The sequence below is a fragment of the Halichoerus grypus genome, chromosome 2 (assembly GCF_964656455.1).
Source record: "Halichoerus grypus chromosome 2, mHalGry1.hap1.1, whole genome shotgun sequence".
In the NCBI taxonomy this organism is placed as follows: Eukaryota; Metazoa; Chordata; class Mammalia; order Carnivora; family Phocidae; genus Halichoerus; species Halichoerus grypus.
Genome location: NC_135713.1, coordinates 29,403,144 through 29,867,398, shown reverse-complemented (window position 1 = coordinate 29,867,398; position 464,255 = coordinate 29,403,144). Strand labels below are relative to the sequence as shown.

Here is a 464,255-nt window from a genome sequence, read left to right as displayed (position 1 = left end):
GAGTATTTGCAAGTCTTAGCTGTGACACCAGACCTTGTCCTTTTACATGGAGTTAGAGTAGAAAAGTTGAACAACCGGTGCTCTTCACTTCCGAGGTGATAACAAGGCCATGTTTGGATGCCAGGCAATGTGACTGCCCTCAGGACTGCTAGTCTCAAACGCAGCAGAATCATATATCCTTGGGACTGTCAGGATGCCCAGAGGTCATCTAGTCCCTACCTCCATTCCACACAGAAACCTGCCTTCAGCACCTTTGGCAGGTCATTCACCTGGGTTTAACCTCCACCTGTGACAGAGAGATCCTACCTCACCACAGGCCTGGAAGATGTTGGATAGCTCTTTTTATGAGAAAGTGATTTTTTTAATGATTTATTTATTTGAGAGAGAGGGAGCACGAGCAGGGGGCAGAGGGAGAGGGAGGGAGAATCTCAAGCAGACTCCCTATAGAGCGCAGAGCCCAAGGCGGGGCTCGATCCCAGGACCCTGAGACCATGACTTGAGCCAAAACCAAGAGTCCACCACTGAAATGACTGAGCCACCCAGGCACCCCATGAGAACGTGACTTTGTATAGCAGACCTAAGGTAGCGCCCAGAACCGAGCGGGTAGTACCATGAAGATACCTTCCATGTTGGTTCTGCTCTTTCCCACTTAAAAATAATTCTCCCTGAGGTAAAAATTGGAAGTAATGATAACCGCTATATGGCTAGCATTTATACTAACACCTATTGTATACCAGACCCTCTCTGAAATGCTTTAGAATCCCAATAACAACCACACCATGTAGGTATTGTTATTGGTATTATTCCCATTTGACAGATGAGGAAACTAAAGCATGAAAAAGTTAAGTAACTTTCTCAAAACTCATGCAGCTCCCAAGAGACAGAGCTTCGACTGAACCCAGGTGGTCTGGTTCCAGAGTCCAGGCTTTTAAGGAGAGGGAGGGACAGCAGACACAGAAGTGGACCAAGAATCACAGGACCTTGGTGTTTAATCTTAGGCTTTGCCCATAGTGTATCCTGGTAAAATGAAGGGGCTGGATGAAATCATCGGTAACTTCCAGGTTCTGCTTTGTGTTTATCATCTGATGACCAGCACCACCCAATCCAAGCCAGTTTTGCTCTGAACGTGCCTTCTAAACGACTTGAACAAACTGTCCACTGCAAATTTTGCAAGCCCGAGTACCATCTTTCTTGCATACCCTTGACCTCTGCCCGTATTACCGCTTCATCCCTGGCCCTGGGCCTCCCTTTGATCTTTTGCAGATGGCCATAGGTGATTGGAAATCTGGCTTGGTTTCTTCAGGGGCCCCTCTTGTTTCTTCCTTGCAGGATTACCTTCAATTATTATATTTTACTTCTGAGCACCTCCAAATGCTCTGGATCCTCAGGCCGTTGAGATAAGGCCTTACTTCCTGAGATCTGCTTGTTACAAATCTGGGGCATCCCTAGGGCATACTGAACTTATTTCCTTTGAGAGTCAAATCACACCCCGCAAGTTTCCCTCTCCTACCAGTTTGACAACCAGTTTATGGCACTTATAAATATGACTAAAGATAAATGGACGCTTGCCTTTCACTTCCTTCCTGCCTTCTGGGAGGAAGGGAACTAGAGAGGGCAAAGAGGCTTTGAATGTTTCATTTTAAAAAATCTGTTCAAATTCACCTGAGGTCTAAACTCAATAAGGTCACCGGCAGAAGAGTGATCTGCCTGCTTTGCTCAATAGCATAGGAGAAGAGTCTGATCTTTGCCCCTTGGAATGGATTTGGAGGGTGTTTAGAGGAAAGTAAAGGCAAAGTTACCAATGACAGAATGTTGAGGAAGTCCCTCCATGAGAGTGCGGAAAAACCAGCAGCCAAGATTTAGCCTTAGATTTAATTTATTTTTTTGGAGAGGTTATATGTACATATAAAATTTGAAAATGTACATATAAAATTTGAAATGTGCATCAGGCAGAGTGTATAGTGACAAATAAGTTTCATCCCACCCCTCCCAGAAGCAACCACTATCATCAGTTTCTTGTGTATCCTTCCAGAGATATTCTATGAACATATAAGCAAATAAATACACATATACTTAACACAAACAGGAGCATCTTGTACATGCTTTTTTTTTTTTCAAATTACAAAATTGTATTTAATATCTGAACACAATTCTATAAAAACAATGCATTCAGAAGGCTAAGGACTTGAAGGAATCATGGAACGGTGATTATAGATTACAAGGATTCTTTGTATGGTGATATACTGATTTTTGAATTTCCATTATATTTATTTATTATTTTTATTTTTAATTTTTTTATTATTATGTTATGTTAATCACCATACATTACATCATTAGCTTTTGATGTAGTGTTCCATGATTCATTGTGTATAACACCCAGTGCTCCATGCAGAACGTGCCCTCCTTAATACCCATCACCAGGCTAACCCATCCCCCCCCCCAGAAACCTCAGTTTGTTTTTCAGAGTCCATAGTCTCTCATGGTTCGTCTCCCCCTCCGATTTCCCCCCTTCATTCTTTGTACGTGCTTTTTAACCTGAAAATCTGCCCAAATCAGCAAATAGAGATCTGCCTCCCTCTTACTGACTGCTGAATAATATTCTGTTGTGTGATGTGCAATTGTTCTTTCTCTGTTGTTTCCTATTATGTCATTATAGACAATACTGCAGGGCGTGACCTTGAATAAGAGTTTGCACATGTTATAATAGACGGTGGGGTACATTTCTAGACTAGCCATTGCTCAGCAGAAGGGTAAATGCCTTTTCATTTTGATGAGTTGGCCAAATTTCCTCCCTAGGAGAGTATACAAATTTACATTCCCACAAGCAATATAGAAGCATGACTAATTCCACAAAATCTCATCAACACAGTATCTTATCAAACTAGAACCATATATTATTTCCAGCTCATGGCTGGCTCAGCCAGTTAAGCATCTGATTCTTGATCTCAGTTCAGATCTTGATCTCAGGGTCGTGAGTTCAAGCCCCACATTGGGCTCCACACTGGACACGGAGCCTACAAGGAAAGAAGGAAGGAAGGAAGGAGAGGAGAGGAGAGGAGGGGAGGGGAGGGGAGGGGAGGGGAGGGGAGGGGAGGGGAGGGGAGGGGAGGGGAGAGGAGAGGAGGGGAGAGGAGAGGAGGAAGGAAGGGAGGAAGAAAGGAATCCTAGTTTGTGAAGTATCTGTTCATGTATTTTGCCCATTTTTCTATTGATTTGTCAACCTATTTCTTATTGATTTGTAAAAGTTCTGTATATAGTCTTGATATAAGTCATAGGATTTTTTTGTTGGTGGTGGATGTTTATATTGAAAATATTTTTCCCACTCTGTCTTGTCTTTTAACTCTCTTAATAATGATTTTGAATGAACAGAAGTCCTAGTTTTAATGTACAATTGATCAATTCTTTTCATTAATGGCTAGCATTTTTAATGTCCTGTTTAAGAAATCTTTATTTACCTCAAGGTCATGAAGATATTAGTCCATGTTTTCTTCTAAAAGTGTTACTGCTTACCTTCCACATTTAGATCTACGATGGATTTTTGTGTATGAGGTAGGGTAGTCCTCAAGTCTGTTTGACTGGATGCTCCCCCCTGATTTAGATGTGTGCAGGTGCATCTTCATGGGGAGATGGGGAGGGTATCTTTTCCTCTGCAAGCATCAGCCAAGCTGATATTCAAGGCTAACACTGTGACTACACTTCTCACCAGGTATATCCGAGTAGATAGCTACCTTGCATTATATGTTTTGGAGCATAAACAAAGCCCACTTGCTCTAAAATATCTCACCTACAGGTCTCTCAGTTTCCTTGAAATTTCTACCATTTGAAATACTCCCTTGAGTTAAGAGTATAACTTGTTAATGACTTACATCCATTCTGTTCCAAAGAGCACTGGAGAAATATGGAAGAGAGATGCTTTAAGAACTTTATCCAGGTGGTTCTCTTAACATGGACGTATTCTTCCTGAAAAGGAGAAAGGGCTCATTAATACTGTGCCTGTGAACAAAAAGGTGAGTACTCATTATTAGCTAATTTAGCAGTCACCTACGATACCAGTTCCAGGATCCACAACCGGTAGAGTATATGAGTTTGAGAGTGACTTGGGAAAGGGGAATTGGTGGTGGGCGAGGTTCCGAATGTGGGATATGGATTGTTTATAATAGCACAACTCTGGAAGCCATAAACAAACCTTTCATTAGAGGAGAGACGGGTAAAACACATTATGGAATATAATGGAGCAGTATTCAGCCATCTAAAAAGGGATGGACTTAGAGCTTCATGGGCTAAAATGGACAAAGCAAAGCAAGCTGCAGAATGGAGCGCAGGTGTTCACAGAGTGGTGGGAAGGGGATTCTGGGGTCTGGCACAAATGCAGGAGTAATTAGCAACGTGTTATTTTTTTACTGGTTGTATTTTTAAATTATAAGGATCTCTTTATCTGGGTTAAAAAGAAAGTGGAAAGCATTTTAAAAGAAGATAGTTCAGTCTAGGTGGAGCAACAGAAGGAATGATGGGGACTGAGAAACCAAGAGAAGAGTTACAGGTCTCACCCATCTTGGGAGAGGGAGGGAATGAAGAGTTTGAGACAGGCATTCCCAAAGGGGAGGAAGACATGAAAGGCAGAGCTCACAAATCATGGGATTCTGTCTGGTGTGCCAGATTTCATGTGCAAGAAGAAAACAAACAAAAAGCTACCATCTTCCGGAAATGCAGGGAGAGCCCGTAGCCCATGGAAGATTGGGGCTCCCCACACAACACGACAAAACCCGGGAGCCCCACAGTGGCTGCAGGCACCTGCTCAGCACACTAAGAGGCATCTCTTCAGAGCGCTGGCATGCCATTTCAAAATGTAGGGCTTGTTCGGGAATGATGCAATGTCCAGAACATCTCGGTGGACTGGAGGTCAGGAGACCTGCACCCCAGCCCTGGCCCTGTCACTAACTGTCAATGGGACTTTGGTGATTCAATCGACTTCTTTAGACCTGATTTTTCTCCTCTATCAACCAAGGGTGCCAGGTAAGATGAGGTCTCAGCTTGTCCTAGCACTCACAGCTATCAGCTTCCACCAAAGAACCACTTGACCTTTCCCAAGATGGACAGATGTCACTACTTAAAAACAAAAAGGAGTCTAGTAAAAGGCTTGTTCTCTGAAAAAACTTTGAAGTTGGAAAGCAATAGTCTTTTGCCAAAAAAAAAAAAAAAGAAATAAAAAGAACATAAAACAAAATAAAACATTTAATACACGTGCACACACACACATACACACACCCGCACACACACACACACAGAGATGGCAGAACAAAAGCAATTCCTTGCTTCAGAGAAGGCTTTAGGAAGCAGACTCAAAGTTTCCAAGCAGGCCACATCCAGTATCCAGACAGAGGAAATGGGGAGGTGTGAGCGAGGAGGGGCAGGGAAGACCAGGGCTGGGAGGTGGGTGTGGGAAGCAGAGGAATGCTGGCTCAGTTTCTGGGTTAGTTAGTGACACTGCAAATAAATGAAAATTTTCTGATGCCAAGAGAAAACCTGTGGAAAGAAGCAAAAGGCTAATCTTCCATCTGAGTTTGATTATATTTTTATTTGTGCATTTCGTAAGAGAGGAAGTGAGGAGGAGGAGGGGACTGGAAGATTTGAAGGTATGGTCTGATCGGTGTCACCAAGCAGAAGGTGTCAAGGAGGTGAAAAATAGCTGGGTGAGGGGGACACTTGGTTTGTATCCAGCCCCAGGGGAGGAGGGCAGGATGACAGACAAAGGTTTAAGCAAGAGAAGAAGTTGTGTGGCTTGTCAGGATGGCCGGGCTGTAGGACGGAAGAGGAATGGGACAGCTTCAAAGGCTGATCAGAAAAGTAGGAGGGGATGGCTTAGATTCATAACAATATGAAGTTAATTGACAACATGAAGAAAGATCAACAGTGAAGGATGAGGGAGAAGGTAGCCTCGGTTTCCTCCCCTGTGTAATGGGATGTGACACTTACTGGAAAGCTGTGCCCATCAGATGGGATGCCCCAGTGCACTGTGCATACCATGCACTTGGCACTCACTGAACGTTGGCTTTATCTCATTTCATCCCTCACATTTATCACAGAGACAAGTGAAGTGCTCCCCGGAGTTAAATTCCAAAAGTGCTAGTAGATGATTGCTAGCATAGCAATGGAGACTCGGGGCCAAAGATGAAGCTTTGATCCAGACACTCAGCATGAACTGGAAATAATGGAAGATCAAGGTTTGTATTTTGAGACAACGAAAGACATTTCCCCAAAGATTGTGACATCCTAGATAGGGATTCTCCCAGGAAGGAATAATAGCTGAGCCATCAAAATAAATGAAGATACACACAGGATAGACCTACAACTGGTAGGATGCCAGGGAGCCCTAGCTGCTCCTGGGAACATCTAGCCTATTCATATTTTCCTTCAGCTTGCATGCCTCTTAATTGATCCAGTATGCATGTTTTTCATGTTCCCTATTTCCTTTTTTGTTTATTTCTCATTACATGTCCCTGGATGAGTCACATGGCTTCCCTGACATTAGTTTCCTGGGCTGAACTTCAATAGAACTCAAGATCCTTCCCAGCTCAGACAATCTTGCATCCGTGTTTGGGCATGGGCCCCAGGCACATCTTTCTCAGTCATGTCTAGACCCCAACAACTTATCCTGGGAAATGCTACCATGGCTCTGGTATTGGAGCCAAAGGAATAGACCAAAGTGGTTGTGGAGATGTTGACTTGCATGTAGTCGGAGAACTAGTGAACTTCATCTCTCTCTAGGGATGGCTTTAATCACCCTTTGTTCCCAAGCTCTATTATAATCATGGGCTTAATTGGAAAAAAAAAACCAAAAAGCTCTCCACTTTCAATGGAGTGAAAAGCAGATGACAGCAATATAAGGACTTTATTTTGAATGCATAAGAAAGTATAAATGCATATTTACTTGTGCCCCCATATGTCCTCATCATGCATGTGTATGCCTGGACTTTCCCAAACAGTAGAGAACTATATGGAGGGAAATTAGGACAAAGAAAAAACCCAGAAGTCAAGAAAACAAACTGAGAGTGGAGAAAGGAACAGAAGTGGAAGATACAGAGACAGGAAGAACATCTCGCCTATATTCCAAAAAGTCCACAGAATTGTAGCTCACAAATTTGATAGCACAGTTTCAAATTTTAACTATGTAGCATTTTAATGACAAGTCAAATAGATAAACAAAATTACCAGTTCAAACTGATGGCTCCTTACAAGTGTGCCCTTCTATAAGAAATCTGAATTTATGCAGAAGTTTCATTTGGGGGATAATTGGGATCTTTTTCATGATTTTTAAAAAACTTTTAGGAAAGTGGTTGCTACAGGGAGATTTTTCCAAATGTTTTGATTGAGAGAATAGACACTTAAGCCAATGTTAGCTTTAATTTCAATTTATATGTATTCAAATATAAAGATAAAACATTACTGAAATGAAAGTGTAAGCCAGTGAAAAAATTGGAATATATATATATGTCCAAACTGATATTTCATTAAAAAATTTTAAAAATGCAAATATTACATTATTGGAAGAAAACAATTATACTTAGGGAAAAAAATCATTCTTAAAATGTTTTCCATTGGGGCACCTGGGTGGCTCAGTCATTAAGCGTCTGCCTTCGGCTCAGGTCATGATCCCAGGGTCCTGGGATCAAGCCCCACATTGGGCTCCCTGCTCCACGGGAAGCCTGCTTCTCCCACTCCCCCTGCTTGTCCTCCCTCTCTCACCGTGTCTCTCTCTGTCAAATAAATAAATAAATAATTTTTAAAAAATATATGAAAATCCTTTAAAAAAAAGAAAACTTTTCCATCTTCCTCTCCCAAGTTTTCATAGGAAGCCAAACCACATGTTCTATAACAGAGAACAGAAATACTCTAAAACTCTCCTTACCTTTCCAAGGCACTAAAATATAGCCCTCTCTTACTATAGCATTTGCTTAGCCTAAAGAGACTTTAATAGCAAAGTATCTCTAAGATTATTGGGATAGTAAAGAACTGAGAATCAACTTTTTAAATCCCTAAAGGATCTAAAACTCTGTCAAATGTGTCAAATTCACGATTAAACAATGCTCTAATAAGTTTATCAGATTTGAAAGCTAGGTGAGCAGGAAATGTTGGGGAGGAGAGGGTGTGATGGTATTTTATCCTCAAACATCCAAATTAATTAGACTATTATTTAGTTTGTAAAACAAGGAAGTTTAAAGGAGAGTTTGCAAGCTGTAAATTTTCTAAATTATATTTTAATATGTGAATGATACTCATTAGAATCTAAAATGGTAGAGCTGCCAAATTTATTTTTAAGGGTTTGTTTTGTGTTATATTTTCATTAATGGTAAATTAATATGACTGTGGGTAGTAGGTTGATTCTTCTTTTAAAATAACACTTTTTCAGGGGTGCCTGTGTGGGGCTCAGTCAGTTGAGCTTCCAAATCTGGATTTCAGCTCATGAAATCAAGCTAAACCCGGAGTCTGCTTGAGATTCTCTCTCTCCCTCTCCCTCTGCTCCTCCCCCTGCTCATGCGCTCTCTCTCACTCTCTCTAAAATAAATAAGTCTTTAAAAATAAATAAAACACAATAATACTTTCTCCCTTCTCCCCAAATTTTTGACTTGGTCATGTAGTTAGCCTGTTCAGAATTACTATTAACATGATTTATATATCCCCAAACAATAGTCTAATGCAGCAGTATCTAAATAAAACTAGATAATTTAAAAGCTAATAAAATGTCAAAAAAATCATTTTCCTTAATCTTACAAAAAAAAAAAAAGCCGATTTCAGTTTCTTGAAGTCATGTCACAAACAAAAGGCTGTATTACTCAAGAGGACCACTGAGGGATGAAAAACAATCAGCCGTTTTTAGGCCAGCAAGATTATGACATTAGCAAAACTTCTCTTAGACCTGTCAGGCCAGGGCTACACTGGAAACCAGTGCTCAGCTGATGGAGCTCACCAGCCCGGCAGCTATAGAACCTTCTGATTCCCACACCCGACGACCACGAATACAGAAGCAAGAAAATGGGCAGGAAACCGGAAGTGGGCTCGCCAAAGGACAACTTCCGGTTCCTGGCCTGGCCCAGCCCCTTCCTGCCCCTGGTAGTTCAGCTGACAGACCTGGTTACCAGAAGGTATGAAGTCCGCCCTTCAGCGACCTGTCTTCATGTCATACGCTCTTGTCTCATTCCCAGCTTCCGGCTCCTCCATCCCAGAGTACTGCTGTGTGATTTGTCAAGCCCACTAGTGTATGATATTAAAGAGTCTGCAATAAATTATTTATGCTGATTTTAAAAAGAACCCTATTCCCAAGCAAAGCGCAAATGAGAGATAACAGTTTTGCCTTTCTGAGGGGATAGTTGCATTTTCACAGAATATCAAAGCAAGAAATGAAGTATATAGTCTAAGATGCAAACGGGGTGGCTCTCAATCAGGAGTTCATAACTTGGATGCACATTAGAATCTTGTGGGGCGATTTCATAAAATATCGATGCCTGGGCTCCATCTCCACAGATTCTGATTTCATTGGTCAGGGGTGAGGCCGTGGCATTGAGATTTTTAGAAGCTCCCCAAGGGATTTTAGTGTGCGGTCAATATTGGGATCTCTTGATCTAGAGTATCTAGAGTGAGAGAGTATGACCCTGAAACTGGAAGGTGAAGGCTGCTGAGCACTTGGGGGTAGTCAGGAGGAAGACACTGCAGCCAGGACTGCTCTATCAGACGGGAGGTTGGTCTGGAGCCCCACTTCTCAAACTTTAATGTGTACACTCATCTGCTGGGGTCTTGTCAAAGTGAAGGTTACCATCCAGTAGGTCTGGGTGGCTCCTGAGATTCTGCATTTCCAACAAGCTCCCAGATAATGCCCATGCTGCTTGCTGATCCAGAGGCCATGTCTGAGTGGCAAGGATCTCGATGACCTTTAAAATCCCTTCTGATCCCAAGATTCTAAGATTCTCTGAATTGAGAACAACAGGACCAGAGGAGGAGATATTTTTCCGGAGAGGGAGTCTGAAGGCTTGAACCACAGAGTATTCTATTTGCCTAGCCCTAAAATGATAATGAACAAATCTGCCAGGAGTATAACTCCCTCCTTGTACAGTCGGAGGAGTCAGGTTGCTATAGACCCAGTGGAGAAGCAAATGTGCTAAGGTAACATTTCAGAGGTCAAAGGGAACCAAGGAGCCTACTCAAACACTCTCCTGAGTGGACGTGGCATAAGCTTGGAAATCCAGGCATAAGAGTAAGGTATAAAAAGGTGGGAACAGGAAGTGAACATATGATATTTAAGTATATCAAATGATTTCAAACACTTTATATTTTACATTTTAAAAATTGTGAAACCATATTTGAACAAAAGAACTAAAGATAAATGTAGTAAATGCATATACAGGAAAATCATACAGGCTTTAAGTGAATTAATACATTAGGTTGGGATGATCTATTCTTTAAAGCAATTTTAAAAATCAAAGACATGGGGGTGCCTGGGTGGCTCAGTCGGTTAAGTGTCTGCCTTTGGCTCAGGTCATGATCCTAGGGTCCTAGGATCAAGCCCCGAGTCGGAATCCCTGCTCAGCAGGGAGCCTGCTTCTCCCTCTGCCTGACACTCCCCCTGCTTGTATGCTCACTCTCTCTCAAATAAATAAATAAAATCTTTAAAAAAAAAAATAGAAAACAAAAAAACTATTGTTTTTATTCTAAAGAATTTAAAAGTTTTTCAGGGATCCAATAAAATGTTTTTCCTTTTGATGTTCTTTGTTATCAAATATTCTGTCTAAAGGGAGTATCACCTTTTGGATTGTTGGTTTACTGAAGAGATTCTTATCTGTGCTGAGACCATGACCATGCACCATCATCGGATGAAGATGAGGATGTAAACTGCAACTGGAGAAGAAACAAAATCTGGAGTCAGAAAGAGTCTCCTCATAGAACTTCTGAAGCCATGGATTTTACAAAACACCAAAAGCCTAACTGCATGGCGAGCACAATAACTTTCAGTGTCTTCTTGGATTCTTAAGAGTGGTCTAGAGCAGTGGTTTTTAAAGTGGTGTCTGGGGACTTCTGGGTGGGGCCTCTGAGACCTTGTCAGGTTAAACCTATTCTTATGATGATAGTAAGATGTCATTTTTGCCTTTTTGACTTGCATGAGTCATGAGTATGTGGTGGAGATTTCCAGAGGCTGCATGTCATGTCATATCACAACAGACTGGATGCACAAGCAGGTGAGAGAAAGCATCTCTCTTCTATTAAACCTGATGTTAAAGAGATGTGCAGAAATGGGAGACAATGTCATTTCACTAATGTTTTATTTTGAAGAATATGGTTATTTTTCATTAAAATATGGTATTTACATGAACATATAATGGGTTTACTCAACTACTTTTTAAAATACTTTTTAAGTTCTCAGCTTTAATTTTTACAACAGTAAATATCAACAGATATAACTCATGTAAACAAAAGCTCTTTGGTGTCTTCAATAATATTTAAGAGTGTAAAAGGTCCTGAGACAAAAAAAAAAAAAAAAAAAAGCTTTGAACCATTAGTCTAGGGCCTTGTTCTCAAAATGTGGTCCACAGACCAGCAGCATTGGCCTTGTTCTCAAAGTATGGTTCAACAGACCAGAATCTTGGTGCCACCTCAGACCTATTGAATCAGAACCTGCATTTTCACAAGGTCTCCAGGTGATTCATGTGCAGTTAGGTTGAAAAGCATTGGACTATAGCTTTTATTTATTCCGTCAATCCTAATCTTGATCCCACACAATGATGAAAAAGGTAGCTTCTTTGAATTCCATCTTAACTACTCCCTACTTGGGTGAAGTTAAGCAATTACATAGCCACTTTGTGCCTCGGTTTCCCCCATCTGTAAAGTGGGGAAAATAACAATACCTAGTTCACAGAATTGTTGTGGAGACAGATGAACTAATATATGTAAAGGCGGAGAACCATGCCTGGCCTGTAATCAGCATTCCATAAATACTGAGTGCTGAGTAGATTTTCTGAAAGTTCTAGCTGCTATTCATACTCCTTCAGGGAGTGTACAGACCAGTGGGAAGACACAGATCTCAGCAGCTGCCATACAGTGAAGCCACCAGTGGACTCCTGTTGTGTTCAAAAAGGCAGTGAGAGTCCCAGGTCTGCCCTAGGAAGCCAAGGATTTTATTCTGAAACTCCAAGGATGACGGGCATTTTCAAAGGGAGAAGCATGGAGAAGGCATGTTCCTAGTAGAAAGAGCAAGGGAAAAGAGAAGCTGAGGAGAATGTGACATGACTGAGGAACTACATTTCCCTCACCACAAGCCTTCGAGTTCCACAGATGAAGAAATTGAGGCACAGAGAGGTTATGTAACTGACCCAACATCACCAAGCTAGTAAGAGAAGCAGTCAGGATCCAAACAAAGGCAGGTAGGCTCCCAAACCCATGTAATTTTCCACTATGTGAAACAGTCTCTGTGCATGATGCCAACACTTAGAGATTTTTGAAATTTGTTCTATGGCTAATAAGTGACATATGTGTGCAAATGTTCTAGGTTCTCTATTTGGTGGGTATTGGGTTCTATATGCTTCCATAAATCAAATCTATTTGTTGTGCTGTTCAAATCTTGATGGAGTCCAATCAGGAAGGGTTTATTTGCCAGACAAAGGAATCCAGATATCACCCTGTAAACCACAAGGAACCACAAGGGAGCCCTAAAGACTTGTTTGGCGGGGGGAGGGGGGGTGACTCTCTAATTTCAATATTATAAAATTTGGTCCATTGGATGTTGTGGCAAATTACATTCATGCAAAGTGATATCATGATGAAGATCTTCTAAGAAGGCAAGAAAAAAAAAATACCTCAAAGAGCATGAAACATGAGCTAGATCCTGCTGAAAGTGCACCAGCATTCACGAGCAGAAGGCTTTGCCTACATCCACGGGTTGGGCATTTTTCTCAAAGGGGAGCTGAATGGAGGAGGACTCTGTTAAACTCTACTTGGGGATCTGGGGTTTAAATTGATCCTTAGGTCATAAGACCTCTGACCAACAGGTGTATGTATTTCCATCAACAGAAAAATCAGTTTAAAAACCATGGTGGAGCTTGGGAAAGTTGTCAAATGGGCTATCTGAACACATTCTTTTCTCCTTTCCCCACAGAGCTGTGAACAAACAAGATGTAAAGGTAAAGCCTCAGCAAATGCCTTTCTCTGCCCCCTCCACAGCCTGAACCCACACCCTTCACCCTTTGGAGCAAACTGAAAGGGACCTTCCTTCTAGTAACTTCCATTAGTGGCTGGCCAGATGGATGGGCCTTCCTGTCTGCCTCTAAAGGGACAGCTGTCCATCCACATAAGAAGGAGGCAAATCAACACATATGGGTAATTAAAGTAAGGGGGGGATCCATATTAAAGGCAAATCTATAGGGACATTAAGAAGATTAGCAGTTGTCAGGGGCTGTGGTGGGTTGAGGGGGTTGTCTACAAGAGGCACGATGTATTTTGTGGGAAAGATAGAACTGTTTTATATATTGACTGTGGTTACCCAATTGTATGAGTTTGCCAACTTTTCTAGAACTGTGTGCTGTATGTAAATTATACCTCAATTAGTCGGATATTTAAAAGACTGCATATCATTTCTTTTCTATTTTTTAATTTTCTTCTCTCTATATTTCCTTAACATTCTTTCATAGCTAATATTTCCTGAGTGCTCAGTATTTGTCAGGTATAAAGCTAAATGTTTAATATTATGTTGAACCATTTCAAATTGCAATTTTCATTGGTCAAAAGATGGCCAAATATCAGCTATTTCATGTGCTTTAGACTTAATATTTACCACAACCCTTTGGGGTAGATACTATTACTATCTTCATTTTGAGGTACAGAATGAGGCTCAGGGTGGTTAAGTAATTTTCCCCAAAACACAGTGAGGAGTGAAGCCAGTTCCAAAAAATACATATGCTTCATGGAGCAAAGTGGTAAAACACAGAGATTCCCACAATACCATCACCCACAAGACCCACCCACAATACCATCACCCAAAGTGATAACATCTTGGTCCATTATCATCAAATATTTTCCTAAGCATTCAATAAGAATTATTCTGAGGCTTTTTTTTTAATAATTGAAGAAGAGAGATACAGACATTGAATAACTACAGTGGAGTTATAAATGAAGATTTTTGTCTTATTTCAGCTTGCCAGGCATTTTGATAATTGAAAACCAGTTTAATGCTATTTTCCGCACTAACAGTTTTAATTTTTACCATTCATCTTCTCTTCTCTTCACTTTCTATCCCTTAATGGTGGAGTCAACGTCACATATTTAAGATGGCTATTGATAATTATCGCGAGTTTCCAATGCAATGGTAGCACTTAGAAAGAGCCTAAGAATACAGGTGTCCATGTAACTAATTACCACATGAATTTATCTCAAGGCCCTCCTTATCGTCTCCCTCCTGTGAGTCATTGATAACTTGCCTGCTCCAGATGAATTCACTGTGTCAGAAATAGAGAAAAAGCATTGTAGAGTTAATTCCAGCTGCCAGAGAAGCTCAATAAGCCCCCAAGAAGCTTTTGAAAAATCAAAAAACTCTTAAAAAGGTCTTTAAAAGTAGTTTCTCATGTTTGGCCCCAACAGAGTGATAATGCTTCTTTAAAGATAGCGGACGTATGAGCCAATCAATACACTATTAAGACACTGACAGCACTGAGATAGGATTACATGGTGAAGAAATTGTGAAACCTTTAACTTTTCATTTTCAGCAAGAAGAACTGAGGGAAGTGGCTTTTTTAAATTTATTTTTATCTGAATAGCCTTAGGTAATACAATTTTTCATTTCAGATCAGGAAGTTCACCGTCAGTCCACATGTAACCAAGGGATCAAGTTAACTCCATATCTTTTTTTATAAAATGACTTTATCCTCAAGTCTAGTCCAGCTCCCTGGTTTGGTGGGAAAATACAACTACTTAACTCATAAAGACTTTTTCCAATTATTGCCCTTATTCCATTATTGAAACTATAGGAGCTTAACCAGATTGACTTACAAAGTAATCTGGCTGCACTTACACATTAACTTGAGGTCTGAAACACTTTCTAAATGGAAGTCAGTGGTCTATAAGAGATTTTTAAGGCTGGAAGGATCTGTAGAAGTCATTGTATTCCACTCCTAATTTCATAGATAATAAAACGGAGACCCAGAGAAGTTGACTTCTTAAGACCACACAGATGGATGGATGATACTGGAGTTCAAAATCATCCTACAACCCCAACCTGTAGAATAGACTAATGACTTTCTACTCAAGGTGTACCTTAGTCATCACTTTAGAGAGCTTAAAAAAAACCCTGAAGCCTAAGCTGTACCTCAAACTAATTAAATTAGACTCTCTGGAGTGGGACCCAGGCATCAATGTTTTTTTAAACTTTGGGGGAAAGCCTGATGTTCATTCTCTCAAGTGCAGGGAATCATTGGGTGGAGCTCCTTGCTTTTTTGAGTGTTCATTTTTATAAAGTCAGAGATCATCATTACTAGAAGCATCTGACATGCATGCTTTTGAACATACTCCAGATCAAATTTTGTCCTTTCAATTTTAATGACATGTGGAAGTCATTAGCACTATTTTACAAATATTTTTAGCTCTCTGTCTTCCGGTACTTGGTAGGATTACAATTCCTGCCCCCTTGTGGTTGAGTGGGGCATGTGCCCAATGCTGGTCAATGAGTTGAGAATAAACATGACTTTGGGCTGGAGCACTTAATTGCTGGTCCAAGCCCTTCCAAAGTTCTCATTCTGTCTGTCACAATAGTTATCCATGTTTCACAGAGTGGCAATTCTGTAGCCCTGGGTCCCAGAGTGAAGTCAACACTCACAATGGAAGTCAACACTGACATGGATGAAAAATAGATCTGGGTTTTTTTGTTTTTTTAAGCCACTGAGATTTTTAGGTTGTGTGTTATCACAGGATAACCTAAGCCATCTTGAAAGATTCAGCACATAATCCTAAAGTTAGTATTCTAGGAAAAATAAATTATTTTTAAAATTAATATATTTTCTCCCCCAAAATCAGTATTCAAGATTTCATTGTTTTCCCCTTTTCTGCTGAGAAGGGATCATAAATATTTAATCTCAAACTCAAATTTTTGAAAGTCTTGTCTTGTTCCCAACACTGATAGTGTTATTTCAATGTATCATCAAAAGTCAACTAAAAGAATCACACAGAAGATTCCCAGATGTTCAGAAATGAGAAGCTGTCTTTAAGAGACTTAAGTCTTTTCAACACACAGAGGGATTTCTCCTAACATTACTGCTGTTGTAATATTTACCAATGGACTCACACTTGAAATTATGTTTGTCTTTTTATACCATTAAGTTGTTGCTTTAAAGTTGTTTAGAATTTAAAAAGTCTCCAATGGGGCCACTCACTTGCTATTAAAATCCAAACAGTTATATGACTTATGACCCAAGTCACTGGCAGACAATCACTCTGGGGTCTGGAGAGAAGACCTCTAACTTATTTCTTGAGTTCAAATCTTAATATTCTTATTCCTGAATATAGTATCTGCCCCCCACTTTTTTCTTCCCTACAAGTTTTGGTAATAACAGGGGTCCACTGGAGCCCATGTATATGAAGGGACTGTCTTGGAGGAAAGGCTCCAACTCAACCTGCAGGTGGAGGAGGCAAAATGCACCAGCACCAACTATGGGCTTAATCCAGCCAAGATGGTATCATGGGATGGGGAGAAATAAATTATGGGTAACTGAGGGTCAGAGTCATGGGGATAAATGGCTAAGAAAAGGCTGGGGAGACACCACACCAGTTCTAATAACCCCTAGCCAATTAATAATAAGTGAACTTCCCATGCAGCCAAACACAACTGAGAGAACAATCCAGCATTGTAAGGGTGAAGTGGGGTGAATTTGTTGACCTAATAATGAGCTTCTTCCTCTTCTAACATGTATGAATCTGTGACTAGCACTGGAGCATCGTTACACTGTGCTATAGTTAGAGGCTTCCAAGTCAGGGTGGTCCTTCAAAGGCTCCTCTGAGCCTGCAGGGTCTCATTTTATGTAGTTGATGAAACATCCATTTTCAACATTTACCTTCATTCCTTTGTTTCCTCTGGGAAATTTCTTCCCACCCCCAGGAATCAATCTTGCAGCTCAATGGTGGCTCCACAACTTCAAGAATAAAGGAGGTGAAGTTAGTTTGCAAAACAGTCAAGAACTTTCTAAGAATGCCATTTTTTCTCTGAAAAGGGAATACATTTCTATTGACTGAAAATTAAAATCTGCAGTTTGCTCCAAAAGTATGATCCATGAGCAGTGACTGGGAAGTTACTATGGTGTAGAAGAGAGACTATCACATCTGGAAAATGAAGGGCTTCAGATTCAACAATTCTGCAACTGTGAGAAAATGAGATATACTTTCAGACCTTAGGCTTTTTATTCTGTAAAATGGGATAATAATAAACCTACTCTATCTTAGCTATTACACTGGGATCCACTTGGATAACATACTTTTCAAACTCTGGGCTTAATATTGTTATTGATATAAGAGTATCTGAAGGTTTAATCATAATCACTAATGAAAATGGGTTTTGAGAAGCAACAAAAGGAAATGTTACAATGATTGCTATTTACTTTTCAAATTCCAAAATTGACAGAGTTCTGGAAAAGTATGTTAGTTTTAATAAATACTCTGAGGCTATTATTGCCCGAGTAGGACTTGTACATTTCAGGGGTGTCATCTAGTAACTAATAAGTAGTCCACACCTCAGAGGCTGTAAGCACTTCAGCTATCTTTACCCCTGATCCATACCAGAGATTTTTCTAAGTAGCAAAATATATATTAGCGAGGGGTTTTCATTGCCAAAAACAGCACCGCTTAATGTATGTGGATTGGCTAGGGCAGTGGTCCGAAAACCTGTTTTTGTTTTTTAAGACTTTATTTTTATTTATTTGTCAGGGAGAGAGAGAGAGCACAAGCGGGGGAACAGTAGAGGGAGAGGGAGAAGCAGGCTCCCAGCTGAGCAGGGAGCGCGATGCAGGACTCGATCCCAGGACCCTGGGATCATGACCTGAGCTGAAGGCAGATGCTAAACCAACTGAGCCACCCAGGTGTCTCCAGAAAACATGTTTTGTAAAGGTTTGATGTTATTTTTGGCTTCGCAGGTAAACGGCCTCTGTCACATCACTCAACTCTGCCCCTGCAGCACAGGATGAGCCACAGACAATATGTAAATGAATTGGCCTGGCTGTGTTCCAATAAAACTTTACTGACAGGCACAGACCAGATTTGGCCTGTACACCAGAGTTCTAGCTAAGCTAGAATAACATAGAAACACTGCCTGTCCTTGAATGGACAGGGTTTAAGGACCAAAATCTCTTCACATATTAAAATGGTTCCCAAGGTGGAGTTCTAAAATAGTCCTAAGTCCACTGTTGGCTTGGAGGATTCTGGTTACCTGATGGCAACTACAAGGTTAACTGAACCCTGTCTCTACAATGTTATGGCATTTGCCCCGAACGTGCCATTTAAATGGGGAGTAATTGGCGTATTTAAAAGGGCAAAGATCTGGAGTCATTGAGTTGCGTGCTTTCATGCCTGCCTGCCAATAACTGTTGGTGTGGCAGCATGATCTGTCTGAGTCTTGCTTTTCTTACTGGTAGCATGATGATGGGCTTGGAGTCCTCACCCACCTCTGATGATGGATATACAACCCACATGAATAAAAGAGCCTGGAAATCTACGCTGCCAAATTGGCTTTGGCCAGTTCACAACAGAAGTCGAAAACAGACAGGAGGGAGACAGAATCACCAATTAAGGAAAGAAGAACTGATTCTAGAGAAAGGCAAAGGGCAAGCAAAACAGCCCTGCTCATGATGTCCTAACAGCACAGGCTTCTGTATCCTTCGGAACCCAGTCCTTCATAGTCAAAGATGACATTATCTCTGCATGTCTTTGTGGCTGGAGAGACCACCCCCAGATTTAACAGCCCTTTCAACTCAGTGGAAGACAGTTCTTTGACTTGGGGCAGCAATTACTTTTACAAAGGTTATTATTGTTGGCAACTTTGCTGCTTCGAATCCTGGTATGTGCTTAGAAAGATCTCCTCATTTCCAGCTGCTGGTCACCAGGCAGAATTTCCAACAACCCTTTTATAGGGCTTGTAAGGATTAAGTGGAACAAAGTATGTGAGGCCTGGCTTTTAGTAAACACTCTATAAATGTGAGGTGTTTATTATCATCTCCCAAATATAATGAGGCTTCTGTCCCACAGAGATCTTGGGCTTTTTTTTTTTAGTCCCCGGTCTTCCCCTTGTGATTTTGTTCACAGAATTCTATAATTTTAGGACAGAAAAGGGCATTCAAGACCATCTAACCCAATTTCCTAATTTAATTTTGAAAACCTGATCCTGATTGGTGACAAGGTTTGAGGAATTTCCTTCTTATCTATACATTCCCATTTGGAGACATAAACCACATTAATACTTAAAGCGGGCTTTGAAATTATGTAGCCAACAAAAGGGAACTAGAATGCATTAATCTATTTCAACCAGAACATGGGTCAAAAAATAGTTAAAAACTACAGAGGGCGCCTGGGTGGCTCAGTCGTTAAGTGTCTGCCTTCGGCTCAGGTCATGATCCCAGGGTCCTGGGATTGAGCCCCATGTTGGGCTCTCTGCTCAGTGGGCAGCCTTCTTCTCCCTCTCCCTCTGCCCCTCCCCACCGTTTGTGCTCTCTCTCTCTCTGCTCTGTCTTGCTCTCTCAAATAAATAAATAAAATCTTAAAGAAAAAAAAACTACAGAAAAATAAAATATGGAGTAACTTTGTTAACTGTCAAATCACTGTAATATAAATATTTCACTTTTTAAAAAAGATTTTTATTTATTTATTTGTCAGAGAGAGAGAGGGAGAGAGAGCACACACACAAGCAGGGAGAGCGGCAGACAGAGGGAGAAGCAGACTCCCCACGGAGCAGGGAGCCGGATGTGGAATTCGATCCCAGGACCCTGGGATCATGACCTGAGCCAAAGGCAGACCATTAACCGACTGAGCCACCCAGGCGTCCCAATATAAATATTTCAAATAAAAATACTCTTTCTTCATCCTCTAAGATTGGGGAGCCCATCTATTTCATGAAATAATTTCTGAAAGCATCATGAAAAGTTCATTCATTCATTCATACATTCAATCAACACATTTTCATAAAATACCTACATTGCTAGGTTTTCCTTATAATGTTAGGACTAATAATTATAAATGTGTAACTCCCCAAAACTGTATCTCCAGCCATAACCAGCCTCTCTCTTTGCATTTCCACGTCCTTCCCCAGTTGTGTAAAGATGACCTGAACTTCATTCATTCAGTGAATATTCCTCGGGCCCCGATTCAGAGTCAGTCATAATTCTGGGCATAGGGTACACAGCAATGAATAAGGCGGACACGCCACTGCTCCTATGGAGTTGAGGTTCTGAGAACTTTCCATAGTGAGCAGTCCTTCATGCCTAAACCTGTTGAAACCTAAATTCATTCAGATTCCACACAGTTGTGTGAAGTTCCAAACAGTTGTGAAGTTCATACTGTTTACCAGCATTTTCACATGCGTCCTCTCTTTCTCCCTCACAACAACCCTGTAAAGTAAGCATTGCTATCCTAATTTGTCCACATCACACAGTTCCAGTAAGTGGTGGAGCCAGAACTCAAACGTAGGTCTTCTAACTTCAGGCCCTGTGGGGTGGCTCTCTCTCTCTCCACATTTGTACAACGAAATCTTTTCCAGGTAGCTGCCCTCCCAACCTGTGCATTTCCTGGCACCTTCAGCCAGGCAGGCCTTAATTCTAACTGTCACTAGCCTACCCCCCTTCACTCCTCTCATACTTCCCCCTCCCCCAAGCCCCACCATCTCTGCATCTTGTAAATTTACTACTTTTGGTCTAGGCTGTTGTATCTACTTAGCCCTTCAGTTCAGCCCAGAGAGGCCAAACAAGTTGCTGGCTCTGTGCATCATGGGAATTCTCTAGGGGAAGTTTTCCCTAGTGGCAGAGCCGGACACTGGTCATTGCAAAGACATTATTATGTAACTGTAGTCCTTCATGATATCTATCAGATTAAAACTGCCCCTATCTTCTGCTCCTTGGTATTCGGTTAACAGGCACCCTCACAGGCAGGCAGCCCCACTGTGTGCCCAGGAGGAAAGGGGCAATGGGTTTGGTGAGGGATTACCCGATCTCGGCCACAGGAGACTTCGAGATTCAAGAGAGTGGAAGGAAGTCCTGAAATAGTGTGTACTGTACCTTTCAGAAAGGAAACAGTCTCCTACAAACAACAAGACTCTTTTCTAGAAACTTCGATTTTAAGGAAAATGGTTTCATATGAACGAACTTTTTAAAAAAAAGAATTCATCCCAAATCCAGTAATTTAGATACCAAGAAACCATTTTTTAGAATCTGAGCCCTAGGACAACAGTTCAGCCTTTGAAGACTGGTTTGGGGTTGTCCAATGGCCCCCCTTGGGCTGCCAGGTCTCCCTCTGGTGCTCCTGACCTGCCCGGGGCTTTGGCAATACCTAATGGTTTGTTTGTTTTAAATATTTATTTATTTGAGAGAGAGAGCACAAGTGGGAGGAGGGGCAGAGGGAGAGGGAGACAAGCAGACTCCATGCTGAGTGGGGAGCCCCACTCAGGCTAGATTCCAGGACTCTGAAATCACCAGGATCTGAGCCATACTCAAGAGTCAGAGGCTCAACCAACTGAGCCACCCAGGTGCCCCCAATGGTTTAAAAGAAAGAATATGTGAGGTTCACAGAACAGAGTGGATCACAGTTGTTTTGAAGACTGAATCTGAAGTTTTTACTTTATTCTCACAATTGGGAAAAATATGTGCTTTTGGTCAGACTCTTTTGCATTCTGAATGTTCAGTTATTCCCTATTCATGGACAGAGCGTGATTCTGACCTCAGGAATATTTATGCATACAGCAGGGCCAAGACGGAAGAATGGCCATCCGCCCTGGGCATTGGGATTTCCGTCCCCACTTAGCCTGTGTTAAAACGTCGGGGCTTCATTCGGCAGCAAACACACTTGCTCCGTTTCCAGTAGACAGACCCTGGGTCTTGTCCCTTCTTGGCCCCCCAGCGATTTTCCCCGTTCTCCTGTGTGCTGGAAGGCAGACTTTAGCAAATCGATCCACATGCTTGTTTTCACTATTTCCAAAGGTGGTGCCTCTCCATAACCTGGCAAATGATACATGAAAAGAATGAACAGGGAAACTCTGTGATGAAGCCCCACAAGGGATGTGGGCTGGCTGCACTGGGAATCAGCAGCCTTCAGCCTCAGACCAGTATTTGGAGCCATTCAAGTGCCTGCTCCCAGGGAGTGAGCTCGCTCAGCTGAGGGCTGAGTTCTCACCTCCTGTGTGATGATACATGGAGAGTGACAGAGTGGCCTCTCGGAAAACCACCTCAGTCCATTCCCAGACCAAGGAGAGGGGCCAAAGATTTAAGCGTTTAAGTCTCCAGCCATGCTCTTCTGAAATGATATGGCATCTGCCCTTACTAATGAGTCCCCTGACGTGTGGTTTCTGCCGGAGAGTAAAAGAAATCACAGCCTTCATGGCACAAGCATTGATTGATAGCATTATGTATTCCACTGCGGTAGTGTCCAGAATAATACAAAGAATGGGAGAGTTTTACTTTTTTTAATTCTTCTGGGAACTCAAACACCAGCTTATTCAGAATTTAAGATGGCACACCAAATAAGCTCCAGTAAAGGCTAAACAGATTTCATGTAATTATATATTTATTTTATAACTCTATTATACATTACATGATCGATTTCACTTACCAATTATACTGTTGCCTGTTACTAAGTTCATAGTCTAAAAATCATTCCAATGACCCTTTTTTTCAGAAACCCTAGTGGAAATATTTTCTTGATTCTGCATCAAGTAGGTGATGCTTGCAGACAGGGAGCCTCATTTTCCCCTGCAGTCATTAGAAAGCGTGGCAGACTTATATTGAAACATGTATGAGGCAGACACAGCGAGCACACACAGAGTACGCCCTACTGCATGCAACTCAGACTGTCCTGGACTTGGCGGAACTTAGTTCAAGGTCAAACACCTGTGCCTTGTGTCTGGGGCGGGGCAGGGGTGTAGGTGCACCATGCCTGACTGTGTCCCCTGGACTGGCCATCTCACTAACTAGCATGAAGCAATACTGTGGAAACAGCCCATTCTCAATTACTTGGGGGCTCTTGTTCAGCTATGGAATTATCCAAACGTCCACACTGTTTTCTTTTTCCCCTCATTAGGATTAGCCCTAGAAGGTGATGATGTAATCTGCGATCTTACCTCTTTACAAAAGTTTTGGTGGGGCAGATATAAAAATCTACTGGGGGTGGGGGAGAGAGAGAACCATTAGCTAGTTATTGTGACTATTTTCACTGAAATTGATTCATCGTTATAGCCAGTAATCAAATGTTTCCCATATGTGCAAAACAATTCCCAGTCCTCAATGTACTTTCTTTCTCTCCCCACCTTCTTTTCTCCCTTTCTTTCTTTGTTGGCCCACTTCCTTCCAAGACAGAGGGGTGCTAAAAATCAGCAAAGTCAACGTCTCTTTTTCATTGACCAAGTACGTATGCTCATATACACTTTCCGATTTGATCCTCACAAAAAGATCAGGATTTCCTTATTTTTCTAATGAGGAAATTGACAATCAGAGAGGCTGAGGGACTTGTCTAAGGCCACACAGCTAATAAACAGCCGAGATGAGATTCAAATGCAGGTTTTGTGATTCTGATGCTGTCAGCTTCTGTTCACCAAGGCTGCCCCACCTAAAATAGCGTATTCTTCAGTGTGAACTGCTGGCTAATGCTAAGGGGCCAGGCGTAGGTTAATGCTGAGTGAGAACTTTCTGCCGCAAGAGTAGGCTGACCTATAGACTATTTTCATTACATAGCATTCACCATCCATGGAGAGTCTTGAAATAATTCAGAGATGTACAACTGAGAGAAAAAAGCAAATGCAGAGGGCAAGTATGTTGTTCCCTTTGGCTTGCGTGGAGAGGGGGAAGTTGAGGCAGAATTCTACACACTGACCACATATTCTTTGGACTTGACAAAATCCTACTGCTAAAGATCACTGTCCCTTGACCTTTGCAAGTTTTGAGCCACTTTATTCCTGACCTTCCAAAATCTGCAAACTTACAGGTGCTTATTTATGAAATCATGGGCTTTTAAAAAATACCTACAAGATGAAAATAATTAGGTAGGATAATATCAATTACCTAACCCTGTCTTGGGCACATAGTAGGTGCCCAATATGACACCTGTGCTACTGCCATCGACCTTACTGTTGTTGTGGGTGTGAGAACGAGTCTGCTTTCCCCCTTATTATGAAATAGCCAAGCTATATTCCTTTACTTTGCCTCTGATACAACACATATAAACCCTTTGTCTGAAATTGTGTAGCTTATTATTAAAGATAAGTGCAGTGACTGATGGTGATAACCAAGTCAGCTTTCATACCAAGTCCACTTTGATCTAGAATACGTTATAATCCCAATGCAGGACACTTCCACCAGGGTTGCTACGAAATATATAACTAGATTATTAGAGAAGTATTACTACATAGCCAGAGAGAGTCAATAAACTATGACGATAAACTGTGCCAAAGAATATATTTTCTTTCCTCCCTCCTTTCTCCTTCCCCTTCTTGTCTCCCCCTAACCAGGGTGGTTCACGGTGTGTCACAGTTAAATACTTTGAAAGATAAAACAGAAAGCGTCTGGGAGTAGTAATCAGATTAGTATACAGTGGTTTGGTTGATGTTTGTTTCTCAATCCTGTCATTGTTTGATGATTGTTGTCTCCACTGGGATTTAAGGGTGGAAAGCCACTCCTGCAAATCCTCTCCATGCCTGAATTTCCTCGCTGGGGATTTGTTTGGGGAACTGCCTTCTCTTTTCGAAGAAGTCTCTTTAAAAAGGCAAACATCCTGGGAAGAGCGACACTCAAGCCCTTACAGCTTGGGATCGAAAAGTTTATTGGATGCTTTCTTTTTTTTTTGACCTGAGTTACCCAAGGACTTTGAGAATGTTGAGCAAAGGGATGAGAAGGTGGAAGAAACAGAGAAGAATGGTGGGGAGGGAGATTTTCTAAAGATAAGCAGTATTTACCTCCCCATTTGCTCAGGACCGTCTTAGCTCTGAGTTCATTAACTCTGCAGTGCAGACACCTTCCAGTAAAGCCAGCCTGAACCTCTCTGATCCTCCTGCAGACCGGCTGACTTCTACAAACAGGCTTCCCATAAGGATTATCGAATAAACAAACAAGTGGGTTCACAGCAAGTGACTCAAGCCAAACTCTTCCATCTTCCCACACTAAATCTCCCAGCCTGCAGCCTCTGTGCCTACTCGGTCCGTTCCCACTCCTGTCAGTCCCAAGTTGTCCCTGTTCCTGTAAAAGACCAATCCTCCATTTGTGCTCTGGGTCTGGCCTCCTTTGATGTCTCAAGGACTTTGCTTCGGTGGTTATTTCTTTCCTCCTCCACCTTCTTTTTCCTTTATTCATTTATTCACCCTTTACATAAACATACTGACCTCTGTCAGCTCTCCTTCTTGGCCCCCTCTGCCCCTCCATCTTTCCTACCAGTTCTCCAGACAGAGATTGTCCATGGCTTTGCTCTACTCACCTCACTTTCTGAACTGCCCTTCTCCCTGATCTCACCCAGCCCCAAGACTTTAAGCAGCATCAGTATGCTGATGATGCTCATATTTACATTTCCAGCCTCAACCTGTCTCCTCCACCCCACTCTTACCCTCTTAGGACTTGATATATCTGTGTGGATGACTAATGGGTTCCGAAAAGAGAACTATTGATTTCTGCATCTCCCCAGCCCAAAGTTACTCCTCCTTCCATCTTAACCATCTCAGTGAAACACTCTATTTTCCAACCAGAAATCAAGGGAAAAAGCTAAGAGAATAGTTTTTATCTCCCCACGACAAATCTAATGGGAGATCCTGTCACCTCTCCCTCCAAAGCACATCCCAAATCTATCCAGTTATCTTTATCTCCACTGGTGCCACTTTTGCCCACACCATTACCATGTTTTTCCTAAAATAACCTACAGGCTCCAAGATTCCTTATTTGTCTACATAACCCATGCTTCATGATGTCAGAATTATCTTTATAAAATATAAATAGCACCATGTCTTATCTTTTCTTAAAACCCCCAGTTTTCCATTGTACTTAGAATAAAATCAAAACTCTGTATTATGATAACCAGAGTTGCCATAAAAAACCCCTTAATGGACATAAATGAAAAACGCCTAAGCTCAGCAACACAAGTGTAGATAATAGAGATTGTCCCGATGTCGACAGAACAAAAATTCCCTGTCCCTTAACCCAGCCATTATACCTGGGTGACACAGCTGGGTTAATCACAGAGTGCCTCGTGTTAGAGTTGGGCTTCCTCACAATGTGGAGGCTGGGTTCCTAGTGTAAGCATACCAGGAGGTGGGAGCACCAGGTAGAAGTGCTTTCTTTTTATGACCTAGCCTTGGTCATATCCTAGCCTAGTTCATATCCTGGGAGTAAGTAAATGGTAAATTCTACAGCATTACACAAAGTCTTGTAGGTACTCTGCCTCCCAAACAAGTGTGAGAACTATTGGCATTGTCCAGCTGTTGCACTTTGTAATTGACGGATCAAAGGACTAAAGAGATGGTTGAGATCACCTATTGGGAGATTGCCTAAAGCACAGCTATTACCAATCTTTCCGTCTCTGCCTGACTTCAGAGGCCATTCTGGAAGAGATTGGGCAAGTACTCGGGTGCTGCTGACATGTGGGATCGACTTGGAGAAAGTTTGGGGTCACCTGGGTTTCCCCTTGACATGAATCCGGAAGAGTTTTGTGTGGCAGTGGGAAATGGAGGGAGTACAGGATGAGCAGAAGGGGCCAGTGACCAGAAGGCGGTAATAAAGCAAGGCAGTGTTTCTCGAAGTGCGGCTGATAGACCAGCTGCCTGAGAATCAGAATCACCCAGAGTGTTTGTCACAACGCGGGCTCCTGGGCCCCTCACCTTCTGAATCCCAATCTCTGGGAGTGGGGCCCAAGAAGCCATAATATATGGGCTTTCAGTGGGTACTTATGCACTCCAATATTTGAGAATTCCTGAGACAGATGATGAAACTAACTCTGATTTATAAAGTTGAGCCTGGCTCAGAACTATGTAACCAGCAAAAGGGGCATGAATATCTGTGTGTCACCAGGACAAAGCTCATCAAATACAGTGGAAAGATACTCTAGCAGTGAAAAGGAAATGAAGATTTAAGTTTTCCTCAAAATAAAAACATAATTTAGGGGAAAGACTAATTAAATCTCAAAGTTTTCAGTTTGTACCCTTAACACGTGATTTGGCAATATTTGACAGCCTATTGTCACTGGCATTTTTAATAAATGAATCTCACCAAAAGAAAGTTTACAGTTTGACTTCAAAAACTCCCTCCATCTAGTGCTTCACAGAACTCAACAGGAGAAGGAACACATCTCTTTCTGTGACATTCAGCTGATTTGCACATGCAAGAGTCAGGAAGCATACATTTCCATAGAAGCCTAAAGATGAAAAGCCAGAACGCTATTTGTATTGGGGGCACTTATGATGTGATCCCATTCTGCTTTGCCCCACCACCCATCCATAGTTTCCATGAATATCTTCTCTGCCTCGTCTCTGAAATCCTTCATCATCAATGGCTTATTGTTAAAAACTCTCTTCCTTAGCTTCAGGCCACTTTTACCAGACGGCTCCATGTTCCCCTGCCCCCAACCAAGCATTCCTTTTTTCCTGACTACAAAAGAATTAACTTCCTGATGATGTGCAACCATTTTGAGGATGTGAAGGCTCTCTCTGTCCACACCAATGGGATTTAGACCTCAGGTCTCACTGGGCTGGTAAGACACCCTCACCCACCTAATGAACACCCCCAAATGTCACAGAGACTCCCAGAGAGCTTCGCCCTAGGCAGCTAACAATGTCCATGGCAATAGCCACCCATCTGCCTAACTCTTCCAGATAAGTTTTCTCTCCCTGGGGAGTGCTGACGCTGGAGCCTGTATTAATAGATCACACTTTGCATTCTTATCCCACATATTGTTTTTAAAAAGATGTTCTTTAACTTTGTCTCTGAAAGCAAAATCCTTGCTCTTACTGTGGATGTCTCTGCCTCCTCTCCACCCTGCCCCCTCTCCTTCGCATCCCCCCACACACATTGCACATTGGCGGGCTATTAAACAACTTTAATACAGTTGCACTTTGTTTGCTCCATATCTATGTTTTTGGCTTTCTGAGAGGAGGGATTGTGCTAGGCGGGACTATTTGATTGGAGAATTGTTTAGACTGTGGCAAGGAGGATAGTTAAACAGGATTTTTCATGTAGTTAAATTTCAAGGCAAAAAGAAGGCATCATTAATGCACAGAAAAGAAAAAAATGAACAAGTTGGCATAGATAGGACACTTAGGTCATACTAAAACAAGAGTCAACACACAGCTTCATCTCAGCTTCACTGAATTGGAATTTTAACTTGGAAATGGAATCCAACTGCTGAACATTTCAGTCTGCAAAGAGGTAGAATCAGAAAAATTTTTAAAAATATATGCTCATGAGCATAAACCAAAACTTTCGTATCAGTACTTCCTAAAATCCAATGTCTTCATTTCTTTGTAACTCTTCCTCATGTTTCCTGTAGTGGGGGTTCAGCCAGTGGTATGGCCTTTCTTTCTCCACTGCTCTTTATACAACTTACAGAGATTAGAAGGCATAAGCTTTATGTCAAAATGGCACCCAAATTCTGATCCTACAGTGAAGCACATCTTAGTTGAAGAGAGAGGTTGGATGAACTCAAACCCCCACTGGCGACAGAGCAAGGCAATACAATCTAATGAAACACATGGGTGGCTGGGAGCTAAAGACCAGGTTCTGAACTTTACTTTTCCACTTTCTGGTTGGTCTTCGGTGAACCTTTTAACTTATCTAGGTATCAGTGTTTTCATCTCTGAATAAGTTGAATGAATTCAAATTTCTTTATAGCTCCAAATTCAGAAATTACTGCCACTCCAGAACTAATATTTCTTTTTACACTTCTGGTTCATCTTGCAGAGGAAACTAAGCATGGTTTTCTTAACCGCATGAGTGCTACAGTAAGTCACTTGCCAGTGTTATTAGAATGAATCAAAAAATATTTTGTTCATCTCATTTTCATTTGCTGTCAAAAAAGTCTGTGCTCCTCATGCTCAAAATGCTTCACATTGAAATAGTGGAGCTGCCTGCCTAGCCACCTTCATTTTATATGACATCTTTCCTCTACACCAAATCTCCAAGCACTTTACAGAACTTCTGTTATAAGTCACACAATTATGGAATTACAGAGACAGGGGAGAAAGGAGGTTGAGGAACACGCAAGGAAGAAAAGACATGAAATGCAGACATTTTCCCCCACATTTTTCATGTGTATACCAATATAAAGAAATGCTGCCCCCACTAGTGAATAACGTGGGCTAAGAATCCCAACCGCCCAGGGCTTTTTAGATGTGATGGGACTTGTTCTCTTTGCTATTGCGTGTATTATGAGTTCAAAGAGCTCAGACAAAATCTTACTAATTTGAAAGGCCACATTTTCAAGTGGATGTGCTGGAGGTTCCAAAGTTTGTAAGCTTAGAAACCTGGGCAGCATTTGGGTCTCTGAATCGCAAACCAGAACATATCAAAGTAACACCGGTGCATCAGGAAAAGAAAATTTCCAAAATAAAAACCTTGCCTCAAACCAGAGGTTTATTGAATATCAAAATGGTGCTTTTCAGTTCAGTTAATAGTTACTAATGGGTTGGATATACCAAGCACAGATGTTAACACGACATGACAAACTTTTGGAAATAAGCAGCTCCCATGTCCTGATGCTCCAGATGCCAGATGTGCCCCCTCCCCTTAGACACACATCTAGAAAGAGGTGAGTACATCCCATGCCACGGCTGATGCTCATTCATTCTCCACATCATCAATAATTAGTGTAAATTAATTATTTTAAATTATAATTGCTGTATAATTATATGTATGTAAATTGTCATTATTATCAATGTAAATAATTCATAATAAATTAATGATGTGTCTTAAACATCATTGCCACCTCTTTTTTTCAACACACTTGAGTTAATCTTGTCAAAAAGAAATAGCTATTGCCTTCTTTGATTATAAAAGCAATATATACTCAAAGTAAAAAAAAAAAAAAAGGAAAGAAAAAGCAAGCAAAGCACATTGGAAGAAATCATATTATTTAGTCCACAAAGCCTTCTCATCCCTCTAAATTCCTGAAATTTGTTAACTATATGTACTACTCATTTGGATTCCCTGAAACATAGCGTCCTGACTTGAGACTTTTTTTGGGGGGGGTCCTCTCCTCTCTGGCTCTGCCCAACAGGGGAGGGAGTTCCTGTACTTCCCAAAGCCCCTTATCCCATTCTGGCCCTAGAGCCTCTTTTGTCTCCTTTACACAACATGAGTTCAAGTTTGCACTCCATATCTCTTCCCACCCTCTCAGCTTCTTGAGAGACCCTACTCCCTCCTGCCTTGACCTCAGAAGAGTGAGCCTTGAAAAGTTGACCTATGCCTTGGAAAAGTTGGTCAATCTCCACGGAGTCTGGGGGATGAGATGTCAATAAGAGGTGAGAGAGGGAGAAGGTCACCACTTTGTACAACTCCTGGGAGTGCACTCAATAGTGCTGCATTCTTTGTGAAGAGCATCCATGCAGCCCCCGACGAAAGCGGATGGTACCTCGGGAGCCGTGTGATGAGCTGGCTTGGTGGCCAGCATGCTCTGAGGAGGACCGTGAGCTGGCACAGACTAGGCACTCAGCGCACAATCTCCATTATTGTTGGGGGGGAGGGGCGATGGCTCACACTGTGGAGACTGATCCACCACTCAGATGCCGCCAGGCCTCCTAACAGGGCTGCCACTTGGCTTTGTCTATGCTGGTCACACAGAAGTCCACCCACACTTTAGAATGACCTGTGGCTCATCTTGAAACAGACACCAGTTGCCCATTCTAGGACAATGCAAAAATCCTCCACTTTGTAAAATAATTCTACCCAATGCCCAAATGTGGTGAAAGACTGCCAGTCTGAGCCAGCGAACTCTTCCACACCTCAGATGCCTTACACTATCAATAGAACATGCAATCTGAAAGTATTCTAACAATGAGAAGGGAAAAAAGTAAAAGGCTTATGGAGACTACACATCATGCTTTACAATTCACATAATTTCTGTCACCCTCCCCATACCTTTTTTGGTGCCAATGTGAGTCTTTTTAAAATTGAATTGATAAAACTGATGAAGTGCCCAACCTCTCTCTTTTACTTTCTCACATTTAAAACTCATCCCACTTCTGGGTCTGAGATTCAGAATTGTGTCAGAGTGATCAACATTTGAATTGTTCCCTCCTCCTCCATTCCCTTTCAGTCCTCCCTCAAGCCCAGGAACCTTGAACCCTGGCTGCTTTGGCTTCTCCATTTCCAGGAAATGCTCATGCATGAGCCTTTCCCTACACCTGTTTTCAAAATGCATCTCTCTTAGGCCTCATTCATTTACCTTCCAGGTAATAAAACTTGATGCATCGGTCTTTATTTATGACTGCTAATAACATTAAGTTATTACCCTTCCTATAACCACGCACCTGCATGCATTTGCACATACACACATTTTAATAAAAGCCTTTAGTACTTTACACACAGGAATGAGCAGTGATGAAATCTTAAAGTGGCCACAGATGCAGATATTTGGGATTAAGATCACCTAAAACTATAACTAAAGTAACAACAGGGCAAACTTGATCGTTACCATCTTCATTCAAAAAGAATCCTCTCCTGTCCCCTAACAAAATGTCCTAGATACAGTTAGAGGTCCCCTATCACTTTTCCCCATCACAGGGGACTATCTTCCCGTGGCAAAAACAGTGAAGATCCTACCCCTGAAGAGGAAGAGGTCCTTGTATTCTTAAAACCCCAGAATTGGACCTGGAGAGAATCTCACTGCCTGTCTTACTGGTCAGCAGGTTAGCTGCTGCTTCTAACAAATAGCCCTGAATCTCAGTGGCTTGAAAAACAAAAACAAGTGTATTCAATGCTTATGCTCCATGAGGATCAACCAGGGGTTCTGCTCCGCATTGTCCACACTCTGAGACTCAGCTGACAGAGCATCCACTTTCTGGAACATTTCTGGTTGCCGTGGGAGAAGGAAAGACGGGGGCGGGGGGGAAAGAATGAGAGCGTGTGCACAAGCAATTAACATACAGTCGGAAGTTCCCAGAACAGTTCCTCCAACACTCCATTCACCAACACAAGTCCACAGCCACACTTACTTCTCTGTGGGTGTAGAAGCACAAGTCTACCATCTGCCTGGAAGGGCAGTCCAAATATTGATGAAAATCCCAATGGATTAATTTGGAGTATCAAATACCATCATTTTACAGTAAAATGCCAAGAACAGAGCCTGGCATTTAGCAAGAGCTATTGTTACTGTTCTTGCTACCTATGGGAAAACAGATCGGGCGATCTGAAATGATGACCTGAGGTCACACACCTAACTGGGAACAGAACAGAAACGAGAACACTTATTTACTGAATTCAAATTGGAGTTTTCTCCTCTTAGTTCATCTGAGGGCCTAGAAAAGACATGATCAAACACAACGATTGGACCACCACATTCAACTAGAGGACCACGATGGGTTTTGCTTTGTTTTCAGAGGGGGTTACTTTTCTAGAACGGGGGTCGGCAAACTTTTTCGGTAAGGGGCCAGTTAGTAAATGTTTTAGGCTTTGCAGGCCATAGGGTCCCTGTCACGCTACTCAACACTGCCACCATTGCACAAAGCAGCCACAGACAATCCGTAAACCAGCAGGCACGTCTGCATTCCACTGGAACTTAATAAAAACAGACAGTGGGCTGGATTTGGCCAGCAAGCTGTTCGTTGCCCAACCCTCCTCTGGAGCATCCTTCACTGGAGAAAGACCAGTCAATGGAAAGTCAGAACAAACCCAAAGAAACCTTGTGCAGGTTACCTCGCTCTTTTACCTGGGGTTCCTCTTCAGTACAAAACCTACCCTACAGGGCTGTGGTGGGCCTACAGGTCGCTACGTGCAAGCACTTAGGAGAGCCCCCGGCAGGCAGCAAGTCCCCAAGTCCCCTCCGCGGAGCGTCACTGCCCCTTACTCTGGGCCAGCCACTGTCCCCGGTGCTGGGGGTTGGGCAGCAAACAAAACAAAGTCCTTGCTTTCCTGAAACTGGTACTCTGGTCCAGCAAGTCAGACAAAGAAACAAGCAGATATGTAAGATGTCCAGAGGTGATAAGGGCTGAAAAGGAAATAAAGCAGGTCACAGGGGGCAGTGGGGGCAGGGACAAGATTTCCAGCAGAGAACTCCACGTAGGGAGGAAGCAAGCCACAGGATACCTGGAGATACGTGGGGCAAGCGTGCGTCAACACAGGTAAGAGCAAGGGCAAAATCCCTGAGGCAGGAGCCTGCGTGCGTGTTCCCGGAGGGGGAGAGGGCGCCTACAGGGTCATGGGAATCCATGGGGGCCGGGGGGATAAAGCTGAGTCAAGGGCAATGCGAAGAGGACAGGTCACAGACCCTGGTGAGGACTTGGGATGTTATTCTGCACGAGACGTGGAATATTACCATCATCATTGATTTTTGCCCACTTTTTTATCATTCTGCCCTCCTCTCCCCTCCCTTCTCCCTGCTGGTCCTCCTACCGCCCACCTTCTCCCCATCTACCTCTGCTGCTTTATCTGTGCTCCTCTAGGGGCTTTTTTGCCCTTTTGTAATCTTCTTTTGGGTAATACTTAGCTCAGTTGGTGGCACATGAAACCAAGTTGCTCACTGCTCCTGGGAATAATCCAAAGGGAAGGTTGGCCCAGGCCAGGGCCTTCCAGGAGGATTTAACCTAATTCCTCAGATGCGGGCATCAGAAAGAAAAGGCTTAGGAAGAACAAGATGAGAATGGAAGCAAAGACCATCAAGAATGTTTTATTGTTATGTTTTAAACAAGATCCCAAAGCATTTAAAGAAATATGCAAGTGGTACTGGGTTGATGGAAGCGTGGTGGGGAAAAGATGGATGGCTAATCAATCCCTTCCATCTTCTTTGCCATGTGAGTTTGTGAGTAGGTGTGTGTTTATCCCAGGATTCAGGATATAACCAACTCTTGATTACAGGGCTAATGGATGTGACATAAATATTCCAAGTAGCTAAAAGTTGTTAAGTTCTTTCCACAGATATATTTGTAAGATAAACTGTTGTGTTCTGGTTAAACAAATATTATATATCATTATAATATATATCACATATAATATATATACATCATATTATATAGGATGATATATTATGATGATATATACATATATTATATATAACATTATATATTATATATCATATATACGATGGTGGTGGATCTTTGGGTATATATTCCACATAGAGAGGAATGGAAGATGGCAAGGAGAGAGGGAAAATGGAGAGAGAGGGAGGGAAAGGGAGAGACAACACAATATGACCATCAATAAATCAATAATCAGGGTTGCTGTGTAAGGTGCAGATTAAATCCAAGCACGAGAGCCCCTGGCGAAAAGTGGCGTGGGTGTGGACATCCTGCTGTGCTCAGACATTTGTGGCCGCATCTGCCTGCAGGGAAGCACTTTTTTAAATGAATTTACAGGAAGATCACATGGGGGCTCGTGGCTCTTGTGTGCTTCTCAGAGTCAATGTGATGAGTCACCTGGGGAATCTGATTCAAACATAGATTCTGACCCTGTGGGGTCACTCTGCATTTCTGATAAGCTCCCAGGTTTTACCCATAGTGCTCTCCCAGGGCCATGCTTGAGTCCTATAGTGTGATTTTTAACATAACAATAAACTCAAAAGTTTAAGTTACATTCAATATCTACTTTATTGCATTAAATGGTAACATTTGTAATAACGTATCTTGGTCAGAAGTGGACAGGTGTGTCATTTCTGGGTTGAGGACCTCTAAAATTTCTAAAACGAAGTTTCCAAGGTAAATATACTTGGAAAAATGTTAACAAACCTACGGGAAAAAATTCCAAATGTAGTCCGAGAGTTGGCCTAAGGTATGCAGTTGTCTGCAGCCCAAATGGATGCTGATCAGTTGTTCCAGCTTGGACCCTCTGGTATGAGCATGGTGTGAAGCCTGTCATGAAAGTGCCAGAATATTTGGCCAAGTTGTGCTGGGAAGTGACCGAGGACCAAACAGGGTGGGCTTGTTAGAGCTTGTTGGCCTTGGGCGCCATCTCGTGGTGAAAGCAAGAAAAATGGTTTTTAACCTACACAACCAAATACAGTGTAATTCTCACCTATGCACAATGCTGTTGTATTAGGTATTCTAGTTAAGAACAGTGAATCTTAAAAAAAAAAAAAAAAAACTAGATTTTTAAAATGTATGAGTTGGAGTTTATAAATTCCTTTTTAATGTTTCTTTTCTAAAGTTGAAATTCTTGCTAAATTCAACACACTGAGCTTCTGCAAATGTACTGGTGTCTATTCTTCTCTGCCGTGTGGCCGTGGCCAGATTCCTTAATATTGCAAAATCCTGAGTTCAAAGTCTGTAAATGGGAATAATAAATCTACTTCATGACATTACGGTGACGATTAAACCTGTGAAAAGTGCTGGGCCCCAGTGCCCTGTAAGCACTCAACAGTGAGAGAACAAAAAGTGGAAGTCATTATGATTATTGGCTATAGTAGAAAAAAATAACAACAATAACTACAACAACAAAAAAACCCATGATATTTTATTATTTCCAATTTACAAACTAGGAAAATGAGACTTAGAGGTCGAGTGATTTATCCAAGATAACAAATCCAATGTCAGATCTAGATTTCAAATGTGGGTCTTTTAACTCTAGATCACAGACTCGTTCGATAACAAACCTGATTTCATAGTATGTATTAATCTGATAAAGGGCAAAAAATATTAGCCAGCTTTCACTAATTATGAATGAATTCACTAATGCTGAATTAACAAATAACTCCAAAGTCTCAGGAGCATTACCTAATACAAAGGCCTATTTTTTTTTAAAGATTTTTAAAAATTTATTTACTTGAGAGAGAGAGAGAGAGAGCATGAATGGGGGAGAGAGGCAGAAGGAGAGGGAGAAGCAGACTCCCCACTGAGCAGGGAGCCCAACTTGAGACTCGATCCCAGGACCCTAACCATGACCTGAGCTGAAGGCATACGCTTAACCAACTGAGCCAGCCAGGCGCCCTGACAAAGGCCTATTTCTTGCTCATGTTACATGACCTTCACCGGTTGCCTGAGCTGTGGCCACTCCTATCAACTGCGGGCGGAGGAAGTGAGCAGAGTTGAAGGTCCACTGGTGAAACTGGAGGGAAAGTGAGGTATTTTTATTTTGATTACTTCTGTATTTTCTATGAAGTTATGGGGTGAGGTCACCTAATGACCACAAGGCAAGGAGAAAACATTGGCAATGCAAGGAGAGATAAGCTTGGACTGTGCATTTATTAGGAAAATGCAGGACTTTGTTCAGTGGTGAGAGTCCAGTTGAGCTACTGACCATAAGTTTGAAGTGGGCTTGGCCAGTGCTGCTGTGTGGTCCCCTTCAGGAACACTGAGCTTGCTTGGGTTCTGGTGCACACTAGGCAGAAAGTTGGGTTGAGGTCTTGCTGGGTGAATACAAGGTTGGGAGGGAGGGGCAAGGGACGTAAGAATGTTTTAATATTTTTTTCAAAAATGTAAACTCTTAAGTCTGGAAGGAACTCAGAGTCCATATAGTTCCTTCTGTCCCTTCTCTCCCCTTATGCCCATTCTACAGGTGAAAAATGGAGGCTCTAAGTAGACAACTGACAGCCTGAAGGTCATGAAAGGAGGCAGATAGTATCCTGGAAAGTAATCCTTTGTAAGCAGTTCAGAATGTTCCCCTGGCGTCCTGTTGCCATGGCCACTCCTGTGCCTGATTTCCTTCACGCCCCACTGCCTCTGCCTCAGGAGGGTCCCTTATGCCACCAGCGTTTACTAAAATGAAGGGTTTGTCCAAATCCTGGCTATTTATGGCTTTAGTGTGGCAGCTCCTATCCCAGGAGATGGGAATGCGGTAGATGGGGTTCAGTGGCCCCAGTTTTTCACTCCTCTCCATATTTATACTGTTTACCACATGACTATCTCACAGTTCTTCCTACTAGCAGCAAGTGTACTTCCCCATCCTCTGACTTCGGTTGTGGCCATGTGACATGCTTTGCTCAGTGGGATATTAGAAGATATGGTGCAAACAGAGGCTTGAATTGTGCTTGGCCGGTTGGATTTCTGTCCTCTCTACGAGAAGAAGATGCTCAAGAGTCTCAATGATGCAAGGGTGAGGAGAGACTCAGAACAGAACTGCAGTCAACCTGCTGCCTGGAGCCCAGCCCAGCCCCACCTGGATCAGTCACCTCCAGCTGACCTGCAGCTGTGTGAGCAGAAATAAATAATCCCACTGAGTTTTGGGGTTATTTGTTATACAGCATTTTTGTGGCAATAGGTTACTCTATAGAAGTATCCTTTTGAAATTGAAGAATCACTCAATCCCACCCCTGAAACTAATTTAAAAAAAAGAAAATTGATTATCCTTGCTTTCTTGTCATTCACCTTTCTCCTAAACATAGGGCACCATAGAACTTGTAGATAATAGAGGAACTCAGTTAATAGCTCTGCTCTGAAAGCTTTCCCAGGGCGGGGTGCCATTTCCGACTTGATATGTACAAGCCTTATGGGAAGAGAAAAATATTTACATGCATATTCCAACCCCCTGGAAAAAAGTTAGGAGAAGGGAGGAAGTCACTTTTACTCAGATTCTGGGTTTTTCATTTTCATTTGCCATCACATAGCCGCTGTAAAAGAGAGAGATGACGAAGAGGAGTGGCAAAGCGAGAGTGTGAAGAGAGGGAAGGACCGTGGAGAAGGAGGTGGGTGGGTAAGAGCAGGAGGGGAGACGGGAAGGCTGGAAAGAAAGTCCAGACAGAAAGGGAAAGGGGCAGATTTCTCAAGGGCAAATCCAAGGAGTTGGGGGTGGGGAGAGTAACTGGGAAGGCGGCTCTCCCCACAGCAGAGTGCTAACAGATATGTTTGTTTTAACAAACAAAAGGTGCGATATAGCCTAACAACTAAATTTCTGAACTGCAGTTCACAATGTACGTAGCTGATTTCACATACTTCCGTATTTCGTGCTGTAGTACATTTCAGACAGTTACGACGTCCACCCCGCCCTGCCCCACCCCTGCTCTGCCTTTGGGACATTATGTTGGAATTAGGCAGGTGACAACATAGGCAACGTGGGCCCCCCACTCTCTGCTTCCCCACTGCCGACACTGTTGATAGTGGGAAGTGACGACTGAGCTGTAAGGTAGTAAGAATAGGAATAGAGAAAGAGGAGAAAGAAGAGCCCCCCAGACTGGTCACTGGGGGATGGTGACTCCTTCTGCTCCAGGAGCCAAGCTGCACTCCTGGTTGTCAGCCCTGCCCAGCCCCCACTCAGAACCCATGGTTGGCTGGACTCCCTTCGGCAGCCTGAGGGTGGGAGTGGACCATGGGTTTGCAGGGCTGGAAAGTGGTACCTGACATGACCACCATTTTCTCTACCACGTCTAAACTGTGTTCATGGGATCTGGTTTTGCACAGTCATGCCTCTGTTCTTTTCCTCGTTCCCATATTTCTGTCCAGAAGTCTCCCAACTCTCAAGGTAAGAGCACCCACAGATATCCTTCAGTTAGCATGGAAGTTCAGGTTCCCCTTGGAGATAACCCACTGGGGCCACCAGAACAATGCTCTCAAAAGCTATTTGGTCCAAAGACATCACTTTCATTCACTTAATTTCCAGTGTGCTCTCCTGAGTGGAGGAGCGAAGGGGAGATACACAGGTCAAGGCTGGGAGTGATGCACAGACCCAAGCACACACATGGGGAGTCATCAAGCAAATAAATCCCATGAGAAAAAAGGAAGTCTGAGAACCATATTTCGAATGCATCTTCTGCCTTAAGGCATACTATGTCCAAGATTTCCCACATAGTATTACATACCCCACTCTGAAGGCTTTGGGGAGAACGAGGGCCCATACTATTCCTTAATGGCACAAGCCTTTGAATCTTTCCTTTTGTCTAGACAAATTCCCTCAAACATTTTTTCAGCTGGGCTCTACCTCTGAGCCTTCGAAGAAGTAGGTGGCTTGTTAGAATATTCCTGCCGCCCTCTGCCTTCAGCTCCTCCATTATCAGGGCTGTGGATGGTTAAATTTTGGTTTTGCCACTTTCTAGAATTTTTAACTTTGGGAAAGATGCTTTGCCTCTCTTCTTCCATTTCCTCACCTATAAAATGTGGCAAATAATAGGATGTCATTCATAGGGTGGTTGCAATGATCAAATAGGAAATTAAGTACCTAGAACAATACCTAAAACAGTATGTGTCCAATAAATATTAGCCATCAATAGCTGATTTTGCCAACAAAACAAATCTAATAATAGTAACAATAATAAAGACAGTAATAATGGCCATTGTTTGAGGACTTATTATATATCAGGCAGTAGTCTATGTATATTTGCCTATTTTAGGTTGGTGGTTAAGGTTCTGGAGCCAAAACTGTATGATCAAATAAGGGGATTGGATAAGATCAGATAAGCAGAATCAATGTATTTATTAAATTCCTCAGGAAAATAAATTTAAAAACCAGCTGGAAAGGAAAAAATGACTTATTGTTGGTGGAATTTAGGTATCAACTACAATGTAAGACAAGGGGTGTGGTGCCGAGAATGACATTCATGCCTGGACATTTCCAGTACCCTTCAAATAACACCTCGTAGAGCTGGCCATGGAAGAAGTCTTCCTTGGCCAAGTACAAGATGAGCTTCCTGGGGCTATATTTTCAGTCGTTTGGGCGCCAATACAGGGATAGTGATGGAATGAGCCTCCCCTCTGTACCAGGGCACGTATGTTGCTCTTAGTCTCCTGGCCTCAAAAGGATATCTGCTTCTATAACATCAGCCCCTGAGATGAGAAGTGGCACCAATGAAAAACCAAATAATAAACAGGTGGAAAAAAGTAATCACTTGAGCTTTGCCTGGATTGGATTCAATTTCTGCCTGCAGCATTTCAGTTTTAACTCACTAAACCTTGGTCAGAATCTTGGAAGAACAAGACAGTACAATTCTGAAAAGCAATCAAAAAGTGACTGCCAAGTTATTGGGAGGTTCTACAGTGCGCTTCTAAACCAGGGCTAATCTAATAAATGTACATGCGATGAACTGTGAAATTGAGAACATGATTGTCCACGTTCTCTAAGCCAAAGGAATAAAACGGTCATTTTCCCCTGTATTTCATATGAAAAAGGAATCACAAATAATGTTACTTTGTACCTTTGTATAAAACATGGAAGCCTGTATGTCTAATGGCATTTGTTAGCAGCGAGGACGTACTTAGAGAATTATGATCTTTGGCTTGCCAAACCACAGCTTCAAACAAAAGGCAAGGAGGAGTTCTGGACTTTTAAGTCAAAAGACCTGGATCAGGAGCCCAAATTCTGCCATTCAGCACTTTGGGAAGTGAGGGTATTCATTCCTATTTAACATCATCGTGTGAGGTCTAAATGAGAATGTTTGTGGAAAGCACTGTGGTAAGTGTATGAATGAATGAATATAAGGCAGGAGATAGGGAGAGCAAATATTTTCACTTCAGTTTGGGGAATTACCAGACAGAATCTTTTTTTTCTTGCAATTTAACCGCAGCTTTAAAAAAAAAAAAAAAAGCCCACAAATGTAATGATTACATTATGAGTACAACTATTACAACATAGCAAAAGCAGTAGAATCATTGAGGAGGGATGATACTGTAAGATCTTAGGGTTACCGTTTGGAACATCAATTCCAATCAACCAGTGTTTGCTCAGAACATCAGCTGAGTTTGTGGAACTGAGCTAGTTGCTGTAGGAAATACAATGATTGTGATGTGATTACAATCTAATGGAAATCAGATGGGGTAAAATAAGTGAATTATATACTAGATGGGAAATTACAACTGCCAAAAGATGTTCAAAAAGCAATAACTTATCACAAATAGTTCATAGATTACCTCCGGATGGGAGATCAAAGATAAGGCTTCACAGAGGAGAAAGCATTAGGGATGTACTCTGAAGGATGGATAGTGTATCATCCTGGGCCTACTCTGGAAAACAGATACCAAGCTAAACATTTCTAACATAGAGGATTTAATTCAGGAGTTAGTTACAAAAACACTGAATGAGCCAAGAAAGCAAAAACAGGAAGACCAGACGAACCAGAGATGTGCAGCTGAAGGAAGAAGTTTCCCTCCCTATGGCTGCAGAAACAAAGAAGGGGGGCAAACTTACCCACAGCCAGCAGCTCATTCTCCTCGACTACGGGGGTGCCCCCCAGCTATCTGGGGCTGCTGCAGAGGGGCCTTTACTTGGAACAGTCCTGGAGCCATCGGGGCCCCGTAGCTGGCACGGAGACATCCCTGACGGGAATCACCACCCCTGCGTCTTTCAAGTAGCACTAATTTATTCGAATACCTTCCTCACCAACCCGGGAATGTTGTATTACTTTTTAAAAAAATTTGAGGGGCACCTGGGTGGCTCAGTCGGTTAAGTGTCTGCCTTCAGCTCAGGTGATGATCCTGGGGTCCTGGGATCGAGCCCCGGGTCAGGTTCCCTGCTCAGCAGGGGTCTGCTTCTCCCTCGCCCTCTGGCCCTCCCCCGTACTCTTGCTCTCCCTCTCTCACTCTATCGCAAATAAATAAATAAAACCTTAAAACAATTTTTTTTGGTAAGGCTTTTGGGGTCTTTGGGGGTCCTTCCAAACATGAAGTATCTTACTCCACAAGTAAGGATTCTTCTGTTGAAATACTGATTTTAACCATATACCCAAGGACGGGTAAAATAACGAGGATGTGCTTGGGGTCTCACTAAGCTATATTTGATGTGGATTTGGACAAAATATCACTCATCAGTGCATCAATGGCCTCCATAAGCCCCCTTCCCCAGGCTCTAAGAATTTGTTAGCTTATAGTCAGTGTCAAAATAATGTCTTCCCCAGTACCCAGTTAGTCTGGTAAGTGGTCTTCGGGTTGTCTTTGGAAAGCCAGGAGGAAGAGCCATAATGTGTCCTTGACATGTTACTACGGAGTCCTTCCTAAAGGCAGCCACTTCCTTCACCTGCCTCTGCCTCCCTAGTGTCACTTTCTGCCTCGGTGGCCGAGCTCAAGTCAGACACACGGTCACAAGATCTAGACGTTGCTTATTTAATATCATATTGGAGGAATTTTATTGATAACTTTCAAATTAGGCTTCAGAGCCTGAGAGAGAAGTTTTTGATTTAGTCTATCAAAATATTTCAGGTGTTTCATTGAGTCAGGGATGTCGCTTTACCCCCAGGTGTCCAACAGGATGGACTCTTCCATGTGGCCAGTGGGCTGGGGTACTTGAACCAAGCAGCGTCTTGCTCACCACTCCGCCAACAGGAGGGTCATCCATTACAAAGCGCTGTTGGCTTCCACCCTTCTTCATCAATAGTAGAGACCTCGAAGACTCTGGCCTATGCTCTCCAGACACTATAATTCTTTGTGATCTGATGGGCCAAATCTGAAAGAACTGAGATCTTCCCAGACCCACGTCTTCTTTGTATGGGAGGGGTACTCCTTCGTACTAAATAGGTAAAATGTGAATCAGCAGGGCAACACAATCACGTCAGTGTTTACAGATCCAAAGTCTCAATTCTAGGGCACCTGGGTGGCTCAGTTGGTTAAGCAACTGCCTTTGGCTCAGGTCATGATCCCAGGGTACTGGGATCGAGTCCCACATCGGGCTCCCTGCTCGGCAGGAAGCCTGCTTCTCCCTCTGCCACTCCCCCTGCTTGTGTTCCCTCTCTCGCTGTGTCTCTCTCTGTCAAATAAATAAAACCTTAAAAAAAAAATAAAGTCTCAATTCTATCCACTAAATCAATCACTTAACCCAAAAATGTGAAATCAGGAAGAGAAAAAATATGGATTTTCGCTGTGACCAGTTAAATTGAGCTCTTTAGGTGCTCCATTTGTCACAGCTGATATTCCTCTGTAAGCTGGACACTTGGACACTGGCTTTGCTGACGCTCAGGCAGGGGTCAGTCACGGGCACCCGGCATGCCTGTCTGGTGTCAACTCTCTGCCCACGTCGAAGTGGCACCCCCTTCCGCCGTTCCCAGGCCGGACTCTCTGATGGGAGTCAGGGTCTGAGAGGGCTGTGGGTGTCTCAGGGCTCAGAGGTCAGTTTCTGGCAGTTTCTGTGGCAAATCCACAGTCTCTCACCCTGGAAGTTACTTTTGCTTATACAAATCAAGTAGGACTTCGGTGAATTATCCATATACTCATGGAACTTCAGAATCAGTTAACTTCTGCCAAAGATTCTTGTGAGTCAGATCATTGCTCTTACCAAGTCAGCTCTGCTGCCCATTACGGTAAATACACATCTTTGTCTCTGTCCAGTAAGTGTTTCTATGGAGAACCCAAGTGGCTCTTCAACCCTACTGAAATCAGGGAACACATTTCAACTGTAGAGCCTCCCACTAGCATACCCAGTCCACATTCAAGAGCCATAAAAGCACCACTCAAAGATGGTGGGTCTCCTTCCCAATGGTATTTCCAAAGGTGTTGGTGAAGAGCATGGTAACTGGGCACTCTCCAGAAACACAGAGGATGGATGCTGATCAAACACGCTAACTGTACTCCAGTATTCCCATTTTGACTTCTTGCTCTACATCATCATAAAAAATTTATCTCATCTTGATGTCATTTAGTGGCTTCAGACTATTAACCAAGCTAACAACAGGGATCGCTTCCAGATTACTGAACTAAATTCACTGGTAAGTGCACTTTCATTGATAAGCCCAGTCCCCGCTAAAATTATCCCCTTCCCTCCTTGGTCAGGCAACCCAAGAATACATTCGTATGTTATTCCCCAGATATTTTGCTGACAAAATTAGGAAAGTGCCACATTTGGGGGGCAGGGGGCCTATAAGCTTTTATCTAGATTTGTCTTCATAAGCATACCCCAAGGGCATTGCTACTCTTGGGGTAGAGGAGACTTTACCCCCTCTTGTTGGTTTTCTTAACCCCCATAACCCTGCCCATATCTCTGTAAATAGTCTCTTCATTAAGAAATCTGCAGCTAAACCAATTGAGTGTTTCGTCTGATACCATATGAGTGTTTTGAAGGATCTGTCACTCCCTCAAAATACAGAATCCTGAAGAGAGTTTTCGACTGCTGGAGCCTGGGTCATCCCCTATGTCCCAGTATCCACAGAGAGGGGAGAAGCACTGTGTGCCCCTGCTTCTGTGTGAAGGGAGTTCTGCCTCTGCACCAGACCCATGGTCATGGGATTTCTCCAAAACAGAAATAGTGACCAGTAATATTTAAAAATACAAATGTCTACTATACTAACAAGTAGTTCTGCTTGGACAGAAAGGAGGGTGTACGGTGGCCATGTAGGAAACTAGGCTACAAAAGGAGATAAGGACTTTTTTCATTAAGGAGGGCTTGAATGTAGGCAAAGGAATAGATATGAAATGGGAAATGGGGAGCCACTGACAGTCTTGGTCAGGAAAAATGACATGGTGTGATCTGTGCTTCAGCAAGATTCATTGGACAGAAGAGTGAAAATAAATCACTGAAAGGAGAGAATTTTATGCTCTCTGTTGGACTACAAGCTTCATGAGGGCAGGGCCTTGTGAATTTGTAAGATTTCTTTTCCCAGAGATTAGCCCAGTGCCTGGCAAACAGCAAATATTCGAGCAGTATTTATGACTAGAGCCAAGAAACAAGGACTATGCAGGAAGCTACTGAGTTAGTCCTAGTGAGAAACGTGAGCCCTGAATGAAGGAAATTAATCTGATGAGGTACATATTGTTTCCATTTTCCAGAGGTTTAAATGCATTAAGTAAAAAGTCTGCATTCATACATGTAACAAACAGCAGAGCTGGGATTTGAACCCATGTCTGACTCTGAAACTCATACTCGCCCACTACATCATGCCATGGGGTGTGGAGGGTGGGTAGCAGTAATAAGAGGATAGATGTAAGAGATGTCAGCAAGTGACTAGGTCCAGTGGGTGGGATGGAAGAGGCAAATTTGAGGGATTTTGGGTTCTGCACTGGAATCACCAGGAGAATGGTGATGCCATTAAAAGAAATGGAGAAGTCAAGGAGAGGAACTCCCATGGACAGGATGCTGAGGTTGGCTTTGGCCATGCTATGTGGGGGTATGGAGGGACAACTGGATGGAGCTCTTCATCAGGCAGCTGGATACAAGTCGGGACCCTGGGACAGAGGAGAAGTAAGGAAATGGATTTGCAAGTGGCCCATATTGAGATGATGATTTGAAGGCATGGTCACAGAAAAGCAAAAGTTACCCAAGGACAGGATATGAATGTACGTGGCCCAGGCATGACCTGTGTGTGGTGATGAGTACATAGAGAACCCAAGATATGTCCTAAAAGTAAGCCTCCCTTAGTAACTCTCCTTATCAGCAGTTTTCTTGTGATTTCCACATTTGTTTAAGTGGGGTGTGTTTGGCAGGGGGTGAAAAACACACAGAGGATCTCTGACCAATGAAGGATTACTCTTGGTGTGACTTGGGTGTTCTGTATGTGAATACCTTGCTCTGTCTTCTCAAGGAGACTTTAAATACCCAAGTGAAGAGCTGCAAATGCTGATGATTCCCTGTCCGGGGGGTGCTGAAAACCCGACCTCCAGAAGCCATGACTCCTCAGGTCAGCCACCTGTTAGTGGGGTTTCGTCTGGGCAATCTCCAGGCACGGCCTCGAGGATCGGGTTCTGTGTCCGCAAGTGGGGATCTTCTCTCCTCTCCATCCTTCCTTCCCTGCCTCCCCTGAAGATTCACTGGGCAAGGCCACCTCGTCGGATGGGTCTTGGCTGGGGCTTTCTAAGAAGCCAGGGTCCCCCATGAAAAATAGTCAGTATTGAAATGCTACTTCTCAGGCCAAGCTACCCGATTACAGCCTCGTCAGACGTGGCCACCTCCGTCTTTCTACATCAAACCAAAAAGCAACTTCAGATTTCTATTTGAACACAGATAATCTAAAACGGCTGAACTTTTTAAAAATAAGAGCCTTTCTGCACACAAGCTTCTATAGTGGAAAAGTACCCTGATTAGGAAAGCATTTTACCCTAACTTAGTTATAAACGACTGAAAATGTGTTTTTGCATCTGTTTAGGATGACATTTCATGGGCATCTACCCTACATAGCATTTCTATGACGATAAACACATAGACTTGTTATTTGATAGTTGCATAATTGTGGTTTTCTTCTGCTTGTTCTCACAGAGGTGGAGAGCTGCTTGTGTGCTTTTTGTTACCCCCTTCTTTTTTTTCCAGGGGAAAAAATGTAAAACACATCAAACCAGAGGGAAAGAAACAGCCAGTATGCCATTGCTGCATGTAGGCTGCATGTGTGTTTGCCAGTTCATTCTCTGAATTCTCCTGTGAAGCGCTTTGTGGGCTGACTGGGCTCTGTGCACTCTAATTGGCAATGCATACCAATCACCACCAGAGGGCAGTCATGCCCTCATAATACCTCGGGAAGGCTACCTCGCCTCCATCCACAAAATGAGCAACCTGGAGTGAAGAGCTCTTGCAATCTATAACTTCAACGACCTCTCCCAACCATTGAATAAAAAATTGCTATGTTGGAAAATGATCTGCATGTGCTCTGCAGTCAGATTGCCTGGGTTAAATCCCAGTTCTGCCACTTACTAGCTGTGTGACCTTGGATGAATTACTTAACCTCTCTGGGCCTGTTTCCTTCTTGTTTGTAAAATGAGGATATTAATAATCCCTATCTCGTAGGCTTGTTGTGGACATTTAATGAGTTAATATTTGTCAAGCTCTAAGAACAGAACCTGGCGCATGATAAGCTATTATATTTGTTGTTGTTACTAATAATGTTACTTTAAACCTTTTTATTTTCTCTTTCAGGGTCCCAACTGAACTGCCCAAGAAGAGACATGATTCAGGAGAAAGGAGGAAAAACTCTGGTGAGTCTCAGGCCATGCCAGGAATCTCCGGATGATGGAGAAGGGGGGTGTCAGAGATGTCAGCCCTCCAGCAGGAGAGCAGGAAAATGGTTGTAGGGAGGTTGGAAGCAGCAAAGCCTGACTTAAGTTTGCCTGTTCCTTCCCAAAGCCAGAATGACAGACCCAAGCTTGAGCCATGGGCAGGCCAGCAGGCGTCTGGGACAAGAAGGGCTTGAGGCGAGGGAAGAGCTGTTCTTCCCAGCAGCATTCAAGCATGGTGCAATTAGCTGAACCCCGGGGAGGTGCCTGCTGCCTGGGCACCCCTCCTCACAGGCCAGGTGAAGGACAAAGGCAGGTCACCAGCTCTGAAAGTGAGGCCTTGGGGTTCTTTACAACCAGTGGCAGCGGCCAAGGAGGCAGGTGGATGTTTTAGCTGCCTTTAGCAAAGGCTCTAATATGAGAGCGAGGCGGAGGGGGATTCACAGCCGAATCTGGAGATTTTTCAGAGACCTTTGGAATTATCTGGAGGTAAGTTCTGGGTAAGCTTCTTGACGGCAGGGACCACATCTTAGCCATCCTCGTAGACTACAGAAGCTTTAAGAGCCAATGCGGACTTCACCGTGTTCTTTCTCCCCTCTGACCTAGCAAATGAGGGCTGCTGCCTCAGCCTGCGTCCCACTGTGACTTCAGTGAGCAGGACGCCCCCTATGTTGACCTGTGGTAGATTCGCAGCATGAGTAAGAAGCCAACCTTGTTGCTTTAGGCCATTAAACGCTGGGGCTATTGCAGCAGGACACTGCCCCCCTTGGCACAACCCTCTGTCACGTACACACGCCTTTCCCACATCCCACCACCTCATTCAATCCTCTGGAAAGCGCTGTGAGGTAGAACCATTACCCCAATTTTCCAGATGATGAAACTGGGTCCCAGAAGGGCAAGTATTCAGGGTCTCAGAGCAAAAGGACAGAGCCAGGAATCCAAGGCAAGCCCCGGGACTCCGCCGCCCGCCCTGGTATGACACCTGATGGCGAGCAAATGTGGACAGACGTAATGAGAGTGGTGATGCTGGGCAGTAGAGCCTGCTCATCACCATCACGTGCCCCGCCACGGGGATGAGTCTTTCTCGGCACCACGGACACATGTCCAGCACAGCGAGTTCCAGGAAGGGCAAAGGTCAGTAAGAAACGATGGGTACAGCGTCTTAGAGAGGACAGACACGGGAAAATATCGCCTCGGGAAGGCTGTCGTGCTGTTAGTCATCACCTAACATTCATTAGAGTGGCTTTTAAGCCAGTTTCTCTAACACCACTCCCTTCCCCACCAAGTCCCTCAGCACGATCACCGCAAGGCTGGCGCTCTCACTCTTGGTACCAAACCCCCTCCACTCACACTGACCTGTTGCAGTGCCGCAGTCACTCAGGGCCCTTTGTCCGCCCCCCAAACCAAGTCGGGAGTGGGCTGTGGGTGGGCTGTCCCTTCTGCAGGGTAACCTGCTCTCCCCCGTGGGTCCAGAGGCCAGGTTTCAGAGCCACTCGGCCGGCTAGTCCGGGAGGCGTCTGGGCACTGGCAGACTCTTCATTACACCTCAGATCACATCCTGTAATTGGCAGTCGGTTCCATCCAGCCTACCGCCATCCATCCATCCTTCACTGCTAACTTTGAAGGGATCAAAGGAGCCCTGTGCATTTTCCTAATCTCCCTAATCCTCCTAACTATCCCCATGAGGATGCAGGTATCATCACCACCAGGTTTCAGATGAAACGAAGGCCCAGAAAGTTTTAGTGACAGGCCCAAGGTCACCCCTGTGAGCTGTGGCAGCAATGGGACTAGAACTCAGGCCAGCGGATTTCCCGGGGCCATCGGTCTCCATCAGCCCCTGCCTTCTCGCTGAATTCCAGCGCCCCCCCCCCCAGCAGTTTTATTTATTTATTTTTTAAAGATTTTATTTATTTGACAGAGACACAGAGAGAGCAGGAACACAAGCAGGGGGAGTGGGAGAGGGAGAAGCAGGGTCCCAGCTGAGTGGGGAGCCCGACGCGGGGCTCGATCCCAGGACGCTGGGATCATGACCTGAGCCGAAGGCAGACACTTAACGACTGAGCCACCCAGGCGCCCCAGCCTCCCGCAGTTTTAATTGAATATCATGTTCTTCACTTCCTGCCCTAAACAGATCAGCAGCTGCCGCTCGCCCTCCCCGGCGGCTGGCGGGTCGTCAGTGGTGCGTGAAGTTATCCCGGGATACAAAGTGGGCGGGGCCTTCCAGGATAAAAGGCCCATCCAAACGGAAGATACTCACCAAGGTATAAAAGGGATGCCTCGACTTTACTGCTTTCTCTGACTTTCAAATGACATCGTGTTGTTTGGGCCCCGGGCTAGGAGGGAAACCCCCGTGGGAGGGTGAGTACCGGAGCTAGGAGGAGGGGATCCTGCGGAGGAAAAAAAAGATGTGTGTGTAATTGGATGAAAACGTCTTCACATAAGAAAAAAAATAGAGCAAGATCATTGGTGAGAGGCCAATGCACTGTTGGACCGGCCGGGGTTCATCTTCTTTTCTTGGGGGATGATACTATAGGGTTCCAGGAGGCTTAAAAGGAGGAGGACTGTAATTCGCTGCACCCTGCTCCATCCACTGGACGGTCTCTACACCAGGGGCTCTAGAACTTGGGGTGTATCAGAAGGGAGTGCGCAGCGGGGGCGAGGCGTCGGTTTCCGGCCCTGGCCCGGGAGGTGTGGCGGACTGGAAGGGAAGGCCCGTGGCTATGCCCCTGCCCCGCCCCCACGCACTTCGGAAATGTACTGGCCGGTGGAGGACAGAGGAGCCAGCCTGCAGGCAGGGGCCTGATGTCTGCCGCGCAGCAGTAAGCCTGGGCGGCCCCAGGCAGCCGGCTCCACCATCCGCCCTTGCGGGGGCCGTCTGCAGGCCCAGTGAGGCTCCTGATCACACTCCAGTGCACCGAGGACCCACGAGGAGAGGGGACTCTCGCCCTTGGAAACCTGAGCGGTTTGGTCCAGGCCAGGAGGAAATTGAAAAACTTCCCAACCAAAACGTTTACTTCCCGAAGAGATAAAAAGCAGCTCAGGGTCATAAATCCGTGCCAACACCCAGGACCCAGAGGTCAGGCCGGAGGCCCAGCAGGGGATCAACGTGCCCTGAGAATGAGGACTGCAAGGGGCGAGATCCCAGCCATCACGGTGCACAGCTTTTCCACAAACGCTCGGGTCACAGGAGCCCAAGGCGTGCCAGCAGGCCGCTCGTGGGAGGCAGGGCTCCTGGCTTCCGGCCGCTCCCACACGGCGGGGCAGCGGGGTCCCGGGGATCTGGGCCACCCGGAACCCCTGTTCCGTCACCGCCTCTGTGTTTCGCAAAGTGGCATTTTTCCCGGAACCCAGCTTAGGCAAGTTCACCGAAAAGGAAGCAAATCATCAGGGAAGACGGTGTAAACAACCGGCAGCCTCTGTTTTCTAAAAAGAACCTGAGCTGAACCAGGAGGCTGGCGGGCCAGGTGCCCAGCCCCAGCCCCCCCCAGCCCCCCAGCCCCAGAGAGGGGCTGTCTGCCTGACTGTGCCCCTGAGAAGGCAGCCCCAATTACCCTCAGGAACCTATGAAGTGTTCGGGAAATCATGAATTATGACTGCCATGGCAAGGACTGAATTATGACTCAGGATGCCTTTGACTGGGAACTTCCATCTCCAACGGCTTCTTATTTTAACACCAACATCCCGGCTCTGGGTAGGATTACCCATGCTCCCTCTGCCCTTCAAGGCTCCCCACAGTTATGAAAATCTACAGAAAAGTGTCCTGAGAATCAAGGAAATGCTTTATGCTTTTCTCACTGAACCCTTAAGATTTGGGTATGACAGAGGCTGGTAGGGAGGAGGTCATTTCCAAGGGCAAAAGGTGGGCCTGCGGATTCTAAAACTTCTTTATTTCTATATTTCAATCATTTTCCATCGCTAGTGAATGAGGTAGATAATCAGCCTCTGAAGTGAGGGGGGGAAGCTAATGTGAACTTAAAATACAGCTTGCTCCCTTCAAGGATGGCACTGTAATGTGGGAGAAGGCCTTTCACCTTCCTGGGCCTCATAGTTTTCTCTCCATGATACAGCTTTCATGCCACCCAGTAAGCAAATCAGGACTCCTAACTGTCTCCCCAGGGCCTCAAGCTCCACCTCGGAAAGGCACAGAAAGCTGAGCAAAATATTAATGTGTGATTGCCTGCAATAAAATCAGGAACTCAATTTAAGAGCCTATGGAAGGAAGTTCGATGAGCAAGCCTCATAAAGATATAAGTAAACATTTAGACACATCACTGTTCAACAAAGAGTTGATTCTTTTCTACAGCCATCATCACAAAAGGCCATCTCACATCTCTGAAATGGTGTTACAAATAAAATAGAAATCAGAATAAGGAGAGGTGGTCGGGTGTAAGAAGAGGCCAATGATCTGGACATGGCCAGCCCCAATTCTGTCCCAGCACTAACTAGTTAACAATCTTTGGCAAGACATCGTCACTCTGGCCCTTGCTTGCATTATGTTTATGTTTTGTTTCTTAATTGTAAAAAACCACGTAACATAAACCCTCCCTCTTAACAATTTTCAAGTGTACACACAGGATTCTTAAGCCTTATGCCATGCGCAGTGTTGTACTACAGATTCTAGAACTTCTTCATCTTAATTTAATGAAACTGTATCCACTGAACAACAGCTCTGTGTTTGCCCCGCCCCCCGCCGCTGGCAACCACCATTTTACTTTCTGTTCCAATCAGTATGATTGCTTTTAGATACCTCATAAGTGGAGTCATGCAGTCTTTTTGTGATTAGCTTACTTATGTTAACATAACATCCTCAAGTTTTATCCATGTCATTGCACGTGTCAAGATTTCCTTCTTTAAGGCTGAAGAATATCCTACAGCAAGTATATACCACATTTTCTTTATCCGTTCATCCATTGATGGGCAGTTAGGATGCTTCCCCATCTTGGCTATTGTGAATAATGTTGCAATTAACACGAGTGTACAAATCTCTCTCGAGATCCTGTTTTCAATTCTTTTGGATATGTACTCAGAAGCGAGATTGCTGGAGTATAGGTAGTTTTATTTTTAATTTTTTGAGAAACCCTTATGCCACTTTTCATACCAGCTGCATCATTTTGTAATCCTACCAACAGTTTACAAAACTTCCAATTTCTCCACATCCTCGTCAATACTTGTTATTTTCTGTTTTGTTCTTGTTTGGGTTTTTTGTTGTTTTTTTTTTTTTTTTTTATAGTGGCCATCCTAACAGGTGTGAAATGATATCTTATTGTGGTTTTTATTTGCATTTACCTGATGATTAGTGATATTGAACATTTTTCATATGCTTTTTGGCCATTTGCATATCTTCTTTGGATAAAATCTATTCAAGTCCTTTGCCCAATTAATTAGGTTATTTGGTTTTTTTATTGGGTTGTAGGGTTTTTTTTTAATATATTCTGAATATTAATCCCTCATCCAATATAAAGTTTGCAAATATTTTCTCCCATTCAGTAGGTTGCCTTTTTACACCATTGATTATTTCCTTTGCTGTGCAGAAATTTTTAAGTTTAATGTAGTACTGCTTATCTATTTTTGCTTTTGTTACCTATGCTTTTGGTGTCATATCCAAGAAATCATTGCCTATTCCAATGTAATGAAGATATTCTCTATGTTTTCTTCTGGGAATTTTATAGTTTCAGGTATTACATTTAAGTCTTTAATCCCTTTTGAGTCAGTTTTTGTATATGGTATAAGATAAGGGTCCATCTTCATTCTTTTGCATGTGGATATCCATTTTTCTCAACACCATTTGTTGAAGAGAATAGCCTTTCCCCATTGTGTAGCCTCAGTATCCTTGTCAAAGATCATTTGATCATTTATGTGAGGATTTACTTCTTATCTCTCTATTCAGTTCCATTGGTCACTGTTTCTTCAGCCAGTACCACACTGTTTTGATTACTATAGCTTTGTAATAGATTTCAAAATCAGAGAGTACGAGGTGTCCAGTTTTGTTCTTTTGTCTCAACATTGTTTTGGTCATTTGGGGGTCCTTTGAGATGCTGTGTAACTTTTGCAACTTTTTTTTCTCTTTATGGAAAAAATGCCATTTTGATGGGGATTTTGATAGGGACTGCACGGAATATGTTTATGGCTTTGGGAAGTATGGATATTTTAACAATATTAAGTCTTCCCATGCATGAACATTAAGATCTCTTTCCACTTACTTGTGTCTTTTTAATTTCTGTCATCAGTGTTTTATAGTTTTTAGTGTACAAGTCTTTCACCTCTTGGTTAAGTTTTTTTCAAAAGTATTTTATTCTTTTTGATTCTATTGTAAATAGGATTTTTTTTCTTAATTTCCTTTTTGAATTGTTCACTGTCGATACACAGACACACAATGGACTTTTTAGTGCTGGTTTTGTATCCTGCAACTCTACTGAATTCATTTATTTGTTCTAACAGTTTTTTGTGTGGCATCTTTAGGGTTTTCTACATATAAGATCATGTCATCTGCAAACAGAAATAATTTTACTTCTTCCTTTCTGATTTGAATGTCTTCTATTTCTTTTTCTTGCCTAATTGCTCTGGCCAGTATTTCCATGGCATCAATAATGTCTCCTCTTTCATCTCTGGTTTTAGTTGTCATCATGTTAAAAGGTGATTGTTGAGTTAGATTATTTCTAAGGCCTTTCTATCTCTCAAATTCTTTGGGGCCTCAAAGGAACATTTTAAAATGTATTATAAAATATTTAAGGCTACAAAATTATATAAAAAAGAATACAATGAATACTTACTTAACTTAAAAAATAAAAGTTATCAGTGTAATAGACCACCTTCTGTGTATCCTTCCCCAAGTGTGTTCTTTATCCCAGTAAAATACACGATCCTAAATTTTGTGTTTTTCATTTTCACGCATTTCTTTATACTTTTATCATACACATATATACAGATCCATGAAAATTATGTGGTATTTTTGCCTGCTTTTAACTTTGTATCAGTAGTGTCATACCGTATTTATTAGTCTACAGGTGACTTTTGTTCTCTTAACATTCTGTTTGTGACCTTCATCCATGTTGATGCATGGAACACTTGGTCATTTTCAGCCCTGTCTAGCAATGATTACATGAAGAGGCCACCATTTATTTATGCACTGCTGATGGACATTAGGTTGTTTCATTGTTTTTTTTTTTTAAACAATGCACTCATGTGATACTTGCTGTAATAGTGGACTACTTGGGGCATAGGAAATGCACATCTTCACCTTGACTAAATAATGCCAATTTTTTTCTAAAGTACTTGAACTGATGTATACTTCCACCAGCAGGGCACAAGATTTCCCACTGTGCAACATCCACACCATCACTCTGTAACGTCAGGCATTTTGTGCCCAATTTGATGGACATAAAATGGTAGCCTGTCGTAGTTTCACTTGCGTTTTTTTTTTTTTTTTTTTTTTTTTTTTAAAGATTTTATTTATTTGCGAGAGAGAGAATGAGTGACAGAGAGCATGAGAGGGAGGAGGGTCAGAGGGAGAAGCAGACTCCCTGCTGAGCAGGGAGCCTGATGTGGGACTCGATCCCGGGACTCCAGGATCATGACCTGAGCTGAAGGCAGTCGCTTAACCAACTGAGCCACCCAGGCGCCCTCACTTGCGTTTTACTGATAACCATCACGACAGTTCATTTTGTCATATGTTTAGCAGCCATTCATGTTCCTCCTCTGTGAATTCCTCTTATATTCTTTGCCTACCTTTGATTTTTAACATGGATGGACTGTATTTACTCCCTATCCCAGGAAAGTCATGAACTGTATGACCAGATTTCAACTATTGTGCAATGCATTCTTGAGGAATTTCTAACATAGCTCCCACTTGTGCCACAAGAATCTGTAGATGAGCATCACCTTTCCTTAGGTGCATTCAATGTATCCATATTTTCTTCCCACCAGCCAGTGCAGGTGGAGAATGAGTCTCCTGTTAGAGAACTGGAACTCGGGGTCCTTGCACTTGTTGCTGAGCTGATGCTGATTCTATCCAGATGGCCACCTGCATCACCTGGTCTGGAGAGGCCTAAGCACGCACTAGAAGAAGGCTGTACACACTAATTCTCCACAGCAAGAGTCATGGAGTTAGGGCTCATGCTCTAATATTTAGACTTTCCTGGGTTTTATGAAGAAATGTGTATTCCTGTTATTTTTCACAGTTGCAAAATGCTAACATTTATTTAAAGACATGTCACAAGTGAAGGCAAAAGAAACATGCCCAGGGCTGAATTTGAGATTTCTCTCACTGCAACTTTGGAGCAGAGTGTTCACCAAAGAAGGATCAGCAATGAAGAGGCAAAAAAGCCTATTGCGTGAGTTTTTGTTTAACTCTTCTTATGGAAAACTAATTTTGTCCACCAGGGATTTAAACAAGTCAGGACAGAAGAGGCGCTGGGCACACAGGATAAATTGACCGCAGTTTGCGAATCTGTCTAGCCTCTGATTTGTGTCACTTCCAATTGCTGTCCCAACTATAGTTAGGTTGGTTGGTTTGCAATGTGTAATGCTAATGAAGACTGGCATGTCCACCATGGATACATTCCCACTGGAGAAGACTAAATGCTCATTGACAGAGCCCAAAGTAAAAAAAAAAAAAACGTTGTAGCTTTGACATTGAGAAACAATTCATAGGACATTCAAGAGGCAGAGAGGAGAGTGTTTTATTTTTCAAAGCCCCCACCCCCTTCCAAAAATATGGACACACACACACACACACACGCCAATTCAGAAAAGCATAGCTAGCTCATGCAGCCCCCATTCTGCTGAGTTCAGTTTGTCCTATTTCTACTTCTCAGTAGCAAGAAAAGCCAAAAGTCAGGGGAATGAAGAACAATAACAAAAAGCAAGAAAAATTCTATCAGGCCTAAAATTCATAAAAGAATGAACAAACATGTTTACCAGAAAATCACAAAGCAAACCAATATGCCATCATTATGTTAGTCAATTAATGCATAATTATTGAGTGCAAGGTGTTCTGCATCTTCTGGATTGGAAGGCTCCTGTGGTTTCCCTAGGGCTGGCGACGATAGGTATTTAGGGATAGCCCACACTTGGATGGCTGTTTCGGTTTTCAATCGGCATCTTACACACAGCCAACAAAAGAAATATAGGAACACAGAGCTAAATAGAGAATAAATGAAGACCATGCAAGCCTTGGGCAAAGAGAATCTTTGAACTATATGAACCTTGACTAATGAATCCATCTGCAAATACTTATCTAGGACGCAGGATATATGGTCAATTTCTATGTCCTATCAATAGTAGAATAGTATCTCTACCTCAGTGCTTCAGTTTTCTCAGCTGTAAATTGGGGATAATAATAGTACCTACCTTGAAAGATTGTGGCAAGTGTTAAATGAAGTAACACATTTAAAGGATGTAGGACAGTTCCTGGTGTGGTGATCAGGCAGTCAATGTTAAGGAAGGGGACAAATCATAAGCACATAGAAACTGAACAACAATAAAGACATCAATACAAGAGATGTCACACGCACTGCATTATTAATTGCCAAACAAGTGCTTCTCACTCCTGAATGTCAAACCTGAGGGCACAGACCTAAGAGACAGCCAAAAGGAGTTCGGTTTCTCTCACTAGCCAAGCACCTGCCTTTTGCACGTGTCTGAGAAGCTGCAAACTGGGTCCCTCTAGAGACACCATGAATTGGGATGGGCTTTTGGGGAAAAAATCCAGAGCTACCCTTTAGCATGGAGGCGGTGCAGCAGAGTGCTAGAGAGTACACCTATGGTGCCAGACCGCCCAAGTTCAAAGCCCAGCACTGGCATTTACTACTCATATGCTCCTGGGAAAGTTATTTAACTTTTGAGTCTCAGTTTCCTTGTATGTAAATGAAGAATGGTAATATCATCTATTTCATAGGTTGGCATGAAGATTAAATGAAAGAGTTCACATTATGCTTGTAATAAAATACTTGGCACGTACAAATAACATTTCTCATCTAAACTGAATGCTAAACCAGCTGCTTCTTCAAGATCTCCAAGGAAAGAAATTCCATAACCTGCCCCAATGTTCAAAACTTCCTCCTGTGAGGAAATCCTCCCTTTATAAAGTTTATATAACTGGAGAGGGCCATTAGAGATTTTTATAAACCAACTCATTCTACAGATGAGGAAATTGAAGCCTTAGAAGTTTAAGCAACTTGCCTAAAGTCATCCAGATGGTTAGTGGCAGCACTGGGGCTGGCTCCCAGTTCTCCTGACACCAGGATCCATACTCTTCCTACAAAGGCTACATGTATTGCTTCCGTCTGTAGGCCCTCTCCTCCTGTGATTCCAAACTCAAGGCAGAGCATTCCAAGCCCTCCATGGTCTGGCTGTCATCTGCCTGGTGGGGCACCCAACACATAACATCCCTCTTCCCCACATGGGCTCTGGAAAAATTGTGAAATAAAACAAGGGTGCAAACATAACTGGAACACCACCTTTATTACTGATAAAGGCTAAATTGGAGAATACAGCTTAGTATGAGAGCCAGCAGGCCTGCCAACTGACCTCCCACCCCCCATTAGGCAGACTCCCACACATTGCCCCAGCTATGTGGACTAGAGCACAGAGGAGCAGATTTCCATATGGGTAGACAATTCTGATCCCAAGAGGAAGAAGGAGAACAGGGCTGAGCAGAACATGCTCAAGCATTCTTCTGCAATGTGCCAATCAGAGAAGTCACTGCCCCTCCCTAAGGGTGGACAGAAGTTTGGGAGCGTGGGTAGGGAAAATCCCCTTTTGTAGAAACCAAGAGTGGGAAAACACTTCCTTTTCTAGTTCCACCTCTCTCCAACTGTCCTTCCCTTGCTCCCTACTCTGGCCCTATAAACGATTTGTAAGCTTTTGGCCCCTATTCACTGTTCCTATTGTATAGAAGGTGATGTATGAACTGAGTCTTGAAAGATGGGACGGTACTGGACACTAGGGGACCCAGAGGACATGGGCAATCTGTTCAAAAGGAGTAATGTGCTTGACAGATTGCCTAAAATAGCCAAGAGTGGGGACATTCTGAGCTTATGGGATCTGAGCCTGCTATGGGATAGTCCTTTGGGGACCTGACTGCTGGTCAAGGTCAGAATGTGGTTAGAATGGGATCTGAGACGTGATTTTATTGTTGCCTACCACCCTGTAGCCAGGTTGTGTAGGAAGAAGACATGAAGATCCACCTGTCCCTAATTGTTGGAGGCGAGCAATATTTAGCGCTATATATATTAGCGCTATAGCGCCATACATCGCTAATGGCCAAAGTGGCTTCAGGCCCTTTTGCAACAGTCCTTAACAATTCTTTCCATTCTTAAAAATCCCCTTCATTTTTTTCACCTTTTTACTTCCTTCCCTATCCCCAGTTCTGTCAAATGACACCCAATAGAAGGAATGGGCACAAGAATGTTAACAACTGAACCCTTACTCGATGCCATTTATATGCATTACTTCATTTAATCTACATTTATAATAATGTAGGTATCATTATCCCATTTAGTAAAAGTTGAATCTCAGAGGGGTTAAGAAACCACCCCAACATCACACAGCTAGTAAGTAATAAGGCTGTGATTTCAAAAGCTTGGAATCAAGGACTCATGCTCTTTTCAGCAGACAACTTCACACCCTATTTTGAAAGGAGCTAATAACTGTCAACACTTTATGCTCTTACACCAGATGGCTTCACCTTGGGTGTTTCGAAAAACTGAGAAACAATCAAAGTGACCTGTGATCACCTTTCCCTTCCAAGACCATCCTTCTGCTGAGAACAGGGAGAACTCTTTTTCCCTGTGGCAGAGAAGTTAGCTTCTGCTCTCCAATTGCTCTCCAGCAAACTTTACCTATGGTTAGACCGTGATGGAGTGACAAGGAGAAGGACAGACATGGATCTATATGGTGTCAAGAACCACCTGAGGCCCATATGGATACGCTTCATTTGATTATTTTGAACCATTATCACCCCCAAAGCCAATGTATGGATGGCCCTCCTGTTTGCACAGACTCCTTCCTGCTGGCTTTGGTGACTTCTTTGCTGCATTGTCCCTTCATCTTACCTAGAATTTGGCCTGATTTCCCCTGGATCAGGAGGCATTGCTTACCATAAGCCTGAAGACCTTGTGAATATCCCTGAAACTTACACAGGTTAGGCCTCCAAGAAATTTCTCTGGTGCCTTCCTTTTATCCTGTTATAGACACTTCTATAACGGAACATGTGTTATTAGAATCCTGCTTGCTCAGTGTCCCCTGTCTCTGAATTACAGAGCACTCACTGAAATACTCTGCATTCCATTCTGGGCATCACAGAGTGAGTTCAGAGGACAGTGATCCTGATAAGGAAAATTCAGGAAGTCAAGCATATGAGGCTAGTTCAAGGACTATGGGGCGGCGGGGGGAGTGAAGACAGAGAGTTAAGTTCCCAATTTGAGGCCCTTATTGTTCTGAAAACATAGCTATGACAATTAAAATATAAAAGGAGGACATTAAAAGGAAAGGTTATATTCTAAATTAAGAGACATTTCTGTGCAATAGATATTTAAAATGGAATGGTAAAGGAATCCACAGCTAGAAGCCAAATTCTGGAGTTCAGCTTCTATGGAATAAAAGGGAATTAAAATAGATAAATTAAGTTACAAGGTATTGGGTACACCACTACATTGGTCACAGTGAAAGAGAGAATTTGTAAATTGGAAGGCAGTTCTGAAGAATTCACTCAGAACACAGCTTGGAAAGAGAAAGAGATAAATATGAAAGAGTTGGAAGAGACAGGGAGGTAGACTGATAAGTTCCAATATAGTGTCTATCATTTCAGTGAAAGAAAGAGTGGTTGGGGGAGAAGAAATATTTGAAGTAATGGTTTAGAATTTTGAAGAACTAAAGACAGTCATGAATCCTCCAATTGAAAGCACATACTATATACAGGACAGCATTTTAAAAAATTAAACAAAACAAAACCAGATACTTCATGGTGAAGGTGAAGAACACCAAAGATAAGGAGAAAATCTTAAGCTGAGGGGGATAGGGACCTGTCTTCAGATATCTGAAAAGCTGTGTCTGGGAAGAAGAGTTACTTGGAATACCTCCGAGCCCCTCAGAGGGTGACCCAGAACCTAGGAATAAAAATCACAGGGAAGTGATTTTAAGTGACCTTAAGGAGGAACTTTCTAATAGCAAGGACTTTCCAGAATGCATAGCTTGCCTTATAGTAAGGAAGTAAGTTCTCTCACTAGAAATATTCCTTCCTACATAAAATCCCTCATTCTAAAGGGCACTGGAGGAAAGGTAGGCAGACACAGGAGGTACTGGATGGCTAGGGCCCGAGGGGTAGGACCAGGGCTATTTGAGTGGTTTACACACTGGAAAACTGAGCCTGAAGGATGCAGGGAATGAGAGAGAAAAGAGCAGTGTCCAAAAGGGAAAGGTGATTTTTACCTCTGTAATGGTTCATTTGGGTCTATCGTCTTGTTTGTCATTTTCTGAGTGAGTTATTTACCTTTCCTCAAATTCTACTCCACAACCTCCCCTAGAGTCAGGCAATTTTCTTTCATTAACCTGTTTCTTCTCCCACCTGGATCTTTCAGCAGAGCTACTTGTCATCTTCAGACTCACCATCCCCATCACCTTTTCAGAGGAGATTAGACAGCCAACATAAAACTGACCAGCAATTTCCATTTATGAAAGATGTCTATTTCTGAGCCCTTTTCCCTTAATTCCCTGATGCAGAAGACAGAGTGGCTGCTCTAAAATCACAACTCACAGTAGACTTCGGTTTTACAAGGCTCTGTTATGTATACTAACCTCATTTAATTTTTACCAAAAAAGGTAAAGCAGTCATTATCATTACCAGGAAATCAAGGATCAAGAAGGTTAGGTAAGGCGTCAAAAACCAACACTCAGCAACAAATCAAGTGCCAGGGTCTCCAAATCAAGAGATGGTTAATCACCCCAGATGGTTGAAGCCATCCAGTGTAAGAACAAATCAAGAAGAGATGGTTCTAATGTTCCAAGCTGCTTTCAGGAGGGAGATTTTGTCTACTGGGCATTGCATCTTACCTGTCTGTCCCCCATTCTCTGAGAGGGCTCTGTATGTCCCTAACCCTCCCCAGCTGACACTCAAAAGAGATATTCCCATAGAGCCATGGTTATGGTAGTTGAGAGAATTAGTAACAAGCACCTAGCACTAATCCCTGCGAGAAAGAAGGCATTCAGTAGATGCGTATTGCACTGAATTAGAATTATAGCTCAGACTTGTTAGAGGGCCAAGTCAACCACCAGTGGGTTGGCCAGGGAAACCCACCAGTATTTTTCTGTCCCCGATGCTCACTCTGCTGTAGCTACTCTGGCCTTCTTGTTGTTCCTTGAACATACCAAGTTCACTCTTGAGTCTGGAACTTTCCTCCCCCACTCTCTCACTCTTTCAGGTCGCTCTCAAATAAGGCCTTCCTGAGTTACGAAGCCCATCCCCATCCTGGCACTCCTCATTCCCCTTCCCTAGTTTATTCCTTTCCATGGCATTTAGGATCACTCAACATATCATATATCTTACTTATCTGTGGTTTATCTGTCTCCCCTGACCCGGGTACACACTCCTTGAGGACAAGGGTGTTTAAATGCTTTGTTCCCTGCAGGTTCCCCAGCGCATAGAATAGTGCCTACTGTATAGGGGTGCTCAAGATGTATTTGTTGAATGAACAAATTCATTTACCATACTGTTTCTGTGGACTTCCAGTTTCAAACAACAAATTTTCAAGCTGACTTTTGGAACATAAACCAGTTCATAAATACGGATCTTCTGGAAATTTTTTGTGTACTAATAATGAAATACAGAAATCATTTTTAATAAAGCCCAGTCTCCCCTCAGGTCAAGTTGTGCACCATCCAAACCTTGAGATAGGTATAAGGAAGAAGCCTCATAGAGCCCCCCTGGGTCAGCTTGAAGCTGTGTGGGGACAGAGTGGGTGCTCTGCTGAGTGGGAGCTGTGGTGGGAGGCCTGGAATGGGAAAAGAGAGAAAGACACCCAGAAGGAGACCACCAACCCAAGAGGCTGGAAACCGAGAGCCTACTTTGAGTCTTGGACTGTGCTGGGCAGTGTGGGCCAGACAGTCTCAATTATGATCCCAAGGAATCAACAAAGCGGGGAGGGGACATTTGAAGGGGAGGAGCCCAAGGGGCACACAGGAGAATGGGGAGTGTATGTTATAACAAGAGCACCAAGGAGGAAGACGGCGGGGCCTCTGGGGTTTTCAGAGAAGGCTCATTGGAGGAGGTGGTCCTGCTGCTGACCTTGAAAGGCAGGTGGGTCCACAGCCTCAGGAGAGAAGGGGCAAGGCAGGCTTGTTCCCACCTGGGCCAGGAGAACTGGCGCTGCAGAAACAGGGCCCAGGGTGCTACAAACACAAAGCTCTGTGCTAGCAAATCTAAAAATACCTTCCCTCTTTTTTTTTTTTCTTTCCCTCTTGGTGCCTTTTCTTCCCACCCTTCTTCCTATTTTCTTCCTTCTCTGATTATCCTTTCTGGCAACCCTTGGACTCATTTGCTCATCCCACCAGGGAATCTCTTACCCGCGGGGTGGGTCAATCTCTTGCTGGACTCCCTGCTGTTCAGGTACAGGTTGGCAGCAGCTCCAAAGGCTCCCCGCCCCCCTCAACTCAGTCCTTTCAAATGCCAATTAACAGGTGTCAGCAATGCTGGCCTGGACTAAGAGACCCATGTCTGCATAACGACCCAACTATTTTGGCTATCCAGCCCGCGAGCATAAATATGGTGGTGTTTGAGCCCGTGGGGCCCGTGGAGTTTACAAGTATGCTGTCAAGATCTCTTCACTGGGCTAGCGCTTGAAGTGCTGCCAAAAAGCCAGGGGACTCCTGTGCTTTTATGTGTTCCCAAGCGCAGGCCGCCCTGGCTCCGGGAGGAGCCCTCTGGGGACCGCGTGTCAGTGTGAATCTCAAACAGCAAACTGACATTCCGGTTGGGAGTGTGACAGTGCATGCTTGGGTGATGATGCCAGGGCGGCAGGTGACACGGGTCCACTGCAGAGGGGGCGAGGAGCCGGAGTGGCTTCCAGTTACATGTCCTCAGAGCTCTGAAGGATGGCACCAGGGTCGGGAGAACAGTTACAAAATGAGGTTACAAAATCCGGATGTCCTGATCAGATTGAGACCACTGAGATGGGGCGCTGGGAGCAGAGACTACACCTGTGTTCCCCAAAAGCATCTGACTTGGGCTAATCTAGGATTAAAACATTGCAAACCAGAGAAACAGACCACTGTCAACCAGGGGAAGCACATCCGCAGCCATCTCTCAGAGATGCAGAGGAGGCATCCGTGTGACGTGCCCTAGATGCCTCCCTGAGGAATTCCTCTTTCGGGGCCATCTTCCCTCCCTCCCTGCTCCCCCCACCAGGCCTCATGCCCACCACTGAGGTCCTAACTCAGGGTAAACATCTGAAAACAGAGTGGCTGCCAGGGAGGAGAAAAAAGAGGCGAGGGTGGAATGGGATGGGGTGGGGCATGGCGACAGGAAGAGCTCAAAAGATTCTCAGGTTGGGCGACTACCAAGGTTGGCTTGTGCCCAGGGCAGTTTGGCCCTGGCCCTGCGGGCGGGAGGGAGCAGGCGTAACACGCGTTTCTGCCGCTGGGGGCAGCCTTTCCTCCACCTTTACCACCGGGCCTCAGGCTTTGCTCGGGGGGTTTAGATCTAAGTTTGTGGGACCTTTTATAAACTTGGTTCCACTCCAACAGAACTCTATCACAGGGCTTGAACAAACTTTGCGACGTCTGCTTTGTGGTCTGCACAGAGGGTGGGAAAAAGCCACAGTAGGAGGCCTGATCCAGGGGCTACTGAGATCTCCCCCTCAGGATCAGCCTGGTTATGCTTTGTGGTCACTGTTCTAGAAACTCCAAGGAGGAAGGCTTTCCTGATTTCCCCACCTCTTTTGCCACTCTTTGCAGAAGCCTAGAATATTATAGATTTTACATTCATGGGGACCAACGCCCAGAGAGAGGCAGATCAAGATCGTACAGATCAAGATTGTACAAGATCACATACTTTCCCTCGGTCCCTAATAATCTTTCTGCTACAGTATTCCTTGCTCTATCTTGTACATATCCCATTAACATATTGAGACAATAAAGTACGGTAAGTATGCATCCTTGGGAATATTTCCTCTTCCCTGAGGTAGACTGTGAACTCTTTGCGAGCAGAGATGGCCGTTATTCCTTCACTCTCTGGTCCTAATTTAACTTATAGCTTCTGTGCAATGCCTAGTCCAGGTGCTCTTGGCCCCTGACAATTTGAGAGGAAAACAGAGTCTGCACAGCCCTGAATTGCCCTGAGAAATGTGCGGATGAGCCTAACAAGAACCCCAAAGACGACATAGAGTCCTGCCCCTCAACTGTCAGGATTTGGAGTACTCATCTGCCTCCAAGCAAAAGCCAGATGCCTGTAGAGGTGAAAGAGGAAGCTTTCAAAAGGATGAGGTCAGTTCTCCTGAAAAGAAAACTTATTGGATGAAGATAGAAAACAAATAATTTCACCCAACATGAGAAAATAATTTATTTCTCTGCTACATGGTGGCCAGAGGCCACTGAGCCATAGAATCTGAAGGCCATGTAGGTTTGAGAGGTTTGTCGATGGGTTCATTTTTATTGTACAGTGAGTGCATGGCCCCAAGATGGCCCAACGGGAGTGTCAGAGCCTCAAATCTTTGCCATTTTTGGGGAAGGCCACTCTGGGCAGACATTTCGCTGATCATAATCACTTTTATATGTAACTGGACCTTAATTCATTTGGTAGTTTGAGCTACGGAAGGGCGGCACAGATTAGAGAGCTATGTCTGTAACTGACGAAATCTGCGCCTGGCATGCATTTGTGGGGAAATTAAAAATAAAATGAGGCTCATCTGAAAAATGCCTGGACTGGAATTAGCCATCTCCTGACCGGTCACGCATGGAACTTGTCGGAGATGACCAGGACAGAAAAGTGAGACCAGGGCACAGATTGGACCGCGCTGCCCGCCAGGCTCCTGGGAGCCTGTCATAATTTATAATGGATTATCTTAGGAAATAGATGAGGATGGCTTGTGTTCAGGAGCCAGGAAGGACTACTTCGGTTTAAAAGAAAAATAAAAAGCCCCAAAAACATGTCTCAGAAAAGCATGACCCATTGTTATTTATTCCACAAGATATTTAATGCCTTCACTTGGTTTGAATTAACTCATCCAATCCTGTGCTATGAACATGACATTTTTTGAAGGGAGTGAATACAACCAGGCCAGCTAAATGGCTCCTCTTTGTAGCACTGGGCTTGGGGCTCCTGCTTGCACTTTTGGCCATAAGGTAGTTCTCCTAATGTACTGGAGTTCTCACAGTTTATACTCTGAGTTTCAAAAACTGGGGCTTACACACACACACACACACACACACACACACACACACACACAGGGTATATTCCCTCTGTGACTTCTCTTTCCCTCCACGCTGCCCTTGAGGCCCACTTTATGTGATTTCATCAAATGTAATTGCTCTGGACCAACTATATTTGGTTGCCATAGAGAGGAGAAAGGGCAGGAGCATTTGCTGACTTTTCTCTGGGCAGTGTGACAGGGCATGACATAAATTCTGTTTACCCTCCCAAAGACCCTTGAAGGTACTATCATTCTGCTGATTTTATTGATGAGGCCACTGAGACATGGAGAGATTCCATGACTGCCAAGGTCCACCATCCAGTAAGTGGCCCAGCTGGGCTTTTTTGACTCACTATAGTCACAACTTTCCTGCATGACCCATCCAGGTCACACAGCAATGGAGAGAGAGAGAGAGTGTGTGTGTGTATGTGTGGGGGGGGGCACTCACTGGGGACCACAGTGTGTCATCTATGGAGTAAAGGAAACAGGAGATCATCTGCTGCTGAGAGATCGCAGAAATGCGTCCCTGCCTAACTTTACTCCTGCCTCACGGATGCACGAATTCTGTAACTGGATGAAAGGAAAAAGGAACAACACTGAACAGGCGCCTACCCTGCGCCATGCACCGTGCAGGCTCATTCTCCAATCTTCTTAATCCTCATTAATATCTCCTCTGAGATATTATTCTCTTTTTAGAGACGAAGAAATTGAAACTAAGACAGGTTGGGTTACTTGCCAAATGTTACATAACCAGTAGGCAGCCCAAGATTCAAGTCCATGGGTGCCGGACTCCCAAACTGAACTTTGTCCCCTGGTAAAATAGGACTATCTCTGGGAAAGGTGGCACATGGGATGCAGTCAGTCATGTACACTGTAGTCTAATGAATTGATCCTACCCTTTCCTGAGAGAAAGTTTGGCTTAAAAAGTCTAAAGGTCCTGGACTCCACAAAGGGGAAGAAAGTACGGAGGAGAGGATGGTGATGACAAAGACGCAGATCAGTCACTTCCCAATTTTGCCCAGCCCTCAATTCCCTGGCAGTCTTAATAAGCAGGTGAAAGGAGGAAGGGAAGATGTGACATATAAGGTCTTCTGCAGGCTCTCATTTCTGGAAAGACAGTGCAGAATGGAAACGCTGCTAAGGTTCCGAGAGCAGTGACATCAGGAAGGGAGACGGGCTTACTGGTAATTGCACATAGCACAACTCCGGGTACACAAGCCGCCCACACCACCCAGGCCGCAGCACAGCCCTGGGGCTGCAGGGCCTCCGGGCTCATGGGCTCCAGGAGTGATTCCTCCTGGTCCCTCTCCTCCAACCAGCCTGCTCAGCACCACACTCTTGGCCCCCGGGATGTGGCACTGTGGGTTAGAGAGGAGCGCTGGACCTGGCTCTCTCACCTCCAAGCTGTGTGGCCTCCAGCCTGTTACCTGCCCTCCTGTTTCTTCGTCTGTAAAATGAAAATCAGAAGGCCCGCCTCACAGGGTCATTGTGAGAGTGATGGGCAGGGGACAGTACGTGGTAACTAACGCTACACGTAATCTGCAGTCAGCTTACATGGGGAATTGTGACCGGAGAGCTGTGGGCCAGGCTGACTTGAGCATCGAGGTCACTTTAAGTCACTACCCAGTGTGAACTGAGGGGCTGTGGGAAGGGCTGTCAGCTCCAAACACCATTCTATCTTCTTTATCCAAAGCCACAATGTCTGAAATTCCACATTCAGGATCTGTCCCTTTGGCAACTGCCCCAAACATCCTTTTCCCAATTCTGTTGATGGGCAACACATTAAATCTACCAATTAATTAAAACTACCAAGGCCAGCTACCCACTGGGATTAGCTGGGTATAATAGTAAATGCTCATGCCAGGGCCCCACCCCATATCCCCCAAAATTAGAACCTCTGGGAGTGGCCCAGGCATTAAAAAAATACTTGCCAAATGTTTCTAAGTTGCCAAATGGGTAGCCAAGGTTGAGAACCCCTGCATTAAACTATGTCACTCTGAAGAATATAAGCTCCGGGAGTCCAGGGAATACAGCACAGTGTCCTCAAAGCTTATCACTGCGCTTGGCACAAAAACAGTCAGCCTACAAGTTCATTGTTGCTGTTGTTGTTGAATAAAGATAAAGATGTTGATGGCTCTAAGTGGACTGCAGTGAGAGCCAGAGACAAGGTGAGGGACAAAGGGCTGAAAGGTACAGAAAGGAGAAATAGCCTCTGGGTTATTACAGAAGAGCAAGTCCCACTTCTTCTAAAGAAATCAGCTGCTTATTACTCCAATGATATTTCTAACAGCAAAAGACAGACCTCTTGCAAGGGGCAGATACTACATGAGGGGTAGATTCTACAGTAGAACTGGGGGAAAAAAAGAAAAGAAATGCTTCTTCAAGTTTCTAGAATAGAATACAAAGAGATAAATTTTTCAATTAAGTATTTCCACAAGTCCCGTTGGCAGTTGGGAGAAATAGAAAACCACATGCTCTGGAAATCAGAGGGTTCTGGCTTCAAATCTCACATCTCCCACTTATCAACCACATGACCTCATAGAAGGAGGTCGGGGGGGCGGGGAGTCTGTATTTTTTTTAAAGCCTCCCTGATCCTCAGTTTCTATATCTATAAAAGCATGAGTAATATGACAGATCGCCCAGGGGGGATAAAGGATGCTGGGTGAAACCGCCAGCACGTAGTAGGCGACTGATACAAGTAAATTCCCTCTCTCTTCTCTCTTTCCTCCATTCCATCCTAACAAACCAGGGGATGCAGGACTCTGGAGAGAACACCTTTTCAAAATGAGAAATAAGGGGCGCCTGGGTGGATCAATTGTTAAGCGTCTACCTTCGGCTCAGGTCATGATCCCAGGGTCCTGGGATCGAGTTCTGCGTTGGGCTCCCTGCTCAGCAGGAAGCCTGTCTCTCTCTCTCCCATTCCCCCTTCTTGTGTTCCTTCTCTCGCTTTGTCTCTGTCAAATAAATACATAATATCTTTAAAAAAAATGAGAAATCAGATTAATGACTGCTTTTTTTTTTTAAAGTAGGCTCCATGCCCAATGTGGGACTTGAACTCCTGACCCTGAGATCAAGAGGCACATGCTCCAAGACAAGCCTCTAGGGTATAAGTAAAGCAGTTTATCTGGAGGACACAAGGAAGTCTACTCCTCCCAGCAGCCGATGGGTAAATGTACAAACTTGAGTTATTTGTGTATGTGTTTTGCCTCCGAGGTTTGAAGCTCTTTAAAAGTAAGGTTTCTGCTTTTTTCTATTTTTTTGTTACCCGTCGCACTTAGCATAAGCCTACCACACAGTAAGTTTTTGATAAATATTTCTTGATTCCAGCCCACTTAGCTTTTTCTATGTTTCATAGTTATTCCATCTTCCAATTCCTTCCAATTCAACACCACCATGACTCCCAGAGACAAAACAATCCTGTCTTTCAGCCACAAACTTCAGAAAGAAAATGCTTGAGATGGTGACCAGACTGGATTCTCTAAGATCAAACACTAAAATCTGAATATTGACATTTGGAAACCCATTGTGGCAGGCTGAAAAACTGTCCCCCCAAAGACATTCATATCCTAATTCCCAGAACCTATGAATGAAGACAGTACCTCACATTTGCAGAGATAATTCAGTTAAGGATGTTGAGATGGGGAGATTATCCTGGATTTTTGGGGTAGGTCCATTGTAATCACAAGGGTCCCTTAATCATGGAAGAGGGAGACAGAATAGTTAGTATCAGAGTGATGCAGTGTGAGAGCAACTCAACCAGCCATTGCTGACTTTAAAGATGGAAGGAGCCATGAGCCAAGAAATACAGGCATCCTCTAGAAGCTGGGAAAGGCAAGGAAACAGATTCTTCCCTGGAGCCTCTAGAAGGAATACAGCCTGCTAACATCTTTGCTTAAACCCACTGAAACCCATGTCAGACTTCTGACCTCCAGAAACATAAGGTAATAAATCTGTGTTGTTTTAAGCCACTTAAGTTTTTGGTAAGCTGTTACAGAAGCAATAGGAAATTGATATACCATCTGTACATAAAATTGTTCAAGTTAGAGGCTTCACAACTTCTTTTTCTCCACTTGTTTTGTTCTTTAAATTTGTAATTCAGCATTTTGTGCAATGGTGATAGTCAAACGATTCATTCACTAGTACAACGTGGACCACCACCAATAACAGAATGGATGCTGGCCAATATGCTTTCCCAGTGCACACCAGATGAAAGTAAGTCCCGATATTGAATGTCCTAAAAATTACAGATACCTCCTTTTACATATGTATATGGGTAAGGTCGGATAAGGTCTAAAGAATCTGTCTTTGCTATTTTGTAACACCTCCCACTTCCCAATCCTCAATTAGAATCCATCATATATACGGGCGCCTGGGTGGCTCAGTCGTTAAGTGTCTGCCTTCGGCTCAGGTCATGATCCCAGGGTCCTGGGATCGAGCCCCGCATCGGGCTCCCTGCTCCGCGGGAAGCCTGCTTCTCCCTCTCCCATTCCCCCTGCTTGTATTCCCTCTCTCGCTGTGTCTCTCTCTGTCAAATAAATAAATAAAAAATCTTTAAAAAAAAAAAAAAAAGAATCCATCATATATAGCATGGTCTTGCACAAATCCCAGTGAGAACTTCTACTCAGAGTTAAAATAGCTGGGGAAGTGAATTCCAGAACTCTGGACCTGCCACCAAGAACCTTTGAAGTACAAAATAAACACCTAAGTATTTTTTGGTAGAATTGCACATGTCATCTGGATAAAATAATTTCACCCAAAGGAATAAAGTAAGACTTTTCAGAAGACTCATTAGTGAGAAGCGAAGGTAAACAGGTTCATCCATCAATCATACTTTAATAGCCCCATATCTTCACTTATCAACCACCCTTACAAAAAGTCACATCACACCCCTCAAACACATCTCTCCCCAAAATAGTGGCAGGAGAAGCTGGATCCCTGGAACAGAAAGTCTGGTTTCTTGGCCACCATCCACACCTCCCCTCCTTTCCTTTAGTTCAGGTCTTCCCCCTTTTCTTGACTCAGGGAGCAAATCTTGATTAATCTTAACTAATTACTATAATTTTAGTGATTGGTTTAGAAAAAAGCATGGGTTGGTTTAGAAAGAAGCATGGATCCAATCTTGGCCAATGTTACATAAGGACTTGCTTGGGGGATTCTGGGAAGATTTCCTTTCAGATAAAAACAGGTATGTGGGAAAGACGCCCTCTCTTCTGCTGAAGTCCTACAGATATCATATAGAACTGAGAAACGTCTGGATTATCTATTTTATAGATATTGACTACTATAAAATTTTGAATCTCATAGATTTAGGCTTTACTAATTTCATATTTTCAATAAGACAGTGACTTAACTGAATTTTACCTTTGCATTAAAAGAATTTTAGAAAACCAATTCACAGTGTAAATAACATTTTAGAAAGCATAAAGAGGTACTAAATAAAACGATGAATAAAGGATGCATCCATATTATATTTTGTTCATTCATTCATCTAACCTAGAATTGATAAACCCCCTTCAGTGGTGATTACAAAGCTCCATCTTTGAAGAATCAGAGAATCATATGACCAAACTGTGTCAAAATAGTCTTTTTTTAAACAAAATATGCTTTCTCCTGGAATGGTGGATAAAGGCACTAATAATAACATAATTTTATCAAGGCATTCAAAACATTTTCTAAGTGACATTTCTTTCAATATAAGTTTTTGTATAAATATTCTAGAATTCAGTCATTAACAATAATGATTATTAAGATTGGCATCTCGATAAGTCAAAATTCATGAGATACAAACTTACTTTCCATTGACTTCACAACGTCCTATTCTGTGTGACAAACTTTGAAAGCCCCTCTTTTAAGTATAAAGTGCTATTGATTATTCCTTGCTTTGGAATAATTGGACAATGGAACACTGATTCACATTTCTTAAGGGATTAGAAGGGGGACAAAGGAGATAAAAATTCAGCTGATCAGTTTCAGACAAATCATTAGATTTGGTCCATATGTCACAGCAGTTCCCTTCTTATACCCAGAAATGCTCTCGGGATTATTTGTGAACAGTTGAACTTTGGAAAGTCTGTACATCACTAGTGTCAGTGGATGTGCAATGGAGTAATCATCACATGAGGACAGCCTATTACAGATTGGCACTCCTAAAAAAATCAGACAGAAGGAAAGAGAGTCATGGTGGTGGGTTCATCTCTTGAATAGCCTTCCTGATGGGCAACTAGTTGGTGTTAAAAGTCTGGGCTCCACCAACTGTCATTGGTTGGTCAGCAGCAATTTCTCTCCATGCTGTTCCCATGACGCAAGCAAACAGACACCACTTTTGTTCTGCTTCACCCCCGTGTCTGAAAGGCACAAATGCCTTCTTGATGGATTGGCTCCTGGAATTGTGCAGCCCCCACAGCTGATTTCCTTTCTGGCAAGTTGCCTCCTGGTAAACATCGATGAGATGAGCAAGAGGATGTGTGGGTATGGAGCAGTGATACAGGGCTTTGACTATGATTATGCTTTTGGTCATCATCATTTCCAAATTGCATATTATGAACACATTGTATTTGGGATGTTGAGGATGGAGGGAAAGGCTTGTGCATTTCTATTCAGGGAATAGTTATCAGAGTTCACTATCTCCAAACTTCTATTGCTTTAGAATCGGAAGAAAAAAGGATACATAGTAGAGTCTTCCTGTGCTGGAAAATAATAAGAGATTCACTTCTGGTTCAGCTGCATCATTACCTCCTCCCTCTTGGCTTTCTTTTACAGACTTTTTACCCACATTGGAAGATTGGTATATTTCCTTATTTTAAGGCAATTCTCCCAGATGCCAATTCTGAAGATTTGTTTTATAAGGGGGTAGAGGAAGATGGATGGTGGACAGGAAGGGGAAAACCCAAGTACAGCTGTGATTTTAGGGAAAATTTCACAAAGGGTATTTGAGCCTGATCTTTCAGGAGAACTCTGGAGTGTGGATTAAACTTCCAAGTTTATCCCAAATTGAGGCAATGGGTCTGGGCTTTCATTCTTTTCTGCCAGTCAGTCACTGGCCAAGGGCTGCACAGGGAGATATAAATCCTCGGGTGCTCTGGCTTTCACGACGCAGGCAAACAAAGGAGCAGTCTTCTGAGAGAGTCACAAGTGTGAACCCAGAAACAAAACACACAGAAGCCTGAGACAAGAACACCAAAATGGCAAAATGGATCAGAGGGGATCTGAGCAGAGCGGGGCAGGGTCCCCTACTCTCCTGGTCAGAGATGCTGTATCCTTTAGCTGAAGTTTGTTCCAAAGCTGTCAATGCCTGTCTCAGGAAGCTATCAGAATCTGGTTTTTGTGACAGTCATAACAGGACCCAAACTCAATATAATCAGTACATACAAAATCTAAGTTACAGTCTGTACTTGGAAACCGATCTGGCCAAAGGAACCTTGAAAACCATTAGACTTACTGGTATTTCGTTTTGCTCCTTTCTCTGTGTCCCTGATCCACCAACATCAGTTCTCTCCACTTGCTTTAGCTTCACTAATACCTTAAATTCATAAACACACCCTCCTTCAAAAAGCCTTCCCCAATACAGTGAAGTGGTAACATCACTGCTTGAACTCCTACCATTTAATGAACATTCAGAATCTGCCCCAGGTTATTCATTTTATACACACACACACACACACACACACACACAGAGATACCCCCCCCACACACACACACACATATTAATTTCACAAATGAACTGCAAGATCCCCGGCAAAGCTCAGTAACCACCTCTGCTCAAGCAGAGCCTTACTTTGTCCCACTTGCCTCAGGCAATTTTTATGAGGACATAAAGATATTTGGGGTAAAAGAAAAAAAAGTGTAAAGGAACTAAATGGTATAAGGTGACATGTTTATTAACTAGTCAATAGTAATATCATTCATCCATTTGAAGTTGCTTCTTCTCTCTCCAAAGGAAAAATATGGATTGGTTAATTTTTTTTATCATTTGTTTTACAAGTTGTTTTTTCTTCTAATACACAGATTTGTTTGTATGCATTTTGGAAAAAAAAATCCAGTTGTTCATTAAATTGCTATACGGTTTTATATATTATACTTTCTCATTCCTTTGTTCCAACTCAGAAAATATGGAAATATATTTCTGTGGGATGAGGAGGGGCATATGCTCAGTTTATTTAATAAGGACTGGTGAAAATTTATCCCAAACATTTCCCTTCTAGGTCAAAAAAGTATGATCTCTTGCAAATAACGAATGCAGAAAGTAACTGAAAGTGCTTCCTAAGTCAGCCCTTACTCTGGAAATTAGAAAAAGGAAGACTTGAAGAAGCTCAGATCTGAGAACTCTGACACTTGGGAAATCACAAGTGAATCTGCTGTCAAAGAATGTAAACAAGGCTATTTGCAATTTAGTCACGCCTAATTCTTCACCTCTTCATTAACTCACTCTCTCAACATCCATTGGGCAGCTAGTGTATGCAAAATTTGGGGCTGGGGCTGGGGCTGAGCAGAACATTAGGCTTTTTACTGAAAGTCTGAATCACTTGTGGACCTGGGTTATTACGGAAATCATAGAGCAGTAAAAGCACATTATATCAAGAGAACACAAAATTGAACAAAGCCACCTTTTAAAGGCCCCCTTTTAATACCAGGTTGACTGGGTCTTCCTATTCGCCCATCTGCTAACCTTTAGAAAGATTTTTCTTATTGCTGATAAGACCAGCTGGTGATCACCCTGTCTCCCCTCTATAGTGCATAAAGGGTGTCTTTGTTTTCCTCAGCATGAACTGAGAGGCAAGTCCAGGGAACAGTGAAACACCCAGGATGGAAATGAGGTGTCTTTGTGACAGTAAACTCTTTCTTTGGCCCCCATTATTGAGATCAACATGACTTAGTCACCGGTGGATGAAACCAATGATTGTTTTACTCTGCCTACCCAGAGTCACTCACTGAGTCAGTGGGTAAACTGGGATCAGAACCCAGCCTTGTCCTACCAAGGCTGAGCGGTTCTACTATATTTATCCAGGGTCTCATGATTCTTAGTGCTTTTGCTCTGCCCTCTAATTTGCACTGTGCCTGCTGTAATATCGAAACGGGAAGTTGCCAGCTAAAATGGTCATTATCCGAAAAATCTATTTAAACATGTTTATAAGGTCAAATGAAGTGGGTGGTGGATAAGCTAGACAAAAAACAACACAAGCTTTGGCTCAGCATAGCCAGTGAGGCTAAAGCAAAAAGAGAGTAACATTTAATGTCAAGCTAACACATGGTAGGAAAAGGCAATCTAGCCAAAATTATATCTAAATGTAGGAATGAGCAATCAAAATACTCACCCAACCAATTGATTTCTATTTAAGAAGCAGAACAATGGTTTGACTTATTTTAATTCTATGGATCAGGACTTTGAGGCAGCATGTCAATAGGGTCCCAAATCCAAACTCTGGAAAGGATGTTTATAGCCATCATGCATTCCAACAAGAGGGAAGAGTTGGGATAATTAAGAAAAATGCCCAGAATCAACCAAAAATGATCTTTGATGGATTTAACAATAGGTACTAGTGAGTACTATAGGACCACAGCAAAATTAGGAAATTGGGGGAAAATCTAATGTCTTTGAGAGCCCAATCTAGACTTCCTATACATTCAAGACTTTGAAAAAGAGCTTTCAGCCCCAGCAAAACCTACATCTCACAGTTCAGAGCCAACCACCACATTACACAACCCTCTATGTTCTGCTCAACTGTCTTTGAATATCAAAGAGGAAGAAGGAAAAGGGTATGTCTTCTTCCTGTTTGCTAAGAAATATGGATATGAGCTGGGAGGCTTCAAGTAACAAAGAGAAATGTAGCATCTAAAATGTTTCCTACATGTTCTGCATGGGCATGGATGCTCATTCATAGAGATTGAGCAATTAAATAGATTCTATGCAACTGAAAGTTCCCATATGGTTACTATTGGAAAATGTAACAATACATGGGCATCAAGTAATTAAGTCATAGAGGAGAATTAGTATTTCTTTTTCACTATGACTAAAATTAATTTAATAAACTCCTATGCATACACAATTCACCTACAAATATTATTTCTTCCTGGAGCTTGATGTGGCATGGTTTGAGCTAGAACTGCATAACATTTGTCCCAGATTCCTTCTACCATACCATAAAATTAAGTTCTCTTTGTCCCTTTCTTTCTGGTCCTGCCTCTCTTGTCATTTCTCATGATTCCAGAAGTGACTTATAAGGTCATTGCTATACGAAAGAAGAGAGAGAGAAAGAGAGGAGAATATTGGAAGAGAAATTGGGGAAAAGGGGGGCAAGCAGAAAGAAATGAGAGATTTCAGAATGATCTGAGAGAGAGGGGGGACATGAGGAAGACAGATGAAAGTAGCTCCGATATACTGAAGCAATGGATCTTCCTAGAAGTGTGCTGATCAATATCATAGCCATTAGCACGTGTCGCTACGGAGCACCTGAAATGTAGCTGGTCTGAATTGCAATGTGCTGTAAGTACAAAATACACACCAGATTTTGAAGACTTTTGTACAAAGAGGAAAAAAAAAAGATCGCCAAGTATTAACATTTTTATATTTGATTACATTTTAAAATTATAATATTTGGGATGTACAGTTGACACAGGTTTGAACAACACAGGTTTGAACTCTGTGAGGCACTTACATGCAGATTTGTTTTGGTAAATACAGTACAGGACTGTAAACATATTTTCCCTTCCTCATGATTCTTTTTTCTCTTCCTAATGATATTCTTAATACCATTTTCTTTTCTCTAGCTTCCCTAATTGGAAGAACACAGTATATGATACATGTAACATACAAGACATGTGTGAATCAACTGTTTATGTTACTGGTAAGGCTTCCAGGCAGCAGTAGGCTATTAGCAGTTAAGTTTTGTGGGAAGTCAAAAGTTATACATGGATTTTTGACTGTATGAAGCGGGGGGGGGTGTGTGTGTAGGTTAGTGTTCCTAACCTCCATGTTGTTCAAGGGTCAACTGTATAGCATTCAATAAAATATATTATTAAAATGAATTTCACCTGTGTCTTTTTAATTTTTTCATGTGGCCACTAGAAAAAGTAAAATTATATATGTGGATATGTGGCTCAAGTTATGCTTCTATTTCACAAGTGCTGTCCTCCATCCTCAGGAGAAGCAGTTGAATGGCTTTTCCACTCTTTCCACCGTCTCCACCACAACAACCCCCAAACTCTCCACCCAAAATTCGAGTCCTGACACAATTATAAGCCCTTCAACAGCAATGTCAATACCTGAAGTTTCTTTTGGGAGGCAGATGATGTATCTAGCAGCTTCTGGTCCTTGGGAGGCAAGTCCATGGCCGACACGCAGGGGCCGTCACACAAGGCTGTCCTCAGACCTGCCCTGTGGAATTGCTGACTGCAGCCCCACGGGCTCCTGACTGTCCCCACTCCAACCCCAGGGGCCCCTAGTTTGTCCTCCTCATGGCCCCCTTGTCACAGTATTTTCTCCCCCAGCTACCTTTCCAAGGATTTACCTTCCCCCCGCAAACATAGGTACTTTCAGCATAATTTTGGGTAAACCAAAAAAGGATAAAAATCTTTTATGACTCATAGAACACAATACGTCAAAGGAAAGTTGGGCCTGGACTCGAGCATGTTTAGGGTGCTCCAGAAACTTTTGGTGACTTTGGAGCAAAGATCAGAATAACAGACGGCTCTAGGCGGAAAGAAAAAGGAGGGAGCAAGAGGAAGGAAGTAGAATTGGTAGAGCGTGTATAATCCAAAGACTTTTGGAAGAAGGTAGGCAATTGTCAATGGTTTCAATTTATTTGGTGTGTCTTACTTCTGTAAAGTCCCTGCATGCCACAGACAGCAGGGGACTGTCTCCGGTGGAGTGTCTATCACACATTCAGTTTACCTGATTTCAGAATGCTCAGAGCTATGGCAGAGCCCAAGTCTATGTCAAAAGTGAATATGAATACAAATACTGGAGTGGAAACTCTACACTACTACAGGAGATGTTGCACAAATCCCATGCCTCACCCAGGATGGACCAGTAGCATCGTGTTGTTCTGGATGAAAGACTCATCAAGCAGGAAGCTCATCCTTTGCACTGAGCACTTTCCACTCATGGCACTTCCCGTGCTGAAGCAGTAGAGGCTTTATGTGAAAAAAACCCACGTCCTTGTCCCAAAGCACGGCCAACTCAACCAAGAGCTCAAAGGATCCAACAGTTTATGCTGTAGCTTAATATAACCATTTACACTGCATAACAAGTAATTCCACATCTGATCTACACCTCAGCAAATCTGATGGGAAAAAACACATCTTTTCATGGTCATCCCTGAAAGTTTGGGGGATAACAGTAATCTCGTTTCTTCTGCCCTCTCTTCTGTCACCTTTTATCATATCACTTGGGATTGCATTAAGTCTGGTGATTCTCAGGCAGACATGAGCATAAAGGCCAGAGAGATCTTTGAGCCAGCTTTTCACTATTCACCTCAAGTTGGAAGGTTCCTGTGACTTTAGATTAATAGCTGCCTACTGGGTTGTCAGTGTCCCTTTTTTAGGCCAATGACCTAAGAACTCATCCTTTTTGTAAGTTCCCAAAGGATGGCATGAGCTTTCCTTCCTTCCTTAAAATTTGGACCCTGATGTACAGAAACAATTCAGGATTTTGGTGTAGTGTGGCTAAGACTGTCCACCATTATCCCTTTCTTTCTTGCCAAACTAACCCTAATTTTATTCCAGGAAACAATGAGACCAGCTGAAAGACTGCATTTCTCAGCCACCCTTGTAATTAGGAGTGACTTCTGAGATGTAAGTGGCACTTGTCAGGTGGGACTTTAAGGGAAACTCCTTAAAAGAAGACTAGGCAGCTGGCATATGTCCTTTTGTCCTTTGCTCCCCTCTCCCTTTTTCCTTCTTCCTGTCTAAACCCTAGAAGTGATGGCTGGAGACTTAGCAGCCATCTTAGACCATGAAGCAACCCTGAGGATGGAAGGCAAGCCCTAAGGATGATTAAGAAGAAGAATAAAAGGAACCTGCAACACTGATGATCTTATAAGCATCCATAACAGTCTGGATTGCAGACCTACTTCTTTTACAAAAGAGAAAAATAAACCTGTATCTTAAGCCACTGTCACTTGTGTTTTCTGTTGTAGGCTATCCAACTTGATTCTAACTGATACATGTAGAAAGAATTCTAGGTCAATTCTCCAGAAATCAATTTCTGTAATTAATTTCTGTAAAAGCCATTCATCAATTTAGTAATTTCCTAAATTATCTGTTTGCTTAAAACTTGTTTCTAATAATTACTTATGAAGTTTATGCCAATTTGTATTTTTCTGAAGCCTTTTAAAGTTCACTGTATTGGGGGGTAATTTCTTGTTTCTGCTGGCATTGAACATATAATGAATTTCAAGGATTTTATAAAAAATAAAGGTCTCTTTTTCTGCCCAAATTGTTCAATATTATATCTACAACCTTTCACAGAGAAATAAAAGTTTAGAGTCCTTTGTGGGAATTGGGAACCTGTGACTAGGAATACCTTTACATATGTGTCCTCCGTGCACAAACACCCAGCAGCTCTGTGTGTGCTGAAGAAAACACACTCATGCACACACAGACACCCCTGGCCCACATGCAAACTGCACATTCAGATTCATACGGACTTTCTGTCCCTTTGACAAAAGAAAGTTTCCACTTCATCGATGACAAACAAACTACATTTAAGGGAAAGTCATCCCATCCTTATATGAAATATTCAGCTTTGAAGAAGTGCTCAGAATTGTCTGAAATATGAAACACTCAGAAACTGACTCAGTAGAATGCACTGACAAATGCATACATTAAAGAGAAAAGACAGTGAATTGTGTTCAAAGGATGACTTCATCGTGATTGTGAGTGCCGACCCACAACAGGCACCATGCCAGGCCGTGGCGCTGCAGCACGGGAGGGAAAACGGATCTCCCCCGCCGTCCTGGAGCCGGCAGCAGCCCAGCACCTTTCCTCAGCTCTCCCTCAGAGATTCGGTTTCAAATGTGTCCTAGGAGTCTAGGAACTTGCCTTTCTAATGCAGGTGGTCACTGAGCCAAACTTTGAGAAACACTGAAAATGAATCCAGTCCAGCATACATACAGGATTTAAATTCCTGCTTCAGTTCAATCACAAATTGTTGTATATCCTGAACCTCTGAGAAGGATAGAGTCTGGTTCATAGTGGGGGGATGGAATTTCATTTTTTTTTTTTTAAGATTTTATTTATTTATTTGACAGAGAGAGACACAGCGAGAGAGGGAACACAAGCAGGGGGAGTGGGAGAGGGAGAAGCAAGCTCCCTGCTCCCTGCAGGACTCGATCCCAGGACCCTGAGATCATGACCTGAGCCAAAGGCAGACATTTAACGACTGAGCCACCCATGGTGCCCCTGGAATTTCATTTCTATGAAAGGTTTGAACACAGGTATGTGTGTGGAGGGATGAGGAGCAGAGAAGACAGGGAAGTCTCTCCAGGTATTAATGATCCCATGTTGTTCTTTAGGAAGTGAGCAAGGACCACAAAATGGTTAAGTTTCATAACTGTCTGACCACTGTGTTCCTATTTTCCCCCTGAAAAATACTAACTTGGAAACAACCACCTCTGAGTTTGGCTGTGGCAGTAAGTAGAGTGCCTGAAAACAGAAATAGATTCAAACAAGTTCTAGATACTTTTAGGGCAATACATCCGATATACATCAGTAGCGAGGTATTAATTTCTAGGGATGTTTAGGCTACTACCCCTCACCTTTACTTTGAGGAGATAGTGGGGCAGACTTGTTAGTCACTGCCCCTGTTCTTCACAAATCTTCATTTTGTTGGGAGGTGTGAGCTCTTCCCAGACAGAGTTCTAGGCCATGAGGTGTGAGCAGGAGCCTTGTGGGTGGGGTTTAAAGGACAGACCTCGCAGGCTGGCACCATTTACCCCTTTTTCCTCCCAGATCTTCCCAGATACCTTGGCCTTGGTATCCGTAAGACACTGAGCCAATGCCACTAAACCACTTACTTCTGGACTTTTTGAAAGATGAGGAAAATAAATCCCCTTTGCTTTCCCATAAACATCTTTGCTGCCATGACTGGTGGTAAATACAGACCCAACTATTTCCCTGAACTAAATGAGAATTTGACTCTGCATGTTAGGAAAAAAAAAAAAATAAACTGTCTTTGTGGTTTTCCTTCACATCTTTAAATTACTCTCTCATTATTTTGATTATTTAAATTTATTTAACAGAAATAATATTCCTAATAAAAATTGCAATTTCTTACATAAATTTAGGCATAAGAAAACCCTGAAATGGCATACAGCCTTAGAAAATATATGGCACCTATCCTTTCAAAATCACAGAAGAATAATTATTTTATTGTCAATTTGGGGCGCTGCAGCACGGGAACTTGCCTTTCTAATGCAGGTGGTCACTGAGCCAAACTTTGAGAAACACTGAAAATGAATCCAGTCCAGCATACGTACAGGATTTAAATTCCTGCTTCAGTTCAATCACAAATTGTTGTATATCCTGAACCTCTGAGAAGGACAGAGTCTGGTTCATAGTGGGGGGATGGAATTTCATTTCTTTTTTTTTTTTAAGATTTTATTTATTTATTTGACAGAGAGAGACACAGCGAGAGAGGGAACACAAGCAGGGGGAGTGGGAGAGGGAGAAGCAAGCTCCCTGCTCCCTGCGGGGAAATTGAATATTTCAGGAAATACCTTGCCATATTAATTTTCATAAAGTTTCTAGGCCAAAAGGCTGTGTAGCTAATGAGGTAATAACCAGAGCCACCGTTTATCCCATCAAATGACTGGTTTCTATCAGTCTGAAGGCCAGCTGAGGTTAATGAACCCCACCTCTGTCCCTAAGAACCCCTGTACATCAACCTCAGGTGGGGTCACTCAGTAAGGTAAAGGGATCAAGTAGAGATCAACTTTTTCTCCTCCTGGCAGCTGACATGATGATCACAAACAATTTTAAGGTAATTCTGGAAACAATGTCATGCAATTTAGACAAGCACTAAATTTATCTCTCCAGTCACTGAACAGGATTTGATTCCAGGTCTAACTCTAAAATGAAGGAAAATAATTTTAACCTTACATTCAGGTATCTACAGAGCATCTCAGTATTGGGAGTGAATACATTCTAAACGAAATGTTTCCCATGTAGACAATTCAACTGCTGGTTCTTTCTATAAACCACATCTTCAAAGGCCCAACATCATTTTTCCTCTCCTAATTGCTATTATGGGACAATAAATTTCTTATATGGAAATAATACAAATATAACTGCATGGCATATGTAGGCCATGTGTTCTAGCAAATCCATAAAAATGTTTCATTTATATTTTTGATGAAAGGTACAATCTTCCAAGAGCATTAATCATTAATTTTGGAAACACAGGATTAATACGTGACTTGTCTCGATACTAGAATAGGGCTCAGTAAATACCTGTCAAAGAAAGATTCATTCATTCAACAACAAATACTTAGTGAGCCCCTACTATGCTGGAATTTAAGAATTCTCTCTTCTCTGGCTAAAGGGGCATTTGTATGTAATAATGTGAATGATATTCATATGACATTTTAAAAATGTGTTATAGATTAAGGCTTTCTAAAACAAAATACCCAAGATAAATTATTTTCAGGATCCAGAAGGATATTTTATAATAACGGAGAAATGTATAGCCTTAGAAGAAATTATACCAGAAACTGTAGAGCTATCAGACCCAAAGTCAGTTCCTCTGCCTCTCTGGGACCACATGGTCTCTTGTTTCCGCCTTGGTCGGCATATGTGCAGCATTCTGTTTTTCCCTTTCTGCAGACTAGCCTTTCACGCTTCTGCCTGACACCCAATTTCACATCAGAGTCTGGCTCAAAAGTTTAGCTGAATCTGGCCAGCATCTTAGAATTCTAATCCTGTGTTCTGGGAAAAGATGATTTGCTTGGTTCAGCCTGGGTCGGGTGTCCCCCACTCATCCAATCAGCTCAGACAATGAGGGAGAGTGTACACAATAAAGATATGCCATAAGGTCCCGTCCCTATGATGGTGGCAGGAGAGGTTCTCAGAGATAGGAAGCATGGGTTGGGCTGTCACCTCCAAATTTTTTCTCCACTTGAACTGCACAGAAAACATCTTCAGTGTGGGCTTCAGTGTAGAGATAACCATCTAAGTCTGAACCTCACTCAACTTTGCAGAAAACCTACCAAGACAAATTTCTCTCTCTTAGCTGGAAGAGAAGTTGCAATTCGTTCTTCTTTGGTTCTCTAAGAAGAACTAGCTTCATTGAGCATGACAAAGCATCTATTTTTTTTTTAAGAATGTATTAAGAGGTATGCATATTCCTGTGAAGTCTTAGCTTCATTTGAATTTTTTCCATGTATTTTCCAGAGGAGTTTCTTACTGTATTTCTATAGTTCCTCAGCTTGATTTCTCTCCTAAAACATATCACCCCACTTAGTTATGGATACGCTTAACACAATTTACATGATTGTACTGGCTTGGAAATCTGTCATTGCTTTCATAACATAACACAGTCCTCAGAAACATACCCTCAATTCAAATTAAAACCACGAACATCTAAATTGCCCCATCTTCCAATATCCAGATCAACAGTTTACATCTATTTTAAATTTTTTCTTTTTTTAAGATTTTATTTATTTATTTGACAGAGAGAGAGAGAGAGCACAAGCAGGGGCAGCAGTAAAAGGAGAGAGAGAAGCAGACTCCATGCCAAGCAGGGAGCCCGATGCAGGGCTTGATCCCAGGACCCTAGGGTCATGACCTGAGCCGAAGGCAGACACTTAAACGACTGAGCCACTCAGGCGCCTCCTATTTTAAATTTTCCAATATCATTTTCTGGAACCAACTCTTTGCCTTGTCTCAAACCCTTTCCTGTGGTTGCTCCAAGACAACTCTTACCCTAGTGACATGGTGGGAACAGTTTCGCCTCAAGCCTTCTTCTTATATAGGCAATCACGTCAAAGCTTTTCTCATTGCTCCAATTTCTACAAACTAATCTCAGTGAAAAATTATAAAGCTGATGAATATTAAAAGACATGTGGAAACACAGTTTATTAAATACAGTTTCCCTCCCAGATATGAGACACTGATTTAACTTTTCTGTTCTCATCAGAGGATGCTCATCAGACGAGAACAATAAGTTCCCATTCTAGCCTTGTGACCCCACCGAGGGTCTCGAACTTTCTCAGTAGAGATAAAAATCTTCTCAGACTAAAACTGAGTTTGCACGTGTTTATTAAAAATACTATTTACTTAGCTCTTCTAAAGTTTTTTTTCAAAACACACCCATATAGAAGACCTTACTCTATCCTTGTAATTCTATGAATGAAGCAACAGTAATAATGAAGGGAAAATCTTATACATCCCATTTTTTTTAATTTTATTTTATTATGTTAGTCACCATACATCATTAGTTTCTGATGTAGTGTTCCATGATACATTGTGTGCGTATAACACCCAGTGCTCCATTCAATACATGCCCTCCTTAATACCCATCACTGGGCTAACCCATCCCCCCACCCCCCTCCCCTCTGGAACCCTCAGTTTGTTTCTCAGAGTCTATAGTCTCTCATGGTTTGTCTCCCCCTCCGATTTTCCCCCCTTCATTTTTCCCTTCCTACTATCTTCTTTTTTTTTTTTTTTAACATATAATGTATTATTTGTTTCAAAGTTACAGGTCTGTGATTCATCAGTCTTACACAATTCACAGTGCTCACCATAGCACATACCCTCCCCAATGTCTATCACCCAGCTACCCCATCCCTCCCACCCCCCACCACTCCAGCAACCCTCAGTTTGTTTCCTGAGATTAAGAATTCTTCATATCAGTGAGATCATATGATACTTGTCTTTCTCTGATTGATTTATTTCGCTTAGCATAATACTCTCTAGTTCTATCCACGTCATTGTAAATGGCAAGATTTTGTTTTTTATGATGGCTGCATAATATTCCATTGTGTGTATGTATGTATGTATGTATGTGTGTGTGTGTGTATATATATATATATATATATATATATATATATATATATATATATACCACATCTTCTTTATCCATTCATCTGTTGATGGACATCTTGGTTCTTTCCACAGTTTGGCTATTGTGGACATTGCTGCTATAAACATTGGGGTGCACGTAGTCCTTTGGATCACCACATTTGTATCTTTGGGGTAAATACCCAGTAGTACAATTGTTGGGTCACAGGGTAGCTCTATTTTCAACTTTTTGAGAAACCTCCATACTGTTTTCCAGAGTGGCTGCACCAGCTTGCATTCCCACCAACAGTGTAGGAGGGTTCCCCTTTCTCCGCATCCTCGCCAACATCCGCTGTTCCTGACTTGTTAATTTTAGCCATTCTGACTGGTGTGAAGGGGGTATCTCACTGAGGTTTTGATTTGGATTTCCCTGATGCCGAGCGATGTTGAACACTTTTTCATGTGTCTGTTGGCCATTTGGATGTCTTCTTTGCAGAAATGTCTGTTCATGTCTTCTGCCCATTCCTTGATTGGATTATTTGTTCTTTGGGTGTTGAATTTGATAAGTTCTTTATAGATTTTGGATACTAGCCCTTTATCTGATATGTCATTCGCAAATATCTTCTTCCATTCTGTCGGTTGTCTTTTGGTTTTATTGACTGTTTCCTTTGCTATGCAAAAGCTTTTTATCTTGATGAATTCCCAATAGTTCATTTTTGCCCTTGCTTTCCTTACCTTTGGCTATGTTTCTAGGAAGAAGTTGCTGCAGCTGATTTCGAAGAGGTTGCTGCCTGTGTTCTCCTCCAGGATTTTGATGGATTCTTGTCTCACATTTAGGTCTTTCATCCATTTTGAGTCTATTTTTGTGTGTGGTGTAAGGAAATGGTCCAGTTTCATTCTTCTGCATGTGGCTGTCCAATTTTCCCAACACCATTTGTTGAAGAGACTGTCTTTTTTCCACTGGACATTCTTTCCTGCTTTGTTGAAGATTAGTTGACTATAGAGTTGAGGGTCCATTTCTGGGCTGTCTATTCTGCTCCATTGATCTATATACATCCCATTTTAAAGATGAACCAACCGAGGCCTGAAATAACTAGCTTTCTGACATGGTCACAACCTTCCAAAGAAGCTCTGCCCTGATCTGTAGAATGAAAGGGTAAACCGAAGGTTACCTAAAGTCCTGTCCAGCACTATTAACTTTTAATCAGTATTTTCTCAACAGAATGCACAGTTTAGTGATAGGGCTGAGGTGTAGAATTCAGACTCATATCCAAGTTCTTTGCTGAGGAGTAGGGAAATTTCTTAAGATCAAACAACAACAACAACAAAAAAGAGGACGTTACAACTCCCGAGTTGGAAGTTGCCAAATTCGAGTTTCCATTTCTAAGGTTAGGACAATACTCAGAGTGAATTACAGAAGACAGTGTAAGTAATTCTAAGGGTAAAGCTCAATTTTCATTGGCAGAATCTTAGCAACAAGTGGAATATTTGAAGCAGAACAACCAAAAAGAAAGTTTATCTTTCAGGCTATAAAATGGTCATGTTGAAAAATTCCATCCATTTTCCAGCCAAATGGACCAAATAAAGTTACAAAAGCAGGTGCACCTGGAGCAATTTTTCAAAATGGAAAGGTTTTTATACAAGTAACATAGTTTTCACAAAGATCGTCTTTGGATCATGGCTTGTTGCCTGGGCCAGATTTAGCTAACAGGTCAGAGGCAAAACACTCTGAGCTCAGCATGGGACTGCTAAAATTCTGCTCTCAAGGGTGTGCTTGAGCTGCAGTGGATGCTTACCCTCTGGGGCGCGAAGGTCCAACCACTTGGGGACATTGAGCCTGTTGCTTCAGGAAGCCTGTCACCAGATGACTTACTCTCCTAGACCAGCTGTGAACATAGCATTGCTTGGCAGAATCTTTAATCAAATAAAAACCCTGGACCAAGTGACACAGCTCTACCTACATCAACAGTTCCAATTTGGATGGTCTGCCCTTGTGATTCTTTATTATGGGCTTATCATTGAAATGACTATATTTTCTGTCCAGAGTGTCTTCTTTAAAAAAAAAACACAAAAAACCAGCTTTTTGAGATCTAATTTGTACATCATAAAACGCACCAATTTAAAGTGCAATGGTGTTTAGTATATTCAGAGTTGTGCAACCATCACCAAAATCTAATGCTAGAAGATTTTCATCATTCCCAAAAGAAACCTCATACCCATTAACTAGCACTCTCCAGCCCCAAGCAATCACTAATCTACTCTATGGATCTCTGTCTCAGCAGAGCTGCCATTCAATACATGGTCTTCTGTAACTGGCTTCTGTAAGTAGCACAATGTTCTATGGCTCATCCATATTGGGGCACGTATCAGTCATTCCTTTTTGTTGCTGAATAATATGCCACGGTGTATCACATTTGTCTCTCCCTTCATCACCTAAGGTAAATTTGGTTGTTTCCACTTTGGGGCCATTATAATAATGCTGCTATGAACATTCACATACAAGGCTTTGTGCAAGCATATCTCTTCATTTATCTTGGATAGAAAACTAGAAGTGGAATCGTCACATTATATGGTAACTCTGTGATTAACATTTCAAGGACCTGTCAAACCGTTTTGCCATAGTACCTTCACAATTTTATATTCCCACCAGGGACATAGGAGGGTTCTGACTTCTCCACATCCTTGCCAATACTCATCACGGTGTTGCCACAGTGTCTTAATCCCAATGGCATGTCTCTGCCCGTTGGTTCTTCACTGTAGTTTTGGTGACTCTGGAAGATAGAACTGTCCATCGCTTTGATAGCATCTCTTTGGGAACTCCCAAAGTGCCTGTTTTGTATACCCCAGATAGATCACCCCAAACATACCAGAAAAAAAGGATTCTGTATTATTTTTGTATGATAAGAGAACAGCAATTAAATTCATTGTATAGTTAGGTTTTAACTATTTAATACCTTTTTGGTCTCCTGCTCTCTAGGCTCCCATGACTCAAGAGATCTGAGCACAGAGAAGAGAGCAGATCATCCAGCCAAAAGAAAAGTTTCAGATTTCTCAAAAATCTCAGTTAACTCAGAAACTCACAATACAATCACTACTTATTATTTTGATATTTAATTCTACTAACTGGTATTTACTTTTAAAAAATAAGGATGTCATCCAAAGACCGTGAAGCATCATTTCTCAAAAGGATGTCTGTGAGCTGCCTCAGAACCACCAGGGAAGAGAAGTGGCTTGCTAATTATCAGATGCCCTGCCCCAGTCCAAAGCTATCATATTGATATCTCTTGAAATGAACTAAAGTAATATGTAATTATAACAAGAGGTGAGTCTGTCTGAACATTTGATAATCTCCGCTATCAACCCTGGAGTATGTGTCTGAGCCTGGCCATCCTCTGGAGAAGAGTGGGAGAGCTCAGGCCCACAGGCCCCCAAGGTTGCTTGCGTATAGACCCCAGCTAGGGTAGCAGGGAGGCTGAATGGAGAAATGCAGCCTAGCAAGGAAGAAGCAATAATTCTGTAGCAGCTCTCTTATTAAGGATAATCTTAGGGGCAAGGGCCCTTATATTATTCAACGTGGGCTGGGTTATACACACTATACCAAATTTAAGGTTTGGGACTATTGTGTCCATCACACTGAGCTGAGCCCTTACAGCAGGACTTGAGTGTTAGCTCTCTCGGTGTGTGGAAATGAAAGATCCGCCAAGTGAGACGTGGGAGAGGCCAAGAGTGCAGAGAACTATTAGGGCGGGTTTGCCAACTCAGCTCTTCAGCAGAGCAGCGCAGATGACCTCCGGCGTGGTGGGCCCTGAGGAGTGGTATCTGGGAGTGTCCCAGGGGTTTATCTCCCAGGCCCCAACAGAGAGGGGCTTTCAAGAGCAGCAGCAGCAGCAGAAGTAGCCAGAAGAATCACACCCAGTGGGAGCGGCTACTACTCCAAAGTATACTTCCCTGCTGATGGCAGGTGACGATGAGGTAGCTAGTCCTAAGACAGTGCACTCTGGGCAGGACTACGGTGGGGTTCAGAGTCCAAACGGCTTGTCCAAGGCAGGAGGAGCCAGTGAGGTGACTCTGAGCTAAAATTCCATAGTGGGAGCACCTGGGTGGCTCAGTCAGTTAAGCGTCACACTCTTGGTTTCAGCTCAGGTCATGATCTCAGTGTTCTAAGATCAAGCCCCATGTCGGGCTCTGTGCTGGGCATGGAGCCTGCTTAAGATTCTCTCTCTCCCTCTGCCCCTACCATCCCCCTCCACACTCACACACTCTCTCAAATAAATAAATAATCTCATAGCGGACCCTGATGAGGCCTGGAGGTCAAGTCCTCAAAGGGCTGGTGTGGAATCCTTAAATGGACAGACTCAGAAGGCAGATGACATCTGGATTGAAACAAAAAACTGATCCCAGCTGGTAACTGTACATCTTATTAAGGAGTGGGTACCTTTATCCCCTGGCAGGTGAGGGCACAGAGCCAGGGGAAACCTACAGGCAGGTTGGGAGCTTATGTGCTCTGGGCTTCCTGGGGCTGGTCCCTGGTAGGGCTTGCTCTGAGGAGAGATGTCAGGACTTTTTCCTGGGCCTGGCACATTTCACCCAAAGAGTGAGCCTGAGCCTTTCTGGTTCTCTCTAGAAGGAGCTGGAAAAAGACACTGGAGAGTCAGGAAAGGAGTTCTCAAACCACTGATATCTGGGGCTGTCAGTCAGTAGAAGCCCGGGGTTGTGCTACTGACTGTTCACCTTTTGAATTCCCCACTACGGTCGAAGTGTAAACCCAGTGAGTTTCTTACTTGGAAGATTCCCAAATGGTCTACACTCAGCGCACACACACACATACGCTCAGACACCCACCTAGGTCTACACTCAGCACGCACACACACATACGCTCAGACACCCACCTATGGTCTACACTCAGCGCGCACACACACATATGCTCAGACACCCACCTATGGTCTACACTCAGCGCGCACACACACATATGCTCAGACACCCACCTATGGTCTACACTCAGCGCGCACACACACATATGCTCAGACACCCACCTAGGTCTACACTCAGCGCACACACACACATACGCTCAGACACCCACCTAGGTCTACACTCAGCACGCACACACACATACGCTCAGACACCCACCTATGGTCTACACTCAGCGCGCACACACACATATGCTCAGACACCCACCTATAAGCATACACACACACACACACACACACACAATCGAGTACCACAGACCACACAGACTACGAGTGCTGCTCTATAGAATCTAGACAAGAGTCGATGCCAACTGGTCTGAACCTGCCCTGAGAGAAGATTCTTTCTCAGCCAGGACACAAAGGGAGGATGGCAGCTTTGTTCTCAGCAAGGCTGCTGAGGGCTGGGATACTCAAACTATCTGGGCTGGAAACCTCGAGAGATCAGGTTCCCTTTCCAAAGTTGAAGTACTTCCTAGTCTTGAGCCGGCCCTAAAATGCCAGAAATGCCCTGGAACCCCTGGCATTTTGGTATTTCCAGCAATTAGTGGTGTTGAAAATCCTTCAGGGGAAAAAGAACCCAGGCAGTGATTTCACAAAGGGAAAACAAACAAACAAATCCCCAAGAGAGGGTGAGAAGGTGAACCAGACTTCTACTTTAATTTTAGGGAAAACATAATACTGCATTTTCTCTGCCCTGGCTGGCTCTCCGGCACGGGGGAGCACAACGCGTGGGTACTTGTCCTTCAGCTCAGGCTGTGGATCCAATTTTTATCCTCTCTTAGTTATGCCTTTTGAAGGTTTCAGACAGACTTAAAATCATTATTTAGGAATCTTAATGTGAACAGAGGCTTTCAAAGTGGCCTCCTTCTGGTGCTGCCGTGAAGCCTGAACAGGTCACACTTGAGTGGTGACCCAGTGCTGATAAGTGGGGAGGGGTGAATTTATGAAGTGAGCAGTTCATCAAATACACAAGTCACTGAGAATTAATCGAAGCAGGTGGGAAATGACCAAGTTTCAACAGCTGAGGTGGGATGATACTTTGTAATAAGAGAAGCCCCGTTCCTGGGACAGGGTCGAATGAGACCAAGACTAATCAGGGCATGCGGTGACGGGGGCCAGCACTCCGGAGCTGGTGAGCCCACGCGGAGATGACAAGCCCAAGCTGGGGGCTCAGCCGAGAATGCAGGGCAGCCGGGTGGGAGGTGACCACAGACCCCACCAGCCTCGCCGGCTAAAAGAGAGCCTCTGCCCAGGAGCAGAATGCAGCAAGTGCAATATGGTGCACACTGCAGGCTTGTGTTTTATTCAATATAAATATTTTAAATGCAGTTTTAAATATTTTGCAAACCAAAAATAGCAGCAAGCATGGAGGTGACTTCACTATTAGTTTTCTGCCTCTTCCTTGCAAAACACAGAGTCAATGATGAGCCTGTTGTTTGTCATCCATTTTAAATGTTCAGTTTCCTTAAAAGTAGTTCAAAATGAAATGCAAACTTTATTTTTTTTTCTTTTAAAGAGTGCATCAACCCAACAAAGCAGGTGAAATTTATTGATAGCATTTTTTTGGAATAAAATCATTCTTTAAGCAAAGAGAACAGGAGAGTGGGAGCATTGGCTGAGGGCAAAAATCTGAAGGGCAAGGCCTGAAAAGTGGAGAGCAACCTTTCTCAGTGGCTGACGACACAGGGTTGCTCCAAAATCTTTGAGAGAAGGGCCACACACGTGTCAGCACAGTCCCCATTAGGGTGGTGCTGCTTAGCCAGGAACATCCTCCTGCCCAGCCACACTCCAGAGCAACCACACAACTGAAAGAGGATAAAAAAATTAATCTGTGAGCTGAGTGAAAGCCACCACCAGCCTCCAACATTGTTGAGGTTGTTTGCTTTGTGTTTTTAATAAATGGAAATAGTGTGAATACTATGGAGGAAAGAGGGTGCTCCCAGTAAACACAACCTGGATGGTGTTCTTGCAGAACAGACACATGAGGCAGGATGTTAGGCTGTTCTTTTACTCTTTTTGTTTTTCTTTTACAATCTTTGACTCTGCTTCTGAGAGGTCAGAGTTTCAGGAAAGACCAGCTACAGAATCTGCAGGGCCCAGTGAAAAATGAAACTTCAGGGCTCTGCTCAAAAATGAGTAAGACTTTCAACATGGTGATAACAGAACATCAGCCAAGTGCCAGGCCCTTCAGAGCTCAACTCTGTGGCTTCACGGGTCACTTATCCTCTGTGTTTCTAGGTACAAAGACTAATGGCAGTTGGACCTCTGTTTCTCCATTGGACAAGGCTGTGCTGCTGGAAGCAACCCTACAAGTGCCGCCATCTTGCTGCACTTGCCCTGGCCATGCCGTGGAGGGCCTGTGAGGTCTCAGCGGCAAAACCAAGAAGTCAAGGCAGCTTACTGACCTGCAGCCAGAGAAAACACTGGAGTTTCTATTTCATTTCCTAAAACCAACATTTGTTGTGGGATTTGTCTCCCTGAATTTAAAAAGTAATACATGTTTATTGAAGAAAATGCAAAAAATACAGAATACCTGAAGAAAACAAAATCATCAGTACTCCAACCACCCAGATATAACCACTGGCCACGCAGTGTAATGTATCCTAATTTTTGCTGTGTATGTTTCCGTGTGTGTGTATGTGTGTGTGTGTGTGTGTGTAATTCTCCGAAGCTAGGATCATACTCTAATATTGTTTATAACCTATTTCAACTTATCTTACTATCTCCCTTTGTCATTCATTGAATATTTCTTAATTACCTCATTTTTAGGGATTGTACATTAGTCATATATACATATATAGAGAGAAGAGAGAATATTATACATTTATAGCACAATGTATTTAACATATTTTTATATATATGTAATTTGTATTTATAGTCTAGCCTAAATATATACATGTATACACATACCAAAATACATTTAAGCTGGATTATATGAGTTTGGTCATTATTCAAAAAAACAGCACAATCTATGCCTGGCCACAGTGGTCAGACTGAAAACAAAACTCCCTCCTCCGTTTGCTCACTTCACAGTGTTTAAAAATGAGGGGCTGAATTCATTTTTGCAACCATAAATTAAAAAGAAAATCAGGGCATCCCCAGCCTCTGAAAAAATTTTCTGTCTGCATAATTAGCACAAAAATCAAATAATTAATTCACTGAGTACAGTTCTGCTGGGTCTAATAGGTAAATGGCATTTCTTGATATTCCCAAGCAATGATTCATTTGGAATCGATAAATGTTCCCCAAGGAGATAAGCAGCGATACTCCTGCTCACCAAACTGGAGCATTTCCTCATTCAGTCACGCAGGCAGGGGCGGCAAAGAGCCTCCAGATTAAAAAGAATAATGCTAATAATACACCAAAATGTTTCTGAGCATGAAGAGATGTTTCAGAAGTGGCTTTTTATTTCAACATTCTTTCAACAGTTCAGTCAACTTCTCATAAAATTAATAGTAAATACTTTTTTGAGGGGTGTGTGTGTGCTGGTATTTTTGTGTGATTTGTTTTGTGTTATTGAAATATGCTACCCTGGAAAATGCTCAGCTATAAATGCCATTCTTCATAAACATGAGCTGGGCTGCTGATACATGGCTTTGCAGTTCTCTTTGAACTGCACTTTTGTTGCTTTCTACAGCCTTCTTCCCTCAGAGCACGTGTCTGGGAACAAGAACTGGAGATGCAAAGGTCACGAAGTTGTCGTGGAAACAGAACCTCTCCTCGTAGGCAGAGCTGGCTAATACTGATCAGCAGCTGCCTTGTGCCAGGCACTGTGCCGGGTTTTGCCAGTATCTTCTCTTGTTAACCCTCCAGTGGCCCTCTTCAGTAGCACCAGCCCAATTTTTAGAGTAGAAAACGGATTTAGACCAGTCAAGTGTCTTGCCTAAGGTCATGCCACTTCTAAGCTGGCAAAACTTTGAGATGGGAATCCAGTTTTATTCTCTGAGCAACACTGCTTTTCCAGGTAATCTGCACCCACCTCCAGGGCAGGATGAGAACGGGGACCCACGTGGTCCCATCTCTCTGTAGCATCCCAATGGCAGGTCTAGTGAATGGTCCTGTCCTGTGGTAACTTTCAGAATGATTCTTCCAGTTTCCACACTTGCCAGACTTCACAGTGACCAGTTCCTTGTCACATGCATTGCTTTAAAGACTGTAACCCGGGCTAGAAAAACCCAGAGGAACAAGCCAACATTTTCCTGGTGATCTTAACAATAACCTAAACTTTCACAGTTTCCCTAAGAGTTGAAAAAAGAGAAAGTGTATGTATGTGTGTGTATGTGTGCACATGTGTATACAACGGACATGACATGAAGCAAAGGGGACAGGGAGGAGCTAGATGATAGAAGGACCAAGGCCTCAAGAACTCCACTCAGAAACAGGGTAAAACCTGAAGTTTGTGCACACACACCATCACTAGTACCATAGACTTCATCTGACCTATTTCTACAGATTCCTCTGCCACACTTGTATCTATATCCATCCCACACCGTCTGTTTCACATATACACAACTCTGCAAAAATCCCAGCCTCTGCAGGGCTATCATGGCTGTTCTAAGGGGTCTAAAATCTTTTCTGTGTCAGATCATTTCTGGCGATCAAACGCCAGCTTCAGCTGGGCCAGCGGAGCCTGCCAAGTCAGGTGGGGCCAGAGCGTAGATCCTCAGGGGACAGGGACTGCATCAGCCATTGCCTTCCCTATCCCAGTACACACCTCCAAATACATACACACCAGATTTTCCTTCTTGCACCCAGGTACATCCTATACTCAGCAAGAAAACCATTAGAAGCTTATTAAAGACAAGTTGGACCGAAGAACTGTCCATCTTACCTGGTGCCACCGCAGTGCTAAGTGAAGAGAAGACCTGGAAAATGCACCAAACAGTTGTGGTTACAGTTGTGGGCGGTGAGGGGGAGCTGATACTCTCTCAATTATGGTAGGTTTTTACCCCAGGCCCATCTAGCTCTATGTAACCCACAGGTGCTCCTAAATATTTGGTCAACAAAGAAGTTCCATGACCTGTGGGACATCACCTGGAACTTGTGAAAAATGCAGAATCCCAAGCCCCAGACTATAGACTATAGAATCAGCACTTGAACAAATCCCAGGTGATTCACATAATATCTAAGCTTGAGAAGCTCTGTTCTGGACTCCAGAGGAGGAGTCATCAATGCTGGTTGCACATTAAAATCACCTGGAGAGATTTTTAACTGGACCAAAAGATGGGCCCCACCATTAGATTTTGATTTACTTTGTCTGGGTAAGGTTGCCAGATTTAGCAAATAAAAATACAGAATTCTCAGTTAAATTTTGATTTTTAGATAAACAAGAAGAGGGGTTTTTTGTTTGTTTTTTACTGCAAATACATCCTATGCAGTATTTGGGACATACTTACATTAAGAAATTTTTCGTATTTACCTGAAACTTAAATCTTATTGACATCCTGTATTTCATCTGGTAACCCAATCCCCAGGTGATGCTAACGTACATTTGGGGTTGGGAACCTCTGCCATAAAGAAAGCCTAGTTCTATGCAAATGCTTGTCCTGGAATTTTCTGAATGGTCCTGATGTCAAATATTCTCTCCCATGGTGGTCATGGATCACACTTTTGGAAAAGAGGCCTTTCTCATCATGACGCTGAGCCACCATTAGGCCTGTTAACGTCCAGTAATGCTAGTGAATGGAGAAATCGAGTTGCCAGGTGACCTATATATACAGGGTACAGCCTGTATTTAATGGTTTTGTCCTGTGTCATATATTGGTTTTCTCAAGATCCCTTAAATGTCCTGTATTCAGCTATTTTTTTTTACTATATTACAAAAATTTGGCAGTCAAAGTAATTTTTCAAACTTAATTGGGTGTCCTATATTTTTATTTGCAAGGTCTGGCAACTCTATGGAGGAAGTACTCTGCTAAAATCCTGGGGATTGTATCCTGAGAAATTTGTCATCCCAGATTCAGTACTTGTCTCAACCTCTGTTGAAGCTTTTTACTTCAGACCTCTGAACTTCAGCAGGTCAAGTCTGCTGAAAAAAAAATGTGGCTACTCCACTAGCCAAGAATTTCAGTTCATTCTTCACTGTTCCTGTTATTTAAGTTGAATTTAATAGTTTGGCACTTACCTCACTCATATATCACACATGGGATAAATTAATATTGACAGACATTTGTTGCTAATAAAACGATCCCAAACTTCTTGGTATTTTTTTTCTTGCAGTATTTTGAAAAAGCTAAAATTAAGACAAGCAGTGGCTATAAAAACAGGGAGCTGGGGCCCACAGACAAGCTGGGATGGACATGAAGTGACTCTAAATATGCTGCTGGCTCCCATACGGATCCCAGGGTTGTAGATGCTCCAGGAGAGATGGGTAAGTTGATGGAGCTCAAATGTGCTCAGCCAAATAACACAAACATTGTGGGAAACCCTCCGGGAGAGTCTTGACTGGGACCCAGCTGGCTGGGGGTGGTGGGGTATGGGGGGGAATGGTGACAATGACCTTATGCTAGAGGGAACATGGGGCACAGCTGAAGCACCATCCAGCATCTAGAAGAGAGCTGTTGTATGTGTCATTTTCTCTCCCTCGCATTCCCTGGCATGATTTCTACCCCCGTCCTCACTGCAGGACAGGAAACAGCAGATACAAAGTCTGAATTTGCAAGCTGAAGGTTCATGTTGGAAAATTATCCCCGTAGGCATCAAGAAAGACTGAAGAGATGGCAAGATTAAGAGAACAATTAAAAGCTAAGTAAACATGGTAAATGTGGAAGGCAAACATGGAAGCATCACATCTTTCTAACAGGAATTTCAATGAGAGGAAACAGGGAAGGAAATAGGAGATCAAGCAGACAACAAACAAGCATATGAACAGAAGATTTCAGTAACATGAATAAGAAGTGCTAATACATATTAATATAAGTTCAACACTACACATAGTCTATAATATAAGCATTAACATACATACATTTATACCTTCATTCCCTATAAACAAAATTCATATCCTTTTATATGAAACTTCACAAAAATTGGACATATTCTTGGCTGCAAAAAAAAACAAACAAACCATATTCAAGACATTTCAAGGCATCAGCATCATGCAGACTAACTTCTTTGACCCAACGCAGTAAAAGTCAAAATCCATAAAATGACAGTTTTTAAAAAATTCCATGTGTCTGGAAACTAAAAAAAGATACTACTGACTTCTGGTGAAGACAGCAGAGCAGGAGGATCCTAAGTTCACCCACATCTACAGACACAACTAAATAACACCCACATCAGTGTAAATAACCCACAAAGAACCTGAAGACTGGCAGAATATAGTCTCCACAGCTAAATGTAGAGAAAAGGCCACATTGAAGAGGGTAGGAAGGGTGAAGATGCGGTTGGGTGCTAAAGGGACCTGCAGGACCACTGGTGGGAGGGAGGAATACCAGCAGCAGTGCGAGAGGAGAGAAATAGACCCTCACACCAGGCACCCACACGGGGAACCCTAGTGGGGAAGCTGAAGTCCCATAACATCTGGCTTTGAAAACCAGAGGGGCATAATTTTGTGAGTTTTTACAATCAGCAGGGATTAACAAATGGAACTTAAAAAATCAGCAGGCTGGGCTCTGGGAGAGCTGGAGGGCAATGGGAAACTGAATCTCCACCCTTAAAGAGACAGCACAACAAACAGCCTGTGGAGATACAGCATAGAAGAAGCAATTTGAAAAACCCCTGGAATAAATGAATGGGAGATTTGTTTACTAATCTCACGGTGCATGCTGGAGGGACAGGGATCCTTGGGAGACTTGTCCAGCAACAAAGGAGCTGGGGGACACCATTCCCCCTTCCACCACCATAGATCCCCTCCAACCCAGCCATCCCAGGTCCCATCAGCTGCAGGTCCCCTCCTGCAGCAGACCTGTGTGAGCCTTGCTGGCACTGCGACCCCTACCCCCACATTCTCCTATGAACCTGCCCCCTCCAATACACCCTTAGCTGGAGCCCATCCAAAGTGGTGTCACAAGCCTGCACTGTATAAGCAGACCTGAGAGGGGCCAGAACCACTCCAAAATGACTCCTACCCTGGGAAGAGGGGAAGAGAACCACACACACTAGTCAGACTGCAGCCCCAGCAGTGGGCTGGGGGTGGACATCCTGTCTGACTGCAGGCCCTGCCCAGCAACAAAAGCTTCTCAGGGCACAACACAGGGAAAGGGTGCTGTAGTTCAGTGCTACTGCATCTCTGGCAAATGCCTCGTCTGTCACAACTCAAGCCCAAGGTGTCCCCAAACTGGCCCAATAACAACACAGGGACCAAACCCTGTCCACAGCAGGCAGAGAGAGCCACTGCTGATGACTGAAGGAAAAAGCAGTTCAGCCACAATAGTAGGGCCAAGCAACACACATAGGGGACACTCCTGAAGTTCCAGGTTCTGGTGAACAAGGCACATTGCACTGCAAGACACTATGGGACTTCTTCCTCATAAGAGCCCTACTTTCAAAAGCAGGAGATATAAATGACTTTCGTAACAGATAGAGAATTAGACAAAATGAGACACAGGAATATGTCCCAAATGAAAGAACAGGACAAAATCATAGCAAGAGACCTAAATGAGACAAAGATAAGTAATATGCCTGATAGAGAATTTAAAGTAATGGTCATAAAGATACTCAGTGTACTTGAAAAAAACTGGAGGAAGTCAGTGAGACCCTTAACAATGAGATAGGAAACATAAAAAAGAACCAATCAGAGATGAATAACTCAATAAATGAAATTAAAAATACACTAGATGGAATAAACAGTAGACTAGAGGAAACAGAAGAAAAGATCAGCAACCAGGAAGACAGAGTCATGGAAAGCAATCAAGCCGAATAGGAGAAAAAATTGTGATTAAAAAATGAAAATACACTTAAGGAACTCAATGACACCATCAAGTGTAATAACGTTCACATTATAGGGATCCCAGAAGGAGATGAGAGAGAAAAGGGGGCAGAAAATTTATTTGAAGAAATAATAGCTGGAAACCTCCTGAATCTGGGGAAGGAAATAGAAATCCAGATCCAGGAGGCACAGAGAGCCCCAAACAAAATCAACCCAAGGAGGTCCACACCAAGATACATAGTAATTAAAATGGCAAAAAGTGATGATAATGAGAGAATTTTAACAGCAGCAAGAGAAAAGAAAACAGTTACATATAAGGGAAACCCCGGAAGACTATTGGCTTATTTTTTCGATAGAAATTTTGCAGGCCAGAAGAGAGTGGCATGATATATTCAAAGTGCTGAAAGGAAAAAAGCCTACAGCCAAGAATAGAAAGAGAGATAAAGAGTTACCCAGACAAACAAAAGTTAAAGGAATTCCTCACCACTAATCCAGCCCTACAAGAAATGTTAAAGGGGACTCTTTGAGCTGAAAGGAAAGACCTTAATAAGTAGGAGTAAGAAAAGTAGGAATCACAAAAGCAGTAAAATTAGGTATATCTATAAAAATCAGTCAAGGGATTCACAAAATAAAAGGATGTAAAGTATGACACTGTATACCTAAAATGTGGGAGAGAGAGGAATAAAGAATGTGTTCAAACTTAAGAGACCACCAACTTAATATAGACAGCTATATACATAAGATGTTATATACAAACCTAATGGTAACCACAAATCAAAAACCAGTAATAGATATGCAAAAAATAAAAAGCAAGGAATCCAGGTATATCACTAAAGAAAGCCAGCAAATCGTGAGAGAACAAAAGAAGAAACAGAGAACTATAAAAACAACCATAAAACAAGTAACAAAATAGCAATAAGTACATACCTATCAATAATTACTTTGAATGTAAATGGACTAAATGCTCCAATCAAAAGACATAGGGTGACAGAATGGATAAAAAAAGCAAGATCCATCTATATGCTGCCTACAAGAGACTCATTTCAGAACTAAAGACACATGCAGATTGAGAATGCAGTGATGCAAAAGCATTTATCATGCAAATGAAAGTGAAAACAAAGCCAAGGTAGTAATACTTATATTGGACAAAATAGGCTTTAAAACAAAGACTAAAACAAGAGACAAAAAAGGACACTATATAATCATAGAGGGAACAATCTAACAAGAAGATATGATAATTGTAAATATTTATGCGCCCAACATGGAAGCATCCAAATATACAAAGCAGCAAATAACAAACATAAGGAAAGTAATGGATAGTAATACAGTAATAGTAGGGGACTTTAACACCCCACTTACATCAATGCATAGATCATTCAAACAGAAAATCAGTAAGGAAACAGTGGCTTTGAATGACACATTGGACTAGATGGATCTAACAGATATATTCAAATCATTCCATCCTATAACAGCAAAATACACATTCTTTCCAAGTGCACATGGAAAATTCTTTTTTTTTTTTTTTTGGTAAAGATTTATTTATTAGAGAAAGAAAGTGAGTGGGAGGAGGGGCAGAGGGAGAAAGAGAGAATCTCAAGCAGACTCCCCACTGAGCATGGAGTCTGAGGTGGGGCTCAATCCCAGGACCCTGAGACCATGACCTGAGACGAAATCAAGAGTCAGATGCTTAACCAACTGAGCCACCCAGGCGCCCCTGAAACATTCTTCAGAACAGATCAAATATTAGGCCACAAAACAAGCTGAAACAAATTCAAAAAGACAGAAGTCATGCCATTCATCTTTTCTGACCACTATGCAATGAAAATAGAAATCAACCGCAAGAAAAAATCTTTCAGACCACAAATACATGCAGGTTAAATAACATGGTACTAAACAATGAATGGGTCAACCAAGAAATCAAACGGGAAATAAAAAAAATACATGGAGACAAATGAAAATGAAAACACAATGGTCCAAAAATCTCTCAGATGCAGCCAAAGCTGTTCTAAGAGGGAAGTTTATAGCAGTACAGGCATACCTCCAGAAGCAAGAAAAATCTCAAATAAACAACTTAACCTTACACTTAAAGGAGCAAGAAAAAGAAGAACAAACAAAACTCAAAACCAGCAGAAGAAAGAAAATAATAAAGATCAGAGCAGAAATAAATGAAATAGAAACTAAAAAAAAAACAACAACAACAATATAACAGATCAATGGAACCAGGAGCTGGTTCTTTGAAAATATCAACAAAACTGATAAACCTTTAGCCATACTCATAAAAAGAGAGAGAGAGAAAGAGAGGACACAAACAAAATCACAAGTGAAAGAAAAGAAATAACAACTGACACCACAGAAATACAAAGGATTATAAGAGAATACTATGAAAAATTATATGCCAACAAATTTCCAACCTAGAAGAAAAGGATAATTTCCTAGAAACATATAACTTCCCAAAACTGAATCAGGAAGAAACAGGAAATTTGAACAGACTGAAATTGAATCAGTAATCAAAATACTCCCAACAAATTTGAACAGACAGCAATGAAATTGAATCAGTAATCAAGAAACCCCAAAAAACAAAAGTCTAGGACCAGACAACTTCACAGGTGAATTCTACCAAACGTTTAAAGAAGAGTTAATACCTGGGGCACCTAGGTGACTCGGCTCAGTTGGTTAAGTGTCCCACTCTTGGTTTCGGCTCAGGTTATGATTTCAGGGGCCTGGGACTAAGCTCCGCATCAGGCTCCCCACTCAGCTGCTTGAGATTCTCTCTCCCTCTCTCTCTGGCCCTCTCCCCCTTGCATGCACTCTCTCTCTAAAGTAAATAAATCTTTAAAAAAAAAGAAGAGTTAATACCTATTCTTCTCAAACTATTCCAAAAAATAGAAAAGGAAGGAAAGCTTCCAAATTCATTCTGAGGCCAGCATCACCCTGATACCAAAACCAGAAAAAGTACCAAAAAAAGAGAACTATAGGCCAATATCTCTGATGAACATAAACACAAAAATCCTCAACAAAATATTAGCAAAATGAATCTCACAACACCTTGGAGAGAAGGCAAAGTTACTTCTAGAAGTAGTAGCAAGCTGACCCAGAGGGCAGAATGTTCTTTAAATTCCCCTTTTCCAGGCACCACCCCTTTCCTCTCATGTTGTCCATAGTTTGGTTGGGGGTAACTCACATTTCCATGGCTCTCTGGGGGTCACAGCTAGGTGGGGAACAGCAACAGCAGGGCCGATTCCAGTTCTCACAGAACTGTTAGCCTTGCTTTCCTTTGCTGAGAAGCAGCAAACCTCATGGTTAAGAGCACAGACTTGGGGGAGAGAGATGTGCCCAGATGCCAATTCTGGCTTTGCAGGTTACAAGCTTGGACAAACCAGTTAACTGAGCCTCTTCCTCCCTGTTTTTAAAAGGAGTCAATCATATTGACCTCACTGAAGCTTTCAGAATTGAAAGTAGATAACTTGCAAAGACCTAAGTAGTTTGCTTCACACACTTCTCATACTCAGTAACTGTAACACTGCTGTCATTAATTATTATCTTTAATAGCACACCCCAAGTCAGGTCCCTACACTCTGAGGAGGGGAGAGTCCTGCTTTCCTTGTACACAATTCCTGGGCCTATTTATAGCCTCAGATCCATTCTGCAGCATTCTTCTCTGCTCTGCTCTCCATCATGGGTAGGGGGTGGGGTGGGGAAGGGCAAAGGGAACCAGGAGAACTCCTGCAGAATGCCTTTCCCCAGGCTCTCAGACAGGTGACTTCTGGCTGTGTTCTGTTAGTGGTGGGGTGGCACCCGGGGAAAGTCAGGGTGTCTCCCCTCTTCCTGCTCAGCCTCGGGTGGCATTTCTTGCAGATGCTGCATCTCCTCTGTGGCTCCACCTCCTGCCTGATAATCCCCAGCGTCCATGGAGTGATACTGAACCCTAGGCTTTTGTAACATTGTTTCTTTCCTTTGCTCCTATCATTTAGGGAGTGGCCATGGGTTTTCAGCTCTTCCTCATCTTTGGGTTACTTCTATGTTTAGTTTCCCCAATTCTCCACCCCTTTGTAACTGTTCCCTAAATTCATTTCTATTTCTCTCTGTGATGATATCTGAAGTAGTTTCCATATTCCTGGCTAGAATCTGACAGATACTCATGTCCTTTCATTAACATTTGCTCCCTTATTTGGGATGGCTCTGAATTTTCCATTCCTTCTTGACTGTACTTGGAGAAACAAACAACAACAAAACCAACCTAGCTCCTGTGGAAAGACCTCAATGCATTTATTTTAAGCTCTCCCTTAGTTCTGCCCCAGCTAAAAATAATGGGCTTTCCCCTGCCCCCAGCTGTGACCTAAACGAGGGCCAATCTTGGAACAAGTAGAGAGACTAGCAGGAATATCTATACTTAATACTGGAACAGTTTCTAGGTAGAGAAAGTATGACTTCTCAAAATGGAAAAGGCCTTCTTTGCATTTAAAACTCTAGGTTCCTGATTTCAACTTACCACAGAGCTATAATAATCAAAACAGTGGTAATGACATAAGGATAGATATGTAGATCAACAGAATGGGATCAACAGCTAACAGCCTAGAAATAAACCTTCACATTTTGGGTCAGTTAGTTTTCAACTGTGCCAAGTACATCCACTGGGGAAAAGACTGTCTTTTCAAACAATAGGTACTAGGAAAACTGAATACCCACATGCAAAAGAACCCTCAGACCATATGCAAAAGTTAACTCAAAATGAGTCTAAGACCTGAATTTAAGAGCTAAAACTACAAAACTCTCAGAGGAAACATAGGAAAACCTCTGTGACTTTTGGATCGGACAATGTTTTCTTAAATGTGACACCAAGGCACAGGCAACAAGGACAAAATAAATTGGACTTCATTAAAATTAAAAACTTTTGTACATCAAATGACACTGTTATTTTAAAGAGTGAAAATATACCCCACAGAATGGAAGAAAATATTTTCACAGCACCATTTATTGAAGAGACTGTCTTTTTTCCATTGCATATTTTTTCCTGCTTTCTCGAAGATTATTTGACCATAGAGTTGAGGGTCCATATCTGGGCTCTCTATTCTGTTCCATTGGTCTATATGTCTGTTTTTGTGCCAGTACCATGCTGTCTTGGTGATCACAGCTTTGTAATATAGCTTGAAATCGGGCAACGTGATGCCCCCAGCTTTTTCTTTTTCAACATTTCCTTGGCGATCCGGGGTCTTTTCTGATTCCATACAAATTTTAGGATTGTTTGTTTCAGCACTTTGAAAAATGTCATTGGAATTTTGATCGGGATGGCGTTGAAGGTATAGATTGCTCTGGGCAGCATAGACATTTTAACAATGTTTATCCTTCCGATCCATGAGCATGGAATGTTTTTCCATCTTTTTGTGTCTTCTTCAATTTCTTTCATGAGTGTTCTGTAGTTCCTAGAGTATAGATCCTTCACCTCTTTGGTTAGGTTTATTCCGAGGTATCTTATGGTTTTTGGTGTTATTGTAAATGGAACTGTTTCTCTAATTTCTCTTTCTACAGTTGCATTGTTAGTGTATAAGAAAGCAACTGATTTCTGGGCATTGATTTTGTATCCTGCCACATTACTGAATTGCTGTAAGAGTTCTAATAATTTGGGGGTGGAGTCTTTTGGGTTTTCCACATAAGGTTTATCATGTCACCTGCGAAGAGAGAGTTTAACTTCTTCTTTGCCAATTTGAATACCTTTTATTTCTTTTTGTTGTCTGATTGCTGTTGCTAGGACTTCTAGTACTATGTTGAACAATAGTGGCAAGAGTGGGCATCCTTGACGTGTTCCTGATCTTAAGGGAAAGGCTCTCAGCTTTTCCCCATTGAGGATGATATTCACTGTGGGATTTTCATAGATGGATTTTATGAACTTGAGCAATGTTCCCTCATCCCTATACTCTGAAGAGTTTTAATCAGGAAAGGATGCTGTATTTTGTCAAACGCTTTTTCTGCATCAGTTGAGAGGATCATATGGTTCTTCTCTCTCTTCTTATTAATGTGTTCTATTACATTGATTGATTTGCGAATGTTGAACCACCCTTGCATCCCAGGGATAAATCCCACTTGGTCATGGTGGATAATCCTTTTAATGTATTGTTGGATCCTATTAGCTAGGATTTTGTTGAGATTTTTGGAATCCATATTCATCAGGGATATCGGTCTGAAATTCTCCTTTTTGATGGGGTCTTTGCCTGGTTTGGGGATCAAGGTAATGCGGCCTCACAGAATGAGTCTGGAAGCTTTCCTTCTGTTTCTATTTTTTTGAAACAGCTTCAGGAGAATAGGTATTATTTCTTCTTTGAATGTTTGGCAGAATTCCCCAGGGAATCCATCAGGCCCCGGACTCTTGTTTTTTGGGAGGTTTTTGATCACTGCTTCAATCTCGTTACTGGTTATTGGCCTATTCAAGTTGTCAATTTCTTCCTGTTTCAGTCTTGGCAGTTTATAGGTTTCCAGGAAGGCATCCATTTCTTCCAGGTTGCTTACTTTATTGGCATATAGTTGTTGATAATAATTTCTAATAATTGTTTCTATTTCCTCGGTGTTAGTCATGATCTCTCCCCTTTCATTCATAATTTTATTAATTTGGGTCCTTTCTCTTTTCTTTTGGATAAGTCTGGCCAGTGGTTTATCGATCTTAATAATTCTTTCAAAGAACCAGCTTCTAGTTTCGTTGATCTGATCTACTACGTTTCTGGTTTCCAATTCATTCATCTCTGCTCTAATCTTAATTATTTCTCTTCTAATAGGTGGCTTAGGAATCATTTGTTGCTTTTTCTCTAGTTCTTTAAGGTGTAAAGTTAGTTGGTGAATTCAGGATTGAACAGCTATATACAGAAGAATGAAACTTGACCATTCTCTAATACCATACACAAAGATAAACTCAAAATGAATGAAAGACCTCAATGTGAGACAGGAATCCATCAAAATCCTAGAGGAGAATATAGACAGTAACCTCTTTGACATCGGCCACGGCAACTTCTTTCAGGATACATCTCCAAAGGCTAGTGAAGCAAAAGCAAAAAGGAACTTTTGGACTTCATCAAGATAAAAGGCTTCTGCACAGCAAAGGAAACAGTCAACAAAACAAAGAGGCAACCCACGAAATGGGAGAAAATATTTGCAAATGACACTACAGACAAAGCTTTAATTTCCAAGATCTATAAAGAACTTCTCAAACTCAACACTCAAAAAACAAATAATCAAGTCAAAAAACGGGCAGAAGACATGAACAGACACTTCTCCAAAGACATACAAATGGCTAATAGACACATGAAAAAATGTTCATCATCATTAGCCATCAGGGAAATTCAAATCAAAACCACACTGAGATACCATCTTACACCAGTTAGAATGGCAAAAATGGACAGGGAAAGAAATAACAAATGTTGGAGAGGTTGTGGAGAAAGGGGAACCCTCTTACACTGTTGGTGGGAATGCAAGTTGGTACAGCCACTTTGGAAAACAGTGTGGAGGTGCCTCAAAAAATGCTCGGTCACAAGCCAGGTTAGCACAGAGTACGGCCAGAGACCAGGGAGACAGAAGTGATTGACTGCTTTTCTCTGGGGGCTCACTGAGGAGTGGGGCCCTGAGTCCTCGGCTCCTCCGGGGCAGAGACTGGGAGGCCACCATTTTCACTCCTGTCCTCCAAAGCTGTACGGAAAGCTTGCAGGGAACAAAAGCTCCCTAGAGCAAACCCAAGCAGATTACTTAGCCCGGCCCCCAGCAAGGGCAGGGCAATTCTGCCTCCGGCAAAGACATTTGAGAACCACTGCAACAGGCCCCTCCCCCAGAAGATCAGCAAGAACAGCCAGCCAAGACCAAGTTTACCGATCAATGAGAAAGGCAGAACTCCAGCACTAGGGGAATAATGCACATAGAATTCATGGCTTTTTTCCCGATGATTCTTTAGTCTTTCAAAGTTAATTTTTTAAATTTTTTTTTCTTTTTCTATTTTTTAATTTTTCTTTTTCCCTTTTTCAATCAACCTTATCAACCTTATCAATACCTTTTTAGAAAATCTTTTTTTTTTTTTTAAAGAATTTTTTATTTATTCATTTGAGACAGAGAGATACAGAGAGAGAGAGAGAGAGTAGGAGCAGTGGGGAAAGGTGGAGGGAGAGGGAGAAGCAGACTCCCCACTGAGCAGGGAGCCTGATGCGGGGCTCGATCCCAGGACCTGGAGATCATGACCTGAGCCGAAGGCAGACGCTTAACGACTGAGCCACCCAGGCGCCCCTAGAAAATCTTTTTTATTTTTCATTTTTAGAGTCATATTCTATCCCTTCGTTGTAGTTAACCTTATTTCTGGTATATATATAAGTTGTTCTCTCTATAAAATTTTGGGATACAGTTTCTTCTAACAGACCAAAATATACCCTAAATCTCTAGTGTATGGCTTTGTTCTAGTCTCCTGCCTGATCACATTCTCTCCCTTTTTTTTTTAAATTTCTCTTCTTTCTTTTTTCAACCAACTTATCATCTTATAAATTCCTTTTATAAAATCTTTTATAATGTTCATCTTTACAGTCATATTCCATCCCTTCATCATATTTACCCTTATTTATGTACATATATAAGTTTTTCTTTCTTTAAAATTTTGGGAGGCAGTTTCTTCTAACAGACCAAAATATGCCCAAATGTGCCCTAGTGTGTGGCACTGATCTATTCACCAGCCTGATCATATTTGATCATATTCTTTTTTTGTTTGTTTTTCTTCTTTTTTCTCTTTTTCTTTTCTCTTTTTTTCTTTTTTCTTTCTTTCCCTTTCTTTTCCCCCAATTTCAGATCTCTTCTGATTTGTTTAGTGTATATTTTTCTGGGGTCGTTACCCAGTTACCATTTTGTTTTCTCATTCATCTATTCTGCTCTGGACAAAATGACAAGATGGAAAAACTCACCTCAAAAAAAGAACAAGAGGCAATACTGACTGCCAGGGACCTAATCAATATGGATATTAGTAAGATGTCGGAACTAGAGTTCAGAATGACGTATAGAAAGATACAGCTGGGCTTGAAAAAAGTGTGGAAGATACTAGAGAAACCCTTTCTGGAGAAATAAAAGAACTAAAATCTAACCAGGTCAAAATCAAAAAGGCTATTAATGATGTGCAATCAAAAATGGAGAATCTAACAGCTAGGATAAATGAGGCAGAAGAGAGAATCAGTGATATAGAAGATCAAATGATGGAAAATAAAGAAGCTGAGAAAAAGAGAGATAAACAACTACTCGATCACGAGGGCAGAATTCGAGAGATAAGCGATACCATAACATGAAACAATATTAGAATAATTGGGATCCCAGAAGAAGAAGAAAGAAAGAGAGGGACAGAAGGTATATTGGAGCAAATTATAGTAGAGAACATCCCTAATTTGGGGAAGGAAACAGGCATCAAAACCCAGGAGGCACAGAGAACCCCCTCAAAATCAATAAAAATAGGTCAACACCCCGACATCTAATAGTAAAACTTACGAGTCTCAGAGACAAAGAGAAAATCCTGAAAGCAGCTCGGGACAAGAGGTCTGTAAACTACAATGGTAGAAACATTAGATTGGCAACAGACCTAACCACAGAGACCTGGCAGGCCAGAAAGGACTGGCAGGATATATTCAGAGCACTAAATGAGAAAAATATGCAGCCAAGAATACTATATCTAGCTAGGCTGTCATTGAAAATAGAAGGAGAGATAAAAAGCTTCCAGGACAAACGAAAACTGAAAGAATTTGCAAACACGAAACCAGCCCTACAAGAAATATTGAAACGGGTCCTCTAAGCAAAGAAAAAGCCTGAAAGTAACATAGACAAGAAAGGAACACAGACAATATACAGTAACAGTCACCTTACAGGCAATACAATGGCACTAAATTCATATCTTTCAGTAGTTACCCTGAATGTAAATGGGCTAATTGCCCCAATCAAAAGACACAGGGTACCAGATTGGATAAAAAAACAAGACCCATCAATATGCTGTCTGCAAGAGACTCATTTTAGACACCTCCAGATTTAAAGTGAGGGGGTGGAAAACCATTTACCATGCTAATGGACACCCAAAGAAAGCTGGGGTGGCAATCCTTCTATCAGACCAATTAGATTTTAACCAAAGACTATAGTAAGAGATGAGGAAGGACACTACATCATACTTAAAGGGTCTATCCAACAAGAAGATCTAACGATTGTAAATATCTATGCCCCTAACATGGGAGCAGCCAATTATATAAGCCAATTAATAACAAAAGCAAAGAAACACACTGACAACAATACAATAATAGTAGGGGACTTTAACACCCCCCTCACTGAAATGGACAGATCATCTAAGCAAAAGATCAACAAGGAAATAAAGACTTTAAATGACACACTGGACCAAATGGACTTCACAGACATATTCAGAACATTCCATTCCAAACCAATGGAATACACATTCTTCTCTAGTGCCCATGGAACATTCTCCAGAAGAGATCACATCCTAGGTCACAAATCAGGTCTCAACCGGTACCAAAAGACTGGGATCATTCCTGCATATTTTTGGACCACAATGCTTTGAAACTAGAACTCAATCACAGGGGAAAGTTGGAAAGAACTCAAATACATGGAGGCTAAAACCATCCTACTAAAGAATGAATGGGTCAACCAGGAAATTAAAGAAGAATTAAAAAAAATTCATGGAAACAAAGGAAAATGAAAACACAACTGTTCAAAATCTTTGGGATGCAGCAAAGGCGGTCCTAAGAGGAAAGTATATAGCAATACAAGCCTTTCTCAAGAAACAAGAAAGGTCTCAAATACACAACCTAACCCTACACCTAAAGGAGCTGGAGAAAGAACAGCAAATAAAGCCTAAACCCAGCAGGAGAACACAACTAATAAAGATCAGAGCAGAAATCAATGAAATAGAAACCAGAAGAACAGTAGAACAGATCAATGAAACTAGGAGCTGGTTCTTTGAAACAATTAATAAGATTGATAACTCCCTGGCCAGACTTATCAAAAAGAGAAGAGAAAGGACCCAAATAAATAAAATCATGAATGAAAGAGGAGAGATCACAACCAACACCAAAGAAATACAAACAATTAAAAGAAATATCATGAGCAACTATACGCCAGCAAATTAGATAATCTGGAAGAAATGGATGCATTCCTAGAGATGTATCAACTACCAAAACTGAACCAGGAAGAAATAAAAAAACCTGAACAGTCCAAAACCACTAAGGAAATTGAAGCAGTCATCAAAAATCTCCCAACAAACAAGAGCCCAGGGCCAGATGGCTTCCCAGGGGAATTCTACCAAACATTTAAAGAAGAATTAATACCTATTCTTCTGAAACTGTTCCAAAAAATAGAAATGGAAGGAAAACTTCCAAACTCGTTTTATGAGGCCAGCATTGCCTTGATCCCAAAATCAGACAAAGACCCCATCAAAAAGGAGAATTACAGACAAATATCCGTGATGAACATGGATGCAAAATTCTCACCAAAATACTAGCCAATAGGATCCAACAGTACATTAAAAGGATTATTCACCACGACCAAGTGGGATTTATTCCTGGGCTGTAAGGTTGGTTCAACATCCGCATATCAATCAATGTGATACAATACATTAATAAAAGAAAGAGCAAGAACCATATTATCCTCTCAATAGATGCAGAAAAAGCATTTGACAAAGTACAGCATCCTTTCTTGATTAAAACTCTTCAGAGTGTAGGGATAGAGGGTACATACCTCAAGATCATAAAAGCCATCTATGAAAAACCTACAGCGAATATCATTCTCAATGGGGAAAAACTGAGAGCTTTCCCCCTAAGGTCAGGAACATGGCAGGGATGTCCACTATCACCACTGTTATTCAACATAGTACTAGAAGTCCTAGCAAAAGCAATCAGACAACAAAAAGAAATAAAAGGCATCCAAGTTGGCAAAGAAGAAGTCAAACTCTCATTCTTTGCAGATGATATGATACTTTATGTGGAAACCCAAAAGACTCCACCCCAAAACTGCTAGAACTCATACAGGAATTCAGTTAAGTAGCAGGATATAAAATCAATGCACAGAAATCAATTGCATTTATATACACCAACAACAAGACAGAAGAAAGAGAAACTAAGGAGTCAATCCCATTTGCAATTGCACCCAAAACCATAAGATACCTAGGAGTAAATCTAACCAAAGAGGCAAAGAATCTGTACTCAGAAAACTCTAGAATACTCATGAAAGAAATCGAGAAAGACACAAAGAAATGGAAAAACGTTCCATGCTCATGGATTGGAAGAACAAATATTGTGAAGATGTCAATGCTACCTAGAGAAATCTACACATTTAATGCAATCCCTATCAAAATACCATCCACTTTTTTCAAAGAAATGGAACAAATATTCCTAAAATTTATATGGAACCAGAAAAGACCCCGAATAGCCAGAGGAATGTTGAAAAAGAAACGCAAAGCTGGTGGCATCACAATTCCGGACTTCAAGCTCTATTACAAAGCTGTCATCATCAAGGCAGTATAGTACTCGCACAAAAACAGACACATAGATCAGTGAAACAGAATAGAGAGCCCAGAAATGGACCCTCAACTCTATGGTCAACTAATTTTCGACAAAGCAAGGAAGAATGTCCAGTGGAAAAAAGACAGTCTCTTCAACAAATGGTGTTGGGAAAATTGGACAGCCACATGCAGAAGAATGAAACTGGACCATTTCCTTACACCACACACAAAAATAGACTCAAAATGGATGAAAGACCTAAATGTGAGACAAGAATCCATCAAAATCCTAGAGGAGAACACAGGCAGCAACCTCTTTGAAATCAGCCGCAGCAACTTCTTCCTAGAAACATAACCAAAGGTAAGGGAAGCAAGGGCAAAAATGAACTACTGGGACTTCATCAAGATAAAAAGTTTTGCACAGCAATAGAAACAGTCAACAAAACCAAAAGACAACCAACAGAATGGGAGAAGATTTGCAAATGACATATCAGATCAAGGGCTAGTATCCAAAATCTATAAAGAACTTATCAAACTCAACACCCAAAGAACAAAGAATCCAATCAAGAAATAGGCAGAAGACATGAACAGACATTTCTGCAAAGAAGACATCCAAATGGCCAACAGACACATGAAAAAGTGCTCAACATCGCTTGGCATCAGGGAAATCCAAATCAAAACCTCAATGAGATACCACCTCACACTAGTCAGAATGGCTAAAATTAACAAGTCAGGAAACGACAGATGTTGGTGAGGATGCGGAGAAAGGGGAACCCTCCTACACTGTTGGTGGGAATGCAAGCTGGTATAGCCATTCTGGAACACACTATGGAGGTTCCTCAAAAAGTTGAAAATAGAGCTACCCTACGACCCAGCAATTGTACTACTGGGTATTTACCCCAAATATCACTACATTTGTAGTGATCAGAAGGGGTATGTGCACCCCAATGTTTATAGCAGCAATCTCCACAATAGCCAAACTATGGAAAGAGCCAAGATGTCTGTCAACAGATGAATCGATAAAGAAGATGTGGTGTGTGTATATATATATATAATGGAATATTATGCAGCCCTCAAAAAACCCGAAATCTTGCCATGTGCAACGATGTGGATGGAACTAGAGGGTATTATGCTAAGTGAAATAAGTCAATCAGAGAAAGACAAGTATCATATGATCTCACCGATATGAGGAATTCTTAATCTCTGGAAACAAACTGAGGGTTGCTGGAATGGTGGGAGGTGGGAGGGATGGGGTGGCTGGGTGATAGACATTGGGGAGGGTATGTGCTATGGTGAGCACTGTGAATTGTGTAAGACTGATGAATCACAGACCTGTAACTTTGAAACAAATAATACATTATATGTAAAAAAAAAAAAAAAAAGATAGTAGGAAGGGAAAAATGAAGGGGGTGAAATCGGAGGGGGAGATGAACCATGAGAAACTATGGACTCTGAGAAACAAACTGAGGTTTCTAGAGGGGAGGGGGTTGGGGGATGGGTTAACCTGGTGATGGGTATTAAAGAGGGAACGTATTGAATGGAGCACTGGCTGTTACACTCAAACAATGAATCATGGAGCACTACATCAAAAACTAATAATGTAATGTACGGTGAGTAACATAGCATAATAAAATAAAATTTAAAAAAAAATAGAAAAAAAAAGGAGGGCATGAACTGCATGGAGCACTGAGTATTATATGAAAACAATGAATCATGTGGATCACCACATCAAAAACTAATGATGTATTCTATGGTGACTAACATAACATAATAAAATTTAATTTAAAAAAAAAGAATGGGAGAAAATATTTGCAAATCATATATTTGATAAAGGATTAATATCTAGAATATATAAAGAACTCCTACAATCAACAAAAAGACAACTCGATTTAAAAATAGAAAAAGAACTTGAATAGACATTTTTCCAAAGAAGATACATAAATGGCAAACAAGTACATGAAAAAATGTTCAATATCATTAGTCATTAAGAAAATGTAAATCAAAACCATGATGATCTACCACTTCACAACTGCTAAGATGGCTATAATAAAAGACAGAAAATAAGTGTTGGTGAAGATGTGGAGAAATTAGAATACTAGTACATTGCTAGTGGGAATGTAAAATGGTGTAGTCGCTGTAGAAAACAGTCTGGTATTTCCTCAAAAAGTTGAATATAAAATTACCACATGATCCAGCAATTCCTCTCCTAGGTATTTACCAAAGGAACTGAAAAGAGAGACTCAAACAGATACTTGCGTGCCAGTGTTCATAGCAACATTATTTACAACAGCCAAAAGGTGAAAACAACCCATTTCCATCAACAGATAAATGCATAAACAAAATGTGGTATATATATATGCAATGGAATAATATTCAGTGATAAAAAGAAACAAAATTTTGATACATGCCACAATATGGATGAACCTTGAAAACATTATGTTAAGTGAAAGAAGCCAGGCGTAAAAGGCCAAGTAATGTATGATTCTACTTATACGAAATATCTAGAAAAAAAAAATTCAGAGAAACAGAATGTAAACTAGAGGTTACCGAAGGCTGGAGGGAAGGGAGAATGGCAAATTATTGCTTAAGAGGTACAGGGTTTCTGTTTAGGATGATCAAAAAATTTTAGAAATAGATATGGTGAGCATTGCCCAACATTGTGAATGTAATTAAGGCCAATGAATTATACACTTAAAAACGGTCAAATTGGAGCGCCTGGGTGGCTCAGTCAGTTAAGCGTCTGACTCTTGATTTCGGCTCAGGTCATGATCTCAGGGTCATGAGATCAAGCCCCATGTTGGGAAGTCTGCTTAAGATTCTCTCTTTCCCTTTCCTCTGTGTCTCCCCCGCTCTCAAATAAATAAATAAATCTTTTTAAAAAATGGTCAAATGGCACATTTTATGTTACATATATCTTATCACAATTTAAAAATGAGGTCTATTAGGCTGGTGGACTGGATGTGAACTGAGATAAAAGTGATTTATATCAATTTCATGGTCGCCCATCCCTGCAACCCCTGTAGGAGTCTCATAGGGTCAGCTCTCCACTCTCCTTTCCCAGGTAGATTTCTTGAGTCAAGTTTAAAATTGCAGATCTTTGTACACAGAGAGGGGGGTGCAGGCTTTGGGAAAGTTGTGATGTGTATGAAGAAGGAGTGGAGGCAATCAACAGGATGGAAGCATGTTGTTTTGGGGATAGAGAGGAAGAGGGTTTCAGTTGCTGCTGTGAGGGGAAATTTGGGGGATAAGGGCAAGATGTCTAAAGAGGTTATTAGGCACCCTTTAAGAAAACCTGTAACAAAGATGGATGTTATTCTTCAAGGAGGGCCAAAGCAGTATTTCCATTTCTTTGAATGCAATGCTATGTAAGTTCAGAGCAACAAGGAATGTTTGATTTTGTGCAATCTACGTGCACAACAGACAAATGGACATTTGTCCCCAGGAGGCAGCCCAGCCCCACCCCCATCTGTACCATTTTTAACCAATGAACTCAGGGCTTCGTATCTGTAAGCACTAGAGGCAAGACTGTGCTGCCAACAACAAAAATGTTCCTCCAGGAACATTCGTGAAGCAAAACTCATTTGTCGGACACCATTTTGCTCTCAGAGGTACACTTTGGAACATTAACATTCCAAGAATTCTAGCAGTTGCTTTCCAAATTTGCTCCAAACTCAGGTTTCTTCCCTGATGGGTCCTCCCACCCCCAAACACACATTCATTCTTGATTCGGCCTTTGACTGTCCTTTCCCCAGTTCTGCGACGTTCTCCCACCTGGAATGTTCTCACTGTTCAGCTAAATCCCACCCAGCCCCGAAACCCCTCACTCTTGAAGCCATCTCCATGCTCCAAATCACAGTGACGTCTCCTCACCCTGATCTCCTCTAGTCATTATTTTGTCTATATCACACTTTAGCCCTTAGCAATGTTAGGATTCCTATTCTTCTCTCACTGCTACCAGGACAGCTTGTAATTCCTGTGGTGTCTAAAGGGGGTAGCTCTTTTTATTTTATTTTATTATGTTATGTTAATCACCATACATTACATCCTTAGTTTTTGATGTAGTGTTCCATGATTCATTGTTTGCTTATAACACCGAGTGCTCCATTCAATACGTGCCTTCTTTAATACCCATCTCCAGGTTAACCCATCCCCCAACCCCCTCCCCTCTAGAACCCTCAGTTTGTTTCTCAGAGTCCATAGTCTTTCATGGTTCGTCTCCCCCTCCGATTTCCCCACCTTCATTTTTCCCTTCCTACTATCTTCTTTTTTTTTTTTTTTTTAACATATAATGTATTATTTGTTTCAGAGATACAGGTCTGTGATTCATCAGCCTTCACAATTCACAGCGCTCACCATAGCACATACCCTCCCCAATGTCTATCACCCAGCTACCCCATCCCTCCCACCCCCCACCACTCCAGCAACCCTCAGTTTGTTTCCAGAGATTAAGAATTCCTCATATCAGTGAGATCATATGATACATGTCTTTCTCTGATTGACTTATTTCACTTAGCATAATACCCTCTAGTTCCATCCACATCGTTGCACATGGCAAGATTTCAGGGTTTTTGAGGGCTGCATAATATTCCATAATATATATATATATATATGGAATATATATATATAAATACCACATCTTCTTTATCCATTCATCTGTTGATGGACATCTTGGCTCTTTCCATAGTTTGGCTATTGTGGACATTGCTGCTATATATACACTGGGGTGCACATACCCCTTCGGATCACTACATTTGTATCCTTGGGGTAAATACCCAGTAGTGCAATTGCTGGGTTGTACAGTAGCTCTATTTTCAACTTTTTGAGGAACCTCCATACTGTTTTCCAGAGTGGCTGCACCAGCTTGCATTCCCATCAACAGTGTAGGAGGGTTCCTAAAGGGGGTATTTCTTGATCGGATGTTGGCCCCCAAATGTGGGGCAATGATCAGGTGGAAGCCGGTGGTGCGGGAGATGAAAGAATTCACCTGAGGCAAAACAAAGGAGATAGAAGTTTACTGAATGCACTGCAAGAAAGTGGGGGGCAGGACAGCAAAGGCATGAGGCAGTGGGTAGGGGCTGTTTTTAAAGGGGGAAGGTGAGGGGGTGCGGCAACATATAGAATTCTCCCTTTTTTTGGTAACTCTGCCTGGTTGTAAGTAGCCCATCAGTCAGTTAGGGCCTATGGGTTTTTGAAGGTGGGTTGCCTAATGGGGCTGTCTATATTCAGCCAGGTGGTCACTGTGGGTCCTTTCTCATTCCACTGCTCAAGCCTGTTTGCCTAAAAGCAGCCTCCACGAGCCCCTTACAGATAAAGCCCATGACATACATTCACAGCACTTCTGAAACAGACCATAGCCTAGCACCATGCCAGGCATAGAAGAGGTAGTCGGCGAACTGGTTTCTTTGCTTTGAGTTGGTCCACATGGTCTTCCCTTTTCTTCATCTCTACCCCCCCTCACCCTCCGCTGCACCACTACCAGCACATATGTATTTTCTCTCTCCCCGTTCCTCATTTTTAATGGTATACTCCAAAGTCATGTCACATACTGAAGGTTACTTTGTAAAGTGATTTGCCGTGAAAGGTTTTATGAACTATGCCGAGACTATGAACTATGCCTGGAGGTTGCTTTCTGACAGCCAGTCCTTCTCCTTCCTTGTTAGCAGAGCCCCAGTTTCATCTAGGTAGCAATGTGCTCACCCCAGGAGATGAGTGCAACTGGTCTAAACCAATTATAAGAGGCCTATTCAGCTTTATCTGTGAAGCCAGTAGCAGTCAGGTGACCAAGTTCTAGGTCAGGTGACTCAATAAGATATAAGAAGTCAGGTGGAGGTTTCTGGGAAAGACTTTTTTCTTGAAAAAGCAGCTACAGGGGCGCCTGGGTGGCTCAGTCATTAAGCGTCTGCCTTCAGCTCAGGTCATGATCCCAGGTCCTGGGATCGAGCCCCGCATCGGGCTCCCTGCTCAGTGGGAAGCCTGCTTCTCCCTCTCCCACTCCCCCTGCTTGTGTTCCCTCTCTCGCTGTATCTCTCTCTGTCAAATAAATAAATAAAATCTTAAAAAAAAAAGAAATTATTAAAAAAAAAAAGCAGCTACAGAATGAAATGAAAAGACAGTCACAGAATGAAAACTTTTTGCCTTCTTCTATCCCTTTCTGTTTGGAAAGATGTCATGTGAAGATTTTGGAGGCCCTGCAGCCATCTTGTAGCCAGGAGGTAATTATAGTTCACAAATAGAAGATAGCAGAGAGCCTTCAGGAGCTTGGCAACTTACCTTGGAACCTTTTCTTTTCTAACTTTTTGATGTGAGAAAAATACATATCTAAACTAATTGTAAATGCCGGTAGTATTACCCTCACTCCCCTCTAGGCCTTTAAGAGCAGCCCAGGTGGGCCAGGCTAATGTCACCCAAGTCCTGTGTGCAGCATTGCTCTCTCCTTCTGCTCCCCTTCCCTCCTCCACTCTGTAAGCTGAAAGATAGAACCTTGGGACAGGATTGGACATGAATTCAAACAGAGCCTATCTCTATGAGGTTCCCGACAGGTCAGCTATTTACAAGTTCAACATGATTCTAAGAACTGATGAAATCACCGGGAATATTTTGAGACCTCAGACTCAACAAACTTGAGTCTTTTTTTGGACTTATCAAACCTATCACAACAAGTACATTTGTGATAAGCACTATGAATTGAACCATCTGGCCATGTAAACTTACAGAATGGTAAGGGTGGAGGAGAAAGTGGAATGAGGGTCAAAAAGAAGATTTTGGTGTTTGATATTTAATGTCTTCTTTTGCTTAATTAAGTTATTAATATAGGTTAATTAGGTTCTTTTTCTTTTTCTTACAGATTTCTTCTCCTCATTAAGGTGATTATCTCAAATTTTGAGGAGCCAAGAACTGTTTAGCCTCAAATTATTTTTCTTTAGAAACATAAAACTAAGGACCTCCTGACTTGGCACATCAAGAGTTATTTAACAATAATTAAAAACCCTATAATTTTGATATCTTCCTTGACTTACCCATAAACAGCCCAGGTTGTGCACTCTGATAGCTAATCTTTGATAGGTTTATTCCTCTGTCTACATGAGGGAAGTATTTTTCTTCTCCAAGTACTAATCAACTGGCAGCTAGTGAAAAACAGTGTCCCCAACTCCCACACAAGGCAAAGGGTTTTTTTAGTACTTTACAAATCAAAGGCTTTTAAATCATGTTTAATAAAGGGAAATTTTAAGACTTTTATATGGAGCTTTTGTGTTTTTTTAAACATTCTTTTGGAATAAGATTCCAATCTTTGGCACACTAAAGAGGTACACGAAGTATAAACTGAAACCATTTGCATTATTCGAGGAAACAAATACTTTTGCTTAACTATATGGCTATTTCAGAACCTATTAAGGAGTTTTGATGTGAGGGAGTGGATAGGTGCTTTTGAATAATTCACATAGCCAAGATACCAATTAAGAAGTGAGTGAAAGAAACAAAGATTCAGTTCAAGAAGGACAAATACAAATATCTGAACACTAATATATTCAGAACCCTGCATGTTAAAAAAAAAGTAAATTAAAATGATAAAAATGAGATACAATTTTTCACCTATCAAACCTATTTCACCTACCACCTATTAGATACACATAAATATTTAAATATATATATTATATACATTAATCAATGCCAGATACAGGATAAATTGGTACATTTCTGGCAAGATATTTGGCCATTTCCATTAAGAACTTTTAACATAGCCATACTTTTTTGGCCCAGAAATTCGTTTCTAGGAATCTTCATGTAGTAGACACAGATACAGTTGGGTGCTGTGCTCATAATGCCACTCCTGGTGGCTACATGTGTGCGTGTGTATATGTGTGTGTCCCTTATCTGCTGATTAATTTGGGCCTGACTTCAGCCAGTCAGAATTCCTCCTAGGCTCCTTCCAATAATCCCATTTTTTGCATAACTAGCCACAGTTGTGAATAGACCTTACAAGTATTTATACTCCTTGGTCGAGTGTTTCTACTTTTAGGAATCTGGTCTATGAAATTAATCTGAAATTTGGACACAAAGAATACTAGGATCATTTAAAAAAGCAAAAAAATCTAAGTGCTCAAAGGTTGGCAAATAATTAGTAAATTATAGCTCAGCCATACAAAGTAAAAATTATGAAGCCATTTAAAACTATGTCTCCAAAGACAGTTTAATGACATGAAGAAACGCTTATGATATAATGGCAGGTGAAAAATAAAATTATAGGCCGCCTGGGTTGCTCGGTTGGTTAAGCGACTGCCTTTGGCTCAGGTCATGATCCTGGAGTCCTGGGATCGAGTCCCGCATTGGGCTCCCTGCTCAGCGGGGAGTCTGCTTCTCCCTCTGACCCTCCCCCCTCTCATGCTCTCTATCTCATTCTCTCTCTCAAATAAATAAATAAAATCTTAAAAAAAAAAAGAAAAAGAAAATTATATAAAATTATAATTATAGCATGATGTCAGCCACATATTATATATGCATGCACTTTAAAATGAACAGAGGGGTGCCTGGGTGACTAAGTTGGTTAGGTGTCTGCCTTCGGCTCAGGTCATGGTCCTAGCATCCTGGGATCGAGCCCTGCATCAGGCTCCCTGCTCGGCGGGGAGCCTGCTTCTCCCTCTCCCACTCCCCCTGCTTGTGCTCTTTCTCTCTCTCTGTCAAATAAATAAATAAGTCTTAAAGAAATAAAATAAAATGAACAGAGAGAATACACAGTGGGAAAAAGTCTCTTTCACAAATGGTGTTGGGAAAACTAGACAGCTACATGAAAAAGAATGAAACTGGACCACTTTATTACACCATACACAAAAATAAATTCAAAATGGATTAAGAACATAAATGTAAAACCTGAAAGCATAAAAATCCTAGAAGAGAATACAGGCAGTAACCTCTTTGACATGGGACATAGCAATTGTTTTCTAGATATGTCTCCTGAGGCAAAGGAAACAAAGCAAAAATAAACTATTGGGACTGCAAAATAAAAAGCTTCTGCACGGGCGCCTGGGTGGCTCAGTTGGTTAAGCGACTGCCTTCGGCTCAGGTCATGATCCTGGAGTCCCAGGATCGAGACCCACATCAGGCTCCCTGCTCAGCAGGGAGTCTGCTTCTCCCTCTGACCCTCCTCCCTCTCATGCTCTCTGTCTCTCATTCTCTCTCTCGCAAATAAATAAAATCTTAAAAAAAAAAAAAAAAAAAGCTTCTGCACAGTGAAGAAAACAATCAACAAAACTAAAAGACAATCTGCTGAATGGGAGAAGATATTTGCAAATGACATATCCGGTAAGGGTTAGTATCCAAAATATATAAAGAACTTATACAACTCAATACCCCAAAAACCAGATAATCCAATTAAAAATGGGCAGAAGACATGAACAGACATTTCTCCAAAGAAGACATCCAGGTGGCCAACAGACATATGAAAAGATGTTCAACATCACTCATCATCAGGGAAATGCAAATCAAAACCACAATGAGGTATCACCTCACACACCTGTCAGAATGGCTAAAATCAGTAACACAAGACACAACAGGTGTTGGTGAGGCTATGGAGAAAAAGGAACCTCCTACACTATTGGTGGGAATGCAAACTGGTGCAGCCACTGTGAAAAGCAGTATGGAGGTTCCTCAAAAAGTTGAAAATAGATCTACCCTATGATCCAGCAATCACCCTACTGGATATTTACCCAAAGAGTACAAAAACACTAATTCGAAGGGATACATGTATCCCTATGTTTACTGCAGCATTATTTATAACAGCTAAATTATGGAAACAGCCCAAGAGTCCATCAATTGACGAATGGACATACACATACACACACATACAGGAATATTATTCAGCCATAAAAAGAAATCTTGCCATTTGCAATTACATGGATGGAGCTAGAGAGTATAACGGTAACGGAAATAAGTCAGTCAGAGAAACAAATACCATATAACTTCACTCATGTGGAATTTAAGAAACAAATGAGCAAAGGGAAAAAGAGAAATTAAGACACAGACTCTTAATTATAGAGAACAAACTGATGATTACCAGAGGGGAGATGGGTGGGGGGGTGGGTGAAATAGGTGATGCGGATTAAGGAGGGCACTTGCAATGAGCACCAGGTGACGTATGGAAGTGATGAATCACTATATTGTACACCTGAAACTGATATAACACTGTATGTTAACTAACTGGAATTAAAATAAAAACTTAAAATAAAAAAAAGCTCCCAAAGGGGGAAAAAAATGAACAGAGAGAAATACAATGAAACAGTTATCCACAGCAGTAAGATTTTGACTGATTCTGATGTTCTCTCATCCTTTTTCAATTTCCAAATTTTCAACAATGAACATCTATTACTTTTATATCCAGAAAAAATATATCTTATTTAAATAATTAGAATTAGGTAAATTATTTGTTTTACTTGCATTCACCCATAGTGAATGAGATCCAGTTTGATCAGAGAGGCTAGGGCAGGAGCATCCACCTAGCTTCACATTAAAGTCACTTGGCACACTTTTATCTATTTATCTATTTACTGTTTTTACTTTGATGATGACTTTATTTTCTAAAGGCAAAGATGAGCTAAGTTCACCATGTGCTCACTAAAAAGCATTAATGTTCCATCAGGTTCCTGACATCTTTATCCCATCTCCCTTCACAGCTGGGCCATGTGCCTGCCACCTGCAGGCTCAGTCCCATTGCTGTCATGGGGGCCAATGCTGGCTTTAGAAGCAAGGGCTGACCTAGGCTCCATATTACATTTAGGGTCTAAGCATTAAGCCTTGCTACTGTCAACTACAGACATTATCCGGGTCCAGTAATTTGCTTTGCCCTGACTAACCAAACATCTGACTCTTTTTCACTCCGGGCAAGGCAAGAGACACAATACCAGAGCTTTCTTAGAACTGGGGCTTGGCATGACTCTTCCATTTCCTTTTCTCTTTCTCTACCACAAAATTTAGGGTCCGCTGGTAACTTTTCCAGGTGTAGCTTACCTGTCAGATTGCCTGTTAGGACATGGGGAGCTTCAAAAATTATACCCCATGCCCAGATGATTCTAAATTAATTCATCAGTGGGGAAGAGAAGCCTGGAGTCAGCATTTTGAAAGCTCCTCAGGTGACTTTGATGTACAGCCAGGCTCTAGAACCACTGGTTTCTTTGGATTAAACCCATATAGTTAAAGCCTGCTAAGTATGATGGATCAAATGAATTATTAAAACTGATGAAAATAAGTTATCTGTCCTTTCCTGGCATATTTTCCCAACCCTCACGCGTCACCCTACACCTCCTCCATGATTTTAACTAGTTTCTCTACCCCTATAACTAGAATCATTTCTAGCTCCCTAGGCTATATTTCCATATAGATACTAGCCATCCACAAGTTGGTTCCATAAATCTCTCAACTCCCCATATCCCAGATTGCCTAGTTAGTCCTCTCTCCCTGGCCTCTCATCATGCTATGTCACATCAATGATGACACCACCCCCACCCCATGCTACTCCCAAGTTCGACATCTCTGATTCATCTGTGACTCACTTATCCCTAACATCAAATTCTATGGAATCAAGGGTCATAAATGTATTAGCTTTCAAAAGTCAGGCTGGAGAGGGAAATATAGCCAAGAGTCTGTGTGTGATACAGGAAAACAGAGAGTATATTCAACATCAAATTGCATTCAAGGTTCAATTTGTGAAACACTGCAGGTCAATGCCCCAGTTTGTAATCCTGGTATGAAGTCTCCCTCCTCTGTATCTCTCTCCTGACTTTATCTTCTCTCCTTCCTTCTTTCTGCTACTGACATAGTCAGACCCTTGTTGTTTCTTACCTAAGCTACTAGGACAACCTGACTGCCACGTGTCCTCCAAAGTAGTGCCTGACTCACTTGGCACAGAACTACTTGGCACAGAACTTGGAGCCTGCCTACCTGGATTTGACTCCCACCTCCACCAGTCCAGTGTGATTCAGTGTGATCTTAGACAAGTGACCTAACCTCTCTGTGTTCCAGTTTCCTCATCTGTAAAATGGGAATAATAATTATGGTATTTACTTCAAGAAGGTGTTGTAAAAATTACATTAATCAATATATATAAACTTTTTAGACCAATTCCTGACACAAAATAAATACTTGTTATTATTATTTGTATGAATACCATCCTACTATTAAATGAAGTCCAGCTCCTTTAAGAAGCATTCTGGGCCCCCCACACTTTGGACCTTCTACCTTCTAGCCTGATCCTTCACTACCTCACTCCCACACACCAGCATTTGCCACACTAGATTATTCATTCATAATTTCCTGCCTCCTGGCCTTTGCTTACCCTTTGTTGCCTGGGATGCCCTTATCCTCACTGCTGGCTATGGAAATTCTGTGAATTCTTCAAGTCCAGCTCATAGGCAAACTTATTCTTGACCCCTTTGCTGATGTCCATCTTGGAATTAGTTTCTCCCTCCTAGGCAATGTATTTGCCCTTCATTTTTTATATTTAACAATTGTGCCTTATATGACAGGAGGCATTTGTGGCCCTCCTTCTTTCTCCTATCTACCCTACAAGCCCCTATTGTCCATGAAACTGTAAGTTCCTAAAGGTCAGGTTCTTGTCTTGTTCATGTTTTAAACACATTTAATATTTTAAATTTATATTTTATGAACTTGGACCTAGCGAAGAGCCTTGTGTAAAGGAAGTTTTGCTAAAGTTTTGTTGAAGAGAATTGTTAAATATGTGTAGATATTCCCATGTCTATTCCAAGCTGAAACAGACACTCAGTAGTTATCTGGTGACTATAAATAGGGTGTGAAATTGGACACTCAGGACAAAATAGTCTGAGGTCCAATGGTCTGACCTGGGTGTCTACACTGACGAGACTAATGCTACAAATCTAAGGTATCCATTGCTTTGTGTATGTCTGTTCAGACCTTTTTGGTTACAAGTAATACAAAACCTAATTCAAACCAACTTAAACAATAGAGGAAATCTGGTGCCACCTCATAATGACATAGAAAGGTTCAGCAAGACTTGCTCCAGTAGCTCAACAGTGTCACCAAAGGCCCAGTTTCATTTGGTCTCCAATCTATCTTCCACATGTTGTGCTGAACCCAAAAGTTGGCTTCCCTTATGGTCACAAGATGGCTACCAGCAGCTACTGGGGAATATATGCTTCCTCACTCATGTCCACTGGCAGATCCACCATGTTGCATAACTCTAAAGTACACCATTCATGGAACTGAATTAATCATAATGCCAAAGGTACCTACAGGGTTCTAAGCACCCAATTCTGATGGAAGTGGGGGACAGGCTTCTACACCATCAAGCAATTCTCAGACACCATCTGGGTGCCCTACAATTCAACTAAATTCTGACACTGTCTATCTAGAGACAGCATCAGATTCCACCAGGTAAGAGCCCAATCCCACAGCCTGCTCCTCCCCCACCTCAGATGCCAGTTGCAAGTCTAGGCTATCACCTGTTCTTCTGACCAGCCAGCTACAGATCAGAGGTTTAAAGACCACCTCCTTTCTTGGGTTTTTGGGGTTTAGTCAAATGAAAGAGATGCACAGGGCAACATAGGGGGAAAGGGCAGCAAGCGTCCATGCCCTCTTTGAGAATGAGTGCCACTCTCCCTGCATCTCCATGTGTCCACCAACCCAGAAGCTCTCCAAACCCTGTCCTTCTGGGTTTTTATGGAGGCTTCATTTAGAGGAGAGGGCAGGGGGTGGGACTGAAAGTTCCAACCCTCTAATCACATGGTTGGTTCTCCTGGCAACCAGCCCCAAACCTCAGGTGCTTTCCAAAAGTCACTCACTTGTATAATAAAAGATCCCTTTCTTGCACTCACCTCTTAGGAAATTCCAAGGGATTTAGAAGCTCTGTGCCAGAAATGGGCATGAAGACCAAATATATAATTCTTATTATGAATCACAATACCACAGTGCCCCTGGATTTGTGTAATGCAATGGCTCTGTCCACCAGAAAGAGGGAAGCTCTCCAGATGGCTTCCATAGAAAAGAGAGGAAACTTCTTCATCAGTAGCCATCAGGAAACATCTTGTTACATTTGTGGATCCCATTTCTCTGCCAATCAGAGCCACAGAATGGGACCATCTGGATTCATCATATCAGGCTTTATGTTTGGGAGACCCTGGGTTACTGTCAAAAGAAAGATGACCAATGATTCAGCTAGTAGAGATCAGAGAAGATAGTGTTTGCTCCATCTAACTGATTATATAATATACATACTATATACATACACACACATATGTACATACACACATATACACATACATACACACATATATGTGCATGTGAAGAGTTAATATATGCATATGTATATAATAAGACTGTAATTTTCATTTGCTCAACAAACTATGTGCCCAATACAATGAACATTATTCAGTCTCTGCCTTCAAGGAGCACATAGTCCTTTCTCCTTTCTTCATCTCCTTTATTACCAAGTCAAAGTAGCTGAATCCTTCCCTGATCCTTGATATAATCTCTTCAGATTCTAAGATTCTAGGACACACCTTTGTTTTGTCTTTAAGGTGGCTCATGGGATCACATTTATGCCATTAACGTGTGTTTAGAAATTGAGGCACTATAAGAAAGTTATGACTGTGACCTGGTGGGCATCTCTCCAAGGGTGACCAAGGCCAAGCCAGCCATAGTGAAGGGACTGCTCCGACTGACCAGGGACCACTACGGACCCTCTGAACAGCTTTGGGAGACAGGCAGATTTCCGTGACTAAAGACTCCCAGGGCTATTCCAGTCATTCAACCCACATTTGCTACTCATCTAGGAAGATATATTTGACTTTTTTTTTTAAGTGAATGATGTATTTATACTGGATCCCAGGCATTTTGAGACAGAATTAAAACAATGACTTCTGACCTCCAACAAAGTCCAGATTTCCAGTTTTACTGGAGCTAAATTATTCAGATGAAACTGAGGAGACAAGAAGTCAGGGCTTAGCCGTTTATTAGTTATTTTACTCTGAATATTAGTTATTTTACTCTGAATTAGTTGTTTTACTCTTCACTTCTTTAGGCTTCAACCTCATTAATCAACAACCGGATGCAGAAAATATTTATTGGGTGCCTGTTATGGGCCAGGTTACGGGCCAGGTTCTGTGCTAGATGCTCAGGATAAAACCATAAAGGCAATTTCCTCACCTGCAAAGTGAAAGGGAGGCCTCGCTAATGTCAACCTCCCTCCTCCTATGAAGATTGTGTGCTCTGGAGATGGAGACAGCAGGTATATGTCCCCAAGCTCTGCAGCAGTGACTCATCGGTAATGGGTTGTGATGAACGGGGAGCCCATCCCTACTTGTCATAACCGTCTCTCTCTACCTCTTGGTGCTGGGACAGCATGATCAGGGTGTAAACTGCATTCTGCCAAGGCCTGCAGAACTCTGACTTTTGGTAATTCATCATTTAGTTTATAGATTAGTTGGTTATAAATATCCTATCCAAAATAAGTCATATATTCTCCTTTCCTTAAAGTATATTCCCAGAAGAACAGGTGTGCTTTATCTCCTTTCCTATAAACATCAGAGCCTGACCCTGTAAGTTCGTTAAAAAAAAGAATCCATCGGTGGGTGGTAAAATTCCTTTTGGACTCTCTGGCTGTTCATAGAGTTGTTTTCAGAGTGATCAGTGATCATCTGGACAGCAAGGAGAAATTAATCACATTGGAAGTTTGTCTGCTGCTATAAACCAACTGAAGCTAATGGTGCCTGCGGCTGTGAGGCACAGGGGAAGGAGAAATGGAGCTGGAGCCAAAGAAGCTGGGTTTGTTTAAGTCTCAGTCAACCTACCAAAGAAATGTTGCGTATGTCACTAACTTCTCTGAATCTCAGTTTTCTTATCTTCAAAATGGGTATGCCTACTTCTCAGAGTTGTTATAAAGCTCACAAGAGATAATGTGTGCGAAAAGTACTCTACAGGTGTTAATTATCATTGTCTTTCAGGATATAAAGCACTTTCTCTTAGAATAAAGATGATAAAGATCCTCCAGAGGGCAACTAGTCATCAGCTGGAATCGCAGAGTTTTGAATCTGCATAGGGCCATGATAATCATCCAGCTCATCTACACTATTTCACAGAAACTAAAGCCCAGAAAGGCTGAGTAACTCACCCAAGAGAACAGTATTAGACACTATGGGAAAAAAAAACACCTAAAAATGGTTTTTAAAATAGGAGTTCATCATCTCACATAAGAAGAAGTCAAGAGAATGGACTATTCTAGAAAGTCAACATTGTTAAACTCAGATCTTCCTCTCATGTTGGCAAGATGGTTGCCACCATCCTAAGTATCACAGCCTCACATGACAATAACCAAAGAGAGGAAGTAGTGTGTGTGTGTGTGTGTGTGAGGGGGGCACATGTGCACACATGGTGGGAAAAGCAGAGGGAGAAAACTCCCCTTACTCATTTTTCTTTTCCTATAAGGACATAAATATTTCCCAGAGGCCCCCAGCAGACTTTCCCTCAGGTCCCCTAACCAGAACTGAGTTACATGCCCACATTTAAGCCAATTACTGACCAAAAATTTAAAAATGAGGATTACCATTGTATGGTTAGGTGATTCATGATTTTTGTACTGGAACCATCTTGCCTAAGCATGTTGCTGACCCATGTCTAATAATTCTGAGTTTTTATTACTAAAAAGAAAAAGTGGGCAGTAGTCATTGGGCAGGCAACCAACAGGTTCTGCCATCCTGCCAAAATAGTCCTGTTCCTCTCAGAATTTGGTACTATTGGTGGTACACTGGGTAACTGGTGGTTCTTGTCACATAAAGAAATGACTCCATGATATCCATGGTCCAGGTCCTTCTATACAGACCAGTTTCTTCAAGGTTTGTGCTCTTTTGTAAAATATATATATGAGTATTTCAGTCTATTCTTCATTCTGCAAATATAGCAAATGCTTGATTAAACTCCAATAAATTAACTCCTAAATAAGAACATTAACTACATTATCTATTCATTGATTCCAAACATTCTTTTGAGTTCCTACTATGTACTAGGAACTATTCTTGGTGTGATTTATACACGGTACTGAGATAAATGTTCAACCATTTGGAAAAGCAAAGTAAGTAAATGCCTAATTTATTAAAGAGTTAGATATTTTGAAAACAATATTTACAGAAACTTGAGGTTAGTAAGACCTATCATAAAGGAATAAAATCATAAAGGAAAATTTCAAAGTTTTAAAATTCCAACATACCCCAAATCAGTAATGTTAAAAGATAAAAAACTATGAAAAATATTTGTAATATTTTAAGAGGATTTTTGTCCTTTAATACATAAAAAGCTTTTATAAATCAATAAGAAAAAGAGGACAACCTTAAAAAATGGTCAAAGAACATGAGCATATATCATAAAGATAAGAAATGGAAGTTGTCAATAAATAGATTTAATATGTTCAACCTCCCTAGTAAAGTGCATAAAGTTGTATGCTTTAAGCAATGTATCACCATTTTAACATATTAAATTGGCAAATAACATTAACAAGTGTTAGTGTGAGTGTGTGGGAAATAATCATTCTCATATATTGCTGATGAGAGTATGAACTGGCTGAGATTTGGGGGAATGCAATTTGCTGATATGCAACAAAACTTTAATAAGGGGCATACCTTTTGATCCAGCAATTCTCCTTCTAATCATTTATCCCCCCAAATCATCAAGGGCATGTGCAAAGATGTTTTGAATCAATCGCTCACTATGGTTGCTCATAATGACCCTTGAAACTCAGACTGTAGATTCCAAGCACAAACACCAAACTTAACTGTAAATTGAGTTGGACTTAGTTCTGGAGCCTATTAGAATTTTATGAATTGTGCAGCATAAAGACTTCAAAAAAAAAATATTTAAATTTTCAGGCCCTGCTTAGTTTTGCTTTAGAGTAAAAGTCTCCTTGATAATCTCCATGATCCTTTTGTGAGAAAGAATAACTGAAACGTATTAGGAAAAAATTACCTTCACCTTCAAATTTTTAAAAAATGTTTTTAAAATGATATTTTAAAATTATATTTTAAATGGGATCATCTAGGGAAAACTAACCTTAAAAAGTGATATGAAAATTTTTTAAAGATGAACCTACAGGTGTTACAAATTTAAAGAGAAAAATAAAAAAGACTTTTAAACTAAAGCCGTGAAAGAGTTTAAATGTGGGGAAAAGCACACCTCGGGCCAGATAGCTGTATGCAGCAGGCCTTTCTACATTGTCTTAGATTTTTAAATTGTTTTATAGTTACTACTATTTAACAGTTATTTAATATTTAGTGTTTAAATTCTGAAATTTTGGATTGCTCGGATTTAGAGTTGTGGTTTGTATGTTACTTAAGAATTCACAAGTTAATGAAGATAATTTTTAAAAGAATTCAAATTTTTGTTAATAGTTTTTAAGAATTCCTCAGGGTTTGTGATAAGTGCTCAAAAATCAGTAAACCTAATAGTAGCTAACATTCAGTGAGGGCTTACTGTGCGCCTGGCATTGTTTTAAGCTCTCTGTTTGTGTTAACTCATTAAATGTTCACAGCAACCCTGTGAGGCGGCACCATTATTCTCCCCATTCTACAGATGAGGAAACAGAGGCACAGGAGGGTGAATAGCCTCCTTGGGGACACACTACTGGCTCAGAGAAAAGCAGGGATTTAACTGCAGACATTCTTACTCTAGAGACCCAGCTCTAACCATGAGGCACAGTTGCCTCGAGCCTACGTAACATTCGGTAAGATGACTCCACAGGGCGCAAAGAGGAGGTGTCCATAGTGTTGTCCACCTGATTCACCAGGTGAATCATCCAGGGAAAGTTGTGAAAAATACAGAGTCCAGAATCCGAATGTCCTGAGATGGGAGCCAAGGAACTGCCTTTTTACCAAGTCATGGGATAATAGCTAATGCTTTCACAGTGTTTACTATGTACCAAGCACTGAGCTAACTGCTTTACACACCTTACCTCATTTCATCCTCATACAAACTCCGTGTGCTTGATAACTCTTTATACTCTTCCCTGTGTAGGCTTGAGGAAACAGAGGTGTTAGAGAGATTCGGTAACATGTCCAAGGTCACAACAGCCCACGGGCAGTCGGATCACACTCAGTGAGCCTCCAAACCTTGACCTCTCACCTCTGGGCATGCTGTGAACGGGCAGGGCTCAGGGAGAAAGTGCCACTGGTTGGCTGCACCAAAGCACATTCCCAGGCAACCGGTAAATGAGGCAGGCTCTAGGGAACATAGTGCCCACCTCACAACAAGTAGAGGCTTGCCCAGGTTGAGGGATCAGGGGGTGGGTTCTGGACTAGAGGACAGGGGGCACAAAACAAGTCAGGGCCCCATGAGCCACATGGACATCAGCGCACAGAGGTGGGGGCTAGGGTTGAAGAGCAGAGGAGGGTGTATGTGGCTTGGACGAAGCCCCTGTCAGTGTAGAACCTAAAAATCTGGTACCTTCTCAGCCCTTCAGGACCTGATAAGAATAGTAGAGCAGCTGCCCTGCTCCCCCAAGAACTCATGAAATTTAAAATAACAACAAAACTAAACAATAAATTAAAGGAAACTCAACAAAGTTCTAATTTTTTTCTCACCATGATGACTTTGATGTTATTTTGAAATATCAAATACCAATTTCTTTCTAGTGCCCTAACCATGGACTTTGTCTCCACTGGGACACCAGCTTTTACTCATTGCTAAGGTTCTATTCTGCTACATCTTTGCCAGCAATTAAGGTTTCCTTCATGGTAAATTATGGTCACTGTGTTTACGTGGGAAGGGGGAAACTTCCCGCTTCAATTGAGACTGAGGTGTCAACATGATAAATATCAGGATAACAAGGTGGATATGAGACAGATTCTTCCACCATCACACACACACACACACACACACACTCACTCACACACACTCAGTGTAACAGCTCTGAGAATCTGGAACATAAAGCAGGAATCAGAGAATGGAGAGAAGAGAATAAAGAGAATATTTGCAGAAATCTTAGAAGAAAACTGTGCTCTGAACTCTCTCTCCCTCCACCTTCCCAAGGGGTTTGAGGAGTACACCATGAGGGGTCTTTCCTGGATCCCCTTCATTGAGCCCAACGTATCCCAGAATTGGGAGGGTCTACACTGCCAGGGACTGTGGGAGCCTATGGGGGTCATGTGGGAAGCAAGTGGCCTCAGATGGAGGAGGCTGGAAGTGGATGGTCAGCTGGCCTGGAATGATAGAGGCAGCACAAGGCTGAGTCAGACAGAGATTGGGCCATATCCCTCCAGGGAGCAGGGGGGAGATGCCCTCTCTGCAGGGATCCCTAGGGATCCCATAGAGGCTCCCATGAGAGAAAGCCTTAGCCATCTGCCAGGTCACAACAATCTGATTAGGAACTGCTCTGCCCCTTATCTCATCCCCTCACCCCACTCTATGCAGGGGAAAGAAAGTCATTGGTGAGTGGGGAAGGAAGAGAGCTGAGGCCAGGATAACTTCAGGACCACTGCAAGGTGTTGAGAATGGAGGGGAGATCTGCTGCTAGGTCGAGTGCAAAATATTTACTATTACAGTGGAGGCTTTGTCTTCTGATTCAAGACTATGTGACTTAAAGGAACTCAAGGCTGTCACTTTCCTGTGAACGAGCATAAAAGTCACAGCCTGCCTGATTTTTCATCTGGGTTAAGGGAACATGACCACTACCACCTCCCCAAAGAAAGTTTAAAGGTACCAAGGGAGGCAAAAATAAAGTTATCTTGAATCTATCAAAAGTTGTATTGTTCAATATACTGCTCTCACTAACATTATCTGGCACCTACTTTTTGCCAAGCACTATGCTAGGGAAATCACTCCCTATCTTACTTAAAGCTCAAAACAGTCCTTTTAGGAAGTGTAAACTTCCTCATTTTTACAGACAACTGAGGCTCAGAGAGGGTAAGTGATTGACAGAGCTGAAATTTGAGCCCAGTGGTGTGGTCTCTGCTACAAATACTACAGTGCCCTGGGACAGGAGTGCCTACAGCATCTTGTAGAAAGATTTCCTCCTTGGAGGCTTGGGGTGGTGGGCACATTGATGATTTGTTCTGCACCAGACCTGCAGAGACAAGGACTGCCATCCCTGTATAGAGACAGCAATGTATACATTCCTGGGAGGTCATCTGACTTGAATTGCATCTCAGGAAGCAGCAGGGGTGGACATACATGGAACCACTCACATGCTCCTCCATAACTCATCCTGGCAAGCCGGCATGGAGGCACAGTCCCACCTCTGATGGTGGTGGGTAAGGCATGTTAATAGATACCAATCTTGGCGCCACCGGCACCATGCTGGAATAGACTGGACAAGCCACAAACATCCAGGATGGCAACATATATACCAAGTAGAGTGTCTCAATCAGCAGACAGACAAGGCAGAAAAGGTAGAGTTTAGAATTTTACAAAAGATGCTGTTTGAAACTGCCATGAAAGGTATGCTGTGATAGGAGTAGGGTTTTTCAGTAATCAGGGTCAGTGTTTGAAACAGAAAAACCCCATTTTCATCAATCTTTAACCTAATGTGTCAGGAAACTGGAAAGGTGACTTTTTTTTTAAACTTTTCATAAAGTTCCAATAAATTAAGTTCAAACTAACTTGTAAATTTCCAGGCAATCCACATGTCACTCCCCACCCCCAATCCTCCAAACCCCTACCCCCTCCACCTCCCACCTCCGGAAACCACATAAACATATCAACAGAAGCAGGTTCCTCTCGAGGACAGGCTGCTGCATTCTTCAGATTACTAAATCCTCATGAAAAGCCACCATTGTCCCGGCAAGGCATTCAAGCCACCCAGATTGACGAGGCTCCTACCGAATCGCCCATTTCAGGCCAGAGGGGGCTCCCAGCCAGCCTCAGAGAGGTAACTGCCCACTAGTGCATGGGGGCAGGGGTGGGGTAGGGGGAAGGTCACTAATCTATCTTAGTGGGGTGCTAACTTTGAAGCACACTGAAGGCTACTTAAATGTTAACATTCGAAGGGGAAAGCACAAACACCCAGCTTTCAAGCCATCAAATTTTTCTTTTAAGAGATAACCACTTCTGACTCAGAAGACAAATATTAAAAATAAAAATACCCAATCCAAACAAAAACCAGACCAGCTCTCCACCATCCATACGATCTTGGTGGTCTCCAGGTGAAAGAAGAGTAGTGTGTGTGTGTGTGTGTGTGTGTGTGTGTGTGTGTGTGTCGAAGTACAGCCAACACAGGTTTTCTTTTTTTTTTAAGCAGTTTCTTTCCCCCACCTTTCAAAGGTTCGCTGAGTTATACAAATTCATCTGACCAACGTAAATCTCATTTTATAGTGATGAAACACGACTTATGAAAGATAAATAGAAAAAGTTATTTCATTAGCATGAAGGAAAAAAAAAAAACACCTCAACAATCCTCTCACCTAACCTTGGATTCAGTAAGAGCAAAATTGTCTTAAAGAATTTAAATGATGAAGCTTAAGTCAAGATGCTACTGCATGCTTTAGAAGTTACCTATTTCTCCTTTCAGGTTCTTCTCCCCACCAAAAAAAAAAAAAAAAATGCAGGAGAAGGTTACAAAGAATGAACAAAATTAATGTTCTTTATTTGCATTCAAAGCTAAAATTTAGTTGTGAAAGCCAGAGTATAAACTGAAAACAGGAGCTTCCAAAGCTCAGATTTTGACTTTTTCCTCCTGCCAAGGTTTCTTCATTAGAAGCCATTCTATCTCTCATTAACTGGCCTTGGCTTTCAGTTGGTGACTCACCCACGGGAATGAGAGCTGCACCCAGCCAGCTCCTCTAGCAAAAATACCTTTTCTGCCGCTGGAGGAACTCCTTTTTGTCTCAGTTGCAAAAAATCAGCTGTACCTTTCTGGCTTTCCCAGGACAAAACGTGGAGAAACGAGAGTAGGACTTGTCATTCTAACTCCTCTTCCATAATAAAATCTTCCCGAGAGATTTAGAATGGGAAAGGGCAGAGATGTTGGAAAAAAAATTGAGGCAAGCTTTCCATTATAAGTGGGTTTGTGAGCCTGATTAAGCATCTTCAGCTTTCTGCCTCTCTCCTAGCAATCACTGAAATACTAAAAAGGTGAAGGGAGGATCTGATACCATCTCAGAAAGGATTTGGAGGGTTAAAGGGTCCCTTATTTTGTGTATATAGACCTAGCGCATGCACACACACACAGAGATTATAGAATAGGCTACAGTCCAACTACAGTGAGTGCAGAAGTTCAGTACTAAAGAACCAAAGCAAAACATAAAGTCTGGGTTATTCTTTTTTTCTTTTAATTCCCATCCTTGTCTGGACAAAATTCTGCCTTTACTTCATGTCTTTGCATCCCGAGACCATCTGAGGAGGAAAAAACAAAACAAAACAAAATAAAACCCAAACAAACAAAAACCAAGCAACCCTGGGTTTAATATAATTTTCAAATGTTGAACTCACGAAAAATGGTATCCACTATGGTTTAAAATCTGTGTGCTTGCCTTCTCCCTCCCCATCTCAGCCTCTCTTTCTCGCTTTCCTTGTCCTTTGCTATTGCAGTCAGAAGAGTGAACTTTGTATTGGAAATTTTAGGCCAGGTGTGAGGTATTTAGATTAACCTTGGCAGAGATACCAAAGATTAATTTAAGAAAAATATAAGTTGGCAGAAGACATTGCATAGATGTTTCCCCAGGAACAGGATTAACAAAGAAAAATAAAAGAAAAAGACATTACATCCGGCATATTTCAAAGTCATGAGAAAACACATGGATTGTATAAAATAAGAGTAAGATCCAAGTTGGCTCAATTCATAAAGTTTTAAGGAGGCAGCAATAAAAGTATGAGACAACATGAATACCGTGACAACCTTCCCTTTTTCTGCACTCCCCCCACCCCCAAAACACACACTCACACACAAACTCCATAAACGCCTTCCACAAACTTTCTTTCAATATTTTTATTGGGATTTTCTCTTCATCACCACTGACAGCCTCGCAGTTCTTTTGACACCCACAATCCAGTGTTTGTACCGGCCAACATGGCCCAATTCCACACTAGTTCTTTACATCACTCCAAACATCTTCACCACCAAGAGCTCCAACTCTGGAGCTGTCCTCACAGACCACCATCTCTGTCTTCTCTCTCTCTCATTCCTTTATTCCTTCTGAGGCTAACCTTCCACACTGAGGCCTCCCTACTAGTCTTTTCCTTTAGCCCCTCTGGTTTCATTTCTGTCCCTATTCAGCCTGAACTTCAAGGCACTTATTTCAACAGTGCTCTGTCTAGGCGATCTTATTCAAATTCCTGACTCTGGGAATTCCCCAGGCTCTCCATTCTCCATTCCTCTCCAAGAACAACTGACACTCACTGGAAACACCAACTCAAGACAAATGCCTACTCTTGAACTCCTATGGCCGCTCCCTCGTGCTCAAGACCCTCTTCCTGCAGCATTTTCTAAGGGCATTCAACTCATCATCATATTCCTTCCACATATCACAGTTCCCTTGCAACTATCATTGGTGTCCAAATCCACCTCTTTCTCTACCTATCATCAAACTAAGTGCCACGTCCTGCTGATTTCACCTCCCAATAATTTTTAAATAACTCTCTTCCTTTCAGTTTCAGTTGGTATTACCAAGGCCCCAGTTCATTCCCACATTTCAGCAGTTTCAACAGACTCCATCCTGCCAATCCAATCCTGCCTCCCCTTTCCAATCATTCAATCCTGCCAATCATTTCAATCTGTGAAGAAGCCTTCACTGGTCCCTTGTTGACTACTAAGTGAAATACACACCCCACAGCCTGGCACAAATCCATTTACATACAACAAAGCCCCAACCTGCTTTTCTAGTCTCATCCCTTGCTACTCTGGCATTCTTTGGCCAAAATGGAAACACACTTCATTTTCACACCTCTACACTTTTGATCAATTCCCACCCACCCTTATTTGTCTTTCAGACTTCTGTCATTTTTCTCAGCTCTTCAATACCTTCTCTTCCATAGAGCCTCGCTGACCAGTGACCCTTCTTTCCTTCAGGCTCTTATTGTAGATTGTTGGGTCACCAAGAGTGAATTTATCTCACTCTGCCTTGGAGTTTACTTCTGTACTTGTCTATACTGGAAGCTTCCTTGGAGCCTTATTTTTTGGATTTGCATTTCCATAGGGTTTGTAAAGAGCCTTCCATAATATAGGAACAGAATAAATATTTGTGCAAATGGGGGAAAAAAAACGAGTAAAACAACCAGCTGGATCTTGCATTTCAATTTTCCACTCTGCTCTTAATTGAGGGGGTGGGTGGCTGCAGGAGGGGTCCAGTAGGTCCTTTCACCTCTCTGGATCTTGTTCTCTTACTTGAAAAAGGAGAGCTTTTAACTTGAAGGTCTCTAAATAGTCAAGCTCAAATGCAATATAATTCTTCTGCTAACTGAATAAATTTGGAAAAATACTGACAAGCTTGGTTTGCCACCTCCATAAGAAAAATCTCCTCAAACAGGTAGTTCCAGGGACTTCCAATCACAGCATTGTCACCATCAGGGCTGACTATACATAATCGTATTTAATGGGGAAAGGTCTGGAGAGTGAGGTTGTGATCCTTCTGACATCTCCTAACCCACCCACCCCCAACATTTTTATGTTATATTTAAATTGCATCTTGTTTCCCCAAGACTTAAAGTGAATTCCACAGAGTCCTCCTTTCAAAGTCTTATTGGGTCTGGTGAGAAATGATGACAGGATCAGGGTCTGCCATTATTTATTCTTTAATTTAATTTCCTGAGTCAGTCTCACCTCTCCCGATTCACACAGCCTGAGGGTAAATGGTGACCCCTATTCTCAAAGTGGCATTTGTTTTATTTATTTTTTATTTATTTATTACTTAGGGAGCTCCTACTGCAAAAGGCCATACTAAAGCTCTGCCATTTTGCTTACTAAAGGAAACATGTTTTTGTTCTATCCTTTTTGTAAACCACACATCAAATAACAGAGTAAAGGATGTATCTGACTCTTGCTGATGATAATGAACATAACGAGTATGCTGAATTTGTAGGATAATATATATTAAATACTGTTATTACATATATTATATGCATATTAAAATGTATACTAACACACTACATTCATCTGAAAGAACAGGAAGGAAATGGAAGAAGTAAGATGCTGGGAAAGTCACTTGAGTCCCACAGCCCTTGGTAACAAAACTTCCAGGCAGGACAGCACTATATTACTAACTGATATTTACAAAACACTTTACTCTCTGACATGGTCTCATTTAATCTGAGTGTAGCCTGACGAGACAAGCAGAGAAGGTGTTATACCCACTGAACAGAAGACAGGACCGATTCCCAACCTACTTTGTCAAATGTCACACTGGGGAGAGTTAAAACAACTAGCCAGGAGTCCTAGGTCCTCGTCCTGCCATCTTGCCACCATATTTGTGCTGCCCATGAAGGGCACCCGGAAAACATTAATTCCAAAGCTGCCTCTTTAAAATGAGAAAAAGAAGGCACAGACTATGCCAAGGCCCCCCACCTAGCTGGGGAAAGAATGGGCGAGAACCAGGCCTTGTGACTCCCCAGCCAAAAGACTCCCCGTGCTTACCAAAAAGGAATAAATTACATAAAAACTAAACGGTCCTGAGGAGGTATTTATCATGTAAGACCAAAGGCATTATACACTTGCAATAGTCCATGTAAATATTTAAACTGTGAGAAAATCATCATGATGGATGAGCAGGCAACAATACTACTTGAACAATTAAGAAAACAATATTAGCCTAGGAGTATGGTGCCTACTGCTGCATTCCAATCAAATTTACAATACAGGTAAGTTGACAAATTTAGTGATTTTATATGTTATATGTAATATACATAATGATACGTATTATATATTATCAAATTTAGTGGCCATATGTATAATTATATAACATATAATACAATTATATACAATCAATGTAGTGTTTCTATGTAAATTTGTTGATACATAATTTATATCATCATATAAGTATATATTACATATATATATACACACACACATCCTACTAGGCAGACAAAAATTAGGCAAAAATAGAAAGTATGTCAGTCGAATGACTTCAAATGGCATTATACAATCCAATTTTTAGATTTTCTCCTCTGTTAGTCTTCCAGCATCTGTTTTCAACACTGGCAACATCAGTTTACCCTCTTGATCCCTCACACCCTGATTTCCTCTCATTTAGCACTATGCCCCTCCCCCATAATACTGCCTTCTCCTCTCCACCTCCAACACACACACACACCATATAACCCCATGCTTCGCCACCTTTGCTCTTCCTTTTTCTTCTGGGTAGAAGTCCCTTCCCACCTTTATTTGCCTGCCTTACTTATCCTGTGAAATTCAACCATTCTCTCTGAGAACTTTACCTCAACTCAGTTAGAATAAAGCCTTTCCTGTGTGCTTTGGTAAGTATTCTGGGCATACCTCTATCTTAACCCTCACCATGTTTCATTCATATTACCTGTTCACATCCTCTGTCCAATCAACCAGAATGCAGTTGGTTAAGAATCTTCACTAGTCCTCAGTGACAAAGAGTTGGTGATTAATACAGGAACATCCAAATACAGATGTCATTAGTGGTGGTAACTCACATAAGCAGCACCTCTTGTAGAAGACTACTTAGTTTAGCTGGTTGACATATTTAAAAAGTCCATGCAGTAACCCTCATCTTCGTCATTTTTCCATCTTTGTAAAATCCACCTCATCTTTATTTTCCCGTACATACTCATCAAAGTTATGCCACCCTTCTTCAGTCCCAGTAGGACACTCTCAGTTTCATAATCTGATCATCTATGACAACAGTGAGACATTTTTCTTTAAAATTTGTAATCACTTAAGATGTCTTTATTGGTGATTTTGTGAATAAATCTGTTTTTGCTTATGAAATCAAAAGTCAAGTATTTGATTTGTCAGGCTCAATATTCTCCTTGAAAACACTTAATAATCTGGGATGCATTTAATAAAAATTACATAAATAGATTCAGATTGTGCCTTATTTGAGAGTTAATGCTTCCAACAAGTATTTTTTAAAAGAATACATGAAGTGGAAATTGTTAAATATTTGATAAACTTCAAAGATTAGTAATTGTCTTCCCTCCTCCCTCTGTTCTGAATAAACTTTCCCAAACATATTAAACACTGTGGGCATTTTTCAAATAATTATTATCACATGTTTTTTTTTCTCTTTTCTCTTCTACCGCTCTGACCCCACTGCTGCCATCCCTGCTAAGCTGTGTGCAGGAAGCCTGCCCGTTTCCAATGCCTAAAGGTGCGTCACCACCATCACATACACTCGTGTCTGCTGAGCTTGGCTGCCTCTGCCACTTCCCTATGCCTGCTCTATGAACCTTCTAGATCTGGCTCCCACCATAGGCACTGCCGCCATTCCCACTGAGTACAACCCCTTCTACCAAGGCCAGTATGTGGAGGTTTTGGAGGTGGCAGTTTCTGCTGTGGTGAGGTGGGGAACACTGTCCTTTCCACAAAATGTGGCTTTGCCCTAAGTGTCTCTCAGGATGTTCACTTCCAGTCTTCTCTGTCCCCAGAACTTAGATATGATTTCATGGAGGGACTGGCTAAGAGTTGCCACCCCTTAAAGGGCCAGGCTTCTTACTAGGGCATACTTGTCCTGCCTCATTCTCCCCTTAGGATAAATTCTTCCTAAGAAAGGGTCTCTATCCTCCGCACACATAGGCCTCTGCAAATGTGCGCTCAGAGGCACTGTTTGAGCCATTTGAATCAGGAATCCAGCTTAGGTTCAGTCTAGGACAAGAGATGCTATACACATTTTTGCCCAAAATTTTGTCCAGGTGCAAAATGAATGTGAACATTCAGTTAGGCATTGCACACATGGTCTTAAATTTACCACACCACAAGCAGATTCTCAGAATACATTTTTTGGCTTTTTTTAATATCCTTTCCAAAAGGACAGTTTTCTATGAAATATGATTTTTTGAAAAACTTATAAAATTAGAATATTTTTAAAAAACCAGTTGAGCATGTGGTTCTGGAGGAAAAGCAGGAGAAGCTGACATGGAAAACCTGAACATTCACAGGATTCAATCCAGATGATCTCAATCATTAAGGGAATTACTTAATGGCCATTCTCATGACTTGTTTTGTCACTCTCTACCCAGCTTTGATGTGGATACACCAGCTTTGCTGTCTTTGATTATAAATGGAGGACTACTGGAAAATTGGGAATTTGGAAAAGAGAAACAATGGTGATTGAATGAATGTCAACAAAGACTATATAAAGAAACATTTAAGGAGATAAATGTCTATATTTACATGAAATATATTTAGCGTAAACTCACATCTGAAATGTATATATGTGCATGTATATAAAGTAGCTACTGATAAACAAATATTTCACTTTACATATGACATCTATTATGTGTTATTCTGTGAAAGACTAGACATCGAGGGCTAGAAAGGACTGGAACAAACCATTTAATCCATTTGCCTCCATTTAGGCAGGTCCTCTGCACCGTGCATGAAATCTGAGATGACGCACTTAAGCAGTTCTCCAGCTTGGCAAATTGCTGGCATAACCACACAAACTATCAACTTCCTCTACGCTTATCCTTATCCATTAGCATCTCCTTGGTGTTCTGCAGGCAGGCATAATTGCAGCTAGATATATTTCATGCTTTTCAATCAATAACATTTATTGCTATCCTACATATAAACTATCAGGCTTGATGCTGCAGGGAATTTGAAGAAACCTGTAATACTTTAATTTGTATTTCATTTACCTATGTACACACGTGTGTGTGTGTGTGTGTGTGTATAAAGCACTTTCACACATGCTGTTTCATTTAACAGTCACAACAATCTCTTTCAAGGATGACAAAAGTAAAGCTCAAACAAGGTAAGAGACCCACCCAACCACACACAGTAGCAAAACTGAGCTTGAACTGAGGTTTCATGATACTTAAGTCCAAGTTTACTTTATCACAACTTTCCCTAAATGTTACAACTTCTCATAACCTTGGTCCCCACCCCACAAGGAACTGACAATTTTAGGACAAGCTAAGATACATTCACAATGATCAAAGGATGATGTGATGAGTGATAAAGAATGATAGGAGTTCAGAATAGGGAGGGCTTAATCACTTCCAAACCAGTCAATTTGGAGGAGTTCATGGAGGAAGTAAAATTTGATTTGGATTTTGAAAAACTGGTAAAATGTTCAGAGATGAAGGGAATAAGGACATGTCATGAAGAGTTTTTGAAACTGGAAAGACTAGGACATGCTTAGTGATTGACCTTGATTGGAATTTAAGACCTGTGAAGGGGTACAGTGGAAAATAAGCTTCACATTAGACACTGGGGTGGGATTATGCAGGTCCTTGAATACTGGGGAAAGTGTTAGGTACTCATGGAAGGTTTTAGAGAAAGACATCTCTGGAGCTGTATAAAACATTTATTAGAGGAAGAGGAAATTAGAGGAGGGAGACCAGTTAAAGGTTATAAAAAAGTTCAAGTGAAAAAAGTGCAAACATACTCTAAGGGAATGGCAGTGGAAATAAAGAGGAGGAAGAGCCCAATTGAAAGGATTCATTAACTAATTGGATAGAGGAGCCCAAGAAAGAAAACAAAGATGCCAGGCTTTTGTGCCTAGAAGAGTAAGAGCAAACAAGATAGCTGGAAGCACTGGTTTGGAACAAAACACAAGAGCTTGCTTTGGAGAATTTAAGGTTGTAGTAGGACTGGCATACAGTAAGACATTCAGCAGAGAGGAGAAATGTAGCCATGTCATAGAAGACAGGTCATTGCATGAAATGTAAATCTGAGTGACATCTGCCTAGACATTACTAATGAGGCATGAGAATGAATTAGGAGGTTACAAAAGAGCATATTAAGAGATTACATGGGAGGAGAATAGAAATGAAGAGACTGAAAAGAGAAGAAGAGTACAAAATGACCTTTGAAAATGTTTTAATTTAATTGGTATAGGTAAAGAAACCAGAAAGAAGACTAGGGCTGTAAGGAGGGGAACTGGGGAGGAGGAAAATAACTCTTAAAGGAAACCAAGAGAGGAAAGAGAAGGCAAGACCACCAAGGTTGCAGAAGCAGAATGAAGCCACAGGGTAAGAATCTCCCTCCCCCAGTATGTCTTGAAATCAACAAAATGATACATTAAAAAATAGGCCTCCAAAATGTTGCAGGAACAACCAAACCAGAGAAGGGGATAACCCTAGGCCATAAACTTTAAAAAGTATTGGCCAATGAATGAGACTGAAAGTTCTGTGGTGAAGTGACGCAGTTCATCATGGCAAGGCTCCTAACCCTATTTCTATCCCGTGGAGCCATATAGGCATACCAACTAAATCCATGAACATCCCATTAATATCCCAAAATGGGAGAGAAGCTTACTGAGAAGCTAACTCTCCAAACAGGAAGTCACAGAAAATGTTGGAACATATTGGAAATGAGCAATGAGTTATGGCATTGAAGGCTCCAAGACTAAAATGAAACTGGAGCATAGGTTCCAAGTTTGAGGGTACACTCCCGTATGACTAGAACACTCCTTCAACTCAGTAAAGAAACCCCTTGCACATTTAATAAACATTTAACAACTTTAGAAATGACTTCTGATCCCTGATACTCTAACAAAGTCCACACAGTATCTTAGCTAGGCTCTGTCCTGTCCTGCCATGCCTATAGAAAAAGTGGAAACAACATAAAAGACCCAGCCCTAAAACTGTGGTTTGTCAGGAAAACAAATGAGTGTCAAAAGGAAAGGGAGACAAGAAGACACCTATACTACATTAGGGCAAATAATAGGTCTGGACCAAAAGGACAGTTGAGTAAGATGAAAATTATCAATCTGGCAACCAGGCACATACACATAAACACACACACACACACTTAAAATGCAAAAGATAAAGGAACCAATTTGGATGCAAAACAACTAAAAATCAGAAGGAAATTGTTCAGAAGTGCTCTGAGGTACAGAAAACTTAATAAGAAGATAAATCCAATAAAACAAGGGCTCCTAATCAAGATGATTAATCAATAAAATAAAATAAAGGGCTAAGTTACAGAATCAAGAAAACAAATTGAAGGAGAAAACAGCATCATCTATGATTAAATTTGAGAATACAAGAAATAGACTAAATCCACCTAAAAATAAACTTCCCAGTATATAGGAAAGTAAGTACAAATTCAAAAAATAAAATAAAAAGGTATAGACAAATGCAATAAAAAAGTTAACATATAGAGAATAAAATTATTATAAGAATAGTGTTCCTGAAAGAACATTAAATATGTATACAAAGATGATATAATACTATCACATTTTACTGGAATGAAAAAAATTCAGCCTGCAGATCACCCTGCATTAAAAAAAATTAATGGAGACCACTTATACTGCTAACATAATTAATTTCTAGATAATTCTCAGATATCTAGACCAAAAAAAAAACTAATCACCATGAGGGGACAATGACAAATTGACCTCAATCTTCTCCACAGCAACATTTGATGCCAGAAGATAATGTAAAAATGTCTACAAAGTCCTGATACAACTGTGTGTCTCAAAAATATCAGAACTAGGCAAAATATTGGGTAATAATAAACAGATACTTTTAAATGTGAAAGAATTATTACAACAGGATTTTTATGAGTTTTTTTCTTATTTTGATTTTTCAGTGCTAAGAGTATATGATTGAGATTTAATTTATATAGAGTAAAACTCATACATTTTAATGTACAGCTTAATGAATCTTGACCTGTGTAACCATCACCCTGATCAAAATTTAGAATATTTCAATCACCTCAGAAAGTTTCCTGGTATTTCTTCCCGGTAATTTCTGATTTCTATCACCATAGATTAATTTTGCCTGTTTTAATAAAATTCATGTAAATGAAATAATACAGAAGTACTATTTTATCTAACTCTAGCTCCAAATAGTGTTTTTGTATTTCATTAATGTTGTGGTGTATGTCAGTAGTGCTTTTTTTATTTCTGAGTGCACACTCCAGCTTTCCAGTTCTAATGGACACCGGGTTGTTTCCAATTTGTGACTCTTATAAATAAAATTGATACAAACATTCTTGAAAAGGTCTTTCCGTAGGAATAGATGCATACATTCCTTTCCTTTGGTAATATTTTTAGGAATGAAAATACTGCATCATAGGATGGATGGATGTCTAACTTTGAGAGTGAGAAACAGTTTTCCAAAGCGGTTTATTTTACACACCCACAAGAAATACATGAAAATTTCAACTGTTCCACATCCACAATAAGAGTCTTCTTATTTTTAATCATTTTGGCATCTCATCATGGTCTTAATTTGCATTTCTCTGATGACAAATGATGCTCAACACCTTTCACATGCCACTGGTCATTCATAAATCTTCTTTTGTGAGGTGCCTGTTCAAGTCATCTGCCACGATTTATTTAGATCGTTGCCGTTTTAAAATTTGATTTGTAGGAGTTGTTTTACATTTGGGCTATCAGTTCTTGATCAGATATATGTTTATGAATACTTTTTCCCAGACTGTGGTTTGGCTTTTTACCTTCCTAATCAATGTCTTTTGATAGCTTTTAATGTTGATAAAGTCTGATTTATAATTTTTTATTTTATAATTAGTGCTTTATAGGTCTTGAGAAATCTTTCTCTACCTCAAGACTATAAAAATATTCTCCTATCTATCCTTTAGGAAGCTTTATAATTTAAGTTTTCACTGAATTAGTTTTCATGCATTGTATAAGGTAAGAATCAAAGGTTTTTTTTTCCATATAAATGTCCATTTGTTCCAGCATTATTTATTGAAAAGACTTTTCTTTCTCCATTGAATTGACTTGGCATCATTTAAAAATTTAATGGACTGTATATGTGTAGTACTATTCCAGACTCTCTTTTCTGTTTCATTAATTTATTAATTTCTCTGTCTATCCTTACACCAACTACACTGTCTTAATTACTGAAGCTTTTATAAGTCTTGACATCTGGTAGCATGACTCCTTCAACTTTGTTCTCTTTTTTTCAAGGTACAATGGCCATTATAAGTCCTAGCATTTCTATATAAATTTTAGAATCAGCTTGTCAATTACTCCAAAACACCTGCTGGGATTTTGACTGAATGCAATTCAGTCAATGTGGAAAGAACTAACATCTTCACAATATTGAGTTTTCAAATCTGTAAGCAACAAATATTTTTCCACTTTTCTTCAGTCTTTTAAAATTTCTATCAGCAGTGTTAATATACAGTTAGGTCTTGCACATATTTCACTAAATATTTATAAATAGTTTTTCCTTTAATTTTCCAATTGTTTGTTGCTAATAAATTGATGCAAATGATTTTGGTATATTGACTATGTATTCTATGAACCTGATAAATTTGGTTTTTAGTTGCAGTGGTTTTTAATTTTTTTTGTAGATTCCACTGGATTTTCTATGTACACCAGTCTGTTATCTTTGAATAGTTTTACTTCTTCCTGTGTTTATACCTTTACTTCTTGCCTTATTGTACTGCTATGATCTCAAGTATAATGTTGAATTAAAGTGATGAGAGGGAATGTTTTTGCCTTTTTAAAGGGAACACAATATTTCCCCATCAAGTTTTATGTTAGCTCCAGGCTTTCATAAATGATTTTATAAAACTGGGGAAGTTCTCTTCTATTCCCACTTTTCTGAGAGTTATTTTCATGAACAGATGTTTAGTTTTATCAAATGCTTTTTCCGCATCTATTAATATGATCACATAGTTTTCTCTTTATTTTTCAATGTGGTGAGTTCTTGAGTTTTTTAATTTAATTTTTTAATTTAATTTTTTATCAACATATAATGTATTATTTGTTTCAGGGGTACAGATCTGTGATTCATCACTCTTACACAATTCACAGCGCTCATCATAGTACATACCCTCCCCAATGTCCATAACCCAGCCACCCCATCCCTCCCACCCCCCACCACTCCAGCAACCCTCAGTTTGTTTCCTGAGATTAAGAATTCCTCATATCAGTGAGATCGTATGATAATTGTCTTTCTCTGATTGACTTATTTCGCATAGCATAATACCCTCTAGTTCCATCCACGTCATTGCAAATGGCAAGATTTCATTTTTTTTATGGCTCCATAATATTCCATTGTATATATATACCACATCTTCTTTATCCATTCATCTGTCGATGGACATCTTGGCTCTTTCCATAGTTTGGCTATTGTAGACATTACTGCTATAAACATTGGGGTGCAGGTGCCCCTTCGGATCACTACATTTCTATCTTTGGGGTAAATACCCAGTAATGCAATTGCTGGGTCATAGGGTAGCTCTATTTTCAACTTTTTGAGGAACCTCCATGCTGTTTTCCAGAGTGGCTGCACCAGCTTGCATTCCCACCAACAGTGTAGGAGGGTTCCCCTTTCTCCGCATCCTCACCAACATCTGTTCTTTCCTGACTTGTTAATTTTAGCCATTCTGACTGGTGTGAGGTGGTATCTCATTGAGGTTTTGATTTGGATTTCATTGATGCCAAGTGATGTTGAGCACTTTTTCATGTGTCTGTTGGCCTTTTGGATGTCTTCTTTGGAAAAATGTCTGTTCATGTCTTCTGCCCATTCCTTGATTGGATTATTTGTTCTTTGGGTGTTGAGTTTGATAAGTTCTTTATAGATTTTGGATACTAGCCCTTTATCTGATATGTCATTTGCAAATATCTTCTCCCATTCTGTCAGTTGTCTCTTGGTTTTGTTGACTGTTTCCTTTGCTGTACAAAAGCATTTTGTCTTGATAAAGTCCCAATAGTTCATTTTTGCCCTTACTTCCTTTGCCTTCGGTGATGTGTCTAGGAAGAAGTTGCTGTGGCTGAGGTCAAAGAGATTGCTGCCTGTGTTCTCCTCAAGGATTTTGATGGATTCCTCTCTCACATTTAGGTCTTTTTGAGTCTATTTTTGTGTGTGGTGTAAGGAAATGGTCCAGTTTCATTCTTCTGCATGTGGCTGTCCAATTTTCCCAACACCAATTGTTGAAGAGACTGTCTTTTTTCCATTGGACATTCTTTCCTGCTTTGTCAAAAATTAGTTGACCATAGAGTTGAGGGTCCATTTCTGGGCTCTCTATTCTGTTCCATTGATCTATGTGTCTGTTTTTGTGCCAGTACCATACTGTCTTGATGATGACAGCTTTGTAATACAGCTTGAAGTCCGGAATTGTGATGCCACCAGCTTTGCTTTTCTTTTTCAACATTCCTCTGGCTATTCGGGGCTTTTCTGGTTCCATACAAATTTTAGGATTATTTGTTCCATTTCTTTGAAAAAAGTTGATGGTATTTTGATAGGGATCACATTAAATGTGTAGATTGCTCTAGGTAGCATAGACATTTTCACAATATTTGTTCTTCCAATCCATGAGCATGGAACGTTTTTCCATTTCTTTGTGTCTTCCTCAATTTCTTTCATGAGTATTCTAGAGTTTTCTGAGTACAGATTCTTTGCCTCTTTGGTTAAATTTATTCCTAGGTGTCTTATGGTTTGGGTGCAATTGTAAATGGGATCGACTCCTTAATTTCTCTTTCTTCTGTCTTGTTGTTGGTGTATAGGAATGCCACTGACTTCTGGGCATTGATTTTATATCCTGCCACTTTACTGAATTCCTGTATGAGTTCTAGCAGTTTTGGGGGGGAGTCTTTTGGGTTTTCCACATAAAGTATCATATCATCTGCAAAGAGTGAGAGCTTGACTTCTTTGCCGACTTGGATGCCTTTTATTTCTTTTTGTTGTCTGATTGCTGTGGCTAGGACTTCTAATACTATGTTGAATAGCAGTGGTGATACCACTATCACCTTAGGGGGAAAGCTCTCAGTTTTTCCCCATTGAGAATGATATTCGCTGTAGGTTTTTCATAGATGGCTTTTATGATATTGAGGTATGTACCCTCTATCCCTACACTCTGAAGAGTTTTCATCAAGAAAGGATGCTGTACTTTGTCAAATGCTTTTTCTGCATCTATTGAGAGGATCATATGATTCTTGTTCTTTCTTTTGTTAATGTATTGTATCACATTGATTGATTTGCGGATGTTGAACCAACCTTGCAGCCCAGGGATAAATCCCACTTGGTCATGGTGAATAATCCTTTTAATGTACTGTTGGATCCTATTGGCTAGTATATTGGTGAGAATTTTTGCATCCATGTTCATAAGGAATATTGGTCTGTAGTTCTCCTTTTTGATGGGGTCTTTGTCTGGTTTTGGGATCAAGGTAATGCTGGCCTCATAAAACGAGTTTGGAAGTTTTCCTTCCATTTCTATTTTTTGGAACAGTTTCAGAAGAATAGGTATTAATTCTTCTTTAAATGTTTGGTAGAATTCCCCTGGGAAGCCATCTGGCCCTGGGCTCTTGTTTGTTGGGAGATTTTTGATGACTGCTTCAATTTCCTTAGTGGTTATGGGTCTGTTCAGGTTTTCTATTTCTTCCTGGTTCAGTTTTGGTAGTTTATGCATCCATTTCTTCCAGATTATCTAATTTGTTGGCGTATGGTTGCCCATGATATGTTCTTTCTTTTTTTTTTAAGATTTTATTCACCTGACAGACACAGCGAGAGAGCACAAGCAGGGGGAACAGCAAAGGGAGAGGAAGTAGCAGGCTCCATTCTTATAATTGTTTGTATTTCTTTGGTGTTGGTTGTGATCTCTCCTCTTTCATTCATGATTTTATTTATTTGGGTCCTTTCTCTTCTCTTTTTCATAAGTCTGGCCAGGGGGTTATCAACCTTATTAATTGTTTCAAAGAACCAGCTCCTAGTTTCGTTGATCTGTTCTACTGTTCTTCTGGTTTCTATTTCATTGATTTCTGCTCTGATCTTTATTATTTGTCTTCTCCTGCTGGGTTTAGGCTTTAGTTGCTGTTCTTTCTCCAGCTCCTTTAGGTGTAGGGTTAGGTTGTGTATTTGAGACCTTTCTTGTTTCTTGAGAAAGGCTTGTATTGCTATATACTTTCTTCTTAGGACCACCTTTCCTGCATCCCAAAGATTTTGAACAGTTGTGTTTTCATTTTCCTTTGTTTCCATGAATTTTTTTTAATTCTTCTTTAATTTCCTGGTTGACCCATTCATTCTTTAGTAGGATGGTTTTAGCCTCCATGTATTTGAGTTCTTTCCAACTTTCCTCTTGTGATTGAGTTCTAGTTTCAAAGCATTGTGGTCCAAAAATATGCAGGGAATGATCCCAGTCTTTTGGTACCGGTTGAGACCTGATTTGTGACCTAGGATGTGATCTCTTCTGGAGAATGTTCCATGGGCACTAGAGAAGAATGTGTATTCCGTTGGTTTGGGATGGAATGTTCTGAATATATCTGTGAAGTCCATTTGGTCCAGTGTGTCATTTAAAGTCTTTATTTCCTTGTTGATCTTTTGCTTAGATGATCTGTCCATTTCAGTGAGGGGGGTGTTAAAGTCCCCCACTATTATTGTATTGTTGTCAATGTGTTTCCTTGATTTTGTTATTAATTGGCTTATATAAAGGCTGCTCCCATGTTAGGGGCATAGATATTTAAAATTGTTAGATCTTCTTGTTGGATAGACCCTTTAAGTATGATGTAGTGTCCTTCCTCATCTCTTATTATAGCCTTTGGTTTAAAATCTAATTTGTCTGATATAAGGATTGCCACCCCAGCTTTCTTTTGGTGTCCATTAGCATGGTAAATGGTTTTCCACCCCCTCACTTTAAATCTGGGGGTGTCTTTGGGTCTAAGATGAGTCTCTTGCAGACAGCATATTGATGGGTCTTGTTTTTTTTTATCCAATTTGATACCCCATGTCTTTTGATTGGGGCATTTAGCCCATTTACATTCAGGGTAGCTATTGAAAGATATGAATTTAGTGCCATTGTGTTGCCTGTAAGGTGACTGTTACTGTATATTGTCTGTGTTCCTTTCTGGTCTATATTACTTTAAGGCTCTCTCTTTGCTTAGAGGACCCCTTTCAGTATTTCTTGTAGGGCTGGTTTGGTGTTCGCAAATTCTTTTAGTTTTTAGTTGTCCTGGAAGCTTTTTATCTCTCCTTCTATTTTCAATGACAGCCTAGCTGGATATAGTATTCTTGGCTGCATATTTTTCTCATTTAGTGCTCTGAATATATCCTGCCAGTCCTTTCTGGCCTGCCAGGTCTCTGTGGATAGGTCTGCTACCAATCTAATATTTCTACCATTGTAGGTTATAGATCTCTTCTCTCGAGCTGCTTTCAGGATTTTCTGTTTGTCGCTGAGACTTGTTTTACTATTAGATGTTGGGGTGTTGACCTATTTTTACTGATTTTGAGGGGGGTTCTCTGTGTCTCCTGGATTTTGATGCCTGTTTCCTTCCCCAAATTAGGGAAGTTCTCTGCTATAATTTGCTCCAATATACCTTCTGCCCCTCTCTCTCTCTTTCACCTTCTTCTGGGATCCCAATTCTAATGTTGTTTCACTTTATGGTATCACTTCTCTCTCAAAGTCTCTCCTCGTGATCCAGTAGTTTTCTATCTCTCTTTTTCTCAGCTTCTTTATTCTCCATCATTTTGTCTTCTATATCACTAATTCTCTCTTCTGCCTCATTTATCCTAGCAGTTAGAGCCTCCATTTTTTATTGCACCTCATTAATAGCCTTTTTTTTTTCAACTTGGTTAGATTTTAGTTCTTTCATTTCTCCAGAAAGGGATTCTCTAGTATCTTCCACACTTTTTTCATGCCCAGCTAGTAACTTTATAATCGTCATTCTGAACTCTAGTTCCAACATCTTACTAATGTCTGTACTGAGTAGGTCCCTGGCAGTTGGTACTGCCTCTTGTTCTTTTTTTTGAGGTGAGTTCTTCCATGTTGTCATTTTGTCCAGAGAATAGATGAATGAGAGAACAAAATGCTAAAAAAATGCTAAAATGGTAACAACGACCCCAGAAAAATATACACTAAACAAATCAGAAGAGACCTGAAACCAGGGGGAAAAGACAAGGGGGAAAAAAAAAAAAGAATATGATCAGGCTGGTGAATATAACAGAGCTGCACACTAGATTTTGGCTGTATTTTGGTCTGTTAGAGAAATTGCCTCCCAAAATTTTAAAGAAAAACTTATATACACAAAAATAAGGGTAAATATGATGAAGGGATAGAATATGACTGTAAAGATAAAAATTTAAAAAGATTTTTAAAAAGGAATTGATAAGAAGATGGTTGAAGAAAGAATGAAAAAAATTAAAAATAAAGAAAGAGAGACTGTGATCAAGTGGTAGACTAGGACATCATACACTAGATTTAGGGTATATTCTGGTCTGTTAGAATGAAGAGTATCCCAAAATTTTAAAGAAAAGGAAAACATACATATACAAAAAATAAGGTTAAATACAATGAAGAGATAGAATATGACTGTAAAAATGAAAAATTTAAAAAGATTTTAAAAAAGGATAAGATGTTGGTTGCAAATGGAAAGAACAAAAATTCAACTAAAAAAATAGAAAAAGAAAAAAATAAAGAAAATTTTAAAAATTACCTTTGAAAGACTAAAGCATCATGGGAAAAAAGCCAAGCATCATGGGAAAGCCATAAATTCTATATGCTGTATTCCCCTAGTGCTGGAGTTCTGCTGTTCTCATTGATGGGTAAACTTGGTCTTGGTTGGCTTTTCCTGCTCATCTTCTGGGGGAGGGGTCTGTTGCAGTGGTTCTCAAATGTCTTTGCTGGAGGTGGAATTGACCCACCCTTGCCAGGCGCCAGGCTAAGTAATCTGCTAGGGTTTGCTCTCGGGAGCTTTTGTTCCCTGCAAGCTTTCCGCACAGCTTTGGAGGACGAGAGTGAAATGGCGGCCTCCCAATCTCCGCCCTGGAGGAGCTGAGAGCTTGGGGCTCCACTCCTTAGTGAGCCCCCAGAGAAAAGCAGTCAATCACTCCCGTCTCCCCGGTCTCTGGCCACATTCTGTGCTCACCCAGCTTGTGACCGAGCATTTCTATCTCTGGCACACGACCCCATGTGGACTCTCCAAACCCAGCAGATTCCTGTGGTGTGCTCCTGTGCCGCTCCTCCCAGGGGAGGAAGGGGAGTCTCCCTAGATCTGCTGCTTGTTGGGTCCCTGCTGGAAGAGTAGTGGCTCGACTTTGCCACAGATCATGGTTTATGGCAACCTTGAGCTGACAGCCCACTCCTCGGCTCCGTCTTTGCAGCTGGCTTCCCCGCTCTGATACCTGGGAGCTCTGCCGCACTCAGGCACCCCCGGTCTTTCTGTGACCCTGAGGGTCCTGAGACCACACTGTCCCAGCGAGGGTTCCACCCCCGCTTAGCCACTGGAGCGACGTCCCTCAGTGGAGCAGACTTCTACAAGTTCCAATTTTGTGCCCCACTTCTCAATCAGTGGCTGGTAGCCAGCTGATGGAGGCTCCCTCCCCCTGCAATCTATCTTTCCATATATCGCCTCAGATTCACTTCTCTGCACCTCCTACCTTCCAGAAAGTGGTCGCTTTTCTGTTCAGAGCGTTGCTGCTATTCTTTTCTTCGATCTCCTGTTGAGTTTGTAAGTGTTCAGAATGGTTTGATCCCTATCTAGCCGAATTCCTGGGACCAGACGAAATTTAGGTCTCCTACTCCTCTGCCATCTTGCTCCTCCCATCTTGATTGATTTCTTAATGCTGTGCCAAACTTGCATGATCCTACTTGGTCATAATGTTTTATCTTTTTCATATATTGCCATTTCCTATTTGTTTAGAATTTTTTCATTGATGTTTATGAGGCTCATAGGATCTATAGTTTTCATTTTTGTGTTTTCCTTGTCAAGTTTTGGTATCAAGGTTTTTCTGGCCTCATAAAGTGAATGGGGAATTATTCCCTCTTATTATCTGAAAGGGTTTTAATGTTTGTATTTTTTCTTATTTAAATGCTTGGTAGTGGGGTGCCTGGGTGTTGCTGTTGGTTGAGCATCCGACTCTTGGTTTCAGCTCAGGTCGTGATCTCAGGGTGTGAGATCAAGCCCCACCTTGGGTTCCGTGCTCAGGGTAGAGTCTGCTTGAGATTCTCTCTCCCTCTCCCTCTGTCCCTCCCACATGTGTTCTCTCTCCAAAATAAATAAATAAATCTTAAAAAAAAATAAATGGTGGTATTCACAAATGAAGCCACTTGAGTCTGGGATTTCCTTTGTGGGAAGATTTCTAATTACAGATTTTAATTCTTTACCAAATATGGGAACATTCATATTTTCTATTTTTACTTTTGATAATTTCAGAAAGTTATCTTCTCAAAAAAAATCTATTGTTCTAAGTTGTCAGATGTATCACCATAAAATTGTTTATAATATCCCCCCTTATCATTCTCCTAATGTCTATAGGGTCTGTGCAGGTATCACCTAATTTGTCTTTCTTTCTTTTTTCTTGATCAGTCTTCCTGTGGGTTTATTAATTTTGTTAATATGTTAAAAAAAAAACCAACTTTGGCTTTTATTGATTTTCTCTATTTTTGCCTATTTTTTATTCCACGAATTTTGCTCTTTTATTATTTCCTTCCTTTCTTTTTAGAAAGGAATAAACAAAGGAAGGAAAGAAATGTATTCAATAGTGTTGACTCTTTATAGCTGTCAATAAAAAAGATGAGAGATACAGTCATTAAAATTGGCAAATAGGAGATCCTTTGTGACTTTCAAGATGTTTCACTGTATAAAAGATGCAGAATCAGACACATCTGAGCTCTGGTAATGGAATCTCTAATTGTCTTTTTGACCATCCAATATATGAATCCAACTTCCTTTATTTGAGAGTCCCCTCCATCCCCCAACACACACACACACACACACACACAATCATACAATATTGAAGTGAGGTAAAACCTATCTTCCACTATACATGGAAAATTCCAGAAACTTACTTTCCCAAGAAACCTTATAGCTAGGGGCATAGGCCCATGACCTAGGTTCTGGTAGTCAGAAATACCTCTCATATCAGGAGACCACAAAACATCTTCCCTGGTGGTAGCAGGAGTTGCAGGAATATTAAGTTCCTGGGGCAGTGATGAAAGTGGTGCTGATGAGGGCATGCAGTGTCCATTTGGCAGTGTTGGCAGTGTCAGCAGTAAAAGCTACAATGATGCCAGAAGTGTACTAACCCAACCATCCTCTTCTGGTTGGATGAGAGTCACTCTTAGCTATACTGCCCTAAAATCTATGTCTGTAGACTTGCTTGGCATTCTGTGAACAACCTAACAACACGACCAATTCATTCTCTACTGAAATCAGCCAGACTGAGTTTCTGTTGCTCACAACTAGGAGTCCTGGCTGAAGCTAAGCTCCACATGTACCAAATGGGTGACTTTGAACTGGTTGTGCACGATTCTTGAACACCTCTTTCCCAACCATTAAATGAAAGAAATGATACCCACCCTAGTGCAGTTATGATTTTTAATCAAGATAATATATACAAAGCACTTGATACATAGTACTGAATGAAGTTAATTCTATGAAAATAAAAAATTATAAGCCCTTATAAAAGACTGGTTTAGTCTCATTTAAAATCATAATTGAATCATGTATCATAGATCACAGTGGTTAATAAGAAATTTGGGGGTGGAGATAAGCAGTGTAGCCTTTACCAATATTTTAAGAATAAAGAAAGGCAAGCATAAGATCCTAACTCAAGAGGCAGGGTTGAGATAAGCTTTTTTTGTCTTTTAAGGAGTCTGAAGATCTGACCTTGTTTGTAAGATAACAAGCAGGAATTAATAAAGAAAGCAATTTGGAAAGAAAAAGACTGCTGACAAAAGTTCTTTAAAGATACCAAGGTTCTGGATTAGAATCATCTTTGGTTGTACAGATAAAGAAGATAGAGAATTTTACATACCAGTTACTATAAGAAACAAAAATAAGAAGTATTATCCAGGTGGGGGGAAGTTCCTGTTTAAGTTAAATCCATACATACTCTGTATCTTGTCATCATAAAATTGAATTGTTTATTGAAAAAGGCAAGAAGCTCTCCTGTGATTTTCTGCTTTTAACTACAAAAGTTTTATAGTTATCTCCCATGGAATGTAAACCTTGACTACAAAGCTATGATAACTCAAATCTTCCTTTACATAATTGTGCTAAAAATTATATTTGGACACTTAATGTTTAAAGTGATTTTTGCTAGAATATGTTTGTTGTACTAAACAGAGTTTTACTCTCCTAAATTATAACATACACATCAATTTTGTGTTGATGGTGACCAACTCTATCAAGTCATTAACTGCATTCTCTAACTCATTACTATCTACATGGCAGACCCTCTTGTCTTGCTTTTCTCCTCAAAAACTTGTCTTTAAAATAAAATTTGTGATTCTAATAGATTTGCTTCTAAACACAACATGAAGCTTCTTTCCCTGTTTTCTTTCCTTCCTCCATTCCAGAGAGCAGTTTTGGTAGATCAATGGGGATGACAGCCAGACTGAAAAGGATTAGGAGAAAGCAGTGAGGAAATGGAGTCAGGCAATTAGACTCACTTTAAACTGCTGGAGGTAACTGATAGGGCAGGGAGATAAGATGCTAACTCAAGAGAGGAGAGGGTTAAGATAAAAACATTTTCTTACATGCGAAAGCCTGCATTTGTTTGCAAGGCAAGGAAGGAGCAGGAGCCCATGAAGGAGTAACTGAAAACTCAAGAAAGGAAATAAGATTAATGAAACAAAATCTTGGAAAAATGAGGAAAATACAGGATCAAGGACACATAGTGTGAGACTAGTGTTTGAAAGAGGGAAGGATAGATATTTCTTTGAGGAAAAAAAAAAGAGAAGGAGCAGATGACAGAAATTTTAGGACAGACATGAAAGCTCATGTTAAGATACGTTTAATATATTGAGATAGAAAGGGCAGTGAAGTTAGTTTGAAGGCTGGAGGAAAATGAGAGTTTGTGGAAATTTTTCAGAGGAGGATTCTATGGAGAAGGAATGAGTTGAATAAAATAATTATTGAGCAGCAGCAAAGACACAAATGAAATGTCAGTGGTAGCAATTAGCAGAGTTCCTTAAAGTTTTGTAGCCACATGAGGGTGTAGAGAATCTCTAACAGCAGTTGAAATATTAGGGACGCTGATCTTCTTTTTTTTTTTTTTTTTTTAATTTTATTTATTTATTTGACAGAGAGAGACACAGTGAGAGAGGGAACACAAGCAGGGGGAGTGGGAGAGGGAGAAGCAGGCTTCCCGCGGAGCAGGGAGCCCGATGCGGGGCTCGATCCCAGGACCCTGGGATCATGACCTGAGCCGAAGGCAGACACTTAACGACTGAGCCACCCACGCGTCCCTGGGACGCTGATCTTCTTGTGAAGCTACATGGCTTTTGAAAAGACCCAAGAATAAAACAGAGCCACAAAAATAAAAATAACAGAGCTGGGAGGGACACCTAGGAGATAGTGGGGCTCACATGACCTCCATGCAGAGGGATGGTTGGACGACCCACTGATAGTACTTGACGATAAGACAATGTCCCTCAAAAACTTGAAAATGAAGTGTCCCTAACATTTTAAATTTTGAAATCACAACACACAATAGATCAGAACAGAAATATGCACTGCCATCTTAATGATCAGAGTGGATCCCAGGCCCGCTAGTGTGATCTGATTAAATACATATTTAAGGAAAGTTATCAACCAGCCTGAGAAACAAAAAGAGAGCACTCTCCCAGGGAAAAGGGTAACTAACATAACACACCTCTGAAAGCTCAATCACTGGGTAAGCTGATCATGGGTTTCTAAATCTTCAAGTCTGAAGCTAGATGGAATTCACTAATGTAAGGCCTTCGAGTCTTCATGGGTGAGAATGGGCTCATCTTCCCCTGGGGAAAACTCATGTCTACATAGCTTTTTCCATTTTGAAACACAAATTGGTATGTAACAGATTGGACAGGGCCTGATGTGTTTTAGCCTTACTTGCCATGTGAATATTCTTTGCAGGTCCTCCAGATGGCCCTGGATGGTAGAGTCCCTTACTGCAAAGGAAAAATACCCTGTGGTTGGCAGGGCAATTATGCTGCCAAAATTAGGTCAATAGCATTGTGTGCGGCCTTTGAAGAGCTTATAGTCAGCAGTTTTGTGTTCCTCGCTCTCTCTCTTTTTTTCTTTTTTGGTAAAACTCCAGGCTAATGACTCTAGATTGGGCATCTCTATCTCCACAAGAGTCCAGTTAGCATTTTGCAGGTAATATAGAAAAGAGGAGCCATTCCTTCAAAAAGCCCAAATGAGCTGTGCTCCTTGAAAGATCTCCCAACCACAAGATATAAATTTCTCTCCAGGATCTGGGAAGTCTTGTTTACTTAAAAAGAAAAAAAAATAGTTTGCCAGGTAGACGGAATGCCTTGAGGAAGGGGTTCAGTTTTTAATCTTGAGTGCTGCTATCTTTGAAATCTTTAATATCAGGAAAGCATGACAGCTTTCTCCAAGTCCTTTGCCCTGCTAAAAGATAAACAGTGTGGTTTGCATTTTTCAAAAATGTGCATCCATCTGGATGTCCTCTCATTTTTCTCCACCTCCAACTTTCACACCGGAGTTTTTATGTGTATTGTTGGGTCAGGTATGGGAAGGAAGGAGATGGAGGGATTATATTTTTTAAGATGAAAACTATAATTGATCTATCTGAGGTTTTCCTCTAGCTATGTAACAAGAAAAGGGATAAATGAGTACACTAATGGAAATATTTGGGTTGTAGGTAGCCAAAGACAAGGTTGGCTGGGATGACCCAGGCAAGGAGTGGGAATTAGACAGGAGTGTGTGAGGCACATCTGGAGCTATAATGCATGAAAATGTGGAGACTGAGAGACCCACTGTTCTCAAGAGAGAGTCAATAGAAATTAGACTTCAGAGAAATAAGAATGCCTGGACCAAAGGACATCACCACTTGAGGAGATATGGAGTAGTGAGAGAGCCAGACAGAATGCCAGGCCAGAAATGTCCCTGGGCTGAGCTCTGAAGAAATGGTAAAACCAATAATAAACATGGGATCCAGTGCAAAGTCTGCAGGGGCTCTTCTGTGTAAAGAAAGCCTGATTTTCTTAAGATCTACGTGATCAAAGATATTGTATTAGTAACAAAATAACTCTTTGATAAAATAAAACATAATGAAATATGGCAATTTCATTAATCAAAACAATAAGGATGAATTTTAAATTTTAAAACAAATTTAGAAAGGTTTTTGTTATCACTGGAGATTGGACTCAAGGACGAGAGCAGGGCAGGGGTATTGGGTAGGGTTTGCGGTAGATGACAGAGTTTATGGTACCTTCCTCTACCCTGCTATTTCTGAATCTTTAGAAAATCTTTGGAATCTTTCTGACTCCCCCATGAAAGCTCATATCCTAACCCAAGTAGTGCTGTTATCCAGGAGAGTGAGGATACTTGCAGGAAGCACTCCAGCCCATGCCAGGTTAGGAGCCAGACTCTACTCCAGCATTTACCAACAAAATGTCTTGTCGATGACCACATTAGATACTCACTTGGGCCTCTCAAGTTCAGAGATCTATTAATCTCAATAACACTCAGTGTTCCATGAGTGCAGCATAATGGTTACAAACTAGACTGCCTATAATTGGACTCTGGTTCCTACACTGAGTCACTTAAAATAACTGACACACAATAGCTTAAATGGTACAGAAGTCAGAAGGTGCAGGAGTTCCAGGAAAGTTTCTGCAACTGAATGATATGGTTGGGAACCTAAACTCTGTTCAGCTCTCCATTCTTTCCAATGTGTTAGATTGCTGTTCCCAGGTTGGCTAGGGGCTGGATGGTCTAGAATGGCCTCAGTAGGGTGACTCAGCTCAGTCCCATTACCCTTCATCCTCCAGTAGACTAGCCCAGGCTTGTTCCCAAAGTGGAAGCAGGGGCTCAAAAGAGAAAGCAGAAGCATGCAAGTCCTCTTGAGAAGGAGGTACCACATGTAGTCACTTCTACCATATCTATTGGCCAAAGAGAGTCATAAGGCCAGTCCCAATTCAAGAGGAAGAGAAACAGCCCCTCTACAGGTAAAGCAACAGACACATTATAAGGGATGTAGATAAAAGTGAGGAAGAACTGGGGCCATTTCTGTAGTCAATCTATCACTTGCAATCAATAAAGCTTGCTTGTAGGCACTTGGTAGATATATGACAATGGACAAGTTATTTAACCTCTGAGCCTTGATTTCCCCATTTGCAAAATGGGGATAATAATAAAATCTAACTGAGAAGTTTGTTATGAGGATTATATACGTATCGTCTGTGTCAAGGAGATTACAAGAATGTCTTCATTTGGTAAGTTACCAGGTACCAACCAATCCTAGTCCTCATGATTATTACCTAACTGTTCATAGCAGCCCTAGTCTTAACTATTTTATGGATAGAATCATAACTCACTAGGAATTCTGATGCTCAGGACAAAGAATGTGAATGTCACCCTCATGTTTCCTCAAATTCACTTAGCAATTTGTGCTACTGTTCACAGATTTGTCTTAGTGACACTTGTGCTCTGCTCTAATTTAACTAACTCTTCTTGCTAACTAGGATCTAACTCAGTGGTTACTATTCACTGAAAAAAAACTCCTATACTGTCAACATATGAATATCACTAATATTTAAATCATAAACTCTATTTTGAAGTAATTATTTCACATTTTTTGTACCCTGTAAATTTGGAGTTACCCAGGGGTCAGGCCTAGTTAAGTCTGGCCCAAGTTGCTACACTGCCTTCAGGGTGTGCTAAACGGAGGGGGTAGGGAGAAAAGTGGGGAGAACGTGCTGGGGCACAGCTCTGCCTGCAGGGCTTCTTCCCCAAGGCAGGGGCCCTAAGCAGAGGGCTGGGTTGAGCTTAGGCCAGTGTGGCTATCCACTAAGCTCTCTGTTCTTCTAGGGCCAGATAAATGAAGAAGTAGATTAATCCAGCATCCAAGTGTGAAACAAACTCATTTGACCTTGACCCATGGTAAGAATACATTGCCTTTGCAGTTTACAGAACTCCGTACTCACATACAAATACACACTCGCATACATATGTACATATACATATAATTAGCCATACAACACACGAGTATATATACATATATGAAATGGAAACAAAACACTTCTGAAACAATACTTTTTGTATATGTAATGTCCTCTGGTATTTCTCCTTCTATTGTATTCTTTTTTATTTGTGTTTTCAATTTTTGAAATATTGCTCATGACCAATTAAATTGGTTGGGAAATATTATTTGAACAACTATTTTGAAAACCACCGATTTATGTGGCATAGTGTAAGAAGCACTGAGCAAAACCTCTCTCTTCCAGAAGTTTTCTCTATTTAAAGACTTACCAAGGGGGCAGTGTCAGAAGCTTCTGTGGCTGAAGCAGTATTACACAGTGGTTAAGAGCAAGGAATCTGTAGGGGAAATGCTTGGTTTCAAAATCTGGCTGGGCCACTCATTAACAATGTGACCCCAGCAGAGTTACTTAATCCCTGTAGCTTTGGTTTTCCTCCTGAAAACAAGAGGGATGACATTACCCCTTCATCACTCTTGTGAAGATGAAATGAAGTCACTTGGCATAGCAGCTAACACAAAGTAAATTAGATAAATGATATCTATTACTATTCCCTCAGAAGGTGGTGGTGTCAATCTTTAACCCTCTGGTGAAGCTACTTGGTCCAATTTTTTTCTAGTGAAGAACCCTCTGGCAGGGTTGTGCATGATGAGATACAATACAAGTCTTGGTACAGAAAGGTTAGCACATCAGGGCAGCCCTAGGTGCCTGACACTGAGGCAGGGATGGAGGTGGTGGGAGAGGAAAATTTCTACCAGCCAGGAGAGGGAGTGAGGAAAGAAGTGGGTAGACACTGGCAGCTCTTAGACGGATGTGCCTAGGTCTTTGATCTTGTGGGTGACTGAAAACGTTTCCTGTAGGTCTGCATGAAGTAGATGTGCAAGTGTGGCTCTAGAGTATATGTGATTGAACTTTGAACAAACACATTAGAACCCAGGCTGATGTTTGTGCAAATGAGAAAGAGTGACCTTTCTGGGAAATGCCACCCTGCCCAAGGCACGCAGCCTAATAAGCAAACTGGGGGTGAGGTCTCAGCCTCCTCTACCAGCAGCCCTTGTACAGTGCACAGACTGCTCAGCATCCTCAGTGGCCCTGGTGGAACTCTACTAATTCCAAGTTATCCTTGTTCAGGATGCCTCTTCCAGGACTGCCTTCAAACTCTGGAGAACTTTCCTTTACTATTCCCAACAGTACCAGGTCTTCAACTATTAAAGCTATATTTAATTTGGGAAACAGATTTTGATCCCAGAGATGGCAGCAATGAAAATGTGCCATTCAGATCTGCTGCTGCTGGGAGCATAACTGACTGATGGCCCCAGCTGCTGCCCCTTGAGATCTACCATGCTTCCACCTTGCAACTTCCAGACTAAGCATGGTGGGAAACAAAGGCAGGCCCATTTCAGAAAGACATGGGACTCAAGACTTCCCCTTCAGTCTGGCTGAACATTTCTTGTAACTTGGCTGCAGTCTGATATTCTTCCCACTCAGGCCTTCTTCCTTCCCTCTCTCCTTCCACAGGTGTCACACCTGCAACACAGTCTAAAGGCTCTTCCTGCCTTTCCTGCAACCTCCTTTTCCTTGCACATCTAATACATTCTTGGTATCTGATTCTCAGCAGATCCAGACTATACTCCCAGGTGCCATGAAAGGGGGGGGGCGTCAATCTGTTTAATACATATTTAGGGCAAATGCTAGAAGTGGCTATAAAATAAGATGAATTTTCTTGTGTAACCAATAAAAAGGGCTCACTGAATCTGGTTAACTATTGAATGAAATAAAATAATGCCATCCTCTATAGTTTGGCCTAAATGTGTACTTGTTCAGGGGCCTAGGGTAGATCTCCAAGTTATTCTTGGGAATGACCAATGAGATTACTCACATGTGCCTGTCTTGTTCTCATTCTGCTCTGGCTCCCACTTCTTCACACCTGCTGCAAAGCCACTGGGAAAAGTCCCATGACTGTCAGCACCCATCCCGAGAACACCAAGACCCAACTGTGCCCTACGTGCTCCAAATCTTCCATTCCTCTTGAACTTGAACAGGGCTGAGCCATATAAAGAGACATGGGAGAAGATGGGGAAGGGTGGTTTCCTCTCCAACTCCATGCCAAAGTTTTTACTTGACTTACCTGTACACATCTCTTGTGGCTAAAGAAGGGAAGTTTCAACAGATTCTCCTACTCATTCCTTTTATTCACAAGGAGCTCAAAATCAGCCCAGCTAAAATTCTCTGTTTCCATCCCTATCCAGATTCTTTTGGCCCTCTCTAGGTAACAAACAACAAAACTGAAGATGTGATGAAAATGAAATGATGTATTAACTCTATTTTCTTATTTTCCATATTACTGATGTTTGGGCATCTGGCATCATAGGAGTCTTGCCTATCCTGGAGAAACTGCCCCTCCCAAAACTTGAGAATTCCCAAAGATAGCAAATAACTCCCCTGAGAACATGTCTTTCACCTAGTATCTCCAAATTCTGGTCTCCAAAATGAAGACAATTGGTACAGAATTAAATCAATTGGGAAGGTGTACATGAGATATTCTGTAAACAAAGGAGGGCTATTCAAATATAACCAACCAACCAATCCAGAGCCCATACCTACCAACTAACTCCTTTACTGAGCTCTTGCAGGTTAAGCCACTATCCCCCTGCCCTAATCACTATAGGGCCTGCTACCTGGCAACTAGGGACAATCCCTACATGCCAGAGCCTGCTGAAATTCTTCAAACTAGTCAATCATAAACCTGCCTAGCCTGCTTACCCAGCCTTACCCATTCCTTTCCACAAAAAGACACACAATAAAGGCTCTTGCCCATGCTTTACCTTCGTTCCTTCTGTCTTCTGAATGACCCTGGCTGGTACTTCCCCATGTGGTCCCACAAGGCATGGCATGCCCCTTTTGGAATTGTGAGTGACAAACGATCTTTCCAGCAGCCATCATCTCCTGATCTGTTGGCCTCACCATATCTAATAATAAAACCTACATTTTTTTTTACAAAGGAGGGATATTGGGGAAGTTTTAATATGAGGGCATCTATATTAGTAACAGCCAACCTCCAATTTTTTGTTATCTTTGAATAGCCTTCTTATGTTTACAAAATACCTCTTGTACACCTTCCCAATTGTCTTAATTCTATCAGCAACTGTCTTCATTTTAGAGATAAAATTTGGAGATATTTGACCAATAGCAACATTACTGAAAGAAATGTATACTTTCTATAAGACTGTGTGTGAGGCACTAGGACAGAATGCAGAGCACAGGCTGTGGTGTTGGTTTTTAAAAAGTCTCAAAACACATACCAATAAAAACAGTCACAGCCTGCAATACTTGCTGAACACATCCTATGTGCCAGGCACTAATATAGGTTATTTTCATATATCAACTCATTTAATCCTCATGTCAATGCCAAGGTTGATACCCAAGGTGAATACTATTATTTTCCCTCTTTTACAGACAATCTGCAATTAACAGGTTGAAAATTTATTTCTGTCATACAGTATAAGAGCGGCAAATAACTTTAGAGATCAACCCTCCCCATTTTACAGATGAGCTAAATATGTTTATGTGTTCTACTCCACTTGGAAGTTTTGTTATTTTGGAGCACACTCCCCAAATAAGGTGTATGTACCCTGATTTTGCTAATAATGAGTTCCGATTCCTGTGACCTCTAGCCCAGCTATGACATATGGGGGAAGTGACACCTACTATAATAATCTCAAATCCTATAATCCATCACACATATTCTGAAAGCACTAAAGGGAAACATGTTAAAATAACCAAACATACCTAGTATATGTCACAAGGCTTGCCTAAATATTTCCCATTTATGCTATTTTGAGAATTGGCTTCTAGCCCAGTTCTGACAACAGTGTTCAAGATTAAGTGGAAGGCCATCTGAGCATGGTAATTGAAAATACAATTTTCCCCCCAAAGGGCTATTAGTTATGAATTTACTTTCTTGTGTGTGTGAGATCCCATTTGAGTATTTATGAAATATGGATTCTGCAATTGTCTCACTTACTGGAAAATAATATGTGTCCTATGAGGTTTCTAGAGGACAATGGCATGTCAACTTTAATCAGCCTTCCTTCAGAAGACTCTGCAGAAGTTAGGCACAGGAGCCCTCCTTAAACTACCTCCCATAGCAACCGCCTCACTCTTGGCAAAGGCACACTTTGCTCTACTCAATCCTGGTGATGTCAGTCACATTAATAAGCTAAAGGTCCTAGACAACGGCAGTCACCACAGAGCCAACTCAAAGCCAGCTTGAGGGGCAGCAGGAGCTCAGTTCCTGGACACAGTCCCACCGTGTTTTTAGATTAAAGCCCTTGGCAGCATAACTCCATCTTTAGGCATAGCCCATCTTGGGATCAAATTCATTGGCCAATGACAACCTGATGCATTCATAGGGCTGGTCTGTCCTGAGTAAGACAGTAATGAAATTTCAATGACTTGGATGAGCCCTGTCTTCCCTCCCACCCCTCCATGGTTCTGTACCATGTCTAAAACTTAAAGGAAAGGAGAATACTTAGGATATGATATTTTCCAAGACTGAACAGCTGGCTTAGATCTATCAAATTGCAGTTTTAAATTAATACACTCTATACTTCCCCTATAAATCAAGGAAAACAACAATGTACCAAATAACTGGAAAGAAGGTTTTTGAGTACTTTTAAATTGTGCCCAAAGATTTCTAATTCTAATTTTGAAAAAGGAAAGGATCAGGGTGCCTGGGTGGCTCAGTCGTTAAGCGTCTGCCTTTGGCTCGGGTCATGATCCCAGGGTCCTGGGATCAAGCCCTGCATCGGGCTCCCTGCTCGGCGGGAAGCCTGCTTTCTCCCTCTCCCACTCACCCTGCTTATGTTCCCTCTCTCGCTGTGTCTCTCTCTGTCAAATAAGTGAATAAAATCTTTAAAAAAAAAAAAGAAGAAAAAGAAAAAGGGAAGGATCTTGGTCGAAAGTCACTGAGTGTGTACGCCAAGCAAATTCATTAGATTCCTTGGCATAATATTTGTGCTTTGGATTCTCCCAATTAAAATTATTAACTCTACTGCATCAAATAAAGTTATAACTTTGATTTCAATCTTTAGCCATTCCATCACCCCTTCAGAAGCATTATATCATTTATTGTCATAATTCAGTGTGCTTTCATGACCATGGGCTAAGTAACTAATCCAACTAGCTGTTCCTCTAGGTGTTCACTTCATTACTTTATCCATTTGTTGGTTAGGCCAGAAACATTATAATATGTCTGTGGTCAGCCCTCTACCTCCAGCCCAAACTTTGATCTGAATCCATAAGTTTAGGGGCTTAAAAATGAGGAAAATTCCAAGTAGGCCCAGAAAATATCATTTATTAAGTTCTTCAAAAGCTGTGTGTATCTAAAGGAGATCATCACAAGAACTGCTTTGCAGAAAACTGCTTGGCAGAATGGATCATCAGCATGTCAACAATTCTTTACTGAAGCCCAACTGCATTCTCAGCACTAAGGTCCACACTAACTGAGAACAACATTGGAAAACAGGGAGTCAGTCACTCTTCATTGTGAACTTTTTTCCATTTTGCTTTGCTTTGTTTTTTAAATTATACAGACATGGCCAGAATTTGAACCTGCTTTGCCTGGCTCAAACCATGAATACTAACTGACTTAATTGGGAAGATATGCCAGATCCCAGATCTTTGTTGTCTATCTGCTTCTACTCCAAGAAAAGGCTGTGCTTCCTTACAGTGAGTGGCCCAACACAATGTGGCAAAGACTTTCCTGCATTTTCTGGCATGGAATATGGAAAACAGTATATATGGAAAATGTGTGTGTGTGTGTGTGTGTGTGTGTGTGTGTGTGTGTATGGGGTGTGTATATGTGTCTATAATGGGTTTTTTGTCAAGTGACTTTTCTATCTTTGAGGTTTCAGGATAAAGGAGAATTAACCATTCCAGCTCTATTGATTTGCTAGGTTCTAGGATTCCTCTACCAATTGGGGTTTCAAGGTCTATCTCCAAAAAATTTTTGTTGTTGTTGTTATTATTCTGCCAATGGGTTCAAAGCAATAAAACTGAATGGGAACATGTCCTTGAAAGAGGAATTTGCTCTTTTACTCTTAATTCTACAATTGTTGAGGATAAGGCTGTGGTGAATGGACACTAAAGAAAGTTTGGCCTAAAAATGAGAAGACAGAGAGAAGGAAATATAATACTGATCTGGAAGTGGATTTAGATGAGGATTAGCAGCTGCCCTCTCTCCTTTGATAAAAGGGCTTAACTAACAGCAAGAGGAATTGAGGATATATCTTAGGAAAAACTTCCTGACTCTTATAAGTCTTGGCAATGTCTTACCAAAAAGGATTACCCAGTGTACCTCTGAATCTTTTTTTTTTAATGTGATGTTGTTTCTATAAATTTGATGTTTTGCTGTTATTCAAAGTTTTAGACTTTTATATTTTTTCTTCATTACTGAAGTAATGCACATTTATTATAGAAAAAAAGTGGAAACTACTGATAAGCCGTGAGAAAAAATTATCTGGAATTCCACCACTCAGAGATAAACACTGTTATCATTCTACGACATGTCTTTTTGGACATTTTTCTCAGGAAATTGGTTAAGTAAATACCGGTACAGTTATAACATGCAGATACTAAGAATGATACACACATGACCCACCCATCTTGGGCCTTGGCCTCCATGTTTATCCAAAATATGTTCTTTGGTTTCATCTCTGGCCTTGGCCTTGGCAAGTGAAAGAGGTGAATGCCAACTTCATCACCATCTGGCAAACTTGAACTCATGCATGTTCAGTAATGTAACGGTGGAACAGATTATCATCACATCTAGTTGACAATAATGTCAGTAACTTGAAGAAGACATTTACCAGATTTCAATTTGATAACTGAATAATCACCTAAAAATATACATAAGCATTTTAGGGGGGAGGAGCAAGATGGTGGAGAAGAGACCTAAATTTCGTCTGCTCCCAGGAATTCAGCTAGATAGGGATCAAACCATTCTGAAGACCTACGAACTCAACAGGAGATTGAAGAAAAGAATAGCACCAACTCTCTGAACAGAAAAGCGACCACTTTCTGGAAGGTCTCTTCTGATTTATTTAGTGTATATTTTTCTGAGGTCGTTGTTACCCTCTTAGCATTTTGTTCTCTCATTCATCCATTCTCTTCTGGACAAAATGACAAGATGGAAAAAATCACCTCAAAAAAAAGAACAAGAGGCAGTACCGACTGCCAGGGACATAATCGATATGGAGATTAGTAAGATGTCAGAACTATAGTTCAGAATGATGATTTTAAAGATACTAGCTGGGCTTGAAAAAAGCATGGAAGATATTAGAGAAACCCTTTCCGGAGAAATAAAAGAATTAACATCTAACCAAGTCGAAATCAAAAAGGCTATTAATGAGGTGCAATAAAAAATGGAGGCTCTAACTGCTAGGATAAATGAGTCAGAAGAGAGAATTAGTGATATAGAAGACCAAATGATAGAAAATAAAAAAGCTAAGAAAAAGAGAGATAAACAGCTACTGGATCATGAGGGCAGAATTTGAGACATAAGTGATACCATAATATGAAACAATATTAGAATAATTGGGATCCCAGAAGAAGAAAGAAAGAGAGGGGCAGAAAGTATATTGGAGCAAATTATAGCAAAGAACTTCCCTAGTTTGGGGAAGGAAACAGGCATCAAGATCCAGGAGGCACAGAGAACCCCCCTCAAAATCAATAAAAATAGGTCAACACCCCGACATCTAATAGTAAAACTTACGAGTCTCAGAGACAAAGAGAAAATCCTGAAAGCAGCTCGGGACAAGAGGTCTGTAAACTACAATGGTAGAAACATTAGATTGGCAACAGACCTATCCACAGAGACCTGGCAGGCCAGAAAGGACTGGCATGATATATTCAGAGCACTAAATGAGAAAAATATGCAGCCAAGAATACTATATCTAGCTAGGCTGTCATTGAAAATAGAAGGAGAGATAAAAAGCTTCCAGGACAAACAAAAACTAAGGGAATTTGCAAACACCAAACCAGCCCTACAAGAAATACTGAAAGGGGTCCTCTAAGCAAAGAGAGAGTCTAAAAATAACATACACCAGAAAGGAACACAGACAATATACAGTTACAATAAACTTACAGGCAATACAATGGCACTAAATTCATATCTTTCAAAAGTTACTCTGAATATAAATGGGCTAAATGCCCCAATCAAAAGACACAGCATATCAGATTGGATAAAAAAACAAGACCCATCGATATGCTATCTGCCAGAAACTCATTTTAGACCCAAAAACACCCCCAGATTTAAAGTGAGGGGCTGGAAAACCATTTACCATGCTAATGGACACCAAAAGAAAGCTGGGGTGGCATCCTTCTATCAGACCAATTAGATTTTAAACCAAAGACTATAATAAGAGATGAGGAAGGACACTACATCATACTTAAAGGATCTATCCAACAAGAATATCTAACAATTGTAAATATCTATGCCCCTAACATGGGAGCAGCCAATTATATAAGCCAATTGATAACAAAAGCAAAGAAACACACTGACAACAATACAATAATAGTAGGGGACTTTAACACCCCCCTCACTGAAATGGACAGATCATCTAAGCAAAAGATCAACAAGGAAATAAAGACTTTAAATGACACACTGGACCAAATGGACTTCACAGACATATTCAGAACATTCCATCCCAAACCAATGGAATACACATTCTTCTCTAGTGCCCATGGAACATTCTCCAGAAGAGATCACATCCTAGGTCACAAATCAGGTCTCAACCAGTACCAAAAGACTGGGATCATTCCCTGCATATTTCCAGACCACAATGCTTTGAAACTAGAACTCAATCACAAGAGGAAAGTTGGAAAGAACTCAAATACATGGAGGCTAAAGAACATCCTACTAAAGAATGAATGGGTCAACCAGGAAATTAAAGAAGAATTTAAAAAATTCATGGAAACAAATAAAAATGAAAACACAACTGTTCAAAATCTTTGGGATGCAGCAAAGGTGGTCCTAAGAGGAAAGTATATAGCAATACAAGCCTTTCTCAAGAAACAAGAAAGGTCTCAAATATACAAACTAACCCTACACCTAAAGGAGCTGGAAAAAGAACAGCAAATAAAGCCTAAACCCAGCAGGAGAAGAGAAATAATACAGATCAGAGCAGAAATCAATGAAATAGAAACCCAAAGAACAGTAGAACAGATCAGTGAAACCAGGAGCTGGTTCTTTGAAAGAATTAACGAGAGTGATAACCCCCTGGCCAGACTTACCAAAAAGAGAAGAGAAAGGACCCAAATAAATAAAATCATGAATGAAAGAGGAGAGATCACAACCAACACCAAGGAAATACAAACAATTATAAGAACATATTATGAGAAACTCTATGCCAGCAAATTAGATAATCTGGAAGAAATGGATGCATTCCTAGAGATGTATCAACTACCAAAACTGAACCAGGAAGAAATAGAAAACCTGAACAGACCTATAACCACTAAGGAAATTGAAGCAGTCATCAAAAATCTCCCAACAAACAAAAGCCCAGGGCCAGATGGCTTCCCAGGGGAATTCTACCAAATATTTAAAAAAGATTAATACCTATTCTTCTGAAACTGTTCCAAAAAATAGAAATGGAAGGAAAACTTCCAAACTCGTTTTATGAGGCCACCATTACCTTGATCCCAAAACCAGACAAAGACCCCATCAAAAAGGAGAATTACAGACCAATATCCTTGATGAACATGGATGCAAAAATTCTCACCAATATACTAGCCAATAGGATCCAACAGTACATTAAAAGGATTATTCACCATGACCAAGTGGGATTTATCCCTGGGCTGCAAGGTTGGTTCAACATCCGCAAATCAATCAATGTGGTACAATACATTAATAAAAGAAAGAACAAGAACCATATTACCCTCTCAATAGATGCAGGAAAAGCATTTGACAACGTACAGCATCCTTTCTTGATCAAAACTCTTCAGAGTATAGGGATAGAGGGTACATACTTCAAGATCATAAAAGCCATCTATGAAAAACCCACAGCGACTATCATTCTCAATGGGGAAAAACCGAGAGCTTTCCCCCTAAGGTCAGGAACATGGCAGGGATGTCCACTATCACCACTGCTATTCAACATAGTATTAGAAGTCCTAGCCACAGCAATCAGACAACAAAAAGAAATAAAAGGCATCCAAATTGGCAAAGAAGAAGTCAAGCTCTCACTCTTTGCAGATGATATGATACTTTATGTGGAAACCCCAAAAGACTCCCCCCCAAAACTGCTAGAACTCAGACAGGAATTCAGTAAAGTGGCAGGATATAAAATCAATGCCCAGAAATCAGTGGCATTCCTATACACCAACAAGACAGAAGAAAGAGAAATTAAGGAGTCGATCCCATTTACAATTGTACCCAAAACCATAAGACACCTAGGAATAAATCTAACCAAAGAGGCAAAGAATCTGTACTCAGAAAACTCTAGAATACTCATGAAAGAAATTGAGGAAGACACAAAGAAATGGAAAAACGTTCCATGCTCATGGATTGGAAGAACAAATATTGTGAAGATGTTAATGCTACCTAGAGCAATCTACACATTCAATGCAATCCCTATCATTTTGAATGAAAGAGGAGAGATCACAACCAACACCAAGGAAATACAATTATAAGAACATATTATGAGCAACTTTTTTCAAAGAAATGGAACAAATAATCCTAAAATTTGTATGGAACCAGAAAAGCCCCGAATAGCCAGAGGAATGTTGAAAAAGAAAAGCAAAGCTGGTGGCATCACAATTCCGGACTTCAAGCTGTATTACAAAGCTGTCATCATCAAGACAGTATGGTACTGGCACAAAAACAGACACATAGATCAATGGAACAGAATAGAGAGCCCAGAAATGGACCCTCAACTCTATGGTCAACTAATTTTTGACAAAGCAAGAAAGAATGTCCAATGGAAAGAAGAGAGTCTCTTCAACAAATGGTGTTGGGAAAATTGGACAGCCACATGCAGAAGAATGAAACTGGACCATTTCCTTACACCACACACAAAAATAGAATCAAAATGGTTGAAAGACCTCAATGTGAGACAGGAGTCCATCAAAATCCTAAAGGAGAACACAGGCAGCAACCTCTTCGACCTCAGCCGCAGCAACTTCTTCCTAGAAACATCGCCAAAGGCAAGGGAAGCAAGGGCAAAAATGAACTATTGGGACTTCATCAAGATAAAAAGCTTTTGCACAGCAAAAGAAACAGTCAACAAAACCAAAGGCAACCGACAGTATGGTAGAAGATATTTGCAAATGACATATCAGATAAAGGGCTAGGATCCAAAATCTATAAAGAACTTATCAAACTCAACACCCAAAGAACAAATGATCCAATCAAGGAATGGGCAGAAGACATGAACAGACATTTCTGCAAAGAAGACATCCAAATGGCCAACAGACACATGAAAAAGTGCTCAACATCGCTCGGCATCAGGGAAATCCAAATCAAAACCTCAATGAGATACCACCTCACACTAGTCAGAATGGCTAAAATTAACAAGTCAGAAAATGACAGATGTTGGCGGGCATGTGGAGAAAGGGGAACCCTCCTACACTGTTGGTGGGAATGCAGGCTGGTGCAGCCACTCTGGAAAACAGTATGGTGGTTCCTCAAAAAGTTGAAAATAGAGCTACCCTATGACCCAGCAACTGCATTACTGGGTATTTACCCCAAAGATACAAATGTAGGGATCCGAAGGGGTAGGTGCACCCCGATGTTTATAGCAGCAATGTCCACAATAGCCAAACAATGGACAGAGCCAAGATGTCCATCAACAGATGAATGGATAAAGAAGATTTGGTATATATATATACAATGGAATAGTATGCAGCCATCAAAAGGAATGAAATCTTGCCATTTGCAATGACGTGGATGGAACTGGAGGGTATTATCCTGAGTGAAATAAGTCAATCAGAGAAAGACATGTATCAAATGACCTCAGTAATATGAGGAATTCTTAGTCTCAGGAAACAAACTGAGAGTTGTTGGAGTGGTGGGGGATGGGAGGGATGGGGTGGCTGGGTGATAGACACTGGGGAGGGTATGTGCTATGGTAGTGCTATGAATTGTGTAAGAGTGTTGAATCACAGACCTGTACCTCTGAAACAAATAATACATTATATGTAAAAACAAAAAAAGAAGAAGAAGATAGCAGGGAGGGAAAAATGTAGGGGGGGAAATCGGAGGGGGAGACGAACCATGAGAGACTATAGACCCTGAGAAACAAACTGAGGGTTCCAGAGGGGAGGGGGGTGGGGGAATGGGTTAGTCTGGTGATGGGTATTAAAGAGGTCACGTACTGCATGGAGCACTGGGTGTTATACGCAAACAATGAATCATGGAACACTACATCAAAAACGAATGATGTAATCTATGGTGATTAATATAACATAATAAAAAAATTAAAAAAAATAAAAGTCATATATCCATTAGGAAAATAAATAAATAAATAAAAATATACATAAGCATTTTAGATGTAACCTGGAGGGAAAATCTCTATATGTGCTTAATATTGAAATTCTAACAGCTGGAGTACAAATATTACAATATTGTATACACACACACAGGAGTAAAATGTTATATTTAAAAGTGATTAATGCTATTAGTTTTATGTACTAAAATGATTATTGAGGGATGCCTGGGTGGCTCAGTCAGTTAAGCATCCAACTCTTGATCTCAGCTCAGGTCTTGATCTCAGGGTCATGAGTTCAAGATCTGCTTGTGCTCCACCCTGGACATGGAGCCTACTTAAAAATAAAAATAAAATAAAATGATTATTGAAACTTTCAAAAAGTTAAATAAGGGAATAGTTTGCAAATATAAAACTATTAATATAACACTAATATAGAATAAACTAATGCAAATATTAATAAAGAATGAATGAGAATTTTGGAAGATCATGATATCCTTTCTGAACCAAAGCATGTTTATAAAAATTCAAATAATAATATAAAGCAGATAGTATTCAGGTATTTAATTTTATTCGACCATGAATGTTTTAAGAAAAAGTGCTGTTTTGGAATTCTTTATCTTTTTACAAGGTGAATTAAAATGATTATGCAAACTCCACCACCTTAAAATTTCACAATGAGAAGTTCCTAAATCATGGACCACACATCCATAATAAACCAACAAACCATCTTTTCCAGACATAATAAGAATATAAATCATAGAACAAGTTGTTAGAGAAAAATGGGCCCATATGATGCATTTTGTTTTCACTAATCCAATTTCAAAATTATAAACTTTTTAAGAATTCTCTAAGAAGGCAACTCTTTATAGTCTTTTAGCTTAGAGAAGCTATCATTTTAAATAAAAAGCCTATTGAAATTATTGCTATAGCTACCAGTCCTTTAAGGCAGTCAAAGATTTTTGAGATTTGCCAAAGTTATGAATCTTGGATAAAAAGTTCTTCTAGAAAACACACTGTTGAAACCTTTACCTGAATGACACTCTGCTGTGCACAATGGCTGGTGACATTATTAAATGTGCCAGCTGAAAGTGTCCCTCTCTTTAGTATTAAAATATGCAGAACAGCAGCTGGAAGAACTGTCTAGCAGTTGCCAGCTCTGAGAAACTAGTATTATGTTCCTAGAGTATAACAAATTTTGAGTTTTTGACTATTAAATATTAAAAAGAAAACTATGATAATAATTTAAATATCTGCATCCAATTTTAGGTTTCTTACAGTCCAGAAATTCTTTCAGTGACTGTGATACAGAGACTACAGCCTCGGCCTCATCAGAATATTTTCATCCTCGGCCATTTGCTATTTAGAATTGTAATCAGTGCGTCCCGAACATGTAAGTATTACATGTTTGAGACAGAGAGATGTGTGTCTGTTAGGATGTTTTCAGCTGCATGAAACAGACATCCCTACACAAATTAGCTTTTAAGAAGTGAACATGGGGGGCACATGGGTGGCTCAGTCGGTTGGGCATCCAACTCTTGATTTCGGCTCAGGTCATGATCTCAGGGTTTTCAGACTGAGCCCTGTGTTGGGCTCTGTGCTGGGTGTGGAGCCTGCTTAAGATTCTCTCTCTCCCTCTCCCCCTCCCTCCTTCCCACTCCCTTCCCATCCCTCTCTGTTTCTCTCTCTTAAAAAAAAAAAAAAAGTGAGCATGGGAAGGGAAATTTACTGGGTCACAAATCTGAAGAGTCTGAGGTGGTACATAATATTGCTTCAGACAAAGCTTTATCCAGGGCTCAAGGATGTGAAGAGAACCTGGTTTTTCTCTCACCATTTCCTATCTCTACTTCTTAGCTCCCTTAGCTCCATCTTGTTTCCTTCCTTATAATGCAAAGATGGCTTCCAACAGTCCCTGAAGCCACTTGCTCTACATTAGCAAACAGATAAGAAGCCAGTTAGTCTGTCCCAACAGTTCCCAGCAAAAGTCATGAAGTATACCCTGCTAGATGTATGCTTACATGACATGTTCATCTCTGCAACATCACTGTGGTCAGGAGGATACCACATGATTATTTGCTTAAATCAACCAGCTTCTATCCCTGGAGGTGGGAAAAGGTCAAACCAAAGGGGTAGTTTCCAAAGGAGTTGTGGGATGTCATTACCAATAATTAGGAGAGATTGATGTTGGCCAGCAAACAAGAGGTGCTAACAACAACATGGAACGATGCTTTCCACTGTTATAATATGATTATAAGTGATTATATATAAAGCATGATCCCAATTTTGATGTATACATTTCTATGCAAATGTCTTTTAACTTCATTTATTTAACAAATTCTTTCTTTTTGGTTTTATAGCTATACCATTTCACTATTAGAATCAATACCTCAGCTAGCACAATTCAGCTAGCACACAAATTCTTGCATGTGTATAAGATGATCTTCAAATAAATTCCTAAAAATTCATTTGTTGAGTCAAAAGATATACACAAGTTAGGGTTTTTACACATCTTGCCAGATTGCCTTCCCCAAAAGTGATACTTCCGGCAGCAGGGTACAGCAATGCCAGCTTCCCATAACCTACCTCACCAACAAATAATTCAAGGGCAAAAATACCATCTCATTGTTGAAATATCAAACTGTTTGAGCACTACTAAAGATGGAATTATTCTGATATCAGTTATCCAATGATATTTAATTTAATTTTTAATTAGCTATCTGCTGATATCCTGGCTTATTTCTCAATTGGCTGATTATCTTTACATACTAAAAATAGTAAACTCTGTCTGTCATAAGTTGTAATTTTTTTCTCATTTGTCATTTTCTTTTTGGTTTTGTTTTTGGTAGGGTTTAGTTGTTGCTTTTCTATATAGAAGTTCTACATTTTGACATAATCAAAATAACAATATATTTCTTTTAAGATTGCTATCTTAAATGTCCTTTTGAGAAATAACCTTTCTCATCCCAATTACTTCAATTTTTAATTGTATTTTCTTCTAGCATATTCATTGTTTCATATTTTACTTTTAAATCTTTAAAATTTACTTTGTTGTAATATATGAGGTCAGGCCATAACCTTACTTTTTCTAAGTGGCTAAACAGGATTCCTAATGTAGATGTTATGTAGGCTGGTGATTAAGAACACTGGCTTTAAAGCTAGACCACTGGGTTCATGACCTTCAAAAGTTAGGTATCTTTTCTATATCCCATCTATAAAACAAAGATGAAAATAATGCTACCTTCTCTGTAGGGTGGTTTCAACAATGAAATGTGTTAAAGCACATAAAGAATTAGAAACACTCCCCAGAGCACAGCAAACATTAGACATTGCTGTTACTACTTTTTACTGAAAGATCTATCATTTCTCCTTTTGAGATACACTACCTTTGTGAAGTACTAAATATTTATCTATATGTGGGTCTGTTTCCAGAATTTTTGTCTTCTTCTATTGCCTAGTCTGTTTACTTTTCCCTCTCTGCTGATTTGAAAAGGATTCACATCAATATTTCTGAAATCAGCAGAACGAACTTGTGACTTCTTCAGATGGCTTGGTATCTTGTCCTTATAAGCACCAGGAGTCATTTCTTTCTATGTGTCATGTCAATTCTGCACAAGTCAGCTCTCATCCACAAGCTCTGTGGATATCATTTTGTGCTTAATTAGCTTATTCAGTCTCAACTCTTCCACTTACTAGCTCTGTAACTTGGGCAAGTTACCTGAACTCTCTGTCTCAGTTGCTTCATTTGTAAAGTGGGAATAGTAACAGTTACAATCTCATAGGGTTTCTGTGAGGATTAAATGAGATGATGCATGTAAAGCATATATTACAGTGAATATAACAATCCCTAAATAATTGTTAGTTATTAATTTATTTTATTATTACTTTTATATAAGACACATAAGTGTCTTCTTCATTAAAGGGCCTGGCAAGTACTGACATGAGTAATCCAGATATAAGGAATATAGAGAAAAGACGGCCAATGGCATTTTTCAAGTAAAGTTATAATTTTTCCAAGTTAATATATAATTAATAGCACCCCAAATAATACCTTGTATCTAGCAGGTGCTCAAAAAAATTGTTGAACTGGTAAATATAAAGAAATCATATTGTCTTTCTGTCTGTGCAGCACTGAGGATTTCATGTGAAGTGAATATTGAGAAAGAAAAATTTCACTAAAAATGTTCCTCAAGAAATGTAAAATAATAAAACAGTATTAAGATTGTTCAAGGCTTCTGGTACAACTTCATCCCCATGACCATCACATGTTTACACACATGCAGAAGGAGGGATAGTAAAAAAAGGGGAAAATGCTTAGGGATTAGTAGTCAGAGCAATCATTCCATTTTCTTGAGATCTGTGTTCTTTGGAAACATGTCCCACACCACAGAGTAATTATCCTCTCTTATAATCTATGTAACATGCATTCGTATGTGTGTGCGCACAGATTTAAACACACAATCTACAAATAGGCATTTCTTGACATTTTAAACCATTCCAGATTGGCTCAATTCCAGTTAATCACATTAAAATGTCAAGAAATTAAGTATTAAAGATACAATCTGGTCCCTCTTGAACTTATTTACTTGTTCTTAAAAAAAAAAAAAGATATGGCAGGAAGCAGCTGACTGCTCCCTTCCTTTCAGCAGACACAATCTTCTTGTTTTACTTGGGCAGGGTCTTTTCCCATGCGTGAAAAGATGGAGAGGCAGAGGATCACAAACTCATATGAGAGATGTGGCCATGTGTATTATTTTTCCCTGAGGTTTAAAGTGCTTGGGCAAGGCCATGGAGAAAGATACTTGTGAGTCTCCAACTCTGAGTCATCTTGGGGTTGCCAGTAGCATCTGAGATGTTATGCCAAAGAATTATTAGGAACCAAAACATGAAAATCACTCCCATGTGAGTGTGAAACTCAATCTTCTTGACTTTTGAAGGAGAGATGTTTCCTTTACAATTCCACCATTTTCAATGCCAGTAATTGCACACTGGATCAAACGACTGATGAGTGGAATTGGAAACCTAGAGATAATTTAAGAATAGCTTAGGTAACTAGACCCAGTCTTTGAAGAAGAAGTCTATGGGAGAGGTCTTAAATGATCTTAAGTCTTGACCACAATTCCTTAGGTACCACCACAGAACAAGACAATACCACTTATGTTTACCTGGCATCTAAAAATTCAGCTATCAGTTTGTGTTGATTTTTACAGCGATTTTCACAAGTCACTAATTAATTGGCAAATGTTCAATTCCCATCCACTCCAGTTATCTAGGTCAAGAGAAATAAACCTGTCAATGCAGTCAGCAAAAAAAAAAAAATAATAATAATTAAAAAATAAATTAGAGAATTTCTTTACTGCTCTGTGAGACATGTTCCTCTGTTATAGTGAATCAAATAACACACTTATCATAGTCAACTCAATATTTAAAGGTAGATGTACTTCCTACTTAATATGTAGTCTTGTGTCTTAAATTTGATTTAAGACAAATTCCTGAAGTCCAAGGGCCTTGTACTAAATATTTTTAAGAACAATCAAACAAAAATAGATAGATGATTATGATGAAGATTAGATAGATAGATAGATAGAACATAGGAACCATCTAAAGAACATGCCCCAGGTTAAAAAAGTAAAATATAATTTTATCCATATTAATTAATTTGTTATTCATTCATTCTACACATTTTATTAAATGCCAGTCACTTTTCTATGCATTGAGGATGAAACAGTGATCCAGAAAACAAATATTTTTCTCTGTCCTCACTGGAACTTCTAGTCTAATGGAGGATATTGCCAATTAGATAACCTCACAAGCAAATACAGAATTCACTAGGCCAAGTAACTGCAAATGGGAGAAAAACAGGAGGATCTGAAAAAGCTAGGGAGATCAGGGAAGGCTTCACTGAGAAGTGATAGCTGAGGTGATCTCTGAAAGGAGAAAAGGATAGGCAACGACTAGGTTAAAAAAGGAAGGAAGGGTAGCTCGGGTAGAGGGATCACCATGTGCAAATGCTATACAGCAGGAGAAAGCAAAGAGAGTAGAGATTAAAAAGAAAGTCACTGGAACATTGGGAAACGGGGAGTAGGGTGCAAGATAGAGCTGGAGAGTCCATGCTCAGTTATTTTGTCTGGACTTAAGAGCAATGGGAATCCATTGAAAGAATCTAAGCAGGAGGGTGACGTGGTCAGAATTATATTTTAATAACAATTAGTCTGGATGTGTAGAGACTGGCTTAGAGGGAGCCCAGAGGGGCTATGGGGAAACCAGCTAGACTATCAGGAATAAGCTATTGCTGTTATCTGTCAATGATGGTAGCTTAGATCAAGATGGTACCAGTGGAGATAGATCAAAGAAAACACCACCAGGACTTGAATTAGATTTGGAGGAAAGGGGCAATGGAATAAGCTTATGCAGAAAAAATAAGTGCTTTTGGTGGCAGGAGGGAAGGTTAAAACAACAGCAATACTTTATAAGGCCAAATACTGCTCATGACTCAGGCAACTGGTATTCTAAATCTAAATAAGTCTAAATCCAGAATTGTGACTACTTTATGTTGCTCTGAGGTCTTACACTTGTCTCCCAGAGCTAATCTAAGAAAAAACTCCAAGAAAGTAGGGAAGTTCTACTTCTGGTTAAGATACAGAGATGCATACAGGGTGCCTGGGTGGCTCAGTTGGTTAAGTGTCTGCCTTCGGCTCAGGTCATGATCTCAGGGTCCTGGGATTGAGCCCTGCGTTGGAGGGGGGGCTCCCCACTTAGTGGGGAGTCTGCTTGTCTCTCTCCCTCTGCCCCTCCCCCTGCTTGTGTGCACGTGCACTCTCTCTCTCACTCACTCTCTCACAATAAAATCTTTTAAAAAAAAGATATAGAGAGGCATAATGACTATCACTTCCATCATAACAAAAGAAAATAACAGATAAACTAAAAATTATATTTTTCTTTAAAACCATCAAAGACTTGAGACTACTAGACATACATACATACAGGTCTAAATAAACTAATTCCAGAGAGAGACATGCCATTCAAAGAAGAGCACAAAGTGGTGATTATTTTCATACCAGGGACAAATTGCCTAGCCTGAGTAGAGGCAGGTGGAAAAGTAGGCCTAACACAGACAAAACAAGTTTTCTGGAATGAAAAGAAACCAATGGAACTTTTAACAACAGTGTGGGCTAGCATGAAATACTGGAATCTGAAACACAAGAATATATATTCCAAAATGGCAATTCTACCTCATGGGAATTCTGCTGAGTCAGGAGCAGTTGGAGCAGAGCTGGGAGGTAGAGAGAAATCTCCTAGTCCCTTGTGCTACTTAGGTTCTACACCCCTTCTGGAGTTAAATCTGGAGGTAAAAATCAAACTAACTAGAACTGCAACCAAATCCCCTTCTAGTTCAAATCTTGAAAATCCCAAACAGATCAGTCCCCCATACATGAAGCAAGAAGTTGGGAGTTAGGCTAAAAGGCTAGGAGAAATCTCCATAATCTCATTGGCAAGAGGTAAACTAAAACTAATTAAACTTGTATCTCAGTCCCAGTTCAGCTAAACTCATGATAGGAACTGGATAAAAATTCCCTTCCCAAGCTTCGGGACAGAGGAAAGGGAAAGGCATCTCTGGTTAAAACAAAATAAAAATATGCAATCTTGCTTAGTCCCTATTGTTCATTCATGCAAAATGTATGACATATAGCAAAAAATTATGAGACACACAAATAAGAAAGAAAATGTGTCCAAAATCAAAAAAAGAAAACAGTCAATAGAGGAAGACCCACTGATGTCCACATACTACAATAAGTTGATGAGGTCTCTAAAATAACTATTTTAAATATGTTAAAGAATTATGTTAAATAAAGATAGACAAGGATGGATGAACAAAAAGGAATTTCATCAGAGAAACTAAAGCTCTAAAGTGAAATTCTAGAATAGAAAAATATGATATCTGAAACAAAGAATGTAATAAATAAGCTTAAAAGCAGATTGAAACAACAGAAAAATCAGTTAACTCAAAGATAAGTCAACAGAAAATAGCCAAAGTACAAAAAAAAAAAAAAAAAGAATTAAAATACTAAACAGTGTCAGAGATACATGGGTTCATATCAAAGGGTAACTAGAATTCTCAGAGTATATTCTCTTTCAAAATGGAATTCAATTAGAAGTTGATAATAAATTGATAACTAGAAAAAAACTCTCAAATATTTAAAATTTAACCTATGCATTTTTAAAAGAAATGAAATAGAATTTATAAAACATTTTGTACCGAATGATAATGAAAACACAAACATCAAAATTTGTGAGATGTAGCTGAAGCAGTGCTTAGAGGAAAAGTGATAGCTTTAAATGCATATATCAGAAAAAAAGAAAGGATTTAAAGAATAAAAGGCATAAAGATTGATGAGGAAGAAATAAACTATCTTTGTTTCTGACAATATAATTACGTATGTAGAAAATCCAAAGGAATCAACAAACAAACTACTTAGGGCTACTGAGTGAATTTGCAAGGTCATAGGATCCAACAGCAATATATAAAAATCAACTGTATGGGGAAAAGACAGTCTCTTCAACAAATGGTGCTGGGAAAACTGGACAGCTACATGCCAAAGAATGAAACTGGATGATTTTCTTAAACTGTACACAAGAATAAACCTAAAATGAATTAAAGACCCAAATATGAGACCTGAAACCATAAAACTCCTAGAAGAAAACACAGTCAGTCTCTCTGACATCAGCCTTAGCAACATTTTCTACACGTGTCTCCTCAGGCAAGGGAAACAAAAGCAAAAATAAATTACTGGGGCTACACCAAAAATAAAAAGTTTTTGCACAGCAAAGGAAACCATCAACAAAACAAAAAGGCAACCTACTAAATGGGAGAAGATATTTGCAAATGATATACCCAATAAGTTAATATCTAAAATGAATAAAGAACTTATACTATCCAACACCAAAAAATAAATCCTATTAAAAAATGGACAGATGACCTGAATAGACATTTTTCTAAAGACACACAGATGGCCAACAGATACATGAAAAGATGCTAAATATCCATAATCATCAGGGAAATGCAAATCAAAACCACAATGAGATGTTACCTCAACCAGTCCAGAATGGCTAATATCAAAAAACAGAGAAGTAAGTGTTGGAGAGGATGTGGAGAAAAGGGAACCCTCATGCACTGTTGGTGGGAATGTAAATTGGTGCAGCCACTGCGGAAACAGTATGAAGGTTCCTCAAAAAAATCAAAAATAGAAATACCACACAATCCAGTAGTTCCACTATGGGTATTTACCCAAAGAAAATGAAAACACTAATTTGAGAAGATATATTCACCCTTATGTTTACTGCAGCATTATTTACAATAGCCAAGATATGGAAGCAACCCAAGTGTCCATCAATAGATGAATGGATAAAGAAGATGTGATAGATATACATAGATACACACACACACATACACACACAGGAATATTATTCAGCCATAAAAAGAATGAGATATTGCCATTTGCCATCCATTTGCATGGATGGACCTAGAGGGTATTATGCTAAGTGAAATAAGTCAGATGGAGAAAGATAAATACCATATGATTTCACTTATATGTGGAATCTGAAAAACAAAACAAATGAACAAACAAACAAAAACAGAAACAGACTCATAATTACAGGGAACAAAATGATAGTTGCCAGAAGGGAGGGGGATGGAAGGATAGGCAAAATGGGTAAAGGGCAGTGGAAGGTACAGGATTCCAGTTATGAAATGAATAAGTCATGGGAATGAAAGGTACAGCATAGGGAACACAGTCAGTGGTACTGTAATAGCCTTGTATGGTGACAGATGGGAGCTACACCTGTGGTGCACAGAGCATAACGTACATAGTTGTTGAATCACTATGTTATACATCTGCAACTAATGCAACATTCTGTCAACTATATTTTAATTAAAAAATAAATAAAATTTTAAAAATAAAATAAAAAGCTGAACTCAAAAGAAAAAGTGGAGATCATATAAATTAAATATAAAAAGGAGTATTAAAGTAAATAAAAGACTGGGAGAGGGGTGCCTGGGTGGCTCAACCGGTTAAGCGTCTGCCTTCAGTTCAGGTCATGATCCCAGGGTCCTGGGATCGAGTTCCGCATCGGGCTCCCTGCTCGGCGGGAAGCCTGCTTCTCCCTCTCCCACTCCCCCTGCTTGTGTTCCCTCTCTCACTGTGTCTCTCTCTGTCAAATAAATAAATAAAAAATTTTTAAAAAAAAAAAAAGACTGGGAGAAATCAACCATATGATTTACAAATATTTTATAATAATGTAAATATTATAAATAGCATTTTTTATTGTTATTTATTTACTTATTTATTTTTGAGAGAGAGTGCAAGCGGTGGGGAGGGACAGAGGGAGAGAGAGAGAGAATTTCAAGTAGGCTCCATATTCAGCACAAAGCTGAATGTGGGGCTCAATCCCAGGACCCCGAGATCATGACCTGAGCCTAAATCAAGAGTCAGACATTCAAATGAGTGAGCCACCCAGGCCCCCCTAAATAGTATTTTAAATACAAAGATTTCCTTTCAAAAGTGAAAAACAAATCTATTATATTTCTATATCTTAGTAACAAAAAAATTAGAAAATGAAATTTATAAAATACCATTTATAATAGCATCAGACACCTAAAAATAAACATTTTAATATACATGCAAGTCCTCTATACTTAAAAACCACAAAACACTGCTGAGAGAAATTCAAAAAAAAATGGACAGATATACCATGTTCAAGGACTGAAGGATTCATTATTAAAATATCTATTCTCCCCAAATTAATCTATAGTTTAAAATAATCCCAATCAAAATCTCAGGGTTTTTTTCAGATTTTAAGACATTATAAAATTGAATTAATTAAGATATTATGTTGACCTGAGGGAAAGTTTATGTTCATAAAAGAAACCACTAAAGAAAGTGAAAAAAGGCAAGCTACTGACTATGAGAACACATTTACAATACATGGGTATATAAAGGGATTCACTTCCAGAATATATATAGAAGTTCTATAAATCAATAACTTAAAAATAAGTCAATTAAAAGGAAGGGAAAGACTTAAACGGAAATCTTCCAACAGAAGGTATAGAATAGCCAACAAGCACATGAAAAGGTGTTTAACATTGTAAGTTATCAGGGAAATATAAATTAAAGCCATAATGAGATACCACTACTAGCTAAAAAGAGTGACCATATCAAGTGTTGGTGAGGATGTGAAGCAGATGGAATTCTCACACATTGTTTATGGGAGTGTAAACATATCATCACTTTGGAAAACAATTTGGCAGGTTTTTATAAAGTTCAACATACCCTACCTTATGATGTCATTCCACTCCTAGGAATATACTTAAGAGAAATGAAAGCATATGCCTACAAAAAGATTTATACACAAATGTTCACAGAAGCTTTATTCAACTGCTGAAAACTGTCAACAAACCAGATGTCCACCAAAAAGAATAAGCCAACTGTGGTAAATTCATACAATGGATTTCTAGTCAGCAATAGTAATAAAAAAAAGAACTAAAGATACTTGCAACAATATAGATGAATACACTGAGTACAAGAAGCTAGAGGCCAAAGAGTATATACCATCTGATTCCACTTATATTAAGACCAAGTACAGACCAAATTAATATATGATGATGGAAATCAGAACAGGGTTTGCCTCTGGGAGAATGAAGGAATGGAATAGAAAGTGGCACCAAACACCTTTCAGGAAAATGAAAATTAATGGTTACAAAGGAGTACATACATTTATCAAAACACACTGAACTGTACACTTAGATCTGGGCATTTTGCTGTTGTGTAAAGTATGTCCTCAATAAAGGAAAGAGGAAAAAGAAAACAATCCTGAAAGCAAAAACAGTTAAACGTATGAAAAAAACACAGACACACTAAAATGAAGGCTCCATACTGTATTCAAATTACAGAATTTCTTATAAAAACATGACTTCACATGGGGCGCCCGGGTGGCTCAGCAGGTTAAGCATCTGTCTTCGGCTCAGGTCATGATCCCTGGGTCCCGGGATTGAGCCCAGTGGGGGAGTCTGCTTCTCCCTCTCCCTCTGCCACCCCCCCCCACTCATGCGTACACAGACTCTCTCTCTAGTAAATAAAATCTTTAAAAAAATAAAAAATGAAAAAACATGACTTTATAATGCAAGAAACAAGTAAAAAAAGTAATATAAAATTAAGCAAATTATCTAAGTTTTACTTTAAAAAACAGACACACACAGAACAGGATTCTTCAAGAGAGAACATTTTTACACAACCTGAGAGATTCCTCCTTTAGCAATCAATGTTTATGGTCAGCTAGCCCCAGGAAAGTTTCTTAACATTTTTATCATAGTGAAATCTAGTTCCAGTGATGAGCCTCAAAGATAATGAGTAGCAACTGATGGAAACAGCCAGGCTCTGGAGCCAGGCAAACCTAAATTCAAAGCCTGTATGTGCCTCAGCTGCTCTGTGACTTGGACTAGAAGCTCTGCCTCTCTGGGGCTCAATTTCTTCATCGGTAAAATGGAGAAAGGTTTGTTCTGAACTTTAAAGAAGATAACATATGGGAAGCACTTAGTGCCTGGCACATAGACAACTCTCATAACCAGTGGCTGCAATTATTACTAATGGGGGGCAGGTAGCCTGAGGAAAGGTGGTGGAAGTAGGAGGGAGCTGAAGTTTTCAGAAGGGAGGTGTTTGTTTTGCTGAGCAACTAACCCCTATGTCACCTTGGCTGATGTCTGAATCTCAGGGAGTACTTTTTATACTAATGGAACCACCATATCCTCCTTCATTTTAGGACCCCAGAGATCTGATTCTGGGTTGGCCCCTGAGCACCCACAAAACGAACAACCGCACAAACAACAGAGCTCAGAATGGCTACCTGGGTTTTCCATAATATGGATGTGGTTCAATTTATAGTTTTTAAAGGATAATAAACTGCCACCAGGTGACTTCAAATCCCATTCCTTCAAAAGAACATAATTATAGGAAGAGTACTTTCAGGTCACTTTCCTAAACGTGAGTTTAGTACCTTGGGGCTTTCCCTTATCAAGATCCTATCTGTACAGTCTACCTGCTCTGTTCCTGTGGAAATAAGCATATCTGCTTCCTTAGCTTGCCTGTAGAATTTGAAGATAATCCCAGTAGAGATTATATATTATCTGGGTCCAAAATAGGATTTCTGTGGTTTCACACTGTTGTCATCATAGCACATCAGAGAATCTCAGAATTTTAAGGGATCTCTTTGAAGATCACACCACCTCCTTCACAGCTCCACCTACTGAGAATCTGTGGTTAGCTCTATCATTTCCATTGTCTTGAACTTCATTACCTCGAAAGGCTCCTTAATTCATGGACAGAGAGCTCAAATTGGAGAGTTCTTTCTTCTGATGAAGTAAAATCTCCCTTTCATATACTCCCTCAGGATTCCTTACCCACCCTTGGAAGAAAAACAGGATTGGTGCATTTCCCCTTCACATGGTAGGTCTTCCCCTACTTCTGGGGTGGCCAGCAACTTCCCTGACCACACTGTCCAAACCAAGATGCTCCTTATCTTTACCTACTTATGCCCTTGCTGTTTCCTTCAAAGTGCTTATCAAAATCTGCTATTGTTTTTTTGTATGTCTTTTTTATAAGAGAATGTCAGCTCCCAGAGGGGCCACACTGAGCTATCTTACTCACGGCTGCCCTGCCAGCACCTGGCACTGACCCAGGCACATCATGGGTACTCAGTGGACACTGGATACGTGACTACATGTCTTTAGATATTTTTAATTAGCTCATATTCTCTCCTTATCTCTCTGTGACCTGACCATATATCTGTACTCCTTCTGAGGGTTTTCAAAGTGCAAAGGTCAGAGAGCAGGCGGGTAACAAATCTCTGTAAAGGAGACTGGTATAAAGAAATGGGAAGTGGTGAGGTTGTGGAACTGGACAGAGTACATGCTTTGCCCAAAGGCACTCAAATTCAAGAAATTTTTAATCACTAGGATTGCTGAGCATAACATGTCTGTGGCTGGACTGGGCCTGCAGACCACCACTTTACAAGCCCTCTTTCAACCCTTCTTTCTTGATCATAGTTTCCAGATCCCTCATCTCCCTCCCTTGGGAATATTCCAGTATGTCAGTATCCCTCTTGAAGTTTGCTTAATTGACCGGGAAGTCACAGCATGAGGGGCGCAGGGCACATGGGACTGTTACCTTCTGTGGTCTGGATAGTAAACCAATCTCAGAGCAGCCCAGGAGGCTGAGGTCTCTCAGCAGATGTCCTACATTGTTGTTGGCTCCAAGTGAGTTTGTAGTCAATATGTCTTTTTTTTTTACCATGAGCTGCTGACAAGCCACTTAATGATAATAATATTTATGCAACAGCCTAAACAAAGGTCTCTGGCCTTGGAAGAATTCAGGCCATATACACTTCTTGATGATGTTTTCTTTCCGCACAAGTCCCGACAAGAAGAAGAGGATTCCCCAATCACTCTGATCTCCCACAGACAGATGAGGCCCAAGCAACCAATCAAATCACAAAGGAATAATGCAGTCAGTTGCTTTTCCTGACCAAGGTAATTAAACTAGACCAATAGACCTGGTTGCATACTAAAACCACCTCTGGCTCCATCCCTGGAGACTCTAAGTCTGCAGCACCAGGAGTCTGTATTGTCAACGAGCTCCCTAGATGATGTGGCACATCTAAGAGCCCAAATCTAGAGACCACTGTCTTGCCTAACAGGATCAGTATTGCTTGCAAATTCTCGAAACTCTGGAAGTGAGGCCCTCTCAGGGACAGACACATCCTAAAATTTGAGAGCCACCCATCTAGATCAGGGTTGACAAACTTTTTTACTAAAGAGCCAGATAGCAAGTATTTTAGGCTTTGTGGAGTGAGAGACAAAATTGAAGATATTATGTTGGTACATATTATATAACTGTTTAAAATGTAGCCATTTGTTATAGGTTAAATTGTGTCCCGCCCTCCCCCTCTCCAGAGAAGATATGTTGACCTCCTAATTACTAGCACCTCAGAATGTGGCCTTGTTTGGAACAAGGATCTTTGAGAAATAATCAAGTTAAGATGATATTATTAGGACAGGCCCTAATCCAATGTGGCTGGTGTCCTTATAAAAAGGGGAATATGGACATAAGGAGAAACACAGGAAAATGTTATCTATAAGCCAAGGAATGCCCGAGGCTACCCTAAGCTAGGAGTGAAGCATAGAATGTGTGCTCCCTCACAGCCCCAAGGAGGAACCAACCCTGCTGACACCTTGATTTTGGACTTAGCCTCCACATATGTGAGACAATACATCTGTGTTTAAGCCACTCAGTTTGTGGTCCTTTATTATGTCAGCCCTAGAAAACTAATACACCATTAAAAATGGAAAAACAAGTCTTAGCCCAAGGGCCATATAAAAACAAGAAGGCAGATGTGGCCTATGGACCATATCTAGACTATGCCCAACCATGATGACGATGGCTCAACATCTTGGCAATCAACCCACTGTTCATAATCTCACAGTAGACCCAGTCTGAGGTGCCCACGTCCAACTCAAATATTACCTCTTGGGAGAGGTTTTCCCTAATCTCTATAATGTTAACTGTGTACTTCAGGGTCTTGCCAGCCTTGCTCGCTGCTACATCCTTAGAACCTGACACATACCAACTTTCAATAAATATTAAATGAATGAGTGAATTTAAGACAGATAATCACAAGCTCAGTTTTCAGAGAGGCAACTTAAAGCCACGGGGTATCACTGATTGCTTGAAGTGACACAGCAGAAAACCCAGGATTAAAATCCACTTATCCAGACTTCTGAACTTACAGTCCTTTTACAGGCCACTCCACCTCTTAAACATACCTAAGCCTTTCCTGAAACACTGGCACTTAAAACACAACACGTTATCCACATTTTTACACGAGAGGGATGTTAGGAACTTAGGTGTGATTAACACCCAGCCATTAAGCAGCCACAGGCAGGCTGAGCAGAAGGTACACCAGAACATTTACGAGGAAAACTCTGTGGTAGGTAGACCTTTACCAGGGCTACTTAGCTCCCATCCTCTTTTTAAGCCACACCTTGATTTCATTCTGGGAAATCAGTTCTCTTCCAGTGTGTAGCCATGGCAAAAGGTAATTCTTGAGCCTGCCTTCCAACTACAAAGAAAACGACCAATCCATATGCTACCTGCCCACGGATAGAGTCAGGGGCTATACACGCCTAAGCTCACCTGATGCGACACTGTCTTCCTGACTTTGTAACTCCCAAATGACAGGGGACATAGCATATTAGTTATTGATTGCTGTATAGCAAATAGCCACAAACTTAGCATCTTAAATCGATGTGTGTTTATTTGTTCACAGTTCTGTAGGTCAGAATTCGGGGATGCCGTGGCTGTGTTCTTTGCTCATGGTCTGTGATGGCTAATTTTATATGTCAACTTGACTGAGCTGAGGGATGCCCATATAGATGGTAAAATATTATTTCTGGGTGTGTCTGTAAGGGTGTTTCTGGAAAAGATTAGCATCTGAATCAGTGAGTAAAGGAGCTGGCCCTCACCAACCTGGGAAGGTATCATCCATCTGTGGGCCTGAATAGAACAGAAAGGTGGAGGAAGGGCAAATCTGCTCTCTGCTTAAGCTGGGACATCCATCTTCTCCTGCCTTTGGACATCAGTGCTCCTGGTTCTTGGGCCTTCACACTTGGACTAGCACCTACACTATCAGCCTCCTGATTCTCAGGCCTCAGACGATATTACACGTCAGACAAGCCGGTTTTCTAGCTTGAAGATGGCAGCTCATAGGACTTCTCAGCCTCCATAATCATGTAAGACAATTCCTATAATAAACCTTCTCTTATATATACCTATATAAATATCCTATTGGTTCTGTTTCTCTGGAGAACCCTGACTAATACAAGATCTCAAAGATGCTGGGTGCCTGTGTCCCCATCTGACACCTCTTCCAAGCTCATTCCTGTTATTAGAATTTAGTTTCTTGCAGTTGCAGGACTGAGTTCCTTGTTTCCTTTTTAGCTGTTGGCCAGGGGTCACTTTCAGCTCCTTGCAGCCATTCTGTGGTCCTGGCATAGGGACCCCTCCCCATCTTCAAAGCCAGCAATGGCACATATCATCTTTCTGATGTTCCAAATCTCTCTGACTTCCCTTTCTGCCTTCCTCTTCTGCTTTAAAGAACTCATATGATTAGATTAGGCCCATCCTGATCATCTCCCTATGTTAAGGTGGACTGTTTTGGACTTTATACCCAGAAAATCCTTTCGTTTGAGTACCTAGATTTGTGTTCTACCAAGTAACCAGGGGACAGGAGTCTTGGGTCCTCTATCGAATGCTGCCTACCTAGAGGTCATTTTCATTGCAGAGGTTAACAGTGGTAGGCATGCCCCAGCCACTCAGTTCCTGCTGGGAGACAGAGACAGTTGCTGTGTTTCCCACGTCTTGCTTCTTGGGCTTACAGTGCTTCCTTGGTTCCTATCATTCCCAAGCTTAGTCTCCCAACCTGTCATCAAATCTTATAACTCCTAATATAAACAAATAAAATCTCCATGTACCAGATATTAGCCCAAACTGCATTCTGTTGCAATCAAGAAACCTGACTGTCTCAAGCTCCAGAAGATGCCCAGCAATCCACCACAAAACAGGGATTCTTGTGGAAGGCGGAGTGTGATAGGGCAGGAAAAATCCATGGGCCGCTTTGTCAAACCACACACCCCCACCCCCATAAATCTGACATGCTGGTTTAAAATACCAGAGTTCTACTAAACCATAGAAAAGCAACGACTATTTAATGTTTTAAATATGGGAACGCTTCACAAATTTGTGTGTCAGCCTTGCACAAGGGTCATGCCAGTCTCCTGTATTCTTTCATTTATTTAATTTTTTTAAGATTTTATTTATTTAACACAGAGAGAGAGAGGGAGTGCACAAACAGGGGGAGCAGCAGAGGGAGAAGCAGGCTCCCCACTGAGCGGGGAGCCCGATGCGGGACTTGATCCCCAGACCCTGAGATCATGATCTGAGCTGAAGGCAGGCGACTCTTAACTGACTGAGCCACCCAAGCGCCCCTGTATTCTTTCATTTAAACAAAAGTAGTCAGTGGTCTATATGGTAAAAAATAAAGTGGTCAGACTGAACAAAGACACGTTCTAATTTTTGTATAAGGAATGGGCTACACAGAAGCTGAAATTAAACAATCTGACACTCGTTGGAAAGTGAAAAATCTGTTAAAAAATCTTTTGACCTCATATAGTTATTGTACTAAATTTAAATTCATGTTTTCCTAAAGTGAACAAATTCTTCCCAAAGACTCAGCCAGACAACACATACCTTGAGGTTCAGGTTTCGCACCAGAGCTTATGAGCATGGTCACCTTTCAGTGTAAGAGCTAATATGCACAGGGTTGCTAAAGCGGCTTCCAGGGAAGCTTTCATGTATCAACATAGCCCTTTCCAGTTCAAAGTTTCTGCCCCGGGATTTCTGTGTTCTGTGGGGTGAAAAGACTTGGTCAATTCATTTGAATCTGGTCACAAGAGCCCAATCTGTTACCTTCCAACCTAGGTTTTTCTGACCCTAGACAAATCCAAAAAGTATAACTGCCCCAGACTAGACAGGGTGATTGGCCTAGGTACCAGTGGTTAAGCAGTGCACACTGCATAGAAAAGGGAAGACAAAGCCACCCCCTCTCGCCCTGAACCTTGATTCTGAATATAGATGGCAACATTTATGTGGAAAAATGTGTTAGCGCCAGCCTCCTTGAGCAGCACTGGGGTAGCTCTTTCCCCCTTTGTTGAACTGAGCTTGGAAAAAGCACCTCGGAGTGAGGAATGGCTGGCACTGGGCAGAACATGCTGTATATTTCCACAGTCTACTCCAACGTAAACAGACCAGGCTTATTAGTTCGTGAAGAGCCAGGAACTCCCCTGCTCCAGGAAGACAAAGGCCACAGCCAGGGAAATCAGGAAACAGATCAAGTGCACAATTTGTGCCCATCTTCCTCCACTCCCTCCCCGACATATCCAGGGCTCTCACTTTCCTCTGCATAGTTCCACGTACCCTAGAATGTGGTGTTTAGCATTTAGCTCCAGGATGTGGTGTTCTGTACCTTTCAGGCAATCTTGGTTTTTAGGCACAGGCAAGGAAAGTGAAGGAGATATTTCTTACTCTGAGCTCTTGATTACTAGATGCAAAGGGCATTTGAGCACCATGGAGATGTAGCATTCAGACTCTGGAGCCTGATGGCCAGATTTGAATCTGTCAGGAAAAGGGTTCTATTTAACAACATAAACCCAAATCTCAGAGACTAAACAAAACACAGGTTTACTGCTCTCTCGGGTCACTCTACAATGTGCTTTTGTAGGCTCTGCGCCATGCAAGGACTCAGGCTCACTGCATTCATGGCATCACCAGGGCCCTGAAGTTAGCAAGTCAGGGAAGAGCGATCATGGTCTGTAGATGTGTCTCACTCTCACCCACTAGCCATGGACCAGCACTCAGTTACACAGTTTCACCCGCCTGCAAGGAGGTTGGAAATGCAGTGTAGCTGTGTGCCCACAGGGAAATGGAAAATGGTTTGGTGAACAACTACCTACCTGGTCTCTGCCATAGCTGCTTACTTAAGGAAGTTTCTGTGTTATCTATTTTAGCTTCTTTCTCTGTTAATTGTGTGTATTAGTCAGGATTCTCCAGAGAAACAAAACGCACGCACGTGTGTGTGTGTGTGTGTGTGTGTGTGTGTGTGTGTGTGAGACACATACAGAGACAGAGACAGAGAGAGAGAAAGACTGACTTTAAGAAATTGCCTCACATGACTATTGAAGCTGACTAGGGCAGATCTGCAGGCAAGAGTTTATCTAGGCTTGAGTTTAAATCTTAGGGCAGTCTGGAGGCAAAATTCCTCCTTCAACTGATTGGATGAGGCCCACACATGATGGAGGTACTCTGCTTCAAAGTCTACTGATTTAAATTTAACCTCATCCGAAAAGTACCTTCAAAGCAATATCTAGACTAGTGTGTGACCAAATATCGGGGCACCATGGCCCAACAAGTTAATACATAACGTTAACCATTATAATGGGTATGTTAAATTAGTATAATAAAGCACCCAGGACCATGTCTGGCACCTAGAAAGGTCTCCGTAAACATGAGTTTACCGTCACTACTGTTGTTCTATTATCCTCACTACTAATACCTGAGGCCTGAACACAGTACCATAGCACTGTCATCTCCCTACCACTCCCCTCAATGACCCCAACAAACCAGCTAGGGAGCTATTGACCTATAAAGGGCTTATCTTACTTAGACAAATATTTTCTTTATTTTCTTTACAAAGCATTTTCCCATCTACTATTTTACTCAGTCATTCACTCAAACTTATGAAGCAGGCAAGGTGAAATTATTCCTACCGTTATTTTTGAGCTGAGGGTCAGAGAGGATGGCTGCCCTCCCACCCACCCTTCCTAATCTGTGCCCTACCCCATCCTCCAGATTCTGTTTCAGGAGAGCCACCTCTGCCCTGTGTGAGAGGTGCCTTTCTTCTAACCTGATCTAAAATTCATTATATATTATATTCCCATAGAAGTAATAATGTAACAAGTGTTGAGTAGGATTAATTGAAATACTCCTATTAATACTACGCTTCAGGTATTCCATGAATTAAATAGGTATTTACACACAGATCTAAGGGAACCTAATTCACCATTTAAAGTATTTAAACTATTATTTCCATGGAAAAACTAGCCCCACAATTCAAGAAATCAGCATATGAATGAATTTTGGGCTATGACTCCGTTTGCAAGAGGGGATTTCCTGCATGAGTGCAGATACCAATACTGGCCTAGGCACTGCTAGGAGCCAGTTAGAGGTTGTCTTCGGTCTCCTTCCCATTCCCTATGTTCTGGGGCTCACCCTTGTGCGGCCACTCTATTTTCTTCATCATTGTTTATACTAAATAAATAGGACAGAAGCAGAAGCCAAAAGTCTGGGTATCTGACTTGGCTCAGCCCTAACCAGTTGCATGACCTCAGAAAAGTCTTTTTACTTTGGCTTCCTTGACTGCAAATCATAGGGGTTTCATGAACTCATGGGAGGTTGCCTATCAGCTACAACATCTCTCAGTCTACTCTGTGTCACCCTTCCACATGGTCTGATATCTGCCTGATAACCTAGACTCACAAAGCTCAGCTTCCCCTCATCCTACATAGTGGTTCTGAAGTCTCAAAGAGGGATCATAATGACCCCAAAGCCTTCAACACACAAAAGAATCTACTGCTAATGGTGGGAGTTCAGGCACAGAATCACTCTACTAGGCCCCAGCCATTGTCCCCTAAATCCTACCAACTGGGAACCAGCACATTCTCCACCCTCTCACCAGTCAGCCTGGGATTATGTACCCAGTCACCCAAGGTTAGACAGAGAATGTTTATGTAGGCTGAAATGATCGGAGTAACTGAAGCCATGAGTTCAGTTGGAAAGAGTCATTCAATTGCAGATATTGCCCCACAAAACCCAAATCCCTTAGAGAGCAAATTATTTCAGCTGTCTGAGCTGGTGCACTTTTCAATGCAGTTGGTACAGAGCCTCCTTCCCAGTGAAAAGCACGATCCTCTCTCCCCAAGGACATTGGTGACCCCCACAAAACCTTTTCTCCCTGACATGCATGCTGGCCAATCATGCTCTTCTGAAACTAGATACTGTGAGGCCAGACCTGTGCATAGCAAAAGAGGCCACCCAGCTCATTAATCCAATGAAAGGATAGCTTTACACAGGGCACATAGCGTTCCACTCAGCCCATAATGCCTGCATGTGTCTGGGGGCAGCATTGCTGTTAAATATCCAAGACAAATCTAAGCCTGCTGGGCAGTCCACCTACTCTAGTCAACTCTGAGTAAAATAAGGTACATAATTAGTGTAACACAGGCCGAATGGTTCTGAGACCTAGGGTTTGGCCCAGTTTCTGAAACTTGCTTAATAGGTGACCTTGGACAAGTCATTTAAATTCTGTGGGACCTTCTAGCTCTAGGAGTCTATCAACAGAACCACATATAGCCACAGAGTCATGACATTCCTCACTTTTATTGTTTTCTCTCCAAAAGAAGACAGCTAAAAAATGAAAGAAATACAAACATCAGATACCTTTGACATACCAGGATAGTCTTTCAATTCTCCCACTAACCCAATGAGCAAGTATTATTGTCCTTATTTTACAGATGAGGAGGTTTAGTAAATGCTATGAGCTGACTTGTGCCTCCCCAAAATTCTTAAGTTGAAGCCCTCACCCCCAGTGTGACTATATTTGGAGGAATCTTTAGAGGAGGTAGTTAAGGTTAAATGAGGTCATTAGGGTAGGGACCTGATCCCACAGACTGGTGGCCTTGTAAGAAAAGGGAGAGAGCCCTTCCCCTGCCCAGAAGAAAGGCCAGGGGAGCGCACAGTGAGACAGCACCTGGCACAGCATGTGCTCAAAAAATCTGTTTGACTGATGGCTTCATGACATTCACTTAAACCTGAAAAGTGAACTTGAACCTCCAGTTTCTGGGCTCAGGAAGTTTGAAAACAGTTTTAAATCTCCTGTTACTTAATGAATATTTCAATTTTAAGAATGACAGACATAAACCATTCAACTAGAACTGGATGATTACAAATCTCTGAAATAATTTTTGTTTTTTAATTGCCCACCAGTTTTAAGTTGAAACTTTCTCTGATGCTAGTTCCAGGGTGACACTGTCATTAACACTGCAGTAATCAACAGAAAGCAGACTTCATGGGTTGACAACTTCCACCATCATTTCTTCTATTTATTTTTATCACAGTCTCCTTTGGTCAGGGTAGAAAATAAGTCAGGTTATCATTTATGTTATAATACATAAAACTGATATACCTAAATGACCTGATAACCTCCAAGATTGTTGGGGGGGAAAAGGTACAAAACAGTGTTTGTTAAACATTACTACCTATTTTTAAAATGGAAAAAAATTACACACATGTAAGTATTCATGCATGTACACATGTATGTATTTGCCTGGACCTGCACAAAATATCCTTGAAAGAATTCACCAAAAACACTGGTAACATTGGTGTTCTCTGAGGAGGAGAACTTGAAGGACTCAAAGAGGGAGGGAAGAGAGGCTTTAAAAATATGTGTGTGTGGTTAAAATTATTATTTACTATTCCATTGAGGTAATATGTGCAAATCTTAAGTGAATAGCTCAATGAATTTTTTTAAAGATTTTATTTTATTTATTTGACAGAGAGAGACACAGTGAGAGAGGGAACACAAGCGGGGGAGTGGGAGAGGGAGAAGCAGGCTTCCCGCTGAGGAGGGCGCCCGACGTGGGGCTCGATCCCAGGACCCTGGGATCATGACCTGAGCTGAAGGCAGACGCGTAACAACTGAGCCACCCAGGCGCCCCTGCTCAATGAATTTTTACATATGTATCCACCCATTTAAACATACCCTGATCAAAATACAGAACATTTCCAGAACCCCAGAAGATACCTCTGCTCCTACCTAGTCAACACCCAGCCCCCAAAGATAAGCACAGATCACAATATAAATGGATTCACATGGTATGTAACCTTTTGTGTCTGACTTCTTTCATTGGATATTATGTCAATGAGATTCACCCATGTTATTTTTCACGTGGCAGTTTTTTTTCATTACCATATAATATTCCATTGTGTAAATGAATATATCACAGTTTGTATATCTACTACTATGGTTGGACACTGAGTTGTTTTCAGTTTGGGAATATAATGAATCAAAGCTTCTGGGAGCATTCTGTAGTATTCTAGGAGTCTCCCGGTGGTCTTACCAAGTACTCATTTCTGAGGAATTGCTAGGTCACAAGGTAAAGGTATTTCAGCATTAGTAGATATTTCCAAGCAGCTTTTCCAAGTGTGTGTACCAATTTACACTCCCATCTTCTGTGTATGAGCATTCCAGTTAGTTGCTTCATATCACTGCCAACATTTGGTATTGTCAAAGGGAGACATTTAGCAAGAATCTATATATAGAGATATATATATATATCCTTCTACAAACTTTGAATTTTTAAAAAGATTTACGTATTACAGAGAGTGTGCGCACATGCACAAGAGTAAGTGGAGGGGGGAGGGGCAGAAGGAGAGAACCTTCAAGCAGATTCCCTGCTGAGTGGGGAGCCCTACACAGGGTTCAATCCCATGACCCTGAGATCATGACCTGAGCCGAAACAAAGAGTTGGTCACCTAACCAATTGAACCACCCAGGTGCCCCTGCAACTTCTCATTTTAAACCATTTGTACATATTGCCTATTCACGATTAAATAAATAAAAATATAGCATGAACACTTAACAAAAATGAAAGACACAAGCTGGCAAAAATTATTTATCTTTCTTTAATAGAGATGAATGGCTAGGAACTCTCCAGATATTCAGTACAGAAAGGGAACCAAGGGCCCTGTGACTTGTACTCTATAAGTGGTGCTGAGAATCCCACTGAGTTGTCAGCCTGAGAAAGAGGCTAACCACCTGAGACATGAAAAATATCAAGGACCTTAAAAGACCACTGTTCTGGTGAACCCTCGCTGTTGACAGTGGCCAACGGAAGCTCTGGCTAATGAGAGAAACCACAGGAAGACTTAGGAGGTAGCATCCACAAAAGTAGTATTTAGGAGCAGCCTTCTCTGCCACTCCAAGGCTGCTATATCACCAAAATATCTCTTCCAGGAAGCACCGGTATGAATAATAGACTAGAGGGTCAAACCAGAGAATCCCCATTACTCAAGATCTTTTACACTATTACTACCTAGCCTGAATCATCTTCAACATCCAAAGAGAGACTACATTAGAGATCACCAGTTTGGGAATGCATACTTCCTTGTCAGGGGAGGACAGCCATTCCTCATTAGGAATGAAGTGACACTGGAGGCTCAAAAATTCTGCATAAAGTCTCCAGAGAGCAAGAGACCAACCATCCAACTTCCAGTAGAGAAGACAACCAGGAAAGGATGGGTTAAATCATCTGCTTCAAGCTCTTTTAACCATGACCCACAAGAAGGAAAACATTTTACATTGAAACCCAATACACACAATACCAAATCTAAATTGTCATCAATTGCAAGATACACCATAATTTTACCACTAAGCAAGAACAAAAAAAGTTGTCCATAATAAAACTCATCATGATTTCAGATTTGTAATGAAAAAAATTGTATGTCTTAGATAGAATATAAATTGGATGGAATATAGAGGAAATTTCAAGCAACAATCCTAACCTTTATTATGTGCAATCGACTTTGATACTTACTATTCTGTTCTATTTAATGTCATTTCTCCCCAAAATGCTGGTAATGACCCATTAAGTTGATTTCAAATCCATTAATGGATTTCAACCTACAATTTGAAAAACACTGGATTAGAATTAAAGCATATGACTTCTAAATAATTGTATTAAGAACTCCAAAGAGTTTAAATAAATCTACTGGTAGGACAACTGAATCCAAGTGGTAATTACTGTACAGTATATCAGTACACATCCCTGGGCTGAATTGCCTAGAAACCTGAGGCAGAGCAGTGTGTAAACACTGCTATGGGAAAAATTCAAGACAGTGGTGCTGTGGATGTGCATTGCTATAATTAAGCCAGAAGACATGTCAGCCAGGGCATTTCTGAGTGCTGATTCCTGCATGCCTCCTGTATGTTGTAAGGTATGTGTCCAAAATTAGAGTGACTGAAAGCCCCTAAAAAAGTGCAATAATCCTTCCTTATAACACCCCTGCCTGGGGGTGTCAGGCTACTATTTATAAACATGGGTTAAGAGGGAAAATACCCTAACTTCTGTTTTACAAGTCTCTACAAATGCAAGTATAATAGCCAATCAGAATACTACTCTGGTACCACAGTTTTCCCCATATTTTAGAGTCAAAGCTTTTCCATTCACATGTGAGCCCAGGGAGAAATCAGATGAGGAGTTTTTTAGTTGTGCATTGCTTGAGCACTTAGCGATGCACTGAGCATCATCTGAGGGAGACGTGCATTGAGCGACACAGAACACTGAATGACTTTCTATTGGAATTACAGACAAGTTGAGTATCTTGTCAAGAGGTGGTAGCACAGAACAGATAGCTGAGTTCTATTTTGTGCTTCACATGGAATGAGGACTGGACAAGAATGATCCACCAAAACACAGAAATGGAAAACTTTCACTTTTCAAAGGGTTTCCAGGAGTGGACTCCCTAGGAGCTCTATATACACGGATAAAACATAAATGGAATTATTGTAAGCTGAACAAAGTTTACCTATTTTATATCCAATTTAGTAGGTTTAAAAAAATATTGCCTTGGGGAAGAACATTTGCACATTTTCCCCCCAGATAAGAAAGTACCAATGAGGTCAAAGAGCAAATCAAAGAAAGGATGATCCAAGAAACCAAAACCAAAGTGGTAAAAGTTAGGGCTTCATAAGCAGATAATTAGTCCTTTTAGTGATCTCAAAAATTTTCTTTCCTTTCTCTGCCAGATCAGGCCCATTGCTATTCTTTACTAGAGCTAAGATCTTTTGAATGTTTGGAACCACAGCAATGGGTGGTCGGGGAAGCTCTATCTCACTGTACAGGTTGTTCACTGCACAATGGCACCCAGCCAAGAGGATGACTAGAGGCTGACATGCAGCTCACACTTCTTTTGTCCAGTGTGCCTCCTGGTACATGGCTGCTTCTGCCTGGAGGGAGAGACCCCTCTCTGAGTTTGCAACAGGCACCACATGGGTTAGTGGAGGGCCTTGAAAACAGGGAGGGAAGGGGTGAAGAAGTCACTAGCTCTACTATACTTCAGACACATGGCAAATTATTAGCATTTCTTCCTAAATATCAGCCAGCTCTAAGGAATAAGTTGGCATTTCAATCCAGAAATCGAGTCTTAGTGTAACTCTACATGTACTTACCATATATCTGAAATGCAGCTGTAATGCTCTCTTAGAGCCTATTTATTAGAAATTTGGTTCAAAAATCCCCATGCAATTTGAGGATGAGAGCTGGGGGAGAAGGGAAGAGATGGGGGGAGAGGGAGTATCAGAATTGAGCACCTGTAAAAAAAAAAAAAAAAGAATTGAGCACCTGTGACACAATAGTTTTCTCATATGTTAAAGTATACTCAAACTACAATTATTGTCATTAAAATAGTCTATACTTTGGCATGTCCCCCATAACTTCCTACTATGACTTCCAATCTTAGATAAAACAAAAACATTTCTTCCATGTGGAAAGTCTATTGATTTCCATCACAAAAGCAATAGCTTAGTTCTTTTAATTGTTAATTAGCCAGTCAGAGCATGAGCATAAAAAATAGGTAGCAGGTTTAGGACTCAGCATAGGCATGACTTCAAATCCAGGCCATCTATTAAGAAGCATCAAACTGGAAACCACCTATTGCAACTTCTTGTTCCAGCCCCAGCCCAGCTGCCAGTGTGTTCTCACATTGTTTTTTCATGGATCTCATAGACTAGTCCAACTAGTCCTCCTGCTGCTCAACAAACCCACCGTGGAGCTGGCTTAGCACAACACTGGTCTCCTAAATACCTTCCAAGATTCTGGTAATAAGCCTCCTCCCTTCCCCCTAGAACCTCACCTCATTCCCATAGTTGGACCCTAACTCTCAATCCTTTTAGCTCCTGGAACATACTAAGCTCAGTCACATCTCAAGGCATTCCTGCATGTTCGTCAATCTGACTCCCACTCACATAACCCATGGCTGGCTCCTCTTCTTTCTTCATGTGCCCCATGTTTAGACTTCCCCAGAGAAGACACTCTGTTCTTTTTCACTGCCATTTTTTCCTAATTCCTACCACAACCTGTAAAAAATGTATTTAGTTCTTTGTCTACTAGATCTTCCTATCTGGTAAGGACAGGAACCTTACCTGTTTTACTTCCCTAGCACACTGCCTGGTACAGGGTAGGTAGGCAGTCAATAAATATTTGTTGAATGAATAAATAAATGGATGAACAAACCCTACAGCATTTACATTTTGCCTCTTATGTAGAGCACCCATATAATTTTTCAAATCAGGACACTTTTGAGAGTAAAAGTGGATGCTAGGTACTTACTGAGATAAAACAGGCATAAACCAGGACATATGGTCACCATACCCTATATCTACTCCTACATGTCCCATCTTTACCAACCAAGTTTGTAAGATTCACATTATCTTTAGCTGCCACTTGCTAAACCATTTTCCTTTTGTGAAGACCAGATTCCTTCTCTTCAGGATCAAATCTTTGACTTGATATTTCCATAAAACAGTTTCAACTGAGTCATTAACATCAGCTCCTATAAGGCTGAGCATCTTTCCTTTAGCATGGCCTTTGAACATGTCTTCACTGATAACAATGGTCTCACTCAAGGAGTCCAAGGAAAGATTGCTTCATTTCAAAGGCAGCTGGTACCATCTTGGATATCCAATCCAAGTGTATTTCAGGATAGGCAGCATTAGTGCCACATTCAATAAGGCAAGCTCTACCTCTGTGATGGCTCCACTCCAGCCTCGAAGTAGGAAGGGAAGGAGGACGGCAGACAGAAGGCCAGTAGGGGAGAAAGAGCCTTTTGGATTCAAACCCTTCTAGACTATAAATGGCAATAGCTAGAAGACTCCCAAAAAGGAGGGATGAAGAGAGAAGAGCGTGAGGGTCTAAAGATAAATACTTCTAGTTTGGGTTCCTGGGTCTGCTTCTTTTCAGCTGTGTGACTTTGAAAAAGTTATACTTCAAATCTCACTCACCTATCTGTAGAATAGATATAATCTTACTTAACTCTGGTACAAAGGAGAGGACTGATAAAACACCTAGTATAACACCTGACACACTGTAAGTACTAAATAAATGTTGTTATAAAAATAATCATTATTATTTAATAAATGATGTCACTTTCATTATAAAACTAGCATTTTACTGTAACATAGTGGTCAAGAATTCCAGAGCCCTGGGTTCAAATTCTACCAGTGCCATTTAATATCCTTGTGGCCTTGGGAAAGGTGTTTAACTTCTGTAGACCTCAGAATTCTCATCTGTTAATTCAAAATAATTATGCCTACATCATAAGACTGTTCTGAAGATCAAGTGAGATAATGCATATAAAATGTCTGACGTAAGGCTTAGCATACACTATTGTGTTTTGGAGTAGAATTTATTAGAAGTACAGGTACTAAAATCAAAACAAATAGCAAGGACAAGAATCTTTTGAGAAGCTTGTTGATCTGCCAAAGAGGGGCAGGATTTGTCACAGTCTAGTGTGGTGTCTGGTCCCAAGGAACACCAAGAAGAGGAAAATGAAAAATGGTTTTCTGAGAAAGTTGGGATACAAATTGTCCACTGAGGCTCCCAAATGGAATTAAGAGTAAACAGAAAGTGTGTGCTCCCTGATTGTTTTTAGGTGAAGGTAGGAAGAGAGACTGGAAAACAAGAAAGACATTCCAGTCTGGTAGATTTCAATGACCTCTATTTTGACCTTTTGATCTTGCCATTAAAATCACATTAAAACGGCAGATTCTTGGGCGCCTGGGTGGCTCAGACGGTTGAGCGTCTGCCTTCGGCTCAGGTCATGATCCCAGGGTCCTGGGATCGAGTCCCGCATCGGGCTCCCTGCTCCTTGGGAGCCTGCTTCTCCCTCTGCTTCTCTCTCTCTCTCTCTCTCTGTCTCTCATGAATAAATAAATAAACTCTTTAAAAAAAAAAAAAACGGCAGATTCTTTAAGATATTACAACATTCATTTTGTAAACATTCACAGTTTAACATTTCTCCTGTTCTCAATGTTGACCATATTATAAAATTCACACAATTTTAGTTTTGGCCCAAAAACTCAAATTTCTGTCTGGTGACCTTAAAGAGTGCACCTCCACCAGCCTTTGAATGCTTTCCTGGCCCCACATTATTAAATTAATGTTGGGTGAAAGTAGGAATGTCTTTGCCTCACAAACGTGATTGTTTTTGAAAGAACACTGCTAATTACCTTCCCGGACATCTGACTCATTATTCCATTCCATGAAGTTTAAGACATGGAAAAATTCATTTGGAAATTCCAATTTTAATGATTCCTCAATTTACAAAGAAACTGCCTTAGGATGCAAACTCTATTCCCTTGATCTTAGCATTGGACAATTGCATATGGGCAAATACAATTTAATAAATACATAGCAAATACTGTATAATGAAGTATTAGAACTCCAAAAGTTGTTACATGTTGCATCATTTGATGAAATGGGACAAAATTCCACACACACAAATGTAGCACACATACACATACATACACAATGAGGAAGTTTAGTCTGAAAAATACAAAAATTTCCATTTGCTTGCAAAAAAAAAAAATGCTCTCAACTAAGTGGACTAGAGACCTTCTGTGTACTTTGAAATTAAGAAACTGATGAGAGAGGGCTTTTCAAAATCAAATATCTCCAATCTCTAAAGAAACTGAAAAGACCACATTTTGGTATTAACCTGAAAGAGCTCCTTGACATCCAAACAAACATCATTAAATGGAGAAAAAGAAGCACTTTTATAATAACCATGTCTGCTGGTCTGGTCATCATTATGTATACCCAGACACACCATTTAAGAACCTGTTTTGCAAATCCTAAATGGGAAGGAAGAATTTGCTATACCTCAACTTAAATTTACCGTATTTAAAATTGATTCTGATTTCTTACAATTTTTCCTTTCAAATGAAATCATTTAATCTCCGAAGACTGAATTCCTCATTTTATGACTAAATAATCTGAGGCCAAGAAGACCTACAAAGAAGAGGCCAAATTGAGCAAATAAAAATTCATATGCAAACACTGCATTGGAAAATATACATAATAAAAAATTATTCATTGTTCATCTAAAATTCAAACACAACTGAGTATCCTGTATTTTATCTGGCTACCCTTCCCCTGGGTTACCCAGCTAATGAATGGAAGAGCCAGCACTAGAACTGGATGCCCATTCTCGTGTGCATCCATTCATGAAACAATTATTCCCTGAAACCTAGATGTCCTGGAAAACCAAAAGCTATATAAGGCAGTCCTGCCCTCAAGGACCCTTGAATCTAATGGAAAATTCCAGTACACCTGGAAGAGAGAGGGAGTGTCAATGTAACCATCTCAGCAAGCTACTACCCAAGAAAATGGTTCTCAATCCTGGCCACCATTAAATCACCTGGGGAGCTTTAATTTTTTTTTTCAGTGCCCTGAGATGTTGATTTAATTGGGTCTGGGATGGGGTCAGGGAAACTGGCCTTTTTTTTCCCCCCAAAAAAAATATTCCCAGATAATTCTAGTGTGCAGCCTGGTTTGCATGATGAATCACACTGATCTAAGACTCACAAATCTCCCCTAAGAAATCTTGATTCACCGAATGGATAGGTCTGTGCTAAAGTGCATGTGGGTGAATATATGTGTGTAGGGGGAAGGGTCCCAAAGCACCATGCTTCCTGTATATCATGCAGGTGTTCAAAATGGCCATTTGGACTTTACAGTAAGATTTGTTGAAAGGAGAGCATTTTGCTGGAATTCACCTTACCCCCGTTCTGGGGTCTTGGTTCTTATTCATTTCTTAGCCTATACATTGTATAGCTGTGTCCTGAAAAATCCATCCTAAGTATACAGTTCATATAACCCTTAAAAACAAATAATGAAGAGACAGTCCCATCTAGTCCTATAGTCTGCTCAGGATACCCCATTACCTGGGGTTAGATATGGAGCCCCTGACCAGGACCGATCCTGTGGGTTTGGCATTGTTTGTATATATTGCCACAGAGGAATGCACTAAATGAAAGCCCTATTCAATCTTATGACTTCCCATGGAGAGATAAATAAAGAAGCACTCTGAGTGTCTTCACTATTGTCATTATATTTATTGCCCTGGTTAGAGAAGGGTCAGAAAGCCACAACTATATTTTCCTCTGCTCAGTTATTATTATTATTACCAAAAGACAGAGTAGCAAATGGACAAAAGCAGGATTTCTCAATACAGTCCAAAAAGCAAGATAAAGAAGCTGATTCACCTCCATCCTGCACTCTCACCTTTTCATTTCTGACATCAGTAATGAGGAAGGCAAGTTTACTGCCTCCATTGCTGCATCTGTTCTCAAATTATGCCATCTTCTAACACCAGCATAACTGAACATTTTTAAATCATTTTGACCACCTCGAGCCATCCAAAGTCCAAAGGAAATGATATCTAAGCCCCAACTCTGAGGACACATGTAGCTGTGGGTCAAGCCCCCTTCCAAAGGGTCATCATTGTGTAATTTGTATTTAGACCATACTTATGTCATTGTTAATCCTCCCATTCCAGAATCCACTTGAGATCAATTCAGCCTATGACAGCAACATTCTTTGGGATAGTTGGTCAGGTCTGGTTTTCTGAGTTTAACATTAAAAGACCTCCCCTCTTTGCAAGTGTTACACTAAAAAATCTGGTACAAATAAAGAGCATAATGGAGCCAATCAGGGCAAATGTATCTATCCAGGAATGATGAGAGGGCACGTTTTTTCAGTACATCAAAGAACTAAATGAGTGTTCAATAATACTAATACCTGGAAACCTCAAGATCAAGACGAATCAAAAATATTCCAAATGAGTCTGATTCGTGTTAAATATTTCCTGTCTCAGTGACCAACAGGCCATGTTAAAACCAGTCTCAACTCCTTTTGGAAGTCTTGTTCTGTTACCCACATGAAAGGTAATGTAAGAATTTTGATCAGTGATGCAAGATTACTAATTCTCATTGGGTAATTTTCCCCATTAGTCAGAGATCAACTTTGCCAACTTGGAGGCTTCACATGTTTTGCGGCAGGGTGCCATTAGGAACTAGCTGTCAAACTCTAGGACTAATGGAAATGTATTCTAAAGGCCAAATTCCACCCTTTTCTTACATAGGGACAGTTGCTAAGGGAGCCTCAACTGAATCCCAAGGTCTAGGATCTCCAGTCTTCCTTCGTGACCACCTTTCTCTTATGCCATCATCAGCAAATCCCCACTGACAACCCCCCTTTCTTTTCCCTTGAAAAATGCCAAAATACTCCCAGGAGGAAGCGTTATCTTTCTAAATCCTTAGTTGAACTGAAAAGGAGAGACCTGAGACTTTTAAATCCATGGCAGAAGCAGACTCACTCATTACACCTTTAAGGTCTAGGATACGGACTGAGCAAATATAGACCAATCATAAATGAGAGGTGTTCTGTACCTTCCTCGGCTATGAATCTAATTCATGCAGCCAAGAATACACATTCAGAAATAAACAGGCTGGCTCTCTCTGATGTCTTCTCAACTGATAGTTCAAGTGGTGTGATAGTTATGTTCCTGTAGAAAAGGATGTCAGTTAGTATGCCAAACACAACCCAAACAGAGCCAAGCCATGAATGAGAATCCAGTTCCCCTGCTTTGGATCTAAAGATACCCAACTGGAGGCCCAGTCATGTGGCCTATACAAGTGCCTACAAAATCTACAAAACCCCTGAGAGCTATGTATATAGGTGAGCCAACTCTAATTCACATGCAGCAATGCAAAACCCCTTTCTTCCTCTGCCCCATGGCAAAAAGTGAATCTGTTCCATCTGTTTACAATGATTGCTGTTACTTTCCAGCATAACCATAATCTTATTTTGTAAATCCTATTCCTGACACGCCTCAAACCATCTGTCTATTCTTTCTTGGGTTAGCTTGGGGCTGTTTGGCAAATGTATGTCATTACCTATAAGTGGAATATTTTTTAGCAGAGTACATGCCCCTTTTAAAGGCATGTTGCCATGGCAGCTAGGTGTTCCTAAATAATCTCCTATGGTTCTTCCTCTAAACCTAATATGCCTTTAGTAATTTTTAATATGTGTAAAATAAAGGCCAAGGGACAAAAAGGCATAAATGTAACTACTTAGGCTTAAGATTCAAAGTTTGCACATGTTTTCAAATACAGGAATCAGTTGAAATTTTACTATCAAGTATAAGTACTATCAAAATTTACTAATCAAGTTACACATGTCAATTTGAGGAAAAAGGTAGCCCTTTTTTCAGATTCAGACTTGTAAAAAAGTGATAAAATCTGAGTGGTAGAATTTCTGCTATTTCTTGTCCTCATGGAGCTGGGCCCAGGTTCCCACCAAGTTTCTACATCCTCTCTCTCCTTTATCATTCTGACATTTTGCCCTTGTTTATATATAACTACAAGGAATTGGAAAAGACCTTAGAACCCCAATTTGGAGAAGGATATGTGATCAAGCAATTCGAAGAGCACAGACACAAATGGACAAACACGAGAAAAGATAGCTCACCTCATTAGTAATCAAGGGAATTACAGACTAAAATAATGAGATCACTGCAAGCCTCTCAAAATGGCAAAGATTAAAACCACTGAAAATATTTAGTGAGGTTGTTGGGAAATGGGTATTCTTAGGCACTGCTGGAGAAAGTAGAGAATTCATACAGCTCTCCTTTGGCAGTATCTAGCAACATTTTTCTGGTACATCCCTTTTCATACCTTCTGCTTCATTTCTAAGCCTCTATTCTAAAGAAATACTAACATGAGTACACACATGCAAAACAAATATGTGAATACAAACATATTTATAGCAGCATTGTTTATAAGGTCCAAAAATTGGAAACAGCCCATCAGTAGGGAAATGGTTAAACTATAGCTTATCTACCTGATAGGATACTTTGCTGCAATTAAAATGAATGAGGCAGCTCAACATCATCTAATATGAAAAGACTATTAGATGTATTAACAATTAAGACAGCAATATGTAGAACATTAATATGTTCCAATTTATGGAAAACAAATCTCTAGGTCTATAATAAGATGTTAAAATGAGAATCCTTCAGCTTTGTCTAGTGACTCGAAGATTCAGAACAAAGCAGTAGGTGATTAATGCTCTCACACTCCAAAATGAGCTGCTAGACCACCTAGACAGCCCTTGGCAAAGGAGGCATCCACTGCAACCACTAGCCCATCACCCACCTCAAGGGCATAAAAGGACTGAAACTGACAAGGCTGAGAGAATTTCTTTGGAATAATCTGTTGGGGCATGGTGGTGTTTCCACCTTTACCTTAATCTAATTAACAAGAGTTTCAAGGAGATGGATCAGACTGCTGGAGTCTACAAGGGTCCAGACTGGTCCATGACCAGAGTTCATCTATTGGCAAGAGGAAGGAACCAGAGGCACAGGGAGGCCCAGGCACTAAGCGCGTTGCATTGCAGCGACTACATCCTCCTAAGAGTGGCAGCAAGGCTGCATCTGTGTTCCCTCCAGACCACATGCAAAGGAGCCAGCCAGGATATGTTTAAAAGGGGCCCCACCTGTAGCGATGCTGTCAGCACTCGCCACTCATATCCTTTCCATCTCTTGATCATATTCACACACCTGCTCTGGGGGTGAGCTTTCATTCTCTCCAGCAGCACCTGCATCTTTTGTCAGAGGATGCCCTCAAGGTGGTGGACCCCCCGTGTGCAAAGAGAGCCAGAGAGCCTAGGGACTATGTTTGAGACTTGAAAGGACTGGAGGAACTGTTACATATATGAGTGTCCAAGAAAGTTAGAATGAGCCTGCATATCATCTTTATAGAGACAGCAATGGGAAATTATTCTCTACCTTTACCCTACGGAGTCCCATTCTTTCAATATAATGCTAACAATTACACATATATAACAGAGAAAAGTCTGGATGTTTACACACAAAACCAACTGTGATCTCTAGAGAGCAGAGTGTGCTAGGGGATCAGTGAAAAGAACTTGTACATTTCGTTCTACACACTTCTATACCATTAAAAAAAAAACATTTGCTCATGTTTTTGGTAAACAAAAACTTAAGATACATACAGATACACACATACTCATCCATGGTATAAAAATTCAGAAAATTAAGAAAAAGAAAACAGACAAACCGTAAACATAATCCCATTCCCCCAGATCCCACCTCTCTTAGTATTTGGGAGGTTTTCATTCCCATCTTTTTCCTTGGGGTGGGCACATTTGCTTTGGGTAGGCAGGATCTCACTGGGCTCCACCTGCCTTGTTAAATTAAACAAGGAAGAGTTGCAAAGATTGTTTACCACCTTTACCATATCTTCTGTGGCTATTTTGGCTATATGAAAATTGGAGTATAGTTTAAAGAAAATTGATTTGAAACTTAATGGGTCTCCCTTATATAGCTTAAAATGCTCGCAATCAAGGTGGAGATAATCATCAGTGACATCTCATGCACTGCGTCTAGACAGTAGAAAGGGGAGGGCTAGAAGACTGGATTTGACTGCTCCTCTTAGGAAAAAAGAAATACATCTTCCTTGTCTAGCTGGAAATACGTAGTCAAGGCAAACTTGCCAAGGCTCACCAAGTCTGCCCAGAAAGCCCATCTGCACCTCAAACACCTGAATGCAAATTCAAGAGGAGATTTCATTTCCCTTCTGAGATTTACATAAAAATCTAACCTGTTGCAAATTCATCTCCTAAAATACACAACTTGAGACCCTTAGCAAACGAAGGGGCTGCTACACATGTGGAAATTACCTCCTTGTTTGTTTTCAGTCTTCCTGTTTCTCCTGGGAACCAGAGAGAAAATTCAATTTCTAAACCTTGAAGCAGCATGAACAATGAACAATTGTTAGCCTAGAAATAGCAGATGAAGCCTATTACTGCACAATGGAAAGTAAACGGCATTGTCTTGAGGTTGTGTTTACTATACCGGCTTGGTGGGTAAAATGATACAGTAGAGCGGAGGACTGGTGTCCTACTCATTTGAAGCCTCTGAGAAACTCTACACCAAGGGGAGTGTCCAACTCCTTTCTGTTTTTCCTCTTGTTGAGTATAGGTTTGGATAATTATATGTAATTTCTCATGTCTGACTACACGAATGAAACTTCTTACCAATTTCCACCAAAACCCTCTACCAAATCAATGAAGACAGCATCAACAGAATGCCAGTACCATGCAAATATACAGGAAAGGTCTTCATTTTTCTCATTCAAGTGGCAAACCAAAAGTCTTGAAGAGGCGACAATCTCATGATCCAGCAAAACAGCAACAGAACACACAAACATTCTCTTGGCTTGGAATATGAAAACTTATTACAAGGGTAAATTAAATTGAGCTGAAATTTTAAAATGGCAAAGTGTAGTTTTTACCAAATTTGTTGGAATCCAGTCATGCACTCAGAATAAACACAAACTGGTGCTAAAGTCCGGTTTCCTTTTTGAAAAAGAAGAAAGAAAAATAAACTTTCTAGACTTTAAAATGCAGCTTTTGAAACAATGTTCCAAGGGCTACTTGGATGTTGGCTGGCGCTTACAAAACAATACTAACAAGTTGAGTGTAAATGAATCAAAACCAGACAGATTCTATTTCCCTTCAAGAAAATGGGGTGTTTGGGGGGAAAAATAAATAAATAAAAGCTTCCCAAAAATGTATGTGAATTTTAACAAAAACCACAGTGTTCTGAATAAAAACTAGAGCCATGTCTTCTGACCTTCAAGCAGGGCTGGGTTTCAAAGAGGTGACATGGAGGGGTAAGCGTGACATCCAGGCCCCTCCGAGCAGGCACTGAGCTTTGGGAACACTGTTTTGATTTCAACCTCACAATAACCTGCACAGAAGGTAGGTGTTCTTCCTCCAGCTTACTGATGAGAAAATGAAACTCAGGGACTTGAGTCACCTTCTCTAAATCACTCAGCGTTACTCTGAAGGACATGTGCATTAGGCAACTATTCACAAACCCCCACGCTCCTGCTGCACGAGAGCCATTGCTTACTTAGCAAATACGACTTAGCGATGTTTAATAAGGCAATTCTGAAGCACTTTACCAGTACAACACGACATCCTATCAAGGCCAACACCCGTACTGGCTTAGAGAGTGTGTCTGGGGCAGAACTGGTTGGGGATGGGGGAGTCTCATCTTGATTTAACTTAGGGTCACTGTGAATTCATGTCCTAATTCCAAGTTACTCAACTTTGTGGCAAGTCTATACTAAGTGCTTCACCTGTATTAACTCCTTTCATTTTCACAATTGGCCCCAGGAGTATTGTAGTATTTTTTGTCCCTATTCTATACCTAAGAAAACTGAGGAATGAGGAAGAGGCAGAGCCACAGAGGATTCTAACCAGCCTGTCTGGCTCCTCCAGGCCCAGAGCATGTGCTCTTACTCCCTTGACCAAACTGAAGGGCATCATCCATGTATTACAGAACTGAGTGCAGGCTGACTATAATCCTAGATATTAAGCAGCACTGGCTTCTTGTCTTAGTCAATTCAGGCTGTGATAACAAAATACCACAGACTGGGCAGCTTACAAACAACAGAAATTTACTTCTCACCGTTCTGGAGGCTGGAAGTCTGAGATCAAGGCCACAGCATGGTTGGGTTTTGGTGAGGGCTCTTTTCCCGGTTTAGCCAGCACTTCTCCTCATTATGTCCTCACATTGTAGAAGGGGCTGGAGTCTCTCTGGAGGCTCTTTTATAAGAGCATAATCCCATTCATGAGGGTTCTACCCTCATGACTTAAGTACCTCCTAAAGGCCCCACCTACTAATACCATCAGTTTTGGGGGGGTTAGGATTTTAACATGATTTTTAAGAAACATACATTCAGACCACAGCACTTCTCAAGGTATGTGATCATCAGAACTTGATGTTATCTTCCCACCCATTCATTCGTTCATTCATTTTGATTAAGTGCCTGTGATATATAAAAATAGGGGGTTATAAAGAGATCAAAGATGTGCAGGTCCTGTCCTGAGGATATACAAACATAACAGCCTCAAGTTGTTCACATCCCAAATTTACTTGCTTTTAGGTGTTTCCCTGGCCTTCTGCTATTATTTATTTTTCATGTCACTTATTATTATGTAATTTCTTTCTTTTGGACATATCCAAATTTATGGCTTAAATTAGTTTGTCCCTGAAACTAGTGAACCTCATTAAGAGTTAAACAAATGGAGACACAACTTGAAATGAAGGAACTCTTTGCACTCACAGAATATTAGAATTTGAAAGGACCTTAGAGATGGGGCCTGTGTTGGTCAGAGTAGGCTATCTGCTATAACAAAGAACCCCAAAAGTTCTTACTGTTCTCACAAAATCCAGTGTGTGCATTCCTGGTTAAGCCACTTTCATCCAAGTAGTGACACATGGATACTAGGCTACTTCCACACTATGGCTCCACCATCTCAACAAAGGGTTTCAAGACCTTCCAGACCATCCAGCCAGCAGACAGAGAGATAAGAGAAACCTCAGAGAAGGTATGCTTCCTCCTAACTGCCCCCTCCCATTTCACTGACCAGAGTTAGTCACATGCCCAACTAGACACCAAGGTTACCAAGAAAAATCAGTAGTGCAGGGAGCGTGCAGTCCATCTCTAACACAGACTCCAAAGCCCACCACCACGCAGATGAGAAAACTATGTCTCAGAGTAGCTAAGTGAGTCATCCAGCACACAGGAGTAGAGTCTGTCTTCTAATACAGCACTCTTTGCCTATAATATTGACACTTTCTAAAAAGCCATTTACTGTTTTTATTTCTCATCTCATGCTTACTATAGAAAGTTTGGAAAATACAGAACTTAAGGAAGAAAATAAGAATTGTTCATAATCTTCCAACAATAATCACTGATTATATTTTGATGCCTATCTCCAAGTCTTTTCCATAATATTTGTGTATTTTATATACATATTAATTTTTAAACAAGTCAGGAAATGACAGATGTTGGCGGGAATGTGGAGAAAGGGGAACCCTCCTACACTATTGGTGGGAATGCAAGCTGGTGCAGCCACTCTGGAAAACAGCATGGAGGTTCCTCAAAAAGTTGAAAATAGAGCTACCATATGGTCCAGCAATTGCACTATGGGTATTTACCCCAAAGATACAAATGTAGGGATCCGAAGGGGTACGTGCACCCCAATGTTTATAGCAGCAATGTCTACAATAGCCAAACTATGGAAAGAGCCAAGATGTCCATTGACAGATGAATGGATAAAGAAGATGTGGTATACACACACACACACACACACACACACACACACACACACACACACAAAATGGAATATTATGCAGCCATCAAAAGGAATGAAATCTTGCCATTTGCAATGATGTGGATGGAACTGGAGGGTATTATGCTGAGCGAAATAAGTCAATCAGAGAAAGACATGTATCATATGACCTCACTGCTATGAGGAATTCTTAATCTCAGGAAACAAACTGAGGGTTGCTGGAGTGGTGGGGGGTGGGAGGGATGGGGTGCCTGGGTGATAGACATTGGGGAGGGTATGTGCTATGGTGAGCGCTGTGAATTGTGTTAAGACTGTTGAATCACAGACCTGTACCTCTGAAACAAATATGTCAAAAAAGAAGAAGAAGATAGCAGGAGGGGAAGAATGAAGGGGGGGAAATCAGAGGGGGAGATGAACCATGAGAGACTATGGACTCTGAAAAACAAACTGAGGGTTCTAGAGGGGAGGGTTGTGGGGGGATGGGTTAGCCTGGTGGTGGGTATTAAGGAGGGCATGTTCTGCATGGAGCACTGGGTGTTATACGCAAACAATGAATCATGGAACTCTACATCAAAAACTAATGATGTAACGTATGGTGATAACATAACATAATAATAATATAAAATATATATATACATATTAGTTTTTAATTACAAAATATTCCATACAGAAAGTAGTATAAACAAACCTATATCCTGCCCTATATACTACTGAGTGTTTAACAAATGCTAATATTTTGCCATATTTGCTTCAGTTCTCTCTCTTTTCTTTAAAAATAAAATGGGTCCAGCTAAAACCCAACCCCCATCTAATTCTCTCTCCTTCCTAACAGAAACCTAGGAAGTGCCATCCTCAAGCTGAAGTGGGTAGAGATCCTGTCCATATTTTTACACTTTTACTATATATTTATACATATTCCATAACAGTGTATGTTCTTTTGCATACTTAAAAATTTTGCATAAGTGGTATAATGACATGTGCATCCTTTCATACCTTACTTTTTTCAGTCAGCAGTATGTTTTAAAACTTATCCATGTTGATACATGGATATCACTTTCATTCTGCTGAACTAGATGTGGTATTCCATTGTATGACTAAGCCATAGTTTATTTATTCTATTGATATACAGTTAGACGGTCTCCACTTTTTTCCTTTTATAATCATTAAAAAACCAAATTGGCATCAAATTATAACACAGAACTGTTGCCTGCTTTTTCCACTTAACATTAAGTATTCATACATACTCTTTGAGAACATTATTTTTAGCAGCTGCATAGTGTTCTCTCACAGGAACATGACAAAATTATTTAACCATTCCCACGAACATCCTTTTACATGCATTTAGGCATGATAACAAACAGAAAGACTAAGAAGTGCCTGTAGAGAGGGAGAGTACTACCATGGTTCAACAGCCATGTTCTGGTCCCACACTGTCCAGGTGCAAATCCCACCAAGTCCACTTTCTAGGCAAAATCTTCAACTCCTCTGTGTTCTATAAAATGAGGTTGACCATGGTACTTACACTGAATCCCATAGTAATCCCATGGGTTTATACGCTTTCTGGCTTTTGTGTTGTTTTGTTGTTTTTTTTCCCTTGTAGGCAAACAAGGGTAATCCTGCATCCGCAGGTCAAACCTGCTTACAGAAAGCACAGCAACATTCAGGACAAAAAGTCTTGTGAGATCCAAATCACTGACTCCAGCACAGTGCTTGGTACACAGTAAGCATTAAGTGTTAGGTTAAAAGTCTTTGTATTTGTAGTGCCTGAACACAATTGCACACATGCGTGTGCACACAACACTCCCACACAAGTATGTATAATGCTATCGTATTTTCGGTATGTGACATGGCGCTGCTTCACTTAATTCCACCCCAACTTCTCCTTACTGTTAAGGTTTCCCAATCTGTTCCTGACTGTTCCATCTAGCAAATCTTCCAGTTTTGTTGCCTTTTGCAACAAAATCCCTTCAGACTCTTCAGCAAACCCTCACCATCTGACACACTATACACTCAGCCAGTGGCACCAAAACCTATAATTGACTTAGTGAAATTCTTAGACTCTCCCTTTTGCAATTCAATTCAACCAAATGGTCTGTCTATCCCAATATTTTGAAGTGTCACCTCCCACAGGCTCCTCCTCTCTTTTTGTCCTATGAATGATGTCCTACTTCTCAACTGCTGTCACCTGGCTCAAATCTCAGTGCAGATTACATTTTCAAAAAAAAAAAAAAATGAAGAAACCGACTTAGTTTTTTTAGTCCTTCCAGATATGGCTCAATAAAACTTCATTGGCCTCAGGAGACATCCCCTAATTCAGCTAAACAAACAGTCTTCCTTCTACTCTTAGGAATGCTATTGGGCAGTGTAATGGCCTTTGAAAAACTCTGGAGCCCCTGAACTGCAAAGGGGGATGAAAGGAAGCTATGCATGAGCAGTGAAGCAGTCAAGCTCCAAGTCCTGTCCTCACCTAGGCCATCGGCATGCTCCAAAATCTGATGAGAACCATAAGCTCACAAGGAAGTACTTACTACACAATTTGTCACTGCAATTTCTAAATGGCCTAGGATGACCATAGCACCTTTAATCTCAGTAGTGCCAGGGGAATACTTAAAAGGCCCTTAACTGTTGAAAACTATAATGGTTAGAACTATTTTCATATTATCAAATATGGTCTAAATTAGCTTCAAAAAAGAAGTTTCTAGAGAAGATGAAACACACACACACACACCTCTATGTGATAAACCTAGTTGAAAAGAGGATTGAGTCCCACCCATCCTTTCATGGGGAAAATTAGTACCTTTTAATCTCTAGGAATATATTTGCTTTCCTTAGCTACAAGCTTAGTTACACTCTTTGAACTCATTAGTATTAACTCCTTTTCCTACTGCAGCCTGATCAGAATTAATTCTGTTTTGAGAAGTCTTAGCAATGAAATCCAAATGAAGTTTTGCCCTCTGGCCTACACCATTTGGGATTACTCCTATAAGACCATGTCTAGACTCTTAAGAAAAATCAGGGAAGATGTCATCCTTGATTGGCTTGATTGTGTTTTTTGAATTTAGGGATGTTAGGTAACACTGTTGCCCCTTTATATACCCTCAGGAGTCCCAGATCCTGTCTTCAAATTGTGGGTATACAGGAATAAAGTAGACACAAATCTTACCTAGTCTATGATCATGTCATCCAAGACCACACTTTCTTCACAAGAATGCCATTAGGAACTGAAGATTTCACAATCACAGGTAAATGCCTATTTATGACTTTGCTATATACCTTCTTTTTCTACGGTTTTGTTTTGTTTAGTCTAGGGTACCAGCAAATATCGTGATTTAAGACAATTAGCATTGACTGCACCATAAACATACCCTACACCTTCATCCTGACAACTCACTCTCAACCATTCCTTTATCAAAGAAGGACAAGCAGAGGAAAAGGAGGATGTAAGTAGAAGATATAGAGAAGGAGGAAAAGAAAGAGAAGGGAAGGAAAAAAGGAAGGAAGGAAAGAAGAAAGGAAGGGCATTGTCTGCCATAGTAGCTGAAAAAAAAAATGATGAAATAGAAAGACTTCAGAAAGGGCCCCAACTCTCAGTACATTCTACTGAGAGTCACAAAGTCTACACCACCCTTAAGGCATAAAACAACCAGCCCCCTCAAATACAGCAAGACTTACAGACCATGATAATGATCAAAAAGTGTTCCATACAGCACCTCAGAAGTATCAATATTGCTTAGCATCTTAAATTAATACAGACTTACATTTCTAGGCTATTTTTAGTATCACAAGCTTTGCTGATAAATAAAATGGAGTTCTCTCAATTGGAATCAAATCTGCCTCAATCTGGTAATTGTTGCCTAGAGCACTCACTGCCTTGTAGGGAGAAAGGATGGTGCAAGGAAGAGCAGAGTCAAGGCCACATGGAATTGGCCATAGCTCTGCCTGACAACTGGCTGTATCCACCTTGGACAGTACATTTAACCCCCTCAGAGCCCAATTCCTTCTCTGTAAAATTTACCAGTCTCTCAGGGTACTCCTGAACTAAGAAGTCCAGTTCAGGCTTGAAAATTAAGTCATTTCCTATGTTTCCTTCATCAGTAAAATGGAAAAGCAATACCTACTCTAATAACATGGTATGTGGAATACCACAGAAATTTAAATCCACTGCATAAACCTTAGAGAACTTTCAGTACATTCTACTTAGAGATATAGTCACAAAGTCTATGAATCACAAAGTTTCTAAGAATCTATGGTCTATGGGTCAAGGATCCATGGTTCTCTGGCTCCAAGATATTGCTCTGACAGAACAAAGTTCTTGAGACTCAAAGAGAGAATTTACTTGGATTAGACCCACACTGAGTATCCAGGGTAGTGACCAGCCTTGTAGATAGTCAGGGAGGGATCTGCCTTTCCACCCTGTAATTCAGCCCTTGATATACAAGGTGTGAGTAGGGGCACAGTGGTTGAATAAAATAAGAGAAATGGAAGAGTCTCAGGACATTTCTGCCATTAGCATTATTCCCACCTTCTGACTTCTTGGGAAATGCCACCCACTGAACACCCTGTTATTTAGAAGAACACAGGACAGGAAGGGGGACAGAATGGGACATTTTCTTATCTTCTACCCCCATCTCACTCCCCAACTGACTTGGAGGGAGAATGGCAGTGGCAGCAAAGGCCACACAGCTAGAAGTAAACTGAGTATAAAAAGAGGACACACCCAGAAATGCAGTGGGAGCCTGAGTGATATGGACGTCCCTTGCTACAGATAAAGTACAGGAATGAGAAATCACGGGGCTCAGCCTTCTTTGTGGTGGATGTTAATCCCGCTCCAAGCATTATAAAAAAGTTGCATTAATGTCTACTATTGAGTTCCTTGGTAAGGTGGGGCTCCTGCCCTCCAAGTCAAGTGAAAAGGGACCAGCAAGAATCTGAAAGCATTGGAGGAAAGCAGCCCATCTCCACAGAAATTGCAATCCAAGTGGAAAATGCATGTTTTAATTGCAATGGTTCAAGACCACCAAAGAAAATGCTCCAATGAATTGAAAGCCTGTTTCTAACTGAATCACACGAGACTGTAGCACATTTCCAGTAGAGAAGGTAACTACTGGAGTCAGCCAAAAGATAAGAATATCTAACCCACAGGCAAATTACAATGTATGAAGGTTGTCCTTATTTTTTTTAAGATTTTTCAAATTAGCATGCTGTATCTTTTCTTCTGACAGAGTCAGAAGGCAACGGACACAAAAACTAATGATGTAATGTATGGTGATTAATATAACATAGTAAAATTAAATTAAATTAAAAAAAACAAAAACTAATGATGTAATGTATGGTGATTAACATAACATAATAAAATTAAATTAAAAAAAAAAAAGAAGGCAACGGACACCCAAAGGGGAAGAAATACCCAGGGAGAAGGCCAAGTCTCTGAGAAGTGAAAACATCTCTTCCATTTCTTTTCTAGTTAATACCTTGGGCTTCTGCACAAGGAAAAAAGCTGCAAATGCATGACTGTCTTCATTTTGTATGTTCACAGTCCCATAAAGAGCTAATAAACTAGCCAAGCCTGCAAAAAATCTTGTCTGGACATTTTCAGGATTTAGACCAAAAGGCCTAGAAGGGCCTGGTGAAAGCTTCGTAAATGGAGGCGTTCCGGTTAGCCCCCCTATCTGGGAAGCCAGGCTCATGCAGTCAGTACAGTCAACATTTCCTATTGGCAAATGCCTACACAGTCATACGTGTTGGAAACCCTGAGTAGTTCGATGGTGTCATCCCTATTTTTCAGACCGAGAGAGGAGGATAAAAGTTGAATAAGTCATCCATCCATCACCTGCAGCAACATGGAGTGCCAGAATCAGGGTACAGCCTCCCTCCCGGACCACACCCACCAGCCTGCTCCCTGTCAGGGCTCCCCAAGCTTCAGCTTCACTTGGTGCAGCTCACCTCCTCTGAGTGCCCCTGTCCTCCCTACGAGGAGACTCAGCAGCAGCAGAGAACAGCCAGGATCAAAATGCTTGCCATTTCAGAGTTTCAGAAATCCTCATAGAACTAGTATAACCACCCCTCCCCCAAATCCCGAGGAATTGGACAAGCAGGCAGGGAGGCTGTTGGTGGGGAATGGAGAAGTAACTTGGCCCCACTCTCTTCTTCTTGCCTCCCAAGAAAAAACAGTAATAGCACAATTCTCCCCTCCTTGTTACCCCATTCACCAAGCAGGTGTGGCCAGGAACTAGAAAATTCTCAGGTGTGGGGCTGGTCCTTCCTCACCCTTGGGTGTCAACCAATCGGCAACAGGAGATTTACTGGGGAAAGACAAACTGAGGTTTTCTTGTTTTTTTAAGATTTGAGACACATTTATACTCATTTTACACTTTAATAGGAATTCTTAGGAAGGAAATGATGAGGATTGGGGGCCGGGCTATACCCTTTCTTTGGAAGCCTGGATGACCGTCAACTTGGCAAATTAAAGGCACTTGTCTTGGGCCCAGGAACACACACTCTCCACAGCTTCCTTCTTTAGCTGCATGTGGTAGAGTTTTCACTTTTACAATAATTCTTCATGGAAGAAGGATGAAAGTTGTACTTAATGAAGTTTTGGAAAAAGAATCTGATCCTTGCTCTGGCGCTCAGATGCTGCATTTTTGTAAACAGCGTGCAAGGGTCTTTGTAAGATTTATAGGAAATGGCAAGTGGCAAAGAAAAACGTTAGCTCCTACTCTGGCCCCGTAAAGCTGTCTGGCTGGCTTTGTAGAGCTCTCAAAGAACGTTATTGAAAACAAAGGAGAAATCAATACCATTCAGGCCACTGCCAGCTGTGGGCCTCCAAAGTGAATCCGCCTGGCTTCTCCTACCTCTCCGAATAGTGAGCGTCGGCTTCAAACAGACTGCAAAGTAGTTACGGCCCTCCTCCCCGAATCCTTAGAAAATTGTCCCTGAAATGAAAGGTCTGCAAAATCTTTCATCTGCAAGGGGGTAGTAATGCAAGGATTTTTCAGGTCAGAGCAAATGATAAGAAAGGAATGGCCACTTTCTGCTCATCATGTAGTGAATTTGATACCAACACTTGTTAGATGCGAGCCAGCCCTCCAAGTTGAGTCTGTCCAAGCCTACCAGTAGCGTCTCGGGTTACCAAGAACCAAGTAATTAATAGGGGGTAGCCAGACTAATTATGAGTTTGGAAAGGAAAGAAAGGAGAAGCAACAATCGCTGAGAATGGGGTCTTGTGTAACAGAATACAAAGTCTTTATTTCAGAACTTTGTTCCAGGGACAGTAGTGATTAACTATCGAACACCCTCCTCCCACCTTGAAATAAAAAATTCCAAATGATTATGTCTTAGACCTTGCTCTTAGAACCTCCTCCTTTTCAGCCCCAAATGAAACAACTTACAGGTTAATACACCAATTACACCTCCACAAAGCAACATTCTCTTCTTCAACATTCTCTTCTGCAGGAGTTGTCAATGAGGAGCTCTGCACAGGATTTTGTTGAATAAAAAAGAATCTGTGCTTCTAATGTCACAAACAGCCCCCTCCCCATCAACTCCCTTAATTTACAGTTGATGGCCTATCTCTTCACCTTGTCAATCTTCAAATGCTTATTCTCTAACCATGATAGGGAAATGCCAAGTTCTCTGCAGAGTGAGGAAAAGTTTCTCAGTTATGCATCCAAATGTACTTGTCACACAAAAGAGCCCCAGTGCTGACTTGCCCGAGTCAGCTCTGAGCGACAAACTTTAGCCCTTACCACCCTGAAGACAAAAGCAGGCACACATAAACATTGCAGCAGCTCCTGGCATGGCTCCGGTCAGGCCAAGCATTCATGCCGGGAGTGTGGAATTTCCCTGTCACATAAAACCATAGTGGGGTCAAGAGGCAGATACACTAATCAAGGAGCAGAGCGGGACCTTTCAAGGTGTTCTCTGGCTTCGATGTTGGGGGAGGGAAAGCAGTCCTTCTGGCAGGTTTAAATGTCCCAGCAAAGGAACTTCACTCCATTAGTGAATCCCTCAGCAGACTGACAAGGCAATTAACAATAGATAAAAATGTACTAAACACCTACTCTGTGCAAGGCATTAAGATAAGAACTTGTTAAGACTATAAGAAGTGGAACAGGGTCCAGCTCTCACTGGGAGTATAAGGCTAGGCAATTATGATTAACCATACAGCATTGGGATGCCCGTGAGTGAGAGCTGTTTTTCCAATAGCCCTTACCTTTCCTCCCGTGCTAACAAAAACTTGACTTTGTTCAATTATCAGATAACTGTCTTTTCCTAAAATGTGACCTTCTTCACAGTCCAAGAGGGTGAACCTTGACTGGTCAAAACTAATGGTTCTAAACTCTGCCTGCACATTGGAAACACACTGGGGAGTGGTTTAGAAATTCCGGTGACTGGGCCCCACCCTAAGACTCTGATTTAATTGGTCAGACATGGATCCAAGCATCCAATAGTTTTTAAAGTCCCCAGGTGATTCTAATGTCACCAGTGGTTGAGAACCCCTGATCTAAGTCAACACAAATATTTCATTCTGTCATTAGTGACCGGCTTAGGGTTGGTCATGTGGTTTAATTCAGGTCAAAGATATGAGAAGGCATCTTTTGGGAGGCTTCTAGGAAGGTTTTCTTCAGGTTTAAAAACACAAAAGGAAGGTAGGTGCTTTCTTCTCCTTTTCTGAGCTTTGGAGAGTGTTTGAAGAGGAGGTGAGGTCTGAATAGGGGCAAGCAATTTGCAACAGTGAAGGGAGTAATAGTCAACAAGGCTCAACACCTAGAGGAAGGCAGAAGAAAAAGATAAATACATAGTCCATGATGACACTGTTGGACTAATGGAGTAACCAAAACTGCAACCTCACCTTCTGAAGACCAGTGACCTTCCTATAGAACCTGCTAGCACACTGTAAACAACTATTCTTAAAAATACTGATGTCTGGGTCTTACCCCTAGAGGATCCGATTTAACTGGTAAGTGGTAAGATATGATAATCAGGATTTTAAAAAATATGCCCAGTTGGTTACATTGTAGAGCCAAGCTTGAGAACCATTGTTCTAGATTTCTTATTGACTGTGACAACAAATTTCTTATTGTTTAAGCCAGTGGTTCTCAAAGTGTGTTCCCCCCAACCAGCAGCATCAACATCACCTGGAAGCTTGTTTGAAATGTACATTTTTAGGTCTGAATCAGGAAAGAATTTAAGATAACATGTATCTGATAGACAGTCTTCCATTTCAGATAGATTTGCCTTTCTAGTTACATTTGGCCCAATATTATGAGAATTGTCAAACAGAAAAGTGGAAGAACTGTATAGTGAACAAGTAACAATTTGCTATTTTTGCTTTACTATAGATCTCTACAACTACCCAACTCCATCTACCCATCAATCCATTTCTTTGATGTGTTTCAAAGTAAGCTGCAAACATCAAAACATTTCACTCCTAGACACTTCAGTGTGCATATCTCAAGCCAGAATTCAATACTATTCCTTTTTTTAGGTTAAATTTACATTGAATAAAATGTACAATTCTTTTTTTGTTTGTTTTAAATGTACAATTCTTAATTATACTATTCCTTGAGTTTCTAATTACCTTCTGCTTATGTTTATAGTTTAGTAAAACTAACATTCATTAATTTGCATGTCCTAAGCATACATATTGTAGAGTCATTGTTGATTGCGGTAACACAATGAGATGTATCAATCACATTGAGTTTTCACATTCATAAAGTATGGTGTTTCTTCATTTGACTTTTATGAGATAATAAATATTGTCAGGTGTTAGATGTTATTAGTGATTAAAACTTCAGTCAAAAATGTCTTCCCATGGGGCTCCTCAGTGGCTCAGTTTAGCATCTGCCTTCGGCTCAGGTCATGGTCCTGGAGTCCCAGGATCAAGCCCCACAGCAGGTTCCCTGCTCAGCGGGGAGTCTGCTTCTCCCTCTTCCTCTGCCCCTCCCCTCACTCCTACTCTTTCGATCACTCTCTCTCAAATAAATAAAATCTTTAAAAAAAAAGTCTTCCCATTCTTTTAATCTTCTGGTAGTTTTAACTGGTGGGTTCCCTGAAATGACACAGTGTTCTGTTTAAAAAAGAAAACTGCTCCTATCTCCAAATATCCTCTGTGTGAATCAGGGTTTCTCAATATTGTATAACCTAAACAAAACACAACACCAGCTGCTACTATAACTTCTGATTCGTGTCCATAAAGAAAGCCTCATTGCACATGCCAATTAATTATAATAAGTAACCATGACAAATGTAAGCTTTTAAAATAGAACTTTTAATATACTCATGCCTACTGATGCTTTGAATAAAATAAGACTTCATGCAGGGGGGAAAAGAAAAAGTTCCACTGTTAAAAAAGTTTGAAAACCACTAACTCTAATTCATTACCCTTATTCTATTGATAAGAAAACTGAGGCATAAGTACCAGAACTCTTGCATCTTTTGGTCCTAGTCCCTCTCCACTAGGTAATATAAAAACTGAATTAATCCATAAATATTTATTTTGCATGATTATGTGCTCAGTTGTGTGCTAGATTCTGCGGGTTTAAAAGTAGAGGAAGGCATGGTGCTTTTCTCACACCAGACAACTAGCACCAGAGAAGAGGAAAAACTAACATGGATAACACAATGCAGGGATGGATAAGTTCTAAACTATATGGACTATAGAAGCGCTCCTTGAATCCAGAGACAGGAACTGGAATAGCCAGGTAACTTAAGTTGTATAAAGAAAGGGGAGGTGGGAAAAAGGTGCCCAACAAGACAAGTCTAGGGTATGTTTTGTAGAAGACAAGGGCTAGTAGAATTACTTGTACGATGCTCATCCTACAGTGCCTCTGGGAGTTGTTTAAGCTCATTATTCATTTCACTTACTGTGAGAAAATTCTAAGTCCTCCACTTTTCCATTTACCTGGTCTCCAGACCTTTGGATTCACCTTCAAATTTGACTAATGCCAACTCCTAAACCGAACATACAGAGGTCCCATTATGCTAATCTAGGATTTCTTGTTTTTTTCTTTCTTTCTTTCTTTCTTTCTTTCTTTCTTTCTTTCTTTCTTTCTTTCAGTTGGGAATGGGAGACATGACAGTAGGGACAAGATAAGAGGAAAACAGAATTTTTTCTAGAACAAGATTAAAAATCTTACTGCAGAAAGGTAAGAAATGAACCACTATCAAGATGGTGTCAAATCCAGGAGGAGCAGGGCAGCAACTGGATCCACTTAGCTTTGCCAAAAAGTCCCCCGGTAAGACTTTTGCCTTCTAAAGTGATAAGCATTACCAGTGTTACACAGATCATTTAATTTTCTAAAATCTTACTCTTTGGCATTGTTCAGATTTGGTTCCTTAATACTGGAAGCTCCAGGCCTCCTGGTTCACTGCTCTAAAAATCTAAAACATATGACACGGAAATTCTAGCGAACACAACAAGAAATTCTGCTTATTCAAAATTACCAGACAGTTCAAATGCCCAACATGTATGGAGTGCCACATGTTCAAAGCCGTAAAATTTAGATGTTGTTTACCCAAGCAGCTTGCTTGGATGTCAGGCCAGGCACAAAAAATGTCAACGCTCACTCCTTCTGTAACTGTACACTGCCCCTGCTCCCAGCCTGGAACTGGCTATGGATATTCAATAGTGCCACAGGGCCCCAGCAAAGTTCTTAAATAACCCTGCTCGTTGTTAGCACTCAGACCTACACTCTTTGCACCACTGCTTGTAGCTGTGTAGCTCAAGAATGCTAATTAGGTCACTCACAAAAGGTAGGTGCTCTCAAATGACTTGGTCATGCCTAAGAACAATCCTGCTCTCCTGAACTTTGTTTTTTTGGTGGGAAAGTCAGGCCATGGCCACATTATCATTAGTGTCTGCCCCTAAAAGGGGGAATAATGCTACCCCAGTTCTTATGTCCAGGTTCCAAATCAAGTGATGTTGCCTCATTTTTGTATTTCAACATCTTATAAACATCTCTAAAAAATATCCATACAAACAACATCCTGCAGAGGGAAAAATCTAAGTAAACATTATCTATCATGGGATAACGTATTTGTGAAATAAAGTCAAGGGAGTTATTTTTTGTTGAGAATGGATGGATTCAAGGAGAATTTACTACCTCTTCTTCCACAATCAAGGAAGACTTAATGAGGAATTTAGGTATACACTAAAGAAAATGTCTTTCAATTTGAAGCAAGATGACTCTTGAATTCTATATTAAAAAGTAAACATCAGGGTCAGATGTTACTCTTCAATGGCTCCAGTCATATAGAGACCTCAAGGGTCTCCTTGTAGCAAGCACAGTATTCTAGGACTGTAGAAACTGACAAGGAAGACCATGCCAGGTCATAGCTTACCCAATTTTCTTCAGCACTGGGTTTATTCCTTGCCCGTTCAGAGTAGCCTCCTTCTAACATCACCTACCTTTTTGGCCAATGGATCCTGTTGTACATGCCACTAAAAGGGAAGTGAGAAACTAAAGACATCGGAATTCAATATAGGTCCTTATGAGTTCTAGGGATGAGCTCGGGTCCCTAGCGTCTCCCTAAAGCTGACAAATTGAATTAACCAGCTTCCTGGAAGCAGCAGGTGATCAACTCCATTAAGCTAGTCGACATTTTATTGTCATCTATGACTGATGAGCTATTCATGGGATTCCTCTTCTGTTTGAGATTCCACTCACTTAAACCTCTATTATGCATCATGTATGCAGCCCACATGAAGATAGCATGCTTGATTCTCCTTGATGGAGCAGGATAATGCCTACTGAAATTGATTATATTGGTGGTCTGACTTTAAGTGAGAGTTGAGCTTAGGATATTGATCTCAGTTTGCAAAGTGTTTCTTTAATCACTTGATGAGCTATTCTTTGAGATATTTAAGCTGGCTTTCTGTTTCTAGCCTGAACATTTTAACCAAATCCCAGGTCCATTTCTAAGATGATTAGGGCCCAGGGTAGTTACAGTCAGTGGTACCAGGGCTACAGACTCAATCTTCAAAAACACATCAAGATGCTCTGTAGCTATTGTCAGGGGAAACTCAAAGAGACAATGAGAAAGAGCAAAAACACTGCCAGGCAAATAGCCCTCCACAACAGATGACACACCTTTCCAAAACACTCAGGAGGCATCCTGCCAACAGGGTGTTCAATAGTAAACAGTCACTCTATCAACAAAGAAAGAGGGCAGCTTCAGGAAGAGGGAGATGCAAAGGCAAGGAGATATCCAGTAAGCCCAAGTTTACTGCGGACCCCCACTGTCCACACCCAGGAAATGGAAATGTGACTGGTCCCTACAGATGAGTAGGAAAGCAACTCCCAAAAACCACATGGCTCTTGAGATCACAAACCTCTTCATAAGTCACACCTAATTGAGAAACAGCACACTGGCCCAGCTGCTGGTGGTATTCATGAGTCCATTCCATTGATAAAACCTGAACCTCCAAGTCCCTAAACATGCTTCATTTGGGCTTTCAGTATCAGGAGCTTTTGCTCATCAAATATCTCCACAGCTCAGAGAAAGTTCCTGAATCTTCAAAGTTGGTGGTGACAGTGATGATGATGGTGTGTGTGTGTGTGTGTGTGTGCGTGTGTGTGTGTGTGTGTTTTAATCTATCAGGGGGCTTAAGATAGCATACCATTAGGAAGAGCTTGAGCTCTAGTGAGAAAAACCCGAGTTTGATTCCTAACTTTGCCAATTACTAGCTGTGTGACCTTAGACAAATTACTTCCTCTTTTGAAATATTAAGTTGCTCATCTATAAAATGAGAGTCATAATAATACCTGCCACATGGCTACTATGAGAATTTGAGAAGTAGATGAGATGACGCATGCAGAGCCACTGTACAGAGTTGGCACCTGGTAAGTACACAACGCACCATGTTATAGCTTCCTGATCCACACAGTTTTCTCAGAATCTAAGATACACATGCGTGTGTGCATGCAGACACACACACACACACACACACACACACCCAGTCTCTTTCCTCTGTCCTCCAACCTCTAGTTCTCTAACAAGTACAGGCAATATAGGATATTCTTTGTTACTATAATCAATGCAAACTTTAAAAAATTCAAAGAGGACTCAATATATAAAAAGCTAAACACAATGCCAAGTGCTCTAAAGATGGATGCAAAGTTTATGTTGAAGAATTGGAAAACAGAATTGGATAAAGCAGTTGAGTCACAAAGACCTCTCTTTCCCTTTATTCAAGCAGTTCCTGAAATCCTACTTTCTCTATAGAATCTTCCTTAAATTAGAAAGGGAGAAGGGTGCCTGGGTGGCTCGGTGGGTTAAGCATCTGCCTTCAGCTCAGGTCATGATCCGGGGGTCCTGGGATCAAGCCGTGCATCGGGCCCCCTGCTGAGCAGGGGGTCTGCTTCTCCCTCTCCCTCTGCTCCTCCCCCAGCTTGTGCTCCCTCGCACGCTCCCTCTCTTTCAAATAAATAAATAAATAAATAAATAAATAAATAAATAAGGGGGAGAGTAATTGTTGGAAATCTTCAACAAGCCATTCCCTTAATACAGATATCCAGACTGAGGGCTGATGAGGGAGGGGATGGGTGAAAATAGAACTTGAAGCTTCCAGAGAAAATGTAGGAATATATTTGGTTATTTGTGACAACTGTGTATGAACAAGGCTTAATACCCCATGTGTAATACCTACCCTAGCCTTGTGAATGGCACACATAATTTTCCTCCTTGAAGGTACCACTATTGAGTACTGGCTTTTTCTGAGGACTCGTCATCTTTAGGACCCTGCTGGAAGCCAAGGAGGCAGAAAGGAGAATCAACCTCCAAACCACTGGGGAGGGGGGTGGGAGAGGACAGAGTATTCACACTCTTCCCTTCAATCCCCAAAGCAATATATATGAATATTATACCTATGAAAACAGACATCCATATACACCACACAAATATATCATGCCCCTGCTCTTGGCAGGCATCCAACTGGCCCCAGCTGCAGCCTTAAGCAAAATCTCTTAGCAGCCACTTGTGGTGGCCATGAAATATGATCAGACAGGAGTCATATTCCTCATACCTGTTCAACTTTGAAACCAAAGTCCTGGAGAAACCAATGAATTTATCCCCAGCTTGCCTATTCAGAGTCAACGGTTGCAAAGCAGCAAGATTTTCTCTGCTGGCATAGATATATAAGCCATTGTCAACTGAAGTTAAAGTGGGGACTTTCTGAGAATATGTATTTCGTGGGAAGGCAATAAAGAAACTAACCACATGATGACCCTGCTTAGACTGGTGGAGATATTCTGCAAAAGAAGACAAGTGGGAACATGCCAAGCTCCAAGACTCCTGAAATGATTAGGGAAGCATATAAAATGTATGCTTTCTTACATAATTACTTTCCAACATGGTGAATTTTCACAAATCTAGAACTCCAGTTACTTATTCCTCTTTTTTAGGGCACTGCAGTATTTCAATTCAATTCAACATGTATATATTTAGTCACTAATGTGTGCCTACGGATGTGTGTGTTTGAGGTGTCAGAAGTGGTGAGGGGAGGCCAGGAAAAGACTCAGAAGAAGTGCAAGGCATAGCTCCTGACTTCCAGAGTTCTGTTATAGTCACACACACACACACACACACACACACACACACACACACACACACACACAATCATTAAGTAATCGTACAAAGCAGAATGTACTAGTTTCCAAAAAACAGGTGAGGCAGTCAAATTCAGAAAAGAGAGAAATCAGAATGGATTAGGGAAATCTCCATGGAGAACAGTAAACTTGAACTGGGACTGAGTGTTCATTCATTCATTCATTTGTTCATTCATTCACTGAATAGTCATACCCTATGTGCCCCTAGGCACTAGAAATACGATGATGAGCAAAACAAGGTATACCTATTCTCACAGAGCTTACCAGCTAAAAGGTAACCAGACTTTCATCAAATTTCTTACAGTACAAATGGTGGCAGTGCCTGTGTGCTTGCTGTCAGCCTTTCTATGTTCCATCTATTTCCATTTCTCCTGGTGCTTCCCTGATGATCATCCTAAGGGCTCCAACTCTTTGAGGGCTTACTATGTGTCAGACACTACTAAAAACTGTACTTGCATTATCTCATTGAATCCTTGAACCAACCTTATAAAATGAGTGTGATTATCCTTGCTCTGAGTTGAGGGAATCAGATCCAAAGATGTTAAAATTTTACTCAAGGTCACACAGCTTGGAAGGATTGAGATCCAAGCCTCTTAGATTTCAAAGCTGCCTATTTCTTGAAGATCCAGGTGTAGCTTAAGGATTTCAGAAGAAACATTTCGTTATCACCTCCATTAGAATAATGAGGGAAATGTTGCAGATGGATATAAAGTTTTAAAAGCTTTCTTGTGTGGCTATCAACTAGGTAATCCTGCTAAATGATAATTATACCTTTATTTCTCCTTGGCCAACAAATGAAAAAATTTGTAATACCAAAAATCAAAACAAATGCATTCTCTACTTAAGCCATATATAATTTTTTATTTATACTCTGAAACATCAACTTCCTTCCTCCTGAGGCTCCCTGAGAAAGCTGATCTAAAGAAAGACCTGGCATTTGCTCCAAAATGCTGATTCCCTGGTACATTTTCTCTCCCTTTCCACCAAACACCCAATTTCAAAGGCCACCACCAACAGGATTTGGCAGGAGATTCTCCTGAGAACTTAAGAACCCTCCTGCAGAATTGCCGCTCAACCCAATCCTCCCCAAGGTGTCCCAGCAAAGGAGGGGAGACCTGCCACAGTGTGCTGACATTTTCCATGGCTTCTTTTAAGGAACAGCTGGGCCATAATAGAAGGTTACTCAGGGATACCCATAGGTTTGACAGGAGCCCATATTTTAAACAGGGAGGATACTAAATCCATCCAATTCCTGGAATGTTACTACTCTCTCAGGAACCCAAGAGAAGTTTCTGATGCTGATCTATAAATCTCCCTGGCCTAAAATACCCCAAATTAGTTTCTGTGCCATGGGAACATAAAAATGATATGGCTTTCTTCTTTGACATGTCAGTTAATAAAGAGTGGGAGGTGGGGCCCGGATGTTGCCTGACAGGTTTCTGAAGGGTTTACTCGTTAAAAATGGGAAGCACTTTAATTACCTGTTTGGTGTTTTGTTATATGTGTGTGTTATATGTTTAAAAAAAAAAAAACAGGTCCTATGGACACTCAGGAAATTATATCATTAATTATGCCTGTCAAAACACTATGTGGTCTAAAGTAAATGGACATTTCATAGGGTTTCTTTTTTCTTTTATTTCTAGTTTTTAAAATGTTTTTAAAATATTGTTTTCATAATATTTCCACAGAGTCTATTATAGGTACTTGATTAATGAACAGAGTGGATTTTTGCCATAGAAAATCCAGCAAAATAATGGCAAAATCAGTGTCTTTGACTTTGGAATTTGTTAATTGATGACTTGCTTAACAGAAAATTTACTTCCCCAAATTATGTGTTACTTAACCTAATATTAATGTTAATTTGCATTCCTAACATACAGTAACCATGGGAGAATGGGTGCCTAAATGGTATATGGAAAGAGGTGGTGGGTTGGGATCATGGAGCCTGGAAGGCATCCCCCACTAAATCTGGGAGACAGGACTGCCACTCTCCTGTGGGACATTATACCCTTGATGTAAAAATCCACTGGCTTTTGGAGCCAGGAAGGATTGATAGCACAATACAATTCAGGCATCTCTGAATTAATAAAGTGGATAACCCTTCCTGGGCAATGCAGAGAAGAACATTCTGGTTTGGGGCCATATACTGCCTAGTTGTCCCAGATCCTAGCTCCCATTCGGCCCTGTTGGGTTGGAAAGTCAAGTGTGTGGCTCCTGTGTCTCTGAATGATAAAGTCTACAACAGCGGCTTGGAAGAGGATCCCCACCCCATGTATTCAATCTAGAACCAGTCTATGGGGAGCCCTCAAGGAAGCAGCCATGCAGATTCTTAGAACAACTCAAAGAAAAGAAGGAATAATTAGAGCCCTGGTGGCCTGGAGAGAAGAAAACTTTACCCAATATACTCTAAAGCCAACAAGATCCTTCTAAATGCTCCACAGGGCTCTCACCTCCTTCATGGCTCAGTGGTTAACATCCATGGTCACTGCCATTCTTATCAGAGGGTTCAGCATGCAAAGCATTCATAAATATCTCCATCCGTGAGTCTGTGTATGAATAAAGAGGGTGCCCTCCAACACTGGTATGGCTTCGAAGAATGGATGAGACCCTCAAATGCACCTCAAGTGGGGGAAAATAAGTTAATGCAAACTTCCTGGAAACCTACTTGGCATAATGTATAAAAATGTTTACTCCAAGTGAGCAATCTCCTCGCTAGAAATCTACCTTAAGGAAATAATCAGAGATGGAAAAACAAATTTATATTCAGGAATGTTTATCTCTGAATTATCATAATAAAAAAATTGAAAACAAACTAAATATTAACAATAGGAGACTAGTCAAATACATTCTGAAACATCTATACTGTGGAATTTAAAAACTTAAAAGTAATGTTTTTGAAAAATACTTAATGGCATGGAAAAACGTCCATGTTAATGATGACTGAGTTATTGGATTATGGTGATTTTTATTTTCTTCTATACAGTTGTGCTTTTCAAATTTTCTACAATTAGCAAGAATTATTTATATTCAGAAAAAAATACATTATAGAACAAAAAGAAAGAAAGAAGGTTGTGCCCAACCTTCGACCAAACAATGATTCAGTCTCCATATGCTTCTCCAGGACACACGGAGGACCCTTTTGTATTTGAATGGAAGGTCATCACCCATTCACACTGGAGAGCTGAACTTACTGCAATTTTGTAGCTCCTCTTAGACTCAGGCAGCCTATTCCAGGGGAACTTAAGAAGGCATCCTACACATACTACAGCCAGCAAACTGGAGACGAACCAAAGTTTGTGCGGAGACTGGAACCTTGGCAGCCAAGCTCAGAAGGGCTGGTTTTCCTCCTGAGTTCTTTAATGGCCGCCTAGCAAAGGTCACACCAATACTGATGGTGGCCTTGGACTGAGAGGGCAGGACACTAGTCATTAAAACAGAGCCAACTGTCCCACAGCACTTGTCGCCAGTGTAATTGGTGTCTTGCTTTCCCATGCCCTTATTCCAGGAAAAAATTATTTGGTTGGGTTTGGGGTTTTTGTAAACTACAGTGACCCTTCTAACAAAGGTCCATATCCTCCTCCTCTTTAGTAAGCTCAATATATATTCATCAAGAGGCAATTTTTCCCCTACTAACCTCTGAATATAAATCAGGGCTATGTCAATCACATCACGGGGGGGTACATAGAAGATAAAACTTCTGAAACATAAAAAAAGCTCCGTCTCTATCCAAATCCCAGGCAGACTTTGCCAAACACTTTCCCCTGAAATTGTCAAGGCCACGTGTTTGAACAGGAAATTTAATCCACATGTTTCTGATTCATATGTACACTTAATGCATCAAAATATCATCTCTTTGAAGTCCAAATGGCCTTTTTATAGACTTCTTCCTTAGGAATGGAAAGTTGTGCTTGGCCAAGAACTAACAAATTTGAACCCTCCAAAGTCCAAGTTCTTTTCAAAGTTCCCAACTCAGGAGATTGAACCAGGATCTGAAATACACCCTCCATCCCCCTAGCCACCCCAATATGACTGGAAATCTTGGGATACTTCATTCCATCATGCCTTCTCAATTTTGATCATATACTTTCATGGAGGTTTCCAGTGAAAAACAGTTAAGAGTGAACTCTCAGTGAATTACCACAATAATGCCGCAGGAAGAAAGGCCAGCCCTCCTCCCCTTCCAGGAAACTGAGAAGGGAAATCAAGTGATTGTCCAGGAGTGACAGAGCAATTAGGGGCAGAGCCAACAATTTGGTCTCAACTGCAGACCAGGGGTGGGATCCCAGGATTTCTCTGGGAACCCTGATGGTATAACATCACAGTTGGAATATTTGGATTCAGAGCTTCCATAATTCTATTCCCAAATGCCCCATTGCAAATACCGCTCCAAACCTCATGCTGAAAGGGGAGGACTGTAAGCCTGTGTAGCCTCTTTAAATCTCTTATCTGAAGATGATTTGAAACATAAATCGATGCTGTCCAAACTGGAAGTGGGGAAGAACATTGGGATAGATGGGAAAGAATTAGTCATTTCATGCATGCAATGTTTCCATCAAGCTGAGCCCTCCCCGCCAGCTGCGCCTCAAGTCGCCCATGGCCTGTGGGCCAGGGGAGGATGGGGCTATCAGAGTTAAACAGAGAGGATCCAATCTGCCCCTGAACTCCTCTCCAGACAACAGGTCCCTTGACAGCAAGTCTCTAATTAATTCAGTCATTTCCATGGCAGCACTTGGTGTATGGTGATTAATAAACTTATATTGAATAAATTGAGAGTGCATACGTGAATTCTCACCTCGAGGTGTGCTTCTGAGACACTGGCCTAAGATAGATCAAGGGATTTTTCATGATAACATAGAGGAAATAAGTGTATTCCAGCTAGAAGGAATAGCAAGTACAAAGGCTTGGAAGTGAGAAAGGAAAGGCTTGGAGGATGGTGGACTGTGACCTGGGCATGGGCTGAGTTGGGGGATTAGTATAGGACAACCAGATGCTGAAGGACCCACATTCAGTAATTTGTACACTGGCCCATAGGCATTGGGAAGCCAAGGAAGTCTGTAAGCAGGAGACAGGTAAGGAGTGATAAGTTCAGATCTAAGTTTTAGAAAGGTATCTTTGGCCTCTGTTATGGATTGAATGTTCTGAATGTTCCCCCCCAAAACACACCCAAATTCATATGTTGAAGTCCTAACACCCATTGTGATGATGTCTGAAGTTGGGAGGTAATTAGAGTTAGATGAGGTCATGAGGGTAGAGCTCCCATGATGGGACACCAGAGAGTGTTCCCTCTTTCTCTCTCTGCCATGTGAATACACAGTGAGAAGGCAGCCACCTGCAGGCCAGGAAGAGGGCTCTCACAGGAACCGGACTATGCTGGCACCCTGATCTCAGACTTCCAGTCTCCCCAAATGGGAGAAAATAAACTTCTGCTGTTTAAACTCAAGGAAGGAAGGAAAGAACTAACAAAAAGAGACAGGGAGGGAGGGAGGGAGGGAGGGAGGGAGGGAGAAGGGAGGGAAATGAAGGGAAGGAAAGGAAGGGAAAGAAAATTGAGTGTGCATATTTAAAATAAAATTTAATGGACCCTTCTATCGTGCCTTTGAACATCCCTTCTACCTCTCTTCACTCACTTGTACTTCCAAAATTTAACTGCAGAAAAAATTATCAGCACTATCTCCCCAATGTACCCACTATTAAGCATTATTTAGTAAAAATAAATCAAATCTGTACCTTAAGCAATTTGCCTGCCCTCTGTCATTAATCTTTTCAAGTGGGCGGATGAATGGTCATTTGCAAATGGGCATAAAACTCAGAGAATGTAGACTGCAAATTCAGTTAAGCTTGCCTTCTTAAGATAATAACTGAAAATGTTTATCAACACAAAGATAATGTACCTAAAAATATCCAGTCATGTCTACATTAGAGAGTAAAAAGAAACTGCGGCTTATTATTTCCATCCTTTTTAGGCTTTCTCATGAGTTTCACCAATCAAAACCACAATGGTCCACACTTAAGTACAAAAAGCAACACTGATTTCAAATTGTTTTTAGAGAACTGCTCATCAAAACTCTGTCAACCCTGAGGATTCACATGGAAGACATAAGGGCTCCTCACCTTTCAGCTTCCCCGGTAGAATACACATTTCTGAGTTTTTAGTGAGCCAAAAATTTGAATAAACTAACCAGGCCACCATTTCTTCCTCAAATGGTATATATTGCCATAACTACCAAGTGCTTTAGAGAACCTAGTTAATGTGCTGCTTCTGTTATCCAGATGGGAAAACTGAAACAGGTGGACTATTATATAATATGCCAACAAGCTGGATTTAGAATTTGAAGGTCAGCATCTCCTGTCTATGGCTTAAACCTCTGAGTAGTATCATATCCCAAAAGCTCTTCCTTCCTCTTAGCCTCATGGGACAGTAAGGGACCTTGGGGATGATCCAATTCAATGGCTTTTCAAAAAATGCTTAGCAGCCAGTCCTTTCTATCATCAAAATCTTATGCAAATGGCCTGTATATAAAGTCCATACTCTTGCAGGGACTCTGGCTGAAGATCAAGTAGTGGGGTTCTGAGAGCACCCTCTCTATTTGATCCTGAAAGGACCCAAAGACTGACCAGTACTCCTCAAAGCACAGGTTGAAAACCTGTGACACCATTCATTCCTCAAAGTCCAAAAAGGTAAAATGACCAGCCTAGAGTCTCTAAGCTAATGACAGAACCCAGCCTAAACCCCAGGTGACCTAACTTTCTGTTGAGTGCTATGCCCACTATCTTACACTGAAATCTCCTAGCAAGAGAAGATTTATTTTCTAAATCAGCAACCCCATGATTACTACAACCTAAACATATGGAAGAAAGAAATGTATAGAAGAAAGAAACGTATGGAAGAAAGAACCTTCTTGGATCAAGATATAATTATAAATGGGGAGTAGTGTAATAGTTTAGATCAGGAATTGGCAAACATTTTCTGTAAAGGGCCAGATAGTAAATAGTTTAGGCTTTGCCATACAGTTTCTTTCGCATGTATTCAACTTTCATTGTAGTCACAAAAATACGTAAATGAATACGCATGGCCATATTCCAATAAAACTTTATTTATGGATTCTAAAATGTGCATTTCATATAATTCCACGTGTCACAAAATACTATTCTTCTTTCAATGTTTTTCCCCAAACATTTAAAAATGTAATAACCATTACTAGTTCATGGACTACAGAAAAACAGGCAGAGGGCCAGATTTGGCCCATGGGTTGAAGTTTGCTGACCTCAATCTAAAAGAAAACGCAGGATTGAATACGATGCATAGGTTCTTTACATGCTTAGCACATAATTCTTAGACGAGCTCAGACAATGTAGTCACTCCTTAAGCATTAATATCTGGGCTGCCTTTTACTCAAGTCCTTAAGGCCTACCAGAATCCCACTGTGGAAAAAGTAATGTCTCCTTGCCTTAGACTGGGAACCAGCAGGATCAGTGCCCTGTTAAGGGTCATGGTGGGAGCTAGTGAACTGATGGAGGAGGGTCTGTGGTTCACCTGGAGGAAGAAAGGTGAAGGCCCCAACCCTGGTGGCAAGATCCCACATATCTGATCCCAGGACTTCAAATTGTTTTTAGAGAACTGCTCATCTGTCGCAGGCGCAGATCAACTGAAGACATGTCTCATTTCACTCAAGATTACGTGTGATCCTAGGAGCCTGGAAGTCACTTATTTGGCTCTTAAATTAGAATCATTAATTCATTGGCTGGCATGCTTAAAACCATCATGCACAAATAAGGGAGTATTGATGTGCTATATTCCATCTTCTAGGAACTGGATTAGTTTTTCCCAAGGAAACAATTTTAAGAATAACTAGTAGTGTCAGCATTACATTAAACAAGCATAATTCATGGAATTTAGCCATAAAATGACTTATTCAGTGGAGCTTAATTGGTAGATACCCTTGGGTGAAAATCTGAGCAGTCTCATTACTTTTCTGATAACCTTTAAGAAATACGAATATTCCAATCCATTAGTTAAAATATCTAATCCCATGTAAACTTCAGTCTTGCTCTAAAGTTACAACTTCTTTCCCTGCCTGCCACTCCGACCCCAAGTGAGGGCCTATTTTATACACGAAGCCTAAGGTCAGGAAATGGGCTAAAGACATTTCTTCCCTCTCCATGGCCCAGTACTTGCTAAACGTACTTTCTGATGCCTCTGAATCAGAAGTCATGGAAGAAGTAAGGAAATAGGGTGGATACATTCTTGCTTAACTGATATAATTTTGATACTTCAGCACTGCCACTTTCAGGACCTGGCAAATGTCTAAAGATGAATCTCTTGTGGGCACTTTTCTGCATGCTTTGGAGATGCCCCATAACTGTGGATCTGCCACCAGCACAATGCATTTCTATTCCACCTGGTGGATTCTCCTTCTTTAGCCCTAAAAAACCCAGCTGTACCTCCAGGTTGTCTGCTGAGGTCTGAATACCCTTCCATGAGACCTTTCAGACATGACTTAAAGAGACTCTGCACCAGCTATCTCTTGCTGCAACCCCCATCACCTGCCCCAACAACTCTGAAAGGGCAGATCAATCCCCTGCACAGCACTCTCTCCTTTACTCCACAGCTCAAAGCAACCAGCTAGTCCATCTCTCGCTTTTTGGACTGTCCAGTGATGTCAGACATAAGCTCAAAGGGCACACAACTCCATCAGTGTCCTAGAAGCTGCTTTCTATTTGAAGAGAATGGGGAAAAACTCCTTTGGGGAATCCTTTGGGTTGGAACCCACTCTCCCCAAAAATGCTCTCCACAAATCCCCTTTCAAAAGTACTCCTCTCCTCAACACTTTTATGCCCTCAATATGGATGAGGGGTTCAAGGTTTTAAGTTTTCAGTCACTTGCCTTATAACTCCTATTCCTAACTTCAGTTTGGGATGTTATTTCTGCTGTTCCTGGGCAGCAACAGAAACTTCCACTGGAACCTGCTGTAGTCATCTATGTTGCGGTCGTTATGAGAACAGTTTGCTGAAGCACACCTCTGATGCACTGTAACAAGACCACAGTGCTAACAGCATGTGCTGTAAAACCTGGCCGCCACCAACAGCCCTGGCCCCGTGGCAAAGTTTCTGCAGCATCAAGGCCCTGCTTCTCCTGACTCACGTCCCATAAAGTAACCCCGTGGCCAGTGGAACAGTCAGTCATTGCCCTGAGCAAACGACAAGCTTCATTTCTCAAAGTATTTGCTCCTGCTGTTCTCTCAATCTGTAATACCCTCTTGCTGCCCATCTAAAAATCTTACTGATATTTGTCCTTCAAGGCCTGGCTGAAATGCCACCACCGCCATAAAGCTTGCCCTCAAAGCCCCCATTTGAATTCTCTTGTGTTCCCATAGCACTGTGTTTTTACCTCTTCATAGCCCCAGTGTCATTGTCTTGAAGAGCTATTTTAGCCAACTGCTACATGGCTGCCTCCTTCATAAGACGGTGAGGTCTGGAATGGCAGAGACTTTGCCTTACTCCTCTTTGCATACCCCATGTCTCAGCAGCAGGGGCCAAGAGCACTGCTCTGCTTATCAAGGCAGAAAGAGGAAAAAAAGAGAACAAGATCCCAGGGAACCTTGAGAAGAGCAAGAATCACAGCTCCAGCTCCACAACAGAGTAGTAAGGGGTCTATCCTGAGTGGGACTGCCAGGCAGCCATTCCTACAGTCCAGGATATGCCCACAGTGCATTAGACAAATAGAGAAACGATTCCCACACTACATTGGATCCTGCCTGTGCTCTGGCCAGAACCCTGGGACCTGGTTTGCCAGTCTGTGTGCTCCACCTTCCCAGGTTCTTAGAGCTTTAGGAGCTAACACAGACAACACCCATTGTCGCAGGCGCAGATCACTCACAGTGCCTGGACTTCTGCATCCTTTCTTGTAGGCCCTTAGCCAATATCTGGCTGGTGAGGGAGTATGAAAGCCCAGCTCCCCTACTTCAAGGCAGCACAAAGCTAAGGTGCAATTTAGGCTGCAGAGCTCCCTGGGGATTGGGCTGAGTGACTTACCTGGGTGAAATGTCTAGTAAATGGCTGAGATAGGGTTCAACCCAGGTATACTTTACCACCATCATAGATGGCTTGTGAGTTTAAGTATTACAATTACCATGTTAGGTTCTGTAGACAAAGGGGGGTAATTCATAGCACTTAGGAAAAATAAAAGGAAAGCAGAATATTTCTGCATTAAACTATTATATGGAAAATGGGCAGATTAATCCATCTCCAAATTATCTGCATTGTACAGATATTATTTTCCTAGTGAAAAAAAAAAAGAAAAATTAAGAGCTTTGAACCCAGAGAGAACTGGTTGGATAAGTTATTTCATTTCTCCTAGCCTCAGATTTTTCATATATAAAATGGATATAATAATACCTAACTTGCACTGTTACAGAAAGCATTATATATAACATATACAAAACCTCTACACAGTGACTAGCGCATGGTCACCATTCGATAAATGGCCATTGTAGTAGTATTAGCAGTAAGAATATAGATCTGGCCTCTGTGATTTGTGTAACACTGAGGCTCACAAGTACAAATACAAAACCCCACCATGCATAATGCTAATCTCTGAATATAATAGAGTATTACTGATAAAAGTTAAAACTTCGAAAACTGGCAGAAAGAGTATATACTTGGACCCATATACGCTCTGTCTGACATGTCGGGGGTGATCTATCTACCAGTAATCGATGACTGTTGGGAAACAAGAATAATTATAAAATCATCATGTGAATGAAAAACTAGGGAATGAGTCCTTCCCAAGACAGGCTGCAACTGCAAAGTTTCACGCTGACATTTAGTTCACCTTAAAGAAATAATTGTATTTAATAAGGTAGTTGTCACTAGAGGATCAGGGTCTAGAAACTAAGCTTCTATCATCTAATGCATAAGATTTATAAGCAAGATCTGTTTAGGATGAGGAAGTCAGAGCCCCAAAACTACCCAAAATGTATTATAACTCCAACAAAAGAATTTAGATATTGATACCTTAAACTTCATTGGAGTCAAATATTGGGCTTATTCTTAGAATGGCTATGTATAGTCATAACTTCCATTTTGCCTTTTTTTTTCTGGTTATAGATCAGGTTTGGTTTGGTTTGTTACATGGATTGTAGGAAAACAGCTCTGGATAGCTCTGACCTTTCTAGAGGTAACAGAAGAGTACATGGTAGATTTGATTCATGAAGATGACCAAATATGGCCAAAATATTTATATGATCACTGGGCTGTCTATGGAGAAGCAAATTAGTCAAATAAAAGCTAAATCGCCATTTACTTTGGGCCCAATTATCCCTCCTATGTCTCTGGTTCCAGGCTAATCTGATAGACACACTGCTCTCCCACTAGAAGACTGAACTATTCCAAGTTTCTAAACAAATCTAGAAACAATAGCCGCCCACAGAGCCTACAGCGAATTGATGTTTTCTACACTTTCAACCTCAAGTGAGAGGAACAAGCCATAGGTTCATGGGTCTGAGCAGGCCAGGTTGATGCAAAAAGCTGATGGCGGGGAGGGAATGGAGTGGAAGATACTTTAAAAATGTATCCTTTTTTTATTCCTCAGCTTTTGAGTTAAGCTTAATTACATTTAAGGTAGAGAAGGATATAGCCCCATGTCCATTTCCTTTGTATTTGTTCATGTCAAGAATGTCTTCCTAGCATGTACAATAGTAATTTGAGAAATAAATATTTCTGTCAATACATCAACTAGGTATTATGGAGGCCAAAAAAATCAATCTCTTGAGTGAATTAAACTTGTGTGAGTTTTTGTTATTTTATGGAATTCAGACATTCTGATCTGAATGCTCCAATTGTTTTTGCATAGCATAAAATATGCAAGTGAGGAAAATCATCCTTCAGCTCTGAGAGGTAATTCTCATAAATAATCCCCCAAAAGACAGATGCAAAAAGGGACTACCACACACAAGGAATGGAATTTGAAGATCCTAGATTAGCTACCTGGCCTGACTATCAGACGGACCTTTACTCTGGACATGTTTTTTTTTTTTTTTCCTTTTCATCTCCTTTATAAAACTTACATGTGAGCTAAGAGACACAGACTCACTGGATGAAATCTAAGATTGCTTCTAAAGCTGTATGACTCTGAACCTGGGGGAACAGCCATGTTATACATGCAGTATAATTACATAGTATAAAAACATAGTCCTGTCTGTAAATAGAAGCACTGTAACAGTTAATATCTTCCCAAAATGTACAATTCTCACTGCAAAACAATGAAGTTAGTAAATGCAACTTCTATCAAACTGACAGCAAGCTGCTGAAAATTCAATTAATTTTCAAACAAATTTATGCTGTTATTTCTATTTTACTTCATTTGTTTTTTAAATTCATTTAGAACACTCAAATAAGTAAGTGTTTTATCAACATTATGATATATTCAGTTTCCACCAGGCAGGACCTGTTAGTAATTTTTCGAAGCTTCTTCATATAAGAACTAAGACATACATGCTAAAACTGCCCTTTGTGGATTCATATATCACGCTGAATAGAGTGACAGATCCTACCTGAATGAAAAGACACACCTTAGTTATTAATGTTTTCAGGATTACCATTTGAAAATGATAATAATTACATGCCCCTGATTTCAAATATGCAGGCATAAAAAACCCTGCCAAAATTTCAACCACTTCTTTTTCTTTCAAACACATGAAACCAAGCTTAGAGCCTTCAAATTGCTTATTGCTTTCATCTTATCACACAGTTCCTATAGCAGTTGAGTTCCCACAAATACACCCTGAGATGAGTGTGTAGGAAGTTTATGGGGTAGTACTCTCAAGATCAGCACCTAAGGAAGAGAAAGGACTCAGAAATGGGACGGAGGGAGAAGATGGTCTGTGACATATTCTCAACAAACACCTTTGTGAACCCCAAAGGAACCTCTGAAGCTGGGATGGCCCCTTCTTAGCTGTCCCAAGTTGAGGTAAAGCAGCTAGTGGAGTAAGTCCTTCAGTCCCAAAGGGAGATCTGTGAGGCTCATCACAGCATCCCCTACAGTTCCTAATGGAGCCAGGTCTAAGTATGCTAACAGTCCAGTGGATCTGTTATCAGCAAATATTTGTTGAATATATACCATGTGCTCACTACTATAGAGATCACTAAATTCTATACATATCCTTGCTATCAAGACACGTAAGAGTTTAGTTGAGGTGAGCAGATTTAAAAACTCACATGATAAAATTTTAAAATAACAAGCAAAGAAAACAGTATCACAGAAATGAAGGTAATCAGACAGAGATCACTTTAAAAATCTGAAGGATAGAAAGGTGACTTAATTCCGTGACACCTGGAAGAACTGTAGTTACACCTTTAAGGTTACTAGGATTTTTTTGATGGGTGGAGAGCAGGAGGAAGGCCATTCTGGGTAACAAGGTAGCAACAAAAGATCAGAAGGCAAAATGGAAGTAATCTTCATAAAAATGGCCATAACCCTTTGAAGCAGAGTGTATTAGGGCCAAAGGTGGGAGGAGAGACATGCACAGTGAGATGTGGAAGGCACTCAGATGAGTCCAGCTTTTCTGCTAAGTGCAAAGGTGGAAGCATTTGGCTCATCCAGGAGCAACAGCAATGACAGCTTTTGATTTATCAATTTCTGACCAGAGCAGAGGCAATCTGGTCCTGGGACTCACTGTGGAAGCATCTCTCTTAGCAGGCCAGTTCTGCAGTGTGATTCTTGGAAGCCCAGCCTAGAGGCCATTTTTCTGCATTCCCAATGATTCTTTAAGCAAATATCCCTTAATAAATAAATACCTTTCTGCTTAAGTCAGTGAAAGCAAGTGCTGCTGTCTGCTAACTAAGAACCCTAACATAAACACATTTTCTTATTCAACATTTACAACAATTGCATGAGTAAATATTATTATCCTCATCTTACAGGTAAGGAAACTAAAGCCATAAGGTTAAACAAACTGTCCAAGGTTTTCCAGTAAGTACGTGGCAGGCCCAGATTTGAAACTAGGACTATCCCACTTCCTAATCCGTGTCATTTCCACATTATCACAACTGTTTCCTAAAGACAGAGACATGAATGAGCCTCAATATTTTCCATATGAGCATATCTGCAAACATAATAGTTTCCACAATGCATCATAAAACAATCATTCCAATGGGAGAGGAATACCAAAAAGTGGAAAGTTGCCTGCAACCCATGCCAAAGACAGAAGAGGAGGAGTCCCTGGAGCCAGTGGGCCATCCTAGCTCTGCCTAACTCTACTTCCCATGATTGTTTACAAATTTAACAACCAAACTCAACAATAATCTCTATAGCCTCATAAATAAATTCAAGGCCACAAGGGAAAGCAAGTCTTTGCATTACCCACCCCATCTTGTTCCATATATTGAATATAATCATCTCATGAAGGTTAAGTTCTCCCCCGGAATGATGAAGGCAATTTAACCACCTGTCTTAGCCTTTTCACCTTCAAGATCAATTTTGTCAGCAGACTCACTGGACAGAGGCCAAGAATATACATTTCTAAGACCAACCATCCATGAATAAAAGGAGAATCTATGGCAAGATAAGAGAACAAATGATGTAGTACAACTACTACCTCCTCCTAAGCCCAAGGAAATATGCTCACCACCGGACTTGGACGTATAGGCCTCATCTTGGTAAACTAGCAGGAAGACTCATGGTCAGTGAGTCTCAGGGTAGCCATCTTGTACCTATCACAACTAATTTTCCGAAATGCTGCCAGAGAATGACTTGGGCTCCACAGGAAAGGGAACTTACCCTCTGACCTCAATACTTCAAACCTGACTTCACACCAGTTTAAAACACTTCATGGTGCCCTTCCATTCATTTAGTGTTCTTCTGGATATTCCTTTCTGTCCTCAATTCCATCTTTAGCACAGCTGACAAATGCTGCATGGACACACAGTTGTCTCCCGAGAGGAGCCCCATACTTTTTAAACAGCTTTGCTTTGTGACCTGACCTACAGGCAGGCTGCATACTTCAGTATACTGACAGCTAAGTCATGTCTTTTGTCCCAGGCACACAGATACAGCAGGGTAGGGAAAGTTCACATGGAATGCTCACATTTCAAAACGTAAATAAATGGTTCAGACCAGAGGCCCAGTGCACTTAAGTTTGGAAGACAAAACCTCCCAAAGAAAAGAGTGACCTGAAGGGGACTTTTCAGAAATCCCTGTAGGACCGTGTGGCTCTGACAGCTGCACCTGGAGGGCCGAACGAAGCAGATCTACTACCAGCAGGAGCCCAGATGTCCTGCACTGGTTAGGACTTAACTTTCTGTTCCTTCCTGACCTATTCCCTAAATATCTTTCAGATACTTTTTTTTCCCTCCTGAGCCCTATTCCTTTCTTCTTCTTTTCTTTCCTTTGTCCCTCTTTTCTCTGTTAAACTTTGTACTTCTTATTCCTCTAGCCTTTTCTCCTATTTCCTGGTTCTGCAGCTCTTATTTTTCTTATACTTGGAACCCTTTTATTTTCTTCCAGTTTTCCAAGGAACTTTTACACACAGCTGGTCCCATCTGTCTCCTAAATGATCCTCCCCTTCCTTAATCATAACTCATTTCCTCTCTAATTCCACCTGCTTTTAATAGGCTGGACCCTACATTCTCCACACCTAAATCCTAATAACATTTGGGATAACAAAAACCAGGGGCCCTAAATTCTATCACCTTTTAAATACCAGGCACAGATATCAGGCTCACAGTGTTCCCACCCTTTTTCCTTTTCCTACAGTGATCTGATTTTTAAAATTTATTTTTTGATCTTTAACTCATTTCAAAACGTTCACAGTCTTACAAGACAGATAATGTATGTTCACCACAGAAAAATTAGTCACAAAAGTAGAAAGACAAAAATAAAAACTATAATTCTACCCTTCAGAGAATACCCCTGGGTTTCATGATTGACTCAATGAACATTGTTTTAAAGATACAAAGATGAATGAGAAAGACACAGTCCTTGCTCTTAGAGAGCCTGCATCCAGTGAGGAAAAAAAATACAATATAGCATATATAGAAAACAGCAAGAATCAATAGAAGTAAGGGCAAATAATTCACACTTTGGAAAAGCCTCCTGGAGAAAATGTCATCTAAGATGCGCCCTGAAAGATGAGCCAGGCACAAAAGGGGAAAAGGGAATATCTCAAGGTACGTCATTAAAGACAGAGTTTGGCATGTTCAAAGAATCAAATGGAATTCAATATGGCTGAAAAGAAGGAGCAATATCACTCAACAGGCCTGAAGGTAAGGCGGGGCCAGGGGGCCTTGTAAGGCACATGAAGAACAAGTTTCTGTAATGGCAATGGGAACATTGAAAGATTTTAAGCAAGGGAATGCCATGATCACATTCACACTTTTAAGAGAACCATAAGCCTAAAAGATGGAATCACACTATGCAATAGATGCCACACTTATAACCCGAACTTTAAGAGGAAGGAAGGAAGGAAGGAAGGAAGGAAGAAGGAGAAGAGAGGAGAGGAGAGGGGAGGAGAGGGGAGGGGAGGAGAGGGGAGGGGAGGGGAGAAGAGAGAGAAGAGAAGAGAAGAGAAGAGAAGAGAAGAGAAGAGAAGAGAAGAGAAGAGGAGAGGAGAGAAGAGAGAAGAGGAAAGGAGAGGTAGGAAGGAAGTTAGAAGGGAAGGAAGGAAAGAAGGAGGGAGGGGGAGGGGAGGGGAGAAGACAGGAGAGTGAGGAAGGAAGTTAGAAGGGAGGGAAGGAAAGAAGGAAGGAGGGAGGGAGGGAGGGAGGGAGGGAGGGAGGAAGGAAGGACAGGTAGTAAATAGTAGAGCCAGGACACAGTCTCAGGCAGTCAACTATACTACTCTCTTATGATGCCTGTTACATTGTTTATTGTGTCCTAACCATTTTGGGAGATTAATCAGGAAACTCAGGCAAATATGTTTTGTATATGAGCTATACATTTTGTGTATTATAATGGAATTAGCGCTTTGCCTTGGACTTAAGGAGTGGTTGATTCCCCTGGTTGAGGAACTGGGTAAGCTGGAACTGTGTGTGAGGAAAGGCTTTTTAAGGCACACTCCACAAGCACTCTCAGTACCAACGCCAGAAATGATAATGTGAAATTATCCAAGTTGCTGTTCTGAATGTCTCAAAATCACAAATGATTACTCAACCTTATGCTTTCATTTCCCTGTGGTAGCTCTTATCACAGCATATTTCTAAATATTATTATTGTTGAAAGTTGGTCATGATCCTAAAAGATCTTATGATTTCCCTACTCTCTACAATGCCTTTTCTATTACTCACGGACACCAGGGCAATTTCTGTTGCTCATTAAAGTAATTAATACACTCGACAGAATTGTTTGGACTTGAGCCTTAAGTTCAGACAAGTGCTTCTTAAACTTTTTTTACAGAAACTCGGGGAAAAAAGGGTATATTTCATACTGAGATTTAGTACAAATGTAAATATCTAAAATAATTGAAACAAAAGTTTGGAAAAACAGTAATTACCACTAATTATGTGATGCAGGCTTCCATTTTCTTTTCCATTCCATTCAATTCAATCCTATTTCTCTTCTATTCTATTTAACTCTAAACTGGTACAACCACTTTGGCAAATTCTTTGGTAAGGATCCCCTAAAGTGCAATATACCATATCAAATGACCCAACAATTTCACTCTTAGGTATATACCCAGGATAAATGAGTACATGTGTCCACCATTAGACTTGTTTAGAATAGTCACAGAAGTAATATGAACAAAAGAAACGTTCATAAGGCCAAATATCAGAAACTACCCAAAGGCTCATCAACAGTAGAATGGGTAAATAAATGCTGGTATATTCACACAATGGAGCACTACAACTGTCTGTAGTAATACAGATGAATTTCCCACACATAATATTAGACACAAAAGAGTTGATACTGCATGATTCTAGTTATATAAAGTTCAAAAACAGCCAAAAGTAATCTATGCTATTATAAGTCAGGACAGTGGGACACCTTTGGAGGGGTAGTGATTTGAAGGAGTCATGGTTGGGGGAGCTTCTGGGTACCTGGTGTTTCTTGATCTAGGGATCTAGATGCTGGCTATGGGGGTGGGGGGTTCAACTTGTGAAAATGTATCAAACCATGTGTACACTTTTCTGTATGTAAACCATATTTCAATAAAACATTAAGAAAAAATACTGGTCACAAACCACTGAATTATATTCTCCCACTCACAAATCACTTGCAACCTGAAATTTGAAATTTCCTACATTAGATACCAAGAACACCAATGGAAGACATACTATGACATATCAAAATATTTACATTTTATTTACAAATAATAAAATAGAAAGCTCAAAAGCCTTATTTATGAGCCATTAGACACCAAATAAAAAGAATCCAGAAAAAAATGAAAACAGCTAAAAATAAGAATATACTGTCCCATCTTACTTGATTTTAATAACTTTGCAGCTGCTTTCAATTCATATTTTTACTGACTCTTTCATATTTTAATCTATACTTGCTGCCAATCACTTTGTTAAGAAACACAGTTCTGAATATGCTGATCTAGGTTTTTCCATAGTTTCCAAGCCACCTTCTTATTGAAATAGCCAGAACAGCCCACTGGTAAGGAAAATCTCCCCTAATGCTCCCCTTTATGGTCCTTCCCATTGGAATCTGTTTTTCCCCATAGAGCATCCATCTATGACAACATGTCCTCAGAAGCTCTAACCTGCTCTATCCCATTCCTGAGGTGAGAAGAGATGCTACCCGACCATGGCTGATTGCAATCAGCAATTACACATTCATAAATGAGTATCAGGCTTGGTACCTTAAAGAGACCCAGATGTATTTCCTTCACAATCTATCTTTCTCAAGCAAAGTGCAGATTACAAGCTACACTGCGTATGCTTTTTGTTTTGCAGATTATTACATATATAGGGCAGATGTCTTCCAGGACATTTCTTGGCTGACGTCTTTATTCCGTGATTCCATGAGAGTTTTCTTCAAATTCTACAAAGTAGTAAGATCTCCAAATGAAGGCAGTCCAGCTATCTTGGGAAAGTAGTTTCCGTTTTAGCTGGCCTGTAAGTGTCAATCCATCAGGGGCTGCAGATGCCATTGCTTGGCTTGAGCTATACATTTTGCGTATTATAAGGAAAGAAGGAAAAGACAGAGCCCCCCCACACCGCACATCACCACCCCCCCACCCCCCCGCCCTGCAACGCCTCACTGTGAAGTAAAGGTCTTTGGGGCTTTACAATCTCTTCTGAAACCTAGATTGCATCAGTTTCCAAGAATGTCTGACTTTGGCTGTCCAAAATATCTGCCCAAGTCCCCCTTTCTCTTCACATCTGTCTAAACACAAGGGCAAGAGATATTGTGCATGATGCAAAGTCAAGAGTCAGTGCAATGCTCTTCAAACTCAGAGTTAACAGTGAGAATGACATGAAACAAACTCAACCTGCTTTTTACAAAAGCTGAATTTAAATTTTCTGTCTGCTAAAAGTACATTTGAAAAATGAAATCTTTCCATATGGCTTTATTTTCTTCTATATAAAAGGGCTAGACTGAATTCTGCTGTATTTTAAAAAAAATAGAGCTCTATGTACATAGTGCTGACATATACACTAAAGTCATCTGGAAAAAATACAAACTACTATAACAAATGCCAAATGCCAAAAGTAGCCAGTCTCATTCTATTGAGACAAACAGATTGAAGGGGAAATGTGTTTAGTTGACAGAATGAATAGAGAAAATCAATCTCTGATCATCAAATATACTGTAACTGGACATGAGGGTTGGGAAGTTTTGAAACATTGTATTTTGCACACAAGATAAATTTAAAGCCTTCAAATGAACGTTTTTCAAGACCTTCTTACAGCCAAGGATGAAATTATTCACACCAGACTAAGTGTTTACATTAGATAGTCCTCTTTAATTCTTGAGGGGGGGGAACCATCTTTTAGTGAAGTATATTTTTACACAAAGTTTTGGATCTCAAATGGAGAGAAACAGCATATTCCATAAAAAGAACATTTAGCATCTAATGTTCAAAACACCCTGCCTCCCCTCCCCCCTTTTATGAACACAGTTGTATTAGAGCCCAGATATTTAAGATTATACAGCAAATTTGTAATAGAGCCACATTTCCTTTTGGAATATAATACAGCTGCAAACAAACAAACAAAAAGTCATATTTCCTCCAGTTATTTGCCAAATGGCCACATCCTCATACCAGTGAGAGAGTCTAGTGGAATCCAGACACTACCAGGAAAATGAGCAGGGATAAAATGAGGGTAGTCTAACCCTTCTCTTTCATTTGCCATAGAATAAATCCAAACAGAAAGAAAAGAAGCTTTTCTAAGACTAAAGGTCATATTTTTAAGACATAAAGGTTTCTTTTTAACTATGCCTTTTTTTTTTCTTTTTGGCTAAGAAGCGGGATCTTATTTTTGCTAAACACAAGAAAGCATTTCACAAAAAACCTGAATTGCACATAACTTAAAGAAAAAACACTTGATGAGCTCGTTAACATAATCCCCACAGTCCCAGCTCTTTCAAATAACAAACTATTTCCATTTCCTTACATTCTGCTACCAAATTCTGCCTCTCTCCATTGCCACCATTTCTTCCACTTTGTTTTGTCTTTCCCTTCAGTAAACTCGACACTCTGGTAATTCAATCTCCTGTTCAATGTCATGGTTGAATCAAATCGCTGTCACTCAAAATACAACCTGCGGCTTGAACTATGGCATGGTTGAATGATCAGGGCAAATATCCCCAAATCTGGAATTTCTGGGTTTTCAACTACTGAGCTACTAAGTGGCTTTAGACAAGATCTTCTCTATTTCTCAAGAGAATAGGTCAAATCCTGTTTGTACTGACTGGGACTCCATAGAGTGGGGCACTGCAGGCGAGGAGAACTCCACCTGTGCATGCTCTCAGTGGGTTAGTGGAGAATTGGTCATCACGGGATTTAAGCAGCAAATTGGCGACAACAGCATTGACCTCACAAGCTGGACGTGGGTATTAGCAAATAATGAAAAAGCTTAGCAAAATGTCACTTTCACACCACGGTAGAAATCAGAAAAGACCAAAAGGGAGCCCTCTTTAAAGCTGTCTTTACTCATGCAGCATAAATAATGAGGTTTCACAAAGAAAACCACTTCCATTCCCACTTCCATTACTAGCTCTACTTAAACAAGTTTAAGGCCAATAAATAACACAGTGTTGGTTTACAAGGGTTAGGAGAAATGAAGGAAGATGGTGAATCTCCCTTGAGTTCAGAAGTTTAAAAAGAAAATCTTAAGGGTGGAAAGTGACAAATCATATTGATATTGACTTTTTAAATTTTTTTTACTATATAATCCAAGATATAAACCAGGACCAAGCATATTATATAAATGTTATTAGACAAAGAGTAGAAACTATTCTAAGGACTATAACAGAAGAATACCTGAAGAAACAGGGCTTGATTATGAATTAGAAATTACAAACACACAAATGATTGCAGCCACCTAACCTGCTGGACGTTTGCTATGCACTGGGAGAGGAGTGTTGAAAGGAACCCAGAGGATGAAACTGGTGTTGGAAAACCATCTGACAGGATCCAGAGCTAAGACACCCTGCTCAGAGACCAGAGACCTTTGCCTAGCAAATTCACTCCAAAGGAGAAAGGGGGCAAGCAGATAGCTCTTTGCTGAGTCCTATCATGAATGAGGCACTCCATAAATCTTTGTAGAATTGAATTGTTGAAATAAACCATACTCAGAAGAACTGGGATTTTTCAAATTACAACAGCTGCCTTTATGAGTTGTACTGCTCAAACACAGAGTCGTTTCGGAAGGGAAGGACACCAAAACTAAATAATCTCCTTTGCAACTGATAGTAAAATTAGAGGGAAAGCAAATCGCAAGAGGGCAATCAAAATCAAATGGATGTGGACCACTTAAGTAATTGGGTCAAGGGATAGTAAATGCAGTTCAATTTAGGATAATGTTCAAGAAATTGCTTTAAGAAATAACCTAGGGAATACAGGTTAAATGGAACAACCATGTAGGAGATTGATCTGCAAGTCACAATAAAGAAAATCATTGAAACTAACCACCAGAGCATTACCAACATTAGTAAAAAAAAAAAGGCCATAGTGACCCTAAGAGTGAAAAATGCAAATAGACGTGCTTAGACCACAGAGCAGCTGTCCTCATTCATGCGCTTCTGTTCTTCCTGTGCTACGGAAAAGTTAACCATTTTCCAAGCAGCTCTCCAAACTTAATATATTTCAAATTACTATGGGCTTCCCCTAATTTCTGTCCAAATTTCCTTATTTGCTGGGAAAAATTGGCAGTTATAGTCACAGATAAAATGGTCATGTTGTAAGTATTACCACCCACTTGTCGAATTCTTCAATGGAACAACATGGGTGGCACAGAGAATCCGTGTGCCACAGTTAGAGGGCTTTCCCCTAAAGAAGGTGGGTAATGGCACAAAGACAATACCAACCTTACAGATAAGACCAGGTAAAACTAAAAGTCAACCAAGCCCACACTTTCCCCAGGAACAGACAGAGTTGGAAATGACTGACATTTGTCTATTGGAATTTAAATTTGCTTCCTTTAGTTATGGACAAGAAACATGGGGATACCGGTTCATTTCAATGGACATTTGCTGTGTGGTATGACAGACACGGGGTGCTGGGCGCTGGGGATTCCACAATGACTGAGCTACAGCCCCCACCTCTGGAGACCCACAGTCAGATAATCACAGCACAATGCACAGGGAGAGGACAGCTTCTGCTGCATGTAAGGTGATCACACATACTCTCTGCAGATCTGAACTGGATATAAATTTGGAACAAGTTTCCAAACCCCAGAAATAAAAAAAAATAATAATGTTTTATTGGTATCTCTAAGGCCCAAATGAGAGATGAACTTCAATCATTTTGCTAAACAAAAATGGTTTGCTCTTGCCAGTAAGACAGCAGCTTGAGCCACGATATTCCAGCCAACTTCCTTTCTCAGCTCAAATTTGTCCCATTTTGCCCCCGCCCTGGAGGAGTTTGCTCTTCCAAACAGCTAAGACTCACCTAGATTCCTGAAAGGAGCAGGGCTAACCCAACCAGACTCACTAGGTATCTGGATTTCACTGGCTCAAGGAAAAACATTTTAATGGAAAGCAACACAGTTGTGGGAGTCTGAGACAGGTTGGTTTGGATCCAACTTCTACATTCTATCAGCTTGTTACTTAGCATCTCTCAACCTCAACCTACTCATCTTTATAACAGGAATAATTACTCTTCGTTGTTAATTTGTTCTTTATACTAAACAAGATAATATAGGTAACAGTGCCTAGCAAATACCTCAATTAATGTTGAGACCCATTCCATGCCACTATTCCCATCAGACGCTGGGCAAAGATACTTTCCTACATTCCATTCTTCCATTCAGCACGTCTCTAAAAAGTAGCAGACAGTGGAAATGGCCTCAGCTGGTCATGGTATTCCAAGGGATACCTAAGTTTCTATCTTGTGAGTAAAAAACATGCAGGGTCTATAGTGGGGAAAACACCCCTCCTTCTAGTAAATACTTTCAGAGTCATCCCTCTCAAAACAGTCTTAGGTATATTCCATACTTGGTTTTGTCAAAGATGAGTCACATCTTTGACAAAACACAGGGAGAGGGACACACAGGGAGAGGACAGCTTCTGCTGCATGTAAGGTGATCACACATACTCTCTGCAGATCTGAACTGGATATAAATTTGGAACAAGTTTCCAAACCCCAGAAATAAAAAATAATAATAATGTTTTATTGGTATCTCTAAGGCCCAAATGAGAGATGAACTTCAATCATTTTGCTAAACAAAAATGGTTTGCTCCCTGACATTTGTCTATTGGAAATGTCCAATAGACAAATGTGGCTGGTTCCCTCAGCCACACCGAAAGAACTGGATATGGGAGAATTTTGCCAGAGGGTACAAATGAAGGATGAAAGGGGGGGAAAAAAAAACCACTATGCTTATTCTCATTATAGGTAAGGAATTTTATGGAAGAGAGAAGTTGAAAAACGGGCCAAAGACACACAGCATTTCAGAAGTAAAGCTGATGAGTGGTGTGCCTCAATTTCCAGCACTGTGCTCTATTTTGGCAGGAACTAAGTCTGCCTTTTTCACTGTCATGGCCGTAACGCTTAGCCCCTAGCAACGCCCGGAGCCCGCAACTCCTGGCAATACCTAGCAACACTTCACCATAATAGGCACTCAATAACTGCTTATAAATCAATAATCTTAAGAAAGGTAAAATTAAGAGCATGCAGCAGCTCAGAACCTGCACTTAAAGCAAAACCTAATAAAATATATATACATCGAAAAGGAGATATCCTGTTCTAGTGCAGGACAAAATGAGACATTTTTTCCAAACTAGCAAAGACTGTGAAGTAAGTTCCCCCATTCCTACCCAATCGTTATCTTGCAATATCCCCCAACCCTCTTTTTTTCAGGACAATTTGCTATCCATTCCCAAAAACAACTCTCCACATAAAATATATTTCATCATGGTTCAAACTTACAACATTTTTTAATAAAGAAACACCAGATAAACACTAGGAGAGCTAATACTTTGGTGCCAAACAACCAAACAGATGTGATTCCTACCACTTCCTACCTTTCCAAAAGACGTGATTAATGGGGAATTATAGGAATATTCTAATTCTTGATGAAAAGCTTGATTGATTTATTGGTGCCTGCAGCCAAATAATAACCAGGTCCATGTTTCAAATCACTACAGATGACCCAGAATCTGGGGCTCATCACGATTCTATACTTTGCTACAAGACTGGTGCCAAGAAAATCTCCTCCAGGCTCAGGAATCCTTCTTCCTTTCTGGATAAATTCTATATAGCTTTCCCTTTAGCTCCTGCCTCGGGTTAAGATTTCTTGCAGCAGCCTTGTAAATGACTCCTGTCTTTGAAAGAGTCATTAAAGTTACACCATGTCTCTGATTCCCACCTTTGGAACAATTTCCACTTTCCACCCAAACAGGACCTTGCACAGAAGTGCTCAGCCCAGCATCAATCATCCCTGGAAACCATCATGGTCCTTCTGTTCGTGGACTAGGTTGGGTTCTTCTGCTCTGTGTCTGTACAGCATTTGTATCTCCCCCACGGCATATCTTCATATATTACTAATTTCTATTTAATTGCCTATCTTTCCAACTAGACTGCATGACATCATATCCTCAGTACCTGGTGGTTGTTAAGTAAATGAATGCCTCCCAAAGTTTTATCAGCCTTTAAAAGCCAAATTTCATTCTTTGTCATGAGAGAAACCATAGCACTGTTACTTAAGCTAACAGGCTCCTGATACCCATTCTAATCTCTGTTCTTTGTTCTTTGTAACTGAATCCCAGGCGTTCTGGCAAGGAACAAGGCCACACAGCTAGAGATGCTTCCAGCCTCCCTTGCAGCTAGGCTCTGGGTGTGAGCTGAAGAGATGTGTACAACTTCCAGGCCATGTCATTAAAAAGAGGCTGCCTCTCCTCTACTTGCTCCTTCCCATTCCTAAAGGCTGGAAAACAAACATAGTGGTGCTGAGACAGCTGCAGCCAGGCAGATGAGGACAACAACCTAACAATGGCAGAATCACAAGACAGACGAAACTTAGTCCTGGGTGACCTCAGATAGTAGACCCATCTGTCTACCCTGGACTGCTCACCTGTCCCTAGACTTACATCAAAGAGAAGCCAACTTGTCTCTTTATGCCTCTGAATTTTGGGGTCTCTCTTTTAGCAACGTAAGCTGAACTTTTAATAATCCATATCGTTTGCAAATTCCTATAACTTAATTTTGACTACAGAAAGGGACATTTTTGAAGTTTCCTAACCAAGTATCCAAACACTGAATATCACTACCATCATGGATATAGGAAACTTATAATCATCTACTATTCATGAAGCTACTATCCCAAAGCAATAAACAATAGAGCATAATTCTATTTACCACCTGCCCTAGAGTCAATGCTTTGTCTATATAACTGATGGCTGCTGTCTTAATTTGGGGTTGTAAAAAAATGTTGTGCTAAGTGATACCAACTGGCAAAGTGACAAATCGTCCTTTTCAATGTAATTTTGGAGCACTATTTATTTGTATAAATAGTGTATTTAACCAGGTCTAAAGCATTTTTCAATACCTGTTACCCATCTATAAGACCTTATAATACTACAACTAGAAGAAATACAATGGATTCTCAGAGGGTGCTTGTGGAATCAGTCCTGGGCCTTCAAGCCACACCTTGTATATTTGAATGTTTTAGAAAATCAATATTTTGCTGTTAAAAATAATAAACCCCAAGAGACATTACAACAGACTTGGTCCTTCTCTTTCTTTTTCTAGTACTTAAACCCTGAAGTCAGGCAGAATGCTCATAATGGCTGGTAAGAACCGTCTCAGCTTTTAAAGACATATTCAGCTTGTCACCGGCTATGAGCTGGACTCAACTTTTGCCACAAGTAATTTCCTACAAACAGGCACAACAGTTTTATAGAGTTCTCCAGGTGTCGAAGATGGACCAGGTGGAAACAAATCAAATTCCCTTTAAACACAAAAGCTTCTAGCTATAATCCCCTCACAGAGAGCTTCCTCTATAGGTAAGTCTTTCTGGCTTTTAACCCATTTATGCTTCCAGTTAGACTTAGAATGGATACCATGTTCTCATTAGGATCCGGCTACGTGAATAACTACATCACTTCCTTTGGGTTTTTATGCAAACGTCATCTTACTAGTGAGGTCTTCTCTGCCCACTCTACCTAATATTTCAGGCCTCATGATACTCCCTGTCCCTATAGTATTATCTAATGTACCCTACATTTTACAGATTACTCTTATTATAATCTGTTTCCCCTATTAGAATATAAACTCCATGAGGGCAGAGAAGCATGTCTTTTTTACTTAGCACTATATTCCCAATGCCTAGAACAGTATTTGACACATACAGGCGAAGGGGATTTTAGGAAATACATGTTGAATCAATGAATGAATGGAGGCCCTTTCCAAAAATTTATATTGAGCACCTCAGCGGGGCATATTCTAATCCTAGTGCTTACTCACACATTGTGATTGGGCCAACCACGTTAGCTCATGGACATAAGTCCCCCACTTGCTGGTTTTGTTTTATCCATAGCCACAGATTAAAAAAATTATTAAGATGTCATAAGAGGAAAGAGAAAATTTCAACCCAAATGCCCTTAAACCAAAACAGACTTGTTTCCAATCAAATTAAAAAGGTTTGGCTTCTGTTATGGGTTGAATTGTGTCTCCCCCAAAAAAGATATGTTGAAGTCCTAACCTCTAGCATCTCAGAATGTGATCTTATTTGGAAATAGGATCTTTATAGAGGTAAACAAGTTAAAATGAGGTCATTAGGATGGGTCCTAATCTAATATGAATGACGTCCTTCAAAGGGGCTGAGGGAGAATATGGACATGGACAGAAGGAAGAAGATGTGAACAAATGTAGGGAAAGACAGTCACAAGACTGAAGTGATGCATGTACAAGCCAAGGGACACCAAGGACTGTCAGCAAATGCCAGAAACTAGAAGAAGCAAGGAAAGAGTCTCCCCTAGAGCAGTCAGAGAGAGCTTGGTCCTGCTGACACTGGTGGTTTCAGACTTCTGACCTCCAGAACCATCAGATAACAAATTTCTGTTGTTTCAAGCCTCCTAGTTTTCAGTGCTTTGTTACAGCAGTCCCAGGCAATTGATTCAGCTTTGTATAAACCTTAATGCAGGGCCCATTTTCTTTGATTGGGACCATATTTCTCTCTCCAGTCTTGGCTACAAGTCCTCAGGCTCAGATGGTTCTTCTCCTTGCTCCTAAGAAGGCTGCCAGCAATTTCCGGGGCTTCTTGCTTCTTCATATTTAATGGAGAGAGTCAGCCCTTGCAATAGCCAGTTAAAGTCTGGGATTTGAGTCACGTGCCTAACATAGACTGTTTGACTCAGGTGCCCAAATAGCAAATCAATGACAGTGTCCAAGGGGATGGACTGTGCTAACTGCTTTAAGACAATTAGCCCCCCCCCCCACCTTGAGATGGAGGAGGAGTAAAGTCCTGCAGTAGTCACTGTTGGTGCTCATACACCTCCCCTCAGCCCTCAATCTACTCAGCCAAGACTGCTCACCACAAGCACCTGCTGCTTTCTGCTTGCTGGCTTTTTTCCTTTTTTTTTTCCTTGACCACAAGAACATGTCCGGCCCATGCACAGAGCAAACTAGAAGCTCCAGAGTTAATGCCTCCAAGAAGCAGCCTTCAACTATGGATTTAGGGAATTGGCACATAAGTATCCCAGGATCCACATCTCAGATGGAAGAACCCGGGTGTGTTCTAAAGAGCCCAGAGTTTCCCAGGGGTATTGAGTTCCATTGTCCATGGTGGTTGGTTAACACATCTTTTATTGACTTTCCCTCTCCCACCAGTATTTCTTCTAAATAAACTACTTTTACCTAAACCCTTGTGTCATGTTTGTTTCCAGGGGTATCCAGACCAGTATAAGGCCCAATAAATTGTAAGGCAGGAAATTCAGAGTTCTTTTAGAAAAGAGATAAAGACTGGAAAGTACTAGAAAGTCAACCATTGAATGCCCACTAGTCATTAGTTTCCTCTCTTTCAATTAATTAATCATGGTCTTTTTTTCCCCTACAGTTCTATTAAACATATAAGAGCACAGCACCGCCTGACAGACCAGGAAGCATACACACTGGATTCCATCTTTGCTATTCCTTCTCCTACTTGCTGTGTTTCTATTTGCAAATTATTTCCTTTCATCATGTCTCAAGTTCCTACTTAATGAGGACTCGGCATGACAATCCTTGTCCCTACAGAGTATGACCCCAGGAAAGTAGAGCATGGCATAAGGGAAATCCATCTTAAACCTCCTTCCAGGTGGGTCTATTGCTACAAGTGTCAGAAGGGCATATTCAACATCATTCCCTATCACTTGGTTCCAGAGAACGATATTAGAGATTAGAGAAGACTACAGCAAAGATCCAAGTCAGAAAGACTCATTATCTCTGGAGTATTCTCTGCCATCTGGAAACTGGCTACTCTTATTTTAACAAGCTAATTTAAAAAATACAACTTATTTATCATTTACATTTTTTTCAGCTTTATTGAGATATAATTGATATATACTACTGTGCAAGTTTAAGGTGTACAAAATGATTTGAAACATTTATATATTACAAAATGATTACCACCTTAACATTAGCTAACACCTTCACATCACTGATCATCAGGGAAATGTGAATTAAAACCACAATGAGGTATCACCTCATAGCTGTCAGAATGCCTATCTTTATTTTTTCATTATTTTATTTTCTTTAAATTCAATTAATTAACATATAGTGTATTATTAGTTTCAGAGGTAGAGTTCAGGGATTCATCAGTTGCATATAACACCCAATGCTCACTACATCATGTACCCTCCTTAATGCCCATCACCCAGTTGCCCCATCCCCCCACCCACCTCCCATCTAGCAACTCTCAGTCTGTCTCCTACAGTTAAGAGTCTCTTATGGTTTGTCTCCCCCTCTTATTTCATCTTATTTTATTTTTCCCTCCCTTTCCCTATGCTCCTCTGTTTTGTTTCTTAAATTCCACATATGAGTGAAATCATATGATAGTCTTTCTCTTATTGACTTATTTTGCTTAGCATAATAAATTCCATCCACATAGTTGTAAATGGTAAGATTTCATTTTTTTTTTTTTATGGCTGAGTATTATTCCCTTGTATATATATATACCACATCTTCTTTATCCATTCATCTGTTGATGGAAATCTGGGCTCTTTCCAAAGCCGGCTATTGCAGACATTTCTGCTATAAACATTGGGGTACAGGTGCCCCTTCAGATCACTACATTTGTATCCTTTGGGTAACTACCTAATAGTGCAATTGCTGGGTCGTAGGGTAGCTCTATTTTTAACTTTTTGAGGAACCTCCATACTGTTTTCCAGAGTGGCTGCACCAGCTTGCATTCCCACCAACAGTGTAAGAGGGTTTCCCTTTCTCCACATCCTCGCCAACATTTGCTGTTTCCTGACTTGTTCATTTTAGCCATTCTGACTGGTGTGAGGTGGTATTTCACTGTGGTTTTGATCTGTATTTCCCTGATGCCAAGTGATGTGGAACATTTTTCCATGTGTCTGTTGGCCATTTGTATGTCTTCTTTGGAGAAATGTCTGTTTAGGTCTTCTACCCATTTCTTGACTGTTGTTTTTTGGGTGTTGGGTTTGGTTAAGTTCTTTATAGATCTTGGATACTAGCCCTTTACATGATAAGATGTTTGCAAATATCTTCTCCCATTCTGTCAGTTGTCTTTTAGTTTTGTTGACTGTTTCCTTTGCTGTGCAAAAGCTTTTTATCTTGATGAAGTCCCAACAGTTCATTTTTGCTTTTGTTTCCCTTGCCTTTGAAGATGTGTCTAGCAAGAAGTTGCTGTGGCCAAGGTCGAAGAGGCTGCTGCCAGTGTTCTCCTCTAGGATTTTGATGGATTCCTGTCTCACATTTAGGTCTTTCATCCATTTTGAGTCTATTTTTGTGTATGGTATAAGGAAATGTCCAGTTTCATTCTTCTGCATGTGGCTGTCCAGTTTTCCCATTACCATTTGTTGAAGAGACTGTCTTTTTTTCCATTGGATATTCCTACCTGCTTTGTCGAAGATTAGTTGACCATAGAGCTGAGAGTCCATTTCTGGGTTCTCTATTCTGTTCCACTGATCTATGTGTCTGTTTTTGTGCCAGTACCGTACTGTCTTGATGATTACAGGTTTGTAATAGAGCTTGAAGTCCGGAATTGTGATGCCACCAGCTTTGGTTTTCTTTTTCAACCTTCCTCTGGCTATTTGGGGGTCTTTTCCAGTTCCATACAAATTTTAGGATTATTTGTTCCAGCTCTGTGAAAAATGTTGATGGTCTTTTGATGGGGATTGCATTGAATGTGTAGATTGCTCTGGGTACCATAAACATTTTAACATCGAATCCACGAGCATGGGATGTTTTTCCATTTCTTTGTGTCTTCCTCAATTTCTTTCGTAAGTGTTCTATAGTTTTCGGAGTACAGATCTTTTATCTCTTTGGTTAGGTGTATTCCTATGTATCTTACGGTTTTTGGTGCAATTGTAAATGGGATCAATTCTTTAATTTCTCTTTCTTCTGTCTCATTGCTCATGTATAGAAATGCAACTGATTTCTGTGCATTGATTTTATATCCTGCCACTTTGCTGAATTCCTGTATGAGATCTAGCAATTCTGGGGGTGGAGTCTTTTGGGTTTTCCACATAGAGTAACATGGCATCTGCGAAGAGTGAGAGTTTGACTTCTTTGCCGATTTGGATGCAGAATGGCTATCTTTAAAAAGACAAGAGGTAACTAATATTGGCAAGGACATGGAGAAAAAGGAACCCTTGTGCACTGTTAATGGAAATGCAAATTGCTAAAGCTACTATGGAACACAGTATGGAAGTTCCTCAAAAAATTAAAGATAGAACTACAATATGACTCAGCAATCCAACTTCTGGGTATATATCCAAAGGAACTGAAATATGGATCTCATAGAGATATCTACACTCACATGTTCACTGAAGCATTATTCACAATAGCCAAGATATGGAAACAACCTAAATGTCCATCAACAAATGGATGGACCTTCAGGGCATTATGCTAAGTGAGAGAAGTCAGAGAAAAATAAATACACACACAAATAAATATATGATCTCACTTATTAATTGTAGAATCTAAAAAAGCCAAACTCAGAGAAACAGAGAGTAGAACCATGTTACCAGGGACTGGGGGGGATGGGGGAGATGAGGAAATATTGGTCAAAGTGTACAAACTTTCAGTTATAAGATTAATAAGTTCTGGGGATCTAAAGTACAGCATGGTGATTAGAGCTAATAACACTAAAGCTTAAATGTTCTTGCCACAAAAAAGAAATGGTAATTAAAAATACTATCTTTATTCTAGAGTAGCCTAAAAATGGTTTCCATAATGAGGTCAGTTTTGCTGAGCCCCCAGCCTGAGTAGCCTATCAATGGTGAGCTTGCTCCAACCTCTTCCAGAACATCCTGCCATCGCCTCTGGATGGCAGAGAAGCAACCCGTGGGAAAAGCCACCCTGCATCTCCAGCAAGCAAAGGCAGTGCTTTGCAAGACTTGCAGGACCCATCCTTGCATTCTCCTTTGTTCTCTGAGTATAAGCAGATGTTAGGCATTCTTCTCATTATCTCTGGATACTGCATAATATTATTACGGTGTCAGGCTATTAAGAGGCAGCAAATGCGGTACAACAACAGCCTTAATTGAGGCTTAGAGCTGAATTGTAAGTATGTAACCTTACTTCGGGGTGTTTGCAAATGCTTTCTGGAAACAGTTTAAAAAAGATGTTTTCAATTGTTCAAACGGCCGCTTGCCCTGCCAAGATCAAGTAAAAGCTTCTTAAGATACAGGCACTATAAACATATTTCTTAAGATTTCAATATTTTTTTTTTCAGCCAGAAGCACAACAAATCTGTGAGCCAGAAAGCCTCATGCATGCCACTTCCTGGACTGTTCCAGGGAAAAACTCATGAAATGCTGCAAAAGTTGCACTCAGATCTACCGTGATCTCACAGCCACAGAATTCTACTCTTTCTTTGAAGTAAACTTTACTATGATAATAATTATCAGTTCATGAGTCTGGACTTGGCACTGGCCGCTCCCTAGAGATGGGGATTCAGGCAACAACAGTCCGTCTTCAGCAAGGAAGCTCCTGACACAGAAGGCTGCCCTCATCTTAGCTGAAACACTTGTCACCATATACATGAAGCGACTGGTCTTGAGCTCCTGGGGTGAACTGCAGCTCTTAAGCATTTGGTTGGAGGCACATTATGATTCTGATGGACAGGATACAGGACTGAAAAACCTGAGTCATTTGAGATTGGTTCCAGGCAGAAACTGTTCACGACAGTCTGCATCTCCTTTAGAGTAAAGGAAAGCATCAAGGAAAACAGAAACTGAACACTTGGAAAAATACATCCAGCAAAGATTCTGGAGTTCAGAAGCATACTATCCAGGCTGTGGATTATGCAGGCCAGGTTTTCCAAAGTCAGCTCCAAAGAACTGACTCCAATGGGGTTGTTTTTCTTTAACAACTTATTAACACGTGCACAAGAAAGGGACAAGTTTAGCATTTTGCTGCTTGTTGGTGACAATGATCAAAAGTTACATGAGATAATCCAGAGGAATGAGGGATTACAAAATCTCAGTTATATATTTCCTGGAATCCAGAATTTGGGATCATTACTATCTTTCCAAGGAAAGTAGTAACAAAAAAAAAAAAAAAAAAAAGACTGGAGCTATGTTTAATAATTCCATATAGTTCAGCAGGAGACAGGAAAGAGGTGAGAGCTAAATATCAATAATTATATGACTGCTCAGTGGGATCTATAAACAACAGTATCTGCCATGGAAATATTATTTACCTAAATAAAGCTGGACTTCTTTGAAAAATAAATCTATAATTCAAATACTGTAAGTTCAGTTAGGTTTATTCCCCAACTCCATCCTCAAATCCAGCAATAAGTCTGGTTTAATAAAGTGTTTACCATACTAAATTGATAAAATCTAGCCCTGGTGGTTTTCATTTATCTTCATTTCTCATGACCAAATCTGATGTATATTAACAGGATTTTGGTAAGTAAAAGGGGATACCCATCACTCAGTATACTCTACATTTTCTCTGTTGCATCCTCTCCTGCCCTGTATTATTTAGATTTCTGAATTTATTTTTAAAAATTCTACTTGAGGCACAAGACTGAATTTGGGACAAAAGGCCCAAAAGAAGGCTTAAATGGCTAAGATGCACTATAGGGAATATAAACATGGCCACACCTAGATTCTAGCTCTGCCACTTAATGACTGTGATACTGTGCAAGTTTCTTAAGGTCTCCAGCTCTTGGTATCCACAGCTACTAAAGAGATATAATATTATCTACTTCACAAGAGTGAAGGGGATAGAGACCATTTGTGCATACACTTGCCACAGATCTGGCCACAGAGCATTTTACTTAACATGCTTTTAATGCTTCCTAGTTGCCAGGCACTACTATAAGTTAAATAAGTTTAAAAACTGGTATTTGGGGGCGCCTGGGTGGCTCAGTCGTTAAGCGTCTGCCTTCGGCTCAGGTCATGATCCCAGGGTCCTGGGATCGAGCCCCGCATCGGGCTCCCTGCTCAGCGGGAAGCCTGCTTCTCCCTCTCCCGCTCCCCCTGCTTGTGTTCCCTCTCTCGCTGTGTCTCTCTCTGTCAAATAAATAAATAAAATCTTAAAAAAAAAAATAAAATAAAATAAATAAAAAATAAAAACTGGTATTTGAACTGTAGGTAGTCTGGTTCCAAAGCCAAGAGCCTAAACCACAATGCTGACCAGCCTCAATGTGTACTCAATTTGGGGATTCATGAAGAGTAACTGATTATTGCTGCAATTAAGGTTGTATCAGTTAGCTACTGCTATATAACAAAACATCCCAAAGAGCAGTGGCTTAAAACAATAATCTAATATTTCTTACCAGTCTATAGCTCGGCTGGCTAGTTCTATTGATCTGGCTCATACTTGGCTAATCTTGGCTGGGCTCACTTGTGAGTCTGTGGACAGCTGGAAGGTTGGCTAGAGGCTGACTGGTCTCGGATGGCCTCAAATGAGCTGAATCTTTTATATGTGTCTTTTACAGCCTTTTAGTGGGCTAGCCTGTTCATGTTCTCGTGGTTATGGCAAACATGCAGTAGCAGCCAGAGACTGAGTCCAGACTGCATACTTTGCACCACATTTGTTAACATCCCATTAGGGCAAAGCAAGTCATATGGCTGACCACAGAGTCAAGAGTCAGGTCAAAATGTCCCTCCTCCAGTAAGGGGAGTGAAAACTTGGGGCTATGAATGCAATAAATCTACTGCAGAAATACTCAGAATTATAGGAGCAGCAAAATTAAACCTGAAAAAATGAAATCTTTCAACAAATATGTATCGAAAACATACATGAACCCATGAGGAATTAACATGACTAAAATCGCTTTATAAGTGAATGCTTAATAAGATATAATACAAAGTTAAATTATTAACGTTTGATTAGGGATCTAACATTTCTTTTTTTTTTTTTAATTATGTTCAGTTAGCCAGGGATCTAACATTTCTAAGTGATACCATATGTATTTTTACATTTAAACCTTACAATACACCACAGAGATGATAGGGCAGCAAGAGTTTCAGGAGTGAACTTCCCTTATTTTTACATGGATTATACTAGTGAAAACTGGCAAATTTTGTAATACTGTACCTTACTGAGAACAAACTAGTTATAATGAGAATCAATCTTGCCGAACATAATGATAGTGGAGATGGCTTACAATTCAATTTATAAAATAGCCCATCGAAATTAACAATTTAGATCTCATATTCCAGGATTAAAAACCAAGATATGATTATTTTAGGGTACTAGGTAAAATGATTTTGTTGTTAACGTAAGTATAGCTCTAAAATATAGAGTAGAACATTTTTATATAGATGGCATTTGCAGACAAGAATAACTTTCATAGTATTTCTCTAATACAGCAAAAGAAGATATAATATGCATTACTCTGAGCATGAGAAAGATTCTTCAACAAGAAATATTTGAATATGTGATACAGACACCTCTTACAAACTGTGTAACTTTGGATAAATTATTTATCCTCTCTGTACCTCAGTTTTCTCATCTGTAAAATGGGAATAATAATAGTGCTTGCTCTGAGAACCAAATAGTCTATTGTTAATATGCAAAGACATTAAACTGATGTCACTGGAAGTATCCTTTAAAAGTTTGTTCTTTCAAGTAATCTCAATGTTCCTCTCTAGGATCTATTTTTACATACTCATTTGCATAGAGTTCTGGGCGATGGTGTTGTTTGATGGGTTGATTCTTTGCTGGTGTGCTTTGGTAAGAAAGCAAAAGCAAACATAAGCTTAGCCCATGTCTGGTTTATTCTGAATTCCCTTCCAGGGTATCTGAATCGATGAGATTTTACTGCCGTAATAGGCCTCTGACAGACATACACAGGTGTGGTTCTGAGTACAGGCAGGAAACAGAAGGTAGTGAGATGAAGGGTAGGGAAACACAGAGGACAGAAAGACAGCGCAACCAACGCTGAGTGTTCCTAGGGGCTCCAGCTTGGAGTTGAGTCACCCATCTCAGGGAAAGAAAACCTGTAGGCTCCAAACACATAGGAACCATTTCAGTCATTCACTTATATTCAAGAAGCATTTGTGGAAAACCTAATATTCACCAAGTATTGTGCTAAGCCCAAGAACAAATACCAAGAGCAGTGTTCTCAATGCCCCTGCCCTCTGGGGGCCACAACATAGTGGGAAATATAAACACAAACCAGTAATGACACTCTCAATAGGTGAAGTGATGTTAGTTGCCATAGCAAACCAAATGCCCCCAAATCTGTTCTTAATGCAACAGCTGTTTATTTCTGGCTCATGTAACAATATGATACAGGCATTTCGGATGAGTTGGCAGCTCTCTGCCAAAGGGTGACTCAAAGACCTGAATACACTCCATCTTATGGCTTCAGCATCTTCAACATTTGGTTACCAAAGTTATACTGAGAACACAAATTGCCAGTATCAGGAATGAAAAAAGGATTATCACCACAGATCCTACAAACATCAAACAGATAATAAATGAACATTATGAAAAACTTTATGCCGATGAATTCTACAATTTGACAAAATGAACAAATTCTTGAAAAAATGTACCTTACCAATACTGGGGCAAAATGAAGTAAAATATTTGAATAGCCCTATAGCTGTTAAATAAATTGAACTGACTTAAAACCTTCCCACAAACAAAACTCCAGGCCCTGATGGTTCTGCTGGTGAATTCTACCAAATATTTATGGAAGAAATAATTCTAGTCTTCCACAAACTTTTAGAAAACAGAGGAGGGAATACTCCCTAACTCCTTTTATGAGGCCAGCATAACCCTAATACTAAAACCAAATAAAGACATTATAACAAAAGAAAATGATAAAAATTTCCCTGGGTATCATTTCCATTCCAGCCAGCTGGAAGGCGAAAGGAGTATAGGTGATTTTGTGTTAAAGGCTGTCTTACAGGCCAGGCCTGCATATGGAATTCACTACATCTGCTCACATTCCTTTAGATAGGACTCCGTAATGTGGCTATACCGAAAGGCAAAAGAGGTGGCAACTTTAGTCTAAGCCACGTGTCCTCAAGAAGAAATGAAACCAAATCTGGTGATGCTACCGATGCAGTGTGACAAATGCTGTAAGGAAAACACGTACAGAGCGCTGGTGAAGCACGAAGAAGAGGCTGTGATTGGAGACACGAATGAATGAATGAGCCAGCAGTTAGCTAATGATGTAAACAGGCTCCCTTAAACTTGCCCCTGCCTAGTTCCAGATGAGGTTGTGACTGTACCAATGGGAATAATGATTTACAAATCACTCATGGGCCCTGTTTCAGTGTTAACTTGTGGCTAAAATACTGGGTGTGCATTTGCTTTCTGTGGGACTTGGCAGCAAGCCTGGCCTAGAATTAAATGTGGCAGTTTGGCGTTTAGCTGGTGGTATTCTTCTGTAGGCATTTAGCCTACTGCCCCCCAAATTCGCTTCCCTTTTTGTTTCTTTGAGAGCATGGGGTGGGTAGGAACAGGCGGGTCTAGGGGGTAAGTCCAGAAATCCATCCTGGTTGAATTTTATGACAAAGGCTGTGTGGTCTCCCTGCATACATGAAAAGTTGGTAAACTTGTTTTAAAAGATAGGAAACTCATCTCATTTAAATGTATGCCACATGCCTGCCCTGCTTGTTAACTCTCTGCCATTTTCTGTAGAACTGGTTTTCCTTATTTGCATTCGCCACCCTACTAGTTCTCTTGCTTCATCTCCCGACCTACCACAAAATACCCTGTTTCCCTCTGAAGAGCTGAAGGAAAGGTAAACTTTCTGGAGGTTTCTGAGCATGGCTCAAATCTGATTGTCATTGTGAAAATCAAGATAAGCGTTTCCTCCAAACACCAGCAGCACTATTTGGGGAGGAGGGATGTTACCAGACTAAAGCAGCCTGAAGAACATGGCTGTTGAACTAAAATGGAGTGCAATGACATTTCCCATGTCCTCACACCTCCTTTATAATTTCTCCAGTCACCTGATTGCATCTGCATGCATAATGAGTGAGGATTTCCCCTGGTCTACCCATCCACCACCACCGCCGCCACCACCCTCAATATCTCTCGGGGTCACACGGCTTCCCTGAGACCTGGCAACCACTCCCACTCTACAGCAGAATCACAGCGGGTCTTTATAAAGCACTCTGAGGAGCCCTGTATGGTGGAGAAAAATGCTCTTCCAGCCGCCCCTTACATTTCATCCTGGTGCTGAGTTTGCCTCCATAAGATACCTTATGTTCAAAACCAACAACTCAGCATTGAACTTCTATTTTCATTATTCCTAATGCATATTAGGTTCCTTTCTACAGCCAAATTTTAAGTTCCTTGGGGCAAGTCATGTCTCATGCTGCTTTGGCACTTCCATAGCCCCACACACAGCCTTCCACATAATAGATTCTCAATAAATATACAGCAATTTGATTTAGGTCAAACGAGGGTGTGATCACTACATCCAAGGTAAACAATACCGAGGAAGATAATACTGTAAGCCTACTGTATCATTAAACACCTGCCTTTGAATGGTGCTTCTCATTTCAGTGTTTGGATTGGGACTGATAATGAGAAGACGTAGAGGAAAACAGTACTAAGAAGAAGGGGTGAGCCACAGGGATATAGGAATCCACATAGGAAAAGGGCACCCACATGAAAGGAACGCAATCGCAAAGAAATGACATCTGGGACTTCAGAAGCTAGAAGTTGTTTTACAGCTTCTGCCCAAGTCTTTGGGAACATTTCCTTTTGGAACCCAACCATCCTGCTGTGAAGAAGCCCCAGCAAGAGTCCTATGGAGAAGAACCAAGACCCTGGTTGACAGCCCCAGCTAAGCACCAACTTGTTCATGGGAGTGAGCCACTCTGGAAGCATACCCTCTGATCTCAATCAGGCCAACCTAGCTGGCACTATGTAGGCCAGAGACAAGCTACCCTCACTGAGCCCAGCCCAAACAAATTCACTTGTGAGTAAAAATAAATGATTGTCGTTTTAAGCCACTAGGAATTGGGGGCAGCTTATTATACAGCAAATAGATAACCATGATACATGTGTAGAAATCAACCTTGTCTCTCCTCACACAATTTACACACATACCACTAACACTACAAAGGAATTTCTGCTAATGTAATTAATCTGGGGGTGTGTGTGTGTGTGTGAATCAGCATTGTGCCATGGGTTCCCATTGCATATCAGGTACAATAGGCAAGCCTTCTGAAGATTGCCCTAAAGAATCCATGTGGAGTGGGTTTCGGTCCCAAGGTTCTGTGCATGCTAATATATTAATCAGATGATGTAATCAGTGCCTCAATGTGGTACCTAAATGTCTCATTCCTGTTAAAAGGCTAGGCTTCTTAGAAAGTCAAGCTAATGAGAATGTCAGGCACAGTAGCAATCTTTAGAGAAGATATATTTAGTTTGGAAATTTCAAATTTCAAGGCACGAACAGTTTTCTTTTGGATCCATTCTTACAGCTGACTCTAGATCCTAGATTATAAGCCAAATAACCTATTCTGCAGCTAAACATTGACCTCCCTTGCCTTATATGCAGGGGAAGGCTGAGATTCCCTTATGGGAAGGAGACAGGGCAGGAGGACGGGACAACGAGGGCTGTTTTTTTTGTAGCTATTTCTGCTTTAGACCAACGATTCTGGAACTTTAATGTACATACAAATCTTGTACAGATATTTGTAGCTATTTCTCCTTTAGACCAATGAGATTTGTAGCTATCTCTCCTTTAGACAATGATTCTGGAACTTTAATGTACATACAAATCACCTGAGAATACTGTTAAAATGTAGACTGTGATTCAGTTGGTCTGAGATGGAGCCTAAGCTTTTATATTTGTAACAAAATCCTGGTTGGTGGTCAATGCTGCTATTCTACAGACCACACCTTATATAGTAAAAATTTGACCACCATCATTAATAGTAAGCCTTCAGTGCCTCTTATGTGTAACCCCCTCCAAAACCTGAGCCTGGCAAAATAGTGTCACCACCCCATCACCACCTTCTCCATCACCACCACCATTTCCATGGCCACCACCATCACCTCTACAACCACTACCATCTCCTTCATCACCACCACCAGCAAAACCACCGCTTCTGATAATACCACCACATCCACCACCTCTGCTACCACCACAATCTCCATCACCAATATCGCTAACACCACTACCATCTCTTCCACCTCAATACTGCCCATTATAGACCATCAGAATTACTCAAATAACAGATCATTTACTTAGCCAAATAGATTCTTCCTGGGCATCCAAGAGATGATTTAACCAATAAATAAGGCCACTGAAATCAAAGACCGTAACCTCCAACCAAACAATAACAATGATAAGAACTGAAGATTGGTAGTTCATCAAACACAGTCCTAATAGCAGGAAATACCAGCTCCTTCTGAAATATGGAGGTCCATCTGGTCAAAACAGCTCAAGCACAGCAGATCCAAAAGCAAGACAAATCCTAATGAAAATAACATGGTTGTCATGACACATTTACCAAAATAGCCACCTTCACGTAGCACATTTTGGACTTGCAGAAGAGTCTGTATATTTGGAAGGGCAAAAAATGTAAGTAGGTAGACTTAGCTTACAGCTGAAATAGGTAACTCCTCTGTTACATAAAATTAAAAACAGAAAACTGGAGTCTCTATCCTAATCATTCTTTCTTCCCTAAGAAGTTCTCTAGGATGAGCTGCCAAGTGCGCTTAACGTCTGTGTCCACCAAACTCTAATCCCTGGCGAATATAATTTTCATTCTAGAAATGAGAAATCTGCCCAAGCAGTAGCAGTATGAAGTTCAAAACCATCTGTACTGCTAGGTAAAGATGATCTGTATACATGATGTGGGCAGCGGTGATTTCCTCTACTAAGCTTCTGAAACGAGAGAAGCTAAGAAGGCAGCAACTCAGCTCAGCCGATGTGAACCTTCTGAGGTTTCAAAAGTGATTACAACCAAGTTCTCTAATTGCTTGTGTGTTTTATTAAGTAGATCCCATTTGAGTCTAAAATCACATGCAATGTTTAAATGTTATTTCTGTAAACTATACAAAACTATAATTTTCCAGTAAAGAAAAAAAAGATGCTGTCAAATAAGAAGAGATATGAAATGAGATCGTTTCCCTTATTTGCGAGACAGATGTTATTTTTGGCTCTTCTGTATAATGTATTCCATATTATAGTTTCTTTCTGACCAAACACTAGGAATAGTACATGCTTGCACAGTGAACCAAAACCATTATCAGGAAAACTTTTTATTAACACTGACAACTTTTCAGGTCCCTGGTGCAGAAACCTCAAGCTGTCAGCTGCAAACAGGGCCCGTTATGCCAAGGCAGGATTTTTTTCATCCATCTGACATATTCCTGCAATAGAAATAAAGCTGTACATTTCCTTCAGAATCTGCCCCTGAGGGTTGGCAAATGATTTTTTTTTCTCTTATCTTTCCTGTGAAGCTCTTGTCCTTTTATGCTGACAGATTTCCTAAGATTTTTCTTTATCATTTTCTTTAGAAAAATGTGAAAGGAGAAGACAGTAAGGATGGCATAAACTTACACAGAAAAAAAATCCATCATACCACCTGGCTATTCTACTTGTATTCATCTCCAAAAAGTTTGATGCTGAGCAAATTATCAGCTGAAACTAATTATCCCCAGGATAAAAATCTCAATACTGAACTGGGATGACAAGAATGCAACCAAAAATGAATAAAATATCCTGGTTGGAAGCAGATAGTGGTTTTGCCAACTAATCTGTGCAGAGGGAGAAACAAATGGCTATTATTAGGCTGAATTAATTTTCAGTTGGAGGTTCTTCTTCATGATGGAGAAGCTGATGTTCATTTAAATAATTTGACCTAAGCCAATTGCTAACACTTTCTGGGTTTGCCAAGGTATTTATTTTGCAGAGTTTTGAAGGATGGCATCTGCCCTTCAACAGCCTGGGGGCACCACCAGCTAAGATAAAGAACAAACAAATATTACTTAAAGACAGAAGGGCATGGATACATGGACTATACGGACGCTCTCTATAAAGTCTGATGTTCTTCACTGTTGCTGCCATAGGTGAAAGGAAGAGTTTACACTTGCTGCACGTAGGATTTAGAGACACGGGCTTCCCTGTTTCAAAGAAAACTGTGTGAAAGTTTGGGGAGATTTCTGGGACCATGTCTGGGTCCCTCTTTCCCATGGAGTGAAAGTGGGTGGTGGTAAGAACCCAACAGGCAGGGGCGCCTGGGTGGCTCAGTCGTTAAGCGTCTGCCTTCGGCTCAGGTCATGATCCCAGGGTCCTGGGATCGAGCCCCACATTGGGCTCCCTGCTCGGCGGGAAGCCTGCTTCTCTCTCTCCCACCCCCTCTGCTTGTGTTCCCTCTCTCGCTGTGTCTCTCTCTGTCAAATAAATAAATAAAATCTTTAAAAAAAAAAAAAAAAAAAAAAAGAACCCAACAGGCAGACATTCTCTCCCAAATTCACTGGGAGCATGGCTAATAGTCAAGGGAATTAGTCAAGTGTCAAGACTATTTCCCTCCAGTTCCCCCACGCCTTGGGGTCCAGCAGCCAACCCCTTCCAGTACAAGGGTGGTCACCCTAGAGCAGGGTAGAGTAGGGGTACTGACCTCCTATTCATTCCCTCCCAAAAACACCCTGGCAGGAGTGGAGCCTCTGTGTCCTGCCTGGATGTTAGGAAGGCTGTTCTACTTTGAGGAGGCCCGTCTGCCCGGCTGGAGGTCAGGCCCATCCATATGCCCTCAGCCCACTCGGAGGTCATTTACAGCTTCAGTAGATAGTTCTCAAACATACCAGAGGTTTCCTCCCTCAATCAAGCACATGTATTTCTCTTCACCTACAATTTTTCTCTGGACTCGAGAGCATGCCTGGCCCTTGCAACCAATGAGGCACAAAAGTTGGTGAACAAATGCCCCAGCTTTCTAGTTCCTTGGTGAGACAGTTCTTAGCTATGTGCCATTCACCCTCTCAGAAGGTCTGTAACAAGATTAGCTGCCCACAGAACTGATGCACCCATTAGTGCTGCTTTAATGTGCTTTCCTTTTTTTTTTTTTTTTTTTTTTTTGGTCTCTGTTACCACACCCTTACCCTCTTGGGATCACCTCCCAATAAACTAACATCCAAATCCCTGTTTCAGAGTCTGTTTTGGAGGGGAATATGAACCAAGACACCTGCTCTAAGCAACTCCATGTTATATAAAGCTGCTCAGGGTGAGAGTCTGGTATCCGGCTCACACTCAACCACATGGTAAAATATCTCACAAATAACAGCAACATAGTGGCCTATTAAGGTCTGAGAGAACACCTCTAGGCATAATGCTGACTTCCAATGATTGGATGCATGTATTCCTAAAACAAATATTTATTGAGGTCATTGTAAATTGGCCTACACCACTTTGTATGCACAACTATTGGGTTATTTTTGGTAGCTCTCCATGGGCCACAGTTAGAAGAAAAGGAGAATTAGTTGCTCCCCCAATCTTTCTAACAGGTTTTGTGAACCAAAATCTCAAACCAAATTCAGCCACACACATAGACATTTATTTGCAAGCAGGCAGAAAACAGTCAAAACAACCTGTTCTGTAAGCTCAAAGATTTCTGTCCTTTTCAGAGCACTGCCCACACCTTGCAAGAAACATTCACCTCAGACTACCAGGATGACATTCTATAGCAGGACACAGTTAACCTCTATCGGAGTGAGGCAGCCAAGAACCCAGGAACCAGTGGCTGGACACAGGGCTCTATAGGAGAACACGATTAAGGTGTACTGAGACTGGCTCATTGAGACTCCTACCTATTGACTAGCACCAATTGTGCACATCCCTTCCCAATGCCTTGTTCAATGGCATCATGTTGGTATTGGGGCCACTGGTGGGAGTATTTAAACCACAGAAATCAGCAAACACTACAAATTTCCCCAAAGAGCCTGTTAAATATTTACCAGTACACCAATGGCACCATCCATGAGACCTTACTAATTTCTCATAGCTTATTTATACAAGAATAGGAAATTCCTCAAAAAAAAAAATTTATACCACCCACTTATCTTGAATACCACTATCTTTACTAACATTCATTATGCAATTAGTAATGTTTCTAGTATTGACAGGAGATGGCTTATTGAAGGTAACTTTGAAGTGTGACTTTTCTAATTAAATACAAGCTGACTACTCCCAAGGTATATATTTCTGATTAGATCAACTGATCATCTCCAGATTGTAGCTTAAAGCAACACTGAAATGATACCATACTACTGACGCTGAAATAGTTGAATACAAGTTGCAGACATCATACCAGGCAGCTTACTATGTACCAGGCACTAAGCAAAGCATACCTCTACAAGCCCCCAGACCTCACTCCTAGAAGTTTCCTGAGAAGCCGTTCATCCAACAAATATGTTTTGAGGAAATACTATTAGTAACTGTAGAAAGTGCTATGGGAAATCCAAAGATGAGAAAACAAAGGGTCCTGTCCAGGTAATACTTAATTCCTGTGAGGGACTTATTAGTCCCACAAAAATAATGACACCCCCCCAAAAAAACTCCTCTAATTTAGCTGCTAGAGGCTGCAGTATAAGAACAGAGAGTGCAGAGGGAACTGGGCTCCAAAGGCAGCTCTACCCCCATGGAGCTCAAGGAACAAAGTAGATCCTGGTGAGCAGTGGGAAAGAAATGGTGGATGGGAAGAGAGAGTGAGGTAGGTGAGAAGGAACTACCACTAGGTTAATGTAGATTATAAAGAGGCTTAAGAATTCTACAACTGAAGACTTAACCCTCAGGCCAAACACAACTTCCAACACTGCTTTCCCCAAGTTCTTGAAATTGCTACCTTCAAGTCAAGAAAAGCATCAGATGGGATGGGTAGGATTGGGGGGTAGGGCTTTCAGATGGTCGAAGTGGGCAGGCATGTTGGCCTACAGTTTCAAGTAAAGGGAATGACATGTGCAAAATGCAGAGATGTCAAATTTGGGGAATTTTGAGAACACCAGATAAAAGAATGTCTTGGGTTTTGAGTTCTAGTCTCAGCTTTGTTACTGAATAGCTTTATGACCTTGGGCAAGTCACTAAAATTGTATAGCTCTCAGGTTCTTTATCTATGAAATGGGTAGGCTGGACTTCGCCAATTTTTATTCAGATACCTATTCTTCCCATCCAGCAGAACTCCTCTTTAGTTGTGGGAGGCAATGTACCCAGGTGAGGAACTTCACTCTCTTGTGACTTCCTGAGGAGCAGCCCCAGCCTGACTCTCTGCCTCTAGACTTACTACTTGGGATTTCAGCCAAGCCTTATCTGGTTAAGCCACTGCATCTATGCTCCTGTTACATATAACCAAACCGACCAAATGCAAACCCACATCTTGCACTAGGTATCAGTGATTCTAAGAGAATACACCTCCATAGGAGAAGCGCATCAGAACGGGGCTTGGATGGCCAACATTCTTAGTGTTTTAATCACAGATACTATGAAAAGTAAAGCGAAACAAAAACCACTTGACTGGTAGGAATATTCAAAAGATGAAAATCAAAAAGCTCCTGTGGGGAGCATGGGTTTAAAGTGGTTAAGGACAGGGGCTCCTGGGTGGCTCAGTCGGTTAAGCGGCTGCCTTCGGCTCAGATCATGATCCCAGGGTCCTGGGATCGAGCCTGCTTCTCCCTTTCCCGCTGCCCTGCTTGTGCTCTCTCTCTCTCTGTCAAATAAATAAATAAAATCTTTTAAAAAAATTAAATTAAATTAAATTAAAAAGTGGTTAAGGACAGTGAATATGATGATTTCTCAGACTCCTTTTAGATCCAGGAATTCTAAATTCAAATCATTTTGTCTAATTAGTTATCAGCCTCTTGGATATAGTAGAAATATAAGGTCATGAAACATAGGACTAATAAGCTGGATGGGGGAGGAAGTGGTTAGAATTTAGGGTATCATCCTAGCTCAGCGGATCCAAAGTACAAAGCACTACATACTTCGATGCTGCTGCAAAGGGCTGGGAATGTGGCAACATATGTAATAGTGACCTTTGCAAATTTTCCTAGGAGCAACCATTTTTTAGAGCATAAAGTGCAGGTGAGAAGCAAAGTATATAAAATCAAAAGAAAAGCAGTAGTGCCAACCTCACCTAAACACTATGGCCATATGGGCAGGGCTTCACAGATTCTAAAGTAATTACAATTCCTCCCTCAGGCTCACTCACAAAAAAAAGGATTTCTTCTCCAAGAAAGAAACCTTGGGTTTATAAGTACCAGATTTTTGACAGTATATTCAGATAGCTAGGGTTTGCACACAATCCTATTCAGTACATCTGCATTCAAATTTCCTAACATGTCATCTGTAGACTTCAATAAAATAAACTGATATATGCCACCTGCCACAAGTATACTAATCATGTTATGTTCAGTATTCAGGCCCTCTGAGTAGAGATGTAGTAGGATGACTACTGGGTTTCCCTGTTAGTACCTATGATAGGTGGGGGTGGAAGGAGAGAGAATGGGACACAGGAGAAGGTCCTGGCACAGGGAACCAGAATGCACAAGTTTTTGCAAAGAACCAGCTTTTGGGTTTACAGGGCAACTTTACTAATCTCTGTAATTATTTTTAAATTTCTGTGTAAATAATTTCTATTTTTGGGGTGCCTGGGCGGCTCAGTCATTAAGCATCTGCCTTCAGCTCAGGTCATGATCCCAGGGTCCTGGGATCGAGCCCCACATCAGGCTCCCTGCTCCGCGGGCAGTCTGCTTCTCCCTCTCCCACTCCCCCTGCTTGTGTTCCCTCTCTCACTGTTCCTCTTCAAATAAATAAATAAAATCTTTAAAAATAATAATAATAATTTCTACTTTTATCTTTATTAATTCCTTTACTTCACATTCTTTAAGTTTATTTTTCTCAGATATACCTAGCTTCCTTTTTTTTATCTTTGGCATTCTTATTCAGACATGTATAAATTTTTTTGTTTTTTTAACTTTGGCATTTTTATTCAGGCATGCATAATTTTTTTAAATTTTTAGTATCTATCTTCTTACTTTCAAAGATTAGTTCATTTTTTTTCTTGTTTTTCCTAATAAGTACAATTATGATAATAAATATTTCTCTGAGTGCTGTCTTGGCCATATTGATGCCTTTAACACACTGTACTTTTATTATATTGCATTTCTAAATAGTTTTTTATTTCCTCTTTAACTCAGATGTTACAAAGATGTTGGCTTTTGTTTTTCTTCAAGCAGTACAGTTTTTAATTCTAAGAAGTCTAGTTGGCTTTTGGTTTGAAGGAGTTTTTTTTCTTCTCAATTTCTAATTTAAACGTACCACGATTAATGAAAGTGGCCTATGTGATTTCTATTTAATTTGTAAACATTTCCTAATACATGATCAATTTTTTGACTGCTTAATGTGCTTTTGAAAAAAATCAATGCTGTTCATTGGCTACATATATATATGTAAAGTTTATTGTGTTAATCAAATCTTTTATATCCCTATTTTTAGTGTATTTGATTTATGGATTTCCAAAAAATGTTAAAGTTCATTGTGATTGTGGATCTATTTATTTATCCTTATATTTTCTGTTTGCTTTTGTTCTATATATTTAGAAGCTACATTGTCAGGATTATAAGCGTTTGTTTGATAACTCTTATTACTTTTATTATTCTGAAGTGTTCTTCTTCATTTTAATAATACCTACTTTGAATTTTCTTTTGCCTCGTATCAGTATTGCCAGTATTCTGGTTAGCATTTTCCTTTTATATTTTTTTCCCAATAATTTCATTTCAACCCTTGTGTGTCTTCAGCCTGCTTGTGGGAGAGAGTAGGACATTTTGTTCTGCGCAGTGTGACCTCTAGCCTGTCTTTTGTGATTTGGATGAGGAACAGAGTGTGCTATCCCCCTCAGGGCAGGCCTTTAGTCATCTCCTCCTTATTATTTCACCTGGGTGTCAGCCACCAAAGGCCCCACCCAACCTCTCCTCACTAGCTGTTCCTGCCCAAGGGGACAGACATATTAGTTGCTCTATGCCTGGGAGTGGTAGGGGCAGAAGAGAGGGAGAGTGCAGATGGTCAACAGACCTGATTGCTTCTGCTGCAGAACCCCAATTAATCACCCTGTCGGGTGCCACAGGCGGCTTCTTGCCAGACCTCCAAAAGTCACCAGTCTTTTGGCTAAAACCATCCTTGGGGCCATACCCACCTTTGCAAGAGTTTGCTCCTGCATGGGTTTTGGGCTGTGATTTCATTCTTCAATCTGATCCCAAATATCTTCGATCTTTCTGAAATTCATCAAATATTTTTGGCCAACTGTTGGGGAGCATAATTTTAAAAACAAGATTTTTGCCATTTCTGGAGATTTTTGTGGGAGGAAGAGGCTATGAGGATTTCCGTAATACTTGTTCTGTCTTTTCCATTATTTCTCTAGGCCAGATTATCAAAAACAGGACTCTGAGGCAAAGCACATGAACATTCTTAGGAACCCTGACACATACTGCCAAATTGCCTTCTACAAGGATTATAATAATTTACACCATCAACAGCAGCTCCCTTATTGGAAATTTTGCTCATTATTTAGAAGAAAAAGAGAAGTTCAATACCAAGTAGCATGACAGTTGAAGTTTTATAGTTTAAAGTTTTATAGTTTTATAAAGGTATAATTGACATACAATAAACCACACATATTTAAAGTATATAATTTGGTAAGTTTTGACATATATATGTCATATATATATGTATCATATATATACACACACACATACACTATGAAACCATCACCACAAAGAGTAAACATATCCAACAATCCCAAAAGCTTCCTAATATTCCCTGGCAATTCTTCTTTCCTACTCCTGCCTACCTCACTCTCCCATCCTCAGGTAAACACTGATCTGATTTCTATCACTGTTGATTAACTTACATTTTCTAGAGTTTTATATAAACAGAATCTCTCTCTTACACACACACACACTTTTTTCTCTGATCTTTCACTCAGGGTAATTATTTTGAGATTCATCCATATTACTTCATGTGTCAACAGTTTACTCTTTATTGCTGAGTAGTATTACATATATATATATATATATATATATATATATATATATATATATGTATGTATGTATGTATATCTCCTATTGAAGTTGACCTACAGCTCCTACAGCTCACTGATGCTCTGCTTACTTTTTTAAATATTTTCCTGTGTGTTCCATTTTTGACATTTCTATTGTTAGGTCTTCAAATTCACTAATCTTTTCTTCTGTGATGTCTAATAGGCTATTATTCCTATCCAATGTATTTGTCATCTCACACATTATAGCTTTCACATGTAGAAGCCTAAGTTGACTTTCCTTAAGACATTTTCCATATCTCTATTTTACCTTTGTACAGGCAAACTACAGTTATAATAATTGTTTTTAATGTCCTTGTCTGATAACTCCAACACCTGTGTCAATTCTAAGTCAGTTTGATTGCTTTTTGCCTCATTATGAGTTGTATGCTTTTTCCTGCTTTTTTGCATGCTTGGCAACTTTTTATTGGATTCCATCCAGTCACTGTGAATTTTACTTTGTTTGGTGTTGGATATTTTTATATTCCTATATTTTTCAGCTTTATTCAAGGATACCATTAAAGTACAAGGAAACAGTTTGGCCCTTTTGTTCCTGTTTGCAAGACTTGTTAGGCTGGACCACAGCAGTGTTTAACTTAGCGCTAGTTATTTCCCACCACTGAAATAAGACTTTTCTGAGTATTCTACCCACTGCTACATGAACTCCAGTCTCCTGTGTGAGCACCAGCGATTATTCCTTCTAATGCTTTTGTCTAGTCCTTTTCCGGTCTCAGTTTCCTCATATGTATGAGCTGGTATCCACTGTTCTTTTATATATTATATCTTTGTTCATTTCAGGTGGAAAGGTAAATCCAATCCCTTTTACTCCATCTTAATAGAAGCAAAATTAAACTTTTTTTAGTGTGAGAAGGCTTTTTTCAAATAATGTCACTATTTAACACAGATACAAAGCAAAGCTCCTATGACTAAAAGTGAGATAAAGGATTGATAGCCTGAGAAAACCTGCCCACACAACTTCTTCCTTGATGTTCTCAGAAGCTAAAACTCTCCCCTGATCCCTAGAGATTCACAAGGCCCAATTTAAAAACCACTAGATCTGGTCAAACTCCTCCTTTTTATACTTGATGCAACTGACACCCAGAATGGTTAAGTCACTTGCCCAAGGTCACACTGCTAAAACCTAGGTCACAGGATGAAAGGGAATAATGACTCACAAGAGTAAAGGCCTCAAGAACGGTAGCAATGATTACTATGTCTGCCCCTGTATTTTTAAATTTCCAAAAATCTATAATAATGACCAGAGAAGAGAGAAGGACTGTGGTGAGTTTAAGAAAGGATCCAGTGCAAAAGGGCCCTAGTTATGCCTTCCCTTGCAAATCAAGTTCATTTCCTGAAGCCCCATCTCCTAGGGAAGATTCTCAATGAACTTCAGCTCAGCTCACAGATCTCTGGCAAAGGGCAGACTCCTGAAGACTAGAACCCAGATCCCTGAATCACAGGCAAGTATTCTGTCCAATGTACTGCATCACCTCCCTCCCACTGGTAATATCCTAGAATCCACTGAAACCCTTCTTCTTTGCTATGCATCAAATATTTAAGAAGAGATTACTGACCCATGTGTTTGTGATTATTGGCAAAATTTCCTGTGTGTACAGAAATCTCAATCCCACACTAAAAAAGCAGAGATTCCATTTCGCCTTGAACATCATGCAACAGAGTATGGTGTTATGATGGTGTTTAGAAATCAAGCTAGAAGGAAGAGAGTTGATCAAGTAGGAATGAAAGCTCTAGGTCTCCACTGAAAACAACAAAACAGCAAAGGTATGGGTGCCAGGAGCTAACTTAGACACTGACATACTGGATGAGTCTCAATTTGCCACTCAATGAATTTCAAATTCCTTGTCTTTAAATAGTATTCATACAACCTGTCACAGCTTGCTTCCCAGAGAATCTGGAAGCTCTAAGTGGCTTTTAAAACGATTTGTAAATCACTTAGAATTCCTTGGATACAGGATGATATACAAATATGTGGTACTACTATAATGTAACCATATTTAAATATAGTTAGCCATACTTAAGTATGCTAACCAAACTTAAATATTTACAATGTTACCATTGAGAGGGATTATCTGCAAAAGTCTTAGTGTCTTCTCCAATTAATTTTCCAAATGACAGAGAAGTTAATTACCCTGGAGTCTTGCTATACTGTAATCTTACCATGGTCCAGAAATTAGGATACATTTAGAACTTTTTCCATATCAGTGAGAACTGAAAGAATTTCAACACAATATGGCTATTCCCACACCACATCACAGGCCTCGGAGACACCACCAGTAAGAAGAGTTAAGTATCTTTCTTGAGGATTCAATTTTGTAACTTTGCCCATTATTAGAGGAAGAAATTACCAAAGTAGTTTGATTCATTTTGTGATCTAGTTGTTATTTTTGACATATATTTGTTTGCAAATTCAGTGCTCAGAAGATGGTTTATTTCACCTAAAGTTGTGTCTCCAGTTAGGATGACAAGATATCGTTAGGTGGGTGGTGACTTCATGATTTGAACTGCAGGGCTGCTTATGGCTGTACAAGGGATGAATGAGGCCTTGAGAACTGTGCTGTGCACAGCCTGCTCCATCATGCATGGCTTCCCTTATTCTCCTTTAGTACTAGAAGAAAACTGTGAGTTAAGAGAGGGAATTTGGGGAATGAGGAATCCAGGCACCAGAATTCCTGTAAAAGATATGCATACAGATAATAAAAGATCTCTTATGGATTTTACATTCATGGATCTATATGCAAAATGTTACATTTACCTGCATAAACACATTACATTTACCCATAAAAATACTTAACACATATACATTATGTGTATGCATTTGAGCCCCTATTACTAGGCATATAATAGGAACTTCATAAATTATTCAAATAGATGAAAATATACTTACTATGATAGTGATACATGGTGGCAATTAAACTAAGATGAACTCCTACTAATTTTTATTACAATGAAGAAAGACCATTGTTAATTTTCATCCATTCAGAAATGGTCTACCAGTTTCAGAAGACTCCAAAAGAACACATAACCTAAGTCACAAGCATAATAAACATTAAGTGTGACCTAATCAGCACAAATTAACTGAATTCCCCATAACATGTACAGAAACTATTTAATTCTAAAAATCCTGTTCCTGAAAGAAATACAACTTTCACTATTTGCAGATGATGTGATTCTATATTTAGAAAACCATAAAGACTTCACCAAAAAAACTAGTATAACTGGTAAGTGAATTCAGTAAGGTCGCAAGACACAAAATCAATATATAATATATACAATGAAATATTATACAGCCATAAAAAGGATAGGATTGTGCCATTTGAGACGATATGGATGAACCTAGAGGGTATTATGCTAAGTGAACTAAGTCAGACTGAGAAAGACAAATACCACACGATTCTACTAATAAAAGGAATCCCCTAAAAAATGAATACACAAACAAAAAGCTGAATCAGAACTATAAATACAGAGAACAAATTGATGGTTGCCAGATGGGAGGAGTTTGGGGGGTTGGGCAAAATGGGGGTAGAGGAGTGGGAGATACAGACCTCCAGTTATGGAATAAGTAAGTCAGAAGAATAAAAAGCAGAACATAAGGAATACAGTCAGTAATATTATAATAGCGATGTAATGGTACAGATGTGGAACAGAGCATAACATATAAACTTGTCAAATTACTAAGTTGTACACCTGAAACTAATGTAACATTATGTGCCAACTACAGTAAAATTTTTTTAAAAATTTAAAGAAAGCAAACAAATCAATATACAGAAATCTGTTACATTTCCATACACTAACAATGAAGTAGCAGAAAGAGAAATTAAGAAAATAATCCCATTTACAACTGCACCAAAACCACAAAAAATACCTAAGAATAAACTTAACCAAGGAAATGAAAGACCTGTCCTCTGAAATCTATAATAAACACTGATGAAAGTCATTGAAGACAACACAAACAAATGGTAAGATGTTCCATACTGATGGAATGGAAGAACAAATATTGCTAAAATGTCCATACCATCCAAAGCAATCTACAGATTTATGCAGTCCCTACCAAAATAGCAACAGCATTCTTCACAGGACTAGAACAAATAATCTTAAAATTTGTGTGGATCCACAAAAGACCCCAAATAGCCAAAGGAATCTTGAAAAAGAAGAACAAAACTGGCGGTATTACAATCCCAGATATAAAGAGAGATTACCAAGCTGTAGGAATCAAAACAGTATGGTACTGGCACAAAAGTAGACACATAGATCAATGGAACAGAATAGAAAGCCCAGGAATGAACCCATAAAAATATGGTCAATTAATCTCTTGACAAAGGAGTCAGGAATATGCAATGGGGAAAAGTCTCCTCAACAAATGGTGTTAGGAAAACTGGACCACTTTCTTACACCATACACAAAAATAAATTCAAAATGGATGAAGGACCCAAATGTGAGACCTGAAACCATAAAAATCCTAGAGGAGAGCATGAGCAATAATTTCTCTGACACTGGTCATAGCAACATTTTTCTAGATAGGTCTCCGGAGGCAAGGGAAACAAAAGCAAAAATAAACTATTGGGACTACATTCAAATAAAGAGCTTGTGCACAGCAAAGAAAACCATCAACAAAACTAAAAGACAACCTACCGAATGGGAGAATCTATTTGCAAATGACTTATCTGATAAAGGGTTAGTGTCCAAAATCTATAAAGAACTTGCACAGCTTAACACCCAAAAAACAAATAATCCAATTAAAAATGGGCAGAAGACATGGACGGACAGTTCTCCAAAAAAGACATCCAGCTGGCCAACAGACACATGACAAGATGCTCAACATCACTCAGCATCAGCGAAATGCACATCAAAACCACAATGAGATATTACCTCACACCTGTCAGAATGACTAAAATCAACAACATGAGACACAACAAGTGTTGGTGAGGATATGGAGAGAAAGAAATCCCTGTGCACTGTTGGTGGGAATGCAGTCTGGTGGTGCAGCCACTGTGGAAAACAGTACTGAAGTTCCTCAAAAAATTAAAAATAGAATTGCCATATGATCAGTAATTCCCCTACTGGGCATTTACCCAAAGAATCCAAAAACATGAAGTCAAAAAGATATATCCATCCCTATGTTTACTGCAGCATTATATACGGTAGCCAGATTATGGAAGCAACCCAAGTGTCCATGGGTAGATGAATAAAGAAGATATATACACACACATACACAGACAGCGGAATACTTAGCCATGAAAAAAGAAAAGGAAATCTTGCCATTTGCAAAACATGGGTGAACAAAGAGAATATGCCCATTGGTAGATGAATAGATAAGATGTGATATACATATATATATAAAATATATATACACATAAAGAAGATGTGATATACATATATACACATATATGTATATATATACACATATATAAATATATATATAAAATATATACACATACACAATAGAATACTCAGCTGTAAAAAAGAAGGAAATCTTACCATTTGCAACAGTATGGATGGATCTAGAGAACATAATGTTAAGTGAGTTAAACCAGTCAAAGAAAGACAAATACCATATGATTTCACTCACATGAGGAATTTGAGAAACAAAGCAAATAACAAAGAAAAAAAGAAACAAACAAAAAACCAGACTCTTAAATATAAATAACAAACTGATGGTTTGAGGGTTGGGGAGGATGGGTCAAATAGGTGAAGAGGACTAAAAGTACACTTATCATGATGAGCACTGAGTAATGTATAGAATTGTTGACTCACTGTATATTGTACAACTGAAACTAATATAACACTCTATGTTAACTATACTGGAATTAAAAAATTTTTTAAATCCTGTTCCTAAAACTCAAGCAAAGACTATTGTGTTGCCTTGTCCCTGCTATCATAGGTAAACTCTACTTTCTAAGAACAGTGACTATGAAATGGGGGAAGAAATATTTGTCTAAGAATCAGAAGACCTGCTCTCCAGGTCCAGCTCTGTAACTAATAAGCTAAGGGCACTAGTTCTAGTTCCTTTTCTCCATATCTTAACTGCTTAAATCTATAAACTGCATAGTTGGATTTAACAATCCATAAGGTCCCTTCAGGCTATACATGAATTTATTTAATTTTTTAATTTACTCACACCCTGTCAAATCAATAAGGTTAATAAAACAGAAAATTAGGACCAAATGGCAAAAGAAAAATGAAAATATGTTAATAAGGGTTAACATAATTGCCAATTACATTTTATATTTGACTCTGAGCAATTAGAGAAAAATCACAAATGTAAGCTTCACAACTTTTCATTTCTAGAAAGCGAGAAACTTTTCTTTTTTTTGAGGTACAACCTTCTGTGGTTATAATTCCTGCCACAGTTGAGAAGATAAACCGTGATTCTAAGTTCACAAGATCATCTGCAAGCAAGAAACCTCTCCATATATTCTCCCTATTTAGGTAAAGATTAAACATGTGAAGGGCAGTTTTTCATAGGTAGTGTACTGTCACCTTGAAGTAACTGGGTACCACACAACCTAGGGAATCAGAACACAGAACCATTAAATAATATTTCAGAGGCCACCCACCTAGCCACGAACAGCAGAGAAAGTAAACACTCAGAGTTCCTGACCTGAGCCCAGAGGCTGGTTTTAGGTAACAGACGCCGGGCAGTGAGGGACACGCGTGCAGAGCTGACTGGCTGTGAATCCGACGCGAGCTGCGAGGAGCACAGGAGAAGCTGCCATGCAGCAGCGCCCTGGGGTCTCCTGGGGTGTGTGAGGGTCCCTTTCACTCCCACCCAGTCTGTGGCCTCAGCTGTCTTAACCTGAAGAGGAAGGTGTGACTTTCACTTCCGGTTCTGCGCAGAAGATCTTCCCAGTGACGCACCCACGCGGCGGAAGGATCAGCACGTCCACAAGATGGCACTGGACTTGTCGGAGGCCCCGGCCGGAGACACTGTAGATTAGGGGCTGAGGAAACATCTGGCTCCAGTGGGAGCAGCATGGTACCCCACAAACCTCGGACAAAACCCAGGCCTGTCATCCTATTGCCCTGAGGAGGTGCCTCCAGAGACGAGGTCACCAAACCAGTGCCTACAAAGAACTATTAACAGTAAATTTTGACAGCAACTTGTAAGAACAGTTCCCTCATTTCCTGGTCTCAGAGAAGAGCCCTGAGCTCCTCAGAGAATCAATATTCCCTGGTCTTTACTCTTATCTTGTCGGGGCAGGGGTGTCTAAAAAAGTATGATGGAACATAGCTTCCAGAGAAAATATGGTATTCACAGGCATACTACCCTGAAGAACATTTTTTTTTTGGAAAGCTCAGATACCTTGCCTATCAATGTTCCCCTTGCCCCACCCAAGTTTTATCTCCCATTAGCCAGCAGAGACAATATTTCTAATAAGCATCCAAAAATCATCAATTACTTCTACAATATCTGTATAAAGTCTTAAAAACAAGAGGAACCTTAAGAAAAACGTGTGGCCACTAGAATAACAAATAATTATGCCACAACTAGTCCGTGGAAACTCCGGGAAAACGAATTAGGTATCTCAGCTCCTAAATTGGGCTTTTTCCTTTCATTCATATTTTTTCAACAAACATTTATAGTGTGCCTATGAGGGCAAAAGGAAGCACACACAACCATACTTCAGCTCTGAAAACTTCTGTCTCAGAAGTGACACACATCCTTCCTGCCCACATATCATTAGACAAAGCAAGTCACTGGCCATGACAAATTTCCTTCCATGGGATGGATTATCCCTCCATGGAAAGATCATCAAACGTCTGTGAACAGAAAAACAGCCCTCCACAAGAACCCAGGATGAGGGGCGCCTGGGTGGCTCAGTTGGTTAAGCGACTGCCTTCGGCTCAGGTCATGATCCTGGAGTCCCTGGATCGAGTCCCGCATCGGGCTCCCTGCTCAGCAGGGAGCCTGCTTCTCCCTCTGACCCTCCCCCCTCTCATGTGCTCTCTCTCTCTCTCATTCTGTCTGTCTCAAATAAATAAATAAAATCTTTAAAAAAAAAAAAAAAAAAAGAACCCAGGATGAGCCTTGGCTTCACCCAGATTAGTTAAGGAGTTAGGAACCTGGAAGATAAATAGTCCAATAAAAGAGAGGCAAGCATAACCCCTTATTCCTCAACCTAAACTACAGACACTCCGAAATACCCACACCAGTGAGATACACACGGCTCAGAAGAGCTCTCGGGAAGCTCTATGGGGAGAAAAATGCTTTTTCCATCCTGACGAATTCAAGAACATGTATACATAATCCCCTGACACATGACCTGAAAGTTTTCATGTACACACATATTCAACCAGATGGGTGTACGGCTGTGAGGATGAGACACATTACCATGATGGTATCTGCTTCTGCTCTTCTCTAGTGTTCTAGATGCTAAAGCTAGAATGATCTTTTAAAAACAGAAAACTGGTTGTATTTGCCCAACCCTTCTTCAATTTCCCCATGCACAACTTTCTATTGTTCAAAACACATCAACAGCTTCCCACTGCTTTCACTCTGAAGATTATAGTTCTAACAGTTCCATACTCTGCTCCAGGCACACTGGCCTTCTTTTCATTCTTAGGGATAACTCATAGGCAGTGATTCTCAACCCTGGGAGATTGTGCCTCCAGGAAACATTTGGCAATGTCTGTAGTCCTTTTGAGTTGTTACAAGAGAGTGGGATGCAACTTGCATCCAGGGGGTAGAGGCTAGAAATGCTCTAAACATCTAACAACGTACAGGACAGCCCCCCACAACAACAAATTATCCAGCCCTAAATGCTGACGTGAGAAACCCTGCTCTAAGGTATCTATTCTACAGTTGCCCAAGGTTCCCAGAACTGAGCTCTAGTTGCCCACAGTGGTAATACACCATTTACTGGCATTTACTGGCTTGGATAACACACCACTTACTGGGTTCCTTCCCTTCCCTGTCTCACTTCCTCATTTCCCTACTGGTGTTTCCTGAGATCACCTCCCAAATAAACCACTTGCCTTCAAATCCTTGTTTCGGGGTCTGCTTCTGGCCAAACCCAAACCATAAAGTATCTGTCAAACCTTATACTTCTCCCCAACCAGTCTCCCCTACTCTTCAGCTATGTAATAAAGCCATGGGGCTGGCCAAGGAAACTGGGAAGGAAGCAGGTGACACTGGCTTCTGAAAATAGCAGCAGCTGGGCTGAAATTTTTAAGAAAAGGCTATGCCACCTGACAAAGGGTCTGGTTTGGGAAAAGAAGTTCTTCCCACTCAGACCTCCAGAAAGTCACTCAGTTTGGATAGTTACCTGGCCCAAGATGATGGAAAGGAGAAAGAACACAGGAACAGGAAACCGAAGAACTGGCCTAAATCTTGCCTCTATTGCTAACTGGATCCCTCCCCTAACTGAGTCCCTTATTTGTCTTGTATTCAGTTTCCCCAGCTTAAAAGGACTTTATTGGGTTGGATGATCAGTAAGAATTCTTTGAGCCCCAGCATTCTATAGTTGTAAGAAACTATCTCATATCCCATGCCCCTTTCACCATAACCCAAGAATTCTCTGCTCTGTTTGGAAGCTTCTTCCCCTCCAGCCAAAACATGGCCCTTCCAGAGCAGCACTCCATGCTGCAGGCCTCATGAATCCAGATTCTTCCAGTTCAGATCAGCTCTTAAAAAACGGCACGGCTGGGGCGCTGGGTGGCTCAGTTGGTTAAACCACTGCCTTCAGCTCAGGTCATGATTCCAGAGTCCTGGGATCGAGGCCCGCATCGGGCTCCCTGCTCATGCAGGAAGCCTGCTTCTCCCTCTGCCTGCCGCTCCCCCTGCTTGTGCTCTCTCTCTCTCTCTCTCTCTCTCTCTCTCTCTCGCTATCTCTTTCTCTGTGCAAATAAATAAATAAAATCTTAAAAAAAAAAAAAAAATCCTTTAAAAAAAAAAACCAGCACAGCTCCAGGCTTCATTTCCTTGAGGCAAAGCAAGGCACAAAAAAGACTGCTCACTTTCTCAAGGTTGCAAAGTTGTAAAATTCACTTTAGACACTTGAACAACCACCAAGCGTCCACTGGTTATATACTGAGTGTGAAGTTTCAAGTGCAAATGGGGGAAAAATTAAAATCCTTTCTTCCCAATTAACAGAAATAGGGAATGGAATGTTCTGATTGAGAATGACCAAACATATGCTATATAAATGATCAATTTTTGAATAATTAGAAAACAAAAGCCCACATACTTTGAAACTCATGCTGCAGTGCTTGAGGATGGCAGAAATAACAAGAGTGTTTAGCTCCATGTCATTTACAGTCCCAGTTTTCAAAAGGTTGTATTGTGGGGCGCCTGGGTGGCTCAGTCATTAAGTGTCTGCCTTCAGCTCAGGTCATGGTCCCAGGGTCCTGGGATCAGGCCCCGCATTGGGCTCCTTGCTCTGCGGGAAGCCTGCTTCTCCCTCTCCCACTCCCCCTGCTTGTGTTCCCTCTCTAGCTGTGTCTCTCTGTCAAGTAAATAAAATCTTTAAAAAAATAAAAATAAATAAATAAATAATAAAAAAATAAAAGGTTGTATTGTATTCAGAAAAGCTGGGCATGTAATTTCAGTAAGGCTGCAAGCATCAGTCAAGGCTATAGAATACGAAAAAAGGAATTATTGCCATGTCTAATATGATGAGAAAAATAGCATATTTTACTTCTTTTTACTTTTGACAAAAATAAAGCTATTTAGTGAGTGAAAAACATCAAGCGTAAATGGTTTTATAAATCAGTCCTAAATACTTCATTGTATTCTAAAGTTAACACACTCATTTAAATGTTTTAAAAAGTAAATAAAACAAAAAGCATGAAAATAAAATTGACTACAATTCCATACCTAGGCACCAATATTATGTTTCATGTACTTCCTACCAATTTTTCAGACATTTTTTCAACAAAATGCTTATACTTCATTTTAATTTTTTTCTCTTAATTCCAGTATAGTTAATATAGAGTGTTATGTTAGTTTCAGGTGTATGAGTCAACAATTCTATACATTACTCAGTGCTCATCATAATAAGTGTACTCGTAATCTCTTTCACATATTTCAGTCATCCCCCTACCCACCTCCCCTCTGGTAACCATCAGTTTGTTTTCTATAGTTAAGATTCCATTTTTTGGTTTGCCTCGTTTTTTGTTGTTCATTAGTTTTCTTAAATTCCATATGAGTGAAATCGTATGGTATTTGTCTTTCTTTGACTAATTTCACTTAGCCTTATATTCTCTACATCCACCCATGTTTTGCAAATGGCAAGATTCCCTCCCCCCTTTTTTTTTGGTGGCTGAGTATTCCATTGTGTGTGTATGTGTATACACACCACATCTTCTTTATTCATCTACCCATGGACACTTGGGTTGCTTCCATAATTTGGCTACCGTATATAATGCTGCAGTAAACATAGGGATGGATATATCTTTTTGACTTCATGTTTTTGGATTCTTTGGGTAAATGCCCAGTAGGGGAATTACTGATCATATGGCAATTCTATTTTTAATTTTTTGAGGAACTTCAGTACTGTTTTCCACAGTGGCTGCACCACCAGACTGCATTCCCACCAACAGTGCACAGGGATTTCTTTCTCTCCATATCCTCACCAACACTTGTTGTTTCTCATGTTGTTGATTTTAGCCATTCTGACAGGTGTGAGGTAATATCTCATTGTGGTTTTGATGTGCATTTCGCTGATGCTGAGTGATGTTGAGCATCTTGTCATGTGTCTGTTGGCCAGCTGGATGTCTTTTTTGGAGAACTGTCTGTCCATGTCTTCTGCCCATTTTTAATTGGATTATTTGTTTTTTGGGTGTTAAGCTGTGCAAGTTCTTTATAGATTTTGGACACTAACCCTTTATCAGATAAGTCATTTGCAAATAGATTCTCCCATTCGGTAGGTTGTCTTTTAGTTTTGTTGATGGTTTTCTTTGCTGTGCACAAGCTCTTTATTTGAATGTAGTCCCAATAGTTTATTTTTGCTTTTGTTTCCCTTGCCTCCGGAGACCTATCTAGAAAAATGTTGCTATGACCAGTGTCAGAGAAATTACTGCTCATGCTCTCCTCTAGGATTTTTATGGTTTCAGGTCTCACATTTGGGTCCTTCATCCATTTTGAATTTATTTTTGTGTATGGTGTAAGAAAGTGGTCCAGTTTTCCTAACACCATTTGTTGAGGAGACTTTTCCCCATTGCATATTCCTGACTCCTTTGTCAAGAGATTAATTGACCATATTTTTATGGGTTCATTCCTGGGCTTTCTATTCTGTTCCATTGATCTATGTGTCTACTTTTGTGCCAGTACCATACTGTTTTGATTCCTACAGCTTGGTAATCTCTCTTTATATCTGGGATTGTGATACCGCCAGTTTTGTTCTTCTTTTTCAAGATTCCTTTGGCTATTTGGGGTCTTTTGTGGATCCACACAAATTTTAAGATTATTTGTTCTAGTCCTGTGAAGAATGCTGTTGCTATTTTGGTAGGGACTGCATAAATCTGTAGATTGCTTTGGATGGTATGGACATTTTAGCAATATTTGTTCTTCCATTCCATCAGTATGGAACATCTTACCATTTGTTTGTGTTGTCTTCAATGACTTTCATCAGTGTTTATTATAGATTTCAGAGGACAGGTCTTTCATTTCCTTGGTTAAGTTTATTCTTAGGTATTTTTTGTGATTTTGGTGCAGTTGTAAATGGGATTATTTTCTTAATTTCTCTTTCTGCTACTTCATTGTTAGTATATAGAAATGCAATAGATTTCTGTATATTAACTTTGTATCCTGCAACCTTACTGAATTCATTTATCAGTTCTAGTTTTTGGTGGAGTCTTTAGGGTTTTCTATATATAGTATCATGTCATCTGCAAATAGTTAAAGTTTTATTTTTTCCTTACTAATTAGGATACCTTTTCTTTTTCTTGTCTGATTCCTATGGCTAGGACTTCCAGTATTAATGTTGAATAAAAGTCGTGAGAGTAATATCCTTGTCTTATTCCTGACTTAGGGGAAAGCCTCTGTTTTCAACATTGAGTATGGTGTTAGCTATGGGTTTTTTTTATATATAGCCTTAATACATCATATATAGTTATGGGTTAGCCATGGATTTTTCATGTATAGCCTTTATACGAACATATTCCCTCTAAACCTACTTAGTTGACAGTTTTTATCTTGATGTTGTGCTTTGTCAAATGCTTTTTCTGCAGCTATTGAAATGATCATATGGTTCTTATCCTTTCTCTTGATGTGATGTATCACATTGATTGATTTGCAAATATTAAACCACCCTTACATCCCAGGAATAAATCCTACTTGATCATGGTGAATGATTTTTTCAATGTATTGTTGGATTCAGTTTGCTATTATAATGTTGAGGATTTTTGCATCTATGTTCATCAGAGATATTCGCCTGTACTGGTTTTTTTTGCTTTTTTTTTTTGTAATGTCTTTCTCTGATTTTGGTATCAGGGTAATGTTGACCTCATAGAATAAATTTGGAAGCTCTCTTTCCTCTTCTATTTTTTGGAATAGTTTGAGAGGAACAGGTATTAACTCTTCTTTACATGTTTGGTAGAATTCACTTGTGAAGCTATCTGGTCCTGGACTTCTGTTTTTGGGGAGTTTTTTGATAACTGATTCAATTTCATTGCTGGTAATTGGTCTGTTCAAGTTTTCTATTTCTTCCTGATTCAGTTTTGGGAGGTTATATGTTTCTAAGAATTATTCCATTTCTTCTAGATTGTCCAATTTGTTGGCATATACTTTTTCATATTTTCTTATTATCCTTTGTATTTCTGTGATCCATTCTTCTGCTTCCTCTAGTCTACTATTCTCTCTAGTGTATTTTTTTAAATTTTATTATGTTATGTTAATCACCATACATTACATCATTAGCTTTTGATGTAGTGTTCCATGATTCATTGTTTGCGTATAACACCCAGTGCTCCATTCAATACGTGCCTTCTTTAATATCCATCACCAGGCTAACCCATCCCCTCACCCCCCTCCCCTCTAGAACCCTCAGTTCGTTTCTCAGAGTCCACAGTCACTCATGGTTCGTCTCCCCCTCCGATTTCCCCCCCTTCATTTTATCCTTCCTACTATCTTCTTTTTTTTAACATATAATGTATTATTTGTTTCAGAGGTACAGGTCTGTGATTCAACAGTCTTAAACAATTCACAGCACTCACCATAGCACATACCCTCCCCAATGTCTATCACCCAGCCACCCCATCCCTCCCAACCCCTACCACTCCAGGAACCCTCAGTTTGTTTCCTGAGATTAAGAATTCCTCATATCAGTGAGATCATATGATACATGTCTTTCTCTGATTGACTTATTTCGCTCAGCATAATACCCTCTAGTTCCATCCACATCATTGCAAATGGCAAGATTTCATTCCTTTTGATGGCTGCATAATATTCCTGTGTGTGTGTGTGTGTGTGTGTGTGTGTGTGTGTGTGTGTGTGTACCAAATCTTCTTTATCCATTCATCTGTCAATGGACATCTTGGCTCTTTCCATAGTTTGGCTATTGTGGACATTGCTGCTATAAACATCAGGGTGCACGTAGCCCTTCGGATCCCTACATTTGTACCTTTGGGGTAAATACCCAGTAGTGCAATTGCTAGGTTGTAGGGTAGCTCTATTTTCAACTTTTTGAGGAACCTCCATACTGTTTTCCAGAGTGGCTGCACCAGCTTGCATTCCCACCAACAGTGTAGGAAGGTTCCCCTTTCTCCACATCCCCGCCAACATCTGTCGTTCCCTGACTTGTTAATTTTAGCCATTCTGACTAGTGTGAGGTGGTATCTCATTGAGGTTTTGATTTGGATTTCCCTGATGCCGAGCGATGTTGAGCACTTTTTCATGTGTCTGTTGGCCATTTGGATGTCTTCTTTGGAAAAATGTCTGTTCATGTCTTCTGCCCATTTCTTGATTGGATCCTTTGTTCTTTGGGTGTTGAGTTTGATAAGTTCTTTATAGATTTTGGATACTAGCCCTTTATCTGATATGTCACTTGCAAATATCTTCTCCCATTCTGTCAGTTGTCTTTTGGTTTTGTTGACTGTTTCTTTTGCTGTGCAAAAGCTTTTTATCTTGATGAAGTCCCAATAGTTCATTTTTGCCCTTGCTTCCCTTGCCTTTGGCCATGTTTCTAGGAAGAAGTTGCTGTGGCTGAGGTCGAAGAGGTTGCTGCCTGTGTTCTCCTCAAGGATTTTGATGGACTCCTGTATCACATTTAGGTCTTTCAACCATTTTGAGTCTATTTTTGTGTGTGGTGTAAGGAAATGGTCCAGTTTCATTCTTCTGCATGTGGATGTCCAGTTTTCCCAAAACCAATTGTTGAAGAGACTGTCTTTTTTCCATTGGACATTCTTTCCTGCTTTGTCAAAGATCAGTTGACCATAGAGTTGAGGGTCCATTTCTAGGCTCTCTATTCTGTTCCATTGATCTATGTGTCTGTTTTTGTGCCAGTACCATACTGTCTTGATGATGACAGCTTTGTAATAGAGCTTGAAGTCTGGAATTATGATGCCACCAGCCTTGCTTTTCTTTTTCAACATTCTTCTGGCTATTCGGGGCTTTTCTGGTTCCATACAAATTTTAGGATTATTTGTTCCATTTCTTTGAAAAAAGTTGCTCATAATATGTTCTTATAATTGTTTGTATTTCCTTGGTGTTGGTTGTGATCTCTCCTCTTTCATTCAAAATGATAGAGATTGCATTGAATGTGTAGATTGCTCTAGGTAGCATTAACATCTTCACAATATTTGTTCTTCCAATCCATGAGCATGGAACGTTTTTCCATTTCTTTGTGTCTTCCTCAATTTCTTTCATGAGTATTTTATAGTTTTCTGAGTACAAATTCTTTGCCTCTTTGGTTAAATTTATTCCTAGGTATCTTACGGTTTTTTGGGTGCAATTGTAAATGGGATCGACTCCTTAATTTCTCTTTCTTCTGTCTTGTTGTTGGTGTATAGGAATGCCACTGATTTCTGTGCATTGATTTTATATCCTGCCACTTTACTGAATTCTCTAGTGTATTTTTAATTTCATTTATTGATTTCTTTGTCTCTGATTGGTTTTTCTATCTCTGTTTAAGGATCTCACTGAGGTCTTCCACTCTTCTCAAGTCCAGTAAGTATCTTTATGACCATTACTTTAAATTCTCTATCAGGCATATTATCTCCATTTTGTTTAGCTCTCTTGCTGTAAGTTTGTCCTGTTCTTTCATTTAGAACATAGTTCTCTGTCTTCTCATTCTGTCTAACTCTCTGCAAATGATTTTATGTGTTAGGAAAGTCGGCTGAGTCTCCTGCTCTTGCAAGTAGTGGCATTATGAAGAAGTGGTCCTATAGTGCCCTGCAGTGCATTATTCCCTGTTCACCAGAATCTGGCACTTCAGCGGTGTCTCCTATATGTGTTGCGTGTGCCCTGTTCTTGTGGCTGAGCTGCTTTTGCCTTCAGTCCAGTTGTCTGCAATGGCTCTCTTTGCCTGTTGTGGACAGAGTTTGGTCCCTGTGTTGTTAGTGGGCCAGTCTGGGGCCACCTTGGGCTTTTGTTTTGTGTCACACCAGGCATTTTCCAGAGATGTAATAGCACCAAACTGCAGGCCATTTTCCCTGTCTTGTCCCCTGAGCAGCTTTTGTTGGTAGGCGGGGCCTGCAGTCAGACCAGATGTCCTCCCCCAGCCCACTGCTAAGGCTACAGTCTGACAGTGTGTGTGGTTGTCTTCCCCACTTCCTTGGGCAGAAGTCACTTTGCAGTGGTGCTATCCCTTTGGGGCTACTTGCACACTGCCAGGCTTGTGGCACTGCTTTGGATAGGCTCTGGCCAAGGGTGTATTGGAGGGAGCAGGACTCACAGTGTTAGCAAGGTTTGCATGGGCCTGCTGGGAAGGGGACCTGGAACCAAGGCCTGACTGGCGGAGGCATGTCTGCTGAATGCAGGGACAAGGTGCACTGTTAGCAAGCTAGGTGAAGTGTGTTGCGCTATGCTGGCTCCCACAGGTATCTGTGTATCTAGGCTGGGGTGTGGGGAAGGGAAATGGCACCTGCCAGGTCCTTTGTTCCTGGCTAAGTCTCCCAATGATCCCTGCCCCTTCAGCACACCTCTGTGATCAGTAAACAAATCTCCCTCCTGTATACTCCAGACATTTTTTAAACTGCTCTTTCTATGCTGTATCTCTGAGGGGCTATTTGCTGTGCTGTCTCTTTAAGGGTGGGGACTCAATTTCTTCTTGCCTCCCTGGCTCTCCCAGAGTTGAGCCCACTGATTTTTAAAGTTTCAGGTGGTAAGCTGAAACCAATTGCTGGATCCCTCTGGTTTTCAAAGCCAAATGTTATGAGGATTTGTCTTCCCCATTCAGGCTCCCTGGTGTGAGAGTCTGTTTCTTTCCCCTCTGTGTCCAGGGCATCCCTCCCTCCTGTGGACAGTCCCGTGCGTCATAAAGCTTTCAATCGTGTCTCCGCTCTTCATACCCTCTTCGATATGGCCTCTTTTCTACATTTAACTGTGGAGACTCTGTCTACCAGTCTTCAGGTCATTTTCTGGATTATTTACACCAATGTGGGTGGTATCTAGTTGTATCCATGGGACATGGTGAGCTTTGGATCCTCCTACTCTGTCATCTTCCCAATTTTTCAGACATTTTTAACAAAAATTGAGATTATTGTCTAATATGTGCATAATTTTTATATTGCCCTGCTCACTTCTCACTATATCATAAGCATTTAAGCAAATATTCTCATTTGTTTAATCATTTCATAATACTCCATTTTTCAGTCTATGAAAAATTGATTTATCCAAGCCCTCATTGCTGGATGTTTAGGTTGAATCCAATTCATCAACTTCTACAGAAATTTCTGAATCTCTGATAGATTCAAAAAAAAACCAAAATCATTGGGTAGATAAACATTTTTAAGGTTCAGAGAAGGTTTAAAAGCAATAAAGTCCAGGAATTATTTAATACCTTTCTCATAGTTAACTTGTCAAGCACAGATTAACCTAACCCTGGCCTGATGCACAGATTTAACTAGAATTCTTCATCCTCACCCCAAGACCTTCTTTTGGTGTTATCTCTTTCAACACTGGGTCTTTATAAAGAATTTAGAATCATTTTTAGAGGAAAGCGATTCCTAGGGCACTGCTAATATTCTATTTCTTGATCTGGGACAGGGTTATATAGGTGTATTCAGTTTGTAAAAATTCACTGAGCTGTACACTTACGATTTGTGTACTTTTATGTATGTGTTATATTTCAATAAAAAGTATGCTTAGAAAATAGTTTTTAATGCTTCTTGAAGTCATTAATTATTAATTTCCTCAAGGGAGTCCTCAACAGCCATGAAATCCTTGTGGTCTTGGGAATAAAATACTGTGTATATTTGAAAATCTTTAAGTGTTTTTTTAGATGTAAAGAATTATTTTCATCACCTGAGTAAAGTCATTCATGCTAATATGAATGAGATAATACTCTCAGAGGGCATTTTAATTTTATCATCAAATTAAGTATTCTGAAATCAGTGAGCTGACAAGTGAGGGAAGAGAACTTTTAGAGAGGAGGGTTTTTTCCTGGTCCACACCTCCCTTGGTTGCCTTGCCCAAAGAATAAGGTATATGTCATCAGGCCACTCAGACTCTAGTTTCAGAATCTAAAATTCTAAATACAAGATTACCTGGCACACCCTTTGGCAAGTTCACTAGTTTCTGGGCTTAATTTTTCACCTATAAAATGAGACTTGGTTCTCCCTGAGCAAGGCCAATGCATATGGTTGGGAGCGTTGTTCACTGCACAAGGACACCTGGCTCAAGTGTCTAGTGAGGGATGACATTAGTGCTCACAAGGTTACACATCCTCACTAGGGGCTGTATCTGCTCAAAGGAAGAAGGACCATTTTCTAATTTAGACAAAGATGCCAAAGTGGCTACCAGAGGTTCTGTTTCTGAATGACCCTCACCTTAATATTCTGTGATTCAGGCACAGGAATCTGCCACCTAACATATTCCATCTCCCATGCTCTTCCTCCCCCACTTTCAGGCCAGATCCTGTGAATGGACTAGGTTGATCCACCATGATATACAGTCTGTATTATTTGTCTAGAGGTCACAAGCAGGGTAGATTCCCACAACCACACAACATGGATTTGACATTAGTTCTAAGGTAAGCCCTGTCAGCCTTCTGCTCTTGGCATGATCCCCAGAAACCCCTGGGTTCTAGACATCTGTGATGGCTGACTATGTGTGTCAACAAAGCTATAATGCCCAATTTTCACTGGTTTCCAAATAAAAATATTTCTAGAAGAGACCCAGTTTCAAGATCAATGTGTAATAGTGACTTTACAATTGTTTAGTGACTAAACAATTTCCAATGGTTTAAACACTAGTTTAGATGTTGCTACAGAGGTATTTTTAAGATGTGATTAACATTTACAATCTGTAGACTTTACGTAAAGCAGATTGCCCTCGATAATGTAGGTGGACCTCATCCAATCTATTGAGGGGCTTAGACTTTAGAGCAAAGACTGAGGTTCCCTGAAGAAGGAGGAATTTGGTCTCCAGACTGCAACACATAAACACTGCCTGAGTTTTCAGGCTGCTGGCCTGCACTACAGATTTCAGACTTGCTAGACACCACAATCTCATGAGCCAATTCCTAAATAAATTTCTCTCTCTACACACACACACACACGTATCAATAGGATACATTATATACCCTACTGATTCTGTTCTCTGGAGAACATTGACTAATACAGCATCTGAACACTGTGCCTTTCCACTGCTAAGAAACCCCCATGTTCTCACGAGGCCCCTCAGTGGAAGAAGCAAGCAGGAGCACAGTGATTCATGGCAGTCCAAAAAAGCAGAAACCTACATATGCAGAAACCCAACTTTAGCACTCATTTGAGAGGACTAATGATGAATACAAGCTCTGAACAGATCATTTTAAGAAAATATCAAAACAGGGTAAAGCTTTAAGAGTCAGGATCTTAAGATAATTTCATGACCATTTTTAATAATTCAGAAACTGTTTTACATGCTTGACTTTCCTTGATCTGGCAGTATCTCTCAGGAATATAGTCTTAAACTCAATTCTCATTAAATTCTGGTCCTTTGAGATAAATGGAATAAAACATTGGGAGAAGCACATTGTATTCTTCCACTAAGACTATATGATTTCATAGGAGTTTCTTTAGATACCTGGGCAGTGTGCATTTTAAATAATCCATGTCATTTAGTTGATATTAAAAGCAAAGTGAACATCTAAAAAATAGTTCAAACAAGAACATCTTCCCTTGATTTTCAGGAGCAGGCCCAGAGTTTGAAATGGCATATAAAGTCTACCAAAAAAAAAAAAAAATCTATTTCGGAATTGCAATCAATCATTTTCTTTTCTCCCCTCCCTGTCCCCCTTAATCTTTCTGGCAGATTAATCTGAAGAACTCTACCCAACCATCTCATTTCCTGTGTGCCCACACCCTGTAGACACATACAAGCAGATCATTATCATTCTGGGAGTGATCACGGACCAAATGTTATTTTCACCTTCTCCAGCTTTGCACAGTCTCATTCTGAAGACTCTGGCTGTCAGTCTGTCCTTCACATTTTGGTGGTATTTTTAGCACCATTTCCTTTCAGGTCTGCCTTTCTTCTGTCAGAATTCCCCTTGCAAAGAGATAGCTGCCTTCTAGCTTTTTCTACCTTCAGCAGTTAATGCGCAGAGGGAAAATTCTTAAGTCTTAGTAGAGTAGCCTCAGTTATCTGCTGTGTCCACCTATGATGATGAAGATGAGAAGGATGGAGAAAGAGGAGGAGGAGAAAGGGGCAGTAAAGAAACAAAGATACCTGCAAGCTTCAAGTTTCTTGCAGGTATGATCTGAGTCTTGTTATTTGTTGAATTCTTGCCTCTTAACATCATGCCTAGTTGAATAATTAAATAACATAAAGAAAATGAGCATAAATGGAAAAGAATGAAGTCTGCAGAGAGAGGGGGAGAGAAGGAGAGAAAGAGGGAGGGAGGGAAGAAAAATTCACTTAAACCTGGAAATAAAAGGAGACAGTAAATAAAGCAGTTTCTAGAGTCAGAAAGATTGGTTTGAATCTCATTTCTGGAATTCACTAGCTGTGTCACCTTAGGCAAGTTTGTTAAGCTTTCTAAAATCTAATTTCCTTACCAGTAAAATGAGGATTATTATAGCACCTACCTCATTGGGTTGTTCTGAGGACTAAGTGTAGTAATATATGTAAATAACATCCCACAAATATTAATTACTATTATTTCTTCAGCAGCAGCATCAAAGTCACTATTACCCATTGATCTTGAAACTGGGTCTCTTCTAGAAATATTATTTGGAAATCAGTGAAAATTTAGAAGTCCATTTTGTGGATACTCCTAGGTGTTACTCAGGAGGAAATTCACCATGTCAGTTTCACGTTCTGACATGGTGGAGTACCTTAGGAACTTCTGTTGCATTTTGATATTTTAATCAATTAATTTAACATTTCTTCTGAACGCTCAAGGCACAACCTAGAATGTGAAGCAGATGAATCCTGTGTCACAGTATTAGTCACATTACAGTGAACTTTACTCCCTGGGTTTACAGTGGAATGTTCACTTACATCCCAGAATACTTCCAACAGCCAAACATGAACAAGCTTAGCAGGTGGGTGCTCACTCACCGAATAAGCAATCACATTTCATTTGCAACAAGGAGGAACTCCCCTTCTGGTGACAAATGCACTTCAGGGACACACCTGCTGGGTGGGCACTGTCTCATAACCACTCAGGGGAACGGACCCGACAAGCTTTCCCAAAGAGCTGTAAACCTCAGTCCCAGCCTATTCATCCACATCCTCAAGGAAATGAAGGCAGAGGGTAAGGGAGTTTCTAGGGAAGAGCAGAGGTGGGAAAAACCAAAAAGAGTCATTAGGGTCTATGTTTTAATCCCATGTCCATCCACCACTTTTTCCTTCCCACTTACCCATCCAAAAATAAAATATATACTTGCTGAAAAAAATAAAAGACTGATGCTGAATCAACATCTACTCATACACTTATTTTACAAAATCACTACCTAAAACTATAATTTTTTATAGGTGCTTGGCCCTCCTCTTCCCTCTCCGTTCCCATGGAGCACGTCTAATGATATAACCTTTCACCTAGATCAGAATCATGGGCCTAATGATCCAGATTTTTTTTTTTAAGATTTTATTTATCCATTTGACAGAGAGAGAAGGAGCGCACAAGCAGGGGGGAACAGCAGGCAGAGGGAGAGGGAGAAGGCTCCCCGCTGAGCAGGGAGCCCAACGTAGGGCTCGATCCAGGACCCTGGGATCATGACCTGAGCCAAAGGCAGACACCTAACTGGCTGACTGAGCCACTCAGGGGCCCCTGATCAAGATTATTTTTTAAGTGAAAGCAAAAAATGATGACCATCTATGTTGTGGTACACAGGGTTTACAAACTGCAGAAAACACATTGCTGTTAGTGTTTGATTTTAACAAACCTTGTTCTGAATCTGTGATTCCCATCATTCCAATAGTCTCTTTCTTTGCAACTCCAGGAATGAAGCTGTGAAGATAGCAGCTCATCTCAACTGTACATTAATAATTATCATGACAGCATTTGTATTTGACAAGTTAAATTCACAAGCAAGGGACTCTATCTTCATTTACAAGAATTAAAAAAAAAAATGCTACTCAATAAAGCGCAGCACAATGAGAGAATTTTCCTTTAACGTAGACTGACTGGAAAGGAGTTTACAGAGGAAGTCCTGGCCTCAGGAGCTTATCTAAGGTTGAGACGCAGTCAGTCAACCTGGAAGTCACTAGCTGTAAGTTTCCAGAAAAATGCCCATCCTTTTTCACAGTGCCGGACAAGCTCAGCTTTGCAGTCCCAGCTTCAGGGACTTAGTCTGTTCAGGCTGCCATAACAGAAATATCGTAGATTGGTGGTTCACAACAATCATTTATTCCTCACAGCTCTGGAAGCTGGAAGTCCACGATCAAGGATCCAGCAGATTTGGTGTCTGATGAAGAATTCCTGGTTCATGGACGGCTGTCTTCTTGCCGGGTCTTCACATGGTGAGAGGAGCCAGGGAGCTCTAGGGTGTCTTATATAAGGGCACTAATCCAAATCATGAGGTTTCCACCCCGGGCATCGGGTTTCAACATATGAATTTTGGGGAGACATGAATATTCAGTCTATTGCAGTGACTGAGTCCCGACACCTGCAAGTGCTGGCTGAATGTGAGCAGCTCATTCAAACATGTTGTCTTTTCTTTCCATCTGTGAAATGGAGATACTACCCACCTCACAGCACTGTCATGGGAATAAATGATTTCATGTGTGAGGGCCTCTAGTAAACTAGCAATGATAACTTTCAGCTAGAGCATTGGGGAAGGCTCCATGACAGAGGGAGGCTCCAAACTGAGCCTTAAAAAAGAACAGGGTCTCAACAGGTAAGAGAAGGGGAACAACATGGCAGGTAATGATCACGACAACAGCAAAGACAATACAGGTACAAGGGGTGAATCAGACTAATAGGGGCAGGGGAGAGTGCTGGAGTCATGGGAAATAGGCCTGTTTGGTCCTTCTGTCTGAATGTCCGCAAGAGTCTTGGGATCAATATTTTACAAAGTTGCATTTTGCATAAAAGTTTGGTAAAATCTTAAACCATACAAAATGCTAATTTTCCATAAGAAATGCATTTTCCTGCCCAATTTTATTGACAAGCTGTCTTCCTCATAACTATGCAGCCTCTAATCAGTCCCTCAAGTCACTAAACCAAAGGTTCTCAAAGTGTGGTCCCCAGGCCCACAGCATCGATCACCTGGTATGGTATGGGAAGAATAAAGGCCCCTCCAAAGATGTCCATATCTTAGTCCCTGAGACCTATGAATATATGTTTCACAGCAAAGAATTAAGTTTCAGGTGAAGTTAAGGCTGCCTATCAGTTCACTTTAAAGAATTATCCATGTGAGGCCAATGTAATCACAAGGATCATTAAATGCAGAAGAGGGAAGCAGAGGGGTTAAGAAACAGAGAACACAGTGAGACTCAACCAGTCATTGCTGGCTTTGAAGATGGAAGACAGCCATGGGTGAAGGAATGCAAGCAGCCTCTAGAAGCTAGAAAATGCAAGGAAACAGATTCTTCCCCTAGGGCCTCCCCAAACCCTGCCAACACCTTGATTTTAGCCCAGTGAGACCCATTTTGGACTTCTGTCCTGCAGAACTATGGAGTAAAAAGCTTGTGCTGCTTTAAGCCTCTAAAGTCCTAATAATTTGTTACCGCAGCATTAGAAAACTAATACATCTGGAAAGTTGCTAAAAAGGCAAATTCTCTGGCCACAACCCAGACCTACTGAGTCAGAAAATCTGAGGGTGGGGCCCAGAAATCTGCCCTTAAACGAGCCTTTGGGGGTAATTCTGATGCACACTAAGGTTTGAGAGCCACTCACTAGACTAAGCAAACACACTCAGACACAGATCCCCAAGAAAAGTCAACACTGACAACTAATGACTTGGAATAACCGTGATAAAGTCTACCAGAGCCATGTCCTGCCTTGACAAGCATAGAATAGGAAACCCAACTAAATCATTGGTGATTCAGATTCCTTCCGGGCTCAGGGTCCTCACTTGGAACAGCAGTGATGAACATGCCCTAATCCAAAACCTACCCAGAAGCTCCTTTTTAAATTCATTTCTGATTCCAAATAGACTTGTATCAAGGGTGGAGTCATTTGCCTCTCACTTACTAAACTTGCGTAATGGGGGAGGGGGGAAATGTGGGTGGGTGAACGTCCAAGTAAATTGAGGATTTATGATGGCTCATTCCAGGAAGGAGAGGTAGACTTGATATACTCATAGACATGGAGGGGTGGGTGTTCTTATTGTCCATGAAGCTGGTCCCTCCGTCTTGAGTGTAGGACCTGCTCACTCCTCCCACCACAGCACTAATATCCCCAATGACAAGGACCTCACTACCTCCCATGGCAAAGTATTCCATTCAGACACGGCTCTAACTGTGAGATCTAAATTCCTTTCATCCAGCAGCTGATTTTCTTTGGACCTCATGCTTGATTTCATATTGGCCTACACTGAATTATTTGAAGTCTCGGGTGCACACTCGCATGCAAGACTGAAATACGGCTAGGTGGCAACCTCCACTGCATACATTGGCTTGTTTTCTCAGCACTATTAGCCTCTACTGACCTCAAAGGGAGGCATGCGTGTAAGCTAGGCAGGAGATAGACATGGACCCGGTTAAAGGCAAAGTGCTTTAAAAGCCTTTGATGAAAGGCATTAAGGCTTGAAAGGGTTGTTTCTGAAATACTACACCTCCCTTTTAAGAACTCTTAAGATCTGGAGGGTGATACTCTCTCACCCCAGAAGAATTCAAGCATGAATGTTCTTAGAGCCTCCAATTAAGAGTCCAATTCCACCTCCCCAGATGCTCATTTCCACCAAAATTACCTACTTGAGTTTTTTTTAAGGAACAAACGAAACCATGCTGAACAATATCTCAAAGCTAAATAACTATTAGATAGGTGTTAACAAATTAAGGTATAAATGCCCAATAGCTGTATTTAATACATAGAACTATAAACTAAAAGAAAACCCCAAATCATTCTTGCATTACTTATTAAATAATCCAACTGTTGTGTGCACCTATTATGTGTCAGCCACTAAAATAGGTAATAGAACATGATGATGAACTAGACAGACACAGTGCCTGCCCTCTTAAGACTTGGAGACTCCATTTAAACATCAACTCTTCTGTATTCATATGGTCCCGGGGCATTCAAGGTCAGATGTTTCTATCATTTATAACATAATTTAGGGAAATGTGCCTGTTGGATTGGAATGCACCTAGATCCTTGAATCAGACGGCTAAATGATGTTATATATTATTTTTAGAGAAGGGAGTTAAAAACCCAAGACAAAACAGTCTTTGGGGGCACCTGGGTAGCTCAGTTTGTTAAGCGACTGCCTTCGGCTCAGGTCATTATCCTGGAGTCCCAGGATTGAGTCCCACATCGGGCTCCCTGCTCAGCAGGGAGTCTGCTTCTCCTTCTAACCCTACCCTCCCCCATGCTCTCTCATTCTCTCTCTCAAATAAATAAACAAAATCTTTAAAAAAAAAATGGTCTTTGAATTTTCTGGATGCTGCATGTTAAATACATTAGAGGATCTCATTCTTATTCATTGTTACATTAGTTTCTTTATGGAAATGACGGGTGTCCAAGAGGGGCTTATTTAATAGAATGCTTTTTTTTCTTTCTTACTTTATGTCTTGATGTTGATTCCATATGCACAGAGTCCAAACTTGTTGCTGGATAATCAGCAGTAATTGTGAGCCCATGGTATTCCCTGGGAACTCTGCCAACCTCTAGGGGCTGGCTCCCCTCAATCCACTTGTAGCAAAAAATAAGAACTACCAATGGCTGTCACAGTACCAGCTCTTATCACTACCCCAAATGCTAGCATCATCTGTGGATTCTCCTGTAAAACCAATCCTGGGAGACTAGAAGACATTTAAGACATACAAATTCTTCTATAAAAACAAAAGAGCCGCTCTTCTGGATCAGGATACTAGTTGTGACAGAGATCCCAAGAAGCATCTTATGGAAGGACACAGTTGTCCTCTTTGATGTGAACTCAAAAAGTTAGACAAAAACCAAAAAAATTAAAGTCTCTGTTCCCTCCACAGCCAACTCCATCAACCATAAACAAAGAACCCTTGTATATTTGTATTTTTGGAGCTTGCCTCAATTCTTAAGTAGTGAGAAACAAAAGTACATTACCCAATATGAAGTGGGACTTTTTTTTATATTAGGTTTGCCTTTCAAAGAATACTTCTTTAGAAATTTGGAACTTGTGTCATAGCAGCAATGTCCGCAATAGCCAAACTGTGGAAAGAGCCAAGATGCCCTTCAACAGATGAATGGATAAAGAAGATGTGGTCCATATATACAATGGAATATTACTCAGCCATCAGAAAGGATGAATACCCAACTTTTACATCAACATGGATGGGACTGGAGGAGATTATGCTAAGTGAAATAAGTCAAGCAGAGAAAGTCAATTATCATATGGTTTCACTTATTTGTGGAACATAAGGAATAGCATGGAGGACATTAGGAGAAGGAAGGGAAAAATGAAGGGGGGGAATCGGAGGGGGAGACGAACCATGAGAGACTATGGACTCTGAGAAACAAACAGGGTTTTAGAGGGGAGGGGGGAGGGGGGATTGGTTAGCCCGGTGATGGGTATTAAGGAGGGCACATACTGCATGGAGCACTGGGTGTTACATGAAAACAATGAATCATGGAACACTACATCAATAACCAATGATGTATTGTATGGTGACTAACATAACATGATAAAATAAAACAAAAAAAAGAAATCTGGAACTTGTGAACTCTTCATGATTGTATCCTCTCAGCCTTTACTTTCGTGGGCTAAATAATGTTGGCCTTTTCACTCGTTTTCATAAATACAGCCCCTGCCTCTCCCTGCCCCCTTCTATCTCCTTACCCTCCCATGTTCATGCTTAGATTTCATCTCCCCATAGCCTTCTATTCTGGCATCTTTTCTTTCTCATGGTGCAGTGCCTATGTTCAAATACAGCACAAAGTCTGTCAGGGGTGAACCCATCTTTCTCTCCCACAATGGTAAGACAATGCTGTTCAGTTTCCAACACACCTAATGATGGCCAGAATTTGTTTGTTTGTTTTTTAATTTGTTGGGGTTTTTGCAGCAAATGTCCTCATTGGCTCCTGTGCCCTTTTCCAGATTGTATTTGGTAATCCAGAACCTATTAATCCACCTAAATAGTTTATTCTCCCACATAGTCAAGATCTTTATCTATTTTGAACAAGAAAATGGAAAACGGTTAAGATTTTCATCATGTTATTCCTTGAGATGGCATCTAGCCTAGAATAAGCAATGGCTGAAATCTTCACTAAGGCAAGCTGCCCTGTCATGGGGACACTCAACAGTCCTGTGAGGAAGCCCCCAGACAGAGAGGCCAAATGGAGAGGAGCCAAACAGCCCTGCCTTGCCAGCCATGGGAGTGAGCCCCTTAGAAGTGGATCCTCCAGCCCCTATCAAGCCTTCAGATGATTCCAGCCCCCCAGGTTTTGAGTCTTTCAGCTGAGACCTCAGACATTCTGGAGCAGAGACAAGCCACCCCCACTGGGCCCTCTCTGAATTCCTGACCCACAGGAACTAGAAGATAATGACAGTTAGTGTTTAAAGATACTGGCATTTTCGGTAATTTGGTACACCATGATTGGTAACTATCACAGCATATATGTATGCAAAAATAACTTTTCTTAAAAAAGTAAAATATGTGTGTATATATATATATATATATATATATATATATATATAAAATTCAAAATAGTGATTACCTCTGCATGGTAGGGAAAAGGACAGGGTAAGATAAGAAGATACAAATAATTGCTAAGTAATCAGTGAAGATCTACTTCTTGGTTGGATGGTATGTTCTTTAACCAGGAAGCAGATGAATAGAGAAGACCCTGAATGGTCCAATGATAATAGTATGTCATGAACAAAGAATTGTATTTAATCCATTCTAAACAGATGTCCAATGATAAGGAAAGAAGAAAGGGAAGGAGAGAGAAGGCAAAGAGGAAGAGGTGAGGGAAGGGGGAAGATGAAGGGAAGGATAGAAGTTATTAGTTACTACTTGGTAAAATTTGAACATATATCCATCCTTCACCCAGCACATCTACTCCCTCTCTAAGGAGAAGCTCTTACACCAGAAGACAGGCACAATATTCATGTAAACATTTTGTAAAAGCAAAAAACTAGAACTATACCAAATATCCAGCAACTGTAAAATGAATAAATACATGGTGGTTATTCAGATAGCAGAACATTACACAGCAATGAATACTAATGACCAATGTCATGGATGAATCTCCACTCAACACCATGAATATCTAGAGATGTGCGGTCCAACAGAACTTTCTGCAATGATATAAATGTTCTAGAACATGATGCTGAGCAGAAGACATGACTCCATTTCAATGAAGTTAAAGACAGACAAAACTAAACAATATACTGATTAGAGATGTTTATATGGTGGTAAAACCAAGGTGAAAGGCAAGAAAATACGCCAAATTCACTCTGGTGGCTAGGGGAGGCAGGGGGATCCAATAGAACGGAGCACACACGGGGAGATTCAATATTTTTGGAAATATTCTCATTCTTAAGTGGAGAGGGAGATCCACGAGTGTTCATATTTTTATTCTTAAACTATACACAGACGTACACATTTTTATATGTACTAGAAATTTACAAAATAAAACATACGTGTGCAAAGCAACAAAAGAGGGAGGGAATCACCATTCCGTGGATGGACTTAAGCAGAATTTCCTTCTAGCACAGTGTTACCCTTTATCTTTCCAGTCCCTAGAATCTAATCTGCAAGAAGCCTCACCGATCCAGGTGTCACCTTGTCCTCCTCTGAAGATAAAAAACCCCCACATGCAACACCACATCGTGCCTTCCTGCCAACAGATCTCCAACTCAGCTTTGTCGACTATCAGTTTATTTAATGCCACATGGTGCAGTGGACAGGGTATTGGACTATCAGAGACCAAGACTGGGGCCTGCTGAGTCACTCCCCAGCTTCGATGACTTTGGGCAAATCATTTCATCTCTCTGCTCAGCCCCTTCAGAAGAGCCCCTGGGGTTAACCAGCGCTGCTCCCTTTTTAAATGGTCTTATGTTGGACTTCTTGGCTTGGTTTCTTTTGAAGAAAGGATTATACCGTTTTAAAAAAAAGTTCAAAAGCCTCTAGACCAAATGATCACTAAGAATTTTCTTGCTGGAACATTTTAGAATTCTGTGTTTTGTGAAAGCCATGTTGGGCCTGGCACACTGTTAGATAGATAGATGAAAAGGTACTAAAACTAGATCACAAACCTGGCACCTTACAGAAAAAAGCTAAATGTATATTGCCTAGAATGATGGATTATTCCAGAAGTTCTCTCAGACTTGCCTTCCTTGCTCCCACTTCAGGACCCACCTCTTATCCTATGACCCTTACTTCTAGGCATTTGACAGCAAATCTGGCTCACTAGTTCAATCACTATTAAAGAGAAATAATGCAAGAGGTACTGTAGATTAGGGGCATTTTCTGCAAGGGGCAGAATTGCATGGGAATTTTCATAGGAGTGCCTGGTGGCCCACAGCGCTCTTCTCTGACCCTGTCCATCCTCTTTTGTCTCTAGTGTTCAGGGGACAGCTGCTCAGGCCCCTCAGCCATTCTGTCCTCAGGTCTTCTTCCTCCACCCGTTCTTGGGTTTCTCTTCCACTCTGGTTGGCCAATCATGTGTTAAGTGTTCCAGATCAGACACGGTCATTTAAACCCCTTTCTTCTGGGCATGATGAATTTCAGGTACCAGGTAGAGATACAAAGTCAACTCTGCCAAGGATGGCTTGGCCCATAATACTCACCACTGCCTAACGGGACAGCATGGAAGATTTGTCCTCTGGTCAAGATCTCAACATTACTGTCCTCATAAAAGATTACCCATTGGATCGTCACCCCACTTTGGGCCTCACTCTCTACTTTAACTCATTCTAATTTCCAAACCAAATGTGCCAGTTGTTCTAAAGATTAATAAAAGGAAATAGTAATTTTTAAGATATATGAGCTTGTTATATAGACTTATAACTAGCCTATAGTTCTTCAAACTGATCATATTAATGAGAAACTTGATTCAGTATCACAAAGATTTCTGCAAGGTGCAATTCTGACATGAAATCATGATACATGCTCTGGAGAAACAAAGGCTGTTGTTCCTTTTTCTCTTTACCCTCTTGTACTTCACTCAAGGAAGTGGAGCTGAGCTCCCATGAGAACCACACAGCCACACTGTGTCAATTTCTAGACATTCGCATTGAATTTAAAATGAGATTTTAAGTGTTGCCAGTAAAGGTAAGTAATTTCTTCCTTGGGAGAAAAAGTCAGCATAGGAAGAAACAAACTGTTTCTGCCTCAGCCATCCCAGAAACCAGCAGTTTCCTCAAATCACAAAAGTAAGTTCCCCTCCCTGTCTGCTCCTCTTGCAAAAAGGCATTTTCATTTGTTTATAGGATCACTACTAAACATACTGGCTTCCCCACCCATGGTCTGGAAAATAATTCTCCAGGAGTTTTATAAACAAGTTGAGTGGAGGAGGCTCAAAGTGATCCTCTCTCTAAAGGAAATTATACCCAGCCCCCAAACTCCAGCACGCATGAACTCAGTGCCCAAAGAATTCAAGCTAATACATTCCATTCTCAGTGGCTGGGTCTGGTGGTCCACATGCATATCCTCCAATCCAAGGGAAATAGGCACCATCTCATCAGTGAGAAGGACTATACAAACTGGAATCCCTTCCATTGATTATATCGCCATTTTGTTTAAAAAAAAAAAAGGTAACAAGTAACATTTGATGAGTCTCATTTTTTAAGAAATTTAACACATTCTCCTTTGCCCAGCATTCTACATTATACCAGCAGCCCATGGATGGCTATCCCAGCCTCATCAACCACTACTCCCTAAGCCTTCTGCCAGAACCAAGCTATTTATTTATTTATTTATTTATTTATTTATTTTTAAGTAGGCTCCATCCCTAGCATGGAGCACAACATGGGGCTTGAACTCATGACCCTGAGATCAAGACCTGAGCTGAAATCAAGAGTCGGATGCCCAACTGACTAAGCCACCCAGATGTCCCAGAACCATGCTATTTTAACCTCTATCCCCTAGGCTTCCCCCTACACAGTTCCTACCTGGGATGCATTCCCTACCTTTCAAATTCTTTCCAACGTTCAAAGCCCAGCCAAATAAATGCTCACCACCTCCTTAAAGCCTTCTTAAGCATTCCAACCAGAAATCTCTACTTCCTATGAATGTTTATAGATCTTCTAGCTTCTACTCTTAACTTGCCATTTTTATATACTAATTTGCTGGATGAGATTTTGGCTTATTTGTTTTGAACTTTAAAATAGTATCTACCTATCCTAGCCTGACATATCTACCTCCACTAGCCTGAAAGCTTCAAAGGCGAAGGGGGTTGTAAGGAAGATACCTAAACTTTTGTGGGTCTCCTATAGCATCTACCACTTATCTTTACACAGAGCGGGTGATTCAATAAAAGTCTGTTGATAATGTTTGAGAAGCAAAGATTCCAGACAAAGAAACCCAAAATATGTTGTCAAACGTAGGAACAGATTCCTCTTTAGTAAAACGAACAGCTGATCTACATATTCCTCAGACTGTTTGAGCCAAATCCCCGGAATTCTGTCTACATCAATTTCATACACATTAGCAGTCTCCCAGTTAACCCAAAAATCCAGCCCAAGGTTTCTGCAGAGCTCTAGGTTTGCCATTCCAACTATATCATGATTGATCCAGAGGACCCTAAGAAATCCTTGAATTTGAGATTACCCAGGACCTGACTTTGTCCAGGTCAACCCAAAAGAGGTAATATGAAGCAGATCCATCCCTTCCATCTCCCAGTATCCTCAGAACCCAAAGCCAGACCAGTTCTGACTTGCAGATGTTCAAGGATGGTCCAGTCTCAGACATTTATCTCATTGAATGGCTTCCATATTTGTTGCTTCATTGGCCAAATGAATAAGTGAATAACATATCTATTTAACAGTTGGATAATCAATCAGTGGTCCCTATGACTATTACCTAATTTTATCTTTGCTGTTTTAATAAGAAGTAGGACTTAGCTAAAGACTTTCTTTGGACTCTGAATCCTCAGGACTCAAGTTCTCCAACATCCAGTGAAGATATAACTATATACACATCTACCATACAAATAATATCAATGTATCTATCAATACATATTATCAATAGAAAGTTACTAACTCTAGGTTGCTTGGGTGGCTCAGTCAGTTAAGCGTCTGACTCTTGATATCAGCTCAGGTCTTGACCTCACAGTCATGAATTCAAGCCCCATGTTGGGCTCCACATTGGGTGTGGAGGAGAGGAGGGGAGGGGAGGGAAAGAAAGAGAGAGAGAGAAAGAAATAGAAAGAGAGAAAGAAATAGAAAGAGAGAGAGAAAGAGGAAGGAAGGAAGGAGGGAAGGAAGGAAGGAAGATGGATTACCATCTCCTTTCTTGGGATGAACTATCCATTATTCCTCATTTTTCATGTCAAAATGTTTTTCTTCTTAATAAATTATTAGTCTCAGAGACAGCTGTTGACTTTTTTTTTAGTGGCATTACTTGACAAAATAAGAAGTCTGGCTACCCTGTTTCCTCAAAATTATTCAAAAATTATACCCATCTATGAAATTCAAAGCTTGGGAACCACTGGCTGGAGAAGGTAGACCTAACTTCAGCATCACATCATGTCTCTTGCCCTTTATTATCATTTGCACCTTTCTTTAAACCATTATTTATGGAGGCCCCCATTGGGTACCTGGCACTGTACCAGGGGTTGGGATTAGAGACACAGGATACAGATATGGTTATCAGTTTGCCTAAGGTCTAGGGAAGAGGCAAGCAGACAAACCGTTATCCTACAAAAAAGTCATTGTTTCTGTGTTTCAACCATGGTGGGTTCTAGAAAAGGAACATCTGGTCCTCCAGAACTCAACCTCTCCTCCTTTTGAAGGGCTCTGTCTACATTAAGGTGTTTGTCCATTTTTTTCCAGGAACCTAAAAAATGGAAATGGCCTGGGCCTCTCTCAACTCTGAGATGCTCTCCTTTGTTGCTCAGTCAACAAGTGCCAGGCTCACTTTAAACTTTAAGTTGCTTTCTTCAGCCTCAGTTAACATTCAATAAACCAAAACATATCATCCTTTATGTTCCACTATTCCCCTTTAAATTATGGTATGTTGCTCTTGAAATATTTCTCTTATTACAAAACATCACCTTTCCGAAGGAGATTCCAATCAAGACAAAGAAGAAAACAATTAAGGGGTTATTCAGACAAGAAGTACATGGGTGGATCATAATCATAAATTAGGGTAATCAAAAGGGTCATAAAATTTAATGAGGACAAAAGGGAAAAATGATAAAAGGGCTTCTTGTCTACAGAGAAAGTAAGAAGTTCCTCCACTCCAACTTCCAACTTCCACACCCCATACCCTGTGGCTAGGGAGCTTTTTTTTGTGACACATCACTTGGACACCTTCTAGCAAGTGAGGAGGGATAGGTGCAGTGACATGTTAGTAAGCTGGCTCTCTGAAGAAGAAAAAAATTGATTTCTAACATTTACCAGTTTCCAATGAGACAAATACTCTTGCTATGGCCAATCAGAAACTACTAACAGTTTACCAGCCAGATCAGAAAATTCCTAAATACTGAACTACTAGTTCTCATGAGCCCCTGTGACTAGCTCCTGCACTCCACCAGATGAGTGCTGTTTGAGAAGTGACTGCTCCAATCCTGTATCCTCATGGGATGGTAAGAAGCAAGGCTTTTTAGGGGGCTGAGCAACTCCCTGAGTTCAGTGAGAGCAAGCTAGCACAAGAGCAAGGGTACATTTCTTCACTGCTGTTACAGACCTGAAGATGGGAACCAATGGCATTGGGACTTCAAAGAGGAAATGCCCCTGCCCAGCCAGCCATTGTCCAGTCACTGGTGGGCAGGGAGGGACTGATTACAGGCAAGCTGAGGGCATAAAGGGCCACAGAGAGGAGTTAGGGGGGAGAGAGAGGGAGAACCCAGGGGTGGAGAGGAGATGATGATGATACACAGAGGTTCCCCCCAAAAAGCAGCCAAGTACAAAACAGGCTCATTTCACAACTTCACCTTCAACTGATACGTGTTTGCAGAATGGAGTTCCCTGAAAAGTTTCACTTGGTTTCCAAGGAAAACAACCATGAAGGTATGGTTTTCTGTCCTGTGGTCTGCCCGCCCCCCCGCCAGGAACGTGATTGCAGGAATATGAACTCAAGCTGATAGCTCCTTTCTACATATATGGAACAGCTTTGGGATGGGAAAAGATTTTTTTAAAAGACTGAAAAAAAAAATCCCTGAAGAGCAACTTGGCTTTTGGTTAATGGGTCTGATGAACAATTTGAGGGAAACGAGAACTGTGGCAAAATGGAGTTTTTGAAATTCTGAGTTTCTCCTCAGAACAGGGCTTTACCATTCAGTAGCCAGGCAGTGGGTTTCCTGGGCCTGTTAAGGCTCTTGATTACTTTTAATAGAAAAATTTTAAACAAAAAATTTTCATTTTGGTGGGATGGATAGATAGATAGATGACAAATAGATAGAGGTGACTATCAAATACTAGGTTTCCCTCCTCGCAGCTCCTATTGGTACCTTCCTCACTCCTGCTCTAGGGAATCCATATCCTCCCATCCTGAGTATTGAGAACTACTGAGATTCTAATCTCAGACAGATTCAGGACCATACGGTGGCCAGGTCTGGTGGTATTTTTGCCAGTATCTCGAAGAACCTGTCTGCAAGTCTTCTCAGTAGAGGTGGTAATTCATGCATTCAAGATTCAGAGACAGAGACACAGAGAGAGAGACACAGAGAGAGAAAGACACAGAGATGAAATATATATTTACATAAAGATATTTATATTAAGGACCTAGCTCACACAACTGTGGGGGCTGGCAAGTCTGAAATTTCTAGGGCAGACCAGGAAGCCAGAAACTCAGCAGGAGTTAACTCTGCAATCCTGAGACAGAATTTCTTCTTCGCTGGAAACCTCAGTTTTTGCTCTTAAGGCATTCAGCTGATTAGATGCGGCCCATCCACATCATCAGGAGGAATCTCTTTTAAAGTAAACTGACTGTAGATGTTAATCCCTTCCCCCACAATATCTTTACAGCAACATCGAGACTGGTGTTTGACCAAACAACTGGGCACCATAGCCAAGTTGACACATAAAGTTAACCATCGCAGGTGGCATCCTAGCCCGCCTAGCTGGAATTTCCTCTCCACTGCTGCTCTAGCACTCTGGGATCCCACCGACCGCATCTGCAGTTGTGTTAACATGATAGTTACCACAGTGGCCCACATCAGGTCTGTTCTCTAGGACTCCCAGATGCCCCCTACTGCCCTCTTGTCCTCTTCTCTCAAATATGTTCTATTGGGAAGGAGGACTCTAGCCTCTTTGGAGGCTCAGGCTCTCCAATTTTTTGTTCTAATATCTGGGCCCACAGGGGCAAAATACCAAAACCCAGAGTGCCTGTCAGCCCCCCATAAGGACCCACAAGCATATTCCACTTCTTCCGTCAAAGGATAGCATCCATTATAGGTCAGTGTGGGCTCTGGTCTGTGTCATCCTTGCCCTAAGACCCAGATGGGTCTGCCATCCTTTGCAACCTTGCCAGTCACTGGGGCAGAGGGAACGTGGAAAACCATGCCCTGGCTCTTGAAGCTTCTACCTAAAAATACCACTCATCCCTTTCAGTCACGTTTCTCTGGCCAAATGCATGTCACGTGGCCATATGAGCCACAGGGGAGCAGGGCAAGTACCACCCCCCAGGTGCCTGGAAGGAGATCAGCTGGTCAATATTTGGTGACCAGCGCTGACCATTACCCCAAGTTCTCTCAGCTCACCTGCAGAGCTGATGGGCACGCCTCAAGTGAGTTGTCTTTTCTGGATCAGATCACCAGTCCCTTCTCCCCACTTCCCCAGGTGCTTGTGGATCTCCATCCACCCAGTGCACACACAGCCTTACTTCTCCATTCTTTCTCTACCTTTCCTACACTGCCCACACTCAGAAATGACCTTCCAAAGTCCATACTAGAATTTTATCATGGAAACACGCTTTGCACAATATTAATAGACAGTGTCTACCAAAGAGAAAGAGGATTATTTCCCCAAGATTTCCTGATCCAACACCTTGACTCACTCATTGCAAACCACCCAAGACCAGTGGCTGCCTGGTACTTAAAGTGTCCATGTGTTTCTAAGAACATACAGTTAATGATGAGAAAGAATTCTTATGATAAAATATGTAAATAAAAGAATGTGCTGTAATACAGAATAATCTCAATTTTGTAAAACAAAATATTCATATATGCAACTTTTAATGGGTCAAAAAAATACTTCAAAATCATAGAGGATTTTTCTGGAAAGCAAAAGGAGAGTTGATTGATATGTTCTTAGGTTTTCGAAAGAAGAACGTATGTATATTCTTTTAATTAGGACCACTATCTTTAAGCAGTTTTTAAAGGTTTTGAAGTCCACATGGATGGAAGTTTTTCATCCTCTTTTAATCAGTCTTGTAGACAAGAATCTCCCCTTACATCTCATTAAACTCACTTTTACAGTAATATAAATGTTTCATCCTGTCTAGGTAACCAAAAGAGGTGGGGATGGGGTTAAGAAGTATGGTGTCTCCTTAGATCACTGGAACAATGCTGGAAAACTAACCAGGGTAACTGGCTCAATTCCCCACCCCCTCCTGTGGCTACACAGAACCCTCCCAGAGGAGGTCTTTGGCCCCCTCCGCCCTGTTGAACTAAGGGCACCTGAACTTAGAGGGAACCCGGAGGTGGGGTGGGGCCGAGGATGGGCAGATGCCCCGCCTAAAGAGAAGGCACTCCTCCTCCAAGCCCTGACACCATCCCAGGTCCAGGCGTGCCAAGTCAAGCCAGGGCTCCTCTAAGCAGCATTCTGGATTTATCCCATCATCTTCAAGTCCTCGGGCTGGGCAGAGTGTTTGGCTAGTGAAACTGTGCAGGGGGCAGACTTGTGTTGGTTTTAAAACATGGATGCACCACATAGGCTTGAAAGGTGGTGTGTGGCCCCCATCAGAGTTTGACTAGAGTCAGAAGGCGCAAGGGACAACAGCACATTCATGCAGTTACTATAAGCTCAAGAGTATTTTTTTCTTTTCTAATTTTATCTAGGAACATAATCCCTCCAGTCTTACCTACTTCCAATGGCCACAAAGAGGGGGAACAGGGAAAGACAGCTGGGGAAAAAAAATTACTATTACAATGAACAGCAGTAAGAGCAAACACTTCTTGAGCACTTACTATTGCCAAACTCTGTACAAACATAGTATCTCAATCCCGCAGCAACCTCACACAGCAGGGGTTATGAAAGCACACATTTTATGGATAAGGAGACAAAAGTTCTGCAAGTTCAAGTGCAATCATGGAGCATCTGGGTTCAGACCATGGACTAAGGAGCCAGACTACAAGGATCTGAATCCTGGTTCTGCCATTTACGGAGGTGTCTGACCTTGGCACATCACATAACCTCCCTGTGCCTCAGTTTCCTCATTGGCAAAATGGGGACAACATGTGTACCTTCCTCACCAGGTGATTGTGAGGACTAAAAGACACTCCACACAAAGAACTTAGGAACAGTATCTGGCCCTTGACAAAAGCTGTAAAGCATTAGCTCTTACTAAGTCATCTGCCCAAGGCCACACAATTAGGAAGTGGCAGTGCTAAGAACTGAAGGTCAACAGTGTCACTCCAAAGCCCCCACACCTAAAATCTACTCCACTCTGGACAATGAGCTATCTAGCTCCTAAAGCACAGCCTCCCCTAGCTGGCCCTTATAATGCACCCAGGGGCATTCTATTTGGAATCTAAAGGGATCCTCTGGGCAAACGCTACGGCGCAACAATCTCACTTTCACATGGCGTTCTAAAACAGATAGCTGCTGAAGTTTTCAGTCACCACTGTGTCACCAACACACAGCAAGAGCTGGGGACTGTCCTTGCGGGGAAGGAAAGCAGCACAGAGACTCAATCTACGCTCACTCGCCCTTGGGCCAAACACCCCACAGCGGAGCTGATCCCCCATCCCGGGCCTCTCTCCACTGGGTTTGGGTTGAGTGTGCAGCTGTGGGCCCACTTCAGTGGGGGCAGCCTGGCCGCCTCCCTACCCTGTCTGCTGCCCTTCAGGCTGCCCCCAAGCAGCTACAAACATGTTAGATCTGTGGTGCCCCTGGGCTTTTAGGCCTCACCTTAGATTTTGATGCATGTCCAAATTGGAAGCTTAGTTTAAGGAAAAAAAAAAATCAACTCTTCCAGCTGACACCAAGGCTGAATAACGGAAGTGCAGGGATGATGAGCACTAGACCAGACAAGAACTTCCTTCCATTTGCTTAGGCCTAATTACTGGGCTGCCTCAAGTGGCACATGGAACAAAAGCAATTCCTCTGGGAGATGCAGTAAACCTCCAGGGAACAACAGTAGAATTTGAGCATAAATCCCAACTCCATCAGTGGCCATCTGTGTGGCCTGGTGCAAACTGTCTCAGTTTCTTTCTCTGTAAAATGGGGATGATCACCTCCATCCGTCACTTGGCTGAGGAGAGTAAGGCAGGCATGGTATGGATGAACGGCCTCTCAGAATTTTCTGTAGTCCAGTCCCTACAGAAATAAGGTCACGTTAATCATGGGGTTTTTTTTAGTCTCAATATTTTATAATGCTTTGACATATTGAGGACCTGGCTAGCTGAGAGAGACTGCCCCTTCAGGGTTAGCTAGTTCCTAGAGATAGCAAACAACTTGCCTGTGATGGTTTTCATATGTAAACCAACTGATCCAGAGCCCTGGTCCCCAACCACCTCCACTATCTAACTCACACACACTAAGCCAATTTCCCCCCCACCCCCGCCCTCAATCGCTCCAGGGCCAGGTACTAGACCACTGGAGACCACCCCCATAGCCCAGAGCCTGCCAAAATTATTCAAACTAATCAATCTTAAGATATTTATCCCTCCCTGTAAATGTCTCAAGGTAAATCTGATTGTCAAAGGAAACTTATGTATTCTGAGTCCATAATACTCTCAAAATCAAAGATACTGCTGGGAACCAGCAGCTATTTCCTCAAAGAGATAGCACAAACTAGACCGCCAACAGAGCTACAAATGTGTGAAGCCTCATGCTAGATACTCTCATAAAGGCATATAATCTCTGCTCTTTGACTTTTTTTTTAAAAGATTTTATTTATTTATTTGAGAGAGAGAGAGAGCACAAGCAGGGGGAGGGGCAGAGGGAGAGGGAGAAGCAGGCTCCCCGCTGAGCAGGGAGCCCGATGCAGGGCTCGATTCCAGGACCCTGGGACCACGACCCGAGCCAAAGGCAGACGCCCAACTGACTGAGCCACCCAGGTGTCCCTCTGCTCCTTAACTTTAAAAAACATGTAAACCGGTTGTACAAATGACATTCAACTTCCCCAAATACATATTTATTATATGTATTATATACAGTTGTACATGAGAAACACCACATGAATGTTATTTATGTACTATCAAAATTCAGAGTAGCAAGAAAGCACCAATAATACAAATAAAAATCAATAGAGAGTCAAGCATAACAGCTTAAAGAAAACGCGATGTTCTAGGTCCAAGTCCAACTCTGAGGTTCATTTCCATGGTGTTCCTATGCGCCTGGGAAAACCCTCCACTTGGCAATTACTGGCCTTCAGCCCCTTTGCCTCTCTGGCTGCTACTGCCTTCTCTGGAAAGCTCTCTCTGGCCTGAGCCCAGCTCCTTGGTTGTAGCTATTCCTTCAGTGGGCCATGATGTCACCCATACTTCCATGAGGCTTTGAGCAAGTCTTCCTTCCACCATCCATCTACTTCAAGGCATCACCTAATAGCTGCCTGAATATCCAGCTGATTCATTCTGAGGGAAGTTGTTTCTGAGAATGCCATACCAAGGCCAGAGGCTGGGCCATATGACCTTGCCTTGTCGCTGATCATCAGTACATATTCACGGGGGCCACCAGGGAAACTGGTCCAGAAGTCAGCCCTACCAACCAGAACCGGGCCAAGCAAGCAGTGCTCCGGGCTGGCTTTCACTCTGGACTGTGGATGGAATTTTTGATGAATGTACAGTATGTGACTGGCTTTTCCTCAAGAACTGTAAAGTTATCTGAAGAATTCCCTATTTCCCATTAGATGCTAAAAACATGTTTCCAATTTTGTTTATTTGCTTACATGTGTTCAGTGCTTGTTTATTTATCCTTTACAAAGCTCATGATAGGAATGTCTGCTTTGACAGGAACCTCCCAGCAGACAAAGCTTTCTTCATCTGTCACTCCTAGGTTTGCATGCGATGGAAAGGACTGAGCTTCAGAATCAGATCCGCTTAGGTTTGACTGCTGGTTCTTCCTCTTCCCAGAGGCTGGACCAGTGAGCAAGTTGCCTAAACCCCTCTGAGCCTCTTTCTCTTCCAAGAAAACTGTACCAGTCATTCCTACCTCACAGGATTGTTGTAAAGATTAAATGAAATAACATGGGTAAAATCCTTAGCACAGTGCCAAGAACACTGATGCTAAGTGTTTTTCGATGCTCAAAAAAATATGAAGTCTTCTAGTCTAGCACCAGCTAACAAATGTTTTAGGTGCCCACTCATAAAAAGGATGCAATGATATGGTAGTCCTCCAAGAGATGGTAAACTGATGTTGTTAAAAGAAAAGGTAATGACTCTGATAAAAATACAGTCGTCAGGAGAGATGAGGTTATGCTGCAGCAACAAACAACCCCAACACCTCCGTGGCTTAAAACAATAAAGGTTTATTTCTTGCTCATATTCTGTGTCCATCTTGAGCAAATGGCGGGGGGCTGTGCTCCACTTCACCCTCATTCAGTTACACAGGCTAACAGAGACTCCACTCTTTGGATTATAGCTGGCAGTCTTGACAGATGGAGGAGATGGAGAATCCTACTCCGACACTTAAATATACCTCAGCACAACTCCATGCATATATTGGCCAGAGAGTCACCTGGCCATACATGATTTCAGAGAAACAGGGAAGTGTAATGTTTCTGAATGCCCAGAAGCAGAGTGGAATCCAAGCCTGAAGTTTCCCACAGAAGGTACACAATGTATGATGAAGTCATAAAGAAAGGAAAGCATAAGGTTGCCTCGAGTGTCCAAAAGAACCTCCGTCAGGGAGGTAATTCTTGTGATGAAACTTTAAAAATTAAATTCAACTTGCCAGACAGGCAAAGGAACAGGAGGTGTACCAGACAGAGTGCAAAGAGTCAGAAACCTAAGAGAGCAGGATGCTCTCTGGGACAAGCTATTCAGTGCTAACGGGGGGGGAAAGGGGGGGCGATTTGGGAAGAAGTGGGAACTGAGTGCTAGACCAGTGCTAGATCATGTCATGATAAGAAACTCAGATTTTATCACAAGGGTGATGAGCAGCGGGGCATGGCCTTGAAGATCCATGGCAAGAGAGTGACAAAATCAGATTTGCTCACCTATTCAATCAAGAAACATGCATTGAGTGCCTGCTAAGAGCAAGGCACTGTCCAAAGAGTTGGGGATATATTGGTGAGCAAAGACAAAAGCTCTTGCCCTCATAGAGTTCAAACCCCAATGTCAGAAAAGGCAGTGTGGCAGCATTATGAGTAATGGATTAGGAGTTGGTTGAGATGAGAAGCAAAGAAACCAGAGAAGAGATTACTGCAATATTATAGGTGAATAATAACATGGGCCTCAACTATACATAGCAGCAAGAGTGCTGAGTTGAGGACAGATAAGAGACATTGAAAGAATCAACAGAACTGGCTGGGGACCAATGCAATGTAAGAGTAAAGAAGTGGGAGAAATTAAGAATGACTCTGTTTTCCTGCATGGACTAGATAAATGTCAGTGCCATTCACCAAAACTGAGCACTCAGAAGGAAGAACAGGTTAGGAAGAGGTGATGGGTGTTGTCATGAGAGCACTGACCTTTGGGTGGAGTCTTTCCCACAGGAATTTGTGTATCTGGAACTCAAGAGATGGCTATACACTGAAAACATATATTGGGGAATAAACAGAAGGGAACAGAAATAATGGGGGAGAATGTAGAGTAATGGCAAATGTAGGTGTCCTCTCATTCACAAGACCATGCTAGCATGATATTGGGGTACTGAAAAAGATACAAACATACAACAGCACAGTGCACAAGAAAGTGGATAGCACTGAACAACAGAAAGTGGTTGGAGGAAGGTAAACCGATTTCACAAATGAAAAGGCTCAACTTAAAGCACTTGCAAAGAGGCTGACTTGCCTTCCAAAAACCACTTAAGAAAATGCTGTTGGAAATAAAAAGGGATCATTAAAACAACCAGAAGTAAAGGAAGACAGTGATGTTGAAGAAATCTAGAAACTGTATCAAAAGTCAGAGAGAAAGAAAATAAGAAAGAAAAGATTGAAGACTTAGATAATCAATCCTAGAGGTCCACCTGCTGACTAATAGGAACTCTCAAAAGAGAATAGAAAGAGAGGATAAAGGAAATTATCGGGAAATCATACCCAGAAAATGTCTCAGAACTGAAAAACAAATTCCCAGTTTGAAAGGGCCCTCCAAGTACATACACAGGGACCAAATACAGGCCTACATCAAAGCATGTAACAGTAAAATTTCAAAACACCTAGGTTATAAACATAAAACTAAAATCTCCCAGGGACATCCACAGTCCATATACAAAGGAATAGGGATCATAATGATATCAGAAGATAGACCATAGACCTAAATGTGAAATTAAAACAATACAGAATCCAGAAGAATCACAAGGAGAGTATATTTGTGTCATTGTGATAGGCAAAGATTTCTTAAACAGGACACAGAACATACCACCTATTAAAAAGTGAATAAACTAGACTTTTGTAAAACCAAAACTAGACTTTTGTAAAAATGAATAAACTAGACTTTGGTAAAACTAAAACCATTAATAAACTAAACAAGCAAGTCAATGAAAAGATAATCTGATTACGTGTATCTGACAAATGACTTGTATCCAGAATACAGAGAGAGCTCCTTCAAATCTATACAGATAAACAAGCTAATTTTTTTTAAATGGGCAAAAGAATTGAATAGACATTTCACGCCCCCCCCCCAAAAAAGTATCTAATTGGCTGGTAAATGTATGAAAAAAATATTTAATGTGTGAGATTACTCAGTCAGAAAATGCAAATGACAGCTTCAATGAGCTAGCACTACTCACCCACAAGGATGACTAAAGTTTAAAAGGCTGACAATTGCATATGTCAGGGAAGATATGGATCAACTGGCAGTCTTATAATTGGGAAAAGTGGTTCATCTATTTTGGAAAACTGTCACACTGGCTGGTAGAATCTATAATCCCAGTATCCAGCAATTCCATTTCCAGGTATTTACTCAAGAGAAATAAAAGTGTGTGTCCTCAAAAAGAAATGCACAGAATGTTTTTAACAGCTTTATTCATAGCAGCCAAACTCTGAAAACCACCAAAAAGTCCAACAGCAGGGGAATGGATAGAAGTTGTGGAAGACCACCTAGTATAAAAATAAATGAATAGCTAATATGCACAACCACATGGATGTATCTCAGATATTTACTGAGCAGAAGCAGCCAGACACAAAAGAGTACCGCACGAGTCCATATATCAAGTTCAAGAACTAATACAGCTAATCTGTGTGAGAGAAGTCAGATAAGTGGTTATCTCCAGGGTGGGGGTGAGGTAGTATTGACAGGAAAGAGGTACCAAGGAACCTTCTCAGTTGGTGATCTGGATAGCGTTACACGGGTAGATACATCTGTAAAAATCTATCAAGCTATATATTTAATATTTATTTCTTTATATTTTTGTAAGATCATATTTTATAAGGTTATGCCCATTTTTTAGAAAAGAAAAACAATGAAGAAAAACAATAGAATGGCATTAGGTTTATCAGTTGCAACACAGGAATCTAAAAGACCATGAAGGAATGTCTTCAAAATTCTGAGAGAAAATGGTTTCAAATCTAGAATTCCAGACCCATCCAAACTTTCAATCAAGTGTGAGGGTAAATTAGAAAAATTTTAGATGAGGATGAGCAAGCACTCAAAAAAAATTTAATTCCCATGCATTCTTTTTTTTTTTAAGATTTTTTTTATTTTTTATTAGAGAGAGAGAGAGTACAAGCAGGGGGAGCGGCAGGCAGAGGGAGAGGGAGAAGCAAGCTCCCCGCTGAGCAGGGAGCCCGATGTGGGGCTCAATCCCAGGACCCCGGGATCATGACCTGAGCTGAAGGCAGACGCTTACCATCTGAGCCAACCAGGTGCCCCCCCATGCATTCTTTCTTTGGAAGCTACAGAAGATTTCTCTGCCAAACATGGGAGTACCCAGTGGATCCAGAGAACAAGGAATGTGACCAGGGTAGAAGGAGGGAGGGCTACGGTGGAAGTTATTCAGGAAAAAGGAAAGGAGAATTGAAATGTAACCAGATACACGTGAACATTTAGAAAAAAAATATGATAGGTTTGTGACAGATAGAATATGGCATTCAGGAACAAAGGAAGAAATGAATAGCGATATTTAAAAATCGACAAGTGAGAATTAGGAGCAGTTATTGACTCTAGTAGAAATAAAAATGATACTAGGAAGTAACTATCAATAGTCTTCTACCTTGGTCTCCAATGAATATTAATATAGTAATATTGTAAATGTTGATCATTGGCTTAATAAGAAATATAACTACCTTAGGAGGATGAGGGAGGGAAGTGTAGGGAGATGCAAGAGAGCTAAATCCTCATCAACACTGGAAGAAATTTGTTATTTTCAAGCATTGTCTGAAATTGATAAATGAAAAGCTAGTGGTATAAAATATTATAGAAATAAGGGGACAACTATGAAAAGAAACTGCCAAAAGAATTAAAAAGTATTGTCTGCACAAAGTGAAAATGGACCCAGGATAAAGCTGTGTAGGAGGCGGGTTTGTGCATCTTAAGCCTTTCAAAACTATTTTTAAATAGAATTTTTAAGAAACAGGAGAAAATATAGACATGTATAAGATTACGCAGGGAGAGAAAGATGAATGAGAAGCGAAGGATCCTAAGAATTCTGAGGAACACCCACGTTTAAAAGGAAAAGGAGGAGGAGACCGCATGACAGACCGAGGAGGCTCACATCAAAGAGGCAGTGAGAGAACCCCAAAAAGGGCTCCAGGGAAACCAGAGGCAGCGGCTAAGTTCTTACTCGCTGGGGAGTCAAAGCGGGGCGGGACTTTTACTGAGCAGCTGCACTTGCTTCTATCCATGGACCACTCTCCTCTACACGGGCCAGCCAAGACCCAGCAGCGGTTCTGGAATTGCTGGGCACCAGGCCACAGCATCTGTCGTAGGACCGCCAGAGCAGGTGAATACACACCTGGCCCCTGGAAAGCTGCTTGAGCCGACAAAGTTGCTCAGAAACTGTTCAAGTGGCCCACACCCTCTCTGACCACCTGCTCTCCCCTGCCCCGCAGGCTGTGAACTTGGGCCCCTGTTTCAGGGGAAGGGTTCTGGGACTTTCCTTCTCTGGCTCTCCGTGGCTTCCATTCAGATACTCAAATTCCTCCTTACGCGGAGACTGTCCCCTTTGCTTCTTGCACCGGATCTAACACTCACAGCTGCCTGTCTAGGTGTCCCCACCTGCTCCTGCGGTCCATAAGGCATGCTGCTCGCACACATGACAGGAACAGCTCATGAAGCAGACGCAGCTTCACCTTCCCTGAGGGAACGCTCGCAGCCTCGTCGAGGAGCCTTCTCCGGGGAGCTGCGTCCCAGCCAGATAAGATGGCCGCGGCTTGCTTAGAGATACGCGAATTGTCTAATTGGAAACAAAAAGCACTAATTCTTTAGCGCAGGAAGGAGGGTGGTGAGAGCAGCGATGCCAGTGCTTCCAGGCTGATAACTGAATGAGCCAGAAAGTTCTGGAGGTATGAAAAGAAAGGAAGGACACTCAAGGAAAACACGATACATAGCACTTATGAAGTGAAGGACATCCCAAAGACACGTGTGGATGATCCCATCCCAGAGAGGATTTGGACAGACACGTAGTTAACCTGGAGTAGCAAATGGAATGGCTAGAGCCACTGATGGCCAGGGGAATCTGGTTAAACGTAGGCAAGTTATCATTATAATAATAATGAGGATATATATCGAGTGCTTCCTATGCGCTGGGCTGTAAACACTACCTATATTAGCTTACTTAATCCCTACAAAACCCTGTGAGGTCAGTATTACTGTTATTCCCCTTTTACAGATGAGAAACTGAGGTAAGGAGAAGATAAGTAACTTGCCCCAGGTCTCACAGCCGACAGCGCTGAGGTTGGAACCCAGGCAATAAGGGTCCAGAAACACTCTGATGAGCTTACACCGCAGCGTGGGGAACACACACCACATGATCTGGATGTATTTCCAGGCTGGAAAGCAGTCCAGCCTCTGTGAGAAATAAGTTATAGTGCCCATAACAGAAAAAAAACGGGAGCCTATTACGGAAATGAACCCATACACAGGTTCCCAGCTCCTGTGGAAGGTAAAATCCCGATAGGAAATTCTGTAGCCAGGGATACAAGTATAGACACAGCTACTGAGTAAGACTTACGAAGGTCTAACCCTTATCTCAGCTGTAAGCACAGAAGGAGTCCAGCAAACCTTTCCACACTTCAGCACACAGAGCCCTGGGGTTTCGGTACCAACATCCTAAAAGCTTACTTATCCTGACATAAATTATAGTCTCGAAAAGTCCAATGGTACAACATTCAGGGAGAAGATTTGTAAAATATATACCAACAGACTGAGCCTGTCATTTAGGGGACGGTGCATCCATTTTTAAGAAAAATTCTTCACACAAGCACCCAAATCTGAACATGCAAGTCTGTAGCTAAATTTTACTCCACGGGCAAAGAGCTTTCCCAGTGAACCAAATGCATCTTTAGATCATTCAGAGAAATAGTTCACATAAGAAGAACTGCAAGCTTTGTTGAAAAGGACTCCTGGTGTTTGTTCAGCATCAGCATGAGAGACCTCATTTCAAATTGTTCTCAAATCCTGATTGTTTGAAAATCAATCCAAATGTCTCCTCAACAGCCCCATTTTCTTCTAGTGAGTTTTATTAAGCAATAAATTCACAAACATACATTCAGAAACTTCAGATGACACTAGTCAAATTCACTATACAGTGAATGCTCCAAAGAAATCAACACTCCTCTTGCACATTTTTTCATAGGGAGGGCCAGAAAGATCTCCCCCACCACGGGCATGAGTCCCAGGAAGGGGACTTGGCACAAATAAGAAGTGAAAGCTTGCAGAGCTGAGACTTGTGCATTAAAAACCCATGAGGCTCCAGCCATGCTATGTTAGCTCCAGACCGGTAGTTATGTCCAGGCTTCATCACCCACTCCTAAAAGCACCAGCTACCAGCTTTCTTGCCAAAGATCCAAAGCAATGAGTTCAAGGTGCTTCCTGGCCCTGACTCAGCTTATGTGGAAGGACCCCGTGTCCACAGTGGTGCAGGGGCGCCTCTGAGCCTCTCTACGAGTGCTCTGGAAAGCATTATCCTACCCAAAGGGGATGAAAGTCTCTTTGAAACTCTTCTCCGAGGCTGCTCAGAGATGAAGACAAAAACCATAACACATGGGAAGGACCAATATCCTGCAAACTGCTGACTGATATTATCGGGGTATTCTGCTTTTGAAAATATTTTGTTTGTAAAAGAAAAATGCATTCCCATCACTAACTGTCCCTGGAGCAAGTCATCTGCCCTTGCATGAGCTCAAGGACCTCATCTGTAAAATGAAGAGTTGAATTAAGGGATTGCTGAGTTCCCATCCCATCTAGTAGTCTAGTAACAACAGCAGTCCAAAGGGGTCCAATATGGCCCATCTCCGACGGTCCACCATTGACACAGATTACACACACACACGCACACACCCCTCACTGGGCATGTACCCTCACAAACATTTACTCATTCATTTGATGAATATTTATTGCCAGCTAGATCCCAAACACTCTTCTAGGCGCTGAGGATATAGTAGCAAACTACGCAGCGAAAGCCCTGCTTGCTTGGAGATTCCTTGCTAGGGCTGGCCAGATGCAAAAGAGTCAACAAATACATGTCAAGCAGGAATAATGCTATGGAAAAAAAAGATACCATTGGTGGTGGGTAGGATGTTCTGAGGCGTGATTGGGAAAGGCCCCCTTGAATAGGACATTTGGGTAGAGCTCTGAAAGATACGTGGTGAGGAAAGGAGCCATTGGATACTCGTGGCAAGGAGGTTCCTGATAGAAGCATGTGCGAAGGCCCTGAAGGGGAACCATATCAACCTATTCAATATTCAAAGGACTGCAAGGAAATCAGTGGCCCAGAGAGAAGTGGTGCAATGATGGAGTTCCCATTTCCTGAGCTGGGAGAGATTATGAAAGGGACACATTTTGGGTGGTGGGAGATAGAAATCTGGATATGTCATTTTGGGCACGAGAAACTTGAGATGCCTTTTAGATATATTATGAAAGTGTGATATTAATACCACCAGCTTCTAGAACCTTCTTTGGAGAATAATTTAAAATATAATCCCCAGTGACAACACTCACGTCTTCTACTTGGGAACTGTCCAGAGAATACATGCTGGTTAATGTTTAATAATCTGCCCTGAGGGAGGGGGATTCCCTAATTTGTTGCATTTGCCTATTTCCATGGTGTAAATACTCCCACCGTGGCCAACTTCGAGCTACCAGTGTGAAGCCACTGAGTGTGGCGAGGGGAGGAGATGGGTGCAACTGGCCCCCACGCCAGCACAAGCAACAGCCCCAGCACACTGCTGCAGTGACCCCGTCCCCTAGCCCCCCCCCATCCTTCAGAAGAGGAAGAAAGAGGGGAAGCAGGGACAATTTAGATGGCTTTAGGCAGTATCCTTTAAACACCTTTGCCGGCCTTTTGAAAAAACAGGTTCTGAGAAATACTGAGGCATTTGTATTATAACCAGCTGCCTTATTACTGCAACAAAACTGATCCAAGATCTGACATTAATTATCTCTAATGCAAAACAAATTTACTCTCAAATTTCTGTGGGGGGTAGAGCAGACAGGGGAAGATGGTGTCCCTCGTCCCCCAAGTCATTGGTGGAGGGAAGGAAGCTCCATCCTCAATAACTGTTTCAGTTTCCAAGCCCATCATCCCTTTCTGAATCAGTCAGGGGCATACCTGGCTCACTTGCAAATCTGGGATGAGAGGGAAAAAAAAACAAAACTGCTCTAGGCTTTAACCGGCTCCTGGAGAGAACTATTTTCTCAGGGCAATAAAAAACATTAGGTTTGTGTTAGTGAACTGTTGTCCAGTCAGCAAATTAAAGATCCTTAGGCAAAGCTTGCTTTCCTTCTCCACACTAATCCTTTTTGCATTTTTAGAATCAGCTGGGGAAAGTTGTTAGAGAACTCAGGTGGGGGGTGGGCACCCAGAGATTCAGATCCAATTGATGGGTGAGAACTGGGTGTGGGTATTTTTAAATGTTCCCAGCTGATTCTAGTGTAACCAGGGCGAAGAAGGACCCGCCCTGGAAGCTTGAGCAATGACTGATTAGAATCCACCTGATCTAACTGGTTGGTCAAAGAGCACTTGCACACGGAGTAGCGGCTAAGTGGGGTAGAAAAGCCACCGGGCTAGGAACGGGTGAGTCCAGGGGTCCAATCCTATTTCTGCCATTGGACAAGCTATTGCAGAGTGTGGGCTCCTGAGGGTTAGGACAGACGGTCTCCAAGCTCACTCCTCCCCCTGAAGTTCTGTGTCTGCCGACACCGGGGGCTGCACCATAGGAGCTCCACTTTGGCTCCCACGAAGGAAGCCACCTGGATGATGTGAGGTCCTGTTTGTGGAAGAATGGCAGCTAAGGCTGTCGTTGCTTGCAACTACCCCAGAGCTGGCAAAACATCTTGATAAAGAAGGCCTGAGCAGAACAAGCCTGGACCAAAGATGGGCCCGAAATAAAGCACCTTTGTCTGGGATGGAGATCTTGCCAGGTGGAAGGGCACTCCTAGCCTTTCCCGACTCCCACACTGGACTTTCGTGTCCTGGTTTTATTGCTGCACAAGGATGTGGCAGAATGAATGGGAGCCCAGCACTCTTCAAAACCCTGACATTTCACCACAGGATTCCTGACCAAACAATAAGTCAATAAAAGTTCAATTAAGAAATCCATTCTAAAATCAAGCAATATTTAATTTTCCTTTGCATGAACACAGGCAATTAATCATCAGTTGCACCAAACTCTCATTAGAGTCTAAGTCTCCCTATTCTCTTTCCTGTCCTGTCACCCCAATCCAGAACAATCCCACCCTCCCCCACTCACACACAGATGCCAAACTGGGACCCAAAGGAACAGAGGGAACACAACAGCAAACAACACAGAGTGGGTGGAGGAGGCACGGCAAGGGCTGGTGGTCCCATGGAAGGACCAAGGCCCAGAAAATGAGCATTTCCAAGGAGGATGAGGAAACTCTTCACTGGGGAGCAGAGCCCCGGCCGAGGGAAAGCCCCCCCAGGATACAGGGCCTGATGTGCCTGGAAGAACAGAGCCACTGAGGGAGTCAGCCCTGGCTCGGGGCCCGCCGCCTCGGCCTCCGGCCCATCTCCCACCTCCACATGCGTCCCTGGGGGAGGCTGGGAAGGAGGAAACACTCAACTGCTAGCGGCCGCACAGGCCTTTGATTAAGGGAAGTAAATGGAACGGAAGCTTTGTCTTTTCAATCCCTTAGAACAGTTTAAAAAAAAAAAAGCTATGCAGCTAGAAGAGGAGCACAAATGTTCAGGACTCCAGGCTGGAAGGCCAGATGGAAGAAGCAAATTCAATGTGTCCAGCAAGAGAACAGGGCGACGCTGCCAAGCTCCGCAGGGGAGGGAATTCCCTGTTTTTCTCACCTCTCTCCTCACCCGAGAACATGCTGATGCATTTCATGGAAATGGATGGCAGAATGAGTCAGTTAAAGGTACCAGGTCACCCTTTTCCAAATACAACAGCCAGGCTGGCAAATCTGGTCTCTTGCTCATGCTGGTCCTTCTTCCTGAGAAGCTCCTTCTTATCCCTCAGGACCCAGCTCAAATGTCACCTCCGCTGGGAGGTCCCCCTAGACTCACCCAGGTAGACCCTAGGGCTCCTCTCCTGTGTTCCTAAGGCCTTCATCCATACTCTCCACGGACACATTGTCATGTTGTCATCTAGTTATGTGTCTCCCCAAGTAAGCTCCCAGGAGTAAGAGCTAGACCTTGCTCATTTCCTCATCCCCAGTTCCTACTAAATGCTTACTAAGGGACCAGACTGGCAGACAGACACAAAGATACCAGGGGGATCCAGAAAGGCCTTGCTCTAAAAAGGAATCGTCATCTACAGGAGACAGAAGAGCTGCCAACCATGAGACAGACTTTTCTATAGGCAACGAGTCATCTTTTCTGGAAGTTTGGAAGGGCTGTCAGCAAGATCTCTGCCAGTCTCCTTTGTGTCTCTCTCTATTTATACCCTGGGGCCAGGAGACAGGAGGCGGCTGTCTGAACCCAGGGACGATGGTCTGCAAGCAATACCTCTTCTGCATTTATTCTTGGCAAGGATCCCCAGAGATTAGGTTTCCTCCAGAAAGGAGCCACTAAGACAGGGAAATTCCAGTTTTTAAATTCTCCTGCTAGTCCCAAAGAAATGGACAGAAACTTTAAATATATTTTTGGTAGCCCTTAAGTCGCCAAAATTACCCTTAAGCAAAAAGATTATAGGCGTTGCAGAAGTCGCGGACTCATATTTCAGGTTACTGGAAAGAGAAAAGCAATCAAGTAAAACTGAAGGGGTCTCTGAGAGAGCAAAAAAATTGGGGGGGGGGTAGAAAATCACCAGTCTATCCAAGCATGTTAACTGCAAAATGGGGCAAAAAAAAAAAAAAAATTTCAGTAAAATATTTGGGCTTTTACTTAATGGCTCTAGAAACAGTGGCGCCTGGGTGGCTCAGTTGTTGAGCATCTGCTTTCGGCTCAGGTCATGATCCTAGGGTCCTGGGATCGAGCCCCGCATCTGGCTCCCTGCTCGGGGGAAACCCTGCTTCTCCCTCTCCCTCTCCCCCTGCTTGTGTTCCCTCTCTCGCTGTGTCTCTCTCTGTCAAGTAAATAAATAAAATCTTAAAAAAAAAAAAAGAAACAAATACAAACACACACACACACATAGAGTAAAGCCACTACTAACCTAATTTGCCAAAACCTCAATTTGCTCCCTTTTAGGAAAAGGGGCAAAAGCCCCAGTGATTGAGAGCACACGTTCAGATGTCAGACCTGAATGGAATCCCACCCTCCACCCTTCCAGTTGTGAGACGTGGAGCAAGTTACTCAAACTCCCTGAGCTCCAGTGTCCCTAGCTGGGAAATGGGCTGTGGCCAGGCTTCCTGGGGTGCCCTCCGCACAGAGCCAGGCCCAGAGAAAGGGCTCTGGAGTTGGCACGCGGCAGTGATGATAGCAGTCTCCAGAGTCCTAACTGTCATCACAGTAACAAGAAAACAAAAGGACGTCAAGGATTTAGGAAAAAGTCCCAGGTATAGGAAGAATCTCCTGAACTTCCTTCAGTAGCTTCCTCTCTTATTTATCAAATGCACTGGTCTCTCTGTGGAATCCTCAATCATGAAAGAAAGATCCAATATGGATCATGGGATTTATAAGAAGGGTCATAACACGTTTGATCAAGCTTTTCAACCAAATGGTTGAAACCAAAAAAGTTTCTTTTCTGAACATTCAATTACCAGGAAAACCCCACACCCTAAGAACTCAGTTCTAAGCTTGAATTGTTTATTACTTTCAGGAGGTCTGAGAGATTGCCTAAATACAGATTTCTTTCTAGAAGTTACATCAGAGAGTTTCCACTTATTAATGTCCCCAACAGTCTATAGTAATTGAACACACACCCAAGAGGAGGCCTTTTTTTGGTATTAAAAATGTAGTACCAGTATCAAGCACCAACTCTAAGTTCATGGACTTTGTAATAATACAGTCCATCATTGAGGACAGCACTCTGTCACCAGAGGCTTGAAAAACTCAGCAGGACAAAGTTGTCCTCAATTTTATTATAGCTTTTCAAGGGCTAAAGACCCGACATTTAAACACAAGTGTATGGGGTGTGTGTGTGTGTGTGTGTGTGTGAGCGTGCGCACATGAGCACACACACACCAGAGCAGGTGTGAGGATTATGAGTCATGCCCCACACCTGGCTCTGCCTATCATGTCAAAGATGCTCCCAACTTGTACAAGTCAGTTCATCTTGCCAGAAAGAAGGGGGATAAAAAGGAAAAAAGACTAAAGCACCAATGAAACCCAACCAACTTATTAACAGAATACCATAGACTGGGGAGATTATGAACAATTTATTTCTCACAGTTCTGGAGGCTGGGAAGTCTAAGATCGAGGCCCTGGCAGATTCCTGGTTCATAGACAGCTATCCCCTCGCTGTGTCCTCAGGGGCAAGGGAGTTCACGAGGGCTCTTTCATAAAGACACTAATCCCATTCATGAAGGCTCCACTCTCATGACCTAATCACCTACGAAATGCCCCACCTCCTGTCTTACCATTGCACTGGGGGTTAAGATTTCAACACATGAATTTTGCGTAGGGGGCACAAACAGTCTATAGCAAGTACCAATAATCAAGAAGATGCAAATAAATTCAAATGACACATTTCTACAAATTTCATTTTTATCTGACTTTAGAATAAATAATACAAGTTGGCATTTAGGTTAGGAATTTTGTTGTTCTTTTCTTTTGCAGTTAATCATTAGCATTTGTGTTGCAGGGGGAGTAGCAATTATAATTATATTCCATAAGCCCCCAACCAAGTGATGATTGCAGAATTATACTTGATAAAAGAAGCCATTCTCGGATGAAAAAGATGCTCGATAAAAGAGTGGATAATGATAGATAATTGGGAGTTGGCTTATTATGTGTGTGTCTCCATCTTATGTATCTGAGTATGTATATACATACATATGTAGCAAATCAATGCCAATATTATGTGGTATGTATATATGTGTGTATCTGAGTATACGTTCATGCTTCCTACAATGTGAGGTTGATGTGTATACATTTCCATGTGTAAGGATGTGTATGTGTGGACGTATGTACATACACAGGCATTGAACAATTCATGTGTGTGAATGATATATGTGTGTGTTCTTATGAAGCTTCATCCTCACAAAAGAATTTGTCTCATGAGCCCTGTCTGTAGCTGACATACAGCCTTGTTTTAGGAAACATGTTTTCCATTTATATGGTTTATTATTCCCTGGTTGTTTCCTTCCTCCAGCAAAGAAATGATGAGCCTTCAGCCCCTTCCCTCCTCTCCACAGATCACCTGCCCTTGCTGGGAAAAGCCAAGTCCCTCCCACTTTTGCAGGGCCATGACTCACACCATCCTTCTCTGGGGACAGCCCAAGGCAGCCCTAGCCTGGTCCGATAGGACTATCTCTATCAGTCCCAACTCGTTCCTTCCAAGGGCCTTTTTCTGCCCAAGTAGAATACAGATTTTGGTGGTAAGTCTCACCCAGACTGCCTCTATCAGACATGTAACATCTGGGTCCAATAACACCTTATAATGAAGGACCTCCTGTAGCTGGGATCAAGTCACATCCCCCCCGGTCACGGTAAAATTATCTGTGTCCCTAGGTTACAAATTCTCTTAAGAAGGCATGGATGTAAGCTCTGACTTTTATATACATACGACCTTGCTGGCCTTGAGAAAATGTGGGAAATTCTCTATGTGGTAAAGGGTTTGTGTCCCTAGATGTGCCCACTCTCCTGATGCCAGATGCACATTCCACCATACCCTGGTTCTCCATCTCTCTAGCCTGGCAGACCTCTCCTGAGCACAGAATGTAGACCATCTCTACCACCCCCACTTCCTTAGCCTCTTGAGAGACAAAGAGAATGAATTTCCTACCCATGGCACCACCACCCCATTCAAGGCCATGCTAGGAGTACACAGCAGGGCCCCAGGGTTCACCATTGCCGTGCCCTAGGCAGCCGGTCCTCAAAATGCCTCCACCACTCCCTCCCCACTTCTGTAGCATCTCCTCCAGGACCCTCTCTCCTATCCTCAATTACCCAGTCTCAGCCCAGAGGCACTCCCCACGCCCAAGGGAGCCCAGTAATCCTGAATTCCCCCTAAACTTTCTTCAGGCTCATCAAAAACATATTGGTCTTCAGAGTTCTACATCTCTAGAGATGATGGAAGAGGGGGTTACTCAGTTCATTTACTTATCACCTGACGCATTTGCTAGCTAAAAGGTTCTCTCTTATCAAGAAGATCCATGGAAGATAAAACTAGAGGTGAGGTTCTAAGAATCCAATGTAGATGAAAGAGGAGCCACTGTGGGAGGAGTAAGATTTGGGTCCTCTTATGCCATCCCATGTAAACAGTCACCAACTCTATAGCCAGCCAAGCCAGGAGGAGGGATAGATGACCACCGGAGAACAATTCTCCAAAAAGAAGAGGTTCTGTTCCCGGTCCTTAACCCCTAACCCCTGACCTCTCTCAGAACCACCCATGGAGCCTCTCTCAGCTCCCACGTGGAGGGTGGGCTTCTTCACCCTGCGGGAGGGGAGTCCAGCAGACAAACAGCACTCCAGAGGCTGCGAAGCCTCCATGTGCTTCCCCAAGGGCACCACGGAAGAGCTGGAATCCATGGAACTGGGAGGCCAAGCAATCAAAAAACACTCTTGGCAGGAATACAAGGGCCATCAAGAAGCTAATTTAGATCCTGCCTGGCTGACTTGGGTCTGGAAGGAGGAGAAAGAACAAGAAAATTATGTAGTGAACTGTCAGAAGGCAGGAAAGACCCAAGGCCTTGGTCTTAACCATGTTCCATGTGAAGTTGTGGCATGGTACGAGCATGAAACCTGCCAAACCTTGAGTAATGGGAACAAACGAGGGAGGAAAGAGAGAGGGGGCTAGGAGAGACTGGTGGGGAGAGGGAAATCAGGCCGTGTCTAGGTGGTGCCAAACATCTGGGTAAACTGTAAAATGTTTAAGCCAATAGCCAGCCATTTTGTCTACAAAATAACAAACATCGAATCTGAAAATGTCTAGGTCGCACCTTTGTGATTTTGTTTTATTTTTCACTGTTTGTGCAGATGTTTGAAAGTTCCTTGAGGGCATAACCAAGGCTTATTTTCAGGTACCTCCACCTTCCAGTACTTAGTACGTTTCTGGTACCTAGTAGCTATTCTACATGTATTTAAGGGAAAGAGGGAAGGCGGAAGGGAGAAAGCCATGTGCAGGACTACCACCCAAATCCTTAATGACAGGATAACCATATAATTTTATTGCCCAAACTGGGACAACTTTGAGAGTAGCAAGGAGTGCTAGTACTGGCCCAAGCCAGGTAGCCGCCCTACTTAATGGCCAGTTACATATGGAAGAATGAGGCATTAGAAAGGAACGGCCTTTATTATTTTCCAAAAACTGTAATTTAGACAGGCTTGGAGTACACAAGAAATAGCAAGAAGGTCAATGTGGCTGGAGCAGAGAGAGGAAGAGAGAGAGCAGGGAAATGAGGCAGGAGAAGTCAGGAACTTGGACTTCACTGGAGGTGTGACGAGGTGCCATTGGCATGGGGGAGGTGGAGTTACCTGAGTGAATGACAAGATCTGATTCAGGTTTTAAAAGATCTCTATCCTGCTGCAGTATGGAGAAGGAATTGTAGGGGGCAGAGGGAGCATCAGGCCACTGTGGTTGTCCAAGTGAGAGGACAGTGGCTCGAGCTAGGAGTGATGACTGCAGATGAGGTGGAAAGAAGGGGACAGTTTGAGGACAATTGGTCTAAGTTGAGTCACTGATGCGATGGACACAGGAGGTGAGTTAAGAGAGGCATCGAGGAGGACTGCTAGGTTTAGAGCTGGGTAGCTGGTGAAGTCCTTTATCTACCTGGGGAATCATAGCCTTTACGATGTCTCTCTAAAAAAAAAGTCACCCCAAAACCCTCAGCTATTCCCTGTCTCTTACCCCTGTTTACCTCCCTCATGGCTCTTATCACCATCTGTAATTTTATTTATGGGTTTATTTGGTTAATGACTTGTCTCCCCCACCAGATTGTTAGTCCCATGCGGGTGGGGACTTTGCCTTGTTCACCAGTATGCCTAGCACAGCACCTAGCATCTAATACATGCTCAATATCTGCTAAAAGGAAAACCAAGAGGAGTTTTTAAAAATAGTACACTTGAGCCCAAGGACATGTTTTGGGACCATGGAGCTGCAGAACCTTAGACAAGCCATTGGGCCTCTGGCTCTCAGCTCTCATCATTACAATGACAGATTTGGAGGAGATGCTCACCAAGGTCCCTTCCAGCTCGAACACTCCAGGACCATGATTGTGTCTCTTAATGCTCCCAGATGAGCTAGAATCAGCAAAACCAGAAAGTGGTATTCACAGCTCTCCAAACCAAGAAAACTTTGAGCGAGAGCTCGGGAGGGACGTTCTCCCCAGTGCCCAAGCCCTCCCACCAGTAAGTGAAGAGACAGCAACATCACAGGGAGGCAGCACAACAGGTAGAGGGGGGTCCCACTCCCTTGGGTCTGTAAGGAAGAGCGTAGCACAGCACCCCCGTTACCAGCATGACCAGCACCCCCAGGTATCAGACATGCCCATTTTTCCAGGATGATAGGTTGGGGTCCTACCCTTCAGTGAGTCAGTGTCCCCTTTTTTTCTTCATGTTTGTTCCCATTATTCAAAGTTTGATGTGTGGTTTACATGCAATGAGTCAGATCCTTTTGCACGATAAAGGATGAAGCCTGCTATCCTCTGACAGTTTATTGCCTGATGTTTTCTCCTCCTTCTTCCAGCCCCATGTCCAAGAGGGACCTTCAGAATGAGCCCTGTGAAGGCTGTTGCTCTTCCAACAGCTCGGGGATCTTGGAGTCTCCCCGATTCCACATTTGGCATTTCCAGAGCCCGACGATCATGATGACCTTCCCTCCCTCCATGCCAACAGGAAAGAGAGAGCGTGGATAAAGGCAACTGACAGATAACCTAAAACGCCATGTTAGTCATTCATTAAAACCTCCTGATCTGCTAACAGGAACCAGGACTCCTCCTAAAAATGTTGACAACCTGTGCACTTAGGCCGAGCTGGTACACAGCTGCAACACTCACAGTGTCATGCCGCATGCCAATGGTTGGCTAGCCCCGGCCTGAAGGAAGCCGCCTGAAAATCAGGCCGGAGGCCAGAGTAGTGAGTTCAACCATCAGGGCCCAGATGCACTCGTGAGGGATGCACTCTGTTTCTCCAAACCTGGGACCCCAAGCCCTGTCCCATGTCCAAGCATGAGGACTCTGTTGCTCCGTCTCCATGAGCAGACCGGACCCCTGGCCGCCAGTGTCCGGCCACGCCCCGCCTGTGCCACTGGCCTGTGCGCACCCGCCTCTCCCTGGTTCCCTCGGGAGGCAGAGACCCACCCCCCCAAACCTTCACAAGTGCCTGCATAGTTCTCCCCCCCCCCATTTTGCATTTTTCTCCACCTTACCAATTTGCAGCTGGAAGCCTGTCTCAGGTCCTCTCCTGACCTTTTTTAGGCTTGTCTGAGTCTAGAGTCTCCTGTCACCGAACTCCCGGTCCAAGGTTCCATTGGAAGCATGGTGAGCAACCACACTGGTGACTGTTTTCTCTGCCAAACACATTCTCTTATTTACTCTGCTGCTTCTAAATCTGTTGGAGAGAGACCTGGCCAGCCCATCCAAGTTACTCAGGCTTTGCCCAAGTTGAAGAAAAATTGACATACCTGGTAGCAACCTCTAATGTAACTGCTGGATGCATAGATGCCTCCTGGGTCTGGTCTGAACCACCACCATCTCACCTGCGACAGGGCCTGGTCACATCTGTCTGTAATAACAGATAACTGCCCTTTCTGCTGTACAGTTCTCCTCCGTAACTATGGTCCTGTTCAAATAAAGTCTGATCATGCATCAAAATCCTGCAACTTTTCTCCCACTCATCGCAGGGTAAAAGCCAACGTCTTCCCAATGATCTAGAAGTCTCTTCAAAATTGGAGGTGTCCTCAATTGTTTCTCAAACATACCAGGCATGCTCCTGCCTCAGGGCCTTTGTACTGGCTTTTCCTCTGCCTGAAATAGTTTCCTCTAGATAACATGGTTCATTCCTTCTACTCCTTCAAATCTTTGTTCAAATGGCTTATACAGACCAATCCATTTATAATTTCAACTTTCATCCAGCCATCCAATCCCCCTTTCCTTGTTTTTCTAAATCAAATTCTAACATACTATATAATCTACTTATCTAGTATGATATTCTTTATTTCTTTCTCCTCTACTAGAATTTAAGCTCCAAGAGGGCAGGAATTTTTGTTTTTGTTTTTTTTAAGATTTTATTTATTTATTTGACAGAGACACAGCGAGAGAGGGAACACAAGCAGGGGGAGTGGGAGAGGGAGAAGCAGGCTTCCTGCTGAGCAGGGAGCCCAATGTGGGACTCGATCCCAGGACCCTGGGATCATGACCTGAGCCGAAGGCAGACTCTTAACGACTGAGCCACCCAGGCGCCCAGTTTTTGTCTGTCTTGCCCAGCAATGAATCCTCGGTGCCTAGAACAGTGCCTGACACATATCATGGAATGGATGAAGTAATTAATAAGAAGTGCATCAGGATGCGTGGGTAGCTCGGTCAGTTAAGCATCTGACTCTTGATCTCAACTCAGGTCCTGATCTCAGGGTTGTGAGACTGAGCCCCATGTCAGGCTCCATGCTGGGTGTGGAGCCCGCTTGAGATTCTCTCTCTCCCTCTTCCTCTGCTCCTCCCCCACACCCCGAAAAATAAATAAATAAATAAGAAGTTCATCAGTAAAGAGTCTAGACGCTGGTCTTACTGCTGAGTTCAAATCTCAGATTCAACTTCTACAAGCTGTGTGACTTTGAACAAGCTTTAACTTTTTTATACCTCAATTTACCCCATCTGTAAAAATGGAAGAAAAAAATAACTGCAACCACTTTGTAGGACTTTCATGAGAAAATTCATGTCGCACAGTGCTTAGAACATAGTAAGAACTCTGTGGATGATATCTATTCTCTTCAGCCTTGGTAGATGAATTAGACTTTTGGAAATAACCAAAAAGCCACGTGAACTAAAGCATGGTAAATAAAGTAATAGTATCTCTGCTGAAAAGATGGGAAGATAACACAATAGGCATGGTTCTCTTTTCCAGTTCATAAACCAGCTCTAATTCTGGGGGGAAATAATTCTGGGGGTAGAAAAAAGCAACATTCACGTTGTAAGCAATGGTACTCCCTATGTGGCCACTTGGAAGGGCAATACCCACTTGGCTGCCTATGTTCTGACATATTTGCTAATGCCCTAGAGTCCCAATAGTAGAAATAGAAATAGAAATAGCAGCCCTTAGAGGTGCTCTGCTATACCTCCCACTTCCCTGACTCACTTTATGTTGCTTTTCTGCCAGGGAGAGCCAACTGCTCCGAGTATGTGGGTCAAGAACCTCTGGGGAGAGAGTGCCGAAGAGGCTTTATAGAGAGGATGTCACAGAAAGTGATACCCTGAACCAGGCTGAGCCGTAACCTGAGTGTCGTGAAGGTCCAGAAACTCAATCTGGGGGAGAGCGAGCAGAGACGGAACAGCTCATTTGCAGGACAGACTTTCTGGGGCCCAGAGGAGAGGGAGAAGGAAGAGACTGACCCCCAAACGGGCTGACCACCAGCCCGGCTGTTAGAGCTCTGTGGCCTTCCTCCTCTCCCCCTTCCTCTGGTACCTCAGGAAAGAGGGGGTGAGAAGAGAGGGGAAGCTCAGGGCGACATCCTCAACCCTGCCACCTGAGAAGATGCAAAGCAGAGGGCTCTTTCATTCCCGCGGTTCCTGCTGTCCACCTCCAGGGCCAAGCATATTCTTCATATTGTAGTAGAAACTGTGCCTCCCCGTTTTACGATGAAGGAGCTGAGCCCCAGAAGGAAGGGAATGTGGCTGGCAGACAAACTGGTGGCCCAACCATATCCCCTCAGTCCACCCCAAAGGTCACCTGCGGACAGGTCTACCTGGCAATGACTTCCTGCATCTCCCTGCCCCCGGGGTGTCCTCTGGCTTCAGGAGCATGCTCAGCCCAGAGGCAAAGAGGCCAGGCATGCCAGGGAGTTATTACCCCAGAAGTGACCCTCAACCTACCAGGGAGAGCAATTTCAGATGCATGTCACGGCTTCTTAGAGAGTGATTTTCCCATCGAGTTCAGACCCCAAGTTTTAAAATAGGGGAACACACTTTCATATTTAAAAGAGAAGACAAAGGGAGAGGTTTCAAGCATTTTTGTTCCCCTGGAATCCTTTGGCAATTTGGTGAAGACTGTGGCCCACTCCTCAGGATCATTATTCTCCAGGCACAAAATAAAATCTATAAAGATTATAAACGACACTAAATATGTTGAAAGACAATTATCAAAATAACTTAAAAATAATTTTGTGATAACATAGACTTATTTTAGAGTAAGATCTAAAGGAGCAGCTCATAACTATCATAATCTTAAATGAGTGATGAGCACTAATATTTTCTGCAACAACTTTTATGTGGAAATATGTGTGGGGGCACCTGGGTGGCTCAGTCGGTTAAGCATCCAACTCTTGATCTCAGCTCAGGTGTTGATCTCAGGGTCATGAGTTCAAGCCCCATGCTGGGCTCTATGCTGGGTGTGGAGCCTACTTAAAAAAACATTATATGTATGTATATACATACATATAATTTTTCTTGGTAAGTCACAGTCACTGCTGATACTATTGTGGTGTGTTGTCCACATTCATACTGGAGGAAAACAGTAAAATGCAGTTATAAGTAAGAAAATAAAGGGCGCCTGGGTGGCTCAGTTGGTTGGGCGACTGCCTTCGGCTCAGGTCATGATCCTGGAGTCCCTGGATCGAGTCCCGCATCGGGCTCCCTGCTCGGCGGGGAGTCTGCTTCTCCCTCTGACCCTCCCCCCTCTCATGTGTTTGCTCTCTCATTCTCTCTCTCTCAAATAAATGAAGAAGATCTTTAAAGAAAAAAAAAAAAAAAAAAAGTAAGAAAATAAAGATGTGATTTCTCAAAGTTGACAGACTCCTGAATTTTCTGCATCTATCTTCTGAGCACCTATAAACCCCAGAGAGAACCCCTGTGCTCTATGTGAGACTTGCTAACTGGTGACTCAAAACTGGTTCAGTGGCCCCTTGAGCTCCTGTTCCCTTCCTGAACAAGTCAATCCTAAAGCCATTAGTTGGGGCAAAGCAAGGTAGTAGTTCTGGGGTGGGGGAAGCCACAGTGGCTCATAATAGGGTTTCAGAGTTTCAACAGAGTGAGGAGGGCAGCCCTGCTGGGGAAGGGGTGGCAGGAGAATTGGTTGGATACAAAGAAATTAATCAAATGAATAAATACATATATAATGAAAGCGAGGTTCCCTCACTGTTGGGAGAGTTATAAATACAGAAAGGGGGGAAGGCAAGCCTGAGCCATGGTGTTGGATTACAATTGGAGACATTTGTGTGAACTCATGGTTTTCAAAAGATGGAGATTTAATGTGTGTATACACCAACATGCGCACACACACAGACACACACACACACACACACAGCTCTGGCTGTTGAGAAGGTCTGGGAGCAGCAATCCCCCAAGAACGATGAGCATATTTAGCACTCAGATCCTGGCTTCTAAAATAACATTTTCTACCAAAAGAGCCTGGGCTCCTTGGAGAAATGGCTGATTCCCGGGCTGGAGCACAAAAAAGTACAGGTGAGCCGAGAACATCTTACTGCTCCAGAAAGCCAGGAAACACTCCGAAAATGACAGGGTTCTGGGAAAGGAATTCAGAATCCAGCCTTAGCGTGATCCCAATGGCCAAACCAGGGACAGTCCGAGCATCAAAATATGTAAGAACTAAAATTCATTCAATGTAATGGGAAACCATGAGTCTGTATAGATGTAAATAAATAGATGAATCAATTGAATGTGTGATAAGGAATGAGATGTTTATACAGTTTCAAAATACCATCCCACAAAATATATCAGTTACACAGAGGAAGAGAGTAACTTTACAGTGGGAGAGCCTAGAAGACACCAACTTAATTAAGTGATCAAAGGTGACAGCACCAGGAAGAGCATAAAGAGACTCCGTACCACTTGATAAGAGGCAATGAAAAGAACATAACCTAACTGCCGTGGTATTCCTGCCAAAAAATGCATAATCTGAATCTAATCATGAGGAAACATCAGACAAATCTAAATTGAGGGATGTGCTACAAAATAATTGGCCTGTAAATTTCAAAATGTCAAGGTGATAAAAATCAAAGTGTGTTCCAGACCGAAGGAGGCCTAAGAGATGACAACTAAATCCAGTACAGGATTCTGAACCAGATCCTATTGCTCCAAGGGTGTTATTAGGATAACTGGCAAACCTTGAACAGGGTGTGAGGTAAGATGATAGCAAGATATCAATGTGAATTTCCTGATTCTATTGGTTGTACTGTGGTTACATTTGTTTCTTTGTAGGTAACACCCTCTAAAATATTCTAGGATGAAAGGATACAGGTTGAAAATTTACTTTCAAAGTTTCAGGTGTGGGAAGTTCTTTATAGTGACCTTCCAGGGTTTTTTTGAAAGTTTGCGACTGTTTCACAATTTAACAAGAGGGGGAAAAGCTGGTTCTATGATCTGTATAGTCATCACTTATCTGTAGCCAAAACGAGAAACTAAAAATAAGTAAAGGAAGATTGGGGAGCAAGGATTTCTTGGAAGAGAGTTGTGACCTTGTATTTAGAGAATCCTGTTCATTTCAGTTGGGTGACACGGAGAGCCATTCCCACCTCCACTCAAGCCTTAGAGGGTGGGTGTATCTGCCTGAAAGAGATTAACATTTTGCCCTTCAGCTCGATACATGTGAACCTGCAGAAACTCAGAGCTCTTAGCACTGCAACCAGAGCAGAGCATGAAAAGGTTTGAGCACAGCCTGCCCTTCCACAATTGGGTGAGCAGAAAATAGAAACTATCTCCCAGGAGCAGTGGACATCATGGAGGACAGCTCCACGTGAGCCACCTTAAAAAGATTCAACTCCAAAGGCAAAGTGATCCCAGCAGCAAGAAGCTCAAGGGAAGGGAACAGTCAATGGTCAGTAGGAAGGTGAGCCCACAAGTCAGGGAACAATGCAGCAGGCAGTACCTGACACCCTTTTAGGGAAAGGGGTCCTAAAACCTACAAAGCACCCCAAAAGAGAGAAAGCCAGCATCTGAGTATCTGACACCCAGGGGGCATCAACCCCAGAATACAAGTGCGCTAGTATCAGACTAAAACTACAAAGCACTAGCAGCAGCAAAGAAACAGAAGAGAAATAAACAAGAAAGAGAAATCACAGAACAAAGCTCACTCCAACCCCCCCCACCCCCCCACCCCCGCCTCCCACGTTCCCAAGACAGGATCAGTCCTGGAGTTAAAGGAAAACTTGAAATTTTGATTCACATCATAATTGTTTAATACCAGAAAGCAAAGCGAAAATACCTGAAAGCGAGCAAACATCTATGGATTCTTCCAGGGATAGGGAAGGAAAAGCCAAAAGAACCCATTTGAAAAGCAATGGTGAACAAGAATAATGTAACTCTCTGCTTCTCCCCATGGAGTCCAGCTCATGCAAACTGCTGGTTCCACAGGGGTTATCCTGTGTATTCCTCACAGCACCCGAGAAAGGTGGCCTTTGCTGTAAAGCCTGCCTGAAAGGGACCTGAATGCGGGCTCATCAGTACTAAGTCATGGCACCCGGTGTGCTGGCCTTCCAGGGAACAGGGCATTGCTCTGCACAACTTCATCCCTGGGGAATGAGTAAGCCGAGACCAACATGAAAGGCAGTAGGTGGGCAGCAGAAACCAATGGAGAAAATGCAAAGAACAGTTGCAGGGAATTTGTTTTGCTTTGTAGTGGCTTCCTGGGAAAACCACAGCTACAGGGAAGATGAGCAATCGGGGATGGGGTGGTTCTTCCAGCACAGAGGCACCAGCAGAAACATACTGTGAAAGCTACAAGCCCAACAAAGAAACCACCCACATCGGGAATGTTTACAAACCAAGCTCATTGCAGTGATTCTTAACCTTGCTTATACATTAGAATCACCTGGGAGTTTTGTAAAATCCTGACACATGTGTCCTAACCTCAGAGATTCTAGCATTAGGATTTTTTTTTTTAAGGTCCCTAGATGATTCTAATGTGCAGCCCAGGTTGAGAACTACAGCAATAGATTTTGTTGCTGAAGTTTGGCGGGGGGGGGGGGGTAATGTTTTATCTCAACCACAAATATCAACTCTAGAAAGGTTTGGCTGAGCATGAACCTCAACCCTGAAAAGCAACTTGTTTGAAATGTAAACACACTAATGAACATTCAGGCACAGCCTCATTTGCTAGGCTTAAATATAGATACGGATATAGAGACAGATATATACGCATCTTCCTGGTGCTAGTAGTAAAATATGTATTTAAAAGTGTTTCTCCGGGGCGCCTGGGTGGCTCCATTGGTTATGCTGCCTTCAGCTCAGGTCATGATCCCAGGATCCTGGGATCCAGCCCCAGGTTAGGCTCCCTGCTCAGGGGGTTCTGCTTCTCCCTCTACCCCTCCTCCTACTTGTGCTATCTCTCTGTCAAGTAAATAAAATCTTTAAAAAAAATTAAAAAATAAAAATAAATTTTTAAAAATAAAAGTGTTTTTCCTGGGGCTACTTGGTGGCTCAGTGGGTTAAACCACCGACTCCTGATTTCATCTCAGCGTCCTGAGTTCTCAGGCCCTACATTTGGGGGGTGGAGCCTACTGAAAAAAAAAAAAAAGTGTTTTTCCTGCGTTTGGAGATGATCGCCAGTTCATCTTATTCACACTTACCCACCGGGTCCTCCTTACAAAGAAAAACACACATTTACAGGGTAGCTGTAGGACATTGGGTATGCACGAAGTCGCTGAAAAGGGCAAAGCCATTGGACCCACCAAGAGCCTGAACTGGGTGGGCGGAGGCGGGGAGGTTTTTGTTTCATGAAAACCGTTCTGGAGCCAGCTGAACCCCCACACTACAGCATTTCCATCCACCTACTGACACTAGTGTTTCAATAAAAGCAGAAAATAAACAAGCAATTAGACAAAGAGTCTTTCTTTTAAGGGACTTTTACATTATTTAACTCCAATGTCACTTTCAACTTTCATCCCGTTTTCAGATTATTCTTAATATTTCTCCATTACTCATGTAAAAGAAAAGGCCCAGCTCCACGGACCAATAGGTGGCACACCCTTGCCCACGCCTCCACTCCCAGTTCCTGACTTGTCGCAACTACCCCGCAGGGCCGAGACAAGCCAAGGCTTACAAAGCCGCCCTCCACCGCTGGCTCAGCTGTGGTCGCTGGTTCTCAGCTGGAGAACACGCCCAGGCTAGCCCATTGGAGGATGAGAAGCACATGACCCAATGACGCACAGCCAACAGCCAATCAACTGTCAGACTCACGTGCGCGTCAACTCCGCTGAGACCAGAAGAGCCTCGCAGTTGAGTCCGTCCTAGATCAGCCAACCCTCGAGTCGATCCTATTCGTGAGCCCGAGCAAGACCAGAAGAACTGCCCAGACAAGCCCAGCCTAAACTGCCAACCTGCAAACGCATAGGCTTCATCAAGACTGATTGTTGTCCGTCACTGAGCCTCGGGGTGGTTTGTTACATTATTATGGCAAAAGAGGGATGATACAAGTGCCCAAAAGAAAAACTGTATGGCAGTCATTTCAGTGAGGTGAAAACAAGTGGGCAAAGACTAGACTGCAAGACCCCTTAGGGCGGGGACTTAGGCTGGGTGGTTGACCACTGAATCGCCTTTACACGGCCCAGCCGTAGCCACCGGTACTCAATCATGTGTGCTGCATGAAGGAAACATCTGGTTGAAACAGATCCTATGCTGTCACGCTTCTCAGAATGGTCCTGAAATCATTAACTTCCAAACTTTTAAAAAATATAACTGACCCACTACTATCATTTATTTACCTTTTTCCTTTCCAAGTCAGAATCCTCAGCCAGCACACATAAACCACACAGTAAAAAGGATTTCTGTAAAACACTTCCCCCAAAGCACGCGGATGACTCTTTGCCCCATCACATAAAGCCATTTCTCTCCAGCTGCCAGGCTGCTTCTGCAAGAGCCCAGCCAGTTACAGTAGCTGGTGTAAAAGCTAATCTTAGAAAGCACACATCACTTCTCCAACCCCGTAATTAAGACCAGAAATCTGTAACTGAGACATTCATAAAACTGGGGTTTCCGAGTGCCAGCTTTGCCTTAAAGCTCGGCAGAATGGGCCAGATTGGGGGAAGGCTGCCCAGAACAATCTGATGGGTAGAGGGATGGAAGAATGGGCTCCTGGATGGCCAAGAAACCATGGGAGCAGGCCCCAGCCAGTAATTTCCAAATCCCCCCTCTCTCTGCCTAGTCAATGGCACAGAACTTCTCTGTCCACCTTTGATCATTATTAAGTGCCAGGGCCAACCAACTATTAGCAAACCCACAGGAGAAGAACAGATTCCTATGGACAAGGGGAGCAATTTTGTTGATTTTTAGATGAATGTCTCCAGTGGCTAGTTGTCAAAGAGAAGTCTTTTAACTTCTCAGTAGGATATTTCTATTCCACCAATTTTATCTTTCACAGAAGGGACCAGTTTCAACCAACTGTCTGCAGTCCTGATACTTGGATTCAAGTCAGGGAGGGTTATTAAACTTGTTTACACAGTGGTTATTACTGAGTTCTGACTTATTAATGTGCTTATTTCTACACAGCCATAACAAGGACTGGGAAAGCTACCGCCTCTCCTTCCCAAAATGCAAACATATGCATATGCCTTACCTCTGACCCCAGGCCTTGCATTTATCTGGACAAAGTGCTGATCTTCGCAGGTCACCCTTGAATACACTTTAGGAGTCTGTCTCTTTGATACAGCCAGCAGGATAAAACCGCCCTCTCCACATATGTCTTCAATGGCTGAGATATTCTTTTCCCACCACTTCCCACTGTGGAGACTTTTTCAATCTGTTTAATAGTAGGGAGGAGCCAGGTTGCTATTTTGGGTTTAACCATGAAATATTTATTGCGTTCTAATTTACCAGGAGCTATTTGAAACCCCAGGGCCTTCAGATTGTATCATTTTTATAAAAATGGTCCCGGAAATTGATCAGGTAATGAGAGGAGGGAAAAGAAAAGTCGCCCTGATTTGAAGGATCATTAGGGCCAGGGGGCCTGGCTTATCAGCGCCCAGAGGACAGGAAGGGTAACATTTGAGTGTTTCATTCACTCTTATAGGCCCAGAGTGTAAAAACCAAACAGTACCTTACAGGTCCGGTATTGTAAACTTTCCGTTTTATATGAGGAAACTGAGGCCCAGGGCACTTAAGTGACAAACCCAGGTCTCACACCTAATCAGTGGAAGAGTCAGAATCGATTTATTTTACTCTTTTTGAAATTCCAGCAAATGACCGTGAGTACCATTTACAAAGACAGGACAGTATTACAGTGTTTGGTGTTGTACTTACATACAAGCTAGAGTTCAAAATCTTGAATGTTCCTGCCTCCTGGGGCCCAAATTCAACACACTCATATCAGTAACATTTTTCATTATACATTAGCTCTCAAAGGTGGAGAATCCGTGATTTACAGCCGGGGTTCTCAACCTCAGCACTATTGACATTTTAATGTGGATAATTCTTTGTTAGAGTGGAGGTGAGAATCTGCATTATAAAACATTTTGCAGCTATCCCTGACCTCTACCCAGTAGATGCCAGTAGCCTGTCTAGTTTGGTTCTCCAGACATTGCTAAGTGTCCTTTGGGGAGCTAAATCGCCCCAGTTTGGAGCCACTGATTTTTTTTTTAATGTATTTATTTGAGAGAGAGAGACACAGCAAGAGAGGGAACACAAGCAGGGGGAGCGGGAGGGGGAGAAGCAGGCTTCCCACTGAGCAGGGAGCCCGATGCGGGGCTCGATCCCAGGACCCTGAGATCATGACCCGAGCCGAAGGCAGACGCTCAACGACTGAGCCACCCAGGCGCCCAGGAGTCACCGATTTAAAGTAAAATTAATATGACACTTGTGCAAGGCTCTATAAGCATCATTGAACTGCACAATATATTTTTATTAATGGTGATGAAGGTAGAAAGACTTAGAGATTTAAAGAGAAAGAACTGATATCATCATCGTATTATCCAGTACCTACAAGGCACAAAAAAACTTCTCTTCCATCTTCTTAGAAATTAATATAATTAAAAATTGATATTTATTTTTACTAATGTTAATTTGTTAATCAATAAAAATCTTCTGAATGCTTCAAGTTTACATTAAAATAATTTTCTTTCATTTATCCTACCCCCATGTACAGCTGGAATTCTTTCCTAATGGCCATTGCAGTTCTTTTAAAAAGTCTACATCAGGGGCGCCTGGGTGGCTCAGTTGTTAAGCATCTGCCTTCAGCTCAGGTCATGATCCCAGAGTCCTGGGATCGAGACCCGCATCGGGCTCCCTGCTTGGCAGGAAGCCTGCTTCTCCCTCTTCCACTCCCCCTGCTTGTGTCCCTGCTCTTGCTATCTCTCTGTCAAATAAATAAATAAAATCTTTAAAATAAATTAATTAATTAAAAATCTACATCAAACTCAAAAGTTTTGCATAATAAAAGAAATCATCAGCAAGACAAAAAGGCAACCTGAATCAGACAAGATATTTGCAAATGACACATCTGATAAGGGGTCAATATCTGAAACATGTAAAGAACTCATAGGAGTCAACACGAGAAAAATAATCTGATTAAAATGGGCAGAAGACCAGAATAGATGTTGTTCCAAAGAAGACACATCTAGATGGCCAACAGACGCATGAAAAGGTGCTCAACATCCCTAACCATCAGGGAAATGAAAATCAAAACCACAGTGAGCTATCACCTCACATCTGTCAGAATGGCTAGTGTTAAAAAAACAAGAAATAATAAGTGTTGGCGAGGATATGGAGAAAAGGGAAGCCTTGTATACTGTTGGTGGGAATATAAACTGGTGCAGCCCCTCTGGAAAACAGTATGGAGGTGCCTCAAAAAACTTAAAATAGAACTACCACACAATTCCATTGCTGGGAATTTACCCAAGGAAAACAAAAAGACTAATGCGTAAAGATGTGTGTACCCCTATGTGTACTGCAGCACGATTCACAATGGCCATTTTATGGCAGCAACCCAAATGTCCATTGATAGATGAATGGCTAAAGAAAATGTGGTATACATTTTCAATGGAATTTTTATTCAACCATAAAAAAAAAAAATGAAAATGAAATCTTGCCATTCGTGACAACATGGATGGACCTAGAGGTATTATGCTAAATAAAATAAGCCACACAGAGAAAGATAAGTACTATGTGATTTCACTTATATATGGAATCTAAAAAACAAACCAAACAAAAACAACAAAGACAGAAACAGACTCATAGAGAACAAACTGATGGTTACCAAAGGGAAGAGCAGTGAGAGGATGAACAAAACGAGTGAAGGGGATTAAGAGATACAAACTTCCAGTTATAAAATAAATGTCATGGGGATGAAAAGCACAGCATTGGGAATGTGGTCAATAAGATCATAATACACTAATCATGGTGAGCATTTTGTAATGTATGTAATTTTTGAATCACTATGTTGTACACCTGAGAATAATGTAATAGTACATGTTGACTATACCTCAATGAAACATTTTTTTATTCTAAAAATCATAGCCTGAAGACTATACAAAGTACACAAATGTGGAATAAAAACAATCCCCCCAAATAACAATTCAAAAAAAAAAAAAAGCCCCACCTCATTCACATTTGATCCTTTACCAAATTAAAACTCATTTGGATTATGGAGGAAACACCCTGAGGTGGATTAGCTTGCATTTGCACAGACGGCTTTCCTAGCCACCAGCTCTAGCTCATGAAGAGTGAAGTGGTTATGTGGGGTGCAGAGGGAGGATAAGACCTTGGCACCTCAGAATACCAGCTTCACTTCATTTATTTTTTTTTAAGATTTTATTTATTCATTTGAGAGAGAGAGAGAGAGAGAGAGAGAGCACAAGCTGGGGGAGGGGCAGAGGGAGAAGCAGGCTCCTCGCAGAGCTGGAAGACCAACATGGGGCTCAATCCCAGGACCCTGAGACCATGACCTGAGCCGAAGGCAGCCTCTTAACCATCTGAGCCACCCAGGCGCCCCACAGTTTGAAGCAACTCCAAAGTCCTAGGAAATGTAGCCATTTGTAACTTTGTTAAGGTACCAACCCAAAGCTAGTAGAAGGAGCCCCGACGGCTGAGCAGCAACCACAGCCAGACTCAGCCCCATTGCTCTCTTTTCACCAAACACAAGCACAAAGTGACTCTGGCAGGTGATTTTTAAAATTTGTTTCTATGTGAAAAATGCCATCAGGTGAGAAAGAAAACTTCAGGGAAATTTGGAAAGGTGGTTAACTATTGTTAATGAGCACTGTGAAGGCAAGCACAAGAACATTTGACTCTCCATGGAAATATGAATTAAGAGAAAATCAAGAATTTGTACATTGTCTTACTCTCATTTTATTCTCAAATTTGGGGAGTCAGAAAGTACTGGAGTATCATCCTCTGGATTCTCAAGGGTCTATTGTAAACTCTTGCTTACCCAGGAGCACATGGGGTGGGGGTCCAATGAGTAAGGGTCCAGAGTGAAGGGCTTTGATCGGAGACCATGGGCTTGCCGTGAGGGTGGGTAGTAGTTGGAAGCCAAAGAGAGGCTCACTTGGCAATTCTGCCTTTTCAGAGCTGCCTTCCCAAGTGGCTCTCGTTTAACTTCAGTGTGCGGGGGGAGCAGGCTCCCACCATGGTGAGTCCACTCTAGAGTGGTAGGTATGAAAGAGACGCCTAGGGTCAAGGTTGGACACCAGTCTTCTGCCTCCCAGATACCATAAAATCACATTGGCTATACGTAAGGAAAACAGACCGGGCTTGGAGAGGCCCAGGCAGGGCTGTTCCAGGGGGTTGGTAGGAGGTGGAAAGATGCCTGTTCTGTGGAGTCATTGGCCAGGGTGACCCCAAGCTGTTCTGCTCTTCTTCCCTGCTAGAGCCGTGCCTGAGGCCCCAAGAACCCAGTCCATCAATGCCTTGGGCTATGCAATTTCCTCTCTCACATCCTTTCCCTAAAACCTAAAGGAATAAATCATCTGTAGATCTTATTTCAAAGGGGCTAAGGAGTGGATTGCCTGCTTCGGTGCACTCTCAGCAGCTCTAAATCTCTGACTAACCTTGGCTCCCACATGAGCCAGCAGGAAAGTACTCATACTTGGTTCTACAACCATTCACGAAGCTGGAGAGAACCCCACAAATTGTCCTTCTCCAGAAAAACTCATTGTCCAATCCTGTGCCACATGCTTTATATATTGTCTTTTTTATACTTTGTAACAGCTCCCTTGATAACAACAATGACAAAGTGCATTTTCTAAGTGAGGAAACCGAGGCTAGAAGTTATGTGACTTGTCTGAGGTTGCACCAACATTAAGTGATCTGGCTGGGATGGAACCAAGACTAAGTCCTATACTCTCTCTACAACAGCAAGGGATATTCAAAACCCAAGAAAGATGCACTATTTTGGGGTGCCTGGGTGGCTCAGTCATTAAGCATCTGCCTTCGGCTCAGGTCATGATCCCAGGGTCCTGGGATGGAGCCCCGCATCGGGCTCCCTGCTCCACAGAAAGCCTGCTTCTCCCTCTCCCACTTCCCCTGCTTGTGTTCCCTCTCTCGCTGTGTCTCTCTCTGTCAAATAAATAAATAAAATCTATTAAAAAAAAAAAAAGATGCACTACGTCAAACAAATCCAAATGAGAGTTTGAGCCTCTCCTGCCTACTTGTTCCTGGGGCAGACCTGGCAAATCCCACCAAAGCTGTATCTCTCCACACCACCTGCCATGTTGATACCCAGGCTATCCGTGCCTCCCCGAGAACATCCTTGAAAGTGGCTATGAGCGTTGATGCCCCGTGGATCCAGACTTTCCACCACACCCAATCCAGGACTTCCCGAGATCTACTGCAGCCAGTATCTCACAGAAAGCCCCACATCCCAACCCAACTCCTCAGGTCCAGAGACTGCAGGACCTTTCTTGGAGTTGGGGACAAATAGGTAGCCTTAGCCTGACTACAGGCCCAGGGCCTCATTTATTAGTTTCCCATGGCTGCTATAACAAATCACCACAGGGGCGCCTGGGTGGCTCAGTTGGTTAAGTGACTGCCTTCAGCTCAGGTCATGATCCTGGAGTCCCTGGATCGAGTCCCGCATCGGGCTCCCTGCTCGGCAGGGGGTCTGCTTCTCCCTCTGACCCTAACCCCTCTCATGCTCTCTGTCTCTCATTCTCTCTCTCTCAAATAAATAAATAAAATCTTTAAAAAAAAAAAAAAAAACAAATCACCACAAATTTAGATTTGCAAGTATAGTAGAAGAGATTTAGATTAGACAATTTGAAGAACTTGCCCAAACAATAAGGATTGGGTTAGACCATTGGACTAAATTTCCCAGATGTAAAAAGAATGAGACACTGACACGAATTATTAAATTGTCTTTCCTTGGGGGGCGCCTGGGTGGCTCAGTCGTTAAGCATCTGCCTTCGGCTCAGGTCATGATCCCAGGGTCCTGGGATCGAGTCCCGCATCGGGCTCCCTGCTCAGCGGGAAGCCTGCTTCTCCCTCTCCCACTCCCCCTGCTTGTGTCCCTCTCTCGCTGTGGCTTTCTCGGTCAAATAAATGAATAAAATCTTTAAAAAAAAAATTGTCTTTCCTTGGAAGCTTTCATAACACAGACCTAGTAGCTAATGTTGGTCACAAATTAAAAAAAAAAAAAAAAAAAGATGATCTGTGTCTTCTTCACTAGAACTGTCATATCACTCACCCTTAGAGCCCCAAAACCCCAGGTGCCCAGAATGGGGGAGAAGGCAGGGAGGTGAGCTGCCACCACCGCCCCGAGGGAGCAAAACCCTAGAGTCAGCTCCCAGCCTGTGGTTCTCAAACTTTAGTGGGCATCAGAATCACCAGGAGGGCTTATTAACATACAGATTGCTGGCCCCAGCCCCCAAGTCTCTGCCTCTAGTCAGTAGGTTGGTAGTTCATGGGGATGGGATCTGAGAATTTGCATTTCTAACAAGTTTCCAGGTGATGCTGACGGCTGCTAGTGGGGACCACACTCTGGGACGTGTCAGTGTGAACTGCTTTGGCCCCCGTCTCCTAGACACAGTAGGATTGAGGAGGGATCTGGGCTTCCTCCCACCCCTGTGGAATGTTCCGGGGTCTACAGGATGGTCAAATGCACCTTCTCCAGTGTTTCTGAGGACATTCTCTCAAGATCCTGCTGGGACTGTGATTTTTCGCAACAGAAGCACTAGCCCTCTCTCCCCACCACAGCTGAGAGGAGGTCTTTTCTCTGAAAAGACACTAATCTTGAGCGCTTACGGAGGGTGCGAGCCACCTATTTACCAACCTGCCACCGGCTTGGCACTGATGTTTGCTTAACCTCTGCTCAGCTGCCGCCTCCTGAGGATTTTCTTGTCCCGCCCTTGGCCAGGTTAGTGTTTTTCAAGTTCAGTCCTGAGAAACCTCTTATTTACCAGTTTGAAGAATTTGGGTTTCTTTCCTGCATGTGCCTCTTCTGGATTCCCCACGTCTGTTGTTCTCTGTCCCACAGGGCCAGTGGGGCCAGAGGGTAGGGCCGGGCTGAACCGGCTGTCCGGGCAGGGAGGGGTATTTTATCACCGCAGTGAATTGTTGGCACGTGATGATCATAAAAATCAGTTTGTTTCATTACTGCTTTTAAATTCTCAGGGCGCCTGGGTGGCTCAGTCGGTTAAGCGACTGCCTTTGGCTCAGGTCGTGATCCCAGGTAGGGGATCGAGCCCCATGTCGGGTTCCCTGCTCGGCGGGGAGTCTGCTTCTCCCTCTCTCTCTGCCACTCCCCCTGCTTGTGTTCTCCTGCTCTCTGTCAAATAAATAAAATCTTAAAAAAAAAAAATTCTTGACAGACAATGCACTCCCCTCCTCTACCCCTATGGTCTGCACCTGGGACAGATGGCGCCCACCCACCCCCACCTCGGTACACCAAGGCCACACCAGGTTGCTATTCTAGAAGCCTTTAAGTTGAGCACCATCCTTAAAAGGACCATTGTCACAAGGTTCCCTGGGAACAGGAGTCAGGGTGGAGATACCAGTCCCCTTGTTGTCCTAGCAAATTTCATGCTACCTCCCCTTTCTACCACCTCCACCACCAACCTGCACAACCCATCAGCCTCAGTGCCCCGAAGTCAGTCTTCTTCATGCCTGCTTGCTGTTCCCTTCTCTCCTCAGCCCACCACCCACCAGACCTGCCCCACCTCCTGCCTTTGTGGCTAAAGGATCTGCCAAATTCATCCACCCTAAGACCTTCATGGAAAGGCAGAACTTATCCAAGACCTTGCTGCACCCTAAATAGCAGGACTCCTAGGTAAAGGGGTGTCCCTTTGTGAAAGATCGTATTGGTAATGGTGGCAATTAAGCAATTTGAGGCTTTAAGAGGGGTCAACGTGGAAAAGGTAGCCTCTGACCAGGACACCTAGGATCAGCCTGTGTATGTGAATCCTGAATGTCCTGTGGCACCAGCCTTCTTTTAATATCCAAACAAAATGGCCTGATTCCCATCCCATGGGAATACAGTACACTCCTCCAGATTCCCAAGGGAGGGCATGGTGGGGGGACTTGAGGTCTCCTAGTCACCCGCACTTAAATTCTCACTTCAAGGGACTTCTCGGTCTGCGCTCACCATCTTGCGCCCTGCATTTGTGGTCTCCTCTGCGCACCTGTATGTGCTCTCCTCCTCGGACACTACCCCCTCCCCCAATCCTGTCCCCAAAAGAATGGCGAGCCACTGTCTCGCATAATCATGCTTTCACTGCAGTGTGGGAAAAACAGAACACAGCTTAAAATTGAATATTAGTCATCAGTGTTCTTAAAGTTGATGTTCTATCCCTGCCACTCTCACCCTCTCCAGCTGGATCTTTCCTTGCTCATCATCTCCCCGTTTTTCAGGCTCCAGATCTCTGTTCCTCCCTCCACGCTCAAACTGCCAAGGGAAAATGGAAATTTCTGTTACTTTATCATATAGACATGTTTAAGTCTGAACCACCCCCTTCTAGGGACTTGGGGCCCTCTTTTACTCATCTGCCTAATAAGGTTTCCTTAACAAAGACCCACCTTCCCCTGGCATGAAATCCTCTCTTGCCTGCTCACCAGGAAGCTGCAACAGTCATTTCTGTTCCGAAAGAGCAATTTTTCCTTCCCTGTTACACAGGCAATTTCCGCTTCTGCCTACAGGCCTCACTTTGATTCCTAAACCATAAGAAGCTTTTCTTTGTGCCAATTCCGTTTTTCCAATTACTTATATATATTTTTTCATAATTTCGTAAAACCATTTCATATGTGATTGAAAACAAAGAGCATGATCCCATCACTCTTCCAGGCATTTTCATTTTCAAATGCCCCGTTTTAGTCTCTATCCACCCATGCATATTTCAAGACATCTATATTTTCCTCATCTGCTTTTTGACTTGACATACTATGACTTTCCATGTCTTCATCGCTATTTTTTAATGGCTGCCAAACATTGCATCTGGTTATTGCCCCACAGCTTAGCTACACATTCCCCATCACAAAAGCAGGGACCTTTGTCTGTCATGTTCACTGATGAATCCCAAACAGTGGGAAATAATGCCTGGCATGTAATAGGATTTCAATAAATACCTGTTGAATTGAATGAATGAATGAATGAATGAATGAGAGAGATTGTTTCTAATTTTTTTTAAAGATTTTATTTATTTATTTGAGAGAGAGAATGAGACAGAGAGAGAGAGAGCATGAGAGGGGGGAGGATCAGAGGGAGAAGCAGACTCCCTGCTGAGCAGGGAGTCTGATGCGGGACTCAATCCCGGGACTCCAGGATCATGACCTGAGCCAAAGGCAGTCGCTTAACCAACTGAGCCACCCAGGCGCCCCTTGTTTCTAATTTCTTATTGCTATAGGCAGGATGCAATAAACATCTTCATGCATACCACATTTTTCTCTAGCTTACGATTTCCTTGATATAATTATTTCCCTGATATTAAAAACTGCAGTGGCAACAGTTTTAATAAAAACTGCTTTTAAGAGTTAATAAAACCAGCAGCAGCAGCAGTGATTATAATAGCTAACATTTAGTGAGCAGTTACTACATGCCAGGCTCTGTGCTAAGCACTTTATACCCAAAAAATCATTGACTCCTCACAACATCCCTATGCAAAAAGTACAACTTACCCTCATTTTACAGATGAAAAAGCAAAGGATTGTTATTTGTCCACAATCACATAGCTTGTACAGGGCAGAGATGGGATTTGAACTAAGGTCTATCCCACTCCACACTCTTGAGCTCTTAACTATGACTTATAAGATCAAAGGGTATAAATGAGCTTATGACTCTTGGTATATATTGCCCTGCTGCTTTTGAAAAGACTGTGGCTATTTAGAGAATCCTTATTTTAAGGTATATCACCTTATAAGGTGCATGTACTTGGGTTCTGTTTTTTATTCAGTATGACAACCTTTACCTTTCAATTGTAATATTTAGCTCACTAACATTTAATGTAATAATGGACTCATTTGTATGTAAATACCCAACCTTACTATTTGTCCAAACTGTTCTGTGTTCCTTTCCTCTTTTTTTCTTGCCTTTATCCAGATTGGTGTTGTCTTTTTAAATTCCATCTTCCCTTTCTATTAGCTGGGTAGGTATATATTCTTTTATTCTTTTTAGAGGTTATCAGAAAAGGGTCTTTATTATAAAATCTCCTGGCACTCAATAAATACAACTGTTGGCACATTTTTTGCTAGACACTCATGAATCAACCTCAATTAAACCATCTCCCAGAGCTGTCTTCTCTGCACATGGCACTGTAGGTCATAGACTCCCCCAGAGCAGGACAGCAGAATTCCCGCTGCATAGGCAGGGCCAAATTCTGGCTGTAAAATATTAAGCAGCTCCTGCTGTCCTCAAAGGCGTTCACTCCAGTACAAACAAGCAGGCGAACCATTCGATACCCAAAATCAGATGGCCATCTGTGTAAGACACAACCTGAGCATGGTCTGATGGCAGAGATGTCTTCAGACCCAGCCCCTGGCACAGACAAAGCCCAGCCTGCCTCGTGCTGGCCTCACAAACCCCAGAAGACTCTCGCTGGGGAATAGAACCTTCTCCCAAAGATCTGATCCAAAATGTTGTTCATCCTTGCAGAGGCTACCTACCTTCAAACATGATATGGTAACCCTTTAATTATTCATTCTAACAGAGGGCATCCACATATCCCTTATTGTTGGCTTTGGACGATGGTTTTATATTTACGTTTGAGATATTCTCAAAACTTTAAAATGAAACCATGTTGCCAAGGGCTGGAGCAAAATCGGCTTGAAAATAGCCTAAGACCTTCCTCCTCCCTCCATCCTGCAGCTCATAGATCCAGAGTTTGGGGTGGGGTGCAAATTGTCTGAGACCCCAGGGTATCTATGCATGCATTTCAGCAGTAAAGTTGTCTAGGAATCCCTAAAAATTATCTCCCTGTGGCCACGGACACAAATAATGAGAATGGAAAATATCCTTCGCCAAGGAAGTAAGTTATTTCTGTTCCTTTAAAGTATGATTGTGAATCTGTTAACAAAGCTTTGCTGTCTTGTCTGGAGTCAGAAAGGTCAGTTTGAGGTTAAGCCCAAGTGAACGGTCCATCATGGAATAAACACAGCACAACCCAGGGCTATGTGCAATGTTTTTCTTTTACCTTCTTCCTGGAATTTCAGAGGTTGTGCAAATGGAATACAAAAATGGACAAAACAGTGCAAAATAATACCAGGGGTGAAATCTGCTTACTTGAAGATTCAAAGAAATAAGACACACTTTAACTATGGATCTGCCCAGCTCTGCTCCCTGTTCCCTGATAACAATCCCTTCTCCCCAAAAAGAAAAACTTATAGTTTCTCTTTATTTCTTTCCATGAGACTTTGGTTTCTAAAACTTTTTCTTTGTGCTTCTCTGTCTCTCTCTCCTATATACACACAGAAAAATAAACTTAGGATGTCAGAACTGGATGGGAGAGCTGAAAAAATCAGCCAACCCAGAGCTTTTCAAACTTCTTTTAAACCAAAGGATTTGATTATTGATTAAACCTTATTTGTAAGCTATATTAGCTATGACTGGAGTAATGCTGTGTAACAAACCACCCCCTAAAATAGAATGCTTTTAACATTTATTCTCCAGCTTACAGATCTGCAGGTTGAAGATAAGCTGGTCTAGGTGGAACTCAGGCTATGGGTCGGGTTTGGGTCTGCTACACACATCTCTCATTCTTTCTAGACCAGCTGCTACCTATGGGCCCATTCTCCTAGTAAATGGAAAGGCAAGACAACTCTGGCAAGCACATTTAAAACCTCTGTTCATGTCACATCCTTCCCCATTCCATTGGTCAAAGTAAATCACGTGGTCAAGCCCAAAGTCAGCAGGATAGGAGAATGTGGTCTGTTCCAAGGAAGACAGGGGAGGGAGTGATTATTGGCTAACCAATGATCCAATCTATCACAGAAATCAAATATATAAAATAGACATAGGTGATTCTTTGCTAGTTGAATGAGGAATGAAGGGAGCGTAGATCCCATGCTCTTCCCCACCCCCCAAAGTCCCAGTGAGTCCTCTGGCAACCCCGGGGCCTTCAAAGAAGATGGCATGAGGCATGCCCACTCATTTTGCAGATAAGAAAACTGAGGTTCAAATACTTGTAACAACTTGTCTACCATCTGAGAAGTATCAGGTAGGAGGCCACCCGAGAGAGGACCTTTTCTATGAGTTCTCACGTCTGATGACAACCGGTCATTTTCCAGTCTCTTGTCATAGTTACAGGGATTACAACAGTTACATGGTTTACAATTTGTGTAAATTGCTTGCAGGTGGAGAAAATGTCCTCAAACGAGGTAGCATAGTAAATAAGAAAAAGAGGGAGAGGTGAATACAGTTCTGACTACCAAATCTCAAACTACTCATTTCACAGTACAAAACTCAAAACCAACTCCTTCTATTCCCGGCTACCCATCCGTGATTTGACGTAGGTTAGAGCAGTGACAGACAAAATGAGGGAGAACATGGTTGAGTTAAATTCTAAATGCATCTTTGATGAAGACAATTCTCAAATTGAATAAAAATGATATCAGAATTATATTTGTTGGTAAATGAAGCTTTCAGAAGCCAGAGTGTTAGGAAGAGGCTAGAAGCCTTCCCAAGGCTGTAACTCTGAGCACTCAAGGCGCTGCAGGGATTGCCCAGGGTCTGAGGATGTTGGCCACCAAGGAGACCTATAGGTCTGGCTAGAGACTTTACCAGGTGTCAGAAACAGAGAGTAGGCTGAAAGCCATGAAAAGATTCACCACCGGGGTGAGGTCAGAGGCACACCAGAATCCCAAAGAGGGACAGGTGTTTCCAGCCTAACGCAGACCCTGATTGCAAAGTTGAGGATCGGTGTAAGAGATGTAAGCCCTCAGTGCTTAGGGGGTCAAAAGAGCCCAGCTTCTGAGGATAAGACAAAATGGCCAGGCTATTCCACGACCTGAGAGTGGAGAGGGCTCTGTGGTTCAGTGTCCAGCAGCCCCTGAGGTCGGCTCCCGTTATCCTTGCCTTTCTGAGCCTGAAGTGCTAAAGCTGAGCATCAGGCACATGCCGCTCTTGGTTCTGAAGCTTTTACTCCATCTAAGCTACATGAGGCCCCGCCCGGTGGTGGTCGTGTCCTGTGTCACAAGGGCCAAACAATGTCCCTGCGTTCCTTCCCTCTCCGGCTCTGATTTCAGGCAGGCAACAAGAGAATCGGTGTGAGCTCTGGAAGGCAGCGTGAAGCTGTGACCCTCCGGAGGTCCGACTGGGGCATTTGCGGGCTCAGACCCGCTGCTCACCTCGGTGGGGTGGGCACTGGCTGGGCCCACAGCATCTCCACTGCCCACAGGGTCTCCTCCAGCTTCTCGGAGTCCTGGGCCAGGTGCACGCGAGCCTCCGTGATGATGGGCGTCCACTTGTCCTGCGGGCCACCTGTGTTATCAATATCGGAGGCGGCGAGAGTCCGATGCAAGCTCGTTTGTTCTTGCTCTCCGCCACGTCACATCCAACTTTCCACCCCACGTGCAGGCCCTGCTGACCTGTAGAAACTTTAGGCCCAACATCAGACACAGAGGCAACAGCCTTGCATTGACTTTTCCACTAGCTCTCAAACTGGGTAAGCCTAATCTCTGTAACAAATCCCTTATTCCAGGTCACCCTGAGTAGCTCTGCCTTCCTCACCAAAGGCTAACCGATACAACCAGATTCCCATTGCCTCAGCAAATGCAAACGAAGATCCTTCTGTTCCTCTGAACAGAACATTGATACCTCCTCCAAGCTTCTGCTTTCTTGATTGAACTTTCATCACCACCAAACGCTCATCACCACCACCTCTACCGCCCCCAAATGACCAACACTGCTCCCGCCATCCCCAACCCCACCAGCATCCCCATCCCCACCAGCACCACTGTCATGGTCCCCATCCCCACCACCAGCACCACTGCCTTGCCTTGTCACCACCAGCATAACTGTCACCCCTATTCCTTCTCCGTAATTTTCACAGCCATACAATCATCTAGGTACGATGATTCTACTTTACAAATGAGGAACTGAGGCCCAGAGAGATTAAGTAAGTTGTCAGCAGCCAGGGAGAGGCTTAAACCCAGGTCCAGCTCCAAATCCCTGCTTCCTTCACGACACCCTGCAGCCTCAGGAACCTCATGCGACAGAGCAAAAGAGCGTGGTGCTCAATGAACAAAACTGTGCTGACCAGGAGTGGAGTGGCAGAGGAAGGCGTGGATTCAGACAAGACCGCCAGAGCAGAGCTGGGGTGGGAGGACCAACTACCTGGGGTGGCACCTCTGACCCAAAGCTGCCTGGGGTTCAGAGGACAGGTGGCTCTGCTTCTGTAGATCTCAAGGCCAGGGCCCCAGAACAAAGCTTGCTCATGGCAGGAAGGTCAGCAATCAGGAGGACAGAAATCCCACCTGGCCTCCAAAGGAAGGGCCAGTAAGTTAAAAGGGGTGAGAGTCCAACTGACAATGGGAAACACCTGCAAAGCCCACTCTATGCTTTAGCCAGAATGGTTCTCAGCCCTTGCCGAACATTAGAAGTATCTGGAGAGGGGTGCCTAGGTGGCTCAGTCATTAGGTGTCTGCCTTCAGCTCAGGTCATGATCCCAGAGTCTTGGGATCGAGTTCCGCATTGGGCTCCCTGCTCATCGGGGAGCCTGCTTCTCCCTCTCCCCCTGCTTGTGTTCTCTCTCTCACTGTCTCTCTCTCTCTCTCTCTCTGTCAAATAAGTAAATAAAATCTTTTTTAAAAAAAAGTATCTGGAGAGTTTTACACTTGCTAATTCCCAAGTTTACACTCAAAACCTCTATTATCTTTCTAATGTTCCCCCAGTTCATCAAGTGCAAGAAGGATTGAGAGGCAATGCATTAAACCAGTACAACACTGGGCTCATGATTTTCTTCCACTTCAGTGCCCAGAATTCCCTCACACTCCGGTGGGACTTAGGTGGGCTCTTGAATAAGTGACTCTGGGGGCCAGATGGTGGTAAAGCAGAGGAGAGAAAAGGATCCTCCCCAGAATGGAGAAAAAAAAATGAGCGTAATTTTAGACAGAAAACTTCACCTGTTTCTCATTGGGGGGTGAAAGAAGTAGAGGATTCATCTACAAATTGAAGCAGTAAGAAAAGGAAGATAAGCTGGAGGGGACCCCTGCAGTTGGAGTAAGGTGCTGCCCTTGTCCTCAGCCTCAAGGTGAAGCTGACTTATTTTCTACAATATCCAAAGGCTTAATGGAACAAGAAAAATCAACAATAGCAATTGTTAACATTTGCCCAACACTTATGTGCCCAGCACCGTGCCAAGTTCTTTACATGTAGTAACTCTTTTAATTCTCAAGGCAACCCTATGTGGTGGATGTTTACATTTTCCCCATCATACAGATGAAGAAACTGAGGCACAGAGAGGCTAAAGAACTTGCCCAAGTTCACGCAAGTATCAGAGCTCTGATGGTATCCCAGGAATATGCCTCCGGAGTCCATACTCCTCACACCACACTGTACAGGATCTCAATCCCCATGGGCCCTCGGGTAGGTAATATCATCCCCACTTTACAGGTGGGGAGACTGAGGTTAAACAACTTTCTCAAGCTGCCATATTTCCCCACTAGCACAGCCTGGACTTGGAACCTCCACAAGTAAAATACACCAGAGCGGCTTAGGGATAGTTTGACCCAGAGGCAGAGAGATACTTCTAAATGCCCATCTCTTCGCCAACACCACTCCATCCTTCACGCTCAGAGGCTACACACGCAATATCTTTCAAAATAACTGCCTTTTAAAAAATCTCCCCGAGACCCAAACCAGCATTGGCATGTATGGCATGTCTGAAAATGGCACATAAATAGAAGGAAAGGGTGAATCGAGCCGCGCTCTAGGTTGGGCAAAACATCTCAGATTATTTGTTTCAAACATTTTGCAATTGGCAAGACCCAAACCACATTTTTCCAAGCATTCCCTTCTCCACCCCAGCCCCACCCCCACTGCCCGCTTTACATCGTAAGCCCATGTGTATTTCCCCAAAAATGGAATCCATATGTCTCTGATCCGTTTACACTTAACTCATCCAATTGTAGTTTGCTAGTTGTTTGTTGGCCATGAAGCCTTCTGAGACTGTCTGTGAGGCCTTCAAAAGGCTCTTTCAGCCTCTTTTCTTAGAAATAGGAAGCTACATTGAGCTAATGGCAAATGGAACTGGAAATATTGGAAATAGGAGGGAAGACCCTCTGCGACCAGAAAGTTTCTTCTTATTCTCCACTTGGGAGAAGAACAAGGAGGATCCCCCTGAGGTCGTACCGTCAAGGTCCTAGAAACTTGCTCTGGTTGGAACACCAAGGCCAGGGTTGGGTCCGATTTTGTTTTCAGCCACAGTCACAGTCCTTCTGTTGCCATGGCCTCTAGAGTGGCTCTGGAATGTAATGGAGAGCCAGCAGCACGTCCCTGCACCGGGTCACCGGTGATCCTGATGGTATCAACGGCTTTGGTGGAACTAAACCCTGTGTACTGGGTTTCTACCTTGTCAGCCAAAGATCTTGCAAGGTCTGTTTTTCCAACTGCCTTAACAAAACACGCACACATATAGACAACAGACCAAATACTTCTCAAAACAAACCATTACATCTGATATGGTTTAACTCATCCATGTTTTTTGGCTTTAGCAAAAGGTTCTAGTTTGGGGTTTGTTTTTTTTTTAATTGCTTAAATTCAGCTCACTTATGTCCTTTGGGAAAACTGATCTATGTAAATGTGATTTAACTAAAGGGGTTTGAGCCATTCACATGTGTTTTACATTTTCTAATCATCCTGAGCTCTGTACATAGTGAGCAGACTGAAAAATGATGGTGGTCTCATTTCAACATCAATTTTTAGCCATTCTATCTCCCAAGAATGCCAAATGATGCCTGGGGAGAATCTCGCTTCCTATTTCCAGACGATCAGAAGTTGGTATGTATGAAAACCCTGGACGTGTGTGAAGTTGATTGGATGGGCAGAAGACCCATAAGAAGACAGCAATTCTTTAAGATATCTCCATTCTTAAAAATTGGCCAAAACTTTAGCAGAGATTCACTTTAAATGTTCTATTCCCCTGATTAAATTAAATTCAATAAACATTTAAGAAATGCCTACTGTATTAGTTTTCTATTGTTGCATAACAAATTACAACTTCAGTGGCTTAAAACAACATACATTCACTATCTCATAGTTTCCATGGGTCAGGAGCCTGGGCATGGCTAAACTGGGTCTCTGCTCAGGCTTTCATAAGGTTGCAATTAAGGTGTCAGCCGGGCTACATTCCCATCCAGAGGTTTGACTGAGGAAAAATCAACTTCCAAGTTCATTTGACTTGTTGGCAGAATTCACTTCCTTGTGGCTATATGGCTGAGCTCCCCGTATTCTTTTTTTTTTCTTTTAAGATTTTATTTATTTGACACAGAGAGAGAGAGATAGCAAGAGAGGGAACACAAGCAGGGGGAGTGGGAGAGGGAGAAGCAGGCTTCCAGCCGAGCAGGGAGCCCGATGCGGGGCTCGATCCCAGGACCCTGGGATCATGACCTGAGCGGAAGGCAGACGCTTAACGACTGAGCCACCCAGGCACCCCTGAGCTCCCCGTATTCTTGATAGCTGTTGGCCATGAACTGCACTCAACTCCTCGAGTCCTTGCCTTGTGGGCCCATGTTCTTAAAACATGGATGTTTGCTTCTTCGAAGCCAGCAGAAGACTCTTTTCCTTTGGGAAGGTCTAGGCTGGTTTAAAGGCCTCTTCACCTGATTAAGGCAGGCCCAACAGCATACTCTCTATTAGGGTTAACCCAAAATCGACTGATTTGGAAACTTCATTATATCTGCAAAATCCCTTTCCTTAGCCATATAAAGTAACCTAATCAGGGGAGTGACGTCCTTCATATTCACAGGTCCCATTCACATTCAAGGAGGAGGAATTATATAAGGTGTGTATACCGGGGAGGTGGGAAGCTTAGGCGCCTGGGGAATCTTAGAATTCTGCACACCCGTACAAGAGTATGGTGCTACATAAGTTATGAACCCTGCCTTCATGAAACTCATACCCTGACAAGGGCCGTGGGTATGCAACAAATTAACTACTTCATGAGATATGTTCTGTAATAGAGGTACGTTCAGTGTTAAGAAATAGTACAAAAGTGGCCACACAGAAACTGGGATTTGTGAGATAAATAGGAGATTGGTGAGATAAATAGGCAGCAAGTGTGGGGAAGGGGTGATTAAGTGGGATTGGCTTGAAAGAATATGGTGTGATTAACATTACCAGAAATTTGATTTTGCTAACAGTTAAGCGAATGTGCTGAGCATTTTTATTTGCTTTATTTTTATTTATCTTCTTAAAACAGAAAGAAAATTAATTGCTTTATTTTTTAAAAGATTTTATTTATTTATTTATTTATTTGAGAGAGAGCGTAAGAGAGAGAGAGAGAGCACGAGCAGGGGAGAAGGGTAGAGGGAGAGAGAAGCAAACTCACCACTGAGCAGGGAGCCTGACTCTATCCCAGGACCCCGGGATTATGATCTGAGCCGAAGGCAGTTGCTTAACTGACTGAGCCACCCAGGCACCCAAAAATGAATTGCTTTAAAGCCTGGCTGATGGACCATGTGTAAGTGTGTGTGTAAGATAGGCTGCATATGACTCAGCTATTTACAGCAACCATGAAAATAACACCGAGTGGGAAAATGTATCATAAATTAACACTCTAGCTGTGATGGACTGAATGTTTGTGTACCCTCAAAATTCTATATTGAAGCCCTAATCCTCAGCATGGTGGTATTTGGAGGTGGGATCTTTGAGAGGTAATTAAGTCACAAGGGTGGAGCCCTCATGGCGGGATTAGTGCCCTTATAAAAGGCAACATGAGAGAAATGATCTTTCTGCCATGCTAGGCTATAGTAAGAAGGCAGCCATCTATAAACCGGGAAGAGGGCCCTTGCTAAAACCCAACCAAGCTGCTACTCTGACCTGACTTGCCACCTCCAGAACTGTGAGAAACAAATGTCTGTTGGTTAAGCCACCGGCTCATCTTGTTATAGCAGCGTGCACCGACTAGGGTAGCAGCCGTATGAGGAAATACGCTCCTGGGTGTCCTTGGGAATGGATAGATCTTTTACAAGCAGAAGCTCCCCTGAACTGGTGTTTCATTCCAGAAAGGTGGCATAAGTCCACCCCTACAAACTTAACAACAAGAAGAGCCAAGGCAATTTCTGTACCCAGAGCACAAAGAACAGCAACTGAGGCTGGACGCAAAGTCAGGCCCATCCCAGCGCCCGAGGTGACACATGCTGACCTGCACCCCACATCCTGGCACTTTCAAAACTTGAGACAGGATTCACTTTTGAAGCTGGAAGCCTCTGATTCTTCCACCACAATGTATAAACATAGGCCAGAAAGGAAATGCCTCTAAAAAACACAGTAGTCTCTATGTCAACCTCAAAATACCTCTTGAGCCACTAGGAAGATGACAATATTGTAAACCAAACGCAACCAGCATGCAGGTGGTTGGGTCCATGGGTTTCATTTCCATTGTCAAGTCTGCCCCTGGGGTATTTCCTGGTGACTCAGACCTGCTCCCGTTGGCCTGCTTCTCTGTGGGCCTCTGAAAAACCCCACGGCAGAGGGAGCGCTTGAGATACGACATGAGGAGGCCTGCACTCCTGTTTCCATTTAATTTGCTCTTTCATTTACCCAGGATTGTTGGAGGACAAGTTTTCCACGAATTGGATAAATGAGTTTTCTAGACAACCGAAAAACTCGCTAGCTCCAAGATGTTTGCACTTTATTGTTTAAATTCTCCTAAGATATGGGCACATATTAAGAGCATGGGCTCTGGGGCCAAGATGCCTCGGTTTGAATCCCAGCTCCACCACACACTCGTTGTGTGACACGGGGCAAGGGAACTAACTTTTCTGTGTCTCTGGGGGACTGTCCCTACTTCATAAAATAGTGGTGAGGGTTAAATAAGTCAACTAGATAAAACACTCATGTACCTGGCACATAATAATCATCTCAATAAGTAGTACTGTTGATACTATAAAACAAATGTAAAATATAAAAGATAAGGGAGGCTTTATTTCTCTGGGTCATTTTCATAAACACTAAACAAAATACTGTGTATATATATGTACATAGTATATACTCTATACTACTCTACACCCACTCCCACTAAATATATATAAATACACACACGCACATATAAATATATACATAAATACATAAAACCATGCCTCTGCGACCCACTGGAACATATTAGGAAGATGACATTTACCCCAAATGACCTCAGAAGGTGGTTTTTAATGCCTTGTGTTTGTCTTTTTAAAACATCTTTGCCAGGCACCTGGGTGGTTGGGTGACGGCCTTTGACTCGGGTCATGATCCTGGAGACCCAGGATCGAATCCCATGTCAGGCTCCCTGCTCAGCAGGGAGTCTGCTTCTCCCTGTGATCCTCCCCCTTCTCATGCTCTCTCTCTCTCTCTCAAATAAATAAACAAAATCTTAAAAAAAATAAAACAGAAAACATCCTTGCCTCCTCTCATTGGTCTCACTGTTATCCACAGTCATGTCTGGCTAATGGTCTTCCCCTCTGAGTTCTTCTGCACTTCTGTGACTGGGCAACCAGATTACACAGCTTGCTATAAGTGTGGTAGAATAAGAGCACTGAGATCTGAATAACATTGAGCCTGCTTTCTGGATCTTGAACATGTTCTAAATCTGTGGATTTCAGCCACAGGAAATGCCTCTAAAAAACACAGTAGTCTCTATGTCAACCTCAAAATACCTCTTGAGCCACTAGGAAGATGACAATATTGTAAACCAAACGCAACCAGCATGCAGGTGGTTGGGTCCATGGGTTTCATTTCCATTGTCAAGTCTGCCCCTGGGGTATTTCCCCTCTGAGTTCTCACAGTTCGAGCAGGGGAGAAGGGTAGAGGGAGAGAGAAGCAAACTCACCACTGAGCAGGGAGCCTGACTCTATCCCAGGACCCCGGGATTATGATCTGAGCCGAAGGCAGTTGCTTAACTGACTGAGCCACCCAGGCACCCAAAAATGAATTTTGGGTTAACCCTAATAGAGAGTATGCTGTTGGGCCTGCCTTCCTTGAACCCTAATAGAGAGTATGCTGTTGGGCCTGCCGAGTCAAAGGCCGTCACCCAACCACCCAGGTGCCTGGCAAAGATGTTTTAAAAAGACAAACACAAGATCTATCCATTCTCTGTGAGCACATCTCAGGGGCCCCCATGGCGGGGGGAGGGGACCGGCCAGAGGGACATTTACCCAGTAGGGCTCCAAGCCCTCCACTCCCACTTCAACCAGAGAAGCTCTGTTAGAGGTTTTATGTAATGAAGTTCTGCATACAGCACCATTCGAAGAGAAGCTTCCACTGCTAAGGCAATAAATAAAGTGACAGCTACTGTTCTCCAGAGTCATAGATGACATCTGGACATACACTCTTTTCTGTAAGTTTGAAATATCTCAAATATTAAAAAAAAAAAAAAGAAAAAAAAGAGTCACAAGCCAAACCATCACTGGGAATTAAATATAACAAGAATTCATATATGATAAATGAGAGGAGACATCTATAGAAAGCATTTTCAAATAAGCCACCATACGTATGATGTGTAAAAAAAAAAAAAAAATTAATGAGATTAGGCTAACCTCATGTCTCACTGGAGACCCACCAAGTTAAAAGTAAATAAATGTAAAATGAGTTATAATTTTGAGAAGTCTAAACTGTTAACGATGGATACATATTGATGGGAGTGAGTTGCACAGTTGGGAAAGGGAGAATGGTTCACAATCATTCGTCAGAGTTTTTCTAGAACGCACCAAAAGAGAGCCCAATAGCTGAGGCCATGTTTCTACTCAGAAAAATCCTTTGAGTGAAGATGGGCACATTAGCATGACATAAATGACCTTTCAGCAACATCAAACTCCCTCTTATTCAAACTCTATCCTTACTAACTGTAGCAGTTAGGACTGTTTTGGCTGCAAAAAACGTAAAACACAAAAGAGACTTTTAAAACCTTAAACAAGATCAAAATGTATTTCTCTCTCACATTCTGGAGGTAGTTAGCCCAGGGCAGGCACAGCACTCTGTGATTTCAGGGACCCAGGCGTCATTGACCTGTTGCTCCGCCTTGAGTGGCTTCTGTTTTCAAGACCCCTTCTGATCCAGAATGACTGCTAGAGCTCTAGACATTACGACTGTGTGCTAGACAGCAGGAAGGAGGAAGAAGAAGAGAAGGAAATTCCCCTTCCTTTCAGAAGGTTTTTTCAAGTTTCACATACCCCTTCTGTTTTCATCATATTGGTCATAACTTAGTAATATGGCCACACTTAGTTGCACAGAAGGCTGGGAAATGTAGTCTTTCTTCCAGACAATTCTGTACCCAGCCAAATCAGGCAGTCCATCACTATGAAAGAAGGGAGAACAGATAATGGATGACAATAAAAGTCTCTACTATGCCAACTCACCTCCTGATTTCTATTTTAACTTCCTAAATGGACCTAGTCAACAAAAATAGAGTGATATCCCCATTATCCACTCTTCCCCCAATTATATTTTTAAAAACTAATTTTCAGGGCGCCTGGGTGGCTCAGTCGTTAAGCGTCTGCCTTCGGCTCAGGTCATGATCCCAGGGTCCTGGGATCGAGCCCCACATCGGGCTCCCTGCTCCGCGGGAAGCCTGCTTCTCCCTCCCACTCCCCCTGCTTGTGTTCCCTCTCGCGCTGTGTCTCTCTCTGTCAAATAAATAAAATCTTTAAAAAAAAAAAAACTAATTTTCAAGTCAATGTAATGCCACAAACATTTGTTAAGTACCTATTATGATTCATACAATGGAAAACTATTCAGCAATAAAAAGGATCAAATTATTAATATATGGAACAACATCAATGAATCTCGAAATGATTATGCTGATTTAAAAAACAGCCAGACCACAGAAAATAGAGTACATGTTATATGATTCCATATATATATAATTTTAGAAAATGCAAACTAATCTAGAGTGATGGAAAGCAAAAACTTGGTTGTCTGGGAACAGTGAGAGGAAGGGAAGAAGAATTGCAAAGGAAGCTTTGGGAGCAATGGATATGTCCATTATCTTGATTGTGGTGATGGTTTCATGGGTATATATATATCAAAACTCATCAAATGGGAAACTTTAAAAATGTGCAGTTGAGGAGGGGAAAGATGGCGGAGGAGTAGGGGACCCTATTTCAACTGGTCCCTGGAATTGAACTGGATATCTACCAGACCACTCTGAGCACCCACTAAACCAGCCTGAGATGTAAGAAGATCTGGATCTCTACAAACAGAATATCGCAGGCGGTTGGTTTTGAGTTACGAAGCGGAGACCCGTGATTCTGCAGGCAGATATCGGAGGATAAACGGCGGCGGGAGGGTGCCTGGCCGTGGGGATCCTACACCGCTGGTGAGTGTCAGCCTCGCGCGCTGGGGACGGGGCACAGACTCGCAGACCGGTAGCGTCGGGAAAGGACTTTAGGGCAGCCCCCAGGTGGAAAACCAGACCGGCGGGGTCACGCACACGCAAACTGCAGCCGTCCGGACAGAAACCCGGAGCGACGGTCGCGCACACACGAACTGCAGCCTCCGAGACGGAAACCCAGTGCGCCGTGTCCCACCTGTGAACTGCAACCCCCAGGGTGGGAACCCAGAGCGGCGGAGTCCCGCGCATGCGAACTGCAGTCCCCGGGACAGGACCCCAAGCGGCGGGGTCGCGAGCGCGAACTGGGACCAGCTGGCGGTTTTAGAAGCACAAAGGGCAGAGACGTGCCCTGGCCTGGAGGCAGGACTGGGAGCGCTGCGGAGGGGCGCACAACCCAGGCCGCTGCAGTTTATAGCAGCACGGACAGAAACAGAGACAGTGTAGCCTGGAGAGCTCACTGAAGGACAGACTGAGGTCTCTCTGCTCTGAGGCAGAGGGTTGGAAACGGTCTCTTCTGCTCTGACTCGCGGAAGAGACGCGGAAAGCCGCCAGGGAAGGGCGCCAGAGAACAAAAGCCCCAAAGACTGATTCCCACTGAGCCCATCCCCTGCCACAGGGGGGCAGGGCAACTCCGCCCAAACAGGGTTGCCTGAGTAACAGCGCGGCAAGCCCCTCCCCCAGAAGACAGGCTGGGAAAACAAGAGGCCAGCAACCCTAAGGTCCCAAGAAAACAGGTGCATCTTGCTTGGGTTCTGGTCAATAATTTCGACCCTATACATTCCCTCAAACACCCATCAACAGAATGACTAGGAGGAGGAGCCCCCAAAACAGAAAAGACTCAGAGATTATGACTTATGCTGCAGATTTACAAATGGATGCAGACATAACCAAGATGTCGGAGATGGAATTCAGGCTAGCAATTGTGAAGACAATGGCTAGAAGGGAGAAATCAATTAATGGCAACATAGAGTCTCTAAGGGCAGAAATAAAAGGTGAATTGGCAGAATTTAAAAATGCTATCAATGAGATCCAATCCAATCTAGATAATCTAACAGCTAGGGTAACTGAGACAGAAGAGAGAATAAGCGATCTGGAAGACAGTATAATAGATAAAAAGGGAAAAGAGGAGGCCAGGGAAAAACAACTCAGAATCCATGAAAATAGAATCAGAGAAATAAGTGACACCATGAGGCGTCCCAATGTCAGAATAATTGGAATCCCGGAGGGAGTGGAGAGAGAGGGCTAGAAGATGTATTTGAGCAAATCGTAGCTGAGAACTTCCCTAATCTGGGAAATAAAACAAACATTCGAGTCCTAGAGGCAGAGAGGACCCCTCCTAAGATCAAGGAAAACAGGCCAACACCCCGGCATGTAATAGTAAAACTTGCAAATCTTAGAACCAAGGAAACCATCTTAAGGGCAGTTAGGGGGAAGAGATTCCTCACGTACAGAGGGAGGAACATCAGAATAACGTCAGACCTATCCACAGAGACCTGGCAAGCCAGAAAGGCCTGGCAAGACATATTCAGAGTACTAAATGAGAAAAACATGCAGCCAAGAATACTTTATCCGGCAAGGCTTTCATTTAGAATGGATGGAGAGATGCAGAGCTTCCACGACCGGCAGAAGTTGAAAGAATATGTGACCACTAAGCCGGCCCTGCAAGAAATATTAAGGGGGGTTCTATAAAAGGAGAAAGACCCCGAGAGTGATCTACAACAGAAATTTACAGGGACAATCTATAAAAACAATGTCTTCACAGGCAACATGATGACAATTAATTCATATCTTTCAATAATCACTCTCAACGTGAATGGCCTAAACGCTCCCATAAAACGGCACAGGGTTGCAGATTGGATAAAAAGACAGGACCCATCCATATGCTGTCTACAAGAGACTCATTTTGAACCTAAAGATACATCCAGACTGAAAGTGAAGGGATGGAGATCCATCTTCCATGCCAGCAGACCTCAAAAGAAAGCTGGGGTAGCAATTCTTATATCAGACAAATTAGATTTTAAACTAAAGTCTGTAGTAAGAGACACAGAAGGACACTATATCATTCTTAAAGGGTCTATCCAACAAGAAGATCTAACAATTGTAAATATCTATGCCCCCAACATGGGAGCAGCCATCTACATAAGCCAACTGTTAACCAAAATAAAGAGTCATATTGATAACAATACGTTAATTGTAGGAGAACTCAATACTCCACTCTCAGCAATGGACAGATCATCTAAGCAGAAAATCAACAAGGAAACAAGAGCTTTGAATGATACATTGGACCAGATGGACCTCATAGATATTTACAGAACATTCCACCCTAAAACAACAGAATACTCATTCTTCTTGAGCGCACATGGAACTTTCTCCAGAATAGACCATATACTGGGTCACAAATCAGGTCTCAACCGATACCAAAAGATTGAGATTATTCCCTGCATATTCTCAGACCACAATGCTCTAAAACTGGAACTCAATCACAAGAAAAAATTTGGCAGAAATTCAAACACTTGGAAGCTAAAGACCACTCTGCTCAAGAATGTTTGGGTCAACCAAGAAATCAAAGAAGAACTTAAACAATTCATGGAAATCAATGAGAACGAAAACACATCGGTCCAAAACCTATGGGATACTGCAAAGGCAGTCCTAAGGGGGAAATACATAGCCATCCAAGCCTCACTCAAAAAAATAGAAAAATCCCGAATTCACCAACTAACTCTACACCTTAAAGAACTAGAGAAAAAGCAACAAACGATGCCTAAGCCACGCATTAGAAGAGAAATAATTAAAATTAGAGCAGAAATCAATGAATTAGAAACCAGAAACACAGTAGATCAGATCAATGAAACTAGAAGCTGGTTCTTTGAAAGAATTAATAAGATTGATAAACCACTGGCCAGACTTATCCAAAAGAAGAGAGAAAGGACCCAAATTAATAAAATTATGAATGAAAGGGGAGAGATCATGACTAACACCAAGGAAATAGAAACAATTATTAGAAATTATTATCAACAACTATATGCCAATAAACTGAGCAATCTGGATGAAATGGAGGCCTTCCTGGAAACCTATAAGCTGCCAAGACTGAAACAGGAAGAAATTGACAACCTGAATAGGCCAATAACCAGTAACGAGATTGAAGCAGTGATCAAAAACCTCCCGAAAAACAAGAGTCCAGGGCCTGATGGATTCCCTGGGGAATTCTACCAAACATTCAAAGAAGAAATAATACCTATTCTACTGAAGCTGTTTCAAAAAATAGAAACAGAAGGAAAACTTCCAAACTCATTCTATGAGGCCAGCATTACCTTAATTCCCAAACCAGGCAAAGACCCCATCAAAAAGGAAAATTTCAGACTGATATCCCTGATGAATATGGATTCCAAAATCCTCAACAAAATCCTAGCTAATAGGATTCCAACAATACATTAAAAGGATCATCCACCACGACCAAGTGGGATTTATCCCCGGGATGTAAGGGTGGTTCAACATTCGCAAATCAATCAATGTGATAGAACACATTAATAAGAGGAGGGAGAAGAACCATATGGTCCTCTCAATTGATGCAAGAAAAAGCATTTGACAAAATACAACATCCTTTCCTGATTAAAACTCTCCAGAGTATAGGGATAGAGGGAACATTCCTCAAGCTCATAAAATCCATCTATGAAAAACCCACAGTGAATATCATCCTCAATGGGGAAAAGCTGAGAGCCTTTCCCTTAAGATCAGGAACACATCAAGGGTGCCCACTCTCACCACTGTTGTTCAACATAGTACTAGAAGTCCTAGCAACAGCAATCAGACAACAAAAAGAAATAAAAGGTATTCAAATTGGCAAAGAAGAAGTCAAACTCTCTCTGTTTGCAGACAACATGATACTTTATGTGGAAAACCCAAAAGACTCCACCCCCAAATTACTAGAACTCATCCAGCAATTCAGTAATGTGGCAGGATACAAAATCAATGCACAGAAATCAGTTGCTTTCTTATACACTAACAACGCAACTGTAGAAAGAGAAATTAAAGAAACGATTCCATTTACAATAGCACCAAAAACCATAAGATACCTCAGAATAAACCTAACCAAAGAGGTAAAGGATCTATACTCTAGGAACTACAAAACACTCATGAAAGAAATTGAAGAAGACACAAAAAGATGGAAAAATATTCCATGCTCATGGATCGGAAGAATAAACATTGTTAAAATGTCTACGCTACCCAGAGCAATCTATACCTTCAATGCCATCCCGATCAAAATTCCAATGACATTTTTCAAAGTGCTGGAACAAACAATCCTAAAATTTGTATGGAATCAGAAAAGACCCCGAATCGCCAAGGAGATGTTGAAAAAGAAAAACAAAGCTGGGGGCATCATGTTGCCCGATTTCAAGCTATATTACAAATCAGTGATCACCAAGACAGCATGGTACTGGCACAAAAACAGACATATAGACCAATGGAACAGAATAGAGAACCCAGATATGGACCCTCAACTCTATGGTCAAATAATCTTTGACAAGCAGGAAAAAACATGCAATGGAAAAAGGACAGTCTCTTCAATAAATGGTGCTGGGAAAATTGGACAGCCACATGCAGAAGAATGAAACTCGACCATTCTCTAACACCACTCACAAAGATAAACTCAAAGTGGATGAAAGACCTCAATGTGAGACAGGAATCCATCAAAATCCTAGAGAAGAACATAGGCAGTAACCTCTTTGACATCGGCCACAGCAACTTCTTTCAAGATACATCTCCAAAAGCTAGTGAAACAAAAGCAAAAATGAACTTTTGGGACTTTATCAAGATAAAAAGCTTCTGCACAGCAAAGGAAACAGTCAACAAAACAAAGAGGCAACCCACAGAATGGGAGAAGATATTTGCAAATGACACTACAGATAAAGGGCTGGTAACCAAAATCTATAAAGAACTTCTCAAACTCAACACCCAAAAAACAAATAATCAAGTCAAAAAGTGGGCAGAAGAGATGAACAGACACTTCTCTGAAGAAGACATACAAATGGCTAACAGACACATGAAAAAATGTTCATCATCATTAGCCATCAGGGAAATCCAAATCAAAACCACACTGAGATACCACCTTACACCAGTTAGAATGGCCAAAATGGACAGGGAAAGAAACAACAAATGTTGGAGAGGTTGTGGAGAAAGGGGAACCCTCTTACACTGTTGGTGGGAATGCAAGTTGGTACAGCCACTTTGGAAAACAGTGTGGAGGTTCCTCAAAAATTTAAAAATAGAGCTACCCTATGACCCAGCAATTGCACTACTGGGTATTTACCCCAAAGACACAGATGTAGTGAAAAGAAGGGCCATATGCACCCCAATGTTCATAGCAGCAATGTCCGCAATAGCCAAACTGTGGAAAGAGCCGAGATGCCCTTCAACAGATGAATGGATAAAGAAGATGTGGTCCATATATACAATGGAATATTACTCAGCCATCAGAAAAGATGAATACCCAACTTTTCATCAACACAGATGGGACTGGAGGAGATTATGCTAAGCGAAATAAGTCAAGCAGAGAAAGTCAATTATCATATGGTTTCACTTATTTGTGGAACATAAGGAATAACATGGAGGACATTAGGAGAAGGAAGGGAAAAATGGGGGGGGGGAATTGGAGGGAGAGATGAACCATGAGAGACTACGGACCTGAGAAACAAACAGGGTTCTAGAGGGGAGGGGGGAGGGGGGATTGGTTAGCCCGGTGATGGGTATTAAGGAGGGCACGTACTGCATGGAGCACTGGGTGTTATATGAAAACAATGGATCGTGGATCACCACATCAAAAACTGATGATGTATTGTATGGTGACTAACATAATATAATAAAATTAAAAACTACAAAAAAAAATGTGCAGTGGATCCTACATCACTTATACTTCAATAAAGCTATAAGATAATTTAAAAAAAAGAAACTATTACATGCCTGGCACTATGCTAGGCACTGAGGTTACAAAATAAGCTATGAGTTCTGTCTCCAAGGGGCTCAAAATCCAGTAAATTGTTCTGATGAATAAAATAGGCTTATGGGTATAGATGGGGTGATTGGCTCCCCCAACATTTGATTTAGTTCTCAACAAATGGACTAAAGCAAGCAATTCAGTCTACAACTGAGGACCAGATCCTAGCCCATGGGTCCAGTCAACCCCCAAAACCCAGCTTGAAGCCCATCAGTTTTAACCATTTTATAGTGAGAAGCCATGTACATGTACACACCATCCTTATTTATTTCTACATATGGCTAAGAATACATATGGGGAATAGTATTAATACTTTAAAAGTCCCAGAGTTCATTGTATATTTTCCACTTTTAGAAATGAAATCCAAAGGTATGCTCTCTTCACTTTTCACATCTGTGTTGCAGAGCCAAGAAGGATCATATGACAAAGACAAGAAGTTGGCACAACAGAATCTTTAGAAAGAATAGTCTAGCAAGACAGCTATTTTGAACTGCTGTTTCCAATGACCAAGATTGTTCATGTCTTGACATCTCTTGTAATACTCTTGTAGCTTGGGTAACATTGCAAAAGTGCAGTGTTAAGCTCTGGAAGTGTTAAATGTTGGCTCAAGGGCAAATACTATAGATCAAATTCTTTACTCTCTTTTCTCCTCAACTTTGCATCCCCTACTTCTTAGGGTTTTTGAAGGTTAATAGGACCTTTCCTTAGAACTGAAAGCTATTGCTACTACCTTTTCCACTTTGAGAAAAAAAAAATCATAAAAGAACAGTGGTTGCCAGGGTTTGGGAGGGAAAGAGACAGATGAATATGCAGAGCACAGAGAATTTTTATGGCAGTGAAGATACTCTGTATGATACCATAATGATGGGTACATGTCATTAAACAGTTGTCCAAATCTGTAGATTATGCAACACCAAGAACAAACTGTAAACTATAGATCCTGGGTGATGATGATGTGTCAATGTAGGTACATCAGTTGTAACAAATAACCACTCTAATAGGAGATGTTGGCAATGGGGGAGGCTATGCATGTTTTGGGATGGGGGTGTATGCGAAATCTCTCTACCTGCCTGTCCATTTTTTTGTGAACCTAAAACTTGTCTAAAAATATAAAGTCCTAATAAAAAAAATTAACATGCAAATGGTAATCAACCTCATTAGGGTTATATTAATCCTAATAAAAAATGAGATATTACTGCCCAACATATTGACTTTTTAATTACAATAATCAAGGTGTTCCCATAGTAGGTAGGAGTGTATATTGGCATGTTCCTCTGGACAGTAATCTGGCAAGATGTATAATGAGCCTTTTGAAAAGTTCCTGACAATGAATGCATAAAATATTTCCAAAAGACTATATAGTAAAGTGTTAACTGCTTTTTTAAAAAAAAAATCACTAGTTGCTGAATAGATAGCTTCTTAAAAAGTAACAAGATTAGATCAATTCACAATCCATGCCAAAGAAAGAAAAAAATTTCCCATCACCCATGAGGCCTTTCCGGGGGAGCTGTGTGGCCTAAAGAGCCCTGAGCAGAGTTGTATCCAATGCTGCCCACAACCCAAAACACCTCCTCCTCTTACCCTAACCCACTGCTAACACTCCTGTATTATTGACCCTTTTAGATTCAGATGCTGAGGCTGAATTGTCCTCTGGGAAAAGAAAGTAAAAATCCAAATGGCCCACGTTGCCCAGAGAGTCTCAGAGGACCAGTGTAAGGTAACCCCATGGGGTTGGTTTGCATGATCACCATGGACCTAGTGGGGGTATGACAAAGGCCAATGTGAGATGCATGAGGTGATGACAGGAAACTTTGGTTATGGAAAATTTTCTCGAGAACCAGTACATCATATTGTAAAAAACTAATCTGGAGTCAAGTGATGAATTATTCCATACACAATCACCAAATCTTAATTCTTTTCAAATGTCAATGTGTTTTTAAAGATCCGTGATTCAAAGCACTCCTTTCACTTTTATTCAATCTCCTAATAAAGGCAGACTTGCTGTCCTCATTAAGCTCAATTTATTGGCACTTGAAGCATACGGACTTCCTAGTATATGATTGCCCTAATTTCACTGGAAGTTCCAAAGCCAAGGAACTCCGCTGATGAAAATCATCTCTCCCCAATACTCCCTTTCTGACTGGGCACCTCTGTGCATTGAAAACACATTTTCAATTATAACTAGGAAGGACTTTCTCAGTTCTTATCACATTAATCTTGTGGTCTTAATGTTTTTACTGGAAGTCCATTTCTCCCATATGTCCTTTCCTTAAATCACTTTGAGAATGGTGTGAGATACTTCATCAAGGAGAGGGCCCAGTGCAGATGTGGAAGGAAGGAGAGAGAAATCAGGAACAATCTTCAACATTTGTTCTCTAATGGCAAGCAGCCTGACCCTCCTGTGTAGAACATTTGAACCAAATACTCACTTCTGAAGCTGATGGGAATCATTCTGTCTGAAACAGAAGTCCCTCATTGTAATGTGGTTTTCATGAGCAGACATTTTGGGGCAGGGGGAGGTTTGGGACAAGAGGATGTCAAATATGGCCATGAAAACCTAACATTGTGAAGCCTACAAAACACTCATAGCTGCAATATGGCATCAGTCCCAATTCCCAATATGTCACAGAGGCATTTACCACATCACCCAGTGACTCTCCCAAGCACATCTACTTTGTGCTTGCTTTGTGCCCTTGGACAAGTCACTCTTCACCTCTGAGTCTCATTTCTCATCCATACCAAGTAAAGCCTGGACCAGGGGACCTCTATCGTCCATTATAAATACCTATTCTGTTCTGGAATCCAGTCCATGGAATCATCTTGATTCTCCCCTAGTGACCACGCTTTGTCTTGGTGCCTTAATTCTTCATGACATCACTATTTTTAAGACTCCTCAAGAAGTATACTCTGATTTTTTTAAAAATCACATCCAAAATGCCAAGAGAGAACCTCTTCAGGTGCATGTTAAGGATGGTTCACGGAGAAAGTTGGTAAAAGCCTACGATCTGCTGAATGGACCTTCTAAACACCATCTATGCAGACGGGCCCACAGCTGGGGGCTGACTTGGCCCCTTGGGGTACATTTGGCAATGTCTGGAGCCATTTTTGTCATAACTGGGGGTGGAAAGGGGCTCCTTTTATCCTCTAATAGATAGAAGCCAGAGATGCTGCTAAATATCCTGCAATGCACAGGACAGCCACCGACAACCAAGAATTATCCGGCCCAAAGTGTCATTGTACCAAGGTTAAGAAGCCCCGGCGCAGTCCACAGAATCAGTACTCAGTGCAGCCAGCTCCCCAGAGTCAACTGTGTGCATCTCTTTCCAGTTCCTCATTCATAAGATAACTTTAGCAGCTTGAAATTGGCCAAGGGGGGCAGTATTTACACCACAGACATCAGCACACTCTACAAAGCAAGGCGATTCTATTTCGGAGAGCCAGCTTAAACAGCTGCCAACACACCACTACTCGGAACCAACAGCTGATAAAACTGATTCAAAACTCAAAGGTGCTTTCAGCAAGAAGGCTGCATTGTGGCAAAACTAGAGATGATTTTGCCTACGGGCAAGGAGTCTGACCTCATAGCACCGCCACGACAACAAAGGTACACTGTGAGCAGGTGGTAGAAGCCTCTCCTGTCTTGTTTCGTTTGCTTATTCATACACACCCTGCCTTCTTCCAGAAAGCGTTTGAGGCGACAATTTAGGACATAAACCATATGCTTGTTTATTAAAATCCTCACAGGAAATGCATGATGGAATAATAATTCAAGACATTTAATTGCGAAAACTTGACATACAAAAGTAAAGATCAACACACAACAGGTACAAAGCCTGAGGAGCTAGCAAGTCAGTCTTTCCGTACCTGGCCCGGCAAACTGAGAGGTGCATTTCCTGGTGAGTCCTGGAAGTCGGCAAAGCTGGACTCCGCTAGATTCCCCCACGAGGAACCGTGGGGCCAGCACTGCGGTTCTCAAAGGGCTTCATGCAGATACTGGGTGCCCTACAGAGACTCAAGCCACGTTGGAGGGAAACCCTTTCCTGAGTTTGCTCCTTATTGCTGTCTTGATATTTGCCTCTGGTTGCTATGACGAAATCTGGCACTGGAATTTTTCTGGGAACAAATAGGAAATAGTTGTGGGAGGAGATTCAAGACCCCACGCACATTTAGGTTTGGTTATAAACATTCATGATAAAATAAAGCATTGACTCATTAAACCCTCCCAAAAAGAAACCCCCCAGATATTTTTTTAATCCCCATTCAACATTCCTTTGTTCCAGAGGTGACCAGCTAGAAGCTATTTGTTCTAGACAAGGTCACCAGCAAGATGAACTAACAGGGTAGAGAACTGACCAGTGGAGGTCGGTTGGTCACCCTGCGCCGAGACACACTCTGCTTTCAGTGTGTTTGATTTCTGGAGCTGAAAGTGCTAATCCCACACAGGGGAAATTTCCCATTTGCTAGAGTTGATTATCTCGTCCAGCCTCACTGAAGAGAAAACCAGGGCTGCAGCCTTTCAAACCCTGGCACCGAGGGTCTGGGAGATCTTATGAGAGCATTCAGGCCTCTGACACGCCTTGGACACAGATGTGCTGGGTGTCTCTTTGTCTTTGTCTATATTTATCGAAGGCTTCTGTATCTAAAACTTTGTTTCTGGGGACGCCTGGGTGGCTCAGTCGGTTAAGCATCTGCCTTTGGCTCAGGTCATGATCCTGGGATCCTGGAATGGAGGCCCGCATTGGGCTCCTTGCTCAGTGGGGAGCCTGCTTTTCCCTCCTTCTCTGCCTGCCACTCTGCCTACTTGTGCTCTCTCTCTCTGTCAAATAAATAAATAAAGTCTTTTTAAAAATAAAATAAAATTTTGTTTCTGAATCTCCACTTCTGACCTAAGCCCTATTACTCTCTCAGTTCCCATCCACCAACTTGTCTTCTAGAGCCAGCCTTGTATGAGGGAAAAAGCAGCCGCCGTCCCTATGGAATGCTTTGAAGGGAGTGTGGAAGCCCACTCTACCCTATATGGGCTGGTCAGTGCCTTCTTATATTTGATGAAATATAAGAAGATGGATGTGGGGAGATGTGCTGAAGAAATAGCCTACTGATCCTTTAAGGGGCCATCTGGCTTCAACCTATCTTTCCCATCATATCCCCTAATGCTCCCCAATGAACATACTCCACTCCAGTCAGGCTCATATCCCACCATCTCTTGCACCTACCATAGATGCCTCAGAAGTAGTGATTCAAATACAGTAATTTTTATCTCTCAGAATTCCTTGAAAGAGAAAACAGATCTGTTTGGAGGAAATATTTAAGTAAGCCAGCTGGGGAGGACAGACAAGATCTCTAGGTTTGTTCAGAGAGCAAACAGTGGTCACCAAACTACTATTCATAAAATAAGTTAGGAAGTAAAAGGCAACAGCTTAGCAGGAGGCTGGGCCCACGCGGGAGGGGACTAAGAGTAATAACTCTAAGACTATCTAGTGTTTACCTCTACCTGGCACTGCTCCAATCTCTCTCTATGTATCACTCATTTAACTCTTACAACAACCCTAAGAAGGAATCAGTAATATTATTCCCATCTCATAGATGGGGAAACAAATGTCCACAGTGGTTCAGTAAGTTGCCCAAGGTCACTTGGTTAGTGAACGGTGGAGCTAGTGAGCAACAGTCTGATGCTAGAATCTGTTTTGAACCACTCTGCGAGTGCCTCAGTGAGTAAGCCTCTGGGCACAGTTGAGGAAGGACGACAAGGCAGAAAGCTACAGGGATTTCATCAAATATGAGAAGGTGCCAGTGTAAGACCCGCCATTATTTTATGTATCGCTATGAGAATGGCTATGATATTTATTATTTTATATTATACTATGACACACCATCACAGTAAGACAGATTCTGATTCAGAGATATCAAATATTCACATTTGAAAGAGGTGCATCTCAGATCGGAAGTCAAGTATTGAAGGGGGATTATGACCCTGTTTGCTGGAGAGGATGCCATGAGATCTTCTCCATCTCTCCTTGAAATCCTCAGTGAGGTCTATGTTTCTCATTAGTGCTTTTGTGGGTATAGACTCTTGGGGGGGAGGTGGTGGCAGGGAAAGCTTGTAGAAGTGCTGTGTGTGGAGGTGTGTGTGCACACGCAAGCACGCACATGTGCGCCCCACGCGTGCAAGCATCAGTGAACAGGTGCAGGGCAAAGACAATTTTAGCAAGTTCAAAATTACCCTACATTTAGTGATAAAAAGAAAATATAGCTTCATATTTTCTATAATTGCTCTAATCTTTTTCCTGACCCTTCACTATACTATGTAGGGATGGAAAATTAAACATCATCCAATCCAATAATTTACACAGTCTCCTAGATATTTCAATCTTGCAGTTTCCGCCCCCCCCCCAACTCTCCCATTTCTCTCCAAGGTGGCCCCTCGAGGAAGAGTTTACTTTACCTGGTGGTGGCATGAAGAGTTTATTTTACCTGGAGTTTACTTTACTTGGGGTGGCTTGACCCACATGATTCATATGCACAGGTCCCTGTACCATCCTCTGGGTCCTCTGCATCCTCCGTAAAGACTTGGATGCTGAAGTCGGTAGAGCTCTGTGCTCTCTTGGCAGGGCCCTGCTGCCTGAGCTCCACTTAGGTCCTCACAAGAGTCACAGACCCCCTGAGGTCCAGCTCCATTTCCCATTTCATCTCCATCCAGGGAGTCCCCATGGTGGCAACACCCTGCTAAGTTCATCGGCTGGGTTGACTCATGGCACTCACAGCACTCTTGTTCAATGAGCCTGGGTGTGAGGTCCTTCCTGTCACCGCCCACTACGTTGAAGTCAGCATACTAAATAAGCTAGAGCCATGCTGGATCTCCTGCTGATTCCCTAAGAGGCACTCCTGCTGGCTGTTACCTGTGCCCAGGAGACAGTAATCACGTGAAGGGGGAACACAAACATTAGATAGACATGCAATTAGTACTGACGGAATTAATAAAGATTCTTATCACTTACTGAATGTGTTAGCATGGGTGTTAGTCCTAATTCTCATAAATATGAAGCCACCGATCTTCCCCAAGGGAGAGAGGGGGACACATGCAGCATGCGCATGTGCTCTTCAGGTCAGATATTCTTCTGGCTGACTCCCCCACGATAATAGGACCCAGTAGAGGCAAGCGGGCATATGTGTGTGTGCGTTGGGAGTTTGTCCAGAAGTTTGGGTTGTCATGGCTAGAGAAGTGATGGACTGAAGAGCTGATACTGAAATCTCATCCATGTCCAGAAGTCTGGATGAACCCACCAAGAGCCTAAGACAGAGCACCAGGCAGCCTGTCTCTCCCTCTCTATTCTAGAGCCGCCAAACATGGAGAAGCCTGTCCAGGCCAGAGAGCTGCCCTTTGCCTCTTTCTCCACAATTCCGTTCTTCCTCTTGCCAGAATATCTACCATCTGTCACCTCAACTGACCTTGTCCCTCTGTTCAATGAGTGGAGTGCTGGAGTTCCACATTTTCCCAAAAAAATCCTCAGAAGGCCAAAAAAAAAAAAAAAAGCATTCGAGAATGAGCTCTGAAGAGAGAAGAGGACAGAGAGGAGCAGTACCACTCCCCTCTCCCAGGAAAGAGGGCTCTCTGGACCTCACACTTCTGGCGCTCCCCTGGCTGTGCCCCTTTCCTGCCTGAGTGGTCCCAAGCCTACTTCCAGAGCCTTCCTGGGTGGGTTCTCTCCAGGGCCGACCACGTCTCCAGGGCACACACCCCTAAGCCCAAGAAGTGGTGGAAGGGTGGCTGTTTGCAGGGATGGACTTGGACGTGCAGGCTGGGAAGTCTACACATGTGTGTGGCCTGTGCCTCTAGTGTGGGGCCACCAGGGAAAGAGGTGAGTCCCCAGGCCCTGAGCCACCACATTCCTGCACGAGCCTACATAGTCTTCTTTTTTTTAAATTTTTTATATATTTATTGGGGGGGCAGAGAGAGAGAGAGAGAATCACAAGCAGACTCCACGCTGAGCGCAGAGCCCGACATGGGGCTCGATCTCATTTCCCTGAGATCTTGACCTGAGCAGAAATCAAGAGTCAGATGCTCAACCGACTGAGCCACCCAGGCGCCCCGAGCCTACATAGTCTTGATTCAAACCTGCCCTCTGTGCAGGTATACTTGTCAAGGCAGGAGGGTGAAACATATTTTACTTAACAGTTTGTCCGCTTGATTTACAACTTTTAAATATTTAGATGTGGTATGTGAGCCTCCATTTTTACTTGTGCAGGGGCCCCACAAAAGTGAGGGGAGGACCTGGGGAAGGGAGGGACGGGCAACTCTCTGCACCAAAAAAGACCAAACTTGATTCTCTGCTGTGTGGTGCTTAGAATAGTGCATAGTACACACTCAAATACATGCTGAAAGAGAAAGGAAGGAAGGAAAGAAGGATGAGGCTGCGAGAGGGAAAGGGAAGGGCTTGTGTTAAACCGTTCACATTTCAGGAGTTTTACGGATTCAGAAAAGCCGGAAATCAAAGCTGGCCTCCACCATCCCACTTGCGTGTCCTTGGGTAGCAGTAGGCTATATGACATCTCCAAATCTCATTTCCTCACCTGGAAAATGGGGACGCCATGCCTATGAAAAAGAGAAAACAGATAAGTATTAACTACTTACATTATTCTCATCATCATCAATTTTTATTATTATATACCCCATCTCCCTAATCTTATTTAACTTATAAGTCATATTCTGAGGACCAATTTGTTTCAAACAATCTCAGGAAGTTTACTGCTATTGATGGGCCCAACATGGAGGGAGAACTATTTCATGATCCCCATTTCAGCCCCACTAACATCCTCAAATGCTCCCCAACTACCATGGCAGATGTTGCTGGTGCCCCGTCCATATGCCTGGGCACGGACCCCTTCAATACTCAGCAGCCTGACTTCCAATTGCCAGCGCCAGCATTTCTTTGCATAAAGGCATCCCCAGTCCTCCTCTACTTTGCCACTCGAATGGCCAGACAGAAGTACCAGAGAATTAATGTCCAGGAAGCAGCCTTCAACCAATGTCAGATGGAAGTGAGTATAAATACCCCAGCTCTCTCACTCCTACAGGAAGATAACTCCAGGGTACATGGTCTATACTGAATCCCAGCAGGATCACATTATATTTGCCCTCAGTGGTAACTTGCTGGATAAGGAATCCTTTGGTTGCTACACAAATATGCATGAGCATGGTCATGCCAGTTACTATGACCAGTGAATATCCCTTCTAATTGGTCAGTGCTCACGCCTTACTCCTTGTTAAATATTTTTAAAACCACCTCTTCACATTTAACCAATAAGTTGCTCCTACAAGTGCTTCTTGAGAAATATCAATATTCTATAAAACTAGATCCAGCAGCAATTTCACCTGATAAACTAATAAATATGCATTGTTTCCTCCTTCCTACAACATGGCATTAAGATTCGATAGTTGAGTGGAACAGACGATATAAGATCATTCAATGCTTCCACCTACATCTAAAAGCCAGCAGACACCACAGGTTTTATTTTTTTTTTTTTGAAATTTTCCCATGTGTTTAAATGAGTACCATGACCCCACACAGTCTATCAAATAGGGCATCTGCTCTTATGTACTTTTGTACTTGGCAGTGACCTCAGGGCTTGACAAATACGCTGTCTCGGTGTTTTTATTTATTATCTCATAATCCCTTGGATGGTGACACATTCTGAGATTCTATCAAATATAGTAAGATCCCTATATGAATGTAACGTAACAAAAAAGATAACCTAGATCTGGAGTGGGTGAATGCCAACCCAAACAGTGGCTAAACAAGGCAGCTGTTTGCAATTAGGTCCAATTAACACATTTTAAACATGGCCGAGCTGGGAATCTCTTTGAAGTGTGCTGCTGGTGAAGGTTTTTCTTGAAAGGGGTTTCTGAGTAGGAACCAGTCAAAGCCCACAGCTGAACAACTCAACTTCCCATTTTGACTTAAGTGCCTTGCAGAGTTCACAGTTTTAGAGTTCATTTTCCCCAGTTATGTGTGTAAATATTTCAAACATGTAATGAAATTCTGGAAAGCCATCTTTGCTGAAAAGAACATTTTAAAGCCAAGAGGAGAGAGGAAAGCAAGGGCAGGGCTCCTGTGTTCTCAGTTGCATTCTGTCGAACTGCCAATCTCCACTTAAAACATAAATTGCATAATATTTATTTATGTCATAAGCATATAAGAACATCGTCTACTCTGAAATAAAAGCTCCGTGAGGGCAAAAACTTTGTCTCACTCATCACCATATCCCTAGCACCTAGACTGATGCACAGCAGGCCTGCAGTGGATATCAGTTGAATGAATGGAGGGATGGATGTTTACGGAGTGAATAAACAAATGCATGAATGAAGTAATAAAGTGAATTAATTATATACATATGTTTGGAAAACACAAGCTAAAGTCCCTAGCCCACATGTGTGTGACACAAAGGCACCACACATACACTGAGAAAGGGAGAGAATTGTCTTAATTCTCCTAATTTTGCTGGTGCTGCCTATTTGGGGATAATTTGGGACTTAAATCTCAGCTTCACAAGGCGTCTGGCTGGCTCAGTCAGTAGAGTTTGTGACGCTTGATCTCGGGGGTGTGAGTTCAAGCCCCACACTGGGTGTAGAGATTATTTAAAAATAAAATCTTAAAAAAAAAAATCTCAGCTTCATTTTTCATATCTGACATAAAGCCGAGGAACCGTGCCTAGCTCATTTATTAAGTAAGCACTTAATAAGTATTTGAGGACTAGTGAGTGAAAAAACTAAATGGGGCTTGGTTCCATGGTCTCTGACCAGAAGAGGCCCGATGTCTAAGTGCCTCACTCCTTGTGTATTTCCTGAGTCTTGTCCCCCCACTGACCTCCCTGCATGACCTTCTCATTCACAGACACCGGGCCCAGCCACACAAGAGAGCTTTGGGAGAAGAGGCAGGGAGCCATCCTCCCTCCCACCAGTCCTGTCTCTGAGATGGAAGGGTCTGTCGCTTTGTTCCAGGTGAGGCAGACAGGAGGTCGTGGGAGGTCTGCTAGGAGGCTGGGTTCTACAGCTGGGCTGCCCATTAAAAATGCAGATTCCCGGCTCTCAGCCCCCAAGGCTCCGACTCATAGTGGGTCTGGGATGTAACTCAGGAACCCGCATAGGAACTACCACTCTGGTAATTCCCATGTAGAGGATAAACTGTTAGGGACTCGGGTTGGAAGGAAAGCATTCCGAAAGGAGAAAACTTCCATCCCTGAGTGCCGCCTGGAAAGTAAGTCCATGTCTGGTTGGTTGATGCCATCCTGGAATATCGCTTCAGGGAAATTCTCATTCTCTAAAAAGACCACAACGTACTTTAACTTAAAAGAGAAAGGCATAACACATATTCTTTCCTTGCTGTTGTGGTAGGCCTCTCACACACGCTCACATACACATTTCATCAACCAAAGCATTTTAGCTCCTGAGAAGTCTGAACACTAAAGACAGAGCCCTTGAGCACAGTTTGAGAAACCACCCACATCTTCTCAGACCCACTTTTCCCTTCAAGGAAATTTAGAGGTTTGCTATCATAGAAACAAACCAAAATAATAATAACAACAACAACAACAACACCTAGAAAATCGTAGTTGGGAATATCCATGCTAAAGAAAAGCAAGGAGGAGGAGCACAGACGCTGGCCTCTAGAAGCAGAAGAGGTCTGGAAACTGCCCATCAGGACAGAAGGGAAGGTCGGACCAGAGCAGGACTCCAGTCAAGCACTGGAATGACAAGTTCCTGCAGCCTGATAATTTAGAGGCTTACAACGTATCTGTCCACACGACAACTAATTTCAGAGTCAATGATGTACTCCTTGAAGACAGCCTAGAAACCTGGAAAATTCGAGACAAATGACCTGTTAGCATAAAGGAGCTCAATGGTTTAAATCCTCCATTCATCATGCCCTGCATGAAAGGCTTCCTCTGTAAACAGAAGAGCAAGACCACACTGCCTTGTATTAAGATATGCTCAGCTTGTTTAAAAGGGGGCATTATTTTCCACTGGGCATGTGGTTTCTTCGTGATTTCACACACACACTGTGCACAGAGCAGACAACTTTTTTGACAGGCTCTTGGGCTTAGCCTTTTTGTACTACCTTGGGAAGCTTAACCACAGAACTAGATGGATGCATCTACAGTACCAACGGGTCAGAACTTCATCTCTCACCGGCCACCAATATCTCTCCCCTTCCCACTGCCTTCCCACCCTGCAACCACCAGTCTCTTTGTTCTTGGATCTCTCTGGATAGACAAAGGTACTTATGTTTTGTTTATATCTATATAAACTATAAACTATATCAAATATAGTTTAAAAAAATAAATGGTCACTGTATTAAGCATGTATTGTATTATGACAATTACAAAACATGAGATTCTAATCATTTCTGTTGACTCCCAACCATTAGGCTCATGGCAAAGACCTTGTGACTATATGATGAATGTGGGAGACTTCTCATAAACGTCAGGAGGGAGGAGAAGATACCACGTTCTGTGCAGGCTAGTTTATGCTGTGGCAGCAAACACTACCCAAATCTCAAAGGCCAACAAAAAGCCTCTTTCTCATTCCAGCACATCTTCATCTGAGTAGCCAGGCACGTGGGAGAGAAGAAGAGAGCACAGTCTCACACCAGCAATCACACGCTGGGTCTGGTTGTGCCACACATCACCTCCATACACATCTTCTCACCCAGAACTAATCATGTGACCCAACCACTAGTCACCCAATGACAAGAGGGCCAGGAAGTAAAATCCTCTCCTGTGTCTGGAAGTCAAAGAGTCAGAAAGATCTAGAGAACAGCACTAATGACCACCAAGAGAGGAGGAAGGAAGGGAGAAGAATCCAGCAACTGAGTGCTATTGAGGAAGACACACTGAAAAATCTCACCTACTGTCACTGACTATACCTTCGTCCCGACTCAGCGGCATCTCCCACTGCCTATAAAATCCTGCAAGTTTTGTAATTTAAAAAAAGATAACAAAGATTTGTTTAATCACAAGTTTTTATTTCATGTTTTCATTTGCCATGCATGAAATAGGCATTCTCATACATGACTTTTATAAACAAAGTTAATCAGGTCTTTCTGGAACATTACTGGTTATGTGTAGAAAAAACATTTAAAAGTTTCATTACCTTTGACTCTATGATTCTACATCTAGAAATGAATCCTAAGGGAATAAGCAGAAATGCAGATAATGATTTATGTAAAAGGATATTTTCTTAATCGCATTATTATTAATGTTCCAAACTGGAAGTAGCAGAAATGTCCAATAAAAGAGGACTGGTCAAGGGGAGCCTGGTTGGCTCAGTCAGCTGACCATCGACTTCTTTTTTTTATTTTTTTATTGTTATGTTAATCACCATACATTACATCATTAGTTTTGGATGTAGTGTTCCATGATTCATTGTTTGTGCATAACACCCAGTTCTCCATGCAGAACGTGCCCTCTTTAATACCCATCACCAAGCTAACCCAGCCTCCCACCCCCCTCCCCTCTAGAACCCTCAGTTTGTTTTTCAGAGTCCATCGTCTCTCATGGTTCGTCTCCCCCTCTGATTTCCCCCCCCTCATTCTTCCCCTCCTGCTATCTTCTCTTTTTTTTTTTCTTAACATATATTGCATTATTTGTTTCAGAGGTACAGAACTGTGATTCAACAGTCTTGCACAATTCACAGCGCTCACCATAGCACATACCCTCCTCAGTGTCTATCACCCAGCCACCCCATCCCTCCCACCCCCCCCCACTCCAGCAACCCTCAGTTTGTTTCCTGAGATTAAGAATTCCTCATATCAGTGAGGTCATATGATACATGTCTTTCTCTGTTTGACTTATTTCGTTCAGCATAACACCCTCCAGTTCCATCCACGTCGTTGCAAATGGCAAGATCTCATTCCTTTTGATGGCTGCATAATATTCCATTGTGTATATATACCACATCTTCTTTATCCATTCATCTGTCGATGGACATCTTGGCTCTTTCCATAGTTTGGCTATTGTGGACATTGCTGCTATAAACATCGGGGTGCACCTACCCCTTCGGATACCTACATTTGTATCTTTGGGGTAAATACCCAGTAGTGCAATTGCTGGATTGTATGGTAGCTCTATTTTCAACTTTTCGAGGAACCTCCATACTGTTTTCCAGAGTGGCTGCACCAGCTTGCATTCCCACCAACAGTGTAGGAGGGTTCCCCTTTCTCCACATCCCCGCCAACATCTGTCATTCCCTGACTTGTTAATTTTAGCCATTCTGACTGGTGTGAGGTGGTATCTCATTGAGGTTTTGATTTGGATTTCCCTGATGCCAAGCGATGTTGAGCACTTTTCCATGTGTCTGTTGGCCATTTGGATGTCTTCTTTGCAGAAATGTCTGTTCATGTCTTCTGCCCATTTCTTGATTGGATTCTTTGTTCTTTGGGTGTTGAGTTTGATAAGTTCTTTATAGATTTTGGATACTAGCCCTTTATCTGATATGTCATTTGCAAATATCTTCTCCCATTCTCAGTTGTCTCTTGGTTTTGTTGACTGTTTCCTTTGCTGTGCAAAAGCTTTTTATCTTGATGAAGTCCCAATAGTTCATTTTTGCCCTTGCTTCCCTTGCCTTTGGCGATGTTTCTAGGAAGAAGTTGCTGCGGCTGAGGTCGAAGAGGTTGCTGCCTGTGTTCTCCTTTAGGATTTTGATGGACTCCTGTCTCACATTGAGGTCTTTCAACCATCTGGAGTCTATTTTTGTGTGTGGTGTAAGGAAATAGTCCAGTTTCATTCTTCTGCATGTGGCTGTCCAATTTTCCCAACACCATTTATTGAAAAGACTGTCTTTTTTCCATTGGACATTCTTTCCTGCTTTGTCAAAGATTAGTTGACCATAGAGTTGAGGGTCCATTTCTGGGCTCTCTATTCTGTTCCATTGATCTATGTGTCTGTTTTTGTGCCAGTACCATACTGTCTTGATGATGACAGCTTTGTAATAGAGCTGGAAGTCTGGAATTGTGATGCCGCCAGCTTTGGTTTTCTTTTTCAACATTCCTCTGGCTATTCAGGGTCTTTTCTGGTTCCATACAAATTTTAGGATTATTTGTTCCATTTCTTTGAAAAAAGTGGATGGTATTTTGATGGGAATTGCATTGAATGTGTAGATTGCTCTAGGTAGCACTGACATCTTCACAATATTTGTTCTTCCAATCCATGAGCATGGCACATTTTTCCATTTCTTTATGTCTTCCTCAATTTCTCTCATGAGTATTTTATAGTTTTCTGAGTACAGATCCTTTGCCTCTTTGGTTAGATTTATTCCTAGGTATCTTATGGTTTTGGGTGCAATTGTAAATGGGAACGACTCCTTAATTTCTCTTTCTTCTGTCTTGTTGTTGGTGTATAGGAATGCCACTGATTTCTGTGCATTGATTTTATATCCTGCCACTTTACTGAATTCCTGTATGAGTTCTAGCAGTTTTGGGGTGGAGTCTTTGGGGTTTTCCACATAAAGTATCATATCATCTGCAAAGAGTGAGAGTTTGACTTCTTCTTTGCCGACTTGGATGCCTTTTATTTCTTTTTGTTGTCTGATTGCTGTGGCTAGGACTTTTTTTTTTTTAAAAGATTTTATTTATTTATTTGACAGAGAGAGACAGCAAGAGAGGGAACACAAGCCAGGGGAAGTAGGAGAGGGAGAAGCAGGCCCCCCGCCAAGAAGGGAGCCTGATGCGGGGCTTGATCCCAGGACCCTGGGATCATGACCTGAGCCGAAGGCAGACGCTTAACCGACTGAGCCACCCAGGCGCCCCAACTGTGGCTAGGACTTCTAATACTATGTTGAATAGCAGTGGTGATAGCGGACATCCCTGCCGCGTTCCTGACCTTAGGGGGAAAGCTCTCAGTTTTTCCCCATTGAGAATGATATTCGCTGTAGGTTTTTCATAGATGGCTTTTATGATCTTGAGGTATGTACCCTCGATCCCTATACTCTGAAGAGTTTTCATCAAGAAAGGATGCTGTACTTTGTCAAATGCTTTTTCTGCATCTATTGAGAGGATCATATGATTCTTGTTCTTTCTTTTGTTAATGTATTGTATCACGTTGATTGATTTGCGGATGTTGAACCAACCTTGCAGCCCAGGGATAAATCCCACTTGGTCATGGTGAATAATCCTTTTAAGGTACTGTTGGATCCTATTGGCTAGTATTTTGGTGAGAATTTTTGCATCCATGTTCATCAAGGATATTGCTCTGTAATTCTCCTTTTTGATGGGGGTCTTTGTCTGGTTTTGGGATCAAGGTAATGGTGGCCTCATAAAACGAGTTTGGAAGTTTTCCTTCCATTTCTATTTTTTGGAACAGTTTCAGAAGAATAGGTATTAATTCTTCTTGAAATGTTTGGTAGAATTCCCCTGGGAAGCCATCTGGCCCCGGGCTTTTGTTTGTTGGGAGATTTTTGATGACTGCTTCAATTTCCTTAGTGGTTATAGGTCTGTTCAGGTTTTCTATTTCTTCCTGGTTCAGTTTTGGTAGTTGATACATCTCTAGGAATGCATCCATTTCTTCCAGATTATCTAATTTGCTGGCATAGAGTTGCTCATAATATGTTCTTATAATTGTTTGTATTTCTTTGGTGTTGGTTGTGATCTCTCCTCTTTCATTCATGATTTTGTTGATTTGGGTCATTTCTCTTTTCTTTTTGATAAGTCTGGCCAGAGGTTTATCAATCTTGTTAATTCTTTCAAAGAACCAGCTCCTAGTTTCGTTCATCTGTTTTACTGTTCTTTTGGTTTCTATTTCATTGATTTCTGCTCTGATCTGTATTATTTCTCTTCTCCTGCTAGGTTTAGGCTTTATTTGCTGTTCTTTCTCCAGCTCCTTTAGGTGTAGGGTTAGGTTGTGTACTTGAGACCTTTCTTGTTTCTTGAGAAAGGCTTGTATTGCTATATACTTTCCCCTTAGGACCGCCTTTCCTGCATCCCAAAGATTTTGAACAGTTGTGTTTTCATTTTTATTTGTTTCCATGAATTTTTTTATTCTTCTTTAATTTCCTGGTTGACCCATTCATTCTTTAGTAGGATGGTCTTTAGCCTCCATGTATTTGAGTTCTTTCTGACTTTCCTCTTGTGATTGAGTTCTAGTTTCAAAGCACTGTGGTCCGAAAATAGGCAGGGAATGATCCCATTCTTTTGGTACTCGTTGAGACCTGATTTATGACCTAGGATGTGATCGATTCTGGAGAATGTTCCATGGGCACTAGAGAAGAATGTGTATTCTGTTGCTTTGGGATGGAATGTTCTGAATATGTCTGTGAAGTCCATTTGGTCCAGTGTGTCATTTAAAGTCTTTATTTCCTTGTTGATCTTTTGCTTAGATGATCTATCCATTTCAGTGAGGGGGGTGTTAAAGTCCCCCACTATTATTGTATTGTTGTCAAAGTGTTTCTTTGCTTTTGTTATCAATTGGCTTATATAATTGGCTGCTCCCATGTTAGGGGCATAGATATTTACAATTGTTAGATCTTCTTGTTGGATAGACCCTTTAAGTAGGATATAGTGTCCTTCCTCATCTCTTATTATAACCTTTGGTTTAAAATCTAATTTGTCTGATATAAGGATTGCCACCCCAGCTTTCTTTGGGTGTCCATTAGCATGGTAAATGGTTTTCCACCCCCTCACTTTCAATCTGGGGGTGTCTTTGGGTCTAAAATGAGTCTCTTGCAGACAGCATATTGATGGGTCTTGTTTTTTAATCCAATCTGATAGCCTGTGTCTTTTGATTGGGGCATTTAGCCCATTTACATTCAGGGTCACTATTGAAAGATATGAATTTAGTGCGATTGTATTGCCTGTAAGGTGACTGTTACTGTATATTGTCTGTGTTCCTTTCTGGTCTATGTTGCTTTTAGGCTCTCTCTTTGCTTAGAGGACCCCTTTCAAGATTTCTTGTAGGGTTGGTTTTGTGTTTGCAAATTCCTTTAGTTTTTGTTTGTCCTGGAAGCTTTTTATCTCTCCTTCTATTTTCAGTGACAGCCTAGCTGGATATAGTATTCTTGGCTGCATATTTTTCTCATTTAGTGCTCTGAATATATCCTGCCAGTCCTTTCTGGCCTGCCAGGTCTCTGTGGATAGGTCTGTTGCCAATCTAATGTTTCTACCACTGTAGGTTACAGACCTCTTCTCCCGAGCTGCTTTCAGGATTTTCTCTGTCTCTGAGACTCGTAAGGTTTACTATTAGATGTTAGGGTGTTGACCTATTTTTATTGATTTTGAGAGGGGTTCTCTGTGCTTCCTGGGTTTTGATGCCTGTTTCCTTCCCCAAATTAGGGAAGTTCTCTGCTATAATTTGCTCCAATATACCTTCTGCCCCTCTTTCTTCTTCTTCTGGGATCCCAATTATTCTAATGTTGTTTCATCTTATGGTATCGCTTATCTCTCGAATTCTGCCCTCGTGATCGAGTAGTTGTTTATCTCTCTTTTTCTCAGCTTCTTTATTTTCCATCATTTGGTCTTCTATATCACTGATTTTCTCTTCTGCCTCATTTATCCTAGCAGTTAGCACCCCCATTTTTTATTGCACCTCATTAATAGCCTTTTTGATTTCGACTTGGTTAGATTTTAGTTCTTTTATTTCTCCAGAAAGGGTTTCTCTAATAACTTCCATGCTTTTTTCAAGCCCAGTTAGTATCTTTAAAGTGATGATTCTGAACTCTAGATCTGACATCATACTAATGGCCGTATTGAGTAGGTCCCTGGCAGTCGGTACTACCTCTTGTTCTTTTTGTTGAGGTGATTTTTTCTGTCTTGTCATTTTGTCCAGAGGAGAATAGATTAATGAGAGAACAAAATGCTAACAGGGTAACAACGTCCCCAGAAAATATACTCTAAACAAATCAGAAAAGACCTGAAGCCAGGGAAAAGAAAGGGAAAGAAAGAAAAAAGAAAAAGAAAATAGAAAGAAAAAGAAAAAGATAAAAACAAACAAAAACAGAACAAAATTAGAAGTTCTCAAACAACAAAAAAAAAACAGAATATGATCAAATATGATCAGGCTGGTGCATAGATCAGTGCCACACAGTAGATTTTGGGTGTATTTTGGTCTGTTAGAAGAAAGTGCCTCCCAAAACTTTAAAGAAAGAAAAACTTATATATGTACAAAAATAAGGGTTGATATGATGAAGGGATGGAATATGACTGTAAAGATGAAAATTATAAAAAATTTTATAAAAGGAATTTATAAGAAGTTGTTTGAAAAAAGAAAGAAGAGGATTTAAAAAAAAAAAGGGAGAGAATGTGATCATGCAGGAGAGTAGAACAAAACCATACACTAGAGATTTAGGGTATATTTTGATCTGTTAGAAGAAACTATCTCAAAATTTTAAAGAGAGAACAACTTATATATATATGCCAAAAATAAGGGTAACTACTATGAAGGGATAGAATAGGGCTCTAAAAATGAAAAATAAAAATGTTTTTTAAAAAAGGGATTGATAAGATGTTGGTTGAAAAAGGGAAAAAGAAAAATGCAAAAAAAAAAAGACAGTTAAGAAAAAAATTAGCTTTGAAAGACTAGAGAATCATGGTAAAAAAGCCATGGATTCTATGTGCAGTATTCCCCTAGCGCTGGAGTTCTGCCGTTCTCATTGATCAGTAAACTTGGTCTTGGCTGGCTGTTCTCGCTGATCTTCTGGGGGAGGGGCCTGTTGCCGTGGTTCCCAAATGTCTTTGCCGGAGGCGGAATTGCCTGCCCTTGCTGGTCTGGGCTAAGTAATCTGCTCGGGTTTGCTCTCGGGAGCTTTTGTTCCCTGCAAGCTTTCCGTACAGCTTTGGAGGCCGAGAGCGAAAATGGCGGCCTCCCAATCTCCGCCCCGGAGGAGCCGAGAACTCGGGGCCCCGCTCCTCAGTGCATCCCCAGAGAAAAGCAGTCAGTCACTCCCGTCTCCCCGGTCTCCGGCCTCACTCCGTGCTCACCCGGCCTGTGACCGCGCGTTTCTATCTCTGGCACCCGGCCCCGGGTGGAGTCTCCAAACCCAGCAGATCCCTGTGGTGTGCTCCCGCGCCGCTCCTCCCGGGGGAAGAAGGTGAGTCTCCCCGGATCTGCCGCTTTTTGGGTCCCTGCTGGAGGAGCAGTGGCCCGACTGTGCCACGGATCGTGGTTTATGGCAACCCCGAGCTGAGAACCCGCGCCTCGGCTCCGTCTCTGCAGCGGCTTCCCCGCTCCGATACCTGGGAGCTCTGCTGCACTCAGGCACCCCCAGTCTTTCTGTGACCCCGAGGGTCCTGAGACCACACTGTCCCACGAGGGTTCCACCCCCCACTTAGCCACCGGAGTGACGTCCCTCAGCGGAGCAGACTTCTAAAAGTTCCGATTCTGTGCTCCGCGGTTCTATCACTTGCCAGAAGCGGCCGACGGAGGCCCCCTCCCCCGCTGTCTATCCTCCCGAATATCGCCTCAGATTCACTTCTCCGCACATCCTACCTTCCAGAAAGTGGTCGCTTTTCTGTTCAGAGAGTTGTTGCTATTCTTTTCTTCGATCTCCTGTTGAGTTTGTAGGTGTTCAGAATGGTTTGATCCCCATCCAGCTGAATTCCTGAGACCAGACGAAATCCAGGTCTCCTACTCCTCCGCCATCTTGCTCCCAGGCATTTCTCCCATCAACTCTTGATTTCCAGTCCAGTCATGATCTCAGGGTCGTGAGATTGAGCCCCGTGTAGGGCTCTGCGTCAGTGTGGAGTCTGCTTGAGATTCTTTCCCTCTGCACCTGCCCCCCCACCCCCCGCTCACACACATGCAGGTGCTCTCTCTCTCTCTCAAACAAATAAATAAACCTTTTTTTTAAAAAAAAAAGAGGACTGGTCAAATAAATTCTGCTGCATCCATATGCTGGAAGAATGGATAACTATTAGAAGAAATGGCTCAGCAGGCTGGTGTGTCCATACAATGGACTGTTATACTGACATTCAGAATCGCAATTATGAGTGTGATCTAGAAATATGAAAATACCTACATGAGCTAAGGATAACAGGACAAAATAGAACTTGATAATACACACATTAGAATTATATATGAAATAAATAAGTTCTCTACTAAATTCAGAAGGGACTGGGGCATATATATGATGATTCGAGAGTTTGAGCTTTTCTGGTGATTTCAAATTTGTACCCAGATGTTTTGTTCAATGCTTGTTTAGTTGATGAAGGAGAAAAACAAGCAGGGCAAGGAGAAAAGGGAGAGTGAGGAGTGAAAAAAAGGAGAGAAAGAGGGAAGAAAAGGAGAAAGAGGAAATAGAAAGTGGAAGTAGAAGGAGCACAGAGGGAGAGGAGGACTGAAGAGACTTGCTGCATTCAGCATCCTGGGCTCCATCCCTGGCAAAGTCGGGAGGAGGCTCCTCTGTGAGCTACATAAGTACAGTGTGATTTTGGTCCACCTGAAGTATGTTTGCTGTTCATTAAATACATGGAACATGTAGAAGAGACCTTCAGTACCTCTACATCACACAGGCAGACATGTCCCTCACAGAAGAAGCTTTGACATCTAAGCAGTGTGGCCACCTAGAAGGTTCTCCAACTATCTCGTTGGCTGGGTGTTTCTGGGGTACATGGTGCTTGGTTTGGCCAATTCCCAGTTGGTAGCATTGATGAGCAAGGCTGAGTGGCAAGTCTGGGTCTGGGCTTAGTCTAATTTCTTGTGCTCCATCCTTGAAGACAAAACAGAGGACCTAGAAGTTAGTATTAGAAGTTCTCAAACAAGCACAAAACTTTTTGCAACTCAGTAGGCTACCAACCATCACACACCCAGCAAAATGGATTTAATTTAAGACTGACAGTATCCAGTGTTGGTGAGGATGTAGATGAACGAGAACTCTCAATCACTGCTGGTGTAAAATAGTACAGCCACTCTGGAAAACGGTTTGGCTGCTTTCAGTGTAATTTCACTCCTAGGTATATATACTTAAAACATACATGCATATACCCACAAAAAGACCTGAACAAGAATGTTCATGGTGACCTTAGTCATAATATTTCACATTTGTTCCATCCATCTCCTTTCTGTGGGATGACGGACTGCCCAAGACAAGGTTTTCTCATGGTCGAGCCCAGGGGGCACAAGAAAGCAGAGGACAGACACTTGCCACGCCTCTTGAAGTCCCACCTAGAACTAACACATGGCCACTTCTGTCCTCTTGCTGTTGGCCAAAGCAAGACATGTGGCAAAGCATTTACTGAGCATTTATTGCAGGTCTGACTTCTTGTGCATTTGAACATTTTCAACGATGCAATGAGGTGGGCACAAGTATTATCCCCTTTCATGGGTGATGAAAGGGAGACTCTGGGAAGCTAAACAAGTTTTCCAAGCTTACAAGGCTAACAAATAGCAAGGAGTTGAGTTGCAGAGTCAGACCCCAAAGCCCCTCACCCTGAGCCAAGTTGGCAGATCCTAGATGTGGATTGTTCTCGACTTGCACAGCTATCACAAAAGCCTGTGGGGTGAGTTGGGGCATAAATTTTTAAGTGGTTCGAAAAAAACAAAAATCACTTAACCTATCTGGCTTTTCATTTCTTCTCCCGTAAAATGAGAATTATATTGGATCTCTAAGCTCATTCCAGATATAAATTTAACACCAAGATTCTGTGAACGCAGTGGAACATTTACAACAGCTGTAAATGGCTCATATGCTAATCACTAAAAGCAAGCCTGCAAACTACCGGATTTTGGTATGAGCAACCGTATTCTGGGAGGTCACAGTGAAATGGTGAAATTTCTTTATGTAGAACAGATACCAACTTAATTCTCATTTTTTAAATATTGAATTTTGTGTTGTGGTTGATTCTAAAAGCACTAGAAAAAAGGAATTCATTGTAAAATTAGATAAATTCCTCTGTTAATTCAGGATTTTGCTTCAATTTCCATGGAAGTGTAGCTGGGCTTCTGGCAGTGGGTCTTCTCCTCTGCACCTTCTCCACGGGCAAAACAACCAGGGTGGGGTTGACACCCAGGAGGGCTGCATCTGGGTGTTCACTCAGGCAAATTCCATTCCAGTAAGAGCCATAGTGAGCGCTAAAATTGCCTTACATCTATTGTTTCTTAAAATAACCTAACATTTTCTGAGGATTTTTTTTTTAAAGATTTTATTTATTTATATATCAGAGAGAGAGAGCACAAGCAGGGGGAACAGCAGGCAGAGGGAGAAGCAGGCTCCCCGCCGAGCAGGGAGCCCGATGCGGGACTCGATCCCAGGACCCTGGGATCGTGACCTGAGCCGAAGGCAGACGTTTAACCGACTGAGCCACCCAGGTGTCCCTCTGAGGATTTTTTTAAACATACTTCTCTGGTCTCCCTAAATGGATTTACAGACTCAGAAAACAGAGAGCTTCTTCTGGTTTGCACGTCCATGATCACTTAGTACCGTCCTGTCATCAAACAGGAAGGATGGATGGATGGATGGTTGGACGGACGGATGCACAGGTGAACACACACTGTACCTCTGTTAGAAATGCTCTTTCCATCCCACTCTACCCCCTTCTCCTCATTAGCTCCTAATCACATGTTGGTTCTTAGATCAAGCATTGCTTCCTCAAAGAAGCCTTCCCTGACCCCCAGTCAAGGGAGGCAGCTTCCTGCATGGTCCTTTCATAGCATGGTGCTCCTTTCTTCAGAGCACTAATCTGTGTGTAGTTATACATTCATCAGTATAAGCAGATGTTTAATGTTGATCTCATCAAGGCTGTAAGTTCCATGAGAGCAGGAACTATGTGTGGGCTAAGATGATAGATGATAGATAGATAGATGATAGATGATAGATAGATAGATAGATAGATAGATAGATAGATAGATAGATACACAGACAGACACACACACATATATGAACAAATAGATGAACAGAGAGGTGAATGTGTGGATAGTGGGCTATGAGCTTGGAACTTGATTGTAAAGACATTTCTACGGTAACCACAGAATCGCTGTATTTAAGAAAAGCAGAAACCTTCAAGGTTAAATGATGCTCACACAATGAAAGAATATTAGAGTTTTGAGGGACCTTTGGTTCAACCTCCCACATAATGTGGGAATTTGCACTGTAATGAGATTTGACCTCTGAACAGAGTATATATTTTCGGGGAGGCTTTCTTTTTGGAGTAGGTATTTTTAATTCCTTGGAAAACATCATTTGCTCTGGTACCCTGAAGCTCTGAAATGCTTAATTTAACCCACATTAGTGTACATTTTATTCTAAAGGATTATTTTACTCATGCTCTTTCAATTAATCAATTTATTGGTCTACCTAGCTTGATGTAATGCAATAGATATGTATTAGATACACACACACACACACACACACACAAATTATGTGGAAGTCATACTTCCATCAGTGAAATCATTTAAAGTACACCAAAGTATTTTCTTCTATAAGATGGAGAATATTTTAAACTTGAAAATTTTTATCCCCTAATTTGTGTTTTGTAAGTCCAGATTTTTAATCTGAGCTTCCTGAAAATGAGACATACCTACAAAGGTACCTCCAGTACCAGATTTTACAAAGAAAAGATTCCTCAGAAAAATGACTGTGGAGCATTTTATCATAGTATAGAATAATATATGGGCATTAAACTGGTTTCCTCTAGTATGTTCCAGAAGCCATATGGAGATGACCACCAGGTTCCTCCCTTCTTCTACTTCCTTCTCAGGTTAGTGCAGGTCAGTGTGGAGATTCTGCCCTCATGCCATCTCAGCTCATAGCCTGACCCTGCCAGCTAACTACCATGGTCTTTGTCCGTGCCTATGTGGACAGCTTGCCGGGCATCTGGAGGATTCATCTCTAAATGTCCTTAGGGAATTAACTCATCAGCTATTCCCCAACCTGATGCCAGCCACATACGGTAAGAGGAAAGGAAAATCATGTGGCAGACCCCAGTAGTTGCTCTCACTTGTCTTTGCTAGCAGAATCCTCACTGCTTAGGCAGCATTATATCCAATTGCAAAAGCTGACTCATGGTTGGTTTACACGCCAGGCACATCAGTCCTCTTCCCCTTTGCCAGTGATGTGGCAAGGATGAGCATGTGAACCAGTTCAACTCAATGAGATGGGAAGAGAAGGCTGCTGGGGGTGTGCTAGGAGAGATTTTCCTCCCTGATAAGATGAGAGAGGGCTGTAAGAAGATCCCTTTTCTCTCCATTCCCCCCGCCCCTTTCTTCTCATTTGGGACACCGCCAGGTGAGGACATGACTTTTGGAGTTGTGACATCCATCTTGCACTGTGAAAGGAGGTATCGCCAATACCCGGATAACAGCAGAATGTAGAGAGCAAACATCAGCTCTGGAATGACATCGTGGAGCCACTGCCCAAACCTTGGGGTCCTTGCACATTCAGGTAAGTGAACAATAAGTTTCTTTATAGTTTAAGCCACTGTTACTTCAGTTCTCAGCTACTTGTAACCAAATACATTCCTTTTTTAAAAAACATTTTATTTATTTATTTGAGAGAGAGACAGAGAGAGTGTGCACAAGCACGAGCAGAGGGCAGGAGCAGAAGGAGAGGGAGAAGCGGGCTCAATCCCAGGACGCTGGGATCATGACCCAAGCTGAAGGCAGACGCTTAACCAACTGAGCAACCCCGGCATCCCACCAAATGCATTCCCGATACAAATAATAATATAGTCAATATCTTCTATCAGCATGGCACTTCCCATTCTTCAAAATACTTTTACATCCATTACCTCATCTAATCCTGCCAACAATCCTGAGATTGAGTGCAGGGAGTCAGAGTCCAAAACCCCTCAAACTGAATGGGGAGTTAGAAGATCCTAGATCCTTGTTCTTGAGTTACACAGCCATCACAAAACCCTGTGGAGTAAGTTGGTGAAGAGATGGTTTATTATCCCTATTATCCCTCATTTTACAAATATATAGAAATGAAGATTTAAAAAGAATTAATCTTGTGAAAGGAAGAAAGAAAGAAAAGGAAGAAAGAAAAAAGAAAGAAAGGAAGAAAGAAAGAAAGAAAGAAAGAAGAAAAGAAAGAAAGAAAGAAGAAAAAAAACAGGACTAAAACTGATTAGAGACGCTTTGCTTTAATCCAAGGGATAGCAAACTATGGTCCACAGGCCAAATAAATGGTGGACAAACAAAGAGTATTTTTTGCATTTTTAAATGGCCGAAAAAAATTTAAAGAACAATAATATTTCCTGAAATGGGAAAATTTTGTGAAATTCGAATTTCAATGTCCCCAGTAAAGTTTTATTGAAACACAGCCATGCTCATTCGTTTACATACTATCTATGATTGTTTTAATGCTTAATGTTTGATGCAGAGCTGCATCATTGTGATGGGTTATATGGCCCCCAAAGCCTAAAATATTTACTACCTGGCCCTTTACAGAAAAAGTATGCTGACCCCTCTGCTAGCCCTATCAAGCCCACTCCAAAAAACTCATGTCCCCATAAAAACCACATAGGGTGGTCAGGACACCATATTTTACACGCTCATGTCATGATCTAAGGTTTTGTTTGCTGTTTGTCATTTTTTTCATCATCTGAGTCTAACCTACTGACAGCTTCATAGTCCCCAGACTACCCGGAGAGGAGCAGGGAAATGTCTTGCCTAACTGCTAATTAATCAGTCTGGCTTAAATTCTCCCCTCAGTAAACACCAGAACACATCTGTTTGAAACAATGTTTTGATGAAACAGCCCCTCCATCATAAAGCAAAAACTAACATCCCAGGCATGCCACACCGCAGTAGGTTCTCTTCTCTGAGTGGTCATCGCATGAATGTAAATGACTCATGCTAAATCTGGTGTAAAGCATACGAAAGACTTCCTCCACAGAGAGATTATGGGCAACCATATTATGCAAACCAAGATTATCCAAACCAGAAAAAGCGGATCTAAAACAAATACATCATTTTACTTAATTTTTTTTTGGTTTTGATCATTGTAACATAATATTTAATGAACAATTCATTCCACTGGATGAGAAAATACACATATAAACATAGAATAGGGTACCTAGTATATATTTTGTGCTCGTTAAAATTAGTTCAACCTGAAATTCCATGAATCATGGGGAAGAATATTTTTAAACTACTTAATTGTTAAGATATTTTTTTAAAAGTATGCATCTTCAGCATGTAAATGCTAGGAATCGCCAGTCTACTAAAATTCATCTGAAAATAAATTTTTTCTCATTTTTGTGGCTTTGGTTTAAACCACTTCATAGAACCCCCACAAACATGCCTCGGAAGATACAACGCCAGCTTTATTCCAGCCAACATGGGTATGCCGACATGGTTTTGCCACAGTTCACAAATCTTCGCATTGTTCTAAAGCAGAAGCAACATACTGGTCTGTAAAGATTCCTTTAAGAGTTTTTATTAAAATTATACCCACTCACTATCATCATCACATAGAGGCATGGGTTCTCCATAATAAAAGTGTTTGGGTTTTGTTTTTGTTTTGTTTTGTTTTTTTTAGGGCTTCTGAGCTCCTGGCTCCCTGTCACCCAGGGAACTCAATGTTTTGAGTTGATCTGCTCCCCCTGCTGCCTGGTTCCGTAGTAATTACCAGGCTCTTGGAGCTGGGCTGACATCTCATGTGATAGAAGAAGTATACAAGCTAAGAAGTAAACACAAACAGCTGTGTTAATTCCAGCAGTGTTCAAACCTTAAGGCTGAGGGAAAGTTGCTGAATCAAAAAGGAACGAACTCCGGGGGGGAACGCTCTCCCAACATTCTAGCAAAGAACCAAAGGGCTACATGCAGTAGGGCCCCACCATCGAAAAGAAAGGACACTGTAAAATGTGCAGGCTTTTAAAAATACAATGGTTGAAAATCCTCTTTCTTCCCTAGACAAAAGCTTTATTTTAATAATTTCACATTCTCTGGAAGAATTGATAAGAATCCAGTAATTGCGTTACCAGGGGAGTGGAGGGCTTGAAGACGGCATGTGAGAAAAGAATCGTTTATCACTGAAATTACCTTTGCACCTTTTGAAAGGTATAACATGTGCGTGTATAATTTCATCACGTAACTGCATTAATTAATTTTTAAGATTACATATTACATACCAAACACATGTGACTAGACCAAAGTTACTAAAAGCATACAATGCAAGTTCTGACTGCTAATGGAATTCTTCACTTTCCCACCATTTAATGTCATTTATGTGCTAAGTACTAGGGATGCAAAAATTAAAGATGTGATTCCTGGCCTTGCAGAACATTTGATCTAACGAAGCACGAATATGCATATAAGCAATTGCATATAGTACAAGGTGCAGGAGGAACAGAGGCAGGATGCCCAATAAACACAGGCACGGATATCCCCAAATGTATGTTACCACCTCCTAGCAGTTCCCTGGAGATACCATTCACTTATTCCAGGAATTCTATTGTTGTTCAGCATTGGGAGTTCCTCTTTTGGAATCAGTTTACAAGCTGTATTAGTTATCGATTAACAATGCTGTGTAACAACCACAGAATCCCAGGAGCACAAAACAATAAGTATTTATTGCTCATCCATCTGGAGTGCTCAGTGAGACAGCTCTGCTGATCTTTACTAAGCTCATTTACACGTGTAGGGGTGGAGTGTGAGCTAACTCTCAACAGATCGGAGCTGACCTTGGCTGTGATGAATGGAGCAGCACTACTCTGTTCCACAAGTCTCTCATCCTGCATCAGGCTAGCATGTTCTCATGGTAACGGCAGAGTCTGAAAGAGTAAGTAGGAACATGTCGGCCTTTGGGGTCCTAAACTCAAAAGTGGGAGATGCTCACGCCCATGGCATTCTGCTGGCCAAAACAAGTCACAGTTCCAGTTCAGACTCAAGGGATGTGGAAACAGACACTACCTTGTTAGTAAGAACATTTGCAAAGTCACGTGACACAGAGCGTGGGCACAGAGAATGAAGAGGAAGAATTGAGGCCCTCGACCACAATGTACCCCCAAGCTGTACCAAAAGAACAGTCTCCAAATTACCTTCTCTCAGTTTTAACCCACCTCTTCCACTAGAATTTATTTCAGGTGGCTTGGTCTTTGCCCGAAATTAAACCCATCCTCAAAATCCAGATAACTGCCACCACTGAATATAGGGGTATTATCTCATGCCTTTTTATGTCCCTTGACAACTGCCCACACAAGTCCTTATGAAGCAAGGTGCCTGCACAACTCTTTGTTAGATGAATGAAGAAACACATTCACATATCATAAAAGTGTTTTTAAGCAATAGCTGCATATTAGAATATGCAGATAGTTTCCTCAGGTGGCCCTTTTAAAACAGATGACACATTCTGATATACTAGTGCTCCTATGTTTGTATAAAACATCAATCCACTATATTTAGGTCATATTCCTACCATTCAACATTATAAAGCAGATATTTTATTACATTTACCTTACTTTTACCTTTTGTTTTTACTCATATTTCTAAAATGAATCTTTCACCCATTGTTTTTCAAATAGTGAAGTCATTCTACAAATATGCTATTCCCTAACCTCATGTTGGGTATATTATGGGCTGATCTTTCATTGGCTAGAGAATGACTCTGGATAGGATAACCATGACCTACCCTACAGGATTGTTCTGGGAAGCTGCATGATGGATTCTGTAAAGAGTGGTCTGCAAATGTGCTTTTCGTAATATAATTCTTTACATTTCTAGAGCTGATTTTCTCTCAAAGAACTCCAAACGCCTCACATATGGCAGGCCAGATCCTCTTGGAGTGTAAATTATGCCCCAGGAGTAAGTGAATTACTTGGAGGGAGGCATTAACTCTTTCAGGTCACCAGGGTTTCACTTAGAGCACAGCAGGAGGGCAGTAATTTATCAAATAGTACCCCAGTGGCCAGAAAGTATACATGCAGTATAAATTATTCCCAGGGAGTAATTTATGAACTCAGAAAATCTAGCTTATTATCTCATCTACTCACATAGTGTCCAATGAGGGAGAGAAGGAGTAAGAAGAGAAAAACAGGCAGGGCTAGGGATGCTAGGAGTTTCTCACAGCTCATCCAGGGCAGAGGTCCAACTTGAATTGCCTGATCATTGGCATAACTTCCTCCTAATTAGTGGCTTCAGGATTTGGGGCTCTCACCTTGACATTTCTACTAATCGGGGATGGGGACCCAGGTGAAACAAGTGTGGTGCCCACCACGCAAATTGGGAGGCCCCAGCTGTCTCCCCCTGGTCTCAGCCCTGCTACTGACTCATGAAGAATATTTGCGTAGTTGCTTGAAATATCTAAAGACCACGGAATTACACTTACATTTTCTACTTGCTTCTCATAAACCCATAAACACTGATGAAGATTCATTAGTTAATTAATTCATTTTCCCACACTGAGAAAATGTGGGAGTCAATAATGATAGGGCAGAGAGGCTGTCCATATTGTTTTGTCGCCAGAGTTGGAAATGGTCAAATAGTTCATCTATTTTAGGAAGGAGAAAAGATTGAATTCAATCTAGATTGAAATCTGTATAATGTAATTAATACATGGCAAAGAGGTCCCTTGGAATATTTTGGCTTGAAGGCCCAAATATGGAGTTTTTGTCCCTGAGTCAACTCTTTTATGGCAGTATCTCTAACTATCACCAGTGCTTTCAACTCTTTAGAGGACTCCAGAAGCTCTGCAGCAGGCTTTAGGTGGCCTACAAAAGAATTAGGATGCAGGTATCTTGATTCCCCACTCAAAGCTCTCTCTCACACTCACACACACACACATGACATATCTCTGTGCCTTTGTGATGAGATCCTGGGTAGCTGCTGTCTGAAAGCCAATCACAGGAATAAAATGGCCTTTTAAGGAGGAAAAAAAAATCTATCTAGTGTTCCGCTTTGCCTGGGAACTCTGCTATGCTCTAAAAGGCAGCAATCGACCTCTTTTCAAAGTTCTGTCCTCATTCAGCCTGACATCAACCTCTGCCACCCATAAAGATTTCAACTGATTTCTCCATATTTTGACTCATTTCTTGCCTCAGTGAAATATACTAACTCACAATTTGAAAGAAAGGTGATACAACATACCCCCCATGGCCCCCTTTGCTGCCATCATGCATACCATGAACACACACACACACACACACACACACACACACCAGTGAAATAATTTGATCCCACATTTTCTCGTAGGGTAGGGGTATGTCACTCACTCAAAGAGTGGTTTTGGCTAAGTCACTTACTCACTCCTGGACTCAGTTTTCTGATCAAATGAGGAGATTGGACTAGAAGCCTCAGGTCCCTTTCAGCTTTGGTGTTTCATAACTCTAGAGCTGATCCATGTTCAAGTCACAACTTTAGCCAAAGCTGGAGCCAGTCAACTACAGCCTTTAGGTGAAATCCTGCCTACTGCCTGCTTCTGGATGATCTATGAGCTAAGAATGACTTTTATATTCTTAAACGGTTGGGGGGGAAAATCAAAAGAATAGTATTTCATGTCAGGTGAAAATCATATAAAAATTCAAATTTCAGTGTCTATAAAATGTTTATGGGAACACAGCTCTGTACATTCATTTACATATTATCAGTGTCTGCTTTTGTAATATAAGGGTAGAGCTGAGTGATGGCAACAGAAACTGTACTGGGGACTACAAAGCCAAAAATATTTACTATCTTTACGGAAAACACTTGTTCTTTACAAAAAAAGTTTGCCAATCCCAGATCTAAGCCATTAGACCATCTGCATAGTAACAAAGTCTGCCATAACCCTCTTACCTGATTGAAGTTTTACTTCTGGAAAACAGGAGTGCCAGAAAGTAATCTCAAGAACCAAGAATAAAATTAATGGATAATTAGTCAATTGGATCCTTATAAAAGACATTGCTAGAAATCACTGATAAATCTACCATGTCGATGTTAGAATTGATTTCGTATCAGAAACAATTTGCTCCAAAGAATTTATCCCTTACTACTACTTGGCAAAGAGGCCATTACAGTGAATTTTCCCCTTTTCTTTTTTTTCTTTTCTCGTCTTATAAGTGGTCTGAAGCATAGCCAATTTATCTTTTCTTTATGAGGAATAGTATCATTGGTGAAAATGACTGCAAAAGAACAATCCCACATGAAACAAATCCCTCCCTAATAAAGTGGTGACTTTGAAAAGGAAATTGCCCTGCTCGAGTGATGGATTCTGTTTCAGCCGTCATGACCCATGTTACGAGGGAGTCCTGGGACGGGACGTGGGGCCTGGCTCTTATAGGCAGACCAGCTGCAGAGCCCCACTGGGAGCTCCCCCAGGACGTTCTGTGAATGGCCAGAGGCTGACCCGCCACTCCACCACCCCTAAGGGCTGCAGTGCTGAGCACTGAGTCTCCAGACACCCCTTCCACCTAGCCTGGAATGCTCCCCTCACCAACAGCCCCCCCACACTTACTTTCCCCAAGAAAGGCCTAGTTTGAGTTCCAAATATGGTAATAGTCATGGCCCACAGCCTCATGATAGCCTATATTACTTTTTCTCATTTGGTTTGTGTTTTCTCTTCCCCGGGACTCTAAGATCCTCCAGTACAGACAGCGTCCATCATTGAAACCTCTTTCACTTAGAGATCTACACCAAATTCCAATGAAGATGATAATGAAATGGGAAATTAGGAGGGTTTTGAACCTTTCTTCTTAAAGAGGAGATGAGATGCTTGAATAATCCTTGCTTCTCTCTTTCTGATTCTCAGGCAGGGTTTTCCGGATGAAAGGCTGAGATCTAGGGCCAATGTAAGGATTCTTAGCAGTGTGTTGCTTTTACTTTATCAGGAGACAATCGACCTACTCAGAGCAAAAGTGGGGCTGCAGATTGTTCTCTTCTGGACTTTGCTGAGGAACAGCTTCATATCGAACTTAGCTTTGTTTCCTAGAAAAAAGGAGAAGATAGGAGGGCACCTGGGTGGCTCAGTCTGTTAAGCATCCAACTCTTGATTTTGGCTCCAGTCATGATCTCAGGTTCCTGGGACTGAGCCCCGCATCAGGCTCCCTGCTCCGCAGGGAGTCTGCTTGTCTCCCTCTCCCTCTGCCTGCCCCCCGCCCACTCATGCTCTCTCTCTCTCTCTCTCTCTCACTTAAATAAATAAATATTAAAAAAGAAAGAAAGAAAGAAAGAAAGAAAGAAAGAAAGAAAGAAAGAAAGAAAGAAAGAAAGAAAGAAAGAAAGAAAAAGGAATAGATGGAGCTATGGAGGGGTACCTACTTACAGCAGCTGGGAGCTTTGAGATTGTGACATCAGGCCATCCTCTTGTCCCTAAGACATCAAATGCTTGCTTCATGGTAGTCACTTTAGAAGAAACTTTTTTTCATTGTCTGTCAAGGCCTGAGTCTGAGGAGATTTTTGTCAATACCAATTACAGTACATTTAAATGTTGGGCTTTGTACTAGCAGGTTTTGACCACTTCAGACCTTTTCCCTTTTTCTGCAGCCATCTGAATGTTGTAACCATGCAAATAAATGTTCTTTCAAAACTAGAAGTATTTGCTTTAACTCTAAATTCAATTTTACATTTTCCTTTACATTACAATTTCAAGATAATCAGTTGTATTCCAAAAAAAAATTTAATATTTTGGAAGCGTCTTAGTCCTAGGAGGTTCTAGGACTATCAAAATAGGTGAATCTCTTAGTTTTGCTCTCAGAAAGAATCATAAAATGATTATAATCATTGAAAAAAAATAGTGTTAATTCATACCTCAACCCCAGCTGTACTTAGAACAACTTGGGGAACATTTTAAAAAATACCAACTTCTGGGCTCCACTGCTCCAGAGAGTCTCATTGAATTGCCCAAGAATAGGCCCAAGGCATGAGTATGTTTTCATAATCTTTCCAGGGTTTGACTGGTCATGTGAAGATCAGACATGAGCACCTCCTACATACCTCTGTGTATGTATGAGCATTTATCACTCCACACTGTGACTACTTGTGTGCATGTCTCCCTCTCTTACAGATGGTAAGTGCATGGAGACCAGGAGATGTATCTTATTCATCTTGGAGTCTTGTAGTAGACAAAACTCCAAGAGCCTACCATTATTACAGTTCTTTCTGGAGGCACAAATCCTGTGGAAAGAAAGCAAGGACGAACCCTGGGCAGTTTCTTTTTTTTTTTTTTTTTAAAGATTTTATTTATTTATTTGACAGAGAGAGAGATAGCGAGAGAGGGAACACAAGCAGGGGGAGAGGGAGAAGGAGAAGCCGGCTTCCCGCCGAGCAGGAAGCCCGATGTGGGACTCGATCCCAGGACCCTGAGATCATGACCTGAGCCGAAGGCAGACGCTGAACGACTGAGCCACCCAGGCGCCCCTCCTGGGCAGTTTCTTAAGCAAAGGTGGCCAGGCTTGATACCATGTGACCCCAACAGCATGACCATAGGTGACTAGCCCAGGAGTAAGCACCTGACCAAGGTCTGCTGATCTCCAGGGTGTCCAGCAACCAAATGGAGGCCTGATATAAACGCTGAGTCCAACTCTAGCATCTGGTTAGTGCCCAGTGCGGCCAATTAGATTCTTTCACTAAAGGAGTTAAAATATGAGATCAACAGAGAGCTGAGCAGTTGGTAGCAGAATCAGGAGCCAAGAGACAATCAAAGAAAAACAGAGAGAGAGAGAGAGAGAAAGGAGCTGAATCACCTTGGCGGCTAAGCCTGCTAGTAGGGATCCCAGATGCTTGCTGCTCAGGGGGCAGCGAGATAACCCAGCCACAGAGCCGTATCCTGAATGACCTTCCAGTTCCTGAACTTCAATCCAGTTTTCGTGAGGCCTGGCTGGGTGGCCTTTCCGGAAGGCTTTTCAGAGACACGTGGCTGAGCGGTGGAGATTCCGGTCAGCCTTCCTTCCACAGTAAACTCCCATTACTTGGGGTGAACGCAGTGGTGTCTGTTCTCTGCAACCCCAAAAAGCCCAGTCAGCACAATTCTGGGGTCTAGCACATAACAAGTACTAAATCTTTGCAGGTGCTTGGACGACATGACCATCCCCAGTGAAAAACCTTCTGAAAATGAAGAAATCATTCATGGTAGGAACACTCACTAGGGTTGCCTTCGAATTCCCAAAACAATGCTAAACTATGATAAATATGTTAAGCTTATTCTGCCCTCCCATTTCCAAATCCATCTACATTTCTACCATAAATCCAACAAAAAAGGAAATGTCACATTCTGCAGAACTACAGTGAGCATCCTAACTTCAGCTAAGGTATGTTTGGATGACTTGATTTTCATTCCGCTTCATCTTAAATCATGGTAACATTAGTAAGAACGATTTTCCTCCCACACTAGCTTCACTGACAAACCTCCAAAGGTAGCTGATCTTTGACTTTCAAGAAGTTTAATAATATGTGATCTTCTCCCCACATTGCCACACACATTTCCCCTGTCTATTGTCTGTATCAGCTACTTGAAGAACACATACTCCCCAACAACCGGATGAGTCACAGAATTAGAGGTACATGGATGTAAACTGAGCCTGTTTACGCTTTCCCTGGCCCCAGCTCATAAAATAAAAGAGGTCCCACTGAATTCAGGTCCCAATGGCTTCCGGAAAGCAGACTTCAGCTGAGCAAAGACATACCTTATTTAGTACATTATTTTAAAGGCAGAGCTAATGTCATGCGCAGTGTGAATGAAATGTATTTATGGGGAGAGTCATGAGCAGGGTGTGTGTAAGGACTTGCCCTCCTCATGTCCTCTACAAAAGAAGGCTCTGGCTGCTTCTGGTGGTAAGCTAACCAACAAAAGGAATGCCTCAAAGGTCTCACAGAGATCAGGAATGGGAGCTGGGTCCCTGCTCACTGGAAACTCAGCACCCAAGAGAGTGCTTGCTTAGGTTTCCCATCTGCATTTTCCAAAATCGGGATAAAAGCAAGTTTAGCCCAACCTCCCTTGACCTGTTCCTGATAAAATGATCTTACCCCTCTGGAATTGGGATTTTGAATGTATGTGCCTACCCCACGTCTGATATTATATTACAACAGCATGAAAATGGAGCCTAGGACTGAGGAGCCGGCCAGCCTCAGAAGCCTTCTTCATTGCCTGCCATGTAATACATGATATGCAAAGCCTCTGACTTCAGCCAGCAGGTATTTGGAGACCGTGTTGGCCCTAGCATGGGGACTAAACTAATGTGTGTTTAGGTCAGAAAGCGAATCAGAAAAGCCACTGGAGGGCACGTCACAGAGTGAGAGTCCTATAAATTCATCCCCACTCTCAGCGTCCCCTGGCAAACACTCTGCCTCCCTCACTGGGCCGCTCCACATCTCTCCTTCGGAGTGCTAGGACTCCCGCAAGCAGCTCCTCTCCTCCCCCACTGCCTTCTGCCCTGCAGAAACGCGAGAGGGCTAGACACCCGGGAAGGAAGGAAAGCCTTCGACAGGCGCGAGGAAAGCCCAGTGTAGCCCTCCACCCGACGGAGCGCGGGGCGCGGGGGCAAAGCCTGGCGCGGGCACCGCGGTCAAGTTCAGATTGCCCCCTTCGGTTGGTCTGCGCGGAGCTCCACACATTCCTCCGGATCTACCCGGCAAGAAGGAGACGCGAGCCCGGCAGCGTCTCCACGCGCTGAGCGCTCTCCCTGCACCCCGGGGAGGAGCGCCTCGCGTCACCCACTCGCACCCCGAGCCCCCTCCTCGGGAGCGCGGGCGCCTCCTCGCTGCTCTCCTTTCCCTCCTTCACAACCGCCTCCCGACCCCTCCCCTCTCGGGGCCCCGCGCCTCCCCTCCCCCACCCCGGCCCCCCGGCCCGGGCTCTCAAGGACCAGCCTGCGCTCCTGGCGCCCTCATGTCTTCACGGGACTCCCCGCGCCGGTTGACGTGGTGTCTCGATCGGATTTCCAGGCCAGACCTCAGCTCCGGCGGCAGCATCAGCCCAGCCCATCTCGTGCTCCCAGGCGCTGCGCCCCGAGAAGGCGCAGAGCGCGGCCGCCGCAGCTGAGCCGCCCGCCGCGCCCCGGGCCCGCGCAGCCCCGGCCAAGAGCGCGGCGCGCGCAGCCGTGTCACCCCCCCAACCCCCCACCCAAGGCAGCGGCGGCTGCTCGGACCTCGGTTTCTGGGGGTGCAGGGCATCGGCGGGGGAGCTGTCGGCATCCCTCGCCCTTCTCGAGGCGGCGGCGGCGGGAGTCTTGGCCACCGCCTCCTGCGCACCCTCGCTGCCCCAGGATTGCGAATTCGTGCCCCTGACCTGTTGGGCGGGGCTCTGCGCTCCTGCCCTCGGCCCTCGGATGGGGCTCCTGGCTGGGACTCGGGGCTCCTGGAGTTAATGTCCACCTGGGGGTCTGCGGAGACCGGATCCGAGGTAAGTCGGAGAGCGGGCCGGGGTGGAAGGGGCGGATGGCGCCTGAGTCGCCGGCTGCCGCGGCGGCCTGCCGGGCGCTGGAGCCAGAGGGGGCGCGGCTGGACCCCAGAGCAGGCGGTGAGATTGGAAAGAGGAAAGACTAGATGGAACCGAGGCACCGGGAGGGTAGAGGAGAGAGAGAAGTTGGACGCGAGAGGGGCTGGCCTTGCAGAGACGCCGGTTGCCTTTCCACGTGGGCAAAGATCCCTGGTGCCCCGATGCCTGTGGACCCCGGAATGTCCGAGAGGGTCAGTTTCCCTCCCCGGCTCGGCGGGGCGCTCTTCTGTCAAGTCCCGGGACGGGGCGGGTTTGGGGTCATCTTTGAACCCACCGCGACCAGAAAGTGCCCTCTCTGGACGTACAGCTGCAGAGACACCATTGCCGGGCGTGTAACTTGCTATTGAGATTGTCTTGGTGTGTTCCGAGGGAAGGCGCACACCATGGGAGGGACTGATGCAAAGGTGCTGGGAACCTAAAAATAGTGGGCTCACCTCCTCCGGGCACTGTCTTGCAAAGCTACATTCCTCACCCTTTTCGGAACCCGGTTGCTTGCACTTTCCTAATGCCCGCAACCCCAACTAACCGTGCCCGTCGAGGTTAGGAGAGGGGCTGCCTGGACAGTCCAGGACTTGGGTCTCTGCCTCGAGCAGGTTCTTGAAACTCTTCAATGTCTCCGCTAGACCATCGAAGTGATTATGTTAATGACCTCTTCTCTCCTGCAACTCTGTGCCACCTCACCAGTAACACCCTCCACCACTGTCTTGCACCACCTCTGGCCTGACTGCGCCGTGGTTTGGTTTACCAGCCCCACCCGGTGAAAACGAACCCTCACTGGGGAGGGGAATGGGCTTTCACCGGAACCCCCTGCCTCCTGGCGCCTCCCTAGTTTTGGCTGTGGCAAACCCGCCGGCAGAGCCGACGTGCGCGCCCCGGGCGGAGGTGGGGGCTGCCCAACCCCGTGCTCCCAACATTTTTGCTCATTGGCGGGGACAAACGACTCTTCCGGCCCCTGCCGCCGGTGTGCTAGAGCGTACTCGACTCTTCCACGGTATTTTGAATATACACTTAAGTATCCCGAGGAAGAAATGCAACTTCCAACTTCACGCACGCACCTCTTCCTGCAAAGCCCTCGAAGTGGGAGCCGCTGGGCTTCTGCCCGGCCGGGACCAACTCTCACCCTCACTGTTTAGCCACACATTCGCTTTGGCGGGGTAGGGGGACAGTGTCGCCTTTTCAACAAGTGTCAGGTGTCCAGGGAGCCCGCAGCGTCCCCAGCCCACTCTCGCAGGGGGTTCGCGTGCCCCACGGACCTGGAACCTGGTCTCGGGCCCCTGACCAGAGAGACCTCTCCCCAGAACTGCATGCAGAAAACGTCCCTCATTCTTTTTCTTTCCCCTGGTCTTGGGCCCAACAGTTAGCCTCCGCCAGGCTACGACACGAGGCACACTTAAGAAAAGCAATACATCTTTGAGCAACTTCTGTCCCTATCCCAAAAGAAAACCCCCGAGTTACAGCACGCTCCCCACCACCCCGCCTCCCTTTTCTCTCCGAGACCTGGATCTTGAAGGCAAAGCCCAAACAAACCTCCCAGCCTGCCAGACAGAGGAAGGTGCGGGGGCACTGGCGGCGGGGGCGCTCACCTCGGGGGAAGCTGTCATGGTGACGCGGGGAATTGGGGGGGGGATCTAAAAGCAGGTTACCCAGAAACCAGATCAGGTGAAGTGGGAAGGGAAAAACTGGGGAGAGAGGATGGAGGGTAGGAACCTGAAAAGCAGGCATGCTGGTGAGCACATCCGGAAGTTTCGGGGGTTATTTTGGATTTGGGGAGGATTGTGGGGGGATCGGGGGTGCTTGTTCATGGATTTGATACTTAAAATGACGCAGCCTCTCGTTCGCGTGGGCGCTACGGAACTCGGACGGTTTCTGGTGCCCCCTGGTGCTGGGAACCCAGAAGCGCCCCACCGCGAGCGGCGGCTTCTGTGGGCACTGGGGCCCTCCAGGGCGCCCTTTCCCGGGCGGGCCTGGGGACCGCCGGGTGCGGGCGCCCGCGACACGCCCCTTTTACCCTGCGGGGCGCGCTGGTCGCGGGCGCAGAGGGGGAGGAGGGCAGAGGGGGCAGGCTGTGGGGTACAAGCATGGGTGCGGGGGCACCTGGCGGAGCCGACTTCGGGAGGAGAGCATGGTTACCGCACGTGGCAGCGCCTTAAGCAATTCGAGCGCGTAGCAAAGGCGGCGGGTTGCACAGAAGCACGTCCCGCAGCTGTGCTTTGAGAAAGCGATAAAGAGACAAACCGGGAAGCGCCGGGGTGGGAGGGTGGGGAGGTTCCAGATGGGCCCTGAGAAAAGCTTCCTAGTCCACCACTGTGTGCGCTCAGCGCCCCCCCCCAATCCCCTCCTCTTCCTCCGCCCAGCAAATACCGGGAACTAAGCCGTCGGAGTGGGGCCGGCCCCGCGGTGCTCCAAGGGAAGAATGCGCCCTCCCTGTCGCGGGGGAGGTGGGAGAGCGCTTTCCGGGCCTGCGCTGCACCCGGCCGCGGGCGGGAACGGGAGCTGGGAGCCCCCTCTGGCGAAGCGGCGACTTTTCCGCTGTTTCCTCTTTTGCCAGCTTCTCCACACTTCTAATTGAGGATCTCCACGTCCAATTTTAAAATCTCTCCGTCGGCCAAGCGGGAAAAAAAAGGAAAAGCCCTCTTAATGCGGAAGGGAAATCTGGTGCCTCCGTCGCTTCCTGCTGGCGGGCACGGCGATTTGGAATGGCGCGTTAACCCCGCGGCTCCCTGCTCCTCAGGGCCGCCAGCCGTTTTGCACGCACCCCTGGAGCTGGCACCGGGGCGAGGGGCCGGGGGGCCTCGCGTTCCCCAAGTCCTCTCCTGTGCGCTCCTTTTACACGGCCTGGGTGCAGTGTTGCCTGGGCCCAGGCGCCAGAACCCAGAGCCTTTGCTTTTTCCCGAGTTTGTAAAGCAGCCCGCGCGGCATGAGGTGCCGGGAGCTGCAGGTTGCCGGGAGTTCCCAGTCCCTACAAACACCCCGAGGCCCACAGCTGCGTAGCCAACTGACGCCCGAGGGATGGAAAATGCATTCGTCTCCGCAGGGATGGGAGGCGGCGGCCGAATTAAAGGCTTCCCCCGGGTGGCCTGCAGGGGAATCTGGGCGGGAGTTCTGGGTGGAGATGGGGGTAGGGCTGCTGGACGGGAGGCGGGTTAGCCTGGGAGCTCACGGAAAGATGCCGAGCCCAAGTTTTTGCGTTTACGTGCACACTGTCTTACTCTCTCCCAGGGAAAAAGTTCAAGGAGGTTTTCCTTAGAATCGTATCTCGAGGAGGGGGGATAATTAAGTGCACGAATCCCGTAGTTTCCACTTAAGAATTCCCTCGGAAACTGGAACACGGGCATTGGGAAGACACTGGGAAACACCACATCCCGAAGTGCCTGGGTCTCCTCCACCCCCGAACTGGGTGGGACTCGGCCCTGAGTTGACAGTGCCTTTCTGTCGCCCGCCCCCAACTACGCTGGTGTCGTCCGCCTTTCTAGGGGTTTTGAGGACTGAGAAGCCAAACGGAACCCCCTCGCTGAGAGAACTGAGCCCCAACTCCGCACCCTTTCGTGGTCTAAGCCTTCCCCTGTCCGTGCGCCTCCGCAGCGTCCGCGGCGGGGTACCATCCTTCTGGATACCCGGCCCGGGGAGCTTGAGACTCCTCTGAAGGGGGAAGGGATTTGGGGCCAGATTCTCGCAAAACTGCAAAAGTAAAATAGAGGGTGTTCGAGTATACCATGACGGATTAAAATTTGCAAGACAAATCAAACCCTACCTAACAGCAATGCTAAAGCGCTTACTCTATGCTCCCCTAGGTCTTTGATACATTATTTTAATGTTCATAACCTGGAGAGGTGGAAGTAATATTTTAAATGGAGCTGATGCTTTGGGAAGTAACGTAACGCAGGTATTCCCACACAGGCCCAAAGTCCCCAAGTCCCTACTAACTTCTCGTTCAGCGACAGAATACTTCTATAAATAAGTGGGAGGAATGAAGCGCGCGGGCGGGGTGAGGGGTGCCACCAAGCCTGCCCCAGCCAGCCGACAGCAGGATCGGGACCCCGGATAAAGGGTCCTTGATTGTATTCGTAAAATGAAAAGCTGACCGCTTGCTTGGGTGGAAGGCTGGCTCGCGGGACGTCCGGGAGCTGCCGGAAGGTGGGGAGGTCTCTGACCCGGGCGGAGGACGTAGGGTGACGGCTGCCTCCTCGTCCCCGCGGGGAATGGGGCGGTGGGGGCGCCAGTCCTGGTTCCGTCGTGTTGGCCAGGTATCGTGGTGTCGTCGTGTCGGTACCTGCCGGGGCAGCGGCCCCGCTGGAAAATCTGACCCCTGGGATCCGGTAGCAGAAGTGAAGGGCAGTTGGAGGTTGGAGGCGGAGAGCTAGCGGCGCCTGGGACGCCGCCGGGACCGGGGAGTGAGCCGGGGACTTGCAAGGAGGGCGCGGGATGCCCAGGGAACCGGTGGGCTGCAGCCGTCCCGGAGGAGGGCGGTGACGAGTGTGGCGGGGGGCACCGGGACCCGCGGGGATGCCGCGCCCTGGGCGTCCCGGCCTAACGCGCCTCCGCCGACCCTCTCCCCCGCCCGTGCAGGTGCCGCCGCCGGACGGGACTCTAAGATGAAGTTATGGGATGTCGTGGCTGTCTGCCTGGTGCTGCTCCACACCGCGTCCGCCTTCCCGCTGCCCGCCGGTAAGAGGCCTCCCGAGGCGCCCGCCGAAGACCGCTCCCTCGGCCGCCGCCGCGCGCCCTTCGCGCTGAGCCGTGACTGTAAGAACCGTTCCCTCCCCGCGGGGTGGGGGGCCGCCGGCGGACCCCCACGCACCCCTACGCGTCGCCCGCACGCACCCCAAGCCAGCCGGGACGGCGGTGCGGCCTCCCACGCCCGCGCGGAAGCCCACCTCCCAGGCCCTGACGCCCGGTCCGTCTGTGACACGTGCTGGTTGCCCAGAGGGTATCAAATTTTTTGCTGTCGGTTTAGCATTCCGGTGAACAGACATTTTCCCCACCACTACCAGCACCGTAGGAAAACACACAGTTGTCCCCTTTTCTCTGCTTCCTATCGTGTGCACGCACTCCCTTGTTTTCGTTCTCCCAAAGCTCTTTATCTGTTTGGGTGTGCCTGGCTGTGCTGAATTCTGAGAACAGTTGCATTTCCATCCTAAACTGCCCTTGCAAGGGAAGAGGCCGAGGTTTTCCAAAACCAAGTCAGAGTCAGAGAAAACACAGAAGGGCCTCGATTTGCAGAACAAGCATCTGGGCAGTGTCAAATCTGTTCAGAAAAGTTCCGGTTCTAGAAAGACTTAAGGGAAAATCGTGCTAGCTAGGACTAGGCAAAAAAGCTGTAGTTTGCTCCGCACTCGACAATACTAACGTTTGGCTAAGATCAAGTGTAATACTAACTTCTAAGAAAAGACCATATAAATAAATAAAAATCTGTGATTTACCTCTCAAAAATGTTTTAGATAGCACTCTATTAGGGCATGTCAACTATGATTTGATATAATGTGCCCTAGGCTCCTCAGAAGTTTATCTGTTGCATAGAGCAGGGTATTTGCACACAAGTTAGAGGTTATTGGGGAAGTATGTAGGTAACAGAGGTAGCACTCGAAAATTTGACACAGCCCCAAAATAAAGCAATAGTGAGCTGTAGCCAGGATGTCACCCTAGCTACTCCCACCTTCCATTGTCCCTCGAGCTGTTTTGCACTTAAATCAAACTGAAGTCGGATGCACGGCAGAAGCAGTCCTGAAAGTCAGCTGTATGCTAAGAGCCCCCCAAACTTAGTGGCCTTGAGCTGAAAACAGTGCAGGAAATGTGATGTGCTTATTCTATACTTAATTATAACAATAAAAGCATCTTCTTCCAGAGGTCCCAAGAAAGAGGAAAAAGTGCATTTTCTAAGCAATTAAGACTTCAAGAGTGACTTAAAGTTAGAAAAAGAACATGGTTGATGCCTTGGAATTAAAGTAACTGTTCCAAGAGTTTCTGTCAATTAGTTATATAAGCTTATTTTTTTTTTAAATTTCATTTATTTATTTGACAGAGAGAGAGACAGCCAGACAGGGAACACAAGCAGGAAGAGTGGGAGAGGGAGAAGCAGGCTTCCCGCTGAGCAGGGAGCCTGATGTGGGGCTCAATCTCAGGACCCTGGGATCATGACCTGAGCTGAAGGCATACGCTTAACGACAGAGCCACCCAGGCGCCCCTATATAAACTTATTTTTAAAGGCTTTGGTTTCAGCCACGAATTTCCACCTTAGTGTATATAAATGTTTCTCCAATAGAAACTTAAATTTAAAATGCCCCTTAGTGTCACTGTCTTCAGAATAGTACCCATGAGAGCTGAGTAAGTGGCTTTTCATCGACTCAAACAGCCTAGGCCAGAGGAACAGGAACGCAGTGTTAGTACTTCTCTAAGCAGGATGTGCAGGAGAAATATGACTGTGCCTGATTATGAAGCTGATTAATTCATGGAAATTTAATTAGCATATTAGTATCCTATCTACCTAGGCTTATTTAATGCGGGCTCTCGGTTCTGGCTCCACTTTTTTTTTTTTTTTTTAAGATTTTATTTATTTATGAGACAGAGAGAGAGCATGAGCAGGGGAGCAGGGTAGGGGCAGAGGGAGAGGGATAAGCAGACTCCCTACTCGGGGAGGAGCCTGACCCGGGGCTCGATCCTGGGATCATGACCTGAGCCGGAGGCACACACTTAACCAACTGAGCCACCCAGGTGCCCCTGGTTCTGGCTCCACTTTCAACTAATTCTGACTTTGGACAACTTACTTACTTACTTTAGAACTCAGTGAACAGTTTACAACCATGCAGTAAGGGGAGGCCTTTCTACTTCAAAACACCAGTGGCTATGAGATTTTGTCCCCTGGCCTTCATGTTCTTGCCCTCACTGTCTTCTGGGAAAAGACTCAGAAGGAGAGACCCCCTGCTCACTGGATTACCCAGGGATCTTTAATGGAATACTGATGTTGGGCCTCACCCTGAGAGATTCCAATTTAATTGGGTTTGGGTGTGGCTTGGGCATTTGGAGATTTAGATGTCCCCAGGTAACTCTAATGTGCAGTCAAGGTTGAATCATGATTCGATAATACCCCAAGAAAATCTGTGCCCCATGTACGATACAACTAGTGACAAAGCAAGCAAGGTAGCATTAATCCTGCTCATTAGGGCAGGGGGAAGGTGTGCAAAGGACAGGTAGGAGAAGGGAGATTACCTCCCTTTTCCAGAACTGATGCTAAGTCGTCAATGGACAAGATTCCTACTACTCCATTTACATCTGAACCAGCAGAACACACCCAAGTCTGTTTTATCTACCGGAAGACCCAATAGATCCTAGAGGACACTTGAAACAAAAATGTTTCCAAAGAGAAACTGAGCGGCATTCTAAGCCAAGTTGACTTCTTTCCAGGTATGTTCAATTCGGTAGCAAGCTGTTCGTGCAGGGAAGGCAGAATAATGACAGTGTGCAGACTTTGAACACTCAACCAGGGTCAGCATGCTCCTATCACGGTGCTGACATTTATATCTTGCACACCATACACCCTGCGACTGGTTAAAGCTTATGGAGAGAAACATTAAGTCACGAGTTGCATTTGAAAATAGTCCCTCTGCTTTTCAAATGCTTGTGACTCAGTGATTGAGCAAAGGCGCTTTCCTGCCACCTTAACCACTCCGTGCCGTTCAAAGGGGGCTAGCCTGCGCACCCTCACCCTTGAGGTTTCATGTGTCCTGCTGCTTCCAATGTAAATGAAATGGCCAGAATTCTGTTCCTAGCATTTTCACAGGATGAACTACCCAAATAGAACGCATAACTGGCTCGCTTCCGTGCCTACAGGTTGGCTATAAAGTAAATGGGCTGTGGATGCCTCCCGTGGCAACTGTGAATTTGTCTAAACCCCAGGACTTGTGGTTTTCCCTTTGGAGCATCCAAGGGCATCCTTTTCCCTTTAGCTATCTTTGTTCTTTTATTTTGCTTTTTATCAGTATCTTCTCCAAAGGGTGATTAGAGCAGGCGGGAGGAATCTAGAAGGTGAAATTAGCAGATGTCATAGCAGTGTAGAACTGACAGTTAACCCCTTCCACTTCTCATGGTAAAGCAGCTTGTCCAGAGGGCGAGAACTACACTGTGGCGGGAGGCAGGTCGGCTGAAACTGGGACCAGAGTTTCCCAAACCACTGAGGCACAGAGCAGAGCATTTGGTTTTGCTACGTAGGGGAAAACACTTTGTATGGGAGGAAGGTCTTCAACTAGCCACTAAAACCCTGTTGCACAAGGTTGTCTGAATTTATTAAAGGTTAGTTCATCGTAGTCATATGTCAGATCTCGGCCGTGGATGACAGCTCTAAATGTGTTTCACAAGCAAAAGCGTAAAGTGCATGTGGTTTTAAAATTTGCAATCTAAAAGCATGTATTCATTCAACAAACAGTTCAGGTGTGCCTACGTGGGCCAGGCACTGTCCTTGGTGCTGGGAAATCCTTGGTACACAAAATAGGCAAAAGTCTCTGCATGGAACGCACCCTTTAGCAGACGTCCAGTGTGGTACAATTCAGTAGCGCTGGAAACCAGAACTAATCATGAACAGCCTTGGGCTAGGAAGGCGGACTTTTTGTGTGACCAGAGGCCAACTGGAAGAAAGACTGAGCCTTGTTAAATTATAATTACAGGCAATACACAACTTATTGTAATACGATGGGACTATATTTCCCCAGTTTGGTATAAAGTCACGAAATTTCCTATGGAAACAATCTTTTATAAATCAAGCTATCCAGTTCCCAGGCTGGCTCACGACAAATCTTGGTGTAAACCATAATATAACTGAAATATAATTCACAGTATTATTAGGTTAGAGCCTCTTCCTGGGGTGCCAGGCCCCACAAGTTGCAGAAAGAGGGCACAGAGCAAGAAATCAGGGAGTCCCGACAAGCAAGAGTTCCAGTTCACACTGTCGGATCAGACTAGGGTTTGGATCCCAGCCTTGGCCCACAACCAGCTGTTACTTCATCTCTCAAACCTCAGTTTCCTCGTGCGGAAAAGCGGGACGCTATTACAACTGTCTCCTGGGGTGGCTCTGGGGTTAAATAAGATAATGCTTCGTAAAGCCCGTGCCCCATAAGTAAATACTGCAGGTGTGAGGGGCCATCTTCCTCCTTGCAATGCCCAATGAGAGCCTTTTTCCCACCCTCACCCCTTCACTTCAGCCTCTGCCAAGACGTTACTCTAAATGGTGGGATTTCAAGCAGCACAACATAGTACCGACAGTGAAAGAAATGCAGGCCTTACAGGGAGGCTATTTTGGGCCCCCAAGTCTGTCATTTGGTCAGCACTTGGTCAGGCCAGCCTTGCCTGGGATTCTGCTCCCCGGTTTAGGCCCCCGGGCTCTTCCCAGGTTCCACAGCTCCTTCCCTTCCCCATTTTCTTGAGCCCACGGAGTTCCTGTGGAATTTTTCCCACCAGCTTCCCATGCACACATTAGGGAGACCCTCTTTCCCCACTGGGGAGAAGGGAGCTAAAACAGGCAGACCCTTCTGTGTAAGTGATAAGGGGGGTGCAGTTTGGAGGCTACCTGTATTGAGTATTTTTGTTTTAAGTGATCCCTGCTGCATATTTAAGATGCTTAATTTAATTTGAGATGTTTCAGAAACCCAGCAAAACACTTCAGTGAACTTTAGTAAATGTTCAGCCCATTGTTAATCAACAAAGGAAGCTTCTAGAAGCTGGTTCAATATTAAGCTTTCCAATCTAATGTTATGGGATATAGAATTTGGAATAAATAAGCACCATCTACCTATTGCATCTTCTTACTTTACTGACTATATGAATGAGCAGTACTATAATAAAGTAACTATGTAAGCTTTTGGAAAGGGCCTCTGCCCTTTGGGATGAAGCTCTTAAAATCAATAAATTTCATGTCAGGCCCTTTCAGGAGGCATGGATTCCTCACTTGAGATCTGAGACCAACCTCTCACTCTGGCCCCAGTGTGGAGACCGATATCAAACTGTTGCTGTTTAGAGAAATCTATTTCAGGCTTAATTTGGATTGGCTGATTTTAGGACCTTCGGCTGATCTGACAGCTTAAGAATTATGCTTAAAAGATTCTACTTTCACTGATATAAAAATAAAAGCTATCTGGCCTCCCTCCCCCACCAACATCCCTTTCATCTTTGTTCAGGTAGCATTTAATGGTCCATAGCACCTTCATTCAATTAAAACACTTATTCTTTAATTAATCACTTGAGCTCAATCAAGAAGCAAGTGTTAAATATCTTTCACGTGCTAGGTGCTGTGTGGCATCAGACAGACAAAATTGTGAACTAAACAGCTTATGGTCTAGTTGTAAACTATGGAGAGGCAGATGGGCGGGTGGGCAGATTGTCAGACAGACAGATATGTCTACCAAGGGGCTTATATTAGCTGAGGTCATGGTAAGAATTCCTAGCAATGAGGTCACTGGGATTTGGAGATCATAGCAGGAAAGGATTCAGGGAAGAGCGAGGATTTGAGCTGGTACTTGAAAGATGGGTATTAGGAAGGGAAGGGAATGGGGAAAAGGCACATTCCAGACTAGGGAGAAGCCTGAGCAAATTTATGACCATGATATGGGGAAGGGGCAGGTGGTGAATCCCAGGAGGAGGCCAGACCGGTCACCAAGTGCTGAGAACAGGTGGCGGGAAGTGGTATGAAATTTAGGAGATCTCCATAGGTGATACCTAGATGATGAGATGCTATAAAATCCGGGACAAGGAGGGGTTTGCTGTTTTTGATGACAGCAGAGCTCCACGGGAGAATCTCGAGCCGGCAGGTGGCTGTGGGTGGGATCCTGCTGCAAAGCGGTCTCGCCGCAGAAGTTACTCAGGGACACAGGCTGCTCGGGAGTGGAGTCCGTAGCATTAGGCATATTTTTCACTTTGAGGTATTGTGCCCTCATTTTTAAAAAGTTTCTAGGCATAGGCACAGTTGAATCAACCTATTAATCCTCCAGGAAGTGAATAACTACAAATAAAAACTGAATATTCAAATTAGTGTCGTAGCCCCCTTGGCTATCCACACGGTTGACCCAGTTTTTAACGAATAAGTTTTGTATCTTGTCCGAAAATTGAACAAGTTTGAGCTCTACTAGTACTACTTGTATCCCCATTTTACAGATACTACTTGTATCCCCATTTTACAGATGAAGAAATGGGACCTAGAGAATTGTTCAAGGTCACGAATGTAGTAAGTGGTGAAACCAGAGTTCAGACCTCGGACTTCTGGCCTCAAAGCCAGTATTTCTTGGCTTTACATAGACTGTGCTCCCATATTAGTAGATTAAGAAAACACAAACATTGGCTTGCTAAAAATACAGTCACTAACCCTGAAGCACAGATTTTCAAGAAAATCAAAAGAGCAAGCTAATAGGAGTAGGGAATATTAAATTTTTAAACCCCTTTAAAAAAAAAGATTTTATTTATTTATTTGACAGAGAGAGAGAGAGAGAGAGAGAGAGTGCACAAGCAGGGGGAGCGGCGGGCAGAGGGAGAGGGAGAAGCAGGCTCCCTGCTCAGCAGGGAGCCCGATGTGGGGCTCGATCCCAGGACCCTGGGATCATGACCTGAGCTGAAGGCAGACGCTGACCAACTGAGCCACCCAGGTGCCCCTAAGGCCTTTTTTCATTTCCATTTGGGTGGCAGTGGGCCTAGTCTCCTATTATTCTCCTTTGAAGCCCAGATCAGAAGCTTTTAAGGAGGGGAACGTGAATTTCTGTACCGATTACCACCGATGCCTGTTGCACTGGGAGGAGGCTTCCTAACATTTGGGGACAAGGTGAGGTCTGCTCATACGTTTGGTAGGCTGACAGCATTTGGGAGACCTTCTGGGAGGTACTTGTGCTCAGATCACTCGTGTTCAGCCCCAGGAAAGGGGACATTGATGTAGGAAACCCAGGGTGATTGCACACGGGCCAGAGTGACCCCCCGGTGGGAACAGGAGTGGGCTCGCCCAGGCAGAGCTGGGCTCACCATTGGGAATCTACCAGTTAGCTCAGGAGAAGGCAAACCCACTTTTTGCATGACTTTAATAAGGTAATGGAGGTGGAAAGTCATGGTTTTAAAAGTCTTCAAAGTTTTTTGTTTGTGAACCTGCCGAAAGAATGTTGAAAAACTTCTCATTGCACACTTCTAAGACGATACCTAAAATGTTTGAATCACAAGTTGCATAGTCAGTCGTACCAGATGTAATTTCCAGACCATTGGGGAACTGTATGTGTGCTTCACATATATTTTTGGTGAAATCTTGGAGCTGCAAATTTAGCTTATTCAGTTCAGGGGAAACTATCAAACTAATCAGCGCAGATAAATTGACTTTTTGGTCAGAAAAGATCTGACTTCATTTCCAGTTCAAAGACACTTGTTAATACACATCCATGACAACCATCATACTTCCGGATCCTAATTACATGATGAATAGATGGATGGGTAGATGGACAGGCAGACAGATAAAGCACAGAACCTTGCCGTTGAGTGTCCAGCCAGAATGAAACATGGAACCACCCACTTCAGTATATCTTGGTTTATTCATGTGGGACTTCATAGTACATAGTTCATAGTACAATAAACACCCATGTATCCTTCACCAAGACTGACCTCGTGTTAGCATTTTGCTTCATTTTTTTTCCCCTGAACCACTTGAGAATTAGTTGCAAACATAACATCAAATACTTCGGCATGTACCTTCTAAGAACAAGGATATTACCTTATACAACCACAGTTCAATTATCAGTCTCAGGAAGTTTAACAATACTGTTATCCAATAGATAATCCATGTTCAGATTTTCCCAACTGTGGCAATCATGTCCTATTTTATAGGGTTTTTTTCCTTAATCAAGAATTGCAAATTGTATTTGATGATCATGTTTCTTTTTTTTTTTAAGGATTTTATTTATTTATTTGAGAGAGACCGAGAGAGATAGTGAGAGAGAGCAGAAGCAGGGAGGAGAGGGAGAAGCAGGCTTCCCGCTGAGCAGGGAGCCCAACACGGGGCTCGATCCCAGGACCCCGGGATCATGACCTGAGCCGAAGGCAGACGCTGAGCCGACTGAGCCGCCCAGGAGCCCCATTGATCATGTTTCTTTATTTTCCTTGAGAATAGCTGCCAAGCCTTTTCTTCCCATGACATTGACAGTTGTCAAAGTTCAGGAGGTTTTGCCTGCTGTTTTGCAGACTGCCCTTCAATTTGGATTTGTGCGACTGCTTCCATTTATGAGATTCAGGTAAACATCCTCAGAATAGAAATTCCTGATGACGTGTCCTCACGTCAGGAGCCCCCGACATCAGTTTTCCCCCCGGAGCCATGCGTGCCTGGATTGTCCCAGCGTGGCCCCTGCAGGTTTTGCCCCCCGGACAGTGCCTCCCAGTAAAATGGGTGAGATGGGCAACAAGCACGCCTTTCTCATGAGGTGGAAGGCTGAGCATAAGCCAGGAGTTGGGAAAAGGTGCGTTTGCAGGCTGCCCAGTTTCAGGGTGCAGCACGTGTGGAAACCAAGTCTCCTAACCTGCCACAGGCCCTGTAGAAAGTTTTCACATGCCTTCAGCCGGGACACATGGCTCAGTTTGAAGACACCGACCCACACCCATAGCGGACCCAAAAACACCATTCATGGGCTGTGGACTCAGTGGATGTTTGTATGTTAATTTGGGGGCATTTCGAGGGAGCACAGACGAGACAGCAGAAACTCCTAAGACAGGCCTGCTCCTTCTGCCCACAGACCATAGACCGCTGTACCAGGGGCTCCCGGCCCCCTCCTCTGTAGAACACACTAGACTAACAAGGGACCAGGGTCTGCGTCTCCTCTGGGGGACTCTTGCTTTGTCTAGAGCCTGCAGAGTTGACCACCACACTGCTGCCCCCGTGTAGATGTCCCTGAAGAATGATCACAGACAACCATATCGACTGAGCTGAAAACTTGCTTCCACTGTGGTAAACGTGTGACTATCCCCATTTTAGGTGGCTATTGGGACTTCACAGGGTTAAGCAACTCAGCAGCCTCTGGACCAAGGGCAACCTGAGTCCAGCACTCACTCTGTTTTGTTTTGTTTTTAATTCAATTAGTCCACATATAGTACATCATTAGTTTCAGATGTAGTGTTCAATAATTTATCAATTGTGCATAACGCCCAGTGCTCATCACATCACGCAGCACTGACACTTGTGACCACACCACCAGGTCACTTCCTCCCCACCCAAGACACTCCTACAGAACTCTTCTAGCTATGTCAGAAAGGCAGGAAGGGAAAAGTCAGGCGTTGGGATTTTGTAAGTGCAATCATTTTTGAATGGTCTGTATAGCTGATTCCACGAAGAGTCTTTGAGATGCCAGTAAATTCGTTCCCGGAGGCGGGGGGCGGGGGGGGAATGTTGCGTAGCAAGTCCCTCCTCACATTTGACCACAGGAAGCTGGTTCAAATGATAGAGAACACCTTTCTTTCACCCCCTTTATTTTTCTTTCATCTTCTCTTGGCCCTTCCTCTTCTTGCCCAAGTCCCTCAGACCAGCCACTGCTCGGCGGGCCCCTGGGAAGGCCTGAGGGAACGAGAAGGCAGAACCCTGGAGCATTCTGGGGCCTCGGGCCTCGGGCAGGGCTTTGTGGGAGGGAAGAAGCAAAAGTTCCTTTGCTTCCAGGTTCCTTTGGAGTTTCCCCTCAAAACCCACCTGCCTCTGATAACACCGCAAGGGATTCTTTTCCCAAGTGGCTTTTTGTGCTTAATTTTACGGAGTAACTATCTCATCCTTCCCGTAAGGTTTTCATAAAGGCATCAGCTGAGCTCATGGTGCGTGCTCGTTAGCATGGGCCCTTTACGGCTGACCGTGGAGTGCTTTTAGCTCACACCAGGTGTTCGTGGATTAGTTAACAAATGGACACCCTGTGGGGTGTGTTTGGGACTTAAAAGCAGGAGGATGGACATTTTCCCTCCAGGGGAGCCGTGCCGTATTACCGTAAAATTATTAACATAACTATAATGAAAGCCGGGACCACATAGGTGGAAATCAGAGCCAGGCAATCAGAAGCTGATGGCAAAATGAATATACTGTCTGTCTCTTCCTCAGTGAGGTTTTGGGGCTGTTTGTCTTCCTGGAATAATTTCCATTACACTCATGACAGGTTTTCTTAGTTAAGTTGTAGGATAAAAATTCAAGATAGTATAACTAATACTCGTGTGCGATGTTGGTCAAAGTAGGTGGAGATGGTAAATAAAATGGCATTTTGATGAGCAAAGTGGCTTTTGAAAGTATACCCAAGGCTCCTTTTTCTATATTCTGAAATGGTGTGCATCCTGGTTGGTCTTTTTCTTCTGCCTTGAGAGGATCCAGAAATGCGTTTTTTAAACAACAAAACACTGGTGTTTTTACGACGCAAATACTTGTCAAATAAACCCATGTCATGCCTTACTGTCAACAAACCACGGGTCATGAGGAGAACGTGCTGCTAGCTCCGGCAGTGGTCACAATGACTTAGTAAATCGCCTCAACTGGTGATTACTCTTAGGGAAATAGATGCCACAGACCCCTCTTGAAGTTAACCCAAGAGACCCAGTGACTAGGCCGGTCTAACACTGGGTGACTAGTCTGTCTAAAATAGGAACGCGAGGATGATCGTTACATAATGTGACACACACATCCGCATTCTGGTGCTTAGTGACCTACAGGCTTTTTATTTTTAATTAATTCAAATCAGTGGCAAAATTAACACATAAGTAGTAGCAGATGACAAAACTCTAGAATTTTTCAGAAAACTGGAACCTTCTCGTGGAGTAACACCACACATTTCAGAGGTCGCTGAAGGTCAAATAAGAACAAGAGTCAGCAGCTTGCAAGGCGGGCTGGATCCGTGATCCATTTGGTAGCAGTCGCAGTGGGTGATTCTAGCCTTGGATTCATAAGCCGGGTATGACCCAAACATGCTTGAAGCAGCGAAAAGAAATGGATAAAATAGAGATTTTTAAGAAAATAGCAGGTTTAGCGTTCGACTTCCGGGTGATGGAGATGGAAGGCTGACAGCGTGTTGGTGTAATATGTCCTCTCAGAGGCCATGGGCTCCATCCCTTCCTTTACAGATGGAGACTGAGGTGTAAGGATGCCTCCCCCTAGGACCCCCTAGAACCTAGGGTGTTTTGAGACTCAGCACCCTTTCTACACATCTTTTCACCTCTCCTGCATAGGGCAGAGGAAGATGATGAGTTGGGAGACACTCCGTGGTGAATATTTCAAATGTAACCAACGCACTGAGCCAAGAGGTAAACTGAAAAGATCGAGAACTGCTAGACCCTAAAATACCTCCCGTGGGGTTTCACGGGGCCCTGAGCAGAATGCTGCCAGGACATCAGCCAGAGGCGGCCTCTCCCTGACAGAGGTCACTGAAAATGAATGTTTTCAGCACTCCCCGCCCCCCCCCCCCCCAGGACGGAGGCTGTCTGCTTCTTAGGGCATTAGCACTGGGGAGGGCCCCAGAGAAGGTCCAGCCAACCTCAGTAGCACTAAGTAACTAGCCCAAGGTCATGAGACTGGTCAGGGACTGACCCCAGACTGGAATTCAAGGCTGTGTTCTCTCCAGCTCTGCAGCGAGAGCCTCATCATTTGGTGCCAGAGTGAGTTTGAGGAGCTTCCGGAGATGCGGCCTCTCTGTCGGAATCTGCCACCGCCCTTGGCTGCTGGTTTTCCGGTTTTAACTGGGAAAGTGCCAGATCTGCCTTAGAGTGATATGCAAGACCCAGGGCATGGGAGGTGCCCCTGAACAGCCTGGCTTTTCCCTTTCCAGAGACAACTTACTGTATTCTGTGGCCCGAGGCAGCCTGCTTTTAGAATCTACTTCACGTAACTCAGTTCACGCTGAATTTTCCAACAGAAAGTATATTTCTCACAGGATTTGGTAACTGTGTACAGGTGAAATCAGCATATCTTGAACTTGTTCCTGAGTAAATTACCACACACCTCGAGGCTTAAAAAGCTGCCTAGTAGTAAGCTTTTTTTCTTTTTTTTTTGGTACTTAAAAACAAATAGGTGGCATGGAGGCCTAGAATAAGTTTGAACTTTAAAACTAAACCAACAGATAATGAATCATTGAACACTACATCAAAAACTAATGATGTACTATATGCTGGCTAATTGAACATAATAATAAAAATAATTAATTAATTAATTTAAAGAAACTTTTCAACATAAAAAAACGAAACCAACAGAGTCCACATTTATGAGTCACGTGGCCTTTCTTTTCATCTCCTCTGAGCCTCAGTTTCCCGATCTGTGAAGTCCAGATAATACGCAGTCCCTACACTAACCTTGCAGGGATGTTGTGGGGCTTAAAGTTGATGCTGTAGGAAAGGAGGTATCCATCCCCCCTTTATATCGGTAATATTTTATGAGCATCAAGGAAGCTGTTATTTTAAACATAGAATGATTCAGTTTTGTAATATGAGGAATTTTAAAGTTTTTTAATACTTACAATATTTCAGTATTTCAGTATTAGTGAAGAAAAATCATGTTTGTATCTTACTGAAAAGTAAAAATAACGTATTCCAAAGAATGACATGAGTCGGGAATTTTCTTGAGAAGCTCTAACAATCATCAGGTTGATTCTCATGTAAACATGTATGTGCGCACGTGTATGCACACACGTATGTACGTATACATGTGTGTGGGTAGATGGATAGAACTTGTGTTCTGCATATGCATACTTGGTCTACAGAGCAGTCTGTACTTTCCCCGGGGTACAGGCAGGTAAAGAATATCAGGTTCAGTAGTCCCCCAGGCCTCCTGTCTGTGAACAGCCTTCTCAGGGAGGCTCTACCTGTGAGGACAGGCTGCCCAGCTCCTCAGCAGCCTGCGGCGTAGCCTTCCATGGCCTTACCCCGCCCCCCTCCCCAGGGTGTAGCCCACCCTGGATGGGGCATTATTTGGAGTAAGGCCATCTGGGTCCAGATGCACCTCTCACCTGCGCAGCCTTGGCTTGCGCAGTTGCTCACCCCATGGACCTCCGTGTATTAACCCTTGCCCTTCACCCCAGTACATAGCAGCTGGATGCTTTCCAGTGGGGTACAGAGGCTACTGTTCCCCAGAGCAAGAAATAGTCGGGCCTTTTCTCTGGGGCCCCTGCGTCCTTGAGGCTGACTCTGGCCTGGAAGACAGTTCCTCTAAGAGGGGCTACTGTGGGTACTAGGATCCAGCCCCCCCTTTTTTTTCTGGAACTCTCAGAGCCTCAGAGACCTTCCCTCTGTCCTCAGAGCCCACTTGCACTCTGGGGTGGACTCTCCTTGTGCTGCCTCCCTTTGGGGCCCATGGGTTGAAGACAGGCTGAAGGCTGGCTTAGCCCCCCAGCCTGGCTGGGGCAAGGAGGGGGACACCCTAATACCACTCCTTTGATTAAAATAGCGTTAAACTCTACTGTTCTTAAGAGAAATCTAACATTTAGGAGACTGTTTTGTGCATGGAATGGTTTGAATTATGTACTTTTTCCTTAGGCTATTACAAGTACTCTGAGTCCTTACCATTGTTCCTATAAAAACTCAGTTACCTTTACAAAATGGTCAATATCCCAGTCCTTTGTTCCTGAGGTGACTTTACTGTCTTTCCCCCATAATCAAGGGAGGCAAGGTCTCTGCTGTGAACGGTTTGTTCCCAGAAATACCCCCCAGTACAAGGTTTCATTTGCTGGAATAGCACTGTTTATACAAAGGACACATCAAAGTTAAAATATCTTAAAGAGAATAATGCCAAAATATTTGGTTGCATCCTGAAGGATCACTTGAATGCATTTGAACATTTTGATTTTTCAAAAACTTTAGCTTTTAGATGAACATGTTTTTCCAAGACATATCCTCCAAGTGGGTCTGGGAAACAAGCAAGTGTTTGACCTATTTTTTAAAAATGATGCTCCTCTTCTGTGGTTTGCAAGTATTTTACTATCAAAGTTCGTACTCACGAGGGCTGTTTGGATAGCTGACATTTGGCCAAGCCCTTTATAGGGTGAAGAAGAAAGTGATATGCCATTAAGTTTTAATTTAGGGAACTAATCCAAACCCTAACCCCCTTCTCTCCCCTCAGCTCCACAGGCAGCTATGGGTTTGCCAGGGCCCGGGTTCGAGGCCTCTGCAGAATTTCTAAGAACAGGCACAGTGAAGCGAATGGCTGCTCATGGCCCCGAAATGCCTCGTGTTGATAAATTAAGGGAACTCAGGCCTGGAATTAGGAATTTAGTTGGAAGAGACAGGCCTATTTGCTCTGTGGTTTGGAAAATATAATGTTACCCTTTTCTGGTTTCCAAAATTCATATCCATGTAAAACTTGCAAAATAAATATTTATTTTTTTGCTCTATTTTTCAAGAAGGAGAAGAAAGGAAAAAGGGAAGGGAAAAAAAAGCTTTGGGCTCACTAAGAATCGCCTGGGGCCTAAAACTGGGGCTTCGATAAATATTTCCACATCACCAATAAGGTATGAGGCAGATTTTCCCACAAAAAGGAGAAGTACTTATTAGCTATATCCTTCGGTTTAACATCGAGCATTTATTGACTGCCCCCCAGGTTCCTGGAAGCCTTTTATTTCAGGATTAATAATCTGTTTACCACCTTATCCAAAAGCATAAGTGGTTGGTGCATTCACACTGCTATACTCATCACCCTGAAAAAGCCAACTGGAATTTAAAATAAAGGAACTAAACGTTCTCATAACAAAGTGTAAGTATGTCGCAAACATCATTTAGTACTGCTTAGACTAAAAATTTATTTGCAATTTATCTGAAATTCAAATTTAACAAGGTGCTCTGTATTTAATCTGGCAAGCAAAACCAATGGACAGAGCCATGCAGTCAAAATGTCATAAAAAGGAGGGAAAATGGTTTTTGGGAACTTTGAAAGGATCAGGCAATAAATAAGAACATTATATATACGGATTCAAATTGTTATTATAACTCCAGTAATATAAAAGTATGTAATTTATTGTTGCATAAATTAGAGAGTCTCTAAACCAGTGTAAGTTGAACTTTTACAACTTGAATGTTTTCCCGTGAGTTTATGTTAAAATTTTAGTAATGTTTCATCTTTAGTAAAATTTCTGATTAATCTTCAGTTGATTCTTAATTGATTTTAACTTTCTATGTCCCCAGGTTCTTAAGTTACTGATCTATTCAGGAATTCTTGAATAGAGTGGGGGGGGGGGAAATCCCCTCATGTGAGTTCTTTTGTAACACAAAGGGTCTTTTTGGGGAACATGAAGACTTTTTTGGTATTTTGATTAATCACCCCTAATATATCAATTTTAGAAGTTCAGATTTCTATAAAAGACATGGTTTTTTGAAACTGAGCACACCTAATTTCCTCTTCAGAGCTTATTATTGAAAAAAATCACAAATAGCATAAGCAGCTCATTCCTCAAAATAAGCCATTCATTTCTTTAAACAGAGTGATTTAAAGGTTTTTGTGTTTTCAGAAGAAAAGAAAATTTCTTAAGGAAGTCCAGTTAGAAAGTGGTTCCGAGGAAATGACTGACTCCGAGTTCCTCCCACAGCAGTCCTCCCCGAGGGAGCCCCTTCCGAGACCCCGAGGGAGGCGGACACTGAGAGAGAGCTCTTGGCGGCTGCAGGAGGCTGGCGAGATGGGTATTTCGCTCTCAGCTGGAAAATGACGCTGCCACTCGGCACGGCCGCTTCCCCCGCGACGTGGGCTGTTGACCTGGAAGCCGCTTATTTCATTATGGTGTGGTCCTCAACCGAAATCCGAGTGTCCCCTTGAAAAATTAAGGACTCCTCCTTCTCCCCTTTTAAAGTGTCCTATTTTATTCAAAAATTATCGAGGGCTTCCAGGGACCAGATCCTATTTTAAGCGCTTGGGATCCATGGGTGAACAAGCGAAGCAAAGGTCCCTGCCTCCTGGAGTTGAGAAGACAGACAGTAAATAAAAAACACAGGAAATCAGTTATGTTTTGGAAGGTTGTATTATGTTGTATGTTGGAAGGTAGTATTATGGTGGAGGGTGGGGAAGCAAGGCAGAGGGGTCTGGATTCGGGCTTGGGAAAGATTGTATTTTAAGCGGGGAGGTCAGGGTAGGACTTGGGGGAGGTGACCTTTGAGTGAAGACGTGAAGGGGGTGTGGGAGTGAGCCGCTGGGTGCTGTGCAGGGACAGTGTTATATGCAGAGAAGGAACAGACAGCACCGAGGCCCTGAGCTCCTGGTTGTGTCTGATCTGTGGTTCTCAACCCAAGATGATTTTGCCCCCAGGGACATTGGGCAATGTCTAGGGAAGGGTCAGGGGGATACTCCTGGCATCTCCTGGTTTGAGGCCAGGGATGCTGCTCAGCATCCTGCAGTGTGAGAGGACAGCCTCCCACGGCAAAGAATGATCCTGCCCCAAATGTCAGTAGGGCTAAGGTTGAGAAACCCCGAGTGTGAGAAGAGGTAAGGAGGCCCGGAAAGCTGGAGGAGAGGCAGTAAGGGAGAAGAGAAGTAGAAGAGAAGGCCAGAGGTGACAAAGGCTGGAGGAGAAGGGGTGGCTAGGTCAGGTAGGGCCTTAGGCCAGTGTGGACTTCGGCTGTTACTCCAAGAGAAATGGGGAGCCATTGGAGGGTCTGGAGCGGGGAGGGACATGACCTGCATTAACAGTTTGAAGAGTATCGCTCTGGCTGCTGAGTGGAAAGGAGACTGAAGGAGGGTAAGGCTGGAATGAGGGGGGTCGAGGCTGCTGTGGTAACCCGGACAGAGACCATGGGGCTCAAACCAGGGTGGGAGCAGCTTCGTGACTCCCAGGCAGCAGGACTATGCAATGCCAAATCCCAGATACCGGACAATGAGGCGTTCTGGGGGTTCCACACAATCTGCACTTTCGTTACTGTGTATCCTATATTATATATATTCTATGTAATCTAGATAGATAGATCAGTGTCGATCAATAGACCTATCAATTGATCGATCGATTGATTGGTTGATAGAGTTAAGTCGCCTTAGCTGGATTTTGTTTTACACAACAGGATACCTGACATTTGCTTTAACAATCAGTCCATGACAAAACAATTCGACAGGAGTCAGGCCCAAAGTAATCCCTCTCTGCTTTACCACAGTCTTGGCAAAACATGTTCACTCTTGCCAACAACTATTTTGAGGTGTCTTTTTCTGAGCCACATATAACCCTAAACCTGCTAAATTACCTGAAATGGGGATGAGGGGAGCATAAAAGGCCTAGGACCTAATAACAAGGGGTTTGAATGGCTTTCTTCTTTTAGAAATGCATTACATTGTTCAAGCAGTTCCTCACCTCTTACTTGAGCAGCCAAAGCAAATTCTGCAACAGAGCAGAAAACCCCAAGGGATTGGGAATTCTTGCTCTAACCCAAAGGTCTCAAACCTCTGAGAAGCATCGCCTCCTTGTTCCTCCGTGTGATCTCCCTAAAGCACACATGTCTTGTCCTGTGGGCCACCAAAGGCCGTGGGAGTCGTGTGGCCGCCTGCAGCGGAGGCTGGGCCTCTCTCCACAGCAGCATCTCCTTCCATTTTTTGCTGATCCATATAAATGTCTTCTTAAGTTTACCATACTTTTTTAAGTCATGCTGTTCCGAGGAAGTGGTCGTCTGTTAGTGAAAAGTGGGCTGTTTTTCAGGGAGTTTTTAAGGAACTTTTAACACATAGATGAAGTCATGAGCTTTTCATTCGTTCTACCAAAATGCTTCTGGCCCCACTCAGCGGCACAGAGGTGTGGAGTCGGGGAGAGATTCCAGGGAAGAGCTCTTGATATTCCAGATGAAAGTAGCAATGTTGGAAGACTTCCCGATCCAAGATAATCCTTTTCTCACCCTCTAACCCAGGGTTTCTCAAAGTCATGTCAGAATTCATTGAAAATGGAGAATCTCTGGCCCCTCCCTGTACCTCCCACTAAGGGTAGGGCCAGGAATCTGCATTTCCATGAGCCTCCCAGCGCCATCTCACTCTCACTCACACTCACATCTGAGAGCCCCCTGCTCTAGCTCAGATCATCAGCCAAGAAAAAATGGCCTTCAAGGAGCGGCCTGCTCCCAGCAACCACAACACAGACTTAATTAAAAATGGCAGATGGTGCTCAAATGAAGGGTGTGCTTCTGAGGACTTGTTCTCTGCAAGGAAGCGTGTCTGTCGCCGGGCACGCTAGTCTCCTCTTTGAACTGGATACTCTCCCTTCTGTAGGGGCATTTTTGCCTCTGTTCCCCGGGGTTTGGGTGGGGAGCGCAGTGGCCAATAGGCTGCTGGTCCCGCTGGGGGTCCCCGCTAGGCTGACTTTGGAAGCACTTTCCTGTAGAAGCCTGCCTGAGACGGTACTTGTGGTCTCATGTGACCTTTTCTGTTTTCTCGTTGAACAGCAAACACGCCAGAGGATTATTCTGATCGGTTTGATGACGTCATGGATTTCATTCAAGCCACCATCCGAAGACTGAGAAGGTCGCCCGAGAAGCAGGTGGCCGTGCCGCCCCGGAGGGAGCGGAATCGCCAGGCCGCGGCCGGCAGCCCGGAGAGTTCCAGGGCCAAAGGGCGGCGAGGCCAGCGGGGCAGAAACCGGGGTTGTGTCTTAACGGCAATACATTTAAACGTCACTGACCTGGGTTTGGGCTACGAAACCAAGGAGGAACTGATTTTTCGGTACTGCAGCGGCTCCTGCGACGCGGCCGAGACAATGTACGACAAGATATTAAAAAACTTATCCAAAACCAGGAGGCTGGTGAGTGACAAAGTAGGGCAGGCTTGCTGCAGACCCATCGCCTACGACGACGACCTGTCGTTCCTGGATGACAACCTGGTTTACCACATTCTAAGGAAGCATTCCGCCAAGAAGTGTGCGTGTATCTGACTCGGGCTCCGGAGACTGCCGTGTATTGCATTCCTACTACGGTGCATAGGAAGGGACCAAGGTTCCCAGGGAATGTTAGCCCCGATCGGAAGATGAGGACCAAGGAAGCGGAGGAGGAGGAAGGAGGAGGAGGAAGGAGGAGGAGGAGGAAGGCAGCTGTTGGGGGAGCCTGGTAGAGGGAGATCCAGCTACAGAGAACTGGACGGGAGAGAAAACAGCCATCTGGACTCTCCCGGCCGGCAGCCGACGTCACCAGAAGCTCAGGGCTGGGGTCCCTGGCTGGGTGTTTCCTGTCATCTGACACAGCCCACCATGGCCGGTCCCGGGCAAAGTTGCGGATGCACTTGAAACCAAACCAGTGTATCTCCTGTGGTTTATTTTCACATGTCTGGAGACACCCGGGAAGCGGTCATCCTGGTGTCGTTCCTTGTCATGACGTTTTACCGCGGAAATCGAGAAAGGTTATTTTTCTGTCACTCAGCGGAGACATACCCCGGAAAGGAGGAAGAAAACGAAACAACACAATGCAACACAAAAAGCAAAGACACGAGATCATTACCCTTGAATTTGAAAGTTGAGGCCTGAGGTTTGCTAAAGCCAGCATGTTTTGCGAACGGTCGGCCGGTGATTGATTTGGAACCTGGTGTGTGGGGTGGGAAGAAGCTGGCTAGGAACCAAAAAGGCTGTCCTCATGACTAAAAACAAACCTGAAGGTATTTCCTTGATGTCCTTGGAAATAGGAAACCAGTCGTTTTCGGCAGCATTCTTGCAGGAGAGCGAGTGGGGAAGGCCCCCAGCCACCCCGGGGCAGGGGGACCCGCTGGGCCTGTCGGTTTACAGAGAGACAGATGTTACATACCCCCCAGCTCCGTTTATGCATGGTCACCAGTGACCAGAGAAGCTACTCGATGCAATGCATCTGTTTCAGAATACAGAAATATAGAGAAGATATTTATTGAGATTTAAGTTATTGTTATTTATTACCGTTCACTAATGAGTTGCTCTTCTTTTCCCTTATTTATTAAAGTTTCTTTTCAAAGGTGCCAAAGTATATGTGCTCGCAAAATGCAAAGAAAAGTGACAAAGGAAATTTTGATTGGGAACAAGGGTCCATGCTTTTCAAAGTATTAAAAAAAGTTTCTCGCTAGGCAAAAATCACTTACTTTACCTTTTTAAGAAAAGCCCTCCTTAATCTCCCTCCCCCCCAACCCATTTCGCCTCTTCCCTATTTTAATTTTTGAAAAAAGGAATGCGTCAGAAGGAGCGCTTCTGACAGGCCCCCTTCTCGGGAGCGGCGCGCAAAGACCCGTGCTCGCTGTTCCGCCGCCCAACAGATCCACCACACGCTTCCCTTTCCGTTGCGTGTAAGCTCTTACTCCCGACCACACAGATCTATGAGATGCATAACCGTGTATATGAAAGGGTAAATCCCTTTTAGTAAGTAGTCCTGGATTCAGTGCTGACCTAAAAGTAAGATCAAAATCCTGTCAGCCAGCCGTGGTTCTGCTGTGACTTGTGGAGACTCTTCCTCCATCCTTCCATCCACCCACCGTCTTCTAGAGAAACATGCTCACGCCCAGTGCAGTCAGGGAGCATGTTGCCGGCCTTCCAGAAATGGGATCTACCTGGGTGCCATAAGAGCCCCTTGGCTGTCACCCTGGGACAACAGTCGCTGTCCCTGTCAGAAGAAGGTGGCCCAGAGGGGAGGATGAGGAAGACGTGTCTGGCCTAGCTGCATGCACACACCAAGTCTCCTGCCCACAGAATGCCCTACCTGTACGATGAAAGCCTTTGGGGGGGCAGGGGTGTAGGACGGGAAAACCCAGCTCCTCGCACGAGTCCCAGAGGTGGGTTTGCCTGGCAGCTGACCCAGGCTCAAGGTGCTGGGCCCTTTCTTAGAGTTTGTTGCATGTTTCATAAAAGGGATTTTTATCAAGGAAATCATCTATCACTACCCGAGTAGCTAATAGCCCGAAAGTATGACAGATTTAGCAATTAAATGACCTACTGGCCTCCCTCAAACAATCATGTGAATTTTGCAAAGTAGCCAAGAGGCAGCATTTACCAGACATCCCTTCCCCCAAGCCCCAAAAGACTCAAGTTCGCCATCATTCTGTCCCTCTCTGTCTTTTCTGCTCCCCTTGCACAACCTGGAAATAAAGGAAAAGGACCCCCCTCCCACCCTCTCCTGGGGCCAGAGTGGGGACCCCGCTGAAGAGCAGCCTGCTTCAAACAGTGACAGACCCAGCCGTCTGGTCATTCGTGAAGCACAATGTGATGTAACCCCAGGATCATCTGTCCGGTTCAGAGAATCCTGGCGGATTTGCTGTCCCCAGGTGTCAGCCTCAGTTATCCCCCCGATTCCCATGGAGAGTCCCTGCTCACAGGGGCTCTAGGATACAGTGGATGTGGACAGCTCGTTCCCAGCATCACCTACACACCACAAGCAAGTTTTAACTGAAGCAAATCACTCCACCAAATCCACAAAAAGGGTAAAGTTTGTGATTTTTCTATATCATTGCGATTACCATCTGATCCGGTAAGGAGTGCACTTCTTTGGAAGTTCTGACTTCTCTGATCTGTCTCAGTCGTTTGTGTTATACAACCAAAGTTCTCTACAGACTTTATTTTTGTACAATATCATTTTGTAACTTTTTACAAATAAAAACTCGTTTCTATTGCTCCCTGTCCTTCTGTCCTTCCTCCCTTGCCCGTGGACCACAGCTAGCCCAGGCGGCCATCCCAAGTATTTATGATCAGTCGGGCCCTGGACCAGAAGGCCCCCCCTTCACCACCACACCGCCCACAGTTTGGTTAATGGCTTGCCCATCGGCTCTCCACAACCAATCACACCAATATTTATGGAGTTCCTACCCTCTGCCAGGTATTATTCAAGGCACCAGTCATCCAAAAGTGGCCAAAACCAAAAATCTTTGCCCTCGTGTAGTTGGTATTTTATTTTAGTGGACAGACAGTATTCAAAAAAGTAAAAATATGTAGTGATCCAGGCAATGATAGATGCTATGAAGAATACAAACAGGCTATTTTATAATAGGGAAAAAAAAATGGGGCCTGCTTTAATTAGAGGTGACCCTGAGGCAGGATTTAGGAGGCAGAGAGCGCTAACAGATAAGGAGCACCTTGGCTTCTGCCCTGAACCAGGCGAACACCTGGATGCAGCCGCCGCCTTGCACAACTTTGGGGGACACCGTGCACATCTGTGCTGTATGACAGTCCCTGGAGTTGGCGCAAATGGTGGCCTTGAGCCGAGTGTATTCTGGTGGCAAGAAAAACACACCAAAGAGAGGAAATGCCAGTGCCCTGGGTTGGGAAGGAGAGCATGCTTCCTCCTCGGATGACACACAGCCTGGGTTATGTCACGGGCAGCCTTGTGACTATGAAAAGGTAGCCTTGTGTGGTGTTTTAAACCCAAAACAAAACTCTGACACTCTTAATACTCATTCTAAGTGTCTGCCAGCTGAGGTTTTCCAACAGACAGCATCCAGAGCAGTGCCAGGCTCTGCGCGAAATGCCCTTTCCTTCCCGACGCTCCTGGCCCCCCTGCACTGAGAGTCCCCGGCGTCTCGGGGCCCCACTATGTGCTCCGGCGTTTGGAGTCCTTCTGCCAGGGCCGTGCTGGGGCCAGCCGAGGTTTCTGTCAGCCAAATTCTGGTACAAAATTAGTGACATGCCGAGGGAATGCAAAGATTGTTAGCTCTTGCTACCTTCTGCTCCCTTTTTAGAGCCGTTTCCCCAAAGTAGGCTCCCAGGATCGTTAACTGGGTGAGACGCTCCGCAAAAACAGAAGGATGGGGTGGTTTTCTAATCAAGTAAGTTTGGAAAACATTGAGTTAAATAACATCAAACAGTTTTTTATAGTTAAAAAGAGAAGTGCAGAACTTATCAGAACCTTGATTAGACCAACAAGGACTGCGACCCTCCAGGAGGGGCGTGGTGGGCGGAGCTCCCCAGGTGGGTGGGGCCAGGGAGCCGCCTGCTGCATTGTTCTCTTGCTCATTACACCTGCTGACCGTCCCTTGAAACTACCTTGGGCGGTGTTGCCTGCTCCTATAAGCATCAGGATGCGCAGAGAGGGGGCTAGAGATCGGTAGAGAGGCAGAAACTGCTGGGCAGCTCCCACGGGAAGGACACCCCCCCACACACACACACACACGTACACACACACACACACACACACACAGGTACTGTGGTTTCTTGCTCAGCATGATTAACCAGCGGTCAGCTTTGGAAATTTCCTTTCCAAAGGGAGAATGTGCAAATGAATGTCTCTCACGTAAGGGAGAATGTGTTGAAAGCTGGGAAATTCCTAGCAATAAAAAAGAGAACCTCCACCATGCTTACTGAAAATCCTCACCAGGCTCGAATCATTTTGAATCATGAGTGCAGACTTGAGGGATTGATGCCCCCTTACAGTGGTCCTCAGAGGGAATGCTGCTTCTGTGGAGCTTTAGGCTCCGAATTCTTGCTGCCGAGAATGGTGGGAGCACTGGATGAGGAGCCCCGTCACCAGGCTCTGACTGTCTCCTGTGGCTTGTGCCCATGAGATCAGCCCAGGCCAGTTTTCTCCTCTGTGGCCAGGGCTGAGTGAAGCAAAGGTTTAAAAGAACTTTTTAAAGAATCAATCCACTCTTGAGGTAAAGGCAGAAAATCAGAATTTCCTGAACCTAAGTCTCAAAACCCGAAAGCACCGCCCCCCTTCACATGCAAAGTCCTACTTGGGTCACGGCTGATTTGCTGTCTGACCCCAGAGTCCCAGGGAGGAGGAAACCCAAGACCTCATACCGTCCACCTCAGAGCACAATGGCAGGGAGAGGACGTAGGTGTCAGCCATGGGCTTGGGGCTTTTTTCCATCAGGTAATGAAAGGTCTCAATCCAGAGTGTCTTCTTGGGACGCATCTTTGGTGACAGAACTGTTACTGTGATCCCATGCAGTAGTTAACTTTGGTCTCATCACATCCTGAATGAAATTAAAACCAAATACTGCCCAGTTGTCCCTGAAAATAAATAGGTAGGTGGGGGAGATAAAAGGAAAACGCCCATTTACTCATGGGTGACAAGGAACAGACTGCCACATCCTGGCCCCGGGGCAGGTGAGGGGAGCAATGAGGAGGATGCAGACCGGGGCAGAGCATGCGTGCTGACAGGTGCACAGAGTGCGGGAATGCCCAGGCCAGCAGCAGGTGAGAAGAAGACCTGAGAGGGAAACGAGCCAGGGACAGCCACAGTGCTGGGTTGCCAGACCATTTGGATTTCAGATAAGCATACCACAGCTTCTCAGTATCACTATGTCTTGTGCAAGATTTGGGACATGCGATATTTGGGACATACTTACATTAAAACGATCACTTGTTGTTTATCTGAAATGCAGCTGGGCACCCTCTATTTTAATTTGCTAACACTGGCAAGAGAAAGTGACATTTGAGCTGAGCCTTGGGGATGAACAGGAATCTGTCAGGTGGACAAGGGCAAAGGGTGGGGGTAGGATGAGGGACAGACGTTCCAGGCTGAAGGAACAATGTGACCCAGAAGAACGGAAGAGCCCTGTGCGTTCCAGGAGCAGTGAGCAGAGGGGTGGGCTCAGGGCTGACTTAGCCATTAGGCCCAGCAGACACTTGGCTAGGAGCCACAAGATTTTTAGAGGTCCTTTTAATTAAATACCAATTTTGATAATTTTTTAAATCAGAAGAAAAATTGAATAGAATAATATTGACTATATCATAAGAAATCCAGTCTGGATTATATTCCCCTTTATAAAGCCATGTGGTCATATACTTTTTAATATTTTACATAGAGAGGGGCCCACAAAGGCAAAAGTAACACAGCCCTGGGTGAGGGGCAAATAACAACCTTGCCGGGCTCTCTACCTGCAGTTTCCTTCCGGGCTTCCCTCTCTCTCCCCATCAGGCAAGCCAACCTCATCATGAACATTGTGACTAATACTCGGTAAGAACTCGTTACATATATTATCTCATTAAATCTTCACAACAACACCACCACCACAAACCCTCTTCCCACCCTTCAAGTTCGGGTGTCTTCTCAAGATATTTGCACTCGCATCTCACTTAGGGAAACACACCTAAGGGTAGGCCATCCACATTCCAAGATTCATTCACCCCCTTTGAGGAGACACGTGAGGCAGGTGGCCCGGAGCATACTGGCAGTCAAGGGGACAGCGACAGAGGGAAGAAGTGGTCAGACAGAAGGCAAGAAAGGTAGAGACAAGAGCTAAGGCTCCGAGAAATCAGAGAACCAGCAGAAGTGAGCCATGACAAATAAGGATGAGGTTTTCAAACACACGGAATAGATTATTTTAACTAGGGAAATTCTTTAAAATGGTGTATGTAAGGAATTTTAACCCACTTCCGGCTCTGTGCCTGGGTTTCATTCATTCAACTAATTATTTAGCATCTATCTCCTACTGGGGAAGGATATAAATATAAAAACATATAAAGATAAAGCCCTCAAGGGGCCCCCAGATCAGAGGGACAGAAACAGTATAAAATACATGATGAGGACAGTGATAAAGACAACACAGTGTTATGGGAGATTCAAGGATGAAGCATAAATCCAGCTGAGGCGGGGGGGGGGGGGCGGGTAGGTATCAGGGACAGCTTCCTGGAGGTGGCTGCCTGAATGTACTATTATAGGATGAGTAGGAATTTTCCAGACTGACGTTGGGGGAAGAGTGGGCATTCCACACAGAAGGGACTTGAGAGCTAAGCCAACAAGAGTAGAAAGAGCCTGGTGTGCTTTTGGCTTGGACGGTGGAGACCAGTCAAGGCCAGAGCTTTGGAAAGCAGGACTAATGAGTCTTATTGGGCAGGAGAGGGAAGGAAGCAGCAAGGCTGGGGGCAGTGAGGGGCGGGGGAACAGAGAGCTCTTCCTCTCCTGGGCTCCTGCTCTGCATCCACACTCGGGAAAGGATCACTTCTGACTGTCACTCCTGACCCCGCCGTTTCAGACCCTCTGCCTCCCCAAACCCCTGTCTGAGTCTATTTTCTCAAGGCCTTGTGTGTACTGCTTTTATTTTCCCATGAAAAGCCCTCCAGTGACAGCTACTTTCCACAGGGGACTCAAGAGCACCAAAAGGCTTCCAGACCAACACTTCCTCAAACGGCCCAATTGAACTCTAGGGAGTCATTCATAGATGCAAGGGTTTCTTGATTTTAAAAATTAGGAAAATGCTGCATATTTTGGTTCCATCTCAGAAAGACATAGTACATGTTAGCATATTAAACAAGGCCCTGAGAAGGCCTGCAGAGGAAAACCTGTGTCATTTTGTTTAACCCAGCCGCTCACAACCTTATTTGACCAAGGAGCATTTGGGGACATCTCTAATAGAAGTGTTCTGCTAGACACAACTTGGGAAATGCAATTCTACCAAAAGGAATGGCCAAAGGGTCAACCAAAGAGTCAACCAAAGGAATGACTCTCTAATGGAAGAATTGCTGATGGCAGATTAAGTTCTTTCTGTGCAGGGGATCTTTCCAGCCCACCATCAGTAGAAGGCACCTTTGGCCTAAAGGACCTGACAACTGGCCACCACACTTTCTTATGTGCATCAATTGGACTGACCCAGTAAGCGACCAAGCTCAGCCATGGTCTCATTTCTCCCTGAGCTTGAGCTGAGGTAACCAATCCTCCTCCCCTGTCCTCACTCTCCACCCACTCTCAGTCCTAACCCCATCTGGCCAACCCTGCCATAGCTCAGAATTGCTGGGCTGGAAGATACTCCAAGGGGGTCTCATTCATGCTACACACAGAAAAAATCAGCCATCGTGGCCTTCATGAGTGTCATTCACCAAATAATCACAGATCCTTTCCACTCCTGGCTACATTGTAAGGTCACACATTTGGGTTCCCTTGTGGTTGACTGAGGCCAGTGAACGACCAAAGAGCATGAGCAGAAGTGGCTTGTGTTTCTTCTAAGCCTGACATTTAATTGCCATTATGAGATCCTTGAGAGTCTCTTTCTTTTCCTATAGGATGGCAACCAGAAACATTCAAGATGGTGGCTGTTCTGTCAACTTGGAGTGACTATGATGAATGGAGCCACTCTGCCAACGCATGACAGACATGCGTGGTAAAAGAGAAAGGACCAATTGTAATCTGAGCCACTGAGATGTGGAGGTTGTTACTGCAGCATATCTTAGTCTATCCTGACAGAGGCAAGTTTTTATTCTGATGAGGCATATTGTGGGCCATGAAGAAAAAGAGAGCAGTCAGCAGAGGTGGGGAGAGTGGTAAATGTAAAGGCTCAAAGGGATAGGGGAGTGGTAGGAGATAAAATGGAGGAGGTAACCAAGGGCCCGATCATTTGGAGTCTTTGGGGCATTGTAGGGATTTAGGATTTCATTCTGAATCAGACAGGAAGCCATCAGGAGGTTTTAGGAAGACAGGTGACAGACAGGATCTGGTTTGTGATGTTAAAGGACTCTTCTAGCTGCTTTGTGGAATATAGACTGTGGAGGAGACCAGCGAGGCCACTGCACTAATGCACATGGGTGATGGTGGGGACTTGGACGAGCGTCAGCAATGGTGGTGCCAACAGGACTTGCTCAAGGTCTGGGAGGGAGGGGCTGGGAGAGCAGGAGTGAAGGTGTGATCAGAATGGTACCGAGTCTGAAGCCAAAGCAGTGGCATCTCTAAGAAGGCCAGGCTGCACAGGTCTCACGCAGGGGACCTCCTCATTCAGGTCTCATTGTGGAGCTTTTCTGCTGGGAAGGTCACCAAGAAAGAAGAGAGATGCTCCGTCCTGACATCTAACTCTGGGTAAGGCAGGAGCCAGGGCAGGGGCTGGGTTCTGAGGGAGTCTGCCAGGCCCTGCGGTCTGGAATGCCATTAAAAGTGTGCATGCCAGGCCAGTTGGCTCATGGTCAGGATGAATCTGCCACTGCTCCCTCTGACAATGTTTAGCATGAAATAAAAAGTATGGCTTTCAAATGATACCACAAGGAAGATTCTTGAGCAAATATGGCCAGAGCCACTCTGCAGAATGTTCTCAGAGGCTGGGATTCCATTCGCCTCCAGCCCTCTTTTTCCATCTGATCCTTCCCAGCCCTGCACTGAGGTCCAGCCGGACAATTGCATTGGCCTCCTCACAGGTCCCCCGCCTCCCAACCCTTCCCCTCCAACTGCACTCACGGCTGCCAAATTAATCTTCCGTACCTCCCCCTCCTATTCAAAATTCCTCTCTATCTTCCTGCAGCCAGTCAAATCCCTCAGACTGCCAATCAGAGCCTCCACAATTTGTTTCAAACATATCTTTTCTCTAGTTGTTGTATTTATGTCCCCCAAATCTTCCTGTTTAACCTAACCTCTACCCTTCAGTCACTATGGATGACCTACAGAACCTCAAAATACACACTGAGCTTTCTACACTTTCCACGGCTGGACCCTTGCCCAAGTCTTTCCCTCTGCTGGGAATAAGGTCCTTCTTCTCTTCAGTGCTCCAGATTCTCCCCAGCTGGTGTCCATCACCCACTGTGATGGGTGGTCTTGCAGCCAAGCTCCTCATGTGTGGATCACGCTTTCTTGTGGATATGTGTGCACTGGTCTTATGTTCTCTGCTAGGTTGAGGGCTCCTTGAATGCATGGGCCACATCTGGCTCATCTTTGAATCCTGAAGAGCCCTGAGCACATGCTGTCACCTGTAGCAGAAAACTCAACTCAAGCTGCCTTAAACAATGAAAGGGAATTGATTAGCTCATGTCCCTGGAAAGTCCTGCGGTGGATCTGGTTCAGAACAAGCTAGATCCAGGTGTTCAATTAACGTCATGAGGAAGAGCCCCTGTCAACCACTTCACTGTTTTCCATTGTGTGGGCCTCATTCTTAGACCGTCCTTCCGCAACCTGGTAGCAAAGATGTCCAGTGGAAGTTACAGGCTAAAGTCCCACTCTCTTAGCTACCCAGTAGACAGAACGAGTTTCTTGTTTAATAATTTCATTAAGGACCTTGGAGGAGATTCTGACTGACCAACCAGAGCCAGATGCCAATGTCTCCACTGATGGCTATGGCCAGGAGGATGGATAATTCTGTCCTGGCCTAGGCCATGTGTTCATGTTTGGCACCAGCCAGTAGGCCAATTTGACTAAACTGTATGGGCTAAGAACATGGGAGGTCAGATGCTGTGAAGGAGATATGGGTGCTGTGACCTAAAGAAGGAATGAGGGATGCTGAGAAGCCAAAAACAACAGATGTCCATGACAGACATTTTCTGTGATAGCACATTCCAGCAAACAATTTGGCACCTCTTTTCTTAGATTGATTTTGACAACCATCTGCTCAAAGAAATTAAGGTTTCCATCTTGGCTTATTTTTTTGGCCATAACAGCAAGTTCATATAACAATTCAAACAGAACAACAGGGAGTCAGGGGCATCAGTTAAGACATAACTGGGAGAAATACAAGTATGGGTACCTTTTTTTACAAAAAAAAAAAAAAGGAATATTGGATGGGTGGTTAGATGGAAGGAAGGAAGGAAGGAAGGAAGGAAGGAAGGAAGGAAGGAAGGAAGGAAGGACTGTTTTATTTATTTGATTGTGCCACTGTCATATTAAAACCCTGTTAAAGGGCACCTGGGTGGCTCAGTCAGTTAAGCGACTCTTGATTTCCACTCAGGGCATGATCTCAGGGTTGTGAGATCAAGCCCCACACTGGGCTCCCAGTGGGGAGTCTGCTTGAGATTTCCTCTCCCTTTCCCTCTCCCTTTGCCCCTCCCCCTGCTCTCTCTCCCTCTCTAAAAATAAATAAATCTTTTTAAAGAAATCCTGTTATAATGGGCCCCATTAAAAAGACAGTTCAAAGAAGGTTCAATTAATAGAAAACCCTATTGCAGTGGTTTAAATAGGAGCTTACCTATCTCACACAATTGTTTATGGATATGTACGTGGTATGTGCCACAGGAATAATTTTTGCAGGCATATCTACCAAAGGATGTTAACATTAGTGGGCATAAGGTTAAGGAAAAAAAAAATACTTACATTATCTCAAAGTATCTCGCCCAAGATATTTATTAATTACAAAGGGAAAAACAGTAAATTTACATTGGAGAAACTCAGCAGACACCATCTTAATGAGGTGATCAGGGCTAAGATCACCACTAATAAGAAATATTGATATCATGTTCCCTGATACAAATGAGAAGAACACAACATCACTTCTTTTATTTTTGCCAAAAAAGCAAAACCTCTATCTAGCCTTGAGAAAACATCAAACTCAAATTGAAGAACCTTCTACAAAATAACTGACCAGCAATGTTCAAAAGTGTCAAGTACGAGAGAGAGAAGGAAAGATGGAAGAATGTTTCCCAGCCTGGAGCAGAGGAAGGAGACTTGACAACTAAATTGAGGTGGGACCTCAGATTGGATCCTCAAACAAGAAAAGAACACGAGTGGGAAAACGGGAAATCTCTCTTCAGAAGGTCTGGAGTTTCGTTAAGAGTATTGTACTGAAGCTCATTTCCCACATTTGATCATTATGTACCTGGTTAAGGAAGATGTTAGCATTAGGAGAAGCTGGGTAAGGGGCATAAGGGAGCACTCCTCTTACTATTTTGACAACTTTTCTGTCAGTCTAAAATTATTTCAAAGTTAAAGTTAAATAAGAAAACCATGGTGTTAGTTCTTAGTACAATTATAGACCAGTTGCCACCACAGTGCAAAGATTTATAGGGTTAGTGTCCAAATCATATGTACAGACAAGTGACTTTAGAGTTTGGAGGAAGGAGGACACAGTGTGGCCTTGATACTTTTGACGTCTCTAGCTTCAGGCAAGTTGCATGGCTTCTGCTAGACTTTGAAAGCATGGGCCAAAGACAAAGAAGTGTGAATGAATGCCCATGGCATGTTCTGAAGGCTTCTCAAACTTCTTCCCAGGCAAAGAAATGGACTTTGGGCTCTGATCTGGAACTAGCATTCTGGAATTCCAGGCCTGTGTGGGAGTGGGAAGGGCATGGGATTAGCTGTGGGACACGGAAAACTTGGGAAATAAAGGTGGCATCTTCAGAGAAATTGGTTATGGAAGAATACACGCTGGGCTCATTTCTGTATTCGAAAAGACACAAAAATCAGAATGATGTCTGAGACTAAAAGCCAGAGCACACATGTTAGAGAGCTTTTAAGGGCACCAAGCTGATTTAGACCAGGCTATTGCAGAGCAAATATTTCTTTAGAGGAGCAATGAAAGATGTGGAGTTAGCTAAGGAGTTGTGCTTACCTCAGTCTCATGTCAACCAAACTTCCACACCTCCTCCAACTTCGGTGTGCACACGGAGCCCCCAGGGATGTTGTTAAAATGCAGATTCTGACTCAGTAGTCTGGGATGGAGCCTGAGATTCTGCATTTCTTTTTTTTTTTTTTTTTTAGATTTTTTATTTATTTGACAGAGAGAGCACAAGCAGAGGGAGAGAGAGAGAGGCAGGCTCCCTGCTGAGCAAGGAGCCCGATGTGGGACTCGATCCCAGGACCCTGGGATCATGACCCAGGCCAAAGGCAGCCGCTTAACCGACTGAGCCACCCAGGCATCCCGAGATTCTGCATTTCTAACAAGTCCCCAGGTGATGCCAGTGCTGCCGGTCCGCAAACCTTGCTTTGGGGAGTAACTGTACAGACCACTGGAGATGTTTGAGCTGCGGAAAGACAGCGAAGACAACAGTGATCTGGGAATATGTTCCATAAGGCTGTGTTGGTTCTGAATACCTTCCTGGTCTTCATGTATGGATAGTCACAAGCAGAGTTAACATGGAAAGCTGAAAATTTTGTATGAAAAGCCCTATCGGGCAAACAGCACCAGGGTGAAGAGCAGGTGGGAACATAGGATCCAGAGGTGAAGCCACAATGCATCTATAACACAGACTGTTTCAATCAGTCCATGGAGCACAGCCCTGAACCCACAGATGGGTGGCACAGGGCCTCCCAGGGGCAGCGGAGACCTGGCCAGGTGAAGGCTCTCTGATGACCACTTTACTGCCACCAGTGCCTTTGGCCTGGCTGTGCAGTAGGTCCAGCAAGCCCAGCTCTTCCCCATCCCTTCTCCTGTCATCACATAGCACATATCCTTACATCCCCTCATCCCTTCCCAGCTCAAACATCCCATTACCCAAGAAAGGACCTTCCAGCCTTCCCACCAAAATGCACCACCATATGCAAAAATCCAGGAGCTGGGAGGAAAGGCTAAGATCCTTTGACCTCTCCTAGGGACTCATCTACTGCTCTTTTAGAGAATGGAAGTGAGTTCTACCTCCTCTCCTCACCAGGCAAGTTAGGAACACTACTTTTAGCCATCGGTTGGAGGGCATTTTCATTTTCTGTGGGTATCTGGAAGGTGGGCCTCTTCCCTAAATGATTGGATTCTATGCTACCAAATGAGAAGAGAATGAGTGCTTCCTACACACACTGTGGTGACCAAAACACAGCCTTTGCCTTCAAGATGCTCCTAGTCTCCTGGGAAAGAAGAAGGCAAAGGTAAAACCGAAGCAGGTGCCAAAGGCTGCAGGAACCCAGAGGTAATGTCCTGGGGAAAGCAGGAGTTGGAGAACTGAGAGCTAGACCCTGAGTAAGGGAGTCTGGTGGCTCCGTCCCACAGCCCCACCTTCTCCCTACAAGACACCCTAGTGTCTACCGTCTCCACGTGGACTGTCAAGACCTTTGGCTGGTGGGGCTTCCCTGCTATTAGGTGCAGACTCCATAGCAAACCCTGCAGACCAGTTCAGTTGAGCCCCACAAGGCACACTGTCTTTGCATTCCCCACAATTGAAGTCTTCCTTACAACTGCCTGTTTCTCCCCAGGTTTCTAAAGCATGGCCCCAAAATCTTCCTGAACCCCTTTGCTCTGAGTCTTGGTGTTCACTCACTGCCCTGGCTTCAGGGTCCCTGCCCAGAGGGTGGACCGCACGCCCTGGCAGCTACGACACCACCCCACCCTCCCCGCTCTCTGAGCAATAAGGACAAGAATCCCACTCACCCACCATTTTCCCCAGCATTTGCTTGGTCCTCTTCTCACACTGGCTGTTGTTTGGGAACATCTTCCCCTTTCTCCAACCAAATCCTAGTATTCTAAGTCTGTGTTCACGGACATCAGCTTGGCATCATCTGTTTGATGGTTGTTTTCAATAAGCCCAAACTCATCCCTCGGGTATCTGACAGATAATGTTTTTGAGACTCACCCACGTTGTAGCAGGTATCAGAATTCCATTCCTTCTTATGGCTGAACGATCGTCCCTTGTATGTATATGCCATCATCCGTTTAATCCATTCATCTGCCGATGGACATTTGGGTGGTTTCTGCTTTGGGGCTATTGCGAATGATACTGCTGTCAACATTTGGGTGCAGGTTTCGGTGTGGCTCTGTTTTCGTTTCTCATGGGTGTGCACATAGGTGTGGAATCGCTGGGTCATGTGGTCGATGCTGAACGTCACGAGAAAGCACCAAACCGTTTCAACAGCAGCAGCGCCATCTCGCTCTCCCTCGCTAGCGTGCCGAGACCGTTATTTCCACAGCTGCTATTTACTGGGTGCATGATGGACCAGACACCCTGTTCCAACACAACTGGATGAAGTTGATACTGAAGGAAAGCAGAATATGTCATCCCCAAATAGACCTCTTTGATATAAAAATTATTTGGGGCGCCTGGGTGGCTCAGTGGGTTAAGCGTCTGCCTTCGGCTCAGGTCATGATCCCAGGGTCCTGGGATTGAGCCCCATGTCGGGCTCCCTGCTCAGCGGGGAGCCTGCTTCTCCCTCTCCCTTGTGCGTGCGCTTTCTCTCTCTTTCTCAAATAAATAAATAAAATCTTTAAAAAAATTATTTTGAGCTAAAGGCAAATTCGGAAGAAACAAACTCAGAAAAAAAACTCCTCTTTTTCTGCCTCAAGGCAATATATAAATTCTCCTTTTACTGGAGACAAGCTCTTATCAGCCCAGAGGTGGCACCCGAGGAAGCTGCAAACAAATCTTACCCCAGTAGTTCCCTCCCGTATATCCACCTTCCCACAGGTCGCCGCCGCCCGGGGGACGCCTACCGTGACTCTCCTCTGTCCTGTCATTCCTCTACAGATGAACTGTTCTTCGCTGAACACGATAAATAAGCCACATTGCTAAGCCATGGCTTTGAGTTACTTTTGGTTCAGATTTCTCCTGGGTGATGTGTGCTGCACATGTTAATAAACTGGTCATTTTTCTCGTTAATCTTTTAGTTTAAGAATCGCAGCTGAAGCCTAAGATGGGTAAAGTTTAACCTTCCCTACAATGTCATCATCATCTTCATTTTATAGATGGGAAACTGTAACACAGTGACTTGCCCAAGATCACCCAGGGAGGATGTGGCACACGGAGAACGCACAAATCCGGCCCCATGCGCAGGGAGCCGTCGGAGCACAGAGGAAGGGCCCCGAAGCTGTGTCCCGAAAGAGGAGTGTGCATCTGTCAGTAGATGTGGTGGAAGGACGTGCGGTCTCAGGGCAGCAGAGAGAAGCGGGTGAGTAAAGGCACTGGGCTCTGTGTAGACAGGTGTAAGGTGCACGTGACGCTCACATTTCCCACTGTGTCTCCAGCACCTCCATGGTGCCTGGCACACGCAGCTGCACGGTACCATGTACTGGGGAAAGAGGTTAGAAAAGGGAAGTAAAAGGGGAAGATGGAGAGCTGGACAGTGTCCAGAGCAAGGGGAGCTTTGCCTGCTTTAGTGAGGAGTATGGACTTCATCTTGTGGGTAAGGTGAAGACTTTCGAGGGTCGCATCAGAAAGCCCACTGCAGCAACAGTGTGGAGTATGGCTTGGGCTCGATCAGAGGAGAAGCAGGGAGACCAGTTAGGCGGCAGTTGCAATAGGGCCAGAAGAAAGATGTGGGGGAAGATCTGAACCGAGGCAATCATGCAAGGGATGGGAAGGAGAGAAGACAAGCCTGATGAATGGAAAGAAAAAAATAATCTGCCGGCTGGGCTAATAGATTAGATTTCAGGGCAGAGGGGGAGGTGGGATTGTGACTCATTTCCAGGTTCATGTTTGGATGGTGGGACCGACGGAGGGGCTGGCGCCGGTGGGCACAGTAGGAGCTGACGCGTGGTGGTGCGTTTTTCACGTTGGCTGTGGAGTATTTAGGCTGCCTGGGGGGCGTGAGGGTGAGCGGTAGACGGTTGAATCCCAAACTCAGGAGAGAAGGGAAGGAGATAGGGAATTGAGGGTTGTCGGCACTCCTGCCATCACTGACATCACTGGGTGCATGAGATCCTAGGGATATGGGCAGAAGCAGGAAAAGAGGGGCCTGAAGACAGAGACCCCCCTGCAAACGGCCCCGACCTACCACTACCACTGTGCCTTCCCCAATCCACTTAGAAACTTCCTGTTTGGCTCCTTGTTCTCAACAATGATCTAACCTAAGCTGGCCAGAATTCAGTTTTCCAGCCCAGAGACCACCTTCCTCTGCACCCCCACCCCCACACATGTACTCACATCAGAAGCCATTTCAAGGAATATGTGCCTGCCTCAACTTCTTTGCCATCCTATCTCATTTGTTCACTTGAATTCATCATTTTCAATCATTGGGGGATATAGGACTACAAAATTTTGTGGAGGAGAGAAAGCTTTGTCTTTTCCTTAAAAGAAAGGATGTTGCCCCTCAGACTGGAGTTTGGTGGCAGTGGGAGCAGAACTGACACGGATGCACGCGCGGCCAGTGTCCTTGCGAGGAATGCAGCCTCGGCCCAGGACTTGGTGCCCTTGGGCCCTGGTGGCAGGGCTGATCAGATTCTCGTCCTGAGAGAACCGTCTCTCCCTCCCCAGTTAGACATTCGATTCCTCTGACTCCACGTGGCTCCCGGCACCTGCCTGCCTCAAGGAGGGGACGAGCTGGCCCTGCCAGTGTGGGCTTCCAAACCCTGCCGTGGCGATTTCGCGCGGGACTCGAGCTATCCCAGCTCCTGCTTTCATCTCAGTCGTGGGAGCTCGGGGGGCCGGGGAGGGGAGGGCGGGGGTGTCAGTCTGCCCCTGGACTCGCCCTTGATCTGCAGACAAAATGCAGTGCCCCAGCCTACGGGCTGAGACACAGCCCTTGGACCTGGTCAAGGGCCCTGCCTCCTGCCTGCCTGAGAGGACGCTTCGGAGCAGACAGCCCTCCCCGGAAGGACCTGGGCTCTAGTCTTTTTTTTTTTTTTTTTTTAACTTGGTCTCTCTCCTTTGATCACCTGTCACCTCTTCCTGCAACCGCTCCTCCTTGCTCCTGAGTCTGCCATGAAATTTTAATCTAAATGTTAACAACGAAAAAACCATTCTCCATTTCTATTTTCTAGTTTAACTTTTTAGGGATGGTGTTTTTAAGACTTCGACTTCCAGACTGGGAGAAAGTGTATTCATAAAATAACAGTATTCACAGCTCAGTTAACTGCCTTAAAGTACCATTTCTGGATACATTTTGTGAAGTCACAGTTTAGAAAAACAAAAGCTCCCAAATGGCTTTGAGAATGAAACCATCTTCAGATTGGCAATCAGACTAACTTGTAAACATTTTCTCCCATTTATTTAACTTTCCCCATCCAAATGCAGAGATGGGGAACATAGTGCCTGCGGCAGTGTGTTGACGCTGCTGAGGGGAGGGGAGCTGCCGGGCCCCTCAGGCCCTTGCATTTCCCTGCACTTCCACCCGCCCCCATGAGCAAGCAGGCACGCGATAATGCGCATGGCACATGCGGACTCCCGTGTAACCAGGAGACAGCCAACAGGACTGCCCCTAAAATATAATCCACCTCAGCCTGCAAAACTGCTCCCCTTTTAACCACACCCCCAGGGCCCATTTTGCCCTTCTGACGACTCCCTGTACTTCTTCTACCCAAAGGTTGGCCCTTTCTGACAGTGTTCTTCTCAGTTTTGTCGCTCCAGCCTACCTTTGCTATTAGGACAAATAGTGTTAAAGGAGTGCCTTTTGTGTCCTCTGTATCCTAAAGGTACTGCCTCATTCCATCCTGAACAAAGTCAGGAAGAGGCAACGAGTAACTGCGTTTACGGCCCCACAGCCAAAGCTCGGAGAGGTGCCCGTTAACCTACTTAGGGCCACCCGGTTGCTAAGCAGTGGAGCCAGGGTCGGAGCCCAGGTGAGGCTGACTCCGCAGCGAGCACACTGTGACATCAGGCAGCTTCAACTGACAGATGGAGAAGTGGCTGTCGGATGACACAACCATCAACTGAGCAAGGAAGAGACAGAAGCAGAACTTGTCTTTGCTCACAGCTGTGAGCAAAGGTATTTCTGGCCAGTGTTTTTCTTACCAGAAATGGAGCTGCCCAAGTATTTATTTGTAAGAGGTACAGTGTAGTACGGTAGGAAAAACATCCGCCCCAGAACCAGAGGCTCAGGGACTCAGGCGTTTGCACTTGGAAGCTGGGGGGACCTTGAGTAGGTGTAAATCACCCAGACACTCTGTTCCTGTTTCTTCCTCTGTCAAGTGAGGATAAACAGTGCTTGCCCTCCCTTTGTCTCACGGCTGCTGTGAGGATCGATGAGGCGATGGAAGTGACAATTACAAAATGTTCTACAAATCATGTATAAATGCATATTTTTATATTGATGTATTTCTGCCTGATAAAAGAACATTTTGGGGTCATTGAATCCATTCCTTTGCTCTGCTCTTGGACATAAACATTCAATTTCTCTTGGCCTCAGTTTCCCTATCTGGAAAATATGGCCATGGGGTTCACTGAACCCTAACCTTCTTTCTAGCTCTGACCCAGGGCAGACTCTTCCTGATTCCTACCCTGCTTTCCAACCAGCCCCTGGTGACTAGGAGAACCCAGAGGTGGGGTTCCCTCACACAGAGCCATCTGTCCTCTCAACCAAGAGGAAGCTGGAGGGTGTTCGACTGCAAACAATGGCAGAATTAAATTCAGAGAGGAATAATAAGGTTTATCGCCTCCACAATGTTTATCAGTGAACATTATGTGCCACATGGTATGGTGGGAAGAAGACTGGGTGGAAGAAACGGTCCAGAGCAGGAGACAGACTTTAAACCACTATCTTCCCAGGTAATTATTTAACTGGAGGCGTGACATACGCTACGACATAGAGTAAGACTGTTGATCGGGAGATTATATGATGGGGCAGGGGGGTCTCAGAAGGATTTCCCAAAGAAGTGGCATTTCCAACTATTTCTTGAAGAAGGATCTGGATTTAGCAGGGCATGGGAGGGGGTTGAGAAGAGGTTAGAGGATATTCCAGGCAGAAGGAATGTCCAGTGCCAAGGTCTTTTAAAGAGGAAAGTTCTTGATCTATCCGAGTTGCTGAAAATAAGTCGATTTGGCTGTGATGCTAGTGACGGGGAGAGTGGCATGACATGAGGTTCCAGATATAGACAGGAACAGATCATGCAGGGTCTTACAGGTCAAGATGAAGAGTCTGAGCTTTATCCTAAGAGCACAAAGATGCCACTGGAAGGTTTTAAGCTAGAGGATATGTTCCAAGTGATTGTCCAGAAAGATCTCTGAGGCAGCAGCAAGTGTACTAGAGGGGTGTATGAGTGGGTGCACCCAAACCAGTCAAGAGGCTAGTGCAGTGGTCAAAGTCAAGAGCAGACCGTGGCTGGGACCAGGACGGTGGCCATGGAGATAAGAGAAACGTGGAAGGAGTTGAGAGATACTTAAGAGGTGGAACGCTCGGGACAGAGTCATTGATTGGGGGTAGCGGGGGAGAAAAAGGGAAGTAATTTATATATGCTATGCATTCTAATCTATTGGGGTTGCGGGGACCATGACCCCCAATTTCCAGATAAAGTCTCTGAGAGGCTGAGGGACTTTTCCAGATAGAGGAGCTGAAAAATTAGGTTCCCAGAACTCTCAGCTCTTACATCATAATTATTTCAGGTATGTAAAGGCTCTTGTCCCAAGTGACTCATTCTAGGTGCTATCATTACTTCACAGAAAACTCAAGGAAGGTCTGATTTCATGTGTATTGCATGCCAAGCACACCACGGCAAAGGCTATATGATGAGAAGGGACCGGAGTGAGCACGTGACATCATGGGCCAAATAGGGTCGCTGCTCAAACGTGCACTGCAGACTCCTTACACAGTCACCTAATTATAGTGCCTGAGGAAGCGCTGTACAATAACTCGCTGTACGGAAGCCAATGGGTAACTGTCAGTGGGCCAGACGGTCTTTTCAATCGGAGTTGATATTTGGAAGATAATGTGTAACAAGCTCAATGAGGTTTTTGTGGTGGGATCTTTCATGTCCAAGAGAAAAGCCTGTCCAGCTTGCGAGTGAACAGGCTCTTCCATACTCCAGAGTTAAAAGTCTGCCTGACCTTAAAGCCTCCTCTCCTCGCGTCCCAATGAAAGGGAACAAAGTTCACATAAATAAGTGTATATCCGACGCACAAGGCAGCATTCACGTGTCGCCGCCCCTCCAACTGCACTGACCCAATGTGGTTTGGCCAAGGCAAACATAGATGTCTTTCCAAATGTTCTGGTTTTAATGACTACAGTTGAATAACGCCCCTAAAGTCCCCAAATGAGGCAGAGTTTGCAAACCGAGTCTCTCCAAGCTCAGGGTCATGCTGTCTCATAACCAATGTGAGCCTCGGGTTCCTCATGCACAATGAGGACAGTCTCTACCTCACAGCTCAGCGGTGACAGCAAATACCTGGAAAGTGTCTCACAATGGGCTTGGCTCATGGCAAGAGCTCAACAGTGGTCCCTACTGATCCCAACAGAGTGGCAATAGAGTCCATGAAACATTTCAAAAGAGAATTAAAGTGAATATAAATTATACAAATAGTACACTCTGATTTATTCAGAATGAGACTGACGTTTGAGCATCACACATATATCTGAGCTACTATTTAACATAAAGTAACAACGCAGTTCCCACTCAATGGCTAAAATTTTACTGGTCGTATTGGCTTCGCTCTGCTCTCCCTGCATGACTCATTCATGATTCCCCAAGTACTTCAAGGTCTTGCTATGCTTTCGATCCTTGAAAGCAGCACAGTTTTGGAAAGTGCACTTAATAATGCCAACGCCGTTTCCTGCCTCTTGCCTGGATTTTGCCTTCCTTCGGTTGATAAACATGCGTTACTCTTACTGAATTGATTCGTGCCAGATACGCTGCTCGATGCTGGGGCTCTGCAAACAAATGGACGCTCTGGTCACTGGCATCACACACTTCACGTTCTAGGGGGCCGAGGGCCTGGAGCCCCGGGTCAGATGTGGTGTGCAGAGAACACAAGAGCGGTAAATCCCCTCTGTGGGGGAGAAAGGCACAGGAAGCTGCTGCCTTAGCTCCAGAGGGAGTAGTCAAGAGCCTGCCTTTTCCTCAATTTCACCATCTGAGCGAGACCCAGAGGGAGGTGCAAGGAAGTTAGCACCAGCAGGTGCCGGGAGAAATGGGTTTATGTAGGTGAGGAGGAGGAGGGAGAGCTGCGGACCAGTGGCCAAGCGAACCCCACAATGACTTAGTCCCGTGGAGTTCCAGTTCGGATAGACGCAGGGCAGAGGCAAACCCGGCCGCCTTGCAGCTGACACCGACCCGGCCCGGGCAGGCTCTTCTCCTCACCTCACCCCACTCTCCTTAGTGTATCACTTTCTATCACCCTATCCTTAGCTCCTGCCACCCAGAAATTTTTCTCCAGATGGGAGGACTGGCAATCAGCTCCCCTCCCTTGTGTAATCAAATATCTCACCCTGAAGATATGCTCAGACTCCCTGGCCCGGGCTCAGCCCTCCGGTTTACAGCGTGGCACGAAGCAGCCAGCCAGCCGGCCCAGAGCCCCACCAGTTTCTAATTAAAACGAACAAGTGTTTCTTTAGACACAGACCTAGTTCTTAGAGGAGAAACAACAGGTTCCTCTAAGGTTGGCCTTCAGGGCTCACACAGATGGGCTGTTTGCAAAGGGAAGATAAATAGGCTGGTTTTAGAAAGTCCAAATGGGTATATTATTATTATTATCAATTATTTTAACCGTATTTGCCACCTGACACTGACTACAAAGAACTTAAATATGTCTCTGGAATGGCATTCAATAGATGGGGGTGGAAATCACATCATTTTAATGTGTTGGAGCTGCAAAAATAAAAAATAATTTCTTATCTCCCTTAGGTTATAAAAATTTACCTAATCCTCTCCATATTGATCATATTCAGCACCATGCTATGGAAATGTAAACATTGCTGAAATAAAAGAGTTTTTATAATTAAAAGTTTAAAAAAAAACCCACAAAAACCAAAATTCCGAAGCAATCTGTGATTGCCTCCAGGAGGCGAGATCGCATGGTTCAGCCCTGAGACCACAGGCTTCATCACCTAAAGGCAGGAGTATTCTTCAAACTACTGAACGGCCATCCCAGAGGCACAGGGCAAGGACTAACCAGCAAATGGATGCAAGATACAGTGCTGGAGCAGGGAGGTAGAGACACTTGATATCAGATGGGACCTCTTTATAGCCGCGTAGTGGGGAAAGGAAGTTGGGGGGGTTGCTGTTGGAGAATGTACCCCTGAACAAGAAGGGTGCTAAGCTTACAAGAGCTATTTACCGGGGCGCCTGGGTGGCTCAGTCGGTTAAACGACTGCCTTCGGCTCGGGTCATTCTCCCAGGGTCCTGGGATCGAGCCCCGCATCGGGCTCCCTGCTCGGCGGAGAGCCTGCTTCTCCCTCTCCCTCTGTCTGCCGCTTTGCCTACTTACGCTCTCTCTCTATCTCTGTTAAATAAATAAATAAATAAATAAATAGAAGAGCTATTTACCAATAGAAAAGGAAGATTTCACCCATTTAGCAAGTGGCTCATGTGGACCAGTACACACCCACTAAATACTGGCCCTGCCCAAAGGGAACAGGCAAAAACCTAAGTGAGGGAATAAGCTGGCTGAGGGGATGATGCCCCAAAGGGGCAGACATGACTTGGTTCTTGCCAATTGCTGCTAGGCTTTCTGATTTCTCAAAAGAAGCTAAAAATCTGTGTTTCATTATGGTAAGTAATACACATTAAAAAAATAAAGCCATGTGAGCCAAACCAAACAGGTCGGCAAGTCACCATTTTGTGACCTGTGATTGACAGTGGCCTAGGGTAACAGGCCCACTTGCACCCGTGGCCTCCACAGAAACATGAACCCACCAAGTTGCTCCAAAAGCCAGAATCTCTCTCTACCCCTGAAGCCCCTGCCCTGGTTCAGCCCACCTCATGCCTCACGTGCATTCCCACAACAGACCGAACTGGTCTTCCCACAGCACCACAGACGTTCCCCTCCCCTCAACCTACCACAACCAAGGTGCCTGGCTGGCTCAGTCAGTTAAGCGTCAGCTCTTGACTTTGGCTCTGGTCCTGATCTCAGGGTCCTAATCTCAGGGTTGTGAGATTGACCCCATGTGAGGCTCTGCATTGCGCTCCAGGTCAGGCTTCGTGTAGGGCGTTGAGCCTGCTTAAGATTCTCTCTTTCCCTCTGCCCTTACCTCCCCACCCTCCGCCCCCAGCCCCTGCACATGCGCTCTCTCTCTTAAAAAACAAACCAAACCAAAACACACCCTACCACCTCCTATTGTAACGACTCATCTGTCTCACCCAGAGGTTCTGTCTTTTTGTTGCTGCGTTCATAGGCCTAGCATGCAGTTTGGCACCAAAAGTCACAGAAAGGGAAAGAAGAGAGGAAGGAAAGAAGTTTTATTCTGCTATTTCCAGTCCCTTTACTATTTTTTAAAAAGATTTTATTTATTTATTTGAGAGAGAGAGAGAGTGTGTGTGTGCGTGCATGCATGCATGTGAGCTGGGGGAGGGGCAGAAGGACAGGGAGAGAGAGAATCTCAAGGAGACTCTGCTGACGGAGCCGGACATGGGGCTCAATCTCATGACCCTGAGATCATGACCTGAGCTGAAACAGAGTCGTTAGCTTAACCGACTGAGCCACCCAGGCACCCCCAGTCCCTTTACTATGTCAAGCCATAGCACCTAATGGTGATATGTGGTATGACAACCCAGCTTTATTTAACTTGGAAGATGCTCACCCAACCAAAGAGGAAATAAATAAGAATTGGACATTGAAATATTTTATATCATAAGAGAAAGCCCCAAATTGAAAAATGCAGCAAAGGCATCTGTAATAGTCATGGTCACCATGTGAACTCTTTCTTTTAAATTCAACTACTGAAGGATTTTTTAATCATGAAAACAGCACCAATTCCTTAATAATTTTTTAGAAAATTGAATTTAAAGTTTAGAAAGGTAGTCTATAGCCATTTCTCCTATAATATTTAATTCCTGAAATGTATATATTTTTCAGGTCTCAGGAGCTGCTCTTAAAAAGACAAAGTCCTCGGGGTGCCTGGGTGGCTCAGTTGTTAAGCGTCTGCCTTCGGCTCAGGTCATGATCCCAGGGTCCTGGGATTGAGCCCCACATCGGGCTCCCTGCTCCGCGGGAGGCCTGCTTCTCCCTCTCCCACTCCCCCTGCTTGTGTTCCCTCTCTTGCTGTGTCTCTCTCTGTCAAATAAATGAAAAAATAAAAATCTTTAAAAATAAATTAAAAAAAAAAAGAGAAAGTCCTCATTTCCCAACAATGTGAATATACTTAACCCAACTGAACTGTATACTTAAAAATGGCTAAGATGTTATATTTTATGTTATGTGTTTTTTGCTACAGTACAATAATATTTTAAATAAATATATTTTAAAAAATAGAGATGGTCCTCAGCCCACTCTCCTTCCTAAGAGGTCCTTAATACGGAGAAAGCAGGCATCAACACAAGGTAAAGAAGTATAAGGAGAGCCATTGAGATAGAGCCCATACCTTGGTCCTGGCATTCCGTAGTCTAGTCCTAGAAACAGCTGTACCGAGGAGCAAATTGTTTGTTTCCCTCTAGTTGTTATGATTCCATCCTTCAGGGGTGTTCATTCATTCAGTAGGCATTTACTGAGGTCTACTACCAAGGCTTTGAGGATATCCTTAAAGCATAGTCTGTGCCCTTCACTTACTCGAAACTCAGATTCTAGCGAATGTGCTGCCAATATACTTGGAGTTGGAGATGAAGTAGGTGCCTGCTAAGGCCCAGCCTCACCATGATTCATCAATCTTTAGCAACATTCACATGCCTGGTCATGAGGTTAGAGATGCCCACAACTTCCTTATTCACTTGTAGGAGCATAAATGTCTCCTCATGAGCTTCCTCCTTGCCATCCTGCTCTGACTGCAAGAAGTCCTGAACTTCCCCAGGCAGCAGGACAAACGCTTAAGGCAAAATGAATGGTGTGGAGGCATCTGTTTATGCCCAGTGGGCAAGAAAATGTAAACGTAACCCACCGCCATGTTTTCTCTGAGACTTCTGCTTTCTGCACCCCTGGAAATTCACCAAGTAGCAGTGATTTCTTCTCAGACTGGCTCCTGAGCAAGGCACTTGTCCATACAACCTAAGCTTTCCCAGTGGATTGGTGGGAGTTAGATTGAAGATATTAGACCCAAAAGAGAGCTTAGAATCAAGAACTCTCATTTTATAAATAGGAAACTCCAAGAGCTGGTAAATTTCCCAAGCTCACAGCAAATTATTGGTCAAGTTTGAACCAGAACTCAGGTATCCTGACTCCCACTATAATCTATGTTAAGTCCAAGATACCTCTACTAAGAGAATTGGAGAAGACTATTAAGCTAGAGCTGGTCCAGTTTCAGACTCTGATCACATAAAAGTTTTAAAAGTCTTTCATGTTCATTTTGAATGTCTTTTCGGCAACTCTCTGGATTAAGGTAATGATGGCAACACCTATATCCAATCAGGGATTTTATGCAGAAAGGCAGGAGAGCCTGCCAGGAAGCCCCCCACCCTGGTGACTGGATCATGTTAGAGTCTTGGGTCTAGTTCCATGGGAGCTTGAGGGCCCAGACTTCAGTTCAGTTGTCCAGCCGGTGGAATGATGGATGTCACTGTGGGCTCTAGAACACATCTCCATGCCTCTGTATCTTCATGAGTGAAATGATTTATTGCAAAACTCTAGTGAGGGTATTGTGAAAACCAGAAGGTAGTGTAAGCTGTGGGTAAATGTTTGTGAGTTTAAGATAGAACACTTTTCGATAATAATGTATCAATCTAGGTTCATCCCTTATAACGAATGTGCCATTCTGGTGGAGGATGCTGATGATGAGGGAGGCTGTATGTGTGTGTGGGGAGGAGGGGTGGCAGGGGATAGATGCCAGAAATCTCTGTACCTTCCTCTCAGTTTTGCTGTGAAACTAAAACTGCTCTAAAAATAAAAGTATATTAAACAATAATTTTTTTAAAAAAGATAGAACACCTCTAATCTACATTTCCTCTATTATCATATAATACCTTTCCTCTTAACTCAAAATATGGGGTGCTCCATTTTATGGGCAGAAAGACGGAGAATCAAGAGGTTGTAGTCGGGCCAAGACAGAAACAGTGCTTGCAGCTGCCCCGATCAGGCAGCTGGTCTCTCAACTCAGCCATATCGTCTTCAGGGTCTTGAGGGCACCTGAGGCACCAAGTTTCCCAGGTCTCCTCGAGCTCAGAATCAGAAGAAACACGACTACTCTGTGTTGTCACAGGAAGTGTTTCATGGAGCAGTGTTCATGACCTCTTGCTTCAGAGTCACTTGGGACACTTGTCACAAATGCAGAATCACGGGCCCTGCCCCAGGGTCTTACTGAATCCTAATGACTGGGAATGGGGCCCAGGACTTGATATTTCTAGTAATTGTCCCCAGATGACTCTGATGCAGCCCGATGTATTAGAATCAGTTCTGCTGATATTAGATCACCCTTTTATGTCGAGCCCATGCACCGGAAGGCTGAATCCATAGCGTGTCTTAACCCAGAAAGCCTCCCTCCAGGCAACATTCTTTCAGCAACTTGTAAGGCACCACAAGCTGTCAGAAAGGGTGGTATGGACAAGGACATCACTGAAGGCATTTTGGATTTCAGAAGGGGGAAGGGTCCAACTCCCATTTCCCAAAGAATGACTGCTTCAGCAAATGGCTGAGTGAGAGGTTAGCAATGCAGTCATGGCCACAATTATGTACTGCCCAGACAGATGCTGTCCAAGTGCATGACTTACACCCCAGTCATGGGTTTGACTTTTGTGGGATCTCCGGTCTGACATTTCCTAAGACCAAATCACTTTCCTTATATCTGAGGGTTGATGGGATATTTATGAACAGTGCCCATAAAATGCCACCTGGGGGCTACAGAAACTCTCGATCCCAGAGTCACCTCAGTCATACCTGCTACTGTAAGTCTAATTTAAGTCCCTGTGCTTCGGTTCCTTTAGAAGGGGAACAGAAACTCTCACTGCCCTGCCTCTAAGGGACCTTGACCCGAGAAAGAGGTAGGATTTGCAGAGAGCTGAGTGGTGCAGAGGAGTAAGCCTCAGCCCACCTTCAGATGCCCCTGGGATTTAGGTGCCATCCTTGTCTGAAAATCAAAATGGATTCCACCTGCCGTGGCTCGCCTTCGGGTCTTGCCAAGCTGCACATCCAGGGAACAGAACTGAAGGGAAGCCAGCTGCCCCTTCTAATCCTACACAAGGGCATCCGGCGTTTCAGTACTTGGCCTTCCACTGCTCCATTCCTTCACACTCCATTTCCTCAGCCCTACTCCCCCGCTCAGTGCGTGAGCCCACGGCAGCCTCTGCCAACGCTGCTGGAACCCACCTGAGGCTCTGTACGCGGCCACCAAGGCAGCTGACTGGTAAGCCCCTCCTTCCTGCCTTCCGAATTTCCCCCTCAGGCAGTCCTGAGATGTTTCTTCATTTCACCTCTACTCCTTTTGAAGCAGCCTTGGAACTGTTGGTGTTTCTTTTAAAAAGAGCAAAGAGAGAGAGAGAGAGATCAGGGAGACTAGATTGGAAAGTGACCTACCCTCAAAATCCTCCAAGTCTAAAGTCGTTTGTGAGGCTTCTATTTGGATTCTCCAATGACTCTTTTCCAAAAAACAATCTGAATTTTAAGTACAAGTCTCGAAAAGACTCCAATATGACTAATGATGGCTCAGAGAGTTACCAAGAGAAAATGAAAAAATGGATTTCCGTTT

At 42.4% G+C, this 464,255-nt stretch overlaps 1 protein-coding gene and 2 long non-coding RNA genes across 9 annotated transcripts; 1 reads left to right on the top strand and 2 right to left on the bottom strand.

Annotated features, from left to right (window-relative positions):
• Window positions 1-2,642: 2,642 nt before the first annotated feature.
• LOC118547543 (uncharacterized) lies at window positions 2,643-383,686 on the bottom strand. The gene is made up of 4 exons (XR_013445302.1): window positions 383,663-383,686; window positions 378,959-379,207; window positions 3,867-3,960; window positions 2,643-3,014 (listed from the first exon to the last, which is right to left on the bottom strand). It is a non-coding gene; the product is annotated as an uncharacterized LOC118547543 (long non-coding RNA).
• Window positions 383,687-412,239: 28,553 nt separating this feature from the next.
• Window positions 412,240-436,237, top strand: GDNF (glial cell derived neurotrophic factor). The gene is made up of 3 exons (XM_036111077.2): window positions 412,240-412,322; window positions 416,985-417,161; window positions 435,753-436,237. The coding sequence occupies exons 2-3, from the start codon at window positions 417,011-417,013 to the stop codon at window positions 436,235-436,237; spliced, it is 636 nt and encodes a 211-aa protein (XP_035966970.1). The 5' UTR covers window positions 412,240-412,322; window positions 416,985-417,010.
• LOC144381070 (uncharacterized) lies at window positions 431,032-461,243 on the bottom strand. 7 transcript variants are annotated; one of them, XR_013445529.1, is made up of 5 exons: window positions 461,010-461,243; window positions 450,227-450,823; window positions 448,477-448,888; window positions 440,600-441,253; window positions 431,032-437,063 (listed from the first exon to the last, which is right to left on the bottom strand). It is a non-coding gene; the product is annotated as an uncharacterized LOC144381070 (long non-coding RNA). The 7 variants fall into 7 exon arrangements; XR_013445525.1 differs by having other exon boundaries at window positions 431,032-441,253; window positions 450,223-450,823; XR_013445524.1 differs by having other exon boundaries at window positions 431,032-441,253.
• Between the last annotated feature and the right edge of the window lie 3,012 nt (window positions 461,244-464,255).

Coding starts and splice junctions, on each gene's coding strand:
- GDNF (XM_036111077.2), top strand. CDS start 417,011: ATGAAGTTATGGGATGTCGTGGCTGTCTGCCTGGTGCTGCTCCACACC. Junction 417,162..435,752: donor CTTCGCGCTGAGCCGTGACT/GTAAGAACCGTT, acceptor CTCGTTGAACAG/CAAACACGCCAGAGGATTAT.